The sequence below is a fragment of the Anolis sagrei genome, chromosome 6 (genome assembly GCF_037176765.1).
Source record: "Anolis sagrei isolate rAnoSag1 chromosome 6, rAnoSag1.mat, whole genome shotgun sequence".
Classification (NCBI taxonomy): Eukaryota; Metazoa; Chordata; class Lepidosauria; order Squamata; family Dactyloidae; genus Anolis; species Anolis sagrei.
In genome coordinates this window covers 965,098-1,467,597 of record NC_090026.1, presented here as the reverse complement: position 1 = coordinate 1,467,597, position 502,500 = coordinate 965,098, and the positions used below count along the sequence as shown (strand labels likewise).

The 502,500-nt window shown below is 46.4% G+C and overlaps 13 protein-coding genes across 26 annotated transcripts in view; 6 read left to right on the top strand and 7 right to left on the bottom strand.

Moving 5' to 3' along the window:
- Nucleotides 1–842: 842 nt before the first annotated feature.
- Nucleotides 843–66,413, top strand: LRCH4 (leucine rich repeats and calponin homology domain containing 4). Of its 4 annotated transcripts, none has more exons than XM_060779795.2 (18): nt 843–1,048; nt 33,501–33,645; nt 37,465–37,591; nt 39,358–39,463; nt 39,820–39,956; nt 40,758–40,876; nt 41,563–41,659; nt 41,887–41,974; nt 42,088–42,215; nt 44,385–44,455; nt 46,245–46,382; nt 46,542–46,602; nt 46,704–46,755; nt 47,031–47,147; nt 51,934–52,016; nt 56,377–56,514; nt 58,596–58,673; nt 65,847–66,413. In XM_060779795.2, exons 1-18 carry the CDS (start codon nt 871–873, stop codon nt 65,967–65,969), a joined length of 1,986 nt encoding a protein of 661 aa, XP_060635778.2. In that variant the 5' UTR covers nt 843–870; the 3' UTR covers nt 65,970–66,413. The 4 variants fall into 4 exon arrangements, with proteins under 4 accessions (XP_060635778.2, XP_060635776.2, XP_060635775.2 ...); XM_060779793.2 differs by lacking the exon at nt 65,847–66,413 and adding an exon at nt 59,014–63,808 and having other exon boundaries at nt 46,545–46,602; XM_060779792.2 differs by lacking the exon at nt 65,847–66,413 and adding an exon at nt 59,014–63,808.
- A 3,265-nt stretch (nt 66,414–69,678) lies between these two features.
- On the top strand, nt 69,679–85,166 carry SPAG7 (sperm associated antigen 7). Its single transcript, XM_060779791.2, has 7 exons — nt 69,679–69,813; nt 72,728–72,795; nt 76,016–76,104; nt 77,824–77,908; nt 78,016–78,105; nt 79,789–79,945; nt 84,102–85,166. The coding sequence occupies exons 1-7, from the start codon at nt 69,726–69,728 to the stop codon at nt 84,254–84,256; spliced, it is 732 nt and encodes a 243-aa protein (XP_060635774.2). The 5' UTR covers nt 69,679–69,725; the 3' UTR covers nt 84,257–85,166.
- A 5,035-nt stretch (nt 85,167–90,201) lies between these two features.
- ENO3 (enolase 3) lies at nt 90,202–112,135 on the bottom strand. 2 transcript variants are annotated; one of them, XM_067469645.1, is made up of 12 exons: nt 112,027–112,135; nt 111,469–111,555; nt 107,283–107,378; nt 105,465–105,523; nt 104,905–104,974; nt 100,592–100,725; nt 100,230–100,452; nt 95,901–96,098; nt 94,726–94,927; nt 94,494–94,602; nt 94,339–94,397; nt 90,202–90,451 (listed from the first exon to the last, which is right to left on the bottom strand). In XM_067469645.1, the coding sequence occupies exons 2-12, from the start codon at nt 111,551–111,553 to the stop codon at nt 90,382–90,384; spliced, it is 1,305 nt and encodes a 434-aa protein (XP_067325746.1). In that variant the 5' UTR covers nt 111,554–111,555; nt 112,027–112,135; the 3' UTR covers nt 90,202–90,381. The 2 variants fall into 2 exon arrangements, with proteins under 2 accessions (XP_067325746.1, XP_060635773.1); XM_060779790.2 differs by having other exon boundaries at nt 112,023–112,115.
- A 22,081-nt stretch (nt 112,136–134,216) lies between these two features.
- PFN1 (profilin 1) lies at nt 134,217–156,981 on the top strand. The gene is made up of 3 exons (XM_060779789.2): nt 134,217–134,568; nt 146,711–146,903; nt 156,378–156,981. The coding sequence occupies exons 1-3, from the start codon at nt 134,437–134,439 to the stop codon at nt 156,473–156,475; spliced, it is 423 nt and encodes a 140-aa protein (XP_060635772.1). The 5' UTR covers nt 134,217–134,436; the 3' UTR covers nt 156,476–156,981.
- A 6,599-nt stretch (nt 156,982–163,580) lies between these two features.
- On the bottom strand, nt 163,581–213,476 carry RNF167 (ring finger protein 167). The gene is made up of 10 exons (XM_060779788.2): nt 213,313–213,476; nt 193,747–193,853; nt 191,153–191,233; nt 190,937–191,053; nt 188,515–188,602; nt 188,274–188,364; nt 183,768–183,873; nt 179,754–179,847; nt 169,002–169,082; nt 163,581–167,451 (listed from the first exon to the last, which is right to left on the bottom strand). The coding sequence occupies exons 2-10, from the start codon at nt 193,843–193,845 to the stop codon at nt 167,102–167,104; spliced, it is 1,107 nt and encodes a 368-aa protein (XP_060635771.2). The 5' UTR covers nt 193,846–193,853; nt 213,313–213,476; the 3' UTR covers nt 163,581–167,101.
- A 3,813-nt stretch (nt 213,477–217,289) lies between these two features.
- On the top strand, nt 217,290–234,348 carry SLC25A11 (solute carrier family 25 member 11). Its single transcript, XM_060779787.2, has 8 exons — nt 217,290–217,416; nt 221,017–221,169; nt 224,464–224,670; nt 226,062–226,152; nt 227,833–227,923; nt 228,152–228,251; nt 230,217–230,268; nt 233,535–234,348. The coding sequence occupies exons 1-8, from the start codon at nt 217,352–217,354 to the stop codon at nt 233,688–233,690; spliced, it is 915 nt and encodes a 304-aa protein (XP_060635770.2). The 5' UTR covers nt 217,290–217,351; the 3' UTR covers nt 233,691–234,348.
- Nucleotides 234,349–236,800: 2,452 nt separating this feature from the next.
- CHRNE (cholinergic receptor nicotinic epsilon subunit) lies at nt 236,801–259,403 on the bottom strand. Its single transcript, XM_067469644.1, has 12 exons — nt 259,286–259,403; nt 257,625–257,764; nt 255,286–255,330; nt 253,365–253,474; nt 253,103–253,258; nt 252,798–252,901; nt 248,282–248,482; nt 245,672–245,786; nt 243,648–243,762; nt 241,469–241,676; nt 239,255–239,385; nt 236,801–237,041 (listed from the first exon to the last, which is right to left on the bottom strand). Exons 1-12 carry the CDS (start codon nt 259,332–259,334, stop codon nt 236,883–236,885), a joined length of 1,533 nt encoding a protein of 510 aa, XP_067325745.1. The 5' UTR covers nt 259,335–259,403; the 3' UTR covers nt 236,801–236,882.
- A 4,094-nt stretch (nt 259,404–263,497) lies between these two features.
- GP1BA (glycoprotein Ib platelet subunit alpha) lies at nt 263,498–268,169 on the top strand. The gene is made up of 2 exons (XM_067469554.1): nt 263,498–263,538; nt 265,917–268,169. The coding sequence occupies exon 2, from the start codon at nt 265,917–265,919 to the stop codon at nt 268,167–268,169; it is 2,253 nt and encodes a 750-aa protein (XP_067325655.1). The 5' UTR covers nt 263,498–263,538.
- A 7,857-nt stretch (nt 268,170–276,026) lies between these two features.
- MINK1 (misshapen like kinase 1) lies at nt 276,027–373,807 on the bottom strand. 8 transcript variants are annotated; one of them, XM_067469636.1, is made up of 34 exons: nt 373,577–373,806; nt 340,413–340,478; nt 331,985–332,041; nt 331,691–331,816; nt 331,478–331,588; nt 329,733–329,823; nt 326,742–326,872; nt 323,863–323,917; nt 321,755–321,833; nt 321,380–321,555; nt 319,329–319,398; nt 318,986–319,196; nt 314,524–314,640; nt 314,083–314,169; nt 313,638–313,874; nt 311,780–311,965; nt 309,985–310,269; nt 307,757–307,860; nt 305,853–306,008; nt 305,491–305,603; nt 303,198–303,289; nt 299,454–299,477; nt 298,407–298,567; nt 296,039–296,171; nt 291,913–292,059; nt 291,687–291,798; nt 289,860–290,018; nt 285,835–285,978; nt 285,606–285,740; nt 284,787–284,887; nt 281,298–281,447; nt 281,052–281,211; nt 279,370–279,509; nt 276,027–277,506 (listed from the first exon to the last, which is right to left on the bottom strand). In XM_067469636.1, exons 1-34 carry the CDS (start codon nt 373,631–373,633, stop codon nt 277,423–277,425), a joined length of 4,257 nt encoding a protein of 1,418 aa, XP_067325737.1. In that variant the 5' UTR covers nt 373,634–373,806; the 3' UTR covers nt 276,027–277,422. The 8 variants fall into 8 exon arrangements, with proteins under 8 accessions (XP_067325737.1, XP_067325739.1, XP_067325738.1 ...); XM_067469638.1 differs by lacking the exon at nt 314,083–314,169 and having other exon boundaries at nt 373,577–373,807; XM_067469637.1 differs by lacking the exon at nt 299,454–299,477.
- A 4,212-nt stretch (nt 373,808–378,019) lies between these two features.
- Nucleotides 378,020–441,107, bottom strand: PLD2 (phospholipase D2). Of its 2 annotated transcripts, none has more exons than XM_067469635.1 (24): nt 441,090–441,107; nt 434,873–435,000; nt 434,637–434,764; nt 426,584–426,726; nt 420,357–420,468; nt 417,077–417,142; nt 416,863–416,921; nt 416,501–416,593; nt 413,306–413,458; nt 412,902–413,135; nt 397,129–397,207; nt 396,107–396,217; nt 395,650–395,829; nt 395,152–395,284; nt 394,003–394,121; nt 393,167–393,280; nt 391,088–391,192; nt 390,713–390,801; nt 388,703–388,816; nt 387,802–387,851; nt 387,476–387,610; nt 384,455–384,608; nt 383,877–383,994; nt 378,020–379,366 (listed from the first exon to the last, which is right to left on the bottom strand). In XM_067469635.1, exons 2-24 carry the CDS (start codon nt 434,991–434,993, stop codon nt 379,142–379,144), a joined length of 2,835 nt encoding a protein of 944 aa, XP_067325736.1. In that variant the 5' UTR covers nt 434,994–435,000; nt 441,090–441,107; the 3' UTR covers nt 378,020–379,141. The 2 variants fall into 2 exon arrangements, with proteins under 2 accessions (XP_067325736.1, XP_067325735.1); XM_067469634.1 differs by lacking the exon at nt 441,090–441,107 and adding an exon at nt 435,869–436,264.
- A 7,527-nt stretch (nt 441,108–448,634) lies between these two features.
- Nucleotides 448,635–451,883, top strand: C6H17orf114 (chromosome 6 C17orf114 homolog). Its single transcript, XM_067469633.1, has 3 exons — nt 448,635–448,735; nt 449,358–450,470; nt 451,434–451,883. The coding sequence occupies exons 1-2, from the start codon at nt 448,645–448,647 to the stop codon at nt 449,522–449,524; spliced, it is 258 nt and encodes an 85-aa protein (XP_067325734.1). The 5' UTR covers nt 448,635–448,644; the 3' UTR covers nt 449,525–450,470; nt 451,434–451,883.
- Nucleotides 451,884–456,468: 4,585 nt separating this feature from the next.
- Nucleotides 456,469–480,224, bottom strand: PSMB6 (proteasome 20S subunit beta 6). The gene is made up of 6 exons (XM_067469632.1): nt 480,088–480,224; nt 476,182–476,249; nt 471,225–471,356; nt 462,264–462,393; nt 458,157–458,301; nt 456,469–456,722 (listed from the first exon to the last, which is right to left on the bottom strand). The coding sequence occupies exons 1-6, from the start codon at nt 480,181–480,183 to the stop codon at nt 456,595–456,597; spliced, it is 699 nt and encodes a 232-aa protein (XP_067325733.1). The 5' UTR covers nt 480,184–480,224; the 3' UTR covers nt 456,469–456,594.
- A 6,749-nt stretch (nt 480,225–486,973) lies between these two features.
- GLTPD2 (glycolipid transfer protein domain containing 2) overlaps nt 486,974–502,500 on the bottom strand; it is an 18,505-nt gene continuing 2,978 nt past the window's right edge. Inside the window, exons 2-4 of one of the 2 annotated variants that reach the window (XM_060759071.2) lie at nt 499,304–499,389; nt 498,744–498,961; nt 486,974–487,846 (exon numbers count right to left, since the gene is read on the bottom strand). In XM_060759071.2, coding sequence (XP_060615054.2) covers nt 487,285–487,846; nt 498,744–498,961; nt 499,304–499,389 — 866 coding nt within the window. In that variant the 3' untranslated portion in view covers nt 486,974–487,284. Of the gene's footprint in view, nt 487,847–498,743; nt 498,962–499,303; nt 499,393–502,500 lie in introns of both variants that reach the window. The other variant, XM_060759072.2, reaches the window with a different exon arrangement.

Below are 502,500 nucleotides of genomic sequence, written 5' to 3'. Positions count from 1 at the left end.
CTCCACCCAACCCCTCTGGACAGATGACCATCAGGCCTCTGCTTAAAGATCTCTGAGGCTTTTCCTTCTGAATCTTCTTTGTCCTCCCCGCCCCTTCTTCACACCAAGTTGCCTCGCTATTGGCAGAGCGAACCGTCAATCACGCCCCATCAGCCACTTCTCATTGATGATTGGTTCCTCTCTTTGTCATTCAAAGCCTGCCTTAGTAGCTCCTGAGGTAACTCGATATCTGATTGGCCCTTGCGGTGTTTCCCACTCACTCAATATAAAACCCGCCCATTAGCCACTTCTCATTGATGATTGGTTCCTCTCATTGTAATTCAAAGCCTGCCTCAGTGGCTCCTGAGGTAACTCGAACTCTGATTGGCCCTTGCGATGTTTCCCACTCACTCAACATAAAGTCCCAGAATGAGGGGCTCTATTAATTGGCCGGGATGACCTGCCAATCATATTTTTGGCCCACCTGCTTCCTCCTCGCCCGCGTTCCTTCTTTTCAACCGTTGCCGCCATAGAAGCTGGAAGGCGGGCACTTTCTGGTTGATTGGTGGAAGAACGATCAGTCAAAGTCTTGCGAGCTCTGATAGGGCCGGTTCCCGAGTTCCTGCGTGGCGATTGGTTCAGAGTTTTAATTACACCGATTGGACGGGAAGTTTTGAAGGAAGCCACGATTGGCTAAGAGGGAAAAAGGGACGGGCGGACACGATTGGCTGTCAACGAGGAGAGGCTACCGGTGATTGGTGGTGACTCGCGTGGCCTGGCTCTGATTGGTCGAGGCGGCGGATAAGCCCCGCCCGCTCTGGCTGGGGTCTGGCTGGCTCTGCCTGGGAGCGCTCATTCGGCTCGCGGCTGCCGAAGAGGAAGGAAGGCTCGATGGCGGCGGGAGAGGGCGGGGCCGAGGCGCTGCCCCCGCCCTCCCCGACCTCGGGCCCCGAACGCGCCTTGGAGGAAGCGGCCGCCTCGGGAAAGCTCAGCCTGGCCGGGCGCCGCCTCAGGCACTTCCCCGGAGGAGCGGCCCGGCGCTGGGACCTCAGCGACACCACGCAGGCGGGTGAGCCGGACGCGTCGCCACGCCCCCTTCCCTCCAGGCCACGCCCCTTTCCATCTAGGCCACGCCCCCACGCGCCCTCTTTCTCCTCAGGCCCTAGCCCGTTGCTTAGCAACCTCGCCTTGCGTGCCTTGAGCTTGGCTCCGCCCACCGCAGCCCAGCACTTCCGGGTTTGGCTTTAGGCCCCGCCTTCACCCTCTTAAAGGGACAGTCACACGAGGCCTTTCTTTCCTAAGCCCAAAAGGAGGCTCCCCAAACTCCAATCCCCCAGGGTCCCAAAGTGGAACCAACTCGCATTAATTCTCCAGTGTAGATGCTCCAGGTTCTATTCCTAGAAAGGAAACCTTTGCCCTCCTGTTACTACTACTCTGGTTTTTCGCTTTGCATATTTGAAATAAGTATAATAATAATAGGTTCTTGTAGGTTTTTCCGGGCTACATGGCCATGTTCTAGAAGCATTTCTCCTGACGTTTCGCCTGCATCTATGGCAAGCATCCTCCGAGGTAGTGAGGTCTGTTGGAATTAGGAAAAATGGGTTTATATATCTGTGGAATGGCTGGGGTGGGGCAAAGGACTTTTGTCTGCTGGAGCTAGGTGTGAATGTTTCAACTGATCGCCTTCATTAGCATTTGAAGGCCTGGCTGAGCCTGGGAAAATGTTCTGTTGAGAGGTGTTAAGATGTGCTAAGATGTGTTAAGATGTGTGTGTGTTAAGTCACACGAGGCCTTTCTCTCCTAAGCCCAAAAGGGGGCTCCCCAAACTCCAACCCCCCAGGGTCCCAAAGTGGAACCAACCCGCATTAATTCTCTAGTGTAGACGCTCCCAGTTTTATCCCTAGAAAGGAAACCTTTGGCCCTCCTGTTACTACTACTCTGGTTTTTATTATTTATTTTATGATTTTATTTCAGTTGCTTTTACCCCGCCCTTCTCAACCCCCAAGGGGGGACTCGGGGCGGCTTACAAAAAAGGCACAATTCGATGCCTACATAGAGTACATGTACATATAAAAACAGCAATCAACACTTTGCATATTTGAAATAAATATAATAATATAATACTCCAACCCCCAGGGTCCCCATGGTATCAAAGTGGAACCAACCCACATTAATTCTCCAGTGTAGATGTTCCTGGTTCTATTCCTAGAAAGGAAACCTTTGGCCCTCCTGTTATTACTACTGTGGTTTTTAACTTTGAAATAAATATAATAATAATATAATACAATATTTGAAATAAATATAATAATAATATAATACAATAATATATAATAATTTAAGTTGTATGCTGATGTTTTGATGTTAAGTCTAGCTTTGAGTTTCAGCCGGGAGAGATAACGCAGGGTATAAATAAATATTATTTATTTTTGGAGAACAAGCCCTATGAGGAGCGGCTTAAGGAGCTGGGCATGTTTAGCCTGAAGAAGAGAAGGCTGAGAGGAGATATGATAGCCATGTATAAATATGTGAGAGGAAGCCACAGGAAGGAGGAGGGAGCAAGCTTGTTTTCTGCTTCCCTGGAGACTAGGACGCAATGAGACAATAGCTTCAAACTACTAGAGAGGAGATTCCACCTGAACATGAGGAAGAACTTCCTGACTGTGAGAGCCGTTCAGCAGTGGAATTCTCTTCCCCGGAGTGTGGTGGAGGCTCCTTCTTTGGAAGCTTTTAAACAGAGGCTGGATGGCCATCTGTCAGGGGTGATTTGAATGCAATATTCCTGCTTCTTGCCAGAATGGGATTGGACTGGATGGCCCAGGAGGTCTTTCCCAACTCTTTGATTCTATGATGATGATGATGATTATTAACTTTATTTATACCCCGCAAAACCTCCCGTAGGACTCAATGCGGCTTACAAAGGCCAAGGCTGCCAACAATCAACAACATACAATACACAATAAAGTCATAAGCAAATAATAAAACATCAAGCAAAACAATAAAACAGTAATACAATGACACCGTGATACAATTAAAACCAAATGTAATGGACAAAATTTAAAATGCTGAACTTGACAGGTAATATGTAGAGGTGTTTGGAGGTAGGTGCAATGTGCGGACAATCCTGAGTCTCTAGCAAAGTGCAATTGGGACTTGAAACCAGGAGTTTCCTATTCTGGAAAGGCACACTGGAACAGCCAGGTCTTCAGGCGCTTCCTAAAGACAGCCAACGTTGGGGCCTGTGTGATGTCCTTGGGGAGAGAGTTCCAGAGTCGGGGGGCCACCACAGAGAAGGCCCTGTCCCTCATCCCCACCAAGCGCGCCTGTGACGCAGATGGGATCGTGAGCAGGGCCTCTCCAGATGATCAGAGGGAACGTAATAATAATTGTATGCTGATGCTTTCATGTCAAGCCACTTTGAGTCTCCTGCGGGAGAGATAGTGTAGAAATAAATGAATAGTAATAATATTTTTTTGTGTCAGGAGCGACTTGAGAAACTGCAAGTTCACTTCTGGTGTGAGAGAATTGGCTGTCTGCAAGAGGATGCTGCCTGGATGTTTTGATGTTTTACCATCCCGTGGGAGGCTTCCTTCACAATAATAATAATACTTTATTTCTATCCCTCCCTATCACCCAAAAGGGCGGTTAACAACACAAATATTCAGGGCGGTTAACAACAAATATTCAGTGCCAATGGAGAAAAAAAAATACAAAACACATCAAATAATTGACAATCCAATAAACAACATCAAAGTATACTTATAAAAAATAACAAGTGAAAAAAATTAAATATGCAAATAGAGCAGTTGGGACACATTTCTCTAATGACTCTAACAATAATAAGTAATTAAGACATTTAAAACTTATAATAGAATTTGTGGCAAGCCGCCCAGGCTGAAATATGTCTCTATTAGCTGAGTCAGAGTTAATAAAGTGGAAATCCTCCTCCTCTTAGTACACTTGAGTACATAGGTAGGTTTTTAACAGCTTCTTAAAGGAGAGGAGGGAAGGGCCAGTTTTCTGTTCTTTTGGGAGGGAGTTCCAGAGACCGGGAGCCATCACGGAGAAGGCCCCCTCTCTCGTTCCCACCAACTGCACTTGATATAATAATAATTATGTATATATTTATAGTTATTGTATGCTGATGCTGAAGCCACTCCTCTCCTGCAGGAGAGATAAAGTGGGGTAATAATAATAATAATAATGGGTTGTTGTAGGTTTTTTCGGGCTGGATGGCCATGGTCTAGAGGCCTCACTACCTCTGAGGATGCTTGCCATAGATGCAGGCGAAACGTCAGGAGAGAATGCCTCTAGACCATGGCCATACAGCCCGAAAAACCTACAACAAACCCAGTGATTTCGGCCATGAAAGCCTTTGACAATACAATAATAATAATAATAATAATAATATTCTTACCTGCCTCTCTTTGTGGCTCGAGGCAGGTTACAGAATAATTACAACACAAAATTCTATAAAATGAATATTTCTATAAAATATACATATTAAAACGTATTTCTGTAAAAGACTTATTAAATACACAGAGCAGAAATTAAGCAAAGGACACAAGTTTAAAATTCATGCTTAAACCTGGCCATTGGTGGCCTTGCTTCACCTCCATAAGCATGCGTCTTAATTCCCTCGACCAAAGCCACCCATCCATTGGTGTGTTGTGGGATTTGTGCAGAAAAGGCTTTCACAGTGTTGTTGTGCATTCTGTAATTTGAATAGACGTGCAGGCATGGGCCAGCTTTGGCCCTCCCTCCAGGTGTTTTTGATTCCAACTCCCACAATTCCTAACAGTCCAAAACACCTGAAGGGAGGGCTGAAGTTGGCCCATGCGTCATCTAACAAAGGGGTCATCATAAGGTGAGAGGTGACTTGAAGACACACTGCCATAATGGTATGGTTTGGAATTATATGGTTAGTGAATAGAATAGAATAACTTCATTGTATAATTTATATATGTGTGTGTGTGTGTGTGTGTATATATATATATATATATATATATAACTAATAGTATTACAATATAATGGTATAGTGCAATATAGTAATATATAATACTGATATTGTACTATGCTAATAATATAATATATTGTATAAAAATATATATTGTAAGCCGCTCTGAGTCCCCTTCAGGGTGAGAAGGGCAGCATAGAAATGTCACAAATAAATTGTACAACGAAATTAAATGCTTTTCCCACCAAAGATCACAAAAACAACTCACCCACCCTTCCACACTCCCACCACCGAGCCCCCAAATGCCACATCGAACCATGGAGTTAACCATAGCCACAGCTCTGGGAGAAAAGCTATCTCTCAGTCTGTTTGTCCTTGCCTTTTCACCCTGTACCATCTGCCGAATGAGATGGATCCCCAAGATTGCTCTGAGCTTTCTTAAGGCCGTGGGCCTTGTAAAGTTCTTGCAAAGAGGGGAGAAAGAAGGTAGTCAATGATTGTGGTGACCCCTTTGGAACTCCTTTCTGTCTGCCACAGTGCAGTTACCAAGCCACACACTGATGCAGTAGGTTAGGACACTCTCTATAGAAGGGCCTGGTGACTTGCAGCCCAGATGTGACCTTTCCTGCATGGCAGGCAGTTGGACTAGATGGCCCATGTGGTCTCTTGCACCACAGAGCCTTCGTGCGACCCTTATTGAGCCCAGAACGTGGCCACCTTGGCCCCATCCGCCTTGGAGGCCCACTGCTGGGCCAGAGTGAAGAGGGGGGTGGGGGGGCAGAAGACCGTTCCACCTTGTCTCCTGTGCTATGTTTATAATACAGGGTTAGTCAAAATGCATAGGCCAATAAGCCATTCAATTGAATGGCTTATTGGCCTATGCATTTTGACTAACCCTGTATAATATATTGTATATACATATAATATTTATAATATTATAATGTAATACAACATAATAATATATTATTATTATATATTTATATTGCATGTAATATTACTAATATTACACAGTCAGGAAGAACTTCCTGACTGTGAGAGCCGTTCAGCAGTGGAACTCCCTGCCCCGGAGGGAGTGTGGTGGAGGCTCCTTCTTTGGAAGCTTTGAAACAGAGGCTGGATGGCCATCTGTCAGGGGTGCTTTGAATGCAATATTCCTGCTTCTTGGCAGAATGGGGTTGGACTGGATGATGGCCCAGGAGGTCTGTTCCAACTCTTTGATTCTATGACACTATGATTCTATAAGGTTCGTAGCACAGCATGGGGCCACCACTGAAAAGGCCCTGTCTCTTGTCCCTGCCAGACGTACTTGTGTTGAAGGCGGAACCAAGAATAATAATCTTGTAAGCCACTCTGAGTCCCCTTTGGGGTGAGAAGGGCGGCATAGAAATGTCGTAAATAAATAAATCAATAAAGGCAGCTTATAAACCAAATAAATAGGTGAAATGAATGGAGAGGTTTCTCAAGGAGATACAGCAGGGCCCAGGGACCCCAAGAGTGGGGTTTTGCGTGGTTGTGATGGTTGTCCGTGACTAGGCTGGGTGGAAGGGCCAGGCTTCCCCGACAGACACGGCTGCTGGGTCCGCTTCTTCTTCCTCCTCCTCCTCTTGCACAGCCTTGCTGAGGGAGGAATGAGGTGTGGCGTTGTTTCCATGACAAAAGCGAAAGGCTTGCCGTTGAGGAACGCTGGCAGCTGCTGCCTCCACTGCTACTTCGGAGAAAGAGAGAGGCAGCCACCCTCCTCCTCTTCCTCCTCCTCTTCCTCTTTGGGTTTCCAGTCCCAGCAAGGAAGACCTCTCCAAAAGAGCAGACTTTTTAGGACAGCCTTTGCTCCATTGTTATGCCCGGCTTTGGCCGAATGGGACCACGACCCGCCAAGGTCGCTTCCTATTTCCTTTTTAAAAAAATATTTTTAATGTTTTATCATAGTTATTACATTTGTTATAGATTTGTGTATAGCAGTTACATATTATTCAACACTCTCTTTAACATATAATCTTATTATTCTGTTTAAGCATTCCTATTTCCTTCCTATTTCCATCCTCCTTGACTGTGGTTGATCCGGATCCGGCCCCACGCTCGAGTTCCCAAGGAACCCGGCTCCTTGGCAACAGGAACGCACTGGCTCCGGGCCCAAAATAACCAGGAATCCAGAGCAACCACGACAACGACGTGGTGGCGGCGCAGATGTACAGGGGGTGCCGAGCGTTGGCCGGCTTGTCAGAATGAGTAGAAATGTGTGTAGGTGTCGAGTCCCTTCCTCCCCCCCTCCCACGGGCTCCCACGCAAGGCCATCTGGCAGGCCCACGCTCACGTTCCTGTGCTTGGGGGGCCAGGGAGGTTCCCTTCTAGGCTGCCTCTTTCTGATGGAGGAAAGGGGTGTCTCTAGGAAATCTCTCTCTTCCCCTGACATTTGCAAAAGCTAGAGCCAAGCCCTTCCTGGATTCTCAGATTCTGCTCTTCTGGTGGTTTCCTTTCCGACGAAATCAGGGCCTGGCCTCTTTGGGGGTGGCAGCGCTTGCCTCTGGTCGTGGGCGTTCCATAGCTGGGGGGCCACCGCTGAGGAGGCCCTGTCTCTCATTGCCACCAATCGGATCTGTAAAGAGGGTGGGACTGAGAGCAGGGCCTCTCCAGACGATCTTAAACACCTAGATCAGTGGTTCTCAACCTGGAGTCCCCAGGTGTTTTTGGCCTACAACTCCCAGAAATCCCAGCCAGTTTACCAGCTGTTAGGATTTCTGGGAGTTGAAGGCCAATAACATCTGGGGACCCCAGGTTGAGAACCACTGATCTAGATGGTTCATAGGAAGAGATTAGTTCAGACAGGTTAATAATAATAATAATAATAATAATAATAATCCTTTATTTATACCCCGCTACCATCTCCCGAAGTGCTCGGTGCAGCTTACAAGAGGCTGAGCCCAAGTACATCAGTAAAAACAACAACAGCAATGCAGACAATAAATAAACTCATAAACAAAGCAATAAACAGTAACAATAACACCACGACGCATTAAAAATTATTTTATTTATTTATTTACTTTATTTATATACCGCTTTTCTCAGCCCTCAGGCGACTCAACCTATGGCAGGGCCAAATGTAATAATTTTTTTAAAAAAATGCTGGGTATGACTAGGTAATATTAATAATAATAATAATAATAATAATTTATTTATTATTTACTATTATTGTATTCCACCCCTCTCAGCCCGGAGGCAACTCAAGGCAGTTTACATTTGGCAATCAATGCCCCACAAGATAAAATACAGTCAAAAACAATTACATATAGTATAAACCGTATAAAAAGAATACCAATAAACAATTAAAATCATAAAATACAGTTCTCAGCATCCCATCATTAAAATCATTTTCCATCGCATCGTCCTGTCCCATGAGTCTCAATCAATCAGTTATACTGCGTCTGCAAATGCCTTTCGAAATGTCAGGAGGGAGGGGGCTGATCTAATGTCCCTAGGCAGGGCGTTCCATATCCGGGGGGCCACCGCTGAGAAGACCCTGTCTCTCGTTCCCACCAATCAGATCTGCAAAGACGGCGGGACCAATCTAATGTCCCTAGGCAGGGCGTTCCATATCCGGGGGGCCACCGCTGAGAAGACCCTGTCTCTCGTTCCCACCAATTGGATCTGCAAAGAAGGCGGGACCAATCTAATGTCCCTAGGCAGGGCGTTCCATATCCGGGGGGCCACCGCTGAGAAGACCCTGTCTCTCGTTCCCACCAATCAGATCTGCAAAGACGGCGGGACCAATCTAATGTCCCTAGGCAGGGCGTTCCATAGCTGGGGGGCCACCGCTGAGAAGACCCTGTCTCTTGTTCCCACCAATCGGATCTGCAAAGAAAGCGGGACTGAGAGCAGGGCCTCTCCAGACGATCTTAAACACCTAGATGGTTCATAGGAAGAGATGAGTTCAGACAGGTAAATAATAATAATAATAATAATAATAATAATACTTTATTTATACCCCGCCACCATCTCCCTAAGGGGACTCAAGTGGCTTACATGAGTCCTCGCCCATCAAAACAGTTTTTTTTTTGTCGTGTCACAACAGGATACTCCTGATCAAAACAGTAAAACAATATAACACAAGAACACAACAAAAAATAAGAAAAGAAAATAACATAAGATACGAAAACCAATATAAATAAACAGCGCAACAATATAAAATCAGAACATTATACACTGAAAATAATCAAAGTGGTCAGGGCCAATTGCAAAGATTAAAAATTTGAAAACACTGGGAGGTAGGGCAATGTAATGTATCAGGACAGGGGATCCGGGGGATAAGGTAAGATTTAATTGCACAAACCGGAAATTAAAGTGTTCCTGAGGGCATTTTTATGCAGAGTTCGGCCAGGGATTATTGCACAGTCAATCATTGAAGGCACACTGGAAGAGCCACGTTTTGAGGCTCCTTCTAAAGACTCCCAGGGTGGGGGCTTGCCTAATATCTCTGGGTTTGTGTGCGTGAGAGAGAGAGAGAGAGAGATGCTTTGCAGCCTCCCTTCCTGTGCTGCTTTGCATGCGCTCCTTGCCGTCTTGAGTAGTTCTGCAAACTGAACTGGGGAAGGTGGGGGGAGTGTAGATAACACTGCGCAGATGGCCAACTTCTCTGCTTCCTTCCTCTCTTTGGGGCCACTGAGAATGCCTCCCATCATTATCTGCTGATCTACGACTCCCTTGGCAGGGATGATGCTATCTGGAGCTTCTGAGGCCAGAAGGGGCCCAGGGCAAGCCAATGAGGCTGCGTTAGGGCATTACTCCCCCTTGGATGGCTACTAGAACCTCTTTTCCTTGGGCCCTGCTCTTGGCCACTGCCCTCTGGCTCTGGACCCCCTGCTGTGTCCCTGCCTCCAAACGCCTGGGAGATGGACGAGGCCCATCTCAGCCAGCATCCTGTTTCTCACACTGCCGGCCAATCCCACGAGTGAGAGGCCGATGGCCTTCCGTGCGTCCGCACATACATATCCCAGCCAGGCTCTGGTCCACTCCCTTGGGACATGGCACTTTTAGTCATCACAATAAGGAAGAGCCATTAGGAGTGTCTCCTCTTCTGCTCTTATTGTTATGATTTTATGAATATTATCATTTTTCATAGAATCATAGAATCAAAGAGTTGGAAGAGACCTCCTGGGCCATCCAGTCCAACCCCATTCTGCCAAGAAGCAGGAACATCGCATTCAAAGCACCCCTGACAGATGGCCATCCAGCCTCATAGAATCCTAGAATCAAAGAGTTGGAAGAGACCTCCTGGGCCATCCAGTCCAACCCCATTCTGCCAAGAAGCAGGAATATTGCATTCAAATCACCCCCGACAGATGGCCACCCAGCCTCTGCTTAAAAGCTTCCAAAGAAGGAGCCTCCACCACACTCCCCCTGGGGCAGAGAGTTCCATTGCTGAACAGCTCTCACAGGAAGTTCTTCCTCATGTTCAGGTGGAATCTCCTCTCTTGTAGTTTGAAGCCATGGTTCCATTGCATCCTAGTCTCCAGGGAAGCAGAAAACAAGCTTGCTCCCTCCTCCTCCCTGTGGCTTCCTCTCACAGATTTATACATGGCTATCATATCTCCTCTCAGCCTTCTCTTCTTCAGGCTAAACATGCCCAGCTCCTTAAGCCGCTCCTCATAGGGCTTGTTCTCCAGACCCTTGATCTGCTCCCTCCTCCCTGTGGCTTCCTCTCACATATTGATACATGGCTATCATATCCCCTCTCAGCCTTCTCTTCTTCAGGCTAAACATGCCCAGCTCCTTAAGCCGCTCCTCATAGGGCTTGTTCTCCAGACCCTTGATCATTTTAGTCGCTCTCCTCTGGACACATACACATCCCAGCCAGGCTCTGGTCCACTCCCTTGGGACACGGCACTTTTAGTCATCACAATAAGGAAGAGCCATTAGGAGTGTCTCCTCTTCTGCTCTTATTGTTATGATTTTATGGATATTATCGTTTTTATATTGTACTTGTGTTTTTGTGGCATTGAATTTTGCCTTGTAAACCGCCACGAGTTGTCAGAAGGCTGAGAGGGGTGGTATACAAATAATAATAATATAATAATAAAACTTTATGTATACCCCGCTACCATCTCCCCAAGGGACTCGGTGCAGCTTACATGAGGCCGAGCCCAAAGTACATCGACAGTAAAAGCAATAAGAAACAGTTAAAATAAATCTCATAAGCAAAAGTAAACAATAAACAGTAACAACAACAAGCATTTAAAATCTATGGCTGGGGAAACAAATTCAGTAAATTTATTTATTTGGCGTGTCAGGGCAACGAGTCAATTGTATTACATTTCTAACAGAACAAAACAAACAAACAAACACACAAAACACAGAATTTGCAAGTTTGGTAGTTGATTAAATGTTCTTTGAGCAGTCTCTGGCCCCTCGGAGTGCCTCTGGTGTTGCCGCAAGAAGGTCCTCCATGGTGCATGTGGCAGGGCTCAGGTTGCATTGCAGCAGGTGGTCAGTGGTTTGCTCTTCTCCTCCACACTCGCATGTCGAGGATTCCACTTTGTGGCCCCATTTCTTGAGGTTGGCTCTGCATCTCGTGGGGCCAGAGCGCAGTCTGTTCAGTGCCTTCCAAGTCGCCCAGTTTTCTGTGTGCCCAGGGGGGAGTCTCTCATTTGGTATCAGCTGAGGTTCTGGGTTTGAGCCTGCCACTTTTGGACTCTCGCTTGCTGGGGTGTTCCAGCGAGTGTCTCTGCAGATCTTAGAAAACTATTTCTTGATTTAAGTCTTTGACGTGCTGGCTGAAACCCAAACAGGGGATGAGCTTGAGAGGTCTCTGCCTTGGTCCTTTCACTATTGGCTGCTACTTCCCGGCGGATGTCAGGTGGTGCAATACCGGCTAAGCAGCGTGATTTCTCCAGTGGTGTGGGGCGCAGACACCCCGTGATAATGAGGCATGTCTCATTAAGAGCCACACCCACTGTTTTAGTGTGGTGAGATGTGTTCCGCACTGGGCGTGCATACTCAGCAGCAGAGTAGCACAGCGCAAGGGCAGATGTCTTCACTGTGTCTGGTTGTGATCCCCAGGTTGTGCCGGTCTGCTTTCGTATGATATTGTTTCTAGCACCCACTTTTTGCTTGATGTTCAGGCAGTGCTTCTTGTAGGGTAAGCGCCTGCATCATGCGGCAAGGCTATCTGTGTGTCCTGGCCATTATACTCACTCATGTGCCCTTTCCTTTTGGGCACTGCGTAGGTGGCTTGACCTCATCCCCACGGGAGGCCCTCATGCGCAACCAATGATAAAACTTTATTTATATTCCGCTCTCTGTCTCCCCGAAGGGACTCAGGGCGGATTCCAAACATAAGAGGCAAACATTCAATGCCCGAATACAACAACAATACATCCACGCTGTAACAGAAATATTTGCTTTTTGTATTACATTTTAAATGTTGAATTGTTTTTATAATTGTTTTAACTGTATTTTGATATTTCTTATGGCATCGAATCGCTGCCGACTGAACCGCCTTGAGTCGTCTCTGGCTGAGAAAGGCGGTACACAAATGCGGCAAATAAATAAATGAATACTAACAAAATAAACATATAAACACAAATTATAAATACAAATTATGACTTAACAACTAAAAATAAATAAAAAAACACAGCCTGTTATAATAGACATAAGAAAACATCAAACATTGAATGGAAATAATGATTTCCCAGTTCCTTGGGGCAAATCAATCATTGCTCAAGTTATCTATTGAACTGGTATGCCCTCATGCTCTTCACATTAGAATGATAGAGCTGGAAGAGACTGCATGGGCCATCTAATCCAACCTCCTGCCATTATGCAGGAAATGCACCAGCAAAGCACCCCCAACAGATGGCCATCCAGCCTCTGTTTAAAAGCCTCCCAAGAAGGAGCGTCCACCAGACTCTGATGCAGAGAGTTCCACTGCTGAACAGCTCTTCTTACAGCCAGGAAGGTCTTCCTAATGTTCACTGGAATCCCCTTTCTTAATCTGAACCCATGGCTCCATTGAATCCTAGTCTCCAGGGCAACAGATGCCTCTTCCTTATATGTAAGCATAGCTCTTGTGTCTCCTCAACCTTGTCTTCTGCAGGCTAAACATACCCAACTCTTTAAGACGCTCCTCGGGGGGATTATTCATGTTCTCCAGACTATTTAGACCCCAAAACATGTGGCAAGGCATTCCCTCCTGCAGCAAAGCATGTCCTGCCCTTTTTGCTACAGCTGTCCCAGCCTTATTTCCCCCTGATAAGTGCCCCACATTTGCATTGCCTCAGAAGCCAGGCCCCCGTTATGTCAAGCAAGGCCCACTCCCAAGATAAGCATGTGCGGTTCCTGCATTGTCTTTCCTGGGAAGCCGGTCACTGCTGTGGGTTGCTTTGTCCTTTGGGAGAAGAGAGGAGACCTGAGGCTTCCAGGCTTTGGGGTGGGGCCAGGATCAGGGTCAGAAGAGTGGGGCCACAGATGATGCATCTTCAGGAAACCATGGCTGGTCAGTTCTTACATTGCAAGAAAGAAAAAAGGGGGGGCTTTGGGGGTCTTCATCCCAGCTTCTCCCTGCCACGCAGTGGTGCCCTGAATCTTTTTGGGGGAATACTATCCAGGGAAAACAGTCCAGAGTTGCCAGCACAAACCCGTTCCCTTGTGGGGCAGAGCTGAGGGCATCTTCCAAGGGCAGAGAGCTCAGACGGTGACTCTCGTCCCTGGAAAAAGTGACTGGGAGCGTTCCAGGCTGAGACGCAGCAGAGTCCTGCCTTCCTTCCTTCCGTGCGCTTAGCTGATGCTTAACCTGCCCTGGCACATTCCTGCGGAGGAGCAGCCCAGCTTGGCCTAATCCCTCCAGAGAAGGAAAGCGGCACTTTATATCGGACGTGGCAGCCTGCAGTTACGGCATAGCGGCCAGTTTGGGCTGAGCAGCCATTTCTGGGTGCCTCTGTTGCTCAAATACAATACTCTTGTGCAGCCGTTCTCAACCTGTGGGCTTATTATTATTATTATTATTATTATTATTATTATTATTATTATTTTACTGACACAAAACACAGTATATCACAGCAAGTGAGATATATATGCTGGATTTCGTATCACAAAATCACAAGTTGAACACTTCCCTATTATTATTATTTTTATTATTATCATATTATGCAAATCTAATGCGCATTCTAATTTTGGCAAGGTAATTTAGCCCCAAAAGGTGAGTGTTAAGATTTGAGTAAATACGGTATGTATGTCTAGGTAAAGGTAAAGGTTTTCCACTGACATTAAGTCCAGTTATGTCTGACTATGATGCTCATCTCCATTTTTAAGCCAAAGAGCCAGCGTTGTCCATAGACACCTCCAAGGTCATGTGGTCAGCATGACTGCCTGGAGCGCCCTTACCTTCTTGCAGAAGTGGTACCTATTCATCTACTCCCATTTGCAACCTAGCAGTTTTCAAACTGCTAGGTTGTGAGAAGCTGGGCCTAACAGCAGGAGCTCACCCCAGATTTGAACCTACAACCTTTTAGTCAACGAGTTCAGCAGCTCAGCGGTTTAACCCGCTGTGCCACCGGGAACTCCCTTTGCTGTTTGTATGTGAAAACAGCAAAGTAAACACTTCCTGTATATATGTCTGATTTCAATATTAATGTCAAAAATACGTAGTATGATTTTACGTAGGATTTGTGCTACATTAGAACAGTAAAGACCAATATCAAGCAAAATAAACATTAAATATTAAATAACCAGAATAATAAAATGAAGTGTAAACACTAAACTAATCTGGGAATCTGCTATTGCAACACATCCAATAAAGTGGTTTGTTGTTGTTCATTCGTTCAGTCGTCTCCGACTCTTCGTGACCTCATGGACCAGCCCACGTCAGAGCTCCCTGTCGGCCGTCACCACCCTCAGCTCCTTCAAGGTCAATCCAGTCACTTCAAGGATGCCATCCATCCATCTTGCCCTTGGTCGGCCCCTCTTCCTTTTACCTTCCACCTTCCCCAGCATAATTGTCTTCGCATTTTGGCCATCTTCCGACCTGGAAGTCCCATCTTCCAATGGCATACCGACATATCTCTGGTTGTACTGGTCCATTTAGTTTTCTTGGCAAGGATACTGGGGTGGTTTGCCATTGCCTTCCCCAAAAGTGGTTTAGAACCAGTATTTTGTAGTCTCTGTGCTCTAGAGTTTTGACCCACATCTTGCATAACGATAACAATGGGTTACCATCCTGGCTTTTGGGGAGCGCAAACAGCTGGGGATCCTGGTTTGGATTTAGCAGTGCTAACGCAGCAATTTTTGGTGGTTTGCTGCAAGGCTGAGGCATTGACAGGTTTGGCAGATTCCCTCATTCTCCAAATCCCGGGAATACTGGCTTCCCTGCACTGTTTGCAAACAAGCCTTGCCTCTCCTGGTCAGCGGTTTGCTCCCCAAGGGTGTCCCAGGGCACCGCAAAGGAGTGGCCAGCATTGTTCCAGAGCGGAGAGCGTTGCTCCAGAGGAGAATGACCTTTGGGCAGGACAGCAGAACAATGTCCTTGGAGGAGCCTGTGACTTGGCCTTGGGGGTCTTCCCCCAGAGAGCAGGAAGCCTGCTTGGTATGGGTCTCCCTTCCCTCTTCTCCGGTCTCTCTTTCATTGCAGTCTGCCTGTTAAAATGTTTGTTTGCTCTGCTCTCCAAATCTCCCAGGGAGAGGTCATCAATTCTCGGGACGTTTTTCTGTGCCCGGAGCCCAAAGCAGCAGAGCGTGATAAGCTTGTGTGCGAGACAGAGACAGAGAGAGAGAGAGAGAGAGAGAGAGAGAGATAGCCATGCACAAAACGACAAGGAAATGTATTTTCAAAGGCTTTCACGGCCACAATCACTGGGTTGTTGTGTGGTTTCTGGGCTGTATGGACATGTTCTAGCAGCGGTTTCTGGGCTGTATGACCGTGTCCTAGCAGCATTTACTGCTGACGTTGTGCCTGCAAATCACTGGAGTGTTATGCAGTTTCTGGGCTGTATGGCCGTGTCCTAGCAGCATTTACTCCTGACGTTGTGCCTGCAAATCACTGGGGTGTTGTGCGTTTTCTGGGCTGTATGGCTGTGTCCTAGCAGCATTTGCTCCTGACGTTGTGCCTGCAAATCACTGGAGTGTTGTGCGGTTTCTGGGCTGTATGGCCGTGTCCTAGCAGCATTTACTCCTGACGTTGTGCCTGCAAATCACTGGGGTGTTGTGCGGTTTCTGCGCTGTATGGCCGTGTCCTAGCAGCATTTACTCCTGACGTTGTGTCTGCAAATCACTGGGGTGTTGTGTTGTTTCTGGGTTGTATGGCTGTGTCCTAGCAGCATTTGCTCCTGACGTTGTGCCTGCAAATCACTGGAGTGTTGTGCGTTTTCTGGGCTGTATGGCCGTGTCCTAGCAGCATTTACTCCTGACGTTGTGACTGCAAATCACTGGAGTGTTGTGCGTTTTCTGGGCTGTATGGCTGTGTCCTAGCAGCATTTACTCCTGACGTTGTGCCTGCAAATCCCTGGGGTGTTGTGCAGTTTCTGCGCTGTATGGCCATATCCTAGCAACATTTACTCCTGACGTTGTGCCTGCAAATCACTGGAGTGTGTATGGTTTCTGGGCTGTATGGCGGTGTCCTAGCAGCATTTTCTCCTGACGTTGTGCCTGCAAATCACTGGAGTGTTGTGTGGTTTCTGGGCTGCATGGCCATATCCTAGCAGCATTTACTCCTGACGTTGTGCCTGCAAATCCCTGGGGTGTTGTTCAGTTTCTGCGCTGTATGGCCATATCCTAGCAACATTTACTCCTGACGTTGTGCCTGCAAATCACTGGAGTGTGTATGGTTTCTGGGCTGTATGGCGGTGTCCTAGCAGCATTTACTCCTGACGTTGTGCCTGCAAATCACTGGAGTGTTGTGTGGTTTCTGGGCTGCATGGCCATATCCTAGCAGCATTTACTCCTGACGTTGTGCCTGCAAATCCCTGGGGTGTTGTGCAGTTTCTGCGCTGTATGGCCATATCCTAGCAACATTTACTCCTGACGTTGTGCCTGCAAATCACTGGAGTGTGTATGGTTTCTGGGCTGTATGGCGGTGTCCTAGCAGCATTTTCTCCTGACGTTGCGCCTGCAAATCTCTGGAGTGTTGTGTGGTTTCTGGGCTGCATGGCCATATCCTAGCAGCATTTACTCCTGACGTTGTGCCTGCAAATCCCTGGGGTGTTGTTCAGTTTCTGCGCTGTATGGCCATATCCTAGCAACATTTACTCCTGACGTTGTGCCTGCAAATCACTGGAGTGTGTATGGTTTCTGGGCTGTATGGCGGTGTCCTAGCAGCATTTACTCCTGACGTTGTGCCTGCAAATCACTGGAGTGTTGTGTGGTTTCTGGGCTGCATGGCCATATCCTAGCAGCATTTACTCCTGACGTTGTGCCTGCAAATCCCTGGGGTGTTGTGCAGTTTCTGCGCTGTATGGCCATATCCTAGCAACATTTACTCCTGACGTTGTGCCTGCAAATCACTGGAGTGTGTATGGTTTCTGGGCTGTATGGCGGTGTCCTAGCAGCATTTTCTCCTGACGTTGTGCCTGCAAATCACTGGAGTGTTGTGTGGTTTCTGGGCTGCATGGCCATATCCTAGCAGCATTTACTCCTGACGTTGTGCCTGCAAATCCCTGGGGTGTTGTTCAGTTTCTGCGCTGTATGGCCATATCCTAGCAACATTTACTCCTGACGTTGTGCCTGCAAATCACTGGAGTGTGTATGGTTTCTGGGCTGTATGGCGGTGTCCTAGCAGCATTTACTCCTGACGTTGTGCCTGCAAATCACTGGAGTGTTGTGTGGTTTCTGGGCTGCATGGCCATATCCTAGCAGCATTTACTCCTGACGTTGTGCCTGCAAATCCCTGGGGTGTTGTGCAGTTTCTGCGCTGTATGGCCATATCCTAGCAACATTTACTCCTGACGTTGTGCCTGCAAATCACTGGAGTGTGTATGGTTTCTGGGCTGTATGGCGGTGTCCTAGCAGCATTTTCTCCTGACGTTGCGCCTGCATTCGCAGGCGCAACGTAAGGAGAAAATGCTGCTAGGACACCGCCATACAGCCCAGAAACCACACAACACCCCAGCTGCTCGCTCCACGGAGACAATGGAGGCAGGCGCCTTCCTTTCTTTCTTGCCTTGGGCCTTTGTTTGCTTGGGCAGCAGCTGTCCTCCAGGCTCCGGCAGGTGGCTGGACGGCAACGACGACGGAAGGAGGGAACGAAGGAAGGAAAGAGGGAGGGATGGTGGTGATGGCTGCCACTGCCAGTCTGCCCAGTGCTCCTCCTCATTGAGGCCCCGCTCTCGGGATGGGTCTCTTTGGAACGAAAAGGGGAGAGTGGGGGGGGGGGGCAGCAGCTTTGGGACAGGTTGATTAGGGGCCGGGCCCTCTCCACTCTCTGCTTTCGTTCATCATAAAGATGGAAGGGCCATCTAGTCCAACCCTAGAAAAACATATTCAAAGCACCCCTGTCAGTCTCTGTTCAAAAGCCTCTAGAGAAGGAGATTCCACCCGACCCCGAGGCGGGGAGTTCCACTGTTGAACCGCTCTTCTTACAGTCAGGTAGTTCTTCCTCGTGTTCAGGTGGAATCTTTTCTTTCCTGTTATTTTCTTTTAATTTCAACAATTTATTTTAGTTATGGTATATAAATAATAATAATAATAATAATAATAATAATAATAACCTTTATTTATACCCCGCCACCATCTCCCCAAGGGACTCGGAGCGGCTTACATGGGGGCCAAACCCGACAACACATCAATAAACAAAAAAGCAATAAACAAAAAACAATACAGGCGCTTCCAGGCCATTGAATGCAAATCAAGGTGATCAGCTGAAACATTACCCTGGTCATTCCACAGATATATAAACCCATTTTTCCTACTTCCAACAGACCTCACTACCTCTGAGGATGCTTGCCATAGATGCAGGCGAAACGTCAGGAGAAAAATTGCCTCCAGAACATGGCCATATAGCCCGGAAAAACCTACAACAACCCAAAAAACAATACAGTTAATATAAGTCACATATCATCAACACAAAAAATTAAAAGCCTATATACTTTACTTATTGTCTGAGTAAGATTGTCCTCATAGAATCCCAGAGCTGGAAGAGACCTCAAGGGCCATCCAGTCCAACCCCATTCTGCCAAGAAGCAGGAATATTGCATTCAAATCACCCCTTACAAGTGTAATGTCATGGCAGTGGGTCCGTAGGTGGCTGTGGAGACCTATTTTTGACCTGCATCTTCTCCCGCAGTGAGGGCATTGGTTTCCAGGTGGAAGACAGTTCCAGTCGGGGTTGGCTTGACACACCTTCCTCTTGGCACATTTCTCTCTTTCACCCTCCATTCATGCCAGTGTCTATGCCAGAGTTTTTAAGGTTGGCTTTGAGCCCATCTTTCAATCTCTTTTCCTATCCTCCAATGTTCCGTTTTCCGTTCTTGAGTTCGGAATAGAGCAACTGCTTTGGGAGACGGTGGTCGGGCATCCGGACAATGTGGCCAGTCCAGCGGAGTTGATGGCGGAGGACCATCACTTCAATGTGGGTGCTCTTTGCTTCTTCCAGCACGCTGATGTTTGTCCGCTAGTCTGAAGAGATTTGCAGGATTTTACAGAGGCAGCGCTGATGGAATCGTTCCAGGAGTTGCATGTGACGTCTATAGACAGTCCACGTCTCGTGGGCGTAGAGCAGGGTTGAGAGGACAATAGTTTTTATAAACAAGCACCTTGGTCTCCCTACGGATGTCCCAGTCCTCAAACACTCTCTGCTTCATTCAGAAAAAAAGCTGCATTTGCAGAGCTAAGGCCGTGTTGAATTACGGTGTCAATGTTGACTTTTGTATATGGCTGGAGTTACACTCAAAAATGTCCCTGTTTCAACTTATGACTAAATTCAACTTGAGAACAAACTTTCCGTTCTTGAGTTCGGAGGAGAGCAACTGCTTTGGGAGACGGTGGTCAGGCATCCGGTCAGAGTTGATGGCGGAGGACCATCGCTTCAATGCTGGTGGTCTTTGCTTCTCCTTCCAGCACGCTGACATTTGTCTGCATGTCTTCTCAAGAGATTTGCAGGCTTTTTCGGAGGCATGTGATGCCTATAGATAGTCCACGTTTCTCAGGCATAGAGCAGGTTTGGGAGGACAACATATGGTACATAACAAACAACAAATCCCAGCAGATATAGTCAGTCAACCAGTTAATTCTGACACTGAGTCCATATTAGGATCAGTTGCTTCACTTAAAACAAATAGACTTGCTATTTCTACATGTTGATCCACTATTTTCAGTCCAAGTCAGGGGTTCTCAAACTAAGGCCTGGGGGCCCTCCAAGGTAATTTACCTGGCCCTTACTCAGGGTCAACCTAAGTCTGAAATGACTTGAAAGCACACAACAACAACAACAACAACAACAACAACAACTATCCCAATAGCCAAAAGCAGGCCCACACTTGCCATTGAAATACTAATAAGTTTATATTTCATAGAATCCTAGAGTTGGAAGAGACCTCCTGGGCCATCCAGTCCAACCCCATTCTGCCAAGAAGCAGGAATATTGCATTCAAATCACCCCTGACAGATGGCCATCCAGCCTCTGTTTCAAAGCCTCCAAAGAAGGAGCCTCCACCACACTCCAGGGCAGAGAGTTCCACTGCTGAACGGCTCTCACAGCCAGAAGCAGGAAAGACACATTCAAAGCACACCCGTCAGATGGCCATCCAGCCTCTGTTTAAAAGCCTCCAAAGAAGGAGCCTCCACCACACTCCAGGGCAGAGAGTTCCACTGCTGAACGGCTCTCACAGTCAGAAGCAGGAAAGACACATTCAAAGCACACCCGACAGATGGCCATCCAGCCTCTGTTTAAAAGCCTCCAAAGAGGGAGCCTCCACCACACTCCGGGGCAGAGAGTTCCACTGCTGAACGGCTCTCACAGTCAGAAGCAGGAAAGACACATTCAAAGCACACCTGACAGATGGCCATCCAGCCTCTGTTTCAAAGCTTCCAAAGAAGGAGCCTCCACCACACTCCGGGGCAGAGAGTTCCACTGCTGAACGGCTCTCACAGTCAGAAGCAGGAAAGACACATTCAAAGCACACCCGACAGATGACCATCCAGCCCCTGTTTAAAAGCCTCCAAAGAAGGAGCCTCCACCACACTGTGGGGCAGAGAGTTCCACTGCTGAACAGCTCTCATAGTCAGGAAGTTCTTCCTCATGTTCAGGTGGAATCTCCTTTAACTATTTGTTAAAATAGTTCTTCATTTTAATTATTGTATTGCTTTTAAGTGTTTTTGCACTACAAATAAGATATGTTCAGCGTGTGCATAGGAATTCATTCATGTTTTTTTTTTTCAAATTATAATCCGGCCCTCCAACAGTTTGAGGGACTGTGACCTGGCCTTCTGTTTACAAAGTTTGAGGAGCCCTGGTCTAAGCTTTCTACTCAAATATAAGAATTTGCCATAACATTGAAACACCAACACATGATGTATTACACACAAAGGACCATACACGCACCCAAAAGCCCTCTCCCGTACAAAATACAACCTCTTCCCCTGTTATTTGAAGCCATGGCTCCATCAAGTCCAAGTTTCCAGGGCAGCAGGAAAGTTGGGGTGGGGGGGGGGGGAGAGTAGCACCTGTTAGTCATTGCCATGCCACAGAAATGTTTGTTGCCTTTGCTCACCCCCACCCCCCCACCCCCAGTTTGGAAACATCTGGACTGCAGCTCTCATCTCCCCTGAACCGGCCTGCGGTGGGCTTCCCTCTCACTTTACTTTTCCTGTGATGCTTGTCAGTGGGCCTGAAATAAGGGGAGGGGGTCCTGGGCCGGGCCTGGCATCAAGTTTCAGGGCCTTGTATTGCTTTCATGGCCGGAATCACTGGGTTGTTGTGGGTTTTTCAGGCTGTCTGGCCATGTTCTAGAAGCATTCTCTCCTGACGTTTCGCCTGCATCTATGGCAAGCATCCTCAAGAGTTTGTGAAGTTTTCTGGAAACTAGGAAAATTGGTTTGATATATCTTTGGAAGGTCCAGATATTTATTTATTTAAAACATTTATAATCCGCCATTCTCACCCCGAGGGGGACTCAGGGCGAAGCACAGCATCTATACGTCAAACATTCAATGCCGGGACAAGAATTCATATATTTATTATTTATTTTATTTATTTACAGTATTTGCATACCAGTTTTCTCACCCGGAGGGGGACTCAAAGCAGTTTACACATAAGTAATGGCAAAAAATTCAATGCCAGTACAAACAATTACAATTATACACTACAATTAGACCTAAATCAAATTAAAAAATACATCCATGAGCAATAAAACAGTCATTAAAACAATAAAACATCTATGCATACTTAAATGTTAAAAACATTTATCTCAATGCTAGCCATCCCCTGCCACACGTTGCTGTGGCCCAGTATGTGTACTTATATGTTTTGTGTGTGTATATATGTGTGCTTATGTGTGTGCATATATATTTGTACTTACTTAAGTATTTGTGTATATAAGTATTTGTGTATATTTGTGTATATGTGTATATATGTGTGTTTGCATTTATATATGTGGTTTTGCACATGTGTTGTAATGTATTGTTTTTTGGCTTTTTAGGCCTCTTCTGTTGTGTTTTTCAGTGTTTTTATGAGTGATGGTCACTTGTTGGTCTGATAGAGGTATTGTGTCCAAATTTGGTGTCAATTTGTCCAATAGTTTTTGAGTTCTGTTAATCCCACAAACTAAAATTACATTTTTATTTATATAGATTAAATACACCATTTAAAACTGTCCAGATATGTTGTTGTTCATTTGTTCAGTTGTTCCAACTCTTTGTGACTTCATGGACCAGTCCATGCCAGAGCTCCCTGTCGGTGGTCACCACCCCCAGCTCCTTCAAGGTCAATCCAGTCACTTCAAGGAGACCATCCATCCATCTTGGACCTTGGTCTGTCCAGATATATAAACCCAATGCTCTTTCTCCCATCTTGGACATCATTCCACAGAGAGATAAACCCAATTTTCCTAGTTTCCAACAAACCTCACAACCTCTGAGGATGCCTGCCATAGATGTGGGTGAAACGTCAGGAGAGAATGCTTCTGGAACATGTCCAGGCAGCCTGAAAAACCTACAACAACCCAGTTTCAGGGCCTTGGTGGACGATGCTACTGGATAATGATTTTGACAGGGCGACACTGGTGATGCTATGTTTTTTTAAATGGTTTTAATGGTTTATATGGTTTTTATAATATTAGTTTGAATGTTTGTAACTGTACTTTCAATTCGGCCAATTTCTGTAATCCACCTTGAGTGGCCGTAAGGTTGAGAAAGGCAGGCTAGAAATGCCGTAAATAATAAATGAGAAATAATTGGTGGGCCAGTGCCATTTATTTATTGTGTCAGATCAACCAGTCAGTTATATTACATTTCTAACAGAATAAAGCAAACAAACAGATAAAATACAGCATTTGTGAGTTTGGTAGTTGGTTAAATGTCCTTTGACCAGTATCTGGCTCCTTGGAGTGCCTCTGGTGTTGCCGCAAGAAGGTCCTCCATCGTGTATGTGGCAGGGCTCAGGGTGCATTGCAGCAGGTGGTCAGTGGTTGGCTCTTCTCCGCACTCGCATGCCGAGGATTCTACCCTGTAGCCCCATTTCTTAAGGTTGGCTCTGCATCTCGTGGTGCCAGAGCACAGTCTGTTCAGCGCCTTCCAAGTTGCCCAGTCTTCTGTGTGCCCAGGGGGAGTCTCTCATTTGGTATCAGTTCTGGATTTGAGCCTGCCACTTTTGGACTCTCGCTTGCTGAGGTATTCCAGCGAGTGTCTCTGTAGATCTTAGAAAATTATTTCTTGATTTAAGGCATTGACGTGCTGGCTGATACCCAAACAGGGGATGAGCTGGAGATGTCTCTGCCTTGGTCCTTTCACTATTGGCTGCTACTTCCCGGTGGATGTCAGGTGGTGCAATACCGGCTAAGCAGTGTAATTTCTCCAGTGGTGTAGGGCGCAGGCACCCCGTGATGATGCGGCATGTCTCATTAAGAGCCACATCCACTGTTTGAGCGTGGTGAGATGTGTTCCACACTGGGCATGCAGACTCAGCAGCAGAGTAGCACAGCGCAAGGGCAGATGCCTTCACTGTGTCTGGTTGTGATCCCCAGGTTGTGCCAGTCAGCTTTCGTATGATATTGTTTCTAGCGCCCACTTTTTGCTTGATGTTCAGGCAGTGCTTCTTGTAGTTGTAACATGCACAGATATCTATAACAACAATTACAAAAACTGTAGATTGCAAATCACAGTTTCTATATTCTAAGAATTTCTATGCAATCTACAGTTTTTGTAATTGTAATTAGTGCTTCTTGTAGGTCAAAGCACGGTCCAGAGTGACTCCCAGGAATTTGGGATCGTGCTCTTACCTACAAGAAGCACTGCCTGAACATCAAGCAAAAAGTGGCCAGCGCCATGATGCGCCTGGATGGGTGGATTGTCCTCCTTGGCCACTTGCGCATGGAGTGTTGAAAGCATGCTCCGAATGCCTCTCCTGTCCTCCCCACTTGCGCTTCCTTCCCTTTTGCTTCTTGCAGTGCCAGGAAGTTCCTCTGTCTTGATTTTTGGGGGGGGGGGGGAGTTTAAGCGTCTCTCAGCACAATGGAAATCCTCTTTCTTTCTTTCTTTCTTTCTTTCTTTCTCTTGACCCTTGGCATGCTCTCAGTCTTGTGGGATTGGGGGGGGGGGGGAGGCCCCTTTCCAAGCCAAGGCAGCTGCTTCTGGGGAAAGGAACCTGGGGGGGGGGGGTGTCCAGGCAGGAATGGAGCAGCCAGGGTCTGGGCCTAATTGGATTAGCAGCAGGCTTTGGCTTTCTCTTTCCCTCCTGTGCTCAGCGCCAGGCCGGGGCTTTTGCTCTCTCCCAGAAGGATGTCTGTCTGTCTGTCTCTGTGCTCTGCTTTCGGTCAGCAGCTTCTCCTTCGCCGGAATCTGAAGCGGAAGCAAACACAGCGGCAGGGGAAGTGGGGCCACTTGCGCAACCGCTGTGGGGCCCAGGGAGGCAGTCTGAAAGCAAAGCCCAGGAAAGACAGAGAATCCTAGAATCAAAGAGTTGGAAGAGACCTCATGGGACCATCCAGTCCAACCCCATTCTGCCAAGAAGCAGGAATATTGCATTCAAAGCACCCCCGACAGATGGCCATCCAGCCTCTGTTTAAAAAACTCCAAAGAAGGAGCCTCCACCACACTCCGGGGCAGAGAGTTCCACTGCTGAACGGCTCTCCCAGTCAGGAAGTTCTTCCTCATGTTCAGGTGCAATCTCCTTTCCTGTAGTTTGAAGTGAAAGTGGTCTTTGCCTCTTGCAGCACACTGACATTTGTCCGCTTGACTTCCCAAGAGATTTGCAGGATTTTCCGGAGGCAGCGCTGATGGAATCGTTCCAGGAGTTGCATGTGACATCTGTAGACAGTCCACGTCTCGCAGGTGTATAGCAACACTCTCTGCTTCATTCAGAAGAATGCTGCACTCACAGAGCTCAGGCGATGTTGTATTTCAGTCTCAATGTTGACATCTGTAGACAGTCCACATTTCGCAGGCGTATAGCAAGGTTGGGAGGACAATAGCTTAATAAACAAGCACCTTGTTATCCCTATGGATGTCCCGGTCCTCAAACACTCTGTGCTTCATTCGGAAAAAAGCTGCACTCGCAGAGCTCAGGCAATGTTGTATTTCAGTCTTAATGTTAATGTCTATAGACAGTCCACATCTCGCAGGCGTAGAGCAGGGTTGGGAGGACAGTAGCTTTATAAACAAGCCCCTTGGTCTCCCTACGGATGTCCTGGTCCTCAAACACTCTCTACTTTATTCGGAAAAATGCTGCACTCGCAGAGCTCAGGCAGTGTTGTATTTCAGTCTTACTGTTGATGTCTGTAGACAGTCCACGTTTTGCAGGCGTAGAGCAGGGTTGGGAGGACAATAGCTTTATAAACAAGCCCCTTGGTCTCCCTACGGATGTCCCGTTCCTCAAACACTCTCCGCTTCATTCGGAAAAATGCTGCACTGGCAGAGCTCAGACAGTTTTGTATTTCAGTCTTATTGTTGATGTCTGTAGACAGTCCACAATTTGCAGGCGTATATCAGGGTTGGGAGGAGAAAAGATTTATAGACAAGCACCTTGGTATCCCTACAGATGTCCCGGTCCTCAAACACACTCTGCTTCATTCGGAAAAAAGCTGCACTCGCAAAGCTCAGGCAGTGTTGTATTTCAGTCTTAATGTTAATGTCTATAGACAGTTCACTTCTCGTAGTCGTAGAGCAGGGTTGGGAGGACAATAGCTTTATAAACTCGCAGAGCTCAGGTGGTGTTGTATTTCGGTGTCGATGTTGACTTTTATATATGGCTGGAGATAACTTAAAAATGTCCCTGTTTCGACTTATGAACAAATTCAACTTGAGAGCAAACCTAAAGATCTTCTCTTGGTTGTAACTTGGGGACTGCCTTGACTGCAAGGAACAGTAGAGACGGGCCCCTAACCAGCCCCATAGGGTGGTCTCTTTGGCCCCTATTGCGCTCAGACGTGCCTTTAGACCAGAGCTTTTCCAAGCATTTCATGTCCATGACCCACTTTTTAGATGTGCATCATTTCACACCACGGTCGTTCAGTTTTCCTACCAAACCCATTTTTTTCTTGGTCTTCCAAGGAGGGAGCTAAGGAGGGAAGCCCCCCTGCTACCCCCAAAATTGGAAGGGGGAAAAGCAACAGACGCATACGTTTCAGTCCTTGGAGCTGCCTCTGCAGCCCTTGCTTCTCCAAGAAAGGAAACATCTGGCAAAAGGGTTGTTTCCCCCTTCGCTGCCGCTTCTTTCCAGCTGGGGGTCTGGAATTCCCCCTTTCAACTGGGCCGGGATCAGGTTCACCTCCAGCTCTTTTCCCTTGTTCTGGGGGGGGGGGGGGGCAGAAATGCCCCTTCGTGTACTTTTTTGCTCATATCGTTTTAAAAGCAAATGTTTAGGCACACACAAAAGGAAGAGGAGAAGGAGAAATAAAATATCATCAGTTGGAAGGGACCCCCAAGGGCCATCTAGTCCAGCCCGCTTCTGCCCGGCAGGAAAAGCACAATCGAAGCCCTCCCAACAGAAGCCCATCTAGCCTTTGCTTCAGATCCTTCATAGAAGGAAGGCACCTCCACCATCTTCAAGGGCAGTTTAACTCTCAGGCCAACGAGTGACCATCAGTCATAAAAACACTGAAAAACACAGCAGAAGAATCATAGAATCAAAGAGTTGGAAGAGACCTCCTGGGCTATCATCCAGTCCAACCCCATTCTGCCAAGAAGCAGGAATATTACATTCAAATCACCCCTGACAGATGGCCATCCAGCCTCTGTTTAAAAGCTTCCAAAGAAGGAGCCTCCACCACACTCCCTCCGGGGCAGAGAGTTCCACTGCTGAACGGCTCTCACAGTCAGGAAGTTATAGAATCATAGAACCAAAGAGTTGGAAGAGGCCTCCTGGGCTATCATCCAGTCCAACCCCATTCTGCCAAGAAGCAGGAATATTGCATTCAAATCACCCCTGACAGATGGCCAGCCAGCCTCTGTTTCAAAGCTTCCAAAGAAGGAGCCTCCACCACGCTCCGGGGCAGAGAGTTCCACTGCTGAACGGCTCTCACAGTCAGGAAGTTCTTCCTCATGTTCACATGGAATCTCTTTTCTTGTAGTTTGAAGTAAGAGACTTTAAAAGCCAATTTTTTAAAAAAAAAATTACATTACAACGTATGTGCAAAACCACATATATAAATGCAAACACACATATATACACATATACACAAATATATACACACACATATGCACACCTATACACAAACAAAACACATATATACGCAGACTGGGCCACAGCAACGCGTGGCAGGGGATGGCTAGTTAATATATAAAGTTTGAATCATGGCTCCCCCATTGGAATGTCCTCAGGGGACGTTTCCAAGCCCATTATTTGCATCTTATTGATTTGTGATATGTATTTTGCTCGATTTTTTGGCTTTTTTTCCTAATGGATTGCAAAAGTGTTGTGGTTCAATCTTCTAGGAAGGCAGTGCCGTACAGATAGATAGCGATAGGTGAAGATAACAAAGCCAATCCTGGATGTACAAGGCGTTGCTCTGTTGAGCTTGTTGAAAATCGCAGTGACCTGATGTGTAGAAAAAGCTGAAGTGTGCATTGTGATGTTCAGGAGTGTTTCTGTGCTTTGGAAGGCAAATCACGTCTATCTTTAACACTCCCATTACAGTGGTATGGTGCCATTTTGATTGCCATGGAAGCATCCTTTGGAATCCTGGGATTTGCAGTTTAGGGGGTTTGTATTTGTGTGAATCCTGGGATTTGCAGTTTGGGGGTGTGTGTATTTGTGTGAATCCTGGGATTTGCAGTTGGGGGGGGGTATTTGTGTGAATCCTGGGATTTGCAGTTTAGGGAGTTTGTGTTTGTGTGAGTCCTGGGATTTGCAGTTTAGGGTGTGTGTGTTTGTGAGAATCCTGGGATTTGCATTTTAGGGAGTCTGTATTTGTGTGAATCCTGGGATTTGCAGTTTAGGGGGGGGAGGTGTTTGTGTGAATCCTGGGATTTGCAGTTTGGGGGGGGTGTTTGTGTGAATCCTGGGATTTGTAGTTTAGGGGGTGTGTGTTTGTGTGAATCCTGGGATTTGCAGTTTAGGGTGTGTGTGTTTGTGAGAATCCTGGGATTTGCATTTTAGGGAGTCTGTATTTGTGTGAATCCTGGGATTTGCAGTTTAGGGTGTGTGTGTTTGTGCAAGGTTTCAAATGCTCTGTACCTCTCCAGTCCCATACTTTTGCAACCATAACAATGCTATTGAATGGTTGTCATTGTTCAGTGTCAAAGTGATGGACAGTTTGCAAAGATACGAAAGTGCATTTCTTTGAAAGCGTTGCATCTACTTTGCAAAAATTGAGGGGGATCGAATTGGGATTCTTGGGACAGCCCAGGAATGCGCCATCCATCAAGACCAGAACCAAGTTCAGGAGTTGTTTTCTTTCCACCCAGGAATCCCCCCTTTTCCCTCCCCCCCCCCCACAACATTTTCCATTGGCTTTGCTGGCGTGTCTCTTTGGCACAGAGCGAGTCTGCATGTGAGAGAGAGGAAGCGTTTTGCAACTCATTCCAAAGGGCTGCTCAGGAGTCGGGGAACCTTTTTGGAAGTCCTGCTTTGCTGCCCAATGTCTCAGCGCAGGGATATTTGGTATCCCTAGCAGAGTGCAATATGTACCCTATTTACTCAAATACAAGGATCACCTCATTTGGCTCAATGACCTTGCCAAAATGAGGGTGCGCATTAGAGCCACTTGCTTGCTTACTTACTTACGTAGGCAGTCCCTCGTTGTCCGAGTAGGATAATCCTCCAGGGTGGGTCTGTAGGTGGCTGTGGAGCCCTATTCTTGACCTGCATCTTCTCCCGCAGTGAGGGCATCAGTTTCCAGTGGAAGGCAGTCTCGGTCGGGGTTGTCTTGACGCGCCTTCCTCTTGGCACGTTTCTCTCTTTCACCCTCCACTCGTGCCTCCTCAAATTCTGCAGCACTGCTGGTCACAGCTGACCTCCAGCTGGAGCACTCGAGGGCCAGGGCTTCCCAGTTCTCAGTGTCTATGCCAGAGATTTTAAGGTTGGCTTTGAGCCCATCTTTAAATCTCTTTTCCTGTCCTCCAACATTCCGTTTTCCATTCTTGAGTTCGGAGTAGAGCAACTGCTTTGGGAGACGGTGGTCGGGCATCCAGACAACGTGGCCGATCCAGCAGAGTTGATGGCAGAGAACCATCGCTTCAATGCAGGTTATCTTTGCTTCTTCTTCCAGCATGGTGACATTGGTCTGCTTGTCTTCTCAAGAGATTTGCAGGATTTTCTGGAGGCAGCGCTGATGGAATGGTTCCAAGAGTTGCATGTGACATCTGTAGACAGTCCACGTCTCGCGGGCGTAGAGCAGGGTTGGGGGGTCAATAGCTTTATAAACAAGCCCCTTGGTCTCCCTACGGATGTCCCGGTCCTCAAACACTCTCTGGGAAAATGTTGCACTCGCAGGGCTCAGGCAGTATATATTTCAGTCTTACTGTTGATGTCTGTAGACAGTCCACGTCTCGCAGGTGTATAGCAGGGTTGGGAGGACAATAGCTTTATAAACAAGCACCTTGGTCTCCCTATGGATGTCCTCAAACACTCTCTGCTTCATTCGGAAAAATGCTGCGCTTGCAGAGCTCAGGCGGTGTTGTATTTCGGTATCAGTGTTGGCTTTTGTGGAGAGGTGCCTGCCAAGGGAGCGGAAATGGTCCACGTTTTCTAATGTTACACCATTAAGCTGTATTTCTGGCATTGGAGAGGGGTTGGCTGGTGGTGACTTTTGCTGGAAGAGCACTTTGGCTTTCTCAATGTCCAGTAGTAGTAAAGACTGTTTAGGAAAACGAGGGCAGTGACCTCTGCATGGAGGCGGGAGTCAAAAGCAAGCCCCTAGAGCTACACAGGTCTAGCAAACAGGTGAAGACGAGAGAGAAGAGGCGTGCAGTAGGGCAGGACTCCCTCTGTCCCCAATTACTCTGTATGCAAATGTGGGCTGGGGGGGGGGGGCGGGAATGGGACTCCCAGAGCCTGGTAGACGGTGGAACCGTGCCAGCCACAAACACATGCACACATGCACACCAGTCTGTTAACAATAGGGTGACTGACCATCCAGGGACACTGAGAGGCCACTGTCTGTGCCAGGCCTTTGCATTTTTAAAATGTGCTTAATTATTCTGATCGGTTTCTTTGTTTACCGTCTTTGTATCTACTTATCACTTACTGCCATATAAATCTACAAATTCAATTCCATTTGTTAGCAGGCTCAAACCTTTCAATTTAGGCAGGCTTTCTAAAGAAGGAGGTTTTTAAGATAATAATAATAATAATAACAATAAAACTTTATTTATACCCCGCTCCATCTCCCCCAGGGGGACTTGGGGTGGCTTACACGAGGCCACACTCATCAATACAGTAAACACAATATTACACAAAAACATAACACATTATAACACAAAGCATAACAGAACTAAAAAAAACATAAAATACAAAACTAAAGTCAAAATAATGAATGAGACAAGTCAGGAGGTGCTGTGGATTTTCACTTGGTATATGTTTCCATGCTTTTTCACTGGGATTTTTAAAAGATTGTTTGTATTGAATCCCATTTCAATGTTTGCATATTTGTGTATTTTAAAGTATATGCTGATACTTTTTTTGGCCACATCATGAGAAGACAGGAAAGCTTAGAAAAGACAATGAAGCTGGGGGAAATGGAAGGAAAAAGGAAGAGGAGCTGATCAAGGGCAAGGTGGATGGATGGCATCCTTGAAGGGAGACTCTGAGGGTGGTGACGGCCAACAGGGAGCTCTGGCCTGGTCCAGGAGGTCACGAAGAGTCAGGAGCCACTGAACGAATAAACAAAAACAAACTTTTGGGTTAAGCCGCTTCAGGCCTCCTGCAGGAGAGATAAAGCGGGGTATAAATAAACTTAATAATAATAATAATAATAATAATAATAATAATCCGAGTGTAGACTCTGCAAGGAAGCAGACAAAATAATGGATCCTCAGCTGCTGCAAGAAGATTGCACAGACAGACTCCAAGCAGAGGCACAACACCGTTGCTCAGATGATCCATTGGAACTTATGCCACAAACACCATCTGCCTGCGACAAAGAACTGGTGGGATCACAAGCCAAAAAAAAGTTACAGAAAATGAACACATTAAACTCCTCTGGGACTTCTGAATCTAGACTGACAGAGTTTTGGAGCACAAGACTCCTGACATCACAGTCGTGTTAAAAAACAAAGTATAGATCTTCGATGTTGGTATCCCAAGCAATAGAATTGACGAGAAGCAACTGGAAAAGCTTACATGATATGAGGATTTAAAGGCCGAACTGCAAAGCCTCTGGCACAAGCCAGTCAAGGGGGCCCCAGTGGGGATCGGCACACTGGGTGCAGTGCCTCAAGACCTTGGCCTGCACTTACAAACAGTTGGTGCTGAAAAAATTGCCACCTGTCAGCTGCAAAAGGCCACCCTGCTTGGATTCACCAGTATATCACACAGTCCTAGGCACTTGGGAAGGTTCTGATGTGTGATCCAATACAACAGCCAGCAGAGTTGTAGGTTTTTTCGGGCTATATGGCCATGGTCTAGAGGCATTCTCTCCTGACGTTTCGCCTGCATCTATGGCAAGCATCCTCAGAAGTAGTGAGGTCTGTTGGAAGTAGGAAAATGGGTTTATATATCTGTGGAACGACCGGGGTGAGAGAAAGAACTCTTGTCTGCTGGAGCTAGGTGGGAATGTTTCAACTGATCAACAGCCAGCAGAGTGATCTTGTTTGCTGTGGACTCATCTTGTTGTGTATCCAATAATAATAATAATAATAATAATAATAAATCAATATTGTGTAGGTGAGAGTTTACTATATTACATTGTCGTCTTTTCTTTTTGTAAACATGACACAAACTATGTGTGTATGTGTAGGTATCTATATAGGAAATCTATATAAATAAAAATGTAATGTTCATTTGTGGGATTAACATAACTCGAAAACCACTGGACAAATTGACACCAAATTTGGACATAATTCATCTCTCAGGCCAACGAGTGACCATCACTCATAAAAACACTGAAAAACACAGCAGAAGAGACTTAAAAGCGAAAAAAATACATGCACAAAACCACATACATAAACATATACACACATATATATACACACACACAAAACACATATACACAGACTGGGCCACAGTAACGCGTGGCAGGGGACGGCTAGTATTTAAATAATAAAGTTTGCAAACATTTCTAATTCAGGAGTCCTAAGAGGTCAATTATGCAAAGTCTCTTGAAAGGCTTAAAGGGGGGGGGGATACCTGTGCTACCTGTCTGAGGTGGTCACTTTGGGGAGACCCTCAGGTGGGGATTTCTCCTCCTTCAGAGGTACCCCCTTGGCTTCTTTCCTAGCAGAGAGTTGAGCAGTGCAGGAAGAGATGGATGTGGCCGGACCCCCTTTCCTTCCTCCCCCTCCTCCTTCCTGCCAACTTGGACACAGCTCATGCTAAATTTAGCCTCTCCTCCTCCTCTTCCTCCTCCTCCTCCTGCTTCCAAAACATCTTCTGAGCAGACACTCTCTCAGAGGGAGGGGTGGCCCTCCCCAAAAAACGTCCCTCAAAGCAAAGGGTAAAGCAAGAAAAAATGTAAAATAAATGCCTCCTGTCTCTGATTTGGGCCCAGGAGGTATTTGTTTTGCATTTTTCTTGCACCTCCCTTTGTTTTGATGCCAGAAACTGAAGGTGTTCCTGGATGGGCAGCACATCCCGACCCCTCCCTGGAAGATCCATTTTTGGCTGCACTTTTGCACTTGCTTTTTTGTTTTTAGAGTGGAATCGGAATTGACATAATGTCTGGTTTTGTTTTCAGCCGGCTTTGAGAGGAGGCATTTCCTCTCCTTTGGGGGAGAAAAGATGCTATTTAAGTAACTCCACGGAATCTAAATGCGTCTCCTCCCCTCCTTTGCTCTTTGGCAGACCTGTCCCGGAACCGTTTTGCGGAGGTGCCAGAGGACGCCTGCCACTTGATGTCCCTGGAAGGCCTCAGCCTCTACCACAATTGCCTGCGCAGCATCCCGGCCGCCATCGCCAACCTCCAGGCCCTCACCTACCTGAACCTCAGGTAAGGCCTGCAAATGAAAGGGAGGCCAGGTGTGTGTCAAGCATATGGCACCTCCTCTCCGCCATCTATATAACATCACAAAGTGCAGCATAGCTAGTGCTCTCTCTCTCTCTCTCTCTCTCACTCCCGAAGGGGACTCAGAGCAGCTTACAAGATAGATAGATAGATAGATAGATAGATAGACAGATAGATAAGATAGATAAACAGACACACACACATACAATATTTTATATCATTAGCATAGTACAATATCTGTATTAAATATTACTATATTGTACTATACCATTATATAAGAGGTCCTCAAACTTTCTAAACAGAGGGCCAGGTCACAGTCCCTCAAACTTGGAGGACTGGGTTATAATTTGAAAAAAATGAACAAATTCTTATGCACACTGCACATATCAGGAATGGAAATTTGGACGACGGATTGGATCACGACTCTAGTTATGAGATGCATTGTGTTGTCTATTGTTGTGTCAATATTGTACTTTTATGGTTTTAAATTGTATATCGTTGATTGATTCTTATCCTTGTTGTAAACCGCGTTGAGTCGCCTGTTGGGCTGAGAAACTGCGGTATACAAGTAAAGTAAATAAATAAATAAATAAATAAATAAAATATCTTATTTCTAGTGCAAAAAACACTTAAAACAACACAATAATTAAAATGAAGAACGAATTTTAACAAATATAAACTTATTAGTATTTTAATGGGAAGCGTGAGCCAGTTTTGGCTGATGAGATAGGATTATTGTTGTTGTTGTGTGCTTTCAAGTCGTTTCAGACTTAAGTTGACCTTGAGCGAGGGCCGGGTAAATAAGCTTGGAGGGCCGTATCCGGCCCCTGGGCCTTAGTTTGGGGACCCCTGCATTATATTGTAATATTATTAGTAATATTACATTTAATATAAATATATAATTATAATATCATATTATTAGTAGTATTATTATATTGCATTACATTATATTATAAATACTGTATGTATTTATAATATATTATAAATATATTATAAATTATTATTATATATTATAAATTATTATATATTATATATTATAAATTATTATTAGGAGCCCCCGGTGGCGCAGTGGGTTAAAGCACTGAGCTGCTGAGCTTGTTGATCAAAAGGTCGCAAGTTCGATTCCGGGGAGCGGCGTGAGCTTCCGCTGTCAGCCCTAGCTTCTGCCAACCTAGCAGTTCGAAAACATGCAAATGTGAGTAGATCAATAGGTACCGCTCCGGCGGGAAGGTAACGGCGCTCCATGCAGTCATGCCGGCCACATGACCTTGGAGGTGTCTACGGACAACGCTGGCTCTTCGGCTTAGAAATGGAGATGAGCACCACACCCCAGAGTCAGACATGACTGGACTTAATGTCAGGGGACTACCTTTACCTACCTTTACCTATATACAATATATTATATTACATTATATTATTAGCGTAGCACAGGAGACAATATTATAATAACACTTTATTTATATCCCATCCTATCTCCCAAAGAGGATTCAGGGTAGTTTACAACAAGCAGCAACAAACATTCAATGCCGTACAATACTAAACAACAAACTAACCAAAACCACCCTAATCCCAAATTATACCCATAGTCGAAAACATGATGAACTCAAGGCTGCAGGACAAACAAATATATATATGAACTTATGGGAGGAAACAAGAGAGAAAATACTCAGGAGGCTCTGGCAAGGTTTAAAAGGGAAGGTAAAAAATCCTTTCGTTGTTGCAGGTAATACATCTCAGATATAAGGTTAGAGCCGTGGTTCTCAACCTGTAGGTCCCCAAGGTGTTTTGGCCTACAACTCCCAGAAATCCCAGCCAGTTTACTAGCTGCTAGGATTTCTGGGAGTTGAAGGCCAAAACATCTGGGGAGCCACAGGTTGGGTTAGATAGACCAAGGAAAGGTACCTAACTTTGGCAGAAGACCAAACTTCACTCAAGTGTGGGATTGTTAGCTGCCTTGAGTCTGCACACAGAGAAGGACGGGGTATAAATAACTAACAACAACAACAACAAACAAGATGCTGGCTCTTGGTTGTCTAGGTCAGGCCTCCTTTTTTAATTATTGTTTTTTAGAACTTTTTAAATATATATTGAATGTTGTAAACATTTTAAGTAGTTTATAAAAGAATGAAATGTGAAAGAACAACAGAAAGAAAACAAGATATGAGGAAATGCCTAGAAAATAAAAAGCGCCTTGCAGCTTCCTTTCCAGTGCTTATAAATACACATAGTAAAATCATTTCTCTGTATATAAGGTTGCACAATATTTATATTTAGCTAATCAAATCCTTCTCAAAACTCCTAGAGATGAAATTGGGCAACAAACTGTTTCCAGTCTTTTAAAAATATCACTACTGTTTAAAAAAGTGTAAATATAATTGTGTGTGTATATATAGATATGTGTGTGTATGTGTGTGTATAGATATGTGTGTGCATGGGTACACACACATACACATCATATAGGTGTACATGTAGATATCACTATCACTACATATATAGATATCACTAATGACTTTTTCTGTAATCAAAGCAGATAGTTTGTCAATGTGTGCTAGTTCAGGCCTTTGGAGGCAGAGAGGAGCCTCGTGGTGCTCCTTCTTGAACAAAAGGGTCACAAAGCACAGACTATTTTGGGGAAGAAGGGTGAAGTGGCCCACAATAATAATAATAATAACAACAACAACGAAATCCAGCATAGAGATCTTGTTTGCTATGACATACTGTGGTTTTGTGTCAGTAAAATAATAATAATTAATTTAGGGCTGGGTAACCACGGAAAAAATTGTTTCTAAACTTGATTCGTTTTTAGGGGGTTTTTGCGTTTCGTTTTTTAAAAGAATTCCGAAATTTTCCTTTAAAAAAGTTCGAAATAAACTAAATTTCGTAAAATTGCGAAACGATTTCGAAACGATTACGAATCGATTCGTTAATGGCGGATGCGATTGCGCAATACGCTAAAAACCCCTCCAAATGGGGCAGGGGGAACTTCTGAAGCTTCCCTCTCCCTCTGTTGTTGACTGTTGGTGTGATAATTTATTTTTTATCACTGATAAAACAAACAACAACCCTAAAACTTGCACCAGACATACGGAAATAATTACGAAACAATTACAAAACTATTTCGAAACAATTACGAAATAAATTGAAATTACTCCTGCATGGCTCAATATCGGATCGTAAGCTAATTTAAATACGAATTAATAATGAATTACGAAATTAACGAACGAAGCCGCCCAACCCTAATTATTATTATTATTATTATTTTACTGACACAAAAGCACAGTATGTCACAGCAAATGAGATCTCTATGCTGGATTTGGTATCACAAAATCACAAGTCGAACACTTCCCAAGCGCCTAGGACTGTGTGATGTATTTTTGAATGATGATGATGATTATTATTATTATTTTATTTCTTACCTGCCTCTCTCTCCTCGTAGCTCGAGGCGGGTTACGGCATAACTAAAACACATACACATTGTCAAAATACCACAAATACACACATTAAAATGTATTTTGATATGCATATGCAGGCAGGGAGCAGAACACCTTGAGTTTCAGAGACCTAGGAAGGAAAGAAGAGCAAAGCAGGTCTGCAGCACGGTGGAAGAGCAGTCACACCATGTCCACCATATGCAAGGGTGGCTGCTCTTCCACTTCCTTCAGCCTTCCTTCAGAGAAGATTGAGGGGAGCTCCATGTGTACTAGAAGACCCCCCTTTTCCCTGGCTGCTCCTCTCTCCAAGGGGGGCAGTGGGGATTCTTTCTGGGCTCAGTGCCCCTCCTTCCTTCCTCGCTCTTCCCTGCAGCCGGAACCAGCTGACCTCCCTGCCCTCCTGCGTCTGCCGCCTGCCCCTCAAGGTCCTCATTGCCAGCAACAACAAGCTGGCCTCCCTCCCAGAAGACATTGGGGCCCTCCGGAGCCTGCGCCAGCTGGTGAGTCTGGGCCAAGGGTGGGGGGTGGATGTGCTTGCCTGGGATGCAGCCTTTTCACTCTACCTTCCTAATGCCGTGACCCCTTAATACAGTTCCTCATGTTGTGGTGACCTCCAACCATAACATTATTTTCATTGCTACTTCATCACTGTCATTTTGCTACTGTTCCGAATCATCATGTAAATTATCTGATCTGCAGGATGTATTTTCGTTCACTGGACCAAATTTGGCACAAATGCCCGATAGGCCCAAATTTGAATACTGGTGGGGTTGGACGGGGGAGAGATTTTGTCATTTGGGAGTTGTAGTTGATGGGATTTATAGTTCACCTACAATCAAAGAGCATACTGAATTCCACTAATGATGAAATTGAACTAAACTTGGACCAATTAGGACACTAAGATCATCTGGGGAGGCCCTACTCTCTGTCCCACCTGCATCACAGGCATACTTGGCATGGTCGAGAGACAGGGCCTTCCCAGTGGTGGCCCCTCGGCTGTGGAAAGCCCTGCCTGCAGGTATCAGATCGGCCCCCTCCCTGCTGGCGTTCTGGAGGAAAGTGAAGACCTGGCTGTTCGAACAAGCATTTGATTGAACAGTGTAATTGAACATAGGAATACGGAATAATGGATAATGAGACTGGATTCTGATTTTACTGATGAGGCGCTAATGATTGTTATTCTGATGTTTAATGATTTATGTTACAATTGTTTTTAATTGCCGTACACTTGTCTCATGATGTTTTGTATCAATGTTGTTCACCGCTTTGAGTCGCCTGAGGGCTGAGAAAAGCGGGATAGAAATAAAGTAAATAAATAAATAAATAAATAATACAGAACTCCCATTATTAATAGAAAATACTGGAAGGATTTGTTGGGCTTTGAGTTTTGGAGTTGTAGTTCACCTACATCCAGAGAGCACTGTGGACTCAAACAGTGATCGATCTGGACCAAACTTGGCATGAATGCTGAATATGGCCAAATGTGAACAGTGGTGGAGTTTGATGAAAATATACCTTGACATTTGGGAGCTATAGTTGCTGGGATTTACAGTTTTTCTGCCCTCAAAGAGCATTCTGAATCCCACCAATGATAGAATTGAGCCAAACTTGCCACACAGAAGCCCCATGGTCAACAGAAAATACTGTGTTTGCAGATGGTCTTTGGTGACCTGTCTGACACCCCCCTTGCGACCCGCTCAGGGGTCCCAATGATGGCAAAAGTGCGAGGCGGGCGAGGGGGCTTTGTGCGAGGCCAGATCTTGCACGAAGGAGCCCTCACCTGGCCCACATCCTTAGGGTAGGGCCAACGGAGGCGGCCTTGCGACCCCTTCAAAATGGCCAGGCAATCCCTCGGGGGTTGCGACCCCCAGGTTGAGAACTGCTGCTCTAAAGCGTCCAATGTCCCTGGCTGGCAATTTCTTGGCAGATGTCTACTTTTTAAGTCTTGAGTGGAGAGGTGTCCCTGTTGCCCTGGCTTGAGGTCCCAGTCTGGTCTGCTTGGTGTTTGTAAGCTGCCTTGGCCTCCTCAAGAGCCTACGTGATTACTGGCCATACCTCTTTGATCCATGCCATCCATTCCGGGAAGGGGACCGGGTCAGACTGGATGACCTCTGGGGTTGGCAAGGTGCCCCTCTGGAGCCAAGGGCCCCTCCCTCATGTCTCCTTCCTACAGGGCAGTGCCAGGCTCCTCCTCCTTTTCCACTTGGATATTGTGGGGAGGTGGGCTGTCAATTTCAACCCCTTCTCCTCGGCTTCTTCCCAACAGGACGTCAGCAGCAATGAGTTGCAATCCCTCCCGTCCAGTGTCGGCGGCCTGGAGTCACTCAGGGACCTCAACCTCCGGAAGAACCAGATCACCTGCCTGCCAGAAGGTCAGTCTCCTCCTGGGATGGGAGCCTTCCCTACTTGCCCCTAAATCAGGCATGAGCTGACTGGCCCTCCCTCCAGGTGTTTTGTACTCCAACTCCCACCATTCCCAACAGCCTCAGGCCCCTTCCTTTTCCCCCCTCAGCCGCTTAAGCTAGATGATAGAGTGATAGACCTAAAAGATGCCTACCTTCATATATCCCAACAAATAGATATAACGCTTAAGTGGCTGAGGGGGAAAAGGAAGGGGCCTGAGGCTGTTGGGAATGGTGGGAGTTGGAGTCCAAAACACCTGGAGGGAGGGCCAATCTTCAAATACCTCCCCTAAATGGTGCCTCCTCCTTCTCTCCCTCCCTCCCAGAGCTGGCAGAGCTTCCCCTGGTGCGGCTGGACTTCTCCTGCAACCGCGTCACCCGCATTCCCGTCTGCTTCCGGCATCTCCGGCACCTGCAGTCCATCCTCCTGGAGAACAACCCCCTGCAGTGCCCACCTGCACAGGTACGCAGTCTTGGAGGCCCCTCCCACCCGGCCTTCCATCAGCATAGTGCATTGTCATTGTTGTCAGGGGTGTTCTTTGCAGTCATTTATTTATTTATTTGGTATCACAAGCATTGCATAAATTAGTATAAAACTGATAAACATAGAAGGAGCGCAGGCGGCTAAATACCTTTTGACCAAAAACGGGCGACAGCAACGGCATTGTCTGTAGCCTCCAGCAATTCTTCCTCTGTGCATGAGGCAGGGCATGGTGGACAAGCATACCGCTGCAGAGTTGTCTGTTCTTTTCCAAATAATAAGCAGGAAGGCTTTACTTTTTCCTTGGTTGCAGCAGTGGACAAGGATATACAAAATATAGACATACAGAGACTTTATTGTCCTTTTCCAAATAATAAGCAGGAAAATTTTACTTTCTCCTTGGTTGCAGCAGTGGACAAATGTCCAAACTTTACAGCTTCTTCTTCCAAGCTACGCACAACCGCAATTCTCCAACACACTCTGCAAAACACCATATATCCCTCAACAACCCTCATCAAGCTTACTACCAATATCACTACAACTTATATACTACTTGCAGTTCATTAACCATCACACCCTATTCCTCCCTCTACCTCAAAAGCCCCTCAAAAGTCTGGTCACCATCGGGGGTCATGGCACCTGGGTCAGAGTTGGCTTAGTGGGCATCTGGATGAAACAGGAGACCCTTGACTTCACCACAGAGGGGGCACAAGATGGCTTTTGTCCATCTGGAGGGGCTTCCGAGCTGTGACCGACCTCTTTGTTCCTCCTCCCCCTCCCCAGATTTGCCTGAAAGGCAAGATCCACATCTTCAAATACCTCCACATCGAGGCCTGCAGCAAGGGCCGGCCGGACCTGGCGGAATTTGCCCGTGGGAGTCGCCCCACTGCCTTTGGGACCTGGTGAGGGGCTTCTATTGGCTGCAAAAGGAGGGAGACATGGGGCAGCTGGAGAGGGAGGAGGGGTGCTGCTTTGGGAGAGGAAAGGGGTCTTTGGGGAGGACAAAACCCTCCTCTTGCTATATTCCCCTCCCATTGCTATGTTCCCCTCCCACTGCTGTGCTCCCTCCCATTGCTATCATCTTCTCCCATTGCTGTGTTCCCTTCCCATTGCTCCCCTCTCATTGCTATTAACTTCTCCTGTTGCTATGCTCCCCTCCCATTGCTATCTTTGCCCATCGTTATGCTCCCCTCCCATTGCTATCCTCATCTTCCATTGCTATGCTCCCCTCTCATTGCTATCTTTACCCATTGTTATGTTCCCCTCCCATTGCTATGCTTCCTTCCCATTGCTATGCTCCCCTCCCATTGCTATCTTTGCCCATTGTGACGCTCCCCTTACATTGCTATCCTCCGCTTCCATTGCTGTGCTCCTCTTCCATTGCTATGCCCATTGCTACCTTTGCCCATTGTTATGCTCCCCTCCCATTGCTGTCCTCCTCTCCCATTGTTGTGCTCCTCTCTCATTGCTATGCTCCCCTCTCATCGCTATCTTTGCCCATTGTTATGCTCCCCTCCCATCACTATGCTGCTCTCCCATTGCTGTGCTCTTTTCCCATTGCTGTGCTTCTCTCTTCTCTCCCCTGCAGCCTCCCGGATGACTTCTACCCCGTGTGGCAATATGGTGGCCTGGACTCGGGCTTCAACAGCGTGGACAGTGGGAGCAAGCGCTGGTCAGGGAATGAGGTACAGCGGGGTCCCAATTGGGGCATAGCTTCTGAAGGAGCAGGGGAAGGGGGCTCGGTTTGGGGTCCCCCACCCTGGCAGGAGGTGGTTGGACTGCATGGCCCTTGGGGTCACTTCCTACTCCGCGATTCTAAGGATGGGCACATCTGGCAACCGCAAGGACTGGGCCGGTTTTACCTGCCGGTTGAAAGGTCTTTGTCTGTCTTCTCCTTCCCTTTTCCTCTCAGTCCGCAGATGAGTTCTCGGACCTCTCCTTCCGCATCGCGGAGCTGGCCCGGGACCCCAGACAGCTGAAGGAGCGGCGCAATGGAGCAGGTGAGCAGCCATGGCTGGGGAGGCAGTGAAGAAGGGCCTCTGCTTGTGGGGAGGGGGCCGAAATGGCTGAGGGGAGGGGTCCTGAGTGCAAGTCCTTCTCTTCCGAAACGCAGTCGACGGCGGGGACCTGGATCAGGTGGACTACATCGACAGCAGCCTCAACGGGGAGGAGGAGGAGGAGGACTTGGCGGCTGCCGAGGGCAAGTCGGACAATGGCTTCCACGGGATGCCCTCCATTGAGGTAAAAGTTGTTGCGCTCCAGGACAGGAAAAGCCCTCTGACTTTAGGAAAACAATCCTTTTATTGAAGATAATTAAAAAGCAGCAAAGTAGAAAGCACTTTAAAGAAATAGGTAGATCCAATTAGGTAAGAAGATAAGCAGGAACAAATTAGTCCAGGGTAAAGTTCCGCACGTCCATGAAAACAAAAGTCCACATTTCTCTAATAAAATCCAGAAAACCAGGAAACATCAATCCAAGGCATGAGTATGGAATCATAAAATCTAATAATCAAAACCATGAAACAAGAAGCACTTAAGCATGAATTTTTCAAGCAAAGCTTCCATGAAACTAGGATGAGAACTTAGCTTGATTCCAAACGATGCTTCATCTGGCTACATATCCTGTACTTGGAACTTTTAGCTCCTCGTTAGCTATGCCTCTAGCACTCAGAAATTGGTTTCGCTTTAGCTGAGAATGTCTTATCTTTTTCTCTCGGAGCCTGGCAGAATGCCGAAGCCACTGTTCGACTCCTGTTTTGACTGATCTCCTCCTGTCTATCTATTTGCTCATTAATTTCTGCAGCTGGGCCAGGTGCTGAGCTGTTTTCATGTTCCGTATCATGGGAACTCTCTGGTAACAATTCAGAAAGCACACCATCATCCCCACTCCCCTCAGGGACATTCTCTACACTCTGAACAGGGCTCTCTGAATCAATATCACTGGCCAAACCATTGCCATCTTGAAACGCATCTTGCAACTCATTGGCATCACTCCCCACATGTTGCACTCCAAAACAGAAACGATACCCTCTGACTTTAAAACACACCACACATTGAGTGAAAAACCAATATTTTTTAATTGAAGCTGAGTAAAAGAAATGCTTGTAAAAATAGGAAAAATTCAAAATGTAAAAGAGCAGTAAAATGCAGTAATTCAAAGCAATATCTACAAAAGATATAAAAACAATCCAAGGCAGTATTTATCCAGACAGGAATCAACAGGTTGCAAAGATAATCCAGAAGGTGCTAGACCACAGCAAAATGCTAAAAATCTCTCTAAGAACAAGACCCCTTGAGCAGGATTTCCAAGGCACATGAACATGATTTCCAAACGATGCCTGATCCAACAGGCTTTCCCTTGAAGCAAACCTTATATCCCAAAGCCCAAAAATTGGTTTAGTTTTCCCCCCACTCTTGCCTCTTATCTGACGAAGCCTTTCGGAGCGACGTAAACATTGAGTTTGTTGTCGATCCTGGCTGAACTCTATAGTCGCCTATTTTTCAACTCCCTTTCTGGCTGCTCATTAAAATTTCCAGGTGTCAGATTGTTTTCCAAACTCAAATCATAGAATCCTAGAGTTGGAAGAGACCTCCTGGGCCATCCAGTCCAACCACATTCTGCCAAGAAGCAGGAATATTGTATTCAAAGTACCCCTGACAGATGGCCATCCAGGTTCTGTTTAAAAGCTTCCAAAGAAGGAGCCTCCACCACACTCCGGGGCAGAGAGTTCCACTGCTGAACAGCTCTCACAGTCAGGAAGTTCTTCCTCATGTCCAGATGGAACCTCCTCTCTTGTAGTTTGAAGCCATTGCTCTATTGCGTCCTAGTCTCCAGGGAAGCAGTAAACAAGCTTGCTCCCTCCTCCCTGTGGCTTCCTCTCACATATTTATACATGGCTATCATGTCTTCTCTCAGAGAGCTCACAGAAAGAGGGAGTGAACCATCATCCTGAAGCCCAGCAGGGATATTCTCATGAGAAACTGCCCTTTGCACTGGGGCCTCTCTATCATTGTCTGACTGAAAATCATTGACCAAACCATCTCCATCTTGCACCTCAGCCTCAGCACCATCATTTCCCTCAGCATTGCCCACATCAAGAGCATCATGATCCTAAGCATCCTGAGACACAAACACAGGCTGATTCCCAACACCACATGCAAAGCACCCTGAGCCTGACACACAATCACAGGCTGAGCTCCAACAAAAGGATTCTCGAACAGGCAAGGGTCCTCCAGGTGTTTTGGACTTCAACTCTCACAACTCCTAACAGCCTACCGGCTGTTAGGAGTTGTGAGAGTTGAAGTCCAAAACACCTGGAGGACCCAAGTTGGCCCTTGCCTGGTGAAAAGGCTTTGCTTGCCCTGTCTGGGCCGGAGAGGCAGAACTAAAGCTGGCGGCTTCCTTTGCAGGAGCAGCAGAGAGCCGGGAGGAGCGCTTTCCTGAAAGGAGGACCCGCTTCAGAGTCCGGACTGACCAGCAGGTGAGCAGCGACCCCTGGCGGCCTTGGCCCTCCCAGCACCTTTGGCCATTTCTGTGCATTTGGAAAAAGGAAGGGGCTGACTTTCAAAAAGTGTCTCCACTAGAGGCAAGAAAAATACCCAAAAGTGGTCCTGGGGGTTTTTGTCACCTGTTGTCTTCGGCAGTTGTCCCTGACTATCAACAAGAGGAGTTGCAGGGAGCCATCCAGCATCTTAAGCAGTGCTTCTCAGCCTTCCGAATGCCGCGACCCCTTTATCCTCCTGTTGTGGTGACCCCCCAACCATAATATTTTGCTGCTGTTATAAATAACAATGTAAATATCTGATACGCACGATGTATTTTCATTCACTGGACCAAATTTGGCACAAATACCCGATACACCCAAATTTGAATACTGGTGGGGTTTATTTATTATTTATTTATTTACTGCATTGATTATTTATTTATTTATTTGCTGCATGCACCTGAAGGCGACTCAAGGCTTCATTTGCGAGTTGTAGTTGCTGGGATTTATTTTTAACTTACAATTAAAAAGCATTCTGAACTCCACCAAGGATGGAGTTGAATCAAACTTGGCACACAAAACTCCCACGCCCAAAAGTAAATACTGGAAGGGTTGGTGGGCATTGACCTTGGGTTTTGGAGTTGTAGTTCGCCTACATCCAGAGAGCACTGTGGACTCAAACAATGATGGATCTAGACCAAACTTGGCACGAGTACTCAATATGCTGAAATGTGAACATTGGTGGAGTTTGGGGAAAATACACCTTGACATTTAGGAGTTGTAGATACTGGGATTTATAGTTCACCTACAATCAAAGAGCATTCTGAACTCCACCAATGATGGAATTGAACCGAACTTGGCACACAGAAGTTGCATGGCCAACAGAAAATACTGGAAGGATTGGGTGGTCATTGACCTTAATTTTTGGAGTTTTAGTTCACTTACATCCAGAGAGCACTGTGGACTCAAACTATGATGAATCAGGACCAAACTTGACACAAAGACCCAATATGCCCAAATGCAAACACTGGTGGAGTTGGGGGAAAATAGACCTTGGCATTTGGGAGTTGTAGTTGCTAGGATTTGTAGTCCACCTCCAATCAAAGAGCATTCTGAACTCCACCAACAATGGAATTGAACCAAACTTGGCACACAGTTTTCCCATGACCAGCAGAAAATGCTGGAAGGGTTTGGTGGGCACTGACCTTGAGTTTGGGAGTTGTAGTTCACCTACATCCAGAGAGCACTGTGGAGTCAAAAAAGGTGGATCTGGACCAAACTTGGCATGAATAGTCAATATGCCCAAATGAGAACATTGGTGGAGTTTGGGGATAATAGACCTTGACATTTGGAAGTTGCAGTTACTGGGATTTATCGTTCACCTACAATCAAAGAGCATTCTGAATCCCACCAACGATAGAATTGGGCCAAACTTCCCACACAGAACCCCCATGACCAACAGAAAATCCTGTGTGTTCTGATGGTCTTTGCCGACCCCTCTGACACCCCCTTGCAACCTCCTGACCCCCAAGTTGAGAAACACTGATCTAAAGTTGTGCCACAGCTTGCTTTGTTGGTGGGGTCTCCTCCTGAGGATCCCGAGGCCCAGGTCAAGCCCCTCGTTGGGAGAAAGGCAGGCTGCAAATTGACTGAACTGCCAATAAATGTGGGAGAGGGTCTTTCAGAGCCATGAGCCCTCTGGGTTACGCCTGGTGTTTTGAGTGGTGCCTGGAAAGTGACTCCGGGTCTCCTTCTAACTGGGTGTCTCTCCTGTCGTTGCTTGTAGGGCCAGCCTCCCCCGGCCGGAACCCTTTGGGGAGGAGCGCCGCCGGCCGGAGTCCCTGCAGCTGTGGCAAGAGCGCGAGCGGCAGCAGCCCCCTCCTCCGTGGCCCCTCTGGAGCCAAGGGCCCGAGAAGCGGGACAGGTAGGACTCCTTCCTCTTGGGACCGCCACTCCCGCCTGGCTTCCTCTTTGCCTGGATCCCACATGTCTGGCCGCTTGCTTTGAGTTGCTGATGGCCGTGATGGAAGGGGGCTAGAAGTCTCTCCCTCTTTCTGAAGCTGGTGCCCTTTTCCTTCCACAGCAGCATCCTGGCAGAGAGTGGCAGCAGCAGCTTCTCCCAGCTGAGGCATCGGATGGGCAAGGTAAGCGGCACCGGTGCCAAAACTGGGAAGCAGGGCTATGTTGGGACCCAATGGCCATGGTGTGGCCCTTATTCTCCCCTGCTTCCTGTCCTCTCTTTCAGGGATCGGAACAGCTGAGTGGCTCCTTCAGGCAGAGCCCCCCGCACTATGCAGGTAAGCCAGGCCTAGCGGACGTGGGGCCGACAGGGAGCCCTCCTGGCAATCAAAGCAGATGAGGAAGGGGACGGGGGCATCCCACTCCCCTCTTTGGTCTTCTAATCTGGGGGAGACTGGCCGGCAGAGGGCAGGGCCTGCAAGGGGCTCTGGATGCTGGCTTTCTCTGCCCACATGCTGCATGACGCAAGGGTCACAGGAGCTGGCCCTTGGCTCTTCTGAGCCCTCCCACCCAACACACACACCCCAGTTAAGCCCCCTCTTTCTCTCCCCAGATCCCTGCCACTCGCAGAGCGCCAACTCTTTATCCCGCGAGGCTGGATCCGTGCAGAGACCTCCCAGCTTCCTCTTCCGCTCCGGCTCCCGGCACAGCACGCACCGAGGCGCATCTGGTAATAATAATAATAATAATAATAATAATAATAATAATAATAATAATAATAATAATAATAATAACAACAACAACAACAACAACAATAATAATAATATTACTATGGGTTGTTGTAGGTTTTTTCGAGCTATAAGGCCATGTTCTAGAGGCATTCTCTCCTGACGTTTCACTTGCATCTGTGGCAAGCATCCTCAGAGGTTGTGAGGTCTGTTGGAATTAGGAAAAAGGGGTTTATTTATCTGTGAAAAGACCAGGGTGGGACAAAGGACTCTTGTCTGTTGGAGCTAGGTGTGATTAGCATTTGATGGCCTGGCAGTGCCTGAGGGAATCTTTTGTTGAGAGGTGATTAGATGTGCCTGATTGTTTCCTCTCTGTTGTTTTGCTGTTGTAATTTTTGTGTTTTTTAATACTGGTAGCCAGATTGTGTTCCTTTTCATGGTTTCTTCCTTTCTGTTGAAATTGTCCACATGCTTCTTGTGGATTTCAGTGGCTTCTCTGTGTAGCCTGACATGGTGGTTGCGAGAGTGGTCAAGCATTTCTGGAGGGCTGGAGTTGGCCCAGGCCTGTTTTAATAGCTGTGCTTATAGATTTTTTATAATTTTTGTTTGTTTTGATTGTGCTTTGACCCTCCTCAAGGAGAGGTGACTAAGAAATGAAATCATAGTAATATTGGATTGTTGTAGGTTTTTTTCGGGCTATATGGCCATGTTCTAGAGGCATTGTCTCCTGACGTTTTGCCTGTATCTATGGCAAGCATCCTCAGAGGTTGTGAGGTCTGTTGGAACTAGGAAAAAGGGTTTATATATCTGTGGAATGACCGGGGTGGGGCAAAGAACTCTTGTCTGTTGGAGCTAGGTGTGAATGTTTCAACTGACCACCTTGATTAGCATTTGATGGCCTGGAAGTGCTTGGGGCAATCTTTTGTTGGGAGGTGATTAGATGTCCGTGTTTGTTTCCTCTCTGTTTTTTTGCTGTTGTAATTTTTGAGTTTTTTAATACTGGTAGCCAGATTGTGTTCCTTTTCATGGTTTCCTCCTTTCAGTTGAAATTGTCCACATGCTTCTTGTGGATTTCAGTGGCTTCTCTGTGTAGTCTGACATGGTGGTTGCCGCTTAAGCCTTTGCTTACATTCAGACGGACAAAATGAGGGACTTCCTTTCTGAATCCCAGATGAGGCCCCATTATTCACTTAAGTGGCTGAGGGGGAAAAGGAAAAGGGCCTGAGACTGTTAGGAATGGTGGGAGTCGGAGTCCAAAACACCTGGAGGGTGGACCGAAGCCTAGGCCCCTGCGTTGCACCCTGGAGAAGCATAGATTTTGACAACTGGGAGCTAGCTGTGAATGTTTCAATTGACCACCTTGGTTAGCATTTGATGGCCTCAAATCTCATCAAAAGATTCCCCCAGGCAGTAACAAGCCACACCAAAAAACTGCCAGGCCATCAAATGCTAATCAAGGTGGCTAGCTGAAACATTCACACCTCCCTCCAACAGGCAAGAGTTCTTTCTCCCACCCTGGACATCATTCCACAGATATATAAACTCAATTTTCCTCGTTCCAACAGACCTCACTACCTCTGAGGATGCTTGTCATAGATGCAGGCGAAACGTCAGGAGAGAATGCTTCTAGAACATGGCCATGTAGCCCGAAAAACCTACAACAACCCACTTCCTTCTTTGCTTCCATGCTGGGCTTCTTCTTCATGCAGATAAATAGCTTCGTTCTCACAGAGCCTCCTCTCACAGCAGAGCTTCACACAGTAGCTTTTTGCACGCAGCAGCCTTTATACTGGAGTTTTACACATGAGGTTTTACACACGAGGTCTTTAACCTGGGGCTTCTTTCACTGAAGCTTCTCACACCAGGCCTTCTCATAGACTAAGGCCTACCTCACACTGTGAGACCTACCTCACAGACTGAGACCTTTCTCCCACTGAGGTTTACCTCAGACTCCTCAGGACGACACTAGCTTTGGTCCACTGACTATCAGGCTTTGGCCTACTCACTCTTTCGGTACTTGACTCACACTTTTGTCATCAAAAATACCTAGTTAATATTTAATATTTCCCCGTAGCCTTGGAGCCCATTTCCAGTCCGTTCTCTTTGGGCTGGCTGGAAAAAAAGAGCGCTTTCAACTTCATTGCCCGGGAACAATTGAGCCAAACCAATGACTTTCCATCTCCTGCCAGGTTTCCCTGGGCAAACAGCTTCTCCAGCCAAGACAGCTCTGCTCAGGGTCAGGAGGAGCCTTCCTATTCCTTAGCTCTCGCCTCATCCCAGAAATATTTCTCTCTGCCCTGCAAAGCTTGTTCCACCTACTACAGCCTTTCTGGCCCTTCTCAATAGCCAGGGAAAGAAAAGGCTGAAGAGGGCACTGCAAAAGCTAGCCCTGTCTTTGTTGGAGAAGGGGGGGGGATGATATTTATTTATTTATTTATTTATTATTCGAACTTCTATGCCGCCACTCCCCTGGGGCTCGGAGCGGCCTACAAGAACAGCTAAAATCTAACACAATTTAAAAACAATTTAAAAACAGCAATATCAGAGATCAAAGGCCCGTCGAAACAGGTATGTCTTACAAGCTCTGCGGAAAGCTGGTAAGTCCCGCAAGGCACGGACTTCAGGTGGCAGAGTGTTCCAGAGTGATGATGCCACTGCTGTGAAGGCTCTGCGCCTGGTTGCTGTTAGGCGCAAGGTCTCGACACTGGGAATTTCCAACAAATCTTGGTCCTCAGAGCGGAGGGATCTCTGGGGTTGGGAGGGGGTGAGGCGGTCCCTCAGGTCCATCGGCCCCAGACCATGCAAGGCCTTGAAGGTGAGTCCCATCCCTTTGAAAGTGATCCGGTGCTCAATGGGTAAGATTGGGGTGATGTGGCATCTCATCGGAATTCCCGCAAGAAGCCGAGCAGCTGCATTTTGTACCAACTTGAGCTTTCGGATCACCGACAGAGGGTGCAGGGGGCACCCTTCCAAATTATTATTGTTGTTGTTTTCTCTTAGAGACTCAAAACAGCTTATGACCACGTCAAGGAACAGATCCAGACTGATTTAGAAAATTCAGAAATGAAATCCCTAGAAGAATTGAACCAAAAGGGCCTTAAATGCAATTGGCTTCTGCATAGACAATTGCGAGAGAAATTTAAAGAACAACTTAGAACCTTGGGGTTCCAGACAGCGAAAACATGGTTTGATGTGGCAATGTTTCAGAAACCAAAAGGACTTATATCCTATATATACAAAAATTTACTGACTTGGCACACAGAAGAGGAAATAATAAACGATTCTATGGTTAGATGGACCCAAAATATAGGCCAAGAGATAAAAATGTCCCAGTGGGAAAAGACATGGAAGATAAGAATGAAATACACTGCATGTCAAAACCTAAAAGAAAATGTTTATAAAATGCACCTGCGATGGTACCTCTTTCCAGAGAGACTAGCTAAGATGAGAAGCCTGAAAGGGGATATGATAGCCATGTATAAATATGTGAGAGGAAGCCACAGAGAGGAGGGAGCAAGCTTGTTTTCTGCTTCCCTGGAGACTAGGACACAATGGAGCAATGGCTTCAAACTACAAGAGAGGAGATTCCATCTGAACATGAGGAAGAACTTCCTGACTGTGAGAGCCGTTCAGCAGTGGAACTCTCTGCCCCAGAGTGTGGTAGAGGCTCCTTCTTTGGAAGCTTTGAAGCAGAGGCTGGATGGCCATCTGTCAGTGGTGCTTTGAATGCAATATTCCTGCTTCTTGGCAGAATGGGGTTGGACTGGATGGCCCAGGAGGTCTCTTCCAACTCTAGGATTCTATGATTCTATGTAGAATTGCTCCAACAAATGTTGGAAATGTGGGAAAGAAAAAGGTAATTTCTACCACACATGGTAGACTTGCAGCAAAGTAAAATAATTGCTGGAAACAGACCCATGTATATCTCGAAAAATGTTAAACAAAATTTCAAAATGACACCTCAAATGTACCTTTGGAATATGCCCGAGGAAGAATTAGAAAGAAAATTTGGAAAAAAAAAATGTTTTACACAACAGTGGCAGCTCAAATAGTATATGCCAAATATTGGAAAACCCCAGAGATACCTCCTTTAGAAGAGTGGGAAAAATATATTACACATATGCTGATAATGGATAAAATAACAGTATTTTTAAGAGGAGAACTATTAGACAACTTTGTTAATGAATGGCAACCAATGATTCAACACCTTAATGTAAAGTTAAACTAAAAATGTATATAGAGGATCCTATAAGATTGTGGACCAGGAAGAAGCGGATGTAAAGTAAGAGTCTATGATATCTTTATATGTATTACTTAGATAGTAGACTGTGACCCCTTAATGGAAATACATTATCGGATAAATGATTATAGAACATTAATAGATATTGCACTGTATGCAACAAACACTTGCAAATGTAAGTCTGTTTAAATAAAATACAATAATAATTTTAAAAAAAGAAAAATATACAAAGGGCAAGGAGTCAGAAAGTAGCCCAAAACACACCCAAAACAAACAGGATGCTTAGGAGGAAGGTGGTATTATGCACACTACCCCCTTCTATATCTCTAGTTCAGACATGGGCAAACTTGGGCCCTCCTCCAGGTGTTTTGGACTCCAACTCCCACCATTCCTAACCGCCTCAGGCCCTTTCCTTTCCCCCCCTCAATCACTTAAGTCTTTAGAGGATGATGGGCCAATGGGGACGGAGAGGAGAGGCCTTGGCCCCAGCCTTCCTCGGGCTTGCTTTCTCTCACCGTTGGATTAATTCCGCTCTCCATTGTCTGCAGGCTGCTTCTCCCCGGACTCCCCTTCCGAGCCCTGGAGGCCGAGGCCGCTGGATGAGAGGGAGCTGGTCCACGAGCTGCGCAAGGTAGGGAACCCCCCCCCCCCAACACACACAGGCCCAGCAGGTGGCATTCTGGGAAAGCGGGCAGGAGCTGCATGGCGGGGAGGGAGGTCAGGAATCCCCTTTCAACATTAAAAGGGTCCTTTTGTTCCGTTTCCAGTGAGACAGACTATATAAGGTACTTTGCAGAGAAAGAAATTTCTTATTTTCCAAAAGTGTGTCAGATCTGCAATGGAATGCAGAGTCTGGTCACCCGCCGCTTTCTCCAAGAGAAAGGTGGCATATCTACACATTTGCAGGAAATGCAGTCTGGCCTATGTTCAGATTCTCTTCTCCAGAAGAAGGGATGGTAATGTGTGCATGCAGAGTGAAAGTTTATATGTGTGTGAATGTGAGGAAAATGAAATATCCCCCTTGGTTGTGTAAGCAATATAGTTATTTAGTCTGTGTATGCCTAAGTCTCTTCTATAGAAAGTTTCTTGTTGCTGTTGTTCAAGAAGTTGTGAATGACTGATAGGTTGTTTTTCTAGCTAAAACTTGCTGAATCCATCAATTCCGGACAGATGTTTTTCTTCTAAAGTTGGTTTTCCTTCTTAAGTAAGAAGCATTGCTCGACTTCCTTCGCTCAAAGTCATGCTCCCCGTGCTTTATTCTGCCTTGATTAGACCACACCTGGAATATTGTGTCGAATTCTGGGCAGCACAATTGAAGGGAGAGATTGACAAGCTGGAATGTGTCCAGAGGAGGGTGACTCAAATGATCAAGGGTCTGGAGAACAAGCCCTATGAGGAGCAGCTTAAGGAGCTGGGCATGTTTAGCCTGAAGAAGAGAAGGCTGAGAGGAGACATGGTAGCCATGTATAAATATGTGAGAGGAAGGCACAGGGAGGAGGAGGGAGCAAGCTTGCTTTCTGCTTCCTTGGAGACTAGGACGCAATGGAGCAATAGCTTCAAACTACAAGAGAGGAGATTCCACCTGAACATTAGGAAGAACTTCCTGACTGTGAGAGCCCTTCAGCAGTGGAACTCTCTTCCCCGGAGTGTGGTGGAGGCTCCTTCTTTAGAAGAGTTTAAACAGAGGCTGGATGGTTAGGATGCTTTGAATGCAAAATTCCTGCTTCTTGGCAGAATGGGGTTGGACTGGATGGCCCATGAGGTCTCTTCCAACTCTTTGATTCTAGGATTCTATGAATTGTCTTTTGACAATGTAAACATGTTGTTTTCAACCAAGATTTCAGCAGTTTAGCAGTTTATGAATTCTTCCTCACCTCCTAGTGCCATTTTCCCAGGTTCCAGTTTTTTAGGATAGTGTCTTTAGCCTCTATAGGCCCCACTCATACTCCAGTCATAAAATTTCATTCAATCCACACATCACACTTCTCACAAGGAGGGAGGGGATTCTGTTCCTGGTTGGCTGGGATTCGGAAGCAGAAGGGGTCCCAGGAGGGAAAGCACTCCACTTTGGCAGAAAAAATGAAATGCAAAGATACAGAATGGGGGACAATGCCTGGCTCGAGAGCAGTACGTGTGAAAAAGATCTTGGAGTCCTCGTGGGGAGGAAGTTAAACATGAGCCAACAATGTGATGTGGCGGCAAAAAAAGCCAATGGGATTTTGGCCTGCATCAATAGGAGCCTAGTGTCTAGATCCAGGGAAGTAATGCTACCCCTCTATTCTGCTTTGGTTGGACCACACCTGGAATATTGTGTCCAATTCTGGGCACCACAATTCAAGAGAGATGTTGACAAGCTGGAATGTGTCCAGAGGAGGGCAACTCAAATGATAAAAGGTCTGGAGAACAAGCCCTATGAGGAGCGGCTTAGGGAACTGGGCATGTTTAGCCTGAAGAAGAGAAGGCTGAGAGGGGATATGATAGCCATGTATAAATATGTGAGAGGAAGTCACAGGGAGGAGGGAGAAAGCTTGTTTTCTGCTTCCTTGGAGACTAGGACGCGGAACAATGGCTTCAAACTACAAGAGAGGAGATTCCACCTGAACATTAGGAAGAACTTCCTGACTGTGAGAGCCGTTCAGCAGTGGAACTCTCTGCCCTGGAGTGTGGTGGAGGCTCCTTCTTTGGAGGCTTTTAAACAGAGGCTGGGTGGCCATCTGTCAGGGGTGATTTGAATGCAATATTCCTGCTTCTTGGCAGAATGGGGTTGGACTGGATGGCCCATGAGGTCTCTCCCAACTCTTTGATTCTAGGATTCTATGATTCTAATGGAATGAATGAAATTGTATGATTAGGGTCTGGCTAAGGGCCTGTTAAGGCTTGAAAAGGATTGAAACCTGGAAGATGGCATTATGGGGAAACAAAGGAGGTGAAGACTGGATTAACTTGTGGCATGGAAAGTGCTGGTGAATAGTAAACTGCTGAATTGACACAACTGTGGTGTAAACAGCACATGTTTACATGGTCAGAGACAATAATTCTTTAAGTTAAGGAAGTCCAAAACAATGGTTCCTTACATTCAGTAAGAAAAACAACATCTCTCTGGAGCTGATGGAGCGAGTGTTAAGTGAGTAACAAGTTGTAAAAACAATCCAGAACAACAACAGCAAGAAGTTCCTACACAAAGAGACACTTTTCTAGTGTGGCAGATCTGTGAGGAATGCAGAGCCCGTCCACCCACCTCCTTCCAAGATGAGCTGAGTAAAGGACAGTGAGTATGAAGGTGAATTGATGTGTGTGGCATGAATGCTGAGTCAGTGTTCCTCTTTTGTCTGTGTAATCAATGTCACTGTTCTGAAACTAGTCCTGGGCCTGTGAGTGGACCTTTTCCTCTGAAAGTGTCTGGTGGCTATCTGTCCACTGAAAATATTTTTAAGGTTCAGAAAGTATTCATAACAGCAGGCCTTGAAGTGGTTGGAACCCGCTCAGAACCAGCCATCCGGACCCATGGGGGGTGTGACCTGCCTCCATATTGCAAACTTTTCCTACTGATGCTCCTCATGAGGCGAGGATGGAACCCCTTGCTATCTGTCAGTCATATCACAGGGTGTCTGCGCCCCACACCACTGGAGAAATGACACTGCTTAGCCGGTATTGCACCACCTGACATCCGCTGGGAAGTAGCAGCCAATAGTGAAAGGACCAAGGCAGAGACATCTCCAGCTCATCCCTTGCTTGGGTATCAGCCAGCACGTCAACGACTTAAATCAAGACATAGTTTTCTTAGATCTACAGAGACACTCGCTGGAACACCTCAGCAAGCGAGAGTCCAAAAGTGGCAGGCCCAAACCCAGCACCTCAATCCATGGGTGATATCAGATGAGAGACTCCCCCCTGGGCACACAGAAGACTGGGCGACTTGGAAGGCGCTGAACAGACTGCACTCTGGCACCACGAGATGCAGAGCCAACCTTCAGAAATGGGGCTACAAATCACTACTGACCGAGAGGTCATGAGTTCGAAGCCAGCCTGGGTCGGAGTGAGCTCCTGACCATTAATAGTTTAGCTTGCTGTCGACCTATGCAGCCCAAAAGGCAGTGAACACATTTCTGTGTACGAACCCACACGTTCTCTTCGATCACCTGGAGAGGCCCTACTCGTGCTCCCACCTGCATTGCAAGTGCGTTTGGTGGAGACGAGAGAGAGGGCCTTCTCAGTGGTGGCCCCCCGACTCTGGAACTCACTCCCTAAGGACATCAGGCATGCCCCATCTCTGGCAGTCTTCAGGAGGAACTTGAAAACGTGGTTGTTCCAGTGTGCCTTCCCAGAATAATGAACCCTTAGCACTATGTCCTCCAAAAGCACTTTATATCTTGTTTAATGTTTATGCTATTTGTGTATGAGATTTATTTTTAATTGCTTTGTATTGTATTTGTTACGGCTTGTATTGCTTATATTGTTGTATTGTGGGTTCAGCCTCATGTAAGCCGCTCCGAGTCCCTTGGGGAGATGGTAGCGGGGTATAAATAAAGTTATTATTATTATTATTATCATTATTATTATTATTATTACTATTATTATTATTATTATTATTACTATTATTACCACTGACCACCTGCTGCAATGCACCCTGAGCCCTGCCACATGATACACAATGGAGGACCTTCTTGCGGCAACACTAGAGGCACTCCAAGGGGACAGATACTGGTCAAAGGACATTTAACCAACTACCAAGTTTGCAAAATCTGTGTGGTTTTTTTTCTTTTCTTTTTAATCTGTGTGTTTGTTTTGTTCTGTTAGAATTGTAATACAATGGTATGGTTGCTGATGACACGATAAATAAATAAATATAGTAATTGGAAATCGAGTGCAGCCCTTCTCTGTGCCAAAATGCGCTTCTTACCGAGGGCCAGGAGCTGGTTTTGGAAAGCCAGGCTCTGTTCTACAGCCCCCTAAGGCTGAGGCCGCCCTCTCCCTCTGGTCTTCTTCTCCAGGCGATTGAGTCCCACCTGAACATCACTTTGGCCGAGGACCTGGGCGAGGCGCTGGCCAACGGGGTCGTCCTCTGCCAACTGGTGAATCACTTGCACCCGCGGTCGGTGCCCTTCATCCACGTGCCCTCCCCTGCTGTGGTAAGCCCTTAAGGGGGGATCTTTTTTGTAATGATGATGATGGTGATGGTGATGGTGATAATTTATTTGTAGCCCACCCTATCTCCCAGAGGGGATTCACGTCGGCTTCCTATTTTTTCCTATGACCCGGTCTATTCTCATGTCCCCTTCTCAGCCATCTCCTTCCTCAAGCCAGACATCTCCCAACCCTCTCATTCATATATATATATATATATATATATATATATATATATATATATATATATATGAATGAGAGGAGAGGAGAGGAGAGAGAGGAGAGGAGAGGAGAGGAGAGGAGAGGAGAGGAGAGGAGAGGAGAGGAGAGGTGAGGAGAGGAGAGGTGAGGAGAGGAGAGGAGAGGAGAGGAGAGGAGAGGTGAGGTGAGGTGAGGAGAGGTGAGGTGAGGTGAGGTGAGGTGAGGAGAGGAGAGGTGAGGAGAGGCAGAGGTGAGGAGAGGTGAGGAGAGGTGAGGAGAGGTGAGGAGAGGAGAGGTGAGAGGAGAGGTGAGGAGAGGAGAGGTGAGGTGAGGTGAGGAGAGGAGAGGAGAGGTGAGGAGAGGTGAGGAGAGGTGAGGAGAGGAGAGGTGAGGAGAGGAGAGGTGAGGAGAGGAGAGGTGAGGAGAGGTGAGGAGAGGAGAGGTGAGGTGAGGAGAGGAGAGGTGAGGAGAGAGAGGTGAGGAGAGGAGAGGTGAGGAGAGGAGAGGAGAGGTGAGGAGAGGAGAGGTGAGGAGAGGTGAGGTGAGGAGAGGTGAGGAGAGGAGAGGTGAGGAGAGGAGAGGAGAGAGAGAGGAGAGGAGAGGTGAGGTGAGGTGAGTGGTGAGGTGGGATGTCTGGCTTGAGGAAGGAGAAGGCTGAGAAGGGGACATAAGAATATTTGGAAGGCTGTATATATATATACACACACATACATACACACACACACGTGTGTGTGTGGCATGGGACGGCTAGTATCTATATAAATAAAAATGTAATGTTAGTTTGTGGGATTAACATAACTCAAAAACCATTGGATGAATTGACACCAAATTTGAACACAAGACACCTCTCAAGCCAACAAGTGACCATCACTCATAAAAACACTGAAAAATACAGCAGTATAGACTTAAAAAGCCAAAAAAACCCCAAAATACATCACAACGCATGTTCAAAACCACATATACACACAAACACACATATATACACAAATATGTATACACACATATACACAGACTGGGCCACAGCAACGCGTGGCAGGGGACGGCTAGTATATAAATAAAAATGTAATGTGAGTCCCCCTAGGGCTGAGAAAAGCAGTATAGAAATACTGTAAATAAATAAATGTTTGTTTGTGGGATTAACATAACTCAAAAACCACTGGACCAATTGACACCAAATTTGGACACAAGACCCCTCTCAGGCCAATACCATGGAAGACACTTAAAAAGCCAAAAAATAAAAATTACATGACAACACATGCGCAAAACCACATATATATGCAAACATACATATATACACACACAAAACACATATACACATATAGACGTGTGTGTGTGTGTTATTATTTATTTATTTATTTATTTATTTATTTATTTACCTGACTTCTATACGGCTGTTCTCAGCCCGAAGGCGACTCACAGCGGTTCACAACAAATACGAACAGCAAAAACTCAGTGCTACAGTATAGAAACAGTTAACAACCTAATCAAATACACAGTTAGTACACAATTACTACAATACCCATTCACTGTCGTCTCGTCATCAAAAACATGATCCAGATTCGTCATCCATTGTTCCATTCCAGTGTTCATTAACCAATCAATTACAGTCCAAAGACCCAATTGGCTCAGTGGTAAAAAGTGCACAACGGCACACAGATTAATAAACTAAGACAAATTAAACTTAGGACAAAAGTGCAACACAAGATGCCTATCAACAAAGGAAAGGGCACCACAAATAGATACAGGACAAGTTTCACCCTGAGTCTCCTACAGGAAGTTGTCTTATCCTGGCTGTCCTCCTCAGAGAGAGCCATGGCTTCCAGACCTTTGGCCATTGTGGCCACCTTTCCGCAACGCCGTCCCCTTCTCTTTCCTTTCCCAACAGCCAAAGCTGAATGTTGTCAAGAGCCGGAAGAACGTGGAGAACTTCCTGGCCGCCTGTCGCCAGTTGGGCGTCCCAGAGGTGAGTATGTCGGGAGTGGTAAGCGGGGAAGGGGGGGGGGTCCTATTTTGGAAGTGGGTCCCCAAACTCACCCCTTTCAGTTGGGGTCCCAGAGGTGGGTATGTTGGGAGTAAGGGGAGGGGGGAGACCCACCCCTTTCCTGGACCCTCCCAGGTACAGGTAACCCCTTCCTCTATATCAGTCCCCAGTCCCTTCCGTCCCACACAGGGGTCTCTATTCACCACACAGTCTTCCCAGCCTAACACCTGTGTGTCTCTGTCCATGTTCCTCTCTCTTTCTCTCTCTCTGTTGCCCTCTGCCTGTCCCCACATCGCCCCCCCCCTTTGTTTACCTGCCGCAGGTGTCTCTGTGCTCGGCCTCCGAGGTGCTCTTCCTCCCGAAGGGCCTCAGCCGCGGCCTGCTCCTCCTCCTGGAGGCCCTGCTGCTGATGCGCGCCCCTCCCGCGGGGAAGCCCCTCGCCCTGCCCGCCCTCTCGAGGCCCCCGGCCGGCTTTGGCGCCTTCTATGTCCTCGTCATGCTGCTGCTCTACCTGGCTTATCGCAAGCTCTGGGGATGAGGAGGGGGCGGGCCTAATTAGAGCGGGGTGGGAGTCGGGGGAGATGGCCCTGGACAGAGAGAAGCTCCGGTCCGGTCACTTGGCCACGCGTGGGCCCCCTTTGCAAGGCCACTTTGCAGTCTGGTTGGAAAGTGGGCCTGACGGTGGCGGCCTCCGTGAGAAGCACAGGACACGATCCCTTCCGAGGGAAGCACAAGGGTCGTATTGAAGTGGCTTCCAGAGTTGGGGAACAAGGGGGCTTTGTGGGTGCAGAATCTAGGCTTCCAGGGAGTTGTAGCGCCCCCCCCCCAAAGCAGTCCAGAGCCTCCCTCATTTCCTCCTTAAGGTCTACTGCAGGCATCGGCCAACTTTGGCCCACCAGTTGTTTTGGATTTCAACTCCTGCAATTCCTAACAGCCTCAGGCCCCTTCCTTTCCCCCCTCAGCCACTAAAGCTTCTCACACTGAGGCATATTAAGACTGAGGCCTACCTCACACTGAGGCCTTCATACACTGAGAGTTCTTTCAGACTGATGCCTCTCTCACACTGAGGCCTACTAACACTGAGGGTTATCTCAGACTGAGGCCTCTCTCACACTGAGGCGAACTAACACGGAGGCCTACTAACACTGAGGGTTCTCTCAGAATGATTCCTCTCTCACACTGAGGCCTACTAACACTGAGGGTTCTCAGACTGATGCCTCTCTCACACTGAGGCCTACTAACAATGAGGGTTCTCTCAGACTAACACGGAGGCCTACTAACACTGAGGGTTCTCTCAGACTGATGCCTCTCTCACACTGAGGCCTACTAACACTGAGGGTTATCTCAGACTGAGGCCTCTCTCACACTGAGGCGAACTAACACGGAGGCCTACTAACACTGAGGGTTCTCTCAGAATGATTCCTCTCTCACACTGAGGCCTACTAACACTGAGGGTTCTCAGACTGATGCCTCTCTCACACTGAGGCCTACTAACACTGAGGGTTCTCTCAGACTAACACGGAGGCCTACTAACACTGAGGGTTCTCTCAGACTGATGCCTCTCTCACACTGAGGCCTACTAACACTGAGGGTTATCTCAGACTGAGGCCTCTCTCACACTGAGGCGAACTAACACGGAGGCCTACTAACACTGAGGGTTCTCTCAGAATGATTCCTCTCTCACACTGAGGCCTACTAACACTGAGGGTTCTCAGACTGATGCCTCTCTCACACTGAGGCCTACTAACACTGAGGGTTCTCTCAGACTAACACGGAGGCCTACTAACACTGAGGGTTCTCTCAGACTGATGCCTCTCTCACACTGAGGCCTACTAACACTGAGGGTTCTCTCAGACTAAGGCCTCTCTCACACTGAGGCGAATTAACACTGAGGCCTACTAACACTGAGGGTTCTCTCAGACTGGTGCCTCTCTCACACTGAGGGTTCTCTCAGACTGATGCCTCTCTCACACTGAGGCGAACTAACACTGAGGCCTACTAACACAGGGTTCTCTCAGACTGATGCCTCTCTCACACTGAAGCGAACTAACACTGAGGCCTACTAACACCCTGAGGCCCCTAAGCTTAAACTTACGCAGCTGAGGGAGGAAAGGAAAGGGTCTGAGGCTGTTGGGCATTGCAGGAGTTGGAGCCCAAAACATCCGGAGGGCCAGAGCTGACCCGTACCTGGTCTCCTGCGCCTCCTTTTCAGTTCAGGACGTATCTCTTCCCCGTTCCCTTTCCAAAGAAGCCCCTCTCCCGGTTGTCTCCTGTGCCTTGTTAGTTGAGTCTTTGGACACTTACAACATAATCATCCTGACTTTCGGACAGTAGAAATAGTTTTATTTTTTGCCCCCTCCCTCCCACCCCCTTCTGTGCACTTAACCCCCGTTGCACTAATTCACGAGTGCCTGCCGAGGGGAGAACAAAAAGCACAGGCCGTCGCACCAGGCTTCAAACCGGTGCATCTCGAACCCCTCGCCTCTCAGGGCAGCACTGGGGGCTCTCTGAAAATGGGGCAAATCCCCCCCCCCCCAATATGAAACACTAAGCCAAAGGCTCCCCCCATGCCTCAGAGACAAGGGAGCGTCTCCCAAAAGCCTCCAAATTCCAGCTTGGGGATCCTTCCCACCCCCTCCTTCCACTCCATCGGCTTGGGGGGTCTTCTCGTCATCTCAGGGTCCAGCCCTAAGCAGGAAAATAAATATATTTTGTGGGTTTTTTGGCCTTCGAAATGCCCCTTTCATGACTGGATTAGGTCCTGGGATCAGGGTGAGAAGCAACCTATGTTTCAGTGTATTGTCGAAGTCTTTCATGGCCGGGGTTGTTGTGAGTTTTCCGGCCTGTCTGGCCATGTCACCTTGCTGAAAACACCAAACTGCACACAGCTTGAAGTCTTTGTAGTTTATTAAGAAGTAAAAGATAAAAAGCTCTTAAAAGCAAAAGTAATGTTCCAAAAGAGGAATACAAAATAGTACTTGGAAGCATGATTTAAGAAGGCACCAGCAAAGCAAAATCCCATGAGAACATGACAAAGTCCTGAGACCATGAACACGAGAACTATCAAATAATCCAGGCAAATGAGCACAAGCTTCTTGATTGAACGAAAAGTTGCTCTGACAAAGTTTTTTCCCCAAACACTGCTTAATACCCTTTGCAAAGCATGACAGCATTTCTTTGGCCTCTGACCTCCTTCTTGTTAGCTATTCTCACACTCCTTCGAACTCCGAATTCCAAACGGTCAGCACAATCTAAGTCAGTCTGTTCATTTCTTTGGCCTCTGACCTCCTTCTTGTTAGCTATTCTCACACTCCTTCGAACTCTGAATTCCAAACGGTCAGCACAATCTAAGTCAGTCTGTTCATTTCTTTGGCCTCTGACCTCCTTCTTGTTAGCTATTCTCACACTCCTTCGAACTCTGAATTCCAAACGGTCAGCACAATCTAAGTCAGTCTGTTCATTTCTTTGGCCTCTGACCTCCTTCTTGTTAGCTATTCTCACACTCCTTCGAACTCTGAATTCCAAACGGTCAGCACAATCTAAGTCAAGTATGTTCATTTCTTTGGCCTCTGGCCTCCTTCTTGTTAGCTATTCTCACACTCCTTCGAACTCTGAATTCCAAATGGTCAGCACAATCTAAGTCAGTCTGATCATTTCTTTGGCCTCTGGCCTCCTTCTTGTTAGCTATTCTCACACTCCTTCGAACTCTGAATTCCAAATGGTCAGCACAATCTAAGTCAGTCTGTTCATTTCTTTGGCCTCTGGCCTCCTTCTTGTTAGCTATTCTCACACTCCTTCGAACTCTGAATGCCAAACGGTCAGCACAATCTAAGTCAGTCTGTTCATTTCTTTGGCCTCTGACCTCCTTCTTGTTAGCTATTCTCACACTCCTTCGAACTCTGAATTCCAAACGGTCAGCGCAATCTAAGTCAAGTATGTTCATTTCTTTGGCCTCTGGCCTCCTTCTTGTTAGCTATTCTCACACTCCTTCCAACTCTGAATTCCAAATGGTCAGCCCAATCTAAGTCAGTCTGTTCATTTCTTTGGCCTCTGGCCTCCTTCTTGTTAGCTACTCTCACGCTCCTTCGAACTCTGAATTCCAAACGGTCAGCCCAATCTAAGGTTCCCGTTTCGTCAAGGTCAGGCTGCTCGTTAGTGTCAGCCTGGTTGCCTTCCTGCCTACTCTCAGGCTGAGAACTGTCCTCCTTTTCTGAGTCAACTTGCACCTGGCTGGTTTCAGTATCAACAACATCGTTCCTTGCTGTGGGAAACTACCACACCCTGATCCTCATTGTCTACAACAGGGACATTTTGAACTTGATTACGCACCTGAATCCCATCATCCTCATCAGAGTCACTCTGAGATCCCATCTGAGTCACAACACTATCACTCTCTGGTTCCAGCTGAGTTACAACACCATGCTCCAGAAGCATTCTCTCCTGATGTTTTGCCTCACATCCTCTGAGGATGCTTGCCATTGATGCAGCCAAAATGTCAGCAGAGAATGCTTCTGGAAAATGACCGTACCGACTGGAAAACTCACAACAAACCCAACTTTTGTTTCATTGTGCAGTTTGCAAATGGTCAAGATCCATGTTGGCGAAGCTTTCACCCCCTTTTTTGGTGGGAAGAGCCCACTCCCCTCCTTTGTGTGCTCCAAAACGGAGGCTCTTTCAAACTCAGGATTCGGACCCCCCCTTTTTCCAAATTCCAGCCCCTCAGAGCCCTCCCCGTTCGCTGCCTTAAAATATATTAAATTATAAATATATATATATGTTTTCTATTATATATATATATATATATATTTGAAGAGAAGAAGAAGAAGAAGAAAAATAATATAGGATTGTTGTAAAGATATTTGCCTTTTTACGCATGTACAATTTTGTAAATATACTCTGTGCTCTTCTATTTATCCTTTTCTTCCTCGTCATTGGGGAAGAATTGTTTTTAAAAGGGCTCCAGTTTTATTATTTCCCTTCTTCCTTCTTTTTGGCTGTAAATTCGGTTTTGTGTGCATTCCGTGTGCATCTCTAGCCTATGTTTGGGACTTCTTCTTTTTTGTTTCCTTGCCTCACTTCTGTATGTTGTAAAACGCCAAGATTTTACTTCCCCGAAAGACGGTCTCGTGGCTTTTTTGTCCTTCTGTTTGCTTCAGAATCGGGTCAGTTCCCGTCCTGTTTCGGCTACATTCGTATTAATGCAAACCTGGGCTCTGCTTCCCTGAACTGGGGAAGGCACTTCTCCATCCCAAGGGGGATGTTCCACTGCAATTCCCAGCATCCACAGACTGGGGCTATGCCTGCTGGGATTGGCAGGCCATCTGCACCATTATTATTATTATTATTATTATTGTTGTTGTTGTTGTTGTTGTTGTTGTTGTTGTATTGTCAAAGGCTTTCATGGCCGGAATCACGGGGTTGTTGTAGGTGTTTTTGGGCTATACGGCCATGTTCTAGAGGCATTCTCTCCTGACGTTTCGCCTGCATCTATGGCAAACATCCTCAGAGGTAGTGAGGTCTGTTGGAACTAGGAAAAAGGGGTTTATATATCTGTGGAATGACCAGGGCGGGACAAATGACTTGTCTGCTGGAGCCAGGTGTGAATGTTTCAACTGATCACCTTGATTAGCATACAATGGGCTGACTGTGCCTGGAGCAAACTTTTGTTGAGAGGTGATTAGATGTCCTTGTTTGTTTCCTCTCTGTTATTGTGCTGTTTTAATTTTAGAGTTTTTTTAATCCTGGTAGCCAGATTTTGTTCATTTTCATGGTCTCTTCCTTTCTGTTGAAATTGTCCACCTGCTTCTTGTGGATTTCAATGGCTTCTCTGTGTAGTCTGACATGAGGTTGTTGGAGTGGTCCAGCACTTCTGTGTTCTCAAATAATATGCTGTGTCCAGGCCATCAAATGCTAATCAAGGTGGTCAGTTGAAACATTCCCACCTAGCTCCAGCAAACAAGAGTCCTTTGTCCCACCCTGGTCATTCCACAGATATATAAACCCTTTTTCGTAGTTCCAACAGACGTCACTACCTCTGAGGATGCTTGCCATAGATGCAGGCGAAACGTCAGGAGAAAATGCCTTTAGAACATGGCCATATAGCCCGAAAAAACGTACAACAACCCTATTATTATTATTATTATCATCATCATCATCATTATATTGTTGTTGAAGGTTTTCATGGCTGGAATCACTGGGTTGCTGTGAATGTTACAGACTGTATGGCCATGTTCCAGCAGCACGCCCCCCTGATATTTCGCCTGCATCTATAGCAGGCATCCTCTGAGAGGTTTGTTCAGAGTTCTGTTGGAAATGAAGCAAGTGAAGTGTGTATATATTGCTGCTGCTCTGGGACCAGAATGAAGAGACTGGCCAGGAAGACAGTTCTGCCTTGACTCCTGCACTGTGCTAATAATATAATATAGCATAGCATAAGCATAGCTTAGGAGAGGTCATCCGGAGTTTTGGAGTTGGGTGCCATCTCTATGCAGATGACACACAACTCTACTACTCTTTTCCACCTAACTCCAAGGAAGCCCCTTGAGTGCTAGACGAGTGCCTGGCCGCTGTGTCTATCTGGATGAGGAGGAACAAGCTGAAGATCAATCCCGACAAGACAGAGGTCCTTCTGGTCGATCGCAAACCAGACCGGGGTATAGGGTGGCAACCTGTGCTGGACAGGGTTGCACTCCCCCTGAAGTCGTAGGTCCAGAGTTTGGGGGTCCTCCTGGATTCTTCACTTTCCCTTCATGGTCCCTGTGAATTGCACAAATAGTATTTCCTACGCCTGCGCAGACAGTTCAGAATCTTCTAGAAAACTCTAACAACAGCTCAGGGATTCCAGCCATGAAAGCCTTTGATAACATAATCATAATAATCATAATAATAATCAGGACTCCTCTTGTGGTGTTAATAATAATAATAATAATAATAATAATAATAGATCTCACTTGCTGTGACATACTGTGCTTTTGTGTCAGAATAATAATAATAATAATAATAATAATAATAATAATAATAGCCAGCCCTGTGACTGGTTCTGGAGGGTTGGGTTGCTTCTTGGAGACAAGGGAAGGAGGGCCATTGCAGGAGGGCTTGCTTGCCCCTGACCATGCGCAGAGTGCGGCCGCCTTGACCTCCCTGCATCCTCCCCAGGAGTCCCTCTGCGCCCCTTGCCACGTCCTGGAAGAGGAAGGCCTTCCCCGCTTGGCCGCCACCATCGGGGGCCTCCTGGACGCCGGGCGACGTGTCCCTCGGAAACCCAACCCGGCCTCTTAGGGGCCCGGCCTTCTATGCATGTCCCTTGCTGTGGTCAAGGGGCTGCTCAGGGATGGACTTGTGCGGTCATCTTTGCTGTCTCAGGCCTGGCTGGAGCTGGACGTCCCCGTTCCCCCCCCCCACCTGCTGGACATTGGAGGGCCTGGCTTGGACCCTTCCAGGCCTCAAAGGACACTTTCCAGGCTGGACTAGATGACCTCTGGGGAACCCTTTCCTTGCTCTAGTTCCCACACAGCTCTTGAATGGCCCCGTGTGCATTCTGACTTGGGAAAGGGCCTCCCATTGGACTGTGGGCTCCCTTCTGCTGCTGCACCAGGATGGATGGATGGATGGATGGATGGATGGATGGATGGATGGATGGATGGAAGGAAGGAAGGGTCTTCATTCTTGGGGTCAAGGGTCTTTTCAACCTGATCCTTGGGAATAAACATAATGCAATTGGAACTGCAGTGGATGCATCATCAAAACAAAGGGAACACGTGGACCTGGGGGACACTTCCACTTCCAACCTGGACTGCAACATCCAGAATTCCTCCGCGCATGGCCGGGAATGATGGGAAATGTAGTCGCAAGGCCATGCCTCACCAGGGGGAGCAGAAAGGAACCCTTTAATGAAAAATAAATAATAAAAATAACTTAATTCGTTCATTCTTATTAATAATAAAGCGTTCCCAGGTGCCTGGCAATAATAATAAATTAATTTAATAATATATTTTAAAGTTTATCTATCTATCTATCTATCTATATAAATGCTCTGTGCGTAATGAGTGACTTAGAAACAAAAGAACCAATGAACGAAATCACACCAAATTTGGTAACAAACGTCTCACTACACAAGGAGTGACCATCACTCAAAACATGATTTTGTCATTTGGGAGTTGTAGTTGCTGGGATTTGTAGTTCACCTACAATCAAAGAGCATTCTGAACTCCACCAATGATGGAATTGAACCAAACTTGGCACACAGGACTCCCATGCCCAAACAGAAAATAATGGAAGGGTTTGGTGGGCAGTGGACTGACCTTGAAGGAGCTGGGGGTGGTGACAGCCGACAGGGAGCTCTGGCGTGGGCTGGTCCATGAGGTCACGAAGAGTCTGAGACGACTGAACGAATGAACAAGGTCCTATGGTTTTGGAATTGTAGTTCACCTACATCCAGAGAGCACTGTGGACTCAAACAAGGATGAATATAGACCAAACTTGGCACGAATATTCCATATGGCCAAATATGAACACAGATGGAGTTTGGAGGAAATAGACCTTTACATTTGGGATTTGTAGTTACTGGGATTTATAGTTCACCTACAATCAAAGAGCATTCTGAACCCCATGAACGATAGATTTGGGGCAAACTTCCCACACAGAACCCCCACAACCAACAGAAAATACTCATGGCCATCCAGTCCAACTCCCCTCACCAGGGCAAGAAAATGTAATCGGAGCCCTCCTGACAGAGAGCCATCCAGCCAGAGATATAGATAGATATGATCCACGCACTCAGAGATATAGTATCAGAGATTTGAAAGGGACCCTTGAAGAAGGACAATGATATGTTGCATGTTCCAGAGTAGGCAAACCAGACAATCTCCACATCAACACGACAAAGAAACAACAAAAAATACTGTTTACTCACAAGCATAAAGGAATGACATATATTAGAAACCAACACTTTCTCATTACTTTATTTTCCAGATCTCCAGACTGGGCCACAGTAACGCCTGGCAGGGGACAGCTAGTATATACACAAAAACAAATATATGCACACACAAAGCACATATATACACACAGACAAGGCCACAACAACACTTTGCAGGGGACGGCTAGTAGAATGTATAATTAGTAATATATTGTATTACATTATAATATAAATATTACAGGTATATACAATATATTATATTACATTATATTATATTATTAGCATATAATAATATATATACACACAAAGCACATATACACAGACAGGGCCAGGGAACAGCTAGTAGAATGTATAATTATAATATATTATTAATAATAGTAGTAATATATTGTATTACATTATAATATAAATATTACATCTATATACAATATATACATTTTATATTATATTAATATGTATTATATTAATCTATATTATAATAATATATTAATATATATTATATTATTTTCTATTATCAGCATATAATAATATCTACACACACACAAAGCACATATACACACGCTGGGCCACAGCAAAGTGTGGCAGGGGGTGGCTAGTAATAAATATACTGTATTGTCGAAGGCTTTCATGGCTGGAATCACTAGGTTCTTGTAGGTTTTTTTGGGCTATATGGCCATGTTCTAGAGGCATTTCTCCTGACGTTTCGCCTGCATCTATGGCAAGCATCCTCAGAGGTTGAGAAGGTCTGTTGGAACTAGGAAAATGGGTTTATATATCTGTGGAATGACCAGGGTGGGACAAAGGACTCTTCTCTGCTGGAGCTAGGTGTGAATGTTTCAGCTGATCACCTTCATTAGCATTTGAAGGCCTGGCTGAGCCTGGGGGAATCTTTTGTTGAGAGGTGTTAAGATGTGCCTGGTTGTTTCCTCTCTGCTGTTTTGCTGTTGTAATTTTAGAGTTTTTTTTAATACTGGCTGCCAGATTTTGTTCATTTTCATGGCTTCTTCCTTTCTGTTGAAATTGTCCACATGCTTGTGGATTTCAATGGCTTCTCTGTGTAGTCTGACATGGTGGTTGTGAGAGTGGTCAGACACGCATCAAGGAACACGAAAGGCACTGCAGACTCCTTCAACCAGAGAAGTCAGCCATAGCAGAGCACCTGATGAACCAGCCTGGACACAGCATATTATTTGAGAACACAGAAGTGCTGGACCACTCTCACAACCACCATGTCAGGCTACACAGAGAAGCCATTGAAATACACAAGAAGCATGTGAACAATGTCAACAGAAAGGAGGAAAACATGAAAATGAACACAATCTGGCTACCAGTATTAAACAACTCTAAAATTACAACAGCACAACACAGAGAGGAAACAACCAGGCACATCTTAACACCTCCCAGCAAGAGATTTTCCCAGGCTCAGGCAGGCCTTCAGATGCTGATGAAGGTGATCAGTTGGGACATTCACACCTGGCTCCAGCAGACAAGAGCTCCTTGCCCCACCCCAGCCATTCCACAGATATATAAACCCATTTTCCTAGTTCCAGCAGACCTCACAACCTCTGAGGATGCTTGCCATAGATGCAGGCGAAATGTCAGGAGAGAATGCCTCTAGAACATGGCCAGATAGCCCGAAAAAACCTACAACAACCCAAGGACATCTAATCACCTCTCAACAAAAGATTCCCCCAGGCACTGCCAGGCCATCAAATGGTAATCAAGGTGGTCAGTTGAAACATTCCCACCTAGCTCCAGCAGACAAGAGTCCTTTGCCCCACCCTGGTCATTCCGCAGATATATCAACCCAATTGTCCTAGTTCCAACAGACCCCACTACCTCTGAGGATGCTTGTCATAGATGCAGGCGAAACGTCAGGAGAGAATGCCTCTAGAACATGGCCCTATAGCCCGAAAAAAACCCACAAGAACCTAATAAATATGCTTGATAAGACCCTCCCCTTTAAGAGACACTGGAGAGAATTTCCCGCCTCCGATTCATTTAATCAGAGAAAGCCACGCCTCCTCACACTTCCGCCTCTTCCCCTTTAAGAGCGCGCGTCGCCGTGACGTCACCGCGCCACCCGGTCTGTGGGCGGGGCTTCGCTGAGGCTGTCCAAGATGGCGGAGCTGGACTTGCTGGGCTCGATCCTGAGCTCCATGGAGCCTCCGCCCAGGCTGGGAGACCGCGAGGCCCGGAGGGCGAAGGGTCGGTGGAGGGGGAAAGGGGTCCCTCGACGCCCCCTGAACACACGGCAATCATAACAACCACCACCATATTCTCTGAGGCCTCAAGAAAGGGCAGGCTTCACTTCCGCGGCTCCAAACACTAGGCCTCAAGGCAGGAGATTCCTTTAAGGAGGACTGCCCGAATTGGAGAGCTGTTTAACAGTGGAACTCCCTGCCTCAGGGTCTAGAGGAGGCTTTTTAACAGAAGCTAGGTGGCCATCTGTTGGGGAGGCTTTGGTTGTGCCTTTCCCCCATAGTTTAGACCAGGCATGGGCAAGCTTGGGCTAAGCGGCTGAGGGGGAAAAGGAAGGGGCCTGAGGCCAGGAATTGTGGGAGTTGTAGTCCAAAACACAGGTGAGGAGGGAAAGGAAGGGGCCTGAGGCCAGGAATTGTGGGACTTGTAGTCCAAAACACAGCTTAAGGGGAAAAGGAAAGGGCCTGAGTCCAGGAATTGTGGGAGTTGTAGTCCAAAACACGGCTGAGGAGGGAAAGGAAAGGGTCTGAGGCCAGGAAGTGTGGGGGTTGTAGTCCAAAACATGGCTGAGGAGGGAAAGGAAGGGGCCTTAGGCCAGGAATTATGGGAGTTGTAGTCCAAAACACGGCTGAGGAGGGAAAGGAAAGGGTCTGAGGCCAGGAAGTGTGGGGGTTGTAGTCCAAAACATGGCTGAGGAGGGAAACACGGCTGAGGGGGAAAAGGAAAGGGCCTGAGGCCAGGAATTGTGGGAGTTGTAGTCCAAAACACAGCTTAAGGGGAAAAGGAAAGGGCCTGAGGCCAGGAATTGTGGGGGTTGTAGTCCAAAACATGGCTGAGGGGGGAAAGGAAGGGGCCTGAGGCCAGGAATAGTGGGAGTTGTAGTCCAAAACACAGCTTAAGGGGAAAAGGAAAGGGCCTGAGGCCAGGAATTGTGGGAGTTGTAGTCCAAAACACAGCTTAAGGGGAAAAGGAAGGGGCCTGAGGCCAGGAGTTGTGGGAGTTGTAGTCCAAAACACCTTGAGGGAAGTCCCAAGTTTGCCCATGCTTGGTCTGGATGACCTTTAAAAATCTCTTCCAACTCTAGGATTCTGTTATTGTTGTTATATTGTTATATATCTGTGCACATATGTATATATGTGTGTGTCTATATATATAAACAATAATAATAACAGAATAACAAATATAGAGCTCTCCTGACAGGACCATCCTAACTCTCTCTCTCTCTCTCTCTCTCTCTCTCTCTCTCTATATATATATATATATATACATACACACACACACACACTCTAGGATTCTGTTATTATTGTTATATATCTGTGCGTATGTATACATGTGTGTGTATATATATAAACAATAATAATAACAGAATAACAACAATAACAAATATAAAGCTCTCCTGACAGGACCATCCTGACCATACACACACACACACACACACACACACACTCTAGGATTCTGTTATTATTGTTATATTATTATATATCTCTGCGTATGTATATATGTGTGTGTGTGTGTATATATATAAACAATAATAATAACAGAATAACAAATATAACAAATATAAAGCTCTCCTGACAGGACCATCCTAACTATATATATATATATATATATATATATATATATATACACACATACACACACACACACTCTAGGATTCTGTTATTATTGCTATATTGTTATATATCTGTGCGTATGTATATATGTGTGTGTGTGTATATATAAACAATAATAATAACAGAATAACAACAATAACAAATATAAAGCTCTCCTGACAGGACCATCCTAACTATATCTATCTATCTATCTATCTATCTATATACACACACATACACACACTCAAACACACACTCTAGGATTCTGTTATTATTGTTATATTGTTATATATCTGTGTGTATGTATATGTGTGTGTGTATATATATATATATAAAAAAACAATAATAATAACAGAATCCTAGACAGTATATATATATATATTGTTGGGATGGTGCTGTCAGGACAGCTTTATATACCAATATAAGTTTGAACTTGTTTAGGAAGAACTTCCTGAATTTGAGAGCTGTTTAACAGTGGAACTCTCTGCCTCGGAGTCTAGGGGAGGCTGCTTAACAGAGGATGGGTGGCCATCTCTCAGGAGGGCTTTGAATGTGCTTTTCCTCTGCCTCAGAGTCTAAAGGATTCTTTTTAACAGAGGTTGGGTGGCCATCTCTCAGGAGATCTTTGATTGTGCTTTTCCTCTGCCTCGGAATCTAGAGGATTCTTTTTAACAGAGGATAGGTGGCCATCTCTCGGGAGGGCTTTGATTCTGCTTTTCCTACATTGTTTATTTATTTACAGCATTTATATGCCGCCCTTCTCACACACACACACACACACACACAAAAGAGACTCATTAACAGAGGATGGGTGGCCGTCTCTCAGGAGGGCTTTGATTGTGCTTTTCCTCTGCCTCGGAATCTAGAGGATTGTTTTTAACAGAGGATGGGTGGCCATCTCTCGGGAGGGTTTTGATTGTGCTTTTCCTACATTGTTTATGTATTTATTTATGTCATTTTTATGCCGCCTTTCTCACCCCGAAGGGGACTCAGAGTGGCTTACAAGATATATATACATACAATATATTACATTATTAGCATAGCACAATATCAGTATTAAATATTACTATAGTGTACTGTACCAGTTAAAGTGGTGCCAAACTGCATTCGTTTTATAGTGTGGCTGCACCCTGAGTTAGGATGAAAAAGGAAGAAATGTGGCCGATATGTACACACATAGCCTTCCTGCAGTGAAACATTGGCAACAAGCCAGTTGCCACAACCACGTGGATGAGGTCCAGCTTTATAAAATAGAAGGGTCACACTGTCTCAGCCTCAGTTTCCCTGCAATGGAAAGTTTGCTGACTTTCTTTCTCTTCTCCTTCCAGAGGAAACGGCCCGGCTGAAGAAGCTGCAGGAGCAGGAAAAGCGCCAGAAAGTGGAGTTCAGGAAGCAGGTGGGTCCTTGGCGGAGAGAGGGAGAGGGGCGGCTCCCTATGGCACTTCGTAGTTTAAGGATAGTTTTTAATTCAAGGATAAGACAAAAGGGAATGCCCAAAGGAGATACCAAATTGGGAGGGAGAGCCAAGACTCCAGAGGATAGGAGCAGGAGTCAAAACGATCTTGACAGATTAGAGAGATGAATAGCCAAAACTAACACAATGAAGTTCCACAGGGACAAATGCAAGATACTCCACTTTGGCAGAAAAAATGAAATGCAAAGAGACAGAATGGGGGACAATGCCTGGCTCGAGAGCAGTACGTGTGAAAAAGATCTTGGAGTCCTTGTGGACAGGAAGGTGAACATGAGCCAACAATGTGATGTGGCGGCAAAAAAAGCCAATGGGGTTTTGGCCTGCATCAATAGGAGCCTAGTGTCTAGATCTAAGGAAGTCATGCTCCCCATGCTCTATTCCGCTTTGGTTAGACCACTTTACCTGGAATACTGTGTCCAATTCTGGGCACCACAATTCAAGAGAGATATTGACTCTAAGCTGGAGTGTGTCCAGAGGAGGGCGACTAAAATGATCAAGGGTCTGGAGAACAAGCCCTATGAGGAGCGGCTTAAAGATCTGGGCATGTTTAGCCTGAAGAAGAGAAGGCTGAGAGGAGACATGATGAAGGCCATGTATAAATATGTGAGAGGAAGCCACAGGGAGGAGGAGGGAGCAAGCTTGTTTTCTGCTTCCTTGGAGACTAAGACGCAATGGAGCAATGGCTTCAAACTACAAGAGAGGAGATTCCATCTGAACACGAGGAAGAACTTCCTGACTGTGAGAGCTGTTCAGCAGTGGAACTCTCTGCCCCAAAGGGAGTGTGGTGGAGGCTCCTTCTTTGGAAGCTTTGAAACAGAGGCTGGATGGCCATCTGTCAGGGGTGATTTGAATGCAATATTCCTGCTTCTTGGCAGAATGGGGTTGGACTGGATGATGGCCCAGGAGGTCTCTTCCAACTCTAGGATTCAAGGATTCTATATACAACTACCCGGACATGCATCTGTATAACCTCCACCACAACCAAGTTGCACATTTCTTCAGACCTTCAGATAGAATGTAATTTTCCAGCATTGGTACCGTAAAGCTTCCAGTCACCAGTCCCCAAGTTACAGACATCTGACTTGTAAATGACTCCTGGTTAAGAACAGGGCTGAGACAACAGTGAGAGGAATCTACCACTAGGAAAGGAAATCCACTCCCGAAAGAGTTATTATCCTGAGGAAAAGGGGTCTCCACTGAAGCTTTATCCTAATCCTTGTTCCACAACAAGCCACATTTTTTAAAATCCAATTACACTATGCAACTAAATTTGGGGGAAAAATCTGTTCCTGGTTTGAAAGTGTTATTTCCTGTTTAATTGTACTGTCTTTGCTTTGAATGTAGTTCTTCTACTCCAGGAACTTCATTTTGGAGGCTGCCACAAACTAGGTTCAATGGGTTTGGACTCCATGAGACGTTAACTGAAAAACTAGACCAAAATGTACTTGCAGGATCTTCCTCACGCAAAGACTTTCCAAGTAAATGTCATTGTTTCCTAATTGGCTCCAACATAAAAACATGGGAAAAGTTGGGTTGTTGTATGGCCATGTTCTAGACGCATTCTCTCCTGACGTTTTGCCTGCATCTATGGCAAGCATCCTCAGAGGTAGTGAGGTCTGTCGGAACTAGGAAAATTGGGTTATATATCTGTGGAATGACCAGGGTGGGACAAAGAACTCTTGTCTGTTGGAGCTAGGTATGAATGTTTCAACTGACCACCTTGATTAGCATTTGATGGCCTGACACTGCCTGGGGCAATCTTTTGTTGAGAAAAGTTGATTGAACTACACAAACTTTGCACAGGAGGAACATCTTGTGATAGTTTTCCAGTGAATCTCTCGTCCACGTGTCTCAACCCATTCAATCTAGTTTGCGGCAGCCACAAAAATAAAGTTTTGGGAGTAGAACAACGGCTTTCAAAGTAAGGACCGCACCATTAAACAGGAAATAAGACTTTCAAACCCGAAACATAATGTGTTTCTTCCAGGTCGTGTTTGAGATTGTCGTAGAATTCTTTCACTTGTTGATACTTTGGGTTCTCTTCAGATGGTATAAATCTTTTGCCCTGTTTTGCACTTTGGAAGACTATTTCCTTATGACCTTCCCTTCCTTCCTTCCTTCCTTCCTTCCTTCCTTCCTTCCTTCCTTCCTTCCTTCCTTCCTTCCTTCCTTCCTTCCTTCCTTCCCTCCCTCCCTCCCTCCCTCCCTCCCTCCCTCCCTCCCTCCCTCCCTCCCTCCCTCCCTCTGTCCTTCCCTCCCTCCCTCCCTCCTTCCTTCCTTCCTTCCTTCCTTCCTTCCTTCCTTCCTTCCTTCCTTCCCTCCCTCCCTCCCTCCCTCCCTCCCTCCCTCCTTCCCTCCATTCTTCCTTCCCTCCTTCCTTCCCTCCTTCCTTCCCTCCCTCCCTCCCTCCCTCCTTCCTTCCTTCCTTCCTTCCTTCCCTTCATCCTTCCTTCCCTCCATCCTTCCCTCCATCCTTCCTTCCTTCCCTCCCTCCTTCCCTCCCTCCTTCCTTCCCTTCCTTCCTTCCTTCCTTCCCTCCCTCTCTCCTTCCCTCCCTCCCTCCCTCCCTCCTTCCTTCCTTCCCTCTGTCCTTCCCTCCTTCCTTCGCTCCATCCTTCCTTCCCTCCCTCCCTCCCTCCCTCCCTCCCTCCCTCCCTCCCTCCTTCCTTCCTTCCTTCCTTCCTTCCCTCCCTCTCTCCTTCCCTCCCTCCCTCCCTCCCTCCCTCCCTCCTTCCTTCCTTCCCTCTGTCCTTCCCTCCTTCCTTCGCTCCATCCTTCCCTCCCTCCCTCCCTCCTTCCTTCCTTCCTTCCTTCCTTCCTTCCTTCCCTCCCTCCCTCCCTCCCTCCCTCCTTCCCTCCATCCTTCCTTCCCTCCTTCCTTCCCTCCTTCCTTCCCTCCCTCCCTCCCTCCCTCCTTCCTTCCTTCCCTCTGTCCTTCCCTCCCTCCTTCCCTCCATCCTTCCTTCCTTCCCTCCTTCCTTCCCTCCCTCCCTCCTTCCTTCCTTCCCTTCATCCTTCCCTCCCTCCCTCCTTCCTTCCTTCCCTCCTTCCCTCCTTCCTTCCCTCCCTCCTTCCCTCCCTCCTTCCTTCCTTCCTTCCTCTCTCTTACTCACTCTCCCTTTTTCCCTGACTCCTGGCGCAGATGGAGAAAGAGGTGTCGGACTTCATCCAGGACAGCAGCCAAACCAAGAAGACATTCCAGCCCATGAACAAGATCAAGCGAAGTATCTTGTGAGTTGTTTGCCTTTGGTCTCCATCTCCCACCATCCCCAGTATATTCCACCGCACCTTGTGACCCCCCCCCCCAATTTATGCCACCGCACCTTGTGGAACCCCCCCCCCCCAAATTTATGCCACTTTACTCAGTGTGAGAGACCACCAGGGATTGTGCTGCTCCTGTGTTTATATATAGAATCATAATTAGAAGAGACCCCAAGGGCCATCCAGTCCAACCTGCTTATTATTATTATTATTATTATTATTATTAACTTTATTTGTACCCCGCTAGCATCTCCCGAAGGACTCGATGCGGCTTACAAAGGCCAAGGCCGTAACACAACAACAGCATAACAATACAACTCAAAGCAAAATCAAAAACATAAAGCAATAACAACAAAACATGACACCATAACACAGTAAAAACTAGGGCTGGGCCAAATAATGGGTACAGAATTAAAAAGTGCTGGGTGTGACAGATGGTATGTTGGAATAATTAAGAAGAAGAGATTCCACCTCAACATGAAGAAGAATTTCTTGACAGCTGTTACTCCCTTGGGGTCTCCTTCTCTGCAGGAGAACTTCTCGGAGGAAGAACTTCCTGACTGTGAGAGCCGTTCAGCAGTGGAACTCTCTGCCCCGGAGTGTGGTGGAGGCTCCTTCTTGGGAAGCTTTTAAACAGAGGCTGGATGGCCATCTGTCAGGGGTGCTTTGAATGCAATGTTCCTGCTTCTTGGCAGAATGGGGTCGGACTGGATGATGGCCCAGGAGGTCTCTCCCAACTCTAGGATTCTATGAGTCTATGGCAGTGATTCTCAGCCTGTGGATCCCCAGATGATTTTGGCCTTCAACTCCCAGAAATCCTAACAGCTGGTAAACTGGCTGGGATTTCTGGGAGTTGTAGGCCAAAAACATCTGGGGACACCAGGTTGAGAACCACTGGTCTATGGATTTCATGCCCCCTTCTTTTCTCCAAGCTAAACATCCCCAGCTCCTATTATTATTATTATTATTATTATTATTATTATTATTATTATTATTAGGGACTGTGGCGCAGCTGTCTGAGTGTCAGCTGCATTAAGATCACTTCTGACCAAAAGGTCATGAGTTCAAAGCCAGCCCGGGTCGGAGTGAGCTTCCAACTAATTGTGTAGCTTGTTGTCGACCTTTGCAACCCGAAAGACAGTTGCATCTGTCGAGTAGAAAATTAGGTACCACCTCAGTGTGGGGAGGCTAATTTGCAAGTCGATAAAAAAGACTTCAGCAAAAGCATGCGGGGAATGCGAAAGTACTTCCATCGGTGTCGCAGATGGATGATGAAAGCGACAGTTAAATAGCCTCTGACTGTCTGTCTCTATCTGTTGTGTGTCTTTGGCATTGAATGTTTGCCATGTTTGTGTACATTGTGATCCGCCCTGAGTCCCCTGCCGGGTGAGGAGAAGGGCGGAGTAGAAATACTGTAAATACATAAATAATAATAAATAATAATAAATAATAGTGTATTTTTATACCCTGCTTTTATTGGGTTCAGGAACGTTAAAACAGATACAAAGACCAGCTTATGCAATGAGTGACATTAAAGTTTGAATTGAGGCCCCCCCTCCCTGAATGGCCAGGCCTCTGACATTTTCCCACCCACTCCTTGGAAAGTGGCGTCCTTTGGCCCCTTGGCTTTGGCTGTTCCTCGTCCCGCGTTCTCTGCCCTGATCCCTCCGTTGTGGCTCTGTCTTCCAGGCACGACGTGGTGGAAGTGGCCGGCCTCACCTCCTTCTCCTTCGGCGACGAAGAGGACTCCCGATACGTCATGATCTTCAAGAAGGCGAGTGGGGGTCTCCTTGCGGGGGTCTCCTTCCCCACTTGTGAGATTTGGGGCAGGGTCTTCCCAGGGGTGAGCCGCTCACTCTTCTCTTCTCTCCTCTCCCTCAGGAGTTTGCCCCGTCAGATGAAGAGCTGGAGGCCTACCGCCGAGGAGAAGAGTGGGACCCACAGCAGGCCAAGGAGAAGCGGAGGCTCAAGGTCTGCTCTTTTTGGGGCCGGGGAGAGAATGGCATGGGGGGCAGGGGGCTCAGAGGCTGCCCTTGGGGTTGTGTGTGTGTGGGTAGGGTGCCCTATTGCAGTGGTTCTCAACCTGGGGGTCGGGACCCCCGAGGGGGTCATGAGGGGGTGTTAGAGGGGTCGCCAAACACCATCATAGAATCAAAGAGTTGGAAGAGACCTCATGGGCCATCCAGTCCAACCCCATTCTGCCAAGAAGTAGGAATATTGCATTCAAATCACCCCTGACAGATGGCCATCCAGCCTCTGCTTAAAAGCTTCCAAAGAAGCCGGAGCCTCCACCACACTCCCTCCGGAGCAGAGAGTTCCACTGCTGAACGGCTCTCACAGTCAGGAAGTTCTTCCTCATGTTCAGATGGAATCTCCTCTCTTGTAGTTTGAAGCCATTGTTCCTTTGCGTCCTAGTCTCCAAGGAAGCAGAAAACAAGCTTGCTCCCTCCTCCTCCCTGTGGCTTCCTCTCACATATTTATACATGGCTATCATCATATCTCCTCTCAGCCTTCTCTTCTTCAGGCTAAACATGCCCAGTTCCCTAAGCCGCTCCTCATAGGGCTTGTTCTCCAGACCCTTGATCATTTTAGTCGCCCTCCTTTGGACACATTCCAGCTTGTCAATATCTCTCTTGAATTGTGGTGCCCAGAATTGGACACAATATTCCAGATGTGGTCTAACCAAAGCAGAATAGAGGGGTAGCATTACTTCCTTAGATCTAGACACTAGGCTCCTATTGATGCAGGCCAAAATCCCATTGGCTTTTTTTGCTGCCACATCACATTCCTGGCTCATGTTCCCCTTCCTCCCCACGAGGACTCCAAGACCTTTTTCACACATACTGCTCTCGAGCCAGGCGTCACCCATTCTGTATCTTTGCATTTCATTTTTTCTGCCAAAGTGGAGTCTCTTGCATTTGTCCCTGTTGAACTTCAGTATGTGTTATGTTAACCCCACAAACGAACATTACATTTTTATTCATATAGATTATTATTATTATTATTATTATTATTATTATTGTAATGGGTAAAGTGGCAAGTTCAGTAAGATGTGATAAGTTGTGAATGCAGAGCACAGCCATTTGCAACGCTCCAGCACTCAACGCCATGTGATGCAGTTCTTAGTGGCTTTGCAAATTCAGCTGAGGTGTGATAAGCAAGTGCGATTGGCAGAGACAAAGGACAGGGCCTGCTCAGTGGTGGCCCCCCGGGTATGGAAATCCCTGGGATATTAGATCGGCCCCCTCCCTCCTGACTTTCTGAAAAAAAGTAAAGACCTGGCTCTCTGAGCAAGCTTTTGAGAATGCAGCGGAAGAGATAACACGGAACTATGAATGATGAACCTGGAATGGCCAGACGATGGGACTGGATAACGTTTTTAACAAGATGACACCAATGATTATATGCTTTAACGGTTTTTATATATATTTTATATTCTAATGTTGATTGTTTTTAATGACACTTTGATGAATGACTGACATTGTATTGTGCCAATCTGCAACCCACCTTGAGTTGCTGTATGGCTGAGAAAGGCGGGCTATAAATATCGTAAATAAAGAAATAAATTAAAAAGTTATGAATGCAGAGCGCAAGGATTTGCACTATGAGATGAGTTTCTGAGTGGCGTCCCCTTCCTCCCCCCCCCCCCCCAAGGAACTGGCCCAGCGTCAGGAGGAAGAGGAGGCCCGGAAGGGTCCCACGGTGGTCAACCCCAACACCGACTACAAGGACAAGTACAGCCACCTCATCGGCAAAGTGGCCGCCAAGGACGCCGCCCACGCCATGGAGCCCAACGTGGCCTACGGATGCGGTGAGTCAGAAGACCCCCAAAAAGAGCCCCGCTCCGGGGAAGGTGTTAGGGATTCCTCATCTTCGGAAGAGGAAGGGGAGCAAGGAAGTGCTCAGGAACTGGAGGGAGGAGAAGAATCAGATGGTGAGGATTTGAAAGTGCCCACATTTCTAGAGAGACTGAAAGAGACAGAGCACACCCAGCATTCAGCCAGAATAGCTGCTAAAAACGCTGAGGTAATCGGGAGACTCCTAGCACAGTGTTCTCAGCCTGTGGGTCCCCAGGTGTTTTGGCCTACAACTCCCAGAAATCCCAGGCAGTTTACCAGCTGTTAGGATTTCTGGGAGTTGAGGGCCAAAACATCTGGGGACCCACAGGTTGAGAACCACCTGCCCTAGCACCTCTTTTGTGGGAAATTCAGGCTATCAATCAGAGGCAGGAGCAGTCAGCTTTCGCTGGTAACAACGACCCTGATACTGATGTTTTCACTCCAGTGGAACCTGCTTTGTGTCTGCTGCTAAGGACTTAGTTCATTGCCCGTTGTCTGATGGAAGACTGGTGTTTCTTTCGGGACTTTGTAAGAGACTTTGATTTGTGTCTGGATTAAGACTTCCTTGCTTCCTTTTGCACTTTTCAATTGCATTTGCTTATCTTTTGTGTTTGCTGAAGTAAAAGCATTTTTCTTTTGCTTTCAACATTGTCTAAAGCAGTGGTTCTCAACCTGGGGGTCAGGACCCCTGGGGGGGTCGCGAGGGGGTTTCATAGGGGTCACCAAAGACCATCGAAAACACAGCACTTTCTGTTGGTCATGGGGGTTCTGTGTGGGAAGTTTCACCCAATTCTATCATTGGTGTGGTTCATAATTCTCTAATTGTAGGTGAACTATAAATCCCAGCAACTACAACACCCAAATGTCAAAGTCTATTTCCCCAAACTCCACCAGTGTTCATATTTGGGCATATTGAGTATTCATGCCAAGTTTGGTCCAGATCCATCTATGTGTACTCTGGATGTAGGTGAACTACAACTCCAAAACTCAAGGTCAATGCCCACCAAACCCTTCTAGTATTTTCTGTTGGTCGTGGGGGTTCTGTGTGGGAAGTTTCACCCAATTCTATCATTGGTGCAGTTCATAACTCTCTAATTGTAGGTGAACTATAAATCGCAGCAACTACAACACCCAAATGTCAAAGTCTATTTCTCCCAAACTCCACCAGTGTTCATATTTGGGCATATTGAGTATTCATGCCAAGTTTGGTCCAGATCCATCATTGTTTTGAGTCCACAGTGCTCTCTGGATGTAGGTGAACTACAACTCCCAAACTCAAGGTCAATGCCCACCAAACCCTTCTAGTATTTTCTGTTAGCCATGGGAGTTCTGTGTGCCAAGTTTGGTTCAGTTCCATCCTTGGTGGAGTTCAGAATGTTCTTTTATTGTAGGTGAACTATAAATCCCAGCAACTACAACTCCCAAATGACAAAATCAATCCCCCCAACCCCACCAGTATTCAAATTTGGTCCAGTGAATGAAAATACATCCTGCATATCAGATATTTCCATAATAACAGTAGCAAAGTTGCAGGTATGAAGTAGCAATAACAATAATGTTATGCTTGGGGGTCACCACAACAGGAGGAACTGGATTAAGGGGTCGTGACATTAAGAAGGTCGAGAACCACTGGTCTCAAGGCTGTTTTTGGAGGGCAGCTCAGGACAGAAGGCTCCCCAATGTATCCGTTGTGGCATCGCACCCATTTCGGGACGGCATGTAGATGTAAACAGACCTGGCTGTACTGGTGTCCCGGCGCGGTCCTATGGAGGTTTCCAGAGGTAGCCCTAGGTAATTTTCAACGGTAAACAAACAGTATTTTGGCACACACCCCCCCCCCCCCAAATCAATCATTGATACATATTTTCTGTTTGTCGTGGGAGTTCTGTGTGCCATATTTGGTTCAATTCCATCATTGGTGGAGTTCAGAATGCTCTTTGATTGTAGGTGAACTATACATCCCAGTAACTACACTTGCTGCACTTGCTCCCTTGCCTGGCCTGCTTTGTGTCCGGAGGCGTGTCTGAAGACCCCGGCGTGTGCACCAAAAGTCACCTCTTCTCCTGACTTTCTCCTCAGCCATTGGGACCAAGAGAGAGAGAGAGAGAGAGAGGTGGAGATGCCCACCTTTCCTGAAGGTAGGCACAAAAACAAAGGAGGGAGCGGAGGTGGGAGATACCTCCAGACGGAGGGGCTCTCTCTCTCTCTCTCTCTCTCTTGGTCCCAATGGCTGAAGAGAAAGTCAGAAGAGGCGACTTTTGGTGCGCACACTGGGGTCTTCAGACACGCCTCCAGACCTGAAGTGGGCCAGGCGTGGCGGCTCCGCCCCTTGGCCCACCTGCGGATTGGGGAGAGGAGAGGAGGCGGGTGGAGCGCCGGGGATCGGGAAAGGGTGCCGGTCATGGGAAAGGGATCGAACGCGGAGAACGATTGAGCGCCGGCTCTGCTTGCGCACCCGGTGGCCAGGTGGAGCAGAAATGAGAGGGGCTAGGCGAGGCTCAAGGGCCGGCCCCTTTGGGAAGAGGATCGCCCGGCAGCAAGGCAAGAAAGCCGAGTCTCCCCCCGGACTGCTAGGGCTGTTGTGAGCTGAGGGGCGCTCCTCAAGTAGTGGTCGAGGGGCATTTACGGAGGCGCCTCTGCACCCCTGGCAAAAAAAAAGTGTTCTGCGACCGCTTACTTCGCGTAATGGACGAGCCGCCCCTGGAGGTCTCGCAATGGCACCCATAATAGGGAGGGGGTGTCCCACCTTCTGAATGTTCTGCCCTCCCCTTTCTCGACAATGGAAAGGCCCATTCAATGGTAGTGATAGCTTTGCTCTGAGTTGGCCCCCCGTGTCTTTTCCCCTTTGGGCGCACGGACTAACCCCTGGCCTGTGGCTCCAGGGAAATGCCATTCAGAGTCGAAGTAGGGTTGTCTAGTGGAATCTATAGGGATCATAAGAAGTAAAACCCTAAGGGAGTGAGTGTGCGGTCAGTACTTGTATGTCCAGTATGCATTTCCTGTTGTTCCATAGAGTCAGGGTTGGAAGGGGCCCACAGGGACTCTCCAGTCCAGGCTCTTTCTGCTTTCAAGCAGGAAAAGCACAATCAAAGCACCCCTAACAGATGGTCATCCAGGTTAAACCCTTGTGCCAGCAGGACTGCTGACAGATCAGCGATTTGAATCTGGGGAGCGGGGTGAGTTCTCATCTGTCAGCTCCAGCTTCCCATGCAGGGACACGAAGCCTCCCACAGGATGGTAAAACATCTGGGTGTCCCCTGGGCAACATCCTTGCAGGCAGCCTCTTCTCTCACACCAGAAGCGACTTGCGGTTTCTCAAGTTGCTCCTGACACAGGGAAAAATGCTTGAAAATCTCCAGAGATTGCTGACTGCTTCCGAGTGTGGTGCAGGCTCCTATTTTAGCTGTGCTGGATGTAGTTTTACTACGGACTCAAACATTGACCAAACTTGGCACGCATATTCCATATGCCCAAATATGAACACAGATGGAATTTTGGGGGAAATAGACCTTGCCCTCTGGGAGTTGTGGTTGCTGGGATGTATAGTTCACCTAGAGTCAAAATGCATCCTGAACCCCACCAACAGTAGAATTGGGCCAAACTTCCCACACAGAACCCTCATGACCAACAGAAAATACTGTGTTTTCTGATGGTCTTTGGCGATCCCTCTGATACCCACTCACAACCCCCTAAGGGGTCCTGACCCCCAGGTTGAGAAACCCTGGGCTAGACAGTGTCGTTTCTTCAGTGGTGTAGGGCGCAGACACCCCGTGATAATGCGGCATGTCTCATTCAGAGCCACATCCACTGTTTGAGCGTGGTGAGATGTGTTCCACACTGGGCATGCGTACTCAGCAGCAGAGTAGCATTGCGCAAGGGCAGATGCCTTCACTGTGTCTGGTTGTGATCCCCAGGTTGTGCCAGTCAGCTTCCGTATGATATTGTAAATGGGCTTTTGTGATATTGCCTTTGTACTTGCTCTCCTTTGTGCTGGGTCCTTAGGGAGCTGGAAAGGGGCCCCTTCAAGGCTTCCGGTGGAGACTCTTAAGCGTTCTGAGTTTGGGGGGCTCAAAATGCACCCTAGAATGCTCTCCTTCCACTCAGTCGTCTTTCTCCTTCCTCCTCCAGTTCCTGTTGCCAACAAGAGAGACACGCGCTCCATCGAAGAGGCCATGAACGAGATCCGGGCAAAGAAGCGCCTGCGGCAGAACGAAGATGGGGCCCCTCCTTTGGCCCCCAGCAGCACCACCTCCTCTTCCTCCTCGTCCTCCTCCTCCTCCTAGGACTCTGTTTTTGCAAGGCGTCGTGTTGTCATCCAGGGGAACCTCGTCTCCTGCTCTGAGGCTGCTGTTTGTGAGTCTGTTTCGAAGGAAGGGGGTCTCCGGAGGGGAGGGGAAGACCTTCCTGTGGCCCCTTCCCCTCCCCATCCCTCCCTTTGAGTCTTTTTGAGTATTTAACCCCCTGGCTTAGGATTGCCTTGCCTTTTAATATTGCCAGACGGACTGCGACGACGTTGTCTGAGCCAGAAGCCACGAGGAGGGACTCGGGGTGCGTGTGTGTGTGTTTGCAAGCGCAGGAGGGAAGCACTGAGGGAATCACGGGTGGCCAACCCAGCCCCACAGCCTCCCTTGACCCATGGGAGGAGCCTGAGCTCCTCTTCCCCTGCCCCCAAACCCAGAGAGAGGGTCCTGACTCCGTCCTGCCACCCTTTCCCTTCGCTTCTCCCCTTTGAGGAATCAGTGGGAGGCTGAGTTGCCAAGCGGCTTCCTTGCCACCAGGAGGCACTGTTGCCCAGCTTTTCTGATGGTGGATTCTGCAACCCACGGCCAGCGATAGTGGACATCCCAGAAGGGCGCTTCCCCAGATCCTGGCACCAGTGGGAAGTGCGGACCCCCTGCACCAGAGTCAGCCCCTCTCTGTTCTTGGCAAGGTTCCTTTGTTATATATGTATATATATGGGGAGAGAGAGAGAAGCGGCATTTCAGCCTGCTGTGGGGAAGTTGCCGGGCGCCTCTTGCCGCTTCCTGTTCCTCTGCCCACTTCCTGTTTTTGTGGCGTCTGGGTGTCGGTCCCGCAGGCAGAAGGGAGGGAGGGGGGGAAGGGGGCAAGGTGCGTGCGTGCGTGCGAGTGTCTGCGCCTCCCATTAAAGGCTTGTTTGGAGTGCTGCCGTGCCTTGGCCTCCTCTCCTTTGAACCCGGCTCCCCTTTTAGGTGTGTGAAAAAAAACAACGGAAGGACAAGCATGGGCAGCATCCACATTGTAGAACAGTGTTTCTCAACCTGGGGGTCGGGACCACTGAGGGGGTCGCGAGGGGGTGTCAGAGGGGTCACCAAAGACCATAAGAAAACACAGTATCTTCTGATGGTCATGGGGATTCCATGTGGGAAGTTTGAGCCAATTCTATCGTTGGTGGAGTTCAGAATGTTCTTTGATTGTAATGAACTATAAATCCCAGCAACTACAACTCCCAAATGTCAAGGTCTATTTTCCCCAGGCTCCACCAGTCTTCACATTTGGGCATATTGAGTATTCATGCCAAGTTTGGTCCAGATCCACCATTGTGTGAGTCCACAGTGCTCTCTGGATATAGGTGAACTATTTATTTGTCATGTCAGGGCAACCAGTCAATTACATTACATTTCTAACAGAACAAAGCAAACAAACAGACAGAATACAAAATTTGTGAGTTTGGTAGTTGGTTAAATGTCCTTTGACCAGTAGCTGGCCACTTGGAGTGCTTCTGGTGTTGAGTCTGCCACTTTTGGACTCTCACTTGCTGAGGTGTTCCAGCGAGTGTCTCTGTAGATAGGTGAACTACAACTACCAAACTCAAGGTCAATGCCCATCAAACCCTTCCAGTGTTTTCCATTGGTCATGGGAGCCAAGTTTGGTTCAAATCCATCGCTGGTGGAGTTGAGAATGTTCTTTGATTATAAGTGAACTATAAATCCCAGCAACTACAACTCCCAAATTACAAAATCAATCCTCCCCCAACCCCAGTAGCATTCACATTTGGGTGTATTTGGGTATTTGTGCCCAGTTTAGTCCAGTGAATGAAAATACATCTTGCAGATTAGAGAGGTGAAGGGCCAAAACTAACAAAATGAAGTTCAACAGTGACAAATGCAAGATACTCCACTTTGGCAGAAAAAATGAAATGCAAAGATACAGAATGGGGGACAATGCCTAGCTCGAGAGCAGTATGTGTGAAAAAGATCTTGGAGTCCTCGTGGGGAGGAAGGTAAACATGAGCCAGGAATGGGATGTGGTGGCAAAAAAAGCCAATGGGATTTTGGCCTGCATCAAGAGGAGCATAGTGTCTAGATCTAAGGAAGTCATGCTACCCCTCTATTCTGCTTTGGTTAGACCACACCTGGAATATTGTGTCCAATTCTGGGCACCACAATTCAAGAGCGATATTGACAAGCTGGAATGTGTCCAGAGGAGGGCGACTAAAATGATCAAGGGTCTGGAGAACAAGCCCTATGAGGAGCGGCTTAGGGAACTGGGCATGTTTAGCCTGAAGAAGAGAAGGCTGAGAGGAGATATGATGAGAGCCATGTATAAATATGTGAGAGGAAGCCACAGGGAGGAGGAGGGAGCAAGCTTGTTTTCTGCTTCCCTGGAGACTAGGACGCAATGGAGCAATGGCTTCAAACTACAAGAGAGGAGATTCCATCTGAACATTAGGAAGAACTTCCTGACTGTGAGAGCCGTTCAGCAGTGGAACTCTCTGCCCCGGAGTGTGGTGGAGGCTCCTTCTTTGGGAGCTTTTAAGCAGAGGCTGGATGGCCATCTGTCAGGGGTGATTTGAGTGCGATATTCCTGCTTCTTGGCAGAATGGGGTTGGACTGGATGATGGCCCAGGAGGTCTCTTCCAACTCTTTGATTCTATGATTCTATGATTCTATCTCGGATATTTACATTATGATTGATAACAGTAGGAAAATGACTGTTATGAAGTAGCAACGAAAACAATGTTATGGTTGGGGGTCACCACAACATGAGGATCTGTACTAAGGGGTCACGGCATTAGGAAGGTTGAGAAACACTGTTGTAGAAGTAACGCAGTTTGCAGCCACTTTTAACCACCACGGCTCAATGCAGTGGGATCGTGGGAGTTGTACGAGGGTTATCTGGAAAGTAAGGTGACATGGAGCCGCTGGTGGCGCAGTGGGTTAAACCGCTGAGCTGCTGAACTTGCTGACCAAAAGCTCTATTTATTTATTTATTTATTTCGCGTATTTCTACCCCGCCCTTCTCAACCCCCGAGGGGGGACTCAGGGCGGCTTACAAAAGGCACAATTCGATGCCAGCAATACACATAGTAAGATAAAATATAAATCAGCAACAATTATAACACAATTAAAACAATCCAGTTATAATGTATTGTCGAAGGCTTTCATGGCCGGAATCACTCAGTTCTTGTGGGTTTTTTCGGGCTATATGGCCATGTTCTAGAGGCATTTCTCCTGACGTTTCGCCTGCATCTATGGCAAGCATCCTCAGAGGTTCCTCTGAGGATGCTTGCCATAGATGCAGGCGAAACGTCAGGAGAAATGCCTCTAGAACATGGCCATATAGCCCGAAAAAACCCACAAGAACTGAATCCAGTTATACATCATAGCTAATAAAAACCAATCTAGTGATCAACATTCACCAAGCTCAAAATCCGTAAGTTCATTCCGCATTGTCATAATCCTATCCAATTCTAGTCGTCGTTGTCCTTTGTCTATCTGCCAGATTACCCCAAAGCCTGGTCCCATATCCATGTTTTTAGTTTCCTTCTGAAAGAGAGGAGGGATGTCGATGACCTCATTTCCCCGGGAAGTGAATTCCACAGGCGAGGGGCCACCACCGAGAAGGCCCTGCTCCTCGTCCCCACCAACCTCACTTGTGATAGAGGTGGGGCCAAGAGCAGGGCCTCCCCAGAGGATCTTAAACAACGAGGCGGGACGTAGGAGGAGATGCGTTCAGACAGTTTCTGATACAGAACATCTGCCATGGTCAGCGACAGGGAAGGAGTGGCAGGTGACACGAAAGGAGCAGAAGTTTAAATAAATAAAGAGGAAGGAGGCTTGCAGACCAGATTTTCATCCTCGCGGCCCACTGGTGCTCCATGGCCCACAGGTTCAGAACCACTGCCATAGATACACCTATGAGAATGCAGAGTAGGACCTATAGCTGCCATGGCTGTTGGGTTGAGCAACCAATAGCATAATATTGTCGAAGGCTTTCATGGCCAGAATCACTGGGCTGTTGTAGTTTTTTTGGGCTGTATGGCCATGGTCTAGAGGCATTCTCTCCTGACATTTCGCCTGCATCTATGGCAAACATCCTCAGAAGTAGGGAGGTCTGTTCGAACTAGGGAAAAAGGGTTTATATATCTGTGGAATGACCAGGGTGGGACAAAGGACTCTTGTCCGCTGGAGCTAGGGGGGAATGTTTCAACTGACCACCTTGATTAGCATTTGATGGCCTGACAGTGCCTGGAGCAAACTTTTGTTGAGAGGTGATTAGCATAATAATAATAATAACCAATACAACTAAGGACAGGCATGGGCTGCATTCACATTGTAGAAGTAATGCAGTTTGCAACCACTTTTAACCACCATGGCTCATTGCTGTGGGATCGTGGGAGTTGTACGAGGGTTATCTGGAAAGTAAGGTTACATGGAGTTGCTGGTAGGGCAGTGGGTTGAAGCGCTGAGCTGCTGAACTTGCTGACCAAAAGGTTGCCAGTTTGAATCCGGGGAGCAGGGTGAGGTCCCTCTGTTAGCCCCAGCTCCTGCCAACCTAGCAGTTCGAAACCATGCAAATGTGAGTAGATCAATAGGTACCGCTCTGGCAGGAAGATAAGGGTGCTCCATGCAGTCCTGTCACTGGCCACATGACCGTGGAGGTGCCTACGGACAACGCCGGCTCTTTGGCTTAGAAATGGAGATGAGCACCAGAGTCCCAGAGTTGGACACGACAACTTCATGTCAAGGGGAAAACCTTTACCTAAGGTTACAAGATTTGTTTTAAAATAGAAAGAATGCCTGTATTTTAATGAAACTGACATGGATTGTATGTAGCCTAAGGATGACACTATTTTCCCACACAATCACCATTCAGTTTATTTTGTCATCCGTGGGACGCGTTTTTGATGCCATAGACCAGGGGTCCACAAACTTTTCAAGCAGAGGGCCAGGTCACAGTCCCTCAAACAGTTGGAGGACTGGATTATAATTTGGGGAAAAAAATGAATGAATTCCTATGCACACTGCACATATCTTATTTGTGGTGCAAAAAACACTTAAAAACAACACAATAATTAAAATGAGTGGTTGAGGGGCAAAAGGAAGGGGCCCGAGGCTGTGAGGAATGGTGGGAGTTGGAGTCCAAAACACCTGGAAGGAAAGCCCAAGTAGGGCCAGGCCTGGTGTAGTCACTCTGAGCCTTTCAGGTGTTTTGGACTACAACTCCCAGAGTTCCTCCCTGTTGGTTAGAATGAGCGGGGCTTCTGGGATATCGATTTGTTGAGATATGAAGGTAGGCATCTTTTAGGTCTATCACTCTCTCATCTAGCTTAAGCGGCTGAGGGGCAAAAGGAAGGGGCCTGAGGCTGTGAGGAATGGTGGGAGTTGGAGTCCAAAACACCTGGAAGGAAAGCCCAAGTAGGCCCAGGCCTGTAGTCACTCTAAGCCTTTCAGGTGTTTTGGACTACAACTCCCAGAGTTCCTCCCTGTTGGTTAGAATGAGCGGGGCTTCTGGGATATCTATTTGTTGAGATATGAAGGTAGGCATCTTTTAGGTCCATCACTCTATCATCTAGCTTAAGCGGCTGAGGGGCAAAAGGAAGGGGCCTGAGGCTGTGAGGAATGGTGGGAGTTGGAGTCCAAAACACCTGGAAGGAAAGCCCAAGTAGGGCCAGGCCTGGTGTAGTCACTCTGAGCCTTTCAGGTGTTTTGGACTACAACTCCCAGAGTTCCTCCCTGTTGGTTAGAATGAGCGGGGCTTCTGGGATATCTATTTGTTGAGATATGAAGGTAGGCATCCTTTAGGTCCATCACTCTCTCATCTAGCTTAAGCGGCTGAGGGGCAAAAGGAAGGGGCCTGAGGCTGTGAGGAATGGTGGGAGTTGGAGTCCAAAACATCTGGAGGGGGAGGACCAAAGTTGGCTCATGCCTACAGTAAGAGAACATATACACCCACTGGCAAAAGCGACACAAAGGAGTAGGAGGAAGAGGTTTGTGGCACAGCTGCCTGTTTATTCAGGTCCCCAAGATGGGTGTTTGGGGGAGGCCCCAGAAGTGGGCTGCTCTCTGAAGGGGTCCCAAGGAGAAGGCGGCCCCTCGTTGTTGTCGTTGTCGTTGTCGTTGTTGTGGGCGCTCCTCTTCCTCCTCCTCCTCCCGCCGGGACCGCCTCACTTGGCGAAGGGGTTCCGGAACTTGCGCCCTGCAAACTTGGCCTTGTCGCCCAGCTCTTCCTCGATCCTGCAGAAGGAAGGAAGGCAAGGAGACAGTCGTATCGGTCAAGGAGGATGGACAGGCCAGGTCTAGAGGAGGGCCATGGATCCCTCAGAAGAGAGGCTCAGGGAGTTACAAGGAATGTGCATCTTGGGTAATAGAAGGGGGCATGGGAGCCATGCTGAAATATTTGCTGGGTTCTGGGTTTGAGCCTGCCACTTTTGGACTCTCGCTTGCTGGGGTGTTCCAGCAAGTGTCTCTGTAGATCTTAGAAGGGGCAAAGCTAGGTCTAGACCAGTGACAGACTAGGTCACCTTGGAGCCGTGGGTTCAAACGGCAGGAAAAGGAAATGCCACCCAAATGTTAAGGACTTTCTGCCAGCCGTGTCACACAATTTTTGTGTGACATAGCTGTGGGAGAAAGAACCCTTGACTGTATTGTTAAAGGCTTTCATGGCTGGAATCACTGGGTTGTTGTAGGTTTTTCAGGCTATATGGCCATGATCCAGAAGCATTCTCTCCTGACGTTTCACCTGCATCTATGGCAGGCATCCTCCAAGACCTCACAACCTCTAAGGATGCTTGCCATAGATGCAGGCGAAATGTCAGGAGAAAGTGTGATTAGCAAGTGTGAATAGCATTGGGTTGTTGTGTGTTTTCCGGGCCGCCTGGCCATGTTCCAGAAGCATTCTGCCCTGACGTTTCGCCTGCATCTATGGCAGGCATCCTCAGGGTCAGCTAATCACCTCCCAACAAAGGATTCCCCCAGGCAGTAAGAAGCCAGACCTTGAAATTGCTAGGCCATTAAATGCTAACCAAGATGGCCAGTTGCAACATTCACACTTGGCTCCGACAAGCAAGAGTTCTTTCTCCCACCCTGGACATTATTCCACAGATATATAAACCCCACTTGCCTAGTTTCCAACAGACCTCTATGCAGATACCCTCACTGATTGACTTTGCAGCTGTAAAGCCATTCAATGCTAATCAAGGTGGCCAGCTGCAACATTCACACTTGGCTCCAGCAAACAAGAGTTCTTTCTCCCACCCTGGACATTCCACAGATATATAAACACCACTTGCCGAGTTTCCAACAAACCTCACAACTTCTGAGGATGCCTGCCATAGATGCAGGTGAAACGTCAGGAGAGAATGCTTCTGGAACATGGCCAGTGCCCAGAAAACACACAACAACCCAGTGATTCCAGCCGTGAAAGCCTTTGACAACACATTGAATAGCACTGAGTAGCCATGCAGCTTCAAAGTCAATCAGTGAGGGTATCTGCATAGAGGTAGCCTTGCCTTTGTTGCCTGGAGGGGAACTCCAGACAGCAAACAATCCGGTGCCAATTATCATCTTCCAAACAGAGGATGCCTCCAGGCAACACAGACCAGGCTCTTTGCAGATACCCTCACTGATTGACTTTGCTGCTTCACAGCTACTGAATGCTACTCAAGCTGGCTAAATTCACACTTGCTTCAAACAGACAAGGGGTCTTTCTTCCACCCTGGACACCATCGCACGGATATGTATACCCTCCTTGCCTCACTTCCAACCGTCCTTTGAAGATGCCATTAGCCACAGATGCAGGACAAACGTCAGGAGAGAATGCTACTGGAACATGGCCATGCAGCCCAAAAAACTCACAGCGACCCATTATTATTATTATTATTATTATTATTATTATTATTGTTATGAGATCACAGCAACCCATTATTATTCCACTATGTAACACAATTTTTGTTCCTGGGTTTTAATATAAACGTCATTATTTCCTAATGGGTTCAATCACAAAACCGTGGGAAAGGGTTATGAAACGGCAAAGACTTGGTTTTCGTAAGATATCTCACAGCAGCACTTTCGGCTCCAGTTTTTCAATGCCTATCCCATTGAGTCTCAACCCGTTCAACCTAGTTTGTGGCAGACACAGAAAGTAGAACAACTACTCTCACAGTAAACACCGCACAATTAAACAGGAAATGACGCTTTCAAATCAGGAACAGCACATGTTTCACAGCGAGTTACATAGCGTTATGTGTGACGGAGTCTCCTTCTCTGCGGGTGCAGTGAGTCAAACCCTTGTGCTGGCAAGACTGCTGGCTGACAGGTCGAAGGTTCAAATCTGGGGAGAGTGGGTTGAGCTCCCTCTGTCAGCTCCAGCTTCCCAAGCGGGGACATGTGAGAAGCCTCCCACAAGGATGGTCAAACCCCAAAACAAAATCCTTCGTGCCTTTATGACACCCGGTAGACGATGCATGGGGCCTGCAGGAGGGGCCGCCGTGACCCCTCTGGAATGGCCAAATGACCCCTCTAGGGGGCGCGACCCCCAGGTTGAGAACCACTGATCTATCTGTTTGTCCTATCTATCTACCTCACATCTCATCTCATATAATCTATTTATCTGCATCATCAATTCTGTCTATCTTGACTGTTTATCTATTTTCCTCCCTACCCAACTATCTACCTGTCTGTCCTATCTATCAACCTCCCATCTACACCTTTACACCTACCCAACTATCAATGCAAATGCATTGCATTTATACATACCCACTTATTGTAGTCTGTCCTATCTCTCTCTCTCGCATCCTATCTATCTATCTATCTATCTATCTATCTATTTATCTGCATCATCAATTCTATCTGTCTGTTCTAAGGAGTTCCTGGTGACAGGACTGCTGACCAAAAGGTCAGTGGTTCAAATCCGGGGAGTGGGGTGAGCTCCCATCTGTCATCTCCAGCTTCTCATGTGGAGGGACACAAGAGACGCCTCCTATAAGAATGGTAAAACAGGACTGCTGACAGGACTGCTGACCGAAAGGTCAGTGGTTCAAATCCGGGGAGTGGGGTGAGCTCCCATCTGTCATCTCCAGCTTCTCATGCGGGGGGACACGAGAGACGCCTCCTATAAGGGTGGTAAAACAGGACTGCTGACAGGACTGCTGACCAAAATGACAGGACTGCTGACCAAAAGGTCAGTGGTTCAAATCTGGGGAGTGGGGTGAGCTCCCATCTGTCATCTCCAGCTTCTCATGCGGGAGGACACGAGAGACGCCTCCTATAAGAATGGTAAAACAGGACTGCTGACCAAAATGACAGGACTGCTGACCAAAAGGTCAGTGGTTCAAATCTGGGGAGTGGGGTGAGCTCCCATCTGTCATCTCCAGCTTCTCATGCAGGAGGACACGAGAGACACCCCCTATAAGAATGGTAAAACAGGACTGCTAACAGGACTGCTGACCAAAATGACAGGACTGCTGACCAAAAGGTCAGTGGTTAAAATCCGGGGAGTGGGGTGAGCTCCCATCTGTCATCTCCAGCTTCTCATGCGGGGGGGACACGAGAAACGCCTCCTATAAGGATGGTAAAACAGGACTGCTGACAGGACTGCTGACCAAAATGACAGGACTGCTGACCAAAAGGTCAGTGGTTCAAATCCGGGGAGTGGGGTGAGCTCCCATCTGTCATCTCCAGCTTCTCATGTGGGGGGACACGAGAGATGCCTCATATAAGGATGGTAAAACAGGACTGCTGACAGGACTGCTGACCAAAATGACAGGACTGCTGACCAAAAGGTCAGTGGTTCAAATCCGGGGAGTGGTGTGAGCTCCCATCTGTCATCTCCAGCTTCTCATGCGGGAAGACACGAGAGACGCCTCCTATAAGGATGGTAAAACATCCGGGCGTCCCCTGGACAACATCCTTGCAGACAGCCAATTCTCTTACACCAAGAGCAACTTGCAGTTTCTCAAGTCACTCCTGAAATGAAAAAAAAATGTCGTCTTCTCAGGAGTGCTTGGAGTGCATGGCAGAAGGGGGCTGGACTGGATGGCCTTTGGGGGTCCCTTCCACCTTTATGGTTCTCTTCTCCCCACGAAGCCCATCTCCCCTCCAGCCCGGCTTTTCCGGCCACTCACCTCATCAGCTGGTTGTACTTGGCCAGGCGCTCTGACCGGCAGGGGGCCCCGGTCTTGATCTGTAAGAAGACCCCCAAAACAGGTCACAACCTTATTATATGGGGAAGGGAGGGCTTGGGGAGGGGTCCCCGGCCTGGGCACCCCCACCCACTCACCTGCCCTGTGCAGAGTCCCACCACCAGGTCGGCGATGAAGGTGTCCTCCGTCTCTCCGGAGCGGTGGCTGACCATGACTCCCCAGCCGTTGCTCTGGGCCAGTTTGCAGCTGGAAAGGAGGCAGGGCAGAGGGAGAGAGAGAGGAGGGGTCATGCAGGGTCACAGACCCCTCCCCTCCCAGGAGAGCCCACCTCTCCCAAGAGTTTCCCTGAAGAGACCCCTCTGGACTCACGCCTGGATGGACTCGGTGACGGAGCCGATCTGGTTGACCTTGAGGAGGAGGCAGTTGCAGGCCTTCTGCTCCACGGCCTTCTGGATGCGCTTGGGGTTGGTCACCGTCAGGTCGTCCCCCACAATCTGGATCTGCACCTGGGTCAGGAACTTCTTCCAGGTCTCCCAGTCGTCCTGGTCAAAGGGGTCCTCGATGGACACCACTGGAAAGGGGGGGGGGGGCGGTTAATGGGGGTGGGTTCAAAAGGCAGTGCTTCCTCACTGTCTCTCTTGAACCCACAGCTGGGCAAATTGGGGGGGGGCTCAGTGTCTATGCTTCTTGACATACACAGAGCGTGCCTCTGGGGAAGACAGGGAGGCTGGTGGGTCCTGGGCAAATGTGGGGAGGGGGCTGAGGGGGGTCTGTGTTCCTGAGCACACACAAAGCGTGCCTCTGGTGAAGATAGAGAGGCTGTTGGGTCCTGGGAAAATGTGGGGAGGGGGCTCAGGGGGTCGGTGTTCCTGAACATACACAGAGCGCGCCTCTGGGGAAGATAGGGAGGGTGGTGAGTCCTGGACAAATGTGGGGAGGGGGCTCAGCGCGGTCTGTGTTCCTGAGCATACACAGAGCGCGCCTCTGGGGAAGATAGGGAGGGTGGTGAGTCCTGGACAAATGTGGGGAGGGGGCTCAGGGGGTCTGTGTTCCTGAGCATACACAGAGTGCACCTCTGGTGAAGATAGGGAGGTTGGAGGGTCCTGGGCAAATGTGGGGAGGGGGCTCAGGGGGTCGGTGTTCCTGAACATATACAGAGCATGCCTCTGGGGAAGATAGGGAGGCTGGAGGGTCCTGGGAAAAGGTGGGGAGGGGGCTCAGGGAGGGTCTGTGTTCCTGAACATACACAAAGTGCGCCTCTGGGGCAGATAGGGAGGGTGGTGGGTCCTGGGAAAAGGTGGGGAGGGGGCTCAGGGGGGTTGGTGTTCCTGAACATACACAGAGTGCACCTCTGGAGAAGATAGGGAGACTGGAGGGTCCTGGGCAAATGTGGGGAGGGGGTTTAGGAGGTTCTGTGTTCCTGAACATACACAGCGCGTGCCTGAGGAAGACAGGGAGGCTGGTGGGTCTGAATAGCCCCCTGGGGCTGAGCATAGGATTCCAACCAGACCTTGTGGGTGGGGGTCTGCCAGGGACTCACTCACCGGGGTAGTTCTTGATGAAGCTCTGGTAGAGCTCGCCCAGCTTGTCCCCGGAGATGTAGCGGTTGGGGTCGTCGGGGGACTTGAAGTCCAGGTCGTATTTGCCTTTGCGGAAGAACTCGGAGGCCGCCACGTCCATCCCGATGACGATCTTGTCCGGGTAGCCGGCCTTCTCGATGGCGCTCTTCAGAAGCTCCAGCGCTGGACAAGAGGAAAGGACAGAAGGAAATAAGGATGGGGCGAGTGCACAGGCATGGGCCAACTTGGGCCCTCCCTCTTAGGTGTTTTGGACTCCAACTCCCACCATTCCTCACAGCCTCAGGCCCTTTCCTTTTCCCCCTCAGCCGCTTAAGCGTTATATCTATTTGTTGAGATATGAAGGTAGGCATCTTTTAGGTCTATCACTATCATCTAGCTTAAGCGGCTGAGGGGCAAAAGGAAGGGGCCTGAGGCTGTGAGGAATGGTGGGAGTTGGAGTCCAAAACACCTGGAAGGAAAGCCCAAGTAGGCCCAGGCCTGGTGTAGTCACTCTGGGCCTTTCAGGTGTTTTGGACTACAACTCCCAGAGTTCCTCCCTGTTGGTTAGAATGAGCGGGGCTTCTGGGATATCTATTTGTTGAGATATGAAGGTAGGCATCCTTTAGGTCTATCACTATCATCTAGCTTAAGCGGCTGAGGGGCAAAAGGAAAGGGTCTGAGGTTGTTAGGAATGGTGGGAGTTGAAGTCCAAAACACCTCAAGGGAGAGCCCAAGTTGTCCCGTGCTTTTGCCCTCTTGGAACCGGACACTTAAGTCAATCAAGGGATCACCTGCATGCCCATGTTATGGGCGTCTTACGTCCAAAACACCTGGAGGGAGGGCCGAAGAGCAGATACTCGTGGAAAATCTATGGCGAAAGGTCTTGCCAGATGTCCCTCTCGCACAAAAGTTTTTGCAGTTCGATAGTTTTTGTGCTAGAACTCATTAAGACATGACTGATCACCTAGGAACAAAAACTGTTTACACTACCTCTGAGGATGCTTGCCATAGATGCAGGCGAAACGTCAGGAGAAAATGCCTCTAGACCATGGCCATATAGCCCGAAAAACCCCACAAGAACCTAGTGATTCCAGCCATGAAAGCCTTCGACAATACATGTTTACATAGTGTTTGGCAGGCCACTTGGGCATTCCTCCCAATCCATCGACCCCTTAGGTAGAAGGGGTCTCCCAGGGGTCATCCAATCCAGCCCCCACTAGGAAGGAAAGCTTCCATTGGGGATAAAAGGGGGCAAGAAGCTTTTTCTGTATTGTCAACGACTTTCATGGGTTGTTGTGAGCTTTCCGGGCTGTCTGGCCATGTTCCAGAAGCATTCTCTCCTGACATTTCACCTCCCAACCTCTGAGGATGCCTGCTGTAGATACAGGCAAAACGTCAGGAGAGAGTGCTTCCGGAACATGGCTATACAGCCCGGAAAGCTCACAACAACCTTGTTCTCTGCTGCTTCGGAGAATGGGAGGCAATGGAGGGGGCATGGATTCATTCCCATTGCAGGAAAACGAGACTCCGCCTAAACGAGAAGAAGGGCTTCCTGATGGTGAAGAGGGAAGTGGAGAGCCAGGTTTAAATATCGTATTGAAGAAGGTGTCAGGAGTCAGTTTCTGACGGCATGAAGACATCACAAATTCCCTCCGTGACATCCTGACTGAATCATCCTGGCTGCCTTTTCTCTCTGTGAAGCAACAAGCTCTAAGGAAACTGAGAAGAGGGGGAGATGGGCAAGAAAGGTGTATAAAAGGAAGTGGTGGTGGGGAAAAGTCAGTAGTGTCTTTCTTTGCTGCAGAGATACAAGCAATATATCCATTTCCAAGCAAAACCGGCTTGTGAGTGGTCATTTAATATTGCTATATAAAACCTACAGTATTACAGAAGGGGACAGGGTTGTGCAATGAGTTTTCTTCTCCATTGGCCTTTGAGCCTTTCCCTTGGCCATGCCCCACAGACGAACCCAGACATGCATTGGGGCCCTTGGACCCCCATCCATCCCTATGAGCTGCCCCTTCCTTTTCCACCAACTAAGGAAAAGCTGTTCTCTCGGAAATGACCGTATGTGCGATTCACAGGGACCATGACGGGGAACTACGGTTCCAGGTAAGCAACCCATATTTATCCCAGGCACCACCAACAGGAAAAGGGGCTTCTGAGCATGTGCAGAGTGCAGCCTCTCAGCCATCAGACATCTCTAAATGGTGGGAAATCAAGGATGGGGCATGGACAGGCTCATTGTGGAGCCCCAAACACATTCCAACTGGTCCCCTCAAGGCAAGACGTGGTCCACCTGGTTCTCAACTTCAGCCCTCCTTCCAGTTGTTTTGGACTCCAACTCCCATCATTCCTCACAGCCTCAGGCACTTTCCTTTTCCCCCTCAGCCGCTTAAGCGTTCTATCTATTTGTTGGGATATGAAGGTAGGCATCTTTTAGGTCTATCACTCTATCATCTAGCTTAAGCGGCTGAGGGGGAAAGGAAGGGGCCTGAGGCTGTGAGGAATGGTGGGAGTCGGAGTCCAAAACATCTGGAAGGAGGGACAAAGTTGGCTCATGCCTACACTAAGAGAACATATCCTTCTACACTGTTTCAGGCACTCATGGAAGGTAGGGATCCCCAGCAACAGGAGAAGTGGCTTCTGAGCATGTGCAGAGTGCAGCCTCTCAGCCATTAGATGTCTCTAAATGGTGGGAAATCGAGGATGGGGCATGGACAGGCTCATTGTGGAGCCCCAAACGCATTCCACCTGGTCCCCTCAAGGCAAGACCTGGTCCACCTGGTCCTCAATTTTGGCCCTCCTTCCAGTTGTTTTGGACTCCAACTCCCATCATTCCTCACAGCCTCAGGCACTTTCCTTTCCCCCCTCAGCTGCTTAAGCGTTATATCTATTTGTTGGGATATATGAAGGTAGGCATCTTTTAGATCTATCATGTAGCTTAAGCGGCTGAGGGGAAAAGGAAGGGGACTGAGGCTATGAGGAATGGTGGGAGTTGGAGTCCAAAACATCTGGAGGGACAAATAATAACACTTTATTTGTACCCCGCTACCATCTCCCCAAGGGACTCGGTGCGGCTCACATGAAGCTGAGCCCAAACACAACAATACAAGCAATAATAACAACAGTACAAACAGTACAAAGTTGGGCCATGCCTACACTAAGAGAACATATCCTTCCACACAGTGTATTTCAGGCACTCATTGAAGGCAGGGATCCCCACCAACAGGAAAAGGAGCTTCTGAGCATGTGCAGAGTGCAGCCTCTCAGCCATTAGACATCTCTAAATGGTGGGAAATCGAGGATGGGGCATGGACAGGCTCATTGTGGAGCCCCAAATGCATTCCACCTGGTCCCCTCAAGGCAAGACATGGTCCACCTGGTCCCCTACTTCGGCCCCCCTTCCAGTTGTTTTGGACTCCAACTCCCACCATTCCTCACAGCCTCAGGCCTCTTCCTTTTTCCCACTCAGCTGCTTAAGCGTTATATCTATTTGTTGGGATATATGAAGGTAGGCATCTTTTAGATCTATCATCTAGCTTAAGCAGCTGAGGGGGAAAGGAAGGGGACTGAGGCTGTTAGGAATGGTGGGAGTTGGAGTCCAAAACATCTGGAGGGACAAATAATAACACTTTATTTGTACCCCGCTACCATCTCCCCCAGGGACTCGGTGCGGCTTACATGAAGCTGAGCCCAAACACAACAATACAAGCAATAATAACAACAGTACAAACAGTACAAAGTTGGGCCATGCCTATACTAAGAGAACATATCCTTCCACACAGTGTATTTCAGGCACTCATTGAAGGTAGGGATCCCCACCAACAGGAGAAGGGGCTTCTGAGCATGTGCAGAGTGCAGCCTCTCAGCCATTAGATGTCTCTAATGGTGGGAAATTGAGGATGGGATATGGACGGTCCCCAAATGTATACCAGCTGGTTCCCTCAAGGCATAGGCTAAGGAATGGTGGTGGGTGCAGGCACGAAGTGGGGACAGGGAGGGAGACCTATCATCTCTCCGACTTGGCGATGGGAGGCCTTTGCAGCCGAGACGGACCCAGACCCGGACCCTCCCTCGTCTTGTCTGGAGGGCAAGGCGCCCTTCCTGGCATCCTGCAGAGCGGCTTCCCTTTGGCCTTTCTTCCTGGGGCTCCGGTTACAGCCCCTGAGCTAATTCTGGGCCCAACATTTAAAGGGCACTCGGATAGATAAGAAGCCCAAGTGCCATGAAACACGACCCCGTTCGTCTCATCGACCTCAGAAGGGCCCCGATCCATTCGAGGAGGAGGAGGAAGAGGAGGAGTGGGCCCACCTTCGTTGTTCTCCAGGATGTTGGGGGCGAATCCGCCCTCGTCCCCGACGTTGGTGGCGTCCTTCCCGTACTTGCTCTTGATGACGGCCTTCAGGTTGTGGTATACCTCGGCCCCGATGCGCATGGCCTCCTTGAAGGTGCTGGCCCCCACCGGCAGGATCATGAACTCCTGCATGGCCAGCTTGTTCCCCGCGTGGGAGCCCCCGTTGATCACGTTGAAGGCCTGTGAACGGGGGGGGGGGTGCAAGTGGGGCTTCACGTCACGTCCTTTTGGGCACCCCAAAGGAAGTCCATGCGTTGCCCGGCTCCACCCCGCGCAATGCCTCCCCCTTCCCTCCCGCGTCGGTTGGTCACTCACTCACCGGGACAGGCAGGATGAGCTCCTTGTTGCCGGCCAGGTCCGCGATGTGGCGGTAGAGGGGGACCCCCTTCTCGGCCGCGCCGGCCTTGCAAACGGCCAGGGAGACCCCCAGGATGGCATTGGCCCCAAACTTGGCTGCAAAGGGAGAGAAACATAGTCTATGTCAAAATGAGCTAGGAGTCTGGGTAGACCACAACCTGAATATGACCTGGAGATGTCATACGGTATATGACGTGACAATTGTGCATGTAAAAGGGAGCTAAAAGACCACAAGCCGGACATGAGCCTGAGGCTGTGAGGAATGGTGGGAGTTGGAGTCCAAAACATCTGGAGGGACAAAGCTGGCCCATGCCTACACTAAGAGAACATATCCTTCCACACAGTGTATCTAATGTGACCTACTCAAATTCCAAAGTTTATTGCACCTGATTTAAATATGCATGTAAGCTAATGAGTTATCTACCATCTCTGAAGGTGTTTGGGTCACATATGTCTGACCACATGTTTGGAAGGGTATAAAAGGGGGACGCATCCTTTTGTTCTCCCCATTTTGCCCATTTGCCCATTTTCTTTTTTTGCTCTATTTTGTTCTGTTCTACTACCTTTTGGGATGTAACTGCTTTGGGAAGAGAGGCCTATTGCCATCCATTCAAGGCCTTCTAATCATTGCTGTGAATGTAACCAAAAGATCTGTTTACCTGTATGAATTTACATCATGCAAGCTTTCTTAGTAAGTCAATACTTTTGATCTTTTTCCTATTTCCTAAAAGGGAGAAAGAAAGGGGGTGGCCGTGTACCTTTACTGCCGCTGGCATTCTCTACCTTAGCTCTGTTTTTTCCACAAGTTTCCTGCTGTGCACATTAAAGGCTATTCTCTGGTGTTGTAACGACCGACAGATTATGCAAATATAGTTTTATTCATCAAAAATGGGCTTTTGAGCATGTGTAGAGTGCAGCCTCTCAGCCATTAGATGTCTCTAATGGTGGTAAATTGAGGATGGGGCATGGACGGTCTCATTGTGGAGACCCAAATGTGGCGCAGCAGCAACCAAGGCCAGTGCGGTCCTAGACTGCATCCAAAAGTATCTAACTTGGGAGGAGAACTATAGTATATGCCTTGACAATAGTACACACAAAAGGGAGCAAAGAGTCTGGGGAGACCACAAACTGAACATGAGCCTGGAGATGCAATATGGTATATGATGTGACAATGATCCATGCAAAGGGGAGCTGGACATGAGCCAAGAGCGTGGTGCAGCAGCAACAAAGGCCAATGCAATCCTAGGTTGCATCCAACAGTATATGGCTTGACAATAGTCCATGAAAAAGGAGCAAAGAGTCTTCAAGGACCACAAGCTGAATGTGAGACAGCAGTGTGATGCAGCAGTTAACAAGGCCAATGCTGCAGCCATAGGTGTCTAGTGTCTAAATCCAGAGATGTAATATAGCATATGGCTTGACAATCCTCCATGCAAATGGGCGCTATGAGACCACAAGCCAGACATGAGCCAAGGGCATGGTGCAACAGCAACAAAGGCCAATGCAATCCTAGGTTGCATGCAACAGTGTCTCAATCAGGAGAGATGTAATACTGTATATGACTGGACAATATCCATGCAAAAGGGATTTAAGCGTCTTAGTGGACCACAAGTTGAACATGAGCCAGCAGCTCATGTGGTGCAGTGGTGCAGCAGCTCAAAAGGCCAATGCGATCCTAGGCTGCATTCAAAAGTATCTCAATTGGGAGATGTAAAATAGTAAATGCCTTGACAACAGTCCACGCAAATGGGATCTGAGTGGACCACAAGTTGAACATGAGCCAACAATGTGATGCAACAGCAAAAAAAAAAGGCCAATGCTGCATCCATAGGAGCCTAGTGCTGGTTTTGGTGTATAAAGCCCTATATGGCTCCAGCCCTGCTTACTTGTCTGAATGTATCTACCTCGTAGTTTAAGATCCACTGGGGAGGCCCTGCTCTCAGTCTCACCGGCCTCGCAAACGCATCTGGTGGGGACGAAGGACAGGACCTTCTCGGTGGTGACTCCCCACTTGTGGAATTCACTCCCTAGCGAGATTAGATTGGCATAACCTGCTCCTATTTTTATCTCATTAGAGTCTTTTAATTGTTTTATCCTGTACAGGTGGACCGCCCACTATTATCGTGACTGTGTTTATTGGAATGTTTTTTGTTTTTGTTTTTTTTTCTATGTAATTTTGATGATGTTGTTTGTTGATAATGTTTCTGGTTTTATTCTGCTGTAATATGTTGTCCGGGCTTGGCCCCATGTAAGCCGCTCCGAGTCCCCACTGGAGAGATGGTGGCGGGGTATAAATAAAGATTATTATTATTATTATTATTATTATTATTATTATTATTATCCTCTCTCCTTTCCTTTAGGAAAAAACTGAAATCGTGGTTTTGGAACAGGTATAAACAGCACTTTGGACATTGAATTGGACCATATGATGATTGTTATAAGAATTTATAGAATCATAGAGTTGAAAGAGACCTCCTGGGCCATCTAGTCCAACCCCATTCTGCCAAGAAGCAGAAAGGAGCCTCCACCACATTTCTGGGCAGAGAGTTCCACTGCTGAACGCCTCTCACAGTCAGGAAGTTCTTCCTCATGTTTAGGTGGAATCTCCTTCCTTATAGTTTGAAGTCAAGAAGCAGGAAAATTGCATTCAAAACACCCCTGACAGATGGCCATCCAGCCTCTGTTTAAAAGCCTCCAAAGAAGGAGCCTCCACCACACTCCAGGGCAGAGAGTTCCACTGCTGAACGGCTCTCACAGTCAGGAAGTTCTTCCTAATGTTCAGGTGGAATCTCCTTTCTTATAGTTTGAAGTCAAGAAGCAGAAAAATCGCATTCAAAACACCCCTGACAGATGGCCATCCAGCCTCTGTTTAAAAGCCTCCAAAGAAGGAGCTCCACCACACTCCCCCTGGGGCAGAGAGTTCCACTGCTGAATGGCTCTCACAGCCAGGAAGTTCTTCCTCATGTTCAGATGGAATCTCCTTTCTTGTAGTTTGAAGTCAAGAAGCAGGAAAATCGCATTCAAAACACCCCTGACAGATGGCCATCCAGCCTCTGTTTCAAAGCTTCCAAAGAAGGAGCCTCCACCACACTCCCTCTGGGGCAGAGAGTTCCACTGCTGAACGGCTCTCACAGTCAGGAAATTCTTCCTCATGTTCAGGTGGAATCTCCTTTCTTATAGTTTGAAGTCAAGAAGCAGGAAAATCATATTCAAAACCCTCTGACAGATGGCCATCCAGCCTCTGTTTAAAAGCTTCCAAAGAAGGAGCCTCCACCACACTCCAGGGCAGAGAGTTCCACTGCTGAACAGCTATCAAAGTCAGGAAGTTCTTCCTCACGTTCAGGTGGAATCTCCTTTCATGTAGGTTGAAGTCAAGAAGCAGGAAAATCGCATTCAAAACACTCCTGACAGATGGCCATCCAGCCTCTGTTTCAAAGCTTCCAAAGAAGGAGCCTCCACCGCGCTCCGGGGCAGAGAGTTCCACTGCTGAACGGCTCTCTCAGTCAGGAAGTTCTTCCTCATGTTCAAGTGGAATCTCCTTTCTTATAGTTTGAAGTCAAGAAGCAGGAAAATCGCATTCAAAGCACCCCCAACGGATGGCCATCCAGCCTCTGTTTCAAAACTTCCAAAGAAGGAGCCTCCACCACATTCCAGGGCAGAGAGTTCCACTGCTGAATGGCTCTCACAGTCAGGAAGGTCTTCCTCATGTTCAGGTGGAATCTCCTTTCTTGAAGTCTGAAGCCATATGGTTTTATATTATTGTTAATTTTGTGATATTGCGGCATTGAATTGTTGCCAGAGTTGGCCGCTCTTGAGTGAGAAGGGCAGGGTAGAAATGTTGTAAATAAACAAATAAATAAAAATATTTTGGTCTTGAGGGGTGACCTATGGCTTGACCACAGTACATGCAAAAGGAGACTAAGCAGACCATAAGGTTGTATGTGAGCCTACTATAGTGTTGAGGGGTGACCTATATTGAGGGGTGACCTATGGCTTGACCACAGTACATGCAAAAGTAGACTAAGGAGACCATAAGGTTGACATGAGCCTACTATAGTGTGATGTGGCAACAAAAAAGGCCAATGCAATCAATCCTAGTCTGCATCGATAGGAGTCTAGTGTCCAGATTGAGCAATCAACAGCACATGCAAAAGGGATCTCAGAATCTTAGGAGAATGTGAGCCAGCAGTGGGATGCAGCAGCAAACAAGGCCAACACGATTCCAGTCTGTAGTTTGTAGCGTCTGGACCAAGGGAAGCCCAGCATCCCACTTACACTTGTTCTCCGTCCCGTCCAAGTCGATCATGATCTTGTCGATCTTCTCCTGCTCGACTACGCTGATTTTCTAGCAAAGGAAGTGGGGAAGGGGAGGAAAAGAAGGGGGTGAGTTGTGTCTGTCTGTGCTGGATTTCCCAGAAGTTGCAGCCACAGAGAGAGAGCCAAGGACTGTCTTGCGGCTGAGATCTGGCACACGAGATGGAAACCCACTGCGTTCGGTGTGTTGCTCTTGAAGCTCGGCACTGGGGAGGCCGCAATGCCAAATTTTGACTTTTGTACGATGCCAAATGCAATTCTCCACTCCAAAATTTGTGGGAGGAAATCAAGGGGGGACAGCCTCATTGTGGACACCCAAATGGGTGGGTCTGAGGTGACCCCACAGGGGTCACCTTAGACCCACCCATTTGGGTGTCCACAATGAGGCTGTCCACTAGTTTGGAGAGATTTGCACTGCTTCTGGCTGACCAAATTGGTGATGCTTGCTGGTTCTGGTTCTGGGGGATCCCCAGAATGGTGCTCAAGGAGCCCCTCGATTGCCCTGCAAACCCCCCACTCACCTTCTCAATCAGGGCGGGAGCGATGGTCTTGTTGATGTGCTCCACGGCTTTCAGCACCCCTAAGTGGAAAGACAAAAGGGTCACCCAAAGCAAAGCCCCCCACTCCCCTCCCATTCCAGTCCTACCCTACACAATATGGGGCAAAGTGGGGGAGATCTATCCCAGAAGCAGGAAACAGAAGGACGGACGGATGAAGCCAATGGGGCAGAAATGGGCCTTGATTATTGGGGGGGGGGGGGACCCAGACAATGGGGAGGAGCCAGGACTGAAAATGAGTGTTGAGTATTAAGGAGGGGATGGAGAGAAAGGCTTTTGGCTGCTTCTTATTTTTAACAGTGTTCCATGCTCAGTATGTAGTTATGCGATGTTTTGGTGCTAAATTCGTAAATACGGTAATTACTGCACAACGTTACTGTATACTGAACTGCTTTTTCTGTCGATTTGTTATAAAACATGATGTTTTCATGCTTAAATTGTAAAATCATAACGTAATTTGACGTTTAATAGGCTTTTCCTTAAACTCTCATTATTATTATCCAACATTTTCGCTTATCCAACATTCTGCCCGCCTGTTTATGTTGGATAAGCAAGACTCTACTGAATATACAATATATTATATTACTAGCATAGCACAATATTAGTATTATATATTACTATATTGTACTGTACCACTATACTGCAATATTATGAGTAATATTGCATGTAATATATGATATAAAATTATATGATTACATATTATTATACCATATCATTATACTTATTTACTTATTTACGACCTTTATATGCCGCCTGTCTCACCCCGAAGGGGTCTCAGAGCGGCTTACAATATATATATATATACATACAATATATTATATTATTAGCATAGTGCAATATCAGTATTATATATTACTATATTGTACTATACCATTATATTGTAATATTATTAGTAATATTACATGTAATATAAATATATATCATATTATTATAATTAGTATAATATTGCATTGCATTATAATATTATAAATACTATATGTATATACAATATATTATATTATATTACATTATATTATATTATTAGCATAGTACATGAGACAAGGTGGAACTGTCCCCTGCCCCCCCCCCTTCACTTTGGCCCAGAGTGGCAGTTGGTGCTGGGGTAAGGGGTCCCCAACTTTATATATATAAAGGGGTTGGGGACCCCTTACCCCCCCCCTTCACTTTGGCCCAAAGCGGCAGTTGCTGGGGTAAGGGGTCCCCAACTTTTTATATATAAATAAAGTTGGGGACCCCTTACCCCAGCACCAACTGCTGCTCTGGGCCAAAGTGAAGGGGGGGGGGCAGGGGACAGTTCCACCTTGTCTCATGTACATTATATATATATATATATATATATATATATATATATATATATATATATATAAAACACAATATGTATATAATACACTATTATACTATTATATTATACTATTAGTTGTATTGATTACTAGGCCTGCTCAATGCATGGTTCTAAATGGTTCTAAAATATTTACAAAACCAAAGTTCTGGTGGTGAAAATTTCAGAACTCTAACAATATTTAATTATTATTTCATTATTGGCGATTTTTATGAGAGAACCAATTAGGAACTGCCATTTATAATGAAATTTTGAGAGTTTTGTTAGAGTTCCGAAGTTTTCACCACCAGAACTTTAGTTTTGTAAGTACTTTAGAACCATTTAGAACCGTGCATTGAACAGGCCTATTGATTACTATTAGTTGCTCAACCCAGCAGCCATTGAAGCCATAGGTCCTAGGCCCTCTCCTCCTCCTCCTCCTCCCCCTTGTCAAGCAGCCTCACCTTTGCCCAGGTAGCGGGCCTTGTCCCCGTCCCGCAGCTCCAGGGCCTCATAGATGCCGGTGGAGGCCCCGCTGGGCACCGCGGCACGGAAACGGCCTGGAGAAAAAGGAAAGGGGAGAGAGGATGATTATTATAATGCCCCACACGATAACAGCAGCGAGAGCAGCAGGTAATCAGTTAGAAGGAAAACATGGGTATTGCTACAATATATGATAATGGCAGTGAGAATGCTCTATGCACAGAGATGGAAGGAAGCCATCATCCCAACGCAAGAAGGAAGAACGGATGGCGAAGGTCTGCAAACTGGCCGAGACGGACAAATTAATGGTGCTGATCAAACCCTTCACTGATCTCAAGAAAGACTGGGACTTGCTACGATATATGATAACTGCAGTGAGAATGCTCTATGCGCAGAGATGGAAGGAACCCATCATCCCAACGCAAGAAGAAGAACGGATGGCGAAGGTCTGCAAACTGGCCGAGACGGACACATTGACGGTGCTGATCAAACCCTTCACCGATCTCAAGAAAGACTGGGACTTGCTACGATATATGATAACTGCAGTGAGAATGCTCTATGTGCAGAGATGGAAGGAACCCATCATCCCAATGCAAGAAGAACGGATGGTGAAGGCCTGCGAACTGGCCGAGACGGACACATTGACAGTGCTGATCAAACCCTTCACCGATCTCAAGACAGACTGGGACTTGCTACAATATATGATAACTGCAGTGAGAATGCTCTATGTGCAGAGATGGAAGGAACCCATCATCCCAATGCAAGAAGAAGAACGGATGGCGAAGGTCTGCAAACTGGCCGAGACGGACACATTGACGGTGCTGATCAAACCCTTCACCGGTCTCAAGAAAGACTGGGACTTGCTACGATATATGATAACTGCAGTGAGAATGCTCTATGCACAGAGATGGAAGGAACCCATCATCCCAACACAAGAAGGAAGAACGGATGGCGAAGGTCTGCAAACTGGCCGAGACAGACACATTGACGGTGCTGATCAAACCCTTCCCCGATCTCAAGAAAGACTGGGACTTGCTACCATATATGATACCTGCAGTGAGAATGCTCTATGCACAGAGATGGAAGGAACCCATCATCCCAACGCAAGAAGAAGAATGGATGGCGAAGGTCTGCAAACTGGCCGAGACGGACACATTGACGATGCTCATCAAACCCTTCATCGATCTCAAGAAAGACTGGGACTTGTTCGCCACCATTTCACAACAATAATGCAGACCAGGTGCTTTGGGCTTTTTCTCGGGGGGTTGGACTCCATCACTTCCAACTCTTATGATGCTATGAGTCTATGAATGTAAGATTTATGGATCCCATGGATGCCCTTCAAAGGAGAAGTGTGGCTGCAGGACAACAAGGCGTACAAATAATAATTGTTATTGTTTATCCGTTCAGCCGCTTCCGACTCTTGGTGACCTCATGGACCAGACTAGGCCATGACCACCTGCTGCTCCCCTTCAAGAAGACCATCCACCCACCCACCTTGCCCTTGGTTGGCCCCTCTTCCTTTTTCCTTCCATTTCCCCCAGCATAATTCCTTTCTCCAAGCTTTCCTATCTTCTCATGATGTGGCCAAAGAACTTTGACTCTCATCTCCTTCCCTCCAATGAGCAGTTGGGCTTTCATTTCCTGAAGTATGGACTGGTTGGATCTTCTCGTGGTCCAAGGCACTCTCGGGATTTTCCTCCAGCGCCACAGTTCCAAAGCATCTCTCTTCCTTCGCTCAGCCTTCCTTCTGGTCCAGCTTTCACATCTGTAGGTTACTCTCTATTTGCCAGTTCTCAGTCAGTCTGGTTGCCACAATCTTGGTTTTCCTGATGTTGAACTGCAGCCCAGCTTTTGCCCTTTCTTCTTCCACCTTGGTGAGAAGGCTCCTCAGCTCCTCCTCACTTTTTGCCATCAAAATGGCATCATCTGCATATCTAAGGGTGTTCATGTTGCATCCAGCTATTTTAACTCCATCCTTGGATTCGTCAAGCCCCACATGTCACTGATAATGAGGGGTAATAATAATAATAATAATAAGAAGAAGAAGTATAATAAGCAAGGATAATCAGGGGTACAAGGACAAGGAGCGTGAGGTCTGCAGAATTGTCTTTGCATTTGTGGATAGAACAGACAGACAGACAGATAGTTGGGTAGGTGTAAATGCCATGCATTTGCATTGATAGTTGTGTGGGTATAAAGGTATAGATGGGAGGCAGATAGATAGGTAGTTCGGTAGGTAGGTAAATAGATAGAAAAGACAAAACAGACAGGAAGAATAGACAGGTAGAATACATAGATGAAATTGATGATGCCAATAGATAGATTTTTTTTCCGTGTCAGGAACGACTTGAGAAACTGCAAGTTGCTTTTGGTGCAATAGAATTGGCCGTCTGCAAGGATGTTGTTCAGGGGACACCCAGATGTTTTATCATCCGTGTAGGAGGCTTCTCTCGTGTCCCCACATGAGAAGCTGGAGATGACAGATGGGAGCTCAGCCCACTCCCTGGATTTGAACCACCACTTTATTTATCGTGTCAGGGGCAACCAGACAATTGTATTACATTTCTAACAGAACAAAACAAACAAACAAACAGACAAACAAACAGACAAAACACAAAGTTTGCAAGCTTGGCAGTTGATTAAATGTCCTTTGAGCAGTCTCTGGCCGCTTGGAGTGCCTCTGGTGTTGCCGCAAGAAGGTCCTCCATGGTGCATGTGGCAGGGCTGAGGGTGCATTGCAGCAGGTGGTCAGTGGTTTGCTCCTCTCCACACTCACATGTCGAGGATTCCACTTTGTAGCCCCATTTCTGAAGGTTGGCTCTGCATCTTGTGGTGCCAGAGCGCAGTCTGTTCAGCGCCTTCCAAGTGGCCCAGTCTTCTTCTGTGTGCCCAGGAGGGGGGGAGTCTCTCATTTGATATCAGCCATGGATTGAGGTTCTGGGTTTGAGCCTGCCACTTTTGGACTCTCGCTTGCTGAGGTGTTCCAGCTAGTGTCTCTGTAGATCTTAGAAAACTGTTTCTTGATTTAAGTCGTTGGCGTGCTGGCTGATACCCAAACATGGGATGAACTGGAGATGTCTCTGCCTTGGTCCTTTCACTCTTGGCTGCTCCTTCCCGGCGGATGTCAGGTGGTGCAATACCGGCTAAGCAGTGTAATTTCTCCAGTGGTGTAGGGCGCAGACACCCCGTGATAATGCGGCATGTCTCATTAAGAGCCACATCCACTGATTTAGCATGGTGAGATGTGTTCCACACTGGGCATGCATACTCAGCAGCAGAGTAGCATAGCGCAAGGGCAGATGTCTTCACTGTGCCTGGTTGTGATCCCCAGGTTGTGCCAGTCAGCTTTTGTATGATATTGTTTCTAGCACCCACTTTTTGCTTGATGTTCAGGCAGTGCTTCTTGTAGGTCAGAGAACGGTCCAGAGTGACTCCCAGGTATTTGGGTGCGCTGCAATGCTCCAGTGGGATTCCTTCCCAGGTAATAATCCTCAGAGCTCGGGATGGTTGTCTGTTCTTGAGATGAAAGGCACATGTCTGTGTTTTAGATGGGTTGGGGATCAGCTGGTTTTCCCTGTAATAGGCAGTAAGGGCACCTAGAGCTTCGGAGAGCTTCTGTTCTACCATCTCAAAGCTCCCTGCTTGAGCAGTAATGGCACGATCATCAGAATAGATGAAATGCTGCAAATGCAACCAGAAGCGACTTGCAGCATTTGAACCACTGACCTTTTGGTACAGCAGTCCTGTATACCAGGGGCTCCTTAGAATAGACAGATAGAATTGATGATGTAGATAAATGGATAGATAGATTGGGTGGGAGAGAGAGAGATAGGACAAACAGACAGAAAGTTGGGTAGGTAGGAAAATAGACAGACAAAATAGACAGAATTGATGATGCAGATAAATAGATATATTATATTAGATGAGATAAGAGGTAAATAGATAGGACAATAGTTGGATAGGTTTACATGCAATGCATTTGCATTGGTAGTCAGGTATAAAAAGTGTATTATTTGTGTTCCTTCACGGTGCTGAGTGTGTCCTCTTTGTTCCCAGATTCAAAAAGAGAGAGAGAGGGTAGGGTCAATGGGGGCACCTTGGCTGACCCTGAAAAGGAAAGGTCAGGGGTGTGGGCTTGCTTGCTGGCTGCCAACGGAGACTGACCTTTGCCGGTGTGCAGGTCCACCTCCACGGTGGGGTTGCCCCGGGAGTCGAGGATCTCCCTGGCGTGGATCTTCTGGATAGACATGGCTGTGGAGAGACAGAGAGAACGAGAGGGTCAAGTGGGGGTCCGAGGAGGAGGTCTCTCCCCCTTTTTTCCCCCCATATAGACTCAAAGAGATCCCCCAAATAGTCCTCCCTGGGCCTGCATTCCCCAGGAGGCAGAAGGGCAGCTGCCAAGGCTAAATATAGACCCCCCCCCTTGCCTCCTGCTCTCTTTCGGTAAAGAGCTGGGAAAGGTCAGCGCTGGAGAAGACTCTTGCAAGCAGAAGATCCCCCCCTCCCCAAAAAAAGCAAGAAGTAGCAAACTTTGGCCCTCCTTCCAGGTGTTTTGGACTCCAACTCCCACCATTCCTCACAGCCTCAGGCCCCTTCCAAAAGGAAAGGGCCTGAGGCTGTGAGGAATGGTGGGAGTTGGAGTCCAAAACACCTGGAAAAAGGGCCCAAGTTGACCCATGCCCCTTCTCAATGGGTCTGGGGTCTCTCCATGCACTCACTCACTTTCTTTCTTCTGCTGCTGTTTCCTGGGGCTCTCTGGGGGGAATTGTGTCTGTCTGCTGGAGCTGCGGACAGTGGCCGGAGAGGCTGGACTCGGCCCTTTATAGCCAGGGTCCACCAGGAGCAGGCACGCCCCCCCTTCTTTGGCCCAGGGGGAGGGAGGGAGGGGGGAGGGCCCGGCAGAGTTTTTGCACGACTTTTTGTCAGGCGTGCTTTAATTTGTTTGAGAAGTCGTGATCCCTGCAGTTGATATTTGAAATGTTCCGAGCTGTTCTAACATCGTCTCCGAGGTTCTTGGTGGGCGGAGAGGTGGCACAGAAATGCCACAGGCAGGCAAAGAAAAAAAAAGACTGCACAGATCTATAGATAGATAGATAGATAGATAGATAGGTAGGTAGGTAGGTAGGTAGGTAGGTAGGTAGATAAAAAGATAGATAGATAGATAGATAGATAGATAGATAGATAGGTAGGTAGGTAGATAAAAAGATAGATAGATAGATAGATAGATAGATAGATAGATAGATAGATAAGATTAGATAATTGGGAACTAGATACACAAGATAAATAGATAGATAAATAGGTGGGAAAGATTAAATGAGAGGTAAATAGATAAGTTAACTGTACTATCAATCGATATATAGGATAGGATAGGAAGATGATAGATTATATGGGAGGTAGATAGATAGATAATTGTTAACTGTACTATTGATCAATAGATAGATAGGATAGGATAAGTAGATGATAGATTATATGGGAGGTAGATAAATAGATAGATAGATAGATAGATAGATAGATAGATAGATAGGATAGGTAGATAGCTAAGGTAGGTAGTAGATAGATTAGATAATTGGGAGGTAGATACGCAAGATAGATAGATGGATAGATAGATGGATGGATAGATGATAGATAGATAGATAGATAGATAGATAGATAGATTAACTGTAAGATATGTAGGTAGGTAGGTAGGTAGGTAGGTAGGTAGGATAGGTAGGCAGATGATAGATTAGATGGGCGGTAGATAGATAATTGTGTCATAATTAGATAGATAGATAGATAGATAGATAGATAGATAGTTGATTATCGAGGTAGATAGATAGGTAAGATAACTGTGCAGTAGACGGAAGGATGGATGGGTAGGTAGGTAGATAGGATAGATAGTAGATAGATTAGATGGGAGGCAGATAGATAACTGTGTGATAGATTAGATTAGATAGATAGGGTAGGTAGTAGATAGATTAGATAATTGGGAGGTAGATACGCAAGATGGATGGATAGATGGATGAATGGATGGATAGAATAACTGTAAGATATGTAGGTAGATAGGATAAGATAGGTAGGCAGATGATAGATTGATGGGAGGTAGATAGATAATTGTGTCATAGATTAGATAGATAGATAGATAGATAGATAGATAGGGTAGGTAGTAGATAGATTAGATAATTGGGAGGCAGATATGCAAGATAGATAGATAGATAGATAGATAGATAGATAGATAGATAGATAGAATAACTGTAAGATATGTAGGTAGGTAGGATAGGGTAGGTAGGTAGGATAGGTAGGCAGATGATAGATTAGACAGGAGAGAGAGAGAGAGAGAGATAGCCAGACAGATTAATAGAATAGAAGGTTCACTCTTTATAGTGACCACTGCCTTGTGAGTTTGCTTTGAGTGGGACTTTTCCCAGAGTTGCCAATGGCAGAGGGAGGATCTGAACCTGGGGCTCAGCCAATGCACTGTGACTCTCTGAAGCCTGGCCTGGTCAAGGCATTGAAGTGCTGGCTTTTCACCTGCACTGGGCTGACATGTAGAGAAGGGGGATGGGGGGAGATGTGGCTTTGGTGGACATGCAATGTATGGCCCTAAAAGAGAGCAAACCTGCAAGGCATGCGGGATGCAGACAGGCTCTCCTTGCTTGCCATTTGGATGTTTGCATGGCAACCAAATGGGATATTATTATTATTATTATTATTATTATTGTCTATATGTCACCTCGAGCTGCAGGGAGAGAAAGGTAATACATTTATTATCATCATCATCATCATCATCATTATTACTGTCTATATGTCACCTCAAGCTGCAGGGAGAGGCAGGTAATACATTATTATTATTATTATTATTATTATTATTATTGTTATTATTATTGTCTATCTGTCACCTCGAGTTGCAGGGAGAGGCAGGTAATACATTATTATTATTATTATTATTATTATTATTATTATTATTAGTGTCTTATCTCTTATTTTAAGATGTTGCATCCTGCTTCGAGCCGCAGGGAGAGGTGGGTCATACATTATTATTATTATTATTATTATTATTATTATTATTATTTAGGTTTATTAAAGATTATTATTATTATTAAGGTGGGTCAAACATTATTATTATTATTATAGGTTATTATTTAGGGTTATTATAGATGATGATGATGATGATTATTATTATTATTGGTTGTTGTTGTTATTGTTATTATTATTATTATTATTGGGAGAATGGCTTTGGATCCTTTGTTGGGAGAAAAGTGGGACATCCATATTTATTTGAATGTAACGCTCACCTTTTTTTGGCTGAATTACCTCACCAAAATTAGGGTGTGCCTTATATGATTCACATCATACGGTAATCTTGGTGGCGAGGCACCAGCATTCGTTGGCAAAGAAGGCTCAAGACCTTGTCCAACACCCCCCCCCCCCCCCCACACACACACACACACCAGGACTCCACCGCATTGAACCAAGGCAATTCAAGTGCATTCCTTCTGCAGCATAGTTTTCCTTTCCTTTGCTGGAAACTTTGGTGCCCTGACCTTTTTGTTATTATTAAGCAAGCAGCCATTGCAAGGCACATATTTTTGGGCCCAGTGACAAGGAGTGCGCTTTTTGCACACATTCAGCAGCCAATACTTTCCTTGTTTTAAGGGTTTTGAAAATGGAGGTGCGCATGAGATTCAGTGGCGCATGAGTCAGGTCAATACAGGCACATTGCAGGGATGCTTCTCTTTCTTTCTTTCCTTGGGAGCGCACCCTCCTTAGAAAGCGGTCCGCCCTGCCTTGGGTCCATTCCGTTGCCTATAATTGCCTTCTAAAAATGGGACATGCGACGGCCGCCTCCATCCGTGCACCTGCGCATCCTCTCTCCATCTGGCTGCATGGATGGCAGGACGCCACGGCCGTCTTCCTGGGCGCCCCTCCTGATCCAACGTCCTCCTCTCCTCCGCGTTTACTCCAGGCAAAGGGCCCACACGCCCGGGGGCCCCTTCTCCTCCGTGGATCCCGTGAATCATGCTTCATTGCAGGGCTTTCTCTTGAATAGCAGGGCATGGCCCGGGATGCCAGCCAAACCCACCCACCCACGGGGCTGGCTGGCAAGGAGGAACGAGAGCGGCTGGTGGCCAAGCCGGGATGAGTCACGCACGGGGCAGAGCGTTTTCCCCCAAACGTTTGCATTCAAGGCAGGATCCCTTCCTTTCCTTCCTTCGTGTCCTTGCTTTGGCTCTTTTGCATTTGGTGCCAGGCCCTTCCGCCAAAGCCTTGCCCTAAATTTAGACCCTTCTAAAGGTCGGGGGACCATTCGAGGTCCCAGGCTTAAAGGACGAGGAGGTAACCCTAGATAGCTCCTCCTGCTCACCTTTCACAGCCTTGGGATGCATTTACGGGAAGGCAGAAGGAAGACCCTCGAGCCTCACCCTCCCTCCGGTGCAGAGTTGGAAGTCCAAAACACCTGGAGGGAAGGCTGAAGTTGGCCCAGGCCTGCCCCATAGGATGGGACCCCTTTGCCCCCTTCTCCAAGATCATAGCCAAGGGTTGGTGATGTTTATTCATTCAGTCGCTTCATGACTTCATGGACCAGCCCAGGCCAGAGCTCCATGTCGGCCGTGGCCGCCCACAGGATCTCCTTCAAGGCCAAACGAGTCCCTTCAAGAATTGCCCTTGGTCGGCCCCTCTTCCTTTTTCCTTCCATTTTCCCAAGCATCATTCTCTTCTCCAAGGTCTCATATCTTCCCATGATGAGGCCAAAGAACTTCATCTTTGCCTCTGATATCCTCCTCTCCAGTGAACACCCGGTATTTATTTCCTGAAGTATGGACTGGTTGGATCTTCTCACGGTCCAAGGCACTCTTAGAACTTTCCACCAGCACCACAGTTCAAAAGCCTCTCTCTTCCTTCGCTCAGCCTTCACTATGATCCAGCTCGCACATCCGCCGGGAAGTAGCAGCCAATAGTGAAAGGACCAAGGCAGAGACATCTCCAATCCATCCCTTGTTTGGGTATCAGCCAGCACATCAACGACTTAAATCAAGAAATAGTTTTCTAAGATCTACAGAGACACTCGCTGGAACACCTCAGCAAGCGAGAGTCCAAAAGTGGCAGGCCCAAACCCAGCACCTCAATCCATGGGTGATACCAGATGAGAGACTCCCTCCTGGGCACACAGAGGATTGGGCGACGTGGAAGGCGCTGAACAGACTGCGCTCTGGCCCCACGAGATGCAGAGCCAACCTTAGAAAATGGGGCCCCAAAGTGGAGTCCACAACATGCGAGTGCGGAGAAGAGCAAACCACAGACCACCTGCTGCAATGCACCCTGAGCCCTGCCACATGCACAATGGAGGACCTTGTTGTGGCAACACCAGAGGCACTCCCAAGTGGCCAGATACTGGTCAAAGGACATTTCATCAACTACCAAGCTTGCAAACTTTGTGTTTTGTCTGTTTGTTTTGTTCTGTTAGAAATGTAATACAATTGTCTGGTTGCCCCTGACACGATAAATAAATAAGCTCTCACATCCATAGGTTACTACAGGGAATACCATTGCTTTAACTATGCAGATCTTGGTTGCCAGTGTGACGTCTCTACTCTTCACTATCTTATTGAGATTGGTCCTTGCTCTCCTCCCAAGAAGGAAGCGTCTCCTGATTTCCTGTCCGCACTCTGCCTCTGCAGTCATCTTTGCACCTAGAAATACAAACCCTGTCACGGCCTCCACGTTTTCTCCCTCTATTTCCCAGTTGTCAATCATCCTTGTTGCCAGAATCTTGGCTCCTCAGCTCCTCCTCGCTTTCGGCCATCAAAGTGATATCATCTTCATATCTAAGTTGTGAATGTTTCTCCCAGCAATTTTCACCTCAACCTTGCATTCATCAAGCCCCGCACATCCTCGCATGATGTGTTCTGCATACAAGTTGAATAGGTTGGGTGAGAGGATACAACCCTACCATACACCTTTCCCATTGTTGAACCTGTCTGTTGTTCCATGGTCAGTTCTTCCTGTTGCTACTTGGTCCTTGTCCAGATTCCTCAGGAGAGAGAGAAGGGGATTTGGTATGCCCATTCCACCAAGAGCTTGCCACAATTTATTATGATCCACACAGTCAAAGGCTTTAGAATAGTCAATAAAACAGAAATAGATATAGATATATAAGATATGTGTGTATGTGTGTGTATCTAGGCACAGCATGTAAGGGTCCAGGCCCTCCAGACAGAGAAGTGTGGGGAGGGCTCTTTCTCCTTGGCGCTGCCAGGTAAAGGTCACTGCCGGCATGAGGTTTCCCTGCCCTTTAGCTGACCCACCCACTGACCGGCCAGGAGGGCAACTAGGATGCCCAGACCGGCCCCATGGCGCCCTCTGGTGGACAGGGCGAGGCAGTCAAGTGTCACCATTTGGTGACCTTTTCTTGTGGCCAAAGAGACATTGCAATGGCAGGACAAAGAGTCAAATAAATACACTCCCACATTAAAGCTGCTGGACACCAAGTTGCCACGGCTCAGTACTAGGGAACGATGGGAGCTGTAGTTTGCCAAGGCCTTAAGCCTTCTCTGCCCAAGAATCATAGAATCATAGAGTTGGAAGAGACCTCCTGGGCCATCCAGTCCAACCTCATTCTGCCAAGAAGCAGGAATATTGCATTCAAATCACCCGACAGATGGCCATCCAGCCTCTGTTTAAAAGCTTCCAAAGAAGGAGCCTCCACCACACTCCCTCCGGGGCAGAGAGTTCCACTGCTGAACGGCTCTCACAGTCAGGAAGTTCTTCCTCATGTTCAGGTGGAATCTTCTCTCTTGTAGTTTGAAGCCATTGTTCCCTTGCGTCCTCGTCTCCAGGGAAGCAGAAAACAAGCTTGCTCCCTCCTCCTTCCTGTGGCTTCCTCTCACATATTTATACATGGCTATCATATCTCCTCTCGGCCTTCTCTTCTTCAGGCTAAACATGCCCAGCTCCTTAAGCCGCTCCTCATAGGGCTTGTTCTCCAGACCTTTTATCATTTTAGTCGCTCTCCCCTGGACACATTCCAGAAAGTTGGTGTCTCCTTCTAAGGTGAAGGTGGCTTCCTTCTAAGGATGGCTTGCTTTGCCTAATGTTGACAAATACCCCCAAGATGGGGAAAAAGTGGAGCAGATAGAGAGGGAGGGTGCAACATTCCTTAATTAAACTCGATTCTCAATTACAAACACACACACACACACACACACACCTCTTCCAGGACTCTAGTGTAATTATGGGATAGTGAGACCTTGTTTATCAGCCCGACAGAAACAATGGAGCTGCCTTGTTATTGTGTTTTTTAAATATTATTTCACACCCTCATCCATGAGAACAGGCATATTTTTGTTGTTGTTGTGTTTTTATATGTCGTTTCTCATGGGGACAGGCTTATTATTATTATTATTACTATTATTTTTAATATGTCATTTCCTACCTTCCTCCATGGGGACAGGCATGTTGTTGTTGTTGTTGTTGTTTTTATATGTCCTTTCCCATGGGGACAGGCGTATTATTATTATATTATTATTACTATTATTAATATTATTATTATTTTCATTTCCCACCTTCCTCCATGGGGATAGGCATATTGCTGCTGGTGCTGTTGTAGTTGCTGTGTTTTTATATGTCATTTCCCATGGGGGCAGGCATATATTATTATTATTAGTAGTAGTAGTAGTAGTAGTACTGATATTATTATTATTATTAGTACTAGCTGACCGCATCTCGGCCTATGAACCCACCCGGACTTTGAGATCTTCCGGGGAGGATGATGATTATTTTCATTTCCAATGGGATTTTGGCCTGCATCAATAGGAGCATAGTGTCTAGATCTAAGGAAGTAATGCTACCCCTCTATTCTGCTTTGGTTAGACCACATCTGGAATATTGTGTCCAATTCTGGGCACCACAATTCAAGAGAGATATTGACTCTAAGCTGGAATGTGTCCAGAGGAGGGCGACTAAAATGATCAAGGGTCTGGAGAACAAGCCCTATGAGGAGCGGCTTAGGGAACTGGGCATGTTTAGCCTGAAGAAGAGAAGGCTGAGAGGAGATATGATAGCCATGTATAAATATGTGAGAGGAAGCCACAGGGAGGAGGGAGCAAGCTTGTTTTCTGCTTCCTTGGAGACTAGGACGCGGAACAATGGCTTCAAACTACAAGAGAGGAGATTCCATCTGAACATTAGGAAGAACTTCCTGACTGTGAGAGCCGTTCAGCAGTGGAACTCTCTGTCCCGGAGTGTGGTGGAGGCTCCTTCTTTGGAGGCTTTTAAGCAGAGGCTGGATGGCCATTTGTCAGGGGTGATTTGAATGCAATATTCCTGCTTCTTGGCGGGGGGTTGGACTGGATGGCCCATGAGGTCTCTTCCAACTCTTTGATTCTATGATTCTATGATTCTATGATGAGGTGATCGGGGGGGGGGGGGGTTGGGAGAACTGTGTATTGATGTTTGTATTAGCTAGTAATGGAGATGTGTAGTTTAACTGTTATGGTATATTGTTTGTTTTGCTGCTTTTATGGTCTTTGTTGTTTGCTGTCTGGAAACCGCTGTGAGTTGCCCTCGGGCTTGAGATACAGCGGTATACAAGAATAGTAAATAAATAAATAATAAATAAATACTACTACTACTATGATATTTCCCACCCTCATCCATGGGGACAGGCATGTTGTTGTGGTTGTTGTGTTTTTATGTCATTTCCCATGGGGGCAGGCATATTATTATTATTATTATTATTATTATTATTATTATTATTATGTTATTTCCCACCCCCATCCATGGGGACAGGAATATTATTATTATTGTTATTACTATGTTATTTCCCACCCTCATCCATGGGGACATGCATATTGTTGTTGTTGTTGTGTTTTTGTCATTTCCCATAGGGACAGGCATTATTATTGTTGTTGTTATGTTATTTACAACCCTAATCCATGGAGACAGGCCGTTGTTGTTGTTGTTGTTGTTGTTGTTGTATCATTTCACATGGGGACAGGAATATTATTATTATTATTATTATTATTATTATTATTATTATTTCCCACCCCCATCCATGGGGACAGGAATATTATTATTGTTGTTATTATTGTTATTATTGTTGTTATTATTATTATTATTATTATTATCACTATATTATTTCCCACCCCCATCCATGGGGACAGGAATATTACTATTATTATTACTATTATTATTATTATTATTGTTGTTGTTGTTGTTATTTCCCACCTTCATCCATAGGGACAGGCATATTATTATTACTACTATTATTACTATTATTATTAATATGTCATTTCCCCCTTCCTCCATGGTGACAGGGTTGTTGTTGTTGTTGTTGTTGTTGTTATTCCCCCTCCTCGTATACCTTTCCCCACAATAAATTGACTTTACCCACGATCTTCTGGGAAGACACCCTCACTGCCAGGCTCCTGCTGCAGACTAGGCCCGGTTGCCAAGGAAACATAGCCGCCTACCCACAATTCCCCTTGGCTGCCTTTGGCCAGGACTTCATTTCCCAGAAGCCCCGCTCATTCTAACCAACAGGGAGGAACTCTGGGAGTTGTAGTCCAAAACACCAGAAAGGCCCAGAATGACAACACTAGGCATAGGCCTATTTGGGCTTTCCCTCCAGGTGTTTTGGACTCCAACTCCCACCATTCCTCACAGCCTCAGGCCCCTTCCTTTTGCCCCTCAGCCGCTTAAGCGGCTGAGGGGCAAAAGGAAGTGGCCTGAGGCTGTGAGGAATGGTGGGAGTTGGAGTCCAAAACACCTGGAAGGAGAGCCCAAGTAGGACTAAAGACAACACATACACAACACAAAGTTAGTGTTGTTGTTGTTGTCTAGACATTGAGGGTCCCAATTGAAGCCCCCCTCCCCAAAAGCGGCCTTGTTTGCCCCCCAATTTCCACCCTGGCTGACCTGCCGCTCTCCTTGGGGCTCCCCTCTTGGCAGACCCCTTCCTTGGCCCCTCTTTGGCCCCTCTAAGCAGGGCCACTGAGGCCCATTGTGACAGTGGGGCCACCAGTCGCCATGGCTGGCTCTAACACAATGTGGGGCCAGTATAGCTCCCAGACCCATTTGTTGCCCCCCAAATGGATCCTACTGGTCCTATTTGGAAGGGAAGGGTCCTGTCCGTCCATCTATTAGTCTTGGCCAGTCTTATTTTCCATCTGAACATGAGGAGGAACTTCGTGACTGTGAGAGCCGTTCAGCAGTGGAACTCTCTGCCCCGAGAGTGTGGTGGAGGCTCCTTCTTTGGAAGCTTTGAAACAGAGGCTGGGCAAGGAACAATAGCTTCAAACTACAAGAAAGGAGATTCCATCTGAACATCAGGAAGAACTTCCTCACTGTGAGAGCCGTTCAGCAGTGGAACTCTCTGCCCCGGAGTGTGGTGGAGGCTCCTTTTTTGGAAGCTTTTAAACAGAGGCTGGACAAGAAACAATGGCTTCAAACTACAAGAAAGGAGATTCCATCTGAACATGAGGAAGAACTTCCTGACTGTGAGAGCTGTTCAGCAGTGGAACTCTCTGCCCCGGGAGTGTGTTGGAGGCTCCTTCTTTGGAGGCCTTGAAACAGAGGCTGGATGGCCATCTGGTGAGAGCTGTTCAGCAGTGGAACTCTCTGCCCGGGAGTTTGGTGGAGGCTCCTTTTTTGGAGGCTTTTAAACAGAGGCTGGATGGCCATCCGGTGAGAGCTGTTCAGCAGTGGAACTCTCTGCCCTGGAATGTGGTAGAGGCTCCTTCCTTGGAAGCTTTTAAACAGAGGCTGGATGGCCATCTGATTAGAGCTGTTCAGCAGTGGAACTCTCTGCCCTGAAATGTGGTAGAGGTTCCTTCTTTGGAGGCTTTTAAACAGAGGCTGGATGGCCATCTGTTGAGGGTGCTTTAAATGCAATATTCCTGCTTGTTGGCTGAATGGGGTTGGACTGGATGGCCCACGAGATCTCTTCCAACTCTAGGATTCGAGGATTCTTCTTAGGCAATCCCTCATAGTTCAAGGATGATGGTCCTCCAAGTGCGGGGTCTTGGTGGTGGTGGCTCCATAGGTGACTGTGGAGCCTTATTCCTTAATCTGCATCTTCTCCCACAGTGAGGACGTCGGTTTCCAGATGGAAGGCAGTCCCAGTCAGGGTTGGCTTGACGCACCTTCCTATTGGCACGTTTCTCCCTTTCGCCCTCTATTCGTGCCTCTTCGAATTCTGCAGCACTGCTGGTCACAGCTGACCTCCAGTTAAAGCGCTCAAGAGCCAGGGCTTCCCAGTTCTCTCTTGGTGTCTATGATATCGCCACCTGCCAACCAGGACTCTGTAAAAGATGGTTCAAAACCAAGGAATTCATAGTTTTACCAAGGACACCAGGTTGGAATGACCCCATAAACCCCTATCTCTCCCCCATGTGGGAACCTCAGGCTCTTTCCATGGCTCCACATAGCAAGGCCCCTGTAATCCACACTTTATGGACTTTTCTATGAACTTTTGGAAACCTTTAATCAACTTTTCGTGGACTTTGGAACTCTTATGGATCCTATAGCAAACCCTTATGAACTTTTATGATATTTAATTGACCTATATCAGGGGTCCTCAAATCTATAGCAGGGGTCCCCTCGTGCTTCCTGAGCTACTAATCCCCTAACAAAAGGTTCCAACACACCCATTTGCATGGACAATACAACAAATGGTTCTTATCAGCCAGATCTCGGAGGGCACAAGGCTAGTCCATCTTGATCCACCAACACCAAAGGTGATTTCCTGTCTGCGAGGAATTAGGACTTCACCACAGCTTCTTCCATTCATAGAATCATAGAGTTGGAAGAGACCTCATGGGCTATCCAGTCCAACCCCCTGCCAGGAAGCAGGAATATTGCATTCAAATCACCCCGGACAGATTTGAATGCAATTTCAAATCTTCTCCTCGAAGATTGAATTCTTCTTTGGTGATTTCTCCCTTTTTCCACTTCTTGTGCATGTCTCTTTTGTGTTTTAGCACAATTAGAAGTTCTTTAGACATCCATTCTGGCTTCTTTGCAATTGTCCTATTTTTTTCTCTATTTTGTCAGCCCTGCTGGCCGAAGCCAGTTCCAAAGTTCATCAACGCACCCCATATCTCCGGATGATAAAACAAAGGACCCGGCCATTTGGGCCACACTACAGATGATGATTCCAAGGAACTTAAACAATAAACCCTGGCCAGCTCGAGGGCTTATGCAATCGCTGAGCCATTTTGCAAACATTAGTCATTTAAACGGCCTGCCTCAGGGGAGCGTGCTTGCTCCATTCATGTTCAACATTTACACAATTGACCAGCCACTGCCGGAGGGGACAGAGGGCTTCATCTACGCTGATGATCGTGCCATTACTGCTCAAGCAGGAAGCTTTGAGATGGTAGAACAGAAGCTCTCCAAAGCTCTAGGTGTCCTTACTGCCTACTACAGGGAAAACCAGCTGATCCCTAATCCATGTAAAACACACATGTGCCTTTCACCTTAAGAACAGACAAGCATCCCGAGCTCTGAGGATTCTTACCTGGGAAGGAATCCCACTGGAGCCTTGCAGCGCACCCAAATACCTGGGAGTCACTCTGGACTGTGCTCTGACCTACAAGAAGCACTGCCTGAACATCAAGCAAAAAGTGGGCGCTAGAAACAACATCATACGAAAGCTGACTGGCACAACCTGGAGATCACAACCAGACACAGTGAAGACATCTGCCCTTGTGCTGTGCTACTCGGCTGCTGAGTACGCATGCCCAGCGTGGAACACATCTCACCACACTAAAACAGTGGATGTGGCTCTTAATGAGACATGCCACATTATCACGGGGTGTCTGCGCCTTACACCACTGGAGAAATTACACTGCTTAGCCGGTATTGCACCACCTGACATCCGCCGGGAAGTGGCAGCCAATAGTGAAAGGACCAAGGCAGAGACATCTCCAGCTCATCCCTTGTTTGGGTATCAGCCAGCACGTCAATGACTTAAATCAAGACATAGTTTCCTAAGATCTACAGAGACACTCGCTGGAACACCCCAGCAAGCAAGAGTCCAAAAGTGGCAGGCCCAAACCCAGAACCTCAACCAATGGCTGATACCAAATGAGAGACTCCCCCCTGGGCACACAGAAGACTGGGCGACTTGGAAGACACTGAACAGACTGCGCTCTGGCACCACGAGATGCAGAGCCAACCTTCAGAAATGGGGCCACAAAGTGGAATCCTTGACATGCGAGTGGGGAGAAGAGCAAACCACTGACCACCTGCTGCAATGCAACCTGAGTTCCGTCACATGCAGAAGGGAGGATCTTTTTGTGGCAACCCCAGAGGCACTCCAAGGGGCCAGAGACTGGTCAAAGGACATTTGATCAACTACCAAACTTGCAAACTTTGTGTTTTGTCTGTTTTGTTCCGTTAGAAATGTAATACAATTGACTGGTTGCCCTGACACGACAAATAAATATTGTATTGTCGAAGGCTTTCATGGCTGGAATCAGTAGGTTCTTGTGGGTCTTTTCGGGCTATAGGGCCATGTTCTAGAGGCATTCTCTCCTGACGTTTCGCCTGCATCTATGGCAAGCATCCTCAGAGGTAGTGAGGTCTGTTGGAATTAGGACAATGGGTTTATATATCTGTGGAAAGACCAGGGTGGGACAAAGAGCTCTTCTCTGCTGGAGCTAGGGGTGAATGTTTCAACTGACCACCTTGATTAGCATATAATGGCCTGATATTGCCTGGGGCAAACTTTTGTTGAGAGGTGATTAGATGTCCTTGTTTATTGTATTGTCGAAGGCTTTCATGGCCGGAATCACTAGGTCGTTGTAGGTTTTTTCGGGCTATATGGCCATGGTCTAGAGGCATTCTCTCCTGACGTTTCGCCTGCATCTATGGCAAGCATCCTCAGAGGTAGTGAGGTCTGTTGGAAGTAGGAAAATGGGTTTATATACCTCTGGATAGACCAGGGTGGGGCAAAGGACTCTTGTCTGCTGGAGCTAGGTGTGAATGGGTTGTTGTAGGTTTTTTCGGGCTATATGGCCATGGTCTAGAGGCATTCTCTCCTGACGTTTCGCCTGCATCTATGGCAAGCATCCTCAGAGGTAGTGAGGTCTGTTGGAAATAGGAAAATGAGTTTATATATCTGTGGAAAGACCAGGGTGGAACAAAGAGCTCTTCTCTGCTGGAGCTGGGTGTGAATGTTTCAACTGACCACCTTCATTAGCATTTGAAGGCCTGGCTGAGCCTGGGAAAATGTTTGGTTGAGAGGTGTTAAGATGTGCCTGGTTGTTTCCTCTCTGCTGTTTTGCCGTTGTAATTTTGGATATTGTTTTCCTGTTGCCCGCCTCCCTTCCACTGTAGAATTCTATTATTATTATTATGCAGAGGTTGGATGTCTATCTGTTGGTAGGGAACAGACGTTGCTTTCCTCCCTGGCAGAAAGGGCTGGACTACATGGTCTTTAGGAGTCCCTTCCATGAGGGACCTAGAGAGCCCTATGACTCCATCCAGTTGTGCTTCCACCCCACTTTCCCAGCTGTTTGTGAACGCCTTTTCCTTTGCTTTACTTCTGTTTCTGTGCACTCTGTTGACCCCAAGGCAGCCCGGCCGAGCCACTTATCGTGGGCCCAGGAAGCCTTGATGAGATTAGCCGTCCTTGGTGCCGCCCTCGTTAAGATGAGTCCCATCCAGATAATCACTTGGAAATCCCATAAAGGAAGCGAGAGAGAAGCCGTGTCCTTCCATTCCATTACAGACCCCTACCCACATCATCATCATCATCATCATCTTCATCCTACCATCTTTTCCCCAGCTGCACCTATTATTATTATTATTATTATTATTATTATTATTATTATCATCACGATGATCATCATCTTTATCCTTACACCTTTCCCCAGCAGCTACCTGGCTATTACTAATTGTTGGAGTTGGAAGGGACCCCAAAAGGCCATCTAGTCCATCCCCCTTCTGCAAGGCAGGAAGAGCACAAACCGATCCCTCCCAACAAATGGCCACCCAGCCTCTGCATAATAATATTAATAATAACAACAATTTTTTAAAGTTGGAAGGGACCCCCAAAGGCGATCCAGCCCTACCTCCTCCTGCCAGGCAGGAAAGGCACAGCCTGATCCCTCCTGACAGATGGCCATCCAGCTGCATAATAATAATAATAATAATAATAATAATAATAATAATAATACAATTCAACAGCCAGTACAGTGTCTGCTGTGGACTCATCTTGTTGTGTTTCAGATGATAATAATAATAATAATAATATTAATAATAATAATAATAATAATAATAATATTCTACAGTTGGAAGGGACCCCAAAAGGCCATCTAGTCCATCCCCCTTCTGCAAGGCAGGAAGAGCACAAACCGATCCCTCCCAACAAATGGCCACCCAGCCTCTGCATAACAATATTAATAATAACAACAATTTTTTAAAGTTGGAAGGGACCCGCAAAGGCAATCCAGCCCTACCTCCTCCTGCCAGGCAGGAAAGGCACAGTCTGATCCCTCCTGACAGATGGCCATCCAGCTGCATAATAACAACAACAATAATCATAGAATCATAGATAACAACAACAACAACAACAACATCTTAAAGTTGGAAGGGATCCGCAAAGGCAATCCAGCCCTACCTCCTCCTGCCAGGTAGGAAAGGCACAATCTGATCCCTCCAGACAGATGGCCATCCAGCTGCATAATAACAACAATAATCATAGAATCATAGAATCCAAGAGTTGGAAGAGACCTCATGGGCCATCCAGTACAACCCCCTTCTGCCAAGAAGCAGGAATATTGCATTCAAATCACCCCGGACAGATGGCCATCCAGCCTCTGTTTCAAAGCTTCCAAAGAAGGAGCCTCCACCACACTCCAGGGCAGAGAGTTCCATTGCTGAACGGCTCTCAAAGTCAGGAAGTTCTTCCTCATGTTCAGTTGTCACGATGATCATCATCTTTATCCTTACACCTTTCCCCAGCAGCTACCTGGCTATTAGGAATTGTGGGAGTTGGAAGGGACCCCAAAAGGCCATCTAGTCCATCCCCCTTCTGCAAGGCAGGAAGAGCACAAACCGATCCCTCCCAACAAATGGCCATCCAGCCTCTGTATAATAACAACAACAACAACATCTTAAAGTTGGAAGGGACCCCCAAAGGCGATCCAGTCCTACCTCCTCCTGCCAGGCAGGAAAGGCACAGCCTGATCCCTCCTGACAGATGGCCATCCAGCTGCATAATAACAACAACAATAATCATAGAATCATAGAATCAAAGAGTTGGAAGAGACCTCCTGGGCCATCATCCAGTCCAACCCCATTCTGCCAAGAAGCAGGAATATTGCATTCAAAGCACCCTTGACAGATGGCCATCCAGCCTCTGTTACAAAGCTTCCCAAGAAGGAGCTTCCACCACACTCCAGGGCAGAGAGTTCCACTGCTGAACGGCTCTCACAGTCAGGAAGTTCTTCCTCATGTTCAGGTGGAATCTCCTCTCTTGTAGTTTGAATATTGAATATTATTGAATAATCACAATAATGATAACAACAAAATCTTAAAGTTGGAAGAGACCCCCAAAGGCGATGCCAGGCAGGAAAGGCACAATCTGATCCCTCCTGACAGATGGCCATCCAGCTGCATAATAATAATAATAATAATAACAGAATCCTAAAGTCAGAATGGTCCCCAAAAGCCATCTAGTCCATCCCCTTCTGACAAGCAGGGAAAGCAATATTTGATCCTTCTAGACAGATAGCCAGAACGGTCATCTAGTCCATCCCCTTCTGCCAAACAGGAAAAGCAATATTCGATCCCTCCGGACAGATAGCCATCCAGCCTCTGCATAATAATAATAATAATAATAATAATAATAATAATAGAATCCTAAAATTGGGACCCCCAAAGGACATCCAGTCTAACCTTCTGCCAGGAAGCAAAAGCATATTCCATTCCCAACCAACAAATAGCCATCCAGCTTCATAATAATAATAATAATAATAATAATAACTACAATACCCATTCACTATCGTCTCATCATCAAAAACATGTTCCAGATTCGTCATCTATTGTTCCATTCCATATAATAATAATAGAATCCTAGAGTCAGAACAGTCATCTAGTCCATCCCCTTCTGCGAAGCAGGAAAAGCAATATTCGATCCTTCCAGACAGATAGCCATCCAGCCTCTGCATAATAATAATAATAATAATAGAATCCTAAAATTGGGACCCCCAAAGGACATCCAGTCTAACCTTCTGCCAGGAAGCAAAAGCATATTCCATTCCCAACCAGCAGATAGCCATCCAGCTTCATAATAATAATAATAATAATAATAATAATAATAATAAATACATCACACAGTCCTAGAAGGGTTGGGAAGTGTTCGACTTGTGATTTTGTGATACGAAATCCAGCATATAGATCTCGTTTGCTGTGACATACTGTGCTTTTGTGTCAATAATAATAATAATAATAATAATAATAATAAATACATCACACAGTCCTAGACGCTTGGGAAGTGTTCGACTTGTGATTTTGTGATACGAAATCCAGCAGAGAGATCTCGTTTGCTGTGACATACTGTGCTTTTGTGTCAATAATAATAATAATAATACTAATAATAATAGAATCGGCTCCCAAGGCTTTTTGGGCAGAGCCCAGCGTGCAAACGTAGCAACCGGAGCCATTGCTTCAGTGTGCTGCGGTGCGCATGGCGTGTGTCACAAGCGCTCCGGAGGTGTCCTTTGCAACGCCTCTCCTCCTTCCATTTCTGCTTTTGTGTGCGACTTCAATTACACTCTGCAACATTTGGAAACAATTTGTTCCGGATTTGACAATGTTCATTCCTGTTTAATTGTGCGGCCTTTGCTTTGAAAGGAGTTGTTCCACTCCAGGAACTTTGTTGTTTTCGTGGCACCAAGTTGAGATTCTTAAGATATTCATTGTGTTGCTCCTGCAAAGCAAAGTTTGTGCAATTTCATCCACTTTCCCCACTTTTTTTATGATAGCACCAATTAGGATAATGTTTCTCAACCTGGGGGGTCGCGACCCCTGTGGGGGTCGCGAGGGAGGGTCAGAGGGGTCGCCAAAGACCATCAGAAAACATAGTATTTTCTATTGGTCATGGGGGTTCTGTGTGAGAAGTTTGGTCCAATTCTATCGTTGGTGGGATTCAGAGTGCTATTTCATTGTGGGTGAACTATAAATCCCAACAACTACAACTCCCAAATGTCATGGTCTATATTTCCCCAAATTCCACCAGTGTCCACATTTGGGAATATTGAGTATTTATGCCAAGTTTGGTCCAGATCTATCATTGTTGGATTCCACGGTGCTTTCTGGATATAGGTGAACTACAACTCCAAAACTCAAGGTTAATGTCCACCAAACCCTTCCAGTATTTTCTGTTGATTGTGGGAGTTCTGTGTGCCAAGTTTGGCCCAATTCCATCCTTGGTGGGGTTCAGAATGCTCTTTGATTGTAGGTAAACTATAAATCCCAACAACAACTCTCAAATGTCAAGGTCTATATTCCCCAAACTCCACCAGGGTCCACATTTGGGGATATTGAGTTTTTCTGCCAAGTTTGGTCCAGATCCATCATTGTTCGAGTGCACAGTGCTCTGTGTGCCAAGTTTGGCCCAATTCCATCCTTGGTGGAGAACAGAATGCTCTTTGATTGTAGGTGAACTATAAATCCCAGCAACTGCAACTCCCAAATGTCAAGATACTATTTCCCCCAAACTCCACCAGCGTTCACGTTTGAGCATATTGAGTATTTGTGTAGAGTTTGGTCCAAATCCATAATTGTTTGAGTCCACAGTGATCTCTGGATGTAGGTGAACTACAACTCCAAAACTCAAGGTCAATGTCCAGCTAACCCTTCCAGTGTTTTCTGTTGTTCATGGGAGTTCTGTGTGCCAAGTTTGGTTCAATTCCATCATTGGTGGAGTTCAGAATGCTCTTTGATTGGAGGTGAACTATAAATCCCAGCAACTACAATTCCCAAATGCCAAAATCAATCCTCTCCACAACCCCACCAGTATGCAAATTTGGTTGTATGATTGGGTATTTGTGCCCAGTTTGGTCCAGTGAATGCAAATATATCCTGCATGTAAGATATTTACATGACAATTCAGAACAGGAGCAAAATTCCAGTTATGAAGTAGCAGCAAAAAAAAATTGATGGTTGGGGTCACCACAACATAAGAAACCGCATTAAGGGGTCGTGGCATTAGGAAGGTTGAGAAACACTGAATTAGGAAATGGCATTGATAACCCAGGAGCAAAATTTGCATTGCAATGATGGAGGAGTTGCACATGCTGCAGAGATGCATCAGGCCAGGATCTTTGCAATGCTTTGCAATGCTTGCAACATCCTTTCTCTCTCCCCCACCTCTTCCTTTCAAGGTTTCTCAATGGAACAATGGCTTCTTTTGGGGGGGGGTGTCTGAAGGTCGAAAGGTGGGGCCCACTTCCTGCCTCCCTCCTCCATTCACCACTTCCTGAATCCTCACCCACTTTTGTGAGTCACCTGGCCACACAGGCAAGGCTCAGCAAGGCTTGCAGCTGCTTTGCTGCACCTTCTGCATTCATTCTCAGCCAGATAGAGACAGATCTATATATATATAAATGTCATGTTCATTTGTGAGATTTATTTATTTATCGAGTCAGGGGCAACCAGACCATTGTATTACATTTCTAACAGAACAAAACAAACAAACAGATTTAAAAAACACAAATTTTGCAAACTTGGTAGTTGATTAAATGTCCTTTGACCAGTATCTGGGTACTTGGAGTGCTTCTGGTGTTGCTGCAAGAAGGTCCTCCTTTGTGCATCATGTGGCAGGGCTCAGGGTGCATTGCAGCAGGTGGTCAGTGGTTTGCTCTTCTCCACACTCGCATGTCGAGGATTCCACTTTGTGGCCCCATTTCTTGAGGTTGGCTCTGCATCTCGTGGGGCCAGAGCGCAGTCCATTCAGCGCCTTCCAAGTCGCCCAGTCTTCTGTGTGTCCAGGGGGGAGTCTCTCATTTGGTATCAGCCATGGGTTTGAGCCTGCCACTTTTGGACTCTCGCTTGCTGAGGTGCTCCTACGACTGTTTCTGTAGATCTTAGGAAGCTATTTCTTGATTTAAGTTGTTGACGTGCTGGCTGATACCCAAACAGGGGATGAGCTGGAGATGTCTCTGCCTTGGTCCTTTCACTATTGGCTGCCACTTCCCGGCGGATGTCAGGTGGTGCGATACCGGCTAAGCAGTGTAATTTCTCCAGTGGAGTAGGGCGCAGACACCCCGTGATAATGCGGCATGTCTCATTAAGAGCCACATCCACTGTTTTAGCGTGGTGAGATGTGTTCCACACTGGGCATGCATACTCAGCAGCAGAGTAGCATAGCGCAAGGGCAGATGTCTTCACTGTGTCTGGTTGTGATCCCCAGGTTGTGCCAGTCAGCTTTCGTATGATATTGTTTCTGGCATCCACTTTTTGCTTGATGTTCAGGCAGTGCTTCTTGTAGGTCAGAGCACGGTCCAGAGTGACTCCCAGGTATTTGGGTGCACTGCAATGCTCCAGTGGGATTCCTTCCCACGAAATGATCCTCAGAGCTCGGGATGCTTGTCTGTTCTTGAGATGAAAGGCACATGTCTGTGTTTTAGATGGGTTGGGGATCAGCTGGTTTTCCCTGTAATAGGCAGTAAGAGCATCTTGTGCTTCGGAGAGCTTCTGTTCTACCATCTCAAAGCTCCCTGCTTGAGTGGTGATGGCACGATCATCAGCATAGATGAAACTCTCTGTCTCTTCTGGCAGTGGCTGGTCATTTGTGTAGATGTTGAACATGGATGGAGCGAGCACGCTCCCCTGAGGCAGGCCGTTCTTCTGTTTCCGCCATCTGCTTCTCTGGCCCTGGAACTCAACAAAAAAGCTCCTGTTTTGTAGCAGGTTTCCTATGAAGCGGGTGAGACGGTAATATTATTAGTAATATTACATGTAATATAGATATATAATTATAATATCATATTATTACTATATTGCATTACATTATAATATTATAAATATTATATGTATATACGATATATTATATTATTAGCACAGGAGACACACATACAATTTTAGGGGATTGGGGAAATTAGTTTTAGTGGGTGTATATAAGTCTTGCATTGGAAAATAAGAATTTTGGGAGTTGGAGGGGACCCCAAGGGACATCCAGTCCAACCCTCTCTTGCAAAGCAGGAGGCAGAATTACTATTATATTATTACCCATTAATATTATGATTAGACTCATAGAGTTGGAAGGGCCTCTCTCCAAAGGCCATCCAGTCCAACCCTCTTTTGCAAGGACACCATCAGATCCCTCCCAACAGATGGCCACTCAGCCTCTGCACCATAACAATAAAAAGCAAAGGAATGCCCTCCTCAAGTCCTTAAAGCAGGCATGGGCCAATTTGGGGGATTCCTTCAGGTTTTTTGGACTTCAACAGATGAGGGTGAAAAGGGAAAAGCCTGAGACTGTGAGGAATTCTGGGAGTTGAAGTCCCAAACGCGCCCCTAGCGGCCACTGGAGGTGGTGCCGCGGGAGAGGACAGCGCGTGTGCGCCTGCGCAAGAAGGAAGCCGCCTCGCCTCGCTTTTTTCACTGAGGGCGTTCTGCGCCTGCGCGAACAAGGAAGCAAGCCCGCCTTTTCTGTGCCTCTGCGCGGATAGGAAGGAGCCTCGCCCTTAACCGAAGGGACGCCAAAGCGGCGTTCTGCGCTTGCGCGGGGAGGAAGGCACCCCGCCCTCGCCTTTTTCATTCTGCGCTTGCGCAGGGGGAAAAGTCCCGTCCTTAACCCAAGGAGCGCATTCTGCGCCTGCGCGAGGAGGAAAGAAACTCCGCCCTTAAGCGCAAGAGAGCGTCGTGCGCCTGCGCAGAGAGGAAGAAGCCCCGCCCCCGCGTTGGAAAGAAAGCGAGAGGGCGGCATTTTGCGCTTGCGCAGAAAGAAAGCCGCCTTATCTCTTAACTGACGGAGTGTTCTGCGCCTGCGCGGGGAGGAAAGCTTCCCCATACTTAAGCTAAGGAAGGCGTTCTGCGCCTGCGCGGGGGAAAAAAGAGCCCTGCCCTCGCCTTGGAAAAAAAGCGGCATTTTGCGCCTGCGCAGAAAGAAAGCCGCCCCACTCTTCTAACTGACGGAGCGTTCTGCGCCTGCGCGGGAAGGAAAGCCTCCCTAACTGTAAGCGAAGGAAGGCGTTTTGCGCCTGCGCGGGGGAGAAAAAAGAGCCCCGCCCTCGCCTTTTTCTTTTAACTGACGGAGCGCGAGGACGGAGTTCTGCGCCTGCGCGAGGAGCAAAGAGCCCGGCCCTGAGACCAAGGAGCGCGTTCTGCGCCTGCGCGGGTGGGGAAAGAACCCCGCCTTTGCCTTTTCGTTTCACTAAAGGAGCGTTCTGCGCCTGCGCGGGGAGGAAAGATTTCCTCTACTCTTCCTTAGGCCAAAGGGGGGCGCAGAGGGAAGAAACCCCGCCCCCAATTTGGAAGACGAGCGCGAGGGCGGAGTTCTGCGCCTGCGCGGGAAGGAAAGATTTCTCCTTTGAACCAAAGGGGGGCGCAGAGGGAAGAAACCCCGCCCCCGCTTTGGAAGAAGAGCGCGAGGGCGGAGTTCTGCGCCTGCGCGGGGAGGAAAGCTTCCCCATCCTTAAGCGAAGGAGGGCGTTCTGCGCCTGCGCGGGGAGTTAAGCTTTCTCCTTTGAGCCAAAGGGGGGCGCAAGAGGGAAGAAACCCCGCCCCCGCTTTGGAAGAAGAGCGCGAGGGCGGAGTTCTGCGCCTGCGCGGGGAGGAAAGATTTCTCCCTTGAGCCAAAGGGGGGCGCAGAGGGCGGAGTTCTGCGCCTGCGCGGGGAGCAACGAGCCCGGCCTTGAGGCGAAATTGCGCGTAGTGCGCCTGCGCGGGGAGGGATAGGCCCCGCCCCCTTCCCTTCCCCTCAGTCCTTCTTCTGCCGCCCTCGCGCCCGCCCGGCCTGAGTCCCGCTCCCGCCGCGCCCTGAGGAGGAGCTCCCGAGCCCGGCTCCTGAGGCAGAGGCAGGCCGAGAAGGAAGGAAACAAGGCAGGCAGGAGCGCCCTCCTCTCGTCTCCTCTCCTCCGCGTGCCTCTTGGCTTGACTTCCGCCGGGCAGGCCTCCCTCGCCTTTCCCTCAGCGCGGGCCATGAGCGGCTGGAGCTGCTACATCGACAGCCTGATGGCGGACGACACGTGCCAGGACGCGGCCATCGTGGGATACAAGGAGGCGCCCTCCGTCTGGGCCTCCGCCCCCGGAAAGACCTTCGCCTCCATCACGGTAAGTACCCCAAAAACCCCTCAGGCCTCGCGGACTACAACTCCCATCATTCCTAGCGGCCTCAGGCCCTTTCCTTCCCCCCCCACAGCCGGGACTACAACTCCCATCATTCCTAGCGGCCTCAGGCCCCTTCCTTTTCCCCCACAGCCGCTTAAGCGGCTGTGGGGGGAAAAGGAAAGGGCCTGAGGCCGCTAGGAATGATAGGAGTTGTAGTCCCGGCTGTGGGGGGGAAAAGAAAAGGGCCTGAGGCCGCTAGGAATGATGGGAGTTGTAGTCCCACGCGGCTGGAGGGCGCCTCCAAGCAGAAGAGGAAGGAAGTGGCTCTGAGGCGAAGAAAGAGACCGTTAGGAGGGTCAGGAATGTGACCCGGAAGTAGCCCCCCCTCTCCTTCCTTACTTCCTTCCTTGCCACACCCCAAAGGTCACAACCCCCCCCCTTTTTTTTTTGAAAATTTAGGGCCAAGGAAGGAAAGAATAAGAATAGCAACCAAACAAACCAAAACAACACATAAATAACGTCAATTCGAACTTAATTGAAAAGATCAGTTAGAAAAAAATAAAATATATATTTTTAGGGGGGGTCTTTGGACCAAGGAAGAAATAATAATAATAATAATAATAATAATACCAATAATAATAGATACTATTACTCACCGCAAAGTGAGCAACCATAAATAGGAACTTAGCTGAAAAGAGCGGCCAGAAAAAATATTAAATATATTTTTAGGGGGGGGATCTTTGGGCCAAGGAAGAAAAAATAATACCAATAATAGTAGTTACTATTACTCATGCCAAAGTGAGCAAACAAACCAAAACAATACAGAAATAACATCCATTCGAACTTAGCTGAAATCCATTTAAATGTAACTGAAAAGAGAGGTCAGAAAAAAATTAAAATATATATATTTGGGAGGGGGGGGGTCTTTGGGCCAAGGATGAAAAATAATAATAATACCAATAATAATAGTTACTATTACTCAGACCAAAGTGAGCAAACAAACAAAAACAATATATAAATAACATCCATATGAACTTAACTGAAAAAAGCGGTCTTTGGGCCAAGGAAGAAAAAATAATACCAATAATGCCAGTAATAATAGTTACTATTATTACAAACAAACCAAAGCAATACATAAATAATATCCATTAGAACTTAACTGAAAAGAGTGGTCAGAAAAAAATAAATTATGTTTGGGGTTTGGGCCAAGGAAGAAAAGAATACGGTTAATAACAATAGTTACTATTGGGCCAAAGTGAGCAACCAAACAAACCAAAACAATACATAAATAACATCCATAGGAAGGGTGACCAAAAAAATAAATAAATTCAAAACATCAATATAGACTTAATTTAAAAGGGCGGCCAAAAAAATTCAAAACATAAATAACATCCATATAAAGTTAAGAAAGGAAAGAATAGGGATAATAAGAAGAATAGTTACTATTACTCACGCCAAAGTGAGCAACCAAACAAATCAAAACATAAATAACATTAATAGGAGGGGCGACCAAAAAAAATAAATTCAAAACATAAATAACATCCATATACACTTTATTTTAAAAGGCAGCCAAAAAAATATAAAAAACACAACTAATATCCATATAAACTTAAGGAAGGAAAGAATAGGGATTATATATATATATATATATATATATATAATATTGTATATTACAAGTAATATTACTAATAATATTACAATATAATTGTATAGTACAATATAGTGATGTATAGCGCTGATATTGTACTGTGCTAATGGTATAATGTATTGTGTGTGTGTGTATATATATATATATATATATATATCTTGTAAGCCGCTCTGAGCCCCCTTCGGAGCGAGAAGGACAGCATATAAATGCTGCAAATAAAATAAATAAATATTACTAACGCCATTGTCGGCAACAAAACACATCCAAACAACACATAGATAACATCCATAGGAATTTAACATAGAAGAACGACCAAAAAAATTATAAAAACACATAAATAACATCTATATAAACTTAATGAAGTTAACTTAAAAGGGCGGCCAATTTTTTTTTCAAAACAACACATAAATAATATCAATATACACTTAATTTAAAAGGGCAGCCAAAAGAAATCATAATTTTCCCCCTATTCAAATCACATCAGAAGGATCTCGAGAAATTATACTAAAAGTACAGAATGGGGAGTGATGTCATGGAAAGGAATGAGGAAACAAGAAGCCCCTCCTCTTTCAAGGGACCGAAAAGGGGGGGGTCCTGGCTCCCCCCCCCACGAAGGCCTTCTTGCCCCCTCCCCCCCTCCCCAAAGTGCCACGTCATACTTCCTTTCCTGTTTGGGAGGGGAGAGTTCCTTGGAGGCGAAGAGAAAGGACATTCACCCCCTCCCCCCCCCAAAAAACCGGAAATCCCCCTCCCACTTGCTGTTTCCGCCGCAGAAGGGGATTGTGGGCCTTGCTCTCTCTCCCCCCCCCCACAACTCCCCAAAAAGGCATTTCTGCCAGAATGGCGCCCTCCTCTCCTTAAAGGGGAAGGACTACAACACCCAGCATCCCCTCCAAGAAGCCTGTCTCTAGTTCCTTTTTGAAGGGGGGGGGGGTCTTATTCTTCCCTCCTCCAAAAGATCTTTGGTGCATCGAAAGGGTCCAAAGATGGGGTGGGGCTGCTTCTGCTTTGGGGAGAGGAGGGGGGGGGGGGCTTGGCATGCCTTTACTCAAGGAGAGCTCACATCTTAGGAAGCCCTTCTTTCTTTCATTCCTGCCCAGGCTTTGTGGTTTTTGCCCCCCCCCCTAATTCTCCAGGATCTAGGCGGGGTCAGTGGAGGGAAGAGAAGCACATTCCGCTTACCCCCCCCCCCCACTTCCTCCTTTTTATGTGGCGGCAAAAGCGGCGGGAGGGGAAGGAACAAGGGAAGGAAGGAACGAAAGGAAAAAAAGGAAGAGGAGAAGAGAGCAAAGAGGAGGGAAAAGGAGGGAGGGAACAAGGGGAGGAAGGAATGAAGAGACGGAAGAGAGGAAGGGGGAAAAAAAGGAAAGAAAAGGGGAAAGAGGGAAATAAAGAAAGGAACAAGGAAGGGATGGAAAGAAGGATTAAGGAAAGAATAAGGGAAGGAAGGAGAGAAAAGAAGGCAGGGGGAAAAGGAAGGGAAAGAGAAAAAGGAAGGGAAAAGGGAAAAAGAAGGAAATAAAAAGGGAAAGAGGTAAAGAAAGAAAGGAACAAGGAAGGAAAGGAAAGAAGGATGAAGGAAAGAAAGGGAAGGAAGGAAAGAGAGAAAAGAAGGTGGAGGGAAAAGGAAGGGAAAGAAAGAGAAGAGAAGAGAAAAAGGAAGAGAAAAGGGAAAGAGGAAAAGAAAGAAAGGAACAAGGAAGGAAAGGAAAGAAGGATGAAGGAAAGAAGAAGGAAAAAGGGAAGGAGAGAAAAAGTGGAGGGAAAATGAAGGGAAAGAAAGAAAAGAGAGGGACAGAGAGAAAGAAAAGGAAGGGAAAGGGGACAGGGAAGGAAGAGATGGAAGGAAAGAGAAAGGGCAAAGGGAAAGATGAAAAGGATCAGGAAGGAAGAAAAGCATAAGGAAGGGTAGGAAGAGAAGGAAGGAAAGCAAGAAAAGGAGAAAGGGAAGGAGAGAAAAGGCAGGGAAAGAAGAAAAGGAAGGAATGAAAAAAAGAAAGGAGAGGAAGGGGAAAGGGATAAGGAAGGAAAAGAAGGGAAAGGGGAAGGAGAGAAAAGGCAGAGGGAAAGAAAAAAGGAAGGGAAAAAGAACAGGAAGGAAGGGAAAAGGGAAGGAAGGAGAGAAAGGAAAAGAAAGGAAGGAGTGAAGGAAAGAGGAAGGAAGGGGAGAAGAGAAGAAAGAGTAAGGAGGGAGCGAAGGAATGGAGAAGGAACAAGGGAAGGAAAGAAAGGAAAACTGAAATAGAAGGAAAGGGGGGAGTTTAGGCAATGCCTCCCCCCCCCCAAGACAAAAGCCCTGGCCGAAAGAAGGAAAAGAAAAAGAAAAGAGCGTGTCTTCGCCTTCTTGTGCAACACCCCCAGCTTCCTCCACAAATTGTGCAACTCTTCCTCTTTGAGAGCAGCAGGAACCCCCTCCTTCCTTTTTTTTTTTTGGCTACTTAAAGGGGGGTTGGCTAGTATTTTTCCATTCCCTCTCCCCCCCTTTTTTTTTTCCAGGCGGGATGTCTGGCCCTTTTCTGGCTGGCAACGGGCCCCACCCTGGACACAAACACGGCCAACCGGGCTGGGCCCGGTTGCTGGGAGGGGCCGTGGCACCCACCCTATGAGCCATATATGGCTCATGAGTGGGGGGGGGGGTCAGTCCTGGGCCACACCCGGGATCCTCATTATTATGAATCGTGCATTTATATCTTGCTTTGATCTCTCTTTGGATATAAAACTAAGAATGAGGAAACTTGGGTCCTGCAGATGTTTTGGACTTCAACTCCCACAATTCCTGGCCTCGGGCCCTTTCCTTTTCCCCCTCAGCCGCTTAAGCGGCTGAGGGGGAAAAGGAAGGGGCCCGAGGCCAGGAATTGTGGGAGTTGAAGTCCAAAACATCTCCAGGGGCCAAATTTGCCAATGCCAGATCCAAAAGGAAGTAGCTTTTGTTTTCCTGAACATAAGGAGACTTGGTGAAGGTTCATTGGGAGATAAAAGGGGGGAGAGGCTGGAGTTCCCTATTATTTCCATTGGCACAATGCTCCCCCCCCCCTCATTTTTTTCCCTTCTGGGTTAATATTCAACTCCAAGGAGGAGGAGAAGTCCTCCTGGGCAGCTGACTTGTTCCTCTGTCCCGGTGCCAGGGGGAAATAAACCATATTATGGCCACTCCCTGCTGCGTCCAAGCGGTCAGGGGGCTTCCAAACACCCCAAAGAGGGCTCGAAGAGGCTACTTGGATTTGTGCATTTGCATTGCAATGTGGCGTTGAGTCATGCCACATTGCAATACCAAGATTGCATTGAATCCGTCCTTTGGGGAGATAGAGCGGAATATAAATAAAGTTTTATTATTTATTATTATTATCAAATACTAGCCGTCCCCTGCCACGCGTTGCTGTGGCCCACGTGGGGGTTCTGTGTGAGAGATTTGGCCCAATTCTATCGTCGGTGTGGTTCAGAATGCTCTGTGATTGTAGATGATCTGCCCTGAGTCCCTTGGGAGAGATAGAGCGCAATATAAAGAAAGATTTATTATTATTTATTATTATTTTTGAATACTAGCCGTCCCTTGCTACGCATTGCTGTGGCCCACATGGGAGTTCTGTGTAGGAGGTTTGGCCCAATTCTGTCGTTGGTGGCGTTCAGAATGCTCTGTGATTGTAAGTGAACTATAAATCCCAACAACTAGAAAGAAAAAGAAGGGAAAAAGAACAGGAAGGGATGAAAAAGGGAAGGAAGGAGAGAAAGAGGAAAAGAAAGGAAGGGCAAAGGAACAAGGGAAGAAAGGAAGGAGTGAAGGAGGCTGGAGTTCCCTATTATTTCCATTGGCACAATGCTCCCCCCCCCATTTTTTTTCCTTCCTACAACTCCCAAATGTCAAGATTCTATTTTCCCCAAACTCCACCAGCGTTCACATTTGAGCATATTGAGTATTCGTGTAGAGTTTGGTCCAAATCCATCCTATAAACCCCAGCAACTACAACTCCCAAATGTGAAGTCAATTTCCCCCAAAGTCCACCAGTGTTCACATTTGGGCATATTGAGTATTTGTGTAGAGTTTGGTCCAGATCCATCATTGTTTGAGTCCACAGTGATCTCTGGATGTAGGTGAACTACAACTCCAAAACCAAAGGACACTGCCCACCAAACCCTTCCAGTAATTTCTGTGGGTCATGGGAGAACTATGTGCCAAGTTTGGTTCAGTTCCATCGTTGGTGGGGTTCAGAATGCTCTTTGATTGTAGTTGAACTATAAATCCCAGCAACTACAACTCCCAAATATGAAGTCTATTTCCCCCAAACTCCACCAGTGTTCACATTTGCGCATATTGAGTATTCGTGTAGAGTTTGGTCCAGAGCCATCATTGTTTGAGTCCACAGTGATCTCTGGATGTAGGTGAACTACAACTCCAAAACCAGAGGACACTGCCCACCAAACCCTTCCAGTATTTTCTGTTGGTCGTGGGAGAACTGTGTGCCAAGTTTGGTTCAATTCAATCGTTGGTGGGGTTCAGAATGCTCTGTGATTGTAGGTGAACTATAAATCCCAGCAACTACAACTCCCAAATGTGAAGTCTATTTCCCCCAAACTCCACCAGCGTTCACATTTGAGCATATTGAGTATTCGTGCAGAGTTTGATCCAGATCCATCATTGTTTGGGTCTACAGTGATCTCTGGATGTAGGTGAACTACAACTCCAAAACCTAAGGACACTGCCCACCAAATCCTTCCAGTATTTTCTGTTGGTCATGGGAGAACTGTGTGGCAAGTTTGGCTCAATTCCATCGTTGGTGGGGTTCAGAATGCTCTTTGATTTTAGGTGAACTATAAATCCCAGCAACTACAACTCCCAAATGACTCAATTTTTTTTGAGTGAAGGACATACATTGGGTTGTTAGGTGCCTTGTGTCCAAATTTGGTGTCAATTTGTCTAGTGGTTTTGAGTTCTGTTAATCCCACAAACGAACATTACATTTTTATTTATATAGATGATAATAATAATGTTGTAAATAATAATAATAATAATAATAATAATAATAATAATAATAAATACAGCCAAAACTATAAACCCTTTGAGTCTCCTTTGGGTTGAGATAGAGCAAGGTAGAAATAACAGTAAAATAATATATATTTTGGGGGTTGTAAAGGTGGGGGGAGAATGGCAGGATCCCCTTAATGCTTTTCCCTTTGGCAGAGACATTTGGGGAGGCTTCTCCTTCTCTCTTGGGGGTCCCTGGAGAGACCCCATCCCACCCAGTTTGCTTTTCCGTTCCTTTCCACATCATTATTATATCCACCGCTATTATTGGCGGCAATCTGCACCATGTACACCATGCCTCCCCCCCCCCCTAAAACAAAACCCTCAAAAAAGTTGCCTGAAACTGGGATTTTAGTACAATTTAGGGGTGCTGGGAGCCCAGAGGAGTCCTTTGGGATCTTTAAGGAAAGCCCCCAGAACAGTAAGGCCAGCTTATCACCTTCCAACAAAGGATTCCCCCAGCTTATCAAGGCCAGCTTATCACCTTCCAACAAAGGATTTCCCCAGACAGGAAGCAGCCAAGCTTTGAAACTGCAAGGCTTTTCAATGCTAATCACAGTGATCAATTGCAGCAAACAGACTATTTATTTACAGTATTTATATACCGCCTTCCCCCACGCTGGACATTATTCCACAGATATATTAACCCCACTTGCTTAGTTTCCAACAAACCTCACAACCTCTAAGGATGACTGTGATAAATTTGGGTGAAATGTCAGGAGAGAATGCTTCTGGAACATGGGCGTACAGCTTGGAAAACTCACAGCAACCCCCACCCTTTGCTAGGGTCTGGGATGCCTCCAATTCCATGCTGAGATTGCAATTAATAATATTAGTGGATTGTTGTGTTTTCCAGGCTGTGGGAACATGTTCCAGAAGCATTCTCTCCTGATGTTTTGCCACATCTATGGCAGGCACCCTCAGAGGTGGTGGAGTCTGCCATAGATGTGGGTGAAACGTCAGCAGTGAATGTTTCTGGGACATGTATTGTCGAAGGCTTTCATGGCCGGAATCACTGGATTGTTGTAGGTTTCTCGGGCTGTCTGGCCATGTTCTAGAAGCATTCTCTCCTGACGTTTCTCCCGCATCTACGGCAGGCACCCTCAGAAGTTGTGAGGTCTGCCATAGATGTGGGCAAACTGTCAGGAGAGAATGCTTCTGGGATATGTATTGTCGAAGGCTTTCATGGCCGGAATCACTAGGTTGATGTAGGTTTCTTGGGCTGTCTGACCGTGTTCTAGAAGCATTCTCTCCTGATGTTTCCCCCACATCTACAGCAGGCACCCTCAGAAGTTGTGAGGTTTGCCATAGATGTGGGCAAACTATCAAGAGAGAATGCTTCTGGGATATGTATTGTTGAAGGCTTTCACAGCTGGAGTCACTAGGTTGCTGTAGGTTTATTGGGCTGTCTAACCATGTTCTAGAAGCATTCTCTCCTGACGTTTCGCCTGCATCTATGTCAGGCATTCTCAGAGGTTTTGTGATGCAGACAAAATGTCAGGAGAGAATGCTTCTAGAACATCACTATACAGCCCGAAAAAACTACAACTACTTCTGGAACATAGCCAGACAGCCCACAAAACTTAAAAAGAACCCAGTGATATTCTGGCCACGAAACCCTTCGACAATACAACAATATTAGCTGTTATTATTAGCTGTTACCATCGCCAAGAGTGAATGTGTTGATGCGGTGCAATAAAGGGGGGGGGGCTCCAGAGTTGCAAAGGGACCTGAAGAGCAGCTCCAAGCCATGTGGGGCCTGATCTCCCTGGATTCCCTTTTATGGCTCAAATCTTGGAAGGGTTTAAGAGGTCTGCCTCCATAGGCGCAGGTGAAACGTCAGGAGAGAATGCTTCTGCAACATGACCAGACAGGCCGGAAAACACACAACAACCCAGTGATATTCCAGCCATGAAACCCTTTGATGTTAATACAATAATATTAGCCATTATTATTAGCTGTTACCATTGCCAAGAGTGAGTGTGTGTATATATGTGGTGCAATAAAGGGGGGCTTCAGAGTTGCAAAGGGACCTGAAGAGCGGCTACAAGCCATGTGGGGCCCGATCTCCCTGGATTCCCTTTTATGGCTCAAATCTGGAAGGGTGGATCCCGCGCTCCCGGGGACTTTCCCCGGCCATGCGCCTGCTCTGCGAGACCCTTTTGGGAGATGGCGGTGGGACATAAACAAAGTTATTATTATTTATTTATTATTTTGCATGTCCCCCTTTCACCCCTTCCCATGCATACCCACCCCATTGGGCTCATTTGCCCCCTTCTGCCCCACATTTTGGGCCGCACCCCAAAGGCCTTTCTTGCCCTTGTATTTCCAGAGGGAGACGTGGCAGCAGAGCAGCGTGTCCCACCTTTCCCAAACAATGCAGGCGGCAACAACAAGGGAGTGGGCGGCAAGCAGGCAGGCGGGCAGCAGTAGCCCTGGCCACAGCAAAGCCAGACCAGAGGGGCCTCTCGGTCAAGCTGCCCGCCCGCGGGACACTCATTATTGCCCGCCCCCTTCCCCACCCTTCCTTCCTCCCTCCTTCCTTTTAGGGAGGAAAAATGCTCCAAAGCTTGGCCGGAGAAGGAGATCTCGCTGCCACTCCCTCCAGCCCTTGTGTTTTTGCAAAAGGGAACTTCAGGCTAACTCTTGGGGAAGGGCTGTACATCTTAAGATATAAGGGGGGGGGGGGGCTCTTTCCAGTAGCCCATGGCTTCCAGTGTGTCTTAAGATCGGGGAGGGGGCCTCTTTCCAAAACTATTAGGGCAGGCATCCTCAAACTGCGGCCCTCCAGCTGTTTGGGCCTCCAACTCCCAGAATTCCTGACCATTGAACAAGCTGGCTAGGGCTTCTGGGAGTTGGAGGCCAAAACAGCTGGAGGGCCACAGTTTGAGGATGCCTGTATTAGGGCTTCCACTTGGGTTCTGGGGTCTTTCCAAAGCAGTCAACAGCATGCACTTGGGTTCCCCCTCCTCTTAAGGAGGACAGGGTCTCAAGGTTTGGGGAGGGGGTTATGCGGGATAATAGGCAATGAGGCAAAAATGTCCTTACTAATAATATAATATATTGTGTATACATATAATTTAAATATTATAATGTAATGCAATATAATACTAGTAATAATATTGAAGAATAGGAGCCCATGGCTTTCAATGTGTCTTACGATTGGGGAGGGGGCCTCTTTCCGAAATGGTTAGAGCCTGCACATGGGTTCCCGGGTCTTTCCAAAGCAGTCAACAGCTTGCACTTTGGTTCCCCCTCCTCTAAAGGAGGACAGGGTCTCAAGGTTTGGGGAGGGGGTTATGCAGGATAATAGGCAATGAGGCAAAAATGTCCCTACTAATATAACAGTTCCATAGCTTTCGTTGCCCACGGACAACTCGGTTTTCCACTGTTTCATCACATTTTCGGTGAACTTTCTAATATTTTCACAAACTCCGATGACATCTAGACATTTGATAATTGGATAATCCAATTCAACAGCCAGCAGTGTCTACTGTGGACTCATCTTGTTGTGTTTCAAATAGTAATAATAATAATATTATAATAATAATTTGTTTTCTCTAGAATTACTGACAGTGGGATCAGTGCAATAATGAACAGTAGTGGTGACAGTGAGTCGCCCTGGAAAATTCCTCTCTTGATGTTAACAGTTCCAACTCAGTTTTCCATCGTTTCATCGCATTTTCGGTGAACTTTCTAATATTTTCACAAACTCCGATGACATCTAGACATTTGATAATCCAATTCAACAGCCAGCAGAGTGTCTACTGTGGACTTATCTTGTTGTGTTCCTAATAATAATGATGATGATGATGATAATGAACTCTTCCCTGGAGAGGGGTGGGCATGATTTCCTTCCCTCTCCTCCCTCTGCAGACTCAGTTTCCTCTTTCTAATATTTTCACAAACTCGGATGACATCTAGACATTTGATAATCCATTGGATAATCCAATTCAACAGCCGGCAGAGTGTCTACTGTGGACTCATCTTGTTGTGTTTCTAATAATAATAATAATAATAATTTGTTTTCTGTAGAATTACTGACAGTGGGATCAGTGCAATAATGAATACCAGTGGTGACAGTGAGTCGCCCTGGAAAATTCCTCTCTTGATGTTAACAGTTTCATAGCTTCCGTTGCCCACGAACAACTCAGTTTTCCACTGTTTCATCGCATTTTCGGTGAACTTTCTAATATTTTCACAAACTCCGATGACATCTAGACATTTGATAATCCATTGGATAATCCAATTCAACAGCCAGCAGAGCATCTACTGTGGACTCATTTTTCTTTATTTCAAATAATAATAATTATGATGATGAGATGATGATGAATTCTTCCCTGGCAAGGGGCGGGCATGATTTCCTTCCCTCCCCTCCCTCTGCAGACTCAGTTTCCTCTTTCTAACATTTTCACAAACTCGGATGACATCTAGACATTTGATAATCCATTGGACAATCCAATTCAACAGCCAGCGGAGTGTCTACTGTGGACTCATCTTGTTGTGTTTCTAATAATAATAATAATAATAATAAATTCTTCCCTGGCGAGGGGTGGGCATGGTTTCCTTCCCTCTCCTCCCTCTGCAGACTCAGTTTCCTCTTTCTAACATTTTCACAAACTCCGATGACATCTAGACATTTGATAATCCAATTCAATAGCCAGCATAGTATCTACTGTGGACTCATCTTGTGTTTCTAATAATAATAATAATAATAATAATAATAATAATAATAATAATAAATTCTTCCCTGGCAAGGGGCGGGCATGGAAAATAATAATAATAATAATAATAATAATAATAATAATAGTAATAATAATGCATTCTTCCCTGGCGAGGGGCGGACATGGTTTCCTTCCCTCTCCTCCCTCTGCAGACTCAGTTTCCTTTTTGTGTGAAGAAGGCATGGGAGGGGGCTTGTCCTTCCTTGGACCCCCCCTCCCCATTTTTGGCAAATGGATGGAGAGGTGGGGAAGGGTAAGGGGGTCTTTGCATCTTGCCCTGCCCCCTAAAAGCCCCCTTTGAAGGCTCCCTTTGCTTGCAGCCCTTCCTGCCACCCTGACCACTGCGTACAATGGACAATCTTCTCACTGGGTGTTTTGGACTTCAACTCCCACCATTCCTAAGAGCTTCAGGCCCTTTCCTTTTCACCCTCAGCCGCTTAAGCGGCTGAGGGTGAAAAGGAAGGGGCCTGAAGCTCTTAGGAATGGTGGGAGTTGAAGTCCAAAACACCCAGAGGTCCCACGTTGGCTCAAGCCTGGTCTCTGGAGAAACAACTGTGTTGCAGTGCGGTCCTATTGGGAAAATATGGGATATTCAAAGAGTCCCCCTTTTGCCTCTGACACCAGAGAATGCATTGGTGGGGGGTGCTTTGGAGCTTGGCTTGGTTTGTTGACGTTTGCCAATTGCCCCCCAAACTCAAGCCCCTCCTCTTCCTGCCCCCTCTTTATTATTGTTGTCGTTGTTCGTCTTTGCAGCCGGCGGAGGTGAACACTCTGGTGGGGAAGGACCGGAGCAGCCTCTTTGTGAACGGCCTGACGCTGGGGGGCCAGAAGTGCTCCGTCATCCGGGACAGCCTCCACACGGACGGGGAGTGCACCATGGACCTCCGGACAAAGAGCACCGGCGGGGCCCCTACCTTCAACATCACAGCCGCCATGACCAACAAGAGTGAGTAGTCGTCGGCACCTCCACCACCAACCCAATGCGACATACGGGGTGGGGGTCCGAGCCCTCGCTGTGCCTCGAGGGCCATTTCCCTCTTCAAAACCCCTGCAATTTGGGCTCAAGGAGGGCAGGGCAATGGGTGCAAGGTGCTTCCAATTTACAAGGCCAGTATACATAGGATATCAATTGAGAAGGCTTGTTATGCAGTTTCCAACAAAACCCCTCAACCACTGGGGATGCCTGCCATAGATGTAGGCAAAATATCAGGAGAGCATGCTACGGGAGCATGGTCAGACAGCCCAAAAAGCGCACAGCAACCCAAAGCTTGTTATGCTTTGTCGAAGGCTTTCACGGCCAGAATCTCTGGGTTGCTGTGAGGTTTCCAGGCTGTATGCCCACATTCCAGAAGCATTCTCTCCTGACGTTTCACCCACATCGATGGCAAGCATCCTGAGATCCTCAAAAACACTGAGGATGCCTGCCATGGATAAAATCTCCCAACCTCTGAGGATGCCTGTCGTAGATGCAGGCGAAACGTCAGGAAAGAATGCTTCTGGAACATTGGACAGACAGTCCGGAAAACTCACAGCAACCCTTGTTATGCTTTGTTGGCATTGGGTTGTTGTGAGTTTTTCAGGCTGTATGGACATGTTCCAGAAAGGAAAATTGGGTTTATATATCTGTGGAATGATGTCCAGGGTGGGAGAAAGAACTCTTGTCTGTTGGAGGGAGGGGGGTGAATGTTTCCATTGGCCACCTTGGTTAGCCTAGCAGTTTCAATGCCTGGCTGTTTCCTGCTTTGGTTAGCCTTTAATGGCCTAGCAGTTTCAATGCCTGGCTGCTTCCTGCCTTGGTTAGCCTTTAATGGCCTAGCAGTTTCAATGCCTGGCTGCTTCCTGCCTTGGTTAGCCTTTAATGGCCTAGCAGTTTCAATGCCTGGCTGCTTCCTGCCTTGGTTAGCCTTTAATGGCCTAGCAGTTTCAATGCCTGGCTGCTTCCTGCCTGGCAGAATCCTTTGTTGGCAGTAATGTTTGCCAATCTTTTATGCTGTAAACCGCCCAGAGTCCCCTTGGGGAGATGGGGGGACGGGACAAAAACAAAGTATTATTATTATTATTATTATTATTATTATTATTATTATTAGTGTCTTATCTTTTATTTTTATTATTATTATTTACTTCATTTATATACCACTTTTCTCAGCCCTCGGGCGACTCAAAGCGGTTAACAATAGCAAAAATTCAATGCTTAACATGATAAAAACAGTTAAAAAACTATTAAAATAATAACGTAATGAACAGTTATACATCAATATAACGTCTCATTAGTGTCTCAAGTAATGATGTTGCATCCTGCTTCGAGCCACAGGGAGAGGTGGGTCATACATTATTATTATTATTATTATTATTATTATTATTATTATTATGGTCTTATCTCTCATTTTAATGATTTTGCATCCTGCTTCGAGCTGTAGGGAGAGGTGGGTCATACATTATTATTATTATTATGGGGAGAGTGGCTTTGGATCCTTTGTTGGGAGAAAAGTGGGACATAATAATAATAATAATAATATCCATATTTATTTGAATCTAATGCTCACCTTTACTGACACAAAAACACAGTATGTCACAGCAAATGAGATGAATATGCTGAATTTTGTATTATTATTATTATTATTGGTGTTCAGGATGGGAAACAAAATCTTATTTATTTATTTATTTATTTACGGCATTTCTATGCCACCCTCCTCACCCCGAAGGGGACTCAGAGCGGCTTACAAGTTATATGTACATACAATATATTAAATTATTAGCCTAGTACAATATCAGTATATATTACTATATTGCACTATACCATTATATTGTAGTATTATTAGTAATATTACATGTAATGTAAATATAGAATCATAGAATCAAAGAGTTGGAAGAGACCTCCTGGGCAATCCAGTCTAACCCCCTGCCAAGAAGCAGGAATATTGCATTCAAATCACCCCTGACAGATGGCCATCCAGCCTCTGCTTAAAAGCTTCCAAAGAAGGAGCCTCCGCCACACTCCGGGGCAGAGAGTTCCACTGCTGAACGGCTCTCACAGTCAGGAAGTTCTTCCTAATGTTCAGATGGAATCTCCTCTCTTGTAGTTTGAATATATATTATAATATATAATTATAATATTGAATTATTATTATTACTAGTATTATATTGTATTACATTATAATATAAATATTATATGTATATACAATATATTATATTATTAGTAAAGACAGAAATGTGGTGTCCACTTTATACTGGGTGCCCACTTTCCCCACAGCCTGCCCTTCCTCAAGCCCCTTTGTGACCTTTGCGTGACCCCCATTGCCTTCTGTTTTCCCCCAAATGCAGAAGCAATTCTTTTGCTCTTGGGAGCAGGAAAGTCTTAGAATAATATTTTTCTATTCACCAACATGCCAACGTTGAGAATGTTGGGACATGTCCACCAAAGGGGGGGGGGGCTGTGGAGTGGCAAGGCAGCCCCTCTTCCTTTGCCCCTCCCTCCCTCCCCAAACAGACCCCTTTCTTCTTTCTCCCTTTTGCAGCTGTCCTTCCTTCTTTCCCTTCCTTCCATGGGTCTGCATTCCTTGCCCCCTCCCTCCCTGACAGCTGTGGCCAGGGATCCTCTGTCCAGCAGGCCTGGGGGGGGGGGGGAGATGGACAGCTGTGGCCTGGCCCCATCCGGCTGCTGCTGCTTCTGCCCCTTTGAAGGCAGAGAAGGGCCCACTGTCCGTCCCTCCTTCCTTCCTTGGGGCAGCTGCAGGGAGGAGGGCCATAAATCTTGCTCAAGAGGGGACTGACCAATGGGCGTGGGGTGGGGGGGGGTGGCAGGCTTTATGGTGGTGGCCCTCGGGGCAGAGGCCTTTGCCTGCTCAGCCATTGCAATCAATGGGAGGAAGGTTCCAGAGGGAGGGAGGAGGGAGCCCTTGTGACTCAATGCAATTCAAGGGGGGGGAAGGGTTGCGGCCTCCCTCCTTCCTTCCTTTCTTCTCTTTTCTTGCACTTCCTGCCTTGCAAGCCATGGCCCCGCATTGCCTAAGATGCCTCTTCTTCCCCTCCTCCTCCCCCCTTCCTTCCTTCGAACTTTATTCACTCCTTTTTCAGAAGCAAAGAAAAAGACTAAAAGTAGGTTTTCACAGCAAAGGAGATTTGCAAGCAACCAGCCAAAAATATCAATTTGAAAGTGAAATAATTTCAACGGTCATTTCACTACAAAATGTCCCAAAGCTGTCTTTATAATACAGTAAAACTGTTGACATTAATCTGTTTGTCTTTATTTGCTTTTATCATGGTGGGTTGTTGCGTTTTCTGAGCTGTCTGGCCATGTTCCAGAAGCATTCTCTCCTAATGTTTCAACCACATCTATGGCAGGCATCCTCAGAGGTTGAGGGTCTCTTAGAAACGGAGTATATGAGGTTTATATACCTGTGGAATTATAAGTTGCTTACCTGTAACTGTAGTTTCCTATTAGGTGCAGATTCACAGTGACTACGACAGGAAATGATGTCCAGGCTGGGAGAAAGAACTTTTTTCCCAGGCAGCAATCAGCCAGGCCGTGAAGTTGCAGGGCCATTAAATTTATTTATTTACGACATTTATATGCTGCCCTTCTCACCCTGAAGGGGACTCAGAGCGGCTTACAAGATAGATAGATAGATAGATAGATAGATAGATAGATAGATAGATATCTTGCAAACCGCTCTATACACACACACACACACACACACAATTTATACCTGTGGAATGATGTCCAGACTGCTTGAAGTTGCAAGGCCATTAAATTTATTTATTTATTTACGACATTTATATGCCGCCCTTCTCACCCTGAAGGGGACTCAGAGTGGCTTACAAGGTATATATTACATACAGTATATTAAATTATTAGCACAGCACAATATCAGTATTATATATTACTATATTGCACTATACCATTATATTGTAATATTATTAGTAATATTACATGTAATATAAATCTATACTTATAATATCATATTATTACATTGTACTATACCATTATATTGTAATATTATTTGTAATATTATATGTAATATAAATATATAACTATAATATATTATTATTAGTATTATATTGCATTGCAATATTATACATTTAATATTATTTACAATATTTATATGCCACTCTTCTCACCCCGAAGGGGACTCAGAGCAGCTTACAGTGCGCATATATATATATATATATATATATATATATACAATATATTAAATTATTAGCATAGTACAATATCAGTATTATATATTACTATATTGTACTATACCATTATATTGTAATATTATTTGTAATATTATATGTAATATAAATATATAACTATAATATATTATTATTAGTATTATATTGCATTGCAATATTATACATTTAATATTATTTACAATATTTATATGCCACTCTTCTCACCCCGAAGGGGACTCAGAGCAGCTTACAGTGCGCATATATATATATATATATATATATATATATATATATATACACAATATATTAAATTATTAGCATAGTACAATATCAGTATTATATATTACTATATTGTACTATACCATTATATTGTAATATTATTTGTAATATTATATGTAATATAAATATATAACTATAATATATTATTATTAGTATTATATTGTATTGCAATATTATACATTTAATATTATTGACAATATTTATATGCTGCCCTTCTCACCCTGAAGGGGACTCAGAGAGGCTTACAGGATATATATACATACAATATGTTAAATTATTAGCATAGTACTATATCAGTATTAAAAGGTAAAGGTAGTCCCCTGACATTAAGTCCAGTCATGTCTGACTCTGGGGTGTGGTGCTCATCTCCATTTCTAAGCCGAAGAGCCAGCGTTGTCCATGGACACCTCCAAGGTCATGTGGCCAGCATGACCATCATATAATATCAGTATTATATATTACTATATTGTACTACGCCATTATACAGGGTTAGTCAAAATGCATAGGCCAATAAGCCATTCAATTGAATGACTTATTGGCCTATGCATTTTGACTAACCCTGTATTATAATATTATTAGTAATATTGCATGTAATATAATATATATATTTATAATGTATTATTAGTATTATCTTGTATTAAATGCTAATCAGGCTGGCCAATGGGTCTGACCTCACAGCTTCTGAGGATCCCTGCCACAGATGCAGACAAAACATCAGGAGAGAATGCTTCTGGAACATGACCAGATGGCTCGGGGGGAAAAAACACAACAACCCAGTTATTCCAGCCATGAAAGCCTTCAAGATTACATTTTATCATGGTATTTTAATATTATTATCAGGGCAATGCAGAGCTAGACCCACTTTTAATGGCAACTCCAGGCAGAAGCTATATTTATTTATTATTGATTTGCAATATTGATATCCCACCCAACTCTGGATTGACTTGGAATTTTAGTATTAATATCAGGCCAATTTAGAGCTAGGCCCACTTTTAATGGCAATTTCATGCAGACGCTACATTTATTTATTATTGATTTGCCATATTGATCCATATTGATATCCCACCCAACTCTGGATTGACTTGGAATTTTAGTATTAATATCAGGCCAATGCAGAGCTAGGCCCACTTTTAATGGCAATTTCATGCAGAAGCTATATTTATTGATTATTGATTTGCAATATTGATATCCCACCCAACTCTGGATTGACTTGGAATTTTAATATTAATATCAGGCCAATGCAGAACTAGGCCCACTTTCAATGGCAATTTCATGCAGAAACTACATTTATTTATTGTTGATTTGCCATATTGATCCATATTGATATCCCACCCAACTCTGGATTGACTTGGAATTTTAATATTAGTATGGCAAATCAATAATAAATAAATATAGCTTCTCAATGGAGTTGCCACTTTCAATGGCAACTCCAGATCAGAAACTACATTTATTTATTATTGATTTGCCATATTGATCCATATTGATATCCCACCCAACTCTGGATTGACTTGATACGAATATGGGAATCCAGGACTCAGAGCGGTGCCCGTAAAGGCACAATTCGACACCCGTCTCCCTGAATCCCCCGTGGCTTTGCTGTATAGTCAACGTCTTACGTAACTCAATGTAAAACAAGCGCACGAAGCGGAGACATTCCTGCCCCATTGTGTGCCTAACCCACACCTCCACCAACAATGGCAAGCTAAACCCTAAGCACACAGGCACAGAAAAACTCTCCTTCCAACCCCGCAGCACTCGTGGTGCGCTTGGAGGTGGTTAACCCTTCCGCTCCCATTCCTTTGGGGAGGAAATTGTGTCCTGATTTCCCCCAAAAACCAAAGGATGCTTGCAAAGAAACACCAATTCCTTGCAAATAAATAAAATTGTTTAAATCTCACAACATATAATTGCAGAAAGAAAGATTTTTTGGGTTGTACACCCACAAAGATTGCTAGAGGTTAGATCATGCTTGGGCAAACTTGGGTTTTCCAGGTGTTTTGGACTTCAACTCCCACAATTCCTGGCCTCAGGTCCCTTCCTTTTCCCCCTCAGCCGCTTAAGCTGTACACCCACAAAGATTGCTAGAGGTTAGATCATGCTTGGGCAAACTTGGGTTTTCCAGGTGTTTTGGACTTCAACTCCCACAATTCCTGGCCTCAGGTCCTTTCCTTTTCCCCCTCAGCCGCTTAAGCGGCTGAGGGGGAAAAGGAAGGGACCTGAGGCCAGGAATTGTGGGAGTTGAAGTCCAAAACACTTGGAGGGAGGGCCCAAGTTGGCCCAGGCCTGGATCTAGATCAGTGTCGTTCCTAGTTCCATTTCCTTGGCTGGTCCCCATCCTGCCCTTCTCTCTCCCAACGTGGAGTGATGGGAGTCCAAATAGCCTTTGCCTTTTGGGGGAGCAGCGAGGGGTCTGTAGGTGTATTGGTAAGCAAAGACCCCCACCCAAAACTCCAATATATTTGTTGATAACGACGGAAAGAGGTTCGAAATGATTCCGAGAGACCGGCAGCCGGCAGGATCTGAGCCCCTCAAGTGCTGATTCAGTTGTGATAGCTTTTAAACTAATAATAATAATAATAATAATAATAATAATAATAATAATAATAATAGTAAAACAAACTTTATTTCTACCCCGCCACCATCTCCCCGATGGGGACTCGGGGCGGCTTACATGGGGCCAGGCCCAGACAACATAATACAGCAATAAAATCAAAGCATATACAACAAACAGCAACAACATCATTATCAAAACGACATTAAAATAATAATAAAATAATAATAGTAATAATAAAATAAAAATTCCAATAGATACAATCATGATAGAAATGACAATGGGTGGGCCACATATTCCGAATAAAAAACAATTAACAGACTATGATGAGAAAAAATAGGAGCAGGAAGTTTAAATGGAACTCATAAAACACACAGCATTGTGGGGCAGAATATAATACAATATAACACTAGTAATAATAATACAATATTATATATTATAATTATATATTTACATTACATGTAATATTACTAATATTACAATATAATGGTATAGTGCAATATAGTAATACATAATACTGATATTGTACTATGCTAATAATATAATGTTTTGTATGAAAATATATCTTGCAAGCCACTTTGAGTCCTCTTCGGGGTGAGAAGGGCAGCATAGAAATGCCATAAATAAATACATAAATAAAAATAAATAAAGCAGTGGCCTCCCATTTGATCAATAGCAGAATCTGGATCTGGGATATGACAACAACAATAACAACAACAACAACATGAAATCCAGCATATAGATCTCATTAGCTGTGACATACTGTGTTTTTGTGTCAGTAAAATAATAATGATAATAATAATGCATTGTATTGGGAACCCACCTCTCCAAACAGCTGGTGGGGGTCTTTATCCGGTGATAAGAAAAGGAAGGGGACGTAATCTCCCCATTTTGCTTTGCTCATTGCTTGGTCTCTTTCCTGGTCCTTGCAGCAAGATGGGCCCAAGTGGGTTGGTTTGTGCTGCTGCCTGTATTTCATATTGAATGTATTATTATTTAATTGGGTTGCTGTGAGTTTTCCAGGCTGTACGACCATGTTCCAAAAGCATTCTCTCCTCACTCAAGAACAACATTCAAAAACAGGGGAATTCCATACAAGAAACAGTCAGGGCCAGCTAATCCAACTCTCAACAAAGGATCCCCCCAAACAAGGAGCACCCAAGCTTTGAAGCTGCAAGGCTGAAAACATTGGAAGGGCCAGCTAACACCTCCCAACAAAGGATTTCCCTAAGTAGGAAGCAGCCAGGCTTTGAAGCTGTAAGGCTTTGCAATGCTAATCGAGCTGGCCAGTGGCAACATTCATGCTTGCCTCCAGCAGGCAAGAGTTCTTTCTTCCCATTGTGGACATCATTCCACAGATATATAAAGAATAGGTAAAGGTAAAGATTTCCCCTTGACACTAAGTCTACTTATGTCTGGGACTCTGGTGCTTATCTCCATTTCTAAGCCAAAGAGTTGGTGTTGTCCACAGACACCTCCAAGGTCATGTGGCCACAGGCATGACTGCATAGATTGCCGTTACCTTCCCACCGGAGTGGTACCTATTGATCTACTCACACTTGCATGCTTTTGAACTGCTAGGTTGGCAGGAGCTGGGCCTTGATCTACTCACATTTGCATGCTTTTGAACTGCTAGGTTGGCAGAAGCTGGGCCTAACCGCAGGAGCTCATGCTGCTCCCCGGATTCGAACATGTGACCTTTCAGTTGACAAGTTTAGCAGCTCAGTGGTTTAACCCACTGCGCCATCTAATAATACTCTTATTTATTTGTTGTGTCCGGGCAACCAGTCAATTGTATTACATTTCTAACAGAACAAAACAAACAAACAAAATTTTGTTCGTTTAATAATACTCTGAAAATGGGAAGCGCCAGCTAACACCTCCCAACAAAGGATTTCCCTAGGCAGGAAGCAGCCAGGCTTTGCAATGCTAATCAAGGTGATTAATTGCAACCTTCCCACCTCCCTCTTGCAGAGAAGAGTTCTTTCTCCCACCCTCGACATCATTCCACAGATCTATAAACCCCACTTGCCTAGTTTCTAACAGACCCCACAACCTCTGAGGATGCCTGCCATAGATGTGGGTGGAACGTCAGGAGAGAATGCTTCTGGGACATGGCCAGGCAGCCCAGAATCATAGAATCAAAGAGTTGGAAGAGACCTCATGGGCCATCATCCAGTCCAACCCCATTCTGCCAAGAAGCAGGAATATTGCATTCAAATCACCCCTGACAGATGGCCATCCAGCCTCTGTTTCAAAGCTTCCAAAGAAGGAGCCTCCAACACACTCCGGGGCAGAGAGTTCCACTGCTGAACGGCTCTCACAGTCAGGAAGTTCTTCCTCATGTTCAGATGGAAAGCCTTTGACAACATATCCTGGTGTGTCTTTGCATCCCACTGAGTTGTGTCCTCTGTCTTTCCCCCCCCCGAACAGCGATAGTGCTGGTGATGGGCAAGGAGGGCGTCCACGGCGGCTGCGTCAACAAGAAGTGCTACGAGATGGCCAACCACTTGCGGCGGTCACAGTATTGACCGTCCCTCCGGACCCCCCTCGGGCCCCCTCCTCCTCCTCCTCCTCCTCCTCTCTCTTCTCTCTCTCTCTCTTTCTCTCTCTCTGCCTTGACCCTCCTGCGGTACAACTACTGATGATGATGACGATGAAGATGAAGAAGACGGAAGAGGAAGAAGAACAGCAGCGGAAGGAGGAGGGGGGGGCTTCTTGGAAGGCGGCTTCCTGGACCATCGAGGGACCCCCCCTCCCTTCCTCGGCGCCACCGGATCTGCCGCATTGAATATGATTCCAGCTCCTCCCTCCTCTTCCTCTGCCATGTTTGGTTCTAACCCCCCCCCCACTTCCCCCCCCCCCCAATTCTTCCCTTTTTTGCCATTTGTTTTTTCTATCACACAAACACAAGAAAAAAAATCCTTATTATCGCTGCCAAATTTTCTGGTCGTTACAAGGTGTAGTTTTTTTGGTTAAGAAAACTATATTGGATCAAGGAAAAGAAAACCGAATAAAAGAAATCGAGGTTCTAAAAGCGCCGTGCGGACGTCTCTCTGTGGGGGTGGGTGGGTTGGGGTCTCTGTCTGGGGGGGTTTCGCCTTGGAGTTAGAATCCTAGAGTTGGAAGAGACCTCATGGGTCATCCAGTCCAGCCCCATTCTGCCAAGAAGCAGGAAAATGCCATTCAAAGCACTCCTGACAGATGTCCATCCGGCCTCTGTTTCAAAGCTTCCAAAAAAGGAGCCTCCACCACACCCTGAGGCAGAGAGTTCCACTGCTGAACGGCTCTCACAGTCAGGAAGTTCTTCCTCATGTTCAGGTGGAATCTCCTTGTTGTGGTTCCTCTCCACCAGGCTTCCCTATCACTTTGGGGAGGGGGCACCCCCAAAAAGAAAGCCCACTTTCCAGCCCCATTTTGCAGGAGGTCAGATCCCAGGAAGAAGGAAACCAAAGGCCAAACTTGGGGAGGGGGCACACCCCGAAAAGCAAGCCCTCTTTCCTGCCCCATTTTGCAGGTAATCACAACCCAGGAAGAGGGAAACCAAAGGCCACAACTTGCGCAAGGTGTGTTCAGTGGTGTGTTTGGGCCTTGTTTTCCCATTGAAGTATCCTATGGATTGGGTTGTTGTAGGTTTTTTCGGGCTATATGGCCATGTTCTAGAGGCATTCTCTCCTGACGTTTCGCCTGCATCTATGGCCCCTTCCTTTTCCCCCTCAGCCGCTTAAGCTAGCTAATAATTTAGTGATAGACCTAAAAGATGCCTACCTTCATATCTCAACAAATAGATATAACGCTTAAGCGGCTGAGGATGCTTGCCATAGATGCAGGCGAAACGTCAGGAGAGAATGCTTCCTAGAACATGGCCATATAGCCCCAAAAAACCTACAACAACCCAGTGATTCCGGCCATGAAAGCCTTCGACAAGACATTATCCTTTGGATTTCCTTGGGGTTTTGCTCTCACTTCCTCGCTCTGAAACATGGTCTCCAGCCACTGATATTCATGGGCCGGCCTCCCATCCAAGCACCAGCCAGGCCTGCCTCTGCTTTACTTATTTCGTATCAAAAGCATTGCATTAATTAGTATAAAACCGATTAAAAACGGAAGGAGCGCAGGCAGCTAAATTATCTTTTGACCAAAAACGGGCGACAGCAACAGCATTGTCTGTAGCCTCCGGCAATTCTTCCTCTGTGCATGAGGCAGGGCATAGAGGACAATTGTCTGTTCTGCTCTACGGTCACACAAGTTGTGGGATTCTTTTAGGTCGTGCCGTTTGGCCAGGTCATCTTTCAATCTGACCACTCCACTTCTGATTGCCTCTGGTGCCTTGAGGGTCACTGTGCCATTAGCACCTCTCATGGGGAGTTCCATTTGAGGCTGAGAGAGCGTGACTTGCCCAACACTAGCCACCCAATGCTTTCTGTGGCCAAGCAAAAGGGGATTTGAACCTAACCCAACACTAGAATTATGTCTTCGTAAAGGTAAAGGTTTTCCCCTGACATTAAGTCCAGTCGTGTCTGATTCTGGTGCTCATCTCAATATCTAAGCCAAAGAGCCGGCGTTGTCCATAGACACCTCCAAGGTCATGTGGCCGGCATGACTGCATGGAGCGCTGCTACCTTCCCGTCGTAGCAGTGGAATCAGAACCATAGGGTTGGAAGAGACCTCATGGGCCATCCAGTCCAACCCCCATTCTTCATTCAAAGCACCCCTGACAGATGGCCATCCAGCCTCTGTTCAAAAGCCTCCACCACACTCCGGGGCAGAGAGTTCCACTGCTGAACGGCTCTCATAGTCAGGAAGTTCTTACTCATGTTCAGATGGATTCTCCTTGCTGTGGTTCCTCTCCACCAGGCACATTGCATTCAAATCACCCCTGACAGATGGCCATCCAGCCTCTGTTTCAAAGCTTCCAAAGAAGGAGCCTCCACCACACTCCTGGGCAGAGAGTTCCACTGCTAAACGGCTCTCACAGTCAGGAAGTTCTTACTCATGTTCAGATGGATTCTCCTTGCTGTGGTTCCTCTCCACCAGGCACATTGCACTCAAATCACCCCTGACAGATGGCCATCCAGCCTCTGTTTCAAAGCTTCCAAAGAAGGAGCCTCCACCACACTCCGGGGCAGAGAGTTCCACTGCTGAACGGCTCTCACAGTCAGGAAGTTCTTCCTCATGTTCAGATGTACCTATTGATCTACTCACGTTTGCATGTTCTTGAGCTGCTAGGTTGGCTGAAGCTGGAGCTAACAGCGGGAGCTCACCCCCACTCCTCAGATTCGAACCCACAACCTTTCGGTCGATATATCCTTGCAATGCATGAATGTGGGAAAGTAGATAAGCAATTGCTTTTTAATCCCTGATTGCTACTAGTAGTAGTAGGAATAGAATCCTAGGGTTGGAAGGGGCTCCCAAAGGTCATCCAGCCCACCCCATTTTGTCTTGCCTCCAACGCAACCAATGGAGAGGAAGGTAGGAAAATGGCAAAGTTCGAAGCTTTTGGGTTTGCATTGCGGCCCACAGACGTATCGAGAAGCACAAAAGAGGATTCGGGAAAAGGTAAACAGGAAGTGAGCAGTTCCCTTTTCCCTCCAAGGCCTGGCTCTCAGGTGGAGAGTCTAAATGGCCTTTGGGGGCCCCTCCCTGGCAGCTCTGGATCCGGGATGCAAAGGAAAGGGCCGGTCAGTCCAGAAAACAATGGCTTCTGGGCAAACAACGCAGGGCCGGAGGGCACAGAGGATGTCTTGTTCCCAGGAGAACAATGGTTAGCCTGAGATGCGGATCAGGACTGGCACTCGCTTCCCGGATACATCTCCTTTTGCAAACAGCACAAGCATGGGCCAACTTTGGCCCTCCTTCCAGGTGTTTTGGACTCCAACTCCCACCATTCCTCACAGCCTCAGGCCCTTTCCTTTTCACTCTCAGCCGCTTAAGCGTTAGATCTATTTGTTGACATATGAAGGTAGGCATCTTTTAGGTCGGCATCTTTTAGGTTGGCTATGAAGGTAGGCATCCTTTAGATCTATCACTGTCATCTAGCTTAAGTGGCTGAGAGTGAAAAGGAAGGGGCCTGAGGCTGTGAGGAATGGTGGGAGTTGGAGTCCAAAACACCTGGAGGGAAGGCCCAACTTGGCCAAGCCTCTACCTGCCCTGGAAAGGCACAAAGTCCAAGTGCCAATCCCAGCCGCAAACAAATAAGGCGGGTCCTTTCTGGGCGCAGGTTGCCTTGGAGAGAGGTGGCAACAAACCAAAGGGCCAGGGCCGGGCTCCTTGGAAAAACCCTAGAGTTGGGAGGGACCCCCAAAGGCCATCCAGTCCTGCCCCCTTCTGCCAGGCAGGAAGGCACTAGACTTCCCTACCAACAGGTAGCCGTCTAGCTTCCGAATAATAATAATAATAATAATAATAATAATAATAGAATCCTAGAGTCGGAAGGGACCTCTAAAGGCCATCCAGCCCACCCTAATAATAACAATAATAATAATAGACGGAAGGGACCTCTAAAGACCATCCAGCCCACCCTAATATTATTATTAATAATAATAATAATGATAATAATAATAATGGAATCCCAGAGTCAGAAGAGACCTCTAAAGGCCATCCACCGTAATAATAATAATAATAATAATAATAATAATAATAATAATAGAATCCTAGAGTCGGAAGGGACCTCTAAAGGCCATCCAGCCCACCCTAATAATAATAATAATAATAATAATAATAATAATAATAATCGGGACCTCTAAAGGCCATCCAGCCCAACCCATTATTACTATTATTATTAATAATAGAATCCTAGAGTCGGAAGGGACCTCTAAAGGCCATCCAGCCCACCCTAATAATAATAATAATAATAATAATAATAATAATAATAATAGGGACCTCTAAAGGCCATCCAGCCCAACCCATTATTACTATTATTATTAATAGAATCCTAGAGTTGGAAGGGACCTCTAAAGGCCACCCAGCTCACCCATTCTTCCAGGCAAGAACCATCCAAATAATAATAATAATAATAACAATAGAATCCTGGAGTCGGAAGGGACTGCCAAAGGCTATCCAGCCCACTCTAATATTAATAACAATAACAATAATAAAATTCAGGAGTCAGAAGAGACTTCTAAAGGCCATCCAGCCCACCCTAATAATAATAATTATTAATAATAATAATAATAGAATCCTTGAGTTGGGACCTCTAAAGGCCATCCAGCCCACCCTCTTTTCCAAGCAGGAAAACACCATCCATATAGTAGTAATAGTAGTGGTGGGAGTAGTAGTAGTAGGAATAGAATCCTAGGGTTGGAAGGTACTCCCAAAGGACATCAAGCCCAGCCCACCCTACCTTGCCAGGCAGGAAGGCATCATCTGCTCCCTACCAACAGCTACCCAGCCTCTGCATCATCATCATCGAGTCGGAAGGGACCCCTAAAGGCCATCCAGCCCACCCCTTCCTCCAGGCAGGAAATCTCCATCCATGTAACAACAGTAATAGAAGTAGGAGTAAGATCCTAGGGTTGGAAGGGACCCCAATGGCCATCCAGCCCACCCTATTTTTCCAGGCAGAAAGGCACCATCAAAGCCCTCCCAAGAGATGGCCATCGAGCCTCTGCTTCCAAACTTTCAGAGAGGAAGGAGATGCCAAAGCAACTTGGAGATCCCGGAGATGATGCATCAGGGCAAATGCAGCATGGAGTAGATCAGGGGGTCCCAATTGTGGTCCGTGGAATGAAAATATGGTCCGTGGCCTCACCATTACTACATCGTTGCAACAAGAGTGATTGGACTTACAAAACCCTCTTATCGTGCCTTTCAGGCTTATGAAATACAGTTTTCTGTGGGTGAGGAAATGGCGACTACTGGGTGGCATATGTCCTGTTTCAGAAACTGGAGCTGGTGTGGTCTATCCAATGCAATTTTCAGAATCAGCACCACAAACAACCAAACCGAATCTAAAGTTGACCAAAAACTGTTTCGTAAGAGTGGCCCCTGGTCCAAAAAAGGTTGGGAGTGAGTGGGTTAGATGAAGAGACAGTGCAAGAATACCTGGCTAATCTAAATGTGCCAGACAGGAAGATACTACCAAAACCCTCCCGACAGATGCCCATCCAGCCTTGGCTGAAAAAGCTCCTCCTGAAAGCAAGGGGATTCCATCGGATTCCCAGGTGGAATAGTGATAGTGTGTGTGTTAATGGTGCATTGCTATGTGCCTGCCTTCTCCTCCCATGAAGAAAACCATTAGATACCATCAAAGCCCTCCCGACAGATGCCCATCCAGCCTGGGCTGAAAAAGCTCCTCCTGAAAGCAAGGGACTCCATCGGATTCCCAGGCAGAATATTGATAGTGTGTGTGCTAATGGTGCATTGGCATGTGCATGCCTTCTCCTCCCATGAAGATAACCATCAAAGCCTTCCTGACAGATGGCCATCCATCCTCTGCTTCAGAGGAGGAGACTCCAAGGCAACTTGGAGATAATGGAGGAGGTGGCACATCAAGGGAAATGCAGCTTGGAAGAGATGAAAAGGCGATGCAGGAATACCTGGCTAATCTAAATGTGCCAGACAGGAAGATACCACCAAAGCCCTCCCGACAGATGCCCATCCAGCCTTGGCTGAAAAAGCTCCTCCTGAAAGCAAGGGGACTCCATTGGATTCTTAGATGGAATATTGATAGTGTGTGTGCTAATGGTGCATTGCTATGCGCCTGCCTTCTCCTCCCATGAAGAAAACCATCAAAGCCCTCCTGACAGATGGCCATCTCCCCTCTGCTTCAGAGGAGGAGACTCCAAGGCAACTTGGAGATAATAGAGGTGACGCATCAAGGTAAATGCAGCATGGAATAGATGAAAAGGCGATGCAGGAATACCTGGCTAATCTAAATGTGCCAGACAGGAAGATACCACCAAAGCCCTCCTGACAGATGCCCATCCAGCCTTGGCTGAAAAAGCTCCTCCTGAAAGCAAGGTTTCCCAGGTGGAATATTGATAGGAAGTGTGTGTGCTAATGGTGCATTGCTATGCGCCTGCCTTCTCCTCCCATGAAGAAAACCATCAGATACTACCAAAGCCCTCCCAACAGATGCCCATCCAGCCTTGGCTGAAAAAGCTCCTCCTGAAAGCAAGGTTTCCCAGGTGGAATATTGATAGGAAGTGTGTGTGCTAATGGTGCATTGCTATGCGCCTGCCTTCTCCTCCCATGAAGAAAACCATGAGATACCACCAAAGCCCTCCCAACAGATGCCCATCCAGCCTTGGTTGAAAAAGCTCCTCTTGAAAGCAAGGGACTCCATTGGATACCCAGGCAGAATAGTGATAGTGTGCGTGCTAATGGTGCATTGCTATGCGCCTGCCTTCTCTTCCCATGAAGAAAACCATCAAAGCCCTCCTGACAGATGGCCATCTAACCTCTGCTTCAGAGGAGGACACTCCAAGGCAATTTGGTGATAATGGAGGTGATGCATGAAGGGAAATGGAAGAGATGAAGAGGCGGTGCAGGAATACCTGGCTAATCTAAATGTGCCAGACAGGAAGATACCACCAAAGCCCTCCCGACAGATGCCCATCCACCCACCCTCCTAATTAAAGAAAGACACAGATGCATATTCATATAAAGAGCGTATAAAGAAAACAACCGGCCCTGTGTTTGTTTGAAACTGTTTTTTAATAGAGTGACCCCCCCCCCCAGGAGAACCCCCTCCTTCCGCGGCCCCTCCCCCCAAAAAATCAAAGCCCCTCCCTCTTATTTCTCAAGAATCTGTACATTTAAAAATACAAAAGTCCTTTACAGTAAAATCTCTTTCTCGCTCGGAGGAGCCGCAGCAGCAGCAGCAGCAGCACGATTTGGGGAGGGGGGAAAGGCTTTGGTCCGGGGAGGGGGGCTTCGGGGAAGAGGACCCCCATGGAAAACCCTCCCCCAAATAGATAGGACCCCAAACTATGAGAGAAATCCCAAGGTAAGTAGTGTTAGAATAGAAAGTTCCTTTTGGGGGGGGGGATGGCATCATTGGGGGGGTCTGCCCTTTTGTGGGGAGGGGTCTCTTCTGTTCCAAAGTGAACGACAAAGACCGGCAAAGACCACCTCCCTCGTCGCTCTCCTTCCTTGGCACGGAACCCAAAGTGCAAAAGTGTACGTGCGGGGAGGGGGGGGCGCTTGTGCAAAAAACAGGAACCAGGCTTTCTCTGAGTGTGTGCACACGTGCGTGCAAAAAATGCATTGCACACTTACTTGCACGACTCTGAATCCATCATCCAGCAAGACTTTTCTGATCAGGGTTGTGTGGAGAGGGCTTGCACTAATAACCGACCCCCTCCCCAAATTTTGCACCCCCAAAAAGGGGGTGCAAAAATGGCTGCGGACCCCCCCCCATAAGGAAGCCAAGGCCCTTTTGTTCGGACTCCCTTGCAAAAGACAGGCAATATGGACCTCTAGACCTCTGTAAGGGGGTCTTCTAAACAGAGGAAGCCCCCTCCCCAATTCAAGGGGTCACCCCTCCCCCCCCCCAATTCAATGTGACTCTCCTCCTCCCAAACTTGCAAAAGACAGGGAATATCTATAGACTTCTGGAAGGGGGTCTTTTAAACACAGTGAAAGCGAGAAGAGGAAGACCCCTCCCCAATTCGAGGGGTCACCCCCCCCCCATTCAACGAGACTCTCCTCCTCCCAAAGGTCACCTGCAAAAGGTCATCTGCAAAAGACAGGGAATCTGGACCGATGGGCTTTTGGAAGGGGGTCTTCTCAAAGTGGTAATGCCTAGAAGAGGAAGCCCCCTCCCCAATTTGAGGGGTCACCCCCCCCCCACAATTCAATGTGACTCTCCTCCTCCCAAACTTGCAAAAGACAGGGAATATCTATAGACTTCTGGAAGGGGGTCTTTTAAACACAGTGAAAGTGAGAAGAGGAAGACCCCTCCCCAATTTGAGGGGTCACCCCCCCCCCGCCATTCAATGTGACTCTCCTCCTCCCAAAGGTCACCTGCAACCCGCAAAAGACAGGGAATCTGGACCGATGGGCTTTTGGAAGGGGGTCTTCTCAAAGTGGTAATGCCTAGAAGAGGAAGCCCCCTCCCCAATTCAAGGGGTCACCCCCCCCCCCCAATTCAATGTCACTCTCCTCCTCCCAAACTTGCAAAAGACAGGGAATAACTATAGACTTCTGGAAGGGGGTCTTTTAAACACAGTGAAAGTGAGAAGAGGAAGCCCCCTCCCCAATTCGAGGGGTCACCCCCCCCCAAAAAAAAATTCATTGCAACTCTCCTCCTCCCAAAGGTTGCCTGCAAAAGGTCACCTGCAAAGACAGGGAATTTGGACCGATGGGCTTTTGGAAGGGGGTCTTCTCAAAGTGGTGATGCCTAGAAGAGAGAGACCCCTCCCCAATTTGAGGGGTCACCCCCCCCCCCCACAATTCAATGTTACTCTCCTCCTCCCTAACTTGCAAAAGACACGGAATATCTATAGATTTCTGGAAGGGGGGTCTTTGAAAGACAGTGAAAGCAAGAAGAGGAAGACCCCTCCCCAATTCGAGGGGTCACCCCCCCCCCCATTCAACGAGACTCTCCTCCTCCCAAAGGTCACCTGCAAAAGGTCACCTGCAAAAGACAGGGAATCTGGACTGATGGGCTTTTGGAAGGGGGTCTTCTCAAAGTGGTAATGCCTAGAAGAGGAAGCCCCCTCCCCAATTCAAGGGGTCAACCCCCCCCCCCCCCAATTCAATGTTACTCTCCTCCTCCCACACTTGCAAAAGACAGGGAATAACTATAGACTTCTGGAAGGGGGGTCTTTGAAAGACAGTGAAAGTGAGAAGAGGAAGACCCCTCCCCAATTCAAGGGGTCACCCCCCTCCCCCAAATGCGACTCTCCTCCCAAAGGTCACCTGCAAAAGACAGGGAATCTGGACTGATAGGCTTTCAGAAGGGGGTCTTCTCAAAGTGGTGGTGATGCCTAGAAGAGAGAGACCCCTCCCCAATTTGAGGGGTTGCCCCCTCCCCAATTTGAGGGGTCACCCCCCCCCCCATTCAATGTGACTCTCCTCCTCCCAAAGGTCACCTGCAAAAGACAGGGAATCTGGACCGATGGGCTTTTGGAAGGGGTCTTCTCAAAGTGGTAGTGATGCCTAGAAGAGAGAGACCCCTCCTCAATTTGAGGGGTCACCCCCCCCCCCCCCATTCAATGCGACTCTCCTCATCCCAAAGGTCACCTGCAAAAGACAGGGAATCTGGACTGATAGGTTTTAGGAAGGGGGTCTTCTCAAAGTGGTGGTGATGCCTAGAAGAGAGAGACCCCTCCCCAATTCAAGGGGTCACCCCCTCATTCAATGAGACCCTCCTCCTCCCAAAGGTCACCTGCAAAAGTCAGGGAATCTGGACCAATAGGCTTTTGGGAGGGGGTCTTCTCAAAGTGGTGGTGATGCCTAGAAGAGAGAGACCCCTCCCCAATTTGAGGGGTCACCCCCCCCCATTCAATGCGACTCTCTTCCTCCCAAAGGTCACCTGCAACCCGCACAAGACAGGGAATCTGGACTGATGGGCTTTTGGAAGGGGGTCTTCTCAAAGTGGTGGAGATGCCTAGAAGAGAGAGACCCCTCCCCAATTTGAGGGGTCACCCCCCCCCCATTCAATGCGACTCCCTTCCTCCCAAAGGTCACCTGCAACCCACAAAAGACAGGGAATCTGGACCGATGGGCTTTAGGAAGGGGGTCTTCTCAAAGTGGTGGTGATGCCTAGAAGAGGAAGCCCCCCTCCCCAATTTGAGGGGTCACCCCCCCCCCCTCAATGCGACTCTTCCTCCCAAAGGTCACCTGCAACCCGCAAAAGACAGGGAATCTGGACCGATAGGCTTTTGGGAGGGGGTCTTCCAAATAGTGGTGATGCCTAGAAGAGAGAGACCCCTCCCCAATTTGAGGGGTCACCCCCCCCCATTCAATGCGACTCTCTTCCTCCCAAAGGTCACCTGCAACCCGCAAAAGACAGGGAATCTGGACTGATAGGCTTTTGGGAGGGGGTCTTCTCAAAGTGGTGGCGATGCCGAGAAGAGGAAGCCCCCTCCCCAATTCGGTGGCTCACCGCCATTCCCGCCTTCCTTCCCTGAAAGGTTAAAAAAGACAGACTGGAAGCTGAGTGGTCAAAAGCAGAGCGGAAGGGAGGGTCCTGCTGGGGGTCTTTGGCCCTAGACCAGGAGGGGGCCCTCCGAGGGGGGCGGGGAGTGGGCCATGCTTCCGAAGGAGGGGGTCCCGGCGGAGGGGGAGGGGCGCAGGAGGGGGGTGCGCTCCGAGTCGGGGGCCCCTTCCCCTTCCTCTTCCTGCCCTCCTCCTCCTCCTCCTTCCTCTTCCTCGTCCTCTTCCTCCCTCCTCCGGCCGCCCGCTTGACCGTCCCCTCGGCCTCGGGCGCCACCGCTGTGTCCGTCGTCTTCGGCCTCAGAGTCCGAGTCCTGGGGGGAGCGCAGGACGCGCTGCTTGCAGACCGGGCAGGTCTTCTTGGTGCCGGTCAGCCACGGGTCCACGCACTTGCAGTGGTAGGCTGCCCAGAGGGAAAGAAAGAGGGAAATGGGGGGTCAGTATCTACTGGTCCACTGAGCCCTTACTTTTGGAGGGGACCCCCAAGGGCCATCCAGTCCAACCCCCTCCAAGGCAGGAATACACGAAACCATAACACATTTCCAGGAGAGTAATGACGTCAATATGCATTAGACGGGTGATGGAGCCCTTGCTTAGAACTTAAGCAAAAGACTTGCAGAAGGGACCCCCAAAGCCCATCCAGTCCAACCCCCCAAAGGCAGGAATGGCAGGAATGCTTTGAAACCATAACACATTTACAGGAGAGTAATCAATACGCATTCGACGGGCGATGGAGCCTTTGCTTAGAAGTTAAGCAAGAGACTTTTGGAGGGGACCCCCAAAGCCCATCTAGTCCAACCCCCTCGAAGTAAAACATCAATACAGTAAAACATCAATGAATATTGATGTATTACTCTCCTGTAAATGTTTTGTTTATTTATTTATTTACTATAATTTATTTATTTACTACTTATTTATTTACTATACAAATATAATAAACAAACAAACAAACAAACAAAAACATTTACAGGAGAGTAATGGCGTCAATATTCATGAGATGGGCGATGGAACCCATGCTTAGAACTTAAGCAAGAGACTTTTGGAGGGGACCCCCAAGGGGCATCCAGTCCAACCCCCTCGAAGGCAGGAATACATTAATCCATAAATGAATATGGATGTCCTTACTCTCCTGTAAATGGTTTTATTTATTTATTTACTTGCTATAATTTATTTATATACTTATTTATTTATTTATTTAGTATACAAATATAGAAAATAAATTTATTTATTTATTTTAATTTATTTCTTTACCATTTATTTACCATTATTTATATTTATTTATTTATTTATTATACAAATATAATAAATAAATAAATTTATTTACTTACTATAATTTATTTCTTTACTGCTTATTTATTTACTATACAAATATAGTAAATAAATAAATTTATTTACTGACTATAATTTTTTTTACTACTTACTTATTTATTTACTATACAAATTTATTTATTTACTTGCTATAATTTATTTATTTACTATTTATTTATTTACTATACAACTATAGTAAATAAATTTTTTATTTACTTGCTATAATTTATTTCTTTACTACTTATTTATTTATTTACTATACAAATATAGTAAACAAATAAATAAATAATTTGCAGGAGAGTAATGACGTCAATATTCATGAGATGGGCGATGGAGCCCTTGCTTTGAACTTAAGCCGGAGACTTGTGGAGGGGACCCCCAAAGGCCATCCAATCCAACCCCCTCAAAGGCAGGGGTGCTTTGAAACACCACTAAGGCATTTACAGGAATGTAATGGCATCAAGATCCCTTGGAAGCCCTTGCTTAGAACTCAAGGAAGAGACTTGTGGAGGGGAACCCCAAAGGTCATCTAGTCCAACTCCCTCAAAGGCGGGAATGCTTTTCGTCCATGAGGAAGACCACTAAGGTCTTTAGAGGAGAGGAAAGCCCCCCCCCCCCCCCCCCCAAATTGGAGGTCCTCCTCACCGTGAGAACAAGGCAGGATCCGCAGGCGCTCCCCGTCTTCGTACTCCTCCAGGCAAATGGCGCAGACGTCATACTCGTCCCCTGGGCAAAGAGAGAAGAGGAGGTGCAGAAAGGCATCAATGGGGGCCACATAGGGATGAATGGGGAAGAGGACTATATCTATAGCTGGATGGCCATCTGTTGGGGGGGATTGTATTGTGTCTTCCTTGATGGCAGAAGGAGGTTGGGCTGGATGGTCTTTGGGGCTCCCTTTCATCTCTAGAATCCTAGGATATATCTATCATATCTATCTATCTAGCCATCTCTCCCAATCACATCTATGGCTGGATGGCCATCTGTTGGGGGTGCTTTGTGCTTTTCCTTTATGGCAGAAAGAAGCTAGATGGCCTTTGGGGGTCCCACCTCTAGGATTCTATGATATATCTACTGTATATCGATCTATATCTCTACCTATCTATCATACCTATTTGTCTATCTCTCTCAATCATATGCATGGCTGGATGGCCATCTATTGGGAGGGCTTGTATTGTGTCTTCCTTGATGGCAGGAAGAGGTTGGGCTGGATGGCCTTTGGGGTTCCTCCCTTTGGGCTCTAGCATATTATGGTGTACCTATCATATATTGACCTCTATCTATCTATCTATCTATCTATCTATCTAATCTATTTATCTATCTCTCCCAATCATATCTACGGCTGGATGGCCATCTGTTGGGAGGGATTGTATTGTGTGTTGGGCTGGATGACCTTTGGGGGTCCCTTCCACCTCTTGCATACTATGATATATCTATCATATATTGATCTATGTATCTCTATCTATCATATCAATTTCTCTATCTCTCCCGATCATATGCATGGCTGGATGGCCATCTGTGGGGAAGGATTGTATGGTGTTGTAAGGGTGTTGGGCTGGATGGCCTTTGGGTTGGGCTTCTCCCCTTTGGGCTCTAGCATCCCATGCTGAGCACAAGCCAAGAGTGTGATGCAGCAGCAGCGACCAAGGCTCAAAGCGATGGCTCCTCTCGGCCTGGCTAGAGCGGGCTGGGCTGGATGACCTCTGGGTGCCCCTCTTGTAATGCTTCTAAAGGCATCTCCAGCACAGGATCTGCAAGCAGGGCCGAGCATGGGGAGAGGAGAGTGCTCCCTCCCTCCCGCCTCCTTCCTGCCCACTTCCTCCTCCCCTTCGGTGGTGGACAAAACAGGAAGCCCCCCCCCCCAAAGGCCCAGGAGGAAGCGGTCAGAAGAAGGAGAAGAAGAGAGCAGGGCCTTATAAGGCAAAGAGCGCAGCACACACACCGAGAGAGAGGCCCTTCCTGAGCCTCCGCCTGAGTCAGACCCAGAAAGGAAGAACCAGGCCAAGGCAGAGAAAGAAAGAAAGGAGGAAGAGGAAGGAAGGAAGGGCGCCCAGCCTGGCCCTCCTCTGGCCCCACATCCAGAGGGGGTGGACTGCATGGCCTTTGGGGACCCCATCCAAATACAGTGCAAGATATATACACACACTCTGCCAGGGAGACCAGTTTAGTCCCTGCTCTCGAGGCTTCAAAGCAGAGGCCGGGTGGCCATCTCTTGGGAGGGTTTTAATGGTGTCTTCCTGCATAGCAAAGGGTTGGGCTGGATGGCCTTTGGGGGACCCTTCCAACTCTAGTATATTATTATTATTATTATTATTATTATTATTATTTTTATTCCTGCATAGCAAAGGGTTGAACTGGATCCTATTATTATTATTATTAAGCAGAATGTGGATGGCTATCGATTAGGACGGATTGGATTGTGCCTTCCTGCCTGGCAGAAGGGTGGACTGGATGTCCTTTGGGGGGCCCTCCCAACTTAGCGAAGGAGTCCCTGCTGTTTTCTGCGCTGGAGAAGCATCTCGTGGTGGAACTCTTGGCACAACGCTCCTGCAGAGGAGGCTCCTGGCCAAGAAGGCCTTTCCTTCCTTCCTTCCTTCCTTCCTGGCTCACTCACAGGAGCAGGGATTCGAACCCGGCGCTTCCACCGCACACCCACAAGCCTCTCAAAATAGCTTCAGGGGAAAGTCACTTTTCAGGGTGCCATTCCGAGAGGAAAAGAAGGGCAACCTTCCCTCCCATCTCCTTCCCCTTGGATGTGTTCCTATCTCCTTGCCAAGGCGGCCCCGGGTTCGAATCCCGGCAATGTTTGAGAAGCCTTCTTTCTGCCCGAGGCCTCCTTGGACGCCCTTTGCTTGCTTTGGTTCTGCGCATTGCACGGAGGAGCCGGGTGTGTTTGGTTCTGGCTTCCAAATAGGTCAGGCCCCATTGCTTGTGGTTAACCCATGACGTCTGCTTCGGGCCAAGAGCACAGGGAAAAGGAGAACAAACAAGAACAAGAAAGAAAGAAAGATATATATATATATATATATATATATATATGCACGCGCGTGTTGTATTTTTAGCTGCTTCTTGCACCAAGTTTGGGCTTTTGGGGAACTGGTTTCATGTGCAGTTTAGAAACGTGTGTGTATGTGCATGCATTTATATATATGTGTGTGTGTGTGTTTGTATGCATATGTGTGTGTGTGTGTGTACATATATATATATATATATGTGTGTGTGTGTGTGTGTGTGTGTGTGTATATATATTACAGAATGCCGCATGTTTGGAATGTATAGCAATTGCAATGATGGTTGCAAAATGTTTTTCCGGAAAAAGGAATATGTGTGTGTGTGTGTGTGTGTGTGTGTGTATATATATCTCAGAATACAGGATGTTCGAAATGTATAGCAATTGCACTGATAGTTGCAAAATGTTTTTCCAAAAGGAATTCGTTTAATAAAAAATGATTAAACTCTGGAAAATGGAGTGTGTGTGTGTGTGTGTGTGTGTGTATATATATATCTCAGTATACAGGATGTTCAGAATGTATAGCAATTACAATGATGGTTGCAAAATGTTTTTTCCGGAAAAAGGAATTTGTGTATTTGTGTGTGTGTGTGTGTGTGTGTGTATGTGTGTGTGTGTGTGTGTGTGTGTGTGTGTGTATGTATGTATGTGTATATATATATATATATATATATATATATATATATCAGAATACAGGATGTTTGAAATGTATAGCAATTGCACCGATGGTTGCAAAATGTTTTTCCAAAAGGAATTCATTTAATAAAAAATGATTAAACTCTGGAAAAAGGAATGTGTGAATGTGTGTGTGTGTGTATATATATCTATCTATCAGTATACAGGATGTTCGAAATGTATAGCATTTGCAATGTGGTTGCAAAATGTCTTTCCAAAAGGAACTCATTTAATAAAAAATGATTAAACTCAGGAAAAAGGAATGCAATGTAATGCAATATATAGTACACTGCATGAGGTATAGGAATATATATTATTGTATATGTGTGTGTGTGTGTGTGTGTGTGTGTATATATCTTACTGAATGCAGTGTGTTTGGAACATATAGCAATTGCAAAATGTCTTTGAAAGAGGAATTACCGTAATTTAGTAAAAAAATATTAAATTCAGGAAAAAGAAACGTAATGTAATGCAATATATATTATTGTATGTGTATGTGCATTTGTGTGTGTATATATATATATATATAAACAGTATGCATTTTAGAAATGCAATGCCATATAATGAGATATATAAATACTATATATATATATATATATATATATATATATAAAAATATGCATTTTAGAAATTCAATGTCATGCAATGAGATATATAAATACTATATATATATATAAAATATGCATTTTAGAAATGCAATGTCATGTAACGAGATATATAAGTACTATATATATACATAATATGCATTTTAGAAATGCAATGTCATGTAATAAGATATATAAATACTATATATATACATAATATGCATTTTAGAAATGCAATATCACGTAATGAGATATAAATACTATATATATATATATATATATATATATATATATAAAATATGCACTTTAGAAATGCAATGTCATGCATTTCTATATATATGTATGTATTATACTATATATATGTATGTATTATACTATATATATGTATGTAAATACTATATATATGTATGTTACAGTATGCAATTTAGAAATATAATGTAATGAGATGTATAAATACATGTTACGCTGCAATTATTTCTGCATTAACATTATATTTCAGGACACCGTTTAGAAATGCAATGCAATGAGATGCATAAACAGGTGCGCAGATAGACATCTCACATTGCACTGCAATTATCTTTTGCATCACCTTCTATTGCAGCATGCAGTTTAGACATGCAATGTAAGGCAATATATACATATTTCCAAACTGCAGAACGAGCAGTAATGCGCATGTAAGTTTTGCAAAAGGAACGGCAGGGCATTTGGGTCTGGATCTAACCATCACAGCGTTTCAGAAACAGGACTGAGCAGGACATTTGGGTCTGGACTTGACCATTGCATTGTCACAAGGGAGGGGTGTCTGCATTGTAGTGTTACCCCACTTTGATCCCACTTCAATTGCTATGACTAAACCCAAAAGGAAGCTTGGGATTTGCAGTAGTGAGACTAAATGGTTTGCATGGTTGCACTGGATATAGAACAGGCCCTCCAGGTGTTTTGGACTTCAACTCCCACAATTCCCAACAGCCTATGCCTGATAGAAAGCCATGGCAGTCCAGGTGGGATGAACCTGCGTCAAGTGTGCAGTGCGGCTCCCTTTCCCCTCCTTTCTCTCTGCCGATTCTCTTGAGCATTGATGTGGTGGTGAACGCAGGCCTCCGCCCGACTTCCGAGGGAGCCGAAGCGGCGCACACACGGCAACCCACATCCGTACTCGGCCCCAGAAGTGACAACGTGGGAAGATCCGGGGCCGAGGCTGCAAAAGGTCTTCTTGGGGTCCCAAGTTTGGGGGAGAGTTTGGGTTTGCCTCCTCTCCTTTTGGCCCAGTTACAAAGCTGGGAAATGGGAAGGGACCCCCAAAGGACATCTAGTCTGGCCACACTCCGCACTCTCTTATGCACGCCCATTGCATTTGATATTTTATTTTGTTCCTTTGCGCTGTTTTATTGTACTTTTATGTTTTTCCTTATTTTATTGTGATGCTATTTTTGTCGTTCTGTATTTATTTTGCTGTAATGTATCACCGGGCTCGGCCTCATGTCAGCCGTCCCGAGTCCCCTTTTCGGGAGATGGTGGCAGGGTATAAATAAATAAGAAATTATTATTCTGTAAAACCTCAAGAGAATACGAAGTAGAAACTGAACCCTATCCCATGTTTCCCACCGACCCCTTTCTTTAAATGGGTGCATCATATAGGAAGGGACCCCCAAAGGCCATCTAGTCTGACCTCCATTTAGTACCATGAACCCACTCCCAAGACAAAGGCATCCAGCCTCACATTAGAAACCACAAAGAACTCCCAAGACCAACAGAAAATACTGGAAGGGTTTAGTGGGCATTGACCTTGGGAGTTGTAGTTCACCTCCATCCAGAGAGCATTGTGGACTCAAACAATGATGGATCTGGACCAAACTTGACACAAATACTCAATATCGCCAAATGTAAGTACTGGTGTAGTTTGGGGGAAATAGACCTTGTCATTTGGGAGTTGTAGTTGCTGGGATTTATAGTCCACCTACAATCAAAGAGCATTCTGAACTCCACCAGTGATAGAATTGGGCCAAACTTCTCACACAGAACTCCCATGACCAACAGAAAATACTGTGGCTGTTGTATGATTTTTGGGCTATATGGCCATGTTCTACAAGCATTCTCTCCTGACGTTTCGCCTGCATCTATGGCAAGCATCCTCAGAGATTGTCCCATGGCCATATAGCCCAAAAAACCTACAACAACCCAGTGATTCCAGCCATGAAAGCCTTCGACAATACAGAAAACACTGTGTTTCATGATGGTCATTGGTGATCCCTCTGACACCCCCTTGCGACCCCCTCCCCAGGGCTCCCGACCCTCAGGTTGAGAAACACTCTTCTACAGTTCATATATCCAAGTAGTCCCTGGGTTACAAACATCCAACCAACAAACGACTCAAAGTTAAGAATGGGGCTTCAACTACAAGAAGAGAGAGGACCCTCCCCCTCGGAAGGAATGGAAATTCACTCCGGGAAGAGTTATTTATTATCAAAGACTTTCATGGCCAGAATCACTGGGTTGTTGTAGGTTTTTTCGGGCTATATGGCCATGGTCTAGAGGCATTCTCTCCTGACGTTTCGCCTGCATCTATGGCAAGCATCTGAGGATGCTTGCCATAGATGCAGGCGAAACGTCAGGAGAGAATGCCTCTAGACCATGGCCATATAGCCCGAAAAAACTACAACAACCCAGTTATTTATTATGTTGTTAGTTCTGTTGTTTTATTTTATTGTATTTTGCTGTAACATAAGCTACCCTGAGTCCCCTTTGGGGAGATGGTGGTGGGGTATAAATAAAGTTTATTATGATTATTATGATTATTATTTTTCTTCCTGGGTGATCAATATCATTTCCTAATTGGTTCTATCACAAAAAAAACATGGGAAAAGTTTGCTAAACTGCAGAAACTTTGTCTTTGCACAAAGGAGGGGGGGAGGGAGATCACGCTGCAGGGTGTGCTTTGCGATAGTTTTGCAATGACTGTCTCAACCAATTCAATCTAGTTCGTGGCGGCCACAAAAACGAAGTTTCTGGAGTCGAACGAGTACAGGAAGTGGTTGAGCGCCCCTACAGCGCCCCCTGCTGGGCAAGAAGGGACAGAGAGAGAGAAAAAGGGGGTGGCGAGGGATGTTTGTGTTTTGGGGGCAAGTTCAAAAGAGGTTTTCTAACATTCTCATCAGCGGGTTGTTGTAAGTTTTTTCGGGCTATACGGCCATGTTCTGGAGGCATTCTCTCCTGACGTTTCGCCTACATCTATGGCAAGCATCCTCAGAGGTTGTGAGGTCTGTTTGAAGTAGGAAAAATGGGTTTGTATATCTGTGGAATGACCAGGGTGGGACAAAGGACCCCTGTCTGCTGGAGCTAGGTGTGAATGTTTCAACTGAACACCTTGATTAGCATATAATAGCACTGCAGACTACTTCAACCAAGGAAGTCAGCCATAGCGGAGCACCTGATGAACCAACCTGGACACAGCATATTATTTGAGAACACAGAAATGCTGGACCACTCTCACAACCACCATGTCAGGCTACACAGAGAAGTCACTGAAATCCATAAGCCTGTGGACAATTTCAACAGAAAGGAGGAAACCATGAAAATGAACAAAATCTGGCTACCAGTATTAAAAAACTCAAAAATTACAACAGCAAAACAATAGAGAGTAAACAATCAGGCACATCAATTCACTCTCAACAAGAGATTCCCCCCAGGCGCTTCCAGGCCATTGAATGCAAATCAAGGTGATCAGCTGAAACATTCCCACCTAGCTCCAGCAGACAAGAGTCCTTTGTCCCACCCTGGTCATTCCAGAGATATATAAACCTACTTTCCTAGTTCCAATAGACCTCACTACCTCTGAGGATGCTTGCCATAGATGCAGGCGAAACATCAGAAGAGAATGACTCTAGACCATGGCCATATAGCCTGAAAAAACCTACAACAACCCAGCGATTCTGGCCATGAAAGCCTTCGACAATACGATAACAGAAATGTTTACAATTTCACACAGATATATAAACCCATTTTCCTAATTCCAACAGACCTTCCAACCTCTGAGGATGCTTGCCATAGATGCAGGAGAAACGTCAGGAGAGAATGCCTCTAGACCATGGCCATATAGCCTGAAAAAACCTACAACAACCCAGCGATTCTGGCCATGAAAGCTTTCAACAATACATTCTCATCAGCATTTTGGGAGAAATAGGCGAGGACTTCCCTGACCGGCAGAGGAGTTGTTGGGTTGCAGCTCCCCTCATCTATTTATATTTATCGTATCAGGAGCGAACCAAGGGTATAGTTGTAATGTATTAACAAACACACAAACAAAACCCCACAAAGTTTGCAAACTTGGCCTGATGCTAAATGTCCTTTGAGTAGTAGCTGGCCACTTGGAGTGCCTCTGGGGTTGCCATAAGGAGGTCCTCCATGGTGCATGGGGCAAAAGTGCACAGAAGGGTCAGCTCTACATGGGGGGTCACTGCAGGAGGGTCACTGAGGACACCCCCTGCCTCCCTTAGACCTGACCCCTGTATATGAGGGTAACACTATGCAACACAATTTGTGTTCCTGGGCTATAAACATCATTTCCGCATGGGTCCAATCATCAAAACATGAGGAAAGTGTGTTGTAATGCACACTTTTGGTTTTGGCAGAAGGGACTTCATCCTGCAAGAGCACCTCTTGCTCTAGTTCAGTGGTTCTCAACCCGTGGGTCCCCAGATGTTTTTGCCCTACAACTCTCAGAAATCCCAGCCAGTTTACCACCTGTTAGGATTTCTGGGAGTTGAAGGCCAGAAACACCTGGGGACCCCAGGTTGAGAAACACTGGTCTAGTTGGTCAATGGGTATCTCACCATTGAGTCTCAACCACTTGCAACCTAGTTTGTGGCAGCCACAAAAATGAAGTGTCTGAAGCCAAACAAGTCCTTTCAAAGGAAGGACCGTACAACGAAAGAGGAAATAACACTTCCAAACAGGAACAGAAACATCTCCAGATGTTGCTACAGAGCGGAATACAGGGCAAACATCCTAACTTGGAGGCCGGATGCTAGAACTCCTGATGAGGAGGACTGGATGACAGGGAAGGAAGAAAGGAAGGAAGGAAGGAAGGAAGGAAGGAAGGAAGGAAGGAAGGAAGGAAAGCAGAAAGAAAGAGAAAAAGAAGGAAGGGTGAAAAGGAAGGATGGAAGGAGAAAGAGGGAGGGAGGAAAGGAGGGAGGGAACAGGGAAGGAAAGACAAAAGGGAAGGAAGGAAGGAAGGAAGGAAGGAAGGAAGGAAGGAAGAAAGAAAGAGAAAAAGAAGGAAGGGTGAAAGGGAAGGATGGAAGGAGAAAGAGGGAGGGAGGAAAGGAGGGAGGGAACAGGGAAGGAAAGACAAAAGGGAAGGAAGGAAGGAAGGAAGGAAGGAAGGGAGAAAGAAAGAGAAAAAGAAGGAAGGGTGAAAGGGAAGGATGGAAGGAGAAAGAGGGAGGGAGGAAAGGAGGGAGGGAACAGGGAAGGAAAGACAAAAGGGAGGGAAGGAAGGAAGGAAGGAAGGAAGGAAGGAAGGGAGAAAGAAAGAAAGAAAGAAAGAAAGAAAAAAAGAAAGAAAGAGGGAAGGAGGGAAAGATGAAAGGGTGGAAGGGAAGGATGGAAGGAGAAAGAGGAAGAGAAGGGAGGGAGGTAAGGAAGAAGGAAAGAGAGAAGGAAGGAAGGACAAAAGAGTAGAAGGGAAGGATGGATGGATGGAAGGAAAGAAAGATGAGTAAGGAAGGAAAGAGAAGAGAGGGAAGGAGGGAAGGAAGAAAGGGTGGAAGAGAAGGATGGATGGAAGGAAAGAAAGAAAGAAAGAAAAAAAGAAAGGAGAAAGAAAAGAGAGAAGGAAGTACAAAACGGTGGAAGGGAATGGAGGGAGGGAGAAAGAGGGAGGGGAGGGAGGAAAAAGAAGGAAGGAGTGACAAAAGGGGAGGGGAGAGTGAAGGGGAGGGAAGGAAAAAAAAGGAAAAGAAGGCAAGAGAAAGAGGAAGAGAAGGAAGGAAGGAAGGAAGGAAGGAAGGAAGGAAGGAAGGAGGGAAGAAGGGAGGGTTGGGATGGAAGGAAGGAAGGGACAAAAGAGTGGAAGGGAAGGGAGACAGGAGAAAGAGAGAGAGAGGGAAGGAAGGAAGGATGAAAGTGTGGAAGGGAAGGAGAAAGAGGGAGGGAAGGAGGAAGGAAAGAGAGAAGAAGGGAAAGGGTGGTGAGAGAGAAGAGGGCCTGCGAAAAGAGCCCAAGGGTCCGCATTTGGCCCCCAGGACTGATTTTGCCCGTACCTGCCTGGTGAAATAGGAAGAGCTGCACCCCAACCGCCTACCTAAGGTAAAGGTAGTCCCCTGACATTAAGTCCAGTTGTGTCTGACTCTAGGGCTTGGTGCTCATCTCCATTTCTAAGCCGAAGAGCCAGCGCTGTCCATAGACACCTCCAAGGTCATGTGGCCGGCATGACTGCATGGAGCGCCGTTACCTTCCCGCTGGAGCAGTACCTATTGATCTACTCACATTTGCATGTTTCCGAACTGCTAGGTTGGCAGAAGCTAGGGCTGGCAGCGGAAGCTCACGCTGCTCCCTGGAATCGAACCTGTGACCTTTTGGTCAACAAGCTCAGCAGCTCAGTGCTTTAACCCACTGCGCCACTGGCCAGGAAAGCCTGAGGAGGAGGGTGGTCCTGGCCCCCTTCCATCCTTGCCCTAAGCAAACCAATCAACCTGTACAGGAAGCCTGCCTATTTGGAGGCAGCAGGGGAGAGTTGCCCTTTCCTGCAATTGGGGAAAGACAAGGTTTTCTCGCTACTTCGCGATTCGCTTTTAGCAGACTCGCTGTTTCACGGGTTTTTGAATATATTAATATAAAATATATAATATTTACGTCCAGTGCAGGCCGGGGACCATGAGGCGGGTAAGGAAGTGCAGGTAAGAAAATAATATATAAAATAATGTATAAATATTGTATAAATATTGAATTAATATGGCGCCCCTACTTTGCGGATTTTCACTTATCGCGGGGGTTCCTGGAACAGAACCTGAGCCATAAGTGAGGGAACACAGTACATCTTTTACCGTTTGGGAGAGTAATTGTATTTAGGCCAAAGCCAGGTGCTGCCAGGGTTATCGGGGACCCCCCTCCACCCCCCCCCCGGCTCACCTTTCCTGTACTTGTGGATGGGGATCTTCTTCAGCTGCTCCTTCGAGAGGCGGTTCCTCCGCATCCGCTTCCGGTGCTGGACGCAGCGCACAATCTGAGGAGAGGGGAACAAGGGGCGCATCAGGGGACTCATTCCCCACATTCACTTCCACAACACACGCTTTTTATATGAAGCCAAGGCACAAACAGGCGTATGTTATTCCACTTTGGCTCTGCTTTCGGCACAAGCCCTGACGGCCCATCTAGACACACCTCGCTCCCAAAGACCAGCCAGGGAGTCAAACAGGGAGGATTTGCACCACTGACTTTGGATCAGAGACATTGGTGTGCTTCTTTGGCAACACAAGAGCTGGAAAAGATCTGAAGGGATTGGGATGATGAGGATGAGGATGTGACTGCACAGTCCTTGTTGCTAGGAAAGTGGGGAGTCTCCTCAGGAGGCTGGATGGCCATCTGTCAGGAGGGATTGGATGTTGTCTTCCTGGCTGGCAGATAAGGCCTGGACTGGAGGGCCCTGTGGGTCTCTCCCTACGCCTTATGATTCTATGCCCACCACCCCAAAGCCAAAGCAGGGGAAGAGGGGTTTGCCCCCCAGTTTAGGAGACCTAAGCTAGAATGGTTTAGGGCCCAATTAGTATGCATTGTTTGTGTGTTTTTGTGTACAGAACCAACAACTGAGTGAAAATCTGCTGGTGACTTTCTACTGCCGTGCTATAGAGCAGGGGTTCTCAAACTTTTTAAACCGAGGGCCAGGTCACAGATTTTCAAACTGTTGGAGGGCCGGATTATAATTTGAAAAAAATGAATGAATTCCTATGCACACTGCGCATATCTTATTTGTAGTGCAAAAACACTTAAAAATACAATAATTAAAATGAAGAACAATTTTAACAAATATAAACATTAGTATTTCAATAAGGAGTCCTCGGTGGCGCAGGACTGAAGACCGAAATGTCGCAGGTTCGAATCCGGGGAGAGGCGGATGAGCTCCCTCTATCAGCTCCAGCTCCTCATGCGGGGACATGAAAGAAGCCTCCCACAAGGATGATGAAACATCAAAATCATCCAGGCATCCCCTGGGCAACATCCTTGCAGACGGCCAATTCTCTCACACCAGAAGCGACTTGCTCCTGACACAACAACAAAAAAAAGTATTTCAATGGGAAGTGTGGGCCTGCTTTTGGCTGATGCGATAGCATGGTTGTTGTTGATGATGATGATGACGATGATGTGCGCTTTCAATTCGTTTCAGACTTAGGTTGACCCTGAGCGAGGGCCGAGTAAATGACCTTGGAGGGCCGCATCCGGCCCCCGGGCCTTAGTTTGAGGACCCCTGCTATAGAGTGTCCTAACCTATTGCATTTGCGTATGGTTTGCTCATTGCACATAATAGAAAGGTGCTCCAGACAATTATTGATTTCCCTTTGGAAGAACTTAAGAAAGCTTGGAATATTCTTAAGGCTCCGTCTCACCCTAGATATCTTTATTTTAATTTATTACCCTCAGGCAGATGGCAGAGGATAACAAAAACAAGGACCAATAGGCAGAGAGAGAGCTTTTATTCCAGAGCTGTGACTATATTTGTAGTTTTAGACTGATGTGGCATTAGGGAGTTGTGCAATAATGATTAGAAAGTGGAAGGACCGGGTTGTGGCGCAGCTGGTTGGGAGTCGGCTGCATTAAATGCATTACTGACCGAAAGGTCGTGAGTTCAAAGTCAGTCCGGGTCAGAGTAAGCTCCCAACCGTTCGTCTAGCTTGCTATCGACCTTTGCAGCCATGATCTAGAGGCATTCTCTCCTGACATTTCGCCTGCATCTATGGCAAGCATCCTCAGAGGTCGTGCGGTCCTTAAGATTGTCCGGGGAGGCCCTGCTCTCGCCTTCATCACAAGTATGTTTGGCAGGGACGAGAGACAGGGCCTTCCCAGTGGTGGCCCCTCGGCTTTGGAATACCCTGTCTAAGGAGACCAGGTCTGCACCCTCCCTCTTAACGTTAAAACACGGCTGTTTGAGCAAGTGTTTACAAATGCAGAGTAGCTGATATAGGAAACTGAACTGACTTGACAATGGAACTGGACAATGCTTGATAATAATGAGACACTAATGATGTCGTTTTTATTGCTTTTGTGAAGTTTTATACTATTTAATGTTTTAATATAATTGGTATTATACTTTTATGTATACTGATTTGTTGGAAACCGCCTTGAGTCACTGATTGGCTGAGAAAGGCGGTAGGTATATAAATACAGTAAGTAAGTAAATAAATAATTTATGAGGCCATAAAACTCTCCAGCAGCGTGTAAAAGAATGAGGAAGTACTCCATCAGTGTCACAAGGGGACGGTGAAGCAACAGCTCCCCCAGTGGCCGGAATTAAAAAAGCATACTCTCATGAAGCTGGAAAAGTTTAAATAGTCTCTGTGTGTCTATATATGTGGTGTGTCTATGACATTGAATGTTTGCCATGTATATGTACATTGTGATCTGCCCTAAGTCCCCCGCAGGGTGAGGACAGAATACAAATAAATAAAATAAATGCTTTGTTTTTGTAATTCTACATATATAACCCCAGAGCTGTGACTATATTGAACTCTGCAGCTTCACATGGATGTGGCATTATGAGGTTGTGCAATAGTGATCAGAAGGTGGAAGGGTGGGTGCTTTGTTTACATACATAATGTGTATTGGGGGTGGCATTTAATTTTGTCATACAATGTACAATGACGATAAAATTATTCTATTCTATGGAGGGGACGCTTGGAGGCTCTTCTCTCCTAAAGCAACTTGTAATGTGAATAGTGGGTGCTAGAAACAATATCATACGAAAGCTGACTGGCACAACCTGGGGATCACAACCAGACACAGTGAAGACATCTGCCCTTGCGCTGTGCTACTCTGCTGCTGAGTACGCATGCCCAGTGTGAAACACATCTCACCACGCTCAAACAGTGGATGTGGCTCTTAATGAGACATGCAGCATTATCACGGGGTGTCTGCGCCCTACACCATCGGAGAAATTACACTGTTTACATTGCACCACCTGACATCCTCTGGGAAGTAGCAGCCAATAGTGAAAGGACCAAGGCAGAGACATCTCCAGCTCATCCCCTGTTTGGGTATCAGCCAGCACGTCAACGACTTAAATCTAGACATAGTTTTCTAAGATCTACAGAGACACTCGCTGGAACACCTCAGCAAGTGAGAGTCCAAAAGTGGCAGGCTCAAACCCAGAACCTCAAATGAGAGACTCCCCCCTGGGCACACAGAAGACTGGGCGACTTGGAAGGCGCTGAACAGACTGCGCTCTGGCACCACAAGATGCAGAGCCAATCTTCAGAAATGGGGCCACAAAGTGGAATCCTCGACATGCGAGTGTGGAGAAGAGCAAACCACTGACCACCTGCTGCAATGCACCCTGAGCCCTGCCACATGCACAATGGAGGACCTTCTTGCGGCAACACCAGAGGCACTCCAAGTGGCCAGAGACTGGTCAAAGGACATCTAATCAACTACCAAACTCACAAATTTTGTATTGTGTATTTTGTCTGTTTGTTTGCTTTGTTCTGTTAGAAATGTAATATAATTGACTGGTTGCTGATGACTCGATAAATAAATCAACTACCAAGCTTGCAAACTTTGTGTTTTGTCTGTTTGTTTGTTTTGTTCTGTTAGAAATGTAATACAATTGACTGGTTGCCCTGACACGACAAATAAATAATAAATATGAATATAAGTTATTTTAATGTTTGTATATATTTATGGTTTTATGTTCCTGCATTGAATGTTTGCTGTATATATGTTGTGCTCCGCCCTGAGTAAGGGTAAGAAGTGCGGAATATATATAATAAATAAATAAATAAGCAAAGCCCATGGGTGAAATGCAGCTTGACAGCAGGAAAGGTTTTGTCATCCTCCAGCATGGGACTGCAGCTGATTCTGGAGCCAAATGGCACCTTGAATGCTTGCGGCCTCCCCACCAGCTTCCCACCCCCTCTGCGTTGGCACATGGCTCACCAGGATGGTGCACATGACAGCGATGACGATGCCCACGACCCCCGTGAAGGGGATGAGGTAGTAGCCCAGCGGGAAGATGTACTCCGGGATCAGGATCACTTGGCCCCTGAAGGAGAGAGAGAAAGAGAGATAACATATAACATATTATTATTATTATTATTATTATTATTATTATTATTACACTATTTTGTATCTAAGAAGCCCCGGGTAGTGCAGTGGGTTAAATCGCTGAGCTGCCAAACTTGCTGACCAAAAGGTCGCAGGTTCGAATCTGGGGAATGAGGTGAGCTCCTGCTGTATTGTCGAAGGCTTTCATGGCCGGAATCACTGGGTTGTTGTAGGTTTTTCCAGGTTATATGGCCATGTTCTAGAAGCATTTTCTCCTGACATTTCGCCTGCATCTATGGCAAGCATCCTCAGAGGTAGTGAGCTCCTGCTGTTAGCCCCAGCTTCTGCTAACCTAGCAGTTCGAAATCATGCAAATGTGAGTAGATCAATAAGTACCGCTCCAGCGGGAAGGTAACAGCACTCAATGAAGTTATGCTGGCCACATGACCTTGGAGGTGACTATGGACAGCGCCGGCTCTTCAGCTTACAAATGGAGATGCACTTTATTAGAGATTTAGGATCGTCTGCACGCCTCACCTATCTTCAAAATACCTATCCTATTTCACCTGGTAATGCATTTTTAAACTATTTTAATTATTACAGTTGGCCCTGCCATAGGTTCTTTTAATGTGTCGTGGTGTTATTGTTAATGTTTATTGCTTGTTTATGAGTTTATTTATTGTTGTATTGTTGTTGTTTTTACTGATGTATTTGGGCTCAGCCTCTTGTAAGCCGCACTGAGTCCTTCCGGAGATGGTAGCGGGGTATAAATAAAGGATTATTATTATTATTATTATTATTATTATTATTAGCACCACCCCCAGAGTAGGTAACGACTGGACTTAATGTCAGGGGAAAACCTTGACCTTTACTTATTTTGTACAATGTGTAATCAATGCCATTTCCTAATTGGTTCTATCATAACAAACATGGGAAAAGTTTGTTAAACTGCCAAAACTTGGTTCTTGTGGGAGGGAGGGACATGATCCTGCAACACCACTTTTTCCTCTAGTTTTTCAATGAGTATCTCAAGTAATTCGACATAGTTTGTGGCAAAACCAAGTGTCTGGAATACAGCAAGTACTTTCAAAGTAAGGAGCACAGTGTTTGGCTTTATCACAGGGGTCTTTGTGGGCAGCAGCAGCTAAGTGCGCCTTTGCACGGTGTTTTAGTGCTGCATCTCAGCTGACAGCTTTGTAGGAGCAATACATTGTTGTTTTGGAGCACCGTCCACTTCCCCTTTAAGAGATGCCAAGTCTAAGTTGCTTGTTTTCCATTTTTGTCCTTTTCAAGCCTGTAAGTTTATCAAATACTGTCCACAGTTCGATTCTATGTGAATGCCAACATCTTGTGCCCATATATTTGATTACTAGCCATCCCCTGCCACGCGTGGTCCAGTCTGTGTATATGTGTTTTGTGCATGTTTTTAGTGATGAGACGCTAGCGAATGGCTATTGGTGTTAATTGTATATTGTTGTTAATTGTATACTTTTCTATAATATGTTATGATGTTAACTGTTTTTATACCGTGTGATGGTAGCATTGAATTTTTGCTGTTCTTGTTGTTAACCGTTGTGAGTCGTCTAAGGACTGAGAAAAGCGGTATACAAATAAAGTAAATAATAATAATATATGTGTATATATGTGATTTTGCACATGTGTTGTAATGTATATGTTTCTTTGGCATTTTAAAAATCTCTTCTGCTGTGTTTTTCTGAGTGATGGTGAAAACCTTGGGGTGCATCTCTGATGCAGAATGAATCCACCTTGATTTAATGGCCTTGGTCCAATGCCATGGAATTATAAGAGGTGTGGTTTTGCAAGGTCTTGAACCTTCCCTGTCAAAGAGTGCAGATGCCTCATCAAACTACAAATCCCAAGGTCGCTCAGCATTGAGCCGTGGTCATCAAAGGAGAGGAGAGAGAGGATCTGCCCAGCCCTGCGCCTCCGCTGCACCAAGGGAAGCGGACACAAACCAGGCAGATTCCTGGGGAAAGGGGCCAAACTCCCCAGACAGTTGGAGCACCGCTCTTTCTGAATAAAACCAACAAAGAGCGCTGACATGTGGCACCTGGCTTTCAATGCGCGGGCCAGAGATTGGGAAGAGCAGCAATGCCACCTGCTGGAGCCCTTGGGGCGCATTCTCTGCCTTCACTGCTGCCATTTCATGGCTCCTGCTGATATGAGGTTTTCATCCCACTGGAGCATTGCAGCATTGCACCCAAATCCCTGGGAATCACTCTGGACCGTGCTCTGATCTACAAGAAGCACTGCCTGAACATCAAGCAAAAAGTGGGTGCTAGAAACAATATCATACGAAAGCTGACTGGTACAACCTGGGGATCACAACCAGACACAATGAAGACATCTGCCCTTGCGCTGTGCTACTCTGCTGCTGAGTACGCATGCCCAGTGTGGAACACATCTCACCACGCTAAAACAGTGGATGTGGCTCTGAATGAGACATGCCGCATTATCACGGGATGTCTGCGCCCTACACCACGGGAGAAATGACACTGCTTAGCTGGTATTGCACCACCTGACATCCGCCGGGAAGTAGCAGCCAATAGTGAAAGGACCAAGGCAGAGACATCTCCAGTTCATCCCCTGTTTGGGTATCAGCCAGCACGCCAACGACTTAAATCTAGGCATAGTTTTCTAAGATCTACAGAGACCCTCGCTGGAACACCCCAGCAAGCGAGAGTCCAAAAGTGGCAGGCTCAAACCCAGCACCTCAACCAGTGGCTGATACCAAAGGAGAGACTCCCCCCTGGGCACACAGAAGACTGGGCGACATGGAAGGCGCTGAACAGACTGCGTTCTGGCACCACGAGATGCAGAGCCAATCTTAAGAAATGGGACTACAAAGTAGAATCCTCGACATGTGAGTGTGGAGAAGAGCAAACCACCGACCACCTGCTGCAATGCACCCTGAGCCCTGCCACATGCACGATGGAGGACCTTCTTGCAGCAACACCGGAAGCACTCCAAGTGGCCAGATACTGGTCAAAGGACATTTAACCAGCTACCAAACTCACAAGTTGTGTATTTTTCTGTTTGTTTGCTTTGTTCTGTTAGACTGGTTGTTCTGACACGACAAATAAATAAATAAATAAATAAATAAAATCTCCTGTTGTAAGCTGTTTGACTTTAGCAGGGCATGGAAAGAATCCTAAAATCCTAGAGTTGGAAGAGACCTCCTGGGCCATCATCCAGTCCAACCCCCTTCTGCCAAGAAGCAATACAATCGCGTTCAAAGCACCCCAACAGATGGCCATCCAGCCTCTGTTAAAAGCCTCCAAAGAAGGAGCCTCCACCACACTCACTCTGGGGCAGAGAGTTCCACTGCTGAACGGCTCTCGCAGTCAGGAAGTTCTTCCTCATGTTCAGAGGGAATCTCCTCTCTTGTAGTTTGAAGCCATTGTTCCATTGCGTCCCAGTCTCCATGGAAGCAGAAAACAAGCTTGCTCCCTCCTCCTCCCTGTGGCTTCCTCTCACATATTTATACATGGCTCTCATCATATCTCCTCTCAGCCTTCTCTTCTACAGGCTAAACATGCCCAGCTCCTTAAGCCGCTCCTCATAGGGCTTGTTCTCCAGTCCCTTGATCATTTTAGTCGCCCTCCTCTGGACACATTCCAGCTTGTCAATCTCTCTCTTGAATTGTGGTGCCCAGAATTGGACACAATATTCCAGGTGTGGTCTCACCAAAGCGGAATAGAGCATGGGGAGCAGGACTTCCCTCGATCTAGACACTAGGCTCCTCTTGATTAAGGCCAAAATCCCATTGGCTCTTTTTTTGCCACATCACATTCCTAGCTCATGTTCCCCTTCCTCCCCATGAGGACTCCAAGATCTTTTCCACACGTACTGCTCTCGAGCCAGGCCTCCCCCATTCTGTATCTTTGCATTTCGTTTTTCCTGCCAAAGTGGAGTCTCTTGCATTTGTCCCTGTTGAACTTCATTGTGTTAGTTTTGGCCCTTCATCTCTCCAATCTGTCAAGATCCCTTTGGATCCTGCTCCTGTCCTCTGGAGTCTTGGCTCTCCCTCCCAATCTGGTCCCGTCTGCAAACTTGACGATCCTGCCTTCTAGCCCTTCATCTCAGTCATGAATGAAGATCCTGAGCAGGACCGGGCCCAGGACGGAACCCTGCGGATGGCACTCTGCTCGTCACTTCTTTCCAGGATGAAGAGGAAGCATTAGTGAGCACCCTCTAGATTAAGGATCTGGAGAACAAGCCCTATGAGGAGCGGCTTAAAGAGCTGGGCATGTTTAGCCTGAAGAAGAGAAGGCTGAGAGGAGACATGATGACATAACCCCCCTCTCGGCTGAAAAAAGGCTTTAGTGCCCTCTCCCCAAAATAAAGAAGCCCCCCGTTGTCCCCCTGTGTTCCTACCCTTTTTCGTAAGTGAAGATCCTGCGCAGGTACGTGGCGGCCGTTTCGCCAATGAAGACGGAAGGGATGCTGATGAGCTTGTGCAGGTGCTCTGGGCAAAGAAGGAGAGGAAGAAGAAGGGGTCAGAGACACAGAAAAGACCCCCCCCCACACACACACACACACAAGGACATTGGGAAAGTAATGGGTCCTTCCCCAGCCCTTGGGACACTGACCGCTCCTTGGACACTCGCCCACTCACCATCATCCCAGACCATGTTGAGGAGGTTGTCCGAACCCACGTTGTGGACGATGGCCGCAGAGTAGCCGGCCTGCTGGGCATGGAAGACCTGCAAAAAAAGGGGGGTGGGGGTGGAAAAGGTAATAATATAATCTTTAACACTTCTACACATAAGGCTATTTTAGTGCTTATATGTCTTAGGATTTAAATTATACATTGTATTGTTTTAGCATTGTGTTTTGAGTCTCTTTCAAGAAAGAAAAAACATAATAATAATAACAACAACAACAACAACAACAACAACAATAATTGTACTTGTTTCTTGCCTCTCCTCAAACCTCAAGGTGGACAACAAAAATAACAACAACAATATAATAATCATTTAATATATAATAAATATATAATAATATATTTAATATATTATATAATAATAGTTTAATACTCCAATGCATAAGTCTTTTAGTGTTTGAAAGTACTTTGAAAGTAGTTGTTCTACTCCAGAAATGTGTTGTCGAAGGCTTTCTGAAACTACTCCAAAAACTTTGTTTTTGTGGCTGCCACAAGCAAACTGGGCTGAACTGGTTTGGGACTCGATGACGAGATTGAAGTTTAATACACTTTCCCCATGTTTTTATGATAGAATAAATTGGCATCGATAACCCAGGAATAAAATTCATGCTACACACTATAACAATACTACTACTACTACTACTACTACTAATAATAATAATAATAATAATGCACTTGTTTCCTGCCTTTCCCCACAACTCAAGATGGACAAATAACAACAACAGCAACAATAATAGATGTACTTATTCCCTGCCTCTTCTCATTGCTCAAGGTGCATAACTAATAATAATAATAATAATAATAATAATAATAATGAACTTGCTTCCTGCCTTTCCCCACAACTCAAGATGGACAAATAACAACAACAACAATAATTAATGTATTTGTTTCCTGCATCTTCTCATAGGTCAAGGAGCATAACTAATAATAACAACAACAACAACAATACTTGTACTTGTTTCCTTTCTCTTCTCACAACTCAAGGTGCATAACTAATAATAATAATAATAATAATAATAATAATGAACTTGTTTTCATGCCTTTCCTCACAACTCAAGATGGACAAATAACAACAACAAAGCAACAGCAACAATAATAAATGTACTTATTTCCTGCCTCTTCTCATAGCTCAAGGAGCATAACTAATAATAACAAAAACAATAATAAATGTACTTGTTTCCTGCCTCTTATCACAGCTCAAGGTGCATAAATAATAATAATAATAATAATAATAATGCACTTGTTTCCTGCCTTTCCTCACAAGTCAAGATGGACAAATAACAACAACAACAATAATAAATGTACTTGTTTCCTGTCTCTTCTCACAGCTCAAGGTGCAGAACTACTACTACTACTAATAATAATAATAATAATAATAATGAACTTGCTTTCCTGCCTTTCCCCACAACTCAAGATGGACAAATAACAACAACAACAGCAACAGCAACAATAATAAATGTACTTGTTTCCTGCCTCTTCTCATAGCTCAAGGTGCAGAACTAATAATAATAATAATAATGCACTTGTTTCCTGCCTTTCCTCACAAGTCAAGATGGACAAATAACAACAACAATAATAATAAATGTACTTGTTTCCTGCCTCTTATCACAGCTCAAGTTGCATAACTAATAATAATAATAATAATAATGCACTTGTTTCCTGCCTTTCCTTGCCACTCAAGATGGACAAATAACAACAACAGTCATAGCAACAATAATAAATGTACTTGTTTCCTTTCTCTTCACATAGCTCAAGGAGCATAACTAATAATAATAATAATAATAATAATAATAATAATAATAATGATAATAATAATAATAATGCACTTGTTCCCTGCCTCTCCAAACAACTCAAGATGGACAAATAACAACAACAGCAATAGCAACAATAATAAATGTACTTGTTTCCTTTCTCTTCTCACAGCTCAAGGTGCAATAATAATAATAATAATAATAATAATAATAATAATAATGCACTTGTTTCCTGCCTCTCCCCACAACTCAAGATGGACAAATAACAACAACAACACCAATAGCAACAATAATAAATGTACTTGCTTCCTTTCTCTTCTCACAACTCAAGGTGCAGAACTAATAATAATAATAATAATAATAATAATAATAATAATGCCCTTGTTTCCTGCCTCTCCTCGTAACTCAAGATGGACAAAGAACAGTAATAATTATAACTATTATTATTATTTTACTTGTTTCCTGCCTCTTCTCACAGCTCAAGGTGCATAACTAATAACAATAATAATAATAATAATGATAATAATAGTTATTGATTGTTATTATACATGTGCACAGGGAAAGATAAAGCAAAGCAGCGATGTTGTTGCTTTCAGAGCCCCCCTCCCTCAAAGGAGGCCCACCTTGACGTCGAAGTTGCAGTCGTAGCGCTGGACGAGGGCCACGAAGAGGCTCCTGTTGTTGGGGGGCCCCTCCAAGGGCTGGCAGGCGTTGGCCGGGCGGGACTCCACCAAGTAGGCCTGGAAGGGAGAGGGAGGGGCCTCGGGTTTAGGGGAGACAGGCCGGGAACGGAACCCCCTCCCCTCCCAAAGCGGCACCAGGAACGGGCAGGTACTCACCACCAGTCCCTCGCGGGGTAACGGGCTCCCAAACATGGCCGGCAGGTCGGAGAAGTCCATGCTGGTGTTGTGGTCCGACATCTGAGGAAGGAAGGAAGGAAGGAAGGAAGGAAGGAAGGAAGGAAGGAAGGAAGGAAGGAAGGAAGGAAGGGGGAAGAGAATGGGCGTTAGGGAAATTCCCTCAAAACAGAAGAGAATTTAAGCAAGCATGGGCCAATTTGGGTCCCTGGGACTTGTAGTTTTGCAATATCTTGGACCTTCTCTGCCAAAGATGCCAGGTGCATCTGCACTGGAGAATTAATACAGTTTGACCTCGCTGGATCTTCCATGGCTCAAGGCTATAGGGCCCTGGGACTTGTAGTTTTGCAATATGTTGGACCTTCTATGCCAAAGAGGTCCAGTGCCTCAACAAACTACAATTCCCAGGACTCCATAGCCAGGATGTTATACTGAATGCAGGGATAAGGAGTTGGTGACCCTCTAACTCAGGCAAAGAAGGGCCCTGAGGCTGTTAGGAATTGTGGGAGTTGAAGTCCAAAACACCTATTTATTTATTTCAGATACCGTCGTATCTCGACCTCTGCGGAGGGACTCAGGGCGGTTAACAAAACGGCACCCCACGGTGCCCCCAACCAAAAACATAAATATGCAATTTAAATACAATATAACACTATAAAACAGTATAAAAACAATATAAACATTCAAGGGTCAACAGTCGCCGGTTTACGTCATCGTCCAAGGGGCGATCCGTCAGTTCCATATAAGCTGTCGCTTGATCTGCCGTGGCTCAAGGCTTGAGAAAAAAATGGCTATTGCTCAGGCCTGTCGAAGCTGGCCCATGCCTGACCAATAGCCATTAAAGCAGGGCCGGAGGTTCAGCACAGCTGGTAAATCATCAGCAATTATAAGATCTATCAACCAAAAGGTTGTATGTTCGAAGCTCCAGGTTGGCGTGAGCTGCCAACTGTCAGCCTAGCTCATTGTATACCTAAGCAATTCAAAAACAGCTCTAGCTGTGATTAGCGAAATTAGGTACTGCTAAAAGTGGGGGAGATGTTTTACAACACCATAAAGAAAGAAGATCAGAGAATGCTGGGTGACTAAAAGGAAGGAGGAAGTCCTGAGGGCTCTTCGTCATAGAGGATAGAGCAACATCACCCCCTGGACTCCAGCCCAACCTTCCATGGCACCTCCTTCTGTTCTGTCTGTCTGTGTATTGTCTATACAAAGCGGCATTGAATGTTTGCCAGGTATGTGTACTGTGAGCCACCCTGAGTCTCCTTTGGGGTGAGAAGGGTGGAATATAAATAAAATGTTGTTATTATTAGTAAGCTCCTTGTAGCAATCCCCCAATAAAAAGTATCTCGTTCTTCAACTTTTACCTCTCTGAAATGATACATTGTGTCCTTTACTGGCTCTAGCTCAACTGCAACTATGAACTTTCCCTCTCCCGAGACACAGAGCCCCATTGGCTCGGCTGGGACACTCTGCAGCGTCCCGGGGAGATCAAAACTGTTCTTTTAAACCGCGGATACGGAGACCCACATGGTCTCCGTATCCACGGGTTAACCTATCAGCCCCAAATCAGTGTCATCCCTCTCCCTGACGAATCCTAACACTAACTGCCACCTCACTTTCTCCTGAACGGACTGCTACGGCCCTTGGATCTGCTTCTTGTCATTGTAGTGGTAGTAGTAGTAGAAGAGATGTCCTTCAAAGGGAAGCTCCTGAAGCATCTTCCCCTTTGACTTTGGCTCAGCACTAAGATGGCCGTATGATGCAAATCTAATGCACACCCTCATTCTGGTGAAGTGATTTAGCCCAAAGAGGTGAGCGTTAGATTCAAGTAAATTGTGTCCTTTACTGGCTCTAGCTCAACTGCAACTATGAACATGGGTCTCCGTATCCGCGGGTTAACCTATCAGCCCCAAATCAGTGTCATCCTTCTCCCTGACGAATCCTAACACTAACTGCCACCTCACTTTCTCCTGAACGGACTGCTACGGCCCTTGGATCTGCTTCTTGTCATTGTAGTGGTAGTAGTAGTAGAAGAGATGTCCTTCAAAGGGAAGCTCCTGAAGCATCTTCCCCTTTGACTTTGGCTCAGCACTAAGATGGTCGTATGATGCAAATCTAATGCACACCCTCATTCTGGTGAAGTGATTTAGCCCAAAGAGGTGAGCGTTAGATTCAAGTAAATTGTGTCCTTTACTGGCTCTAGCTCAACTGCAACTATGAACATGGGTCTCCGTATCCGCAGGTCAACCGATCAGCCCCAAATCAGTGTCATCCTTCTCCCTGACAAACCCATATCCGCGGGTTAACCGATCAGCCCCGAAGTGTCATACGGCACTAAGATAGCCATATGACGCAAATCTAATGCGCACCCTCATTCTGGTGAGGTGATTTAGCCCATAAAGGTGAGTGTTAGATTTGAGTAAATCAAGTAAATCAGGACACAATGCATATTCCGAGGGACGTTTGCAGCCCTACAATGTGATGAGATCCTGGGAGCTGCAGTTCTGCTGGGCTTCCACCTCCTCTCCACAAAGCAAGCTGCCATTCCCAGGCTTCCAAAGCACCCAAGAACTCACCGCATGGATGTATCCGCTGGTGGCCGGAAGCTCCATCAACAGCCAGACCGGGAGGGCCAGCGCGGCCACCAAGGAAAGCGGGTGCACCGGACTCCGCATCACGACTCCTGGGAAAAGAGGGAGGAAGAGGGAAGCGTGCTGTCACGGTTGCATTTGTGGACATGCATGCTTTTGTCTCCGGGGTGCAAAGACTCCAGGAAGAGGAAAGAGAAGAGGAAGGGCAGGAAAGGGCAGAGGGGACGCTTGGAGAGAACCCCCTCCTCCTGGCCCAGCCACCCCGCTATGGCCCACCCAGTTAGAAAGTTTGCCTATGCCTGACACACACACCATCCCTGAGTTACAGACATCCAACTTCCAAACAACTCCTAGTTAATAACAGAAAGTGAGAGGAATCTTCCCTTCGGAAGGAAGGACGGGAAATCCACTCCTCAAAGAGTTATTCTCAGGGGGGAAAGGGGTCTCCAGTGAAGCTTTATCCACCACTTCTGCACAGAGTCATTGGCTGCCCTCTTTCTTTCTCCCCTCTTTGGTAGGCCTTTATACGAGGGCTGAATGAAAAGTAATGCCTCCACCTTTGTAGCTCCTCAACAGATGGCAGTCCTGGTATGCGGCAGGTACTGGCTTGTTCAGTAGACTCTCCTCGACAGTTCCATTTTGGCGGGAAGCCCTAGCAGTGAATGGTTATGTTGTTAAAGTGCAAAGTATGGAACCCTGCGCAGACGGTCGGTCAATGCGACTTAAGCAACATCCAGTCATTGAATTCTTGACAGCAGAAGGTGTCACCCCAAAAGTAATGAAAAGTAATGAGTCCACCTTCGTAACACCTCAACAGATGGCAGTCCTGGTATGCTGCAGGTACTGGCTTGTTCAGTAGGCTCTCCTCTACAGTTTCATTTTGGAAGGAAGCCTTAGCATTGAAGAGTTGTGTTGTTAAAGTGAAAAATAATTCCTCCACCTTTGTAACTCCTTAACAGATGGCAGTCCTGGTATGCGGCAGGTACTGGCTTGTTCAGTAGACTCTCCTCTACAGTTCCATTTTGGCAGGAAGCCTTAGCATTGAACGGTTGTGTTGTTAAAATGCGAAGTATGGAACCCTCTGCAGACGGTCAGTCAATGCGACGTAAGCAACATGCAGTCATTGAATTCTTGACAGAGAAGGTGTCACCCCAAAGGAGATTCATCAGAGAATGCATGCTCTTTATGGTGATTGAGTTGATGTGAGGACTGTGCGTCATTGGACAAGTAGGTCTAAAGATGTTGAGGTGGGAACATCTGACTTGCGTGACGAACAAAGAGTTGGGCGTCCTGTGACAGCAATCACCAAGTTTCACAAGCAAAAGGTTGACAGATTGATTCAGGATGATCGTCATATCACTCAGAGAGAAATTTCAAGCATAATCGGCATTTCACAAGAACGTGTGGGTCACATTATTGCTTTGCTTGGCTATCAGAAGATCTGTGCACGAAGGGTACCCAGGATGCTGACACCTGAAATGAATGCACAGACTTGAAACTTCAGAGACTGGATCTCACCACTGTACGACAACCATACAGTCCGGATTTAGCACCGCCTGACTTCCATCTGTTCCTGATAATGAAAGAAGATCTGCGGGGACATCATGATGCTTCTAGTGAAGACATTGAAAGAACTGTGAGACGCTGGTTGCGGAAACATCTGACTTGCGTGACAAAGAAAGAGTTGGGCGTCCTGTGACAGCAACCACCAAGTTTCACAAGCAAAAGGTTGACAGATTGATTCAGGACAATCGTCGTATCACTCAGAGAGAAATTTCAAGCACAATCGGCATTTCACAAGAAAGCGTGGGTCACATTATTGCTTTGCTTGGCTATTGGAAGATCTGTGCATGATGGATACCCAGGATGAGAGAACTGTGAGACACTGGTTGCGGAAACAGAGTGTCGACTTCTTTTGCAACGGCTTCAGAAAACTTGTTGATCATTGGCAGAAACGTATCCAATTGTCTGGTGATTATGTGGAAAAGTGAATAGTGGTTGTTGATTCTTGGCAGAAACATATCCAATTGTCTGGTGATTATGTGGAAAAGTGAATAGTGGTTGTTGATCATTGGCAGAAACGTATCCAATTGTCTGGTGATTATGTGGAAAAGTGAATAGTGGTTGTTGATCATTGGTAGAAACGTATCCAATTGTCTGGTGATTATGTGGAAAAGTGAATAGTGGTTGTTGATCATTGGTAGAAACGTAACCAATTGTCTGGTGATTATGTGGAAAAGTGAATAGTGGTTGTTGATCATTGGCAGAAACATATCCAATTGTCTGGTGATTATGTGGAAAAGTGAATAGTGGTTGTTGATCATTGGTAGAAACGTAACCAATTGTCTGGTGATTATGTGGAAAAGTGAAGAGTGGTTGTTGATTCTTGGCAGAAACATATCCAATTGTCTGGTGATTATGTGGAAAAGTGAATAGTGGTTGTTGATCATTGGCAGAAACGTAACCAATTGTCTGGTGATTATGTGGAAAAGTGAAGAGTGGTTGTTCATCATTGGCAGAAACGTAACCAATTGTCTGGTGATTATGTGGAAAAGTGAATAGTGGTTGTTGATTCTTGGCAGAAACATATCCAATTGTCTGGTGATTATGTGGAAAAGTGAAGAGTGGTTGTTGATCATTGGCAGAAACGTATCCAATTGTCTGGTGGTTATGTGGAAAAGTGAATAGTGGTTGTTCATCATTGGCAGAAACGTATCCAATTGTCTGGTGATTATGTGGAAAAGTGAATAGTGGTTGTTGATCATTGGTAGAAACGTAACCAATTGTCTGGTGATTATGTGGAAAAGTGAAGAGTGGTTGTTGATTCTTGGCAGAAACATATCCAATTGTCTGGTGATTATGTGGAAAAGTGAATAGTGGTTGTTGATCATTGGCAGAAACGTATCCAATTGTCTGGTGATTATGTGGAAAAGTGAAGAGTGGTTGTTCATCATTGGCAGAAACGTAACCAATTGTCTGGTGATTATGTGGAAAAGTGAATAGTGGTTGTTGATTCTTGGCAGAAACATATCCAATTGTCTGGTGATTATGTGGAAAAGTGAAGAGTGGTTGTTGATCATTGGCAGAAACGTAACCAATTGTCTGGTGATTATGTGGAAAAGTGAAGAGTGGTTGTTAAAGAGCACATTCTGAGGATTATTTCTGTGTTTGATTTAATAAAATATTCCCATCCAAACCCAAGTAATGAAGGTGGAGGCACTACTTATCATTCAACCCTCGCAGGTCCTGCAGCGTTAAGAAAGCTCAGAGCATTTGTGGGGATCCATCTCACCCGACCTATTATTTCTCTGAATTATTGCCACCCGGCAGACGCTACAGGGCAACAAAGGCAAGGACAAACAGAGTGAGGGGCAGCTTTTGTCCTAGAGCTGTGGCTATGCTGAACTCCATGGCTTTGCACTGATGTGGCATTTGGGGGCTGGGTGGTGGGGGTGGGAGTACGGAGGGATGGGGGTGTTGTTTGTATTGCAATGTGTGTTAGGAAAAGCATGTCATTTTGTTGTGCAATAGAACAACGATGACAATAAAGCTATTCTCAAGCCCTTCTATGCCCAATCCTTGTTTCCACAACAAGCCACGTTTCCCAAAACCCAGTGCTTGCAGGAAGGGACAGGAAGGGTGGTGGGACCTCCTGCGCATGAGGCCTCCTCCTCCTCCCCGCTGCGTGTTGCCCCGAGGCGCAGCACACGGCCGTCATGGGATGCCTCGTCCTGAAAGGGCCACTGTCTGGCTACTCAACACACGGCTTGCTTGGAGCCAGAGGCCGCTCTTGAGCCAGATGCTCCCTTCGGGGCCAGAGGGAAACCGGCCAGAAGGCGCATCACAGAACACAGAACATGGCCCAATCTCCCAGGCAATGCTTCTCTTCGAATCAAGGGAAAGGGTTATTATTATTATTATTATTATTATTATTATTATTATCCTTATTTGTACCCCGCTAACATCTCCCAAAGGACTCGATGCGGCTTACGAGGGCCAAGGCCTCAATAAAAACGACAACATAATAATACACATAACATTAGAAAGCAAATCAAAACATTAAGCCAAAACAGTAAACAATAAACAATACATCATTACACAATAAAAACTAGGGCCAGGCCAAATGTAATGGGTACAGGTTAAACAGTGCTGAGTATAACAGGTGAAATATAGGATTTTAGGGTGAGTGCAATGTGCAGATAATCTTAAATCTCTGATAAAGTGCTTCTGGGACATAATGCTGGGGTTTCCTATTCTGGAAAGGCACACCGGAACAGCCAGGTCTTCAAACTCTTTCTGAAGATTGCCAGTGTAGGGGCTTGTCTGATGTCCTTGGGGAGGGAGTTCCAAAGTCAGGGGGCCACCACAGAAAAGGCTCTGTCCCTCATCCCCACCAGGCACGCCTGCGACGCAGGTGGGATTGCGAGCAGGGCCTCTCCGGATGAACGAAGAGAACGTGTGGGTTCATAAACAGAGATGCGGTCACGCAGGTAGGCAGGTCCCAAACCGTTTAGGCATGGCCATCAGCATCTCATTTCGGATAAGGGCAAGGCGGCATGGGTCAAGCTGCACGTACCAATGAAGTCCCATCCATTTTGGATCAGTTGAATACGCTTTTAGTCATTTAATAAGCCACTTTGAGTCTCCTTATGGAGAGAAAAAGCAGGATATACATCATTGTTTCTCAACCTGGGAGTCAGGACCCCGGGGGGGGGGGGGCATGAGGGGAGTGTCAGAGGGATCACCAAAGACCATCAGAAAACACAGATACATCATTGTTTGAGTCCACAGTGGTCTCTGGAGGTAGGTGAACTACAACTCCCAAACTCAAGGACAATTTACACCAAACCCAGTATTTTCTAGGTTCTTGTGGGTTTTTTCGGGCTATAGAGCCATGTTCTAGAGGCATTTCTCCTGACGTTTTGCCTGCATCTATGGCAAACATCCTCAGAGGTATGAGGTCTAGTATTTTCTGTTGGTTTTGGGAGTTCTGTGTGCCAAGTTTGGTTCAGTTCCATTGTTGGTGGAGTTCAGAATGCTCTTTGATTGTAGGTAAACTATAAATCTCAGCAACTACAACTCCCAAACTCCACCAGTATTCACATTTGAGAATACTGAGTATTTGTGCCAAGTTTGGCCCAGATCCGTCATTGTTTGAGTCCACAGTGCTCCCTGGAGGTAGGTGAACTACAACTCCCAAACTCAAGGCCAATGCCCACCAAACCCTTCCAGTATTTTCTGTTGGTTGTAAGAGTTCTGTGTTGTAGGTGAACTACAACTCCCAAACTCAAGGTCAATGCCCACCAAACCCTTCCAGTATTTTCTGTTGATTGTAAGAGTTCTGTGTTGTAGGTGAACTACAACTCCCAAACTCAAGGCCAATGCCCACCTAACCCTTCCAGTATTTTCTGTTGATTGTAAGAGTTCTGTGTTGTAGGTGAACTACAACTCCCAAACTCAAGGCCAATGCCCACCAAACCCTTCCAGTATTTTCTGTTGGTTGTAAGAGTTCTGTGTTGTAGGTGAACTACAACTCCCAAAGTCAAGGTCAATGCCCACCAAACCCTTCCAGTATTTTCTGTTGGTTGTAAGAGTTCTGTGTTGTAGGTGAACTACAACTCCCAAACTCAAGGTCAATGCCCACCAAACCCTTCCAGTATTTTCTGTTGATTGTAAGAGTTCTGTGTTGTAGGTGAACTACAACTCCCAAACTCAAGGTCAATGCCCACCAACCCCTTCCAGTATTTTCTGTCGGCTCTGGAAGTTCTTTGTGCCAAGTTTGGTTCAATTCCATTGTTGGTGGAGTTCAGAATACTCTTTGATTGCAGGTGAACTATAAATCCCAGCAAATTCCAAATGACAAACTCAATCCCCCCTAACCCCACAAATATTAAAATTTGGGCATAATCGGGTATTTGTGCCAAATTTGGTCCAGTGAATTAGTTATTTTTCAGCTTCGACCAAAACAATGGCGCCCCCTAAAGATGAATGTTTTCATTGCGGCGAGAGTTTGCACGGATGGTCTTGGAGGTGCCCCCAGACTCCTCCCAAAACGTGTAAAATTATATTTCCTTTCGGGATCAGGAACAAAGGGCTGGAAGGCTGGGCTGCCAAACTTGTAGCATTTCTGGCATTTCGGATCATCGGGAAAACAGCAAAAGCAGTCTAATAAATCAGGCACTATTTCAGGGGAAAGGAATGGAGGATTCCCAAGAAAACCCAACTGTGAAAGAATGGGGTTGCCGGAATAACCTAGCAGGAAACTTGGAACAGACATTTGCTTTCACATTACAGAGCGCAGGTCCTAAATGGACCCCAAATCACAAGTCAAGAGGCACCTTGAAGGTGCATGCTCACGTAAACACATGACGGCGCATGATAAAAGCAGTCAAATAACATTATTCTGGGAAGGCACACTGGAATAACCACGTTTTCAGGCTCCTCCTAAAGACTGCCAGGGTTGGGGCATGCCTGATGTCTTTGAGGAGTGAGTTCCAGAGTTGGGGGGCCACCACCGAGAAAACCCTCTCCTCGTCCCCACCAATCGCGCCTGTGATAGAGGTGGGAGCACGAGCAGGGCCTCTCCAGATGATCGAAGAGATTGCGTGGGTTCACACACAGAGATGTGGTCACGCAGGTAGGTAGGTCCCAAACCGTTCAGGGCTTTGTAGGTAACAACCTGCATCTTGAATTGGGACCGGAAAATGAACGGCAGCCAATGGAGCTCCTTGAACAGGAGGGTTGACCTCTCCCTGTAAGACGCACCAGTTAACAACCTGGCCGCCGTCCGTTGAACCAATAGAAATTTCCGGGCCGTTTTCAAGGGAAGCCCCACGTAGAGTGCATTACAGTAGTCCACCCTGGCCAGATCCGACTTCATGAGGTACGGTCACAGCTGGCGAACGAGTCTTAATTGTGACAAATAATAATAATAAACGTTATTTCTACCCCGCCACCATCTCCCCAGTGGGGACTCGGAGCGGCTTACATGGGGCCAAGCCCGGACAACATATTACAGCGATAAAATCAAAACATAAACAACAACAACATCAAAGTACATTAATAGTAAAAAGAAAAAAGCAGTCTTAAAATAACATTCTAATAAACACAATCACGATAACAGTGGGCAGGCCACGTGTACAGGATAAAACCATTTTAAAAACTGTGATGAGATAAAATAGGAGCAAGACATTTACGGGGATTTATGAGGTTGAACTTCCCATTTGGGGGGCGCGAACTCCAGTAACAGAAAAGCGTTGAGGGGTGCAAAATGTCATGGTGTGCACCTACTCACCAAAGGCGCATCGGAAGAGCCGGGTTTTAAGGTCCTTTTTTAATGTTTCTAGTGAAGGGGCTTCACTAAAATTTGAAACATGTTCTGTTCCTGGTTTGAAAGTAACCTTTCCTGTTTAATTGTGCAATACTTACTGTGAAAGTAGTTGCTCTACTCCAAAAACTTCATTTTTGTGGCTGTCACAAACTAGGTTGAAATGGTTGCAACTAAATGATGAAAAAGATGATGGACTGGGCTGTGGCGCAGCTAGTTAGTGGCCAGCAGCATTAAATCACTACTGACTGAGACGTCATGAGTTTGAAGCCAGCCTGGGTCGGAATGAGTTCCCGACCATTAATAGTCTAGCTTGCTGTCGACCTATGCAGCCCGAAAGACAGTTACATCTCTCAAATATTTATTTATCTATTTATTTAAAAACTTTTATATCCCAATCTTCTCGACCTCCGTGGAGGGACTCAAACCGGCTAACAGCAGAAATTCAATGCACCAATACAACTAAAAACATCATAAAATCATAAGTTAAAATACAGACAGAATAAGCCAAATCGCCAAGAAAGGGACCAGTTCAACTCAGTGGTCAGTGATTATTAGATTATTGCTGGACTCAACCAAATTATTCTGGGAATGCTTTGCCCCAGAACCAGGATTTTACTAGCTTTCTGTAGGTCAGGAGGGAAGGGGCAGATCTGATCTCCATCGGGTGAGAGTTCCACAACTGGGGGGCCACCACTGAGAAGGCCCTGTCTCTCGTCCCAACCAGGTGTGATTGTGAAGGTGGCGAGACCGAGAGCAGGGCCCCTCCAGATGATCTTAACAACCTTTATGGTTCGTAGGGGAGAATCCGTTCGGACAGGTAAACTGAGCCGTAACCCCTTTAGGGTTTTGTAGGTTGGCACCAACATTTTGAATTGTACTCAGAAATTGAATTGTGTAGGAAAGTTAGGTACCGCTTTATGCGGAGAGACTAATTTAACTAATTTACGACGCCATAAAACCTTCCAACAGCATACATAAGAATGAGGAAGTACTCCATCAAAGGACTTGGTATCACAAGTTGATGGTGAAGCAGCAGCTCCCCCTGTGGCCAGACTCGAGCATACCCTCATGAAGCCAGAAAGCTGGAATGTTAAATTGCCTCTATGCCTGTCTATATATGTTGTATGTCTAATGGCATTGAATGTTTGTTATGTATATGTGCATTGTCATCTGCCCTGAGTCCCCTGCGGGGTGAGAAGGGCGGAATATTAATACTGTAAATAAATAAGTAAATAAATGAATAAATTTATTGGCAGACTAGAGCAAAACATGCTGCCGCAGGTTGATGTCTGATTGAGGATTGTTTGTATGTTCCCACCAACGCCCCACCTCCCTATCTTGTTCATGCCCAGCATTATTTGAAATTTTTAATTACATAGATTTTAAATGTGTGTTGTGCTATTGTCAATGTTTATGCTATTTGTGTTTGGGATTTATTTTAATTGCTTTGTATTGTTGTTATTGCTTGTGTTGTATTGTGGGCTCGGCTCGAGTCCCTTGGGGAGATGGTAGCGTGGTACAAAGAAATTATTATTGGGTTGTTGTAGGTTTTTCCGGGCTATATGGCCATGTTCTGGAGGCAATTTTTCTCCAGAAATTGCCTCCAGAACATGGCCATATAGCCCGGAAAAACCTACAACAACCCATGATTTCGGCCATGAAAGCCTTCGACAATACATTAAATTATTATTATTATTATTATTATTATTATTATTATTATTATGTCCCTCCTGCAAGAACAACCTTTTTGCAGTTGAATAAACATTCCCCATGCTTTTAGGATAGAATCAATTAGGAAATGACACTGATCACCCAGGAACAAATGTTGTGTAAAGTGTGTGGCATTGTGGAATAAGAGGACCCAAAGCAGGATTCTTACTTGCCTGCTTCCCCCCACCCCATGCTACTTGCTCTCTGTGGGTCAGAATGCAAACATTTGAAGAAGTCAGCTGGAAGAGAGGGCAAGCAAGGCCCAGGTCCCCCCAGCCCAGTTGGATCCACAGCTTCCCAGTACAGCCACACACACCCCCAGTCACAGAGGGACCCCTTTCGCCTCTGGGACCAGGGGGTCCATGCAAAGCAGCCCTGCGCTGCCCAGGAAGCCTGAGGCCTGGCCCTGCCTTGCTCCTCTTATCACCAGATAAGGCCAGGACAAAGTCCTCCTCTACTCCTTTACTCCAAGGAAGAACAAAGGAGTAAGGGAGAGAGAAAGAGAGAGAGAGAGAAAGAACGAAAAAGAAAGAAAGAGAGAGAGGGGCTCCTCCCACACAGCTGTATATAATCCACATTGAACTGCATTATATGGCAGTGTGGACTCAGATCACCCGGTTCAAAGCAGATATTATGCATCATCTGCCTTGATATTCTGGGATATATGGCTGTGTGGAAAGGCCCAGAGAGAGAGAGAGAGAGAGAAAGAAAGAAAGAGAAAAAGAGGGAAAGGAAGAAAGAAAAAAGGGAGAAAGAAAGAAAGGAAGAAAGAAAGAGAGAAAGAAAAAGAGAAAGAGAGAGAGAGAGAGAGAGAGAGAGAGAAAAGAAAGCAAGAGAGGGAGAAAGAAAGAAAAAGAGAAAGAAAAAAGTCACTCAGTTCTTGTGGGTTTTTTCGGGCTATAGGGCCATGTTCTAGAGGAATTTCTCCTGACGTTTCGCCTGCATTTATGGCAAGCATCTCTAGAACACGGCCATATAGCCTGAAAAAAACCACAAGAACTGAGATTCCAGCCATGAAAGCCTTCGACAATACAGAAAAAAGTCAGCAAGAGAGAGAGAAAGAGAAAGAGAAAGAAAGAAAAAGAGAGGGAGAAAGAGAGAAAGAAAAAAGCCAGCGAGAGAGAAAAAGAGAGAAAGAAAAAGAGAGAGAGAGAAAGAAAGAAAGAAAGAGAAAAAGAAAGAAAGAAAAAAGGGAGAAAGAAAGAAAGATAGAAAGCAAGAGAGAAAGAAAAAGAGAAAGAGAGAGAGAGAGAGAGAGAGAGAAAAGAAAGCAGGAGGGGGAGAAAGAAAGAAAAAGAGAAAGAAAAAAGTCAGCAAGAGAGAGAGAGAAAGAGAAAGAGAAAGAAAGAAAAAGAGAGAGAGAAAGAGAGAAAGAAAAAAAGAAAACAAGAGAGGGAGAAAGAGAGAAAGAAAGAGAGAGAGAGTGAGAGAAAGAAAAAAGCCAGTGAGAGAGAGAAAGAAAAAAGAAAACAAGAAAGAGAAAAAGAGAGAGAGAGAGAGAGAGAAAGGGAAAGAGAAAGAGAGAGAGAGAAAGAAAAAAGAAAGCCAGAGAGAGAGAGAGAAAGAAAAAGAGAAAGAAAGAAAGAGAAAGAAAGAGAGAAAGAAAAAGAGAAAAAAAGAAAGCAAGAGAGGGAGAAAGAGAGAAGGAGAAAGAAAGAAAGAGAGAGAGACATCCAAGCCCACCAAGATGGAGGCCGGATAAGAAAAACCCTTTCTCCCTTTGCAACGGTCACTCAGAGACCTTTTTTGCAACAACCCCGTGTAATGATCAGCCAGAAGAGACTCAACCATTAAATAATAATCTGAAGTAGCAGCCAGCAATGGCCCATCCTCTGTTTGGATACCAGCCAGCACGCCAACGCCTTAAATCAAGAAATAGTTTTCTAAGATCTACAGAGAGATTCGCAGGGACACCCCAGCAAGTGAGAGTCCAAAAGTGGCAGGCCCAAACCCAGCACCTCAATCTGTGGGTGATACCAGATGAGAGACTCCCCCCTGGGCACACAGAAGAAGACGGGGCGACTTGGAAGGCGTTGAACAGACTGCGCTCGGGCACCACGAGATGCAGAGCCAACCTCAAGAAATGGGGCCACAAAGTGGAATCCTCGACATGCGAGTGTGGAGAAGAGCAAACCACTGACCACCTGCTGCAATGCAACCTGAGCCCTGCCACATGATGCACAAGAGAGGACCTTCTTGCGGCAACACCAGAGGCACTCCAAGGGGACAGAGACTGGTCAAAGGACATTTAATGGAATACCAAGTTTGCAAACCTTGTTTGTGTTTGTAAATACATTACAACTGTATTCTCAACACAATAAATAAATAAATATTCATCTGTTAGAATGCAAAACAGTTCCCCTTGTGGGTGAAGGGTGGGGCAGAAATGAAGGAAATAAAATAAATAAAACTCAATGAAAGACCTATTATCTCTCCTGGAAGGCCTCCTACCCAGTCAGTGTTAGGTTATGCATTTTAAATGTGCACTCAATTAGCACGGGAGCTTTAATCATGTTCTATCTATTATAATATCCAGTATTCAAACTACAAGAGAGGAGATTCCACCTGAACATGAGGAAGAACTTCCTGACTGTGAGAGCCGTTCAGCAGTGGAACTCTCTGCCCCGGAGTGTGGTGGAGGCTCCTTCTTTGGAAGCTTTTAAACAGGGGCTGGATGGCCATCTGTCAGGGGTGCTTTGAATGCAATATTCCTGCTTCTTGGCAGAATGGGGTTGGACTGGATGATGGCCCAGGAGGTCTCTTCCAACTCTTAGATTCTATGATTCTATGTATGTATTTCTATGATCCTATGTTGCACCCCGCTTTGAGGAGAGGCAGGAAACATACACGGAAGTATTATTTGTCCGAACGCATCCCTATGTCCCACCTCGTAATCTAAGATCATCCAGGGAGGCCCTGCTCTTGCTCCCGTCAACAGCACAGATGCATCTGGCGAGGACAAGAGACAGGGCCTTCTCGGCGGTGGCCCCCGCCTATGGAACACACTCCCAAATGATTAACAGAACTCAAAAACCAGTGGGCGAATTGACACCAAATTTGGACAGCATATACCTAACAACCCAATGTATGTCCTTCACTCAAAAATTTTTGATTTTATCATTTGGGAGTTGTAGTTCTTGGGATTTATAGTTCACCTACAATCAAAGAGCATTCTGAACTCCACCAATGATGGAATTGAACCAAAGGTGACACGCAGGACTCCCATGACCAACAGAAAACACTAGAAGGGTTTGGTGGGCATTGACCATGAGTTTGAGAGTTGTAGTTCACCTACATCCAGAGAGCACTGTGGAGTCAAAAAATGATGGATCTGGACCAAGCTTGGCACGAATACTCAGTATGCCCCAATGTGGACACAGATGGAGTTTGGGGAAAATAGACCTTGACATTTGGGAGTTGTAGTTGGTGGGATGTATAGTTCACCTACAATCAAAGAGCATTCTGAACTCAACCAATGATGGAATTGAACCAAAGGTGACACACAGGACTCCCATGACCAACAGAAAACACTAGAAGGGTTTGGTGGGCATTGACCTTGAATTTGGGAGTTGTAGTTCACCTACACCCAGAGATCACTGTGGACTCAAACAATGATGGATCTGGACCAAACTTGGCACAGATATTCCATATGCCCAAATATGAACACAGATGGAGTTTGGGGAAAATAGGCCTTGACATTTGGGAGTTGTAGTTACTGGGATTTATAGTTCACCTACAATCAAAGAGCGTTCTGAAACCCACAAACGACAGAATTGGGGCAAACTTCCGACACAGAACCCTCATGACCAACAGAAAATACTTAAGGTCATCCAGTCCAACTCCCTTCACCAGGGCAAGAAAATGTAAACAAAGCCCGCCTGACAGAGAGCCATCCAGCCATAGATATGATTCATACACACAGAGATATAGTATCATAGATTTGAAAGGGGCCCCTAAAGAAGGACAATGATATGTTGCATGTTTCAGGGTAGGCAAACCAGACACTCTCCACATCAACACTGATACAGAAACAACAAGAAATACTGTTTACCCACAAGCATAAAGGAATTGCATAGATTAGAAACCATTACTTTATTTTCCAGATCACCAGACTGGGCCACAGCAACACCTGGCAGGGGACGGCTAGTAATAAACAAATATTAAAAATGGAAAAGGTGTCCATGTTGGGTCCGAATGAAGGTCAGGTCCTGTTCCTGCACAATGAAGCATCCATTGGCTGTTGCAGCAAGACCACCTTCACCCTTCCCTATCCGATCCAAAGCTTTTACACACACTAACAAAATGAAGTTCAACGGGGACAAATGCAAGATACTCCACTTAGGCAGGAAAAACGCAATGCAAAGAGACAGAATGGGGGACGATGAAGCCTGGCTTGAGAGCAGTGTGTGTGAAAAAGATCTTGGAGTCCTCGTGGGGAGGAAGTTAAACATGAACCAGGAATGTGATGTGGCGGCAAAAAAAGCCAATGGGATTTTGGCCTCAGGCATCAAGAGGAGCAGAGTGTCTAGATCTAGGGAAGTCATGCTCTATTCCGCCTTGGTTAGACCACACCTGGAATATTGTGTCCAATTCTGGGCAGCACAATTCAAGAGAGATATTGACAAGCTGGAATGTGTCCAGAGGGGGCGACTAAAATGGTCAAGGGTCTGGAGAACAAGCCCTATGAGGAGCAGCTTAAGGAGCTGGGCATGTTTAGCCTGAAGAAGAGAAGGATGAGAGGAGATATGATGAGGGCCATGACAATATGTGAGAGGAAGCCACAGGGAGGAGGGGGGAGGCCGCTTCCTTTCTGCTTCCCTGGAGACTAGGATGCAATGGAGCAATGGCTTCAAACTACAAGAGAGGAGATTCCATCTGAACATGAGGAAGAACTTCCTGACTGTGAGAGCCGTTCAGCAGTGGAACTCTCTGCCCCGGAGTGAGATGGAGGCTCCTTCTTTGGAGGCTTTTAAACAGAGGCTGGATGGCCATCTGTCAGGGGTGATTTGAATGCGATTTTCCTGCTTCTTGGCAGAATGGGGTTGGACTGGATAAAGGCCCTTGAGGTCTCTTCCAACTCTTGGATTCTATGATATGGCTGGAGTTACACCAGTGGTTCTCAACCTCTGGGTCCCCAGGTGTTTTGGCCTACAACTCCCAGAAATCCCAGCCAGTCTACCAGCTGTTGTGATTTCTGGGAGTTGAAGGCCAAAACATCTGGGGACCCAGAGGTTGAGAACCACTGAGTTACACTCTTAAAAGTCTCTATTCTGAGTTATAAACAAATTCAACTTAAGAACAAACCTAAAGAACCTCTCTTGTTTGTAACTTGGGGATGGCCTGTATTGCAATATTGGATTCAGATTCAATACCAGACTCTACGCCGTTTCTTTTCCAGACTCCGATTCCCAGCATCCCTTGGCCATCATGCCATGAGTTGCGCATCTCTTGGGAAATGAGGAGGTCGGGCCTTTCTTGCTGCTCAGAACCAGTCTTTCTGGCTCTTCAGGAGGCGCCGGGCCAGAGCCGCCTTTGCTGGGTTCGGTCGGCATCAAGCCCATGAGTGTCCTTCATTGCCAAGCATGCTTCATTGAGGCTGGACTAGATGCCCCTCAGAGTCCCCCATTCAGTTCTACCTTTGAGCAACAAGGGCCCCTTCTACACTACCATATAAAATTCTTATTTATTATTATTTACTATATTTATATATCGCCATCCTCAGCCCAAGGGCGACTCAGAGCGGTTTACAAAACAAAACAATTCGATGTCCACAATAATATAAAAACAGTTCAAACAATTAACATAAATAAAATTCAGTAAATAATCAAACACATAAAAACATAGATCCTCCGCATCTCATTACCAAAATAATTATCCAATCGTTCCGAGATCAGGGTTTGTCTGCTACACTGCTTTTGAGAACACCTCCTCAAAAAGATTTTTTTGCAAAATATTAAGAGAGTGGGGGCCGATCTAATGTCACTAGGGAGGGCATTCCATATCCGAGGAGCCACAGCTGAGAAGGCCATGTCTCTCATCCCCACCAACCAAATCTGTGAAGAAGGCGGGACCAAGAGCAGGGCCTCCCCAGAAGATCTCAAATTCCTAGATGATCTGCTTTGAACTGGATCATATGGCAGTGCAGACTCATATAACCCAGTTCAAAGAAGACATAGGAATATGGAACGGCTGGATGATGAGATTGGACAATGTTTTTAACTAAGAGGCGTAAATGATTTGTGTTTTATTGATCTTGTTATGGTTTTATATTATGTGTTAATGTTTTTAAATATTTTATGGTGTTGTTGGGCATTGAATTGTTGCCTCTGTAAACCACCCTGAGTTGCCTGCGGGATGAGAAATATAGTAAATAAATAAATAAAGTGGATTTATTTATTTATCTTATCAGAAGCAAACCGAGGGTACAGTTGTAATGTATTTAAAAAACATAAAATTTAAAAATACTCAGCATGATACTCAATGTCCTTGGACCAGTTGGGAGTGCCTCTGGTGTGTTATAAGACAACACCGCCTGAGCTCTGCAAGTGCACAATTTTTCCGAATGAAGCAGAGAGTGTTTGACATCCGTAGGGAGAGCAATGGGCTTGTTTATAAAGCTATTCCCCTCCCAACCCTGCGATACGCCTGCGAAACGTGGACTGTCTACACACGTCACATGCAACTCCTGGAACGATTCCCTCAGCGCTGCCTCCGGAAAATCCTGCAAATCTCTTGGGAAGACAGGCGGACAAATGTCAGCGTGCTGGAAGAAGCAAAGACCACCAGCATTGAAGTGATGGTTCTCCATCATCAACTCCACTGGACCGGCCACGTTGTCTGGATGCCCGACCACCGTCTCTCAAAGCAGTTGCTCTACTCCAAACTCAAGAAGGGAAAACGGAATGTTGGTGGGCAGGAAAAAAGACTTAAAGTTGGGCTCAAAGCCAACCTTAAGAACTCTGGCATAGACACCGAGAACTGGGAAGCCCTGGTCCTCGAGCGCTCCAGCTGGAGGTCAGCTGTGACCAGCAGTGCTGTAGAATTCGAAGCGGCACAAATGGAGGACGAAAGAGAGAAACGTGCCAAGACGAAGGTGTGTCAAGCCAACCCCGACCATGACCTCCTTCCACCTGGAAACCAATGCCCTCACTGCAGGAGAAGATGCAGGTCAAGAATAGGGCTCCACAGTCACCTACGGACCCACCACCAGGACACCGAACTTGGAGGACCATCATCCTTGGACCACGAGGTTTCGCCTAAGTAAGCAAAGTAAAGCCTCTGGTGTGGCTGTGAGAAGGTCTTCCGTTGTGCTTGTGGCGAGGCAAAGACCGCGTTGTACTAAGTGGTGCCTGCGCCCTACACCACTGGAGAAATTACACTGCTTAGCCGGTATCGCACCACCTGACATCCACCAGGAAGTACTAGCCAGTAGTGAAAGGACCAAGGCAGAGACATCTCCAGCTCATCCTGTTTGGGTATCAGTCAGCACGTCAATAACTTAAACCAAGAAATAGTGTTCTAAGATCTACAGAAACACTCGCTGGAACACCTCAGCAAGCGAGAGTCCAAAAGTGGCAGGCTCAAACCCAGAGCCTCAACCAATGTCTGATACCCAATGAGAGACTCCCCCCTGGGCACACAGAAGGCGGGGAGACTTGGAAGGCGCTGAACAGACTGCGCTCTGGCACCACGAGATGCAGAGCCAACCTTCAGAAATGGGGCCACAAAGTGGAATCCACAACATGCGAGTGCAGAGAGGAGCCAACCACTGACCACCTGCTTCAATGCACCCTGAGCCCTGCCACATGATGCACAATGGAAGACCTCCTTGCGGCAACACCAGAGGCACTCCAAGGGGCCAGAGACTGGTCAAAGGACATTTGATCAACTACCAAACTCACACATTTTGTATTATGTCTGTTTGTTTGCTTTGTTCTGTTAGAAATGTAATATAATTTGACTGGTTGCCCTGACACAACAAGTAAAATATGGCAGTGTAGAAGGGGTCAGAGAAGGAAGGAGGAAATCCACCTTGTTCTGGCTTGCCTTCCATACAAAGCACAAACGCGGCTGTGCCTGTGCTTTTCCACTTTGAAGATGTTTTAATGGATTTTAACTGTGAATTTCTTTCGTGCTGTTTGTGTTTAGTTTTCTTTCCATGTTTGCATCTTTGGATATTTTAAATAGCCTACTAATGCTTTTATGTCAAGATGCTTTGAGTCCCCGTTGGGAGAGATAAAGCGGGGTGTAAATAAATATGACAACAATGATGATGATGCCTGGACATTCTCAGAAGTGTGGGCAGGTTTCTCCTTTCGACTGACGTACTTGGCCCTTTTCTTGCTAAATCAAGGAAAAGCCCAGACCGTTGCCTGGAAGAAGGAAGGTCAAACTCACCTTGGGCTCAACCCTGCTTTGTCTCTCCCGAAGGAGTCTCAAAGCGGATTAGCATAAAGGCCCCTTCCACACTGCCATATAAAACCCAGCTTATCTGATCTGAACTGGATTATATGGCAGTGTAGACTGATATAATCCATTTTAGTCGCTTCTGGTTGCTTCTGGAGTGAACCACCGCCTCCTCCTGAGAAAAATGTATAATATCACAGAGGACTACCGTCTCATCTGCCTCATAGGAAACCTGCTACAAAACAGGAGCTTTTTGGTTGAGTTCCAGGGCCAGAGAAGCTTATGGCAGAAACAGAAGAACGGCCTTGCCTCAGGGGAGCGTGCTTGCTCCATCCATGTTCAACATCTACACAAATGACCAGCCACTGCCAGAAGGGATGGAGAGCTTCATCTATGCTGATGATCGTGCCATCACCGCTCAAGCAGGGAGCTTTGAGATGGCTGAACAGAAGCTCTCCGAAGCTCTAGGTGCTCTTACTGCCTATTACAGGGAAAACCAGCTGATCCCTAACCCATCTAAAACACAGGCATGTACTTTTCAACTTAAGAACAGACAAGCATCCCGAGCTCTGAGGATGATTACCTGGGAAGGAATCCCACTGGAGCATTGCAGCGCACCCACATACCTGGGAGTCACTCTGGACCGTGCTCTGACCTACAAGAAGCACTGCCTGAACATCAAGCAAAAAGTGGGCGCTAGAAACAATATCATACGAAAGCTGATTGGCACAACCTGGAGATCACAACCAGATACAGTGAAGACATCCCTGGCCCATCCCCTGTTTGGGTATCAGCCAGCACGTCAACGACTTAAATCAAGACATAGTTTTCTAAGATCTACAGAGACACTTGTTGGAACACCCCAGCAAGCGAGAGTCCAAAAGTGGCAGGCTCAAACCCAGAACCTCAATCAACGGCTGATATCAAATGAGAGACTCCCCCCTGGGCACACAGAAGACTCGGCAACTTGGAAGGTGCTGAACAGACTGTGCTCTGGCACCACGAGATGCAGAGCCAACCTCAAGAAATGGGGCCACAAAGTGAGGTCCACGACATGCGAGCGCGGAGAAGGGCAAACCACTGCCCACCTGCTGCAATGCACCCTGAGCCCTTCTTCCACATGATGCACAAGGGAGGACCTCCTTGTGGCAACACCAGAGGCACTCCAAGGGGCCAGAGACTGGTCAAAGGACATTTAATCAACTACCAAACTTGCAAATACTGGCACTGTTAGGGGGTGAATGACCTTGGAATCTGAGAGTTGTAGTCCACCTGCATCTAGAGAGCACTGAACCATTGAATCTGGGAGTTGTAGTTCACCTGCATCTAGAGAGCACTGAACCCTGGAATCTGGGAGTTGTAGTTTACCTGCATCTAGAGAGCACTGAACTTTGAAATCAGGGAGTTGTAATTCACCCTCATCTAGAGAGCAATGAACCTGGGAATCGTAGTTCACCTGCATCTAGAGAGCAATGAACCCAGGTGACGACATATCTGGACCAAACTTGACGCATAAACCCAACATGGCCAACTGTGAATACTGCCAGGGTTAGGGGGGTGAATGACCTTGGAATCTGGGAGTTGTAGTTCACCTCCATCTAGAGAGCAATGAACCCTGCTAATGACATATCCGGCCCAGATATGGTCAACTATGAATACTGGCAGGGTTTGGGGGTGAATGACCTCGGAATCTGGGAGTTGTAGTTCCCCTGCATCAAGAGAGAGATCACTGAATCTGGGAGTTGTAGTTCACCTGCACCTAGAGAGCACTGAACCCTGCCAATGACATATCTGGACCAGACTTGGCGCACTGGCCCAACATGGCCAACTGTGAATACTGGCCCGGCTTGGGGAGGCTTGACCCACGATTCTGGGAGTTGTAGTTCACCCACATCCTCATGCATTTTCTAATGGGAGCATTCAGAGAAAAAACCAAAGCCAAGAGTGGTTTCCTTCCAATAAACAGCGTTGGAAATCACCCTGCTGATCTGACCTGAGAGCCCAAAACAATCCCCAAAGGGCAGGGCCCAGGTGTGTGCCCAGGTGTGTCCCCACGTGACCAGAGGGCCCTCCCTCCTCTGACTCCCTCCCTTGACCGCCCTTACCTTCCCCTCCTTGGCGGGCTCAGGCCCCCCGCCTCATGGGCACGCAACCGGGGGTCCTCGGGCTCGCCGCTCGTCCCTCGCCTCGCGTGGGAGAAGGCCTCACCAGAGGGGAAAGGCCCACAGCATCAAGCCCCGCCCCTTCCGGAAGCGCCCGCCTTGTTTACTTCCGCCTCTCCGGCTCGCTCGAGGGGTGGGCGGGGCCTCGCAGGGCAGTGGGCGGGGCTATGCAGATCGGTGGGCGTGTCATCTCGGGCTCAGCTGCAGCAGGAGGGAGGGGGAGGGGGAGGGGGAGGAGGCAGACTATTATTATTATTATTATTATTATTCATTAATTCTCAAGATCATACATATGGAGAACCCTGTGTTATGGAGGAAGAAACTTTATATTATTTTTATTTTTTATTATAGTTATATTATTATTATTATTATTATTATTATATTATTATACTTATATTATTTTTATTATTATTATAGTTATATTATTATTATTAAAGTTATATTATTATTATTATTATTATTTATTAATTCTCAAAATCATACGTATGGAAAACCTTGTGTTATGGGGGAAGAAACTTCATATTATTTTTATTATTATTATAGTTTTATTATTATTATTTATTAATTCTCAAAATCATACATATGGAAAACCCTGTGTTATGGGGACAGAAACTTTATATTATTTTTATTATTATTATAGTTATATTATTATTATTATTCATTAATTCTCAAGATCATAAATATGGAAAACCTGTGTTATGGGGAAAATTATATTATTTTTATTATTATTATAGTTATATTATTATTATTATAGTTATATTATTATTATTATTATTATTATTATAGTTATATTATTATTATTATTATTATTGTTGGGGTTCAGCCTGAGTTTGAACTTGAACCTAATTCTCTGTTTGTTCCTCCTGATGCAAATGAAAGTATATTTACTGATGCTAGTGGAAATGTCCCTTTTGATGCCAAGGCTCCTGAAATTAGTGAGGAAGAATCTGCTGTAGGTTTGGAAAATGCCAATGTTCCTGAAATTAGTGAGGAAGGAACTTCTGTAGATTTGGAAAATGAAAGTACCCGTGTTCATGAGAATGTTTCAGAGGGAGACCTTGACCTTCCCCTCCCTTCTGCACCTGGTAACTGTAATGACAACAGAAGGGGCCAAATTTGGGAAGACAGAAGTAAATCACTCAGTTTGCCTCGATCCTCCCGAATTCAAGAATTAAAAACATTGGCTTCAAAACAGAAGGGCGGTTCACGGAACCAATTCTTGAGTTTTAATTGCCTTACGTCTCAGTTCAGGCATCGTTTCAGAATTGATGAAGACCTTGGCAGTTCTCCCGGTTCCCTGGCCATAGTTTGGGAAGATTTCTAGGATATCAAGTATGGTTAGTGGATTGCTAACAGGTTCCAGTATTTCACAGTGAGGCTTTTGGTTTTGCTTTGTCCATTTAAATTCATGTTTGCTGATTTTGCTGTGGCTTTTGACTTGCATTTTCCCTTTATTTTGTAACCATTTTTCTTCAATAAAAAAGGATTGTTTTTCACAGCCAAGTGTGGTGGAGAGTTATCTTAGGGCCTCGTTCCCTGCTCTGGATTGCAACAATTATTTATTAATTCTCAAAATCATACATGTGGAGAACCCTGTGTTATGGGGACAGAAACTTTATATTATTTTTTATTATTATTATAGTTATATTATTATTATTATAGTTATATTATTATTGTTGTTCATTCGTTCAGTCATCTCCAACTCTTCGTGACCTCCTGGACCAGCCCACGCCAGAGCTCCCTGTTGGCCGTCACCACCCCCAGCTCCTTCAAGGTCAGTCCAGTCACCTCAAGGATGCCATCCATCCATCTTGCCCTCTTCCTTTTGCCTTCCACTTTCCCCAGCATCATTCCCTTCTCTAGGCTTTGCTGTCTCCTCATAATGTGGCCAAAGGATTTCCACTTTGTCTCTAGTCTCCTTCCCTCCAGTGAGCTTTAGTCGGGCTTTATTTCCTGGAGGATGGACTGGTTGGATCTTCTCGCAGTCCAAGGCACTCTCAGAGCTTTCCTCCAACACCACAGCTCAAAAGCATCTCTCTTCCTTCGCTCAGCCTTCCCTCAGGTCCAGCTCTCACATCCGGAGGTGACTACAGGGAAGACCATGGCTTGGACTAGGCAATGGATCTTGGTTGCCAGTCTGATGTCTCTACTCTTGACTATTTTATCGAGACTGGACATTGCTCTCCTCCCAAGAAGGAAGTGTCTCCTGATTTCCTTTTATTATTATTATTATTATTATTATTATTATTATTATTTATTAATTCTCAAAATCATACATATGGAAAACCCTGTGTTATGGGGACAGAAACTTTATATTATTATTATTATTATTATTATTATTATTATTAGTTTCTGCCCGCATAACACAGGGTTCTCCATATGTATGATCTTGAGAATAAATAATAACATATTGGCTGTGCATCCTGGAAAACTCACAGCAACTCATGGGAGGCTTCGTTTGCTCTTGCAAAGGCCCAGCCACAGACCCATGTGTAGGAATGTTGAGTGCAGCGTCCACAACAGCAGCACATGGCCTCCTCCTCCTCCCAGCACAATGGCATTCCTGGTTTTGCTATGCCAAGCATTCCTCTTCTTCTTCTTCTTCCTCCTCCTCCTCCTCCACATTCCTTGGCCAAGGACCAAGGCCTGACCTTAGGGCAAACCATGCGCCAAAAGAGTGGAGGGCAATGGCCTGGAATGTGGGGAGTGGAAGTGGGGCTGCTGGTCACTCCTCGGGAAGAAACGCGGCTAATGTGCACCCAGGACCCCTCCCTCTCTGTCCCTGAGCCCATGCATCTTGGACAGCCATTAAGGAAACAATCCAAATAATGTCTTGTCGAAGCCTTTCATGGCTGGAATCACTGGGTTGTTGTAGGTTTTTTCGGGCTATATGGCCATGTTCCAGAGGCATTCTCTCCTGACGTTTCGCCTGCATCTATGGCAAGCATCCTCAGAGGTAGTGAGGTCTGCTGGAACTAGAAAAATTGGGTTTATATATCTGTGGAATAATGACCAGGGTGGGACAAAGGACTCTTCTCTGCTGGAGCTAGGTGTAAATGTTTGAACTGACCACCTTCATTAGCATTGAAAGGCCTGGCTGAGCCTGGGAAAATCTTTTGTTGAGAGGTGTTAAGATGTAAAAAACTCTAAAATTACAACAGCAAAACAGCAGAGAGGAAACAACCAGGCACATCTTAACACCTCTCAACAAAAGTTTTCTCCAGGCACTGTCAGGCCATTATATGCTAATTAAGGTAGTCAGTTGAGACATTCCCACCTAGCTCCAGCAGACAAGAGTCCTTTGTCCCACCCTGGTCATTCCACAGATATATAAACCCATTTTTCCTGGTTCCAACAGACCTCACTACCTCTGAGGATGCTTGCCATAGATGCAGGCGAAACGTCAGGAGAGAATGCCTCTAGAGCAAGGCCATATAGCCCGAAAAAACCCACAAGAACCTAACATATTTATATTATTATTATTATATTATTTTATTATATTTTCTATTATTACAGAATATCAATATGTTATTATATAATAGAAGAACATACTGATATTCTATAATAATAGAATATATAATAATAATATAATATATCATAATCATATATATTATAGAATATATATAATAATAGAATATATAATAAAACAATATAATAATAATAATGGTATTAATGATAATGGTGGTCAGTTTTTGAATTCTGCAAAACTGACTTGGATGAATGGCATTCACTCCTAGTACTGCGCAGGCGCGGGAAAAAGCCAGCTTGGCCACGCCCCCTTGCCCGGTAGCCACGCCCCTTGCCTGATTGGCCACGCCCCTTTAGCTCCCGCGCGTGCGTGGTTGCGTCTCTCCTCGTCGTCCTCGGCTCCCTTTCCCCAGAAGTCCCGCCTCCTCGCCTGAAGCCGGGCGCTGATTGGCTGCGGGGATCCCCCTCATAGCTGTGTTCCCTTCCAGCCGGGCCGGAGTGACCTTGGTCCAAGATGGCGGAGGCGAAGCCCAAGACCTCCCCCAAGTCCGTCAAGTTCCTTTTCGGGGGCCTGGCCGGGTGAGAAGAACAAGGGGAAGGAAGGGGCGCGTGGGGAAGCAGGGCCTCTGTCCGGAGGGATCGAATGGCGGGGGGGGGGCTCTCCCTGCAGGAAGGCAGGAGGACGCGGGGTGGACTGGATGGCCTCACGGGGCCCCTTCCAATCCTGTGATTCTGTTATTACAGATAGATAATGTCATATAATTATAATATAATACAATAATATAAGAATATACTATAATTATAATATAATATTTTAATATCCTAACATATTAATATCATATAATTTTATTATAATATAATACAATAATGTAAGAATTTACTATAATTATAATATAATGTTTTAATATTTAACATATTAATATAATATAATTTTACTGTAATGTAATACAATAATGTAAGAATATGCTACAATATAATAGTATAATATTTAAATATTCTAACATATTAATATAATATAATATTATTGCAATATAATGCAATAATGTATAGTATAATTATAATATAATACAATAATGTAAGAATATACTATAATTATAATACAATGTTTTAATATCTAACATATTAATATATAATTTTATTGTAATATAATACAATAATGTAAGAATATGCTACAATATAATTATAATATTTTAATATCTAACATATGAATATAATATAATTTTAATGTAATATAATACAATAATGTAAGAATATACTATAATATAATTATAATATAATGTTTTAATATTCTAACATGAATAAAATATAATATAATTTTATTACAATGTAATACAATAATTTAAGAATGTGCTACAATATAATTATAATATTTTAATATCTAACATATGAATATAATATAATTTTATTGTAATGTAATACAATAATGTAAGAATGTGCTACAATATAATTATAATATTTTAATATCTAACATATGAATAAAATATAAAATTTTATTGTAATATAATAGAATAATGTAAGAATATACTATAATTTAATTATAATATAATATTTTAATATTTTAACATATGAATAAAATGTAATAATATAATTTGATTTTAATAACATATAATAAAATATTTGATATTCTAACCTATATTAATATAATATAATATCACAATAATATAATATAATACAATAATGTAAGAATATGCTATAATTTAATTATAATATAATGTTTTAATATCTAACATATGAATAAAATGTAATATAATTTTAATGTAATATAATACAATAATGTAAGAATATACTATAATTATAGTATAATGTTTTAATATTCTAACATATTAATAAAATATAATTTTAATGGAATACAATAATGTAAGAATATACTATAATTATAATATAATATTTTAATATTCTAACATATTAATATAATATAATATTATTGCAATATAATACAATAATATAAGAATATGCTACAATATAATTGTAATATTTTAATATCTAACATATTAATAAAATATAATTTTATTGTAATACAATAATGTAAGAATATACTATAATTATAATATAATATTTTAATATCTAACATATGAATAAAATATATTATAATTTTAATGTAATATAATACAATAGTGTAAGAATATACTTCAATATAATTATAATATTTTAATATCTAACATGAATATAATATAATATTGTAATGTAATACAATAATGTAAGAATATACTATAATTAATAATATAATGTTTTAATGTTCTAACATATTAATATAATATAATTTGATTTTAATAACATGTAATAATAATATTTGATATTCTAACCTATATTAATAATATAATGTAATATCACAATTATAATATAATATAATGATTATAATATGGAACATGTATTCACATATATAGTATTATAATGTAATTATAATACAGTAATACAATACAATAATATTATAATTACAATATAATACAATAATGTAAGAATATACCATAACTATAATATAATATTTTAATATTCTGACCTATATTAATATAGTACACTTGGCGGACCATTATGCATGTGTGGACCATAATGACGGTTCTTATATTATTAATATAATAACATAATATGATAATATCACAATAATAATACAATATAATAATTATAATATGGAACATGTAATCACATATATAATATTATAATGTAATGTAATTATAATATTGTACAATAATATTACAATTACAATATAATACAATAATGTAAGAATATACTATAATGTAATTATAATATAATATTGTAATATTCTAACATATTACTAACAAGTAATATTATATTATATTACATATAATATAATAAATATATATTAATATATATTTATATCCAGGGCAGAGGAGCAATGCCAAAAATGTTAATCCCTCTTTGGTTTAGCATTTCTGAAACGGGATTGAGGGGATTAAGGGGCTCCCTTCCTCCCTCCCTCTTTCCCCAAACATGATGAATGGGCAGAAAAGGGGATTCTAGAATCAGAAAAATATATAAAAAATAAAATTATCCTGGTGACTTCCATCCAATTCTTCGCAGTTTCAAAATTATTTGTTCTATAGTATTTTGTATTATTTTAACTGTAGCATAGTGTAACTTTTTTCTTCTTATGTTCTGTTTAATGTGAATTCTATTTATGATTCTTTCCTTTTCTCGTTTCTTCATGATGATGTCCATCAGTGACCTGTCTGTCTGTTTAATTGGGTTTCCTGAGTTTTTCTTTATTAAAGAAGTTAATTTGGCCACGTCTTTTATTTCCCTTATTTTATTTAACCATACATATATATGTGTATATATATATATATATACACACACACACACACATATGCACATACACACACACACATTTAATTTAGTGTGTGTGTGTGTGTGTGTATATATATATATATATATATATATATATAATTTAACCGTGTGTGTATGTGTGTATACATACATACATACACACACATACACATACATACACTAGCCATCCCCTGCCATGCGTTGCTGTGGCCCAGTCTGTGTATATGTGTGGTTTGTGTGTGTGTGTATATGAGTGTGTGTATGTTTGTGTATATGACCTTGGAAGACGATCTTACTCGGACATATATATGTGTATATATGTATGTTTGTGTAGATATGTGGTTTTGCACATGCGTTGTAATGTAATTTTTGTTTGTTTGGGTTTTTTTGGCTTTTTAAGTCCCTTCCGCTGTGTTTTCCAGTGTGATGGTCACTCGTTGGCCTGAGAGGTGTCTTGTGTCCAAATTTGGTGTCAATTCGCCCAGTGGTATTTGAGTTCTGTTCATCCCACAAACGAACATGACATTTTTATTTATATAGATTATTTTTATTATTATTTTGTGTTACTGACTTAGACTTAAATAGACGTTTTTATTTGTATAGATATACATATATAAAATATGTTATACAGATGTTTAATGATTTATGTTACAGTTGTTTTTAATTGCCCTACACTTGTCTCGTGATGTTTTGTATCGATGTTGTTCACTGCTTTGAGTCGCCTGAGGGCTGAGAAAAGCGGGATAGAAATAAAGTAAATAATAAATAAATAAAAACCTCTCCCCTTCTTCAAGGTCTTGTTTCCGAATCCCGCGGTGACCCCTGCTTTCCCCCATCTATCTATCTATCTATCTATCTATCTATTTATCTCTCTTTCTCTCTCTCTCTCCGTTGCAGGATGGGGGCCACGGTGTTTGTGCAGCCTCTGGACCTGGTGAAGAACCGCATGCAGCTGAGCGGGGAGGGTGCCAAGACCAAGGAGTACAAGACCAGCTTCCACGCCGTGGGCAGCATCCTCCGCAACGAGGGCATCCGGGGCATCTACACCGGGTAATAACAATAACAATAATAATAATAATAATAATAATACTTTATTTATACCCCGCTACCATCTCCCCAAAAGACTCAGTGTGGCTTACATGAGGCCGAGCCCGCAATACAAACAATACAAGCAATACAAGCAATAACAGGTACAATACAATGCAATTAAAAATAAATCACATACACAAATAGCATAAACATTGAACAAGGTACAGTGCACATTTAAAACTATGGCTGGGCCAAATGTAATTGAAGTTTAAAAAATAATGCTAGGCATGGACAAGTTGCAGGAGATGAGGCGTTGATGGAGAAATACAAGCAGTCCTAAATCAATGTAAAGTGTTGGGGTTCAGCCTGAGTTTGAACTTGAACCTGATTCTCTGTTTGTTCCTCCTGATGCTAATGAAAGTATATTTACTGATGCTAATGAAAATGTACCTTTTGATGCCAATGCTCCTGAAATTAGTGAGGAAGAAACTGCTGTAGGTTTGGAAAATGCCAATGTTCCTGAAATTAGTGAGGAAGGAACTTCTGTAGATTTGGAAAATGAAAGTACCAGTGTGCATGAGAATGTTTCAGAGGGAGACCTTGACCTTTCCCTCCCTTCTGCACCTGGTAACTGTAATGACAACAGAAGGGGCCAAATTTGGGAAGACAGAAGTAAATCACTCAGTTTGCATCGATCCTCCCGAATTCAAGAATTAAAAACATTGGCTTCAAAACAGAAGGGCGGTTCACGGAACCCATTCTTGAGTTTTAATTGCCTTATGCCGAGCTGATTGTCTCAGTTCAGGCATCGTTTCAGAATTGATGAAGACCTTGGCAGTTCTCCCGGTTCCCTGGCCATAGTTTGGGAAGATTTCTAGGATATCAAGTACGGTTAGTGGATTGCTAACAGGTTCCAGTATTTCCCAGTGAGGCTTTTGGTTTTGCTTTGTCCATTTAAATTCATGTTTGCTGATTTTGCTGTGGCTTTTGACTTGCATTTTCCCTTTATTTTGTAACCATTTTTCTTCAATAAAAAAGGATTGTTTTTCACAGCCAAGTGTGGTGGATAGTTATCTTAGGGCCTCGTTCCCTGCTCTGGATTGCAACATAAAGTGCTTTTGGGGGACATATTGCTAAGGGTTCATTATTACAAAAGGACTGAAGGGAAGGAGGGAGGGAGGAATGGGCACGAGGGGCGGGGTGGAATTATTGAGGAAATAAGTAACAAGAAAGAGCTGGATCAGCAACATACACATATACACAGAGAGAGAGAGAGCTTCTGGTCAAGGGTCAAAGTGTTGTGTCTTGTCTGTTGTGGCCAAAGCTCATTCCTTGAAGTGGGAGAAAGGGGTCAGCAGGTTGCAGAAGGGAGAACTGTAATTTGTTGTGGGTTATTCGTTCAGTCGCTTCCAACTCAAGCTGTAATAACAATAATATAATACGGCAGTGGTTTTCAACCTGTGGGTCCCTCCCCAGGTGTTTTGGCCTACAACTCCCAGAAATCCCAGCCAGTTTACCAGCTGTTAGGATTTCTGGGAGTTGAAGGCCAAAAACATCTGGGGACCCCAGGTTGAGAAACACTGTAATACGGTGTTCCCTCGCTACTTCGCGGTTCGCTTTTTGCGGGCTCGCTGTTTTGCAGGTTTTTGCCTCATGGTAACGATGGCGTGTGGAAGGGGGTTTCACCCTCCCCCTCGGGAGAGAGGCAGCCAAGCATCAAAAAGGAAAGAGAGAGGAGATACAAAGCAATATGTAAATTGCAGCCTTATAGCCCCTTCCTTATAGATAGCCAAAAAAAAAAAAAGTCCGCAATGCCTTTGTTTTCATGATTATCAATTGAAGTATGTTTCATTATAATGTTTGGTTTTATTGTTGCTGATATTTTTATATTGTACATTGTAATTGTGTCCTTGGTGGCATTGAATTTTTGCCTTGTAAACCACCTTGATTCACCGGAAGGCTGAGAGGGGTGGTATAGAAATGTACTAAATAAATAAAAAATAATAATTTAAATCTCTCCTTGCTTCTGTCTCACCCTTGGAACACGATATATAGATAGACAGACAGATAGATATAGCATCCCTACTTTGCGGATTTTCACTTATCGCGGATGGTCCTGGAACGAAAGATCCGCTATAAGTGAGGGAACACTTTAATTATTAAACTTTAATACATTTTATTTATACCAGTAGTAGTAGTAGTTTGTGTAGTGCTTAGATCATAGGTCTTTCATATATAGGGCAAACAAATAAATACATAAAGATCAGAGTATTTAATACAATATGAAATATACCATTTATTTATTTGTCGTGTCAGGGCAGCCAGTCAATTATATTACATTTCTAACAGAACAAATTAAGCAAACAGAGAAAATACAAAATGTGTGAGTTTGGTAGTTGTTTAAATGTCCTTTGAGCAGTATCTGGCCCCTTGGAGTGCTTCCCGTGTTGCTGCAAGAAGGTCCTCCCTTGTGCATGTGGCGGGGCTCAGGTTGCATTGCAGCAGGTGGTCAGTGGTTGGCTCTTCTCCGCACTCGCATGTCGTGGACTCCACTTTGTGGCCCCATTTGTTGAGGTTGGCTTTGCATCTCGTGGTGCCAGAGCGCAGTCTGTTCAGTGCCTTCCAAGTCGCCCAGTCTTCTGTGTGCCCAGGGGGGAGTCTCTCATTTGATATCAGCCATTGGTTGAGGTTCTGGGTTTGAGCCTGCCACTTTTGGACTCTCGCTTGCTGAGGTGTTCCGGTGAGTGTCTCTGTAGATCTTAGGAAACTATGTCTTGATTTAAGTCGTTGACGTGCTGGCTGATACCCAAACAGGGGATGAGCTGGAGGTGTCTCTGCCTTGGTCCTTTCACTATTGGCTGCTCCTTCCCGGCGGATGTCAGGTGGTGCAATACCGGCTAGGCAGTGTAATTTCTCCAGTGGTGTAGGGCGCAGACACCCCGTGATAATGTGGCATGTCTCATTAAGAGCCACATCCACTGTGTGTCTTAGTGTCAATCCAGAAGCAACCAGCATGCAAGCAATATACCATTAAAACACTCCATAAGCCGCCCTGAGTCCCCCCCCCTTGGGGTTTGAGAAGGGCGGGGTAGAAATGCGCGAAATAAATAAATAAACCTACTGGCTGTTAGGAATTGTGGGAGGAGTCCAAAACACTTGAAGGGAGGGCCGAAATTGGCCCATGTCCAGTTTAGCCCTTTAATGAGGCAGAGATTTAGTTGGGGGTCCTGGGTGCCCATTCTTCTTGCTACCTGCACACTTTTATGCCTATTTCCTGCTGTCCATCGCTGACCTTCCTCTCCCCTTGGTCCCTAGGCTGTCTGCCGGCCTCCTGCGCCAGGCCACATACACCACAACGCGGCTGGGCATCTACACCATCCTCTTTGAGAAGCTCACGGGGGCCGACGGCACGCCCCCCAACTTCTTCATGAAGGCGCTGATTGGGATGACGGCGGGCGCTGTCGGAGCCTTTGTGGGCACGCCTGCCGAGGTGGCGCTCATCCGGATGACGGCGGACGGCAGGTGAGTGGGCACCACGAGGAGGACCCTCATCGTGGCAGGAGAGGGCAACCCTGCATGACCATTGGGGTTCCCCTCTATCTCTGGGGATCTGTGCCAAAGATGGGGAAGAACATCATCAGAAACATCTAAGAAACTCCTTCGGTAGAAAGAAATGAAAGGCAAAGATACAGGGTGGGTGATGCCTGGCTCGACAACAGTCCATGTGAGAAAGATCTTGGAGTCTTCCTGGGTTTCTAGGCTGCACCCAAAGGAGTTGAGGGTTCAGATTGAGGGAAGAAGTCCTGCTGCCTCTCCCTTCTGCTTTGGCCAGACCTCTTTACCTAGAATTACACTATTGTTGCAACACAGAGTAGGCTTCACCTTGCTTCCAAACACCACCACAGAAGAGGTGTGTGGTGCGAGTCGCCCTAGGGCTGAGAGCGGCGGTTAACAAATGCAGCAAATAAATAAATAAATAAATAAGAGCTGTAGTTTTACAGTTTATTGAGGAAAAAATCCAAGTCAAAATAAAGAATAAGCATTGCAAAGTTCCAAAGATTAAGATTAAATGCAGAATACAGTTCCACAGATCTTCAGGTAAAATTAGGAGACACAATCCTATTGGCAAAGTTCAAACCAGAGTCCCAGGTACAAGCAATGAAACATTTGCCCCATGAATCACGATGCAAGAAATCCCAAGCGTACTGCTTTCCAGGCTAAGGTTATTCCAAGAAGTTTTCAGGCTAATAAGCTACGTTGAACTGACACTTTCACAGAATTTCCAGGAGGCCTAAATACCTTTCTAACATCAAAACATTTGGCTCTCAGCAGCGTAGTGGAGGGCAAGGTCTTGAGGCACTGCACCCAGTGTGCCGATCACCAGTGGGACCATCTTGACTGGCTTGTGCCAGAGTCTTTGCAATTCTATTATTATTATTATTATTATTATTATTATTATTATTATATGAAACACAACATGATGGTAATTTTGTTAGCACCGATTGTGTTTAAGTGCAGGCCAAGGTTTTGAGGCACTGCACCCAGTGTGCTGATCACCAGTGCAACCATCTTGACTGGCTTGTGCCAGAGTCTTTGCAATTCTATTATTATTATTATTATTATTATTATTATTATTATTATATGAAACACAACAAGATGGTAATTTTGTCAGCACCGATTGTGTTTAAGTGCAGGCCAAGGTCTTGAGGCACTGCACCCAGTGTGCTGATCACCACTGGGACTGGCTTGACTGGCACCTTGACTGGCTTGTGCCATAATAATAATAATAATAATTATTATTATTATTATTATTATTATTATTAACAGCTGTTCAGGGCCAAAGTCTCCTTGTTTGTGTGCCCATTCTGTGTGTCTCTAACACTGCTTTCATCTTCTCCATGCCCTGCTTCCAGGTTGCCTCCGGACCAGCGGAGGGGCTACTCGAACGTCTTCAACGCCTTGGTGCGGATCACGCGAGAGGAGGGGGTGCCCACCCTCTGGAGGGTAGGTTGCCCTGGGGTCTCCCATTGGGATGGGAAACATTTGTGCAGCTGGGAAACACCTGGAGGGGAAATGCACATGCCCTTTCCCCAATATTCTGGGAACAGGGAGTCCTTTCCCCAGAAGGGGCTTTTGTTTACTATAGGAAGGGGATTTCCCAGCAGACTCAAGGAAGTGAGCCCTAGATTCAGGGCCATCCAGTTCCACTCTCTTCTGAAGACACAATCAAAGCATCTTTGACAGATGGCCAACTCTTTCTAGGGATTGTGGGGGGGGGGGGGGGGGTTGAATTCTGCCTGCCCATTGGCTGCCCTTCTCCAGATCTATGTTCAAGTCCTTCTGCTCTCACAGAAAATAAGCACTAAAATATTCAGAATATTCAGAGAAATATTCTGAAAAAATATTCAGAGAATGTTACAAAAATGTTTGCAGAAATATTCACAGAAATATTCAGAAAAAAATATTCATGAAAGTATTCAGGAATATTCATTAAAATCTTCATTGAAATGTTCACAGAAATATTTGCAGAAATATTTGTTAAAATATTTGCAAAAATATTCATAAAATAGCCAGAAAAATAATCATGAAAATTATTCACAGAAACATACACAGAAAATATTCATAAATATTAAAAATATTTGCAGAAATATTCAGAAAAATATTCATGAAAGTATTCAGGAATATTCATTAAAATGTTCATTGAAATGTTCACAGATATATTAATTAAAATATTTGCAAAAATATTCAGAAAATAGCTGGAAAAAATAATCATGAAAATTATTCACAGAAATATACACAGAAAATGTTCATAAATATTAAAAATATTTGCAGAAATATTCAGAAAAATGTTCATGAAAGTATTCAGGAATATTCATTCAAATGTTCATTCAAATGTTCACAGAAATATTCCCAGAAATATTTGTTAAAATATTTTCAGAAATATTCAGAAAATAGCCAGAAAAATAATCATGAAAATTATTCACAGAAAATATACACAGAAAATATTCATAAATATTAAAAATACTTTCAGAAAAAATCAGAAAAATATTCATGAAAGTATTCAGGAATATTCATTAAAATATTCACAAAAATGTTCACAGAAATATTCCCAATAATATTCATTAAAATATTCAGAAAATAGTTAGAAAATAAGCATGAAAATTATTCACAGAAAATATACACAGAAAATATTCATAAAATATTCATTAAAATATTAAACATATTCAGAAAATATTCAGAAAAATTATAATGAAAGTATTCAGAAATATTCATTAAAATATTTGCAAAAATAGTCAGAAAATAGTCAGAAAATAATGATGAAAATTATTCACAGAAATATACACAGACAATATTCATAAAATATTCATTAAAATATTAAAAATATTTGCAGAGATATTCAGAAAAATATTCATGAAAGTATTCAGAAAAATTCAGTAAAATATTTGCAAAAATATTCATAAAATAGCCGGAAAAACAATCATGAAAATTATTCACAGAAATATACACAGAAAATATTCATAAAGCACTCTCCTATCTCCTTACTCTGGGCTTCCCTTCCTCTCCCCTTCCATGAATACTTGGCAGAATGAGTAGTAGCAATATTCCAAAAACCCTGCTTTTGCTAGAGCTTCCTACAAGGCGTAAACCCCTCTCCTCACTCCTTTGCCCTTCTGACCCAAATAGGGTTGTGTGCCCACGATGGCCAGAGCGGTGGTCGTCAACGCAGCCCAGTTGGCCTCTTACTCCCAGTCCAAGCAGTTCCTCCTCGACTCCGGTAAGTTGTGTTGTGAGTCCAATGGGAGGGAAGGATGTCCCCAGAGTAGGCATGGGCCAACTTCGGCCCTCCGGGTGTTTTGGACTCCAACTCCCACAATTCCTAACAGCCGGTAGGCTGTTAGGAATTGTGGGAGTTGGAGTCCAAAACACCCGGAGGGCCAAAGTTGGCCCATACCTGCTCTGGAGGAAGACCTCTCTCTCCATGACCCTTCCTCCCTACTTCCAGGCTACTTCAAGGACAACATCTTGTGCCACTTCTGCGCCAGCATGATCAGCGGCTTGGTCACCACGGCCGCCTCCATGCCTGTGGACATCGCCAAGACCAGGTCAGGCCTCTTTTTGTTGTTGTTGTTGTTGTAGAAAATATATGGAATTTCCAATAGTTTTAAGACAGTGTGTATAATAATAATAATAATAATAATAATAATAATAATAATAATAATAATAATAATGAGAGATAGGTGTAGTAATGATAACAAATACAAAGCTTTTCTTCCCCTCTCCCCAATTACATATAGTTCTGATCTACTGACCAGATGGGCAGGGTCTCCACTGACTGCCAGTGTGGCTTGTCGTGTTTATTGTTGGGACTCAGCCTGTGTGTGAACCTGAGCCTGAGTCTCTGATTGTATTGCCTAATGTTGATGCTAATGTTGATGGGCTTATGTATTGTCGAAATGTAATCACCGCTCAACAAAAGATTCCCCCAGGCACTGCCAAGCCATCAAATGCTAATTAAGGTGGTCAGTTGAAACATTCACACCTAGCTCCAGCAGACAAGAGTCCTTTGCCCCACCCTGGTCATTCCACAGATATATAAACCCATTTTCCTACTTCCAACAGACCTCACTAACTCTGAGGATGCTTGCCATAGATGCAGGCGAAACGTCAGGAGAGAATGCCTCTAAAACATGGCCATATAGCCCGAAAAAACCTACAACAACGCAGTGATTCCGGGCATGAAAGCCTTTGACAATACATTAAACAAGGACATCTAATCACCTCTCAACAAAAGTTTGCTCCAGGCACTGCCAGGCCATCAAATGCTAATTAAGGTGGTCAGTTGAAACATTCACACCTAGCTCTGGCAGACAAGAGTCCTTTGCCCCACCCTGGTCATTCCACATTTATATACCATAAACCCATTTTCCTACTTCCAACAGACCTCACTACCTCTGAGGATGCTTGCCATAGATGCAGGTGAAACGTCAGGAGAAAATGCCTCCAGAACATGGCCATATAGCCTGGAAAAACCTACAACAACCCATTGATGGGCTTAGTTTGGATAGTGAGGCTTTGCTTTTGCCTTTTGCATTCTCTGTCATAGGGCTCCTCGTCTTCTCAAACTACATTTCCCAGAATGCTTTGCTTTCTCCATTTCTTTCCCAGTGAATTCTGCTTTCTCCCTGATGCTTCTCTCTAAGAAGCCTTTTTGGCTTTGCTTTTGCCTTTTGCATTCTCTACCATAGGGCTCCTTGTCTTCCGAAACTACATTTCCCAGAATACTCTGCTTTCTCAGTTTATTTCCCAGCGAATTATGCTTTCTCCCTGGTGCTTTTCTCTAGGAAGCCTTTTTGGCTTTGCTTTTGCTTTTTGCATTCTCTACCAGAGGGCTCCTCGCCTTCCCAAACTACATTTCCCAGAATGCTATGCTTTCTCCGTCGCTTTCCCAGTGAATTCTGCTTTTTTCCTGATGCTTCCCTGTAGGAAGCCTTTTTGGCTTTGCTTTTGCCTTTTGCATTCTCTGCCATAGGGCACCTCGTCTTCCCAAACTAAATTACCCAGAATACTTTACTTTCTCCATCTCTTTCCCAGCGAATTATGCTTTCTCCCTGATGCTTCCCTCTAGGAAGTCTTTTTGGCTTTGCTTTTGCCTTTTGCATTCTCTGCCATAGGGCACCTCAGCTTCCCAAACTACATTTCCCAGAATGCTTTGTTTTCTCCGTTTCTTTTCCAGCAAATTCTGCGTTCTCCCTGATGCTTCCTTCTAGGAAGCCTTTTTGGCTTTGGTTTTGCTTCCTTGCACTGAACATGAAACTGATTTTGGGGGGCTTCTGAGATTTACAAAAATGTAAACAAAAAAGTCTTGGGTGAGTTTCGATTCTTCTGTTTTTGTCAAGTGTCGGATATTGCATCGTAATTACAAATTTAACGAATTTGTTCCGACTTACGAAGACTAACAAAAACATTACACTACCCTAGTAACTAATCCACTTAGGCAATCCAAAGGCAGGACTCGAGTTTATCGCCATTTTATGGGGATATCCATTGTCCCACTTCTGTGTTTGCAGAATCCAGAACATGCGGATGATCGACGGGAAGCCAGAGTACCGGAACGGACTGGTGAGTGTCCTTTTACTCGGTGTTAGCCTTGGGGCAATCCCACCTTCGTCGCCATTTATGTAACAAAATGCAGTGTGTGTTCTGTTTTAGGAAAGAAGGGAAACTAAATAATCTGCACCTTTGAGACTGTATTCCAGGCATGGGCCAAGTTTGGCCCTCCTTGGAGGTGTTTTGGACTTCAACTCCCACAATTGCTGGCCTCAGGCCCCTTCCTTTTCCCAGAATACTCTGCTTTCTCTGTTTCTTTCTAGTGAATTTTGCTTTCTCCCTGATGCTTCCCTCTAGGAAGCCTTTTTGGCTTTGCTTTTGCTTCCTTGCACTGAACATGAAACTGATTTTGGGGGGTTTCTGAGATTTACAAAATGTAAATGAAAAAGTCTTCCCAGAATACTCTGCTTTCTCCATTTCTTTCCCAGCGAATTCTGCATTCTCCCTGATGCTTCCCTCTAGGAAGCCTTTTTGGCTTTGCTTTTACATTCTCTGCCATAGGGCTCCTTGCCTTCCCAAACTACATTTCCCAGAATCCATTTCTTTCCCAGCGAATTCTGCATTCTCCCTGGTGCTTCTCTCTAGGAAGCCTTTTTGGCTTTGCTTTTGCCTTTTGCATTCTCCGCCATAGGGCTCCTTGTCTTCCCAAACTACATTTTCCAGAATACTTTACTTTCCCCATCTCTTTCCCAGCGAATTCTGCTTTCTCCTTGATGCTTTCCTCTAGGAAAAGGAAAGGGTCTGAGGCCAGGAATTGTGGGAGTTGAAGTCCAAAACACCTCGAAAGAGGGCCAAACTTGGCCCATGCCTCATCTAGCCAATCTGCAATCTCTGTTGTCTGCCTCCAATTCATGCGGGACGGAGAGTAAACAAAGACAGAGCCCTGCCCCCTCTCTCCGTTCTGGACTTCAGTCTCCTTAAGGCAACGGCAAAGTCCAGGCAGTGTCCGAAGTCTCCCTGGTGACCCAGCCAAGTGTGGCTTCGGCTCTTGCATGATGGACACTCGCAAAAAGGCCGTGTCCCTCTGACACAGTGCGGCCAAACATTAACAAGTGTCCCACAGCCTCAAAAACACTGTCTTAATCTTGTGCCAGTTTTAAGTTCCTTGGATGCAGCATTGTTAAGGAGGACCCAGCAGAGATCGTATTACCTGAGCCCCCTTCTACACTGCCCTTATATCCTGGGATCTGATCCTGGATTATCTATCCCAGAGTATATGGCAGTGGAGACTCGTTTAATCCACTTCAAAGCAGATATATTTATCATGTCATCAGCAACCAGACATTTGTATTACATTTTTAACAAAAACAAACAAACAAACAGACAGACAAAACACAGAGTTTGCAAGCTTGGTAGTGGATTAAATGTCCTTTGACTAGTCTCTGGCCCCTTGGAGTGCCTCTGGTGTTGCCACAAGGACGTCCTCCATGGTGCATGTGTCCAAAAGTGGCAGGCTCAAACCCAGAACCTCAACCAATGGCTGATACCAAATGAGAGACTCCCCCCTGGGCACACAGAGGACTGGGCGACTTGGAAGGCGGTGAACAGACTGTGCTCTGGCACCACGAGATGCAGAGCCAACCTTCAGAAATGGGGCCACAAAGTGGAATAATCCACGACATGCAAGTGTGGAGAGGAGCAAACCACTGACCACCTGCTGCAATGCAACCTGAGCCCTGCCACATGCACCATGGAGGACCTTCTCATAGCGACACCAGAGGCACTCCAAGGGGCCAGAGACTGGTCAAAGGACATTTAATCAACTACCAAACTCACAAATTTTGTATTTTGTCTGTTTGTTTGCTTTGTTCTGTTAGAAATGTAATATAATTTGAATGGTTGTCCTGACACGACAAATAAATTCTTGGAACTGGACACATAAGTCAATCAAGGGGTCATTCGCATACCCACGTTGTGGGAATTGGACTCCAAAACACCTGGAGGGAGGGCCCAAGTTGGCCCATGCCTTTTTCCTCTTGGAGGTGGACACATAAGTCAATCAACAGATCATCTGCATACCCATGTTGTGAGAGTTGGAGTCCAGTACACTTGGGGAGAGGGCTGAAGTTGGACCATGCCTTTGTCATCTTGGAGGTGGACACTTAAGTCAATCAAGGGGTCATCTGCATACCCACGTTGTGGGAGTTGGAATCCAAAATAGTTGAAGTGAGGGCCCAAGTTGGCCCATACCTTTGTCCTTTTGGAACTAGATACTTAAGGGATCTTTTGCATACCCACGTTGTGGGAGTCAGAGTCCAAAACACTTGGAGGAAGGGCCGAAGTTGGCCCATACCTTTTGTCCTCTTGGAACTGGACACTTAAGTCCATCAAGGTGTAATCTGCATAGCTACGTTGTGGAAGTTGGACTCCAAAACACGTGAAGGGAGGGACAAAGTTGGTTCTCTTGGAACTGGCCACATAAGTCAATCAAGGGATCATCTGCATACTCAAGTTGTGGGAGTTGGAGTCCAAAATAGTTGGAGTGAGGGTTGAAGTTGGTCTATGCCTTTGTCCTCTTAGAACTGGACACTGAAGTCAATCAAGGGGTCATCTGCATACCCACATTGTGGGAGTTGGAGTCCAGTACACTTGGAGGGAGGGCTGAAGTTGGCCCATGCCTTTGACCACTTGGAATTGGACACTTAAGTGAATCAAGGGGTCCTCTGCATACCCACATTGTGGGAATCGAATACACTTGGAGGGAGGGCTGAAGTTGGCCCATGCCTTTGTCCTCTTAGAACTGGACACTGAAATTAATCAAGGGGTCATCTGCATATTCACATTGTGGGAGTTGGAGTCCAAAACACCTGGAGGGAGTGTCCTCTTGGAACTAGATACTTAAGTCAATCAAGGGGTCATTGCAATACCCAAGTTGTGGGAGTCAGAGTCCAAAACACTTGGAGGAAGGGCTGAAGTTGGCCCATGCCTTTGTCCTCTTGGAACTGGACACTTAAGTCAATCAAGGTGTCATCTGCATAGCCATGTTTTGGGAGCTGGAATCCAAAACACTTGGAGGGAGGGCCCAAGTTGGCCCATGCCTTTGTCCTCTTGGAGGTGGACACTTAAATCAATCAAGGGATCATCTGTATACCCAAGTTGTGGGAGTTGGAATCAGAAATGGTTGGAGTTGGCCCATGTTTTGTCCTCTTGGTACCTGATACTTTCAAGGGGTCATCTGCATCAGAGACCAAAACACTTGGAGGGAGGTCTGAAGTTGGCCCATGCCTGTTCCCTTCTGCCTGCTGACCAGCGTGTCCTCTCTCCCGTGTGCCTTGCAGGACGTGCTGCTGAAGGTGGTGCGCTACGAGGGCTTCTTCAGCCTGTGGAAGGGCTTCACCCCGTACTACGCCCGGCTGGGGCCCCACACCGTCCTCACCTTCATCTTCTTGGAGCAGATGAACAAGTTCTACAAGAAGTTCTTCCTCAGTGCCTGATGTGGATTTAGGGTGGGGAGGGGGACCCCATGTTTGGGGCGCACGGCACCCCTGATTCTCTGAGGGGCAGCGGGAAAAGGAATGGCGTGTGACTGCGTGTGCGTGCCTCCATCCACTGATGGTGAGTTTGGGTTTTGGAGGGGGAGAGAGAGACGTTATTTATTAGGGGGCAACTCCGGGCATTGCTGCCACCGCTGCTGCTTCCGTGGGGGGCTGCCTTGCCCCAAGCCAAACTGCCACCCCCTCCCATTGCATCTCACGATGGTGCTTCACGGCCCCTCTTCTCCCCCAACGATGCTTCCTGCTTAGTCAAACCAATCATGGTCTCCACCCCTGCGCCTGCCGCCAGTGAGGGAGGGAGGATGAAGAAGAAGAAGATGAAGAGGAGGAGAGCAGGCCCAGGACCCTTTTGGGGGGAGGGGGCTCCACCAGCACAAATATGCTTTCAGGTGATGGGAATTGGGGGGTCTTGTCCTTGTCTCCTTTGGATGCCGGGAACCCCCACCTACGATTGTAAAAGCAATATAAACTGTGAAAAGGAAGCCCCAGAGTGTATTTTTCCCAACGTTTACCATTTCGTCTTACTCCCCGCGCGGGTCATGGAAACGTTGCGGCGGAATTGAATCATCACAACAATAAAATGCTTCCGTTTTGAAAAGTTGGGAATAGTTTGAAGACCAAATACGACTCACACAAACACACACCCTGTCCTTATGCACACACCCTCTCCGTAGAAAGGCTCAGTGCAGAGCGACCCCTGAAGCAGCACACTGTTTTTGTAAGACTGTAGGATCTATGTAGCAATATTAAATGACCACTCACAAGCCGGTTTGGCTTTGAAATGAATATATTTCTTGTATCTCTGCAGCAAAGGAAGACACTATGGACTTTTCCCCACCACCACTTCCTTTTATACACCTTTGCTGCCCATCTTCCCCTCTTCTCAGTGTCCTTATTAGAACTTGTCGCTTCACAAGTTCCAATACAAGGTTTCCAGCTCCCTCTCTGCCTTCAAAATGTCAGAGAGAAAAGACAACCCGGATGATTCAGTCAGGATGTCACGGAGGGAATTTGTGATGTCTCCATGCCGTCAGAAATTGACTCCTGACAGTTTTTAATAATAATAATAATAATAATACTTTATTATTATTGATACCCCACCACCATCTCCCCAAGGGGACTTGGGGCGGCTTACATGGGGTCAAGCCCAGCAGTACAGCAAAGCAATAGGGCTGGGCGGTTTCATTTCGTTAATTCGTAATTCGTTAAAAATTCGTTAATTTTTTGTTAACGAAGCGATAACGAACCATTCTGGAGCAACTTAAAAACGAAATGAATTTTTCAATTCGTTTCGTAAATGCTTCGTATTTCGTTATGTATTCGTTTCGTTATTGGTTTGAGGTCGTTTCGTTATTATTTCCGCATGTCTGGGGCAAGTTTTATAGTTTTTTGTTTAATTAGTGAAAAAAATTATAATATCACACCAACAGTCAACAACAGAGGGAGAGGGAAGCTTCAGAAGTTTTTTCTGAAGTTTTTTAGTGTATTGCGCAATCGCGGCCGCCATTAACGAATCGATTCGTTATTGTTTCGTTATTGTTTTGTAATTTTTTTACCATTTACGAAATTTTGTAAATACCGAACTTTTTTTAAGGAAAATTTTGTAATTATTTTAAATAACAAAACGCAAAACCCCCCAAAAAACAAATCGATTTTAGAAACAAATTTTTCCGTTGTTACCCAGGCCTACAAAGCAAATATACAACATAAAATACAAACAGTAAAATATAATCAAAATAAAAAATACTACTACTACTAATAATAATCTATATAAATAAAAATGTAATGTTCGTTTGTGGGATTAACAGAACTCAAAACCACTGGATGAATTGGCACCAAATTTGGACACAAGACACCTAACAACCCAATGTATGTCCTTCACTCAAAAAATTGATTTTGTCATTTGGGAGTTGTAGTTGCTGGGATTTGTAGTTCATGTACAATCAAAGAGCATTCTGAACTCCACCAACAATGGAATTGAACCAAACTTGGCACACAGAACTCCCATGACCAACAGAAAATACTAGCAGCGTTTGGTGGGCATTGACCTTGAGTTTGGGAGTTGTAGTTCACCTACATCCAGAGAGCACTGTGGACTCAAACAATGATGGATCTGGACCAAACTTGGCCCAAATATGAACATAGATGGGAGTTTGGGGGAAATAGACCTTGACATTTGGGAGTTGTAGTTACTGGGATTTATAATGCACCTACAATCACAGAGCATTCTGAACCCAACCAATGATGGAACTGAACTGGTGGGCAGTGTCCTTTGGTTTGGGAGTTGTAGTTCACCTACATCCAGAGATCACTGTGGACTCAAGCAATGATGGATCTGGACCAAACTCTACACAAATACTCAATATGCCCAAATGGGTACACTGGTGGAGTTTGGGGAAAATATAATCTTGACATTTGGGAGTTGTAGTTGCTGGGATTTATAGTTCACCTACAATCACAGAGCATTCCGAACCCCACCAACGATAGAATTGGGTCAAACCTCCCACACAGAATCCCCATGTGGGCCACAGCAACGCGTGGCAGGGGACGGCTAGCAATAATAATAATAATAATAATAATAATACTTTATTGATACTCCACCGCCATCTCCCCAAGGGGACTCGGGGCGGCTTACATGGGGTGAAGCCCAACAGTACAGCAAAGCAAATACACAACATAATACACAAACAGTAAAATATAATCAAAATAAAAAAACTACTAATAATAATAATAATAATATACAAAAGCAGTATAAATAAACACACCAACCAGTATAAGGTCACAGTGGTCACATGCCATAGCAAGATGTCCCTCCCACAAAGGCCAAGTTTGTGCAGGTTAATCACCCTTTCCCAAGTGTTTATGATAGAACTAATTAGGAAACGACATTGGTAACCCAGGAACAAAAATAGTGTTATCCTGAGCAAGAGTTGAGCATTGGGGGTCTTGAGGGAAGGAGGCACCCTCATTCTCTCAGAGTATACCAGAAAGAAAGAAAGAGCCACAAGATGCTGACCAGGCGTATGTTTACATTTGGGGACCAAGTCAGGAATTGCATGCAAATCCATCCACACAACTTGTTGCCGAGAGCTGATGGACAATTGGGGTGAGAGTCCCGGATGGGGTGGGCGGTCAGTGGGGGTCCTCCATTCCGGGGAAGGGGTCGTCCGGGGCGGTGTTGAGGAGCCCCATGTAGAAGATGGCGAAGGTCCCGATGGAGAAGAGCAGGATGGCCGCCCAGAAGCAGAGCTTGTCGATCACCTGCCCGATCATCACCCAGTTCTCCATCTCCTGCAATGGAAAGGAAAGAGACCTCATATGGGGGTGGTGGGTGGGGGTGGGGTGTCCCACTGGAGACATTGTCATGAGATAGCAGACATGGTTTGCCCCCCATAGTGACCACCCTGCCCCCAAACAAAGCCCCAATGTCCGCTTTGTGCCATTTGAGAGGTTTCTTGAGGGCCTTCTAGACCCAGTTGACCATTTAGCTGAGAGAACTGGGGGCTCGTTTTGTGGGGAGCTAGGACCCCAATGTGAGGAGTGGGGTTGGGGTCCAGCTAAGGGCCTACTAAGGCTCGCCAAGGCTGAAGACACCATCCTAGAATGGAAACCAATGGCATTATGGAGAAACCAAGGAGGTAAATATTGGATTCACTTGTGGTATGAGAAGTGCTGATGACACAACTGCTGAACTGACCTAACCAACCTGAGAACTTTTGCCACGTTTACGTGGTCAGAGAATAATTCTGTAAGTAAAAGCAGTCAGAAACAATAGCTCCTTACATTAGAAAGAAAACCAACATCTGTCCGGAACTGATGGAGATCCAGCCAATCGTAGCTGAATCCAAACAACAACCAAAATAGTACATAAAGAGACACTTAGAATCCTAGAGTTGGAAGAGACTTCGTGGGCCATCATACAGTCCAACCCCATTCTGCCAAGAAGCAGGAATATTGCATTCAAAGCACCCTTGACAAATGGCCATCCAGCCTCTGCTTAAAAGCTTCCAAAGAAGGAGCCTCCACCACACTCCGGGGCAGAGAGTTCCACTGCTGAACGGCTCTGTGAAGGAGACCGTTTTAATACCACCGAATGCCACCAAATGTGAAGATGCGAGTGGTAAAACACCCACTGCCACCTAATCTGTGAGGGAAGCCGGGCAACAATCAATATCAGCCTAGGAGCTATTTTATAAAGGAACTGTTAATGACAGAAGGTTTTATTCAGTGGATAGCGTAGCGTTTACTGTCTCTGGCTGACTTCACTATTGCAGGCTGTTCAACTTAGGAGAAACTGTATCAGGCAAGGCTTGGGGAAAACAGTAACAAGTTTATTTTAACAGGAGTATAACATGTTTAACTGTTTCTTCACAAGAGGCACAAATCTTGATGGTTACATTAGAAAGGTTTCATGAGTAATCTCAGGCACAGACTTCAAAACGTTTCACAGCAGGCACAGCAGGCTTAAACCCAGCCAAACCTTGATTCTTAATTTAGAATCAACAACCCCCTGTAGCTCTCTCACTACCGGGTCCTTCTCTGCAACCACTTTGGTCACCAATTGATTCCCTGAATCCCCACCCTGAGATTCAGTCTTTCCTATAGCACACCGGCTACAGACACATTCCCTGAATCTCCACCCAGAGACTCAGTCCTCTCAGTAGCTCACCGGCTTACTGACTGACTTTTTAAAACAGCTGCCTCCTGAAGAGGCAGTTGGCTCCGCCCCTGTTGCTATGGCAACTCAGCTAATGCCAAGCCACCATCTCCAACAAAACATAATCCTCCATACTTACCATCCCTAAACTACTGTTTAAATTACACATAACCAAAGGAATAAAATTTACACATCGTCACAGGCTCCTCTTGGAAAAGTGTGTCTGATCTGTGAGGAATGCAGAGCCCGTCCACCCGCCTTCCTTCAATATGGGCAGAATAGGGGAGGACGGTGAGTATGACTGTTGAATGTATGTGGAGTGAATGCTGAATCGAGGAGGGCGGTGAGTATGACTGTCGAGTGTATGTGGAGTGAATGCTGAATCGAGAAGGGCAGTGAGTATGACTGTTGAGTGTATGTGGTGTGAATGCTGAATCGAGGAGGGTGGTGAGTATGACTGTTGAGTGTATGTGGAGTGAATGCTGAATCGAGAAGGGCAGTGAGTATGACTGTTGAGTGTATGTGGTGTGAATGCTGAATCGAGGAGGGTGGTGAGTATGACTGTTGAGTGTATGTGGAGTGAATGCTGAATAGAGAAGGGCAGTGAGTATGACTGTTGAGTGTATGTGGAGTGAATGCTGAATCGAGGAGGGTGGTGAGTATGAGTGTTGAATGTATGTGGAGTGAATGTGGAATAGAGAAGGGCGGTGAGTATGAGTGTTAAATGTCTGGGGAGTGAATGCGGAATAGAGAAGGGTGGTGTGTGTGCCTGCTTCTGCCTCCGAAAGCCCCCAATGCAACCCGTGACATGGAAAAGGGTCCAGTGGGGAGGGGTCCCTGCTCCTACCGCCCCGTTGGCGCTCTGCTCCCGCGTGCTCTGGGCGATGAAGTTGCAGGCGTCCACGCACTCCTTGATCTCGGGGGACAGCGAGGCCAGGCTCTTGTACAGGGAGTTGCTCAGGTCCAGGTCCAGACCCTCTGCAGCAAGGAAGGGGAAACCGGGGGGGGGGGTCACAAGGGCATCGCAGCCAGAACCCACACGCAGGGGCACCTCAGAGTCAGGGGCATTCGTTGTCAGGTTGAAGGAGGACCTCCACAACAGAAAAAACCTCCTTTCCTCCCCTGTCTTTCTTCTTTTCTTTCTTTCTTTCTCTCTCTCTCTCTCTCTCTCTCTCTCTCCCTTCCTTCCTTCCTTTTCTTTCCTTCCTTCTTTCCTTCCTTCCTTCTTTCCTTCCTTCCTTCCTTCCGTCCTTCCTTTTTCCCCTGTCTCCTCCCCTTCCTTCATGCTCTCTCCCTCCTCATTTGTTCCTTCCTTCCCTTCTTCCTTCCCTCTTCCCTTCTTGCCTTGTCTTCCTTTCTGCCTTCCTTTCCTTCCTTCCTTCCCTCAATCATTCACTCCTTTCCTTCCTTCCATCTCTCCTTCCTTTGGCTGTCTGCCTTGTCTGCCTGCCTGCATTTCCTCCTTCCCTCCCTCCCTCCCTCCCTCCCTCCTTCCCTCCCTTCCTTCCTCCTTCCTTCCTTCCTTCCTTCCTTCCTTCCTTCCTTCCTTCCTTTCTTCCCTGTCTCTTCCCTTTCCTCCCTCTCTCCCTCATTTGTTCCTTCCTTCCCTCCTTTCTTGCCTCTTCCCTTCTTTCCTTGCCTTCCTTTTTGCTCTTCCTTCCTTCCTTCCTTTCTTCCTTCAATCATTCACTCCTTTCCTTCCTTCCATCTCTCTTTCCTTTGGCTGCCTGCCTTGTCTGCTTGCCTGGCTTTCCTCCTTTCTTTTTCTTCCTTCCCGTCTTCCTTTTTTCCTTCCATCTTTCTTTTTCTTCTTTCCTGTCTACCATCCTTTCTTCCTTCCCTTCTTCTCTTCCTGCCCATCTTCCTTCCTATCCTTCCATCATCTCTATCCTTCCTTCCTGTTTTCTTTTCTTCATTCCCAACTTCCTACCTTTCTCTATTTAGCTTCCTTCCCATCTTCTGTCCTTCCCTCCCTCCCTCCCTCCCTCCCTCCCTCCCTCCCTCCCACCTTCCTTCCTTCCTTCCTTCCTTCCTTCCTTCCTTCCTTCCTTCCTTCCTTCCTTCCTTCCCTGTGTCCTCCTTTTCCTTCTTCCACCTTACTAATTTGTTCCTTCCTTCCCTCCTTTCTTTCCTCTTCCTTTCTTTCCTTGTCTTCCTTTCTGCCCTTCCTTCCATCTGTCCATTCGTCAGTCACTCACTCCTTCTTTCCTCCCCTCCATCTCTCCTTCCTTTGGCCGCCTGGCTGCCTGCCTTTTCTCCCTCCCTTTCTTCTTCCTTCCCATCTTCCTTCTTTCTTATCATTCCTATCATCTCTTCCTTCCTGTTTACTTTCCTTCCTTCCCAACTTCCTTCCTTTTTCTTCTCCCTTCTTGTCTTCCTTCCTTCCTTCCTATCCTTCCTTTCTTTTTCTTCCTTCCCATCTATCTTCCTTCCTATCCTTCCTCTCTATCATCTCTATCCTTCCTGTTTTCTTTCCTTTCTTCCCAACTTCCTTCCTTCCTTTTTCTTCTTTCCTTTCTTTTTCTTCTTTCCAGTCTTCCTTCCCTCCTATCATCTCTAATTTCCTTCCTTCCCAGCTTTCTTCCTTCCTCTTTTTTTCCTTCTTGCCTTCCTTCCTTCCTTCCTTCCTTCCTTCCTTCCTTCCTTCCTTCCTTCCTTCCTTCCTTCCTTGACTTCTTTTCTCGTCTGCCTGCCCTCATTTTGACCTCCTCCGCCTACCCTTCATTCCTTGTGTTCCATCCTTCATAGAATCCTAGACTTGGAAGAGACCTGGTGGACCATCATCCAGCCCAACCCCATTCTTCCAAGAAGCAAGAAAATCACATTTAAAGCACCCCCAACAGATGGCCACTCAGCCTCTGCTTCAAAGCCTCCAAAGAAGGGGCCATCTCTGCCTCTTTCCTAACTTCCTCCTCCTTTTCTCTCTCTTCTCCATCTGCTGCTTGTCCCATATCAGCTTGGCCTCCCTCACGGGGTTGTTGTGATGATGGAGGTCCACTCCTACCTCCTGATGACAACGAACCTCCCATGGACCAACCTCATGGAGACCCTCCTGGCTTACCTGGGTCCCCCCTGTGGATGCCGTGACGGGCGCCCATGCGCTCGAAGAGGATCTCGCTCCGGGGCTTCTTGAGGATGTACTCCTCGGCCTTCAGCATGATCTTGAAGGAGCTGCGCCGGCGTGGACGGGGGCCCCCCCAAGGGTCGTCCTCCTCCTCCGCCGGCTCCAGACCCAAACCCAAGAGACCCGGCAGCACCTCCAGGAAGACCTGCAAGAGGAAGGGGTCACGGGTTCAGAGCCCCCACATCCAGGCACACCTGTCTGGAGGGACTCATGGTCCACCAAGGAGCTTCTCTAGATACCTCTATAGAAGGTCCTTGGTGGACCATGAGTTCCTCCAGGACTGAGGTTGGTCCATGCCAACTGGAGGGATTCATGGTCCACCAAGGACCTTCTATAGAGGCATCTATAGAAGGCCCTTGGTGGACCATGAGTCCCTCCAGGGCTGAGGTTGGTCCATGCCTACTGGAGGGACTCATGGTCCACCAAGGACCTTCTCTAGATGCCTCTATAGAAGGTCCTTGGTGGACCATGAGTCCCTCCAGGGCTGAGGTTGGTCCATGCCTACTGGAGGGACTCATGGTCCACCAAGGACCTTCTTTAAATTCCTCTATAGAAGCTCCTTGGTGGACCACGAGTCCCTCCAGGGCTGAGGTTGGTCCATGCCTACTGGAGGGACTCATGGTCCACCAAGGACCTTCTTTAAATTCCTCTATAGAAGCTCCTTGGTGGACCACGAGTTCCTCCAGGGCTGAGGCTGGTCCATGCCTACTGGAGGGACTCATGGTCCACCAAGGACCTTCTTTAAATGCCTCTATAGAAGCTCCTTGGTGGACCATGAGTTCCTCCCGGGCTGAGGTTGGTCCATGCCTACTGGAGGGACTCATGGTCCACCAAGGACCTTCTCTAAATGCCTCTATAGAAGGTCCTTGGTGGACCATGAGTCCCTCCAGGGCTGAGGTTGGTCCATGCCTACTGGAGGGACTCATGGTCCACCAAGGACCTTCTCTAGATGCCTCTATAGAAGGTCCTTGGTGACCATGAGTCCCACCGGGGCTGAGGTTGGTCCATGCCTACTGGAGGGACACATGGTCCACCAAGGACCTTCTATAGATGCCTCTATAGAAGGTCCTTGGTGGACCATGAGTTCCTCCAGGGCTGAGGTTGGGCCATGCCTACTGGAGAGACTCATGGTCCACCAAGGACCTTCTTTAAATGCCTCTATAGAAGTTCCTTGGTGGACCATGAGTTCCTCCAGGACTGAGGTTGGTCCATGCCTACTGGAGGGACTCATGGTCCACCAAGGACCTTCTATAGATGCCTCTATAGAAGGTCCTTGGTGGAACTTGAGTCCCTCCAGGGCTGAGGTTGGTCCATGCCTACTGGAGGGACACATGGTCCACCAAGGACCTTCTATAGATGCCTCTATAGAAGGTCCTTGGTGGACCATGAGTCCCTCCAGGGCTGAGGTTGGTCCATGCCTACTTGAGGGACTCATGGTCCACCAAGGACCTACTCTAGATGCCTCTATGGAAGGTCCTTGGTGGACCATGAGTCCCTCCAGGGCTGAGGTTGGTCCATGCCTACTGGAGGGACTCATGGTTCACCAAGGACCTTCTCTAGATGGCTCTATGGAAGGTTCTTGGTGGACCATGAGTCCCTCCAGGGCTGAGGTTGGTCCATGCCTACTGGAGGGACTCATGGTCCACCAAGGACCTACTCTAGATGCCTCTATGGAAGGTCCTTGGTGGACCATGAGTCCCTCCAGGGCTGAGGTTGGTCCATGCCAACTGGAGGGACTCATGGTCCACCAAGGACCTTCTCTAGATGCCTCTATGGAAGGTCCTTGGTGGACCATGAGTCCCTCCAGGGCTGAGGTTGGTCCATGCCTACTTGAGGGACTCATGGTCCACCAAGGACCTTCTCTAGATGCCTCTATTAGAAAGTCCTTGGTGGACCATGAGTTCCTCCAGTAGGCATGGACCAACCTCAACCCTCCAGATGTTTTGGACTCCAACTCCCACCATTCCTAACAGCCTCAGGCCCCTTCCTTTTGCCCCTCAGCTGCTTAAGCGGCCAAGTTGGCCCATGCCTACTCCAAGTTGGCCCATGCCTACTCTAAGTTGGCCCATGCCTACTCTATAGGGTCCCCATTATTTGGGGGGCGGTCTTTGCTCACGTGCTTGAGGCGCTGGGACATGGTGTGGGTGCTGGGGCTGCGCAGGGAGACGTTGAGCACGATCACGCAGTTGGTGACGATGATGGTGGCCACCACCATCACAAACAGCAGGTACCTGAAGCAAGGATGGACCTCTCATCATCATCATCATCATCATCATCATCATCATCATCATCATCATTATCATCATTATGTTTGGGTTGCTATGAGTTTTCCAGGTTGTCTGTTCCTTGTATGTTCCAGCAGTATTCCTTCCTTATGTTTCGCCTGCATTTGTGGCCCTCCAGGTGTTTTGGACTTCCACAAATCCCACAAAATCTGGTAGGCTGTTAGGAATTGTGGGAGTTGAAGTCCAAAACACCTGGAGGGAAGGCCGAAGTTGGCCCAGGCCTGGGCTAATGGCATCTTCAAAGGTTCTGTTGGAAATGAGGCAAGTGGAGTGTGTGTGTGTGTGTGTGTGTATGTGAATGTGTATGTGTATATGTGTGTGTATGTATATATATATATGTGTGTGTGTGTGTGTGTATATATATATACACACACACACACATACGTGTATGTGTTTATATATATATATATACACACATACACACACACACACACTAGCCATCCCCTGCCACACATTGCTGTGGCCCAGTCTGTGTATATGTGTTTTGTGTGTGTATATATGTGTGTATATATTTGTGTAGTTATGTGCACGCATTGCAATGTATTTTTTATTTATATAGAAGATATACTAGCCATCCCCTGCCATGCGTTGCTGTGGCCAAGTCTGTGTATATGTATTTTGTGTGTGCATATATGTGTGTATATGTGCGTGTATATATTTGTGTATTTGTGTGGTTATGTGCATACCTTGCAATGTATTTTTTTATTTATATAGAAGATATGCTAGCTATCCCTTGCCATGCGTTGCTGTGGCCCAGTCTGTGTATATGTGTTTTGTGTGTGTATATATGTGTATAGGTGTATGTATATATTTGTGTATTTGTGTGGTTATGTGCATGCATTGTAATGTATTTTGCTAGTATATCTTCTATATACACACAAATAGTATATAGAAGGTATATTAGCTATCCCCTGCCACGCGTTGCTGTGGCCAAGTCTGTGTATATGTGTTTTGTGTGTGCATATATGTGTGGATATGTGTGTGTATATATTTGTGTATTTGTGTTGTTATGTGCATGCATTGTAATGTATTTTTTTATTTATATAGAAGATATACTAGCTATCCCTTGCCATGTGTTGCTGTGGCCCAGTCTGTGAATATGTGTATATGTGTATGTATATATTTGTGTATATGTGTATATATGGTTTTGCACATGCGTTGTAATGTATTTTTTTGGAGTTTTTTTGCTTTTAAAGTCCCTTTCCTTTGTGTTTTTCAGTGTTTTTATGAGTGATGGTCACTCGTTGGCCTGAGAGGGGACTTGTGTCCAAATTTGGTGTCAATTTGCCCAGTGGTTTTTGAGTTCTGTTAATCCCACAAACTAACATTACATCTTTATGTATGTAAGTATGTATGTATGTATGTATATCCCTGTGGAATAATGTCCAGGGTGGGAAAAAGAACCCTGGATCTGTGTGATGCAAGTGTGAATGTTGCAATAAGTATTGAGTAGCCATGAAGCTGCAAAGTCAATCAGCGAGGGTCTCTACATTGAGGTCGCCTGGCCTTTGTTGCCTGGAGGCACCCTCTTCCAAAGATGCGATTAGCCACAGATGCAGGCAAAATGTCAGGGGAGAATGCTGCTGGAACTTATTGGCCAAACAGCCCAGAAAACTCACAGCAACCTTGAAAGGCTTCGACAACACATTGTAATAATAATAATAATAATAATAATAATAATAATAATAATACTTTATTTATGCCCCGCTCCATCTCTCTGAGGGGGACTTGGTATGGCTTACATGAGGCCACACCCCTCAGTGAGCACATGCACCCTGTTGTAATAACACTATGTCCCAGAAGCCCCCTCCCCAAAAGCCTTGGAGACCCCTTAAAAGAGTGGGGGGCGACTCACTTCCCGATGAGGGGGACGCTGAGGGAGGTCTCGGGCACCTGCTGGGCAATCAGGAAGAGGAAGACGGTCTGGGCCAGCAGGACCGAGATGCTGACCGTGCACTTCTGGCCACCGGCTGCCAAAGAGAGAGAAGACGGTCAATGGGAGTGGACTGACCGCCACAGCATCGCAGAGCTCAACCCCATCCTGCACAAGGCTGTAGTCCTCATCAAGGACACAGGTAGGCAGGAAAGCCCTCCTGACAGATGGCCATCCAGCTTCTGCTGAAAGGAGGAGGAGACTCCCAGGCAGTGTCTATGTTCTACTACATTTGGAAAGGACTCCAAAGTCCACCCAACCCAACCCCATGGTGTCAATGCAGGAGGACATCATCCAAGCCCTCCCAGAAGATGGCCATCTAGCCTCGGCTGAAAGGAGGAGGAGACTTCCAGACAGTGTCTATATTCTACTACATTTGGAAAGGACTCCAAAGTCCATCCAACTCGACCCCATGGTGTCAATGCAGGAGGACATCATCCAAGCCCTCCCAGAAGATGGCCATCTAGCCTCTGCTGAAAGGAGGAGGAGATGCCCAGGCAGTGTCTATATTCTACTAAAATTGGAAAAGACCCCAAAGTCCATCCAACCTGATCCCATGGTGTCAATGCAGGTAGACATCATCCAAGCCCTCCTGACAGATGGCCATCCAGACTCTGCTGAAAGGAGGAGGAGACTCCCAGGCAGTGTCTATGTTCTACTAAAATTGGAAAAGACCCCAAAGTCCACACAACCCAACCCCATGGTGTCAATGCAAGAAGACATCATCCAAGCCAACAGATGGCCATCCAGCCTCTGCTGAAAGGAGGAGAAGACTTCCAGGCAGTGTCTATGTTCTACTACATTTGGAAAGGACTCCAAAGTCCATCCAACTCGACCCCATGGTGTCAATGCAAGAAGACATCATCCAAGCCCTCCCAACAGATGGCCATCTAGCCTCTACTGAAAGGGGAAGGAGACTCCAAGCAGTGTCTAATTCTACTAAAATTGGAAAAGACCCCAAAGTCCACACAACCCAACCCCATGGTGTCAATGCAAGAAGACATCATCCAAGCCAACAGATGGCCATCCAGCCTCTGCTGAAAGGAGGAGAAGACTTCCAGGCAGTGTCTATGTTCTACTACATTTGGAAAGGACTCCAAAGTCCATCCAACTCGACCCCATGGTGTCAATGCAAGAAGACATCATCCAAGCCCTCCCAACAGATGGCCATCTAGCCTCTACTGAAAGGGGAAGGAGACTCCAAGCAGTGTCTAATTCTACTAAAATTGGAAAAGACCCCAAAGTCCACCCAATCCAACCCCATGGTGTCAATGCAGAAGGACATCATTCAAGCCCTCCCAGAAGATGGCCATCTAGCCTCTGCTGAAAGGAGGAGACTTCCAGGCAGTGTCTATGTTCTACTACATTTGGAAAAGACCCCAAAGTCCATCCAACCTGACCCCATGGTGTCAATGCAGGAGGACATCATCCAAGCCCTCCCAGAAGATGGCCATCCAGCATCTGCTGAAAGGAGAAGGAGACTCCTAGGCGGTGTCTATATTCTACTAAAATTGGAAAAGACCCCAAAGTCCACCCAACCCGACCCCATTCCATCAATGCAGGAAGACACAATCAAAGCCTTCCCGACAGATGGCCATCCAGCCTCTGCTGAAAGGAGAAGGAGACTTCCAGGCGGTGTCTATGTTCTACTAAAATTGGAAAAGACCCCAAAGTCCACCCAACCTGACCCCATGGTGTCCATGCAGGAGGACATCATCCAAGCCCTCCCAGAAGATGGCCATCCAGCCTCTGCTGAAAGGAGAAGGAGACTCCTAGGTGGTGTCTATATTCTACTAAAATTGGAAAAGACTCCAAAGTCCATCCAACCCCATGGTGTCAATGCAGGAGGACATCATCCAAGTCCTCCCAGAAGATGGCCATCCAGACAATGCTTAAAGACCTCCAGAGAAGGAGACTCCAGGAGACTCTCCGGAATGTTGTATTCAAGAGCCCCAAAAGCCATCCAGTACAACCCCATTCCATCAATGCAGGAAGACACAATCAAAGCCTTCCCGACAGATGGCCATCCAGCCTCTGCTGAAAGGAGAAGGAGACTTCCAGGCAGTGTCTATGTTCTACTAAAATTGGAAAAGACCCCAAAGTCCACCCAACCTGACCCCATGGTGTCCATGCAGGAGGACATCATCCAAGCCCTCCCAGAAGATGGCCATCCAGCCTCTGCTGAAAGGAGAAGGAGACTCCTAGGCGGTGTCTATATTCTACTAAAATTGGAAAGGACTCCAAAGTCCATCCAACCCAACCCCATTGTGTCCATGCAAGAGGACATCATCCAAGCCCTCCCAGAAGATGGCCATCCAGCCTCTGCTGAAAGGCCTCCAGAGAAGAAGACTCCAGGAGATGTTGTATTCAAGAGCCCCAAAGGCCATCCAGTGCAACCCGTATTCCCGCAACGCAGGAAGACACCACCAAAGCCCTCCTGACAGATGGCCACCTGGCCTCTGCTGAAGAGCCTCCAGAGAAGGAGGGACTCCTAAGAAAGGAGAAGGGGTCCCGCTCCCCAATGTGTCTTACATTCAGCTGGGAGGAAGTAGACCAGGACCACCAGGGAGGAGATGAGGACGCAGGGGATGATGATGTTGATGATGTAGAAGAGGGGCTTGCGCTGGATGATGAGGAAGTAGTGCATCTCGGAGAAGCCGGGCGCCTCCTGCCCAGAGACCGGGGCCAAGAGCTGGCGGGCCGGGCGGTGCCGGATGGCCCACTCCCCATTCTCTGCAGGGAAACAGGAAAGGGTCAGAGGCCAAGAAGGAAGAGAAGGGAGGAAGTGGCCTGGCCACTGAGGAACAGAAATGGGGAGTCCAGTGCTGTGACGTGTTTGGGTCCCCAGTCAGGTGCCAAGAATATTGGGGTGAGCGGCCATGTCCCTCTATTACCAAGTAGCCCAAAATCCCCAACAACTCATTATCCCAGGCGTGGGCCAACTTCAGCCTTTCCTCCAGGTGTTTTGACTTCAACTTCCACAATTCCTAACAGCCTACCTGGAGTTGAAGTCCAAAGCACCTGTAGGGGTGAAGTTTGCCCAGATGCAATCCAGACCTTGGACAATTTTGGTGGCCTTTCTCTGAGCATGGTCCAGTTTGTTTGCATCCCTCTTGCACTGTTTGCCCAGAACTGGACACAGGATTGTTGTGCCTGTTATGCTGCGTCTTTTGTGCATTGTCCACCCAGCAGAGTGTTTTGATCAAATAAACCTGCTGCACGATCTCCTTGCTTCCAGTGTTTGATGGGATAAAGCAGTCATGAGCCAACTTTGGCCCTCTCTCCAGGTGTTTTGACTTCAACTTCCACAATTCCTAACAGCCGGGACATCCGTAGGGAGACCGAGGAGCTTGTTTATAAAGCTATTGTCCTCCCAACCCTACTATATCCCTGTGAGACGTGGACAGTCTACAGACGTCACATGCAAGTCCTGGAACGATTCCATCAGTGTTGCCTCCAGAAAATCCTGCAAATCTCCTGGGAAGACAGACAGACCAATGTCACTGTGCTGGAAGAAGCAAAGACCACCAGCATTAAAGCGATGGTCCTCCGCCATCAACTCCTCTGGACCAGCCACGTTGTCCGGATGCCCGACCACCGTCTCCCAAAGGAGTTGCTCTACTCTGAACTCAAGAACGGAAAACGGAATATTGGTGACAGGAAAAGAGATTGAAAGATGGGCTCAAAGCCAACCTCAAAAAGTGTGGCATAGACACCAAGAACTGGGGAGCCCTGGCCCTTGAGCGCTCCAGCTGGAGGTCAGCTATGATCAGTAGTGCTGCAGAATTTGAAGAGGAATGAATAGAGGGTGAAAGGGAGAAATGTGCCAAGAGGAAGGCACATCAAGCCAACCCTGACCAGGACCGACGTCCTTACTGTGGGGAAACACGCGGGTCAAGAATAGGGCTCCACAGCCACCTATGGACCCACCTATGGATCCCCCCACATCTGGAAGACCATCATCCTCAAGCTACAAGGGATCGCCTAATGAGAATGAGACAAAATTAATTCAGTACGCCAAATCAAAAACATATCATATATCCAATATCAACCAGTTGTGGTTGATATAGTAAAACGTTTACTCACAAAAGCTTGTGCAAAAGCATCACTCAGTATATCCAATATATCATCCAAAAGAATAGAGAATAAAAGGTGGATTCCTCAGGTTCCCGTGCTCCATGCCCATGAAGACAGGCAATGGTACTACAAAACCAACAACTGGGATTAGACTGGAACTGGGGAACAAAGGAGGAGACCCTTCTTTTATAGCTTCTTAATTTCGAAGGCATTGCCTCCATGACTTGCAGCATGACTACCATTCTAGAAGATCCATGAAGATCCATGCAAATGTTAATTTTTTGGGGAGAGGGGTCATAAAACTGACAAGAAGGGAGCAAAGGCAGCACATACAGACAAACCATTTAGGGCACATGCGTGAGTGTTAGTTCCCCAATAAGTAGACTGTCAAGACTTGTGGGAGTTGAAGTCCAAAACACCTGGAGGGAAGGCCAAAGTTGGCCCATGCCTGCTTTATCCAATCAAACACTGGAAGCGAGGAGATCGTGCGACAGGTTTATTTGATCCAATCACCCTGCTGGGTGGACAGTGCACAAAAGACGCAGCTCTGCTTTATCACTAACACCTTGAGCGTGCAGGCAGGCTATTTTCTCCTATTCATGCCTCATCTTTATCTCTTTTTTTGTTCCCTTCTGTTGCCAGCTGTTATCAGTTTTTCTATTCCTGCTTTTCCTCTGATTCCCCCCTCCTCCCCCTCCCCCATCCTGCACCTTCTCATTACTAGGCATTCTCTTTTGAACTTGTCAGGTAGAAAATGCTGTATTAGGTAGAAACGCATTGCATATACTTCCATTATATGGAAAAATACAATTCTAATGCACATGTGTTCACAGCATAGTCCACTGAAAGGGTTCAGAAAGTAGCGATGTGATCCTAGCGTGACAGCTAAGCCATTTCCTGTAATCCGTGGAGGGGGAAATGGAGTGACTTGTGTGTGTACTTCCTAGAATCATAGAATCATAGAGTTGGAAGAGACCTCCTGGGCCATCCAGTCCAACCCCATTCTGCCAAGAAGCAGGAATATTGCATTCAAATCACCCCCGACAGATGGCCATCCAGCCTCTGTTTAAAAGCCTCCAAAGAAGGAGCCTCCACCACACTCCAGGGCAGAGAGTTCCACTGCTGAACGGCTCTCACAGTCAGGAAGTTATTCCTCATGTTCAGATGGAATCACCTCTCTTGTAGTTTGGAGCCATTCTTCCATTGCGTCCTCGTCTCCAGGGAAGCAGTAAACAAGCTCGCTCCCTCCTCCTCCCTGTGGCTTCCTCTCACATATTTATACATGGCTATCATATCCCCTCTCAGCCTTCTCTTCTTCAGGCTAAACATGCCCAGCTCCTTAAGCCGCTCCTCATAGGGCTTGTTCTCCAGACCCTGGATCATTTTGGTCGCCCTCCTTTGGACACATTCCAGCTTGTCAGTATCTCTCTTGAATTGTGGTGCCCAGAATTGGACACAACAGTCCAGGTAATGTGGTCTAACCAAGTCAGAAGAGAGCATGGGGAGCATGACTTCCCTAGATCAAGAGACTATGCTCCTATTGATGCAGGCCAAAATCCCATTGGCTTTTTTTGCTGCCACATCACATTCCTGGCTCATGTTTAACTTGTTGTCCACGAGGACTCCAAGATCTTTTTCACACGTCCTGCTCTCGAGCCAGGCCTCATCGTCCCCCATTCTGTCTCTTTGCATTTCGTTTTTCCTGCCTAAGTGGAACTTAGGTAGAACTTGTCTGGTAGAAAATGCTGTATTAAGTAGGAACGCATTGCATATACTTCCATTATATGGAAAAATACAATTCTAATGCACATGTGTTCACAGCATAGTCCACTGAAAGGGTTCAGAAAGTAGCAATGTGATCCTAGCGTGACAGCTAAGCCGTTTCCTGTGATCCGTGGAAGGAGAATGGGAGTGACTTGTGTGTGTACTTCCTCTTTGCCATGTGCTTGCTCTCTATCATCTATGATACCTTGCTGTGATCTCTCTTCATTTTTAATCCGTTGCCATCCTCATGGTATGTCTTGCTATGTTTGTATTTCACAATGTTTGTATTATATATGTTTGTATAATAGCGGACCTGTAAATAGTTATAATATGTAATGTAGGAATGACTTAAGAATAAAATTCCAAAGATGTTTGGATGAAAGCTAGAGCTCAAGAGTGGTCATTAAAGTGGTGAGCTACTACACAGGTGAAGAGGCTGTGCTATAAAATCTCTGCTAACTGTGACCAAGACTCTGCAGTGTTTTTTCTTTTTGGATCAGAACTGTTTGCTAGGCCTGGGTAACAACAGAAAATTTTGTTTCTAAAATCTATTCGTTTTTTGGGGTTTTTTTGCGTTTCGATATTTAAAAGAATTCCGAAATTTTCCTTTAAAAAAGTTCGATATTTACGAAATTTCGTAAATGGTAAAAAAATTACAAAACAATAACGAAACAATAACGAATCGATTCATTAATGGTGGCCACGATCGCACAATACGCTAAAAAAACTTCTGAAGCTTCCCTCTCCCTCTGTTGTTGACTGTTGGGGTGATATTATAATTTTTTTTCACTAATTAAACAAAAAACAACTATAAAACCTGCCCCAGACATGCGGAAATAATAACGAAACGACCTCAAACCAATAACGAAACGAATACATAACGAATTACGAAGCATTTACGAAATGAATTGGAAAATTCGTTTCGTTTTTAAGTTGCTCCAGAACGGTTCGTTATCGCTTCGTTAACAAAAAAATTGACGAATTTTTAACGAATTACGAATTAACGAAACGAAACCGCCCAGCCCTACTGTTTGCCTTTGAGACGGTCTGTCCCATTGCATAGTGGGAGGATTGATTAATGTGCCTACCTAGCTGGGGTGTTGTGTATGTTTACTCTTTCTAACCCCTGCGACAAAAGGGTCATGATAGCATTTGAAGGGAGAGACCCCTCACCCAAGTGTCACCTCCTCCCCACCCCCCATTTCACCTGTGAATGCAGCTGGGTCAATGATGATGTCCTTCACAGGGACCCCTGTGACGTCATCGGGGCCAAAGATCAGCTGCACTTCCTTGGCGCTGTATGTCTGCGATCTCGAAGGGAAAATATAAATATATAGATATTGGGGAAGGGTCTTTTGAGGGTCAGAAGCCACAAAGCCTAGTTGGGGGCCAATCTGGGCAATGAGGACAACCCCCATCATTGAAGTCTCCTGAGCAAAGTCCCTTGGAAGAACACTGAGGTGGGACCCCTGACCCATATTCCCCCCCCCCTCGATTAAGGCCCCTCCTGACCGGAAGACCAAGGAGCAGTTCTGCCAGTCGAAGGGGAAGAAGGTGACCTCGATGGAGCAGGTGCTGCGGTAGATGGCCGGGGGCAGCCAGTACATGTAGCCCCCCTCGTAGATGAGCACGTTGGCTGAGTAGGCCACCTCAAAGTTGCCGTCGATGCTGTGGACGCAGGCAAGAAGGCCATTGGACTCTGGGTGAAGGAAGGACCCCACCTCCAAACCTCATCTCAGCTCGATGACCCCCCCCCCCACTCCATGGGCCTCACTTGTTCTCCAGGACAATGTCCGGCAGCCAGACCATCTCTGCCGGGACCCGGATGGTGCCAATTCCCCCAAAGTCTGCGCTGCTGTAATTCAGGCGGTAGTCCACCCATTGCTGGGTCCAAGAAGAAGAAGAAGAAGGGATGGTCAGTAGAGGACAAAGGCAAGGAGGGGGCTCAAAAGTGGGTCTGGCCAATTTCTGACCAACTGGACTTCCTTAGGGTGCATTTTGGGATGGGAGTGCAGAGTGCCAATGTGCTGGTTTGTGGCTCCAAAGGCCTGGATTGGGACTCACACCATGAATACCACCACCATCATCACTATCATCACCTTCATCACTATCATCACCAGCATCATCATCTTCATCACTATTACCACCACCACCACCATCATTACTCTTCTCTATCATCACCTTTGTCACCACCATCACCATCACTATCATCACCTTCATCACTATCACCACCACCAACATCATCTTCACTATATTCTTCATCACTATCATCACCACCACCATCATCATCACTTTCATCGTCTTTATCACTATCATCACTTTCATCACCACCATTATCACCACCAACATCATCATCAATATCACCACCACCACCATCATTACTCTTCTCTATCATCACCTTCATCACCACCATCACCATCACCATCATCACCTTCATCACTATCATCACCACCAACATCATCATCACTACAATCTTCATCACTATCATCTTCATCACTATCATCACCATGACCATCATCACTTCATCGTCTACATCACTATCATCACTTTCATCACCACCATTACCACTACCATCATCACTATCATCATCAGTGTCATCAGCATCAAAACCCTCATCACCAATCATTACCATCATTATCACCATCGTTACGATCAACATCATCACTATCATCATCATGACCTTAATTACTATCATCATGATCATCTTTGCCATCATCTTCATCAACACCTCAATTACTATCATCATCACCATCACCATCATAATCATCATCATCATCACTTTCATCATCTTCATCACTATCATCACTTTCATCACCACCACCACCACATCACTATTATCATGAGTGTCATCAGCATCATAACCCTCATCAGAAATCATTACCATCATTACCACCATCATTACCATCAACATCATCACTATCATCATCATCATAATCTTAACGACTATAATCATCACGATCATCATTACCATCACCTTTATCACTATCATCATCATCATCACAATCATAATTGCTATTATCTTCATCACTATCATCTTAATTACTTTCATCATCATTGCGATCATCTTCATCACTATCATCATCATCTCTAACATCATCACTATCATCATCATAATCTTAATTACTATCATCATCACGATCATCTTTACCATCACCTTCTTCACTATCATCATCTTAATTACTATCATCATCATTACGACCATCTTCATCACTGTCATCATCTTAATTACTCTCATCATCACAATCACCATTACCATCATCTTCATCACTATCATCATCTTAATTACTATCATCATCACAATCATCATTACGACCATCTTTATCGCTATCATCATCTTAATTACTATCATTATAATCATAATCATCATTACCATCATCTTCATCACTGTCATCATCATGGTCGTCATCATCTTCACTCTAATCACCACCATCATCTTCACCAATATCATAATTGTCATCATCCTAACTAATTATCATCTCTATCACCACCATCTCCATCATCTTTACCACTCTCATCAGCATCACCATCCTGGTCAACCAGTTGGGACCAATGAACAGAAGAAGAGCCAAGGGAGTGGGTGACCATTAAAAGGTGACCATTAAAACGTAGCCTCAATTTATATTGGAGAGGAAGGTAATGATGGATGGAGGGAAGACCCCACAGACCCTTTGCAGACCCCACTCCCCATTCCTCACCTGTGTGATCCAGACATTGGTGGTCAGCGTCTCTTCTTTCTCGTTCTGCAAAAAGAGATCCATCAGGCATGGGTCAACTTCAGCACTCTCTTCAGGTGTTTTGGACTTCAACTCCCACAATTCCTAACAGCCTACTGGAGGGAGGCCTGAATTTGGCCCATGGCTTTGTCCTCTTGGAACTAGACCCTTGAGCATAACCATGTTGTGGGATCTGGAGCCCAAAAGTTGGCCCATGGCTTTGTCCTCTTGGAACTGGACCCTTGAGTCACTCAAGGGATCATCTGCATACCCACATTGTGGGATCTGGAGCCCAAAAGTTGGCCCATGGTTTTGTCCTCTTGGAACTAGACCCTTGAGCATAACCATGTTGTGGGATCTGGAGCCCAAAAGTTGGCCCATGGCTTTGTCCTCTTGGAACTAGACCCTTGAGCATAACCATGTTGTGGGATCTGGAGCCCAAAAGTTGGCCCATGCCTTTGTCCTCTTGGAACTGGACCCTTGAGTCACTCAAGGGATCATCTGCATACCCACATTATGGGATCTGGAGCCCAAAAGTTGGCCCATGGCTTTGTCCTCTTGGAACTGGACCCTTGAGTCACTCAAGGGATCATCTGCATACCCATGTTGTGGGATCTGGAACCCAAAAGTTGGCCCATGCCTTTGTCCTCTTAGAACTGGACCCTTGAGTCACTCAAGGGATCATCTGCATACCCACGTTGTGGGATCTGGAGCCCAAAAGTTGGCCCATGGCTTTGTCCTCTTGGAACTAGACCCTTGAGCATAACCATGTTGTGGGATCTGGAGCCCAAAAGTTGGCCCATGCCTTTGTCCTCTTGGAACTGGACCCTTGAGTCACTCAAGGGATCATCTGCATAACCACGTTGTGGGATCTGGAGCCCAAAAGTTGGCCCATGGCTTTGTCCTCTTGGAACTGGACCCTTGAGTCACTCAAGAGATCATCTGCATACCCACATTGTGGGATCTGGAGCCCAAAAGTTGGCCCATGCCTTTGTCCTCTTGGAACTGGACCCTTGAGTCACTCAAGGGATCATCTGCATACCCACATTGTAGGATCTGGAGCCCAAAAGTTGGCCCATGCCTTTGTCCTCTTGGAACTGGACCCTTGAGTCACTCAAGGGATCATCTGCATACCCACGTTGTGGGATCTGGAGCCCAAAAGTTGGCCCATGGCTTTGTCCTCTTGGAACTAGACCCTTGAGCATAACCATGTTGTGGGATCTGGAGCCCAAAAGTTGGCCCATGCCTTTGTCCTCTTGGAACTGGACCCTTGAGTCACTCAAGGGATCATCTGCATACCCACGTTGTGGGATCTGGAACCCAAAAGTTGGCCCATGCCTTTGTCTTCTTGGAACTGGACCCTTGAGTCACTCAAGGGATCATCTGCATACCCACGTTGTAGGATCTGGAGCCCAAAAGTTGGCCCATGCCTTTGTCCTCTTGGAACTGGACCCTTGAGTCACTCAAGGGATCATCTGCATACCCACATTGTGGGATCTGGAGCCCAAAAGTTGGCCCATGGCTTTGTCCTCTTGGAACTGGACCCTTGAGTCACTCAAGGGATCATCTGCATACCCATGTTGTGGGATCTGGAACCCAAAAGTTGGCCCATGGCTTTGTCCTCTTGGAACTGGACCCTTGAGTCACTCAAGGGATCATCTGCATACCCACGTTGTGGGATCTGGAGCCCAAAAGTTGGCCCATGGCTTTGTCCTCTTGGAACTGGACCCTTGAGTCACTCAAGGGATCATCTGCATACCCACGTTGTGGGATCTGGAGCCCAAAAGTTGGCCCATGTCTTTGTCCTCTTGGAACTGGACACTTGAGTGACTCAAGGGATCACCTGCATACCCACATTGTGGGATCTGGAGCCCAAAAGTTGGCCCATGTCTTTGTCCTCTTGGAACTGGACACTTGAGTGACTCAAGGGATCACCTGCATACCCACATTGTGGGATCTGGAGCCCAAAAGTTGGCCCATGGCTGTGTCCTCTTGGAACTGGACACTTGAGTCAATCAAGAGGTCACCTGCATACCCACGTTGTGGGAGCTGGAGCCCAAACGTTGGCCCATGGCTGTGTCCTCTTGGAACTGGGCACTTGAGTCAATCAAGGGGTCACCTGCATACCCACATTGTGGGATCTGGAGCCCAAAAGTTGGCCCATGGCTTTGTCCTCTTGGAACTGGACACTTGAGTCAATCAAGGGGTCACCTGCATACCCACGTTGTGGGAGTTGGAGTCCAAAGCACCTGGAGGGAGGGCTCAAGTGGATGGGAGGGCTTTCAGTGTGGATCTGGTCATGGGCTACAAGGATGTCCTACCAAGGAGATGAGGTTGGTGAGGGTCAGCTTGATGGACACCTCCAGGGCTTCCCCTCCATTGAGCACCGGCCGCACCGTCCGGTCATAGTTTGCAAAGAGGGTCTCCACCAGCCTCCGCTCCTCATTGGCTCCCACGAAGACTGTGGGAAGAGAGAGAGAAGGGCCCCATTGAGTCCAATCTAACACTCACCTTTTGAGTTCAATGAGCTGGAGGAACCCAAGGAATTAGACATAATGATCACCATCATTGACAAACCTGCAAAACAGCCATTCAAAGCAATGACAAGTAGCAATACGCATGAGCCAAAGGGTCCCTCTTTCAAAATGTGATGGATCAGAAAAGCAACAATCATTAGTATGCTAAACAATCACAAATAACAACAGGTACAATGATGACCCAAAGGCTCTGCTTCAATGGCAATGCAAGTGCAAGGAATAATAAGAACAATAACAATTAGCAGAATACTCCCTCTTTCCATTCGTAATTAATTAAATCTCTATCTGTGTGTGTTTGTGTGTGTATATATGTGTGTGTATGTATAAATGTAAAGTTTGTTTGTTGGAGAAACATAACTCAGAAACCACTGGTCAAAGTGACACAAAATTTTGACACAATACACCTAACAGTCTAACAAGTGTCCATCACCCCTAAACACACACACACACACACACACAAAACCTCAGCAGAACAGACTTAACCCCCCCCAAATATACCATATATACATATACCCCCAAATACACACACACACACAAGTACACATTCATACACACACACATATGTATATATATGCAAAAGCACACACAAATATACACATATATATATACACACACCTACACATGCACATACAAATATACATATATACACACATACATATACACATGCACACACATATACATATACACATACATACACACATGTATACACACAAATATGCATATAGACAAGCACACACATATACACAATGTGCATATGCACATATAAACACACAAATACACAAATATACACACACATATACATATACACGTGTTGTTGTTCATTTGTTTAGTCGCTTCCAACTCTTCGCGACCTCATGAACCAGCCCACGCCAGAGCTCCCTGTTGGCCGACACCACCCCCAGCTCCTTCATATAAATACATATATACGTATATACATACACATACATATATATTATATATATATATATATACACATGCACACACATATTCATATACATATACACAAGCACACACATATACAGAATAGACATATAAACACACAAATATATACACACATATACATACATGCATACATACATACATACACCCATATATATCTATGCAAACATACATATATACACAAATATATACACATAAATTCATATATACACACACAAAACACATATACGCAGACTGGGCCACCGCAACGGGGGATGTCTAGTTGTAAATAATAACAATGACAATTTGCAGAATGCCCCCCCCCCCCTTCAACACAATCGTACATAACAATAGCCATAATGATTAGTGGGGGGGGGGGGCTCTCTCAATGTCAACAGCCAATAACAATCATAAGAATGAGCAAAATGGCCAACTTGGTAAAGCAATTATAACAGGAAGAATAATTAGCAAAACACACATCAACAACGCCCCCAAAAATACCCCCCGAAGCCCCTCCCTTTACGTACAGAGGCCCCCCCAGAAGAGAAGGGCCCCCAAAGAGAGGCGGTGGCCCATTCCCCTTCTTCTTTGCTTGCAAAGGTCTTCTCCTGCTGCTCCAGCAAAGCAAAGGCTTGTTTTGGGGTGTGTGTGTGTATGTGTGTGTGTGTGTGTGTGCAAAGGGAGGCTATTTTGGGGCTTCCAAAGGAGGGGGAGACACCGGATATTCCCCCCTCCTCTCCAAAGCAAGAAAGGCATGGGCACAGGTGGGGGTGTTTGCTTTCAACCCCCCCCCCCCCCCCTACACACACACACACACACACACTTTCATATCCATTTGCTATGGGTCACATCCGGCACCTGTTTGCAAATAGATAGCTGGGATGCCTAGGAAGGAAGGCAAGGCAGGAATGGGACCCTCAAGGTCAAGGAAGAGGGTTCCCTTTCCCAAGGCTCTCTCTGTGTATGTATGTGTGTGTGTGTGTGTGTGTGTGTGTGTGTGTGTATATGTGTGTGTGTGTGTGTGTGTGTGTGTGTGTATGCATACCCAAACAGTCTTACACCGAACACTGGAAAAGAAGTATTATTCCATCTGTCAACAAATGGTTGGCCAACTTGCTAAACTTTGCAGAGTTTGAGAAACTAATCTATATATATAAAAATGTTACGCTCGCTTGTGGGATGAACACAACTCACAAACCACTGGACGAATGGACACCAGATTCGGACACAAGACACCTCTCAGGCCAACGAGTGACCATCACTCATCAAAACACTGAAAAACACAGCAAAAGTGTCTTAAAAAGCCCAAAAAAGCAAAAAGACGTCACAGCGCATGTGCAAAAACAACTCCCCCTGGCAAACAAAGCACACAATAGCATATCCACACTCTCTTCTGGACTACAGCTCCCATCATCCCCTAGACCAGGCCCTTTAGGGGAGGAGGGGGATCCAAATGCACTGCTTCCAAGATGCAAGCTTTCTTCTCCTGGGATTTCTTGGAGAGCATCCCAACCCTGGCATATTTCCTATTTCCTATTCCTGGACTGCAAATCCCAGCAATCCTCCAGATAGATAAATTGGATAGAGCTATATGTATAGGTAGGAAGATATGTTGATCAGGGGGACTGCTGGGAGTTGCAGTTCAAGAATACGTAGAGAAGGAAGAAAGGAGAGAAAGAGGAAGGGGGAAAAGGGGGGAAAGAAGGGAAGAGGAAGAGAAGGAAGGAAGGAGAGAAGGAAAGAAAAAAGGGAAAGAAGGAAGGAAGGAAGGAAGGAGAGAAAGAGAGAAGGAAGGAGTGAAGGAAAGAAAAAAAGGGAAACAAGGAAGGAATGAGAGGAAGGAAGGAAGGAAAGAAGGGAGAAAGGAAGGTGAGAAGGAAGGAGAGAAGGAAAGAAAAAAGGGAAAAAAGGAAGGAATGAGAGGGAAGGAAGGAGAGAAGGAAGGAGAGAAGGAAAGAAAAAAAGGGAAAGAAGGAAGGAATTAGAGGGAAGGAAGGAAGGAAGGAGAGAAGGAAAGAAAAAAAGGGAAAGAAGGAAGGAATTAGAGGGAAGGAAGGAAGGAAGGAGAGAAGGAAAGACCACCTTGATTAGCATATAATGGCCTGGCAGTGCCTGGGGCAATCTTTTGTTGAGAGGTGATTAGATGTCCTTGTATAGTCGGAGACTTTCATGGCCGGAATCACTGGGTTGTTGTAGGTTTTTCCGGGCTATATGGCCATGGTCTAGAGGCATTCTCTTCTGACGTTTCACCTGCATCTATGGCAAGCATCCTCAGAGGTAGTGAGGTCTATTGGAACTAGGAAAATGGGTTTATATATCTGTGGAATGACCAGGGTGGGACAAAGGACTCTTGTCTGCTGGAGCTAGGTGGGAATGCTTCAACTGACCACCTGGATTAGCATTTGATGGCAAGACGGCACAATTAAATCCCTCCCGACAGATGGCCGTCCAGTCTCTGCTTAAAAGCTTCCAGGGAAGGAGGCTGTTATGAATGAGTGGATGCCCCCCTCCCTCTCCATCTGTCCCTCCCTGATAAAACCCAATAGCTTTTCCTTGGAGCTAAGAATAGCGGTCTGAGGATGACCGCAAGGAGGGGTCCGGTCTATCAGGAGGCCGAGGACGGAGCCTGCGGTCAGACACTCAAAATAAGGAGAGGAACCAACCAACATGGGAGGAGATATGCTCAGGAAATTGGGGGGGGGGGGGGTCACTCATGGAAGCAGTGTTGCATTGCTGCAAGAGGCCAATGCACAGAGCAAATTACTTGCTTGGACTACAAGTCCCATCACCCCCATTGGGAGGTCACTAATGCAACTAGTTTGCTGAGCTACAAGATGACAATGCACAGAGCAAAGCTGCTGGGACATTACTTACTTGGACTACAAGTCCCATCAGCCCTATTGGGTGGTCACTAATGCAACTAGTTTGCATTGCTGCAAGAAGGCAATGCATAGAGCAGCACAGCCTTTGGGACATTACTTACTTGGACTATAAGTCCCATCACCCCTATTGGGTAGTCACTAATGCAACTAGTTTGCTGGGTTGCAAGAAGACAATACACAGAGCACAGCCTTTGGGGCATTACTTACTTGGACTACAAGTCCCATCACCCCAAAGCAGGAGTCACTAATGGGCTGGAAGAGGCGAATGCACAGAGCAGAGCCTTTGGGAAATTACTTATTGGACTACAAGTCCCATAATCCTGAAAGCTGGAAAGCAGGGATCAGTAATTTCACCAGTTTGCTGGGTTGCGAGAAGCCAATGCGCAGAGCAGCAAATCCTTTGAGAAATTACTTCATTGGATTACAAGTCCCATCATCCCCAATGACAGGGTCATTAATAGAATCAGTTTGTTGGGCTGCGAGAAGCCAATGCACGGAGCAGCAAAGTCTTTGGGAAATTACATCCTTGGACTACAAGTCCCATCATCCCCAATGATGGGGTGAGTAATGGAACCAGCTTGTTGGGTTGCAAGAAGCCAATGCACAGAGCAGCAAAGTCTTTGAGAAATTACTTCCTTGGACTACAAGTCCCATCATCCCCAATGATGGGGTGAGTAATGGAACCAGCTTCTGGGATGCAAGAAGCCAGTGCACAGAGCAGCAAAGTCTTTGAGAAATTACTTCCTTGGACTACAAGTCCCATCACACCCAATTATGGGAGCCAGCATGTTGGGCTGCAAGAAGCCGACGCGCAGAGCAGCAAAGCCTTTGAGAAATTACTTCCTTGGACTACAAGTCCCATCATCCCCATTGATAGGATCACTAATGAAACCAGTTTGCTGGGCTGCAAGAAAACAATGCACAGAGCAGCAAAGCCTTTGAGAAATTACTTCCTTGGACTACAAATCCCATCATCCACAATGACAGGGTCACTAATAGAATCAGCATGTTGGGCTGCGAGAAGCCAATGCACGGAGCAGCAAAGACTTTGAGAGATGACTTGCTTGGACTACAAGTCCCATCATCCCCAATGACAGGGTCACTAATGGAACTGGCTTGCTGGGCTGCAAGAAGCCAATGCACGGAGCAGTAAAGCCTTTGAGAAATTACTTCCTTGGACTACAAGTCCCATCATCCCCAATGATGGGGTCACTAATGAAACCAGTTTGCTGGGCTGCAAGAAGCCAATGCACAGAGCAGCAAAGCCCCTGAGAGATGACTTGCTTGGACTACAAATCCCATCATCCACAATGACAGGGTCACTAATAGAATCAGCATGTTGGGCTGCAAGAAGCCAATGCACGGAGCAGCAAAGCCTCTGAGAGATGACTTGCTTGGACTACAAGTCCCATCATCCCTAAGGGAAGGGTCAGTCATGAAACCAGTTTGCTGGGCTGCAAGAAGGGAATGCACAGAGCAGAGCCTTTAGGGAATGACTTTCTTGGACTACAAGCCCCATCATCCCTGGGATGATGTCCTGGGAGACACTTAAGCAGGTGCGGAAGAAGCAGCTTAGGACCCTAGAGTTGGGAGAGACCCTCCACCTCGCGGGCCATCCAGTCTGACCCCATTCTGCCCAGAAGCAGGAACACCCCATTCAAAGCACCTTTCCCAAACTTCATCTCCCAGAACTGGAGGAAGAAATGATGGGAAGCTACTGGGACGCTGTGCATCTATCTATCAAACCCAGTTTGAATGGTTGCAGCGTTTCCTGGGCTTCCAAAGAATGCAGGAAAACCACAAGGCCGTCCTTCCTGCTGTCCAGAAGGAGATGGACGCTGGGGATCTGCGTTCGCAAAGCCAGAGAGGATTGCAACAGCGGTCAAGGAGGTTGCAAGGTAAGGCCAAGGGAAGGGTAGGACACATTCGGCCAGAGCTGCCATACCTAGGACAGGTGTGGGCCAACTTCGGCCCTCCCTCCAGGTGTGTTGGACTTCAACTCCCACAATTCCTAACAGCCTACTGGGAGTTGGGGTCCAAAACACCTGGAGAGTAGTGGGCCGAAGTTGACCCACGTCTTTGTCCTTGTGGAACTGGACACTTAAGTCAATCAAGGGATCTTCTTCTGCATACCCGCATTGTGGGAGTTGGAGTCCAACACACTTGGCCCAGGCTTGCTTTACACTCTGCACATGCTGAGGAAGACAGCATTCAACCCCTTCCGACAGATGGCCATCCAGCCTCTGCTTCAAGGAACGGAGGAGGCGCCATTGGATTCTGAATCGTAGCCTTAGACGGGACCCCCAAAAGCCATCCTGTTTTCATGTTTGCATATTTCAGTGTTTCTCAACCTTCCTAATGCCGTGACCCCTTAATACAGTTCCTCATGTTGTGGTGACCCCCAAACACTTTTTTTTCGTTGCTACTTCATAACTGGAATTTGCCTATTGCTTTGAATCATAATGTAAATATCTGATATGCAGGATGTATTTTGTACACTGGGCTAAATTAGGCACAAATACCCAATACGCCCAAATTTGAATACCAGTGGGGTTGGGGGGGGGGGGGGGGACGACTGATTTTGTCATTTGGGAGATGTAGTTGCTGGGATTTATAGTTCACCTACAATCAAAGAGCATTCTGAACTCCACCAACGGTGGAATTGAACCAAACTTGGCACACAGAACCCCCATATCCAACAGAAAATATTGGAAGGTTTGATGGATATTGATCTTGAGTTTTGGGAGTTGTAGTTCACCTACGTCCAGAGAGTACTGTGGATTCAAATTATGACGGATCTGGACCAAACTTGGCACTAATACTCAATATGCCCAAATGTGAACACTGGTGGAGTTTGGGGAAATTAGACCTTGATATTTGGGAGTTATAGTTTCTGGGATTTATAGTTCATGTATGATCAAAAAGCCCCTTGAATCCCACCAATAATAGAATTGAGCCAAACTTCCCACACAGAACCCCCATGACCAAGAGAAAATACTGTGTTTTCTGAAGGTCTTTGGCGACCCCTCTGACACCCCCTTGCGACCCCTCCAGGGGTCCCGACCACCAGGTTGAGAAACACTGGCATATTTGTATTATATTTTGAAATTGTTTGCTGATGCTTTTATGTTAAGCTGCTTTGGAGTCTCTTGCAAGAGAAATAAAGTGGGGTATAAATAGGCAATAATAATAATAATAATAATAATAATAATAATAATATAATAATAATAATAGTCCTAGGCACTTGGGAAGGGTCCAACGTGTGATCCAATGCAACAGCCAGTAGAGTGTCTGCTGTGGACTCATCTTGTTGTGTTTCCAATAATAATAATGATAATAATAATAATAATATAAAATAATATAATTAATATAATAAATATAATAATAATCCTAGACACTTGGGAAGTGTCTGACATGTGATCCAATACAACAGCCAGTAGAGTGTCTGCTGTGGACTCATCTTGTGTTTCAAATAATAATAATAATAATAACAACAACCCACTCTAAAATTCTATTGCTTGGACTCCAAGTCCCATAATCCCCAAGAGGGGGGAGGTTAACTAATGCAATTAATTTGCTGAGATGCAAATGCACAGAGCAGAGTCCTTGAGAAATTATTGACTTGGACTGCAAGTAGAGTGTCTGCTGTGGACTCATCTTGTTGTGTTTCTAATAATAATAATAATAATAATAATAACAATATAACCCACTCTAAAGCTCTATTGCTTGGACTCCAAGTCCCATAATCCCCAATGTTTGGACTCCAAGTCCCATAATCCCTAGAAGGGGGGAGGTTCACTAATGCAATTAATTTGCTGAGATGCAAATGCACAGAGCAGTGACCTTGAGAAATTATTGACTTGGATTGCAAGTAGAGTGTCTGCTGTGGACTCATCTTGTGTTTCTAATAATAATAATAATAATAATAATAATAATAATAATAATACCCACTCTAAAACTCTATTGCTTGGACTCCAAGTCCCATAATCCCTAAAAGGGGGGAGGTTCACTAATGCAATTAATTTGCTGAGATGCAAATGCACAGAGCAGAGCCTTTGAGAAATTATTTACTTAGACTGCAAGTCCCATCATCCCCCAAGGGAAGGGTCAGTTACGAGACTAGTGTCATGGGCTGCAAGAGGCCAATGCACAGAACAGCAAAGCCTTTGGGAAACTCCTGACAGATGGCCATCCAGCCTCTGCTTGAGGAGGACATCTCTCTCTCTCTCTGTCTCTTCCTGGAGCCTGACTTCCTCTTCCTCTCCTCTTGCCCCAGATGCAGCTGGTCATCCTGGCCTGGCTGTTGTCCATCGCTGCGGCCGCTCCGTCCCCTTGCGAGTCGGAGATGAACAAGATCAAGGACCTGCTGCAGGTGAGCTGCGAGGACCGAGGCTTGACCGCCCTCCCTGCAGGGCTGCCTCCGGACACCGGCCTCCTGTTCCTGACCTCCAACCACTTCCAGCACTTCTCTTTGGCCACCTTACTGCCGTTTGACCAGCTGACCGAGCTGGACCTCTCCAACAACAGCCTGGCCACCTTGGAGACCCAGGCCAAAGCTCCGCTGGCGGCCCTCCATAGCTTGTTTCTCTCCCACAATGCCTTGGGCTCCTTGCCCACCTTGCACGGCCTCCCCGCCTTGACCCGCTTGACCTTGGGCCACAATGGTCTGGAGAGACTGCCCGAGGGGGGCTTCAAGGAGGTGAAGGGCCTCCAGGAACTCCAGCTGCAAGGAAACCGTCTCCGGCAATTGCCCATCGAAGTCTTCCGAGGTCTATCCGACCTGAAAGACCTTGACCTTTCGGACAATGAGCTGGAAGAGCTGCCGGCGGAGCTGCTGTCCGGCCTGAGCGCACTGGAGATCCTGCGGCTGGAGCGGAACCGCCTGCGCCACGTCCCAGAGGGCTTCTTCCCGGAGGAGAACACCTTCGCCTACGTCTACCTGGTCGGAAACCCTTGGCGCTGTGATTGCGACCTCGTCTACCTGCGGGAGTGGCTGAACGACAACGAGTTTGCCGTCTACACGCGGACCCAAGTGGGCGAGAAGGAGGTCACCGAGAACGAGCCCGAGAGCGTCCGCTGCCAGGCTCCGGCCAAAGAGAAGGGCACCCCCGTGATGCATTTCCAAGTCCAGTGCCGGACACTCGGAGACAGCGACGGAGGGGAGGAGGAGGATGGAGGAGAGGACGAGGGTCAGCCCAGCAGCCCCTTGACCACCACGGCGTCCTCCACCATGGCCGCAATCGTCCCCACAACTACCATGACACCACACTTGACCTCTGCCATGCCCGTTGCCACGACCTTTGCTCCCAAGACCACAGCTCTGACCCCAGGTGCCCCCTCAACAGTGTCCGCTATCCCTTCGACGCCTACAACAAGTACTATGTCCTCTACAAGGTTCACTACCAGACCCACCACCCCAAGACCTCCAGCCACAACTTTTGACCCCAGCACCACTCTGACCCCAGGTGACCCCTCAACAACTTTCACCACCAATTCGGCACCTCTGACCACCACGACATCCCAGCCATGGTTCACTACTGGACACTCCACCACAACAGCCAGCACCACTATGATCCCGGATGAACCCACAATGACCTCCACCACCCCTTCGGCACCTATGACCACCTCTATGTCCTCTACAAGGTTCACTACTGGACACTCCACCACAACAGCCAGCACCACTATGATCCCGGATGAACCCACAATGACGTCCACCACCCCTTCGGCACCTACGACCACCACTATATCCCAGCCACGGTTCACTACTGGACACTCCACCACAACAGCCAGCACCACTATGATCCCGGATGAACCCACAATGACCTCCACCACCCCTTCGGCACCTACGACCACCTCTATGTCTTCTACAAGGTTCACTACTGGACACTCCACCCCAACGCCTCCAGCCACAACCTTTGACCCCAGCACCACCACTGCTCCGACCACGTCCTCCACTTTGCTGCCTAGGTCCACATCTGCCTCCTCTCCAGAGACCACAACCGGACCCTTGACCACTTCTATGCCCACAACCACATGCGTGGTCCCTCCCGACCCCACTGCCCACTGCTTCTGTCCAGCCACTGCCCACCATCACAGTCCCCTCTGCCACCGCCGTCCTCGGCTGACCTGGGGAGGCTGGCTGTCCAGCCACTGCTGCCCACTCCGCCTGGCGCTGTACTTGTTCTGCCTGGTGTTGGTGACCCTGCCCTCCTTGGCCCTGCTCTGCGTCCTGTGCTGCGGCCATCACCCCCACCGGTCAGCCGTCCAGCACGCCCCAGAGGCCCACCTGCTCAGGTACCAGTCTCAGGAACCATGGGTTGGTGGCAGAGCATTGTCCGAGCGCCCGACCTTCCGCGTCTGCAAGACCTTCCCGGTGGGCCATGTCTCCTGGCTCCTGGTCAGTCTGCCGGCCAAACCAGCCAGGTCGGAGAGGTCACAGAGGGAGAGTCGACTGTCCTGCTACAGTGTGGGTCGCGGGGGAGACGCCCTGGGGGCCGTGAGGGTCCGCTATACCACTGCCTCCTTATAGGGCTCTTCAATGGGGGTCTCAGGGCTGGGTGGGACCTCCAAAGGTCATCTAGTCCAACAAACATCTCCAGTAATTGGGGCTCAGGGGTCTCAGGGCTGGAAGAGACCCCCCCCAAAAGCCAAGTAGGTAGAATAATTAAATATATAGAATCATATAGTTTCAATGGGGATCTCAGCAGGACCTTAGGGCTGGGAGGGACCTCCAAAGGTCATCTAGTCCAACAAACATCTCCTGTAATTGGGGCTCAGGGGTCTCAGGGCTGGAAGAGACCCCCCCAAAAGCCAAGTAGGTAGAATAATTAAATATATAGAATCATATAGTTTCAATGGGGGTCTCAGCAGGAACCTTAGGGCTGGGAGGGACCCCCAAAGGCCATCTAGTCCAACAAACCTCCTGTAATTGGGGCTGAGAGTCCAAGGGTCTCAGGGCTGGAAGAGACCCCCAAAGGCCAAGTAGGTAGAATAATTAAATATATAGAATCATATAGTTTCAATGGGGGTCTCAGCAGGACCTTAGGGCTGGGAGGGACCTCCAAAGGCCATCTAGTCCAACAAACATCTCCTGTAATTGGGGCTGGGAGTCCAAGGGTCTCAGGGCTGGAAGAGACCCCCAAAGGCCAAGTAGGTAGAATAATTAAATATATAGAATCATATAGCAGGACCTTAGGGCTGGGTGGGACCTCCAAAGGCCATCTAGTCCAACAAATATCTCCTGTAATTGGGGCTGAGAGTCCAAGGGTCTCGGGGCTGGAAGAGACCCCCCAAAGGCCAAGTAGGTAGAATAATTAAATATATAGAATCGTATAGTTTCAATGGGGGTCTCAGCAGGACCTTAGGGCTGGGAGGGACCCCCAAAGGCCATCTAGTCCAAGAAACATCTCCTGTAATTGGGGTTGGGAGTCCAAGGGTCTCAGGGCTGGAAGAGACCCCCAAAGGCCAAGTAGGTAGAATAATTAAATATATAGAGTCATATAGTTGGAAGAGACCATATATAGAACCATAGAATAAATACCACTATTTACTCGAATCTAATGCTCACCTAAATGATCTTGGTCAAAATTAAGATGCACATTAGATATACATAATACAGTCATTTTAGTGCAAAAAGGTGCTTCAGGAGCTGCACCTGGAGCTCCGATTGGAGACACCTCATCTCTAATATAATGGCTCAATGGGATTTGTAGTTTTCTGAGGCACCCGCATCCTTTGGCAGAGAAGGCTCAAGGTCTTGTCAAACTGCAGCGTTGAAGCAAGGCAATGGAAGTGCATCCCTTCTACAGCCTAATATTTAGGAAACATTGCAAAAAATATTTAATTATTATTAATATTTAGGTAACATTGCAAAAATAATCTTGGTTTATTTAATTATTAAGTAAACGAATATTATTTTGCATTGTTTCCTAAATATTAAGGAGTTACATATTTAAATTAAATTAAATGATAAATAATATTACTTTGCTGTATTGCTCAAATATTTCAGAATGCCTTAAATGAAATTGTAAATTGAATTGTAATTTGACATTTAATTTAATGCATTTTAATTTAATGCATTTTAATATATGCCATATATATATATATATATATATATATATATATATATATGCCTTAAATGAAATGGTAAATTAAATATCAAAATATTATTTTGCAATGTTACTTTATTATTATTGCATTGTTATTATTATTAGAAATACATTAAACAGCATATTAAATGCTGGAAATACATTTAAATCAAATTAAAAATAAATAATATTTTGTTGGGTTTTTAAAATTATATTTTTTATTAAACACTCCAAAAAGGATATTATTTACATTAAGAGAGGTAGAACAACCATGATAAGAGAGAAAGTGGGAATTACAATTATATATTTTTTTTGTTATTTAAATTAAATATTGTGAAATTATGGTTTTTTTCTTCAAGTGACACACCACCTGAATTATGCTCGGTTTTTTGGCGAATTTTGACACACCGCGCTCAAAATGCACCCCAGTTTGCTTTGCAATTCTCCTAACACTTGCTTTCAAAGAAGGAATCCTACGCAGGCGGAAACTGTGATGCACTTTTTTTTGGCCAAATTGCCTATTACTATTATTATTATTATTATTAATAATAATAATACCCCACTTTTTCTCTCCACAAGGAGACTTAATGAAGAGTGCACTTTTTGCTGCTACGCATTATATTCAGCAGCACATACTTTATTTGGTTTCGGGATTTTGAAAATTGAGGTGCGCATTAGATTTGATGGTGCATTAGACTCGAGTAAATACGGTATATAGAATCATAGAATCCCAGAGTTGGAAGAGACCTCATGGGCCATCCAGTCCAACCCCATTCTGCCAAGAAGCAGGAATATTGCATTCAAAGCACCCCTGACAGATGGCCATCCAGCCTCTGCTTAAAAGCTTCCAAAGAAGGAGCCTCCACCACACTCCCTCCGGGGCAGAGAGTTCCACTGCTGAACGGCTCTCACAGTCAGGAAGTTCTTCCTCATGTTCAGGTGGGATCTCCTCTCTTGTAGTTTGAAGCCATTGTTCCATTGCATCCTAGTCTACAGGGAAGCAGAAAACAAGCTTGCTCCCTCCTCCTCCCTGTGGCTTCCTCTCACATATTTATTATACATGGCTCTCATCATATCTCCTCTCAGCCTTCTCTTCTTCAGGCTAAACATGCCCAGCTCCTTAAGCTGCTCCTCATAGGGCTTGTTCTCCAGACCCTGGATCATTTTAGTCGCCCTCCTCTGGACATATTCAAACACATAGAGTTTGAAGCAACCATAGAATATGTTAAATATATAGAATCATAGCTGGAAGAAACTATATCTGGAACCAGGGAATACATTAAATGTATAGAATCATATTGTTGGAAGAGACAAAGGGAAGCACCATATTCTTGGGGTCCAGCTGAGCCAAAGAATCTGTGGGAATCTCAAGGAGGTCTCATCAAGGTGGTGCTGGGATGCGCTCAGGTCTCTGTTCGGGTGCCAAGAAGCAAGGATATAATTCAACAGGCTTATTTGAACAAACCTCCCTGCTGGGTGGACAAAAGAGAAAGTGCCACACTGAACTGAGACGCAGCTCTGTTTGATAGTGAACACCTTGAGCGTGCGCACAGGCTATTTTCATTTGAACCATGTCTTGCCTTTATCTCTTCCTTTGTGCCTTTGGCACCAGTCCTTATAGGTATTTGTCAGCATATGTTGAAGTATGTAGTGTGTTTTACATGTAATTTCGTGCAGTAGAAATATGGATACCATAAGATTGTATTGCTGTGATGTCTATGTTTGAGGCTGTGAGAAAGTAACCCTGAGACACTCTCTGTGTGGAGTTGTGAGAAAATTAGGGAGTGCCTGGTCTCTGTCAAACAGCTGCAGAATTGTTTACACTTCTACTTCATAGAATCATAGAATCCTAGAGGTGGAAGAGACCTCCTGGGCCATCCAGTCCAACCCCATTCTGCCAAGAAGCAGGAATATTGCATTCAAATCACCCCTGACAGATGGCCATCCAGCCTCTGTTTCAAAGCTTCCAAAGAAAAAGCCTCCACCACACTCCCTCTGGGGCAGAGAGTTCCACTGCTGAACGGCTCTCACAGTCAGGAAGTTCTTCCTCGTGTTCAGATGGAATCTCTTCCTTTGTCCTGTGTACTTCATGTCTGGTCGCTTACTGTAATGGATGTGTTTTGAAACTGCTCTAAGTAAATTGAACCTGCTTTGTAACCAGACGTCTCCAGAGTCCATGTTTTCTTCTAAGCCTGTGCAAAACTTCCACTAACACTAACAGTATTGTCTCAGCAGCAGTTTCCCTTTCCTTGCACCTGCGTGTCACTGGGCAGTGCCTTCTGAATGTTTTCGGTTGATAACAATTGTGGGAGTTGAAGTCCAAAATGTTAGATAGATAAAACACTTAGGAATGCACTCACTGTAACCCTATTGTGTTAAACTGGTGGAAAATACAGTTCGAATGGACATGTGGTCACACACCTACTAAAAAGTGGGTGATGATGGGACATCCTAAAGAAGCTGAATCATGACCATGGAAGGTATTGCATTAGGAAATACTCCGTTTCTGAGACTGCGAGAATGATTTCGAATAGGTCCCATCACATGCCGTGTGCCCCATTCCATCACTATTCTGTCAGAATTCGTCTGAAGCAAATTATTTGCAGACGGAACTCTAATTGTGTTTTTTAGAAATACTATGGATATTTCTGTTGTTGAAAAGATGGTTTTGTGTATGATAGGAAAACCTGTATGTATCCCATCAGCAACAATATGTCTTAAAACAGCGGTTCTCAACCTGGGGGTTGCGACCCCTGGGGGGGTCGTTTGGCCATTTTGAGGGGTCACGAAGCTGCCTTGGCCGGCCCCGCCCCCTCCAAAATGGCTGCCGACCCCCTGAGCCAGCCAAATGGCACTCCTGGAAGGCTCCTCCTCCTCCTCTTCCCACAGACCTGTGGGTAGTCAGGAGGAGAAGCTTTGGGGGCAAAGACATGGGAGAAGAAAACTCCCCTCTGATCCATAGTCATTTGGGTTCACAGTGCTTTCTGGATGTAGGTGAACTACATCTCCCAGAAATCACTGTTAATTCTTCCGAAACCCCTCCAGTATTTTCTGCTGGTCATGGGAGTTCTGTGTTTCAAGTTTGGTCCAGGTCTGTAATTCGTGGGGGATCTCAGTGGTCTATGGAAGTCAGAGCTGGGTTGAAGGTACTGCAAATCCCATCATCCATTGTCCATACTCCCCCAAACATATTGTTTTTGTGATTAATCACTATGCTTTAATTATGTTCAATTTGTAACAATGAAAATACATCCTGCATATTAGATATTTGCATTAGAATTCATAAGAGTAGCAAAATAATTTATGAAGTAGCAACGAAAATATGGTTGGGGGTCACCACGACACGAGGAACTTTAGAAAGGTTGAGAACCGCTGTCTTAAAAGGTCATAGAGTGATGGACTGGGAGGAGCCAGTCTTCCGTCAGATGAGCCAAAGCGCAGTATTTGGAATAATCAGGTGTCATGAGGAGAGTATGCATCCCGTCTCAATACGGTATGCATACTGATATAAACAGATAACGTCCCATGTGATAGTCATGACGAGGGTTGTCCCTTTTGTCCCTGGTTGATGACGAGAGAGCAGGTGTGCATTCTTTCTCTTGCCATGATTCTCTTGCTTCTCACGGTACACCGGTTGCCTTGTGAGTATACCTCTGCACGGTTGAGGGGAGATCAGGGGATCCCGATGTGTGTGTGTGTGTGTGTGTACTTGTACAAAAAGCAACGTGTCACGTGCTGGTACGTCTGTACCAGGAGCTCCAACTCTATTTTCTTTCTATTAAATGTTTGCATGCATTCCAAAGTTTCAGGAATTCTGCAAAAAGGTGGTTTGCAGTCATAGGGCAAGCCACCTGTCTATCATGGTTAAGTTTGGATCTGCCCCTTCTCCCTGGGAGATGGGAAGAGGGGGCCATTTTTAGTTAGTCTTAGTGAGGAAAGCTCAATCAGAGGACGTGGACAAGCTTCACCTGCAGAAAAGCTTCATTTCTCAAGACATTCCGGGGGGAAATTCCCAAAGCTCTGGCCGGGAGCTTGCAGCCTCTCAGCCTTACAGCATCTGAGGGAAACAGCCCTAAAGTCTTAAAGAAATTCCAGCTTTACAGACCCAAAGAACTCCAGCTGGAGAATCTACAAGCTTTGTCTGGTAGGTTTACTTGGCGCCCAAGACGCAGTTTGGAATCGGTAGTCGATCCCACACCAACAAAACGTAGATAACAGACAGCCTGGGAGAGGTTCAAAAAGGGTTTCCTCTCAAAGTATAAGAACAATTAATGAAGACAGTTGCCTGTCCCTTGTGGATAAGATTAAGGAAGCCACTAGTTGATTTAAAGCCTTGAAGCATTGGTTTGTCTCATTGAAGATTTGGAAAATATGTTTAATTTGTTCAATAATAAAGGACTTGCTTTCATGGCTGGGACCCCCGTTGGCTCCTCTGCTTCGGGGGTCTCCTCCTTTCCCTTCAGAGTCAAGTTATGGAAGGGACCCCCAGAGGTCATCCAGTCCAACCCTTTTCTGCTCAGCGGAGCCACCAAGCAAACCCTCCCAACAGATGTCCATGCAACCTCGATCCAAAAGCCTTCAGGGAAGGAGGCTCCACCAAACTCCCAAATGAGTGGCAGATTCGACTCTCAAACAAGAGTATTTTCCTAATAACTCTTCAATAACAAAATTTGCAAAATGTTCTGTTCCTGGTTTGAAAGTGTTATTCCTATTTATTTGTGCGGTCCTGACTTTGAAAGTTGTTGCTATACTTCAGAAACGTGGTTGTTTTTTGTGGCTGCCACAAACTAAGTTGCAATTGGTTGAGACTCGATGACGAGAAATTCAATGGAAAATTGGAGCAAAATGGGCAAGTTCTGGGAGATTAATAATTTCCCCCCCATGTTTTAATGATAGAATCCATTAGGAAATGACATTGATTACCCAGGAACAAAAATCATAGTGTTACACAGTGTGATGCAGGCATGGGCCAACTTGGGCCCTACCTCCAGATATTTTGGACTCAAATCCCATAATTCCTAACAGCTGGTAGGTAGTTAGGAACTGTAAGAGTTGAAGTCCAAAACACCTGGAGGGAGGACCCAAGTTGACCCATGCCTTTGTCCCCTTGGACACTTAAGTCAAGCAAAGGGTCATCTGCATTCCCGCGTTGTGGGAGTTGGAGTCCAAAACACCTGGAGGGAGGGCCCAAGTTGTCCCATGCCTTTGCCCTCTTGGAACTGGGCACTTGAGTCAATCAAGGGGTCATCTGCATACCCATGTTGTGGGAGTCTTAAGTCCAAAACACCTGGAAGGAGGGCTGAAGTTGGCCCATGCCTTTGTCCTCATGGAACTGGACACTTAAGTCACTCAAGGGATCACCTGCATACCCACGTTGTGGTAGCTAGAGTCCAAAACACCTGCAGGGAGGGCCAAAGTTGGCCCATGCCTTTGTCCTTGTGGAACCAGACAAGTCAATCAAGGGATCACTGGGTTGTTGTAGGTTTTTCTGGGCATATGGCCATGTTCTAGACGTATTTTCTCCTGACGTTTTGCCTGCATTTATGGCAAGCATCCTCAGAGGTAGTGAGGTCTGTTGGAAGTAGGAAAAATGGGTTTATATATCTGTGGAATGACCAGGGTGGGACAAAGGACTCTTGTCTGCTGGGGCTAGGTGTGAATGTTTCCACTGACCACCTTGGTTAGCATTTGATGGCTTGGAAGTGCCTGGGGGGAATCTTTTGTTGAGAGTGATTTGATGTGCCTGATTGTTTCCTCTCTGTTGTTTAGCTGTTCTAATTTTAGAGTCTTTTTAATACTGGTAGCCAGATTTTGTTCATTTTCATGGTCTCTTCCTTTCTGTTGAAATTGTCCACATGCTTGTGGATTTCAATGGCTTCTCTGTGTAGCCTGACCTGGTGGTTGTGAGAGTGGTCCAGCATTTCTGTGTTCTCCAATAATATGCTGTGTCCAGGCTGGTTCATCAAGGGATCATCTGCATACCCACGTTATGGGAGTCTTAAGTCCACCTGGAGGGAGGGATGAAGTTGGCCCATGCCTTTGTCCTCTTGGAACTGGACACTTAAGTCAATCAAGGGGTCATCTGCATACCCAGGTTGTGGAAGTCCTAAAGACCTGGAGGAAGAGCCAAAGTTTGCCCAGGCCTGTTCTAGCAAGTACTGTTACTCCTACTGAAGTGGAACGATACACCTGGAGGGGGGGGGGGGTCCAAGTTGGCCCATACCTGGTGCATTGTTTTGGTGGAATCCCCCCCCCCCCCCCCCCCCAGTCGCAGGAAAGAAGGATCAGAAGCGGTGGGAGAAGCGCGAGGTTTGGTTCTTTTATTAACAGATGAAATGCCAAGGCCACCGCTAATGTTCCTTGTTTGGAGGGGCAGCTCCCTTCTTTTTGGGGTGGGGGGCAAAAGAGAGAGAGAGAGTTATGTACAAACGCAAGCAGAAAGACACAAGAAACCAAGTCGCCCAGGAAAAGGGGGGGGGGTCTCCCCATAGAAGGCCGGGCAGAGGGCGGGACGCAGGACCACCCCCCTTCGTAGGGGACAGTGGGGGTGGGTGCCCAATGTAGCGCCCCCTCCCCCCCAACATGGCTGCACCTGCTGACCCTTGGGGGGGGTTGTAGGGGGGGGTCACACAGATAAAGGCCTAAGTGCTGATGGCTCTCCCCCCCCCACGCCCCCTCCCCTCCCCCCCCCCCCCTCCCTCTGGGCCGTTAAAGTGCTTTGTTAGTTAATGACTCTCAAACCGCAACTACAAAAGAATGATCATGAAAGCAAAATATACACAACTCGGCGCCCCCCCTCTTGCGACGGGGAATTGGGGGGGGGGGGCGCGGAGGAGAATGATTCTGATATACATCCACAGACATCGTCGCCCCATGAGCTGCAATGAGGAGGGGGGGAGGGGGGCAAAAGGGGGGAAACGCATCACATGCTCATGGGGGGGGGGTCGGGGAAGGGGCGGAGCATTTGCAAAGCCCGTGGAGCTGGGAAGGGGCGTTGGGGGGCGGGGGGGGGGGGGGTACGGGGACTCAAGAGCAGCCTCACTTTGTGTTTGCGCTCTTGCTGCACTTTGAGTGTGTGCCATTTGGGGTGAATTGGGGGGAGGGGATTGTGCTAAAGATGGGGGGGGCAAGGAGGAGGAAGAGGGGGGTCTCCTTAAAGGGGCGGGGCTTCCCTTCCTCCCCCAAAGGCAATACCTTGGCAGCCCCCTCCCCAATGAGCCTCACTGCCAAGTTGATAGAATGGGAGAGAGAGGAGGAGGGTTCCCTCTGATTTGAAGGATGCAGGGGGGGGGGGGTCCGTCGGATGAAGCAGCCCCCCCATCCCAATGTTTTGCCTATTTATTTACATGATTTGGCTTTGATCCTCTTGCTGAGGCAATCTGGGATGATGGTGGTGAGGAGGGAGGGTGGGAGGGGGAACAGGTCGTGACCTCAGAGAGTCTCCCCCCAAAATGGCTACCCAAAATGGGGAGTGGTCCTCCTCCCAGGGGTCAAAGGGTGCCCCCCCCCCAAATATGCCCTGAAATGGGGTCAAAGAGAGAAGAGCAAGGCAGGCAGGGCGCGTTGGGGGGGAGGGCGTCTCCTTCCCAAAATGGCATCCGAGGGAAAGAGGGGCGGGGTACGTCTGCCCCCATCGTCTTCCTCCCTTGGCAAAGGGGGGAGGGAGGGGAGGGGCTACGCGAGGCCCCGCCCCTTTCACCAGTTCATGATGCAGTTCCTGTTCAGGGTCATGAAGTACACCTGGCTGCTGCCCCCAGACCGCACCGAGGCAAAGAACACCTGCAAAAAGATTTGGGGGGGGGGGGGGGGGGAGAGAGAAGGAAGAGGGTCATGTACAAAGGAGGTGGAGCTTCTGGACCCCTTACCTGAGACACCCCCTCCCCACAGAAGCTCCCCCCCCACTGAGGCCTCCAAAAGACCCTCCCAAACGCAGGAACGTTCTGTCCGCTGAACCCATCCTTCCAACCAATTTGTATAGCTTGTTGTCGACCTTTGCAGCCCGAAAGACAGTTGCATCTGTCTAGTAGGAAATTTAGGTACCGCTTATGCGGGGAGGCTAATTTAACTAATTTACAACACCATAAGCTAATGGGGTGTGTGCCATTGTCTATATAAATAAAAATGTAATGTTCGTTTGTGTGAATACAGAATACAAGCAATATATCCATTTCAAAGCAAAACCGGCTTGTGAGTGGTTATTTAATATTGCTATATAGATCCTACAGTCTGACACATACCCTCATGAAGCTAGAAAGCTGGAATGTTAAATAGCCTCTGAGTGTCTGTCCATATATGTTGTGTGTCTATGGCATTGAATGTTTGCTATGTATATATGTACATTGTAATCTGCCCTGAGTCCCCTGCGGGGTGAGAAGAAGGGCGGAATATGTGTCCAATTCCGGGCACCACAATTCAAGAGAGATATTGACAAGCTGGAATGTGTCCAGAGGAGGGCAACTAAAATGATCAAGGGTCTGGAGAACAAGCCCTATGAGGAGCGGCTTAAGGAGCTGGGCATGTTTAGCCTGAAGAAGAGAAGGCCGAGAGGAGAGTGTGGTGGAGGCTCCTTCTTTGGAAGCTTTTAAGCAGAGGCTGGATGGCCATCTGTCAGGAGTGCTTTGAATGCAATATTCCTGCTTCTTGGCAGAATGGGGTTGGACTGGATGGCCCAGGAGGTCTCTTCCAACTCTTTGATTCTATGATATCAATACTGTCAATAAATACATAAAATAAATATAGACACAATATCAGGCCAACGAGTGAATATCACTCATAAAAACATTGGAAAACACAGTCACTGTTGAATGTTTTTATGTTGAATGTTTTTATATTGTGTAAATGCTATTTTAAATTGTAAGTCGCTCGGATCACCTTGGTGGAGAGCGACTAATTAAGAAATAAAGTGAAGAGAAGTGCCAAGCACCTCTTACTCAGTGCTCAGCTGTAGGTTCTAGCACTTTGGCGCCAATGGGCCAAAAATATTCGGTTTTTTTTAGAACATTGGACAGAAATGCTCATTTGAAAAGGGTTAGAGTTAATTTAGTGTTAATGGTGCTCCATGCAGTCATGCCGGCCACATGACCTTGGAGGTGCCTATGGACAACGCCGGCTCTGAGCACCAGAGTCCCAGAGTTGGACTTGACTTGACTTCATGTCAGGGGAAAACCTTTACCTTTACCTAGGGTTAATTAATTTTTTAAATTATTATTATTATTATTATTATTATTATTAATTTATTATTTTAATTATTATCTATTAATTTATTCTTTTACCTACCTAAAAGAATCCCACACCTTGTGTAACCGTAGAGCAGAACAGACAACTCCGCATCTGTATGCTTGTCCACTACTCTCTGCCTCATGTACAGAGGAGGAATTGTTGGAGGCTACAGACAATGCCGTTGCTGTTGCCCGTTTTTGGTCAAAAGATATTTAGCCACCTGTGCTCCTTCTACTTTTATCAGTTTTATACTAATTTATGCAATGTTTTTGATATGAAATTTAAAAAATTGGAAAGGCATCCCTTTTTGGGAGAGGTGCTCGAAAATGAAAACGGGGCCTTACGAATGAACCAAACTGAAACGGAGAGCGATGCTGTACAGATGCAGAAGATGAATGGCTCTAGGCCCCCAATATGGCCCACCTTGTCGTTGCGCTCGCAGAGGAACTTGAGGCGCTGGGCCCGCTTGTGCATGAAGACCCCGTCCAGGTGCCCCGTCTCCACCGAGCGGATCTCAATGGCTTTCTCTCCCCAGCCCATGATCTGGTTGGAGCAGATGTAGGCTGCGTTTCGGGAAGGAAGGGAGGGAGGGAGGGAGGGAGGGAGGGAGGGAGGGAGGGAGGGAGGGAGGAAGGAAGGAAGGAAGGAAGGAAGGAAGGAAGGAAGGAAGGAAGGAGAGATGGATGGATGGGTGGGTGGGTGGATGGATGGATGGAAGGAAGGAAGGAAGGGAGGGAGGAAAGAAGGAAGGAAGGAAGGATGGAAGGGAGGGAGAGAGGAAGGAAGGAAAGAGGGAGGGAGGGAAGGAAGGAAAGAAGGAAGGAGAGATGGATGGATGGATGGATGGATGGATGGGTGGATGGATGGAAGGAAGGAAGGGAGGGAGGGAGGGAGGGAGGAAGCAGGGAGAAAGTGAGTGAGTGAGTGAGCGAGTGAGGAGGGAGGGAGGGAGGGAAGGAAGGAAGGAAGGAGAGATGGATGGATGGATGGATGGATGGGTGGGTGGATGGAAGGAAGGAAGGAAGGAAGGAAGGAAGGGAGGGAGGGAGGGAGGGAGGGAGGGAGGAAGCAGGGAGAAAGTGAGTGAGTGAGTGAGGAGGGAGGGAGGGAGGGAGGGAGGGAGGGAGGGAGGGAAGGAAGGAAGGAAGGAAGGAAGGAAGGAAGGAAGGAAGGAGAGATGGATGGATGGGTGGGTGGGTGGATGGATGGATGGATGGATGGATGGAAGGAAGGAAGGAAGGAAGGAAGGGAGGGAGGGAGGGAGGGAGGTAGGAAATAGGGAGGGAGGGAGGAGAGATGGAAGGAAGGAAGGAAGGAAGGAAGGAAGGAAGGAAGGAAAGAAGGAAGGAAGGATGGAAGGGAGGGAGAGAGGAAGGAAGGAAAGAGGGAGGGAGGGAGGGAAGGAAGGAAAGAAGGAAGGAAAGAAGGAAGGAAGGAGAGATGGATGGATGGATGGATAGATGGATGGAAGGAAGTGGAGAGAAAGTGAAAATACAGGCCATTGAGTTAAAGCAGAAAAGTGTGTAATGTCAACAAGGCTGATAATATAGTTATATACCGTATATACTTGAGTATAAGCCGACCCAAATATAAGCTGAGGCTCCTAATTTTACTACAAAAACTGGGAAAACATATTGCCTCGAATTGGAGGCCAAAACACCTGGAGGGAGGGCCCAAGTTGGCCCATGCCTGTGATAGAGAAAAATAATAAATGCAATAATAATAATAATAATAATAATAATAATAATAGAGTAAAATAATAAATGTAAGAACAACAATAAAGTAAAATAATAAATGTAATAATAATAGAGTAAATTGATAAATGTAATAATAATCAATAGAGTAAAATAATACATGTAATAAAAATACTAATAACAACAGAGTAAAATAATAAATAACCTTGACTCGAGTATAAACCAAGGGGGATTTTTTCAGCCTAAAAAGGGGGCTTATACTCGAGTATATATAGTACATTTATATAGTAAGATTAATTATGCGTAGATCCTACGGGAATGAGAGTTGGGTCCCTCTGCCCCCCGCAGCCATTCCAAGGATCCCCCCCTCTCCCCTCCGACCCCCCCCCCCACCATTGTTCCCGGCCTCACCGACGGAGGTGGGCATCTCCCCCCACTGCAGGACCACGTCCTTGATGATGCGCCCGTAGGTGTTGACGTAGACGCCCTCGTCCTCGTAGCACAGCAGCACCTCCATCCCATCCGTGTTCGGCAGGAAGATGATGGCATGCGGCGTGATCTGGGACTGGATCTGCCAGAGACACAAGCGGCGCAGGCTCAGTCCGCCCTCAGCGGCAAAGGCACGGCTTCTATTGCTATTTCACTATCACAACTCACATGTACAGGGATGTAGATGTCGTAGTTGTTTCCTGAGTCCACGTCGATGGCGTGGAAGCCGGCGCAGGAGCCGTAGATGACCTTCAGCCGCTGGCCCTCCTCCACGGTCAGCTCCACCAGCAGCGGCCGGTGAGGCAGGTCAGCAAAGGACTGGAGGGAAGGCAGGTCAGTTGATTGGTGAGGAGTGGAAACAATGGACCACTGATATTTAATTCTGTTTTAATGTTTACGTATTTGTATATTTTAAAAATTGTAGTGAAGTGCTTTGAATGCAAGCCACTTTGAGTCTCCTTCTGTTAGATGTGGAGAGAAAAAGTGGGGTATAAATAACTGCAAGCATAATCATGACAACGGTGGCGCAGTGGGTTAAACCGCTGAGCTGCTGAGCTTGTCGACCAAAAGGTCACAGGTTCGATTCCGGGGAGCGGCGTGAGCTTCTGCTGTCAGCCCTAGCTTCTGCAGCCTAGCAGTTCTAAAACATGCAAATGTGAGATCAATAGGTACCGCTCCGGCAGGAAGGTAACGGTGCTCCATGCAGTCATGCCGGCCACATGACCTTGGAGGTTTCTATGGACAACGCTGGCTCTTCGGCTTAGAAATAGAGATGAGCACCACCCCACAGAGTCGAACATGACTGGACTTAATGTCAGGGGACAACCTTTACCTTTACGGTAAGCATAATAATAGTAATAATAAAAATATTATTATTATTATTATTATTATTATTATGACACAATATGAGGATTTAAATATTGAACTGCAAAGACTCTGGCACAAACCAGTCAAGGTGGTCCCAGTGGTGATCGGCACACTGGGTGCAGTGCCTCAAGACCTTGGCCTGCACTTAAGCACAATCAGCGCTGACAAAATTACCATTTGCCAGCTGCAGAAGGCCACCCAACTCAGATCTACACACATTATTCACTGATACATCACATGGTCCTAGACACTTGGGAAGTCTCTGACATGTGACCCAATACAACAACCTAGCAGTTTGAAAATGTGAGTAGATTAATAGGTACCACTCGCGTGGGAAGGTAAGGGCGCTACGTGCAGTCATGCTGGCCACATGACCTTGGAGGTGTCTACAGACAACGCTGGCTCTTCGTCTTAGAAATGGAGCTGAGCACCAGATTTATTTATTAATTTATTTATTTAGTGTATTTCTACCCCGCCCTTCTCAACCCCCGAGGGGAGACTCAGGGCGGCTTACAAAAGGCACAATTCGATGCCTACACAAACAGTAAAAATAAACATATATAACCAGCAATTAAAACAATTACAAACAATTAAAACAATCAATTATACATCACAATCAATAAGACCAATCTCATGCTCAATGTTCGCCAGCTCAGAATCCACGAATTCATTCCATATTGTTAGTTCCTATCAACTCTAGTAGTCCTTATCCTTTATCTATCTGCCAGGTTACCCAAAAGCTTGGTCCCAGATCCATGTTTTTAATTTCCTTCTAAAAGAGAGGAGGGATGTTGATGATCTAATTTCCCCAGGGAGAGAATGCCACAGGTGAGGGGCCACCACCGAGAAGGCCCTGTCCCTCGTCCCCACCAGCCTCACTTGTGATAGAGGTGGGGCCGAGAGCAGGGCCTCCCCAGAAGATCTTAAACTCCGAGGCGGGATGTAGAGGGAGATGCGTTCGGACAGATACGCTGGGCCGGAACCGTACAGGGTTTTGTAGGTCAAAACCAGCACTTTGAATTGTGCTTGGAACTGGATCGGCAGCCAGTGGAGCTGACATAGCAGAGGGGTGATATGCTCCCTGTATGACGCTCCGGTGAGTAATCTAGCCGCTGCCTGTTGGACTAATTGAAGTTTCCGAGCAGTCTTCAAAGGCAACCCCACGTAGAGTGCGTTGCAGTAATCTAATCGGGATGTAACAAGAGCGTGGACCACTGTGGCCAGATCCGACTTCCCAAAGTACAGGCGCAGCTGGCGCACAAGTTTCAATTGTGCAAAAGCTCCCCTGACCACTGTTGAGACCTGGGGCTCCAGGCTCAGTGATGAGTCCAAGACCACTCCCAAACTGTGAACCTGCGTCTTCAGGGGGAGTGTAACCCCATCTAACACAGGCTGTAACCCTATGTCCTGTTCGGCCTTACGACTGACCAGTAGGACCTCTGTCTTGTCTGGATTCAATTTCAGTTTGTTAGCTCTCATCCAGTCCGACACAGCAGCTAGACACCGGTTCAAGGTCTGGACAGCCTCCTTGGTGACAGGTGAGAAGGAGTGACAGATTTGGACATCATCTGCATAGAGCTAACATCTCAATCCGAAACTCCGAATGATCTCCCCCAGCGGCTTCATGTAGATGTTGAACAACATTGGGGACAGAATTGAACCCTGGGGGACTCCACACGACAACGGCTGTGGGGCCGAACAGGTGTCACCCAGTAACACCTTCTGGGACCGTCCCTCAAGGAAGGACCGAAGCCACTGCAAGGCAGTACCCCTGAGACCCATATCTGTGAGGCATCCCAGAAGGATACCGTGATCGATGGTATCGAAGGCCGCTGAGAGGTCCAGCAGAACTAACAGGGACACACTCCCCCTGTCCAGCTCCCGGCGAAGATCATCTACCAAGGCGACCAAGGCTGTCTCCGTTCCATGTCCCGGTCTAAAGCCAGACTGTGCTGGATCAAGATAATCAGTGTCTACCAGAAACCCCTGGAGTCCCAGAGTCAGACACAACTGGACTTCATGTCAGGGGAAAACCTTTACCTTTACGGTAAGTTTAAGAATCTGAGGGGGACATATTTTCTCTACATCTTTTATCCTTACCATGTACATATTTTTCTACCCATTTTCTTTCGAAAGCATTTTTTATTTTGCACCCATGAATTTTTGCATTAATGGTGGCCATACAGAGACCTTGAAAGTGGGAGTATCCTTATTTATTTATGTATTTATTTATTGTATTTGTATACCACCTTTCCCAGCCAATCGGCGACTCAAGGCGGTTTCCAACAAATCAGTACACATAAAAACATAATATAGATCAAAACATTAAACAGTATAAAACACCACAAAAGCAATAAAAACAACACCATTAGCATCTCATTATTATCAAGTTCCACTGTCAAACCATTCGATTTCCTATATTACCTACTCTGCATTTGTAAACGCTTGCTCGAACAGACACATTTTAACTTGCCTCCAAAACGTCAAGAGGGAGAGAGCAGATCTGATCTCCCTAAGGAGGGCGTTCCATAGCCGAGGGGCCAACACTGAGAAGGCCCTATGTCTCGTCCCCGCCAAATGTACTTGTGACAAAGGCAGGACAGAGAGCAGGGTCTCCCCAGATGATCTTAAAGTCCCCAGTGGTTCGTAAGGGGAGATACTTATTCCCTGCCTCTTCCCTTCCTCATAGATGTCGGGGCTTCCATAACACCAAAACCTCCTTCTAAAAAAGCCGTGGGACCCTGGTACCCTGCCCTCCTTCACCCTCCCCGCGTTTCCCCCCCTTCGTACCTTGAAGGCCATGAACTTGTGGTAGGGCTTTGGGGCCCAGGCGTAAACCTCCACCGAGTTCTTGAGCGCGATGACCAGGAACTTGATCCGTTCATACTTCACTGCAAGAGAGACAAGGGGGGTTGAAGGCAGGAAACATGAACGGTGCACGCTGAGGAAATTATGAGTTGCTTACCTGTAACCGTAGTTCCCTGAGTGGTCACCTGTGAATTTGCACATTTGGTGATTCCTGCGCCTGCGCAGTACAGCTTTATTACCAAATGTGCAATTCACAGTTGACCACGACAGGGAAGGGGTGAAGAAATGGTATGGGAAAGGTAAGGCTAACAAAGACTTGAATAGGCATCCGATACGAGCTAGCCTATGGAAAAGAGGTACGGAAGAGATGGAGTCAAAAGTACCGTTATGGCCGCCACCTTTGGAAGCATTAATTGTATAGTGTAGATCACGCATGGGCAAACTTTGGCCTTCCCTCCAGGTGTTTTGGACTCCAACTCCCACAATTCCTCACAGCCTCAGGCCCCTTCCTTTTCTCCCTCGGCCGCATAAGCTAGATGATAGAGTGATAGACCTAAAGGATGCCTACCTTCATATCTCAACAAATAGATATAACGCTTAAGCGGCTGAGGGGGGAAAGGAAAGGAACTGAGGCTGTTGGGAATGGTGGGAGTTGGAGTCCAAAACACCTGGAGAGAGGCCCCAAGTTGGTTTAGGCCTGTTCTAGAGTCCAAAACACCTGGAGAAAGGGCCCCGAAGAGCCCCGGTGGAGAGACGTTCCTTCCTCCGAATTCTCCACGGCAAAGCCCTGCCGTTGCTCACCTACACGGTAGTGAACGCAGCCCTCCATGTCGCCCACCGTGGTCCAGCCCTGCTTCTTCTCCACTTCCGGGTCGTTGTGCAGGATCTTGTTGCGCAGCCAGGAGAGGTAGTACACGCGGAGCTTGTTCCTCTTCCCTGAAGGTTGGGAGACCCCAAGGGGCATTACTCTCTGACCAAAGGAAGAGCGGGGCCCACCAAAGAAGCATCCTGACCCCAAAGCCCCTCTCACCGGAGATGGTGGTCAGCAGGTTGAGCCCCTCCAGGACATCCATCTGCTGGAAGCGGCGCCGGTTGATGAGGCTGTACACCTTGCCTTGACCGCTGCGGTCCAACAGCATCAGGCCATTCTCCGTCCCCACCAGGAGGTTGACCCCTGCAGCAGAGAAAGCAGAGTGAGTGTGTGGTGGATACATAGAATCACAGAATCCTAGAGTTGGAAGAGCCCTCCTGGGCCATCCAGTCCAACCCCATTCTGGCAAGAAGCAGGAATATTGCATCCAAATCACCCCTGACAGATGGCCATCCAGCCTCTGCTTAAAAACCTCCAAAGAAGGAGCCTCCACCACACTCCCTCTGGGGCAGAGAGTTCCACTGCTGAACATAGAATCATGGAACCAAAGAGTTGGAAGAGACCTCCTGGGCCATCCAGTCCAACCCCATTCTGGCAAGAAGCAGGAATATTGCATCCAAATCACCCCTGACAGATGGCCATCCAGCCTCTGCTTAAAAACCTCCAAAGAAGGAGCCTCCACCACACTCCCTCTGGGGCAGAGAGTTCCACTGCTGAACATAGAATCATGGAACCAAAGAGTTGGAAGAGACCTCCTGGGCCATCCAGTCCAACCCCATTCTGCCAAGAAGCAGGAATATTGCATTCAAATCAGCCCTGACAGATGGCCATCCAGCCTCTGTTTCAAAGCTTCCAAAGAAGGAGCCTCCACCACACTTTGGGGCAGAGAGTTCCATTGATGAACGGCTCTCACAATCAGGAAGTTCTTTCTCATGTTCAGATGGAATCTCCTTTCTTGTAGTTTGAAGCCATTGTTCCTTGGCCTAATCTCCATGGAAGCAGTAAACAAGCTTGCTCCCTCCTCTCTGTGGCTTCCTCTCACATATTTATACATGGCCCTCATCACATCTCCTCTCAGCCTTCTCTTCTTCAGGCTAAACATGCCCAACTCCTTAAGCTGCTCTTCATAGGGCTTGTTCTCCAGACCCTTGATCATTCTAGCCACCCTCCTCTGTATATATTCCAGCTTGTCAATATATCTCTTGAATTGTGGTGCCAGAATTGGACACAATATTCCAGGTGAGGTCTAACATATAAGGTTTGAATGAAATTGTACAAAAGGAGGTCGAAAGGGGACTAATTCGGCTGAAGACACAAGGCTAAAATATCAAGGCCTGGAAAACAACTACACTCAGGAACTGCAATTAAAAATGAATAAGAACAGTGAAAATGATTAACTGTTGACATTGCTGACTTGAGTAACTCTTGGTGGAAACAACATGTTTACATTACCAAAGACAATGGATCTTTTAAGTTAAGGAAACCAGTGCTGGGGTACAACAGCCAGATGATGAGGATTCCTCGGAAGAAGAGGGGGCTGATGGGTTTCCACATAACCTTATGCTAGTGCACCCTCAACGTTCTTGTCCCAGGAGCCCCCCCCCCCCATGTACGAAGGTTTGTTTATTTTCCTATCTCCTGATGAGTTCTCCCTTACAATTAGTTCTGCCCCCTTATCTCACCCAGAATTTTGAAATCATTTGATGTACATGAGGCCCGCTCTCTGTCATTATGTTTGGTTCCTATGTTCTGTGTATATTGTTTTATATGTTTTGATGTTTTACATTTTGATGTTATGTTGTTTATTTTATTGCAATTTTTATTGTTATATTGTAGTTTGTTGTTCGGGCTTGGCCCCATGTAAGCCGCTCCGAGTCCCCGTTGGGGAGATGGTGGTGGGGTATAAATAAAGTTTATTATTATTATTATTAATATTATTATTTCCCACTGACAATTCTGTGTGTGATAGGGGTGATTTGCAGGCCTCAAATCAGAGAGAAGGGCCAGCAGTTGCAGAGAAGACAAGGAATGTTTGGGATTCCAATGTCCATTCCTTACTGTAGTGAAATTGCTACTCTATGTTAAAGTTTTGGTGTATAGCTCTATGTTTACATATGGCAGATAGGAAAGAATAGGCACAGACAGGGTAGCAACAGCAAAGATAGGATTCATTTGCATATGGGAAGCTGATTGGTCATATGCAGATTAGTGTAGGCCCAGGATTTGAAAAGGCTGCTAGGCCAAAATGACAGTTGGGGAGAGCAGAGCTGAACATTCCAAAGGGGCGGAGCCAAGGTTCTGAAAGAGGCAGTTAAGAGTGTGGGAGTTTGAAAATGACAGTTGGGAATCTGTGTGTGAAGAGGAGAGTTAGTTCTTGAGTGTCTGATAGAAATAAGCAGTTATGAAGATGTGTTAAAGATTTCTGATATAGAGAAGCAGTTAGTTAAATAGAGCTCGAGTTTAGTTCTTGAGTGTCTGATAGAAAAAAGCAGTTATGAAGATGTGTTAAAGATTTCTGATATAGAGAAGCAGTTAGTTAAATAGAGCTCGAGTTTTAAGGAACATAAAGAGGGCTAATGTTACCTTAGTTCAGAATATAATTCAGCCAAGAGTGTGTAAAGCAAGTAACATGTTTATGGATGTGAAACATTGATAGTTTATTCAGAAAAGTTAACCAAGTAAATGATACTGACTGTAAGTCTCAATATTGCAACAAAACACAAATGTAACCACAAGCGCTGGAGTCAGAAGTTATAAATAAACTGTGTTACTTTGTTATACACAAGAGTGTTTCATTGCCTGTGATATCAAGTGCAAAGGTTTAACAGCACACAGAAAGTCCCAGCCAATATAAAAGAAGAAACTGAATCAGTATAAGGTAGCAAAGAGGTTTTTAAAGAGGAAAATCTCTCTCTCCCTCGCCACACTTAGCAACCGGGGAAAAGTCCTTTTCTCTTTGGAATCAGCCTTCAGGGACTTCTACAGGTTCAGAGGGGGAGTTTTCCCATGATATAAGATTAGGCCTTCTCACGAAGGGAGTGAAGGATAGATTAATTAGACGTTCAGAAAGACCCTGTGAGAAGACTTTGCAAGACTTTTGGAAAGTGTCAAGTTAGAGAGTGCCGTTTTCTTCAAATTTTATTTGCTCAAAGGCATGACCTCATGGCTTCTTGGTCAGGTAAATTATGTAATGTTTACTTGGTGTCTCCAGAGCAGACAATATTGCCATAGAATGAGTAGAAATTGTTTGGGAACACAGGAATTGTTTACAGACACAAAAAAAGAAAACAAAAGGTTGCTTATGGAAGAGAAAGACACGGAGGTGCTGAGGCGAGAGAAGGAAAAGTATAGACAGAAAGAAGGGGAAATGAAGTTTTGATTTCTTGGCTTCCATGTATGTGCATGTTTGTGTCAATTTGAGATTATAAAACCAGTGATTCAGCAACAGCCCAACGTGGAACATTCCTTGGCTCAGAAAATCAGCAGAAACTGCCTATTTGGGGGCAGCCGGGGGAAGGAGAGCCTTTTCGTATAAGGCCACTTTAAGCCTTGACTCCCTGTTCTTCCTCGTCTGTGGCGTGAATTCCTGACAGACGGAACACGCCTGTGAGAGGTGCCCCTCTCCTAGGCACATCAGGCAAAGGAAGTGCCCATCTGTGTTGGGCAGAATGTTGGGGCAATTGGCACACTTTTTAAATGAAGTAGTAGCCTTGCCCAGTAAGATTTAGTCCAAAGGTCAAAGAGAAGGGATAGCCAAGGAACAGTCCAATATCAACAAACCAGAGTACCTCAGAATCGTCGTAAAACAGTCCAAGTCAAAACCAGAATAGTAGAAAAGCAGTCCAGACAAATACAGAAGCTCGCAAGCGAAGGTTCTCTAGCTGCTGCCAATGCGGCGGATCAAGAGAACTGGAAGCTAGCCCCGCCCACGGGCTATATATACTCGAGGGGATGGGCGGGGTGAGGCATAAAAATGTCTCTTTTATCTTTCTAGAAGGTTCCGAAGCTAGTCTGCGCAGGCGCAGAAATAACCATATGTGCGATTCAGAGTTGACTACGACAGGGAACTATAGATTGGATCTCGTGTTTCTAGTGTCTGATTTGGAAGGGAAAAGGTCATGGGAATTCCCCAGGCCTCAACAACAGAACCACCTCTCCCCCCGCCTGCCCGCTCCCTCTCTCACCCCAAAGGGCGGCACACAGGATCTCCGAGTTGAAGCGCTTCTTGTACTTGCGGATCTCCGGCGTGTCGCTGTGCGGCCTGGTGTTGGTGGGGTTGACATTGACCACTGAGCCCTTCCGGGCCTCTAGCTGAAGCTGTTCCAGGCGCCCCGCGTCAAAGGCTGCAAAGGGAGGAATCACAGAATCTTAGAAGTGGAAGAGACCACATGTACCATCTAGTCCAACCCCCTACTTCCATGCAGGATTTTGACCAATCAGCTCTCTCGTGTGTTGAGGTCAATATGAATTGTGATCCTGTCCTCTGGAATATTCGCTCCCCCCCCCCCCCCAAATTTGGTCTCAACACCAAGTCCCAGATGCACTTTAGTAGAACCACGATCACTGCACACCGCACACTGCACTTGTGTTATAACCCTATATTCCTCCCGCAATATCAGCACTTTTAATCCTGTACCCACTACTCTGGCCGGCCCAGTTTTAATAATTGTCCGATGTATTGATACTGTTTTGTTTACTTTGCTTAACTGTTTTAATTTGCTTTTTGTATTGTATTGTTGTTCTGAGGCTTCGGCCTGTTGTAAGCCGCATCGAGTCCCTTGGGAGATGCTAGCGGGGTACAAATAAAGTTATAATTTATTTGTGACGGTCTGGATGGGGGCGAACAAATTGAAATTGAATCCAGACAAGACAGAGGTACTCCTGGTCAGTCGCAAGGCCGAACAGGGCATAGGGTTACAGCCTGTGTTGGACGGGGTCACACTCCCCCTGAAGACGCAGGTTCGCAGTTTGGGTGTGACCCTGGACTCATCGCTGAGCCTGGAAACCCAGGTTTCGGCGGTGACCAGGGGAGCATTCGCACAGTTAAAACTTGTGCGCCAACTGCGACCGTACCTTGGGAAGTCTGACTTAGCCACGGTAGTCCACGCTCTGGTTACATCCCGTTTAGACTACTGCAATGCTCTCTACGTGGGGCTGCCTTTGAAGACAGCCCGGAAGCTCCAATTAGTCCAACGGTTGGCAGCCATGATACTAACAGGAGCGGGGCGCAGGGAGCACACAACTCCTCTGCTGCACCAGCTCCACTGGCTGCCGATCTGCTACCGGGCTCAATTCAAAGTGCTGGCGTTGGCCTTTAAAGCCCTAAACGGTTCTGGCCCAACTTATCTATCCGAACGTATCTCAGCCTATCAGCCCACCAGGACCCTAAGATCTTCTGGGGAGTCCCTGCTCTCTATCCCGCCGGCTTCACAAGTGCGGCTGGCGGGAACGAGAGACAGGGCCTTCTCTGTGGTGGCCCCTCGGCTTTGGAACACCCTCCCTATAGAGGTACGATCAGCCTCCTCGCTGATGGTGTTTCGGAAGAGACTGAAGACATGGATGTTTAAACAAGCATTCGGTTAATCCGTTGCAACGAATTTTGATGACTAAAGGCTGGTAATCATGGACGACGAATTTTGGATTGTGATTTTAGTTACGAGATGCATGGGATTATTATTGGTGGCCCAATAATTTGTATTGTATATGTGTTTCATGTTTTACATTGAATACTGTTTTTAATTGTTTTTAACTTTTTAGTTGTTGTAAACCGCAATGAGTCGCCGACTTAGGCTGAGATATTAGCGGTATACAAGCGCATAAATAAATAAATAAATAAATAATAATAATAATCTGCAAACTTGGACCAACATGCCTTGAGGGTCTCTAGGCATTGAGTCACCAGGGCTCTGGGTTGCCCCCCCCCCCCCCCCCAGAAACACTGATGACCTTCCTGTCGCTCACCCCTTTCCCCAGCAAGGACCCCCACTCTTCCTCCCTGACCAAAGCCTCACCCGTGATGGGGATGGTGTCTCCGCCGCTCATGGAGCTCTGGTAGATGCCCAGGTCCACAAACATGGTGAAGGAGCTCTTCCCGGGGGCCTTGACCAGGCCGCGCGACTGGTACTGTGGCAGGAAGGAGAATGCAGTAGGTGGGCTTTGGCTCTCTCATCTTTGGCACTCACCCCCCAACGCTATCCTCCCCTTTGGCCACCCTGTGCCCCTCTCCTCCAATCTCACGTCAGTGGCGGCGTCCTTGGCGGGCGAGGAGGAGCCGTTGCTGCTGCTCTTGGCCTCGGTGGGAGAGTGGCTGGGCTGGACCACGTCCGGGAGGTTGGTGTAGCCGTTGCTGTCGCTGTGCATGAGGCCACGCTCCTCGTCGGGGGTCTGGAGGGGGGAATGCCCATGGAAAAGGGTTTTAATACTCTTGTCAATACTCTGAATTAAAGTAGAAAAGTGTACAACTTCAGGAAGCGTGATACTATAGCTCTATACACTTATATTACACTAAATATTTACATGTATATTACTAATCTACTAACAAATGCGATCGTGCTTATTGTAATTTTATACTGTTATGTATTCACATCCTTGAAGGAGCTGGGGGTGGTGACGGCCGACAGGGAGCTCTGGTGTGGGCTGGTCCATGAGGTCACGAAGAATCATAGAATCATAGAATCAAAGAGTTGGAAGAGACCTCCTGGGCCATCCAGTCCAACCCCATTCTGCCAAGAAGCAGGAATATTGCATTCAAATCACCCCTGACAGATGGCCATCCAGCCTCTGCTTCAAAGCTTCCAAAGAAGGAGCCTCCACCACACTCCCTCCGGGGCAGAGAGTTCCACTGCTAAACGGCTCTCACAGTCAGGAAGTTCTTCCTAATGTTCAGATGGAATCTCCTCTCTTGTAGTTTGAAGAGTCGGAGACGACTGAACGAATGAACAACAACAACATGTATTCACATGCTTTATGTAATTATGATGTTGTTAGTGATTGATTGATTGATTGATTGATTGATTTATAGTTTTTACATTCCGCCCTTCTCACCCCGCAGGGGACTCAATTAAAAACAATTATGTTACAATTGTTTTGAATTGCCCTATACTTGTTTCGTGATGTTTTGTATCGATGTTGCTCACCGCTTTGAGTCGCCTGAGGACTGAGAAAAGCAGTATATAAATAAAGTAAATAAATAATGATTGTTTGCATTTTTGGCATTCTGGACACATTCTGGAATGTGTCCAGAGGAGGGTGACTAAAATGATCAAGGGTCTGGAGAACAAGCCCTATGAGGAGCGGCTTAGGGAACTGGGCATGTTTAGAAGAGAAGGCTGAGAGGAGAGATGATAGCCATGTATAAATATGTGAGAGGAAGCCACAGGAGGGAGGAGGGAGCAAGCTTCCTTTCTGCTTCCCTGGAGACTAGGACGCAATGGAGCAATGGCTTCAAACTACAAGAGAGGAGATTCCATCTGAACATGAGGAAGAACTTCCTGACTGTGAGAGCCGTTCAGCAGTGGAACTCTCTGCCCCGGAGTGTGGTGGAGGCTCCTTCTTTGGAAGCTTTTAAGCAGAGGCTGGATGGCCATCTGCTGGGGGTGATTTGAATGCGATATTCCTGCTTCTTGGCAGAATGGGGTTGGACTGGATGGCCCATGAGGTCTCTTCCAACTCTTTGATTCTATGATTCTATGGTCTGCGTTTTCGGTTTTACTGTTGTAATTTGTTGTTTGGGCTTGGCCTCATGTAAGCCGTTCCAAGTCCCCATTGGGGAGATGGTAAAAGGTAAAGGTAAAGGTAGTCCCCTGACATTAAGTCCAGTCATGTCTGACTCTGGGGTGTGGTGCTCATCTCCATTTCTAAGCCGAAGAGCCGGCGTTGTCCATAGACACCTCCAAGGTCATGTGGCCAGCATGACTGCATGGAGCGCCGTTACCTTCCCGCCGGAGTGGTACCTATTGATCTACTCACATTTGCATGTTTTCGAACTGCTAGGTTGGCAGAAGCTAGGGCTGACAGCGGAAGCTCATGCTGCTCCCTGGAATCGAACCTGCGACCTTTTGGTCAACAAGCTCAGCAGCTCAGTGCTTTAACCCGCTGCGCCACCGGGGGCCCTCAAGGGAGATGGTGGGGGGGGGGGTAATAAATAAATATTATTATTATTATTATTATTATTATTATTATTAACTTTAAGATGTGTAGATAGTTGGAAAAACAGAGTTCGAATTGTTTAGCTCAAACTAAGGCCCGTGGGCCAGATGTGGCCCTCCAAGTTCATGTACCTGGCCCCTGTCCTAACGTTTAGACTTAAGTTTGCCCTACGTCTGAAATTACTTGAAGGCACACAACAGCAATCCTAATTAACTGGACTATTTCATCATCTAAAAGTAGGCCCACACTTCCCACGGAAAGATGGCTAGGTTTATGTTGGTGAAAATTGTTCTTCATTCAAAATATTGTTTTGTCTTTCATTTTTTTGCATTGCAAGTAAGATATGTGCAGTGTGTACAGCAATCAGTTCATTTTTTCCCCAAATTATAGTTCGTCCCCCAAAAGTCCAAGGAACCGTGAACTTACCCCCCATTTAAAAAGTCCGAGGATCTCTGGGTTAGTTGATAAAATAAGGAGAAGGAATACTATGCAGTGTTATGTATTCACATGTTTTATGTAATTATGATGTTGTTGTTGATTGTTTGCGTTTTCGGTCTGCGTTTTCGGTTTTACTCTGTCGTAATTTGTTGTTTGGGCTTGGCCTCATGTAAGCCACTCCAAGTCCCCATCGGGGAGATGGTGGCAGGGTATAAATAAAGATTATTATTATTATTATTATTATTATTATTATTATTATTATTATCTTTAAGATGGGGATAGTTGGCTGCTGTTAAGAGTACGAAAAACAGAGTTCGGATTGGTTCATTCAGGGGTCCTCAAACTAAGGCGTGTGGGCTGGATGCGGCCCTCCAAGTTCATGTACCTGGCCCCTGCCCCCAAGTTTAGACTTAGGTTTGCCCTATGTCTGAAATTACTTGAAGGCACACAACAACAATCCTAATTAACTGGACTATTTCATCATCCAAAAGTAGGCCCACACTTCCCACGGAAAGATGGCTAGGTTTATGTTGGTGAAAATTGCTCTTCATTTAAAATATTGTTTTATCTTTTTTGTCTTTCTTTTTCTTTCATTTTGCATTACAGATAAGATGTGTAAGCACCGGGACTTATAATGTAATGCAACATAATACTACTACTACTAATAATATAATAGTATAATTATATATTTATATTACAAGTAATATTACTAATAATATTACAATATAATGGTATAGTACAATGTAGTAATATTTAATACTGATATTGTATTATGCTAATAATATAATATATTGTATGTATATGTATCTTGTGAGCTGCTCTGAGTCCCCTTTGGGGTGAGAAGGGTGGCATATAAATGTCATAAATAAATAATAAAGAAATTTGCTGGGAATGCAATCTGGCCTACTTTGAGTCTCTTTACCAAGAGAAGGAAGAGATGGTCATGTATGCATGATGATGAATGAATGTTGTATGTGAGAGAATATTGAGTAAAATATAATTCCCTTCTGGGTTGTTGTAGGGTTTTTTGGGCTATATGGCCATGTTCTAGAGCAATGATGGGCAACCTTTTGAGTTTGGTGTGTCAATACTCGCCAAAAAACCGAGCATAACTCGAGTGGGGTGTCACTTCGAGAAAAACCCATAATTTCATGATATTTAGAGTTTAATAACAAAAAATATATTGTTGTACTATATAACTGTATTTAATAAACCAAAAACTAATTATTTAAGTTACCTGCTTTTTCTATAATGCCATATATCTCAGCATTATAGAAAAATGCTGGTATAGGAGCCGAGGATGAAATGTCCTTCTTGGGATGCGGCCCCATCTTCACTGTATGCGGCCGCATGCGGCTGTGTGTCATTGAAAATGGCTACGCGTGTCAGTGCTGACACACGTGTCATAGGTTCGCCATCATGGTTCTAGAGGCATTCTCTCCTGACGTTTTACCTGCATCTATGGCAAGCATCCTCAGAGGCAGTGAGGTCTGTTGGAACTAGGAAAAAGGGCTTATACATCTGTGGAATGACCAGGGTGGGACAAAGGACTCTTGTCTGTTGGAGCTAGGTGGGAATGTTTCAACTGACCACCTTGATTAGCATTTGATGGCCTGCAAGTGCCTGGAGCAATCTTTTGTTGAGAGGTGATTAGATGCCCCTGATTGTTTCCCCTCTGCTGTTTTAATTCCCTTCTGTTTGTGTCCCCAATGTAGCTATAGTCTGTGTGTGTACTTTTGACACAGGGATGTAGGGAGAGAGGGAGAGGGGAGCTCACCCGCTGGACCAACATGGTGCCCTCGCCGTACGAACTCTCAGAGCCCCCGCTGCCTCCGCCACCGCCGCTGCTCCCTGCCAGGTCCTCCACGTCATGCACCACCATCGTGCTCACCGAGTCTGTGTCACCGTCCCTGGCAAAAGAGGAAGGAGAGCGGTCAGGAGAGGTGGGCACAAACCCCCCAAACCTCACCCCCCCTTCCCGGATTGGAGCCAAGCCCCCCAGCAAGGCTAGTGTGTAATGAATGGATTGAATGCGCTGAATGTTTGGGGTCTGCCTGGCGCCTATTAAGGTCTGGCTATGCATTTTTGGAACCTGGAAAACTGCATTATGGAGAAACAAAGGAGGGGAAGGACTTGACGAACTTTGGCATGCAAAGTGCTAGTGAGAACTGACCTGAGAACTTTGGGTGTAAACAACACCAGTTTACATAATCAAAGACAATGTTGCCTTAAGAAAGTAGTTAAGTGATGTACCTATTCTGGAATTGATGAGGCTCCAGCATGTCTGAGCTGAATGCCAGAGGTTTGCTATACAACCAAGTAACGGGTAACAAACATCGCTACATAAAGGGACCTTTTCCTTTTTCAACTGTGTGGCAGAACCGAAAGGAATGCTGTGTCTGTCCACATGCTTCTCTTTTCCAGCAACAGGCTTGACTGGGGAAGGGATGGGGAGTACAAATATTGATTGCCTAGCTCCGCAATCGAATCTCCTTCTATGAACCGGCACGAGCTCTAAGATCTTCCGGGGAGGCCCTTCTCTCGGTCCCACTACCGTCTCAAGCGCGGTTGGTGGGGACGAGAGAGAGGGCCTTCTCAGTGGTGGCCCCCTGCCTCTGGAACACCCTTCCAAGGGAAATAAGACAGGCCCCATCCCTCCTCTGGCGGTTTCAAGAAGCCTTTGAAAATGACCAGTTCTAACTCAGCCCCACACATTGTTGAATACGGCCTTATTCTTCCTACCAGTTACCCAGATTATTTCCTCTAAACGGCCCTGGAATGAACAGCCACAGACCCGTGTCTAACATTATTGTTGCCTGCCATAGCATTGCACTTAATTCCTGGGCCTCCTAGAATTTTTGGCCTTGCACAAATCTTGGCCCGGCCTTTTAAATTTTTAATTGCCTTGAACAGGCAGGATTATTTTTTAATATATGCGTGTTATGGTGACAATTTTTATGCTTATATTTTGTTTTGTTAATTTTATGGCTATGTTGTTTTTACTTTGTATGTTTTGTGATTTTTACCTGGGAGCTGCTCTGAGTCCCCTCGGGGAGATAGAGCAGTATATAAATAAAGTATAATAATAATAATAATAATAATAATAATAATAATAATAATAATATGTGAGTGAATGCTAAGTAAATGTGAATGTTTCCCCTTTGCCTGTGTAATCAATATAGCTATTATAAAACCAATACTGGAGTCTGTGTGTCTACTAGAAATGGGAACTAAAAAAATTGGAAAAATTGGGAAAAAACATTTTTTCCCCTAGAAAAATTGAAAAGTATGTAGAATATGTTATAGTACTCAAACTATAAAAATAAAGACCTTTTTGTTTCTACATATGTCTTTTCTCATTTTTCAAAAAAAAAAAAAAGACGTTGGATATAAAAACACAGAAAACTGTTTTTCTCTCATTTTTTCCATGTTTTTTCCAGGCCTTCCCATCTCTACATCTCTACATTTCTCTGATAGTGCCAGATGTACTCTGTCCCACTGAAAATTCTAGCATCTACTTCTTTCTCTGATAGTGCCTGATGTACTCTGTCCCATTTAAAAATGGATTAAAGAACATATTAAAGGTTCAGAATCTACTAATGACAAGTGGGCAGGGGAAAGGTCAGCTCAAAGGCAGGGAACATGGCAGGGAAAACGCTTGAGGGAAATATAGGCCACTGGTGTCAGGAGTCAATTTCTGACGGCATGAAGACATCACAAATTCCCTCCGTGACATCCTGACTGAATCCTCCTGGCTGAATCGATTCTCCCTCTGTGACATTTTGAAGCCAGCAAAGGGCATTGAAAACCTTGTATTGGAACTTGTGAAGCAACAAGCTCTAATAAGGAAACTGAGAAGAGGGGGAGATGGGCAGGAAAGGTGTATAAAAGGAAGTGGTGGTGGGGAAAAAGTCAGTAGTGTCTTCCTTTGCTGCAGAGATACAAGCAATATATTCATTTCAAAGCAAAAACGGCTTGTGAGTGGTTATTTAATATTGCTACATAGATCCTACAGTCATACAACTGGACTCCATCCTGGGAACCAATTGTGATGAGGAGGTGCTTGTGGGCAAGCAGGGAAGGCCTGTGTGGCACGTGTGGGCCATTAACCAATGAGATGTGCTTCTTCCATATGCCACCCTCACCGAGTCCCCGTCGTGTCTGTCCCGGGCTCGGAGCGCTCCTCCTCCTCCTCCTCTTCCTCTTCACTGGAGTCCAGCTCCTCGCTGGAGGAGGAGTAGTCCATGGCCTTCTTGAGGGGCTTCGGGGCCGCCTCCTCCGGGCGCTCCTTCAGCAGCACAAAGTTCTGTGGGGAGAAGCAGAAAAGGGGGCCAGGGTTGCACCCATGTCTGAGCACCAGACCCAGCACAGAGTAGCCACACAGAGCACGCCCAGTTTTGGAGGAGAAAGCAGGATGTAAACAAATGCGATCACAAGCACCACCCAGTTGGGAAAGAGGGAAGGGAAAGCTGCAAACGACAGAAGCCCCGTCAGATTCCAGGGAAAACAACCTTGTTCCATAAAGGGAACTGAGAGAGAGAAATGGCCCAGTTGGAGCTCAGAGAGAAATGTATCAACCCTTGTCTATAGAGCCGGCATGGGCTAACTTCGGCCCTCTCTCCAGGTGTTTTGGACCAGTAGGCTATTAGGAATTGTGTGGGCTGATGTCCAAAACACCTGGAGGGCCAAAGTTGGCCCATAGATCTGTCCTCTTGGAACTGGACACTTGAGTCAATCAAGGGATCATCTGCATACCCATGTCATCACCCCTTCAGTTTATACCTGCAACAATACCTTTCTAAAACCTTCCCAGAGCATCCCCTTGGGCATTTTCTCTCCTGTTTACTACCTTACATTCACAGCTAGCACTGGCTACGATGCACTCCACTCTGCACTCAACCTACAAGGCTAGGGTGGTCCGCTGCAGCTTCTTCAATCCATCCGAAAACCACATGCACACGCACACAAACACACAGGTGCACCAAAAGCAGGAGGGAAAGGCTCCAGGTGAGAGAGAGAGAGAGAGAGGCCCAGGCAGGGGAGCAGAGAGCAGTGCAGAAGCAGGTAAGACGGATTGGAGGCAGGGAGAAGCAGCGCAGGGACACTTTGGAAACCCTTCCAGGGGCAGAAACGGGGTGCAAGATGTGAAAGAGAAAGAAAGAGGGGGTCTGCCAAAGGGAGGGAGCACTAACCTCGCCAATGGCCCGCTTATAGCTCTGAGCCGCGCAGAAGGAAGGAAAGAAGGAAAGAAGGAAAGAAGGAAGGAAGGAGAAAAGAAAGCAGAACAAGTTAGGTTGCAGTTGCCAGGCCCATCCTCTGAAACATTTTTTGCACCGGGACTGTAGCGCAGCTGGCTGGAAGTCAAGTGCACTAAGGTCACTATTGACCAAAAGGTCATGAGTTTGATGCCAGCCCGGGTCGGAGTGAGCTTCCGACCAATTTTGTATAGTTTGCTGTCAACCTCTGCAGCCTGAAAGACAGTTGCATCTGTCAAGTAGGAAATTTAGGTACCACTTATGTGGGGAGGATAATGTAACTAATTTATGAGGCCATAAAAATCTCCAGCAAGCATGCAAAGAATGAGGAAGTACTTCATCAGTGTCACAAATGGACGGTGAAGCGACAGCTCCCCTGGTGGCCAGAATACCCTCATGAAAAAGCAGGAATGTTAAATTGCCTCTGTGTCTGTCTATGTGTGTTGTGTGTCTATGGCACTGAATGTTTGCCATGTATAACTAATTTACAATGCCATAAAAATCTCCAGCAAGCATGCAAAGAATGAGGACGTACTTCATCAGTGTCACAAATGGACGGTGAAACGACAGCTCCACCGGTGGCCAGAATACCCTCAAGAAAAGCTGGAATGTTAAATTGCCTCTGTGTCTGTCTATGTATGTTGTGTGTCTATGACATTGAATGTTTACCATGTATATGTACGTTGTAAAAATCATAAAAGGGCGGAATATAAATTTGGTAAATAAATAAACTAACTACTGGCCTCACCCAGTGTAGTACCGGGACTGTGGTGCAGCGGGCTGGGAGTCAACTGCATTAAGGTCACTACTGACCAAAAGGTCATGAGTTTGAAGCCGGCCCAGGTCGGAGTGAGCTTCAGACCAATTGTGTAGCTTGCTGTCAACCTTTGCAGCCCGAAAGACAGTTGCATCTGTCAAGCAGGAAATTTAGGTTCCACTTATGTGGGGAGGCTAATTTAACTAATTTACGAGGCCATAAAAATCTCCAGCAAGCATGCAAAGAATGAGGAAGTACTTCATCAGTGTCACAAATGGACGGTGAAGCAACAGCTCCCCTAGTGGCCAGAATACCCTCATGAAAAGCTGGAATGTTAAATAGCCTCTGTGTCTGTCTATGTATGTTGTGTGTCTATGGCATTGAATGTTTGCCATGTATATGTACATTGTAAAAATCATAAAAGGGCGGAATATAAATATGGTAAATAAATAAATAAACTACTGGCCTCACCCAGTGTAGTACCGGGACTGTGGTGCAGCGGGCTGGGAGTCAACTGCATTACGGTCACTACTGACCAAAAGGTCATGAGTTTGAAGCCCAGGTCGGAGTGAGCTTCCGACCAATTGTGTAGCTTGCTGTCAACCTTTGCAGCCCAAAAGACAGTTGCATCTGTCAAGCAGGAAATTTAGGTACCGCTTATGTGGGGAGGCTAATTTAACTAATTTACGAGGCCATAAAAATATCCAGCAAGCATGCAAAGAATGAGGAAGTACTTCATCGGTGTCACAAATGGACGGTGAAACAACAGCTCCCCTGGTGGCCAGAATACCCTCATGAAAAAGCTGGAATGTTAAATAGCCTCTGTGTCTGTCTATGTATGTTGTGTGTCTATGGCATTGAATGTTTACCATGTATATGTACATTGCAAAAATCATAAAAGGGCGGAATATAAATATGGGAAATAAATAAACTAACTACTGGCCTCACCCAGTGTAGTACCAGGACTGTGGCGCAGCTGGATGGGAGTCAACTGCATTAAGGTCACTATTGACCGAAAGGTCATGAGTTTGAAGCCAGCCCGGGTCTGAGTGAGCTTCCGACCAATTTTGTGTAGCTTGCTGTCAACTTTTGCAGCCCAAAAGACAACTGCATCTGTCAAGCAGGAAATTTAGGTATCGCTTATGTGGGGAGGCTAATTTAACTAATTTACGAGGCCATAAAAATCTCCAGCAAGCATGCAAAGAATGAGGAAGTACTTCATCAGTGTCACAAATGGACGGTGAAGCGACAGCTCCCCCGGTGGCCAGAATACCCTCAAGAAAAGCTGGAATGTTAAATAGCCTTTGTGTCTGTGTATGTATGTCGTGTGTCTATGGCATTGAATGTTTGCCATGTATATGTACATTGTAAAAATCATAAAAGGGCGGAATATAAATATGGTAAATAAATAAATAAACTACTGGCCTCACCCAGTGGAGTACCGGGACTGTGGCGCAGCTGGCCGGGAGTCAACTGCATTACGGTCACTACTGACCAAAGGTCATGAGTTTGAAGCCCAGGTTGGCGTGAGCTTCAGACCAATTGTGTAGCTTGCTATCAACCTTTGCAGCCCAAAAGACAGTTGCATCTGTCAAGCAGGAAATTTAGGTACCGCTTATGTGGGGAGGCTAATTTAACTAATTTACGAGGCCATAAAAATCTCCAGCAAGCATGCAAAGAATGAGGAAGTACTTCCGTCACAAATGGACGGTGAAGCAACAGCTCCCCTGGTGGCCAGAATACCCTTATGAAAAGCTGGAATGTTAAATAGCCTCTGTGTCTGTCTATGTATGCTGTGTGTCTATGGCATTTAATGTTTGCCATGTATAACTAATTTACGATGCCATAAAAATCTCCAGCAAGCATGCAAAGAATGAGGAAGTACTTCATCGGTGTCACAAATGGACGGTGAAGCAACAGCTCCCCTGGTGGCCAGAATACCCTCAAGAAAAAGCTGGAATGTTAAATAGCCTCTGTGTGTCTGTCGATATACGTTGTGTGTCTATGGCATTGAATGTTTGTCATGTATAACTAATTTACGATGCCATAAAAATCTCCAGCAAGCATGCAAAGAATGAGGAAGTACTTCATCAGTGTCACAAATGGACGGTGAAGCAACAGCTCCCCTGGTGGCCAGAATACCCTCATGAAAATGCTAGAATGTTAAATAGCCTCTGTGTCTGTCTATGTATGTTGTGTGTCTATGGCATTGAATGTTTGCCATGTATATGTACATTGTGATCTGTCCAGAGTCCCCTGCGGGGTGAGAAGGCCGGAATATAAATACTGTAAAAACAAACAAATTCCCTCTTAAGATTTCTGTAGGTAACACTATAATTTTTGTTCCTTGGTTATCAAAATCATTTCCTAATTGGTTCCATCAAAATACATGGGAAAGTTTAATATTGTTATTATGCACTGTCTTATGTCTAATTGCACTATAATTGCTTCTTTTGCTTATCAATGTATGTATTTTTATGGCATCGAATTGTGCCGATTGTGTACGCCGCTCTGAGTCGCCTCCGGGCTGATATGAGCGGGGTAGAAATAATGCAAATAAAGAAATAAAAGTTTTAGTAAACTGCCGAAACTTTGTCTTTGTGGGAGGGACATCCTGATATAGCACATTTTGTGATAGTTTTTCAATGAGTTGTGATAGTTTTTCAATGAGTTTTTCATCATTGAGTCTCCACCAATTCAACACAGCTTTGGCTGTCATCATTGAGTCTCCACCACCAATTTGGCTGCCACAAAAACAACATTCCTGGAGTATAGCAACTACTTTCAAAATAAGGACCGCACAGTTAAAACAGGAAATAACACTTTCTGGCCAGGAACAGTTGTGGCTTGACCACCTGAAGGTGTGACCCCTGAACTGAGAGCCCGGCACCCCATAATATGCCCTCCTCCAGAGGGTCACTCACCGCTGGCCGGCCTGGTCGGGACCGGTGGTCTTCGGCAGCCTTGGCTTTGTTCCCTGGAGGCAGAATGGGAGAGCTGTCCAGCTTCAAGGGGCCTGAGAGGGGCAGAGAAGGGGGCCAGAATGAAGGCAGGGGGGTCAGCGTCATTATTATTAAAGTGTTTGTTTATATTTTTAGGCGAATGTGTTGTTTTGAGGCACTGTGTACGTGCCATTCTAAGCCGCCTTGAGCCCCGCCTTAAGGGGTAGAGAAAGGCCAGATATAAATACGCCAAGTAAACAAACAAATAAATAAATAAGGACATTTACATCCTGCCTTTTGAGCAGGCATGGGCCAACTTCGGCCTTCCCTCCAGGTGTTTTGGACTCCAATGCCCACAATTCCTAACAATTCCAAAATACCTGGAGGGCTGAAGAATGCCCATGCCGGCTTTTGAGCCTCACCTCCTCCATAAGTGTCCTCAAGGTGGTTTAGAACAATAACACAATATTCACGACAAGAAAATGAGACCCGTAACAACAACAACAACTTTATGTCTATTTAAGTCTGAGTCATGTTTGGATGAGTAACAAAATAATAATATAATTTTATATATATATAAAATTATATATACAGATGTCATGTTCATCTGTGGGATTAACATAACTCAAAAACCACCGTCCGAATTGACACCAAATTTGGAAACAATAAACCTCTCAGGCCAAAAAATATTCAAGACAAGAAAATGAGATCTGTAACAACAACAACAACTTAATGTCTAAGTTCAAGTCATGTTTGGATGAGTAACACAAAATAATAATAATAATAATAATAATAATAATAATATAAATAAAACTGTCATGTCCGTCTGTGGGATTAACAGAACTCAAAAACCACTGGGCGGATTGACACCAAATTTTGAAACAATAAACCTATCAGACCAACGAGTAACCATCACTCATAAAAACACTACAAAACACAGCGGAAGAGACTTAAAAAGCAAAAAAACCCAAAACAAAACAACCCCCCCCCAAAAAAACAAAAACAAAATAAAACCTCAAAAAAGAAGACAAAAAAATTACAATGCATGTGCAAAACAACACATATATATACACACAAAAAACACATAAACAGACTGGGCCACAGCAACGTGTGGCAGCTAGTCACTCATAAAAACACTGAAAAACACAGCGGAAGAGACTTAAAAAGCCAAAAAATAAAAATACACTAAAACACATGCGCAAAACCACATATATACACATATACACAAATATATACACACACAAAATACATATACACAGACTGGGCCACAGCAACACGTGACAGGAAATGGCTAGTCACTCATAAAAGCACTGAAAAATACTTTAAAAGCCAAAAAATAAAAAATACATTACAATGCATCCGCAAAACCACATATATACACGTATACGCAAATATACACACACACATATATACACACAAAAAGCCATGTGTTGACTGGGCAACAGCAACACATGGCAGGGAACAGCTAGTCTATATAAATAATAATGTAATGTTAGTTTGTGAGATTAATATAATTCAAAAACCACTGGATGAATTGACACCAAATTTGGACACAAGACACCTCTCAGGCCAACAAGTGACCATCATGCATAAAAACAATGAAAAACACAGCGGAAGAGACTTAAAAAGCCAAAAAATACATCACAACGCATGCGCAAAACCACATATATACACATATACACAATTATATACACACACAAAACACATATACACAGACTGGGCCACAGCGACGCGTGGCAGGGGACAGCTAGTTATGTATATAAATAAAAATGTAATGTTCATTTGTGGGACTAATATAACTCAAAAACTACTGGCCAATGAGTGACCATCACTCATCAAAACAATGGAAAACACAGCGGAAGAGACTTAAAAAGCAAAAAAAACACCCCAAAATTACATTACAACGCATATGCAAACACACATATGCACATATACACAAATATATACACACATATACAGACACAAAACACATATACACAGAATGGGCCACAGCAACGTGTGGCAGGGGACGGCTAGTCAGTAATAAAAACACTGGAAAACACAGCGGAAGAGACTTAAAAAGCCAAAAAATACATTGCAACGCATGCGCAAAACCACATATATACACATATACACAGATTGGGCCACAGCAACTTGTGGCAGGGACGGCTAGTAATAATAATAATAATAATAATAATAATAATAGAAATAATAATGTATTGTGATTAATGTGAGCGCTTTTGAGCGCTACCCTTCCTGTCCTCAAACGCCCTGCTTTCGCCCTGCGACCTCTCACCTCCAACCCGGTTGCGCTCCAGTGACCCCGGCTGTGGCAAGTGGGCCCCCCCAGACTGCAGCAGGCTATCCGTGCGCTCCCAGCCTGGGTCGCTCCTCCGTAGGTCGGGGTTGCTGTTTGGGGGGGAAAGCGGAAGAAGGAGATGGTGAATGTGGCCGTGTCATTGCCCCCCGCCTTGCCCCATACAATGCCCCTCCCTCCGAAGCCACCGCCACAAAGGACCCGCAACCAGAGAGCCAGAGCAAGCGAGCGCCCAGCCAGAGCCTCCTCCTCCGGAGCAAGCAGCCACCGACACCCGAGCGGGAAGAGAAGAGAAGGCGAGAAGGGCTCCTCCTCCTCCTCCTCCCTCGCGGCTGCATTACCTACTGGCGCTCGGCACGGCGGGCAAGGGCTCTCGGGACGGGGTCCGGCCGGAGGGATGGGGCAGGGGGGCCGCGGCCGGCAGGGGCTCCCCCCACTTGGCCCCCCGCTCCAGCCGGCTCTGCAGGTGGATGTGCCACGCAGACCTGCTACGGGGCCTGCACAGGGGAGGAAGCAACTCCTTAGGGCAGGTATGGGCCAATTCCGGCCCTCCCTCCAGGTGTTTTGGACTACAACTCCCACAATTCCTAACAGCCGGTAGGCTGTTAGGAATTGTGGGAGTTGGAGTCCAAAACACCTGGAGGGAGGAGGGCCCAAGCTGGCCCATAGAATAATAGAGTTGGAAGGGAGCTCTAAAGGCCATCTAGTCCAACCCCCTTCTGTCTCCATGCAGGAAAAGCACCATCAAAGTACCCCTGACAGATGGCCATCCACAGCCTCTGATTAAAAGCCTCCAAAGATATGCATCCAAAGGAAACGAGTGTCTACATCAACCCATGGAGCCATGGGTTCAATTACACTGTTCTACAAATTTTCAGTTTTTCTCAGTTTTGGAAACAAAATGTGCTGTTTCTTAATAAATTTAACATGCTGAATTCAAATATAATAATTAAATGTGTTAATTGGCTCTGGTTTTTATGCAACAGCTATTTCAATTTTCTCCACAATAGGTAATTCGTTAATATTATGATAATGCGCCTAACCTTACTGCATGTATATAAACCGTGAATATTTACTAAATTGTAGTCAAATTATATTGCCAATAGCTTATACATGAGAAATATTTAATTAGTCTATTGTTTATGTTTGTGCGGCAAGAAACTCTATGAGTAGGCCTAATGCAGTTGAAAAGTCTGAAAGTTTAAATGTCGCTTTAATCGTGACTTGAGTTTCTATCCTGTTTGCTTCTCTTGACTTTTCTTTTGCTCCAGCAGGAGTCTGACAGCATTGACGGAGTCCATTGGCCTTGATCTCTTTTTTCCATAGTGCTTTATTTACACACGTGCGAGGAGGCATCACAACAGTAAAAAGAACAATGTAAAACGATGTTTAACGATACTGTCTCGGTCTTCAACTGACTGACCCTCATCTGGCCCAGCCATAGGTTTTAAAATTCTTGTATGTTATTGTCTATGTGTGAGTTCTATTAACTGTACTGTTTATTTTTGTGTATTGCTTGTTGTTTTTGATGTGTTGCTGGGCTTGGCCCCATGTAAGCTGCTCCGAGTCTCTTGGGGAGATGGTGGTGGGGTATAAATAAAGCTTTATTATGATTGATTATTATTATATGTACATTGCAATCCACCCTGCGGGGTGAGAAGGGCGGAATATAAATACTGTAAACACATAAGTAAATAAATAAATGTTCAGGTGGAATCTTCTTTCCTGTAATTTGAACCCATGGCTCCGTTGAGTCCCAGTCTCCAGGGACTGCCCCCTCTTCCTTAGGACACATATTTGCACATGGCTCTCATAATGTCTCCTCTCAGCCTTCTCTTCTTTGGCTAAACAGACGCAGCTCTTTAAGCCAGTCCTTATATTTATGGTCTCCAGGCCTTTGATCCGCAAAGCATCAAAGGAAGGAACGGAGCCCCTGGGAAGTCTTCCTCCACATTCTCCTGGCTGAGGGAGAACCTCCACTGATCCAAAGGTCTCACAGGATGGTGGCTCCCCCCCCCCCAAGGAAGTCCATTCCCCCCCCCCCCCCCGGAAGTTCATCTTCCTGCCATCTTGCCTCGGTCCTCAGTGCCTGGCGACCCTGGCTGGACCCTTGGCCATCCAACAAATCTTCTCCCAGGCCCACAAAGGATGCCTGCCTGACCTGATTTCACCTTCTACAGCAAAACATTCTCCTAGAATCAAGGCTAACTGAGATTGAGTGGCTGGCCAATGCCCAGGGGCTCACCTGGCTCGGACGGCGTGGGCTGGCCGGATCCCGACTCCGCTGCTTCCGCCCCCGGCGCCGCTGGTGTTGAGGGCGGTGGCGATGGAGGAGGTGCGCTGGGGAACCTGGAGATGGAGGAGAACAAGGTGGGTCCATTAGATGCAGAAGAATGACACCTTGGGCATATCTATGCAGGGTCTCATGGCCTCCCCAGTCCACAAATGCATCCTGGGGGAAGCAGATATCTCAAGAGCAGGGGGTCCTCAAACTACGGCCCTCCAAGGTCATTTACCCGGCCCTTGGCCAGGGTCAACCTAAGTCTGAAATGATTTGAAAGCACACAACAACAACAATCCTATCTCATCAGCCAAAAGCAGGCCCACACTTCCCACTGAAATACTAATATGTTTACATTTGCTAAATTTGTTCTTTATTTTGATTATTGTATTGTTTTTAAGTGTTTTTTTGCACTACAAATAAGATATGTGCAGTGTGTATAGGAATTCATTCATTTTTTTTTCCAAATTATAATCTGGCCCTCCAACAGTTTGAGGGTCTGTGAACTGACCCTCTGTTTAAAATGTTTGAAGACCCCTGCTCAAGAGGGACCTCTGCAGTGGGTGGGCTCACGCAAGCCCTGAGAAAGAGGGCACAGGCTCCCATGACATATTGCCCAACACTGCCAGGCATTGAGCACACTCAAGGCACATGTCCCCTTATTAAATGGGGCCAGGTGGGGGCTGCAAAGGTAAGGGGCTACCCAAAGGCTCCCTCAGCTGAACACCCACTGTTTTGGGGACTGGCACCAAGGCACAGTAAACAGAGTAACTTTATTGTCATTGCACACTGTCTAAATCAGGGGTCCTCAAACTTTGTAAACAGAGGGCCAGGTCCCTCAAAGTGTTGCAGGGCGAGATTATAATTTGGAAAAAAATTGAATTAATTCCTATGCACACTGCACATATCTTATTTGTAGTATAAATAAACACTTAAAAACAATACAATAATTAAAATGAGGAATAATTTTAACAAATATAAACTTATTAGTACAGTGTTCCCTCGCTACTTTGCAGCTCGCTTACTGCAGACTCACTGTTTCACAGATTTCAAAAAATATTCATTTAAAATATATTGTCAGGATTATTTAGTTATGCATGTGTGTTTTTCAATGTGTTTCTATGTAATTCAAGATGGATTCTATTCTGCTGTTTTGTGTATTAAAAATGCTGGCTGAGGCAGAGAAAAGGTAACCTTGACAGAAATGAGATAACGTGTTCTTTGGCTGGGAAGAAGAGGGAGGATCTGGTCTCAGCCAGAAGTCAGATAAGCAGATGTTCAGAGACTGTTGTGTTGTGCTTTGTAGTTCCTGATTGTAGCTTGCTGTGTGAAGACGTGTCTTATATGTACTTAGTAAAACTTAGTAAAAAATCAGAGCCCTGATTTTTGGAGTACTGTCTCTGTTGATCTAGCAAACCTTCTGCTGCACACCCCCCAAACTCTGACATATATATCATGGTATTTTCACTGTTTTGTGGGGTTTTGCCGCTGCCGCTGTGCTCCAAGACCCTTTCCCTCCTGAGTCCTCCCTCCCTCCAGCCTTGAAGGGCCTTTCTTTCCTTTCCTTCCTTTTATTTTAAGGTTATAAAGACTTAAAATAGCTACTAAAATAATGTATAAATATTAAAATAGAGCATCCCTACATTGCGTTTTTTTACTTATTGCAGGTGGTCCTGGAACGTACCCCAGGCAATAAGTGAGGGAACACTGTATTTCAGTGGGAAGTGAGGGCCTGCTTTTGGCTGATAAGATAGGATTGTTGTTGTTGTTGTTGTGTGCTTTCAAGTCATTTCAGACTTAGCTTGACCCTGAGGGAGGGTCGGATAAATGACCTTGGAGGGCCATATTCGGCCCTCGGGCCTTAGTTTGAGGACCCCTGGCCTAAACGATGCGGCCAGGTGGAGACTACAAAGGTAAGGGGCTCCCCCCAGCTGACCACCCACTGTTTTGGGGCACTGAGACACAGTGAGTACTTTACTGTCATTGTGTGCCGTCCAACGAAATTAAATGCTACCTCAATCACATTACAAATGTATAAGGACAAAACACAGCACCCATCCTTCCGCCTTCTAATCGCTACTGCACATCCCTTGATGAGTATGCCCATGGGTCCCCAAGCTGACCACCCAGCTGACCAAGCCCACGGGTCCCTTGACCATCCCTTCACCCCCACCCCATCCAAACAGTGTTACCTTGGGCGGGGGCTCGGCCTCCATTTTGACCCAGGGTCCTCTCTGCTCGGCACTGGGCCGCGACGGCTGCGGGGCGGGCCCCTCGGAGGTGGGGTCGGAGTTCTGCCGGATCATGGCCGCCCGAGGCGGGGAGGGGGCGGAGGAGGAAGAGGCGGAGGAGGCGGAGGAGGAGGAGTCATGGACAGGGAAAGCGGCCATGTTCTTGGTGGGCTGGTCCTGCAGCGACTGGGAGCGAGGGACGGGGGCGGCGTAGGGCTTGAGCGGGACGCGGTGGGCCAGGTGGCTCTGCGGGGAGAGGGCGGCAGAGGGGTCAGCGGGCGGAGGCGACCGGGACAGACTTGGCTCCTCGGGCCTCATCCTGTCAGCCTCCATCCGCTGCAGTGCCGCTTGACCCCTCTGGAGACCACGCACAGCCTCTCTCCTAGGAGACTAGCACCTGCCGCTCTTGGCATCCTGTCTCCGGAAGTCCCGAACCCAGGCATGGACCAACTCCAGAGCTCCCTCCAGGTGTTCTGGACCTCCCGCAATTCCTAACAGCCTACCTACTGAAGGCCAGACTCCTTTTCACCCAAATGCCACTCAGTTAAAAAGTAACCAACAATAAGTAAAGAATTGTATTAAGAAAAGAGTATATAATAGAAAAAACAGGTTAAACCCTTGTGCCAGCAGAACTGCTGACCAAAAGGTCAGCGGTTCAAATTCGGGGAGCTGGGTGAGCTCCCATATGTCAGCTCCAGCTTCTCATGCAGGGACATAAGAGAAGTCTCCCACAGGACGATAAAACATCCGGGTGCCCCCTGGGCAACATTCTTACAGACTGCCAATTCTCTCACACCAGAAGCGACTTGCAGCCACTCCTGACACGAAAAAAAATCCAGAATAATCAGAACAGGCGATTAATCACCAAGGTACATTCAAAACACAGACTTAAAAACATCCATACACTTGATATTCTTTGGTGTAGCAATCAGCATGGACCAACTCTGAACTTTTACCCAAAAGGTAAAAACAAGAAACTGTAATCCAAGGCTTCCAAAACTTCAACAAAGAACTATAATCCAAAGGCCTGAAAACACGAACGAAGAAATGTAATCCGATTGAGAGTCTCTGATCGTAAACAAGAAAACAGGGCACAGAATGAAAGGCAGAACTCTAAACCCAGAGCTCCCAAAACAGGCAAATCCAACGCTGATCTCACACTGAGCATTGTGGCAGATCGCTTAAGAATTCCATCTCTTACCCACGACATTACGCTTTCTCACACCTGGATTCCCTTTGCTTATTTTTCAGCCTCTGGGAAAAACGTCATTGTCTCTGCTTAGCGCTATCTCTTCGTAACTGTGATTGTTGAGTTACGGGCCGAGTTCCTGTCTCCTCCGCATTCCTTTCTGAGTCAATCCCTGGCAGAGTCTCATGAGAACCACTTTCTGTTTCCCTAAAAACTGTTCCAACTGAAACATTGCCATCTTCCAAGGAAACTTCCTGAGACCTCACAGAAGTTACAGGCTCAGAAGTAAGAACCGCAGGCCTCACCAAAAGGTTTCCCTCCTCATCCTCATCACTACCAGCTGTTAGGAATTGTGGGAGTGGGAGTCCAAAACACCAGGAGGGTTGAAGTTGGCCCATGCCTGCTCTACCTCCCCCCCCCCCCAAGAGGGCGATGTTCACCCCTCCCCCGGGCTAAAAAGGACAGCCAATGAGAGAAGCAGCGGCAGCAGATGGCAATGAGCGGCTGGAATGATATGGGAGGGGCTGACAGGCGGGCGAGGGGCGGGGTGTGCCGAGGAGGTCTCACCTTGTGCTGCCCCTCCTGGGGCTCAACGGGGCGCTGCATGGGAGGGGTCTGGGAGGCCGGGGAGGAGTTGAGCGACACGGACTCCGCGCGGGACGAAGGGGGTGCAGCGCCCTCCGAGGCCCCCAGCTTGGTCTTGGCCACCGGGGAGGCCGCATTCTGCTTGTTCATGCGCGTCCGCTCCTCCACCTGAGGAAGAAGCAAGCGAGAAGGAGGGAGGGAGAAGTGTGAGAAATATCGGTTGCTTTCCTGTAAACATAGTTTCCCGAGTGGTCAGCTGTGAATCACACATTTGGTATATTCCTGCGTTTGCGCAGGCAGCAACAGACATTCTTGAGACTATTTTTGAGCGTTAGAGTAGCCCCGCCCACTCTCCCCATCAGCATAAATAGACCAATAGCAGGGCTACTGCCCAGTTCTTCTAATCCGCCGCTAAAAGCAGCAACGGAAACAGAGACTTCACAAATAATCTAAAACTAATATTAAACAAGAAAGAAAATGTCTACCATTTCCTTCAAAAAGTGTGTATCGTGCCCAAATAAGATCCCAGACAACGATAATCAAAGAGCATTCTGAACCCCACCAACAACAGAATTGGGCCAAACTTCCCACACAGAACTCCCATGACCAAAAGAAAATCCTGTGTTTTCTGATGGTCTTTGGCGACCCCTCTGACACCCCCTTGCGATCCCCCCCAGGGGTCCTGACCCCCAGGTTGAGAAAAGCTGGTCTAGGTCAAGGTGCTTGGAACTTCAGATGCAGAGCATACAACAAAGACAGACTTGCTTTCCCCAAAGGCTTAGAGATAAGTAGAGGAAAAGCAGGTTTGTGAGGAATGATGTCATGGGAGCGACTGAGGCCTTTTAAAGTGATTCCTGTTGGTACAATCTTTGTGAGAGCAACATTGTCTTCAGGTGAACAGCTCTCGGTTCTTGTTCTTGCTTCTAATTCATGTGTAGCACAGATTGCCCGCCTTGGATTCATGGTATCATGTTTATCGATATATCTGTGGATTGACTCTCGAAACTGTATTTGAGAGGATTTTGGACTCTTGGCTATCTTGGAAATAACTTTTGGAACTTTGATTCTCTTTTTTTATATATATATAGAGTTTTCCCTGACAGTATGTCTAGCCGTGTCCGACTGAGGGGTGATTCTTATCTGAAATTTCACTATCTTCCAAGTGTTGTTATTTACTTATTGTCCTGATTTTAGAGTCTTTTATTACTAGAAACAATCAGGGCCAATTAACAATCTCCCAACAAAGGATTCTCCCAGGCAGGAAAGAGCCAGGCTTTGAAGCTGCCAGGCTATTAAATGCTAACCCAGCTGGCCAATTGCAACATTCACACTTGCTTCAGGCAGACAACAGTTCTTTCTCCGACCCTGAACATTCCACAGATCTATAATCCCCACTTGCCTAGTTTCCAACAGACCTCTCAACCTCTGAGGATGCCTGCCATCGATGTGGGTGAAATGTCAGGAGAGCATGCTTCTGGAACATGGCTAGACAAGCCTGTAGTTTTCCCTTGTGTTCTCTCTTTTTTGTAAACATTTCCTTGTGTTCCCAAACGATTTCCACTCATTCTTCTTCCCTCCTCTCCTATCTCTTTGGGTCAGCTTGTGTTGCCTAACCCCTCGCACACTCCACCTCAGCAAAGCTGTATCTCTTTACCTTCCTTCACTCTTTCTTGCTCCTTTTCCTTCCCTTCTCCTTTCTCTTGTAACCCATTCCCAATCCATTCCTCTTCTATGAAAGTTCATCTCCTGGTCCCAACAACAACACCGGCACCCCATGAAACACGAGTTAACAGCACCACAGGGAAGAAGCCTGCATTCACCCCATTGCTGCATGGCGTACCTCTCGTGCCCAGGTGGGCTTCTCTGTGGGGTTGGTGCTGCGGTTGTAGTGGTAAAGGGACTTCTTCTCCTGCTGCTGCTGCTTGTGAAGCTGTTGTTGTTGCTGCTGTTGTTGCTGCTGTTGCTGTTGTTGTTGTTGTTGCTGCTGCAGGGACTTCAGGTAGGCATGCTCCTGCTGGAGTTGGCGCTGGAGGCGCTCCGACTGCCGCTGCTCCTCCAGCTGCTTCCGCTTGTACTCCTGGGGGAGGGAGGGAGGGAGGGGGCAGAGGATTGGGGGTAGGATAGGTGGATGGGGTTGCCAAGCAGAGCCCCTTCCTCTCTCCCTCCCTCCCTGCCCAGCTTCACCCAGTTCTGGCCAAAGAAAGAATCCCCATCTGCCCCAACTGTTGGGCAGCCCCCCAGGTGGGGAAGAGGCCTGAGTCTGGACCCCCTGCGGCCCCCTTTACCAGAAGGAGGGCTTGTTCCTGGAGGAGCTGCTGCTGCAGGATCTCCAGCTGCCTCTGCTCCTCCTCCAACTTGTGCCTGATATACTCCTGAGGAGGGAGGGAAGGAAGGAAGGAAGCAGGAGAAAGAGAAAGAGAGAAGGAGAGAAAGAGAGAGGAGGTGTGGCAGGTGAAGGAGAGGAAGCGGCAGCGGCCAGGCAGACCCACCACCAGAAGCCAGAGAAACTCCCCCAAGACCCACAGCTGAAGGGAAGCGGAAGGAACAGAACTCAGCCCCTCTCATCCCCACAGCAGCAGAAGGGAGGCCTGGCCAAGTGGGTCTCTTCTACGGGGAGCGGGATGGGGGATAGGACAGGTCGTAGGAAGCAGGGGATGCTGTGGAGGGCCCTGCAACCCCCCCGCAGTCCCCTTCAGAGCAGGGGGGAGGGCCCTCGCGCCCCTCACCTGCTCCCTCTCGGCCTGGCGGCGCTCCTCCTCGCGGCGCATGACCTGCATGTCCTCCAGGCGCCGCTGCTGCTCCTTCTCCTGCATCTTCCGCTGCTCCCGCTCACGGCGCTGTTGCTGTGGGCAAACAGGCAGAGGAGGGGGTCAGGGGAGCCATGGGTCCACCTCTGGGGGTCCCTGGAGGGGTCACCCCACACCTCAACAGCAGGGAAGAGACTTTGGTTGGCCCTGGGAACCCTTTCTGGGGAAAGGCTATTCCAACAGGGCCTCTCCATGGCTGGCTCCAGGCTCAACGCTCAAACACTTACACCAGGTGCCCCCTCCCCCCAGTATTGGGTCCATGGGTCCCCCTCTGGGGGTCCCTGGAGGGGTCACCCCACATCCCAGCAGCAAATAAGTGACTTTGGTTGGCCCTGGGAACCCTTTCTGGGGAAAGGCTATTCCAACAGGGCCTCTCTATGGCTGGCTCCAGGCTCAACGCTCAAACATTTACACCACGCATGCCCCCCCCCCCCCAGTATTTAGGACTTCAACTCCCACAATTCCTAACAGACTCAGTTCCTTTCCTTTTGCCCCTCAGCCGCTTAAGTTCTTTACACTTCCTTCTTTGCTTCCACACTGGGCTTCTTTCTCATGCGGATCAACAGCTTCGCTCCCACAGAGACTCCTCTCACACTGGAGCTCCACACAGTAGCTTTTTACACAGCTTTACACACAAGGCCTTCAACCTGGGGCCTTTATAATAATAATAACAATAATAATAATAATAATAATAATAATAAACCTTTATTTGTACCCCGCTACCATCTCCCGAAGGACTCGGTGCGGCTTACATGAGGCCGAGCCCAAATACAACAGTAAAAACAATAACAACAGCATCAAAATAACTCAAAAAAACAGAGCAATAACATTAACAACACACAATGACGCAATTAAAAACAATGGCAGGGCCAAATGTAATAATTAAAATTAAAAAGTATTGGGCGTGACCAGGTGGAGTGTTTGGAGGGGGATGTTTGGCGGGAGAAAGCTGAGTGTGAAAAGGCCTAGTGTGAGAAGCTTTCGTGAGAAGCTTTTCTCACCAAAGCTTCTCACACTAGGCCTTCTCACACTCAGCTTTCTCACTCACCAAAGATTCTCACACTAGGCCTTCCCACACTCAGCTTTCTCACTCACCAAAACTTCTCACACTAGGCCTTCTCACACTCAGCTTTCTCACTCACCAAAACTTCTCACACTAGGCCTTCCCACACTCAGCTTTCTCACTCACCAAAACTTCTCACGCTAGGCCTTCTCACACTCAGCTTTCTCACTCACCAAAGCTTCTCACGCTAGGCCTTCCCACACTCAGCTTTCTCACTCACCAAAGCTTCTCACGCTAGGCCTTCCCACACTCAGCTTTCTCACTCACCAAAGCTTCTCACACTAGGCCTTCCCACACTCAGCTTTCTCACTCACCAAAACTTCTCACACTAGGCCTTCTCACACTCAGCTTTCTCACTCACCAAAGATTCTCACACTAGGCCTTCTCACACTCAGCTTTCTCACTCACCAAAGTTTCTCACACTAGGCCTTCTCACACTCAGCTTTCTCACTCACCAAAACTTCTCACACTAGGCCTTCTCACACTCAGCTTTCTCACTCACCAAAGCTTCTCACACTAGGCCTTTTCACACTCCGCTTTCTCACTCACCAAAGCTTCTTACACTAGGTCTTCTCACACTCAGCTTTCTCACTCACCAAAGTTTCTCACACTAGGCCTTCTCACACTCAGCTTTCTCACTCACCAAAGATTCTCACACTAGGCCTTCCCACATTCAGCTTTCTCACTCACCAAAACTTCTCACACTAGGCCTTCTCACACTCAGCTTTCTCACTCACCAAAGCTTCTCACACTAGGCCTTCTCACACTCAGCTTTCTCACTCACCAAAACTTCTCACACTAGGCCTTCTCACACTCAGCTTTCTCACTCACCAAAGCTTCTCACACTAGGCCTTTTCACACTCAGCTTTCTCACTCACCAAAGCTTCTCACACTAGGCCTTTTCACACTCAGCTTTCTCACTCACCAAAGCTTCTCACACTAGGCCTTCTCACACTCAGCTTTCTCACTCACCAAAGTTTCTCACACTAGGCCTTCTCACACTCAGCTTTCTCACTCACCAAAGATTCTCACACTAGGCCTTCTCACACTCAGCTTTCTCACTCACCAAAGATTCTCACACTAGGCCTTCTCACACTCAGCTTTCTCACTCACCAAAAGTTTCCCAAGAATCACGTGGCTGAACTATTTACAAATAAAAGAACAGTATAACAAGACTAAAATCAGGATTTCACATTAAGGAAGAGTTCTGGGATAAAATTCTTAAAACGGAAACAAAATGTATAACAAAATTATATGACAAGCTGTTAGAATGGTCAACGGAGACTGAATTAATAAAAAACTGTATGCTAAAATGGGCAGAGAATTTTAAAAAACCAATAGCTTTGGCGGACTGGGAAATAATGTGGAACAAAAAACTTAAGTATACTTATGCCACCGATCTTAAAGAAAACTGGTTGAAAATGTTTCATAGATGGTACATGACACCAGTAAAATTAAATCAGATGTATAAAGAAGTATCAAAATCTTGTTGGAAATGCGATGTGCATGATGGAAGTTTCTTCCACTTATGGTGGAGCTGTGATATAACCCAAAAATATTGGAAAGGCATCCATGAAGAAATGCAAATAATATTCAAGAAAAAATTCCCGAGAAAAGCTGAGTACTATTTATTGGGAATTACAGATGGTGATATAAGTTTGGATGCAAATGAAGATATTTTATTTATCTATTTGACCACGGCTGCCAGAATTATATTTGCAAAATTATGGCAGCAGAAAGAAATCCCGGAGAAATTTCAATGGATAAAGAAGATAAATGAAATTAAGGACATGGACACACTAACTTTCTTATTGAAAAAGAACAATGGCAACCCCATAAAACAGACAAACTGGTCAATATTCAATGAGTATATTGAAAACAGATTAAAGGACCTTTAATAAAATATAGCGGTTATTAGACAGACGTGACTGGATATTTAAAGGAGATGGGCAAAAAGGAAAGAAACGTGCAGAATCAGAAGGAAGCCCAATTTCTTTTTCTTTTTTCCCCTCAACCTTTATCTATTATTCCAACTTTTCTATCCTCTTCAAATTATTCCCCCTCTTTCGTTGTAGTTACTGATATTTCAATAAAAATTTATACGTCAAAAAAACACATTTAGTGCTTGACTTACATTTCCGTAACTAAAAAAAACTACTTACCATATATACTCGAGTATAAGCCGACCCAAATATAAGCTGAGGCACCTAATTTTACCACAAAAAAACTGGGAAAATGTATTGATTCGACTATAAGCTGAGGGTGGGAAATGCAACAGCTACTGGTAAATTTCAAAATAAAAATAGATACCAATAAAATTATATTAATTTAGGCATCATGTATTGTTGTTATTGTTTGTATTGTTGTATTTGGGCTCGGCCTCATGTAAGCCGCACCAAGTCCCTTGGGGAGATTTTTTTTTTTGTTGTGTCAGGAGCAAGTCACTTCTGGTGTGAGAGAATTGGCCGTCTGCAAGGACGTTGCCCAGGGGACACCCGGGTGATTTGATGTTTTTATCATCCTTGTGGGAGGCTTCTCTCCTGTCCCCTTTGCATGAGGAGCTGGAGCTGATAGAGGGAGCTCATCCACCTCTCCCTGGATTTGAACCTGCAACCTGTCGGTCTTCAGTCCTGCCAGCACAGGGGTTTAACCCACTGCGCCACCGGGGGCTCCCCTTGGGGAGATGGTAGCGGGGTATAAATAAAGTATTATTATTATTATCATCATCATCATCAGTAGGATAAATGTTTTTGAATATTTACATAAAATTGCAATTCAAGATAAGACTGTCCAACTCTGATTAAACCATTATTCTGACCTTCTTCAATGTAAATATGCTTACATGTCCTCCAATAATAATCAATAGAGTAAAATAATAATAATAGAGTAAAATAATAAATGTAATAATAACAATAGAGTAAAATAATAAATGTAACAGTAACAAATAGAGTAAAATAATAAATGTAAAAATAACAACAATAATAATAAGTGTAACAACAACAACAACAAAGTAAAATAATAAATAATATTGACTCGAGTATTGTTATTGTTTGTTGTTAATATTGCTTTAACTGTTTTTAATTTGCTTTAGGTATTGTATTGCTGTATTGTGTTTTGAGGCCTTGGCCTACGTAAGCCGCATCGAGTCCTTCGGGAGATGCTAGCGGGGTACAAATAAAGTTATAATAATAATAATAATAATAATAATAATAATAATAATATAAGCCAGGGGAGACTTTTTCAGTCTAAAAAGGACTGAAAAACGAGGCTTATACTCGAGTATATACAGTAGTTTTAAATATTTCTGGCAAGGGCTACCTCCTCAACGCGGCGGCGCTCCTCTTTCTGCTCCTCGATGCGCCTCTGGCGCTGGTGCAAGAGGTGCTTGATGTGGGCCTCCGAGTCGCGGTGCTGGGCGGCCAGTTGCTGCTGTTGCTGCTTCAGAGCCTCCGAGTTGCTCTTGTTCTCCTGCTGCAGGCGCAGGAACTCCCTCCGGAGCGTGGACTCCCCGGGGACGTTCATGATGGAGCTGAAGGAGTGGGGGGAGGCTCAGGGGGTGCATTGGCCAAGGAGACCCCCACCCATCACTCTGGGCACTTGTCTCCATTGGGGTGCGTCACAGGCCCAGCCCCAGGTAACACCAAAGCTCTTCCCCCGCTACCTGGGCTCCCCTTCCTCGCCGCGCCCCTCGTCCTCCTCCTCGCTGCCGCTGTACTCGTACTCCGTCTCATCTGCGTGGAGGGAATGCAGAGCAGGTCAGGGCAGAAGGGGCCAAAGGGGAGCAGACCGTGAAGCAGACAAAACATTTCATAGAATCATAGAATCAAAGAGTTGGAAGAGACCTCCTGGGCCATCCTCCAGTCCAACCCCATTCTGCCAAGAAGCAGGAATATTGCATTCAAAGCACCCCTGACAGGTGGCCATCCAGCCTCTGCTTAAAAGCTTCCAAAGAAGGAGCCTCCACCACACTCCAGGGCAGAGAGTTCCACTGCTGAACAGCTCTCACAGTCATAGAATCCTAGAATCCTAGAGTTGGAAGAGACCTCCTGGGCCATCATCCAGTCCAACCCCATTCTGCCAAGAAGCAGGAGTATTGCATTCAATCACCCCTGACAGATGGCCATCCAGCCTCTGTTTCAAAGCTTCCAAAGAAGAAGCCTCCACCACACTCCGGGGCAGAGAGTTCCACTGCTGAACGGCTCTCACAGTCAGGAAGTTATAGAATCATAGAATCCTAGAGTGGGAAGAGACCTCATGGGCCATCCAGTCCAACCTCATTCTGCCAAGAAGCAGGAATATTGCATTCAAATCACCCCTGACAGATGGCCATCCAGCCTCTGCTTAAAAGCTTCCAAAGAAGGAGCCTCCACCACACTCCAGGGCAGAGAGTTCCACTGCTGAACAGCTCTCACAGTCATAGAATCCTAGAATCCTAGAGTTGGAAGAGACCTCATGGGCCATCATCCAGTCCAACCCCATTCTGCCAAGAAGCAGGAATATTGCATTCAAATCACCCCTGACAGATGGCCATCCAGCCTCTGTTTCAAAGCTTCCAAAGAAGGAGCCTCCACCACACTCCGGGGTAGAGAGTTCCACTGCTGAACGGCTCTCACAGTCAGAAAGTTCTTCCTCATGTTCAGGTGGAATCTCCTCTCTTGTAGTTTGAAGCCGTTGTTCCACGTCCTAGTCTCCAAGGAAGCAGAAAGGAAGCTTGCTCCCTCCTCCTCCCTGTGGCTTCCTCTCACATATTTATACATGGCTATCATATCTTCTCTCAGCCTTCTCTTCTTAAGACTAAACATGCCCAGCTCCTTAAGCCGCTCCTCATAGGGCTTTTCTCCAGACCTTTTATCATTTTAGTCACTCTCCTCTGGACACATTCCAGCTTAGAGTCAATATCTCTCTTGAATTGTGGTGCCCAGAATTGGACACAATATTCCAGGTGTGGTCTAACCAAAGCAGAATAGAGCATGGGGAGCATGACTTCCCTAGATCTAGACACTATGCTCCTCTTGATGCCTGAGGCCAAAATCCCATTGGCTTTTTTTGCCGCCACATCACATTCCTGGCTCATGTTTAACTTGTTGTCCACGAGGACTCCAAGATCTTTTTCACACGTCCTGCTCTCGAGCCAGGCCTCATTGTCCCCCATTCTGTCTCTTTGCATTTATTTATTATTTATTTATTTGCTTTACTTCTATACCGCCTTTCTCAGCCGAAATGGCGACTCAAGGCGGTTTACATAGTAAAGGTTAACACAACAACATCAAAAAGGCAATTAAAAACACGTTATACAAAACATATCAAGTCAAAAACAATCATTATCATAGATATGCGCCTCAGCAAACAGATCAGAATCCGTAATCATAATCCTTTATACCAATTCCTATGTTCGGTTGTACCATCTTCCTGTATTCCATTGCACTATTTAGCCAAACGCTTGTTCGTAAAGCCAAGTCTTGACCTTCCTCCGGAATGCCAGCAGTGAAGGGGCCTGTCTGATGTCCACAGGTAGGGCGTTCCACAGCCAAGGGGCCACCACCGAGAAGGCCCTGTCCCTCGTCCCCGCCAAACGCGCCTGCGATGCGGGTGGGACCGAGAGCAGGGCCTCCCCAGACGATCTTAATGTCCTAGGAGGAGTCGGTTCAAACAGCTCGAGTCTACCTCCCTCAGGTCCCCACTTCCTCCTCTTCCTTTTTTGGGGGTGCCTACCTTTCTCCCCCCTCTTCTTCCGGGTGCGGTCAATGTGGTCCTTGAGCTGGATGCGGACCTGCCGCTCCGTAGGCTGGTCCCGGATGAAGGGGAACTTGAGGAGCTGCTCCGTCGAGGGCCGGCTGGTGTAGGCCTTGATCAGGCAGTTGTCGATGAAGTCAATGAACTTCTTGGACCTGGAAGAAGAAGGTGGCACAAAGGGAGGAAGGAGCACAAGCATCGGCCTGAGTTGCTGCCCTGCTCAGGTTCAAGGGGCCAAGCAAGAGCTCTGCTGTGAGCCCACCTGGGGTCTTTCTACACCTAGGGAACTCCACCCTCCCCTTGGGCAGTGTTCCTGAGATGAGCCAGCCCTTCTCCCCGCAGTGGGGCACCTACCATTTCTTGGACTTCAACTTGGGCGGGGGGTTCCGGGGGATGAGGAAGAGCGCCCGCATGGGATGCATGTCGCACAGGGCTGACGGGGGACACATCGGAGGAAGAGCAGGGTCAGCGCATGGTAAGATTTAACGTTCACTTCCCCTCTTACAATTCCTATGGATTATGTTTTGAATAATCTCACCAAGGACGACCACCTCACCCGCCTCATAGGAAACCTGCTACAAAACAAGAGCTTTTTTGTTGAGTTCCAGGGCCAGAGAAGCAGATGGCGGAAACAGAAGAACGGCCTGCCTCAGGGGAGCGTGCTTGCTCCATCCATGTTCAACATCTACACAAATGACCAGCCACTGCCAGAAGGGACAAAGAGTTTCATCTATGCTGATGATCGTGCCATCACCGCTCCAGCAAGGAGCTTTGAGATGGTTGAACAGAAGCTCTCCGAAGCTCTAGGTGCTCTTACTGCCTATTACAGGGGAAACCAACTGATCCCTAATCCATCAAAAACACAGACATGTGCCTTTCACCTTAAGAACAGACAAGCATCCCGAGCTCTGAGGATTATCACCTGGGAAGGAATCCCACTGGAGCATTGCAGTGCACCCAAATACCCGGGAGTCACTCTGGACCGTGCTCTGACCTACAAGAAGCACTGCCTGAACATCAAGCAAAAAGTGGGTGCTAGAAACAATATCATACGAAAGCTGACTGGCACAACCTGGGGATCACAACCAGACACAGTGAAGACATCTGCCCTTGCGCTATGCTACTCGGCTGCTGAGTACGCATGCCCAGTGTGGAACACATCTCACCACGCTCAAACAGTGGATGTGGCTTTTAATGAGACATGCCGCATTATCACAGGGTGTCTGCGCCCCACACCACCGGAGAAATTACACTGCTTAGCCGGTATTGCACCACCTGACATCCGCTGGGAAGGAGCAGCCAATAGTGAAAGGACCAAGGCAGTGACATCTCCAGCTCATCCCCTGTTTGGGTATCAGCCAGCACGTCAACGACTTAAATAAAAAATAGTTTTCTAAGATCCACAGAGACACTCGCTGGAACACCTCAGCAAGTGAGAGTCCAAAAGTGGCAGGCTCAAACCCAGAACCTCAACCCATGGCCGATACCCAATGAGAGATGCACAGAAGACGGGGCGACTTGGAAGGCGCGGAACAGACTGCACTCTGGCACCACGAGATACAGAGCCAACCTCAAGAAATGGGGTTACAAAGTGGAATCCACGACATGCGAGTGTGGAGAAGAGCAAACCACTGACCACCTGCTGCAATGCAACCTGAGCCCTGCCACATGATGCACCAGGGAGGACATTACATTTTTATTTATATAGATTTTGGCAGTAGCCCCGCCCACTCTCCCCTTGAGAGTACATATAGCCAGTAGGAAGGGCTATTGCCTCCAGTTCTCTTCATCCGCCGCCTCAGCAGCAGCTTGAGAACCTTCGCTCTCGAAATGCGGTATCTTTATTTGGGCATTTATTCCTTTGGGTCCCCAAGGTGCTAAACCTGGTCTGGCCCACCGACTATGTTTCCTGCTGTTGTGCCTAAGGCTCAGATTCACCAGGTGATCGTTTGCTGCCCACAGACCCCAACAAGCCCAGGTTCCTCCTGACTCTGGCTGAGTGGAGATCATAGAAGTATAGAATAACAGAGTTGCAAGAGACAGCATGGACCAACCAATCCAACCTCCTGCCATGCAGAAAAAGCACATTCAAAGCTGCCCTGAAAGATGGCCATCCAGACTCTGTTTAAGAGCCTCCAAGGAAGGAGCTTCCAAAGATGTTGGATGCGGACAAGAGAGAGGGCCTTCTCGGTGGTGGCACCCTCGCTTCTGGAACACCCTTCCTATTATATCCTGATCTTCTCTACCTCCATAGAGGGAGTCAGACTGGCTGACAGCAAAGATTCAATGCTAACAGAGAGGGGTTTCCAGCCACTTCCAGCTGCAGTGCTTGAACACAGCCACACTCCCCCACCCCCCCAGGAACCAAGGGGCCTGGGCTTCAATCAAAAGAGAGAGTGGCCCCCAGGACACCCTGCTGCCCAGTCCCCTTGCACCCCCCCCCTGTCTGTAGGGCAACTCACGTGGCGCTCCCTCGGCCATCTCAATGGCAGTGATCCCCAGGGACCAGATATCGCTCTGTGGGAAGGAAGGGAAGAGGCTTAGAGATTGGAAACAGGTGGATCGGATAAGGAGAAAGATTGAAAATGAGTTAAAATGAGAAAAGCAAAGGTATTGGGAATCACAGAATCACAGTTGGAAGAGACCACATGGGCCATCTAGTCCGATCCCCTATGATGCAGGAAAGGCACAATCAAAGCACCCCAGGCAGATGGCCACCCAGCCTGTGTTTAAACGCCTCCAAGGAAGGAGCCTTCCCTACATTCCGAGGCAGAGAAATTGCTGCTGAACAGCTCCTCTTATATTCAGGAAGCTCTTCCTAATGTTCAGGTAGAGTCTCCTTTTCTGCAATTTGAACCCTAGTTTCCAGGGCAGCACAAAGGAGGCATGCTCCCTCCTCCTTAGGACATCCTTTCATATCTCCTGTCTTCTCTTCTGCAGCTAAACAGACCCAGCTCTTTAGGACACTCCTCAGAGGGATTATTCAGGGTCCTTTTTAGTCTCCCTCTTCCTCTAAACACCTTCCAGCTTAGAGTCCATATCCCTCTTGAATTGCTTTGCCCAGAATGGGACAGAGTGTGATTGAGGGTGAAGAGGTCTGATCAAAGCCCAATGGAGAGACCCCATGACTTCCCTTGATCTAGACCAGCGGTTCTCAACCTGAGGGTCGCGACCCCTGGGGGGGTCGTTCGGCCATTTTCGGGGGGTTGCCAACCCCCTGAGCCAGCCAAATGGCACTCCTGGCATGCTCCTCCTCCTCCTCTTCCCTCAGACCTGTGGGTAGTCACGAGGAGGAGCTTTGGAGGCAAAGGCACGGGGGAAGAAGACTCCCCTCTGATCCAGAGTCATTTGGGTTCACAGTGCTTTCTGGGTGTAGCTGAACTACATCTCCCATAAATCACTGTCATAGAATCCAAGAGTTGGAAGAGACCTCATGGGCCATCCAGTCCACCCCCATTCTGCCAAGAAGCAGGAATATTGCATTCAAAGCACCCCTGACAGATGGCCATCCAGCCTCTGCTTAAAAGCTTCCAAAGAAGGAGCCTCCACCACACTCCGGGGCAGAGAGTTCCACTGCTGAACAGCTCTCACAGTCAGGAAGTTCTTCCTCATGTTCAGGTGGAATCTCCTCTAGTTTGAAGCCATGGCTCCATTGTGTCCTAGTCTCCAGGGAAGCAGAAAACAAGCTTGCTCCCTCCTCCCTGTGGCTTCCTCTCACATATTTATACATGGCTATCACATCTCCTCTCAGCCTTCTCTTCTTCAGGCTAAACATGCCCAGCTCCTTAAGCCACTCCTCGTAGGGCTTGTTCTCCAGACCCTTGATCATTTTAGTTGCCCTCCTCTGGACACTTTCCAGCTTGGAGTCAATATCTCTCTTGAATTGTGGTGCCCAGAATTGGACACAATATTCCAGGTGTGGTCTGACCAGAGCAGAATAGAGCATGGGGAGCATGACTTCCCTGGATCTAGACACTAGGCTCCTCTTGATGCAGGCCAAAATCCCATTGGCCTTTTTTTGCCCCAACATCACATTCCTGGCTCATGTTTAACTTGTTGTCCACGAGGACTCCAAGATCTTTTTCACACGCACTGCTCTCGAGCCAGGCCTCCTCATCCCCCATTCTGTCTCTTTGCATTTCATTTTTCCTGCCAAAGTGGAGTATCTTGCATTTGTCCCTGTTGAACTTCATTGTGTTAGTTTTGTCCCATCATCTCTCTAATCTGTCAAGATACTTTTGAATTCTGCTCCTGTCCTCTGGAGTCTTGGCTCTCCCTCCCAATTTGGTGTCGTCAATTCCTCCCAAACTCCTCCAGTATTTTCTGTCGGTCATGGTACTTCTGTGTTTCAAGTTTGGTCCAGGTCTGTAATTCGCGGGGGATCTCAGTGGTCTATGGAAGTCAGAGCTGAATTGGTTGAAGGTACTGCAAATCCCATCATCCACTGTCCATACTCCCCCAAACATATTGTTTTTGTGATTAACCACTATGCTTTAATTATGTTCAATTTGTAACAATGAAAATACATCCTGCGTATTAGATATTTGCATTAGAATTCATAAGAGTAGCAAAATTATTCATGAAGTAGCAACGAAAGTATGGTTGGGGGTCACCACAACATGAGGAACTTTATTTAGGGGTCACCGCATTAGAAAGGTTGAGAAACACTGATCTAGGCACTAGACTCCTTGTGATGCAGGCCAAAGGGAAAAGATCACGTTGTGAGGCAAAGTATGTGAAAGGGAAAGAAGAGTGATCAGAATGACCTGGAAGGGACGGGAGGGAGAAGCACAAGAAGAAGGGAACATTATTTTGGAAAACAATATTGTTTTGGAACAGAGAGGCGCCGAACTGAAGGATTGAGCTAAGAGGAACAAAGGGGGAAAGGTTTGATTGCGTGTGCGTTTGTGTTTACTTTCATCTGACCCTGGTCAGCTATCAAACCCACAGTACAGATCACTCTAGTGAGGCACTTTTTCTCAGCTGACCCAAGAGAAAAATTGCAAATAAATCTGCTGCATTTTCATCTCCTTGCTTCTATACTGCCATCTAAAACCCAGATTATCTGCTTTGAACTGGATTATATGGCAATGTAGACTCATATAATCAAGTTAAAAGCAAATGTGTATTTTCTGCTTGGGAAAGCTGGATTATGTGGGAGTTTTGAAGGGGCTGGAAAGTGACCCTGGGGGTTCTGGGGTCTGCCTTTTAAAGGGTCAGCACAGCAGGAAGTAAGATAGATAGATAGATACGATAGAGATAGATAGATACGATAGATAGATAGATAGATAGATAGATAGATAGATAGATAGAGAAAGAGAGAGGCAGGGGACACCCTCACCCTGTAGTCGTAGGTGGCGTCAGGGTTCTCATCGCAGGCAATCACTTCGGGCGCCATCCAGTATGGGGTGCCAATGAAGGTGTTCCTCCGACCCACCGTGCGGTCCAGCTGGGCACTGACCCCAAAATCAACTACAGCGAGAGAGAGAAAGAGTAGAAGGGTCATGCTCCCTGCCCAGAACGTGTCAGGGTCTCTGCGGAGAATGAGGACGATGAGGAAGGCTGTCCTTGCCCAGCATCTGAATCAGGGGCAAGTGTAGAGCAGTGACCTGACATGATGGAACTCACTGCTGCAGAGCAGGAGTGCTGAGGCCTGTGAAGCCTCTGAGGATGAGGACGGGGATTTTCTGGATGAGCCTGATGTTTCGGTGGGGGAAAGCGGATGTGTTTTTTGAGACAATGGGAATGTTTTGGGTAGATCTGTTGAGAATTGGCCAGGGATTGACTCTAAAAGGAATGTGGAGGAGACAGGAGGGCTACCGATAACCCAGTGTTTACAGCTCAGAAGGGATAGTGCGAAACACAGACAAATTCGTTGTTCCCAGAGGCTGAAAGACAAACAAAGGGAACCCAGGTGTGAGAAAGACCGATGTCAGGGGCCAGAGGGAGTATTCTTAAGGAATGGGAGTCAATGTTCAGTCAGGAGATCAACATTGGATTTTCATAGTCAAGTTGTTTGTCTCGGAAGCTCTGAGTTAGGACTTCTGCTCTTGGGTCTGGATCTTGCTTTCCTGTTTTAAGTTCCATGCCTCCTGTTTGGATTACAAATCTTATTTCAAGTTTCAAGACTTTGAGATTATAGTCCAGTTCAAGTATCAAGCCTTTGGAAACATGTTCGTGTTTTCAAACTTTTGGATATAGTTCTAGTTTAAGTGCAACAACCCTCGGATTACAGTTTCTTGCTTTTGCTTATGGTGAATTTTAGAATTCATCTTCAGAGTTGGTCACTGCTTTTGGTTAAGCTCCTGGAAATCTAGCTCATGGATGTAACTTTGAAACTGCTTTTGCATACTGGATTTTGCTAGTACTTTAGTCTGCTTATTTTGAACACTATTTTGAAACTGTATTTTATATTAGATACTCTTTTCTTACTAAACATATTATTATTGGGGATTGTGACGCAGCTGGCATGAGTTCGAAGCCAGCCCGGGTTGGAGTGGGCTTCCAACCAATTGTGTAGCCTGTTGTCGACCTTTGCAACCCGAAAGACAGTTGCATCTGTCAAGTAGGAAAATTAGGTACCACTTTAAAGTGTGGGGAGGCTAAATTAACTGATTTATGAGGCCATAAAGAAGACTCCGGCAAAAGCATTCCAGCGGGGAAGCATGTGGGGAATGCGGAAGTACTTCATCAGTGTCGCAGATGGACAATGAAAGCGACAGCTCTCCTGGCGGCCAGAAAAAGTTAAACAGCCTCTGTGTATGTCTGTATATATTGTATGTCAAATTGGCATTGAATGTTTGCCATATTGCCATATATGTGTACATTGTAATCCGCCCTGAGTCCCTTGCGGGGTGAGAAGGGCGGAATATAAATATTGCAAATAAATAAATAAATAAATATTGATCATCTGTGTGGTGTTTGGGTGAAAAAGGGATCAAACAGGCAGTTGGGCGACAACAAGGAGCAGGACACACCAGGGTCTGGGGAAACAGAATCGGGGAAGGGTGAGGCTCTTCAGGGGAAAGAGGAACTGACTCTCCCTGCCCGGCTCCAGCTAAGAGTTGATGCCATCCAGCTGAGGAGATCTCATTGACTGGCCCAAAAGGCCAACTGACTAGAAAGGACCTTAGTGAGTAGCATAAAGAGCTGGTGGCTATATCAGCTCTTTGCTGGCAGCAACGTCTTGGAAGAGCCACAGCTGGTATTCCTGTTGGTGACTTCGGGAACGGACTTTTGACTAGCGTGTTTGGACTTGACTTGGTGTATATCTTGAACAGTGGTGAGCCTATTGGACATTGACTCTTTTGGAAAGGACTTTTGACTATTCTCCTGCTTCATAGAATCATAGAATCAAAGAGTTGGAAGAGACCTCATGGGCCATCCAGTCCAACCCCATTCTGCCAAGAAGCAGGAATATTGCATTCAAATCACCCCTGACAGATGGCCATCCAGCCTCTGCTTAAAAGCTTCCAAAGAAGGAGCCTCCACCACACTCCCTCCGGGGCAGAGAGTTCCACTGCTGAACGGCTCTCACAGTCAGGAAGTTCTTCCTAATGTTCAGATGGAATCTCCTCTCTTGTAGTTTGAAGCCATTGTTCTGCGTCCTAGTCTCCAAGGAAGCAGAAAACAAGCTTGCTCCCTCCTCCTCCCTGTGGCTTCCTCTCACATATTTATACACGGCTATCATATCCCCTCTCAGCCTTCTCTTCTTCAGGCAAAACATGCCCAGCTCCTTAAGCCGCTCCTCATAGGGCTTGTACTCCAGACCTTTTATCATTTTAGTCGCCCTCCTCTGGACACATTCCAGCTTGAAAATATCTCTCTTGAATTGTGGTGCCCAGAACTGGACACAATATTCCAGATGTGGTCTAACCAAAGCAGAATAGAGGGGTAGCATTACTTCCTTAGATCTAGACACTATGCTCCTCTTGATGCAGGCCAAAATCCCATTGGCTTTTTTTGCCGCCACATCACATTGTTGGCTCAAGTTTAACTTCCTCCCCACGAGGACTCCAAGATCTTTTTCACACGTACTGCTCTCGAGCCAGGCATTGTCCCCCATTCTGTATCTTTGCATTTCGTTTTTTTCTGCCAAAGTGGAGTATCTTGCATTTGTCACTGTTGAACTTCATTTGAACTGCTTGCTGTATATGATTCTGGAATGCCGTTGATTAGAGAGTGGCTGGCAGGGTTCTGACAGAAAGCTCCCTGGGTTTCAGTGTGTTCCTTGCTCTCTTCTGTTGATGATGGAGACTCCCAATGAGCACCAAAGGCATCTCCAGCAAGAAAGGACTCATGGAGAGAGCTGCCTTCCCCCAGAGAGACTTACCCAGCTTCACCTCGGCGTTCTCCGTGAGGAGGACGTTCTGGCCCTTGATGTCCCGGTGGATCACCTTGTGCGCATGGAGATGGGCCAGGCCCTGAGAGAAGGCGAGGGAGGAGGAAGAAGGGGAAGGCATAGCAAAGTCAGCAACTCCCTCTTCTCAGTCTGCCAATCCCCCACCCCAATAACAGCACAGCTCCAAACCCCTCCCCCAAAAGAGAGACATGTTCAGATAAGTAAGCTGGGCCGGAGCCGTATAGGGTGTGTATATTGTTTATATGCTTATATGTGTTATACTTTAATGCTATGTTGTTTATTTATATACTTTAATGCTATGTTGTTCAGGCTTGGCCTCATGTAAGCCGCCCCGAGACCCCGTTGGGGGGGATGGTAGCAGGGTATCAATAAAGATTATTATTATTATTATTATTATTATTATTAGAGTAGAGGACAGAGAGCTGGAAAAGTTAATGAAATACAAGGACTTACACTTTGAAATGGGATGGCAACAGCAGTACCAATAATGGTTGGTGTGCTTGGAGGCATTCCAAGAAACCCCCAAAAGCATTGGAAGAGCCTTAAGTTGGACAGAACAACAATCCATGTGCTGCAGAAGGAAGGCAGCACTTCTTGGAACTGCGCTCATTCTGTGAAAATACCTCTACTATCCTAGGCCCTTGGGAAGAGCCCAATAATCAGAGATGCTTCCCAGGCACTTGGACCTAATGCGCATGTGTGCTGTGTTGCTGGGCCTTCTCAGTGATTGCCCCCCGGTTAGGGAACTCCCTTCCTGGCAATACGAGATCAGCCCCCTCCTTCCTGTCCTTCAGAAGGACGGTGAAGGACGGTGAAGACCTGGCTGTGGGACCAAGTCTTTGGGACAGTGACAGGAGGCAAAAGATGCAACTGACAGGAGTCCTGAGATGCAACTGATTTTAATGTGCATATAAGTGATTTTAATGCTTGTTTATATTTATGGTTTTGTCCCAGCATTGCCATATATATGTTGTGTTCCACCCCGAGTCCCCTGTGGGGTGAGAAGGGTGGAATATACCGTATATACTCGAGTATAAGCCAACCCGAATGTAAGCCGAGGCACCTAATTTTACCACAAAAAACAGGGAAAACTTATTGACTTGAGTATAAGCCGAGGGGTGGGAAATGCAGCAGCTACTGGTCAATTTCAAAATATAAATAGATACCAATACAATTACATTAATTGAGGCATCAGGAGGTGAAATGTTTTTGAATATTTGCATAAAACTGTAATTTAAGATAAGACTTTCCAACTCTGATTAAACTATTATTCTAACTTTCTTCAATGGAAATGTGCTTATGTATCCTTCCAATAATAATAGAGTGAAAAAATAAATGTAATAATAACCGTAATAATAGAGTAAAATAATAAATGTAATCATAAGAGTAAAATGATAAATGTAATAATAATAATAATAATAATAATAACAACAGAATTCAATAATAATCTTGACTCAAGTAGTGAAATAATAAATGTAATAATAAGAATAATAAAGTAAAATAATAAATGTAATAATAAGAATAAGAGTAAAATGATAAATGTAACAACAACAACAACAACAGAATTCAATAATAAATAATCTTGACTCAAGTATAAGCCGAGAGGCACTTTTTCAGCCTAAAAAAGGGGCTGAAAACCTAGGCTTATATTCGAGTATATACAGTAAATGTTTTAAATATTAAATAAATAAGTAATATCCATGCCGGCTCCATACCCGGAGGATCTCCCTGCAGATGTAGGCGATGCAGTCCTCCTTGAGGGCGTTGCCCTTGGTGTTCTTCACCAGGTCGGTCACGGAGCCGGCGCCACAGAACTCCATCACCAGCTGAGAGAGAGAGAGAGAGAGAGGGGAAGAGTTAGGCCCCCATCCTTTTGGGAAGGAGGATCGAAAGGGCCCAATGGGACCGGAGCCTCCCCCTCCTCTCACCCAGAGCTGGTCGTCATTCCCGGGGGGGCTCTTCTTCACAAACGCCCCGTAGTAGGTGGCAATGTTGCGGTGGTGGGAGTACTTCTTCAGCATGTTGATCTCCTGCTTGATCTCCTCTTCTTCGTCCTGGTTGAGAGGAGAATAACGGGGTCAAAGGAGGTGGGAGACCCCTTCCCAAGCCCCACGGCACAGTCTGGGGAATGACCAGACCTGAGAGGGAGGCTGTGCCTAGTGTACATTCCCTGCTCAAGCTCCCAACCCCTGCTTGCCCCCCGCCCTGTGCGCCATACATACCTCTGTGACGTCCATGACTTTGATGGCTGCCAATTGCCCCGTCTTGACATGGCGGCCCTGAAAGGGAAGGAAGGAAACAAGGGCATCAAGGCTTGGAATATGTTTTAAGGGATTTACACTGTGAACTTTTAATACTGTTACATTTAATTCTGTTTTACTGTGAGGTCTTATTTTTAATTGTAAGCTGCTTTGTGTCCCCTTCAGGAGAGATAAAGCAGGGTATAAATAAACATCATAATAATAGGTTGTTGTGTGTTTTCTGGGCTGCCTGGCCATGTTTGAGAAGCATTGTCTCCTGACGTCTCACCTGCATCTATGGCAGGCATCTTCAGAGATTGTGAGGTCTGTTGGAAACTAAGCAAGTGGGGTTTATAGATCTGTGGAATGGTGTGCAGGGTGGGAGAAAGAACTCGTCTGCTTGAATGTTGCAACTGGCCAGCTTGATTATCACTGAATGGTCTTGCAGCTGCAAAGCCTAGCTGCTTCCGGGTGTATGGCCATATTCCAGAAGCATTCTCTCCTAGCATTTTGCCCACATCTACGGCAGGCATCCTCAGAGGTTGAAGGGTCTGTTGTGGGGTTTATATATACACCTGTGGAATAACGTCCAGGGTTGGAGAAAGAACTCTTCCTCCATTCAGGGCTGTGACCATTCAGTTTGGCTTCCCAGTGCCTATTCTGCCTACGTTTTGGTTGGGAGCAGCCCACCTGCGACAGGTGAATCCTGGGGCTGCAAGGGGAAAGGGGAAGGCAGGCCCTCCTCCCTGAACGAGACCAATGGGTTCCTGTCTGCAACCTTGGTGAGAGAACGTGGGAGAAATATTTATAATATTATAATGTAATGCAATATAATAATAATAATATAATTATATATTTACATTACATGTAATATTACTAATAATATTGCGATATAGTGGTATGGTGCAATATAGCAATGTTTAATGTTGATATTGTACTATGCTAATAATATATTGTATATAATATATACGAGGGGTATTTTTTAAGTAAGGTCCGTTTTGTTGTAGACACTAGTATTTTGCGCGCATACCGCAACGAGCGCGTGCGTCGTGTACCGGCATGCCTGGGGAACAACTGTGCTGAGTTTCCGCTCTGTAGCTCACCTGCACGGTTCTGTTCTGTGCTTTAAAAATGTTTAAGACTATCATCTCACCCTCTGCATGTGAGGGTCCCTCAGTGAGACGGTTTTTGTCAGCAAGGAACCTGCCTGCTGCAGAAATCCATCGACAGATTTGTGAAGTGTACGGTGAGACTGTTATGAGTGAAAGCAAAGTGTGTAAGTGGGTACGACAATTCAAAGATGGCTGTGACAACGTCCATGATGAGGACCGCTCTGGTCACGGCCATCTTTGATTACAGACGATTTGGTGGCTTCAGTTGAAGCGAGGATTTATGAAGAGGGTATTTTAAAATTGGTTCAGAGATATGATAAGTGTTTGAACAAACTTGGCAACTATGTCGAAAAATAGAGTGAAGTATGTACTTTCTGAAAATAAATTTACTTTTTTGAAATAAACTTTCGTTGTGTACTTATGTTCCAACGGACCTTACTTAAAAAATGGCTCTCGTACCTTGTAAGGCACCCTTCGGGGTGAGAAGGGCGGCATATAAATGTGGTAAATAAATAAACAAACAAATAAGAAACAGGAAGTGGAGCAGTTCAGCCCCTTCCCCAAAGGGAAGGCAGGAGCCTTGGTGTCTTTCCCTGCCTGCCTTGGTCTTGGCTTCTGTCCTTGCCCTTGAGAGTGGGGGGGGGGGGGGGTCCTTTGCAAGTGCCCCTCTCTCCCTGGCTTCCTGTTTGGTTTGCTTTTGGCTGTGGAATGAGCTTCAGGGAGCAGAGGATCCATAGGAGCCCCTTCCTCAGCCTCCATGAGCTGGATCCCCAGCAGAGGGAGACAAAGGACCCTCGGAGCAAGCCAACCCTTCCGCAGCAGGTATCATCATCACCATCATGACCAGGATGATGTCCAGAGGAGGACAACTAGAATGAAGAAAGGCCTGGAGACCATGAAACCCAGTGGGGAGCGTCTTCAAGAGCTGGGTCTGCTTAGCCTGCAGAAGCAAAGGTTGGGAGGAGACATGAGAGCCATGGCTGAAATCAATATCTGAAAGGGCGCCATAAGGAAAGGGGAGCAGGGTTGCGTTCTGGAGATTAGGACTCCATGGAGACATGGGTTCAAATGACAAGAGAGGAGAGTCCACTTAAACATTAGGAAGCACTTCCTGACCGTAAGAAGAGCTCTTCAGCAGTGAAACTTTCAGCCTCAGAGTCTGGGGGAGGTTCCTTCCTGGGAGGCTTTGAAACAGAGGCTGGATGGCCATCTGTCAGGGTATTTTGATTGGGTTGGACTAAATGGTCTTTAGAGGTACCCTCCAACTCTATGATACTATGATTCTAGGAGACCTGGAACAATGGGAGGGAGGGAGGCAGGTGGGATCCTGCGCCAAGTGAATGAGACCCCTCCCCATTCTCCTCCTGAGCATAACTCCTCCACCCGGAGGCAGGCATCCACAGGCCAAGATGCTAAATGGGGTAAAGGACGTCCTGCCCATGCGCCTCTCCATGTGGAGATAGATGTAGGTTTGTACAGCTAAATACTGGAGACATTGTTCCTAGCCCTCTTCCTCTTGCAGCCAAGGGCTGCCCACTGCGGGGCCTGTGGAGCCCTTCACCCACATTTGAAAGGGGGAGGGAAGGCCAACCTGAGACACCCCTGGCTGTTCAGGAAGATGATGCCCAGAGAACGGTCACCCCAAGGGTCCAATGCCTGGAAACCAATAATAATAATAATAATAATAATAATAATAATAATAATATGCCCAGAGAAGGGCCACCCAAGGGTCCAAGGCCTAGAAGCCAATAATAGTAATAATAATAATAATAATAATAATAATAATATGCCCAGAGAAGGACCACCCTAAGGGTCCAAGGTCTGGAAGCTAATAATAATAATGATAATGGTAATAATGGTAATAATAATACAATGCCCAGAGAAGGGCCATCCCAAGGGTCCAAGGCCTGGAAGCCAATAATAATAATAATAATAATAATAATAATAATAATAATAATAACGGGAATAATAGTAATACAATCCCCAGAGAAGGGCCATCCTAAGAGTCAAAGGCCTGGAAGCCAATAATAATATTGATAAATGATAAATTATTATGATGATAATAATAATAATAATAATAATATTGCAAAGACTCTGGCACAAGCCAGTAAAGGTGGTCCCAGTGGTTATCGGCACACTGGGTGCTGTGCCTCAAGACCTTGGCCTGCACTTAAACACAATCAGTGCTGACAAAATTACCATCTGTCATCTGCAAAAGGCCACCCTACTCGGATCTGCATGCATTATTCGCTGATACACCACACACTCCTAGACACTTGGGAAGTGTCCGATGTGTGATCCAATAAGTGACCTTATTTGCTGTGTACTAATCTTTTTGTGTTTCTAATAATAATATTGTTAATATAACAACAACAACAACAACAACAACAACAATAATAGTAATACAATGCCCAGAGAAGGGCCACCCTAACTGTCAGAGGCCTGGAAGCCAATAATAATAACAATAATTTTTATTTACTACCCGCCTCTCCTGATGGCAGGTAATAACAAGTTCAAAAACAAATGCACATAAAAATACAATAAATTACTAAATTATTTATTAATATATTATATTATAATGTAATATATTTTATCGAATAAAATAACATTACACACACACATATGATTTAATACGTATACCAAAGACAGCTACAGAATTGACCTATCGTGGTAATAGAATGCAACTCAAAAGCATCTTGCTGAAGAGCTGGGGAGGTGTAGCCTGGAGAAGGGGCATACATGGGAGCCATGCTTCAACATCTGAAGGAATGCTCATGGGGAGGAGGTGGTGGTGGTGGTGGTGGCAGGGGCAAGGCTTGTTTTCTGCATTGCTCCAAGGCGCAACGGAGGCACGGATTCAAAGGGCAGGGAATTGAGATCCCACCTGGGCATTATGAAGGAGGACCACCCTCCACATGGAGAGAGGGAGGGCCGGGAGCCGCCACTGCTTATGCCCCCCCCCCTGCCCTCGCCATGTGCCGGCATGCATTGTCTCCGGTGCCACGCAGCAGCCTGGCGTGGGCAGCCGTCGCCTGGCAACCGCCTCCTTCTTCCTTTCAAGTGGCATCAATGCTGCTGCTGCTGCAATGGGAAAGCGCACCCCCAAAACACGGCTGCATGAACAGAACGCTTGCTTGGTACACCTTGGTCCTGTCCAAGGCAGCGGATAGAGTCTCTCTCATATATATACTTCTAGTCCTAATATATACATCTAGTCCTAATATATATATATATATACACACACACACATACACACACACATATAATATATATATATGTGATATGTGGACTAGATGGCCCTTGGCTGGCCCTTTCCCACTCTAAGGTAAAGGTAAAGGTAGTCCCCTGACATTAAGTCCAGTCATGTCTGACTCTGGGACTCTGGTGCTCATCTCCATTTCTAAGCCGAAGAGCCAGCGTTGTCCGTAGACCCCTCCAAGGTCATGTGGCCGGCATGACTGCATGGAACGCCGTTACCTTCCCACCGGAGCGGTACCTATTGATCTACTCACATTTGCATGTTTTCGAACTGCTAGGTTGGCAGAAGCTAGGGCTCACAGCGGTAGCTCACGCCGCTCCCCGGAATCGAACCTGCGACCTTTCGATCAACAAGCTCAGCAGCTCAGTGCTTTAAACCACTGCGCCACCGGGGGCTCCATATCTATATATATATATATATATATAGATATATATATATCTGTATAGATATATATATCTATATATATATATAGATATATCTATATCTATAGGATAATGCTTGTGTGGGAAAGGGCCAGCCAAGGGCCATCTAGTCCTAACGCCTTTAAGCTATGCTAGGTAGGAAGGCACTGTCCAAGCCCTCCCGACAGATGGTCACCCAGCCGCTGCTTCTAGGCTTCCGGAGAAGGAAGGAGGCTCCACCAGACTCCCAGGTTCCACTGTTGACTACCAGGATGTTCTTCCTTATGTTTTTCTTCTTCCCTGCTATCTTGAACCCATGGCTCCGTTGTGTTCCAGCCTCCAAAAACAAGCTTGCCATTTCCTCCTTTCCAATATCGAAACCTGGTTCCTCTCGTGTCCCCTTCTCTTCTCTTCTTTAGCAGTGGAACTCTCTGCCCCGGAGGGAGTGTGGTGGAGGCTCCTTCTTTGGAGGCTTTTAAGCAGAGGCTGGATGGCCATCTGTCAGGGGTGATTTGAATGCAATATTCCTGCTTCTTGGCAGGGGGTTGGACTGGATGGCCCATGAGGTCTCTTCCAACTCTTTGATTCTATGATTCTATGATTCTAGGTGACAGATTCTAGATATTTGGGCCATAATTTTTGGTGGCCCTTCTCTCTGGACACTTTCCCTCTTAGAATCACTGAGTTGGAAGAGACTACATAGGCCATCTTGTCCAACCCCCTTCTGCCAAGCAGGAGTTGGAATCCAAAACACATGGAGGGAGGCCCAAGTTGGCCCATGCCTTTGTCCTCTTGGAACTGGACACTCAAGTCAACCAAGGCATCATCTGCATCCCCACGTTGTGGGAGTTGGACTCCAAAAGACCTGGAAGGAGGGCCCAAGTTGGCCCATGCCTTTGCCCTCTTGAAACCGGACACCTCAGTCAACCAAGGGATCATCTGCATACCCACATTGTGGGAGTTGGGAGTCCAAAACACCTGGAGGGAGGGCCCAAGTTGGCCCATGCCTTTCTCCTCTTGGAACTGAACACTTCATTCAATCAAGGGATCATCTGCATAACCACATTGTGGGAGTTGGTGTCCAAAACACCTGGAGGGAGGGCCCAAGTTGGCCCATGCCTTGGTCCTCTTGGAACTGGACACCTGAAGCAACCAAGGGATCATCTGCATACTCATGTCGTGGGAGTTGGAGTCCAAAACACTTGGAGGAAAGGCCCAAGTTGCCCCATGCCTTTGTCCTCTTGGAACCAGACACCTGAGTCAATCAAGGGATCATCTGCATACCCATGTCGTGGGAGTTGGAGTCCAAAACACTTGGAGGAAAGGCCCAAGTTGCCCCATGCCTTTGTCCTCTTGGAACTGGACACTTGAGTCAACAAAGGGATCATCTGCATCCCCACGTTGTGGGAGTTGGACTCCAAAAGACCTGGAAGGAGGGCCCAAGTTGGCCCATGGTTTTGTCCTCTTGGAACTGAACACCTCAGTCAACTAAGGGATCATCTGCATACCCACATTGTGGGAGTTGGGAGTCCAAAACACCTGGAGGGAGGGCCCAAGTTGGCCCATGCCTTTGTCCTCTTGGAACTGGACACCTGGGTCAACCAAAGTATCATCTGCATACCCATGTCGTAGGAGTTGGAGTCCAAAACACATGGAGGAAAGGCCCAAGTTGGCCCATACCTTTGTCCTCTTGAAACTGGACACCTCAGTCAACCAAGGGATAATCTACATACCCACATTGTGGGAGTTGGAATCCAAAATACCTGGAGGGAGGGCCCAAGTTGGCCCATGACTTTGTCCTCTTGGAACTGGACACTCAAGTCAACAAAGGGATCATCTGCATACCCATGTCGTGGGAGTTGGACTCCAAAAGACCTGGAAGGAGTGCCCAAGTTGGCCCATGCCTTTGTCCTCTTGAAACTGGACACTTAAGTCAATCAAGGGGTCATCTGCATACTCATGTTGTGGGAGTTGGGAGTCCAAAACACCTGGAGGGAGGGCCCAAGTTGACCCATGCCTTTGCCCTCTTGGAACCGGACACCTGAGTCAATCAAGGGATCATCTGCATACCCACGTCATCATCCCTTTCAGTTTTGCACCTTCCACAGGGGCGTCTCTGCAATGAAGTTGCCCCATGCCTCCTCTAAATAGGTGTTTGAGGAGGGGACCCAGGATATTTGGGGAGGGAATAGGAGGCCAAAACGACCCTCCTGAGCCCCAAAGGGGTCAAACAGGTGAAGGAGAAGAAGCTGGCTTTCCCTAAGTGGCACCTTCTTGTGAGCACCTTGGTGCTGCCCCAGTTTCAACGACCCAGATGCCTCTCTGTGTGTTTGCATCTTGCTGCCAGGCTTTCAGGGAACAACAAGGGCACCTGATTATTCCGGAGGAAGCCCCCCCCCCCCCGTGTCCTCCCCTCCCCTTTGCTTCCAGGCTTCCTGACTGACTGAAGCCCCCTCCCACTTTCCCCACTTTGCCATCAAAGGGAGATCAGAGGGAGAGGCGCCTGTCAGGGTCTTTCTTCAAAGGGAAAGGGGCCTAGGATGTGTGTATATATATATATTCCAAAAAGGGGGGGCAGGCATATACTCCCCTCCTCATGTGCCCCTCCCCACATCCTTGACGAGCTCTTCCTGCATCATTGGGGGGGGGAGTCAATGAGGGCAAGGAGGGGCTTGTTTTGCCCCCTCTCTCTGCATCCTACTTCATATATATATACAAGGGGATGGGTTCCAGAAACAGAGCTCTAGGGAACAAGGGGGGGGGGGTAGTCACCAGAGGGAGAAAAAGCTCCCCAGTGGGTTTCCATGGGAACAGAGAGAGGGAAGGAGAGAGAGAGCTGCAGGGACCCAAAGGATGCCGTCTGCGCAGAGAGCCTGCACCACGGCCGCCTCCTCCCTTGCTTGGGAAGAAGCCACTCTGTACATGCTCAGAGGCCACACTTTGGAGCACATCCAAATCCCTGGGAGTCACTCTGGACCGTGCTCTGACCTACAAGAAGCACTGCCTGAACATCAAGCAAAAAGTGGGTGCTAGAAACAATATCATAGGAAAGCTGACTGGCACAACCTGGGGATCACAACCAGACACAGTGAAGACATCTGCCCTTGTGCTATGCTACTCTGCTGCTGAGTACGCATGCCTAGTATGGAACACATCTCACCATGTTAAAACAGTGGATGTGGCTCTTCATGAGACATGCTGCATTATCACGGGGTGTCTGCGCCCTACACCACTGGAGAATTACACAGTTTAGCCGGTATTGCACCACCTGACATCCACCGGGAAGTAGCAGCCAATAGTGAAAGGACCAAGGCAGAGACGTCTCCAGCTCATCCCCTGTTTGGGTATCAGCCAGCATGTCAACTACTTAAATCAAGAAATAGTTTTCTAAGATCTACAGAGACACTCGCTGGAACACCTCAGCAAGCGAGAGTCCAAAAGTGGCAGGCTCAAACCCAGAACCTCAACCAATGGCTGATACCCAATGAGAGACTCCCCCCTGGGCACAAAGAGGACGGGGCGACTTGGAAGGCGCCGAACAGACTGCACCACGAGGACTCAAAGCCCAGGAAGGGGAAGAGGGGACCCTCCTCCCCACACATACACACTTTGCAGAGCTTCTTCCCTCCTCAACTCACCTTGTAGACCTGTCCATAGGTGCCATTGCCCACCACTTCCACCAGTTCGAAAATCCCGGCAGGATCCTGCAAGAGACAGAGAGACAGAAAGAAAGCGGCAGTTAAAAAACGTCTTCCATGCTCAAAACTTCAAACTTAACAGTTTCTAGATCAGGCATGGGCCAACTTCGGCCTTCCCTCCAGGTGTTGTGGACCTCAACTCCCACAATTCCTAACAGACTACTGGCTGTTAGGAATTGTGGGAGTTGGAGTCCAAAACACCTGGAGGGAGGGCCAGAATCAGCCTATGCATTTGTCCTCTTGGAACTGGACACTTGAGCCAGTCAAGGGATCATCTGCATACCCATGTCATCATCCCCTTCAGTTTCATGCCCTTCGTGCAATAGACTTGACCTTTAAAACTACTGCCTGTTAGGAATTGTGGGAGTTGGAGTCCAAAGCACCTGGAAGGAGGGAGGCCGAAGTTGGCCTATGCTTTTGTCCTCTTGGAACTGGACACTTGAGCCAGTCAAGGGATCATCTGCATACCTAGGTCATCATCCCCTTCAGTTTCATGCCCTTCATGCAATAGACTTGACCTTTCAAACTACTGGCTGTTAGGAATTGTGGGAGTTGGAGTCCAAAACGCCTGAAAGGAGGGCCAGAATCAGCCTATGCATTTGTCCTCTTGGAACTGGACACTTGAGCCAGTCAAGGGATCGTCTGCATACCCAGGTCATCATCCCCTTCAGTTTCATGCCCTTCATGCAACAGACTTGACCTTTGAAACTACTGCCTGTTAGGAATTGTGGGAGTTGGAGTCCAAAACTCCTGGAGGGAGGGCTGGAGTTGGCCTACTCTTTTATCCTCTTGGAACTGGACACTTGAGTCAGTCAAGGGATCATCTGCATACCCAGGTCATCATCCCCTTCAGTTTCATGCCCTTCATGCAATAGACTTGACCTTTAAAACTACTGGCTGTTAGGAATTATGGGAGTTGGGAGTCCAAAACACCTGGAAGGAGAGAGGGCTGAAGTTGGCCTACGCTTTTGTCCTCTTGGAACTGGACACTTGAGTCAGTCAAGGGATCAGCTGCATACCCATGTAATCATCCCCTTCAGTTTCGTGCCCTTCATGCAATAGACTTGACCTTTGAAACTACTGCCTGTTAGGAATTGTGGGAGCTGGAGTCCAAAACACCTGGAAGGAGGGCTGAAGTTGGCCTATGCTTTTGTCCTCTTGGAACTGGACACTTGAGTCAGTCAAGGGATCATCTGCATACCCATGTCACCATCCCCTTCATGCAATAGACTTGACCTTTAAAACTACTGTCTGTTAGGAATTGTGGGAGTTGGAGTCCAAAACACCTGGAGGGAAGGCCAAAGTTGGCCTATGCTTTTGTCCTCTTGGAACTGGACACTTGAGCCAGTCAAGGGATCATCTGCATACCCAGGTCCTCATCCCCTTCAGTTTCGTGCCCTTCATGCAACAGACTTGACCTTTGAAACTACTGCCTGTTAGGAATTATGGGAGTTGGGAGTCCAAAACACCTGGAAGGAGAGAGGGCTGGAGTTGGCCTACGCTTTTGTCCTCTTGGAACTGGACACTTGAGTCAGTCAAGGGATCATCTGCATACCCAGGTCATCATCCCCTTCATGCAATAGACTTGACCTTTAAAACTGCTGCCTGTTAGGAATTGTGGGAGTTGGGAGTCCAAAACACCTGGAAGGAGAGAGGGCTGAAGTTGGCCTATGCTTTTGTCCTCTTGGAACTGGACACTTCAGTCAGTCAAGGGATCATCTGCATACCCACGTCATCATCCCCTTCAGTTTCATGCCCTTCATGCAATAGACTTGACCTTTAAAACTACTGCCTCTTAGGAATTGTGGGAGTTGGAGTCCAAAACACCTGGAAGGAGGGAGGGATGAAGTTGGCCTATGCTTTTGTCCTCTTGGAACTGGACACTTGAGTCAGTCAAGGGATCATCTGCATACCCAGGTCATCATCCCCTTCATGCAATAGACTTGACCTTTAAAACTACTGCCTGTTAGGAATTTTGGGAGTTGGGAGTCCAAAACACCTGGAAGGAGGGAGGGCTGAGGTTGGCCCATGCCTGATCTAGATCCAATGGGCTCCTTCTCCTCCAAAGCGTGCCTCTCTCTCCACCAGGCGGGCTTCCCTTGGGCCCCATTCATATATTAATAGCTCCTCATCAGGGCGAGAAGAGGACAAAGGCGGCCTTCCTTCCTTTGGGGCCAGGTCTGTCCCAGATCCAAGGAAGGAAGGAAGGAAGGGGGGGTCGGAGGGCGGTCCAGCCCCACGGAGGAATGGGTCTTTGCCTTTCCAAAGGGGCCCCAGAAGTGTTGAAGCCATAGGGACAGGCATCAGAGAGGTAACTGGGCTGTGCCCCAAACTTGGTTTCCACGCCAAGCCCATTAGATTTATTGTCCCGCGTCCCAACGGAGGTTATGAAACTGCATCAGCTGATGGGAAAGCTGGCACGGGTCAGTGCTGAGCGTTGTCTGGACGATGCCTCTGGAAGCGAGAGTTCAAATCCCTGTCCAGCCCACCGAGTGACCGGGGCAGTCCCACTCCCTCGGCCTTCGAGAGGGCCCATCGGAGGGAAAGGCAAACCCACTCCATAGCCCAACAACAACAACAACAACAACAACAACAACAACAACAACAACAGAATCATCTATATATAAAAAAATGCTCTTAAAAATACCTTAAAAACAAAAGAACCAAAGAACGAAATCACACCAAATCACAACACAAGGAGTGACCATCACTCAAAACATTATGATTTTTGTCATTTGGGAGTTGTAGTTGCTGGGATTTATAGTTCACCTCCAATCAAAGAGCATTCTGAACCCCACCAACGATGGAATTGAACCCAACTTGGCACACAGAACTCCCATGACCAACAGAAAATACTGGAAGGGTTTGGTGGGCAGTGTCCTTTGGTTTGGGAGTTGTAGTTCACCCACATCCAGAGAGCACTGTGGACTTAAACAATGATGGATCTGGACCAAACTCTACACGAATACTCAATATGCCCAGATGCGAACACTGGTGGAGTTTGGGGAAAATAGAATGTGGACATTTGGGAGTTGTAGTTGCTGGGATTTATAGTTCACCTACAATCACAGAGCATTCTGAACCCCACCAACGATAAAATTAGGCCAAACCTCCCACACAGAACCCCCATGTGGGCCACAGCAACGCGTGGCAGGGTATGGCAAGTAGAATAATAGAGTTGGAAGAGATCACATGGACATCTTATCCAAATCCCTGCTATGCAGGAAAGCACAATCAAAGCACCTGCAACAGATGGCCATCCCGTCTCTGTTTAAAAGCCTCTAAAGCAGTGCTTCTCAACCTTCCTAATGTTGTGACCCCTTAATACAGTTCCTCATGTTGTGGTGACCCCCAACCATACAATTATTTTCATTTTTTACTTCACAACTATAATTTTGCTATTGTTATGATTCGTAATGTAACTATCTGATATGCAGAATGTATTTTCATTCACTGGACCAAATTTGGCACAAATACCCAATGCACTCAAATTTGAATACCGGTGGGGTTGGAGGGGAGGGATTGGTTTTGTCATTTTGAGAGTTGTAGTTGCTGGGATTTATAGTTTACCTACAATCAAAGAGCATTCTGAACCCCACCAACAATAGAATTGGACCTAACTTTCCACACAGAACCAAGATGACCAACAGAAAATACTGGAAGGGTTTGGTGGGCATTGAACTTGAGTTTTGGAGTTGTAGTTCTCCTACATCCAGAGAGCACTGTGGACTCAATGATAGATCTGGACCAAACTTGGAATGAATACTCAATATGCCCATATGTGAACACTGGTGTAGTTAGGGGAAAATAGACCTTGACATTTGGGAGTTGTAGTTGCTGGGATTTATAGTTCACCTACACCCAAGGAGCATTCTGAACCCCACCAACAATAGAATTGGACCTAACTTTCCACACAGAACCCAGATGACCAACAGAAAATACTGTGCTTTCTGATGATCTTTGGCAACCCCTCTGACACCCTCTTGCGACCCCCCGAGGGGTCCCAACCCCCAGGTTGAAAAACGCTGCTCTAAAGGAGGAGATTCCAACTGACACCTTCCAGCTTGGATCAATATCGCTTTGAAACTGTGGTGCTCAGAACTAGACAGAGTATTCCAGGTGATAATAATAATAATAATAATAATAATAATTTTATTTCTTACCCACCCCTCCTTGTGGCTCAAGGTGGGTTACAGAATAAATAAAACACATAAACACGGTAAAAATACCACAAATGCATATATATTCATACTCCAGAGGTGTCTGAATCTGTTATGCCACCTGGCACTTTCTCTCATCCTCTCATCCCATGGTCATAGCCCTGAACTTACTCCCATTCCTTTTCCCCGATTGTTTACAACCTGGCCATGTTTACCATGTTTACGTTAGATATTGCCACTGATGGATGAGTGCGGTTTTATTCTGAGTTTTATACTCTTGTTATATATTTTATGTGAGTTTTTTTTCAATTGTATTTTATATTGTGTTTTATTTCATGTCTTGTTTTTTAGACACCTTGTCCAAGCTGTCCCAAGTCCCTTTGGGGAGATAGATGGTGGTGGGATATAAGAAGAAAGTTATTATTATTATTATTATTATTATTATTATTATTATCCTCAGAGCTCGGGGTGCTTGTCTGTTCTTGGGATGAAAAGCACATGCCTGTGTTTTAGATGGATTAGGGATCAGCTGGTTTTCCCTGTAATAGGCAGTGAGAGCAGCTAGAGCTTCAAAGAGCTTCTGTTCAACCATCTCAAAGCTCCTTGCTTGAGTGGTGATGGCACGATCATCAGCATAGATGAAGCTCTCTGTCCCTTCTGGCAGTGGCTGGTCATTTGTGTAGATGTTGAACATGGATGGAGCGAGCACGCTCCCCTGAGGCAGGCCGTTCTTTTGTTTCCGCCATCTGCTTCTCTGGCCCTGGAACTCAACAAAAAAGCTCCTGTTTTGTATGAGGCGGGTGAGGTGGTTGTCCTGTATGATATTATATATATGATATATGATTGGGGATCAGCTGGTTTTCCCTGTAATAGGCAGTAAGAGCTTCTGTTCAACCATCTCAAAGCTCCCTGCTTGAGTGGTGATGGCACGATCATCAGCATAGATGAAGCTCTCTGTCCCTTCTGGCAGTGGCTGGTCATTTGTGTAAATGTTGAACATGGATGGAGGAAGCATGCTCCCCTGAGGCAGTGGGACAAAGGCATACAGACCCCCATCCCACTCTCGTTTTGCATTACACTATGCAACAAAATTTGAACATTTTTCTGTTCCTGGTTTGAAAGTCTTATTTCCTGTTTAATTGTGCAGTCCTTACTTTGAAAATAGTTGTGGTTTTGAATGGGTTGACACTTTATTATTATTATTATTATTATTATTATTATTATCTTTATTTGTACCCCGCTAGCATCTCCCGAAGGACTCGATGAGATACTCATTGGAAAACTAGAGCAAAATGTGCTGCAGGATGATGTCCCTCAAAAACAGTGTTTTTGCAGTTTAATAGACTTTCCCCATGCTTTAATGCAGTGTTTCTCAACCTGGGGGTCGGGACCCCTGAGGGGGTCGCGAAGGGGTGTCAGACGGGTCGCCAAAGACCATCAGAAAACACAGTATTTTCTGATGGTCATGGGGATTCCATGTGGGAAGTTTGAACCAAATGTTCTTTGATTGTAATGAACTATAAATCCCAGCAACTACAAGTCCCAAAAGTCAAGGTCTATTTTCCCCAGGCTTCACCAGTGTTCACATTTGCGCATATTGAGTATTTGTGCCAAGTTGGCTCCATATCCACCATTGCGTGAGTCCACAGTGCTCTCTGGATGTAGGTGAACTACAACTCCCAAACTCAAGGTCAATACCCACCAAACCCTTCCAGTGTTTTCCGTTGGTTATGGGAGTTCTGTATGGCAAATCAGGTTCAAATCCATTGCTGGTGCAGTTCAAAATGCTCTTTGATTATAGGTGAACTATAAATCCCAGCAACTACAACTCCCAAATTACAAAATCAATCCTCCCCCAACCCCACTAGCAATTACATGTGGTTGCATTAGGTATTTGTGCCCAGTTTGGTCCAGTGAATGAAAATACATCTTGCATATCTGATATTTACGTTATGATTTATAACAGTAGGAAAATGACTGTGATGAAGTAGCAACAAAAACAATGTTATGGTTGGGGGTCACCACAACATGAGGCACTGGATTAAGGGGTCACGGCATTCGGATAACCCAGGAACAAAAACCTTGTGAGATAGTGTTATGAAAAGGTGGGATTGTAGGGAGGGGGATGGGATTGCCACTCCCCTTCCCCCTCCCAGGCTCAAAAGGCACTCCTTCCCATCCAGGCAGGAATCCTAGATCAGGCCCGCACAACTCAAGACCCTCCAATTCCTAGAAGCCCAAGCCAATTTGGGCTTCTGCCTAGAAAGTCTGGGGGCAGAGGACTTTTAGAAGTCAAACAAGCAGTCGAAGAAGAAAAACACGATGCCCTGGCAGAAGATGTCAAGGAAAGCCAAGAACCTGCTTTAATTGAAGTCAATAATCAGAAACTTCTCAAAGCACAGCAGACAAAGAGTCAGTACAAGAAAACTGCACTCCAAACCAGAGCTGACGGCTGGCACAACAAAGCCTTGGATGGGCAGTTCCTTGAGAAGATTGAAGGAAAAGTTGACAAGGAGAAGACCTAGTGATGGCTCACGAATGGAACCCAGAAGAAGGAGACAGAAGAAGGCCTGGTTCTTGCAGCCCAGGAAGCAAGCCATCAGAACCAATGCCATTAAGATTGTTAAGATCGTCTGGAGGGGCCCTGCCTCAGTCCCACCGGCGGGTGGGGACGAGGGACTGGGCCTTCTCGGTGGTGGCCCCTCGGCTCTGGAACTCTCTCCCACTGGAGATCAGAACTGCCCCTTCCATCTTGTAGTTCAGAAAACAGGTGAAAACCTGGCTATGGCGATTGGCATTCGATGAGTGAGTCAATATTCTGTGATATGGATGGACGCCGACGAATGACGAACAACGATTTTATTGTGACGACTGACCATTGTAATTATTTGATTACTGTTGGAAACCGACCCGAGTCCTTCGACAGAGGTGAGATGACCGGTATACAAAATTGCTAAATAAATAAATATATTTGTTCAACAGCCAGGAATTCTGGGAGCTGAAGTCAAAAACACTTGGAGGGCCGCATGTTGTGGAGGGCTGCTGTATATAAAACTAACCAGGTTTCAAGATCTCAAGGTGCTTTCTCCGCCTGATCTCCTCCATAGAGAGAGCAGATGGGGGCCTCTCCTTCCTGCATCTGGGCCAGGGAGAAGCGCAAGAGGGAAAAAGCCCAGCCTCTCTTTGCAAGGAAACTAGAGCTGCGGATCTCAAAATAGCATCCTCGCAGCCGGGCAGGATGAGGACGCGGCCAGGTGCCCCACATACAGGTGCCTCTGGGCGACCCACACGGGAAACAGGCCCAGCTCATTGCAGGTTAGCTCTCATCCCGAGCTCTGAGGATTACCTGGGAAGGAATCCCACTGGAGCATTGCAGCGCACCCAAATACCTGGGAGTCACTTTGGACCGTGCTCTGACCTATAAGAAGCACTGCCTGAACATCAGGAGGAGATTCCATCTGAACATTAGGAAGAACTTCCTGACTGTGAGAGCCGTTCAGCAGTGGAACTCTCTGCCCCGGAGTGTGGCGGAGGCTCCTTCTTTGGAAGCTTTTAAGCAGAGGCTGGATGGCCATTTGTCAGGGGTGATTTGAATGCAATATTCCTGCTTCTTGGCAGGGGGTTGGACTGGATGGCCCTTGAGGTCTCTTCCAACTCTTTGATTCTATGATTCTATGATTCTATGATCAAGCAAAAAGTGGGTGCTAGAAACAATATCATACGAAAGCTGACTGGCACAACCTGGGGGTCACAACCAGACACAGTGAAGACATCTGCCCTTGCGCTATGCTACTCTGCTGCTGAGTACGCATGCCCAGTGTGGAACACATCTCACCACACTAAAACAGTGGATGTGGCTCTTAATGAGACATGCTGCATTAATATTATTATTAATATTTATTATTTATTTAAAACTTTAATATCCCGATCTTCTCTACCTCCATGGAGGGACTCAGACTGGCTAACAGCAGAAATTCAATGCACAAATACAACTACATGCATCTTAAAATCATAATAAGTTAAAATACAGACAGAATAAATACATATAAGCCAAATCGCCAAAATAGAATCAAGTAGAATCAGTAATAATTGGGTTATTGCTGGACTTAACCAAATTATTCTGGGAATGCTTTGTTCCAGAGCCAGGATTTCACTAGCTTTCTGAAGGTTAGGAGGGAAGGGGCAGATCTGATCTCCATCGGGAGAGAGTTCCACAGCCGAGGGGCCACCACCGAGAAGGCTCTGTCCCTCGTCCCCACCAGACGCGATTGCGAGGGTGGCGGGACCGAGAGCAGGGCCCCTCCAGAAGATCTTAACAACCTTGACGGTTCATAGGGGAGAATACGGTCAGACAGGTAAGCTGGGCCTATGGGGTCAGACCTCCTTGCCTGGAAGGTGCCTGTGTCCATTTCTGGGCAAAACAATTCATAGAATCAGAGAGTAGGAAGAGATCACAGGCAATGCAGGAAAAACACAATCAAAGCACCCCCGTCAGATAGCCATCCCCCTTCTGTTTCAAAGACTCCAAGGAAGGAGCTTCTACCAGACCCTGAGGCAGAGAGTTTCACTGCTGAACAGCTTGTCTTACAGTCAGGAAGTTCTTCTGAATGTTCAGGTGAAATTTCCTTTCATAGAATCACAGAATCCTAGAGTTGGAAGAGACCTCCTGGGCCATCATTCAGTCCAACCCCATCCTGCCAAGAAGCAGGAAAATTGCATTCATAGAATCATAGAATCAAAGAGTTGGAAGAGACCTCATGGGCCATCCAGTCCACCCCCATTCTGCCAAGAAGCAGGAATATTGCATTCAAATCACCCCTGACAGATGGCCATCCAGCCTCTGCTTAAAAGCTTCCAAAGAAGGAGCCTCCACCACACTCCCGGGCAGAGAGTTCCACTGCTGAACGGCTCTCACAGTCAGGAAGTTCTTCCTCATGTTCAGGTGGAATCTCCTCTCTTGTAGTTTGAAGACCAGTACTGTTCTGCATTTTAGTCTCCAGGGCAGCAAAAAATAAGCTTGCTCCCTCCTCCTCCCTGTGGCTTCCTCTCACATATTTATACATGACTATCATGTCGCCTCTCAGTCTTCTCTTCTTCAGGCTAAACATGCCCAGCTCCTTAAGCCGCTCCTTATAGGGCTTGTTCTCCAGACCCTTGATCATTTTAGTCGCCCTCCTCTGGACACATTCCAGCTTGTCAACATCTCTCTTGAATTGTGGTGCCCAGAATTGGACACAGTATTCCAGGTGTGGTCTAACCAAAGCGGAATAGAGCATGGGGAGCATGACTTCCCTAGATCCAGACACTATGCTCCTCTTGACGCAAGCCAAAATCCCATTGGCTTTTTTTGCCGCCACATCACATTCCTGGCTCATGTTTAACTTGTTGTCCACGAGGACTCCAAGATTCTTTCCCCACGTCCTGCTCTCGAGCCAGGCCTCATTGTCCCCCATTCTGTCTCTTTGCATTTCGTTTTTCCTGCCAAAGTGGAGTATCTTGCATTTGTCCCTGTTGAACTTCATTGTGTTGGTTTTGTCCCATCATCTCTTTCATCTGTCAAGATCGTTTTGAATCTTGCTCCTGTCCACTGGAGTCTTGGCTCTCCCTCCCCATTTGGTGTCGCCTGTCCTTTGAACCCATGGCTCAAGAAGAACTAGATGGAATGAGTCCAGAGAAGGGCCACCAAAATGGCCTAAGGCTTGGAATCCAACCCTTCTGAGAAGCAGCTGAGGGAGGGAGCGACAAGGGATGTTTAGTTTGGAGAAGAGAAGAGGACACAGGAGCCATGTTTCCTCCCCCATTGAGGAGGAGGAAGGGGCAAAGCCTGTTTTATGTGCTCCAGAGACAAAGACCCAACGGAGCAAAGGATTCGAGGAGCAGAACAAGAGATCCCACCTAAACTGTATGAAGAAGACCTCCCTGGGGGTTGGAGCTACCCCACAGAGGCATATGCAGCTGCTCCTGCCTTGAGAGTCCAGTGGAGTCTCCTTCTCGGAAGGTGTTCAAACAGAGTGGGGTGGTTGTCTGTCGGGAGGGCTCGGGTGGTGTCTCCCTGCCTGGATGGTCCTAGAGCAGTGGTTCTCAACCTTCCTACTGCCGTGACCCATTGATACAGTTCCTCATGTTATGGTGACCCCCCAACCATAATATTGTTTTGTTGCTACTTGATATCTGTCATTTTACTACTGTTATAAGTCATAAATATCCAATGTTGTTGTTCGTTCGTTCAGTCGCCTCCGACTCTTCGTGACCTCATGGAGCAGCCCACGCCAGAGCTCCCTGTCGGCCGTCACCACCCCCAGGGTCTCCTTCAAGGTCAGTCCAGTCACTTCAAGGATGCCATCCATCCATCTTGTCCTTGGTCGGCCCCTCTTCCTTTTGCCTTCCCCTTTCCCCAGCATCCTTCCCTTCTCTAGGCTTTGCTGTCTCCTCATGATGTGGCATTCAAAGGACTTCCGCTTTGTCTCTAGTCTCCTTCCCTCCAGTGAGCAGTCGGGCTTCATTTCCTGGAGGATGGACTGGTTGGATCTTCTCGCAGTCCAAGGCACTCTCAGAACTTTCCTCCAACACCACAGCTCAAAAGCATCTCTCTTCCTTCGCTCAGCCTTCCCGAAGGTCCAGCTCTCACCTCTGTAGGTGACTACAGGGCTTGGACTAGGCAATGGATCTTGGTTGCCAGTCTGATGTCTCTACTCTTTACTTTTTTATCAAGACTGGACATTGCTCTCCTCCCAAGAAGGAAGCGTCTTCTGATTTCCTATATGATATCCAATATGCAGGATGTATTTGCATTCACTGAACCAAACTGAGCACAAATACCCAATACGCCCAAATGTGGATGCTAGTGGGGTACGGGGAGGATTGATTTTGTAATTTGGGAGTTGTAGTTGCCAAGATTTATAGTTCACTTCTAATCAAAGCGCATTCTGAACTCCACCAGCAATGAATTTGAACCAAACTTGGCACACAGACCTCCCACAACCGATAGAAAACACTGGAAGGGTTTGGTGGGCATTGACCTTGAGATTGGGAGTAGTAGTTCAACTATATCAAGAGGAGTGATGGATCTGGACCAAACTTGGCACGAATTCTCAATATGCCCAAATATGAACATTGGTGGGGTTTGGAGAAAATAGACCTTGACATTTGGGAGTTGTAGTTGCTGGGATTTATAGTTCACCTACAATCAAAGCACATTCTGAACCCCACTAACGATGGAACTGAATCAAACTTGGCACACAGAACTCCCATGACCAACAGAAAATACTGGAAGGGTTTGGTGGGCATTGACCTTTAATTTTGGGAGTTGTAGTTCACCTACATCCACAGAGCACTGTGGACTCAAACAATAATAGATCTGGACCAAACTTGGCATGAATTCTCAATATGCCCAAATGTGAACACTGGTGGAGTTTGGGGGAAATAGACCTTGACATTTGGGAGTTGTAGTTGCTGGGGTTTATAATTCACCTACAATCACAGAGCATTCTGAATTCGACCAACAATAGAATTGGGTCAAACTTCCCACACAGAATACACATGACCAGCAGAAAATACTGTGTTTTCTGGTGGTCTTTGGTGACCCATGAGCCAACAATGTGATGTGTCGGCAAAAAAAGCCAATGGGGTTTTGGCCTGCATCAATAGGAGCATAGTGTCTAGGTCCAGGGAAGTCATGCTCCCCATGCTCTATTCTGCTTTGGTTAGACCACTTTACCTGGAATATTGCGTCCAGTTCTGGGCACCACAATTCAAGAGAGATATTGACTCTAAGCTGGAATGTGTCCAGAGGAGGGCAACTAAAATGATCAAGGGCCTGCAGAACAAGCCCTATGAGGAGCGGCTTAAGGAGCTGGGCATGTTTAGCCTGAAGAAGAGAAGGCTGAGAGGAGACATGATAAAGGCCATGTATAAATATGTGAGAGGAAGCCACAGGGAGGAGAGGAAGGAGCAAACTTGTTTTCTGCTTCCTTGGACACTAGGATGCGAAACAATGGCTTCAAACTACAAGAGAGGAGATTCCATCTGAACATGAGGAAGAACTTCCTGACTGTGAGAGCCGTTCAGCAGTGGAACTCTCTGCCCCAGAGGGAGTGTGGTGGAGGCTCCTTCTTTGGAAGCTTTTAAACAGAGGCTGGATGGCCATCTGTCAGGGGTGCTTTGAATGCAACATTCCTGCTTCTTGGCAGAATGGGGTTGGACTGGATGATGGCCCAGGAGGTCTCTTCCCACTCTAGGATTCTAGGATTCTATGACCCCTCTGACACCTCCTTGCGACCCCTCCAGGGGTCCCGACCCCTAGGTTGAGAAACACTGCCCTAGAGTCTGTTCTCCTTCTGTGTTTGTAAGCGGTCTTTGGAACAAGAAAGGGAACGTGGGAGGAAGAGGAGGAGGAGGAGGAGAAGGCCAAAGCAGCCCTCAATTCCCCGCTTGGAGGGCGGCTGTGAGTCAGTCTGCGGAGGAAGAAAGACAGAGAGAGAGAGAGAGAGGAAGAGGGAGGGAAGAAAGGGAAGGGAGGAAGGCTGGCAGTGGGAGTAGCCCCCCCCCCCCCTTGCCATGCCCTGCTAATTTCCCCCCATTGAGAGGTCTGGAGCCCTCCTCCCTTGGCTGGACTCTTCACTGGCCTGCTTTGCAAAAGGGAGGAAGTCCATCTGACTCTGAGCCCCTTCTCCATGACATCCAAAGCTCCCCACTAGAGACCCCCCAGCCCCAAAGCAATAAGGGAAGTAGGGAGGGGGGGAGGCGCAGTGCGGGACCACCTCTCTGGACATGACCACCCAAATTGGCAATGGTTTGGAAGCCAAGAATCCCAACGGGGGCTGGACTGGGTGATCTTTGGGGTCTCCTCCGAGGGAGGGGGGGCACCAAGGAGAGGGGAGCCACCCCTTACCATCCTGGGGTCCTGCTTCCAACCCCCCCCCCCTCTGGACAGGGCCACCAAAATGGGCAATGGTTTGGAAGCCAAGAAATCCAAAGGGAGTTAGACTGGGTGGCCTCTGGGGTGTCCTCCGAGGGGAGGGGCACCAAGGAGAGGGGAGCCACCCCTGACCTTCCTGGGGTCCTGCTTCCAACACCGCCCCGCCCCTCCACCCTCTCTGGACAGGGCCACCAAAATGGGAAATGGTCTGGGAGCCAAGAATCCCAAAGGGGGTTGGACTGGGTGGCCTTTGGGGTGTCCTCCGAGGGGGGGGGCAACAAGGAGAGGGGAGCCACCCCTTACCTTCCTGGGGTCCTGCTTCCAACCCCGCACCCCCACCCTCTCTGGACAGGGCCACCAAAATGGGCAATGGTCTGGGAGCCAAGAATCCCAATGGGGGCTGGACTGGGTGGCCTTTGGGGGGGGGGCACCAAGGAGAGGGGATGCACCCCTTACCTTCCTGGGGTCCTGCTTCCAACCCCCCCCCCTCCACCCTCTCTGGACAGGGCCACCCAAATGGGCAATGGTCTGGAAGGCAAGAATCCCAACGAGGGCTGGACTGGGTGGCCTTTGGGGTGTCCACCAAGGAGAGGTGAGGCACCCCTTACCTTCCTGGGGTCCTGCTTCCAACCCCGCCCCCCCCCCTCCACCCTCTCTGGACAGGGCCACCAAAATGGGCAATGGTTTGGAAGCCAAGAATCCCAAAGGGGGCTGGACTGGGTGATCTTTGGGGTCTCCTCCGAGGGAGGGGGGGCACCAAGTAGAGGGGAGCCACCCCTTACCTTCCTGGGGTCCTGCTTCCAACCCTGCCCCCCCCCCCATCCACCCTCTCTGGACAGGGCCACCAAAATGGGCAATGGTTTGGAAGCCAAGAATCCCAAAGGGGGCTGGACTGGGTGGCCTTTGGGGTGTCCACCAAGGAGAGGGGAGGCACCCCTTACCTTCCTGGGGTCCTGCTTCCAACCCCCCCCCCTCCACCCTCTCTGGACAGGGCCACCAAAATGGGCAATGGTTTGAAAGCCAAGAATCCCAAAGGGGGCTGGACTGGGTGATATTTGGGGTGTCCTCCAAGGGGGGGGGGGCACCAAGGAGAGGGGAGGCACCCCTGACCTTCCTGGGGTCCTGCTTCCAACCCTGCCCCCCCCCCTCCACCCTCTCTGGACAGGGCCACCAAAATGGGCAATGGTTTGGAAGCCAAGAATCCCAAAGGGGGCTGGACTGGGTGGCCTTTGGGGTGTCCACCAAGGAGAGGGGAGGCACCCCTTACCTTCCTGGGGTCCTGCTTCCAACCCCCCCCCCTCCACCCTCTCTGGACAGGGCCACCAAAATGGGCAATGGTTTGAAAGCCAAGAATCCCAAAGGGGGCTGGACTGGGTGATATTTGGGGTGTCCTCCAAGGGGGGGGGCACCAAGGAGAGGGGAGGCACCCCTGACCTTCCTGGGGTCCTGCTTCCAACCCTGCCCCCCCCCTCCACCCTCTCTGGACAGGACCACCAAAATGGGCAATGGTCTGGAAGCCAAGAATCCCAAAGGGGGTTAGACTGGGTGGCCTCTGGGGTGTCCTCCGAGGGGGGGGCAACAAGGAGAGGGGAGGTACCCCTTACCTTCCTGGGGTCCTGCTTCCAACCCCGCCCCCCCTCCACCCTCTCTGGACAGGGCCACCCAAATGGGCAATGGTTTGGAAGCCAAGAATCCCAAAGGGGGCTGGACTGGGTGATATTTGGGGTGTCCTCCAAGGGGGGGGCACCAAGGAGAGGGGAGGCACCCCTTACCTTCCTGGGGTCCTGCTTTCAAAACCCCCCCCCCTTCTCTGGACAGGGCCACCCAAATGGACAATGGTCTGCAAGCCAAGAAACCCAAAGGGGGTTAGACTGGGTGGCCTTTGGGGTGTCCTCCGAGGGGGGGGGCAACAAGGAGAGGGGAGGCACCCCTTACCTTCCTGGAGTCCTGCTTCCAACCCCCCCCCCCACCATCTCTGGACAGGGCCACCAAAATGGGCAATGGTTTGGAAGCCAAGAAACCCAAAGGGGGCTGGACTGGGTAGCTTTTGGGGTGTCCACCAAGGAGAGGGGAGGCACCCCTTACTTTCCTGGGGTCCTGCTTCCAACCCCGCCCCCCCCTCCCCTCCTCAGCCCCCTTCGTCTGGTCTGCCTTTTAATTACAGGTCACCTGCCCGCAGCCGGCTTCTAATCGGGTTACACAAAACCCCCAACTAAGGAGATTTGTGGGGGCAGATGAGGAGCCCGTTCTTGCTGGCAGGTCACTGGGACAAAGGGGCGGGGGGCGAGTGAGAGAAGGCAATGAGAGAGAGAGAGAGAGAGAGAGAGAGAGAGAGAGAGAGAGGCCCCAAGCCAGGCTCCATCAGCAGACACCCTAGAGAAGCCCTTCTGCATGGGGAGACCCCATGCCCTGGGACCCCTCCCCACACAGAGAAGCCAGGCAGGAGGGAGGGAAGGAAAGAAAGAGGGGAAAGATGTTGTTTCTCCGTCCCTGCACCCAGTTAGAGAGGAAGAAGCAGCAGCAAAGCCCCCCCCCCCCCAAGCTTCCAGCATGAGCGTCCCACTCAGGCTGCCTCCGTCTCCATGGCAGCCTTCCTTCTTCCTGGAGGAGACGCAGCAGCATTAGCTCCACTGGTGGGCTCCACTCCTTGCTCTCCCAGCTAGGCCTCTCTTTTTTTTTGGGGGGGGGGTAGGATCCCACCTTATACATTGCCAAGAGACCCCTCCCCACACACATACACTGCCAAGAGACTCCCACCCCCCTCCAATGGCTGGCTGGCAAAGAGGAAGGAAGTGGGGCCTCTTTTTTTTTGAGGGGGGAGAATAGGATCCCACCTTATACATTGCCAAGAGACCCCTCCCCACACACATACACTGCCAAGAGACCACCCCCCCCCTCCAATGGCTGGCAGGCAAAGAGGAAGGAAGTGGGGCCTCTTTTTTTTTTGAGGGGGGAGAATCCCACCTTACACATTGCCAAGAGACCCCTCCCCACACACTTACACTGCCAAGAGACTCTCCTCCACCCTCCAATGGCTGGCTGGCAAAGAGGAAGGAAGTGGGGGCCTCTTTTTTTTTGAGGGGGAGAATCCCACCTTATACATTGCCAAGAGACCCCACCCCACACACTTACACTGCTAAGAGACCACCCCCCACTCCAATGGCTGGCTGGCAAAGAGGAAGGAAGTGGGGGCCTCTTTTTTTGAGGGGGGAGAATCCCACCTTATACATTGCCAAGAGACCCCTCCCCACACACTTAACAATGCCAAGAGACCCCCCCCCCACTCCAATGGCTGGCTGGCAAAGAGGAAGGAAGTGGGGGCCTCTTTTTTTTTGAGGGGGAGAATCCCACCTTATACATTGCCAAGAGACCCCTCCCCACACACATACACTGCCAAGAGACCACCCCCACCCCCCCCAATGGCTGGCTGGCAAAGAGGAAGGAAGTGGGGGCCTCTTTTTTTTGAGGGGGGAGGATCCCACCTTATACATTGCCAAGAGACCCCTCCCCACACACACTGCCAAGAGACCACCCCCCACTCCAATGGCTGGCTGGCAAAGAGGAAGGAAGTGGGGACCTCTTTTTTTTGAAGGGGGAGAACCCCACCTTATACATTGCCAAGAGACCCCTCCCCACACACTTACACTGCCAAGAGACCCCCCCCCCACTCCAATGGCTGGCTGGCAAAGAGGAAGGAAGTGGGGACCTCTTTTTTTTGAAGGGGGAGAACCCCACCTTATGCATTGCCAAGAGACCCCTCCCCACACACTTACACTGCCAAGAGACCACCCCCCACTCCAATGGCTGGCTGGCAAAGAGGAAGGAAGTGGGGGCCTCTTTTTTGGGGCGGGAGGACCCCACCATATACATTGCCAAGAGACCCCTCCCCACACACGTACACTGCCAAGGGACCCCCCCCCCCCTTCCAATGGCTGGCTGGCAAAGAGGAAGGAAGTGGGGGCCTCTTTTATTTTGAGGGGGGAGAATCCCACCTTATACATTGCCAAGAGACCCCTCCCCACACACGTACACTGCCAAGAGACTCCCTCCTCCAATGGCTGGCTTGAAAAGAGGAAGGAAGTGGGGGCCTCTCTTTTTTTTTTTGAGGGGGAGAATCCCACTTTATACATTGCCAAGAGACCCCTCCCCACACACTTACACTGCCAAGAGACCACCCCCCACTCCAATGGCTGGCAGGCAAAGAGGAAGGAAGTGGGGGCCTCTGTTTTTTTGAGGGGGTAGGATCCCACCTTATGCATTGCCAAGAGACCCCTCCCCACACACATACACTGCCAAGAGACCACCACTCCTCCAATGGCTGGCTGGCAAAGAGGAAGGAAGTGGGGTGCATATTCCAAAGCCAGGCTCCTCAGGAAGGCTGCAAAGGCCCCTTCCTCCTCCTCCTCCTCCTCCATGAAGCCCCTTCCTCACATCAGAAAGAGGAAACAGGGGCCTCCATCTCTTATCATTTCTGAATCATCAGCCTTTCCTTTCTTTCCCCTGGTTGGCGGTCTTTTGGGCTTTCCCAGAAAAAGAGGCAGAAATGGCTCTTCTTCATATGGTTTTATACTGTTTATACTGCTTATATTGCTGTTTTATTATATTGTTGAGTTGTTGTAGGTTTTTTCGGGCTATATGGACATGTTCTAGAGGCATTTTCTCCTGACGTTTTGCCTGCATCTACGGCAAGCATCCTCAGAGGGAGTGAGGTCTGTTGGAACTAGGAAAATGGGTTTACACAACAACAACAACAACAACAACAACAACAACAACAGATTTGGAAGGGACCTGGTGGGCTTCGACAATACAAAGGACTCTTGTCTGCTGGAGCTAGGTGGGAATGTTTCAACTGACCACCGTCATTAGCATAGAATGGCCTGACAGTCCCTAGAGCAAACTTTTGTTGAGAGGTGGTTAGATGTCCTTGTTGTAGGTTTTTTCGGGCTATATGGCCATGGTCTAGAGGCATTCTCTCCTGACGTTTCACCTGCATCTACGGCAAGCATCCTCAGAGGGAGTGAGGTCTGTTGGAATTAGGAAAATGGGTTTATATATCTGTGGAATGACCAGGGTGGGACAAAGGACTCTTGTCTGCTGGAGCTAGGTGGGAATGTTTCAACCGACCACCTTGATTAGCATATAATGGCCCGACAGTCCCTAGAGCAAACTTTTGTTGAGAGGTGATTAGATGTCCTTGTTGTAGGTTTTTTCGGGCTATATGGCCATGGTCTAGAGGCAATTTTTCTCCTGACGTTTCGCCTGCATCTATGGCAAGCATCCTCAGAGGTAGTGAGGTCTCTTGGAAGTAGGAAAATGGGTTTATATATCTGTGGAATGACCAGGGTGGGACAAAGGACTCTTGTCTGCTGGAGCTAGGTGCCTGTATTCTATTGTTGTTAAATAGTATATTCATGTTTTGATGTGGGCGAGTCCCTCTGCAGAGGCTGAGATAGGACGGGATAGAAAAGCCCTAAATAAATAATAACAACAGGTGCTCCTTCACTGGGGAGGGGAGGGGCAGAGGAGAGGACCCTTCCCTTTCTTTCATTTGAATGTATTGTCGATTGTTGATGGTTTTTATCATGTTGGCATCCTATGATGCATTTGTGAGGCCGCCCTGAGTCCCCTCTCAGGGGTGAGAAGGGTGAGATAAATAATAAATATAATAAATCTATATAAATAAAAATGTTATGTTCGTTTGTGGGATTAACATAATTCAAAAACCACTGGACGGATTGACACCAAATTTGGACACAAGGCACCTCTCAGGCCAGCAAGTGACCATCGCTCATAAAAACACTGGAAAACACAGCGGAAGATACTTTAAAAAGCCAAAAAATTAGAAAATACATTGCATTCATGCTCAGAACTACATATATACACAAATATATATACACACAAAACACATATACACAGACTGGGCCACAGCAACCTGTAGCAGGGGATGGCTAGTAAATAAATAAATGCCTTCCTTCCCCAGGACCAAAGCAGGGCGGCCCTCCATAGAGAGGGAAGGAAGCACTCAAGCACCAATCCAAGGAGGCTGTAGCAGCAGAAGAGGAAGAGGAGGAAGGGCAACCCAATGTGCCCCCCCCCCCAAATCCCATTTACTCCCATTCTCAGCCTGCCCTTGCAGCCTCAGCTGGGAATGAAGAGATCTGCAGCCTTGAAGGGATAGGAACGCTTAGCAAAATGGGTGCTCTGTGTGTGGCAGGTGCAACTTGTCTTGTGGGGAGTGGCCTGGACCCCTTTCCATGGGGGCTGTGCCCCTGACTTTGCACTCAAAAGGGTCCCAGGTGCCCCCTGCCTTTGCCATCCCTCATCCATCCATAGACAGAGAGCCAGGCCAGGCTGCTTCCAAGGTGCTTAGTCACCTGGAGGAAGGAGTGGGGCAGGTGAGCAGGTTGGGGCAGGCTGGTGCCCCTCCCTGAGCAAAGAGATTGCAAAGAGAGCGGCCCTGCCCCGTGCATGTGCACACTCCCGGGGAGGAGAAGGTGGAGCAGGGCCACTGGAAAGACACAAAAGCCCCCTTTCTCTGAGTCTTCCCCAGGTTGGGGGTCCACCTTCAGCCTCTCAGCACCCCAGAAACGCTATATAGAGCAGGTATGGGCCAACATGGCCCCTCAGGTGTTTCTATTCCCAGACAAGGGCCAACTTGGGTCCTCTGGGTGTTTTGGACTCCAACTCCCACCATCCCTAACAGCCTACCGGCCTACCGGCTGTTAGGGATGGTGGGAGTTGGAGTCCAAAACACCCAGAGGACCCAAGTTGGCCCTTGTCTGGGTATAGAGACTGACCGCATGGCCATTCGGACAGTATTTACTTGCAGAAAGCACTCCACAGGCACTTCCTGAGAGTCCTGGTTCCACTTCCTGTCTGCTTGGGCCAAGGAGGGTGGGTGGGTGGGTGGGTGGGGAGCCTGCCTTAGCGTGAGAGGGGGGCTGTAATTCAATCACAGGGGGAGGGAAGGAGGCAGCAGCAGGCAGTCAACAAGTTCTCCCTAGCAACAAGGCGGCACGGAGGAACGCGAGCGAGCAAATGAATGCAGGCGGGCGGCACCGAGATCTCCCTTTCAAAGAGGGGCCAAAGCAGGGGGAACCGGGCAGCAGGCGGGCGGGCGGGCAGGAGGCCCCAAGCCAAGGCACGTGCCTCGTCCCACAGGGAGGGATGGATGGATGAATGGATAAAGAGATGGAGGGAGGGAAAGAGGGCAGCCAGAAGGAAAGAGCCCCACAGGCAGAGCAGGAGGAGGAAAAGTCTGGGGTAGGAAGCCCCTCCAATACAGATTGGGACCCCTGCGTGCCTTTATTAAACCCCCTTAAATGCCAGAGCAAGGCCAATCCCCCCCCCCCCCAGTAGCAACAATGCCAGCTTGGAGAGGGTCTCCTCACCAGCCCCCCAAATGGCCACTGGCCCTTTGCAGAAAGGAAACAGGATGAGAGACCGATTTGGGGGAGCACGAGGGTCCCAACAAAGAGCAACAGTCCCAAGGTCTCCTTGAAGCCAAAGGCAATGATGGGTCTGGGGGCCGAGGCCCAAAACACCAAGGGGGAGACCAAATGACACCACAAGCCCTGCACACACACACACACACACCCGCCCCAGAGTCAGAAACGGGCCGAAAGACAGATTTGGGGGAGCATGAGGGTCCCACAGAGAGCAACAGTCCCAGGGTCTCCCTGATGGGTCTGGGGGCCGAGGCCCAAAACACTAAGGGGGAGGCCAAATGACCCCACAGGCCCTGCACCCCCCCCCCCCGCCCCAAAGTCAGAAACGGGCCGAGAGACAAATTTGGGGGAGCACGAGGGTCCCACAGAGAGCAACAGTCCCCAGGTCTCCCTGAAGCCAAGGACAATGATGGGTCTGGGAGCCGAGGCCCAAAACACCCAGGGTAAGGCCAAATGACACCACAGGCCCTGCACACACTCCCTCCTGCCCCAGAGTCAGAAATGGGCCGAGAGACAGATTTGGGGAAGCAGGAGGGTCCCACAGAGAGCAACAGTCCCAAGGTCTCCCTGATGGGTCTGGGGGCCGAGGCCCAAAACACTAAGGGGGAGGCCAAATGACCCCACAGGCCCTGCACCCCCCCCCCCAGAGTCAGAAACGGGCCGAGAGACAGGTTTGGGGGAGCACGAGGGTCCCACAGAGAACAACAGTCCCAAGGTCTCCCTGAAGCCAAGGACAATGATGGGTCTGGGGGCCGAGGCCCAAAACACTCAGAGGGAGGCCAAATGACACCACAGGCCCTGCACACACACACACACACACACCCTGCCCCAGAGTCAGAAACGAGCCAAGAGACAGATTTGGGGGAGCAGGAGAGCCCCACGGGGAGCAACAGTCCCAAGGTCTCCCTGAAGCCAAGAGCAATTATGGGTCTGGGGGCCGAGGCCCAAAACATTCAAAGGGAGACCAAATGACACCACAGGCCCTGCCCCCCCCCCCCCGCCCCAGAGTCAGAAACGGGCCGAGAGACAGATTTGGGGGAGCACGAGGGTCCCACAGAGAGCAATAGTCCCCAGGTCTCCCAGAAGCCAAGGACCATGATGGGTCTGGGGGCCGAGGCCCAAAACACCCAGGGGGAGGCCAAATGACCCCACAGGCCCTGCACCAGAGTCAGAAACGGGCTGAGAGACAGATTTGGGGGAGCACGAGGGTCCCACAGAGAGCAACAGTCCCCAGGTCTCCCAGAAGCCAAGGACCATGATGGGTCTGGGGGCCGAGGCCCAAAACACCCAGGGGGAGGCCAAATGACCCCACAGGCCCTGCACCAGAGTCAGAAACGGGCCGAGAGACAGATTTGGGGGAGCAGGAGGGTCCCACAGAGAGCAACAGTCCCAAGGTCTCCCTGAAGCCAAGGACAATGGCGAGTCTGGGGGCCAAAGCCCAAAACACTCAGAGGGAGGCCAAAGGACCCCACAGGCCCTGCACTCCCCCCCTGCCCCGCCCCAGCGTCCTTGACAAGCAGGCAAAACATTTGGCAGCCATGCTGCCCTCTTCCTTGAAATGGAAGGCTATGTTGCCCCTCGTTCTCTGCTCTCCACCCCCCCTCCCCAAACTACCCCAACCGAGGTGCTCAGGTGACACTGCAGATATAATTGGGGGGGGGGGGTTGAGAAAGATGGAGCAGCCCAGCTCTGGAGCCTTTGCAGGCAGTGAAGATGTGGCCCTCCAGATGTTGTAGGGGGCCCCTGGCAGCAACCTCAGTTCACCTTGCCAACAGTGAGGTGTGTTGGGAGATGCAGTCAACATGCCCTACTCTGGTGGGGCCTGAAGCTGCTCTGGCCCCTCGGGGTCCTCTCTAACAGCAGCAACTCTATGGCACGGCTCTGCCCCTGCCCCACTGTCCTATGGGATGCCAGATCCTCTGACCTGGGCTGACCCTCTGACCCGGAAGAAGCCCCAGAAGTGGCGCTGAGAGAGGACTTGGAAGAGGTTGGATGACAAAGAGGCCACACAAGGAGGAAGTCGTGTTGTGGCCATACGGAAGGAAGGAAGGAAGGAAGGAAGGAAGGAAGGAAGGAAGGAAGGAAGGAAGGAAGGGTGGGCACTCTCTTGTGACCCAAAGAGGCCAAGGCTACTCTGAATTCTGCCCAAGGCTCTCTGGGCCCCAGCTCCACTCCTTTTCTGAACCTGGCCATGAGGACAGGAGCCCAACTTGTGCTGCCAAGGACTTTCAGCCAAGGGGTCCTTCCTGTAGGCTGGCACCCCAATGGAAAGCACCGTCCTCTCGTGAGCTTTGTGCCAAACAGGTTCCTCCCATCTTCCTTCTCAGAGAAGGGCAATGTCCTGGGATCCCCCACGGCCGGGTCCCAAAGGAAGCCTGGCTTCAGGTCCAGGAGACAAGCAAACAGGCAACTCATAGAATCATAGAATCAAAGAGTTGGAAGAGACCTCCTGGGCCATAATCCAGTCCAACCCCATTCTGCCAAGAAGCAGGAATATTGCATTCAAATCACCCCTGACAGATGGCCATCCAGCCTCCAAAGAAGGAGCCTCCACCACACTCCGGGGCAGAGAGTTCCACTGCTGAACGGCTCTCACACTCAGGAAGTTCTTCCTCATGTTCAGATGGAATCTCCTCTCTTGTAGTTTGAAGCCATTGTTCCATTGCGTCCTAGTCTCCAGGGAAGCAGAAAACAAGCTTGCTCCCTCCTCTTCCCTGTGGCTTCCTCTCACATATTTATACATGGCTATCATATCCCCTCTCAGCCTTCTCTTCTTCAGGCTAAACATGCCCAGTTTCCTAAGCCGCTCCTCACAGGGCTTGTTCTCCAGACCCTTGATCATTTGAGTCGCCCTTCTCTGGACACATTCCAGCTTGTCAATATCTCTCTTGAATTGTGGTGCCCAGAATTGGACACAATATTCCAGGTGTGGTCTAACCAAAGCAGAATAGAGCATGGGGAGCATTACTTCCTTAGATCTAGACACTAGGCTCCTATTGATGCAGGCCAAGGACAAGATGTCCCTCTTCCCTCTTTGCCCCTTTCCCTTCCTTCCTGGTTTGCACTGTTTGCTCAGGGCCCGGCTGCGGCTGTGATGGCACTTCCTCTGGCCTTGGCCCAGCCCTGGCCGCACCCTGGACAGCCAGTCCCAGCACACACCTTAGCCTGGCCTTAAGAAGCACTAGGCTGCTCCTCAAGGGAGGAAACATCACCTGAATCCTAGAATCAAAGAGTTGGAAGAGACCTCCTGGGCCATCATCCAGTCCAACCCCATTCTGCCATGAAGCAGGAATGTTGCATTCAAATCACCCCTGACAGATGGCCATCCAGCCTCTGTTTAAAAGCCTCCAAAGAAGGAGCCTCCACCACACTCTGGGGCAGAGAGTTCCACTGCTGAACGGCTCTCACAGTCAGGAAGTTCTTCCTCGTGTTCAGATGGAATCTCCTCTCTTGTAGTTTGAAGCCATTGTTCCTTGTCCTAATCTCCACACAAGCTTGCTCCCTCCTCCTCCCTGTGGCTTCCTCTCACATATTTATACATGGCTCTCATCATATCTCCTCTCATCCTTCTCTTCTTCAGGCTAAACATGCCCAGCTCCTTAAGCCGCTCCTCATAGGGCTTGTTCTCCAGACCCTGGATCATTTTAGTCGCCCTCTTCCTCTGGACACATTCCAGCTTAGAGTCAATCTCTCTCTTGAATTGTGGTGCTCAGAATTGGACACAATAACCAAAGCGGAGTAGAGCATAGGGAGCATGACTTCCCTAGATCTAGACACTATGCTCCTATTGATGCAGGCCAAAATCCCATTGGTTTTTTCGCCGCCACATCACATTGAAGAGCACTGGGACTCTGCCCAGGAAGCATGGCAGGGCCCGGTTCCCCCCTTACTAGTTCTGGAGAGCACGAACATCTCAAGAACAGGCAGGGCTGCTCCAAAGCTGCTCCTCAGCCTTAAGGTTTCCCTCCCTGTGGAACACACCTGGGTGCAGAACGTGTTTGCCTTCTCTGCAGGTGTGTGGAACGCCAGGACACCTGCCGAGAGGTTGCCCAAGACAGCTCTGTCTCCTGGGGAAAGGAGCTCCCTGCCTCTCCAGAGAGGCTCTCTTTAGACCAGGCATGGGCAAACTTGGGCCCTCCAGGGGTTTTGGACTTCAACTCCCACAATTCCTAACAGCCGGTAGGCTGTTAGGAATTGTGGGAGTTGAAGTCCAAAACACCTGGAGGGCCCAAGTTTGCCCATGCCTGCTTTAGACAGAACCAATCCCAGAATTGGGTTGTTGTAGGTTTTTTCGGGCTATATGGCCACGTTCTAGAGCAGTGGTTCTCAACCTGGGGTCCCCAGATGTTTTGGGCCTTCAACTCCGAGAAATCCTAACAGCTGGTAAACTGGCTGAGATTTCTGGGAGTTGTAGGCCAAAAACATCTGGGGACCCCAGGTTGAGAACCACTGTTCTCCTGACGTTTCCTGCATCTACCTCTGAGGATGCTTGCCATAGATGCAGGCAAAATGTCAGGAGAGAATGCCTCTAGAACATGGCTATATAGGCCAAAAAAACCTACAACAATCCAGTGATTCTGGACATGAAAGCCTTCGACAAGACAATCCCAGAATAACTGTCCATCTTTTATAACCATAATAATGTCCCACAGTTAGAAGGGTCCCCCAGAGGCCATGAGGTCCTGAGCTTCTCTTCCCTATATATCAGGCATGGGCCAGCTTGGACCTTCCCTCCAGAAGTTCTAGACCAGTAGGATGTTGAGAATTGTGGGAGTAACAGTCCAAAAGCTCTGTAGGGCCAAAGTTTGTCCATGCCTGGTACATATGTTTCTTTCTCTCTAATACTACTGGGGAGTTGTGTGGTTTCTGGGCTATATGGCCATGTTCTAGACTAGGAATTCTTGAATCACAAGGTTTACTTAATTGCCAGTTTTGAGTTGTGGGTAACCGGTTATGGGACAACTGGGATCTTGTTCCCCAAGTTGGTATTACAGAAGAAGGCAATAAGGGATACCGTACTGTAGAAGGCCTTCAAACTGGAATCACTGAGGTGTTGTGTAGTTTCTGGGCTTCATGGCTGTGTTCTAGCTGCTGAAAATGCTGCTAGAACATGGCCTTACAGCCCAGAAACCACACAACGTCCCAATAAGGCAGTGGTTCTCAACCTGGGGGTCAGGACCCCTGGGGGGGGGGTCACCAGGGGGTGTCAGAGGGGTCGCCAAAGACCATTAGAAACACAGTATTTTCTGTAGGTCATGGGGGTTCTATGAGGTCCAATTCTATTGTTGGTGGGGTTCAGAATGCTCTTTGATTATAAGTGAACTATAAATCCCAGCAAATACAACTCACAAATGTCAAGGTCTATTTCCCCAAAACTCCACCAGTGTTCACATTTGGGCATACTGAGTATTTGTGCCAAGTTTGGTCCAGATTCATCATTGTTTGAGTCCACAGTGCTCTCTGAATCACAGAATCATAGAATCAAAGAGTTGGAAGATACCTTCTGGGCCATCCAGTCCAACCCTATTCTGCCAAGAAGCAGGAATATTGCATTCAAATCACCCCTGACAGATGGCCATCCAGCCTCTGTTTCAAAGCTTCTAAAGAAGGCGCCTCCACCACACTCCGGGGCAGTGAGTTCCACTGCTGAACGGCTCTCACAGTCAGGAAGTTCTTCCTCGTGTTCAGATGGAATCTCCTCTCTTGTAGTTTGAAGCCATTGATCCATTGCATCCTAGTCTCCAGGGAAGCAGAAAGGAAGCTTGCTCCCTCCTCCTCCCTGTGGCTTCCTCTCACATATTCATACATGGCTATCATATCTCCTCTCACCCTTCTCTTCTTCAGGCTAAACATGCCCAGCTCCTTAAGCCGCTCCTCATAGGGCTTGTTCTCCAGACCCTTGATCATTTGAGTCGCCCTCCTCTGGACACATTCCAGCTTGTCAATATCTCTCTTGAATTGTGGTGCCCAGAATTGGACACAATATTCCAGGTGTGGTATGTAGGTGAATGTAGGTGAACTACAACTCCCAAACCCAAGGTCAATGCCCACCACACCCTTCCAGCATTTTCTGTTGATCATGGGAGTTTGGGGTGCCAAGTTTGGTTCAATTCCATTGTTGGTGCAGTTCAGAGTGCTCTTTGCTTGTAGGTGAACTATAAATCCCAGCAACTACTACTCCCAAATGACAAAATCAATCTCCCCCGACCCCACCAGTATTCCAATTTCGGCGTATTGAATATTTATGCCAAATTTGGTCTAGTGAATGAAAATACACCCTGTATATCAGATACTTACATTATAACACCCTGTATATCAGATACTTACATCATAACAGGAGCAAAATTACATTTATGAAGTAGCAACGAAAAAGATGTGATGGTTGGGGGTCACCACAACACGAGGAACTGTACTAAGGGGTCACAACATTAGGAAGGTTGAGAAACACTGCAATAAGGGATACCCATCTTCCATAGCTTGGAATTTTCTACCTCCTGGCTTTCCATTCAAAGAGAGTCAATTGGTGAGACTGCATTTCATGCACCGCCTTAGACTGGCGGAGGAACCCACAAGCTTTGGAGACCCACAGATTTCTCCCTCAAGATGAAAAATGTCTTTTAGACCCGTATGACGAACACTCAGAAAAGGGGAAAGCTTTCAGTCACAAGCTTTAAGCTGCCACAACCATTCCTTTATAAACATGCTTCTTTTTTCCTTCTCTCGGTCCACAGCATGGGCTATATTCCTGACAGACCCACGGCTAGGCTGTTCTCTCAATGGGGAGAGGGATGCAATCAGCAGGAGCATTGTGCAAGCTCCCTGGTGCGATCCTGAGAGCGAGGAGGGAGGCGGCCTTCCAAAGGGCTCCGATTCTGCTGACTCGGCGCAGGCAAAGCGGCCCAACCTGCAGCAGCAGCAGCCCTGCCTTTTTCAAAGAACAGACAGATACGAGGTGGGAGCGGGAAGCAATTAAGCCGAGAGCCTGATAAGAAAACAACCTGGGAGAAAGCGGCGCAGCGAGGAGCGACAGGTGAAGAGCAACGCTCCGCCCCCCACGGGCCGCCCACACTCTCTGTGCAACACTCATGCTCTCTGTGCAGCCATCCGGGCCCTGTGCGCCTCTCACTGCAACTCCCATCCACCCCTCACCTGGCACACTGTCCTTTGGGCAGGAAGAGCCACAGAGGAAGCCTTTGGTTTGGGGGGGGGCTCTCTGTCTGGCAGAAGGAGGTTGGACCGGATGGCCTTTGGGGTCTCTTCCAACTCTAGGATTCTATGGTTCTATTAGAAGGCTGAACCAGGCAATCTACAGGCCAGAGGTAGCAAAACACATTGCTGCAATTGGGCCATCACATTCCCTTCTGCCAGCAAAAAAGGCAAAAGATCAAGTTTGATTTTTCTTCCCCTTGATATACTATTATTGGGAAGTCTGATCTGGCCACAATGGTCCACACTCTTGTTACAATTCAAGGTTCTGGTTTTGACCTACAAAACCCTATACGGTTCCGGTCCAGCGTACCTGTCCGAACGCATCTCCCTCTACGTCCCACCCTGGAGTTTGAGATCATCCGGGGAGGCCCTGCTCTCGACCCCACCGCTATCACAAGTGAGGTTGGTGGGGGCGAGGAGCAGGGCCTTCTCCGTGGTGGCCCCTCACCTGTGGAACTCACTCCCGGGGGAAATTAGGTTATCAACATCCCTCCTCTCCTTCAGGAGGAGATTAAAGACGTGGTTGTGGGACCAGGCCTTTGGGCAATCTGACAACTAGAGAAGGACAATCAGACGACTAGGACTGACAGGACTGACAAAGTGGAATTGGAAATTGGACTATGAGATGGCGAACGCTGACCGTTAATTAGGTGTAAGGGGTTTTTATTGGTTTTATTGTTGTAATGCAGAAACTGTTGCTAACTCTTAATTGCTGCTATGTTGTTTTATACTACTGTTATGTGATGCTGGCATCGAATTGTGCCTTTGTAAGCCGCCCTGAGTCCCTTCCGAGGTGAGAAGGGCGGGGTAGAAGGAACCGAAATAAATAAATAAATTTCTATTTACAAAATATATTTTACAGAATGGAAAATATTCCATTTTTTCCACCCTCAAATGGGTCAAAGAAGGTATCTATTCTTTTATATGCTGGTATGGTTTTTAATTTAATTTTTGTAAATAGATCTAAAAAGGCTGCTTTCTAAGCTCAGCTTATTTTGTTCTAGCGCAAAGAACATTCATTATACCGAAACAAAGGCGATGGTGTTTGGAAAGACACACACAGTTTCAATAGTCTATCAGTCATCACTGGATCAAACAATGCCATGAATTTACATACCTGGGAGTCCATTTTACAGAAATGTTCCAATGTTATGCTTCACCCACAATCTACAGATTCAAGCGTTATATTCTACCACTTCTATCTGCTGTGTGTGGGACTATAATGCCCATAAATACCAGCTAGAACAGCAGTGTTGGTGGGGGTCAATGATGATGATGATGACGATAATAATAATAATGGCATAATAATAATAATAATAATAATAATAATAATAATAATAATAATGGCAAGCATCCTCAGAGGTAGTGAGGTCTGTTGGAACTAGGAAAAGGGTTTATATATCTGTGGAATGACCAGGGATATATAAACCCATTTTCCTAGTTCCAACAGACCTCACTACCTCTGAGGATGCTTGCCATAGATGCAGGCGAAACGTCAGGAGAGAATGCCTCTAGACCATGGCCATATAGCCCAAAAACCCTACAACAATCCAGTGATCCTGGCCATGAAAGCCTTCGACAATACAATAATAATAATAATAATAGTTTTGTTTCTTGCCCACCTCCCCTAAACAGAAGCTGGATGGCCATCTGCCAAGAAGGCTTCCATGAAATACTTCCAGGAACAAGTGGGAGGCAGCCAGCAGTCCCCCACCCCACCCCAAACACACAAACTAACTATATGCTACCTGCCACATATGCACTGGACATAGACCCAAGCTACAAGAAAGACATAAGTAAAGGGGGCCTACAAGCCGAACCCCACTCCCCATCTTTCAGCCATGCCACCAGGGGCCAAAATGAGTGGGCATGTTTCCTCCTTGAAGGCAAGGTCCTTGGAAAGACTGGGTTGCAAGGGGAAAGTGATCGTGGGCTATGCGCCGTTACTTTCTCTCCAAAGCAACCCAAAAACTGAGCCTCTGAATGACAAGAGAGAGGGAGGGAGGGCTCCCTGCCCCGCTTCCAGGGCCTCCAATTTAAAACTGACAACTGTAGGAGGGAGAGGAGGGAGGGAAGGAAGGAGTCTCCAGGGAAGAAAGGATGACAAAAACAAGGACAAAGAGGAGGAGAGAGAGAGCTTTGATCCTACAGCTGTGACTATACGATTTCACACTGATTTGGCATTAGGGCAGGCATGGGCTAACTTCAGCCCTCTAGGTGTTTGGACTTCCACTCCCACAATTCCTAACAGCTGGTAGGCTGTTAGGAATTGTGGGAGTGGGAGTCCAAAACACCTGGAGGGCTAAAGTCTATCCAAACCTGCATTAGTGGGCTGTGTGATAGTGATTAGAAAGTGGAAGGGTAGGTGTTTTGTTTTTTTGTAATTCTATGTAATATAATGATGCGCATTGAAGATGGCATTTGATTTCGTTGTACAATGTACAATGACAATAAAAGTTATTCTATTCTCTCTTTATCTACCTTCCTACCTACTTATCTATGCTTTTCCATGTCCTCCGCTATCATCTCCTTATGGATCCACCTCTCCATCTATCCACTGATACATTTCTCTCTCTATCTCTTCACCCGTGTCTTTCTTTTTCTATCTATCCATTCACCAATACATTTCTCACTGTGTCTCTAACTATCCATCCATCCACCAATACATTTCTCTCTCTATCTCTTCACCTGTGTATTTTTATCTATCTATCTATCTATCTATCTATCCATTCACCTGTGTCTCTATCCATCCATTCACCAATACATTTCTCTCTTTATCTTTCTATCTCTTCACCTGTGTCTTTTTCTATCCATCCATTCACCTGTGTTTTTCTATCCATCCATTCACCAATACATTTCTTACTTTTCTCTATCAATTCACCTATGTCTCTAACTATCCATCCATCCATCCACCAATACATTTCTCTCTCTATCTCTTCACCCGTGTATTTTTCTATCTATCCATCCATTCACCTGTGTCTCTACCCATCCATTCACCAATACATTTCTCTCTTTCTCTATCTTTCTATCTGTTCACCTGGGTCTTTTTCTATCCATTCATTCACCAATACATTTCTCTCTTTATCTTTCTATCTCTTCACCTGTGTCTCTATCTATCCATCCATTCACCAATACATTTCTCTCTTTCTCTTTCTTTCTATCTATTCACCTGTGTCTTTTTCTATCTATCCATCCATTCACCTGTGTCTCTATCTATCCATTCACCAAAACATTTCTCAATTTTCTCTATCAATTCACCTGTGTCTCTATCCATCCATTGACCAATACATTTCTCTCTTTTTCTCTCTCTATTCACCTGTGTCTTTATTATGATTATTATTATTATCAGAGGGCTTCAGAGTGGGGTTGCCTTTGCTGCTTTGGTTCTCCTTGTAGAGATAAGAAAAAGTGGGATATAAATAAACATAATAATAACAATTTGCCCTATTATTCCCCTTTGGAGAGATAAAGTGAGGTATAAATAATAACAATAATAATTATTATTAGGGGTTGTGCAATAGCAATTAGAAGGCAGAAGAAGGGTGGGTGTTTTAAAGTGGGATATTTATTTACTATTTATTTATTTGAGCACAGACCCAAGGCGGCAACAACAGAACAAAAAAACATGCAGTACAAAAGCTAAAACAACCTGGAAAATCATAAATATTTGAAACTGGAAACATAGTTAAAATCATATAAACATTAAAACCAAGATAAAAACCTAGAGCTTACCTACAACTTATTTGGCTTAATTAAACGCTAAATAAACATAAGAATAAGACAATTTATACATAATAAATATTATTATTATTGGTATTCGGGCCTTTTACTCCCGCACTTAAGACCTGGCTTTTTACTAGAGCATTCGAACTCTGTTAATTTTTAATTTTTGTATGTATGTATTTTATCTTTAAATCGCCTAGAGCATTCTCAGATGGAGGGCGATAAATAAGTTATTAAATGATGATGATAGCAATCAGAAAGTGGAAGAATGGGTGCTGTGTTTTTTGGTAATTCTACATAATATAATTATGTATATCGGGGATGGCACTGAATTTCAATGTCCAATGACAGTTGATTTCTTTGTAATTCTACGTAATACATAGCTGGTGGTTGTAAACTGTCCCATAATTTTAATGCACTTTAGTAGTCATTTTTTCATTATGATGAAAATGTACTAGATGAGTTTTTATTATGTGTTTATTAGTTATTTTATATGGTTTTAATTGATTTACTTTGGTTAGTAATTCTAAGTTTTGCATGTGCGTTGTAATGTATTTTTTGGGTTTTAAGTCCCTTCTGCTGTGTTTTTTAGTGTTTTTATGAGTGATGGTCACTCATTGGCCAAATGTGCTGCGCGATGCCCTTCCTGCAGACACAACGTTTGCGCAGTTTAATAATCTTTTCTCATGTTTCGATGATACAACCCATTAGGAAATGACACTGACAACCCAGGAACATAGTGTAACATATTATAATAATATATAAGATCATAAGATCATACTATACAATATAATAATACTAGCCGTCCCCTGCCACGCGTTGCTGTGGCCCAGTGTGTGTATATGTGTTTTGTGTGTGTGTGTGTGTATATATATATTTTGTGTGTTTATATGTATACATGCATATTGCATATGTGTGTGCTTGTCTATATGCATATTTGTGTATATGTATGTATGTGTATATGTATATGTGTGCATATGTGTATATATATGTGTGCATGTATATGTGTATTTGTATATATATATGTGTGTATGTGTGTATTTGTATATGTATATTTGTGTGTGCTTGTGCATATATATACACGTGTGTATGTATGAATGTGTGCATGTGTATATGTATATGAGTGTATGTGTATATGTATATATGGTGTATTTTTGGAGTTTTTAAGTCTGTTCTGCTGGGGTTTTGTGTGTGTGTGTGTGTTTATGGATGATGGACACACGTTGGCCTGAGAGGTGCCTTGTGTCCAAATTTGGTGTCCATTCCCCCAGTGGTGATTAAGTTCTGTTAATCCCACAAACGAATATTACATTTTTATTTATATAGATTATTATTATTATGTGAATCGTGAATGGCATTTAATTTCAAAGTGCACTGAATGCAGGAAAGAAAGGAGGAGGCTTTGGAGAGGGACAATAACAACAACAACAACAACAACAATAATAGGGAGAAAGGTAAGAAAAGGGAGCCAGGCAGCTACGGTGGCCCTGAGAGCTCAAAAAGCGCCTTTTCAGCAGGGAGGGAGGGAGGCCATGGCATTTCCTGCAGCGGAAGCAACGAGAGGGAAGGAAAGAAAGAGGGAGGGGAACAGGAAGGGGAGGTGGGGGGGGCTGAAGCAGATGACCCCTGACCCTTGACCCCGCTCACCCTGAGGGCGGAGAGGTCGATGTCGTCGAGGCTGCGGGCGGGGGCCGGGTCGGCCATCCTTCCTTCCTTCTTCCTTCCTCCTTTCCTTTTCCCTCAAGGCTGCGGCCTAGTCTCTCCCATCCTCTTCCTTCAAACCTTCCTTCCTCTTCGCCTTCTCGCTTCGACTGACTGACTGACTGACAGGGAAGCACTTGCGCCGCACTGCGCCTGCGCAGAACAGCGGGTGGGCGGGGACTCCCCTGCGCCTGCGTCTTGGGCGCTCATTAGCGGGCGGGGAAAAGCGCGCATGCGTGCCAGAGCTCCCTGCACTATCGGTAGGCGTGGACTCTACTGCGCATGCGTTGTGGACGCTCATCCGCAGACAGGAGGAGAACGAAAGGAGTGCGCATGTGTGCACGCTCAATGGGCGTGGACTCTACTGCGCATGCGTTGTGGACGCTCATTAGCGGACGGGGGAAAGCGCGCATGCGTGCCAGAGCCCGCTGCACTATCGGTAGGCGGGGACTCCACTGCGCATGCGTCTCGGGCGCTCATTAGCGGGCGAGGGGAAAGCGCGCATGCGTGCCAGAGTCCGCTGCACTATTGGTAGGCGCGGACTCCAGCGCGCATGCGTCGTGGACACTCATCCGCAGACAGAAGCGAGGGAAACGAAAGGAGGGCGCATGTGTGCAAGCTCGATGGGCGTGGACTCTACTGCGCATGCGTTGTGGACGCTCATCCTCAGGAGGGAAACGCAAAGAGTGCGCATGCGTGCAGGCTCGATAGACGAGGACTCTACAGCGCATGCGTTGTGGACGCTCATCCGCATACAGAAGGAGGACGAAAGGAGTGCGCATGCGTGTACTCTCGATGGGCGTGGACTCTGCTGCGCATGCGTCGTGGACGCTCATCCGCATACAGAAGGGAGGCGAACGAAAAGAGTGCGCATGTGTGCACGCTCGATGGGCGTGGACTCTACTGCGCATGCGTTGTGGACGCTCCTCGGCAGAGAGGGCGGGAGGGGAAGAGACCACGCATGCGTACCACAGATTGAACGCTGAAGCCTCTTCCAGGGAAAGTCCCCGGATGGAGCTAAGGCACGAAGGAGCGAGGCACAGAAAAATGGCGCATGCGTACAAAGTAGTTTCCAGGAGGGGAAAGCAAAAAGGGTTTCTAGACTGCGCAGGCGTGGAAAGGAGACAGGAGTGGCGGAAGTGCTTTAAAACCAAGCCGATCGGCGGCGCCATGACGAGGCGGGGCTAATGGAGGCGGAGTGTTGGGAAAGGGATTGAGTGTGGCGGAAGTAAAGTCACACCTTGGCAGAGAGGCGTGAGGGCGCATGCGCGAGTGAGAAAAGGCGGGAAAAATGCACGAGGAAGTTGCCCTGACCCTGGAAGGGAAGAGATTAGCAAGTGCAGAGACCATTGTCAAAGAACATTCCTTGCAAGGACTGTAACATGCAAGAGATCATCCAGAGCTTTGGGGTGCGATGTCACTTGTATGCAGATGACATCCAACTCTGTCACTCCTTCCCACCTGCTACTAAGGAGGCTGTCTAGACCTTGAACCGGTGCTTGGCCGCTGTGACGGTCTGGATGAGGGCGAACAAACTGAAATTGAATCCAGACAAGACAGAGGTCCTCCTGGTCAGTCGCAAGGCCGAACAGGGTATAAGGTTACAGCCTGTGTTGGATGGGGTTACACTCCCCCTGAAGATGCAGGTTCGCAGCTTGGGTGTGATCCTGGACTCATCGCTAAGCCTGGAACCCCAGGTTTCGGCGGTGACCAGGGGAGCATTCGCACAGCTAAAGCTTCTGCGCCAACTGCGCCCGTACCTTGGAAAGTCTGATTTGACCACAGTAGTCCACGCTCTGGTTACATCCCGTTTAGACTACTGCAACGCTCTCTACGTGGGGTTGCCTCTGGAGACTGCTCGGAAGCTGCAGCAAGTCCAATGCTCGGCAGCCAGACTACTAACGGGGGCTGGGTACAGAGAGCATACTACTCCGCTGTTACACCAGCTCCACTGGCTGCCAATTAGCTTCCGAGCACAATTCAAAGTGCTGGTGTTGACCTATAAAGCCCTAAACGACTCCAGCCCTGTTTACCTCTCCCCTATGAACCATCAAGATTACTAAGATCGTCTGGAGGGGCCCTGCTCTCAGTCCCGCCGGCCTCACCAGCACAGCTGGTGGGGATGAGGGACAGGGCCTTCTCAGTGGTAGCCCTGCGACTCTGGAACTCTCTTCCGCCAGAGGTTAGAACCGCCCCAACAATCCTGACATTTAGGAAACAGGTGAAGTCGTGGTTATGGAGACAGGCTTTTGAAGAATGAGACAACGATCTGGATGGAAGACGGTGTATATTCGATTTTAGTATGACGACTGACCACTGTAGTTTTAAATATATATGCTTTTTTAATGTTTTATTGTAATGTGTATTTTGATATTTTACCGATTGTATGTGTTTTTATGGTTGGAAACCGGGCTGAGTCCCTCTTATGAGGTGAGAAGCTTGGTATATAAAACTTTTAAATAAATAAATAACAAAGAATCATGCCCTGGCCTCGGAGGATTTGGCCACCAGGGAAATGATTGCTTGGCAAATCTTGATTATATTACAATAGGACAAGGGGAATCAGAATCCTAGAGTTGGAAGAGACCTCCTGGGCCATCCTCCAGTCCAACCCCATTCTGCCCAGAAGCAGGAATATTGCATTCAAAGCACCCCTGACAGATGGCCATCCAGCCTCTATTTCAAAGCTTCCAAAGAAGGAGCCTCCACCACAGCCTTCGAAAAGTTCCCCCCTCCTGACCTGTCACACATTCAACTCTCTCACTGAAGGCATCCATTTAAGTTTCCCCCCATTGTTCCTCTGTTTTGGTGTAAAAGGAAAACCCGGATTATGTTGGTATCGCCAGCATCAATGTATATTTTACTCAATCACCAGACAATAGTAAAGCTTCGCTCGTAGGCCATTTTAGGACTCGCCAAGCCCCTGGACATTTCCTGATACCATAATCCACTCAAGAATGCATTGTATTCCCTTGTCTCGCCTCCCTCCCTCCCGATTCGCTGGAGCGCCTAGGCAGCAAAAGCCTCCTGATTGGCTCTGGCGCACCACAGAAGCCCTGTGATTGGCCCAGGCGCTTGGAGGGGGGTGGCCGAGCCTCCTCCCAGCACCAGCCAATCACCTTCAAGCCAGGCGAGGGGCGGAGAGCGGGAGATTTGAACCACATAACTCTGTATTTCTATAAAAATGGCATTTATTTGTGTACATGTTAGCTAAGCTTGGCGAAAGATTGCTGCTTTGCATCCTTTTCAGCTGAATCACAATAAAATCATCTTGGTGGCGCTTTCTTCTGTGGCAGTCATTAGGAAAAAAGTAATTATAAAATAATGAAATTAATGAATTAGTCTTACCTTTAAGGCTTTTCTGAGGCTGGAGGGAAGAATTCTGGTGAAAAGGGAAATTAACAGATGGAAATAGAACTAGGACAAGGAAGGAACCATATCTTAAGTCAATATTTGAGGAAGCCAAGGCTAAGGCTGAAGGCTGAGGTAGGAAACCTGGCTCAAAAGGTAAATCGATAATTATTGATCCAAAACAAACATCTGAAGATATGGTACAACAGCGCCATCTATCCTCCATCTGATGTAAATAGCAGGTAATTCAGTCCTATGATATTCTAATAAGAATATAGGAAAATAATGTGAAAGTAATTACAGAAGAATTAATAAGGGAAATGCTTGCTTTGAATAAGTTAAAGAACATATATGAAGATACATATATGAAGATATATGTGTGAAGAGATATATGAAGTTAAGATTCACTTTTACGTAATTCATCTAGGAACGTGGTCAGCTGATGAAAGGAGAGCAGTGGAAAATATAGTATCTTGCCAACAAGTGTTCTTGGCCGCGGTTTCTCGAGGACAAACTGATATTGATTAGATTGTGTAAATGTCAAGAGAGTTATGCGCATGTGTAAACTAGGTAATTCTGCCTATAAATACTGGATGCTTTTGGGGCAGTGCTCTGTGCCACATCAGCCATTTTGGGAAGCTGGAGCACCCTTACCCGGGTAAGATTAAAATTCTGTGAACTTGCAAAAGCTGTCTCTGTCTCTTCCTTCTTCGCTGATCTCCTGGATTCTTGGAAATTGGGGACCCTCCCGCTACACTTCAACTTTGGTGAGATTCTTTTTGGGAACCTAGGGAAATTATTTTAAATTGGGCTTCTCTTTGCTCCCCATTGTAGCGATCCCTCTTTGGTGGGTCCGCAGGGTCTCTCCTACAGGGCCAGGCCCTTCTAATAAAATCCTCCATGATTTCAACCTCAAGCCGTCAGGTTGATGATGAGGATGACCGTATCACCTAAACATGCGCAGATATAAACGAAGCACATGTCGGCAGACAGAAGCCTCTACTAATGAACTGCCAGGAACGAGAAACTGCACAGCGAAAAAGGCAAACTTGTTTATTGCACTCATCAACAAGCAAGAAGCACCCGGAATATATTGCAGCACAGAAAAGGCACCATGAGGCTTTTAAGGTCCATTCAGGGGAGCCAGGTCCCCAAAAGGAGCAGCAAGGGGTACCGGGACTAAAGCAGAACGTTGTCGCCATCTCAGCCGATCTAAGAGGAAGGAGAACCGGCCCCAACGGAGCCTCGTTGGTCTGGAACATCGGCGAGAAAAGGGACCCTTTAGCACAGGCATGGGCCAACTTGGGCCCTCCCTCCAGGTGTTTTGGACTGCAACTCCCACAATTCCTAACAGCCTACCGGCTGTTAGGAATTGTGGGAGTTGCAGTCCAAAACACCTGGAGGGAGGGAGGGCCCAAGTTGGCCCATGCCTGCTTTAGCACCTTTGAAGCCAATTGAGAGAAAGGGGCTGGTAGAAGATTGCTTTGGAGACTTCAGTGCTTTGAATTGCATGATATGGGTCTGCACTGACGATATGATGCAGTTCAAACTCCTTTCTCTCCATCGGTTTGAAAGGGTCCCTTTCTGTGTTGCTCTGCAAAGACAGCATATGGATTTGGAAGGCAAAAAGAGGGGGAGAAAGAATACCTGCCTCACAAATTTGCTCCAAGGCACTCTGTGGAATGCAATACAGAGACGGAAAAGGAGAATTCACGTTCGGAACCCAAAACATAAAAATATACAAAAATATTTTTTAAAATAGTGTTTTCAATCTTCCGCGCATGGAAGCCAGTTTGGAAAGTTCTGTTGAAAGGTGGACAAGGCGTCAAATGTGGTTCTGAAGTTGGAATGTGTGGCAGAGGCTTGGCTCTGGAATGTAAACAATGGGGAAGGAAGGAAGGAAGCGGAGTCGAGCATTCCAGCCCCTCGGCTCTTCTCCTGCAATCATCTGGAATGTTTTGAAGGTAGGGATGGTCAAGATGGCACACCTCTGGTCCTGGTCCAGGTGTGCGCACTGCTGGTGTGAATGGAGCAAGCCTGTCCTCGCCTTGGAACACGGGAGAGATGGACACAACCCTCCAGCCCCGCTTTCTTCAGAGCGAACGTCAACCCAATGGAGCAGCGCCTCCACGGCAGGGTCCCTGTCGTCCCGCGACGGCTTCAGGTCCAGACCTCGACGGGGACCATGCCCTCTTTGCTGCTGAGGGGCGGGAGGAGGGACTCCTCGGCCAGGAAGCCCAGCGGGAAGCGCACCAGGTGGCCCTGGACCTTCTGCAGCTCCTCTCGAGCCACGATGGGACTGACCGAGGCCAGGCTGTCCACCCCCACGTACTCCCGCAGGACACGCTGGGACGGGACCGAGTCCGTGGGCAGGCAGCGGAAGACCTGTTTCGCCACAAGGAAGGAAGGAAGGAAGGAGGAAGGAAAGAAGGAAGGATGCAGAGAGAAAGGGAGAATGGAAGAGAGGGAGGAAGGAAGGGAAATGGAGAAAGGATGGAAGGGAAGAAGGAAGGAAGGAAGGAAGGAAGGAAGGAAGGAGGACGGAAGGAAGGAAGGATGCAGAGAGAAAGGGAGAATGGAAGAGAGGGAGGGAGGAAGGGAAATGGAGAAAGGATGGAAGGGAGGAAGGAAGGAAAGAAGGAAGGAAGGAGGATGCAAAGAGAAAGGGAGGAAGGGGATAGAGAGAAAAGAAGGAAGGGAGGGAGGGAGAATGGAAGAGAGGGAGGAAGGAAGGGAAATGGAGAAAGGGAGGAAGGGGATAGAGAGAAAAGAAGGAAGGGAGAGAGGGAGAATGGAAGAGAGGGAGGAAGGAAGGGAAATGGAGAAAGGATGGATGGAAGGAAGGAAGGAAGGAAGGAAGGAGGATGCAGAAAGAAAGGGAGGAAGGGGATAGAGAGAAAAGAAGGAAGGGAGAGAGGGAGAATGGGAGAGAGGGAGGGAGGGAAATGGTGAAAGGATGGAAGGAAAGAAGGAAGGAGGATGCGGAGAGAAAGGGAGGAAGGGGATAGAGAGAAAAGAAGGAAGGGAGGGAGGGAGAATGGAAGAGAGGGAGGAAGGAAGGGAAATGGAGAAAGGATGGAAGGGAGGAAGGAAAGAAGCAAGGAAGGAGGATGCAGAAAGAAAGGGAGGAAGGGGATAGAGAGAAAAGAAGGAAGGGAGAGAGGGAGAATGGGAGAGAGGGAGAGAGGGAAATGGAGAAAGGATGGAAGGAAAGAAGGAAGGAGGATGCGGAGAGAAAGGGAGGAAGGGGATAGAGAGAAAAGAAGGAAGGGAGGGAGGGAGGGAGAATGGAAGAGAGGGAGGAAGGAAGGGAAATGGAGAAAGGATGGAAGGGAAGAAGGAAAGAAGGAAGGAAGGAGAATGTAAAGAGAAAGGGAGGAAGGGGATAGAGAGAAAAGAAGGGAGGGAGGGAGAATGGAAGAGAGGGAGGAAGGAAGGGAAATGGAGAAAGGATGGAAGGGAAGAAGAAGCAAGGAAGGAGGATGCAGAAAGAAAGGGAGGAAGGGGATAGAGAGAAAAGAAGGAAGGGAGAGAGGGAGAATGGGAGAGAGGGAGAGAGGGAAATGGAGAAAGGATGGAAGGAAAGAAGGAAGGAGGATGCGGAGAGAAAGGGAGGAAGGGGATAGAGAGAAAAGAAGGGAGGGAGGGAGGGAGGGAGAATGGAAGAGAGGGAGGAAGGAAGGGAAATGGAGAAAGGATGGAAGGGAGGAAGGAAAGAAGGAAGGAAGGAGGATGCAGAGAGAAAGGGAGGAAGGGGATAGAGAGAAAAGAAGGAAGGGAGGGAGGGAGGGAGGGAGAATGGAAGAGAGGGAGGAAGGAAGGGAAATGGAGAAAGGATGGAAGGGAAGAAGGAAAGAAGGAAGGAAGGAGAATGTAAAGAGAAAGGGAGGAAGGGGATAGAGAGAAAAGAAGGAAGGGAGGGAGGGAGAATGGAAGAGAGGGAGGAAGGAAGGGAAATGGAGAAAGGATGGAAGGGAAGAAGGAAAGAAGCAAGGAAGGAGGATGCAGAAAGAAAGGGAGGAAGGGGATAGAGAGAAAAGAAGGAAGGGAGAGAGGGAGAATGGGAGAGAGGGAGGGAGGGAAATGGAGAAAGGATGGAAGGAAAGAAGGAAGGAGGATGCGGAGAGAAAGGGAGGAAGGGGATAGAGAGAAAAGAAGGAAGGGAGGGAGGGAGGGAGAATGGAAGAGAGGGAGGAAGGAAGGGAAATGGAGAAAGGATGGAAGGGAGGAAGGAAAGAAGGAAGGAAGGAGGATGCAGAGAGAAAGGGAGGAAGGGGATAGAGAGAAAAGAAGGAAGGGAGGGAGGGAGGGAGAATGGAAGAGAGGGAGGAAGGAAGGGAAATGGAGAAAGGATGGAGGGGAGGAAGGAAAGAAGGAAGGAAGGAGGATGCAAAGAGAAAGGGAGGAAGGGGATAGAGAGAAAAGAAGAAAGGGAGGGAGGGAGAATGGAAGAGAGGGAGGAAGGAAGGGAAATGGAGAAAGGATGGAAGGGAAGAAGAAGGAAGGAAGGAGGATGCAGAGAGAAAGGGAGGAAGGGGATAGAGAGAAAAGAAGGGAGAGGGGGAGAATGGAAGAGAGGGAGGAAGGAAGGGAAATGGAGAAAGGATGGGAGGAAAGAAGGAAGGAAGGAGGATGCAGAGAGAAAGGGAGGAAGGGGATAGAGAGAAAAGAAGGGAGAGGGGGAGAATGGAAGAGAGGGAGGAAGGAAGGGAAATGGAGAAAGGATGGAAGGGAGGAAAGAAGGAAGGAAGGAGGATGCAGAGAGAAAGGGAGGAAGGGGATAGAGAGAAAAGAAGGGAGAGGGGGAGAATGGAAGAGAGGGAGGAAGGAAGGGAAATGGAGAAAGGATGGAAGGGAGGAAAGAAGGAAGGAAGGAGGATGCAGAGAGAAAGGGAGGAAGGGGATAGAGAGAAAAGAAGGAAGGGAGAAAGGGAGGGAGGGAGAATGGAAGAGAGGGAGGAAGGAAGGGAAATGGAGAAAGGATGGAAGGAAAGAAGGAAGGAAGGAGGATGCAGAGAGAAAGGGAGGAAGGGGATAGAGAGAAAAGAAGGAAGGGAGAAAGGGAGGGAGGGAGAATGGAAGAGAGGGAGGAAGGAAGGGAAATGGAGAAAGGGAGGAAGGGGATAGAGAGAAAAGAAGGAAGGGAGGGAGGGAGAATAGAAGAGAGGGAGGAAGGAAGGGAAATGGAGAAAGGATGGAAGGAAAGAAGGAAGGAAGGAGGATGCAGAGAGAAAGGAAGGAAGGGGATAGAGAGAAAAGAAGGAAGGGAGAAAGGGAGGGAGAATGGAAGAGAGGGAGGAAGGAAGGGAAATGGAGAAAGGATGGAAGGGAAGAAGGAAGGAAGGAAGGAAGGAGGATGCAGAGAGAAAGGGAGGGAGGAAGGAAGGATGCAGAGAGAAAAGAAGGGAGGGAGGGAGAATGGAAGAGAGGGAGGAAGGAAGGGAAATGGAGAAAGGATGGAAGGGAAGAAGGAAGGAAGGAGGATGCCGAGAGAAAGGGAGAAAGGGGATAGAGAGAAAAGAAGGGAGAGGGGGAGAAAGGGAGGGAGGGAGAATGGAAGGGAAATGGAGAAAGGATGGAAGGGAGGAAGGAAGGAAAGAAGGAAGGAAGGAGGATGCAGAGAGAAAGGGAGGAAGGGGATAGAGAGAAAAGAAGGGAGGGAGGGAGGGAGGGAGGGAGAATGGAAGAGAGGGAGGAAGGAAGGGAAATGGAGAAAGGATGGAAGGAAAGAAGGAAGGAAGGAGGATGCAGAGAGAAAGGAAGGAAGGGGATAGAGAGAAAAGAAGGAAGGGAGGGAGGGAGAATGGAAGAGAGGGAGGAAGGAAGGGAAATGGAGAAAGGAAGGGGAAGGGAAAGAAGGAAGGAAAGAAGGGGGATGGAGAGAGGAAAGGAGGGAGTGAGAAATGAAGGAGAGAAGGAAGGGGAAGGAGAGAGGAAGGAAGGAAGGAAGGAAGGTGGAGAAGAAGGAAGAAAAGAAAGAAGGAAGGGGAAGGAGAGGAAGGGAGGGATGGAGAGAGAAAAGGAAGGAAGGAGGATGGAGAGAGGAAGGAATGGAGAATGGGAGGGAGGGAGAGGAAAGGAGGGAGGGAGAAAGAAAGGAAAGAAGGAAGGAGTGGAAAGAGGAAGGAAGGAAAGAGGGAAGTGGAGAGAGGAAGGGGATAGAGAAAGGAAAGGAGGGAGGGATGGAGAGAGGAAGGAAGAGAGGGAGCGATGGCGAGAAGAAGGAAGGGAGGTATCAAGGAAGGAAGGGGGTGGAGGAAGGAAGAAAGGAGTGTGGAAAGAAGGAAGAGGGATGAAAGAGAAAGGAATAAAAGAGGGAGGGAAGGGGATAGAGAGAGAGGGAGGAAGGAAGGAAGGAAGGAAGGAAGGAAGGAAGGAAGGAAGGAAGAAGAGAGGAAGGGGATAGAGGAAGGAAGAAAGTGGGAAGGACAGAGGGAGGGAGGGGATGGAGAGAGGGAGGAAGCAAGAAAGGAAGAGGGGTGGAGAGAAGAAGGAAGGAAGGAAGGAGGATGGAGAAAGGAAGGAAGGAATGTGGAAAGAAGGAAGAGGGATGAAAGAGAAAGGAATAAAAGAGGGAAGGAAGGGGATAGAGAGAGAGGAAGGAAGGAAGGAAGGAAGGAAGGAAGGAAGGAAGGAAGGAAGGAAGGAAGGGGTGGAGAGAGAAAGCTGCAGCAGTTAGATGTCCTTGTTCCTGCACTCTCTCTGTTTACATCCGATTCCCCTAGAAGCTATCAAAGAGTCCTGATCCCTCAAAGAGATGAAGGCATGCCTGATAAATCTATCAAGCTTGGAGTTCAGACCCAAAGCAATGAGCCTTTTGGGGTGAAGCCCTATCCCCGCCCATATGGCTCTCCTCCACCTTCCTACTCAGCCTTCCAATGGCAATGGCACCCACCTTGTCATAGACGTCGGTGTTGGAGGAGGCCCGCTTTTGCCAGACTTCGTGGAAGAAGTGGTCGCTGACCGGGTCCTGAATCTCGGTGTCACGCTCGCTGGACGCGCCCAAAACACACCTTCCAGGGATGAGCAAGAGATAAACGGTGAGCCATTCATAGGGTTCGGAAGGGGCTGAAGAGAGGACTAAGAGGGCCTGGAAGTGGAAGTCTACCAACTGAAAGCAGAGAGATCAGATAAGGGTAGAATGTAGACCAGGCATGGTCCAACTTCAGTCTTCCCTCCATGTGTTTTGGACTTCAATTCCCACAATTCCTAACAGCCGGTAGGCTGTTAGGAATTGTGGGAGTTGGAGTCCAAAACACATGGAGGGAAGGCCAAAGTTGGACCATACCTGGTCTAGACACTGATCTCCTTTTGATGCAGCCCAAAATCCCATTGGACTTTTCAGCTGTGGCGTCACACTCCTGGCTCATGTTCAGCTTGTTCTCCATGAAGATGTCCAAGATCTTTCTCGCATGGACTGTTGTCACATGTACACAGTGGGATTTTGGGAAGCTCAGCACTCCCCGAACTCACTTGAAGCAGTCCAGTCGCAAGCTGAGCGCGAACCTCCCCGCCTGGAAAGCTTGACCGTCCATGATGGACGCCACAAACTCCGTGTCCTCCAGCACAACGGCCAGTTCGCTGTCCCGTTTCCCCAGGAGGCTCCGGTCGTTGATGTTGGCGGAACCTGAGGGCAAAGAGAGCAAAGCGGGTGTTGCACCTCAAGAGCAGGAACATCTCTGACCTTAAATCCCACACCAGTTGAGTAAAATCAGCATGCAGTTGATTGAAGATTATATGAAAGCAAAGCAATAAAAATGATGAAATCAGTATGGTTCCAAATGGTATTTTCAAAAAGAAACAAATAGTCCATGAACCTCAAGGTAAAAAGGTAAAAACACAAGATCCAAGGTTGCAAAATTCCAAGAGAAGAAGACAGCACAGAGATCCAATACCCAGAACAGGAACTTGGCAAATATTGGAAACATGAGACTAGAAATCTACTTGGAAACAAGACCACATTGACCGGACTTGGCTAATATCTTTTCCTTGTCTCATATAAAGCCTTTCTTGTCTCATGAAACGAAAGAAAAACATTCTGTTTGCCTTTAGAACCAGATTAGGATTTCTTCTCGCTTTTTTTCCAGTAGACAGGCTGACCTTGCGCGAGCCTGAGAACTTTCCCTTAATTTACAAAAGTCTTGGTTCCAATCTTCAATCTAATTAACTTCTGCACCTGACAAATCATCCTCAGAAGACGGATTCTCAGAGAAAGGTTGCTGTGGGCCTCTTTCAGGAATTTGACCTTGAGAAATCTACAAGAGAAGCACTACTTCATTTAAGAAAAACCTCGGGCCTCTCAACTTGGCACTTGTATCCCCTAATCCAGGCATGGGGAACCTTCGGCCCTCCAGGTGTGGTGGACTTCAACTCTCAGAATTCCTTGAGGCTCGGCATTCGCCCCAAAGGCTTACCTTGGCCCAAGGAATTGTGGGAGTTGAAGTCCACCACACCTGGAGGGCCGAAGGTTCCTGACCCCTGCCCTAATCTACTCCAAATCCCTGCCAGAAACTTGTTTCTATTCAGCCTAAACTCGGTTATCAGTTTTTCTCTCAACCTGGCAGAGCGCCAGAGAGATTGTTGAATACTCCTTTCTGAAAACAAGTCATCTATCTTTTGGCTCATTAATTTCTGCAGCTGTTTCCTCAGGCTCAAAGGCCTATGAATTCTCTGGTGGCAATTCAGGCCCTTTTCCAGAGACCATCCCATCATCCCCCAACTCTTCAGAAACATCCTCATCAGCAAAGACAGAAAAGAACAGGAATCCCATTGTCATTCTCTGCATCTAAAACACCCTCATCATTAGAAACAGCATTGTCATTCCCAACATTCGGAGAGCCCTGATCAGTAGACACAATCACAGGCTGAACTACAACAGCGGGGGGCAATTGGGGCCACATGAAACTAGAAATCCACTTGGAAACGAGACTGTCATTAAAATCCAGTGTTGAGCTAATATCTTTTCCTCATCTCATATAAAGCCTTTCTTGTCTCATGAAACGAAAGAAAAACATTTTGTTTGCCTTTAGAACCAGATTAGGATTTCTTCTTGCTTTTTTCCACTAGACGGGCTGACCTTGCGCGAACCTGAGAACTTTCCCTTAATTTACAAAAGCCTAGTTTCCTATCTTCAATCTCATTAACTTCTGCACCTGACAAATCATCCTCAGAAGACGGATTCTCAGGGCCTCTTTCAGGAATTTGACCTTGAGGAATCTACAGGAGAAGCACTACTCCATTCAAGAGAAACCTCGGACCTCTCAGCAAGGCTAGGATCAGGCCTTTCAGCAAGGCCAAGAAACCCATCATCCCCATTGACACCACACACAATCACAGGCTGAAGTACAACAGCAGTCGGGGCCACCCAAGGCTGGAGCAAAGCAGTGTTTGTGGGTAAAGGCACCCATTATTTGGGCGGGGGGGGGGGTGTCCATGCCAAAAAGGGAGCCCCCGGTGGTGCAGTGGGTTCAAACGCTGAGCTGCTGAACTTGCTGACCAAAAGGTCGCAGGTGTGAATCCGGGGGGCAGTGTAAGCTTCCGCTGTCAGCCCCAGCTCCTGCCAACCTAGCAGTTCGAAAACATGCAAATGTGAGTAGATGAATAGGTACCGCTCTGGCAGGAAGGTAACGACACTCCTTGCAGTCATGCCCATGTGAGGGGGACAATGAGCCATATTAGGGGCTTCTGGGATGCTTCAGGAATATAGGCTGCATGCATATCATATTGGGCACATTGCAAGGTGCCTGGGGCAGTGCCGTACTTGGTCTCTTGTGATAAACAGGAGGATTGACCAAGGCACCCTTGCTCCATGAATGCTACTGCTTGACCACAAGGTACATGGTTGCCTGGAACAGGCTGACCACCAGAGAACATAGTTACCCCATAGTTCCTTGGAACAACAGGTAACCACAGGTACAAGGTTACTACATATTTACTGGTAGCTGACCACAGGGTTGACCACAAGTGTACAAGGTGCGTGTTATGTTACTGAAGGTGTGTTGTTCTGGGAAGAGGAGGAGTTTGGGGTGGTCCAATGCACATATGCCCAAATAGGGCTGAAAAGGGAAGTTACCACCATTCGAGGAATGTCTAAATAAGGCAAAGAGGGAAGTTGGACCACCGCCTTCCTGAGAGTATATAAACTCAATGGTCGACCCAGTCGGGGCGGCAGCTTGGTACCAGCATACTGCGTGTTATGCTGTCTGTCCGCCTTTCTGTTGCGCAATATGAAATAAACCTGTGTTTTGCTCTAACTCTTGGGACTCCTGCTTTGGATCCATAGTCAACTGGCAAGATCCCGGAGGATAAGATTGTAGGGACGGCGTGTTTCCCTTACACATGGCCACATGACCTTGGAGGTGTCTATGGACAACACCGGCTCTTCGGCTTAGAAATGGAGATGAGCACCAGAGTCCCGGAGTCGGACACGATTGATACTTAAGGTCAGGAGAAAACCTTTACCTTTACTGATGCCCAAGAGGAAAGTGGACTCACCGATGATGACCAGCCGGTCGTCCGCAATGAGCATCTTGCTGTGGATGTAGACCAGCTCCGTGATGATTCGTCCCCGCAGCTCTCCGTGGGTCCGCAGCCCGCAGAAGGAGAGGTAGTTCTTCCATTCTTCCCCCACTTTGGGCACAAAGAGGAAAGAGAAGAGGGTCTTCCTCTCCCACCTGGCAACCCCCTTCCAATGCGCGGAGAGGAGCCCGCAGTGGCACCTCTGGGCATGTGCAGAGTGCACCTCCACCTTGGAAATGCACCTTTCCTCCCTTGCGGGATTCAAAGTGCCTTATCGTAGAGGAAGAGGAAGGGGCACTTACTGACTGAGCTGAGTCGAGAAACGATGGAGGCCTCACCGCGGCAGATAGTCCTGCGCAAGAGAGGGACGAGGTAAAGGTGCGGGTGGTAAAACACTTACTGCCACCTAATCTGTGAGGGAAGCTTAGGAGCTATTTTATAAAGGGACTATTAATTATAGAAGGTCTTATTCATTTGATAGCGTAGCGTTTACTGTCCCTGGCTGACTTTACTTATGCAGGCTGTTCAACTTAGGAGAAACTGTATCAGGCAAGGCTTGAGGAAAACAGTAACAAGTTTATTTTAACAGGAGTATAACATGTTTAACTGTTTCTTCACAAGAGGCACAAATCTTGGTTGGTTACATCGGTACGGTTTCATGAGTAATCTCAGGCACAGACTTCAAGAGGTTTCACAGCAGACACAACAGGCTCAAACCCAGCCAAACCTTGATTCTTAACTCAGAATCAACAACCCCCTGTAGTTTTATCACTACCGGGTCCTTTTCTGTAACCACTTTGGTCATCAATTAATTCCCTGAATCTCCACCTAGAAATTCAGACTTCCCAGTAGCTCACCGGCTTACTGACACATTCCCTGAATCTCCACCCAGAGACTCAGTCTTCCCAGTAGCTCACCGGCTTACTGACTGACTTTTAAAACAGCTGCCCTGTGAAGAGGCAGTTGGCTCCGCCCCTGTTGCTATGGCAACTCAGCTAACGCCAAGCCACCATCTCCAACAAAACATAATCCCCCATACTTACCACCCCTAAATTACTGTTTAAATTACACATAACCAAAGGAATAAAATTTACACATCGTCACAGGGGTCACCTCCAAGTTTCCCCCTTATCCTTGCACCACTGCTTCATGCACAAGCGTGGACACACGTGCAAGGGCGAGCCGTCCCCTGGTCAGACTCACCGGTAGGTGAAGTGCAGAATGGCTTGGATGGAGTTGCCTCCGCCCTGAGCAATGTCCCCTTCGAAGCCGGGCAAAAGCGGGAGCAGCACAAAGACCCGGAAGGGCTTCTTCTCACTAGAAAAGGAGGAAGAGGAGGAGGAGGCATCGCACGAGGGCACGCTCGCACGCCTGCTCCCGGGCTCTCCATGGCACTATTGCCTAATGGGGTCTGTTTATTTATTTGTTTATCTATCATAAAGTGCATAAAGTAGTTAGTAGCCGACTGCATTAAATCACTACTGACGGAGAGATCATGAGTTCAAAGCCAGCCCAGATTGGAGTGAGCTCCTGACCATTAATAGTCTAGCTTGCTGTTGACCTATGCAGCCCGAAAGACAGTTGCATAACTGAGACTCTACTGAATATTCCTTGTTAAAAGCTTTGATAGGGTCAGGAAGTTTTTTTATTTCAAACAAAAACTGAATATGCATATGTTTGCATATGTTATGCATATGCATATGTTTCACACTGAATATGCATATGTTTGAATGGTTGTTAACTGTGGATTTTTAATCCTGTTTACATTCTGTTTTAAAGTTTGTATATTGTGTATTTTAAATTGCGTACTTATGCTTTTATGTTAAGCCACTTTGAGTCTCCTTTGAGGAAATAAAGCATTGTATAAATAATAATAATACTAATAGTATATAATATAATAATAATACAAATAATATATAATATAATAATAGAAAATAACAATAATATATTTTAAATTGCGTACTTATGCTTTTATGTTAAGCCACTTTGACTCTCCTTTGGAGAGATAAAGCAGGGTATAAATAATAATACAAATAATATATAATATATAATAATAATAATAATAATAATAATAATATATAATAATATATTTTAAATTGAATACTAATGCTTTTATGTTAATCCACTTTGAGTCTCCTTTGGGGAGATAAAGCAGGGTATAAATAATAATACAAATAATAATAATAATAATAATAATAATAATAGTATATAATAATACAAATAATATAGAAAATAATAATAATAATAATAATAATAATAATAATAATAAATATATTTTAAATTGCATACTTTTATGTTAATCCACTTTGAGTCTCCTTTGGCGAGATAAAGCAGGGTATAAATAATAATAATACAAATAATATATAATATAATAATAATTCTAAATAATAATATATTTTAAATTGCATACTAATGCTTTTATGTTAAGCCACTTTGAGTCTCCTTTGGGGGGTATTGATAAATAAATAAATAATATATCAAATAACAATAATAATAACAATATATTTTAAATTGTATAGTAATGCTTTTATGCCAATCGCTTTTGAGTCCCTTTATCTCTCCCAAAAGGGACTCAAAAGCGATTGGCATAAAAGCATTACTATACAATTGGGAGAGATAGAGTACAAATAAATATTATATACGTATATACACACACACATACATATATATATATATGTAATCATCATCATAATTTAATTGTATGCTTTTAGAAGAAAAAAAATCTGCACCATTATAGACCTTTAATGCCTGAAAGAAATAATAATAATAATAATAATAATAATAGATATGAAATCCAGCATATATATATATCTCATTTGCTGTGACATACTGTGTTTTTGTGTCAGTAAAATAATAATAATAATAATAATAATAGATACGAAATCCAGCATATATATATATATATATATATATATATATATATAATTTGCTGCAACATACTGTGTTTTTGTGCCAGTAAAATCATAATAAAATCATAATACTATTTCTTACCTGCCTCTCTCTGCAGCTTGAGGTGGGTTATAACACAATTTAAAAACACAAATATTGCAAAAATTCATCAAATAGCAATAATGTTTTGCTTCAGAGCATCTGAAAGCAGCATTGCAGATGAAGGCTGCTATTCTGTATATGTTTACTTGTGTGTAAGTCAACCTGGTGTATCAGTCAAGGGCAGGGTTGTGGGCCGAAATGCTTGGTCCCTGGACAACTGACCTGTGCGCCTGGAGCACGCGCTCCACAATGGCGTCGCCCACCGTGTTGAGCACCGAGCGCCCGTCCGCACAGGAGATGAAGAACTGGTTCTGCGGCAGGAGAAACATCAGGGTCAATGGGGGGAATGTAAATGGGGAAGGGGTGGATCTGCCAGGCATGCAGTGCAGAGGCATATAACTCAACTCATGCATGCATTCCACACTCTGCACTTCCTCAGAGGCACTTGGCACCTAATGCAGGAGTTCCAAATGTTGCATTCAGAAATTCCATGCACCTGAGATCCCCGTTGCCCACCCACGCCAATCCGTGACCTGTAGACCCCCCCCCCCCCAGCCTCCAATTAAGGGTCTCACCCCCCCCCCCCCGGACCCCCACCTCGATGTAGAGGTAATGGCGGCTGTTTCGGATGGCGCTCAGGTAGGCATTGTGGATGGAGCATTCGTGGAGGCCAGCCGACCAGCGGTCCACCGAGCGCAAGACCTGAAGGGAAAAGAGAGAGGGAGGGAAGAAGGAGGAAGGATAGAATGGAGGAAAGGAAGGGAAGGGAAGGGAAGGGAAGGGAAGGGAAGGGAAGGGAAGGGAAGGGAAGGGAAGGGAAGGGAAGGGAAGGGAAGGGAAGGAGGATAGAATGGAGGAAAGTAGGAAGGAAGGACGGGAGGAAAGGAGGGAGGGAGGAAAGAAGAGCAAGGAAGAGTGGAAATAAAGAGGAAGGAATTGAGGAAGGATGGAGAGAAGAAGGGAGGGAGGAGGGAGATAGAATGGGGGAAAGAAGGCAAAAAAGAAAAGGGAAGGAAGAAAGGGAGGGAGGGAGAAAAGAAGGAGGGAAGGAGTAAGGGAGGGAGGGAGAGAGAAAAGGGAGCAAGGAAGAGTGGAAAAGAGAGAGGAAGGAAAGAAGGAAGGATGGAGAGAAGAAGGTAGGAAGAAAAGGAAGGAGGGAGGTCAGAAGGAAGGATAGAATGGAGAAAGGAGGGAAGAATGAAGGACGGCAAGAAGGATGGGAGAAAAGGAGGGAGGGAGAAAAGAAGGAAGGAATTGAGGAAGGATGGAGAGAAGAACGGAGAAAGAAAGGGTTAGGAAGGAAGGATAGAATGGGGAAAAGAAGGCAGAAAAGAAGGAGGAAAGGGAGGAAAGAAGGTAGGGAAGGAAGGAGGAAGGAAGGCAAGAAGGATGGGAGAAAGGGAGGGAGGAAAGAAGGGAGCAAGGATGAGTGGAAAAGAAAAAGGAAGGAATTGAGGTCGGAAGGAAGGATAAAATGGGGAAAAGAAGGAAGGAAATAAGACAGAAAAGAAAGAAGGAAGAAAGGGAGGGAGGAAAGAAGGGAGCAAGGGAGTGGAAAAGAGGAAGGAAAGAAGGAAGAAAGAAAGAAAGGAATTGAAGAAGGAAGGAGAGAAGGGGGAGGCAAGAAGAAAGGAAGGAAGGGAGGGAGGAATTGAGGAAGGATGGAGAGAAAAGGGAGGGAGTAAGGGAAGGAGGAAGGTAGGTAGGAAGGATAGAATGGGGGAAAGGAGGAAGGAAAGAAGGCAGAAAAGAAAGAAGAGAAGGAAGAAAGGGAGAGGGAAGGAAAGAAAGAGAAAGGAAGAGTGGAAAAGAAAGAGGAAGGAAGGAATTGAGGAAGGATGGAGATAAGGGAGGAAGAAAGGGAAAGAGGTAGGGAGGAAGGAAGGATAGAATGGGGAAAGAAGAAAATTAAAAAGGCAGAAAACAGGGAGGGAGGGAGGAAGATAAGGAAGGAATTGAGGAAGGATGGAGAGAAAAAGGAAGAAAGGGAAGGAGGTAGGTAGGAAGGAAGGATAAAATGGGGAAAAGAAGAAAGGAAAGAAGGCAGAAAAGAAAGAAGGAAGAAAGGGAAGGAAGGAAAGAAGGGAGAAAGGAAGAGTGGAAAAGAGAGAGGAAGGAAAGAAGGAAACAATTGAAGAAGGATGGAGAGAAGAAGGGAAGGAGGAAGGTAGGAAGGAAGGATAGAATGGGGGAAGAAGGAAGGAAAGAAAGGGAAGGAGGGAAGAAAGAAAGGAGCAAGTAAGAGTGGAAAAGAGAGGAAGGAAGGAAGGAAGGAAGGAAGGAAGCAAGCAAAAGTGGAAAAGAGGAAGGAAGGAAGAAGGGAGGGAGAGAGGCAAGAAGAAAGGGAGGGAGGAAGAAGGAGAAAAGGGAAGGCAGGCAGGCAGTGAGAAGGAAGGAAAGAAGCAGGAGGAGAGGAAGGAGGGAGAAAACAAGAGAAGGAGGAAGGAAAAAGGGAAGGAGAAGGCACATTAGCCCGTTGGCTCACTGTCCCCAAGGCTTTGCTTCATACACAAAACCATTAAAAACAGAATCATTTCCAGGTAATGTCAATAAGGTGCAAATAAAGTCCTGACTCTGGTCTGATCTCCAAGACTCCGTGAGACCCTTCCCATGCCTTTTGTGGGGAAGGGTCTCCCCTCTTCCCTTCTCCCCTCTTCCCTTCTCCCCCTTCCTTACCTGGACGTTGACGCTCTGCGACCCTGGGGCCAGGTAGGGCAGGTGAGGGTCCACTTTGGGGGACTTGGGGAGCAGGTAGGGGTACTCCGCCCCCTTGTACTTGGACTTCATGGTCTGCGGGGGGCAAACAGGAGACAAGTGAGACCCCCACCACTTTAAAAAGTACCCCAAGATGATGCCAGTTTCTGCTGGGAACCCTTGAGGTCATCTAGCCCATCCCTGAGTCTCTGCTGAGCCTTAGCCGGGGATAAGTAAACAATAATAATAATAATAATAATAATAATAATAATAATAGAGACTGCAACGAGTTCCTGTTGGGAACCCTTGAGGTCATCTAGCCCATCCCTGAGTCTCTGCTGAGCCTTAGCCGGGGATAAGTAAACAATAATAATAATAATAATAATAGAGACTGCAACGAGTTCCTGTTGGGAACCCTTGAGGTCATCTAGCCCATCCCTGAGTCTCTGCTGAGCCTTAGCCAGGGATAAGTAAACAACAACAACAACAACAACAATAATAGATACATGGCTGCTTGTCTATTGAAACCCAGGCATGCAGTGCAGGTGCACACAACACATGCAGTCTTGCACTCTGCACTTCCTCAGAGGCTCTGCTGAGCCTTAGCCGGGGATAAGTAAACAATAATAACAACAACAATAATAGTAGTAGTAGTAATAATAATAATAATAATAATGATACATGGCTGCTTGTCCACTGAAACCCAGGCATGCAGTGCAGGTGTACACAACACATGCAGTCTTGCACTCTGCACTTCCTCAGAGGCCCTTGGCACCTCCAGCCTGAGCTCCATTCTCTCCAACGGCTACTGGGCGCACCTTGGTGAAGTTCCAGCGCTGGACGAAGTGCCTGGCCAGGTCTCGGGCGGGGGCTCCGTGGACGGCCACCCCCACGTCCCTCCAGGGCATCCGGGGAGTCTCACAGCGGTCAATGAAGTCTGGAGAGATGGACGGAGGGGACACAATGACCCAATTCTGGGGGCAAAGGGGTCACAGAGGTCGCCCCACAGAGGTCACCCACTTCCTGCCCACTTCTCTCTCCATTTCCTCCCTCTCTACTTCCTGCCTCTCATTCCTTTCTCTCCATTTCCTTTACATCCTCCCTCTTCTCCCATTTCCTCTCCACTTCCTCCACACTTCCCCTTTCTTCAATTCCTCCCCACTTTCTCTTTACTTCCCCTTCTCTACTTCTTGCCCACTTCCTTTCTCTCCTTTTCCTTTATTTCCTCCCTCTCCTCTCATTTCCTCTCCACTTCCTCCCCGCTTCCCCTTTCTTCAATCCCTCCCCACTTTCTCTTTACTTCCCCTTCTCTACTTCTTGCCCACTTCCTTTCTCTCCTTTTCCTTTATTTCCTCCCTCTCCTCTCATTTCCTCTCCACTTCCTCCCCACTTCCCCTTTCTTCAATTCCTCCCCACTTTCTCTTTACTTCCCTTTCTCTACTTCTTGCCCACTTCCTTTCTCTCCATTTCCTTTACATCCTCCCTCTCCTCCCATTTCCTCTCCACTTCCTCCCCACTTCCACTTTCTTCAATTCCTCCCCACTTTCTCTTTACTTCCCCTTCTCTACTTCTTGCCCACTTCCTTTTTCTCCTTTTCCTTTATTTCCTCCCTCTCCTCTCATTTCCTCTTCACTTCCCCTCCACTTTCTCCCTCCCCACTTCCTCCCTCTCTACTTCCTCCATATTTCCCCTCTCTTCACTTCCTCTCCACTTTATCTTTAGTTCCCCTTCTCTACTTCCTCCCCACCTTTTCTCTCTCCACTTCCTCCCTCTCTACTTCCTCCACACTTCCTCCCTGCCCACTTCCTCTTTACTTCCTGTCCACTTCCTCCCCACTTCCTCTCTCACCACTCCTTCCCTCCACTTCCTCCCCCCTTCCCCTGGACACCACTTCCTCCCTCCTTCTCCACTTCCTCCCCCCCCCGGACCCCACTTCCTGTTGACCCTCCCTTCCTCCAGCCACTGACCTTCGAAGGGCTTGTCCAGCTGCACCCAGTCCTTGGCAATGAGGTTGCTGTAGTCCTTGCCCAGCCAGAGCCGCTGGTTGGTCGACAGGTCCACGGGGGGCTCCTCCCCGCCACCGGAAGCCGGACCCCCACCCTGAAAGACAGAGACAGAGAGGAGAGGAGAGGAGGGGTATCACACGGTGTCACACGGTTTTTCTTCCTGGGTTACAATAAAGGGGTCTCCAATTATGCTTTATGATCAATACCCACAACAAGCCACATTTCCCAAAAGCCAATGTCCACTCCACTGGCCTCGCCAGCAACAGAACCTCTGAAGATGCCACAAGCCACACATGCAGGCGAAATGTCAGGAGAGAATGCTGCTGGAACATATTGGCCACACAGCCCCGAAAACAACCCAAAGGGCATGGAGATAATAATGATGATGATGAGGATGAGGATGATGATGATGATGATGATGATGATGATGATGATGATGATGATGAAAGGGGCACGCACCTTGGTCCCGAGGCAGTCGTGCCCGTCCAGGTCCGAGAGGCGGTACTCGTGGTTGTCCCACCGGCCGTAGGCCAAGTCCAGCCCCCCCAGGAAGGCCACGGCCTGGTCCACCACCACCAGCTTCTCGTGGTGTGCCCACAGGAAGACCACGGAGGAGACGTGGTCGGGGTGGCGCATGACCTGCGGGAGCAGAGAGAGAGAGAGAGAGGGCCCTTGAGCCAATGGGGCCAAAATACAGCAATAGCGTCCACTTATGCCGGACGGGACGGTCATGGCCATACCCGGGACCCCAACAGGGCGGGGCTGGGACCCTGCTTCGCTTCTCAGCCTCTCCTTTGCCTTCCTTGGGATTCTCCACTTCCTGCAAAGGCCCCCAAGTGGGGGGGGGGGAGGAAGAGGACGAGGAGGGGGCCCCATTTCCAGGCGGGGGGGAGGAGCATGAGTGTGTGGCCCCTACCTTGATGTTGGGGTGGAAGAGCATGAGGGCCCTCTTGCTGTATCCGCTGTTGATGCCAAGGGCCAGCTCCACCTCCTTGAAGAGCAGGACGCAGACGCGGACCCCCTCCTCCTGGACAGGGAAGGAAAAGAGAGGAGGAAGTGGGAAGGAAGTGGGGAGGGCTGAGGAAAGCAGGAAGGAAGTGGGGATGGAGGAAGTCCAGTGGGAAGAAGTAAAGAGGAAAAAGTGGGAAGTAGGGAGGAAGAAAGTGGGGAGGGAGGAAGTAGAGCGGGAGGAAGTAGAAAAGGAGGTGGGAGGAAAGTAGTGAGGAGGGAGGAAGTGGAGGGGAAGTAGGGAAGGAGGAATTAGGAAGGGGGGAATTGGGGAGAGTAATTGGAGGGAGGAAGTGGGGAGGAAATAGAGAGGAAGTGGGGAGGGAGGAAGTAGAAAAGGAGGAAGTGGGAAGAAAGTTGTGGGGAGGGAGGAAGTGGAGGGGAAGTGGGGAAGGAATTATTTGAAAGGGAGGAATTGGGGAGAGGAAGCGGAGAATGAGGGAGGGAGGAAGTGGGGAGGAAGTAGAGAGGAAGTGGGGAGGGAGAAAGTAGGAAAGGAGGAAGAGGGAGGAAAGTCATGGGGAGGGAAAATTTTGAAAGGGAGGAATTGGGGAGAGGAAGTGGGGAATGAGGGAGGAAGTGGGGAGGAAGTAGAGAGGAAGTAGAGAGGAAGTGGGGAGGGAGGAAGTAGGAAAGGAGGAAGTGGAGGGGAAGTGGGGAGGGAATTATTTGAAAGGGAGGAATTGGGGAGAGGAAGTGGAGAATGAGGGAGGGAGGAAGTGGGGAGGAAGTAGAGAGGAAGTGGGGAGGGAGGAAGTAGAAAAGGAGGAAGTGGGAGGAAAGTCATGGGGAGGGAAGAATTTGAAAGGAATTGGGGAGAGGGAAGGAGGAAGTGGGGAGGAAGTAGAGAGGAAGTGGGGAGGGGACACTGGGAAGGATGGACCCAGCAGCAGGAAAGGCCACCTCCCCCGCCCTTTCGAGGCCACTCACGGCTTTGCGCTTCAGGATGAGGTCCAGGCGCCACTCGTCTGACTGGGCCGGGCGCTTCAGGTAGATCTCAGGGCTCAGCCTGAAGGAAGGAAGGAAGGAAGGAAGGAAGGAAGGAAGGAAAAAAGGAGAGAAGGAGAAAAGAGAGGCACCTGAACCCAGGAGTCTGGCCAATTCCCCCTCCATTTGCTGCTGGGGCGCCCAGAGGTCATCCGGTCCATCCTAGAAGAGCTCCACTTATTATATAATTATATGTAAATATAATTATATAATAAAATTATTATTATATAATTATAATTATTGTGTGTATTTATGTACCACTTTTTATCTCCGTATAATAATTGCTGTTGTTGTTATTATTATTCTGTTGTTATTATTATTATTATTATTATTATTATTATGTAAATATAATAATATAATAAAATTATTATTATTATGTTATAATAATTATAATTACTGTGTTTATTTATGTCCCACTTTTTATCTCCGTATAATAATAATTGCTGTTGTTGTTGTTGTTATTATTATTATTATTATTAATATTATTATTCAGGACCTTCCATTTCCTTTTTTTTGGACTGCAGCTCCCAGCATCCCCTGCCAAATGCAACATCACCCAAATAGCATGCGCCCACTTAATTGTACCCCACAGCTTCATAACTGGGTCCCAATCAGGCGCATGAGTCCAGAGTCCCCTTGCGTAGAGAATGCCTGGGCTAGCCCTGGCTAAATGGGAGTAAGGGGCACTGTGGGGTCCCTGGAGGCCATCTATCCCACCCTCCCCACAGCTTCATAACTGGGTCCCAATCAGGCGCATGAGTCCAGAGTCCCCTTGCAAAGAGAATGCCTGGGCTAGCCCTGGCTAAATGGGAGTAAGGGGCACTGTGGGGTCCCTGGAGGCCATCTATCCCACCCTCCCCACAGCTTCATAACTGGGTCCCAATCAGGCGCATGAGTCCAGAGTCCCCTTGCAAAGAGAATGCCTGGACTAGCCCTGGCTAAATGGGAGTAAGGGGCACTGTGGGGTCCCTGGAGGCCATCTATCCCACCCTCCCCACAGCTTCATAACTGGGTCCCAATCAGGCGCATGAGTCCAGAGTCCCCTTGCAAAGAGAATGCCTGGGCTAGCCCTGGCTAAATGGGAGTAAGGGGCACTGTGGGGTCCCTGGAGGCCATCTATCCCACCCTCCCCACAGCTTCATAACTGGGTCCCAATCAGGCGCATGAGTCCAGAGTCCCCTTGCGTAGAGAATGCCTGGGCTAGCCCTGGCTAAATGGGAGTAAGGGGCACTGTGGGGTCCCTGGAGGCCATCTATCCCACCCTCCCCACAGCTTCATAACTGGGTCCCAATCAGGCGCATGAGTCCAGAGTCCCCTTGCAAAGAGAATGCCTGGGCTAGCCCTGGCTAAATGGGAGTAAGGGGCACTGTGGGGTCCCTGGAGGCCATCTATCCCACCCTCCCCACAGCTTCATAACTGGGTCCCAATCAGGCGCATGAGTCCAGAGTCCCCTTGCAAAGAGAATGCCTGGACTAGCCCTGGCTAAATGGGAGTAAGGGGCACTGTGGGGTCCCTGGAGGCCATCTATCCCACCCTCCCCACAGCTTCATAACTGGGTCCCAATCAGGCGCATGAGTCCAGAGTCCCCTTGCAAAGAGAATGCCTGGGCTAGCCCTGGCTAAATGGGAGTAAGGGGCACTGTGGGGTCCCTGGAGGCCATCTATCCCACCCTCCCCACAGCTTCATAACTGGGTCCCAATCAGGCGCATGAGTCCAGAGTCCCCTTGCGTAGAGAATGCCTGGGCTAGCCCTGGCTAAATGGGAGTAAGGGGCACTGTGGGGTCCCTGGAGGCCATCTATCCCACCCTCCCCACAGCTTCATAACTGGGTCCCAATCAGGCGCATGAGTCCAGAGTCCCCTTGCAAAGAGAATGCCTGGACTAGCCCTGGCTAAATGGGAGTAAGGGGCACTGTGGGGTCCCTGGAGGCCATCTATCCCACCCTCCCCACAGCTTCATAACTGGGTCCCAATCAGGCGCATGAGTCCAGAGTCCCCTTGCAAAGAGAATGCCTGGGCTAGCCCTGGCTAAATGGGAGTAAGGGGCACTGTGGGGTCCCTGGAGGCCATCTATCCCACCCTCCCCACAGCTTCATAACTGGGTCCCAATCAGGCGCATGAGTCCAGAGTCCCCTTGCAAAGAGAATGCCTGGACTAGCCCTGGCTAAATGGGAGTAAGGGGCACTGTGGGGTCCCTGGAGGCCATCTATCCCACCCTCCCCACTGCTTCATAACTGGGTCCCAATGAGGCGCATGAGTCCAGAGTCCCCTTGCAAAGAGAATGCCTGGACTAGCCCTGGCTAAATGGGAGGAAGGGGCACTGTGGGGTCCCTGGAGGCCATCTATCCCACCCTGCCCACTGCTTCATAACTGGGTCCCAATGAGGCGCATGAGTCCAGAGTCCCCTTGCAAAGAGAATGCCTGGGCTAGCCCTGGCTAAATGGGAGTAAGGGGCACTGTGGGGTCCCTGGAGGCCATCTATCCCACCCTCCCCACTGCTTCATAACTGGGTCCCAATGAGGCGCATGAGTCCAGAGTCCCCTTGCGTAGAGAATGCCTGGGCTAGCCCTGGCTAAATGGGAGTAAGGGGCACTGTGGGGTCCCTGGAGGCCATCTATCCCACCCTCCCCACAGCTTCATAACTGGGTCCCAATCAGGCGCATGAGTCCAGAGTCCCCTTGCAAAGAGAATGCCTGGGCTAGCCCTGGCTAAATGGGAGTAAGGGGCACTGTGGGGTCCCTGGAGGCCATCTATCCCACCCTCCCCACAGCTTCATAACTGGGTCCCAATCAGGCGCATGAGTCCAGAGTCCCCCTGCAAAGAGAATGCCTGGACTAGCCCTGGCTAAATGGGAGTAAGGGGCACTGTGGGGTCCCTGGAGGCCATCTATCCCACCCTCCCCACTGCTTCATAACTGGGTCCCAATGAGGCGCATGAGTCCAGAGTCCCCTTGCAAAGAGAATGCCTGGACTAGCCCTGGCTAAATGGGAGGAAGGGGCACTGTGGGGTCCCTGGAGGCCATCTATCCCACCCTGCCCACTGCTTCATAACTGGGTCCCAATGAGGCGCATGAGTCCAGAGTCCCCTTGCAAAGAGAATGCCTGGGCTAGCCCTGGCTAAATGGGAGTAAGGGGCACTGTGGGGTCCCTGGAGGCCATCTATCCCACCCTCCCCACTGCTTCATAACTGGGTCCCAATGAGGCGCATGAGTCCAGAGTCCCCTTGCAAAGAGAATGCCTGGACTAGCCCTGGCTAAATGGGAGTAAGGGGCACTGTGGGGTCCCTGGAGGCCATCTATCCCACCCTCCCCACTGCTTCATAACTGGGTCCCAATGAGGCGCATGAGTCCAGAGTCCCCTTGCAAAGAGAATGCCTGGACTAGCCCTGGCTAAATGGGAGTAAGGGGCACTGTGGGGTCCCTGGAGGCCATCTATCCCACCCTCCCCACTGCTTCATAACTGGGTCCCAATGAGGCGCATGAGTCCAGAGTCCCCTTGCAAAGAGAATGCCTGGGCTAGCCCTGGCTAAATGGGAGTAAGGGGCACTGTGGGGTCCCTGGAGGCCATCTATCCCACCCTCCCCACTGCTTCATAACTGGGTCCCAATGAGGCGCATGAGTCCAGAGTCCCCTTGCAAAGAGAATGCCTGGACTAGCCCTGGCTAAATGGGAGTAAGGGGCACTGTGGGGTCCCTGGAGGCCATCTATCCCACCCTCCCCACTGCTTCATAACTGGGTCCCAATGAGGCGCATGAGTCCAGAGTCCCCTTGCAAAGAGAATGCCTGGACTAGCCCTGGCTAAATGGGAGTAAGGGGCACTGTGGGGTCCCTGGAGGCCATCTATCCCACCCTCCCCACTGCTTCATAACTGGGTCCCAATGAGGCGCATGAGTCCAGAGTCCCCTTGCAAAGAGAATGCCTGGGCTAGCCCTGGCTAAATGGGAGTAAGGGGCACTGTGGGGTCCCTGGAGGCCATCTATCCCACCCTCCCCACTGCTTCATAACTGGGTCCCAATGAGGCGCATGAGTCCAGAGTCCCCTTGCAAAGAGAATGCCTGGACTAGCCCTGGCTAAATGGGAGTAAGGGGCACTGTGGGGTCCCTGGAGGCCATCTATCCCACCCTCCCCACTGCTTCATAACTGGGTCCCAATCAGGCGCATGAGTCCAGAGTCCCCTTGCAAAGAGAATGCCTGGGCTAGCCCTGGCTAAATGGGAGTAAGGGGCACTGTGGGGTCCCTGGAGGCCATCTATCCCACCCTCCCCACAGCTTCATAACTGGGTCCCAATGAGGCGCATGAGTCCAGAGTCCCCTTGCAAAGAGAATGCCTGGACTAGCCCTGGCTAAATGGGAGTAAGGGGCACTGTGGGGTCCCTGGAGGCCATCTATCCCACCCTCCCCACTGCTTCATAACTGGGTCCCAATCAGGCGCATGAGTCCAGAGTCCCCTTGCAAAGAGAATGCCTGGACTAGCCCTGGCTAAATGGGAGTAAGGGGCACTGTGGGGTCCCTGGAGGCCATCTATCCCACCCTCCCCACAGCTTCATAACTGGGTCCCAATCAGGCGCATGAGTCCAGAGTCCCCTTGCAAAGAGAATGCCTGGGCTAGCCCTGGCTAAATGGGAGTAAGGGGCACTGTGGGGTCCCTGGAGGCCATCTATCCCACCCTCCCCACAGCTTCATAACTGGGTCCCAATCAGGCGCATGAGTCCAGAGTCCCCTTGCAAAGAGAATGCCTGGACTAGCCCTGGCTAAATGGGAGTAAGGGGCACTGTGGGGTCCCTGGAGGCCATCTATCCCACCCTCCCCACTGCTTCATAACTGGGTCCCAATGAGGCGCATGAGTCCAGAGTCCCCTTGCAAAGAGAATGCCTGGGCTAGCCCTGGCTAAATGGGAGTAAGGGGCACTGTGGGGTCCCTGGAGGCCATCTATCCCACCCTCCCCACAGCTTCATAACTGGGTCCCAATGAGGCGCATGAGTCCAGAGTCCCCTTGCAAAGAGAATGCCTGGACTAGCCCTGGCTAAATGGGAGTAAGGGGCACTGTGGGGTCCCTGGAGGCCATCTATCCCACCCTCCCCACTGCTTCATAACTGGGTCCCAATGAGGCGCATGAGTCCAGAGTCCCCTTGCAAAGAGAATGCCTGGACTAGCCCTGGCTAAATGGGAGTAAGGGGCACTGTGGGGTCCCTGGAGGCCATCTATCCCACCCTCCCCACTGCTTCATAACTGGGTCCCAATGAGGCGCATGAGTCCAGAGTCCCCTTGCAAAGAGAATGCCTGGACTAGCCCTGGCTAAATGGGAGTAAGGGGCACTGTGGGGTCCCTGGAGGCCATCTATCCCACCCTCCCCACTGCTTCATAACTGGGTCCCAATGAGGCGCATGAGTCCAGAGTCCCCTTGCAAAGAGAATGCCTGGACTAGCCCTGGCTAAATGGGAGTAAGGGGCACTGTGGGGTCCCTGGAGGCCATCTATCCCACCCTCCCCACTGCTTCATAACTGGGTCCCAATGAGGCGCATGAGTCCAGAGTCCCCTTGCAAAGAGAATGCCTGGACTAGCCCTGGCTAAATGGGAGTAAGGGGCACTGTGGGGTCCCTGGAGGCCATCTATCCCACCCTCCCCACTGCTTCATAACTGGGTCCCAATGAGGCGCATGAGTCCAGAGTCCCCTTGCAAAGAGAATGCCTGGACTAGCCCTGGCTAAATGGGAGTAAGGGGCACTGTGGGGTCCCTGGAGGCCATCTATCCCACCCTCCCCACTGCTTCATAACTGGGTCCCAATGAGGCGCATGAGTCCAGAGTCCCCTTGCAAAGAGAATGCCTGGGCTAGCCCTGGCTAAATGGGAGTAAGGGGCACTGTGGGGTCCCTGGAGGCCATCTATCCCACCCTCCCCACTGCTTCATAACTGGGTCCCAATGAGGCGCATGAGTCCAGAGTCCCCTTGCAAAGAGAATGCCTGGACTAGCCCTGGCTAAATGGGAGTAAGGGGCACTGTGGGGTCCCTGGAGGCCATCTATCCCACCCTCCCCACTGCTTCATAACTGGGTCCCAATGAGGCGCATGAGTCCAGAGTCCCCTTGCAAAGAGAATGCCTGGACTAGCCCTGGCTAAATGGGAGTAAGGGGCACTGTGGGGTCCCTGGAGGCCATCTATCCCACCCTCCCCACTGCTTCATAACTGGGTCCCAATGAGGCGCATGAGTCCAGAGTCCCCTTGCAAAGAGAATGCCTGGACTAGCCCTGGCTAAATGGGAGGAAGGGGCACTGTGGGGTCCCTGGAGGCCATCTATCCCACCCTGCCCACTGCTTCATAACTGGGTCCCAATGAGGCGCATGAGTCCAGAGTCCCCTTGCAAAGAGAATGCCTGGACTAGCCCTGGCTAAATGGGAGTAAGGGGCACTGTGGGGTCCCTGGAGGCCATCTATCCCACCCTCCCCACTGCTTCATAACTGGGTCCCAATGAGGCGCATGAGTCCAGAGTCCCCTTGCAAAGAGAATGCCTGGACTAGCCCTGGCTAAATGGGAGTAAGGGGCACTGTGGGGTCCCTGGAGGCCATCTATCCCACCCTCCCCACTGCTTCATAACTGGGTCCCAATGAGGCGCATGAGTCCAGAGTCCCCTTGCAAAGAGAATGCCTGGACTAGCCCTGGCTAAATGGGAGTAAGGGGCACTGTGGGGTCCCTGGAGGCCATCTATCCCACCCTCCCCACTGCTTCATAACTGGGTCCCAATGAGGCGCATGAGTCCAGAGTCCCCTTGCAAAGAGAATGCCTGGGCTAGCCCTGGCTAAATGGGAGTAAGGGGCACTGTGGGGTCCCTGGAGGCCATCTATCCCACCCTCCCCACTGCTTCATAACTGGGTCCCAATGAGGCGCATGAGTCCAGAGCCCCCTTGCAAAGAGAATGCCTGGGTTAGCCCTGGCTAAATGGGAGTAAGGGGCACTGTGGGGTCCCTGGAGGCCATCTATCCCACCCTCCCCACTGCTTCATAACTGGGTCCCAGTCAGGCGCATGAGTCCAGAGCCCCCTTGCAAAGAGAATGCCTGGGTTAGCCCTGGCTAAATGGGAGTAAGGGGCACTGTGGGTTCCCTGGAGGCCATCTATCCCACCCTCCCCATTGCTTCATAACTGGGTCCCAGTCAGGCGCATGAGTCCAGAGCCCCCTTGCAAAGAGAATGCCTGGGTTAGCCCTGGCTAAATGGGAGTAAGGGGCACTGTGGGTTCCCTGGAGGCCATCTATCCCACCCTCCCCATTGCTTCATAACTGGGTCCCAGTCAGGCGCATGAGTCCAGAGCCCCCTTGCAAAGAGAATGCCTGGACTAGCCCTGGCTAAATGGGAGTAAGGGGCACTGTGGGGTCCCTGGAGGCCATCTATCCCACCCTCCCCACAGCTTCATAACTGGGTCCCAATCAGGCGCATGAGTCCAGAGTCCCCTTGCAAAGAGAATGCCTGGACTAGCCCTGGCTAAATGGGAGTAAGGGGCACTGTGGGTTCCCTGGAGGCCATCTATCCCACCCTCCCCATTGCTTCATAACTGGGTCCCAGTCAGGCGCATGAGTCCAGAGCCCCCTTGCAAAGAGAATGCCTGGGTTAGCCCTGGTTAAATGGGAGTAAGGGGCACTGTGGGGTCCCTGGAGGCCATCTATCCCACCCTCCCCACTGCTTCATAACTGGGTCCCAGTCAGGCGCATGAGTCCAGAGCCCCCTTGCAAAGAGAATGCCTGGGTTAGCCCTGGCTAAATGGGAGTAAGGGGCACTGTGGGGTCCCTGGAGGCCATCTATCCCACCCTCCCCACTGCTTCATAACTGGGTCCCAGTCAGGCGCATGAGTCCAGAGCCCCCTTGCAAAGAGAATGCCTGGGTTAGCCCTGGCTAAATGGGAGTAAGGGGCACTGTGGGGTCCCTGGAGGCCATCTATCCCACCCTCCCCACTGCTTCATAACTGGGTCCCAGTCAGGCGCATGAGTCCAGAGCCCCCTTGCAAAGAGAATGCCTGGGTTAGCCCTGGCTAAATGGGAGTAAGGGGCACTGTGGGTTCCCTGGAGGCCATCTATCCCACCCTCCCCATTGCTTCATAACTGGGTCCCAGTCAGGCGCATGAGTCCAGAGCCCCCTTGCAAAGAGAATGCCTGGGTTAGCCCTGGCTAAATGGGAGTAAGGGGCACTGTGGGTTCCCTGGAGGCCATCTATCCCACCCTCCCCATTGCTTCATAACTGGGTCCCAGTCAGGCGCATGAGTCCAGAACCCCCTTGCAAAGAGAATGCCTGGGTTAGCCCTGGCTAAATGGGAGTAAGGGGCACTGTGGGTTCCCTGGAGGCCATCTATCCCACCCTCCCCATTGCTTCATAACTGGGTCCCAGTCAGGGGCATGAGTCCAGAGCCCCCTTGCAAAGAGAATGCCTGGGTTAGCCCTGGCTAAATGGGAGTAAGGGGCACTGTGGGTTCCCTGGAGGCCATCTATCCCACCCTCCCCATTGCTTCATAACTGGGTCCCAGTCAGGCGCATGAGTCCAGAGCCCCCTTGCAAAGAGAATGCCTGGGTTAGCCCTCGCTAAATGGGAGTAAGGGGCACTGTGGGTTCCCTGGAGGCCATCTATCCCACCCTCCCCATTGCTTCATAACTGGGTCCCAGTCAGGCGCATGAGTCCAGAGCCCCCTTGCAAAGAGAATGCCTGGGTTAGCCCTGGCTAAATGGGAGTAAGGGGCACTGTGGGTTCCCTGGAGGCCATCTATCCCACCCTCCCCATTGCTTCATAACTGGGTCCCAGTCAGGCGCATGAGTCCAGAGCCCCCTTGCAAAGAGAATGCCTGGGCTAGCCCTGGCTAAATGGGAGTAAGGGGCACTGTGGGTTCCCTGGAGGCCATCTATCCCACCTTGCCCACTGCTTCATATCTGGGTCCCAGTCAGGCGCATGAGTCCAGAGCCCCCTTGCAAAGAGAATGCCTGGGCTAGCCCTGGATAAATGGGAGGAAGGGGCACTGTGGGGTCCCTGGAGGCCATCTATCCCACCCTCCCCACTGCTTCATATCTGGGTCCCAATCAGGCGCATGAGTCCAGAAGCCCCTTGCAAAGAGAATGCCTGGGCTAGCCCTGGATAAATGGGAGGAAGGGGCACTGTGGGGTCCCTGGAGGCCATCTATCCCACCCTGCCCACTGCTTCATAACTGGGTCCCAATCAGGCGCATGAGTCCAGAAGCCCCTTGCATAGAGAATGCCTGGGCTAGCCCTGGCTAAATGGGAGGAAGAGGCACTGTGGGGTCCCTGGAGGCCATCTATCCCACCCTGCCCACTGCTTCATAACTGGGTCCCAATCAGGCGCATGAGTCCAGAAGCCCCTTGCAAAGAGAATGCCTGGGCTAGCCCTGGATAAATGGGAGGAAGGGGCACTGTGGGGTCCCTGGAGGCCATCTATCCCACCCTCCCCACTGCTTCATATCTGGGTCCCAATCAGGCGCATGAGTCCAGAAGCCCCTTGCAAAGAGAATGCCTGGGCTAGCCCTGGATAAATGGGAGGAAGGGGCACTGTGGGGTCCCTGGAGGCCATCTATCCCACCCTCCCCACTGCTTCATATCTGGGTCCCAATCAGGCGCATGAGTCCAGAAGCCCCTTGCAAAGAGAATGCCTGGGCTAGCCCTGGATAAATGGGAGGAAGGGGCACTGTGGGGTCCCTGGAGGCCATCTATCCCACCCTGCCCACTGCTTCATAACTGGGTCCCAATCAGGCGCATGAGTCCAGAAGCCCCTTGCATAGAGAATGCCTGGGCTAGCCCTGGCTAAATGGGAGGAAGAGGCACTGTGGGGTCCCTGGAGGCCATCTATCCCACCCTGCCCACTGCTTCATAACTGGGTCCCAATCAGGCGCATGAGTCCAGAAGCCCCTTGCAAAGAGAATGCCTGGGCTAGCCCTGGATAAATGGGAGGAAGGGGCACTGTGGGGTCCCTGGAGGCCATCTATCCCACCCTCCCCACTGCTTCATATCTGGGTCCCAATCAGGCGCATGAGTCCAGAAGCCCCTTGCAAAGAGAATGCCTGGGCTAGCCCTGGATAAATGGGAGGAAGGGGCACTGTGGGGTCCCTGGAGGCCATCTATCCCACCCTGCCCACTGCTTCATAACTGGGTCCAATCAGGCGCATGAGTCCAGAAGCCCCTTGCATAGAGAATGCCTGGGCTAGCCCTGGCTAAATGGGAGGAAGAGGCACTGTGGGGTCCCTGGAGGCCATCTATCCCACCCTCCCCACTGCTTCATATCTGGGTCCCAATCAGGCGCATGAGTCCAGAAGCCCCTTGCAAAGAGAATGCCTAGGCTAGCCCTGGCTAAATGGGAGGAAGAGGCACTGTGGGGTCCCTGGAGGCCATCTATCCCACCCTCCCCACCGCTTCATAACTGGGTCCCAATCAGGCGCATGAGTCCAGAGTCCCCTTGCGTAGAGAATGCCTGGGCTAGCCCTGGCTAAATGGGAGTAAGGGGCACTGTGGGGTCCCTGGAGGCCATCTATCCCACCCTCCCCACCGCTTCATAACTGGGTCCCAATCAGGCGCATGAGTCCAGAGTCCCCTTGCGTAGAGAATGCCTGGGTTAACCCTGGCTAAATGGGAGGAATGGGCACTGTGGGGTCCCTGGAGGCCATCTATCCCACCCTCCCCACCGCTTCATAACTGGGTCCCAATCAGGCGCATGAGTCCAGAGTCCCCTTGCGTAGAGAATGCCTGGGCTAGCCCTGGCTAAATGGGAGGAAGGGGCACTGTGGGGTCCCTGGAGGCCATCTATCCCACCCTGCCCACTGCTTCATAACTGGGTCCCAATCAGGCGCATAAGTCCAGAGCCCCCTTGCATAGAGAATGCCTGGGCTAGCCCTGGCTAAATGGGAGTAAGGGGCACTGTGGGGTCCCTGGAGGCCCTCTATCCCACCCTGCCCACTGCTTCATAACTGGGTCCCAATCAGGCGCATGAGTCCAGAGTCCCCTTGCATAGAGAATGCCTGGGCTAGCCCTGGCTAAATGGAAGGAAGGGGCACTGTGGGGTCCCTGGAGGCCATCTATCCCACCCTCCCCACTGCTTCATAACTGGGTCCCAATCAGGCGCATGAGTCCAGAGCCCCCTTGTAAAGAGAATGCCTGGGCTAGCCCTGGCTAAATGGGAGGAAGGGGCACTGTGGGGTCCCTTGAGGCCATCTATCCCACCCTCCCCACTGCTTCATAACTGGGTCCCAATCAGGCGCATGAGTCCAGAGCCCCCTTGCAAAGAGAATGCCTGGGCTAGCCCTGGATAAATGGAAGGAAGGGGCACTGTGGGGTCCCTGGAGGCCATCTATCCCACCCTCCCCACCGCTTCATAACTGGGTCCCAATCAGGCGCATGAGTCCAGAGTCCCCTTGCGTAGAGAATGCCTGGGCTAGCCCTGGATAAATGGGAGTAAGGGGCACTGTGGGGTCCCTGGAGGCCATCTATCCCACCCTCCCCACCGCTTCATAACTGGGTCCCAATCAGGCGCATGAGTCCAGAGTCCCCTTGCGTAGAGAATGCCTGGGCTAGCCCTGGATAAATGGGAGTAAGGGGCACTGTGGGGTCCCTGGAGGCCATCTATCCCACCCTCCCCACCGCTTCATAACTGGGTCCCAATCAGGCGCATGAGTCCAGAGTCCCCTTGCGTAGAGAATGCCTGGGCTAGCCCTGGATAAATGGGAGGAAAGGGCACTGTGGGTTCCCTGGAGGCCATCTATCCCACCCTCCCCACTGCTTCATAACTGGGTCCCAATCAGGCGCATGAGTCCAGAGTCCCCTTGCGTAGAGAATGCCTGGGCTAGCCCTGGCTAAATGGGAGTAAGGGGCACTGTGGGGTCCCTGGAGGCCATCTATCCCACCCTCCCCACCCCTTCATAACTGGGTCCCAATCAGGCGCATGAGTCCAGAGTCCCCTTGCGTAGAGAATGCCTGGGCTAGCCCTGGATAAATGGGAGTAAGGGGCACTGTGGGGTCCCTGGAGGCCATCTATCCCACCCTCCCCACCGCTTCATAACTGGGTCCCAATCAGGCGCATGAGTCCAGAGTCCCCTTGCGTAGAGAATGCCTGGGCTAGCCCTGGATAAATGGGAGTAAGGGGCACTGTGGGGTCCCTGGAGGCCATCTATCCCACCCTCCCCACCGCTTCATAACTGGGTCCCAATCAGGCGCATGAGTCCAGAGTCCCCTTGCGTAGAGAATGCCTGGGCTAGCCCTGGATAAATGGGAGTAAGGGGCACTGTGGGGTCCCTGGAGGCCATCTATCCCACCCTCCCCACCGCTTCATAACTGGGTCCCAATCAGGCGCATGAGTCCAGAGTCCCCTTGCGTAGAGAATGCCTGGGCTAGCCCTGGCTAAATGGGAGTAAGGGGCACTGTGGGGTCCCTGGAGGCCATCTATCCCACCCTCCCCACCGCTTCATAACTGGGTCCCAATCAGGCGCATGAGTCCAGAGTCCCCTTGCGTAGAGAATGCCTGGGCTAGCCCTGGATAAATGGGAGGAAAGGGCACTGTGGGGCCCCTGGAGGCCATCTATCCCACCCTCCCCACCGCTTCATAACTGGGTCCCAATCAGGCGCATGAGTCCAGAGTCCCCTTGCGTAGAGAATGCCTGGGCTAGCCCTGGCTAAATGGAAGGAAAGGGCACTGTGGGGCCCCTGGAGGCCATCTATCCCACCCTCCCCACTGCTTCATAACTGGGTCCCAGTCAGGCGCATGAGTCCAGAGCCCCCTTGCATAGAGAATGCCTGGGCTAGCCCTGGCTAAATGGGAGGAAGGGGCACTGTGGGGTCCCTGGAGGCCATCTATCCCACCCTGCCCACCGCTTCATAACTGGGTCACAATGAGGCGCATGAGTCCAGAGGCCCCTTGCATAGAGAATGCCTGGGCTAGCCCTGGCTAAATGGGAGGAAGGGGCACTGTGGGGTCCCTGGAGGCCATCTATCCCACCCTCCCCACTGCTTCATAACTGGGTCCCAATCAGGCACATGAGTTCAGAGGCCCCTTGCATAGAGAATGCCTGGGCTAGCCCTGGCTAAATGGGAGGAAGGGGCACTGTGGGGTCCCTGGAGGCCATCTATCCCACCCTCCCCACTGCTTCATAACTGGGTCCCAATCAGGCACATGAGTTCAGAGGCCCCTTGCATAGAGAATGCCTGGGCTAGCCCTGGCTAAATGGGAGGAAGGGGCACTGTGGGGTCCCTGGAGGCCATCTATCCCACCCTGCCCACCGCTTCATAACTGGGTCACAATGAGGCACATGAGTCCAGAGGCCCCTTGCATAGAGAATGCCTGGGCTAGCCCTGGCTAAATGGGAGGAAGGGGCACTGTGGGGTCCCTGGAGGCCATCTATCCCACCCTGCCCACCGCTTCATAACTGGGTCCCAATCAGGCACATGAGTTCAGAGGCCCCTTGCATAGAGAATGCCTGGGCTAGCCCTGGCTAAATGGGAGGAAGGGGCACTGTGGGGTCCCTGGAGGCCATCTATCCCACCCTCCCCACTGCTTCATAACTGGGTCCCAATCAGGCACATGAGTTCAGAGGCCCCTTGCATAGAGAATGCCTGGGCTAGCCCTGGCTAAATGGGAGGAAGGGGCACTGTGGGGTCCCTGGAGGCCATCTATCCCACCCTGCCCACCGCTTCATAACTGGGTCACAATGAGGCACATGAGTCCAGAGGCCCCTTGCATAGAGAATGCCTGGGCTAGCCCTGGCTAAATGGGAGGAAGGGGCACTGTGGGGTCCCTGGAGGCCATCTATTCCACCCTGCCCACCGCTTCATAACTGGGTCACAATGAGGCGCATGAGTTCAGAGGCCCCTTGCATAGAGAATGCCTGGGCTAGCCCTGGCTAAATGGGAGGAAGGGGCACTGTGGGGTCCCTGGAGGCCATCTATCCCACCCTCCCCACCGCTTCATAACTGGGTCCCAATCAGGCACATGAGTTCAGAGGCCCCTTGCATAGAGAATGCCTGGGCTAGCCCTGGCTAAATGGGAGGAAGGGGCACTGTGGGGTCCCTGGAGGCCATCTATCCCACCCTCCCCACTGCTTCATAACTGGGTCCCAATCAGGCACATGAGTTCAGAGGCCCCTTGCATAGAGAATGCCTGGGTTAAGCCTGGATAAATGGGAGGAAGGGGCACTGTGGGGTCCCTGGAGGCCATCTATCCCACCCTGCCCACCGCTTCATAACTGGGTCCCAATGAGGCGCATGAGTCCAGAGGCCCCTTGCATAGAGAATGCCTGGGCTAGCCCTGGCTAAATGGGAGGAAGGGGCACTGTGGGGTCCCTGGAGGCCATCTATCCCACCCTCCCCACCGCTTCATAACTGGGTCCCAATCAGGCACATGAGTTCAGAGGCCCCTTGCATAGAGAATGCCTGGGTTAAGCCTGGATAAATGGGAGGAAGGGGCACTATGGGGTCCCTGGAGGCCATCTATCCCACCCTGCCCACCGCTTCATAACTGGGTCACAATGAGGCGCATGAGTCCAGAGGCCCCTTGCATAGAGAATGCCTGGGCTAGCCCTGGCTAAATGGGAGGAAGGGGCACTGTGGGGTCCCTGGAGGCCATCTATCCCACCCTGCCCACCGCTTCATAACTGGGTCACAATGAGGCGCATGAGTCCAGAGGCCCCTTGCATAGAGAATGCCTGGGCTAGCCCTGGCTAAATGGGAGGAAGGGGCACTGTGGGGTCCCTGGAGGCCATCTATCCCACCCTCCCCACCGCTTCATAACTGGGTCCCAATCAGGCACATGAGTTCAGAGGCCCCTTGCATAGAGAATGCCTGGGCTAGCCCTGGCTAAATGGGAGGAAGGGGCACTGTGGGGTCCCTGGAGGCCATCTATCCCACCCTGCCCACTGCTTCATAACTGGGTCCCAATCAGGCGCATGAGTCCAGAGCCCCCTTGCGTAGAGAATGCCTGGGCTAGCCCTGGCTAAATGGGAGGAAGGGGCACTGTGGGGTCCCTGGAGGCCATCTATCCCACCCTCCCCATTGCTTCATAACTGGGTCCCAATCAGGCGCATGAGTCCAGAGCCCCCTTGCGTAGAGAATGCCTGGGCTAGCCCTGGATAAATGAGAGGAAGGGACACTGTGGGGTCCCTGGAGGCCATCTATCCCACCCTGCCCACTGCTTCATAACTGGGTCCCAATCAGGCGCATGAGTCCAGAGCCCCCTTGCGTAGAGAATGCCTGGGCTAGCCCTGGATAAATGGGAGGAAGGGGCACTGTGGGGTCCCTGGAGGCCATCTATCCCACCCTCCCCACTGCTTCATAACTGGGTCCCAATCAGGTACATGAGTCCAGAAGCCTCTTGTATAGAGAATGCCTGGGTTAGCCCTGGCTAAATGGGAGGAAGGGGTGCTGTGGGGTCCCTGGAGGCCATCTATCCCACCCTGCCCACTGCTTCATAACTGGGTCCCAATCAGGCGCATGAGTCCAGAGTCCCCTTGCAAAGAGAATGCCTGGACTAGCCCTGGATAAATGGGAGGAAGGGGCACTGTGGGGTCCCTGGAGGCCATCTATCCCACCCTGCCCACTGCTTAATAACTGGGTCCCAATCAGGCGCATGAGTCCAGAAGCCCCTTGCATAGAGAATGCCTGGATAAATGGGAGTAAGGGGCCTCTGTACTCATGCACCTGATTGGGGCCCCTGTAGGGTCCCTGGAGGCCATCTATCCCACCCACCCGCCCTCGAGGGGCTCACCACCAGTCGGTGATGAAGATCTCCTCCTTGGCCCGTGTCAGGGCGTCGGCCACGGCGGCGAAATACCCGTCCCCGTTGACGAACCATCGGGCGGGGGTCTCCTTGCGGAGGGGGGAGAAGCTGTCGTGGCGGTGCAGGCGCAGGAAGTCGCGCCCCTTGCCCCGGGCCAGCTCGGAGATCTCCTGGCACCACCAGAGCGCCTGCCGGTAGCTGCTGCACTTCAGGATCAGAGACCTGTGGGGCCACACAGAGGGGTTGGGACCCCCAGAGGACACCCAGCCTGGCCCCTTTCCCTCCAACTATCAGGAATTGTGGGAGTTGTAGTCCAAAACACCTGGAGGGAGGGCCCAATTGGCCCAGGCCTGTCTATACACAGACTGGACCTTAAGGTGAAAATACCTGACCTGCAGGTGTTGTCCACGCGGACCCCGTGCTTGGTCTCGGCGGCCTTCAGCCCCGCCTGGATCTGGAACCCGGTATCGAAAAGCAGGACGAAGGAGATGGAACCCGACTCGGGCCTCAGGTACAGCAGGAAGGAGTCCTTCACCACCAGCCACCTGCAAAGGGAACCCCAAAGGCCACCCAGTCCAGCTCAGTCCAGAGAGGCAGGGAGGCACAAGACAAGCCCTCCAGACAGGTGGCCACCCTGCCTCTGCTGTTTTTTTTTAATGATAGAGCCAATTAGGAAATGACATTGATAACCCAGGAACAAAATTGTGTTACATAGCATTATTACTTTCATATGTATCACATATTATAATTATATATTTATATATTATCTCATATAATTATAATAATATTCTATTATATTATATTCAACACAAATATAATATTATAATACTATATTTATATATTATCTGATATATTTAAAATAATGTTATATTATATTATATTTAACACAAATATAATATTATAATTATATATTTATATATTATCTGATATAATTATAATAATGTTCTATTATATATAACACAAATATAGTATAATTATATATTTATATATTATCTGATATAATTATAATAATGTTATATTATATTATATTCACCACAAATATAAAATTATAATAATATATTTATATATTATCTGATATAATTATAATAATGTTATATTATATTATATTATATTTAACACAAATATAATATTATAATTATATATTTATATATTATCTGATATAATTATATTAATGTTCTATTATATTATATTATATTATATTATATTATATTCAACACAAATATAATATTATAATTATATATTTATATATTATCTGATATAATTATAATAATGTATATTTATATATTATCTGATATAATTATAATAATGTTATATTATATTATATTTAACACAAATATAATATTATAATTATATATTTATATATTATCTGATATAATTATAATAATGTTCTATTATATTATATTATATTATATTATATTCAACACAAATATAATATTATAATTATATATTTATATATTATCTGATATAATTATAACAATGTTATATTATATTACATTTAACACAAATATAATATTATAATTATATATTTATATATTATCTGATATTATTATATTAATGTTATATTATATTACATTTAACACAAATATAATATAATATAATATAATATAATATAATATAATATAATATAATATAATATAAATGTCCCTCCTGGAAAAGCAAAGTTTTGGCAGTCTAACAAACTCTTCCCATGTTTTTTTTTTAATGATAGAACCAATTAGGAAATGACACTGAAAAATATAATTATATAATTATATATTATCTGATATAATTATAATAATGTTATATTATATTATATATAATACAAATATAACATTATATTATATTATATTATATTGTATTGTATTGTAATGTAATGTAATGTAATGTATTATTTATTTATTTATTTATTTGATGCACTTATTAACCGCCATTCTCAGCCCATAAGGGCGACTCATGGCGGTGTACAGTACACATAAAAGACAATTACAAAAAGCCAGTTTCAACAACATATAAACTAACAACAATTACAGACTACACTAAAAATCCGCTTCGTCTCATAGTGGAATCATAACCAGTCTCATATTCCTTGTTCCATTCCAGTTCTCTTTACCGTAATGTTTAGCACTTAATTAAATGCCCTCTCGAACAGCCATGTCTTAAGGCTTTTTCGAAAGGACATGAGGGAGGGCGCCTGTCTGATGTGTGCAGGGAGAGTGTTCCACAGCCGGGGGGCCACCACCGAGAAGGCCCTCTCCCTCGTCCCCGCCAGACGTGCCTGTGAGGCAGGCGGGATCGAGAGAAGGGCCTCCCCAGACGATCTCAAGGTCCTCGTGTAATGTAATATAATATAATATAATGTCCTTCCTGGAAAAGCAAAGTTTTGGCAGTCTAACAAACTTTTCCCATGTTTTTTTAATGATAGAACCAATTAGGAAATGACATTGATATCCCAGGAACAAAATTGTGCTCCATAGTATTATTACTATTATATGTATCATATATTATAATTATATATTTATATATTATCTGATATAACTATAATAATGTTCTATTATATTATATGTAATACAAATATAATATAATATAATATAATATAATATAATATAATATAATATATGTCCCTCCTGGAAAAGCAAAGTTTTGGCAGTCTAACAAACTCTTCCCATGTTCAATGTATTGTCGAAGGCTTTCATGGCCGGAATCACTGGGTTGTTGTAGGTTTTTTGGGCTATATGACCGTGTTCTAAAGGCATTTTTCTCTTGACATTTTGCCTGCATCTATGGCAAGCATCCTCAGAGGTAGTACATACTTCTGAGGTATTATATACCTCAGAGGTATATAATATAATATAATGTCCCTCCTGGAAAAGCAAAGTTTTGGCAGTCTAACAAACTTTTCCCATGTTTTTTTAATGATAGAGCCAATTAGGAAATGACACCATTGATAACCCAGGAACAAAATTGTGCTACATAGTATTACTACTATTATATGTATCATATATTATAATTATATATTTATATATTATCTGATATAACTATAATAATGTTCTATTCTATTATATTTAATACAAATATAATATAATTATATATTTATATATTATCTGATATAATTATAATAATGTTCTATTATATTATATTTAATACAAATATAATAATATATTATATTATATTATATTATAATATAATATAATATAATAATGTCCCTCCTGGAAAAGCAAAGTTTTGGCAGTCTAACAAACTTTTCCCATGTTCAATGTATTGTCGAAGTCTTTCATGGCCGGAATCACTGGGTTGTTGTAGGTTTTTTTGGGCTGTATGGCCATGGTCTAGAGGCATTCTCTCCTGACGTTTCGCCTGCATCTATGGCAAGCATCCTCAGAGGTATTATATACCTCAGAGGTATATAATATAATATAATGTCCCTCCTGGAAAAGCAAAGTTTTGGCAGTCTAACAAACTTTTCCCATGTTTTTTTAATGATAGAGTCAATTAGGAAATGACACCATTGATAACCCAGAAACAAAAGTTGTGTTAAATAGTGAACTTGAACATTTCCATATTGTATGTGTCAACCTATATGTACTTTTTGCTTGACCACTGGGACTGACCTCTTGGACCACCGGTAGCAGATCTGGTGACGTCCGGCGCAGTTCAGGCCCTGGACCCGGTGCCCTCCGGACCGCTTGAGGATCATGCCTTCCCTGCAGGACGGAGGAAGAGTGGGAGCAGAACTGAATGAACATGTATTATTGGGGTCTGGCTAAGGGTCTACGCAGGCCTGGCAAGACTGAAGACCCCACCCTGTAATTGAAACCCAAATAACCAAGAGAAATCCCTAAACTACAAAGTATTGCACTGCACGATGACAGGCACACAAACAGTAAACACACAGTTCTGGAAGAAGAAAGGCAGGCCTCCCCACAAAAGAAGAGGGGAGGGCTGATAGCCCCCTGCCCCCCTGAAAACTCACAGGCCTTTGGGACCCAGGTCCGGGATGAAGGAGAGCGGGCTCACGTCCAGGAACTCGGTCTAAAGAGCAGGGAGAAAAAAAGAGGGATTAATGGGAGGGTCCAGAGAAAGGGGGGGTCAGGATAACCACACATTAATTCAGGAGGGGAGACCCCCAGAATGCCCCCCCCCACACCCGCCAATCTTCCCTCCCAAGGAATTCAGAAGGTCATTACCAGAGCGTGGTGGTCCCGGTAGAAGCTGGACCCCAAAAGGGTGTTGAGGTACTCCTCCAGGTGTTTCTGTGGGGGAGGAAAGGGGGGGGGGCTAATCAGCACCAAATTTGGGGGGGGGGATCTTCCTCACCCAGTCTTCCTTCTCCTCCTCTTCCTCCATTCTTTCTCTTCTCTCCAACCAGCACTCAGCCAACCCCATTCTGCCCCCATTGTTTTGCAATAGCTATACTGTGCTATGCTAATAATATAACATAATGTAATATACTATATTGCATATACATATATTTATAATATTATAATGTATTGCAATATAATACTAATAATATGCTGTTATAATTATATATTTATATGACATGTAATATTACTAACAATATTACAGTGTAATATTGTATCACAATATAGTAATATTTAATACTGATATTGTACTATGCCTTACTTACTTACTTACTTACTTACTTAGGCGATCCCTCGTTGGACGAGTAAGATGGTCTTCCATTATGGATTTCCCTGTGGGTCCGTAGGTGGCTGTGGAGCCCTATTCTTGCTCTGCATCTTCTTCCGCAGTGAGGAGGGCATTGGTTTCCAGGTGGAAGGCGTTCCCGGTCGGGGTTGGCTTGACGCGCCTTCCTCCTGGCACGTTTCTCTCTTTCACCCTCCACTCGTGCCTCCTCGAATTCTGCAGCACTGCTGGTCACAGCTGTCCTCCAGCTGGAGCGCTCAAGGGCCAGGGCTTCCCAGTTCTCGGTGTCTATGCCAGAGTTTTTAAGGTTGGCTTTCAGCCCATCTTTAAATCTCTTTTCCTGCCCACCAACGTTCCGTTTTCCGTTCTTAAGTTCGGAGTAGAGCAACTGCTTTGGGAGACGGTGGTCAGGCATCCGGACAACGTGGCCGGCCCAGCGGAGTTGATGTTGGAGGACCATCGCTTCAATGCTGGTGGTCTTTGCTTCTTCCAGCACACTGACGTTTGTCCGCTTGTCTTCCCAGGAGATTTGCAGGATTTTCCGGAGGCAGCGCTGATGGAATCGTTCCAGGAGTTGCATATGACGTCTGTAGACTGTCCACGTCTCACAGGCATATAGCAGGGTTGGGAGGACAATGGCTTTATAGACAAGCACCTTGGTCTCCCTACGGATGTCCCGGTCCTCAAACACTCTTTGCTTCATTCTGGAAAATGCTGCACTTGCAGAGCTCAGGCGGTGTTGTATTTCGGCATCGATGTTGACTTTGGTGGAGAGGTGGCTGCCAAGGTAGCGGAAATGGTCCACATTTTCTAATGTTACACCATTAAGCTGTATTACTGGCATTGGAGAGGGATTGGCTTGTGACTGCTGGAACAGCACCTTGGTTTTCTCAATGTTCAGTGACAGGCCGAGCTTCTCATATGCTTCTGCGAAGGTGTTTAGAGTGGCTTGTAGATCTTCTTCTGAATGCGCACAGACGACATTGTCATCAGCATACTGGAGTTCTATAACAGATGTTGTTGTAACCTTGGTTTTGGCTTTCAGTCTGCTGAGGTTGAATAGCTTGCCGTCTGTCCGATAGATTATTTCCACTCCGGTGGGAAGCTTCCCATCAACAAGGTGAAGTATCATAGCGATGAAGATGGAGAATAGAGTCGGGGCGATAACACATCCCTGTTTGACACCGGATTCCACCTTAAATGGGTCACTTTGGGAGCCACTGCTGTCCAAAACTGTTGCCATCATGTCATCATGGAGGAGCCGCAGGATGTTCGCCAATAATATAATATAATATGTAATATACTATATTGCATATACATATATTTATAATATTATAATGTATTGCAATATAATACTAATAATATGCTATCATAATTATATATTTATATGACATGTAATATTACTAATAATATTACAATATAATGGTGTAGTCCAATATAATAATATTTAATACTGATATTGTACTATGCCAATAATATAATATAATATGTAATATACTATATTGCATATACATATATTTATAATATTATAATGTATTGCAATATAATACTAATAATATGCTATCATAATTATATATTTATATGACATGTAATATTACTAATAATATTACAATATAATGGTGTAGTCCAATATAATAATATTTAATACTGATATTGTACTATGCCAATAATATAATATAATATGTAATCTACTATATTGCATAAACATATATTTATAATATTACAATGTAATGCAATATAATACTAATAATATGCTATTATAATTATATATTTATATTACATGTAATATTACTAAAAATATTACAGTGTAATGTTGTAGTCCAATATAGTAATATTTATTACTGATATTGTACTATGCTAATAATATAATATAATATGTAATCTACTATATTGTATATACATATATTTACAATATTATAATGTATTGCAATATAATACTAATAATATGCTGTTAGAATTATATATTTATATTACATGTAATGTTACTAATAATATGGGGTAGTCCAATATAGTAATATTTAATACTGATATTGTACTATGCTAATAATATAATATAATATGTAATATACTACATTGCATATACATATATTTATAATATTACAATGTAATGCAATATAATACTAATAATAAGGTCTTATAATTATATATTTATATTACATGTAATGTTACTAATAATATGGTGTAGTCCAATATAGTAATATTTAATACTGATATTGTACTATGCTAATAATATAATATGTAATATACTATATTGTATATACATATATTTATAATAGTATAATGTAATGCAATATATTACTAATAATATGCTATTATAGTTATATATTTATATGACATGTAAGGTTACTAATAATATTACAGTGTAATGGTGTAGCACAATATTGCAATATAATACTAATAATATGCTGTTATAATAATATATTTATATTACATGTAATATTACTAATAATATTACAATATAATGGTGTAGTCCAATATAGTAATATTTAATACTGATATTGTACTATGCTAATAATAATATTGTATGTATATATATCTTGTCAGCTGCTCTGAGTCCCCTTCGGGATGAGAAGGGCGGCAAATAAATGTCATAAATAAATAATTAATAAATACATGGCCCCCCAATGCAAATGTAAACAAAAGGCTCCCAAAAACAGAAGTGTAGCCGCAACTCCTGCAGCTGCCAGAAGGAGGCGCACTTGCATTGCTCCCAATGGAAAAGACCCCCCTCTGCTTGGACTCTCCAGTCTTTATTTATTTATCTATCCTGACTCCATTCAAACATGCAAGTGTAGAAATATACCTGCAGGAAGTGGATACCTGTTTGCTGGAAGGGCGCCGGGACACTTCACCCCCACTTCCTCCTCCTCCATGGGGCAGAGAGGGCAGCCCCAGACTCACTCCTTCTGGAGGAGAACCATGAGCAGAGAACCTGCAAAAGCAGCAACCGAGTCAGACCAAAGCAGCGTCTACACCAGTGGTTCTCAACCTTTTTAATGCCATGACCCCTAAATACAGTTCCTCGTGTTGTGGTGACCCCCAACCATATTTTTGTTGCTACGTCTTAATTGTAAATGTCACAAAGGACGACCACCTCACCCGCCTCAGAGGAAACCTGCTACAAAACAGGAGCTTTTTTGTTGAGTTCCAGGGCCAGAGAAGCAGAAGAACAGCCTGCCTCAGGGGAGCGTGCTTGCTCCATCCATGTTCAACATCCACACAAATGACCAGCCATTGCCAGAAGGGACAGAGAGCTTCATCTATGCTGACGATTGTGCCATCACCACTCAAGGAAATCAGCTACAGAACAGGAGCTTTTTTGTTGAGTTCGAGGGCCAGAGAAGCAGATGGCGGAAACAGAAGAACGGCCTGCCTCAGGGGAGCGTGCTTGCTCCATCCATGGTCAACATCTACACAAATCACCAGCCACTGCCAGAAGGGACAGAGAGCTTCATCTATGCTGATGATCGTGCCATCACCGCTCAAGCAGGGAGCTTTGAGATGGTAGAACGGAAGCTCTCCAAAGCTCTAGGTGCTCTTACTGCCTATTACAGGGAAAACCAGCTGATCCCTAATCCACCTAAAACACAGACATGTGCCTTTCATCTCAAGAACAGACAAGCATCCCGAGCTCTGAGGATTATCACCTGGGAAGGAATCTCACTGGAGGATTGCAAGACACCCAAATGCCTGGGAGTCACTCTGGGCCGTGCTCTTACCTACAAGAAGCACCGCCTGAACATCAAGCAAAAAGTGGACGCTAGAAACAACATCATACGAAAGCTGACTGGCACAACCTGGGGATCACAACCAGACACAGTGAAGACATCTGCCCTTGCGTTATGTTACTCTGCTGCTGAGTATGCATGCCCAGTGTGGAACACATCTCACCACGCTAAAACAGTGGATGTGGCTCTTAATGAGACATGCCGCATTATCACGGGTTGTCTGCGCCTTACACCACTGGAGAAATTACACTGCTTAGCCGGTATTGCACCACCTGACATCCGCCGGGAAGTAGCAGCCAATAGTGAAAGGACCAAGGCAGAGACATCTCCAGCCCATCCCCTGTTTGGGTATCAGCCAGCACGTCAACGACTTAAATCCAGACATAGTTTTCTAAGATCTACAGAGACACTTGCTGGAACACCCCAGCAAGCGAGAGTCCAAAAGTGGCAGGCTCAAACCCATGGCTGATACCAGATGAGAGACTCCCCCCTGGGCACACAGAAGACGGGGTGACTTGGAAGGCGCTGAACAGACTGCTCTCAGGCACCACGAGATGCAGAGCCAACCACAAGAAATGGGGTCACAAAGTGGAATCCTCAACATGCGAGTGCGGAGAAGAGCAAACCACTGACCACCTGCTGAATTGTAATGTAAACATCTGACATGCAGGATGTATTTCCATTGTTACAAATTGAACATATATTGTCGAAGGCTTTCATGGCCGGAATCACTGGGTTGTTGTAGGGTTTTCCGGGCTATATGGACTCTAGAACATGGCCGTATAGCCCAGAAAAACCTACAACAACCCAAATTGAACATAATTAAAGCATAGTGATTAATGATACGGACAATGGATGAAGGGATTCGCGACCCCCGGAAAATGGCCCAACGACCCCCTTGGGGGTCGCGACCCCCAGGTTGAGAACCGCTCGTCTACACTCAGGAATTGATGCAGTTTGGCACCACTTTGGTGACCAAATGAGTCCTGGGAATTTTCCCCCAGATCTTCAGCCTTGCCCAATCCTTATGTGTCCGTAGCATTGAGCCAAGGCAGTGCAAGTGGCACCAAACTGCATCCGTCCTACAGTGCAGACGCACCCAGACTGAAAAAAAAATCTCTTGTTCCTGGTTTGAAAGTCTTATTTCCTGTTTATTGATGCAGCCCTTCCTTTGAAAATAGTATTTCTACTCCAGAAACATAATTTTTGTGGCACAAAATATGCCGAATTGGTTGAGACTCTATGAGACATTCATGGCAAAGCTAGAGCAAAATGTGCTTTAGCAGGCGAAACGTCAGGAGAGAATGCTTCTGGAACATGGCCAGGCAGCCCGAAAAACTTACAGCAAACTAAATATAATAGTAGTAATACTATGTAACACATTTTTTCTATCATTTCTTAATTGGTTCCACCATAAAAACATGGGGGAAGTGTATTAAACTGCACAAACTTTGACTCATTCAGCCACCAAAGTGGTGCCAAACTGCATCAATTCCTGAGTGTAGACCAGCGGTTCTCAACCTGGGGGTCGCAACCCCCAAGGGGGTTGTTGGGCCATTTTCCAGGGGTCGTTGTCCCTCCCACAAAAACAAAGATTGTGCAATTTAATACACTTCCGCCATGTTTTTATGGTGGAACCCATTAGGAAATGACATTGACAACCTAGGAACGAAAATTGTGTTACAGACTATTATTGTTGTTATTGTTGTTCATTCGTTCAGTCGTCTCCGACTCTTCGTGACCTCATGGACCAGCCCACACCAGAGCTCCCTGTCAGCCGTCACCACCCCCAGCTCCTTCAAGGTCAGTCCAGTCCCTTCAAGGCTATTATTATTATTATTATTATTATTCAATACTATTATTACGATTATATTTATTATATAATTATACATTATCTAATGTAATTATAAGATAATGATATAATATATATATAATATATATAATAAACATAATTATAATAACATCATATAATGTGCTGGAGGGGGTGTGTCTCCCCCACAGAAGCAATGTTTTTGCAGTCTAACAAACTTTTTCCATGTATTTTTAATGATAGAACCAATTAGGAAATGACATTTGGAACCTAGGAACAAAAATTGTGTTACAGACTATTATTACGATTACATTTATTATATAATTATACATTATCTAATGTCATTATAAGATAATGATTATATATATAAGATTATATATATAAGACATTATCTAATGTCTTATAATGACATTAGATAATGTATAATTATATAATAAATGTAATCGTAATAATAGTCTGTAACACAATTTTCGTTCCTGGGTTGTCAATGTCATTTCCTAATGGGTTCCACCATAAAAACATGGCAGAAGTGTATTAAATTGCACAATCTTTGTTTTTGTGGGAGGGACAACGACCCCCGGAAAATGGCCCAACAACCCCCTTGGGGGTCGTGACCCCCAGGTTGAGAACCGCTGGTCTACACTCAGGAATTGATGCAGTTTGGCACCACTTTGGTGGTATATAAACATTTTTAATGATAGAACCAATTAGGAATTGACATTTAGAACCTAGGAACAAAAATTGTGTTACTTATTATTGTTATTACTATTAGTATTATCTATATATGTAAAAATGCTCTGTGCATAATGAGTACCTTAAAAACAAAAGAACCAATGAACGAAATCACAAATGTCTCACAACACAAGGAGTGACCATCACTCAAAAAATTATGACTTTGTCACTTGGGAGTTGTAGTTGCTGGAATTTATAGTTCACCTACAATCAAAGAGCATTCTGAACTCCACCAATGATGGAATTGAACCAAACTTGGTACACAGGACTCCCATGACCAATAGAAAATACTGGGTTTGGTGGGCATTGACCTTGAGTTTGGGAGTTGTAGTTCACCCACATCCAGAGAGCACTGTGGACTCAAACAGTGATGGATCTGGACCAAACTTTGCATGAATATTCCATATGCCCAAATATGAACACAGATGGAGTTTAAGGGAAATAGACCTTGACATTTGGGAGTTGTAGTTGCTGGGATTTATAGTTCACCTACAATCAAAGAGCATTCTGAACTCCAGCAATGATGGAATTGAACCAAACGTGGCATACAGGACTTCCATGACCAACAGAACACACTGGAAGGGTTTGGTGGGCATTGACCTTGAGTTTGGGAATTGTAGTTCACCCACTTCCAGAGAGCACTGTGGACCCAAACAATGATGGATCTGGACCAAACTTGGCACAAGCACTCAATACACCCAAATATGAACACAGATGGAGGTTGGAGGAAATAGACCTTGACATTTGGGAGTTGTAGTTACTGGGATTTATAGTTCACTACAATTAAAGAGAATTCTGAAACCCACAAATGACAGAAATGGGCCAAACTTCCCACACAGAACCCCCATGACCAACAGAAAATACTTAAGGCCATCCAGTCCAACTCCCTTCACCAGGGCAAGAAAACGTAAACAAACCCCTCCTGACAAAGAGCCATCCAGCCATAGATAGAGATAGGTAGGTAGGTATGTAGATAGATAGATAGGATTCACACACAGAGAGATATAGTATCCTAGATTTGAAAGGGACCCCTAAAGAAGGACAATTATATGTTGCATGTTCCAAAGTAGGCAAACCAGACACTCTCCACAATCACACTGACAAAGAAACAGCAAGAAATACTCTTTACACACAAGCATAAATAAATTACATAGATTAGAAACCAACACTTTCTCATTACTTTATTTTCCAGATCACCAGACTGGGCCACAGCAACGCCTGGCAGGGGATGGCTAGTTATCTAATATAATTACAATATAATCATATCATATACTAGCGGTCCCCTGCCAGGCGTTGCTGTGGCCCAGTCTGGTGATCTGAAAAATAAATTAATAAGAAAGTACTGGTTTCTAATATATGTGATGTCTTTATGTTTGTGGGTAAACAGTATTTCTTGATGTTTCTTTGACAGTGTTGATGTGGAGAGTGTCTGGTTTGCCCACCCTGGAACATGCAATATGCAATTGTCCTTCTTTAGGGGTCCCTTTCAAGTCTATGGTACTATATCTCTCTCTGTGTGAATCATATCTATCTATCTATATTTATGACTGGATGGCTCTTTGTCAGGAGGGCTCTGATTATGTTTTCTTGCCCTGGTGAAGAGAGTTGGACTGGATGGCCTTAAGTATTTTGTGATGGTCATGGGGGTTCTCCGTGGGAAGTTTGGTCCAGTTCTGCCATTCATGGGGTTCATTCAGAATGGTCTTTGATTGTAGGTGAACTATAAATCCCAGTAACTACAACTCCCAAATGTCAAGGTGTATTTCCCCCAAACTCCACCAGTGTTCATATTTGGGCATATTGAGTATTCATGCCAAGTTTGGTCCAGATCCATCATTGTTTTGAGTCCACAGTGCTCTCAGAAGTAGGTGAACTACAACTCCCAAACTCAAGGTCAATGCCCACCAAACCCTTCTAGTGTTGTCTGTTGGTCATGGGAGTTCTGGTGCCAAGTTTGGTTCAATTCCATCATTGGTGGGGTTCAGAATGTTCTTTGATTGTAGGTGAACTATAAATCCCAGCAACTACAACTCCCAAACTAAGGTCAATGCCCACCAAATCCTTCCAGTATTTTCTGTTGGTCATGGGAGTTCTGTGTGCCAAGTTTGGTTCAATTCCATCATTGGTGGGGTTCAGAATGTTCTTTGATTGTAGGTCAACTATAAATCCCAGCAACTACAACTCCCAAACTAAGGTCAATGCCCACCAAATCCTTCCAGTATTTTCTGTTGGTCATGGGAGTTCTGTGTGCCAAGTTTGGTTCAATTCCATCATTGGTGGGGTTCAGAATGTTCTTTGATTGTAGGTCAACTATAAATCCCAGCAACTACAACTCCCAAACTAAGGTCAATGCCCACCAAATCCTTCCAGTATTTTCTGTTGGTCATGGGAGTTCTGTGTGCCAAGTTTGGTTCAATTCCATCATTGGTGGGGTTCAGAATGTTCTTTGACTGTAGGTGAACTATAAATCCCAGCAAGTACAACTCCCAAATGACAAAAATGATGGACACTCCTTGTGTTGTGAGATGTTTTCTTGCCAAATTTAGTGTGATTTTGTTCATTGGTTCTTTTGTTTTTAAGGTGCTCATTATGCACAGAGCATTTATATATAGATAGATAATACAAATGGTTGCAATAACACCATATATTGTGCTGCAGGGTGTCTCTGTTTTGCAAAAGCAAAGAACGAAAATTGTGTTGTATAGTGTTATTGCAACAGGATGCATGGATGCATGGATTGTGTGCATGCAAACAGGCCCTTGCCCTGGTTTCCTGACCTTGAGAGTGGGATGAAGGCCAGGAGCATGCGGTGGCGCATGAGGTCCCAGTGCAGCTCCTGGAAGTGCTTGAACTTCTTCTTCGTGGTCCAGGAGAAGGCGCCATGAGTCAAGCGCAAGGTGTACACTGTGGTTGGGCGCACCTGTAAAAGGGGGGGGGGGAGAAGAGGAGAGGAGAGGAGAGAAGCCCCCAAAATGGTCAGCCAAGGGACCCCTGCCTCCCCATCCAAAGTCATAAATGGGGTCTGGTTGTTTGCAAGCAAACCCACATCCAGCCCACCAACTCCCACATTGCAGCCCTGGATGGGGACACACTTTGCTCTGGGGCTTTGTACCACTTGTGCATTGTTGTTGTTGTTGTTGTTGTTGTGTCCCTGTTTGATCTCTTGATTGAGATGCAACACTTCTCTTTTTTCCCTGCACAGCAAAACGTGAGACACGTTACCGCTGAATAAAGAGAAGGCAAAGGACGAGCTCAGGATTTTGTATTTAAATTGTAAGCTCCTCCTCTTGGCTCATTTGCATCTCATTAAATAATAATAATAATAGGCACCAAAGGGCAAACATGAAATAAACATAAACATAAACATAAACATAAACACATAAACATAATAAACATAATAATAATAATAATAATAATAATAATAATAATAATAATGACACTGAAGGGCAAACATGAAATAAACATAATAATAATAAACATAATAATAATAATAATAATAATAATAATAATAATAATAATAATAATAGGCACTGAAGGGCCAACGTGAAATAAACATAACAACAACAACAACAACAACAATAATAATAAGCGGCACCAAAGGGCAAACATGAAATAAACATAAACAACATAAACATAAACATAAACATAAACATAATAATAATAATAATAATAATAATGGCTACCAAAGGGTAAACATGAAATAAACATAATAATAATAATATTAATAATAATAATAATGGACACCAAAGGGCAAACATGAAATAAACATAAACATAATAATAATAATAATAATAACAATAATAATAATGGGCACTAAAGGGCAAACATGAAATAAACATAATAATAATAAACATAATAATAAACATAATAATAATAATAATAATGGACACCAAAGGGTAAACATGAAAGAAACATAATAATAATAATAATAATAATAATAATAATAATAGGCACCAAAGGGCAAATATGAAATAAACATAATAATAATAATAATAATAATAATAATAATAAAAAATGGGCACCAAATGGCATAATAATAAACATAATAATAAACATAATAAACATAATAATAATAATAAACATAAACATAATAATAATAATAATAATAATAATGGGCACCAAAGGGCAAACATGAAATAAACATAAACATAAACAACAACAGCAACAACAATAACAATAAAGGGCACCAAAGGGCAGACATGAAATAAACATAAACATAAACAACAACAACAACAACAACAATAACAATAAAGGGCACCAAAGGGCAGACATGAAATAAACATAAACATAATAATAATAATAGACACCGAAGGGCAAACATGAAATAAACATAATAAACATAATAATAAACATAATAATAAACATAATAATAATAATAAACATAATAATAATAATAATAATAATAATAATAATAATAATAATAATAATAGGCATTGAAGGGCAAACGTGAAATAAACATAACAACAACAACAACAACAACAACAACAACAACAACAACAATAAAGGGCACCAAAGGGCAAACATGAAATAAACATAAACATAAACATAAACATAAACATAATAATAATAATAATAATAATAATAGGCACCAAAGGTCAAACATGAAATAAACATAATAAACATAATAATAATAAACATAAACATAAACATAATAATAATAATAATAATAATAATAATAACAACAATTATAGGCACCAAAGGGCAAACATGAAATAAACATAATAACAACAACAACAACAACAACAACAACAACAACAACAACAAGATTGCACTGTGCTTCCTGTGTATGGAGGAACAACAACAACAACAAGAACAACAACTCAATACTGCCTTTCCCCCAGTTTGAAATCCAAGGTGATTGACAGCAGGGCATATCTACACTGCCAAAGGAATGCAGTTTAACCCCATGTTGACTGCCTTGGCTCAAGGCTATGGGATCCTGGGAGTTGTAGTTTCATGAGGCCCTCTTTGGCAGAAGAGGCCCAAGGCCTTGGGAAACTCCAACTCCCAGGATTCCATAGCATTGAGCCAAGGCAGTCAAGGTGGTGCCAAAGTGCACCAGTTCTACTGTGTGGATGCAGCCCTCTCTGTTGTGGTTTCATTGGCAGGGAGAGAAGCAGAAAGTGTCACGACAGTCTGCAAAATTAAGGCATAAGCCACTGCAAGGAGATGATTCACGGGAAATCCCAACACACGCCCTCATGCACACACTCTCATGCCCACTCATGCACATGCTCTCATGCATCTGCTCTCATGCACTCTCATGCACATGCTCTCATGCATATGCTCCAATGCACTTATTACACATTCTCATGCACATGCATGCAATACTCTCATGCATACTCATGCACACACTCTCATGCACGCTCTCACTCTCTCTCTCCCATGCACATGTTCTCATGCACACTCATGCATACTTATGCACACACTCTCATGCCCACTCATGCCCACGCTCTCATGCATCTGTTCTCATGCACACTTATGGGCATGCTCTCATGCATGTGCTCTCATGCACTCTCTCATGCACATGCTCTCATGTATATGCTCCAATGCACTCATGCAATACTCTCATGCATACTCTTGCACACACTCTCATGCATACACTCTCTCTCACTCCCTCATGCACCTGTTCTCATGCACACTCATGCACATGCATGTGCTCTCATGCACACTTATGCACACACTCTCATGCACACTCATGCACTTTCTCATGCACAACCTCTCACGCATGCTTTGCTAGACTAACCCCAAGCAAACGGCAGCCTTCTCTTTTAATGACAGCCACAGTGGAATGTGGGGCTGGGGACACCGAGGCCCCTTCTACACTGCCATATAATCCAGTTCAAAGCAGATAATCTGGGTTTTATATGGCAGTGGAGAAAGGGCCTGGGCTGCCTGCAGAACAGTGCAATGGAGGAGTTGCTGTGAGTTTTCCAGACTGCCTGGCCATGTTCCAGAAGCTCATGCACATGCTCTTGTGCTCACTCATGCACACGCCCTCACGCATGTGCTCTCATGCACACTGCTCCTGACATTTCACCCACATCTGTGGCAGGCATCCTCAGAGGTTGTGAGGTGTGCTGGAAACTAGGCAAGTGGGGCTGATGTACATCCCTGTGGAGCGATGCGCAGAGTGGGAGAAAGAAAGAACTCTTGTATGTCGGAGGCGGGTGTGAAGGTTGCAATTGGACACCTTGAATGGCATAGTGGTTTTCAAGGTGTGGCTTCTTCTTGCGTGGGAGAATCCTTTGTTGGGAGCTGATTAGCTGGCTCTGATTGTCTATTGTCTGGAATTTTTCTAGTTTCCAACAGACCCCACAACCTCTGAGGATGTGGGTGAAACGTCAGGAGAGAATGCTTCTGGAACATAACAACAACATATGAAAAAGTCACAGCAACCCACTCTCATGCCCACTCATGCACACGCTCCCATGCATATGCTCCAATGCACTTATGTACACATTCTCATATACACGCATGCAATACTCACATGCATACTCTTGCACACACTCATGAACACACTCTCACTCTCTCATGCACATGTTCTCATGCACTCATGCACATGCTCTCATGCATACTTATGCACACACTCTCATGCCCACTCATGCACACGCTCTCATGCATATGCTCCAATGCACTTATGTACACATTCTCATATACACGCATGCAATACTCACATGCATACTCTTGCACACACTCATGAACACACTCTCACTCTCTCATGCACATGTTCTCATGCACTCATGCACATGCTCTCATGCATACTTATGCACACACTCTCATGCCCACTCATGCACACGCTCCCATGCATATGCTCCAATGCACTTATGTACACATTCTCATATACACGCATGCAATACTCGCATGCATACTCTTGCACACACTCATGAACACACTCTCACTCTCTCATGCACATGTTCTCATGCACTCATGCACATGCTCTCATGCATACTTATGCACACACTCTCATGCCCACTCATGCCCACGCTCCCATGCATATGCTCCAATGCACTTATGTACACATTCTCATATACACACATGCAATACTCACATGCATACTCTTGCACACACTCATGAACACACTCTCACTCTCTCATGCACATGTTCTCATGCACTCATGCACATGCTCTCATGCATACTTATGCACACACTCTCATGCCCACTCATGCACACGCTCCCATGCATATGCTCCAATGCACTTATGTACACACTGTCATGCACACTCTTGCACACATTCTCATGCACACACTCTCACTCACTCTGTCATGCCCTCATGCATGTGCTCTCATGCACACTTCTCCTGACGTTTAGCCCACATCTGTGGCATGCATCCTCAGAGGTTGTGAGGTCTGTGAGAAACGAGGCAAGTGGGGTTGATGTCCATCCCTGTGGAATGATGCCCAGAGTGGGAGAAAGAAAGAACTCTTGTCTGTCGGAGGTGGGTGTGAAGGTTGCAATTGGACACCTTGATTAGTACTGACTTTTTCAAGGTGTGGCTTCTTCTTGCGTGGGATAATCCTTTGTTGGGAGGTGATTAGCTGGCTCTGATTGTCTATTGTCTGGAATTTTTCTAGTTTCCAACAAACCCCACAACTTCTGAGGATGTCTGTTGTAGATGTGGGCGAAACGTCAGGAGAGAATGCTTCTGGAACGTGGCCATATGAAAAATTTTGAAAATGTCGTGGAACGGACTCCAGGAGAGTCCGTTCCACGACATTTTCAAAATTTTTCATATGGCCACGTTCCAGAAGCATTCTCTCCTGACGTTTTGCCCACATGCTTCTGGAACATGGCCATATGAAAAATTTTGAAAATGTCGTGGAACGGACTCCAGGAGAGTCCGTTCCACGACATTTTCAAAATTTTTCATATGGCCACGTTCCAGAAGCATTCTCTCCTGACGTTTTGCCCACATCTACAGCAGGCATCCTCAGAAGTTGTGGGGCTCTTGTTCCTTCCTTTTGTGCAAAACACAGAAAGCACCACTTTAACGTTGGAGCTGGAAAGGAATGCCAAGCACGAGAGAAGAAGGGACTTCCCGGCCAGCGTGGAAATTTCCTGTTTGGGGAAACCCGAGGCACATTGATGCGCAGGAGGAGGAGGCGCAAGGACTCACTCAAGGGCCCGCCCCACGCGTGGGAGCCTTTGCAGGGGATTTGCGCTTTTTGGCACAAGAGAGAGGACGCTCTGCCAAGCGTTGCAAAACCCGCCACGCCCGGGATTCAGACTTTCCAAAGGCTGTTGGCTCACTTCCTTTGCCGCTCTTGTGATTCCCATTATGTGACTGATTTGCTCTCTTCTTAACCATTGCAACCCAGAAACCGGTCCTGCGGTGCGGTCAGAAAACATGAGAGACAAAGGCAGAACGGAGCCCAACACAGCCCTCCTCTTCCTCTTCTTTGACATCTTTTTCTCCCTCTGTCTCCCTCTCTTCCTCCTCCTCTTGCCCTCTTTTCTTCTTTCTTCTCTTCTTCCCCCTCCTCTTCCTCTTCTCCCTTACATTTCTTTTTTCTTATTCTTCTTCCTCTTGCCTCCCCTCCTCATCCTCTTTTCACCCACCCTCCTCTTTTTCTTCACCCTCTTCTTCCCTTTTTCCTTTCTTCTCTTCTTCCCCCTCCTCTTCCTCTTCTCCCTTACATTCCTTTTTTTCTTATTCTTCTTCCTCTTGCCTCCCCTCCTCATCCTCTTTTCACCCACCCTCCTCTTTTTCTTCACCCTCTTCTTCCCTTTTTCCTTTCTTCTCTTCTTCCCCCTCCTCTTCCTCTTCTCCCTTACATTCCTTTTTTTCTTATTCTTCTTCCTCTTGCCTCCCCTCCTCATCCTCTTTTCACCCACCCTCCTCTTTTTCTTCACCCTCTTCTTCCCTTTTGCCTTTCTTCTTTTCCTTCCTTCTTCCCTTTTTCCTTTCTTCTCTTCCTCCTCCTCCTTATTTCCCCCTTTCTCCTTCTAGTTTTCTTCCTCTTCCCATCCTCTTCTCTTCTTTCTTCTCTTCCTCACCCACTTCTTCCTCTTCTCCCTTACATTCCTTTTTTTCTTATTCTTCTTCCTCTTGCCTCCCCTCCTCATCCTCTTTTCACCCACCCTCCTCTTTTTCTTCACCCTCTTCTTTTCTTTTTCCTTTTTTCTCTTCCTCACCCTCTTCTTCCTCCTTATTTCCCCCTTTCTCCTAGTCTTCTTCATCCTTTTTTCACCCATCCTCCTCTCTTTTCTCACCCTCTTCTTCCCCCTTTTCTTTCTTCTCTTCCACCTCCTCTTCCTTCTTTCTTCCTCTTTTTCCTTCTGCTCTCCTCTTCCCCCTCCTTCTTCTTCATCATTCTCTTCCTCGTGCTCCACTTGTTCCTTTCTTCTTTCCTCTCTTTCTCCTTCTAGTCTCCTTCCTCTTGCTCTCTTCCCTTTCTTTCTTTCTTCCCTTCTTTCTCCTCTTTTTCCTAAACTTTCTCTTCCTCACTCACTACTTCCTCTTCTCCCTTATATTCCTTTTTCCTATTATTATTATTGTTTCTATTATTCTTTCTTCTTCCTCCTCCTCCTCTTCTTCCTACTCTTCCTCCTCCTTCTCCTCTACTTCCTTTCCTATTCTTCTTCTTCCTCTTGCCCCCTCTTCATCCTCTTTTCACCCACCCTCCTCCTTTTCTTCACCTCTCTTTCCATTCCCTCTTCTTCCTATTTTTTCTCCTTCCCTTCTTCTTTCCTCTTTCTCCTTCTAGTTTTCTTCCTCTTGCTCTCTTCCCTTTCTTTATTTCTTCTCTTCTTTCTCCTACTCTTTCTCTTCCTCACTCACTTCTTCCTCTTCTCCATTATATTCCTTTTTCCTATTATTATTATTATTATTATTATTATTTATATTATTCTTTCTTCTTGCCCTCCTTCTCTTCTACTTTCTTCACCTCTATCTCCTTCTCTTCTTCCTACTCTTCCTCTTCTCCCTTATATTTCTTTTTTTCCTATTCTTCTTCATCCTCTTTTCACCCACCCTCTTCTCTTTTCCCACCCTCTTCTTCCCCCTTTTCTTTCTTCGCTTCCACCTCCTCTTCCTCCTTTCCTCCTCTTTTTCCTTCTGCTCTCCTCTTCCCCCTCCTTCTTCCTCATCATTCTCTTCTTCCTGCTCCACTTTTTGCTTTCTTCTCTTCTTTCCTCTCTTTCTCCTTCTAGCCTTCTCCCTCTTGTTCTCTTCCCTTCCTTTCTTCTCTTCTTTCTCCTCTTCTTCCTATTCCCCCTCTTTCACACCCACTTCTTCCTCTATATTCCTTTTTCCTATTCTTCTTCTCCCTCTTGCCCCCTCTTCATCCTCTTTTCACCCACCTTCCTCTTTTTCTTCACCCTCTCTTTCCTTTCCCTCCTCCTCTTTTTCCTCCTCTTCTTCTTTCCTCTCTTTCTCCTTCTAATCCTCTTCCTCTTTCCCGTCTCTTCTCTTCCTCCTTCCTTTTCCATTTCCTCCTATTCTTTATCCTCCTCCTTCTCTTCTTCCTCACCCTCTTTGTCTTCTTTCCCTGTATCTTTCTCCTCTTTCTCCTCCTATTCTTCTTCCTCTTGCCCTCCTCTTCCTCCTTCTTCCTTCTCTTCCACCTCCTCCTCCTCCTCCTCTTCTTTCCTCTTATTTTCCTTCTCTTCCTCTTTCTTCTCCTCCTTCAGAAGCCATCTCTGACCACAAGGCCTTCCATCGCACCCCAATGTGGGCCTGGGACTTGGTTCTGGGGCCGCAGCGTGTGTTGACCCCATGACCTGGGCACCCAAGGCCAGCCTGGCTGTGTCCACTTGAGCCCGTGTCCTGTGCCAAGTGTGTTGACTGACCCCTCCACCCGTGACCTCCCCTGCCCTTTCCCCTCTGACCTTGGACCCGCTGGTGTACCTCTCGGCGCCCTCGACCTTGGCCACGAGCGGGACGCCCCGATGGAAGAATGACCCCGGGGAGCGGAGGGGCTTCGGGCGGTGGGCGCACCACAAGGCAGGACGGACACCTGGGGTTGGGGGGCAAAGGGGGGCAAAGGTCAGGCGGGGTCATCCGGTCAGCCCCCTCCCCAGAGGAGCCCCTCCCTCCCTCCCTCCTGCCTTCCTTGCTCACTCACCTGGGGGGTCCCTTCCGTCCCGGAGGTCCCCATTGCGGCCGGCCAGCTCTTCTTCCTCTTCCTCGGAGTCCAGCTCCAGGGCCTCCCGGTCAGAGGAGAAGGGGCCCTCGGGGGTCAGCATGGCCGGGCTGCAAGGAGGAAGAAGAGGAAGAAGAATGAGAAGAGGAGGAAGAAGAGGAAGAAGAAAAGGTGGAAGAATAGAAGGAAGAAGAGGAAGAAGAAAAGGTGGAAGAATAGAAGGAAGAAGAGGAAAAGGAGGAGGAAGAAGAGGAAGGACAAGAGGAGGAAAAAAGGAGGAGGAAGAGGAAGAAGAGGAGCAGGAAGAGGAGGAAGAGGAGGAGGAGGAGGAAGATGAAGAGGAAGAAGAGGAAGGGGAGGAGGAAGGGTTGTAGAAGAGGAGGAAGAGGAGGAAGAATAAGAAGAGGAGGAAGAAGAGGAATAAGCAGTAGGAAGAGGAGGAGAAGACGAGGAGGAGGAGGAGGAGGAAGAAGAGGAGAAAGAGGAGGAAAGAGGATGAAGGGGAGGTAGAAGAGGAGGAAAAAGAGAAGGAAGAGGAGGGAGGGGAAGAAGAGAAGGAGGAAGAAGAGGAGGAAAGGAAGGTAGAAGGGGAAGATGAGGAGGAGGAAGAAGAGGAGGAAAAAGAGAAGGAAGAGGAGGGAGGGGAAGAAGAGAAGGAGGAAGAAGAGGAGGAAAGGAAGGTAGAAGGGGAAGATGAGGAGGAGGAAGAAGAGGAGAAAGAAGAGGAGGGATAAGAAGAGGAGGAAGAGGAGGAGGAAGAAGAGGAGGAGGAAAGGAAGGTAGAAGGGGAAGAGCAAGAGGAAAAAGAAAAGAAGTGAAGAAAGAAGAGGAAGAGGAGGAGGAAGAGGAAGAAGAGGAGGAAGAAAAGGTGGAAGAAAAGAAGGAACAAGAGGAAGAAGAGGAGGAAAGAGAGGAGGAAGGAGAGGAGGAAGACCACCTCCCCCCCACTGTACTTCAAGAGGTCATTGCCCCGCTGACCCTCAGCTCTGGACGCAGGAGTCCTGGCCGTTCTCTAAGTGTAAGCGGTCAGTTTCCAAGCAGCGAAAGGCAGCGATGCCCAGGCTGGACTTCCTCCTCGTGAGCCCTGCCCAGGGCGAAGGGGAGGGCCAGCCTTGGGAGGACCAACACACTGACCGTTGGAGCTGGACAGACCCGTTTGAGGTCAAAGGCCAGTCCTCCAGGGCCTTCTGGACCACGCTTTTGGCCAAAACAACCTCCAAAGTGTGACTTCCTGGCGTGAAAGTGTTGTTTCCTGTTCAATTGTGCAGCACTCATTTGGGAAGGAGCTCTTCTGCTGCTCCAGGAACGTGGTTTTCGTGGCCAAGACCACGTTGAGTGGGTTGAGACCTTGCAAAACGACTGCAATCAGTGCAGATTGAGATCCTTCCCACAAAGACAACGTCCATGCAGATTAATAGACTTCTCCCATGTTTACGTGATAGAACCAATTAGGAAATAACAACCCGGGAACAAAAAACATAGTGTTACACAGGGTAATATATGATAATATATATGATAATAAGTACAATAAACATCATAGTGTTACATAGTGTAGTATATGATAATAAATATGATAATTATATAATAACAATTATATTGCAATTATTATAATTATAATTTTAATAATACAGTATAATCATAAATATTGTGCTTGCTCCATCCATGTTCAACATTTACACAAATGACCAGCCACTGCCAGAAGGGACAGAGAGTTTCATCTATGCTGATGATCATGCCATCACCACCCTAGCAGGGAGCTTTCAAATGGTTGAACAGAAGCTCTATCCGAAGCTCTAGGTGCTCTTTCTACCTACTACAGGGAAAACCAGCTGACCCCTAATCCATCTAAAACACAGACATGTGCCTTTCACCTCAAGAACAGACAAGCATCCCGAGCTCTGAGGATTATTACCTGGGAACGAAGGAATCCCACGGGAGCCTTGCAGCGCACCCAAATACCTGGGAGTCACTCTGGACCGTGCTCTGACCTACAAGAAGCACTGCCTGAACATCAAGCAAAAAGTGGGCGCTAGAAACAACATCATACGAAAGCTGACTGGCACAACCTGGGGATCACAACCAGAAACAGTGAAGACATCTGCCCTTACGCTGTGCTACTCTGCTGCTGAATACGCATGCCCAGTGTGGAACACATCTCACCACGCTCAAACAGTAGATGTGGCTCTTAATGAGACATGCCGTATTTTCACAGGGTGTCTGCGCCCTACACCACTGGAGAAATTACACTGCTTAGCCGGTATTGCACCACCTGACATCTGCCGGGAAGTAGTAGCCAATAGTGAAAGGACCAAGGCAGAGACATCTCCAGCTCATCCCTTGTTTGGGTATCAGCCAGCACGTCAACGACTTAAATCTAGACATAGTTTTCTTAGATCTACAGAGACACTCGCTGGAACACCCCAGCAAGCGAGAGTCCAAAAGTGGCAGGCTCAAACCCAGAACCTCAATCCATGGCTGGTACCCAATGAGAGACTCCCCCCCCGGGTGACTTGGAAGGCGCTGAACAGACTGCGCTCTGGCACCACGAGATGCAGAGCCAACCTCAAGAAATGGGGCCACAAAGTGGAATCCACAACATGCGAGTGTGGAGAAGAGCAAACCACTGACCACCTGCTGCAATGCACCCTGAGCCCTGCCACATGATGCACAAGGGAGGACCATCTCACAGCCACACCAAGTGGTCAAAGGACATTTAGTAGAATGCCAAGTTCTTACACTTTGTGCATTTTAAATACATTACAACTGTATTCTCAACTCGCTTCTATCTAACAACCCACAGGCCACTGACTACAATTGATCTCCCAAGAACAAACACCATAGTGTGACATATTGCAACTTGCAGCCACAAAGTTTTATAAGGAGCCTAATTGGGGCCCCTCAAACAATGGGGCCCTGCTGGTCAAGCTGCTGTACTTGGTCCTAGGAAGATGAAGAGAAGCAGCTCCCTTGGCAGCCACCTCCCCACAAAAGTCAACACTGAGACTGAAATTCAACACCGCCTGAGCTCTGCGAGTGCAGCATTTTTCCAAACAAAGCAGAGAGTGTTTGAGGACCGGGACATCCGTAGGGAGACCAAGGGGCTTGTCTATAAAGCTATTGTCTTCCCAACCTGATTTACACCTACAAGACGTGGACTGTCTACAGACGTCAACACTGACACTGCAATTCAACATCGCCTGAGCTCTGCGAGTGCAGCATTTTTCCGAATGAAGCCAAGAGCGTTTGAGGACTGGGACATCCGTAGGGAGACCAAGGGGCTTGTTGATAAAGCTATCATCCTCCCAACCCTGCTTTACACCTGTGAGACGTGGACTGTCTACAGACGTCAACACTGACACTGCAATTCAACATTGCCTGAGCTCTGTGAGTGTAGCATTTTTCTGAATGGAGCCAAGAGTGTTTGAAGACCAGGACATCCGTAGGGATACCAAGGGGCTTGTCTATAAAGCTACTGTCCTCCCAACCCTGCTTTACACCTGCGAGATGTGGACTGTCTACAGACATCAACATTGACACTGAAATACAACACTACCTGAGCTCTGCAAGTGCAGCATTTTTCCGAATGAAGCAGAGAGTGTTTGAGGACCGGGACTTCCGCAGGGAGACCAAGGGGCTTGTCTATAAAGCTACTGTCCTCCCAGTCCTGCTATACACCTGCGAGACGTGGACTGTCTACAGACGTCACATGCAACTCCTGGAATGATTCCATCAGTGCTGCCTCCGAAAAATCCTGCAAATCTCTTGGGAAGACAGGCGGGGAAACGTCAGCATGCTGGAAGAAGCAAAAACCTCCAGCACTGAAGCGATGGTCCTCCACCATCAACTCTGTTGTCCGGATGCCCAACCACCGTCTCCCAAAGCAGTTGCTCTACTCCGAACTCAAGAACGGAAAACGGAATGTTGGTGGTCAGGAAAAGAGATTGAAAGATGGGCTCAAAGCCAGCCTTAAAAACTCTGGCATAGACACTGAGAACTGGAAAACCCTGGCCCTTGAGCGCTCCAGCTGGAGGTCAGCTGTGACCAGCAGTGCTGCAGAATTTGAAGAGGCACAATGGAGGGCGAAAGAGAGAAACGTGCCAAGAGGAAGGTGTGTCAAGCCAACCCCGACCAAGAACGCCTTCCACCTGGAAACCAATGCCCTCACTGCGGGAGAAGATGCAGGTCAAGAAGAGGGCTCCACAGTCACCTACGGACCCACCATCAGGACACTGAACTTGGAGGGCCATCATCCTTGGACTACGAGGGATTGCCTAATTAAGTAAGTGTGTTTGGCCCTATCTGACCTTTTTCACAGGACTCTTTAAGAGTGACCTCTCTGGCCCATCCACACCGACTGCAATGCACCCTGAGACCTGCCACACGCACCATGGGTGACCTTCCCACGGCCACACCAGAGTGGTCACTCCAAGTGGTCAGCTTCTGGTCCAAGGACATTTCACAGAATGCTAAGTTTGCAAACCTTGTGTCTTTCAATACATTCCAACTGTATTCTCAACTCACTTCTGCCACAATAAACAACAACAATTAATAATAAGAATAAACCATTAGTAAGAATAAACAGTTGGTAATAAATAATAATAATAAAAATTAATAATAGTAATAAACAAATAATAATAAGAATAAACAATTATAAGAATAAACAATTATTAATAAGCAATAACAATTAATAATAATAAAAAACAATAATAAACAGTTAATAAGAATAAACAATTATTAATAAATAATAATAAACAATATTAATAATAAACAATAAACAATTAATAAGAATAAACAATTATTAATAAATAATAACAACAAACAATCAATAATAATAAAGAAGTAATAATAATAAACAAGTAATAATAATAAACAAGTAATAAGTATAAACAATTATTAATAAGTAATAAGTAATAAATAATCATAATAATAAACAATAATAAACAATGAATAAGAATAAACAATTATTAATAAATAATAATAAACAATAACAATAAACAAGTAATAATAATAAACAAATAATAATAATAAACAATAAACAATGAATAAGAATAAACAATTATTAATAAATAATAACAACAAACAAACAATAATAATAAAGAAGAAGTAATAATAATAAACAAATAATAATAATAAACAAGTAATAATAATAAACAAGTAAAAAGTATAAACAATTATTAATAAGTAATAAATAATAAATAATCATAATAATAAACAATGAATAAGAATAAACAATTATTAATAAACAATAATAATAAACAAATAATAATAAACAATAAACAATAAGAATAAAAATTTATTAATAAATAACAACAAACAATTAATAATAATAATAAAGAAGTAATAATAATAAACAAATAATAATAATAAACAAGCAAAAAGTATAAACTATTAATAAGTAATAAGTAATAAATAATAAATATAATAAACAATAATAAACAATGAATATGAATAAATAATTATTAATAAACAATAATAATAAACAAGTAATAATAATAAACAAATAATAATAAACAAATAATAATAAACAATAAACAATAAAAATAAACAATTATTAATAAATAACAACAACAAACAATTAATAATAATAAAGAAGAAGTAATTATAATAAACAAATAATAATAATAATAAACAAGTAATAATAATAAACAAGTAATAAGAATAATAAACAATTAATAAGAATAATAAACAAGTAATAACAATAAACAAATAATAATAATAATAATAATAATAATAATAATAATAATAATAATAATAATAATAAACAATAAACAACAGGCCTGAGTTCCCTTCTGGGGACCCGAGAGTCCAGATACTCAAAGCTGGCCATTCCCACCATGCTGGGTCCGCTTTGATCTGGATCAGGCGTGTCTACTCTGCCAGTTAACCCAGTTCAAAGCAGATACACTGGACTGTCTATGGCAGGATTGATGGGGCCAAAGGCACACTTAGTGAGTGAGTGAGTTAGTTAGTGGGTGAGTTAATTAAAAGCAAAGGGGAGGGGGATTGCTATTGCTTCCCTTTGTTTGGGACCCAAACACCCCTCCCCTTGCAATCCCGTGCAACTCCCGTGTCCAGCTCCTCTCTGGAACGCATTCACACGTGACGCGCCCCAAAAGAAGCGGGTCAAGGATGGAGGGGGGTTCCCATGTGTAACAGAAGGGTGGGACTTCTGGGGAGGGGGTCTCCCGTTGTTTCTTACCTGGCAAGGAAGGAGGGAGGGAGGGAGGGAAGGAGGGCCGCCTGTCCCGGGCCAAAGAGGAGGGAGGGAGGGAGGGAGGGGTGGGAAAGGAGGGGATGGGGCGGTCCTTCGTTGGCCACGCCCACGGGGCAGGGACTCCAGCAGTGGAAGCCACGCCCCCTCCTAAGGAAAGAAAGAGAGAGAGAGAGAAGCACATGCAAAGCCTTACCAGCAGATGGCCAGCCAGCCTCCACAATAATAATAATAATAATAATAATAATAATAATAATAATAATAATAATAATATATAATAGTATTTATTAATATAATATAAAATAATTATATATAAATACTAATAACAGCAGCAACAATAAGATAAAATAGTAATTATCAATAACAATATGATATAACATTACAATGGTAAATTAATAATGATAACAATAATAACAATAGAATAATAGAATTCCAATAATATAAAATAATAATGATAAATGAATAATTACAACAATAATAACAATAGAATAATAGAATTCCAATAATATAAAATAATAATGGTAAATTAATAATTACAACAATAATAACAATAGAATAATAGAAACCCTAGAGTTGGAAGAGACCCCTGAACGCCATCTAGACCAACCCTCTTATTTCTGCCATTGTGCAGGGAAAGCACATGCAAAGCCTTACCAACAGATGGCCACCCACCACAATAATAATAATAATAGTAATTATTAATAATATAATGATATTTAAACATTATTATTATTATTATTCTATAATAATAATACTATATAATAGTAACTATTAATAATATAATATAATGATATTTAAACATTATTATTATTATTCTATAATAATAATACTATATAATAGTAACTATTAATAATATAATATAATGATATTTAAACATTATTATTATTATTCTATAATAATAATACTATATAATAGTAACTATTAATAATATAATGATATTTAAACATTATTATTATTATTATTCTATAATAATAACACTATATAATAGTAACTATTAATAATATAATATAATGATATTTAAACATTATTATTATTATTCTATAATAATAATACTATATAATAGTAGTTATTAATAATATAATATAATGATATTTAAACATTATTATTATTATTCTATAATAATAATACTATATAATAGTAACTATTAATAATATAATATAATGATATTTAAACATTATTATTATTATTCTATAATAATAATACTATATAATAGTAGTTATTAATAATATAATATAATGATATTTAAACATTATTATTATTATTATTCTATAATAATAATACTATATAATAGTAACTATTAATAATATAATGATATTTAAACATTATTATTATTATTCTATAATAATAATACTATATAATAGTAACTATTAATAATATAATGATATTTAAACATTATTATTATTATTCTATAATAATAATACTATATAATAGTAACTATTAATAATATAATATAATGATATTTAAACATTATTATTATTCTATAATAATAATACTATATAATAGTGATTATTAATAATATAATATAATGATATTTAAACATTATTATTATTATTATTATTCTATAATAATAATACTATATAATAGTAACTATTAATAATATAATATAATGATATTTAAACAACATTATTATTATTATTATTATTATAGAATCCCATAGTTGGGAGGGCCCCCTAAAGGCCATATAGACCAGCCCCCTCCTTTCTGCCATTATGCAGGGAAAGCACATATACATAATAACAGCAATAAAATAATAATAATAATAATAATAATAATAATTAGTAATTATCAATAATAATACAATAAGAATTTTAAAATATATATAATAGTAATTATTATTAGTAATAATATAATATAACATAATATAATGACATATACATAATAACAGCAATAAAATAATCACAACAATAATATATAATAGTAATTATCAATAATAATATAATATCAAATAATAATGACATATAAATAATAATAATAACAATATAATAATAGAATCCCATAGTTGGGAGGGAGCCCCAAAGGTCATCCAGTCCAACCCCCTCCTTTCTGTCATTATGCAGGGAAAGCACATTCAAAGCCTTACCAGCAGATGGCCATCCAACCCCCATAATAATAATAATAATAATAATATAATATTAATTATTATTAATAATATAATGTAACATAATATAATATATACATAATAACAGCAATAAAATAATAATAATAGTAATAGTAATTATCAATAATACAATAAAAATAATTTTAAAATATATTAATAGTAATTATTATTAATAATATAATATATTATAATATAATGATATATACATAATAACAACAACAGTACAATAATAATATATATAAGTAATTATCAATAATAATATAATATCAAATAATAATGACATATAAATAATAATAATAACAACAATATAATAATAGAATTCCATAGTTGGGAGGGGCCCCTAAAGGCCATCCAGTCCAACCCCCTCCTTTCTGCCATTATGCAGGGAAAGCACATTCAAAGCCTTACCAGCAGATGGCCATCCAACCCCCATAATAATAATAATAATAATAATATCTAAGAGTTAAGAGAAACTTCCCCCCAAGGGCCATTAAATCCAACCCTCTTTCGACAGACAAGAAGAGCACAATCAAAGCACCCCCGGCAGATGGCCATCCAGCCTCTGTAGTAGTAGCAATAATAATAATAATAATAATAATAATAATAATAATAATAATAATAATAATAGAGCTGGGAGAGACCCAAGGAGTCTCCCCTAACTCTATGACTCTATTATTATTATTATTGTTGTTGTTGTTGCTGTTGTTGCTGCTGTTGTTATTGAGAGTCTCCCCTAACTCTATCATTCTATTATTATTATTATTATTGAGAGTCTCCCCTATGACTCTATTATTATTATTATTATTATTATTGAGAGTCTCCCCTAACTCTATTATTATTATTATTATTATTATTATTATTATTATTGAGAGTCTCCCCTAACTTTATTATTATTATTATTATTATTATTATTATTATTATTATTGAGACTGGATGGCCATCTGCCAGGAAGGCTTTGAATGTGCCTTCCCCTGGAAGCCTGGCAGAAGGGGGCGGGATCTCCTTGGAGCCACGGGCCCGCCCCTTTCCTCCCCGCCCCTCGGAGCGCCCAATGGGAGCTTGGGGGCGTGGCTGGGGAGTTTTCCCTTCCTGAGGGGCGGGGCGCCTGGCTCTGACAGTTCTTCTTTGGGGAGGCGAGGGAGGCCAGGTAAGTCAGGGGAGAGGGATTGGCTTTGGGTGGGTCATAGGGAGACCTTTAGAGTAGACTTTCTTGGGGGGGGGGGGTCTTCATCCTCCTCCCTCCCCACCCCAGAAACAGGGACAAAACTTTTGCAAAGTTGGGTTGCGGTGAGTTTTCCAGGCTGTGTGGACAAGATGTTCTAGCAGCACTCTCTCCTGACGTTTCGCCTGCACCTGTGGCTTATGGCATCAACAGAGGGTCTGTTGGAAGTGTGGACAGTGGAGTGTGTGTGTATGTATATGCATATATATATATATATATATATATATATATATATGCCCAGTGGAGTGTGTGTGTGTGTATGTATATCTATCTATATGTGTCAGATATATATATATATATTTGTTGTCTCCGACTCTTCGTGACCTCATGGACCAGCCCACGCCAGAGCTCCCTGTCGGCCGTCACCACCCCCAGCTCCTTCAATATATAGCCAGTGAAATGTGTGTGTATGTATATGTATATGTGTATATATATGTGTGTATATATGGTCAGTGGAGTGTGTATGTGTATGTATATGCATTTATGTGTGTGTGTGTATATGTGTGGATATATATATATATATATATATATATATATGGCCAGTGGAGTGTGTGTGTGTGTGGCCAGTGGAGTGTGTATGTATATATATGTGCATTTATGTGTGTGTGTATGTGTGTATATATATATATGTGGCCAGTGGAGTGTGTGTGTATATGTATATGCATTTATGTGTGTGTGTGTGTGTATGTCTTTGTGTGTGTATATGGCCAATGGAGTGTGTATGTATATGTATATGTATTTATATGTGTGTGTGTGTATATATATATATATATATATATATGGCCAGTGGAGTGTTTGTGTGTATGTATATGTATGTGTGTGTATATATATCTCCATCCCTGTGGAATAATGCCCAGGGTGGGAGGAAGAACCCTTGTCTGTGCAAAACAAGTGTGAATGTTGTCATTAGCAAGCTCGAACTAGCATTCAAGTAGCCATGAAGTTTGCAAAGTCAATCAGGGGGGGTCTCTGCATACAGGTAGCCTGGCTGTTGTTGCCTGGGGGCATCCTCAGAGTTGGGAGGTGGGAGGAAGAACCCTTGTCTGTGCAAAACAAATGTACATGTTGCCACGAGCAAGCTTGATTTAGCATTCGAGTAGCCATGAAGTTTGCAAAGTCAATCAGAGAGGGTCTCTGCATACAGATAGACTGGCTGTTGCTGCCTGGGAACATCCTCAGAGGTGTGTGTATATGTATGTATCTATCTGTGGAATAATGTCCAGGGCGTGAGAAAGAACCCTCGTCTCTGTAAAACAAGTGAATGCTCCAATTAACAAGCTTAGTTAGCACTGAGCAGCCTTGCAGCTGCAAAGCCTGGCTGTTGCTGCCTGGGAACATCCTCAGAGGTGTGTGTACATGTATCTATATCTGGAATAATATCCAGGGTGGGAGAAAGAACTCTTGTCTTTGTAAAGCGAGTGAATGTTCCAATTAACAAGCTTAATTAGCACTGAGCATCCTTGCAGCTGCAAAGCCTGGCTGTTGCTGCCTGGGGGCATCCTCAGAGGTGTGTGTATATATATATATCTATTTATCTATCTGTGGAATAATGTCCAGAGTGGGAGAAAGAACCCTCATCTCTGTAAAGCAAGTGAATGTTCCAATTAACAAGTTTAATTAGCATAGAGTAGCCTTGCAGCTGCAAAGCCTGGCTGTTGCTGCTTGGAGGCATCCTCAGAGATGTGTGTATATGTATCTATCTCTGGAATAATGTCCAGGATGGGAGAAAGAACCCTCATCTCTGTAAAGCAAGTGAATATGCTCCAATTAACAAGCTTAGTTAGCACTGAGCAGCCTTGCAGCTGCAAAGCCTGGCCGTTGCTGCCTGGAGGCACCCTCTCTTTGAGAAGGGTTAACTGGCACTTGATTGTTGACGGCTTAGAATTGGACTGTTTCTGAGTGGCGTTCCTTATTTACCTCCTTGATTCCGGTGTTTATAAATATTGAGATCCAGATTGTGTTCCTTTCCCTGGTTTCCTCCTTTCTGTTGATGTTGTCCACTGGCTTCTTGTGCATTTCTGTGGCTTCTCTGTGTATTCTAACGTGGTGGTTGTCCAAGTTTTCCATGCGATGCATTAGGACCCCTCTTACATTTGGCTGGGCTTGGCCTTGGTTGGTTTTTCCTGATGGGCCTGGAGAGGGTTGGTAGGTTGTGTTCCTTTTTCAGTCCATAGTTCCCTCAATGTCTGGGAAGAATGTTTTTCCTCTGGGTGGGTCAAGCTGGCCAATTGCAACATCCACCCTTGCTTGGAAGAGAGAAGGGTCCTTTCTCCCACACTGGACACCATTCCATATCTATTTATACTAGCTGTCCCCTGCCACGCATTGCTGTGGCCCAGTCTGTGTATATGTCTTTTGTGTGTTTGTGTGTGTATGTGAATATATATGAAGTTTTGCACATGCATTGTAATGTAATTTTTAATGTTTTGGCTTTTAAAGTGTCTTCCACTGTGTTTTGCAGTGTTTTTACGAGTGATGGTCACTCGTTGGCCTGAGAGGTGTCTTGTGGCCAAATGTGGTGTCCATTTGTCCAGTGGTTTTTGGGTTATGTTAATCCCACAAACAAACATTACATACATACATACATACATACATACCTACACACACATACACACACACACAGAGGAGCCCTTGGTGGCACAGAGGGTTAAACAGCTGAGCTATCTATCTATCTATCTACCTATCTATCTATTTACCTATTTATCTATTTATCTACATACCTATCTACCTATCAATCTACCTACCTACATATCTAACTACCTATCTATCTACCAATCTACCTATCTATCCATTTATTTACCTACCTACCTACCTACCTATCTATTTACCTATCTACCTATCTATCTCCCTACCTATCTACCTACCTACCTGGAGGGATTATGAGAATATATATATATATATATATATATACACACACACACACACACACACATACATATACACACACACACACACACACACACAAATAGCCAAGCTTTCTAGTGGACTTGGGTGGAAAAAGTAATTAAAAGTTTGTAAACAAACGGAGTCTGGCCTTTGCGCACTTTGGAAGGAAAGCAACAGGAGGTTTTGAGGGGAAGCTGCCAAGGGAATAATTTCAGGGCAGGTAATATTATAAGGTGTGCAGATCACAACGAGGGGCAACGGAAGGGGAAGGAGGGAGAGTGCTGTTGGGTGGGCTTGCTTACTGTCATGGTTGTGTTTTGTTTTGTTTTGCAACCGTTTCTTCTAGATGTGATTATTATCTACCTATCTACCTATCTATCTATCTACCTATCTATCTACCTATCTATCTACCTATCTATCTACCTACCTACCTATCTACCTACCAATCTACCTATCTATCAATCTACCTACCTATCTATCTACCAATCTACCTACCTATCTACCTATCTATCTACCTATCTACCTACTTATCTACCTACCAATCTACCTATCTATCAATCTACCTACCTATCTATCTACCAATCTACCTATCTATCTACCTATCTATCTACCTATCTACCTACCTATCTACCTACCAATCTACCTATCTATCAATCTACCTACCTATCTATCTACCAATCTACCTATCTATCTACCTATCTACCTACTTATCTACCTACCAATCTACCTATCTATCAATCTACCTACCTATCTATCTACCAATCTACCTATCTATCAATCTACCTACCTATCTACCTACCTATCTACCTATCTATCAATCTACCTACCTATCTATCTACCAATCTACCTATCTACCTACCTATCTACCTACCAATCTACCTATCTATCAATCTACCTACCTATCTACCAATCTACCTATCAATCTACCTACCTACCTACCTACCTACCTACCTATCTATCTATCTATCTATCTATCTATCTATCTACTTATCTATCTAGCTATCTACCTATCAATCTACCTACCTATCTACCAGTCTACCTATCTACCTATCAATCTACCTACCTATCTACCAATCTACCTATCAATCTACCTATCTATCAATCTACCTATCAATCAATCAATCAATCTACCTACCTTGCTATCTACCTATCAATCAATCAATCTACCTATATACCTATCTACCTATCTTAAAAGGGAGCAGCCCCAGAACTCCAGCAAAGGGGTCTCCCATGGTAGGAGACAGACAGACAGACAGACCCCTCCCTCCTGCAAAAGTTTCTCCAGTGCTGACGTTCCTTTCTTCCCCTTTTCCCTCCCTATAGGAATTTCCACAAGGATGGGGTCCAAGCTATTTCCCAGCTGCTTTCCTCGGAGCCGGAGGTGGAGGCGGGACAGCAAGGCCGGCCCCCAGGAGCCCCCCAGCCCAGGTAAACAGAGGTCACCTTTGCCCCCTTGCCCCCTGCCCCACCTGCCCCTCTTTCTTTTTGGGGTGATCGCATAAGCTATCAGTGGTCCCCATATAGTCGTGTGTTTGGAGTAAGCATGTTAGCGCAGGTAGGCGTGCAGGTATTTACGTGCTAGCTTGGTGTGTTTGCTTTAGGTTTGGTTTTGCAAGATACCAATGTTTGGAATTGTGTGCAGCCTTAAAATATCAGCAGCAATGTTATCTCTCATCCAATTTGACGTAGTTTGTGCCACAAAAACGACGTTTCTGGAGTAGAATGACGACTTTCAAAGTAAATTCAACTGGAAACACAAACTGAGGCTGGATGGCCATCTGTCAGGGGTGATTTGAATGCAATATTCCTGCTTCTTGGCAGAATGGGGTTGGACTGGATGGCCCATGAGGTCTCTTCCAACTCTTTGATTCTATGATTCTATGATTAAGAATAGGAAATTTTGCACAATGGTGTTGCATAGTGTTCTTTCCCTCTTGCATGGCGGAATGGGGTTGGACTGGATGGCCTTTGGGGGCCCCTTAAGGTCCTGGGTGCCCATTCAAAGCTCCCTTGCTGAAGCCCCCTTTTTTCTCTTTTTCCCTCCCTTTAGGGTCCCCTTCGGAGGGTCCCGAGGAAGCCCCAGGCCCCCGGACCCGATCCACGCCTTCCACCAGCAGTGACCCCTGGGACCAACAGAGTGGACGGGCCTACTTCAGTGGCAAGGCCCGCGTCTCCTTCCGCCACCAGCTGGACTCCGAGAGAGACTCCACCGCTTGAAGGACGACGAGGAAGAGGATGGCCACAAGGCTGGGACTGAGTGGGGGGCTCCCCCAAGAAGCAGGACCCCCTCCATGACCCTTTTGCAGCTCTAAGACTGTGTATCAAGCCAGCTGCATGGAAAAGGGGAAGCCGCTTTCGGGGTGTCTGCAAGTGTAAAGGATCCTACACAGAAGCTGTACGGACATCTGTTGGGAGGGCTTGACTTGTGTCTCCATGCAAAAGGAGGCTGGTCTACGTGGCCACTGGGGCCCCTTCCAACTCTAGGAATCTATCATTTATCTCTTTCTTAGGGGGTTGGGCTGGATTGTCCTTGGGGGTCTCTCCAAGGTCTAGGAATCTATATGATCGAGTTGGGGGTCCCTTCCCATTCTAGGAGTCTGTCTATCTTATAGGGTTGGACTGGATGGCCTTTGGGGGGGGGGTCCCTTCCCATTCTAGGAGTCAGTCTACCTACTATTTATCTATTTCTTGGGGGATTGGGTTGGATGGCCTTGGGAGAGGTCACTTCCAAGTCTAGGCATCTCCATCTCTGAAGGGTTGGTCTGGATGGCTTTTGGGGTCTCTTCCAACATAAGAAACTATTGTCTACCAATCTTCAAGGGTTAGACTGGATGGCCCTTGGGGTCTCTTCCAGCTCTAGGAGCCTGCCTGCCTGCCTTATACGGTTGGCATTGATGGCCTTTGGGTGCCCCTTCCAATTGTAGGATCCCATCCATCCATCCATCCATCCATCCATCCATCCATCCATCCATCCATCTATCATTCATCTATTTCTTGGGAGTTTTGATTGGATGGTCCTTGGAGTCTCTTCCAATTCTAGGAATCAATCTATCTTATAGAGTCAGACTGGATGGCCTTGGGGGGGGGGGTCCCTTCCAACTCTAGGAGTCTATCTATTATTTATCTATTTCTTGGGGGACTGCATTGGATGGCCTTTGGAGAGGTCTCTTCCAACTCCAGGAATCTCTACCTTTGAAGGGTTGGTCTGGATGGCCCTTGGGGTCTCTTCCAACTCTAGGAGCCTGCCTGGCTATCTTATAGGGTTGGACTGGGTGGCCGTTGGGGGTCCCTTCCAGCTCTAGGAATCAATCAATCAATCAATCAATCAATCAATCAATCAGTCTGTCATTTATCCATTTCTTTGAAGTTTTGATTGGATGGACCTTAGAGTCTTTTCCAATTCTAGGACATTACCTATCTCTTATAGGGATGGACTGGATGGCCTTTGGGGGATCCCTTCAAACTCTAGGAGTCTATCTATTATTTATCTATTTGGGGGGGGGGGTGTGGATTGGATGACCTTTGGAGGAGTCTCTTCCAACTCTAGGAATCTCTATCTCTGAAAGGTTGGTCTGGATGGCTTTTGGGGGTCTCTTCCAACTCTAGGAGCCCATCATCCATCTGGGTGGTCTTTGGGGGTGGTCCCTTCCAATTCTAGGAATCTATCTATTTATCTATTTCTTGGGGTATTGGATTGGATGGCCTTTGGAGAAGTCTCTTCCAACTCTAGGAATCTCTTATCTCTGAAGGGTTGGTCTGGATGGTCCTTGGGGTCTCTTCCAACGTTAGGAATCTTTATCTCTGAAGGGTTGTTCTGGATGGCTTTTGGGGGTCTCCTCCAACTCTAGGAATCTCTATCTCCGAAGGGTTGGTCTGGATGGCTTTTGGGGGTCTCCTCCAACTCTAGGAATCTCTATCTCCGAAGGGTTGGTCTGGATGGCTTTTGGGGGTCTCCTCCAATTCTAGGAATCTCTATCTCCGAAGGGTTGGTCTGGATGGCTTTTGGGGGTCTCCTCCAACTCTAGGAATCTCTATCTCCGAAGGGTTGGTCTGGATGGCTTTTGGGGTCTCTTCCAACTCTAGGAATGTATCCATCTTATAGGGTCATACTGGGTGGCCTTTGGAGGCCTCTTCCAACTCTAGGAACCTCTCTATCTCTGAAGGGTTGGTCTGGATGGCTTTTGGTGGTCTCTTCCAACTCTAGGAACTTGTCACCCATCTGTCTTAAAGGGTTGGTCTGGATGGCTTTTGGGGTCTCTTCCAACTCTAGGAATGTATCCATCTCTGAAGGGTTGGTCTGGATGGCTTTTGGGGTCTCTTCCAACTCTAGGAATGTATCCATCTCTGAAGGGTTGGTCTGGATGGCTTTTGGGGTCTCTTCCAACTCTAGGAATCTCTCTATCTCTGAAGGGTTGGTCTGGATGGCTTTTGGGGTCTCTTCCAACTCTAGGAGCCCGTCCTCCATCTGGATGGCCTTTGGGGGTCCCTTCGAACTAGGAGTCCCAAGGCAGGCACCCTCTGTCCTGGGTCCCCATCCCCTGGCAGCCGTGCAACAATAAAAGCACATGTATCAGGAGCTGTACGAGTGCGCCTTCCTTTCGCTGCCCCCTTGTCTTGCCCTTCCTGGCTCCTGGAAGTGGGGTGCCCCCCTCCACGACTGTGGTGGCTCCATGCTGCCACGCAGCAGCAGCCTTGGGTGGGCCGTGGCAGGCCAGCCGGCGCCTCTGAGAGGCACTTTGGGGCTGGCTCTCTGCCAGGGGGGGGGAGGGCTCCCCAGAAGGCAGGGGCCCCTCCCCGCCACACGTGGGGGAAGAGCAAGGCGTACGTGCGGCTTGCAAATCTCTCATTTCTCTGGATTGCAGGGCGTATCTGGAGTGGATCTCGCCCACGCACCGCAAACGTCTGGCAGGGGAGGGCTGAGCAAACCACAGGCAGCCACAACAGCCACGCCGGTCCTGCGCTCTTTGGAGAAGCCACCACCCCTTGCTGGTGTGTGCACATGAGAGAGAGAGAGAGAGAGAGCATCTATTTAACAATGTGGGGCAAGCCTGGGCCAACTTTGGCCCTCCTTCCAGGTGTTTTGGACCACAACTCCCACAATTCCCATGCCTGCTCTAATCACGCTTGCACTGTCCTTTAGCAAAAAGTGGAAAACATACAGCAACATGTCACTGCTCTATTTAACAATGTGGGGCAAGCCTGGGCCAACTTTGGCCCTCCTCCCAGGTGTTTTGGACCACAACTCCCACAATTCCCATGCCTGCTCTAATCACACTAATTAGCAAAAGGTGGAAAGCGTACAGCAACGTGCCACTGGTAATGGTTTGGCCAAAAGGATGCCCAAATTGTATACGCATTATATAAGTATTATTATAAAACTTCCTGACTGTGAAAGCCGTTCAGCAGTGGAACTCTCTGCCCTGGAGTGTGGTAGAGGCTCCTCCTTTGGAGGCTTTGAAACAGAGGCCATCTGTAGGGGGTGCTTTGAATGCAATATTCCTGCTTCTTGGCAGAATGGGGTTGGACTGGATGATGGCCCAGGAGGTCTCTTCCAACTCTTGGATTCTATCATTCTATATCTTCCTGACGGTGAGAGCCGTTCAGCAGTGGAACTCTCTGCCCCGGAGGGAGTGTGGTGGAGGCTCCTTCTTTGGAGGCTTTGAAGCAGAGGCTGGATGGCCATCTGTCAGGGGTGATTTGAATGCAATATTCCTGCTTCTTGGCAGAATGGGGTTGGACTGGAGGATGGCCCAGGAGGTCTCTTCCAACTCTAGGATTCTATGATTCTATAACTTCCTGACTGTGAGAGCCGTTCAGCAGTGGAACTCTCTGCCTCGGAGTGTGGTGGAAGCTCCTTCTTTGGAGGCTTTGAAACAGAGGCTGGATGGCCATCTGTCAGGGGTGATTTGAATGCAATATTCCTGCTTCTTGGCAGAATGGGGTTGGACTGGATGATGGCCCAGGAGGTCTCTTCCAACTCTAGGATTCTATGATTCTATAACTTCCTGACTGTGAGAGCCGTTCAGCAGTGGAACTCTCTGCCCCGGAGTGTGGTGGAGGCTCCTTCTTTGGAGGCTTTTAAGCAGAGGCTGGATGGCCATCTGTCAGGAGTGATTTGAATGCAATATTCCTGCTTCTTGGCAGAATGGGGTTGGGCTGGATGATGGCCCAGGAGGTCTCTTCCCACTCTAGGATTCTATGATTCTATAACTTCCTGACTGTGAAAGCCGTTCAGCAGTGGAACTCTCTGCCCCGGAGTGTGGTGGAGGCTCCTCCTTTGGAGGCTTTGAAGCAGAGGCTGGATGGCCATCTGTCGGGGGTGCTTTGAATGCAACATTCCTGCTTCTTGGCAGAATGGGGTTGGACTGGATGGTCTACCAGGTCTCTTCTAACTCTTAACTTCATAGAAAAACACAATAGGCTTTGTACAGTTTTGACAGCTATTCAGACTTCCCGTGCTGCCTCCTGATTGGCTGAGAAAGGGGCCAAATAGGATCTGCGCAGGGATTGGCCAGGGGGTTCTCTGACGTCACAGACAGGCAGAGGGAATCCCAATAGTTGATAGTGATAATAAATAATAAAGCTCACTACCTCTGAGGATGCTTGCCGTAGATGCAGGCAAAACGTCAGGAGAGAATGCCTCTAGAACATGACCATATAGCCCGAAAAAACCTACAACAACCCATTCCCACCTATCCCCAGCAGACAAGAGTTCTTTGTCCCACCCTGGTCATTCCACAGATATATAAACCTCTTTTTCCTAGTTCCAACAGACCTCACTACCTCTGAGGATGCTTGCCATAAATGCAGGCAAAACGTCAGGAGAGAATGCCTCTAGAACATGGCCATATAGCCCAAAAAAACCTACAACAACCCAATAATAAAACTCTATTTATATTCTACTCTATCTCCCTAAAGGGACTCAGGGCAGATTGGTGTGTTATATATATATATATATATATATATATATATATATATATATATATATTGTATATACATATAATATTTATAAAATTATAATGTAATACAATATAATACTACTACTAATAATATTTTATATTACATGTAATATTACTAATAATATTACAATATAATAGTATAGTACAATATAGTAATATATAATACTGATATTGTGCTATGCAAAGTATATAATATATAATATAATATATATATATACAATATTTATAATATAATGTAATGCAATATAATAGTAGTAATTATAATATTGTATAATTAGTATTGTATTACATTATAATATTAATATTGTATTATTAGTATTGTATTACATTATAATATTACAAATATTGTATGTATATTTTATATACAATATTAGCATGGTACAATATCAGTATTATATATTACTATATTGTACTGTACCATTATATTGTAATATTATTAGTAATATTACATGTAATATAAATATATAATTATAATTATAATATATTATTATATGTAATATTACTAATAATATTACAATATAAAGGTATAGTACAATATAGTAATACTGATATTGCGCTATGCTAATACATAATATATATACATACAATATTTGTAATATTATAATGTAATACAATATAATATTAATAATTGTACAATATTTTAATTATATATTTATATTACATGTAATATTACTAATAATATTATAATATAATGGTATAGTACAATATAGTCATATATAATACTGATATTGTACTATGCTAATAATTTAATATACAAACATACAATATTTGTAATATTACTAATGTTACTACAATATAATGGTATAGTACAATATAGTAATATATAATGCTGATATTGTGCAATGCTTATATATATATATATACACACAATACTTATAATATTATAATGTAATACAATATAATACTAATAGTAATACAATATTATAATTATATATTTTATATTACATGTAATAATATTACAATATAATGCTACAGTACAATATAGTAATATATAATACTGATATTGTGCTATGCTAATAATATAATATATATATATAATATTTATAATATAATGTAATACAATATAATACTAATAATACAATGTAATTATATATTTATATTACATGTAATATTACTAATAATATTACAATATAATGGTATAGTACAATATAGTAATATATAATACTGATATTGTGCTATGCTAATATAATATATAATATATATACATACAATATATATAATATTATAAAGTAATGCAATATAATAGTAATAATACAATATGATAATTATATATTTTATATTAAATGTAATATTACTACAATAAAATGGTATAGTACAATATAGTAATATTTAATACTGATATTGTGCTATGCTAATATAATATATATACATACAATATTTATATTATAATGATACAATATAATACTAATAATACAATATTATAATTATATATTTTATATTACATGTAATACTACTAATAACATTACAATATAATGGTACAATACAATTATTGTACTGTATTGATATTGTGCTATGCTAATAATATAATATATTGTATGTTTATATATCTTGTAATCCGCTCTGAGTCCCCTTCGGGGTGAGAAAGGCGGCATAGAAATGTTGTAAATAAATAAACAAAGGTCAAGTCTCTTGCAGAGCCCTCCCCCCCCCCCCCCGCCACCCACCCAAAATGGAGGGCATGAAACCAAAGGGGATGACAACATGGGTCGTCCCCCCCAAAATGGGGGGCATGAAACCAAAGGGGGTGACGATGTGGGTTACCCCCCCCCAAAAAAATGGAGGTCATGAAACCAAAGGGGATGATGACCTGGGTTCCCCCCCCCCCCCGCCAAAATGGAGGGCACAAAACTGAAGGGGATGATGACGTGGGTATGCAGATGATCCCTTGATTGACTTAAGTGTCCAGTTCCAGGAGGACAAAGGCATGGGCCAACTTGAGCCCTCCCTCCAGGTGTTTTGGACTCCAACTCCCACAATTCCTAACAGCCGGTAGGCTGTTAGGAATTGTGGGAGTTGGAGTCCAAAACACCTGGAGGGAGGGCTCAAGTTGGCCCATGCCTGATGTAGTGTGATAGTCTCCTATTAGCAAGTCGTAAAACTAGGATGATATGTGCATCCCCCATAACTTTGTGGACACCTCTGTATTTACCAGAATGCCTCCCTCCTCCTCCTCCCAGGACCCCAACCACAACAACACTTCCATTTCCACTCCTATGTTTTTAATATTGTGTTGACCCTGGAACAAAGGACTGGGGTGATTCACAACAATAACAATAATAATAAGAGCAGTAACAGTGATGGCTGGACGTCCTTCCTGCCTTCCTTCCTTCAGAGGGTGGAGAAGCGGGGCAGTTCGTGGCCCAGGATGACCTTGCGCTCCACGCCGTCCTCGGTGATGGCGGCCAGGCGGATGACCCCTCCGCTGGAGCCGTCACGGTCCATGGCCAGAGAGATGGCTGCGGGGGGAGGAGGAGGAGGAGAAGGGGAGGGCGGTCAGTCTGCGAGAGGGACCCACAGGACCCCCCCCAAGTACCACCAATAGCCCCCCCCCCCCACAAAGAGGGAGGAGAGAAGGGCCTGCCCCCCACACTACCATCAACAGAGACCCCACCCCACAACCATCAACAGGGGACCCCCCCCCAAAGAGGGAGGAGAGAAGGGCCTGCCCCCCCCCCACAAAGAGGGAGGAGAGAAGGGCCTCTCCCCCCACACTACCATCAACAGGGGACCCCACCCCAAAGATGGAGAGAAAGGCCTGCCCCCCCCACACACTAGCATCAACAGGGGCCCCCACCCCACAAAGAGGGGGAAGAGAAGGGCTTGCCCCCCCCCCCCACATACTACCATCAACAGGAGTCCCTCCCCCCACAAAGAGGGAGGAGAGAAGGGCTTGCCACCCCCCCCCCACACTGCCATCAACAGGGACCCCACCCCACAACCATCATCAGGGGTCGTCCCCCCCCCCACAAAAAGGGAGGAGAGAAGGGCCTGCTCCCCCACACTACCCTCAACAGGGGTCTTCCCCCCCCCCCCACAAAGAAGGAGAGAAGGGCCTGCCCCCCATACTACCATCAACAGGAGTCCCTCCCCCCCACAAAGAGGGAGGAGAGAAGGGCTTGCCCCCCCCCCCACACTACCATCAACAGGGACCCCACCCCACAACCATCATCAGGGGTCGTCCCCCCCCACAAAAAGGGAGAAGGGCCTGCTCCCCCACACTACCATCAACAGGGGTCGTCCCCCCCCCACAAAGAAGGAGAAAAGGGCCTGCCCCCCCACACTTCATCAACAGCCCCCCCCCCACAAAGAGGGAAGAGAGAAGGGCCTGCCCCCCCATACTACCATCAACAGGGGTCCCCCCCACAAAAAGGGAGAAGGGCCTGCCCCCCCCATACTACTATCAACAGCTACCGTTAACAGGGGTCTTCCCCCACCCCACAAAGAAGGAGAGAAGGGCATGCCCCCTCCCACACTCCATCAACAGCCCCCCCCCACAAAGAGGGAAGAGAGAAGGGCCTGCCCCCCCATACTACCATCAACAGGGGTCCCCCCCACAAAAAGGGAGAAGGGCCTGCCCCCCCCATACTACTATCAACAGCTACCGTTAACAGGGGTCTTCCCCCACCCCACAAAGAAGGAGAGAAGGGCATGCCCCCCCCCACACTCCATCAACAGCCCCCCCCCACAAAGAGGGAAGAGAGAAGGGACTGCCCCCCCATACTACCATCAACAGGGGACCCCCCCCCCACAAAGAGGGAGGAGAGAAGAGCCTGCCCCCCCACACCCCATCAACACCCCCCCCCCACAAAGAGAGAGGAGAGAAGGGCCTGCCCCCCCCCCAGTACCATCAACAGCCACCCCCACAAAGAGTTGTGGGACCCCTTCCTTACCATTGGCGGCAAAGGCCAAGCACTCCTCCTTGGTCATGCCGGGCTTGTAGGAGGCGTCGACGTAGCCGTAGATGTAGGAGCTGCCCGAGCCCCCGATGGAGAAGGGCTGGCGCACCATCATGCCCCCCATGGGCACCGAATACACCTGGAAGTGTGTTATTTGGGGGGGGGGGGGAAGACACAAAAGGTGAGTATGTGCCAACTTCGCCTCTCCAGGTGTTTTGGACTTCAACTCTTAACAATTCCGAATAGTTATGTTGCTGTGAGTTTTCCGGACTGTTTGGCCACATTCCAGAAGCATTCTCTCCTGACGTTTCGCCCACATCTATGGCAGGTAGCCTTAGAGGTTGAGAAATCCATACTTCTCAACCTGAAGGGGACTCAGGCCGTCTTACAAGATATATTGTGCTGGTACAGCTGTACCAGGAGCTCCAATTTTGTTTGCTTTGCATTGTATGTTTGTTGCAGTCCTAAGTTTCAGGGGCTCTGCAGATAGGTGGCTTCTTTTGGCTGCAATCATAGGGCAAGCCACCTGTCAATTATAGTTAGGTTCCCTAGTCCCGTCCCCTTTGGGTTTTGGAGGGAATAGGTGCCATTTTGGGTTCAGTCCACACAGAGAAGCCTTTCATGCAGGACATAATACCAAGAGCTCCTGTAGAAAGCTTCATCTTCTACGGCTTGGCCGGGGAGATATACAGCCCACAGCTTGGCCGAGGATCATACAGCCTTACAGCTCCTTTGCGGAGGGACTTCAGTCAACCATCACTGAAACTTGAACTCCTTCTTTTCCCCTGGAAGTCTACAAAGCTCTGCTTGGTAAGGGTCACTCGCAGAAGCAGTTGGTACCGGGTGCAGGGGCTCCACGCCAACAGAGACAAAGACAGACTGCCCAGATTAGAAGTTAAGGATTTCCCCATTAGTTAAAATACAGTTTATGAAGATAGTGCCTGTTCCCTGTGGACAAGATTGAGAGAGAGCCAATAGACTGTTAAGAAAGCCTTAAAGTCCCTGTTTGTTTTCATGAATAAAGAACTTTGTTGAACTTTTAAGCAATCTAAAGACTCTGTTTTAAGGAAATCCAAAGGCTTTTAATCTGAAGCAGCCCCAGCATCCCGTTGGGCACACGGAATTTATGTCCTGTCTATAGTCTTATGAACAGGCCCAGCATGCAACAGCACAATATATACATAGTAAAGGTAAAGGCTTCCTCCTGACATGAAGTCCAGTCGTGTCTGACTCTGAGTCTCTGGTTCTCATCTCCATTTCTAAGCCAAAGAGCCGGCGTTGTCCGTAGACTCCTCCAGCGTGACTGCATGGAACACCGTTCCAGCCAAAGCGGTACCTATTGATCTACTCACATTTGCATGTTTTTAAACTGCTAGGTTTGCAGAAGCTGGGCCTAACAGCAGGAGCTCACCCCACTCCCCGGATTCGAGCCTCCAACCTTTTGGTCAGCAAGTTCAGCAGCTCAGCGGTTTAACCCGCCGGGCCACTAGGGGGCCTTGGTGTCTACACTGCCATCTAATCCAATTCAAAGAAGATAATCTGGATTTTAAATAGCTGTGTAGGAGGGGTGTTTCTTTTACCTGTTGGGCTACTTCCTGTCTGAGGAAAATATTTTCTAAATGTTAGTACGTTAGTTTTATATATCCTTAACCAAGCAGAAATCTATTCTATAATAATAATAATAATAATAATAATAATAATAATAATAATAATAGGTTGTTATAGGTTTTCTTTCGGGTATATGGCCATGTTCTAGAAGCATTCTCTCCTGACATTTCACCTGCATCTGTGGCAAGCATCCTCAGAGATAGTGAGGTCTGTTGGAAGTAGGAAAAGGGGTTTATATATCTGTGGAATGACCAGGGTGGGACAAAGAACTCTTGTCTGCTGGAGCTAGGTGTGAATGTTTCAACTGATCACCTTGATTAGCATTTGATGGCCTGGCAGTGCTTGGGACAATCTTTTGTTGAGAGGTGATTAGATGTCCTTGTTTGTTTCCTCTCTGTTGTTAAGAGTTTTTTTTTAATATTGGTAGCCAGATTTTGTTCATTTTCATGGTTTCCTCCTTTCTGTTGAAATTGTCCACGTTTGTGGATTTCAATGGCCTGTGGACAATTTCAACAGAAAGGAGGAAACCATGACAATGAACAAAATCTGGCTACCAATATTAAAAAACTCTAAAATTACAACAGCACAACAACAGAGAGGAAACAAACAAGGACATCTAATCACCTCTCAACAAAAGATTGTCCCAGGCATTGCCAGGCCATCAAATGCTAATCATGGTGGTCAGTGGAAACATTCACACCCAGCTGCAGCAGACAAGAGTCCTTTGTCCCACCCTGGTCATTCCACAGATATATAAACCCTTTTTCCTACTTCCAACAGACCTCACTACCTCTGAGGATGCTTGCCATAGATGCAGGCGAAACGTCAGGAGAGAATGCCTCTAGAACAGTGGTTCTCAACCTGGAGTCTCCAGATGTTTTTTGCCTTCAACTCCCAGAAATCCTAACAGCTGGTAAACTGGCTGGGATTTCTGGGAGCTGTAGGCCCAAAACACCTGGGGACCCCAGGTTGAGAACCACTGCTCTAGAACATGGCCATATAGCCTGAAAAAACCTACAACAACCCAATAATAGTAATAATCTTTATTTATACCCCGCCACCATCTCCCCAAAGGGGACTCGGGGTGGTTTACATGAGGCCAAGCCCAAACAACAAATTACAGCAAAATAAAACCAAAAACACAAACAATAAACAACATCATAATTACATAATAACTCCGAAGGTGAAAATCTGAACCACATTTTACATAACTGCAATCTATATGAAAAGGAAAGGAAAAAAATATTTATGGCCTATCATTTGCAATAAAATAAGCTGGGATACAGCGGCTAAAACCTCATTTTTGTTGGCTGGTTACAACCCCATTCTGACAACACAAGTTGCCCTTTATTTGTTTAAAGTTGCTAAAAGGAGATCAGAGTACATAGATCAGGTTGGGGTGCAGGGTAGGGAGACGAGGATAGCTGATGCATATATCTACGGCTTAGCTACATTGGTTTTAAGTTGATAAATTTCTATATAATAATAATAATAATAATAATAATAATAATACTTTATTTGTACCCCGCTACCATCTCCCCAAGAGACTCGGTGCGGCTTACATGAGGCTGAGCCCACAATTCATCAATGATAAAACAATAGCAACAAACAATAACGAAAACAGTTATAAACAAAAATAAAATAAAGCAGTACAGTAACGCAACAAGCATTTCAAAACTAAGGCTGGGCTGAATGTAATAATTAAAAATTTAAAAATAATGCTGGGCATGGATAAGGCGACACGTAACTGGGATAGGAGTTTTGGAGAGGGAAGAAATGTGCAGAAAATCTTAAATCATTATTAAAGTGCGTTTGAGGACATATTGCTGGGAGTTTCCTAATTCTGGGAAGGCACACTGAAACAGCCACATTTTCAGGCTCCTCCTAAAGACTGCCAGAGTTGGGGCTTGCCTAATGTCCCTTGGGAGTAGGTTCCATTGTCGAGGGGCCACCACTGAGAAGGCTCTCTCCCTCGTCCCCACCAATTGCGCTTGCGATGGTAGTGGGAGCGTGAGCAGGGCCTCTCCAGATGATCGAAGAGATATATATTTGTATTCTATTTTAATAGGACCAGATGTATGTTGTATGTTGTGTTTGCATTGTCTGTTTTTGATAAGGCCAACTGGCTAATCAATAAAAATTGTTGTTGTTGACATAAAACATATGAATGCACAACGATATTAAATGACAATAAAGACAACCACAGTGACAATGGGCGGGCGACATGTAATGATTAAAAGAAAACTAATTAAAAGTATTCTATCTACGATATACATCTTGATCCTTCCGCCACCCAGCTTCTCTCCGGGGCTGAACCACATGATCCACCTTAATTGCATACTTAATATGTATGCGCATCAGTTTTCAGACACTTAGTCATCAAGTTTGCAATGATATTCTGAGCCGGCTTAAGCCCCTTCCTTCCTTCCTTGTTCCTGTTGTGCTTTTGTGTCCCCCTCCCTCCCTCCTTACCTGCCCTCCCTCGGGCCTTACCTGCCCTCCTTTGCGCTTGTCCCACCCGGCCACCAGGATCCCGGCCGTCAGGTCCTCCCGGTATCGGTAGCACATCTCCTTGAAGAGGTTGGCCGCCGTGTGCACCAAGGGACGCTCGTCCAGTTCAATGCTGGGAGGAAAAACAGGAGCAAGGCTAAGCCGCAGAAGAGACCCCCACCCCACAACAGAAGACCCCACCAGTGGGACCCTCCCCTGGCCCTGGTCCTGCAGCTCCCACCAGCCCTGGAAGCATCCTGGGAGGTGGAGGCCCCACTTCTATCCTTCTCTCCATTTCCCCACACTCCACTCCTTACTTATTTACAGAATTTATATTCCACCCTTCGCATCCCACAGGGGAATCAGGGCGGATCACAATGTACATACACATGGCAGACATTAATAATAATAATAATAATAATAATAATCCTTTATTTATGCTCCGCTACCATCTCCAGAAGGACTCGATGCGGCTTACAAGAGGCCGAGCTCAAATACATCAGTAAAAACAGCAACAACAGCAATACAGACAATAAATAACTCGTAAACAAAGCAATAAACAATAACAATAACACCACGACGCATTAAAACCTATGGCAGGGCCAAATGTAATAATTAAAATTTTAAAATGCTGGGCATGACAAGGTGACCTATAACTAGGATGGGTATTTGGAGAGAGATGGAGCGAGCAGACAATCCTAGATCGTTAGTAAAGTGTGATTAGGGACAGGTTGCGTAGGGTTCCTTATTCTGGGAAGGCACGCTGGAACATCCACATTTTCAAGCTCCTTCTAAAGACTGCCAACGTTGGGGCATGCCTGATGTCCTTGGGGGGGGAAGTCCCAGAGTCGAGGGGCCACCACCGAGAAGGCCCTATCCCTCGTCCCCACCAATCATGCCTGCGATGGTGGTGGGATCGTGAGCACCCTGCTCACGATCCCACCACCGTCGCAGGCGTGATTGGTGGGGACGAGGGATAGGGCCTTCTCGGTGGTGGCCCCTCGAACTCCCCCCCCCCCAGGACCCTCTTCAGATGAACGAAGGGATCATGTGGGTTCATACACAGAGATGCAGTCACGCAGGTAGGCGGGTCCCAAACCATTTAGGGCTTTGTAGGTGAGCACCTGCACCTTGAATTGGGTCTGGAAAATGAATGGCAACCAGTGGAGCTCTTTGAACAGGAGGGTTGACCTCTCCCTGTAAGGAGCCCCAGTTAACAACCTGGCCACTGCTCGTTGGACCAATTGAAATTTCCAGGCCGTTTTCAAGGGCAGCCCCACGAAGAGTGCATTACAGTAATCCAATCTGGAAGTGACTAAGGCGTGGACCACCCTGGCCAAATCAGCCTTCACGAGGTACAGTCGCAGTTGGCACATGAGTCTGTTGTGCAAAAGCTCTCCCGGACACCCCCGACGCCTGAGCCTGAAGCGTAAGTGATGAGTCCAGGAGGACTCCCAAACTGCAGGCCTGTGACTTCAGGGGGAGTGCAACCCCGTTCCGCACAGGTTGCCACCCTATACCCCGGTCTGGTTTACGATCGACCAGGAGGACCTCTGTCTTGTCGGGATTGATCTTCAGCTTGTTCCTCCTCATCCAGACAGGCACAGCGGTCAGGCACTCATCCAGCACCTGAGGGGCTTCCTTGGAATTAGGTGGAAAAGAGTAGTAGAGTTGTGTGTCACCTGCGTAGAGGTTGCTATTCAATGCCATAGACCAGGGGTCTTCAAACTAAGGCCCAAGGGCCAGATACGGCCCCCAAGGTCATTTACCTGGCCCTGACTCAGGGTCAACCTAAGTCTGAAATGACTTGAAAGCACACAACAACAACAAGAATCCTATCTGTGGCCCGCCCATTGTCATCTCTATCGTGATTGTGTCTATTGGAATTTTTATTTTATTTTATTATTACTATTATTATTTTATTATTATTTAAATGTCATTTAGACAATGCTGTTGTTGTCTGATGTATATGCTTTGATTTTATTGCTGTATTATGTTGTCTGGGCTTGGCCCCATGTAAGCCGCTCCGAGTCCCCATCGGGGAGATGGTGGCGGGGTAGAAATAAAGTTTATTATTATATTTATTATTATCTCATCAGCCAAAAGCAGGTCCACACTTCCCACTGAAATACTAGTAAGTTTATATTTGTTAAATGTGTTCTTCATTTTAATTATTGTATTATTTTTAAGTGGTTTTTTTTTCATGTAAATAAGATATGTGCAGTGTGCATAGGAATTCGTTCATTCTTTTTTCAATTATAATCTGGCCCTCCAGCAGTTTGAGGGACTGTGACCTGGCCCTCTGTTTAGAAAGTTTGAGGACCCCTGCCACAGACACACAACATATATAGATAGACAACATATATAGACACACAACATATATAGACAGAGGCTATTTAACATTCCAGCTTTTTTTCATGAGGGTATTCTGGCCACCAGGGGAGCTGTCCCTTCACCAACCATCTGTGACACTGATGAAGTATTTCCTCATTCTTTGCATGCTTGCTGGAGATTTTTATGGCCTCGTAAATTAGTTAAACTAGCCTCCCCACATAAGCGGTATCTAAATTTCCTATTTGACAGATGCAATTCTCTTTCGGGCTGCAAAGGTCGACAGCAAGCTACACAAATTGGTCAGAAACTCACTCTGACCCAATCCTTGGCTCTTTCCACCTTTCAGCTCCACTGCCTGAACCCACCCCTCCCTAAAGCTACAGGGATTGCATTGTCAAAGGCTTTCAGGGCCGGAATCGCTGGGTTGCTGTGAGTATTTCGAGCTGTATGGCAATGTTCAGGTAGCATTCTCTCCTGATGTTTCTCCTGCATCTGTGACAGGCATCCTCAGAGGTTGTATTCATGTGTGCATTCATGCATAAATAACTTATATGCTGCCTGTAGAAATATCTTCCCAGGCAGCTAACAGCACCCCTAAATATATATACAATATAATATCAATGACGGAGAGCTCCGGACAAGGTTTGAACTGTTGGAAATGAGGCAAGTGGGGTGTATATAATATACCTGTGGAATAATGTCCAGAAAGAATCAACGTCTGTTTGAAGCAAGTGTGAATACTGAAATTAGCAAGCTTGATTAGCATTAAGTAGCCTTGCAGCGGCAAAGCCTGGCTGTTGCTGCCTGGAGGTATCCTCTGTTTGGAAGGTATTACCTGGCCTTTAATTGTTTTTCGTGTGGACCTCTCCTGTTTCTGAGTGGTGTTCTTTATTTACTGACTTGTTTCTGGTATTTTTTAATACTGGTAACCATATCAAATGGACAATGTATTGGAAATGTATTTTGTGGCCAAGACCCAAAAATAACACAGCTCTGTATTTAAGCAAAACAATACTTCTGAGAACCACATATATGGAGCTGATTGGGGTACATTGTAGGGGTGATAAGGAAATATGGTGTATATACTCAGTTTTATCAGATCTTATCATATTTATTTACTGTAGTCTTATTATAACTTGCTACACAGAGTGCATTCAAGTCTTATCAAGCATTGTTGTAGATTTTTTGGGCTATATGGCCATGTTCTAGAGGCATTCTCTCCTGAAGTTTCACCTGCATCTATGGCAGGCATCCTCAGAGGTAGTGAAGATGCTTTCCATAGATGCAGGCGAAACGTCAGGAGAGAATGCCTCTAGAACATGGCCATATAGCCTGAAAAAAACCTACAACAACCCAGTGATTCCAGCCATGAAAGCATTCAACAATACCTTGTTGTCTTGTTTGATATTGTGCTATGGCCTAAGGGTAATCAATAAAATTACTACTACTAATACTGGTAACCAGATTTAAGATGGGTAACCAGCCAGGCTTTCGAGCTGCAAGGCTACTCAATGCTAATCATTGCTAACTGCAACATTCACGCTTGCTTCAAACAGACAAAGGATTCTTTCTCCCACCTTGGGCCTGATTCCATGGGGAGATATGTACACTCCACTTGCCTCGTTTCCAACAGACCTCTGAACCTGGGGATGCCAGCCACAGGTGCAGGCGAAACGTCAGGAGAGAATCCCACTGGGACATGGCCATACAGCCCGGAAAACTCACAGCAACGCAGCTGCAGGACTTATTTTGCAAAAACCCAAGTGAGTCAGTGTTGTGGCCCCTCCAGGCCAGCCGATAGTTACACTCATGAGTCATTTATTTATCTCAAGGAGGCTCAAGGGGAGTCGAGAAGGAGAAACCTCACATTCTTCTCCAGTCTATGAAGATACTCTTCCCTTTCCCAGTTTCCTTTTCTGGTGCAAAAGAAGACCAGAAAGAAGCCCAAAGGGCTTCTTTCTGGTCTTCTTTTGCACCAGAAAAGGAAACTGGGAAAGGGAAGCGTATCCCTGCTTTCTTTCCCCGGGGACTTTTGTTCGAGTGCCGTTTCCTTCTGCAAAAGCAGCAAAAGAGCAACCGAGCTGGGTATTTTCCATCCTTGCAATTGGGGGGTGGGATTTGAATGGGCTCAACAATTCTGAAAGCACCAACAGGTACATCGAGGGGCAAGGAAGCACTGGGAGAACACTGAAGTGAGAGGAAACACCCTTTTTCCCCCAGTGGAAAATTTGGAAGAGTTGAGGAATGTAGAGAAAAAAATCCAGATGCAAAGTTTCCTCTTTTGAAAGGAGGCCAGTGCTTTTCCAGGTGAGGCTTTGCAGGAAGGCGTGCTCTCTGGCCCAAAGGCCTCTCCCTTTAGATTGCGGAGCAAAAGGAGTCTTAGTCCTTACCACGAGAATACAGCCATGGAAAATTCCCATGCGAGGGATCAGGGAAAACAATACAATATGTGGGTCAGGAATTTTGGATAGGACCTTTGTTTACATTTATGGCAAAGGCCTTGGTGGGTTATGCGATTGCAAAAATGTGCATTGTTTTGTGTTCTGCTTATACTGTAAGCCAGTGGTTCTCAACCTTCCTAATGCCGTGACCCCTATATACCGTTCCTCATATTGTGGTGACCTCCAACCATAACATTATTTTCGTTGCTACTGCATAACTGTCATTTTGCAACTGTTATGTATTGTAATATAAATATCTGATTTGCAGGATGTATTTTCATTCACTGGACCAAATTTGACACAAATACCCGATATGCCCAAATTGGAATACTGGTGGGGTTGCAGGGGGGATTGATTTTGTCATTTGGGAGTTGTAGTTGCTGGGATTTATAGTTCACCTACAATAGTTGCTACGATTTATTCACCTACAATCAAAGAGCATTCTGAACTCCACTAATGATGGAATTGAACCAAACTTGGCACACAGAACTTCCATGACCAAGAGAAAATACTGGAAGGGTTTGGTGTGCATTGACCTTGAGTTTGGGAGTTGTAGTTCACCTACAGCCCCCTCGCTGATGGTGTTTCGAAAAAGATTGAAGACATGGATGTTTGAACAAGCATTCGGTTAATCCGGTGCAATGAATTTTGATGATTAAAGGATTGGTAATCATGGACGATGAATTTGGATTGCGATTCTAGTTACGAGATGCATTTGGATTGTTGTTGGTGGCCCAATAATTTGTATTGTATATGTGTTTTTTATGCTTTTAAACTGAATATTGTTGTTTTTTGTAGTGTTGTAAACCGCATTGAGTCACCGACTTAGGCTGAGAAATAGCGGTATACAAGCGCAGTAATAAATAAATAAATAAATAAATAATACATCCAGAGAGCACTGTGGACTCAAACAACGAAGGATCTTGACCAAACTTGACACAAATACTCAATATGCCCAAATATGAACACAGATGGAGTTTGGGGGGGGGGGGGGAAATAGACCTATAAACCTTGATGTTTGGGACTTGTAGCTACTGGGATTCATAGTTCACCTACAATCAAAGAGCATTCTGAACTCCACTAAGGATGGAATTGAACCAAACCTGGCACACAGAACTCCCATGACCAAGAGAAAATACTGGAAGGGTTTGGTGGGCGGTGTAGTTCACCTACATCCAGAGCACCGGCTGCTAGGAATTGTGGGAGTTGGAGTCCAAACCTCTGAGGATGCTTGCCATAGATGCAGGCAAAACGTCAGGAGAGAATGCCTCTAGAACATGGCCATATAGTCTGAAAAAAACTGGAAGAACCCAGTGATTCTGGCCATGAAAGCCTTCAACAATACACATTATCATTATTATAATGGGAGGTGGGCAGCGGAAGCAGTCCCAGGGCCCCGCCCACCATCTCTGAGAATCCTGAAGTCCCAGCAGACTGGAGGAAGGCAAGGTACTCATCTCCAAAAAGGGTGCAAAGGAAATGACTATAATCAATTCCGGGAGAGATTCCAGAGCAGAGAATGACTGATTGTATCTTCCTGCACGGAGGAGAGTTGAACCAGATCACCTTGCCATCTCTTCTAATGCTTCTGTGATTATACAGCCAGTCTCTGAACACTCGGAAAGGAATGCCAGGCTCAAGACAGGCTCCTCACAAACAACCCTCCCTCCTTTCTTGGCAGAGCTAAAGCGAAAGGTAGATGCAGGGAATGTGGTGGGTGGAGCAGAGTCTGATTCCAGCAAGGCCTTTGACAACGTGCCCTGTGACGTCCCCACAAAGAAGCAAGTGAGATGTGGGTGGACAACGCTCCTGTGAGGTGGGCTGGGAACGGGTTGACTGGCTCAACCCCAATGGCTTGCCAAAAGAGCAATATGATTCAACCACAGGAAAATAGGTGACATTCCACCTTCTGAACAGACAAGAGCTGCTTAAGCATTACTTCTGCTTCTGCTCAGGAGTCTGGTTCTCTGGAGGTTTGGAAATAGAGGCCAAATGGCCATCTGCCAGGAGTGCTTTGATGGTGTCTTCCTGCTTGGGTGAAGGAGGCTAGAGTGGATGATCTTTGGGCTTTCTTCCCATTTATTTATTTATTTATTTCAGTTACTTCTACCCCGCCCTTCTCACCCCGAAGGGGACTCAGGGCGGCTTACAAAGGCACAACTCGATGCCAGCATCACATCACAGTAGTAAACAAATAGCAACAATTAACAAATTAAACAACAGGTCCTGCATTACAACAATAAAACCAATAAAACCAATACAAACCCATTACTCCTCATTGACGTTCGCTATCTCATAGTCCAAATTCCATTTCCACATTGTCAGTCCTGTCAGTCCTAGTTGTCAGATTGCCCAAAGGCCTGGTCCCACAACCACGTCTTTACTTTCCTCCTGAACGAGAGGAGGGATGTTGATGCCCTAATTTCTCCCGGGAGTGAGTTCCACAGGTGAGGGGCCACCACCGAGAAGGCCCTGCTCCTCGTCCCCACCAGCCTCACTTGTGATAGCGGTGGGGTCGAGAGCAGGGCCTCCCCAGGTGATCTCAAACTCCAGGGTGGGACGTAGAGGGAGATGCGTTCAGAGAGATACACTGGACCGGAACCGTATAGGGTTTTGTAGGTCAAAACCAGCACCTTGAATTGTGCTCAGAACTGAACCGGCAGCCAGTGGAGCTGACACAGCAGGGGGGTGGTGTGCTCCCTGTATGTCACTCCGGTAAGCAATCTGGCTGCCGCTTGCTGGACCAGTTGAAGTTTCCAAACAGTCTTCAAGGGCAACCCCACGTAGAGTGCGTTGCAGTAGTCTATTCGGGATGTAACAAGAGCGTAGACCACTGTGGCCTGATCCCACTCTGTATGTCTATGATTGCTCCCTGTGTCTAAAGCAGGCATGGGCCAACTTCAGCCCTCTGGGTTTTTTGGACTTCAACTCCACAATTCCAGGTTCAGGTGCTTACCTACAAAGCCCTAAACGGTTTGGGACCATCCTACTGGTGTGACCGCATCTCCGTTTATGAACCCACGTGCTCGCTTCGTTCATCCGGAGAGGTCCTGCTTGTGATTTTGCCTGCGTCGCAGGCGTGTTTGGTGAGGACGCGAGACAGGGCCTTTTCTGTGGTGGCCCCTCGACTCTAGAACACTCTCCCCAAAGATCTTAGACAGGCCCCTACATTGGCAGTCTTTAGAAAGAACTTGAAGACCTGGCTGTTCCGGTGCGCCTTTCCAGAATAGGCATCTCCAACAACGTCCCAGAAGCACTTTATTAGAACTTTATTAGATTGCCGCACACTGCACACACCCCATAATCCTTACATATCACCTGTCACTTCAGCACTCTTAATCTGTACCCTTCACTCTGGCCCGGCCCAGTTTTACTGTGTCCTGGTGTATTGTTTATTGCTTGTTTAATATTGCTTTAACTGTTTTTAATTTGCTTTAGGTTGTGTATTGTTATGTTGTGTTTTGTGGCCTTGGCCTTTGTAAGCCGCAATGAGTCCTTTGGGAGATGCTAGCGGGGTAGAAATAGTTAATAAGTAATAATAATAATAATAATAATAATAATAATAATAATAATAATTCCTAACAGCACTGTGGGTGGGTTGAGGGGTAACTGTACTGTGGGTGGCGGGTTGTCAACGTATGTGTATGTGTATATTTCTGCAATATATATAGTTGGTGTATTATCTTTTTGAAATAAAATATTTAAAAATTAAAATTAAGAAAAAGGAATTGTGGGAGTTGGGAGTCCAAAATACCTGGATTCAAACGTTCGCATGAATCTCCTACCAAAAGCCAGTCGTCAATATAAGGATAAATTGTAATGCCCTGTGTACGAAGGTGAGCCGCAATTACTGCCATGAAGTTTGTAAATACTCTTGGGGCAGTCGTTAGTCCAAAAGGTAAGACATTAAAACAACAAGCTTTATCCCCACTCATAAAGGAAAGATACTTCCTGTGGTGTGCAGCCATCGAAATATGAAAATAAGCATCGCTGGAGGAGGGCCAAAGTTGGCCCATGTCTCTGTCCTCTTGGAATTGGACACTTAAGCCAACCAAGGGATCATCTGCATGCCCACGTCATCATCCCCTTCCGTTTCGTCCCCTCCACAGTCTCTGAGGGCCACTGGGGCCTGGTGTTCTGAGGGTGGCAGAGAGGTTTGCCTCCCCAAAAGGTCCCTGTTCATTCTCACCTGTGGAAGCCCAGCTGGTATGTGACGGCATCTGCAATGGCCTGGGTGTCGGCGGCTGAGCCTGACCGGCAGCAGTAAATGTGGTCGTGGATCTGGGTCAGCTTATCCGTCACTCGGTTGGCAATGTAGGAACTGCAAGAGAAGACAGGGAGAGCCGTCAGGACAGAATATTTATTTATTTATTTATTTACCTTACTTATATACCGCTGTTCTCAGCCCGAAGGCGACTCACAGCGGTTCACAACAAATACGAACAGCAAAAATTCAGTGCTACAGTATAGAAACAGTTAGCAACCTAACACATTACACAATTAATAAACAGTTACTACAATACCCATTCACTGTCGTCTCGTCATCAAAAACATGTTCCAGATTCGTCATCCATTGTTCCATTCCAGTGTTCATTAACCAATCATTGCACTAATTATTGGAACGCCTGCTCAAACAGCCAGGTCTTAACTTTTTTGGGGAATACCATTAGAGATGGTGCTAGTCTAATGTCCATAGGAAGGGCGTTCCACAGCCGAGGAGCCACCACCGAGAAGGCCCTATCTCTCGTCCCCGCCAGCCGAGCTTGAGAAGCAGGCGGGATCGAGAGCAGGGTCTCCCCGGAAGATCTCAAAGTCCTGGTGGGTTCATAGGCAGAGATGCGGTCGGATAGGTAGCTTGGGCCTGAACCGTTTAGGGCTTTAAAGGCCAACGTCAGCACTTTGAATTCAGCCCGGTAGCAGATCGGTAGCCAGTGGAGTTGGCGCAACAGGGGGGTTGTATGCTCCCTGCGCTCCGCTCCTGTTAAAATCATGGCTGCCGAGCGTTGGACTAGTTAGAGCTTCCGAGCTGTCTTCAAAGGCAACCCCACGTAGAGAGCGCTGCAGTAGTCTAAACGGGATGTAACCAGAGCGTGGACTACCGTGGCCAAGTCAGACTTCCCAAGGTACGGGCGCAGCTGGCGCACAAGCTTTAGCTGTGCAAATGCTCCCCTGGTCACCGCCGAAACCTGGGGTTCCAGGCTCAGCGATGAGTCCAGGGTCACACAATACACACTGCCTCAAAGTCTGAGATGCAGAGCTGCTTTGTGGAGCTGGGAAGCCAGAGGGAGTGGGCAGTAGCTCTGCATCTTGGACGCAAGGTGGCCCCAGGACACCCCGCTATCACCGGAGGGAGCTGGGAAATGATTGAGAGGTCACTCTGAGGGGAGTTGGCGGGCAGAAGGAGGCCGCCACCCTTGGCACCATATGTGTCCCGTTCTGGGCATCACCATTCAAGAAGGATAAAGGAGGCAGTCTTTAGGAGGAGCTTGAAAACTTGGTTGTTCCAGTGTGCCTTCCCTGAATGAAAGATTAATAATTCCCTGATATGACCATTTTCCTGCAAAATGTCCTCTGAAGCACTTTATTCTACCCGTTGGGGCAATGAATCATACCCTACCCTCTAAAACCCTGTTCAGACTCATTTCACCTCTGTCACACACAGTGTTTTACATTTTTAATCTATTAGAATTGGCCCTGCGCACGGTGTTGGATCCTTGTTTTTTTAAATGTCGTGTTTTATTGCTGATATGTTATTTATAATGGTTTTGTATTGTATTTTATTTTTTGTTTTATTTTATCGCTGTGTTGGTTTATACTGATGTATTGTATTGTTGGGCTTGGACTCATGTAAGCTGCCCCAAGTCCCCTTGGGGAGATGGTGGTGGGGTATCATCTCCCCAAGATGTGGTTAGACCACATCTGGAATATTGTGTCCAATTCTGGGCACCACAACTCAAGAGAGATATTGACAAGCTGGAATGTGTCCAGAGGAGGGCGACTAAAATGATCAAGGGTCTGGAGAACAAGCCCTATGAGGAGCGGCTTAGGGAACTGGGCATGTTTAGCCTGAAGAAGAGAAGGCTGAGAGGAGATATGATAGCCATGTATAAATATGTGAGAGGAAGCCACAGGGAGGAGGAGGGAGCAAGCTTGTTTTCTGCTTCCTTGGAGACTAGGATGCGGAACAATGGCTTCAAACTACAAGAGAGGAGATTCCATCTGAACATTAGGAAGAACTTCCTGGCTGTGAGAGCCGTTCAGCAGTGGAACTCTCTGCCCCGGAGTGTGGTGGAGGCTCCTTCTTTGGAAGCTTTTAAGCAGAGGCTGGATGGCCATCTGTCAGGGGTGATTTGAATGCAATATTCCTGCTTCTTGGCAGGGGGTTGGACTGGATGGCCCATGAGGTCTCTTCCAACTCTTTGATTCTATGATTCTATGATTCTATTATTATTATTATTATTATTATTATTATTATTATTATTATGACCAAGGCAGAAACATCTCCAGCTCATCCCCTGTTTGGGTATCAGCCAGCACGTCAACGACTTAAATCTAGAAATAGTTTTCTAAGATCTACAGAGACATTCGCTGGAACACCTCAGCAAGCGAGAGTCCAAAAGTGGCAGGCTCAAACCCAGAACCTCAGTCCATGGCTGAAACCAAATGAGAGACTCCCCCCTGGGCACACAGAAGACGGGGCGACTTGGAAGGCGCTGAACAGACTGCGCTCTGGCACCACGAGATGCAGAGCCAACCTTCAGAAATGGGGCCACAAAGTGGAGTCCACGACATGCGGGCATCTGCATAGAGGTAGCCTGGTTGTTGTGCCCGGAGGCATTCTTTGTTTGGGAGGTGTTCACTGGCACTTGATTGTGTGCTGTCTGGAATTCCCCCATTTCTGAGTGATGTTCTTTATTGACTGCCTTGATTCTGGTGTTTTTTGATACTGGTAAAACCATGTTTTGCTCATTTTCATGGGGGAATTCCATCTCAGACAGCGAATAATCAAGTGCCAGTTCACACCTTCCAGACAAAGAACCATAAAAAAATTGTGGCAAAGTCTTGGCAGTATGGGGATCCCAAGCCACCTTGCCTGTCTCTGTATAACGATCAAGAAGCAACAGTAAGAACTGACCATGGAACAACAGACTGGTTCAAGATTGGGAAAGGCATACGGCAGGGTTGTCTACTCTCACGCAGCCTATTCAACTTGTATGCAGAACACATCATGCAAGGATGTGTGGGGCTTGACGAATGCAAGGCTGGGGTGGAAATTGCTGGAAGAAACATTAACACCCTCAGATATGCAGATGACACCACTCTGATGGCCAAAAGCGAGGAAGAGCCAAGGAGCCATCTAACCAAGATGTAAGAAGAAAGTGCAAAAGCAGGGTTGCAGCTAAACATAAAAAAAACCAAGATTATGGCAACAAGAATGATTGACAACTGGAAAATAGAGGGAGAAAACGTGGAGGCCGTGACAGACTTTGTATTTTTAGGTGCAAAGATGAGTGCAGATGCAGACTGTGGCCAGGAAATCAGAAGACGCTTCCTTCTTGGGAGGAGAGCAATGTCCAGTCTCGATCAAATAGTCAAGAGTAGAGACATCAGACTGGCAACCAAGATCCATTGCCTAGTCCAAGCCATGGTATTATTCCCTGTAGTCACCTACGGATGTGAGAGCTGGACCTTCGGGAAGGCTGAGCGAAGGAAGATCGATGCTTTTGAGCTGTGGTGTTGGAGGAAAGTGCTGAGAGTGCCTTGGACTGCGAGAAGATCCAACCAGTTCATACGTCAGGAAAGAAAGCCCGGCTGCTCACTGGAGGGAAGGAGACTAGAGACAAAGTTGAAGTACTTTGGCCATATCATGAGAAGAAAGGAAAGCTTAGAGAAGACAATGATGCTGGGGAAAATGGAAGGAAAAAGGAAGAGGGGCCGACCAAGGGCAAGATGGATGGGTGGCATCCCCGAAATGACTGTATTGACCTTGAAGGAGACCCTGGGGGTTGCCACAGCTGACAGGGAGGAGCTCTGGTCACAAAGAGTCAGAAGTGACTGAACAAAACAACAACAACAGACAAAGTCTGCCACTAGGTTCAACAGCCAGGCCAGGTCTATACAAATACCCTCACTGATTGACTTTGCAGTTTCATGGCTAATCAAGCCTGCTAATTGTATTTTGGATGCATGTGGATGAATGCGTGTACATGTGTATGAATGTTGAGTGAAAATGTAATTCCCCTTTGTTTGTTTGTTAACCAATGTAATTGTAAATCTAATGTAGTTGTATAGAATCTGTATGTCCAATGTCATTCTTCGTCTAAATGTTTTTCTGTAATGTGATATACCTTCTCACACTGGACATTGCAATAAAAAAACCTATGCTTCAAAGTCATTGAAAAGCCATTCATGACAACTGCAGCATCCACACTTGCTTTAAAGAGACACAGGTTCTTCCTCCCACCCTGGACATTACTCTTCAGGTATAGATACACTCCACTTGCCTCACTCCAGCAGACCTCTGAAGATGCCAGTAGCCCCAGATGCAGGCAAAACATCAGGAGGGAATGCTCCTTGAACATGGACAAACAGCCCAAAAAATTCACAGCAACCCAGATAGTTAATCCTGTGTTAAGGTAAAGGAATTCCCCTGACATTAAGTCCAGTCATGTCTGACTCTGGGGTGTGGTGCTCATCTCCATTTCTAAGCCGAAGAGCCAGCATTGTCTGTAGACACCTCCAAGGTCATGTGGCTGGCATGACTGCATGAAGTGCCGTTACCTTCCCGCCGGAGCGGTACCTATTGATCTACTCACATTTGCATGTTTTCGAACTGCTAGGTTGGCAGACACTTGGGCTGACAGTGGAAGCTCACACCGCTCCCCGGAATTGAACCTGCGACCTTTTGATCAACAAGCTCAGCAGCTCAGTGCTTTAACCCACTGCGCCATATTTTACATATGTTTTACATAAATATGTTTTACATAAATATGTTTACATATTTGTGGATATTAAATTGTATTGAAATGTTTTTAATGTAAGCTGCTTTGAGACTCCTTTGTGGAGAGAGGAGGAGGGTATAAATAAACATAATAATAAAAACAACCATAACAACAATAACACAGCCCCACCTACCCCTCACTCACCCGGTAGTGGTCCTGGAGTCGGCACCAATGACGACCCCTCCGTCAAACTCCACCGCCATGATAGTGGTCTGAAAGGGAAGATGGGAAAGTTGTGTATCTCTCTCCCTTCTGAATCAGGGGTACTTTTATTGTGCTTTTCCTGCATCACTTTCCTCTTTCCTTCCTTCCCCCCTTTTTCCTTCCCTTCTTTTATATCTCCTTCCTTCCTTCTCTATCTCTTTCCTTTTTGTGTCCAACCTTCTTTCTCTCTTTCCTTCCCTCCCTCTTTCTCTCCTTCTTTCCCTACTTTCTTCACTCTCTCTTTACATCCTTCCCTCATTTTCTTTCCTTCTCTCCCTCTTTCCTTCCTTCTTTCGCTCTTTGCTTCCATGCTTTATATTGTTTTAGGTCTTCTTGTATGTTTCCACAAACCGCCCCATCACTTTTTCATCTATGTCCAACATTATTTTTAATTTTAATTACATTTATTATTTATTATTATTTATTTCGAGCTTTTATAACCCGGTCTTCTCAACCTCCGAAGAGGGACTCAGGCCTGCTAAACCACAGTAAACATCATAATACAATAGTACAAAAATACATAAAATACACTACATTTGGCCTACCCACAGATTTTAAAGTGTGTTGTCCTATTCGATAAGGCTCATGTTATTGTTTTATTGTTTTAAACTGCTTGTATTGTGATTGTTATTACTTGTATTGATGTGTTGTTGGGCTCGGCCTCATGTAAGCCACACCGAGTCCCTTGGGGAGATGGTAGTGGGGTACAAATAAAGTGTTGTTGTTGTTGTTATTATTATTATTATTCTTTTTGTCTTTCTCCCCTTCCTTCCCTCCCTCATTCTTCCCTTTTTTTCTGTATCATCATATAGCTTTTTGGGGTTTTTAAATCTTTTCCACTGGTTTTGTTTTGGGGTGGAGGGGGGATTATGATATATGATCACTTATTGGTCTGTTAGGGGTGTAGTGTTCAAATTTGGTGTCATTTTGTCCAGTGGTTTTTGAGTTCTGTTAATCCAACAAACGAACATTGCATTTTTGTTGATATAGATATTCTATATAAGGTAATATAAGCCTTTCTTGGGGCTCCACATGTGAAGAACCCCTGGGTGGGGGGTTTCCTCATGCATTGAAAGAGTCAATAACAATGTTATTGTTTTATTGTTGTGTTCGAGTTTGGCCTCATGTAAGCCGCACCGAGTCCCTTGGGGAGATGGCAGCAGTGTACAAATAAAGTGTTGTTGTTGTTATTATTATTATTATTTTTTCTTTCTCCCCTTCCTTCCCTCTCTCATTCTTCCATTTTTCTGGTTTTTTTTTTTTTTTTTTTTAGTGGAGAACATAAATTGGGTTGTTAGGTATATAGTGTCCAAATTTGGTGTCAATTCCCCCCTTGGTTTTTGAGTTTGAAGGTAGCACAAACGAACATTACATTTTTATTTATATAGATTATTATTATTATTATGGAGGCTATATGGCCCTCTATTGGGGGAGCTTTGATTGCTTTTTCCTACATCATAGCAGAAGGGAGTTGGACTAGATAGACTTTAGAGGTCTCTTCCACCTCCAGGATTCTATTACACTGTTCTACAAATTTTCAGTTTTTCTCAGTTACGGAAACGAAATGTGCCGTTTCTTAATAAATGTAACATGCTGAATTCAAATATAATAATTAAATGTGTTAATTGGCTCTGGTTTTTATGCAACAGCTATTTCAATTTTCTCCACAATAGGTAATTAGTTAATATTATGATAATGCGCCTAACCTGACTGCATGTATATGAACCGTGAATATTTACTAAATTTTAGTCAAATTATATTGCCAATAGTTTATACATGAGAAATATTTATTTAATTAGTCTCTTGTTTATGTTTGTGCAGCAAGAAACTCTATTAGTAGGCCTCATGCAGTTGAAAAGTCTGAAAGTGTAAATGTCGCTTTAATTGTGACTTTAGTTTCTATCCTGTTTGCTTCTCTTGACTTTTCTTTGGTATTCAAGGAAAGGATTCCCTCTTGCAATGCTCCAGCAGGAGTCTGACAGCATTGAAGGAATCCATTGGCCTTGATCTCTTTTTCCCATCGTGCTTTATTTACACACGTGCGAGGAGGCAGAACTACAGTAAAAAGAACAATGCAAAACGATGTTTAACAAGACTGTCTCAGTCTTCAACTGACTGACCCTCACCGTTCAAAAGTCTGGCCTTATATAGGGATTTCTGGCTTTTGCACACGGTACTAATACTGCGTCATCAAACTTTCTAGAATATTCTAGAATCCTCCATAGTGTAAGTCGCAACATGCATTTTTTCAACCATACGTGATCACGTGATTGCCTATATCATAAAAACTAGAGCCAATATACATTTTTAAATGTCATTTTCGTTTTCAGCACCCCAAAATCATAAAAGAACAGCTACTTTCAGGCCCAAAACTTTTTCTCCGTTGAACAGTGTTATTATTATTATTATGGAGGCTATACGGCCCTCTATTGGGGGAGCTTTGATTGTGTTTTTCCTACATCACAGCAGAAGGGAGTTGGACTAGATAGCCTTTAGAGGTCTCTTCCAACTCCAGGATTCTATTATTGTTGTTGTTGTTGTTGTTATGGAGGCTGGATGACCCCCTGTCAGGAGAGCTTTGATTGTGTTTTTCTTGCATAATAACAGAAGGCGGTTGGACTAGATGGCCTTTAGAGGGCTCTTCCAACTCTAGGATGTTGTTATTATTGTTATTATGGAGGCTGGATGACCCTCTGTCAGGAGAGCTTTGATTGTGTTTTTCCTACATCATAGCAGAAGGGAATTGGACTAGATGGCTTTTAAAGATCTCTTCTAACTCCAGGATTCTATTATTATTATTATTATGATGGAGGCTATACGGCCCTCTATTGGAGGAGCTTTGATTGTGCTTTTCCTACTCATAGCAGAAGGGGGTTGAACTAGATGGCCTTTAGAGGCCTCTTCCGACTCTAGGATGTTGTTGTTATTGTTATTATGGAGGCTGGATGACCCTCTGTCTGGAGAGCTTTGGTTGTGCTTTCCCTACATCATAGCAGAAGGGAGTTGGACTAGATGTCCTTTAGAGGTCTCTTCCAACTCCAGGATTCTATTATTATTATTATTATTATTATTATTATGAAGGCTGGATGGGCCTTTGTTTGGGGTGCTTTGATTGTGCTTTTCCTGCATAGTGGCAGATGGGGGTTGGACTAGATGGCCTTTAGAGATCTCTTCCATCTCCAGGATTCTATTATTGTTGTTGTTGTTGTTGTTATGGAGGCTGGATGACCCCCTGTCAGGAGAGCTTTGATTGTGCTTTCCCTACATCATAGCAGAAGGGAGTTGGACTAGATGGCCTTTAGAGATCTCTTCCAACTCCAGGATTCTATTATTATCATTATCATCATTATTATTATTATTATTATGAAGGCTGGATGGGCCTTTGTTAGGGGTGCTTTGATTGTGCTTTTCTTGCATAATAGCAGAAGGGGGTTGGACTAGATGGCCTTTAGAGGCCATCTAGGATGTTGGATGTTGTTGTTATTATTGCAACAACATCTAGGATGTTGTTGTTATTATTGCTATTATTGAGGCTGGATGACCCTCTGTCAGGAGAGCTTTGATTGTGCTTTTCTTGCATCATAGCAGAAGGGAATTGGACTAGATGGCTTTTAAAGATCTCTTCCAACTCCAGGATTCTATTATTATTATTATTATTATTATGGAGGGTATATGGCCCTCTATTGGGGGAGCTTTGATTGTGCTTTTCTTGCATAATAACACAAGGGGGTTGGACTAGATGGCCTTCTCCCGGGCCTTGTCCCTTCCCGGCCTCGAGCAGCGCCTGCCCTCCCTTCCCAGCCGGCCTCCCTCCTTCCTTCCCGGCCTCCCTCCCGGCCTACTCACCCCGGTGCTCTCTGCCCGGTCCGTCCAGTCTGGACACCCCCCGGAGAGGCCCAAGCCGGGTCCCGCCATCGCTGCTCCTCTCACGAGCGCCGCCATCTTGGATCCCGCTGCTGCAAAACTGCCGAGCCATGCACGCTTTACGGCTGTGCGTGGTGGGCGGAGCCACGCAAGGCGGCTTCCAATGGGGAGACAGAGCGGCGCTGATGACGACACTCCCTAACACCCCGCCCCTTGTAGTTCACGCCGTATCCGCTAGGGGCGCGCGCCCTTCTCTTCTGGTCCAGCCTGCAGGTGGGAAACCCCATCCCAGTCTACCAGGGTTGAATGAAAAGTAATGCCTCCACCTTCGTTGCTCGGGTTTGGGTGGGAATATTTTAGTGAATCAAACGCAGAAATAATCCTTAGAATGTGCTCTTTAACCACCACTATTCACTTTCCCACATAATCACCAGACAATGCGAATGTGGAGAGGAGCAAACCACTGACCACCTGCTGCAATACAACCTGAGCCCTGCCACATTATGCACCATGGAGGACCTCCTTGCGGCAACACCAGAAGCACTCCAAGTGGCCAGAGACTGGTCAAAAGACATTTAATCAACTACCAAACTCACACATTTTGTATTTTGTATTTTTGTATTTTGTCTTTTTGTTTGCTTTGTTCTGTTAGAAATGTAATATATTATTTATTTATTTACTTACTTACTTTTACTTTGCTTCTATACGGCTGTATCTCAAGCCCGAAGGTGACTCACAGCGGTTCACAAACAGTAAAAACAGTAGAAACAGCAGTGGTTCCATACAACATATAACAATTGACTTAACACATTATCCATAAATTACCAATAAGCCATTACAATGCACAATTATTACAAAAAACAACCGTACCCAATCTTCTCATCATCCAAGCGTAGTCCAGGTTCGTCGTCCATTGTTCCATTCCTATGTTCCATTATCAGATTGCACTAAATTGCTCAAAATATAATAATAAATTACTCAAAATATAATTGACTGGTTGCTGATGACTCGATAAATAAATAACCAGACTATTGGATACATTTCTGCCAACAATGAACAAGTTTTCTGAAGCTGTTGCGGAAGAAGTCGACACTCTTGTTTCCACCACCATCGTCTCACCATTCTCTCAACGTCTTCATCAGAAGCGTAACGATGTCCGCACAGATCTGTCTTCCAAGTAAAGATGGCATCGATGGGCCCCACCCAGTAATTGGTCTGCACTGCAGCGGAGAGTTCCGCAGTTCCTGGAAGCCAAAATTGGGGTAAACTGATGGAATGTGCCCCAACTGACAGCTCAAACTAGGACTGCATTCAGCCTCTATTACTTTCCCCAAGCCCTGACTTTGTATCTAATCCCTAATAAAAGTACTTGAGACTTGCAACTTTTTAACTTTTCCGCTTGCTACTTTGTGTCTTTCCCTTGCCTGAACCACCAACTGCATAAAATAAACCCTTTTCTAGGCTCTGGGGAACCGTGTGCCTGCCTGGGATGCCTTCCTGGTGTCCCAGGGACGCCGGATCTGCGTCAATTGAAACCGCGGATACGAGAATCCCCCTTTCGGACCCCCGTATCCGCTAAAAATCTCTCAAGCAGAATTGGAGAGCACCGGGACTTCTCTTGATCTCCATCAGGCCTGGGCTAACTTGGGCCTTCCCTCCCTCCAGGTGTTTTATTTATTTATTTATATTTAAACTAGCTGTCCCCTGCCAGGTGTTGCTGTGGCCCAGTCTGTTGTTCTGGAAAATAAAGTAATGAGAAAGTGTTGGTTTCTAATCTATGCAATGTCTTTCTGCTTGTGGGTAAACAGTATTTCTTGCTGTTTCTTTGTCAGTGTTGATGTGGAGAGTGTCTGGTTTGCCCACTCTGGAACATGCAACATATCATTGTCCTTCTTGAAGGGTCCCTTTCAAATATGTGATACTGTATATGTGTGTGTGTGAATTATATATAACTATATATCTATGGCTGTGACTCATATCTATCTCGATTGCTAGATGGCTCTTTCTCAGGAGGACCTTGATTATGTTTTCTTGCCCTGATGAAGAAGGGAGTTGGACTGGATGGCCTTAAGTATTTTCTGTTGGTCATGGGGGTCCTGTGTGGGAAGTTTGCCCCATTTCTGTCATTCATGGGGTTCGGAATTATTTATTTATTTATTTCACTTATACCCCGCCCTTCTCACCCCGGAGGGGACTCAGGGCGGCTTACAGAGGAGGCACAATTAGATGCCCAAATCCATTGACAAACAGTATAAAATACAGAGCAATTCAACAGTTAAATTAAAACATCAATACATCATACAATAATAAAACAATCTCATGATCAGGGTTAGAGTCCATATATCCATTCCATGTTTATCGTCAGATCCTTAAAATTAATTGTCAGAATGACCAAAGGCTTGGTCCCACACCCAGGTCTTCAGTTTTTTCCTAAACGCCAGAAGGGACGTCGCCGATCTAATCTCCCCGGGGAGTGAGTTCCACAGGCGGGGGGCCACCACTGAGAAGGCCCTGCTCCTCGTCCCCGCCAACCTCACTTGTGAGAGTGGCGGGGTCGAGAGCAGGGCCTCCCCAGAAGATCTTAAACTTCGAGGTGGGACGTAGAGGGAGATCTGTTCGGACAAATACACTGGGCCGGAACCATATAGGGTTTTATAGGTCAAAACCAGCACTTTGAATTGTGCTCGGAATTGGATCGGCAGCCAGTGGAGCTGACGTAGCAGGGGGGTGGTATGCTCCCTGTACGTCGCTCCGGTGAGCAACCTGGCTGCTTCTCGCTGGACTAGTTGAAGTTTCCGAGCAGTCTTCAGAGGCAACCCCACGTAGAGTGCGTTGCAATAGTCCAACCGGGAATGCTCTTTGATTGTAGGTGAACTGTGAATCTCAATAACTACAACTCCCAAATGTCAAGTTCTATTTCCTCCAAACTCCATCTGTATTCATAGCGTATTGAGTGTTTGTGCCAAGTCTTGTCTGCCAGGTAAAGAGGTTGCACTCAAGCAGAAGAGAGGAGCGCCACCTCCATCAGGCCTGGGCCAGCTTGGGCCCTCCCTTCCTCTCTCCCCTCAGGTGTTTTGGACTTATTGATTTACAAGGAGACTCAGGGCGCAGCACAACATCAATACTATGGCAAGCATTCCATGCCAGGACATAAATATGTACAAACACTAGCTGTCCCCTGCCACGCATTGCTGTGGCCCAGTCTGTGTATATGTGTTTTGTGTGCGCATGTGCATATTTTTGTTTATATGTGTATATATGTGTGTTTGCATATGTGTGTGTATGTATGGTTTTGTGCATACATTGTAATGCATTTTTTTGGGGTTTTTTGGCTTTTTAAGTCCCTTCTGCTGTGCTTTTCAGTGTTTTATGAGTGGTGATCACTCGTTGGCTTGATACGTGTATTGTGTTCAAATTTGGTGTCAATTCATTCAATAGTTTTTGAGTTATGTTAATCCCACAAACAAACATTACATTTTTATTTATATAGATTAAAATCACTTATATCCACTTTAAAATCAATGTATTGTCGAAGGCTTTCATGGCCGGAATCACTGGGTTGTTGTAGGTTTTTTCGGGCTGTATCGCCATGGTGTAGAGGCATTCTCTCCTGACGTTTCGCCTGCATCTATGGCAAGCATCCTCAGAGGTTGTGAGGTCTGTTGGAACTAGGAAAAGGGGTTTATATATCTGTGGAATGACCAGGGTGGGACAAAGGACTCTTGTCTGCTGGAATGTTTCAACTGAACACCTTGATTAGCATTTGATTGCCTGGCAGTGCCTGGAGCAATCTTTTATTGAGAGGTGATTAGATGTCCTTGTTTCTTTCCTCTCTGTTGTTGTGCTGTTGTAATTTTAGAGGTTTTTTTTAATACTGGTAGCCAGATTGTGTTCATTTTCATGGTTTCCTCCTTTCTGTTGAAATTGTCCACGTTTCTTGTGGATTTCAATGGCTTCTCTGTGTAGCCTGACATGGTGGTTGTGAGAGTGGTCCAGCATTCCTGTCTTCTCAAATAACCTGCTGTGTCCAGGTTGGTTCCGCAGGTGCTCTGCTATGGCTGACTTCTCTGTTATGGCTGACATCCACAAGCATGTGGACAATTTCAACAGAAAGGAGGAAACCATGAAAATGAACAAAATCTGGCTCCCAGTATTAAAAAACTGGTTCCACCTCACTTCCTGTCCCCGTGATCACTGGATTTTGGAAAGTTTGGCTTGTTGCAGAAACAAGGATTGGGGATCAAGCTTCATTGGAGGGGCCTTACCCCCAGGATAATAATAACTCTCCCAGGAGTGGATTTCTCTTCCGAGGCATAGATTCCTCCCACTTCCTGATGTCTGAGGCCTCTTCTACATTGCCATGTAAACCAAAGCAGAAAATCCAGATTATCTGCCTTGAACTGGATTAGATGAGTCTACACTGCCATATAATCCGATTCTGAGAAGATAATGTGGATTTTATATGGAAGGGTAGAAGGGGCCTCAGAGTCTTGTGTAGGTCGGGTGTCTGTAATTTGTAATGGGAGGAAGGCAGGATGGAAATAAACAAAGTCATAAATGGTGGCGGCACCCTGAGACAGAGTGAAGGAGGCATAAGCCTAAGGAATATTAAAAAATTAAAAGCTTTAACCGAAATGTTAGTATAGAGGTCATACAAAGTTCAAGGTTTTGGCTTTTTGAAAAGTTGCTATATTAGCGAGCTTACATAGGAAGTTGGTTTGTGGTTAAGCGCAAAGTCTGTGAAAATTGATGGAAAGTCTGTACTTTCCATCAAGAGGTTGATGGGACAGGAAGAGTAAAGGTCAAAGTACTTTCTATGACAAAAATATTCTTGTTTACCTGAGGGCATATAAAAGTTTACAAAAACAGAGGAGGGCACGGCAGTCTGTGGGAGCACTTGCAGAAGTGCTGTCTGTTCACCTCTTGCTGATCCGCTGGAATAAACGGTGTTTTACCTGAACCTATTGGACTCTGTGGACTTCTTTGAAAAGGGATCCCACACCCTAAACCCGTGATCCCTTACAAGAGCAGCCTTCGAATGTGACAACGCCAAGCCAGTGACTGGGAGAGGGAGGCACTGAGTGTGTTTACTTCTTTGAGTCTCTCTTTAGAGCCAGACAGAGAACTCCAAAGCGATTGGCCCAACACTGCTCCGATCTTCAGAAATAAAGAGAGAACCGGGCTGCAGCAAGTCCGTGGTTTCTCTTGCAGGACAGGAGCAGTCCAATTGTGCCAGATGATGATGAGTGCATCTCCACTGTAGAATTAAAGCAGTTGAAACCGCCATGCAGTGCAATACTGGGAATGGCAGCTTTGCATTCTTTGGCAGGGAAGGCTCAAAACCTTGCAAGGGTAGAACTCCGCAGGATGCCATCGCATTGTGACACGGCAGTTAAAGCTGTACCATTCATTCTAGAGCAGGCCTGGGCCAACTTCGGCTTTCCCTCCAGGTGTTTTGGACTGCAACTCCCACAATTCCTAGCAACCAGTAGGACAATTCCTTCTCCTCCTTCCCTACCCTTCTCCTTCCCTTCATCTCCTCCTTTTCTTCTCTTTCACTTCTCCTTTTTGTCCCTTCTCCTTCCCTTCTCTTTCTCCTTCCTTTCCCTTCTTCTCCTTCTCCTCCTCTTCCTTCCCTTCTTCTTCCCCTTGTCTTCTCTTTCCTTCTCCTTCTTTTCATCTAATTAACTTCTCCTTTTCTTCTCTTCTTCTTCCCCTTCTCTTTCCCCTCCCTTCTTCTCCTTCCCTCCTCCTCCTCCTCTTCTCTTCTTCTCCTCTTCTTTTTCACTTCTCTTTTTCTTCCCTTCTCCTTCCCTTCTCTTTCTCCTTTCTTTCCCTTCTTCTCCTTCTCCCCTTCTCCTCTTCCTTCCCTTCTTCCCCTTGCCTTCTCTTTCCTTCTTCTTTTCATCTATTTCACTTCTCTTTTTCTTCTCCTTCTCCTTCTCTTCCGTCCCTTCTTCTTCCCCTTGTCTTCTCTTTCCTTCTCCTTCTTTTAATCTATTTAACTTCTCCTTTTCTTCTCTTCTTCTTCCCTTTCTCTTTCCCCTCCCTTCTTCTCCTCCCCTCCTCCTCCTCTTCTCTTCTTCTTCTCTTCTTTTTCACTTCTCTTTTTCTTCCCTTCTCCTTCCCTTCTCTTTCTCCTTTCTTTTCCTTCTTCTTCTTCTCCCCTTCTCCTCTTCCTTCCCTTCTTCCCCTTGCCTTCTCTTTCCTTCTTCTTTTCATCTATTTCACTTCTCTTTTTCTTCTCCTTCTTCTCTTCCGTCCCTTCTTCTTCCCCTTGTCTTCTCTTTCCTTCTCCTTCTTTTAATCTATTTAACTTCTCCTTTTCTTCTCTTCTTCTTCCCTTTCTCTTTCCCCTCCCTTCTTCTCCTCCCCTCCTCCTCCTCTTCTCTTCTTCTTCTCTTCTTTTTCACTTCTCTTTTTCTTCCCTTCTCCTTCCCTTCTCTTTCTCCTTTCTTTTCCTTCTTCTTCTTCTCCCCTTCTCCTCTTCCTTCCCTTCTTCCCCTTGCCTTCTCTTTCCTTCTTCTTTTCATCTATTTCACTTCTCTTTTTCTTCTCTTCTCCTTCCCCTTCCCCTCCGTTTCTCCTCTTCCTCTTCTCCTTCTTTTCATCTATTTCACTTCTCCTTTTCTTCTCCTTCCCTTTCTCCTTCCCCTCCCTTCTTCTTCTTCCCTTCTCCTCATCTTCTCTTTCACTTCTCCTTTTCTTCCCTCCTCTTTCTCCTTCCTTTCCCTTCTTCCTTCTTTCCTTCTTCTTTCCTTCTCTTTCACTTCTTCTTTTCTTCTTCCTCTTCCCCTCCTTCTTCCTTCTCTTCCCTTCTCGTTCCTTTCCTCTTCATTTCTTCTCCTTCCCTTCCCCTTCCCCTTCCTTTTCTCCTTACTTTCTCCTCCTTCCCCTTCCCTTCTGCTGCCCTCTTTCCTTCTCCTCCTCTTTCTCCTCCTTCTCCATCTCATTATTATTGCTATCATTCTAGAGCAGACCTGACCCAAATTCAGCCCTCCCTCCGGGTGTTTTGGACTGCAACTCCCACCATTCCCAACAGCCGGTGGGGTCTTGGGGATCATGGGAGTTGGAACCCAAAACACCTGGAGGGAGAGCCAAACCTGACCCAGGCCTACTCCAGAGTGTGGCTATCCCTCTGGTCAAATGACCATGCCAAGGTTTGCAAACGGCGTGTGTTCAGGGCAGGTCCAGCATCCCTTGTCGGGCGTAGACTTGCTGGGTGGCGTTGTAGACGTGGGCGATGCTGCGGACGGTGGCCCGGAGGACCCCTTTGGCCTGGCGCTGACCCTCATTGGCACAGATGTTGCGCAGCAACTCCTGGCGGGAGGGCATGGCCAGGAAGGCCAAGGCGGCCGCTTGCCTCACCCACCAGCTGTGGAAGGGGGCCAGGGCCGCCTGGTAAGCCTCGGCACACATCTGGGAGGCCTCCGGGGACCCCTCCTCACCCTCCTCCTCCTCCTCGCCATTGCCCCCCAGTTTGTGCAGGAAGAGCTCCAGCCACTTCAGGGCTCGGTGGAGGCGCAGCAGCGTCCGGCAGCCGGAGGGCAAGCGGGCAGCAGGCGGCGGCTGGGAATGGCCAAAGTCCACCAGGCCCTTGCCCAGCTCATAGGCCACCATGGACTGCAAAGAGCGGTAGTGCGGCCCGTGCCGGCCCTTGCGGTGCTGCTCCAGGACCGAGATCTTGCTCCGCGTCTCCCGGGAGATCAGGCCAAAGGCCGCGCCCAGAGAGTCCATGAACCTGCCAGGAAAGAAGGAAGGAGAACACGATAAGAATGTATAATAATAATAATAATAATAATAATCCTCAGCTGCTGCAAGAAGATCGCACAGACAGACTCCAAGCAGAGGCACAACACCGTTGCTCAGGTGATTCATTGGAGCTTGTGCCACAAACAACATCTGCCTGCCACAAAGAACGGGTGGGATCACAAGCCGGAAAGAAGGAAGGGATGGGGAACGAGAACACGATAAGAATGAATGAATTAATAATAATAATAATAATAATAATAATAATAATCCTCAGCTGCAGCAAGAAGATCGCGCAGACAGACTTCAAGCAGAGGCACAACACCGTTGCTCAGGTGATCCAGTGGAACTTGTACCACAAACACCATCTTCCTGAAACAAAGAACGGGTGGGATCACAAGCCGGAAAGAAGGAAAGGATGGAGAACGAGAACACCATAAGAATGTATAATAACAATAATAATAATAACCCCAAATCCCAAGTGTAGACTCTGCAAGGAAGCAGATGAAACAATCAATCTCATCCTCAGCTGCTGCAAGAAGATTGCGCAGACAGACTCCAAGCAGAGGCACAACACCCTTGCTCAGATGATTCATTGGAACTTGTGCCACAAACACCATCTGCCTGCCACAAAGAACGGGTGGGATCACAAGCCGGAAAGAAGGAAGGGATGGGGAACGAGAACATGATAAGAATGTATAATAATAATAATAATAATAATAATAATCCTCAGCTGCTGCGAGAAGATCGCACGGACAGACTCCAAGCAGAGTCACAACACCGTTGCTCAGATGATCCAATGGAACTTGTGCCACAAACACCATCTGCCTGCCACAAAGAACGGGTGGGATCACAAGCCGGAAAGAAGGAAGGGATGGGGAACGAGAACATGATAAGAATGTATAATAATAATAATAATAATAATAATAATAATAATCCTCAGCTGCTGCGAGAAGATCGCACAGACAGACTCCAAGCAGAGGCACAACACCGTTGCTCAGATGATTCATAATAATAATAATAATAATAATAATAATAATAATAATAATCCTCAGCTGCTGCAAGAAGATCGCGCAGACAGACTCCAAGCAGAGGCACAACACCCTTGCTCAGGTGATTCATTGGAACTTGTGCCACAAACACCATCTGCCTGCCACAAAGAACGGGTGGGATCACAAGCCGGAAAGAAGGAAGGGATGAGGAACGAGAACACGATAAGAATGAATAATAATAATAATAATAATAATAATAATAATAATAATCCTCAGCTGCTGCGAGAAGATCGCGCAGACAGACTCCAAGCAGAGGCACAACACCCTTGCTCAGATGATTCATTGGAGTTTGTGCCACAAACAACATCTGCCTGCAACAAAGAACTGGTGGGATCACAAGCTGGAAAGAAGGAAGGGATGGGGAACGGGAACATGATAAGAATGTATAATAATAATAATAATAATAATAATAATAATAATAATCCTCAGCTGCTGCAAGAAGATCGCGCAGACAGACTCCAAGCAGAGGCACAACACCGTTGCTCAGGTGATTCATTGGAACTTGTGCCACAAACACCATCTGCCTGAAACAAAGAACGGGTGGGATCACAAGCCGGAAAGAAGGAAGGGATGGGGAACGAGAACACGATAAGAATGTATAATAATACTACTACTAATAATAATAATAATAATAATAATCCTCAGCTGCTGCGAGAAGATCGCGCAGACAGACTCCAAGCAGAGGCACAACACCGTTGCTCAGGTGATTCATTGGAACTTGTGGCACAAACACCATCTGCCTGAAACAAAGAACGGGTGGGATCACAAGCCGGAAAGAAGGAAGGGATGGGGAACGAGAACATGATAAGAATGTATAATAATACTACTACTACTAATAATAATAATAATCCTCAGCTGCTGCAAGAAGATCGCTCAGACAGACTCCAAGCAGAGGCACAACACACTTGCTCAGATGATTCATTGGAGTTTGTGCCACAAACAACATCTGCCTGCAACAAAGAACTGGTGGGATCACAAGCTGGAAAGAAGGAAGGGATGGGGAACGGGAACATGATAAGAATGTATAATAATAATAATAATAATAATAATCCTCAGCTGCTGCAAGAAGATCGCGCAGACAGACTCCAAGCAGAGGCACAACACCGTTGCTCAGGTGATTCATTGGAACTTGTGCCACAAACACCATCTGCCTGAAACAAAGAACGGGTGGGATCACAAGCCGGAAAGAAGGAAGGGATGGGGAACGAGAACATGATAAGAATGTATAATAATACTAATAATAATAATAATAATAATAATAATAATAATCCTCAGCTGCTGCAAGAAGATCGCTCAGACAGACTCCAAGCAGAGGCACAACACCCTTGCTCAGATGATTCATTGGAGTTTGTGCCACAAACAACATCTGCCTGCAACAAAGAACTGGTGGGATCACAAGCTGGAAAGAAGGAAGGGATGGGGAACGGGAACATGATAAGAATGTATAATAATAATAATAATAATAATAATAATAATAATAATAATCCTCAGCTGCTGCAAGAAGATCGCGCAGACAGACTCCAAGCAGAGGCACAACACCGTTGCTCAGGTGATTCATTGGAACTTGTGCCACAAACACCATCTGCCTGAAACAAAGAACGGGTGGGATCACAAGCCGGAAAGAAGGAAGGGATGGGGAACGAGAACATGATAAGAATGTATAATAATACTAATAATAATAATAATAATAATAATAATAATAATCCTCAGCTGCTGCAAGAAGATCGCTCAGACAGACTCCAAGCAGAGGCACAACACCCTTGCTCAGATGATTCATTGGAGTTTGTGCCACAAACAACATCTGCCTGCAACAAAGAACTGGTGGGATCACAAGCTGGAAAGAAGGAAGGGATGGGGAACGGGAACATGATAAGAATGTATAATAATAATAATAATAATAATAATCCTCAGCTGCTGCAAGAAGATCGCGCAGACAGACTCCAAGCAGAGGCACAACACCGTTGCTCAGGTGATTCATTGGAACTTGTGCCACAAACACCATCTGCCTGAAACAAAGAACGGGTGGGATCACAAGCCGGAAAGAAGGAAGGGATGGGGAACGAGAACATGATAAGAATGTATAATAATACTAATAATAATAATAATAATAATAATAATAATAATAATCCTCAGCTGCTGCAAGAAGATCGCTCAGACAGACTCCAAGCAGAGGCACAACACCCTTGCTCAGATGATTCATTGGAGTTTGTGCCACAAACAACATCTGCCTGCAACAAAGAACTGGTGGGATCACAAGCTGGAAAGAAGGAAGGGATGGGGAACGGGAACATGATAAGAATGTATAATAATAATAATAATAATAATAATAATAATAATAATAATAATAATCCTCAGCTGCTGCAAGAAGATCGCGCAGACAGACTCCAAGCAGAGGCACAACACCGTTGCTCAGGTGATTCATTGGAACTTGTGCCACAAACACCATCTGCCTGAAACAAAGAACGGGTGGGATCACAAGCCGGAAAGAAGGAAGGGATGGGGAACGAGAACATGATAAGAATGTATAATAATACTAATAATAATAATAATAATAATAATAATAATAATAATAATCCTCAGCTGCTGCAAGAAGATCGCTCAGACAGACTCCAAGCAGAGGCACAACACCCTTGCTCAGATGATTCATTGGAGTTTGTGCCACAAACAACATCTGCCTGCAACAAAGAACTGGTGGGATCACAAGCTGGAAAGAAGGAAGGGATGGGGAACGGGAACATGATAAGAATGTATAATAATAATAATAATAATAATAATCCTCAGCTGCTGCAAGAAGATCGCGCAGACAGACTCCAAGCAGAGGCACAACACCGTTGCTCAGGTGATTCATTGGAACTTGTGCCACAAACACCATCTGCCTGAAACAAAGAACGGGTGGGATCACAAGCCGGAAAGAAGGAAGGGATGGGGAACGAGAACATGATAAGAATGTATAATAATACTAATAATAATAATAATAATAATAATAATAATAATCCTCAGCTGCTGCAAGAAGATCGCTCAGACAGACTCCAAGCAGAGGCACAACACCCTTGCTCAGATGATTCATTGGAGTTTGTGCCACAAACAACATCTGCCTGCAACAAAGAACTGGTGGGATCACAAGCTGGAAAGAAGGAAGGGATGGGGAACGGGAACATGATAAGAATGTATAATAATAATAATAATAATAATAATAATAATAATAATAATCCTCAGCTGCTGCAAGAAGATCGCGCAGACAGACTCCAAGCAGAGGCACAACACCGTTGCTCAGGTGATTCATTGGAACTTGTGCCACAAACACCATCTGCCTGAAACAAAGAACGGGTGGGATCACAAGCCGGAAAGAAGGAAGGGATGGGGAACGAGAACATGATAAGAATGTATAATAATACTAATAATAATAATAATAATAATAATAATAATAATCCTCAGCTGCTGCAAGAAGATCGCTCAGACAGACTCCAAGCAGAGGCACAACACCCTTGCTCAGATGATTCATTGGAGTTTGTGCCACAAACAACATCTGCCTGCAACAAAGAACTGGTGGGATCACAAGCTGGAAAGAAGGAAGGGATGGGGAACGGGAACATGATAAGAATGTATAATAATAATAATAATAATAATAATCCTCAGCTGCTGCAAGAAGATCGCGCAGACAGACTCCAAGCAGAGGCACAACACCGTTGCTCAGGTGATTCATTGGAACTTGTGCCACAAACACCATCTGCCTGAAACAAAGAACGGGTGGGATCACAAGCCGGAAAGAAGGAAGGGATGGGGAACGAGAACATGATAAGAATGTATAATAATACTAATAATAATAATAATAATAATAATAATAATAATAATCCTCAGCTGCTGCAAGAAGATCGCTCAGACAGACTCCAAGCAGAGGCACAACACCCTTGCTCAGATGATTCATTGGAGTTTGTGCCACAAACAACATCTGCCTGCAACAAAGAACTGGTGGGATCACAAGCTGGAAAGAAGGAAGGGATGGGGAACGGGAACATGATAAGAATGTATAATAATAATAATAATAATAATAATAATAATAATAATCCTCAGCTGCTGCAAGAAGATCGCGCAGACAGACTCCAAGCAGAGGCACAACACCGTTGCTCAGGTGATTCATTGGAACTTGTGCCACAAACACCATCTGCCTGAAACAAAGAACGGGTGGGATCACAAGCCGGAAAGAAGGAAGGGATGGGGAACGAGAACACGATAAGAATGTATAATAATACTACTACTAATAATAATAATAATAATAATAATCCTCAGCTGCTGCGAGAAGATCGCACAGACAGACTCCAAGCAGAGGCACAACACACTTGCTCAGATGATTCATTGGAGTTTGTGCCACAAACAACATCTGCCTGCAACAAAGAACTGGTGGGATCACAAGCTGGAAAGAAGGAAGGGATGGGGAACGGGAACATGATAAGAATGTATAATAATAGTAATAATAATAATAATAATCCTCAGCTGCTGCAAGAAGATCGCGCAGACAGACTCCAAGCAGAGGCACAACACCGTTGCTCAGGTGATTCATTGGAACTTGTGGCACAAACACCATCTGCCTGAAACAAAGAACGGGTGGGATCACAAGCCGGAAAGAAGGAAGGGATGGGGAACGAGAACATGATAAGAATGTATAATAATACTAATAATAATAATAATAATAATAATCCTCAGCTGCTGCAAGAAGATCGCGCAGACAGACTCCAAGCAGAGGCACAACACCCTTGCTCAGATGATTCATTGGAGTTTGTGCCACAAACAACATCTGCCTGCAACAAAGAACTGGTGGGATCACAAGCTGGAAAGAAGGAAGGGATGGGGAACGGGAACATGATAAGAATGTATAATAATAATAATAATAATAATAATAATAATAATAATAATCCTCAGCTGCTGCAAGAAGATCGCGCAGACAGACTCCAAGCAGAGGCACAACACCGTTGCTCAGGTGATTCATTGGAACTTGTGCCACAAACACCATCTGCCTGAAACAAAGAACGGGTGGGATCACAAGCCGGAAAGAAGGAAGGGATGGGGAACGAGAACACGATAAGAATGTATAATAATACTACTACTACTAATAATAATAATAATAATAATAATCCTCAGCTGCTGCGAGAAGATCGCACAGACAGACTCCAAGCAGAGGCACAACACACTTGCTCAGATGATTCATTGGAGTTTGTGCCACAAACAACATCTGCCTGCAACAAAGAACTGGTGGGATCACAAGCTGGAAAGAAGGAAGGGATGGGGAACGGGAACATGATAAGAATGTATAATAATAATAATAATAATAATAATCCTCAGCTGCTGCAAGAAGATCGCGCAGACAGACTCCAAGCAGAGGCACAACACCGTTGCTCAGGTGATTCATTGGAACTTGTGGCACAAACACCATCTGCCTGAAACAAAGAACGGGTGGGATCACAAGCCGGAAAGAAGGAAGGGATGGGGAACGAGAACATGATAAGAATGTATAATAATACTAATAATAATAATAATAATAATAATCCTCAGCTGCTGCAAGAAGATCGCGCAGACAGACTCCAAGCAGAGGCACAACACCCTTGCTCAGATGATTCATTGGAGTTTGTGCCACAAACAACATCTGCCTGCAACAAAGAACTGGTGGGATCACAAGCTGGAAAGAAGGAAGGGATGGGGAACGGGAACATGATAAGAATGTATAATAATAATAATAATAATAATAATAATAATAATCCTCAGCTGCTGCAAGAAGATCGCGCAGACAGACTCCAAGCAGAGGCACAACACCGTTGCTCAGGTGATTCATTGGAACTTGTGCCACAAACACCATCTGCCTGAAACAAAGAACGGGTGGGATCACAAGCCGGAAAGAAGGAAGGGATGGGGAACGAGAACACGATAAGAATGTATAATAATACTAATAATAATAATAATAATAATAATAATAATAATCCTCAGCTGCTGCAAGAAGATCGCTCAGACAGACTCCAAGCAGAGGCACAACACCCTTGCTCAGATGATTCATTGGAGTTTGTGCCACAAACAACATCTGCCTGCAACAAAGAACTGGTGGGATCACAAGCTGGAAAGAAGGAAGGGATGGGGAACGGGAACATGATAAGAATGTATAATAATAATAATAATAATAATAATCCTCAGCTGCTGCAAGAAGATCGTGCAGACAGACTCCAAGCAGAGGCACAACACCGTTGCTCAGGTGATTCATTGGAACTTGTGGCACAAACACCATCTGCCTGAAACAAAGAACGGGTGGGATCACAAGCCGGAAAGAAGGAAGGGATGGGGAACGAGAACATGATAAGAATGTATAATAATACTAATAATAATAATAATAATAATAATAATAATCCTCAGCTGCTGCAAGAAGATCGCGCAGACAGACTCCAAGCAGAGGCACAACACCGTTGCTCAGGTGATTCATTGGAACTTGTGGCACAAACACCATCTGCCTGAAACAAAGAACGGGTGGGATCACAAGCCGGAAAGAAGGAAGGGATGGGGAACGAGAACACGATAAGAATGTATAATAATACTACTACTAATAATAATAATAATAATAATAATCCTCAGCTGCTGCGAGAAGATCGCGCAGACAGACTCCAAGCAGAGGCACAACACCCTTGCTCAGATGATTCATTGGAGTTTGTGCCACAAACAACATCTGCCTGCAACAAAGAACTGGTGGGATCACAAGCTGGAAAGAAGGAAGGGATGGGGAACGGGAACATGATAAGAATGTATAATAATAATAATAATAATAATAATAATAATAATAATAATCCTCAGCTGCTGCAAGAAGATCGCGCAGACAGACTCCAAGCAGAGGCACAACACTGTTGCTCAGGTGATTCATTGGAACTTGTGCCACAAACACCATCTGCCTGAAACAAAGAACGGGTGGGATCACAAGCCGGAAAGAAGGAAGGGATGGGGAACGAGAACATGATAAGAATGTATAATAATAATAATAATAATAATAATAATAATAATAACCCCAAATCCCAAGTGTAGACTCTGCAAGGAAGCAGATGAAACAATCGATCCCATCCTCAGCTGCTGCAAGAAGATCGCGCAGACAGACTACAAGCAGAGGCACAACACCCTTGCTCAGGTGATTCATTGGAACTTGTGCCACAAACACCATCTGCCTGCCACAAAGAACTGGTGGGATCACAAGCCGGAAAAAGTTACAGAGAATGAACATGTCAAGCTACTCTGGGACTTCCAAATTCAGACAGACAGAGTTTTGGAGCACAACACTCCTGACCTCACGATCACGTTCAAAAACAAAGTATGGATCGTTGATGTCGCAATCCCAGGTGACAGCAGGATTGCAGAGAAACAACTGGACACGAGATGAGGATTTTAAGACAGAACTGCAAAGACTCTGGCACGAACTAGTAAAGGTGGTCCCAGCGGTGATCGGCACACTGGGTGCAGTGCCTCAAGACCTTGGCCTGCATTTAAATACAATAGGTGCTGACAAGATGACTACCTGCCAGCTGCAAAAGGCCACCCTACTGGGATTTGCACGCATCATTCGCCAATACATCACATAGTCCTCGACACTTGGGAAGTGTCCGACGTGTGATCTAATACAACAGCCAGCAGAGTGCTGTGGACTCATCTTGTGGTGTTTCAAATAATAATAATAATAATCATAACAACAACAACAACAACAACAACAACAACAACAACAGTCCTAGACGCTTGGGAAGTGTCTGACGTGTGATCCAATACAACAGCCAGCAGAGTGTCTGCTGTGGACTCATCTTGTTGTGTTTCAAATAATAATAATAATAATAATAATAATAATAATAATAATAATAATGTTGGAAGAGACTCCCAAAGGCCATCCAGTCCAACCCAATCTGCCATTATGCAGGAAAAGCACAATCAAAGCCTTCCTGACAGAAAGCCAGCCAGCCTCTGATTAAGGAGGAGGAGGAGGAGGAGGAGGAGGAAGAGGGGAAGGATAAGGAGACCAAAATTGTGATGATGATGAAAATAGAAAGGGGGTTAGGGTTAGGGAAGGGAAAGGAAAAGGGAAAGGGAAGGGGAAGGGAAGAGAATAAGGAGAAGAAAGGAAAGAGAAGGAGAAAAAGGGAAGGAGAAGGGAAGAGGAGGAGGAGGAGCAGGAGAAAAAAGGGAAGGAGAAAAATAAAATGAGAAGGGAAGAGAAAGAGAAGAAGGGAAGGAGGAGGAGGAGGAGGAGGGAGGAGAAGGAAAAGACAAGAAGAAGAAGGGAAGAGAAGGGAAGGAGGAGGATAAGAAAACAAAAAAGAAGAAGGGAAGGAAAAGAAAATGAGAAGGGAAGAGAAAGAGAAGAAGGGAAGGAGGAGGAGGAGGAGGAGGAGGAGGAGGGAGGAGAAGGAGAAGACAAGAAGAAGAAGGGAAGAGAAGGGAAGGAGGAGGATAAGAAAACAAAAAAGAAGAAGGGAAGGAAAAGAGAATGAGAAGGGAAGAGAAAGAGAAGAAGGGGGGAGGAGGAGGAGGAGGAGGAGGAGGAGGAGGAGGAGGAGGAGACAAGAAGAAGAAGGGAAGGGAAGGAGGAGGATAAGAAAACAAAAAAGAAGGAGGGAAGGAAAAGAAAATGAGAAGGGAAGAGAAAGAGAAGAAGGGAAGGAGGAGGAGGAGGAGGAGGAGGAGGGAGGAGAAGAAGGAGAAGACAAGAAGAAGAAGGGAAGAGAAGGGAAGGAGGAGGATAAGAAAACAAAAAAGAAGAAGGGAAGGAAAAGAAAATGAGAAGGGAAGAGAAAGAGAAGAAGGGAAGGAGGAGGAGGAGGAGACAAGAAGAAGAAGGGAAGGGAAGGAGGAGGATAAGAAAACAAAAAAGAAGAAGGGAAGGAAAAGAAAATGAGAAGGGAAGAGAAAGAGAAGAAGGGAAGGAGGAGAAGGAGGAGGAGGAGGAGGAGGGAGGAGAAGAAGGAGAAGACAAGAAGAAGAAGGGAAGAGAAGGGAAGGAGGAGGATAAGAAAACAAAAAAGAAGAAGGGAAGGAAAAGAAAATGAGAAGGGAAGAGAAAGAGAAGAAGGGGAGGAGGAGGAGGAGGAGGAGGAGGGAGGAGAAGGAGAAGACAAGAAGAAGAAGGGAAGAGAAGGGAAGGAGGAGGATAAGAAAACAAAAAAGAAGAAGGGAAGGAAAAAAATGAGAAGGGAAGAGAAAGAGAAGAAGGGGAGGAGGAGGAGGAGGGAGGAGAAAGAGAAGACAAGAAGAAGGGAAGAGAAGGGAAGGAGGAGGATAAGAAAACAAAAAAGAAGAAGGGAAGGAAAAGAAAATGAGAAGGGAAGAGAAAGAGAAGAAGGGGAGGAGGAGGAGGAGGGAGGAGAAGGAGAAGACAAGAAGAAGGGAAGAGAAGGGAAGGAGGAGGATAAGAAAACAAAAAAGAAGAAGGGAAGGAAAAGAGAATGAGAAGGGAAGAGAAAGAAGAAGGGAAGGAGGAGGAGAAGGAGAAGACAGGTACAAGAAGGAGAAGGGAAGGAGAAGAAAATTAGAAGGGAAGAGAAAGGGAAGAAGGAAAGGGAAGGGAGGAAAAGAAGAAGACAGGAAGAAGAAGGGAAGAGAAGGGAAGGAGGAGGATAAGAAAATGAGAATGGAAGAGAAAGAAGAAGGGAAGAGTAAGAAGAAGGGAAGGAGAAGAAAATGAGAAGGGAAGGAGAAGGGAACGAAAGGAGGAGAAGAAAAAGAGAAGGAAAAGGGAGGAGAAAGAGAAGAAATGGGGAGGAGAAGGGAAAGAGAAGCTTTTCCAAAGGGCGAAGAATGCCATTTCCCAAAAGAGATGATGCCTTGGCGACTGACTTGATGAGCTCCTTCCAGCCCTGCAGGTATTCCCGGATGAGGACCTCTCCCTCGGGCGTGAGGCTGGCCAGGAAGGCGCTCTCCATGTCCTGGATGCGGAACCCGGAGCCTTGTGGAGATGGGGTGCACACTGGGGGCGCAGAGGGCGCATTGGACACTTTGAGGGGAGCATCATGCACCTTTGGGGGTGCCTTTGTGGGTGCGGGAACAAGCAGCAGCTGTGGGCAGAGGAGAAGCACAGAGTGGGGCTGAGATGGTTAGAAAGATGCCCCTCCCAGCCATCGAACACCACTAGGGATTCATAGTTTTCCAAGGGAATCAGATAAAGCAGCATCCTCTCCTTCACATGGAGCCCTCTCCACTCCTAGCTGAACCCCTCCCCTGGGGTGGCTCTAAAGCAGGTGTAGGCACACCTGGGCCCTTCCTCCAGGTGTTTTGGACGTCAACTCCACTTGGAACTGGGAGCTCCTGGGATCAAGGAACTCTATGGATGGGCCCCGGCCAGGTGTTGTTTGCCTATAGGGAACCCCACTTCCCATCTAGACATTCCCATCTCTTACCTTCTCTGGTTCCTCTTTGTGGGCGGGGGTCCCGCCAAACCAGCGGCAGGGTCGGCCCCCCGAGAGGCAAGCAGAAAACGGGGGATCTGCTGGGGGGCAAGAGAAGGGAAAGAAGGTTGGAAACAGCCACCTTCTACAAGCCTCCTACAAGCCTCCAATCTGACCCCTGGGAATTTTAATGAGCAGCCAGATAGGGAGATGAAGAATAGGTGGCTGGAGATCAGCCAGGATCGACAGCAAACTCAGTGTTTACGTCGCTCCGAAAGGCTTCGTCTGATAAGGGGTAAATGTGGGGGGAAGCAAAACCAATTTCTGAGTTTTGGGATATAAGGTTTGCCTCAAGGGTAAACCTGTTAGATCAGGCATCGTTTGGAAATCAAGTTCATGTGCCATGGAAATCCTGTTCAAGGGGGTCTTGTTCCTGTGGATGCTTCTAGCCTTTTGGTGTTGACTAGCAGCGTTTGGATTGTCTTTGCATCCTGTTGGTTCCTATTGGATATATACTGCCCTGGATTGCTTTTATATCTTTTATGGACATTGCTTTGAGTTACTGCATTTTAATGACCTTTTGCTTTTTTGGAACTTTCCTATTTTCTTACAAGCATTTCTTTCTACTGTCTATTGTATTAAGCTTCGATAAAAAGGGATTTGTTTCTTCACTCAACGTGTGGTGTGTTTTAAAGTCAGAGGGCTTTTCCTGTCCTGGGGTGCAACATGGATATTATTTACCACTAAAGAGAATTCTCTCCGTGACATCTTGACTGAATCAATTCCCTCTGTAACTTCCTGAAGCTAACAGAAGGTGCTGGAAACCATGTTATGGAACTTGTGAAACAACAAGTTCTCATAAGAAAACTGAGAATGTTAGAGAACCGAAATTGGGTCTTCTTAGGTCCACATCACGGGAGCACATAAGGAGGGAGACAGTCCCCCCCCCCCCCAAAAAAAGATAAAAAAACAAGGTTTATTTTAGTTTCTTCATTAAGAAGACGGACAGCCTGGCAGCATACGCAGATGCTACCCTTCCAGTGACTGCCGCGTCCCCTTGGCTTTTTGACCACCGATATATAACCTCAAGTAAACAAGAACATTTTTTGGTCATGGAAAGTATTCTCTTTCCAGCCCCCTCCTTTGACCTTTTGATGGAAAGTACCTTCTTGTACCTGCAGACTCTGCGCTTAACCACAACCTTTGAACTTAACCACAATACAACTTCCAACCTCTACTTGTCACATCTTGTTTCTTAAAAACATTTTCTTCCGTGTTGCTCTTTTTCTACACCCCCTTGCTTAGCATTTGCAAATTTCACTCAAAGACCCTTTCAAGAAGAGAGGGAGATGGGTGGGAAAGGTGTATGAAAGGAAGTGGTGGTGGGAAAACGACAGTAGCTTCTTTCTTTACTGCAGAGATCAAAGCAATGCAGCCATTTCAAAGCAAGCCTGCTTGTGAGTGGTTATTTTCCACTGCTATTCGGATCCTACAGACTGACAACTTTACAAAAAAGGTTATGATTATTCCAAATGGTTGTTGTTGTTGTTCATTCGTTCAGTCGTTTCCGACTCTTCGTGACTTTATGGACCAGCCAGAGCTCCCTGTTGGTTGTCACCAAATGGTAGTGAATGGTAGTGAATGCCAATTCCAAATGGTAGTGAATGCCAATGAAAGGGCCTTTGAGTGAACTTTGCAAATGCTAAGCAAGGGGCTTTGAATGAAATTAACAGCAAAAGAGAAATATACCCTTCCTCTGTAGAAAAAGAGCAACACGGAAGAAAATGTTTCTAAGAAACAAGACGAGACATGTAGAGGTCATAGAAAGTTCAAGCCTACATCGGAAGTAGTTGTGTTGTGGTTAAGCCAAAGGTTGTGGTTAAGCGCAGAGTCTGCAGGTACAAGAAGGTACTTTCCATCAAAAGGCCAAGGGAGAGGTGCTAGAAAGAGAATACTTTCCATGACAAAAAAAATGTTCTTGTTTACTTGAGGATATATAACGGTGTACAAAAGCCAAAGGGGGGGGGGGGCAGTCACTTGAAGTGTAGTATCTGCGTATGCTGCCAGGCTGTCCATCTTCTTCATGAAGAAACTAAAATAAACCTTTTTTTTTTTTAATCTTTTTGGGGGACTGTCTCCTTCCTTATGTGTTCCTGTGATGCCAATTTAGGGTCTCTAACATAAATTCGTCACGTTTCCAAAAGGCAATGGGGATTCCTGGTTTTCTCAAAGGTTAGGAAGAAGTTTGCCATTGTTTTCCTCTGAGGCTGAGAGAGTGTGACCCACCCTGGGCTTCCATGACTGAGCCGGGGAATGCATAAGGATGTATGGGTGCATCTACACTATGGAATGAATGCAGTTTAGCACCAGTTTAACAGCCTTGGCTCAGTGCTATGGAAACTTGAGAGCTGGAGTTTAATTTGGCAGAGGTGCCTGAAGACCTTGAAAAACTACAACTCAGCATTGAATCATGGTGGTTCAACAGGTATCAAACTGCATTAGTTCTGCTGTGTAGATGCATCGTTCTCAGGTAACAGGAAGATAATTCACCGTATTTGGTGATCTATTGGCCGTGTTTTCTCTTTATTGGGTCTCTTTGTGGGAATGTTTCTCTTCCGTCTCCTTAATGCTCCAAAGTTTGTCTTCTTTGCTCATGTTGACATTGTCCGGTGTTTACTTTGGTTTGTTTTTGGGGATGTTTTGTGCTTCCAGTGAAGTTGCAAAACCGTTCAGGACTTTGCCCCTCGCTTTGCAACAAAACCTATCCAAACGGTGCTTTTTCAATAGAACGGTCAAATCACAGAGTTGGGAGGGGCCCCAAGAGGCCATCTAGACCCACCCCGGCCCCAGGCCAAGGTGGGCAGGACGTGCCCCGAAGATCTCTTTCCCATGGTTTAGCCCGCTGCCATTCCAACAGAATGTAAATCCCACTCCGTTTATTTATTCCCTCCTCCTCCTCCTCCCCTTTCTGTTTTTTTTTCTGTCTTCCTTTCTGTCTTTCTATCTTTCTGTCTGTCTGTGGGTCATGGCCTCTTCTGCACAGCCATATAAAGTCCATATCTGCTTTGAACTGGATTATATGATTCTACTTCATTGCCATATGATCCAGTTCAAAGTGGATAATCTGGATTTTATATGGCAGTGCAAAAGGGGTCTTCCTTCCCTTCTTGCTCTCTCTCTTTCTTCCTGTCTTCCTTCCTTCCTTCCTT

Coding starts and splice junctions, on each gene's coding strand:
- RNF167 (XM_060779788.2), bottom strand. CDS start 193,845: ATGCGGAGTCCGGTGCACCCGCTTTCCTTGGTGGCCGCGCTGGCCCTC. Junction 183,874..188,273: donor ATCTTCACTTACGAAAAAGG/GTAGGAACACAG, acceptor TCTCTCCTTCAG/GGGCCAAGTGATCCTGATCC. Junction 169,083..179,753: donor CATCCACAAGTACAGGAAAG/GTGAGCCGGGGG, acceptor CTCTTTGCCCAG/GGGACGAGTATGACGTCTGC.
- GP1BA (XM_067469554.1), top strand. CDS start 265,917: ATGCAGCTGGTCATCCTGGCCTGGCTGTTGTCCATCGCTGCGGCCGCT.
- SLC25A11 (XM_060779787.2), top strand. CDS start 217,352: ATGGCGGAGGCGAAGCCCAAGACCTCCCCCAAGTCCGTCAAGTTCCTT. Junction 221,170..224,463: donor ATCCGGGGCATCTACACCGG/GTAATAACAATA, acceptor CTTGGTCCCTAG/GCTGTCTGCCGGCCTCCTGC. Junction 227,924..228,151: donor GCAGTTCCTCCTCGACTCCG/GTAAGTTGTGTT, acceptor CCCTACTTCCAG/GCTACTTCAAGGACAACATC.
- CHRNE (XM_067469644.1), bottom strand. CDS start 259,334: ATGGGCCACCGCCTCTCTTTGGGGGCCCTTCTCTTCTGGGGGGGCCTC. Junction 248,483..252,797: donor TGACCCAGCTGCATTCACAG/GTGAAATGGGGG, acceptor GTTTCCCTGCAG/AGAATGGGGAGTGGGCCATC. Junction 239,386..241,468: donor CATCCACAGGGGGGACCCAG/GTAAGCCAGGAG, acceptor TCCTTGCTGCAG/AGGGTCTGGACCTGGACCTG.
- PSMB6 (XM_067469632.1), bottom strand. CDS start 480,183: ATGGCGGCGCTCGTGAGAGGAGCAGCGATGGCGGGACCCGGCTTGGGC. Junction 476,250..480,087: donor ACCGGGCAGAGAGCACCGGG/GTGAGTAGGCCG, acceptor CTTCCCTTTCAG/ACCACTATCATGGCGGTGGA. Junction 471,357..476,181: donor GACTCCAGGACCACTACCGG/GTGAGTGAGGGG, acceptor CTTCTCTTGCAG/TTCCTACATTGCCAACCGAG.
- MINK1 (XM_067469636.1), bottom strand. CDS start 373,633: ATGGCCGACCCGGCCCCCGCCCGCAGCCTCGACGACATCGACCTCTCC. Junction 331,817..331,984: donor AAGTCATGGACGTCACAGAG/GTATGTATGGCG, acceptor CCTCTCAACCAG/GACGAAGAAGAGGAGATCAA. Junction 311,966..313,637: donor AGCCCACCTGGGCACGAGAG/GTACGCCATGCA, acceptor CTTCTTCCTCAG/GTGGAGGAGCGGACGCGCAT.
- PFN1 (XM_060779789.2), top strand. CDS start 134,437: ATGAGCGGCTGGAGCTGCTACATCGACAGCCTGATGGCGGACGACACG. Junction 134,569..146,710: donor AGACCTTCGCCTCCATCACG/GTAAGTACCCCA, acceptor TCGTCTTTGCAG/CCGGCGGAGGTGAACACTCT. Junction 146,904..156,377: donor AGCCGCCATGACCAACAAGA/GTGAGTAGTCGT, acceptor CCCCCCGAACAG/CGATAGTGCTGGTGATGGGC.
- SPAG7 (XM_060779791.2), top strand. CDS start 69,726: ATGGCGGAGCTGGACTTGCTGGGCTCGATCCTGAGCTCCATGGAGCCT. Junction 72,796..76,015: donor AAGTGGAGTTCAGGAAGCAG/GTGGGTCCTTGG, acceptor CTCCTGGCGCAG/ATGGAGAAAGAGGTGTCGGA. Junction 79,946..84,101: donor CAACGTGGCCTACGGATGCG/GTGAGTCAGAAG, acceptor TTCCTCCTCCAG/TTCCTGTTGCCAACAAGAGA.
- ENO3 (XM_067469645.1), bottom strand. CDS start 111,553: ATGTCTATCCAGAAGATCCACGCCAGGGAGATCCTCGACTCCCGGGGC. Junction 94,928..95,900: donor CTTCATCAAGAACTACCCCG/GTGAGTGAGTCC, acceptor CCCCCTTTCCAG/TGGTGTCCATCGAGGACCCC. Junction 94,603..94,725: donor GTCACCGAGTCCATCCAGGC/GTGAGTCCAGAG, acceptor CCTCCTTTCCAG/CTGCAAACTGGCCCAGAGCA.
- LRCH4 (XM_060779792.2), top strand. CDS start 871: ATGGCGGCGGGAGAGGGCGGGGCCGAGGCGCTGCCCCCGCCCTCCCCG. Junction 41,660..41,886: donor AGCGCTGGTCAGGGAATGAG/GTACAGCGGGGT, acceptor TTTTCCTCTCAG/TCCGCAGATGAGTTCTCGGA. Junction 46,383..46,541: donor GGGCCCGAGAAGCGGGACAG/GTAGGACTCCTT, acceptor TTCCTTCCACAG/CAGCATCCTGGCAGAGAGTG.
- C6H17orf114 (XM_067469633.1), top strand. CDS start 448,645: ATGGGGTCCAAGCTATTTCCCAGCTGCTTTCCTCGGAGCCGGAGGTGG. Junction 448,736..449,357: donor CCAGGAGCCCCCCAGCCCAG/GTAAACAGAGGT, acceptor CCCTCCCTTTAG/GGTCCCCTTCGGAGGGTCCC.
- PLD2 (XM_067469635.1), bottom strand. CDS start 434,993: ATGCTGACCCCCGAGGGCCCCTTCTCCTCTGACCGGGAGGCCCTGGAG. Junction 434,765..434,872: donor GGACGGAAGGGACCCCCCAG/GTGAGTGAGCAA, acceptor CCCCAACCCCAG/GTGTCCGTCCTGCCTTGTGG. Junction 396,218..397,128: donor TCATCCTGAAGCGCAAAGCC/GTGAGTGGCCTC, acceptor TTCCCTGTCCAG/GAGGAGGGGGTCCGCGTCTG.